At 44.4% G+C, this 489973-nt stretch overlaps 3 protein-coding genes and 8 long non-coding RNA genes across 32 annotated transcripts, besides 43 other annotated features; 4 read left to right on the top strand and 7 right to left on the bottom strand.

The window, feature by feature from the left end:
* Positions 8260 to 8399: an enhancer, noted in NCBI's record as "active region_3028". NCBI's record gives its function as "activates an Ori minimal core promoter by ATAC-STARR-seq in GM12878 lymphoblastoid cells {active_cell/tissue: GM12878}" and the evidence as "EXISTENCE:reporter gene assay evidence [ECO:0000049][PMID:35858748]".
* Positions 15969 to 17168: an enhancer, noted in NCBI's record as "P300/CBP strongly-dependent group 1 enhancer chr10:11940130-11941329 (GRCh37/hg19 assembly coordinates)". NCBI's record gives its function as "activates an origin of replication core promoter dependent on BRD2, BRD4, P300/CBP, MED14 and CDK7 cofactors, with strong dependence on P300/CBP, by STARR-seq in HCT116 cells {active_cell/tissue: HCT116}" and the evidence as "EXISTENCE:reporter gene assay evidence [ECO:0000049][PMID:35650434]".
* On the top strand, positions 20589 to 65691 carry PROSER2-AS1 (PROSER2 antisense RNA 1). Its single transcript, NR_038222.1, has 6 exons — positions 20589 to 21117; positions 27346 to 27452; positions 45798 to 45933; positions 52369 to 52482; positions 57914 to 58034; positions 63543 to 65691. It is a non-coding gene; the product is annotated as a PROSER2 antisense RNA 1 (long non-coding RNA).
* Positions 28268 to 28357: an enhancer, noted in NCBI's record as "active region_3027". NCBI's record gives its function as "activates an Ori minimal core promoter by ATAC-STARR-seq in GM12878 lymphoblastoid cells {active_cell/tissue: GM12878}" and the evidence as "EXISTENCE:reporter gene assay evidence [ECO:0000049][PMID:35858748]".
* Positions 32556 to 33755: an enhancer, noted in NCBI's record as "BRD4-independent group 4 enhancer chr10:11923543-11924742 (GRCh37/hg19 assembly coordinates)". NCBI's record gives its function as "activates an origin of replication core promoter dependent on BRD2, P300/CBP, MED14 and CDK7 cofactors, and independent of BRD4, by STARR-seq in HCT116 cells {active_cell/tissue: HCT116}" and the evidence as "EXISTENCE:reporter gene assay evidence [ECO:0000049][PMID:35650434]".
* Positions 32556 to 33869: a biological region, named in NCBI's record as "BRD4-independent group 4 enhancer GRCh37_chr10:11923543-11924742".
* Positions 33575 to 33869: an enhancer, noted in NCBI's record as "tiled region #10562; HepG2 Activating DNase matched - State 5:Enh, and K562 Activating DNase unmatched - State 25:Art". NCBI's record gives its function as "activates a minimal TATA promoter and a strong SV40 promoter by Sharpr-MPRA in HepG2 and K562 cells {active_cell/tissue: HepG2 | K562}" and the evidence as "EXISTENCE:reporter gene assay evidence [ECO:0000049][PMID:27701403]".
* Positions 38712 to 39559: an enhancer, noted in NCBI's record as "H3K27ac-H3K4me1 hESC enhancer chr10:11917739-11918586 (GRCh37/hg19 assembly coordinates)". NCBI's record gives its function as "activates a minimal SCP1, AML or CMV promoter by ChIP-STARR-seq in primed H9 embryonic stem cells {active_cell/tissue: H9 hESC(primed)}" and the evidence as "EXISTENCE:reporter gene assay evidence [ECO:0000049][PMID:30033119]".
* Positions 39560 to 40408: an enhancer, noted in NCBI's record as "H3K27ac-H3K4me1 hESC enhancer chr10:11916890-11917738 (GRCh37/hg19 assembly coordinates)". NCBI's record gives its function as "activates a minimal SCP1, AML or CMV promoter by ChIP-STARR-seq in naive H9 embryonic stem cells {active_cell/tissue: H9 hESC(naive)}" and the evidence as "EXISTENCE:reporter gene assay evidence [ECO:0000049][PMID:30033119]".
* Positions 39560 to 40489: a biological region, named in NCBI's record as "Sharpr-MPRA regulatory region 652".
* Positions 40195 to 40489: an enhancer, noted in NCBI's record as "tiled region #652; K562 Activating DNase unmatched - State 1:Tss". NCBI's record gives its function as "activates a minimal TATA promoter and a strong SV40 promoter by Sharpr-MPRA in K562 cells {active_cell/tissue: K562}" and the evidence as "EXISTENCE:reporter gene assay evidence [ECO:0000049][PMID:27701403]".
* Positions 40195 to 40489: a silencer, noted in NCBI's record as "tiled region #652; HepG2 Repressive DNase unmatched - State 1:Tss". NCBI's record gives its function as "represses a minimal TATA promoter and a strong SV40 promoter by Sharpr-MPRA in HepG2 cells {active_cell/tissue: HepG2}" and the evidence as "EXISTENCE:reporter gene assay evidence [ECO:0000049][PMID:27701403]".
* Positions 43022 to 91943, bottom strand: PROSER2 (proline and serine rich 2). 4 transcript variants are annotated; one of them, XM_011519438.3, is made up of 5 exons: positions 91829 to 91943; positions 65091 to 65352; positions 63084 to 63302; positions 48516 to 48768; positions 43022 to 45809 (listed from the first exon to the last, which is right to left on the bottom strand). In XM_011519438.3, the coding sequence occupies exons 3-5, from the start codon at positions 63219 to 63221 to the stop codon at positions 44893 to 44895; spliced, it is 1308 nt and encodes a 435-aa protein (XP_011517740.1). In that variant the 5' UTR covers positions 63222 to 63302; positions 65091 to 65352; positions 91829 to 91943; the 3' UTR covers positions 43022 to 44892. The 4 variants fall into 4 exon arrangements, with proteins under 4 accessions (XP_011517740.1, NP_694988.3, XP_047280919.1 ...); NM_153256.4 differs by lacking the exon at positions 65091 to 65352; XM_047424963.1 differs by lacking the exons at positions 65091 to 65352; positions 91829 to 91943 and adding an exon at positions 52257 to 52387 and having other exon boundaries at positions 63084 to 63143.
* Positions 120587 to 121786: an enhancer, noted in NCBI's record as "P300/CBP strongly-dependent group 1 enhancer chr10:11835512-11836711 (GRCh37/hg19 assembly coordinates)". NCBI's record gives its function as "activates an origin of replication core promoter dependent on BRD2, BRD4, P300/CBP, MED14 and CDK7 cofactors, with strong dependence on P300/CBP, by STARR-seq in HCT116 cells {active_cell/tissue: HCT116}" and the evidence as "EXISTENCE:reporter gene assay evidence [ECO:0000049][PMID:35650434]".
* LOC105376415 (uncharacterized) lies at positions 129967 to 131181 on the bottom strand. The gene is made up of 3 exons (XR_930664.2): positions 130953 to 131181; positions 130192 to 130342; positions 129967 to 130056 (listed from the first exon to the last, which is right to left on the bottom strand). It is a non-coding gene; the product is annotated as an uncharacterized LOC105376415 (long non-coding RNA).
* Positions 131182 to 132046: 865 nt separating this feature from the next.
* LOC105379850 (uncharacterized) lies at positions 132047 to 135705 on the top strand. The gene is made up of 3 exons (XR_001747278.2): positions 132047 to 132086; positions 133793 to 133912; positions 135608 to 135705. It is a non-coding gene; the product is annotated as an uncharacterized LOC105379850 (long non-coding RNA).
* A 15523-nt stretch (positions 135706 to 151228) lies between these two features.
* ECHDC3 (enoyl-CoA hydratase domain containing 3) lies at positions 151229 to 172917 on the bottom strand. 3 transcript variants are annotated; one of them, XM_047425750.1, is made up of 5 exons: positions 172394 to 172917; positions 167829 to 167950; positions 165707 to 165804; positions 159691 to 159891; positions 151229 to 152075 (listed from the first exon to the last, which is right to left on the bottom strand). In XM_047425750.1, exons 1-5 carry the CDS (start codon positions 172720 to 172722, stop codon positions 151755 to 151757), a joined length of 1071 nt encoding a protein of 356 aa, XP_047281706.1. In that variant the 5' UTR covers positions 172723 to 172917; the 3' UTR covers positions 151229 to 151754. The 3 variants fall into 3 exon arrangements, with proteins under 3 accessions (XP_047281706.1, NP_078969.3, XP_011517991.1); NM_024693.5 differs by having other exon boundaries at positions 172553 to 172917; XM_011519689.1 differs by lacking the exon at positions 159691 to 159891 and having other exon boundaries at positions 172553 to 172917.
* Positions 172508 to 172827: a silencer, noted in NCBI's record as "silent region_2132". NCBI's record gives its function as "represses an Ori minimal core promoter by ATAC-STARR-seq in GM12878 lymphoblastoid cells {active_cell/tissue: GM12878}" and the evidence as "EXISTENCE:reporter gene assay evidence [ECO:0000049][PMID:35858748]".
* Positions 172868 to 173057: a silencer, noted in NCBI's record as "silent region_2131". NCBI's record gives its function as "represses an Ori minimal core promoter by ATAC-STARR-seq in GM12878 lymphoblastoid cells {active_cell/tissue: GM12878}" and the evidence as "EXISTENCE:reporter gene assay evidence [ECO:0000049][PMID:35858748]".
* Positions 192327 to 192468: a silencer, noted in NCBI's record as "fragment chr10:11764830-11764971 (GRCh37/hg19 assembly coordinates)". NCBI's record gives its function as "represses an EF-1alpha promoter that drives an FKBP-Casp9 reporter gene in an ReSE screen in K562 erythroleukemia cells {active_cell/tissue: K562}" and the evidence as "EXISTENCE:reporter gene assay evidence [ECO:0000049][PMID:32094911]".
* Positions 200195 to 200489: an enhancer, noted in NCBI's record as "tiled region #10517; K562 Activating non-DNase unmatched - State 7:EnhWF". NCBI's record gives its function as "activates a minimal TATA promoter and a strong SV40 promoter by Sharpr-MPRA in K562 cells {active_cell/tissue: K562}" and the evidence as "EXISTENCE:reporter gene assay evidence [ECO:0000049][PMID:27701403]".
* Positions 204210 to 204669: a transcriptional cis regulatory region, noted in NCBI's record as "candidate enhancer chr10.454 targeted for multiplex CRISPR interference". NCBI's record gives its function as "positively regulates USP6NL gene expression with high confidence in K562 cells {active_cell/tissue: K562}" and the evidence as "EXISTENCE:mutant phenotype evidence [ECO:0000015][PMID:30612741]".
* On the top strand, positions 209610 to 279764 carry LOC105376413 (uncharacterized). 2 transcript variants are annotated; one of them, XR_007062054.1, is made up of 7 exons: positions 209610 to 210516; positions 213553 to 213643; positions 235221 to 235425; positions 245751 to 245855; positions 246020 to 246140; positions 247103 to 247231; positions 278360 to 279764. It is a non-coding gene; the product is annotated as an uncharacterized LOC105376413 (long non-coding RNA). The 2 variants fall into 2 exon arrangements; XR_930662.3 differs by lacking the exons at positions 209610 to 210516; positions 213553 to 213643 and having other exon boundaries at positions 233270 to 235425.
* Positions 223624 to 224125: an enhancer, noted in NCBI's record as "H3K4me1 hESC enhancer chr10:11733173-11733674 (GRCh37/hg19 assembly coordinates)". NCBI's record gives its function as "activates a minimal SCP1, AML or CMV promoter by ChIP-STARR-seq in primed H9 embryonic stem cells {active_cell/tissue: H9 hESC(primed)}" and the evidence as "EXISTENCE:reporter gene assay evidence [ECO:0000049][PMID:30033119]".
* Positions 229346 to 229395: an enhancer, noted in NCBI's record as "active region_3026". NCBI's record gives its function as "activates an Ori minimal core promoter by ATAC-STARR-seq in GM12878 lymphoblastoid cells {active_cell/tissue: GM12878}" and the evidence as "EXISTENCE:reporter gene assay evidence [ECO:0000049][PMID:35858748]".
* Positions 229734 to 230933: an enhancer, noted in NCBI's record as "MED14-independent group 3 enhancer chr10:11726365-11727564 (GRCh37/hg19 assembly coordinates)". NCBI's record gives its function as "activates an origin of replication core promoter dependent on BRD2, BRD4, P300/CBP and CDK7 cofactors, and independent of MED14, by STARR-seq in HCT116 cells {active_cell/tissue: HCT116}" and the evidence as "EXISTENCE:reporter gene assay evidence [ECO:0000049][PMID:35650434]".
* Positions 230101 to 230410: an enhancer, noted in NCBI's record as "active region_3025". NCBI's record gives its function as "activates an Ori minimal core promoter by ATAC-STARR-seq in GM12878 lymphoblastoid cells {active_cell/tissue: GM12878}" and the evidence as "EXISTENCE:reporter gene assay evidence [ECO:0000049][PMID:35858748]".
* Positions 230471 to 230570: an enhancer, noted in NCBI's record as "active region_3024". NCBI's record gives its function as "activates an Ori minimal core promoter by ATAC-STARR-seq in GM12878 lymphoblastoid cells {active_cell/tissue: GM12878}" and the evidence as "EXISTENCE:reporter gene assay evidence [ECO:0000049][PMID:35858748]".
* Positions 231891 to 231960: an enhancer, noted in NCBI's record as "active region_3023". NCBI's record gives its function as "activates an Ori minimal core promoter by ATAC-STARR-seq in GM12878 lymphoblastoid cells {active_cell/tissue: GM12878}" and the evidence as "EXISTENCE:reporter gene assay evidence [ECO:0000049][PMID:35858748]".
* Positions 234530 to 235991: an enhancer, noted in NCBI's record as "VISTA enhancer hs1382". NCBI's record gives its function as "enhancer in: forebrain[6/13]" and the evidence as "EXISTENCE:transgenic organism evidence [ECO:0001131][PMID:17130149]".
* On the bottom strand, positions 234785 to 241693 carry LOC105376412 (uncharacterized). 3 transcript variants are annotated; one of them, XR_007062055.1, is made up of 4 exons: positions 241560 to 241693; positions 238578 to 239203; positions 235873 to 236040; positions 234785 to 235693 (listed from the first exon to the last, which is right to left on the bottom strand). It is a non-coding gene; the product is annotated as an uncharacterized LOC105376412 (long non-coding RNA). The 3 variants fall into 3 exon arrangements; XR_002957063.2 differs by having other exon boundaries at positions 239057 to 239203; XR_930661.3 differs by lacking the exon at positions 238578 to 239203.
* Positions 237138 to 237227: an enhancer, noted in NCBI's record as "active region_3022". NCBI's record gives its function as "activates an Ori minimal core promoter by ATAC-STARR-seq in GM12878 lymphoblastoid cells {active_cell/tissue: GM12878}" and the evidence as "EXISTENCE:reporter gene assay evidence [ECO:0000049][PMID:35858748]".
* Positions 237518 to 237567: an enhancer, noted in NCBI's record as "active region_3021". NCBI's record gives its function as "activates an Ori minimal core promoter by ATAC-STARR-seq in GM12878 lymphoblastoid cells {active_cell/tissue: GM12878}" and the evidence as "EXISTENCE:reporter gene assay evidence [ECO:0000049][PMID:35858748]".
* Positions 251202 to 251271: an enhancer, noted in NCBI's record as "active region_3020". NCBI's record gives its function as "activates an Ori minimal core promoter by ATAC-STARR-seq in GM12878 lymphoblastoid cells {active_cell/tissue: GM12878}" and the evidence as "EXISTENCE:reporter gene assay evidence [ECO:0000049][PMID:35858748]".
* Positions 282845 to 282994: an enhancer, noted in NCBI's record as "active region_3019". NCBI's record gives its function as "activates an Ori minimal core promoter by ATAC-STARR-seq in GM12878 lymphoblastoid cells {active_cell/tissue: GM12878}" and the evidence as "EXISTENCE:reporter gene assay evidence [ECO:0000049][PMID:35858748]".
* Positions 302504 to 302603: an enhancer, noted in NCBI's record as "active region_3018". NCBI's record gives its function as "activates an Ori minimal core promoter by ATAC-STARR-seq in GM12878 lymphoblastoid cells {active_cell/tissue: GM12878}" and the evidence as "EXISTENCE:reporter gene assay evidence [ECO:0000049][PMID:35858748]".
* On the bottom strand, positions 303072 to 303998 carry USP6NL-AS1 (USP6NL antisense RNA 1). Its single transcript, NR_160647.1, has one exon. It is a non-coding gene; the product is annotated as a USP6NL antisense RNA 1 (long non-coding RNA).
* Positions 303354 to 304093: a silencer, noted in NCBI's record as "silent region_2130". NCBI's record gives its function as "represses an Ori minimal core promoter by ATAC-STARR-seq in GM12878 lymphoblastoid cells {active_cell/tissue: GM12878}" and the evidence as "EXISTENCE:reporter gene assay evidence [ECO:0000049][PMID:35858748]".
* USP6NL (USP6 N-terminal like) lies at positions 303649 to 454789 on the top strand. 14 transcript variants are annotated; one of them, XM_011519762.3, is made up of 17 exons: positions 313105 to 313408; positions 313832 to 313954; positions 317582 to 317668; positions 352814 to 352897; positions 387732 to 387799; positions 389831 to 389913; positions 396725 to 396764; positions 405624 to 405704; positions 414091 to 414198; positions 422071 to 422180; positions 424419 to 424467; positions 426077 to 426197; positions 429388 to 429482; positions 430065 to 430130; positions 430229 to 430328; positions 433377 to 433529; positions 451450 to 454789. In XM_011519762.3, the coding sequence occupies exons 3-17, from the start codon at positions 317665 to 317667 to the stop codon at positions 452856 to 452858; spliced, it is 2571 nt and encodes an 856-aa protein (XP_011518064.1). In that variant the 5' UTR covers positions 313105 to 313408; positions 313832 to 313954; positions 317582 to 317664; the 3' UTR covers positions 452859 to 454789. The 14 variants fall into 14 exon arrangements, 13 of the variants coding, with proteins under 13 accessions (XP_006717605.1, XP_016872460.1, NP_055503.1 ...); XM_006717542.4 differs by lacking the exons at positions 313105 to 313408; positions 313832 to 313954 and adding an exon at positions 303649 to 303856; XM_017016971.2 differs by lacking the exons at positions 313105 to 313408; positions 313832 to 313954; positions 352814 to 352897 and adding exons at positions 303649 to 303856; positions 320578 to 320668.
* Positions 304104 to 304183: a silencer, noted in NCBI's record as "silent region_2129". NCBI's record gives its function as "represses an Ori minimal core promoter by ATAC-STARR-seq in GM12878 lymphoblastoid cells {active_cell/tissue: GM12878}" and the evidence as "EXISTENCE:reporter gene assay evidence [ECO:0000049][PMID:35858748]".
* Positions 305834 to 305923: an enhancer, noted in NCBI's record as "active region_3017". NCBI's record gives its function as "activates an Ori minimal core promoter by ATAC-STARR-seq in GM12878 lymphoblastoid cells {active_cell/tissue: GM12878}" and the evidence as "EXISTENCE:reporter gene assay evidence [ECO:0000049][PMID:35858748]".
* Positions 312323 to 312402: an enhancer, noted in NCBI's record as "active region_3016". NCBI's record gives its function as "activates an Ori minimal core promoter by ATAC-STARR-seq in GM12878 lymphoblastoid cells {active_cell/tissue: GM12878}" and the evidence as "EXISTENCE:reporter gene assay evidence [ECO:0000049][PMID:35858748]".
* Positions 360726 to 360895: an enhancer, noted in NCBI's record as "active region_3015". NCBI's record gives its function as "activates an Ori minimal core promoter by ATAC-STARR-seq in GM12878 lymphoblastoid cells {active_cell/tissue: GM12878}" and the evidence as "EXISTENCE:reporter gene assay evidence [ECO:0000049][PMID:35858748]".
* Positions 380015 to 380224: an enhancer, noted in NCBI's record as "active region_3014". NCBI's record gives its function as "activates an Ori minimal core promoter by ATAC-STARR-seq in GM12878 lymphoblastoid cells {active_cell/tissue: GM12878}" and the evidence as "EXISTENCE:reporter gene assay evidence [ECO:0000049][PMID:35858748]".
* On the bottom strand, positions 399448 to 417716 carry LOC105376410 (uncharacterized). Its single transcript, XR_007062053.1, has 5 exons — positions 417623 to 417716; positions 416457 to 416513; positions 401219 to 401295; positions 400129 to 400173; positions 399448 to 399556 (listed from the first exon to the last, which is right to left on the bottom strand). It is a non-coding gene; the product is annotated as an uncharacterized LOC105376410 (long non-coding RNA).
* Positions 415446 to 415505: a silencer, noted in NCBI's record as "silent region_2128". NCBI's record gives its function as "represses an Ori minimal core promoter by ATAC-STARR-seq in GM12878 lymphoblastoid cells {active_cell/tissue: GM12878}" and the evidence as "EXISTENCE:reporter gene assay evidence [ECO:0000049][PMID:35858748]".
* Positions 448095 to 451516, bottom strand: LOC105376411 (uncharacterized). The gene is made up of 2 exons (XR_930658.3): positions 451427 to 451516; positions 448095 to 448266 (listed from the first exon to the last, which is right to left on the bottom strand). It is a non-coding gene; the product is annotated as an uncharacterized LOC105376411 (long non-coding RNA).
* Positions 463079 to 463579: an enhancer, noted in NCBI's record as "H3K4me1 hESC enhancer chr10:11493719-11494219 (GRCh37/hg19 assembly coordinates)". NCBI's record gives its function as "activates a minimal SCP1, AML or CMV promoter by ChIP-STARR-seq in primed H9 embryonic stem cells {active_cell/tissue: H9 hESC(primed)}" and the evidence as "EXISTENCE:reporter gene assay evidence [ECO:0000049][PMID:30033119]".
* Positions 466460 to 466579: an enhancer, noted in NCBI's record as "active region_3013". NCBI's record gives its function as "activates an Ori minimal core promoter by ATAC-STARR-seq in GM12878 lymphoblastoid cells {active_cell/tissue: GM12878}" and the evidence as "EXISTENCE:reporter gene assay evidence [ECO:0000049][PMID:35858748]".
* Positions 466910 to 467049: an enhancer, noted in NCBI's record as "active region_3012". NCBI's record gives its function as "activates an Ori minimal core promoter by ATAC-STARR-seq in GM12878 lymphoblastoid cells {active_cell/tissue: GM12878}" and the evidence as "EXISTENCE:reporter gene assay evidence [ECO:0000049][PMID:35858748]".
* Positions 470397 to 471060: an enhancer, noted in NCBI's record as "H3K27ac-H3K4me1 hESC enhancer chr10:11486238-11486901 (GRCh37/hg19 assembly coordinates)". NCBI's record gives its function as "activates a minimal SCP1, AML or CMV promoter by ChIP-STARR-seq in primed H9 embryonic stem cells {active_cell/tissue: H9 hESC(primed)}" and the evidence as "EXISTENCE:reporter gene assay evidence [ECO:0000049][PMID:30033119]".
* Positions 471061 to 471723: an enhancer, noted in NCBI's record as "H3K4me1 hESC enhancer chr10:11485575-11486237 (GRCh37/hg19 assembly coordinates)". NCBI's record gives its function as "activates a minimal SCP1, AML or CMV promoter by ChIP-STARR-seq in primed H9 embryonic stem cells {active_cell/tissue: H9 hESC(primed)}" and the evidence as "EXISTENCE:reporter gene assay evidence [ECO:0000049][PMID:30033119]".
* Positions 473996 to 474508: an enhancer, noted in NCBI's record as "NANOG hESC enhancer chr10:11482790-11483302 (GRCh37/hg19 assembly coordinates)". NCBI's record gives its function as "activates a minimal SCP1, AML or CMV promoter by ChIP-STARR-seq in naive H9 embryonic stem cells {active_cell/tissue: H9 hESC(naive)}" and the evidence as "EXISTENCE:reporter gene assay evidence [ECO:0000049][PMID:30033119]".
* Positions 474648 to 474757: an enhancer, noted in NCBI's record as "active region_3011". NCBI's record gives its function as "activates an Ori minimal core promoter by ATAC-STARR-seq in GM12878 lymphoblastoid cells {active_cell/tissue: GM12878}" and the evidence as "EXISTENCE:reporter gene assay evidence [ECO:0000049][PMID:35858748]".

The following is a 489973-nucleotide window of genomic DNA, read 5'->3' as shown; positions in this document are numbered from 1 at the left end:
CAAGCGATTTTCCAGCCTCAGCCTCCCAAGTAGCTGGGATAACAGGTGCCTGCCACCTCGTCTGGCTAATTTTTGTATTTTTAGTAGAGATGGGGTTTCACCATGTTGGCCAGGCTGGTCTCAAACTCCTGACCTTAGGTGATCTACCTGCCTCAGCCTCTCAAAGTGCTGGGTTCACAGGCATGAGCCACAGCGCCCGGCCTGCATGTAACTTTTGACTCCCCACAGACTTTACAAATATAGCCTGGTGTTGACTGGAAGCCTTAGCAATATCATAAGTAGTCAGTTAACATGTTTTGTATGTTATATGTATTATGTATTTTATTCTTACAATAAAGTGAGCTAAGGATAATGTTATTAAGAAAATCATGGGCCCAGGTATGGTGGCTTATGCTTATGATCCCAGCATTTTGGAGGCTGCGGTGGGAAGATCACTTGAGCCATGGAGCTTGTGGCTGCAATGAACAGAGATTGTGCCACTGCACTCCAGCCTGGGCAACTGAGTGAGACCCTGTCTCTAAATAAATACATAAATAAATAAGAAAACCATAAGGAAGGGAAAATATATTTACTACTAAGTGGAAGTGGATCGTCATAAAAGCCTTCATCCTCGTCTTCACATTGAGTAGGTGAGGAGGAGGAGTTGGTCTTGCTGTCTCAGGGGTGGTAGAGGTGGAAGAAAATCCATGTGTAAGTGGGCCCATGCAGTTCAAACCTGTGCTATTCAAGAGTCAACTGTAGTCCTGGAGTAGTGAGACCTACAGTAGAGAGGTGAGACCGCAGATTTCCTGACTCCACCCATGTCATGTAATATCTTCATGATACTCAGAGCGAAAAACTCAAGATATTCTTTGGAAAAGGCAGAGATGCAACATGTCTCAGGTTCCTTTCTAAAATTGTTTTCATCTGGCCAGGCGCGGTGGCTCATGCCTGTAATCCCAGCACTTTGGGAGGCCGAGGTGGGCGGATCACAAGGTCAGGAGATCAAGACCATCCTGGCTAAAACAGTGAAACCCGGTCTCTACTAAAATTACAAAAAAAAATTAGCCGGGCATGGTGGCGGGCGCCTGTAGTCCCAGCTGGAGGCTGAGGCAGGAGAATGGCGTGAACCCGGGAGGCGGAGCTTGCAGTGAGCCGAGATCGCGCCACTGCACTCCAACCTGGGTGACAGAGCGAGACTCTGTCTCAAAAAAAAAAAAATGTTTTCAAGTTTTTATATATTCAGAGGTAACCTTTCAGCTATTGGGAGCCCAATGTGTCTTGTAGATTTTTTTGTTTTTGTTTTTGTTTTGAGACAGAGTCTCACTCTGATGCCCAGGCTGCAGTGCAGTGGCATGATCTCTGCTCACTGCAACTTCTGCCTCCGGGGCTCAAGCGATTCTCCCACCTCAGCCTCCCAAGTAGCTGGGATTATAGGTGTGCATCACCATGCCTGGCTGATTTGTGTATTTTTAGTAGAGATGTGGTTTCTCCATGTTGGCCAGGCTGGTCTCGAACTCCTGACCTCAAGTGCTCCATCCGCCTCGGCCTCCCAAAGTGCTGGGATTACAGGCATAAGCCACTGTGCCTGGCCGGATTTAAACTTTTATATGAATACTTGGAGACCCAGGGAAAACAGAGATTCACTGGACAGATAGCTATTGATCTCACTCTATGTGCTAAGGCACTGTTGTAAGCCCTGGGGATAGAGGTGGAGGGACAGTCACTGCCCTGGAGGAACTAACATCCTTCCAGCAGGGGAAACAGATAAGAAATGTGAACAATTCAGTGAACTTAAGCCATGGTATCTGTGAAGAGCTTAGAGCAAGGCTTGGCACGTAGGAAGGATTCCTTCAGTGGCCGTTGCTGTAATTACCCCTTTGTGTGTGCTGTTTCCTAGGCTCATGCCTCTTGCCTTTCAAGATTCAGTAAGCACCACCTCTTCATGGAAATGCGCGGCCGTCCTCTGGGCCCCCTGCGTGATTTAGGGGCTCCTTCCCTTGAGCTTTAGTAGGAGGTGTCTCTCTGCCTGCCCGCAGCCCTGGCGGAGGGATGAGTTTAAAGGGAGGGTGGTTAGTCGGCTGCTGTCTTGCAAAAGAAACAAGCTTGACCTGCGTACAGCAGTCTAAGGTTAGGAATGGGGGTGCCCTGGGAAGTGCTCAACAAATGCTCCCTCCCACCACCCAGACTATGGAGATTTGGAGGGAATGGCCCTGCCCTGGTTTGGAACAGGGCTTCCGCGCTTCACCCGAACGCTGCCTGACCTCAGGCTTGCTGGTGAGCTGTCACTTGTCTAGTCCGGCTCCACCAGAGGAGGTCAGGAATTTGGGAAATAAAGGCAGGTCTTGCCAGTCACCATGTCCCCATTTCACACTGACTCTGGATGGCGGCACGGTCACTTAGAGCCTGCTGGTGTCAGTGCTGGCAGGAAATAGCTTGCCTGGACTGATGGGCAGAGAACGCTGACCTACTGCCACAAACTGTTAGCTTCGTTTGTAATCTACCAGATGAACAGGCAAGCTTCATGTACACTTGCCACTAGGGAGCATTCAGCTGTGGAACATTGTTGCAGCAGAAGCCCAGAGGCAAGAAATACCTGCTACAGTCAGAGGAGAGTGAAGGTTCCAGGCTGGCCGTGGTGGCCCCTCATTAGATACACACTGAGCCCCAGCTTCGGCACTTCCTACCATTATGACCTTGGGTAGTTATTGACCTCTGACTCTCGGTTTTCTTATCTGTAAGATGGGGATAACTTAGTAGGGTTGTATGAGGAGTTAATGGGATAAAGGACATGAGAGGGTGGCTTTTTTTTTTTTTTTTGAGACGGAGTCTCGCTCTGTCGTCCAGGCTGGAATGCAATGGCACGATCTAGGCTCACTGCAAGCTCCGTCTCCCGGGTTCACGCCATTCTCCTGCCTCAGCCTCCTGAGTAGCTGGGACTACAGGCACCCGCCACCATGCCTGGCTAATTTTTTTTGTATTTTTAGTAGAGATGGGGTTTCCCCGTGTTAGCCAGGATGGTCTCAATTTCCTGACCTCGTGATCTGCCCGCCTCGGCCTCCCAAAGTGCTGGGATTACAGGCGTGAGCCACCTCGCCCAGCCAGGGACAGTGGCTGTTATAGAGTAAGTGCTGAAGGAAGGTTAACTATTAGTATTATCATGATCATAGTGTCTGTGTGTCGGATACAGTGTTGAACACACAGTGGACCAAGCAGGCTCTGTCCTTGAAGACCTCAGAAACCCCTCAGGTGTACACAGTCAATATCAGGTTCAGAACTGGGCAGCTAAAATCACACACATGACTTTCAACAACTATGCTTTATTGCACATAGAAACGTACCTGAATAGTAGTGGGAACCATGGGAATGCCACCCTTCAGGGAATACGGCCTTGCCAAGTAGAGAAACAATGTCCCTACCTCCCCAGAGACCACTGAACACTTGAATTCAGGCACAAACCTTTTATTCTCTTATTAATGTTTCTTCTGTATGCTCTTCCCTCCCAATAATGTTGGGAGGCTATTGAATATCAAGGAGAAATACATGGTATTCCCAGTTTATATGATTCCTTCATCCAAAAAGTATCATGGCAGCTTCTGAGCCCTGCAAAGTGCCTAGACAGGAACTGGCATCAGTCAAACCACCCCAGGTGTTAGCTTCTGAGATACATCGTGGATGGTGGTCAGGACCAACAAAATTCAAGGTGCCCTTTGAAAAAGATGGGAATTCTTTTTTTTTTTTTTTTTTTTTTTTGATGGAGTCTAGTTCTGTCACCAGGCTGGAGTGCAGTGGCACGATCTCGGCTCACTGCAACCTTTGCCTCCCAGGTTCAAGCGATTCTCCTGCCTCAGCCTCCTGAGTAGCTGGGATTGGAGGCATGTGCCACCATGCCCAGCTAATTTTTGTATTTTTAGTAGAGATGGGGTTTCACCATGTTGGCCAGGATGGTCTCAATCTCCTGACCTCATGATCCGCCCACCTCGGCCTCCTAAAGTGCTGGGATTACAAGCGTGAGCCACTGCGCCTGGCTGAAAAGATGGGAATTTGGGAATTCTTTTTTTTTTTCTTTTTTGAGAGAAGTCTCGCTCTTGTCCCCCAGGCTTGAGTGCAATGGCTCCATCTCGGCTCACTGCAACTCTGCCTCCCGGGTTTAAACGATTCTCCTGCCTCTGCCTCCCAAGTAGCTGGGATTAAGGTGCCTGCCACCACGCCTGGCTAATTTTTGTATTTTTTAGTGGAGACAGGATTTCACTATGTTGGCCAGGTTGGTCTCGAACTCCTGACCTCAGGTCATCCACCCACCTTGGCTTCCCAAAGTGCCTGGATTACAGGCATGAGCCACTGCACCCAGCAAGATGGGAATTCTTAAACCCCACAGGCTGGTGACTTTTTCTTTCAGTAGAGTCGGGCCAGAACAATACTCCAGAATCATTTTGAGACTGGAGGTGGGATTTTTACAGGGCTTCGTTGAGACAGGATTGGCAAAGAATAAGTGAAGGAAGCAAAGCAGGAAGAAGATTTGAAATAATCAGTTTTGACCCCTGGCTTGCGTACCTAGAACAAAGGGATGCGGGGGTTGGTTCTCAAATCAATGAGCCCACATTTACTATGACTGTGATACCAGGAGCATTGCATTCAACACTGAGAGTATGAGGAATTGTAGGGATTTGCTTAAATCCTTACCCATCTGGAATGTGTACCCTCATCCTTCAACACAGGACTGACCACCGACTGCTCCTTTGCCATCCTTCCGGTACAGTGGCAGCGATCGGGTGTACCCGCAGGACCAGCTCACACCAATTTACTTTTTCTTAAGTTGTTACAGGTGACAGAGCCAAAATTGCCAGGCACGCACAGCAGGAAGGGTTTGACATCCTCATTGTTAACACCACAAGCCTGGCAGACCGGCTGCATTGCCATCAGCTGAGACTAGTTAGAACGGCCAGGAGGGCTTGACCCACCTCATCTTGGGGAGACGGGTGGGAGTGTGGCTTCCTGTCTCCGTGCCGGGCACTCACAACCACCTGCGCCATAGTACTGGCTTTTCTGCTTGTGGGGCAGCAGGCGTGTCACCCGGTAACACTGGCTGTGGGTGAAGCAAGACTGGATGTCAGTTCTGCTCCTGCCACTTACCAGGTAAGTTCCGTAACTGAAGCCTCTTTAAAGTATTTGTGTAATGAGAATAAATTTCTGAAAGTTCTAGGGTGATGGTGAAAATAGAATGGAAAACAGGTTCCAGACCTGGGCAGCTAAAATTCCTTCAGCCCTCCTGCGTGCTAGTTACGGGTAATAAATAAGGTTACAGTAATGCACAGGGCAGAGAAAGTCCTGCTTCTGTGGCACCTACGTTTTCCAAGGGTGAGACACATAAACAGTGATTAAGGACAGTGTCTCACGGAGGTCACTGCTGATGGAGACTGTATCTGCTGCCTAGACTGCCTTCCCTGGAGGACTCATGCTGGGAGCTGCCAGGAGTGCTCTTGGCAGGCAGCCTCCAGCTGTCAGCTCCTGGGATGGTCTCGGCTGCAGACGTGGCTGGGGGTGGCCTGGGGACACCCCACGTAAACGCTGGTCAGTGTGGGAGTACGAGGGCCAATGCCTCTGCCCAAGTCAAGGCGACTTGAAAGGGCCGTCCTCACTGGAGGGTTCCTGGGAGCTGTTGCTGGGCCCGTGTCATGGCTTAGTGACTTTTTTTTTTTCTTGGAGTAAGTGACTTGCTCTGTTGCCCAGGCTGGAGTGCAGTGGCATGATCACGGCTCACTGCAGCCTTGGACCTACCAAGCTCAAGTGATCCTCCCACCTCAGCCTCCCAAGTAGCTGGGACTACAGGCACATGCAATCCAGCCCAGCTAACTATTTAAAATTTTTTTGCGGAACAGGGTCTCACTTTGTGGGCCAGGCTGATCTTGAACTCCTAGCCTCAAGCAACCCTCCCACTTTGGCCTCCCACAGTGCTGGGGTCACAGGTTTGAGCCATTGTGCCCACGACCGCTCAGTGGCTTGTTGGCTACCCCGGGTCGGATGTGTGGAGGAGGAGTCCTCCAGGCCAAGAGAGAATTAAGAGCTGACAGGGGGTCAGCTCCAGACTGGGGGACACAGTGCAAGAGAAGAGGACAGAGGGAAGGGACTGAGTGTGGCCCTTTGAGGAAGGAGGATGCAGCGGGAGGTGGAGAGAGCTGCAGTGGAAGCGGCGTGAGGGCAGGGCCAGTGCTGGAGTGGGCTTGGTCGCCAGTGGGACGTGTACGTTTCCTTCTAAGTGTTACGGGGTTGGTTGGATCTGACTTGAAGGTTCACTCTGGCTGTGGGGTGGGGAGCAGATGGTAGGGGCTGAGGTGGAGTCAGGAGGGCGAGGCCCTGGACATGGGACGCTTGGGGGATGGTGGATGGGAGGAAAAGAGCAGACAGGCTCGAGCGTGTGTTTCCAGCAGAGCTGCCAGGCCTGGGCAATGGGCTCCATGGAGGAGCAGGTGGGGTGAGGGGACTCGGGGCTCCTGGCCTGGCGACTGGGAGAGTGGTAAAGTGTGGGAAGCCCCTGGTGGTGCCACTCGTGGGGAGGGTGAGGATGAGCTGCCTAAGTGCCGTGTGCCTCTCCTGGTCTGCGTGCCTTGCATGGCCTCATGGCTTTACTGCTGCCAGGGAGAATGGCCCCTGCCAGGTGGACCTGGCTTCTGGAGGCCCCCAGTCTGCAGCTGGCAGGCAGAGGTCTGGCCAGGGAGCTGAGGAGGTCGCGTTGCTCTGGGAAGGGCAAAGGAGGCACTGGGGTGCGTGGGAAGGAGGCTCCCCTCCAGAACCGCGGTGACTGAAGATGCTTCTAGGGCCACTTGGGATCCTCAGGCCTGGGGCTGGGGTCTGAGGAGTGCAGGGAGCGCCCCAGCAGGGACAGGAGCTGGGGAGAGGGGCTGGCTGTGAGCTGGCACCTCCCTCCGTTCTGCCTGGCCGGGTTTTCCTTTCCTTCTGCTTTGACTTGGTTTGTTTGCTGGGCATGTGCTTTGCATTTTTCCTAAGCGAGCCTCAGGAGCTGTGATCGAGGTGGCCCGGGCTGCTGGCATTGGACAGTGGAGAACGTCGCACACCTGGGGAGGCCAGAGGGCTCCCGGCCACAGCCTGCTGCGCTGTGTCTTCTTTGAGACCCGAGGCTTGGGAAGCAAGCTTCCTTCCCACAGCAGCAGGCGAGAAGCGCCCACCTGGGCCCAGGCCCTGACCCTTGCCCTGCCGCCTGCCTCACCGCTCACAGCAGGAGGGGCAGAGAATGGCCCGCTGAGGCTCCGTGGCAGTGACCCTAACTCGGCCCCTCAGGAGAAAGCCATCTGGGTCCCTCTCTTGGGGCCCGGCGGGACAGAGGCTGAAGGTGGCGGAGTGTTTACATCACTGGTGCCAGGCCTGTGGGGCTTTGGCGTCCTTCCTTCTTCCACGATCGGCCAGTGCGCCCCACCTGGGCTCCAAGAGCACTCAGCCCTGCCATCTCCGATCGGATCCAAGCGTGGGGGTCAAATGCACAGAAGGCAGCAACACCCTCTGTTACTGGGTGAGGAGACGCAAAATAAGGATGAAAATTCCTGATCACACTTACAACTTAAAACTGTTGATTTATGGCCGGGCGTGGTGGCTCACGCCTGTAATCCCAGCACTTTGGGAGGCCGAGGCGGGCGGATCACGAGGTCAGGAGATTGAGACCATCCTGGCTAACATGGTAAAACCCCTTCTCTACTAAAAATACAAAAAAAAAAAAAAAAAAAATTAGCCGGGCGTGGTGGCGGGCACCTGCAGTCCCAGCTACTCAGGAGGCTGAGGCAGGAGAATGGCATGAACCCGGGAGGCGGAGCTTGCAGTGAGCGGAGATCGCGCCACTGCACTCCAGCCTGGGCGACAGAGCGAGACTCCCTCTCAAAATAAAAATAATAATAATAATAAAAAACTGTTGATTTAGGAAGACTTACAGAAGCACCTGAAGTTGCAAACATAACACACGGTCCCACAAACCCTTCAACCAGCTTCCCCCAATGGTGGCATCTTACAGGATGACTGTCCAACGTCACAACCAGGAAAGTGATATTGGTTCAGTGCTGTTGATCAGACATTGAACCTTACACAGTTCCACCCACTTTCACATACACGTGCGTGCGTGTGTGTGGTTCTATGAGACATGATCCCGTGTATGGGTTCCTGTAACTCCGTACAGTCAAGATACAGAACTTCCACCAACATAGAGGAACTCTCTGTAGTCACGGCACCACTGTCCTTGTCCCCCGGCAACTGCCAATCCGGTCTCCATCCTTACTCTTCTGTCATTCTGAGAATGTTCATGTCAATGGGGTCGTACAGTGTGGCTCTGTGATGGCCTTGGGAGCCCTGCCAGCTGCTGTGCGTGTTGTGTGTTTCTTTTTATGGCTGAGTAGAATTCTGTGGCTGGATGGACCAGCGTTGGTTTAACCATCCGCCCACAGAAGCATGTTTGGGTTGCTTCCGGTTTTTGGCTCTTCTGAATAAAGCTGCTATGAATATTTATGTACAGATTTTGTGTGGTAAAATATATGTAATATAAAATTTACCAGTAACCCTTTTATTGTTTTGTTTTGGTTTTTGTTCTGGTTTTTCCTCAGTCACCCGTGTAGCTGGGATTACAGGCAGGCACCACCACACATGGCTAATTTTTGTATTTTGGGTAGAGATGGGGTTTTACCGTGTTGGCCAGGTTAGTCTCAAACTCCTGACCTTGGGTAATCCACCTGCCTCGGCCTCCCTAAGTGCTGGGATTACAGGCATGAGCCACTGTGCCCGGGCACCAGTAACCTTTAAATATACAATTTAGTACATATATAGTTTTTTGTGAAAAGGTAAGTTTTTTTTTTTTCTTTTTGATGGAGTCTTGCTCTGTTGCCCAGGCTGGAGTGCAGTGGTGTGTTCTAGGTTCATTGCAACCTCCACCTTCCAGGTTCAAGCAATTCTCCTGCCTCAGCCTCCTGAGTAGCTGGGATTACAGGCAGCCACCACCATGCCTGGCTAATTTTTGTATTTTTAGTAGACATGGGGTTTCACCAAGTTGGCCAGGCTGGTCTCAAACTCCTGACCTCAAGCACTCTGCCCGCCTTGGCCTCCCAAAGTGCTGGGATTACAGGTGTGAGCCACCGCAACTGGCCTTTTTTGTTTGATTTTTGCAGTGGGGTCTCATTCTTGTCTAGGCTAGAGTGCAGTCGTGCAACCACAACCCACTGCAGCCTTGATCTCCTGGGCTCAAGTGACCACAGGCGTGTTCTGCCACATCTGGCTAATTTATTATTTTGTAGAGCTGGGGTTCCACTATGTTGCCCAGACTGGGCTCAACTCCTCAGCTCAAGTCATCCTCCTGCCTCAGCCTCCCAAAGTGCTGGGATTACAGGCCTGAGCCACGGTGCCTGGCCTGTAACCATTTTTAAGTGTTCAATTCTGGGTTGGTGCAGGTTTTTGTGTAAATGTAAAAGTGTTCATTTCTCTGGGACAAACACCCAAGAGGATGATTGCTGGGTCACATAGAAAGTGCCTGTTTGGTCTTCTAAGAAAGAGCTGCTGAGCTGTTTTCCAGAGTAAAGGTACCGTCTTACATTCCCACTAGCGGTGTGTGAGAGAGCCAGTTTCTCCCTCATGTTGCAGGCACCTGCTGTTAGGAGTATTTTTATTGTAGCTGCTCTAACTGGTGCGTGGGGGCCTATCCTTGGAGTTCTCATTGGCATTTTCCTCCTGGCTACGATGTTGAATGTGCTTTTATGCACTTGGTTGCCGTTCACACCTCCTCTTTGGTGAAACGTCTGTTTGTCTTTTGCCCGCTTGCTTTTTTTTTTTTTGGAGATGGAGTCTTGCTTTGTTGCCCAGGCTGGAGTGCAATGGTGCGATCTCGGCTCACTGCAACCTCCGCCTCCTGGGTTCATGCCATTCTCCTGCCTCAGCCTCCCGAGTAGCTGGGACTACAGGCGCGTGCCAACACGCCCAGATAATAATTTTTTGAATTTTTGGTAGAGACGGGGTTTCACCGTGTTAGCCAGGATGGTCTCGATCTCCTGACCTCATGATCCGCCCGCCTCGGCCTCCCAAAGTGCTGGGATTCCAGGCTTGAGCCACCGCGCCCGGCCACGCTTTGTAATTTAATTAGAAGCAGGACCTTCATCTGTGTTTTTACCATTGAGTTTTGAGAAGTCTTTATGTACTCTAGATACAAGTCCTTTGTGAGTTACGTGGTTTTTCAACATTTCTCCCCAGTAGGTAGTTTGTCTTTTCATCCTCTTAACAGTTCTTTCACTCAGCAAGTTTTAAATTTCGATGAAGTCCAACCTATTTTTTTTTTTTTTCATGGATTGTGCTTTTGGTATCATGCCTAAGAACTCTACTGTTGGCTGGGGGCAGTGGCTCGTGCCTGTAATCCCAGCACTTTGGGAGGCTGAGGCGGGCGGATCACGTGAGGTCGGGAGTTCAAGGCCAACCTGGCCAACATGGTGAAAACCTGTCTCTACTAAAAATACAAAAATTAGCCAGACGGGGTGTTGCGCGTCTATAATTGCAGCTACTCCGGAGGCTGAGGCAGGAGAATCGTTTGAATCTGGGAGGTGGGGGCTGCAGTGAGCCGAGATTGCACCACTGCACTCCAGCCTGGGCAACACAGCGAGACTGTCTCAAAAACAAAAACCAAAAATCTCTAGTCTTCACCTAGCTCTAAGTCTCAAAGATTTTCTGTTTTCTTTCCTAAAAGTATTATAGTTTTATGTTTTACATTTAGGTCCATGATTCATTTTGAGCCAACTTTTTGTATCAGGTGTGAGGTTTGCGTCGAGGATCACTTTCACCTGTGGACGTCCAGTCTTATCCCATTTGTTAAAGAGCTCTCCTTGCTCTGTTGAATTGCTTTTGCACCTTTGGCAAAAATCAGATGACACGACTATGTTTTATAAGGCAGGTCTGCCAGCAGCAAATTCTCTCAGCTTTTTTTAATTTGGAAGTGTCTTTATTTTGTTTTCAATTTTGAAATAGAGTTTTGCTGGATATATATTAAAAAAAAAAAAACAAAAAACCAGGCTTGGCACGGTGGCTCATGCCTGTAATCCCTGTACTTTGGGAGGCTGAGGCAGGCGGATCACCTGAGGTCAGGAGTTTGAGACCAGCCTGGCCAACATGACAAAATCCCCTGTCTACTAAGAATACAAAAATTAGCCGGGTGTGGTGGCGCTTGCCTGTAATCCCAGCTACTCTGGAGGCTGAGGCAGGACAATCGCTTGAACCCAGGAGGCAGAGGTTGCAGTGAGCTGAGATCACGCCACTGTGCTCCAGCCTAGGTGACAGAGCAAGACTCCGTCTCAAAAAATCAGTTGCACATGCTCGTGTGGGCCTAGGTGTGGGTTCTGTTCCTTTGGTCTGTCTAGTCCTCCACTAACACCACACTGACTTGGTTGCTGTGGCTGTGGAGTAAGCCTTGAGACTGAGGACAGTGATTTCTCCCTCTTTTTTCTTCATCAGGGTTGTTTTCACCCAATCTAGTTCCTTTGCCTTTCCATATAGATTTTAGAATAAGCTTCTCTATTTCTGCAAAATATGTTGCTGGGATTTTGATAGGAATAGCATTATCTTTGATGCTTTTATGAATGGAATTACTGACTTCATTTTCTTCTTCTTTTTTTTTTTTTTTTTTGAGACAATGCCTTACCCTGTCACCAGGCTGGAGTACAGTGGTGCAATCTCAGCTCACTGCAACCTCCACCTCCCGGGTTCAAGTGATTCTCCTGCCTCAGCCTCCCGAGTAGCTGGATTACAGGTACCCACCACCATACCTGGCTAATTTTTGTATTTTTAGTGGAGATGGGGTTTCACCATGTTGACCAGGCTGGTCTCGAACTCCTGACCTCAAAGAATCCACCCCCGCCTTGGCCTACCAAAGTGCTGGGATTGCAGGCGTGAGCCACCACACCCAGCCACTAATTTCATTTTCAGATTGCGCTAATACGTAGAAATGCAATTGATATTTCTACCCTGATCTTGTATCCTGTGACATTGCTGGACTCTTTCGTTAGTTCTAGTGGTTGTTTTGTACATTCCTTAGGATATTCTTCATCCGGGATCATGGCAGCTGTACCAGCTTTCCAATGTGGATGTCTTTTATGTCTTTTTCTTACCTGACTGCACTGGCTAGACTCTCCAGCACAATAATCAATGAAAGTGGTGGGGGTGATACGGCTGCCTCATTTCCAGTCTTAGAAGGAAAGTCTCTGCAGTATCAACAGAGAAAACCATATACCCACAAAGTGCCAGGATCCTGAGAAAGGGGAGATTGGGTAAGGCGGTCCAGGAAGGCTTTCCTAGAAGATGAGCAGATAGGAAGATGAGCGGATAGGAGGACAGCTCGCCAAGGTCAGGGAGTTTGTGAGTTTGCCCTCATATCCCAGTGCTGGAGCTGGCCACTGAAGAGGGCAGGCTCGGGCTCCTGCTGCAAACGCAGGCTTTGCTGTGCATCCTCTGGCAAGGCAGATGCCCCTGTCCTCTTTGGACCTACAGGGACAGCCTCATGGCCTCTGAGGCTCCTGGGCGCACCCCAGGGTGCATCTCATTTCCTGTCACTCCAAGATGGGGGCAGGCAAACTAAGGTGCTCCCCACTGCTCAAGGGAAGAAAGCTGGGGCCAAGCTTGTGAAACTCTCACCCCAGAGTGTCCGGTACAGTGCTGCCGGTGGAATCCTGCAGACCTTCCTGTGTTGAGAGCCTGACCTCTGTTTGTTCCTCCCTCCATTATTCCATTCATTTGCTTCATGCATCTGTGCTGTTCAGGCTCTGTCCACAGCATCTCTCAAGGCATGGCACGGGATGCTATAGATTAACAAGGCCCTCACTCAGCACACGGCTATAATTGACAGCAGAGGGAGAGTCTCAAATGCACTTCAGGAAAGAGGGTGAGCTCTGGGCTAAAAGAGACCCAGCGATGTGGTCACTGCAGGAAAGGCAGCAGTACATCTGTGTGTGTGTGTGTGTGTGTGTGTGCGCGCGCACGCGCGCGCACACATACAGTGAGATTAGGGCAAGTGGGAGGTGACATGGAGCAGGGCACAGTCAAGCTGAGCCCTAAAAGACGTATAGGATTTTGATAGCAGATGCCTAACAGGCGCTTTTGGGCTCTCTTACAGCAGTGATCCCTGGGCTCTCATGAGGACGCAACTCACCTGGGATCTTGTTAAAATGTGGATTCTGACTCAGTGGGTCTGGGGTGGGCTTTGAGAATCTGGCCCAGCCAGAACTGGAAGGACAGTGTGGGTGGGGACACCTGCCCTACGTATGCCCTTCAGAAACAGTTCTGTTCACTTGAGAGACAAGAGCCGACGGGAGCAGGGCCCCCCAGAAACCTGAAGACCTTAGCTGAGACCTCACGAAGTGGTGGAAGAAGTGAGTCACAGCGTGGCCGGCAGCTGTCGGGGGATGGGGGGGTTCCGCCTCTGAAAACGGCAGGGAGTGTGGCGATGTTTGGGAATAGACTTCGTAACTGCTTAGAGATCCTTCCAGACTTAGGTTTCTATGATGGCAGTGAGGAAACTCTTAAACGGAACTTCCTGAATCCAGGAGAATTCTTGACAGGAGGAAATAGCCGCCAGAAAAAGAATCTCCCTGGGCACGTGTGTGGGCCAGCAGCTCAGCCTGGGCAGGAACCTGGGCATGTGAAGGGCAACCTGCCTTCATTAGGCAACACAGATAAGTCATCCGTTCTGTTTGTATTTGCAGACGGGGCCAAAGTTTTGGTGGGCAAGGTCAGAGCAGACAGCAGGAACCACAGCCTTGGTCAAGATCCGCCCTTGGGAGATGGTTCTTGAAAGGGTGGGGAGGGCGGGCAAGAGCCCATCTCCACTGCAGGGGCCTCTGCCCTCTGCCTTCCGCCTACTGGATGGAACTTGTCTTTCCCTCCCCACTGCATGCCCCCCTGCTGTTTCTGGGCTGCCTTAGGCCAAAAAGACATGTTTTTGAACCCCAAGAAAAATGTTCTTATTAAAACATGTTTTTATCAAAAAACAAATTTTGGGCAATCCCTTTCAGAGCCAGAAATGCCATTTTTAGGAAAATGGAACTTCTGAGACCTGTCTTGGCAGTGTAATAGTGGCTATTGTCTTTCTGGGTGCGGCCGCGCCCAAATGGCAACAGAACATGGTCTTTGGAGAAGCCACATCAACACGTAACAATAAAGCTGGTTTGTTCTCGACATAGCCTTATTGTGACCTTTGCTGGGTATTTTCTGGCTCAGTGTAATAAGGCCATTGCCCCCCTTCAGAACGCTAGGAAAGAAAGGGAAAGTCAAGAAGGCTGTCACCGGGCGGCTGCCTGCTACTGTGGTCACACCCCCAGCGCCACGCCTGCCACAGTGGACAGCCACAGTGAACAGCATCGTCTCATTAGAGATTCCAAAAGGCATTTTACAAAACACAAATCGGTTCCTGGGCTTCGGCTTTTTCTTTCTTTTTTTCTTTTTCTTTTGAGACAGTCTCGCTCTGTCACCTAGGCTGGAGTGTATTGGCCCGATCTCGGCTCACTGCAGCCTCCGCCTTCCGGGTTCAAGCGATTCTCCTGCCTCAACCACCCGAGTAGCTGGGACTACAGGTGCCCGCCGCCACACCTGGCTAATTTTTGTATTTTTAGTAGAGACGGGTTTCACCATGTTGGCCAGGCTGGTCTCGATCTCCTGACCTTGTGATCTGCCCGCCTCGGCATCCCAGAGTGCTGGGATTACAGGCGTGAGCCACCGCACCCAGCCGGCTCTGACTTTTTGGGTTGTGAGAATCTCTGCGGCTCCACCTCAAATCACACCTGCAAAGAGGCGCCACTCCTGCGCCCCTGCCAGCCAGTGGTGGTGCCGCGCCAGGAAGAGCTGGGGCTGGCGGGAGTGTGACTCCTGTGCGTTTTGGCCATGCCCACCTCTTGTGGGTGGGTGAAGCGAGTGGAAATAGCAAAGGAGCGTGTCATGTCCAGGGACCACAGGACCCAGGCTTTGTTTGGTCCTAACTTGAGACACTTACTCCTGCTGTCCCTGGAGGCAGCTCCTGGTTGGTGATGGCGGAGTTGGGAGATGTGGTCAGTAGGCCTCGTTCTGCAGGCACTGGGCTCACTCAGGAAATGAGTCTTTAAGAACTGAATGGCCGGCCGGGCCTGGTGGCTCACGCCTGTAATCCCAGCATTTTGGGAGGCCGAGGTGGGTGGATCATGAGGTCAGGAGATCGAGACCATCCTGGCCAACATGGTGAAACCATCTCTACTACAAAAATTAGCTGGGCATGGTGGCGGCGTGCACCTGTGGTCCCAGCTACTCAGGAGGCTGAGGCAGGAGAATCGCTTGAACCTGGGAGGTGGAGGTTGCAGTGAGCCAAGATCGTGCCACTGTACTCCAGCCTGGTGACAGAGCAAGACTCTGCCTCAAAAAAAAAAAAAAAGAACTGAATGACCTTGTAGAAGGCAGCCCACCTGCCTCCTGGCGGGGCAGGATCTGCTCCTGTTCTTAGGATGGACTTGATGTGGACGTGGGCTCGATGCAGATGCTTTAGGACTTGCAGGCTCCCGTGAGCCCCTGAGTCTTCACCTCCCTGTTGGGGTGCTGGCTGAGGGTCGTGGGCTGTGAGGGTGGAGAGCGGGATGGCTTCTCATCACCTCTTCAGTGCCTACCCAGATGAGCACAGGGCATGTGGACGATGCCAGGGACCCCGCCGTCTGGCCTGGGCAGTGGCCGTGCGGCTCAACAACACAGTGGGCTTTAGCATACTGCGTGGTCCCGGGGCACGCTCGCTGTACCTGGCTGGATCTAGATGGTCTAGATGGGGTTGGGGCTGGTAGAGTGGGGCCACTGGTTTATGCCTTCTCTCTGTGGTGTCTGACCTTCAGCCTCTCCATCCTGCAGCGGAGATAGCAATGGGAGCTGCTTCATGAACTTGTCACGCGAATGAATTGGTAATTAGCACGCGGCCCTTGGCCAGGTAACTGTTGCATAGAGGCCCACACTTTGCCTCTATTGACTGTTAGTCTTGAGCCTCCCCCTTCGCCCATCCCGTGGTGGAGTCGGCTGGAGTCCCAGAGGCCCGCTGTTTTCCTTGGTGGTGAAAACAGTGAGTGTGCATTGATTGGGGCTGTTGGACGTGAGGGGGCCACAACGCCTTGTCAAGTTGAGTCACGGGGATGTGGCTTTGTCAGTCACCATCTCACCTTACAGAGAGCTTCATTTTCCCTAAGGGAAAAACACGGCTTGAATTTATGGACTCCATGGCCACACCTTTAGCAGACAGAGGCCATGTGGCATTAGAGAAAGCCCACCAGTTCCCCACAGGTTCAAGGGCACCCTCAGCCGAATACTCCCTGGGGTCTTGGCTGCTCTCAACTCAGACAAGCCCTGGGCAGAGGCTGCTTGACCCACTTCCCTAAGACACCTCCAAACACAATGCAGACAGCCCCCGGAGTGGCGCCAGGGGCGGGCAGAGGTGATGTTGGCGCAGAGATACGGGAGAGACACTCGGGCTTCCCCTCCTCCAGGCCTTAGTGGGCCTTGGTGTCTGGGCCTTGAGGATAAGGTGAGGGTGGGAGCGGGAGACCGCGAATTCACAAGGCCGGGGGCCATGATGCCATTTCCGGCCTGGTCTGTAAGTCACCTCCTGGTCACCCCATCCCAGGGCCTCTTCTTCCCCCAGGGTGGAGTCCAGGCAGCTGTGGGGGCGGACTAACTGAGGAGCGCGAAAAGCCTGGAGATGAAAGATGAGAGATAAAGGCGGCCCTCAGCGGAAGCTGCCCAGCCCTGTGATTACAGTGGCACGAACTCCAGCCAGGTCCCAGTGGGGTCTCTGTCTCCCTGGGGCTTCATTCCCGGTCAGAGAATGCAGTCCTTTCCTGGCAACGGGACTCAGAATGGAATGTTCTGGGACCAACAGGTGTGTAATGAGTGCTACAAATGCTTGCTCAGTGATGTCAGAGGAATTGGGGCTGGCCCTGGGCCAGACGCACAGAGGTGAAGGCTGAGTTTGCTAACCCCAGCTTCTTCCCTCCCTTTCATCTGCTGCTGCCCTCACTCATCCTGGTCTTTCTCCTCTCCCCTCATCTCAAACCTTTCCTTAGGAAAGGGGGTGAGTTTAGACTGTAGTGTAAATGACTGACAGCACTTCGCTGCTCTGCCATCTCCTTTCTTCTGTTATTTTAACAAGCTTGACATGGCCTTCATCTTGGGCTTCTGAAACAAGGATCGCAAATCTCTAGGTTTACCTAGTGATGTGCTGGGGGCTAGACAAAGCCATAGGATAGCATGGTACACCTTTCTGAACATCAGTTTTATTAGATAAGACAACAATTACCAAAACAAACACAGGTTGTAGAGGAGAGAGAAGTTGCTATCACTGTAAAGACAAAACAGAAAGTCTTCTCTCTATATGCCGGTTAAATCTGCTTCTTCCAGGCTGGGAGGAACACAGCTCCCTGACGATCACTCCAGATCACGTCAGCCCCTGATGGGTAGAAGTATCCTGTGATCCTATGACAGCCCTCTAGGTCACTTATAATTTTTTTTTTAAGACGGAATTTTGCTCTTGTTGCCCAGGCTGGAGTGCAATGGCATGACCTCTGCTCACTGTAACCTCTGCCTCCCAGGTTCAGGTGATTCTCCTGCCTCAGCCTCCCGAGTGGCTGGGACTACAGGCATGCACCACCATGCCCAGCTAATTTTTGTATTTTTAGTAGAGACAGGGTTTCGCCATCTTGGCCAGGCTGGTCTCGAACTCCTAACCTCAGGTGCTCCGCCTGCCTCAGCCTCCCAAACTGCTGGGATTACAGGCCTGAGCCACCATGCCCGGCTGGTCACTTGTAATCTTGGATTACAGGTGATGGTTTGGTAACGACTGCTGGTATACCAGACATAAGCTTTTCTAAACACTAACATCATATTTTTGAAATTAAGGTTAGAATTTCTTTTTAAAATTATTTTAATTAAACATTTTTTTGCTTACCTCACAGTAAACAAAGATCAAATGTTAACATTTCTATCAGTGTTACCCCATGTTACTCATTATGAACCTAACCCGGAGCAAAGGGCATGCAGCAGAATGTTCTGCATCTCTTTACCTAAAAGATTCAAAGTTTTAAGAAGTAAAGACAGGACTGAACCAAGTATAAAACTCTGAGAAATCACAAGAAAAAGTCAGCAAAATATACCGGGGGAGAGCCCAGGCCACAAGGACAAAATTCTACAAGGACCATGAAGGGGGGACTAAGAATATTTTATTTAAAAAAAAAAAGTGCCTGGAAGCCAGGAGAAATGCACATCAGATAGGTTATGCCCAGGAGCTGATGGGAGGGTACAGCAGCTGTCACAGATACTGCGGGACCCACTTCACCACCAGGGACCCTGTGCTGACCCTTGCTTGAGGCCTCATTCTGCACCCTTATCTGCTCCAAACTACTTCTCATATTTAGAAGGAGAAATAAACAGGCAGAGGTCACAAACAGACAATTCTCAAAAGATGAGGCCAACACACATAAGAAAAAATGCTCAACAGAGAAATGCAAATCATAACCACAATGAGATACCATCTTATACCAGTCGGAAGACCTGTTATTAAAAAGCCAAAAAATGACATGCTGGGGAGGTTATGGAGAAAAGGGTACACGTGTACACTGCTGGTGGGAATGCAAACTGTTCAGTTTGCTATGGAAAGCAGATTAGAAATTTCTCAAATAATTTAAAACAGAGCTACCATTTGACCCAGCAATCCCATTACTGGGTATATACCCAACGGAATATAAGTCCATCTACCAAAAAGACACATGCAGACGCGGGCAGTGGCTCACACCTGCAATCCCAGTACTTTGGGAGGCCGAGGTGGATGGCTCACCTGAGGCCGGGAGTTTGAGACCAGCCTGGCCAACATGGTGAAACCCCATCTCTACTAAAAGTACAGAAAATTAGCTGGGCGTGGTGGTGGGTACATGTAGTCCCAGCTACTCGGGAGGGTGAGGCAGGAGAATGGCTTCAACCCGGGAAGTGGAGGTTACACTGAGCCAAGGTTGCGCCATTGCACTCCAGCCTGGGCAACGAGTGAAATTCCGTCCCAAAAAAAAAAAAAAAAAAGCCAGGCGCGGTGGCTCAGGCCTGTAATCCCATCACTTTGGGAGGCTGAGGCAGGCAGATCACGAGGTCAGGAGATCGAGACCACCCTGGCTAACACGGTGAAACCCCGTCTCCACTAGAAATACAAAAAAATTAGTCGGGCATGGTGGTGGGCACCTGTAGTCCCGGCTACTTGGGAGGCTGAGGCAGGAGAATGGCGTGAACCCGGGAGGTGGAGCTTGCAGTGAGCCGAGATCATGCCACTGCACTCCAGCCTGGGTGACATAGCGAGACTGTCTCAAAAAAAAAAAAAAAGACAGATGCACGCTTGCCTTAATCGTAGCACCATTCACAATAGCAGGGACTTGGAATCCACTTAAATGCCCATGGATGGTGGATTGGATAAAGAACATACAGTACATATACACCATGGAATACTATGCAGCCATAAAAAGAGTGAAATCCTGTCTTTTGCAACAACGTGGATGGAGGTGGAGGCCATTATCCTAAGTGAATAACACAGGAAGGAAAAACCAAATACTGCACGTTCTCACTTACAAGTGGTAGCTAAATGATGAGTACAGATGGATGCAAAGAAGGGAACAACAGACCCTGAGGATTACTTGAGGGTGGAGGGTGGGAGGAGGGAGAAGATAGAGAAACTACGGGTACTGTGCTCTTACCTGGGTGACAAAATTATCTGTATACCTAATTCCCATGCAACAAGCCCACACATTTAACCCCTGAACCTAAAATAATATCTGAAAAGAAAATACATAAAAATAAAAACACAAAGGTCCTTAATGTCTGGTGGTGTCAAAGACACTTCAACAGACTTTTGACAGAATCTGCTTCTGTTTCCTGAGACTTCTATTTGCTCTTAGGCGGTTGTCTCTTGCTCTGAGACCTCAGAACCCACAGTTCCTAACTGTCCCCTGGCCCGTGAGCTGAGCGGTGATGGGGAATGAGCGGGCGAGACGCGTTGTGGCTTTGCTGGGCATCCCGCCTCTCGCTGGTCATGGGGGCCCTGTTTCTGGAAGGTGACCAGTGACTGGACCATTGCTATATAGGGTGACTGTCGTGTTATCCTTGTGAATTCTTCTTCCCCTGTAAGTCCCGTGGCTTCCTGAAGTGCTCCTTCTTTCTGGACATGCTCTCCACTTCTGGTGGGTGTGCTCCTCCACACTGCCCTGTTTTGGCGGCGTCCTCTCGGCTCTCTGGCGGGCCTCCTCCCCCTTCTGGCTGGCGTGCTCCGCTTTCCGGTGGGTATGCCCCCCCTCGCCCCGCTTTCTGCTGGGCTTCCTCCCTCCTTTCCAGTGGGCGTGCTCCCCCATTTCTGCTGGGCCGCCTCCTTCCGTTCCGGTGGGCATGCTCCCCTTATTTCTGGCAGGCCTCCTCCCCCTCTTTCCAGCACGCGTGCTTCCCCCATTTCCAGCGGGCCTCCTCCCCCGCTTTCCGGAGGACAAGCTCCCCCCACTTCCGGTGGGCCCCCTCCCCCTTCTTCCGGCGGGCCTCCTCCCTCCCCTTAAGCTGAAGTGCTCCCTGCTTCCGGTGGGCCTCAGTCGCATGCAGGACAGCACCGCGTGCGGCAGCTGCTCTGGTGGCCTCCTGCTTACCCGGCCCTCCACTTTACCGTTAGCACGGAGTGCGGCACCCTGCTTGGGCCTTTCGGCTCTGCCTCCCCTGCCCGTCACGGCGGGTCACGACATCGGCCAGGACGCAGCAGAAGGGACAAGACACGCAAAGAAGATGGCGCACCCACCTCGGCACCGAAGGCCAGTGCGACCTCCCGGGAGCAGGCGGGCCAGCACGGGCCTTCCCGGAGGAGACAGCTAAGCCGAGACCTGGGACTGCAGAGGAGAAACAAGGAGGAGGCAGGCGGGGCCCGGTGCCCTCCTCGTCTGCCGTGCCGGGTGGACGGTCTGCTCGCCTGTCTGCGTGACGAAACTGAGGCACAAAGACGCGCTATGCCAGCGGCGGGTATAGCAAGGGCTCCCTCCGCGCCACGTGTTGCCATCCACCACACAGGAATGACCGTCTCCGTGTCATAGATGGGAAACCAGGACGTGTAGGCATCAGGTAACTCGCCGGCCACAAGCTACCCAGTCTAGTAACTCCGACACTGAAGCTTTATGTTATCACCAGGCCCCGTGGCCCCTTCCAGCCTGCAGAGCTGTTAGACGCGTGGGCTGAGTTTCCCGTCCCTGCCGCCTGCTGAAGCTGCCTGAATGCCCAGGCCAGATGGCCCCTCCTGTGGGCCCTAGAGCTCCTTTAAGCCGGCTGGGTTGAAAGGAGCCCCAGGGATGCCACTGCCAGCGACACGTGCAGCCTGGCTACTGGAGGACCATATCCCAGTCTCTCGGGACTCCCGCATTGGGTCTGCTGGTGGGCATGGGGCATTTTTGCCTTTTGTCTGCCAGCAACATTGGCTCAGGCTGGGTCCGCAGCCCGGGCTGCCCTCACCTCTACATCTGTAGGCGATGCTGGTACTGGTTGATGAGGTTGAAAATTCACCTTGGCCAAGAGAGCCTTGGTTCTCCTGGGGGCCCACTGCCTGTTCCTGCCCCCCTGTCTCATCTTTGCTGGCCAGACTGAGGCTCACTGTGTAGAGGTGGATGCCCAGGAGCTTGACTCCCCAGTGACAGAGCAGGAGGCTGGGAGGCCTGATCCTTCTGAGCAGAAGGGACGGACCCAGCCAACAGGCAAGAGAGTGTGGAATAGTAGATTCTGGGCTGGGGCGGCAGCGGCTCAGGCCTGTAATTCCAGCAGTTTGGGAGGCCGAGGCGGGCGAATCATCTGAGGTCAGGAGTTCCAGACCAGCCTGTGCAACATGATGAAAACCCTTGTCTACTAAAACTACAAAAGCTAGCCAGGTGTGGTGATGGGCGCCTGTAATCCCAGCTACTCAGGAGGTTGAGTCAGGAGAATTGCTTGAACCTGGGAGGTGAAGGTTGCAGTGAGCTGAGATCACATCACTGCACTCCAGCCTAGGAAACAGAGTGAGACTGTCTTTTTTTTTTTTTTTTTTTTTTAAAAAAAAAAAAAAAAGATTCCTGAGAGGCTGAGGGGACACTCTGGTCTAGTCTGGCTCAGGTCCAGTGTGCACTTCTTAGCTAAGAAAATTGGCTCCAGTTTAGACCTGGCTGTGCTAGGGCGGCAGAAAAGGAAGTTCTTGATGCTAGCAGCTAAAATGCACAACTCAGCCAGGTGCAGTGGCTCACGCCTGTAATCCCAGCACTTTGGGAGGCCAAGACGGGTGGATCACGAGGTCAGGAGATCAAAATCATCCTGGCTAACATGGTGAAACCCCGTCTCTACTAAAAATACAAAAAATTAGCCAGGCCTGGTGGCTGGTGCCTGTAGTCCCAGCCACTGGGGAGGCGGAGGCAGGAGAATGGCGGGAACCCAGGAGGCGGAGCTTGCAGTGAGCCGAGATCGCGCCACTGCACTCCAGCCTGGGCGACAGAGCGAGACTCTGTCTCAAAATAAATAAATAAATAAATAAATAAATAAATAAATAACAAAATGCACAACTCTTGTGCTCGAATCTGCTAACTCATGCCCTACTGTGCATTCTCACCCTTTCACGAAGTACTAGAGTTGCTAGGTTCTCAGCCTCACCTTCCGCTGACCGTGACCATGTGACAGAAATCCTGGCTCATGGAGTGGGAATGAACAAGATGTGTATGAATTCTGGGTGGTGTGTTTGAAAGGAAGTGGTGTGTCCTCACTTTTTTCTAGGCTGCCTTCGTTTTGGCTTGACTCTGAATATGATGGCAGGAACTGGAACGGTTATTTTGGGTCCCAACATGGAAGTACGTGTTGAGGATGGCAGAGAAAATAAGGTCACACCTCACTTAATGACGAAGATGCATTCTGAGAAATGAGTCACCAGGCGATCTTCTCGCTGTGAGGACATCATAGAATGTATTTACACACTTAGACCGGGGAGCCTGCTACACACCCAGGCTACATGGCGGAGTATTGCTCCTGGGCTGCAAACCTGGGCGTTGTGTGACCGCACTGAATACTGGAGGTAGTTGTAACAGTGGTGTTTGTGTATCTAGACATAGAAAAGGTACAGTAAAAATACGGTATTCTAATGTTACGGGACTTCCGTTGTATATGCAGTCTGTCGCCAGTGTGCCATCGTTATGCAGCCCAAGACTGTAAGTTGAGGGGCTCTGAATCCCTGATGGTTGTGGAGCTGCCATACTGGCTCTGTCCACCACTGGAACTCCGGCATGGCAGTGGCACCGATTCTGTCTAAGCCAGTGTTGTTTGGGTCTGTTTATTACAGAGGTAAGCTGCGATGCTACTACCGCAGCTCAGAGCTCAGCGGGGCTCCCGATGCCCTCGCTCTGGGTGCAGTGGTTTTGTAATTCCTCATGCCTATGGAACACCACGCTACAGGGCTCAGCATATGCTGGGTCTCATCTGCCTGGGGTCACAGGGACTACATATTGGGGTCAGTTTGTAGGAAAACAGAAAAGAAAGCTATTCCAGGCAGCCTCCTTCCTTGCGGGCCTGTGGCCACTTGGTGGGCGGACTGGCCAGTGCTTCTAGAAAGGGGAACTGACCCTGGTTATTTCATTCAAACTGAGGGCAGGGGGAAAAGATTCTGTTCACCAGTCACGGAGTGGCTGTAGACCAGTTTCTCTGTTTGTAAAAACAAACGTCATTGTCCCTCCATAATGCTCTGTCACCCCAGGAACCTGGGGAAACTTTTAAATTCAAGTCTATGGTGGATTGCATTTCTCAGAGACGGCGACCATCTTTGATTTGATGTCTCGTAGTTTGACTTAAGTGGAAAACCACCCAGATGGCATCAGTTCTGTGTCCCAAGGGACAGCCTGACACAGTCCTGGAGCCAGCCTGCCTACGCTTAGGCCCTGGTGCTGCCACACACCCACCAGGGGAGCTTGGCACCCTTCCTGACTTCTCACCTCAGTGATGAGCTTGGCCTTCTGTTGTCCAGCTGGGTCTGGGCTGTGCTGTGGGGAGGGTAGGTGGTCCCCTGGGGCCTACTTGTCCAGGCACAGACGAGAGCATCTCTCACGACCTTTAAGGGCAAGAACAAGTGCCGCTTCTGCTTCCCACAGAACTCCTGCTCTTACCTTCCATTTCTGCATCTTCGCATCTTTGAGCAAGGGACTCGCTCCCTTAAAATAAATATCTTTGTCTCATTGTCCTTTCACGAATGGCCCCTACCTCTCTCCTGGGGAAAGTTTTACTTGATGAATTCCTTCTCCACCTGCCCTGCCCTCTCCCCTCAGGGTACCTGAAGGGGCTGCGAGGGAGGATTTTGTTGTTGAGAGGACTTTATAAATAGATAGATGGGCCCAGCTATCCCAGTTTAGCTCTGATCATCAAGTCCATGCCTAATACTCTATGGCTTTTTCTTTTCTGCTTGGGATGGCATTGATTTTTTTTTTTTTTTAAGATGGAGTCTCACCGTCGCCTAGGCTGGAGTGCAGTGGCGCAGTCTCAGCTCACTGCAACCTCCACCTCCTGGGTTCAAGCGATTCTCCTGCCTCAGCCTCCTGAGTAGCTGGGATTACAGGCACGCACCACCATACCTGGCTAATTTTTGTATTTTTAGTAGAGATGGGGTTTCGCCATGTTGGCCAGCCGGGTCTTGATCTCCTGACCTCAGGTGATCTACCCACCTCGGCTTCCCAGAATGCTGGGATTACAGGCGTGAGCCACCGCACCCGGCCAGCATTGATCTTTTAAGGTGGAAATGACCTAATTGGGAATGGCCTCCACTGCAGAAGCACCAGGTCCTGGTGGGAGGTGCACCTGCAGAAGGCTGGCTGGGAACTTGGGCCGCTCTATGCCAGGCTCCTGCCATCTCCACCTTCAGCCCACTTATTAAATAGGTGGCCAAAGGCCTACTGCATTACCCACTGTGTCTCAACAATCTCTCCTGTAAAATGGGAATAATAAAACCCTTCCATGCCTGAAGGTTCTCCTGAGTTCCCTGCCATCTCTGAGACCTGGAATTTGATGGAAGACTGATAGAGGGATTTAGAAACAACCTCAGACTTTTACAGAGAAGTTACAAGTACAGTAAACATTCTGCACCCCATCCCCCCACCAGAATCATTTGGGAAATAATTGCTGAAATGGTGCCCCAGCATCTCCAACTATTTTGGTGTGTATTTCCTACAAAGAAGGACATTCTGTAGAACTACAATACCAGTATAAAAAACCGACAGAAATGGTGGGCGCCTGGAGAGGACACCATGAGGACGTAACAGCACTTCCTGCTGTTCCTCCAGAGACAAAACCTGGGGTCTCGTGCTTGGAGGCAGGTTTTATCTTTGGTAGGAAATTAGTGTTGCTCGATCACCACCAGCCACTCTCATAGCCTATTCAAGGTTCCCCAGTCTTCTCCATGATGTCCTTTTTCACAACAGAATCCAGTGTAGAAACGCATCACCTGTAGTTTCACATAGATGTATCTCCTTAGACTCCTTCAGTCTGGGAGAGGGCCCCAGTTTGTTACTAACTTGTGCAATCTTTATTTATTTTATTTTATTTTTTGAAATAGTCTCACTCTGTTGCCCAGGCTGGAGTGCAGTGGCGCAATCTCAGCTCACTGCAACTGCCGCCTCCTGGGTTCAAGCAATTCACCTGCCTCAGCCTCCCAAGTAGCTGGGATTATAGGTGCACACCACCACGCCCAGCTAATACTTTTTCTTTTTTAGTAGTGACGGGGTTTTACCATGTTGGTCAGGCTGGTCTTGAACTCCTGACCCCAGGTGATATGCCCGCCTTGGCCACCCAAAGTGCTGAGATTACAGGTGTGAGCCACCACGCCCAGCCGACTTGCATGATCTTAGTCTGAAGCTTTGAGATTCAGGTGTTTATGGGATGCCCCTCAAGTGGGGTTTTCTGAGGTCTTCTCGTGCTTGGAGGCAGGTTTCACCTCTGGTAGGAACAGCAGGAAGTAGTGTTGTGTTGTCATGGGGTCCTCTCCACGGGCACACCATTTTTTGTGTGTGTTTTTTGAGACAGAATCTCACTCTGTCGCCCAGGCTGGAGTGCAGTGGTGCGATCTCCGCTCACTGCAAGCTCTACCTCCCGGGATCACGCCATTCTCCTGCCTCAGCCTCCTGAGTAGCTGGGACTACAGGCACCTGCTACCACACCCAGCTAATTTTTTATATTTTTAGCAGAGATGGGTTTTCACCATGTTAGCCAGGATGGTCTCGATCTCCTGACCTTGTGATCCGCCTGCCTTGGCCTCCCAAAGTGCTGGGATTACAGGCGTGAGCCACCACGCCCAGCCAGGCACACCATTTTCATCTGCCCCTTCCCTGGTGTCACTTCCATCACTCGAAGAAGGTAGAATTGGCCAGGCTTCTCCAGGTGATGTTATTTTTCCTTTGTAATTAAATGTTTTAAGAAGAGGTACTCTGGAACTATATAAATATCTCAATTATAATTAATAATATAACTAATGGATACAATTAATACAGGTGTGGCCTTATGTGGTTTCCCATTTTATTCAATGGGTTGTAATGGGTTACAATCTATTTATTATATTATTTACTTTATGCTCAAATTAGGCCAGATTTGGTCAGCGGGAGTCCCTTCAAGCTGACTTCTGTGTTATTTTGACCTGTCTCCATCGTTCTTTGAGCACTTCCTTACCTTCTGGCCCAAATATATGTTCCAGGCTCATCTTGTCATTTCCCTGCCCAGGCTCTGGAGTCAACCATCTCTCTGAAGAGCTGTGATTCTTTTTATTTTAATTTTTAATTTAATTATATATTTATTCAGATACAGGGTCTTGTTCTGTTGCTCAGGCCGGAGTGCAGTGGTACAATCCCGGGCTCAAGCAATCCTTCTACCTCAGTCTCCCAAGTAGCTGGGACCGTAGGTGTACACCACCCTGCCCAACTAATTTCTTCATCTTTTATAGAGATGGAGTCTCACTGTATTGCCCTGCTGGTCTCAAACTCCTAGGTTCAAGTGATCCTCCTGTCTCGGCCTCCCAAAGTGCTGGGAGGATGGGTGTGAGCCACCACGCCTGGCCTCCCTGATTCTTTTTTAGTGGGGGATGGAAATTCAGAAGTCAGTGTCTGGGTACCGTTTGTGCTCGTGGATATTGGGTATCCCAGCCCTCAGCCCTGAGTGGACTGAGCTGGGGATACATATGCATGTACGTGCTTTACATCCATGCTTGCTTCTGTATCTATCAGTGTCCCACCTGTAGCTGGGACTGCAGGTGTGTGCCACCATGCCCAGCTAATTTTTCATTTTTTTGTTGTTTGTTTGTTTGTTTTGTGAAGACAGGGTTTCTCCATTTTGGCCAGACTGGTCTGGAACTTCTGAGTTCAAGCGGTCCTCCCGTCTCAGCCTTCCAAAGTGCTGGGATGACAGGTGTGAGCAGCTGCGCCCTGGTGAGCTCATTTGTTCTTCTGGACATGCTGGGTCCCTCCCTTCGTCTGTGACTGGCCTCATCCCATGCTGCCTCCTCCCTGGGGGCGCTGCCTCCTCCCTGGGGACGCTGCCTTCCCCCCATTGCCCCCGGCTCTGACACTCAGCACCAGGCCCCCTGCTGCCCAGTAGCTTTCCTCACCCCACCTGGCCTTTGCCATGCCACACCGGGCCTCTGGACCCAGGACCCAGGCTTCCCTCACTTGGGCCCTGATGCCTTCCTCTGCAGAGGCCATCCTGCCCCGCAGACCTCAGCCTTGCCCAGCCGTTGTTCAGGAAGCAAGAGGGATGTGGCCAATGAGGGCCTTCCATGGCACAGAACATTCTAGTCGGTGGTGCTGGTGGTGTTTGAATCTTCGAAACCCAAGATAGGGCCTGCAGTGGACTGGTCCCTCCATACCAAGGCATCTGCCTGGGGCCATCTGTGACCCTGTCTGTGCCTCTTAAAAAGGAAAAGCCATTGGCGGTGCCCAGGAAAGAAATGGGCCCTTTTCTCCTCCAGGGCTTCTACTTTGGCTTCAGGCCACGTTCCCGACCCTGGGTGGGTTAAACTTGAACGCTCCCACTGGTTTCGGGTCTGGTCAGGGGGTTTTCCACATCTTGCCCTGGTTACTCGAGTGTCTGGGGGCAGGCAGGCTGCCAAGGCCTCCCCTGAATCACTCGGCATCTGGGCCCCACCCGGGTGTCGGCCTCAGTGGTGCGTGACGAGAGGCTGGGCTGCTTCTGGATTTCCCCTCAGACCCCTCCTGCGGGGCTTTCGGGACATGGCTTCTCTTGCCTGGAGGAGAAGGGGCTCCGGGAAGCCCTGGCATAGATCATCGGGGAGGTCCCCTGGGGCAGGGCCCATCTCCCACGAGGCTAGAGAAGCCTCCAGCTCAGCCTCCCTGGCTGGCCTGGGCTGCTTTGAAGCCTGAGCTCTTCACAGTCACAGTTTTATAGTCTTGACCTTAAGAAGTGTCCCTCAAAGCATCTAAGCTGCAGGCCCTGTGACCCTGTGCCCTGTGACCCTGTGCCAGCTCTGGCTCTGATGTCACATACGATGTAACTCCCAGGCTCCCAGTTCCCACAGTGGCAGGAAAGGACCGAGAACAAGGCCCCTGTGCAGGGGTCGGCTCAGCGTCGCAGCTGAGAGCGAGGCAGCCTGGGTCCATGTCGCAGCTCTGACATTCATCAGCTATGGGATCTGGATGGTATCTACCTGCTCCGTGCCTCAGTTTCCTGCAGTAGAACCTACTCCACAGGCTCCATGTGGAGATGAAATAACCTAATACTGATATTCAAAGAGAGGGTCTTCAGAGCAGCACTTAGCTGTGTTCTGTTTCTCTCTTTATAAAATGCTGCCATCAAAGGCATCTGCCCTGTGTCCTGGAGAGCCCTCGACCTTCTCATCTTTCAAGGCCAAAGACTGTTCCCTAGCTCCTTTGCCTTGTTTAGCCAAGGTTTGAAAGCCTGGAAAAGATTTCAGAACATTTGGGTTTGGGGATCTTCTGTCTTTGGCTGGTTTGCCAGAGAGTGGCTTGGCTTTGGACACCACACACGGGTGTGTTCGCACGTTGGCAGCAGAGGAAGTGAAGGGCCTGCTGGCCTGCTCCTGGCTCTGTCCTCCAGGAGACGGGCCAGCTATGCCCTGTCCCCACTGGGGGGAAAAGAAGGCCAGGAAAGATTCGGGATTTGGGCCTTCAGGAGGCTGCTGGCTGAGTGGGAGAGTGATGGGAACTGGCTGCTGGAACAACCCCACCCCGCCCCTGCCAGTCTCCGAGGGGGCTTTTATCTGGGGGGCTCCAGCTGAGACCTAGGAGTCCCAGGCCTCCCACAGTTCGGGGATTCTGACCCCTCCTGCCGTCTCCTCCTATGTGTTGGAAAGCTAGGTGTGAAGCACTTGAACTTCGTGTGCATTTTTTTTCTTGTTCCCTCACCAGCTTTGTAAGGCCAACAATGAATGACAGACACCCTAGTTGATCAGGGACGGGGGGCACCCTTGTTCCTCTGGAGAAGCTGCCCACCTAGCCCCTGGCTCTGGAGACAGCTGAGTTCAGCTGCTCCTTGTAATGGAACTCTCCCTGGCACCAGCGGATGGCTCCCAGTGCCTTCCCTTATTCCAGCTTCCCAGAAAGTGCCTGCCACTCTTGTCACCACCTTTTCCTTCCCTTGGCTTCCTCCATCTCCACCCACCCCTGCCTTCAGCTCGGCCTCGTCCATCTGCACCCACCCATCCCCTCTCAGCTCGGCCTCTTCCATCTCCACCCACCCATCCCCTCTCAGCTCGGCCTCTTCCATCTCCACCCACCCATCCCCTCTCAGCTCGGCCTCTTCCATCTCTACCCACCCATCCCCTCTCAGCTCGGCCTCTTCCATCTCCACCCACCCATCCCCTCTCAGCTCGGCCTCTTCCATCTCTACCCACCCATCCCCTCTCAGCTCCGCCTCTTCCATCTCTACCCACCCATCTCCTCCCAGCTCCGCCTCTTCCATCTCCACCCACCCATCCCCTCCCAGCTCGGCCTCTTCCATCTGCACTCACCCCTGCCCTCCCAGCCTGGCCTCCTCCATCTGCACTCACCCCTGCCCTCCCAACCTGGCCTCTGCTCACCAGCCCGGCCCACTCCCTCTTCAGCCAGTTCTAGGGACCCAGAGGGCCATAGCTCTGCAAGTGTCACAGGGAAAGTATGTAATGTCCATCCTAAACAGATGCTTTTGAAACTAAAAGGGGCTGGGGGACACCAAGCATAACCAGGACTGCCCTGGCCAGTCTGTGGGTAGGCTGTGTGGTCACCCTGTTCAAGCCGGGAACATTTTGCCCTTTGGCTTAGCCCTGGCTGCTGGCTCTGCACTGGCCTGCCTTTTCCTTCCGGAATCACTAACTCCAAGGCATCCAGTCACTCAGCATAGGCCGGGCCCTGTCTTCTCTGACTGCTAGAGCTGGCTTGTCCAGGCTGGCCAGACTGATGGGTACAATTTCAGGAATTTTACAAGCCAGGTGTTAATCACAGCCATCATTTTAAAATTAGGCAAATGTACAATCAAATAATAAGACAAAGGTAATAAGTACTCTAAATTCATGACTTCCTAATCATACCACTTTTTTTTTTTTTTTTTTTTTTTTGAGATGGAGTCTCTGTTTCCCAGGCTGGAGTGCAATGGCATGATCTCGGCTCACTGCAACCTCCACCTCCTGAGTTCAAACGATTCTCCTACCTCAGCTTCCTGAATAGCTGGGATTACAGGCGTGCACCACCATGCCCGGCTAATTTTTCTGTATTTTTAGCAGAGACGGGGTTTCACCATGTTGGTCAGGCTGGTCTTAAACTCCTGACCTCAAGTGATCTGCCTGCCCTGGCCTCCCGAAGTGTTGGGATTATAGGCATGAGCCACCGTGCCTGGCCCATATCACTATTTTCTATAATTTGGATGTTATGTATGTCCACTGTGTCTGTGTGGAGGGAGGCCACCACGTGATGGTTTGCTCGTGCGTGTCTCTTCCTGACTCTGAGCTCGACACCGTCAGGTTGATAGCTGGAAATGGGCCACGGTGTGAATATTTACACCATTGCAATTGGCAAATGCTGTAAATCAAGGCTTGACTTATGGTTCTGTTGATTATTCTTCACAGTGATGTTAGTAATACAGATTAAACTTAACAGTGCATTGTACCTGTAGCCATTCCATTGTGAATAACACAAAAAGTGGAGGAAATATTTTTCTCGCATTTGGAAATTATTCTGTGATTCAGCAAAGAAGTTGTTCATGTCATTAACAAGTTCAGAAATACATGCTGCCAAAGCCAAAAAGAGTCTTCAGTTTAATAAAAATAATTAACAGGAAGGTGAGAAATGGTTTACCAGCTGTTCACTTACTGGATTTAAGGTTACTTGTTGGGGAAAGAGCAGAGTAAGATGCAACTCTGTCAAATCATGGCTGAATATGTTTGGCAAAAAATCAATAAAAATTCTGTGAGCATCAATCTGTTATGTGAAATTGAATTTTTAACATTATTTGTAAATTGTGTGCTCTGTATCCTTTGTATCATTAGAATTTATAAATTTATAAGTAAACATGTTTCTTTGGAGAGCCAGCTGCTGAACAGTTACCAGCACACTGCTGCCCACCTCCTTTGCCTGGGCTGGGTTGGTGCCTCTCTTTGCTGCTCCCACAGAAACCTGTCCAGAATTCTAATGTGACACCGCTTCGTGTGTCTCACTTACTGAACTTATTGAGGACACAGTGACCTTTGTGGCTCCAGCACTTAACATGATGCCTGGCACATACTAGGTGCCCTCCCCAAACTGAGCGAATGAAGGGGTTGAACAGCTGAGGGGGTGAGGACTGGATCGTGCTCTCCCCATGGCATTGCTGCTTCCTGGAGAGGTGACTGCATTTCCTGGTCCCTCTGCAGTGGCTGTGGCTGTGTGGTGAGTGAGACGTGGAAGGGTGATGCCAGCCAGCTTCAGGCCTGCCCTCCAGTGAATCCATGAGACCCTCCAAATCCCTCTCCTTCCCTACAGCCTCTGGGAGCATCAGAGGCCACGTGTTCCTGCTAGTGTAGCTACAGGGTAGAAAAAGGATGCCTGGCCCACAAAGTGTGAGTAAAATAAGCTTATTTTGTTAAGCCGCTGAGATCACAGGGTCTGTTTGTTACCACTGCATAGCCTCATCCATCCTGACTAATCCAATGACGCTGAAGCCCAGCAATGGAGGTGACTTGGGCCGGGCCGTACCTTCCGTTAAGTGGCAGGCCCAACCCAGAGCCCATCTTCATTGTCATTCTACCTCCTACCTCTGCCCATTTCCTCCCTCCTAAACACTTTTTTGGAAATACAGAAGAAAGTGTGAATGTGAGGTGGGTTTTGTTCTAAGCCCTATTTCAGACAATACCTGGTTAGGACCCACGCATGGTGATGCCTCCAATGGCAGCCAACCCAGGAAGCACACTCGCCACACAGCCTGTCATTAGAGGATCAGCCGGGGCGGCTGACGTCTGGGATTCAGTCTCCCATTAAGTGTTATTAGCCTTAGCCTCGGTGAGGTTTCACCCACAAACAGCCTCCCTGGCCTTGTCATTTACCACTTCCTTTGCTTTATCTAGACCAGATCTGGTACTTGGGCGGATGGAAAACCAGCTTTGGACATGACACTCTCTCGGGTCCCAAATGCCAAGCAGGACAAACGGCTCCTTATTCTCAGCTGAAAAAAACCTCAGCTTAGTTGCACGAACGTTTAAATGTGGATTACGAGTCGGGCATGAGGCTGTTTACTGTAGTACAGTACATATAGTGTAGCCTAGTACAGGGCAATATGTGTAGCATAATTATAGTACAGTATAAGTCTAATACATGTCCAGTATAATGTCATAGATCAGTACAATATGCATAATATTCATGGTACAATATGGTGGTACAGTATAATAAGCTTAATTCGCATAGTCTTCTCTGCCTTGTTCCTTCCTCTCCTGAAAGCCTGGCTACCTTCCCTTTGATTGCAAACGGGGAGGCTGAAACCATCAGGTTGGAGTCACAGAGGCCAGATCAGGGCTGTGACTTGGGTGAGCTGGCACATTCCTAACTCCTGATTACCTGGTGATGACACTGGCCTTCAACTTCCTTGGCCCCACCCAGTCTCTCCTGGGCAGGGATTCCATCCATGACTTCTGCTTGACCCTGAAGCACTATTCTTGGCTTTGCTTTCTGTCTTTACCACGAGAGTAGGCAAGCTCCTCAAGAGAAGAGTCTTGCTTCGTGTTTTGCTTTTGTTATACTGTATCCCCAGCATCTAGGATGGTGCCCGAGTATTTGTTGAATGACTGCTAGACTGTGAGGCCTGTGTGGGCAGGGTGCCCCCACTCATGGCACAGTGCTCTATACAGGGACTTTAGAGACTGACAGCGCCACGTGGGTAGCCCCCACCTTCCTCACGCCTCTGACTCCTGACTGGCTCTAGGTCTCTGCACAGGCTGTGCTCTCTGCCTAGAATATTCCCCTTGGCGTCCTTCCAGCCTTCCCTGACCACTGCCCCGTACTTGGTCTCCCAGCCCCACGTCTCCCCTGTCACAGTGCTGCCACACCTTCTTGCAGGTAGCTTGATCACTTGTCTGTCCTCTCCCCTCCCCTGGACTGCGAGCCTGGGGAGTGTGGGGCTGTCTGTCCTGCTCACCACTGTATCCTCAGGATGGCCTTGGACACACATAACAGGCGCCACATGCTAGAAGGACGAACAAAGGAATAGCTGGCCACAGCCAGGTGTGGCCTTGTGAGCTACTCGAGGGACACCCGGAGGTCACGTACGGAGGTGCAGGAAGTGTGGCCTGGCTCCGTGTCAGGTTGAAGCTGCTCCGGTCGTCGGTGGTCATGCTCAGGACCAAGAAAGTGGCTTGGGCCTACTATTCTGTCATCTGAGCTGGACTCTCTGCTTCCTAAATTGTGACATATGCTCACGGTGACGCTTCTGAGCCACTCTTGTTTATCAGTGTTCACACAGTGATTCACTTTAAGAGCTACTTATTAAACACCTACTATGTGCCAGATGCCATGCTAGGTACTGGGGGTGCAGAGATTAGCACAGTGGGGCCCCACCTCCAGGAGGTCACAGCCCCATGCCTGTGCTGCGCCTGAGCGTGCATCTCCTCCTGTGCACCTCGGGGGAGCGCGCTGGGTTCTGTTTGCCAGCCCAGTGCATTGAGATCACACCTTCCTGGAGCCCACCCCAGAGTTTCTGATCCATCAGGCGTGAGGCGAGTCTGATCATGTGTGTGCCTCTCAGATTCCCCGGTGCATGCTCTGCCATCAGGGGCCTGCACTCAGAAGCCCTGCCCTAGACTGTGCTAGGCTGGCAGTTTTCACGAGTCCTACACATCCACGACCTAATCACTTAGTCTTTCAGTCTCCCTCTCCTTGGTAACTTCAGTGCACACAGCAGGGGAGAGTCGGCGTTGTGTCTCGGGCCCAGGTCTTCCTGTTGGACGCTGCCCTCTCCTAGCGGCACCGGGTGGTACAGGAACAGTTTCTAGTGCCATCAGAGTTCTAGGAGAGCTGTGGGGCCCGGCCAAGGGAAGCTGTGGGGAATTGGTGGAGGCTTCCCAGAGAAAGGCCAGAGGAGGCCATATCTGGGAGGCAGTGTGGCGGGTTGCCTTTCCGTTCTGGAAGGAGCACTGGCTTGGCAGGATGGGCGGAGGCAGAGCGGCTCGTGGGCAGGGCCCCAGGCCCCTACCTAGAAGGCAGAGGAGGGGCAGGTGGCGCTCCCTACTGGGCGGTCCTCCTCTCCCTCGGCGGCTGGGACTTAGGCCTGGGTCATCCCACCTCTGCGCAGGCCCCAGCGGGAGGTCAGGGCAGCCTTGGCCTGAGGGTGCTGTGCGTGATGGCCAGGCTGGGGCCTGTGGCGCTGCAGTTCACACAATCACCTCCTCTGTGCCAGCCCAGGTGGCCGTGGGACTCTGGGCCTCATAGTTTCCAGTGTCCCTGGACTGGGCCGGGCTGGTCCAGGTTCAGTGCTGTCTCATCAGAAGAGGCTGGGAGGGAGGCACAGGGAGGGCCTGGCTCTGCGAAGAGCTCCGTATTTCCACGGGCAAGGGAGGGAACGTGGAAAAACCTGCGCTGGGGTGGGCGGCTTCCTCCCGTGTTGTCTCTGAGCAGGAAGCCAGGCCTGCCCAGCCTCGGGGAAGAAAAATAAACTCTGGACACATATTTGTAGAAAGTGGGAAAGCCCTGTTTCTCAGGGGGTGGTGAAATTTATACGTAAAACTGGCTGCTCTGCTGAAGTCCCCACTGACTATCAGGGAGGGGCCCACGATGCAGGGTGGCTGGGGCTGCCTCTCCCTGGTCGGGGCTGCCTGTTCCTGGTGGGGGCTGGTTGTTTCTGGTAGGAGCTGGTTGGTTGTTCCTGGTCAGGGCTGGTTGGTTGTGCCTGGTTGGAGCTGGTTGGTTGTGCCTGGCTGGGGCTGGCTGGTTGTGCCTGGTTGGAGCTGATAGGTTGTCTGTGGTCGGGGCTGGCTGGTTGTGCCTGGCTGGGGCTGATTGTTTGTACCTGGCTGGGGCTAGTTGGTTGTCCCTTGTCGGGGCTGGTTGGTTGTCCCTGGTCGGGGCTGGTTGGTTGTGCCTGGTCGGGGCTGGTTGGTTGTTCGGTCCCTGCTCAGGGCTAGTTGGTTGTCCCTGGTCGGGGCTGGTTGGTTGTCCCTGGTCGGGGCTGGTTGGTTGTCCCTGGTCGGGGCTGGTTGTTTGTCCCTGGCTGGGGCTGGTTGGTTGTGCCTGGTCGGGGCTGGTTGGTTGTGCCTGGTCGGGGCTGGTTGGTTGTGCCTGGTCAGGGCTGGTTGGTTGTCCCTGGTCAGGGCTGGTTGGGTGTGCCTGGTCGGAGCTGGTTGGTTGTTCCGTCCCTGGTCAGGGCTGGTTGGTTGTCCCTGGTCAGGGCTTGTTGGTTGTCCCTGGCTGGAGCTGGTTGGTTGTCCCTGGCTGGAGCTGGTTGGTTGTCCCTCCTGGGGCTGGTGAGTTGTCTCTGGCTGGGGCTGGTTGGTTGTCCCTGGCTGGAGCGGGTTGGTTGTGCCTGGTCGGGGTTGATTGGTTGTCCCTGGCTGGAGCTGGTTGGTTGTCCCTGTTTGGGGCTGGTTTGTTGTCCCTGGTCAGGGCTGGTTGGTTGTCCCTGGTCAGGGCTGGTTGGTTGTCCCTGGCTGGAGCTGGTTGGTTGTCGCCAGTCAGGACTGGCTGGTTGTCCCTGGCTGGGGCTGCCAGGCCCATGGGCTTTCACTCCTGCGTCTGGTCTTGCTCCCGAGTTCCCAGGGCCATGTAGGAATTCCCTGCGGTGATGATGGGGATGAGGAAGGTGTAAGCCAGGCACACGCCAAGCACCTGACATTTGCGTTGCTGAGGCCGGTCCTTGAGGACAGTCTCTCTCCCTAGCCCTGGCCCTGCCTCTGCGCGTCATGGGGAGGGGAGACCATGTTCTTAGGAACGGCTCTTTCCATCCCAGGCAGTCTGAGTGCTCTACAGTTCCCCGGACTGAGTCGAAATCTCTCTACCTGTCCTCTCTGTGGCCACACAGAATGATCTAGTGTAATGGCCCCTCAGCCTTTGGAACCTCCCAGCTGTCTGTACTTCCTGAGTCAGTGTGCTCTGTGCTTTCCACTGGCTCTGGGCTCCTCTGGAAGCTGCAGGCTTCAATGTGGAATTGAAAATCCAGCAGGGTACACTGACAGCAAAATGTACCTTTGAAACCAGGAGGATCTGGTTTTTAGAAACAGCAAGCAGTCCCTTGGGATCAAAACTGTATGAGGTGGATGATTGAGCTGACAAAAAAACAAAAATCTGGTTTAAAAGGAAAACTTGAGTGATTTTAAAAACCCAGCCTAGTCGGGCACGGTGGCTCACCCCTGTAATCCCAGCACTTTGGGAGGCCAAGGATCACGAGGTCAGGAGATTGAGACCATCCTGGCTAACAAGGTGAACCCCGTCTCTACTAAAAATACAAAAATTAGCCGGGCATGGTGGCGGGCGCCTGTAGTCCCAGCTACTCCGGAGACTGAGGCAGGAGAATGGCGTGAACCCGGGAGGCGGAGCTTGCAATGAGCAGAGATCGCGCCACTGCACTCCAGCCTGGGCGACAGCACTCCAGCCTGGGCGACAGAGCAAGACTCCATCTCAAAAAAACAAAAACAAAAACAAAAAAAAAAACAAAAACCTGGCCTAAACCGGCACTGAAAGTAGTTATTTCTAGAGAAATTTACAAAAGATAATCGAAATGATAGCAAGGTTACTAGACAAAGTGTGGGGCCTCCCAAGGCAAGGAGACCTCAGTTCCTTGACAGCTGGCACACCCAATAAAACAGAGACAAAAATGTCAGCAGTGCCACTGAGGAATATTGGCAGAATTGTGATAATTTGTGACAGGGCAGGAGGGGGCCAACAGTTTGTAGGGTACCTGTGTCACGATGGAGCTGCAGCTGTAAATGTGTAAGGCGAAATACCACCTGGTCCCTGCTGCCCCCTGAGCTGGGGTCGGGGTGGAGGCAGAGGCAGGCCTGGGCAACGCAGTGCTTCCCAGATACTGGGTCGGAGCCAGGCCCCTGGACTCTCCACGGAAGCCTCCTTGCCTTTCTAGCAACAACCACGGCTTCAAAGGCCTGCCAAGGAGCTGATCGGGCAACCCCGGGAGCTTGTGTAGCCGTGTTGTGCGTGGCAGTCCTGCAGGTCGGGGCGCTGGAAACTCCTACAGGCAATTCCAGTTTCTAGAACCAGCTCCTAAGTGGGGGAAGGGAGACAGAGGCCACCAAAGGACCTGCCTGGAGCTGGGTCCCCAAGGCCGAGGTCACAGGCACCAGATATCAAGGACCTTCCCCACCCACTGCCTTGGGGGCCCTTCTCAGGCCCAGACTCACCCCCCCACCTCCCTTTCCTCTTGGAAACTGCCCTTTGCCCCCACTCCCTCTTCCTGCCAAGGCTGCCCTCAAATGGCCCAGCCTTCAGCTGCCTTTCCTTGTCACCCCTCTAAGTGGCCTCGTCCCTATTACTATGCCCCTGAAGCCTACCTAAAGATCAGGAGGAGCTATGGGGAGAAGGGGGCCAGTTTCGTTCAGGAAGTGACTCCGTGGGTGGCAAGGAAAGAAGGGAAGCAAGAGGGCAGGACACACTGGAGGGTGCAGCCCGGCCGCCAGGGCAGGGCACCCGCAGCAGCCCCCAGAGGACCCGAGGAGAGAAGTGAAGCCTCCCTGTTCCATGTGTAAGCTGCTGGGACGGCCCCACCTGTTAGGTGGCCGTAGGGAGGAAGGAGCCACCATCTAGCACTGCTCAGTGTCGGCATATGGAAGGGACGCAAAGATTGGCTGAATGCATGAATGAACGAATGAGACTGTCATATCTGGCATCTCCCCACTGCCACCAACTGTTTTACATGATAGATGTTTTTAAATTCAGTTCCTGTGGCTTTTAAGATTGGACGGAAGGGCCAGGCACGGTGGCTCACGCCTGTAATTCCAGCACTTCGGGAGGCCGAGGCAGGTGGATCACCTGAGGTCAGGAGTTCGAGACAAGCCTGGCCAACATGGCGAAACCCTGTTTCTAGTAAAAATACAAAAATTAGCCAGGCGTGGTGGAGGGCGCCTGTAGTTTCAGCTACTAGGGAGGCTGAGGCAGAATTGCTTGAACCCGGGAGGCAGAGGTTGCAGTGAGGTGAGATGGCGCCACTGCGCTCCAGCCTGCATGACAGAGAGAAACTCCATCTCAGAAAAGAAAAACACACACACACACACACACACACACAAAGACTGGGCTGAAGAATGAAGAGCCTCACAGAAAGCTTCACAGTCACATGGGTGATGAATTAGGGAAGTCACGGCCATGTGAGCCCCTCAGTCCTGAGTTGGGAAGGCAGGCGCAGGAGATGGGGCACCTCAGCTGCTCCGATATCTGGGCATGGCCAGGCCTTCTTAAGCCTTCTTACTCTTTGAAAACCATCTTCCCAAGCAGAGATTATTTTCCCCAAATTCAATACACCAGACACCAAGTGAATAGCCAGGTAAAAGGGATACAGTCTGTCTGATTTCAAGGACCAGGAAGCTTGTACAGTCCGAGAACCAGTTGGAAACTGAAGGTGGCCAGGTGGCATTGCTGGCACCGTAACCTGTCAGGGACATGGGTTGTATGAGGACTTGGGCCATTGCATAAGGGCCACAGAGGGCCAGGGTGTCTTCAGGAACAAGGGCAGGTCCCTTGCTGCCATCCTCACACTCACAGGCAGTTCATGGGGTGAAAGGCAACGTGCCAGCCCCACAGTCAAAGGAGCCTGGGCCTGAATGGGAGCTGTCCCTTAGTCATGCGCGCAGGCTGTGCAGGCCCGGCACGCAGCTCCCTTGTTCATTCAGCCCCACCCCTGAAAGGCATTTCCAGAATTTAGGTCACTACTGTTGGCAGCGTTGCTTCATACACAAACACTCTGAGGTTAAAGTTTATGAAGGGTGACCTGTTTATCAACCACTGAGTTCCAGCAGCCTCCGCTTGCAAATGTGAATTCTGATCTTGGGCTAGGGTGGGCTGGTCACAGCTCTGACTGCAGTAGGGGATATGGGGGTGGGGGTCGCATGCTGGCCTGGGGTTCCTGCTGTCTACCCAGCCTGCAGCAGAGAGGCCTGGGGCTTTGAGCATGCCTAGAGCGGGTTGTACTTCCAGATGCTCCCGAACTTCAAAAGCAAGGGTCAGTGGGGAACAGGGCGACCAGGGCTTTAAAGCAGCCTCAGGAGCGAGGAAAACCTGCCTGAAACCCAAGCAGTGAAGCAAGAGGGGACCCAGCCCGACCCCGCCTTGCTCCAGATCCTCCTGTGCCCAGGGCGGAGAGGTCTGGCTGTGGACCCCGCACTCAGATCTGGGGATTGCAGTGGGATCCAGGCAATGCTGGGGCGCTGTGACCCTGCTGCACTCTGCAGGGTGATTGGGGTGCTTCTCCCCTAGGCTGGAGTTTGCCGTTTTGAGGCTGTTTAGGTCATTACTGGGAGTCACCATGCGGCGGCTTCTTAGCCGGTTGTTGCATAGGAAGCTCCTACAGTCTACATAAAAAGCAAGCCTGGAGGACACCCTTTTGGGCTCCTGGGGGTTGGCTCCCCGTCTCCCCCCAGGACAATACGCAGGAGGAAGCATGAAGTCTGCTTCGCTGAGTGATGGGCATTTCATAAGTCTTGTGGATTTGGAATGCAGAGGGCTGAGTTCTGCTATCTTGTTTGGAAGAGGCCTTTCAGAAAGCCTTTATCTGTCAAACGCCAGGGCGGACTGTTGCCATGGTGAAAAGCGTGGGGTGGGAGGGCCCCAGGGCTTTTTCTTCTGTGGCTGGCTGGATCCCCCCACAAGGCTTTCATGCCGAGAGAAAGTGGTGATTCTGGCGGTGAGGGAGAAGCCCCAGAGGCCTGGGGGAGGTAGGCCACGTGGAGCTGGGTTCCCAGCCACGCCTCCGCTTCAAATTCAATGACAGAGCACGTGATTTCCCAGGAAACGGAGGCTTGCAGCTCTGTCTTCTTTCCTCAACTATTTGAAAGCAGGGCTTGTCCAACTAGCAGATTAGAAAAGGAGATGGAACTTGTTCCCCCTACTTAAAAGCAGGGGAGAGAAAAGCCTTGTGAAGAGAAGACACAAAACCTGTTTGGTGACTTGTCCTTTCAATGAAAACACAAACCTCTCCAGGTGAGCACTCCCAACTCCTCCCCTTCCTCCTCCCCCTCCTCCTCCCCCCAGCAGCCCTGGCGGGGACCACAGCAAGATGAGAAGAAACAGGAAAACAAGGCGACTGCTCCCTCAGAGTTCACCATTCTTTGATGACAGAAGTTTAAGAACTCAGGGAAGCAGTTTAGGGGAAAACAAGTTTATTAATCTCGCCACGTCACAGCGATAAATACACGCAGAGAAACAGTGCCTTCCTGAGGGGAGTCACCATCGGGAAAACAGCACAGCAGTTAGGAGTTTCTTTTTTTTTTTTGGGGACAGAGTCTCACTCTGTCGCCCAGGCTGGAGTGCAGTGGCGCAATCTCGGCTCACTGCAACCTCCGCCTCACGGGTTCACGCCATTCTCCTGCCTCAGCCTCCCAAGTAGCTGGGACTACAGGCACCCGCCACCACGCCCGGCTACTTTTTGTATTTTCGTAGAGATGGGGTTTCACTATGTTGGCCAGGCTGATCTCGATCTCCTGACCTTGTGATCCGCCCACTTCGGCCTCCCAAATTGCTGGGATTACAGGTGTGAGCCGCGGCGCCTGGCAGGAGTTTCTCGATAAAAGTAAATTGTTGTCATATTTTTTCTCTTTCATTCCTCTTTATTAACCATTAAATAACTGATTTCCTTAGATTACCTATTGTATATTAAAAAAAACTCCACCAAATCCTCTGACAAGTCAGAATCCTCACAGCCAGAGGTGTGGAAATTTAAGGAGAATCCATTTCTTTTTTCTTTTTTCGAGACAAGGTCTCGCTCTGTTGCCCAGGTTGGAGTGCAGTGGCAAGATCTCGGCTAACTGCAACCTTGACCTCCCAGACTGAAGTGATACTGCCACCTCTGCCTCCTAGTAACTGGGACTATAGGTGCATGCCACCAGGCTGGGCTATTTTTTTTTTTTTGTAGAGATAGGGACTCACTATATTGCCCAGGCTGGTCTCGAACCCCTGGGCTCAATCGATTCCCCCCACCTCGGCCTCCCAAATTTCTGGCATGAGCCACCGGCCAAGAGAATGTATTTCCGATTTTGTGTTTTTAAATAAAACAGTAAATCCTAAGGTTTCCATAAGGCCTTGCTCATCACCTCTGCTCAGCTCTTTACAGCTGGTTTCAAATGGGCATCCTACAGTGGAACTCTGCACCAGGAATTTTGAGTGAGGAATCCTAGAGTCAGAAGACAGCTTGTATAGCCCAGGAGGGGCTGAAGAGCAGGCAGGCAGTGTAGGCTGCGAGCCCCATGCCTGGGGCCGCCCTCAGATGCCTGTGAGTTTGGTCAATAATTCATGAAGCCGAGGGCTCTATCATTAAACACCATGGAGAAGTTGTCCCCCGAATTCTTGATGAAAGCATCCCAGGATCTGTGTCTGTCTTTCCTGTCCCTTCTCTCCTCAGCCAGCCTTACAGGAGAATGCGGGCAGGGGAGAAGCAAAGATCAACATTTCTGCCAGTCTCACAAAGTTGGGTATGCATGCTAGGAACCAAGTATCAGAAAGGGGAGGAGGAGGAGAGGACTGCGGCTGATGCTGTGATCCTGTGTTTGGTGTTGCCATCTGCCCATGGGACTCTGGTTTGGCCATTTGCACACAACTTTTGAAAAGGAAAGGATATGGCTGGGGCAGTGGCTTACGCCTGTAATCCCAGTACTTTGGGAGGCCAAGGCGGGGGGATCACATGAGGTCAGGAGTTCGAGACCAGCCTGGCCAACATAGTGAAACCCCATCTCTACTAAAAATACAAAAGTTAGCCCAGCATGGTGGCACGTTCCTATTATCCCAGCTACTCGGGAGGCTGGAGGTTGCAGTGAGCCGAGATCATGCCACTGCATTCCAGCCTGGGCGAAGGTGATTCTCTCACTCAGTTCTTGGGAAGAGGGAGACAAGACCATCTCAAAAAAAAAAGGGTATTTTTTTTTTTTCTGATTTAAGCATTAAGATAAAGAGTTTTGTAAAAGTGGAGAATGATTTCCAGCATAACTTGGGGAAAAAAGTGGGGCATTTAACACTTCATCTTTCCTTTCCATTACGGTTTTGCTTTGAGATATGCATGGTCCTTCAAATTACCATGAACCAGATGACCTTTAAGAAATCACATCACGTAATTATGGCAAGGAAACTAATGCCTCTCCACAAACTGGGTTTGCTAACATAAGTACACTTAAAGGTTAGTTTAGCAGCAGCTATAATTTGAACTTTGTACAAAACATATGGCTATAATTAGTAGGGTTTTAGACACAAGAAATGACCAGAGTGACAGTCAGTGTAACTATGAATAAAGAGAAGAAATTATGAATAAATAGAAGGAAAGGGTATAACCATTTAAAAGAAAGTAACTGAGAATATAGCATGCAATGCAAAAACAAGCTTACTTAAGAAAAAACTCTTAAATTTATTTTTCAAAAATGTGATTATGGCAACAAATAAACTAATATGCAGTCCAGTTCACCCTACTCACAGTGAAATCATAGGGTCAGTGAAAAAGATGCAGTCCTCATGTATAAAGAATATTTAAAATGTCGGTTGTATCAAGACCTTCTATTATTGAACACTGTATGGCATCTTGCCTTGTAAAGAGCAAACACAGCCCTTATAAATCCTTTAAACCAATCCAGCATTAACAGGAGTAAAATTTACAGTAACTACTTTTGAAAGCTGTAAAATTAAAGCACCTATTTAAATTAAGATCAGGAATCTATGAGGTTATTATTCATAAGAGCTGGATGAAACTAAATATTGCATTTCTAAGGAAAAAATTATAATCATGCACTTTATATAACTTACAAGGCAAATGGGATACTATGAAAAATGCCCTTCATAGCACATTTAAGCCTGAATTTAAGTAATACTCAACGGGAAAGAAACAGGCTCTGTTACGGCGCTGGCGGAGACATAAAAACACAAAGGTGTCACTGCTCAGGGCAGCCCTTCCTGTCTATTTTTAGAGGTCTAAGACTCCAGCCTTAAATAGTTTTGATGATAACGCTTGTGGCATAACTCAGCGTGTAAGACATAGTCTGGGAGGAAACCGGTTCTTTTCCTGCTGTGTAACCTCATTCACTGGTTTTTCCCTACCCTGAGATCTTGCTTGTGGAACATGACAGTCGGTGGATCTTTAAGAATCTTTTGCTTCCTTCTGTTGACTGGCTACCTCGGAACATGCAGAACTAAAATTGGATGATAAAGGAGATTAGTTTTCTAAAAAGTTCCTTCTTTAGTGAACAGTCTTGCTTACTTGGAAGCAGGGAATATTACTTTAACTGGGAACAGAGGAACATTTTGTTGAGGATAAAGCACTTTTGGTTCACCAAAATATCATGGAGACGTGTCCTTAAGACACTTCCATACTAGGAAGTAACAATTTCTTGTATCATCCATCAGGATGCTGAGGTGGCTCTGTCTACCCAAGAATAGGAAGCGCTGGCATCCTGTAGTGACTTAGGAGGGTGTTCAGAAGTTTCTATTTATATAATAATGATGCATGTGGACACACAGGATACCTATGCATGTATGTGTTGACACGTACGTATCTAAAAACATACACACACAAACACAGGCTCACGCACACGTCCCAGACCTCAGAGTCTGATGAGACTTGCTTTCTCAAAATTACCACCTTTCCATTTCACTCCCAAAACTCAATATCTAAAGGTTTCATTTCAGTTTTCAGTAAAAAACAAAACTGGGCAAACTAAAGTACGTCAAGAAACAAAAGCAAAGTACCATGATGCCTCACCCTTCAAAAACAAAAGCAAGTATATTAAGACATTAAAAAATGAAACAAGCATTTTTTTTTATTATTTTCTTAGAAAAGGCGGCGAGAATCCTGAGTGGAAGGGATCTGAACTTTCATGTCATGTACTTCGAGAAGAGGGTAGATGAGACTCAAGAATGATAATCAGACCAGTCCTACTCCTCCCAACCCCCAAAAGATGGCATTTACACATCACGGAAACCTATGGGTCTAACAGGTTATTCTCTCTCTCTCAGTTCTTGGGAAAAGGGAGACAAGCCCTCGGCCAGATTCCTTTAGGGAAGAGTTCTCTGTGCCGGTGGCTGGAGCTTGCGGTGCGTGCTCAGCCAGGAGGCCCCAGCCAGGCACCTCTAGACTCCGATGTGCCACAGAGGGCAGGGGCTCCCGCTGTCACTTCCATTTTAGACCAAACAGCTCCTGGGTGCAGCGACTCTTTCACCCTCTCTTCAGGGTGGGGAGAAACGGGGTGGACTGGAGCCCGCGCGGCCCTCACGAACTCTCCCTGAGCAGCCCCAGCTTCCGCAGGGCCTCCCTGCGCGCCTCCTCCGAGGAGCCGCGGCCCGCGAACTGCACGGTGATGCCCTGGGGCCGGGGCAGGGAGTCTGCGCGGCGCCAGTCCTGGGCGCCGTTGGGCTGCCGGGGCCCGGGGAAGCTCTGACGGGCCCGCGTGCTGGGCAGGGCCGGGCCAGGGCGGAAGCAGAGGGACTTCCCAGCGGGCGCGAAGGAGCTGGGTGCGCTCTTCAGGGCCTCGTGCGCACTTGGGAAGCCGTTGGCCAGCGCCGGGCCCCGCGGAGCCTGACCCCCTGCCCGGAGACTCTCAGCGGGGCCCGGCAGGCCCCGGCCACGCGCCACCCGCTCCGGGGAGGAGCCGCCCCCTGGGGCCCCCTCGCCGGCGTCCCCCGCGGCGGGGAAGGCGCCGGCGTGGCCGTGGATGGTGGCCAACACCTGCGCCCTGCGCTCCTGCACGCTGACGGCCGCCCTGGACAGGGTCCTGCGGGGCTCCCGGGCCGCGCCGTTGGTGACGATGATGTTGCTGGGGAAGCGGGGTGCCTTGGGCTGCGCCGGGTGGCTGGGCCCCGGGCCAGGGTCTCCACTGCGGGGCCCCCGGGCGGCAGGTGTCCTCCACTCCCCGGGCCGGCCCTCCCTGAACGGGGAGGTGGGCGAGAGGGCTTCGTTCCCCGCCATCCTCTCGGAAATCTTCTGCGCCATAACGAGGGGCGTGGGAACAGAGCGCAGGAGTCTGGGGTGCTCCACCGGCGGGGAGGGGGCGCGCAGCTCCCTCCTGGGGGGATCGGGGGTGCTAGGCAGGGGTGGTGGCGCAAGAAGGGTCTCGGGAGCCGGGGGGTCTGGAGGTGGAGGAGTCTCAGCATCTTGTTTCCTGTGCTCCTTCCCAGCAGGTGCAGGCCCTGGAAGACAAGGGAGGAGCCTGTGAGCCACCGGCCCACGTGAAAGTAAATGCATGAAGTTCCCTCTCGCTGAACTGAAAAGAGCCTCAACCTGGACCTGACACCAACTTCGCCGGTGCTGCCTGTGAGTCAACTCCTCTCTCCCTGTTCCTGGGACTAGGGAAGGAGAAGGTGGTATGTCATGCTCATGACCTCACGCTGATAAGGGACAATCACGATAGCCCTGCAAGTCAGACAGTCCACACCTAGGAGACATTCCGTCCATGTGGGCTGCTGAGGCTCCAGCCCCTGAGGCTGGGACAGGACGCAAGTAGTGACCAACTCATCAGGGGAGTTTACAAAGGGGAAATTGAGTCTAGAAAGTGTGTGGCACACACCGACACCAGCAGGTCTTTCTGGATGAAGGACATGTAGCTGTGTCACTTTCCTCTATGACAGAGAATTTAACAGGCCTGCCTCTGAGTCCTTACATAGCATGTATCAGTCACAGATCACCTGGCACTGCTGTACTTATGCATCTGTCTCTCAATACAACACTGGGCCGGGCGCGGTGGCTCGCACCTGTAATCCCAGCACTTTGGGAGGCCGAGGCAGGTGGATCACTTGAGGCCAGAAGTTCAAGACCAGCCTGGCCAACGTGGTGAAACCTTGTCTCTACTAAAAATACAACAATTAGCTGGGCGTGGTGGCGTGTGCCTATAGTCCCAGCTACTCTGGAGGCTGAGGCAGGAGAATCCCTTGAACCTGGGAGGTGGAGGTTGCAGTGAGCTGAGATGGCACCACTGCACTCCAGCCTGAGTGACACAGTGAGACTCTGTCTCAGAAAAAACAAAACAAAACAAAACAAAAAACAAAAAACCTGAAATTCATATCTTTTTATGTTCTTCTGTACTCTGTGGGCACTTAAAGTTGTTATGAATATGCCAGGTGTGGTGGCTCACACCTGTCCCAGCAATCTGGGAAGCTGAGGTGGGAGGATCACTTGAGCCCAAGAGTTCGAGACCAGCCTGGGCTGCATAGTGAGACCCCATCACTACAAAAAAAAATTTAGCCAGGCATGGTGGCACATGCTTGTAGTGCCAGCTACTTGGGAGGCTGAGGTGGGAGGATCATCTGAACCCAGGAGTTGGAGGGTGCAGTGAGCCAGGACTGTGCCATTGCACTCCAGCCTGGGTGGGAGAGAGAGTTCCTGTCTCAGAAAAATGAAAGAAAAATTGTTATGAAAATATGTTAGAGAACAGATGGACAGGTGTAGCTGATTTTTCAAAGAGTGTTTTCCTTGGCATGACTACGTGATCTCACATTTTAAAAGGATCGGCTGGTTCAAATTACTTTTGGAACTCTATTTCAAAGCAGAAGTACAGTAAAAAAGAACAGTACATTACTTCTCCTCTTTGAAGAGATGGCTGCAAACCAAGCTCCATATTTACATGGAATCCATAACCGTAGTATGTGAAGTTCTGAGTAATACATAGCCTTGCTTGAAAGACATACATGTGTACACACGTGTACACACTTTATTTCTAGTGGCTCAAGACAAATGACAGTATTTTATCCTTACCAGGGCAAAAGTAATGTTTCCTCATCCCTTCCAATGTTAAACCCTTGGCCACATTTGTTTTCAGTATCCTTTCCAATCGGGGAAAAAAACTGGAAGATATTTCTCTCTGCCCATTTCCCTCCAGCTCAGGGATCCCCAACAACCCTGGTACTGGTCTGGCCTGTTAGGAACTGGGGCGCACAGCAGGACGTGAGTGGTGAGCGAGTGAAGCTTCATTTGTATCTACAGCCTCTACCCATGGCTCGCATTACCGAGCTCCACCTCCTGCCACGTCAGCAGTGGTATGAGATTCTCTTTCTTTTTTTGAGACAGGGTCTCGCTCTGCCACCCAGGCTGGAGTGCAGTAGCACGATCTCAGCTCACTGCAACCTCTGCCTCCTAGGTTCAAGTGATTCTTGTGCCTCAGCCTCTGGACCAGCTGGGACTACAGGTGTGCGCCAGCTAATTTTTGTATTTTTAGTAGAGATGAGATTTCACCGTGTTGGCCAGGCTGGTCTTGAACTCCTGGCCTCAAGTGATCCATGGCGCCCAGCCTGTAAAATAGAATAATTACCTGGAAGCCATTTCCAATTTTCTTTCTGTGCATGTATGCATTGTGTATTTAAAAAAATGTAAACTCTGCTTATGTGCCCAGTTCATTCTTTTTTTTTTTTTTTTTTTTTTTGAGACGGAGTCTCACTCTGTCCCCCAGGCTGGAGTGCACTGGCACAATCTCGGCTCACTGCAAGCTCTGCCTCCCGGGTTCACGCCATTCTCCTGCCTCAGCCTCCTGAGTAGCTGGGACTACAGGCACCCGTCACCATGCCTGGCTAATTTTTTGTATTTTTTAGTAGAGACGGGGTTTCACTGTGTTAGTCAGGATGGTCTCAATCTCCTGACCTCATGATCCACCTGCCTCAGCCTCCCAAAGTGCTGGGATTACAGGCTTGAGCCACCGCGCCTGGCCCATTCCATTCTTTATTCTAGGCCCTCTGGCATTTCCCTTTGCTGGATGATGAAACTGCCAAGGAGTATTTTCCCCTATAAAAATCTGGTAAGACTCAACAACTTCTACTGGCAAACACAGGGGAACACAAAAGAAGTATCTCTGGGTCTCACAGACACCAGGAAACCACATCCCAGGGATGGCCTGTCTTCCCCCTCACCTGCTGCCTGGGTCCCCTCTGGAAGGCCCTCGGCTTCCCCGGCGCCAGGTGCTGGCTGCACTAAGTCGATGACATCTTCAGGCTCGGAGGGACTGGAGGTGCTCTCCTCCAGAGACGGGGAGCAGAGGCAGCACACTCCTCCATCGCACAGCACTGGCTCCTCAAAGTCCTCGTCTAGGGAGTCAATCGTCTCTTCAAAAAACAGGAGCACATCCTTTTCCTCATGGGTGAGGTACTTCAGGCTCTCATCATCCTAGAGTACAGGGATTGGGAACAGAAGAGAGAAAACAAACACTGGCTTCACTAAAGAGACAAAAGCTGAAGCAAAGTTGGGATTGGTCCACAGCCCAGGGCGGAACTCACTGTGTCCCGAGAGTACCCTGCCACACAGTGCCTGCGTGTGCCTCTCCATCACCCAGATGGAAGAGAACGTGTTCCGAAAGGCAGAGCAAACAACAGAGCCTCAAAGCTGTTATAACGGGCCCTCGCCTTGGGGTTCCTAGCAAGTCAATGACAAAAAGCACCCTCTCGGGAGCACACTGGAGAGCTGCAGTCAGCCTACGGCTATCCAACACACTTGTTTTTCCATAATCACGGGAAACCTCTGCTTAAAGATGGTGGATTGAACTCACATATTTATCTCCTTTCTCACCAGAAACCGTACTAAAACGAAGGGATTTTTTTTTTAAGGCACAAATCACAATGACAAAATAACAGGAAGAGAGATGGTGGAGCACGCATCATCTTTGGGGAACCTGAAGAATCCAACAGCCAAAAGCAGGGCAGCCGGAGAGCAGGACAGGTGGAAACTGACTGAGAAGGCCCAGGAAAGCCAGTGACCCACCTGCTGCATCCCGAAGAACTGCCCAGAAGCTCAGGCCCTGGAGGTGCTGAGCGGCTCTGGAAGTGTGGGCAAGGTGACGGTGAAGAGAGCTGAACTGTTTGAAAGTCTCTTTCAGAAGCAATGAGCTCATCCCGGCACAAAACTCGCCAGTTACTCTCGAAAAAGGTGACAGAGGAACCCTGAAGTGGGGCCACGGAGCAAAGCTGACGGTGGAGTGCCGTGTTAACAGTGTGGGCTGTCAGTGCAGCCAAGTGACCGCCCTCCAGATGGAGGACTGTGCATGTCATCTCTGGGGAACCCGAGGAATCCAAGAGCCAAAAAAGGCTGATCCCAAGGGTTCCCCAGCAAGATCAATCCACAGGTAAAGATTACAGTCAACGAATCCCAGTGTAGAACTGCGCAGCAGTTTCTTACTGTCCTACTCTGGAGTATGCGCAGATATCTAATAACCACCGAGCATCTGAGGAAAACTGTTAATGTGAAACAGCTATCAAAATCAAAGGATAGAAAAGCAACTTACAGGAAATGAACTATGTGGAGTGATGGAAAACTTCAAAAAGGCTATCATCAGTTGTCAGATAAGAGGGGATACTGAATCCATAAACAGCATGATTTTTTTTCTTTACAGGACAAAAGAAGACTTAGAAATAAATAAAAAATACTAACAGCACAAAAAAATGAAAAACTAAATAAAAGCCTAAAAGATAAAGTTGTAAAATCAGAAAACTATGAAAAAAAAGGATAAGAAAATCAAAGGATGGATCTGGGAGGGCCACTATGTGAATAATGAGAGTTCCAGAGAGAGAAATCAGAGAAAATGAGAGGAAGAAATTATAAAATAAAATAATTCAGGGAAATGCCCCTAAACAGGAACAGGTGAGTTTCCAAACTGAAAGGGGTCCTTAGTGTACAACCTAATGAATAAAAATCAAACAGACCCATGCCAAGGTATGCATCATTGTGACATTTCAGAATACTGAAAGCCAAGAAAAGATCTGGAAAGCTTCCCAGAGTGAAAAAGCAGGTCACATACAAAAGATCAGAAATCAGAAGCCAGGTGCGGTGGCTCACGCCTGTAATCCCAGTACTGTGGGAGGCCGAGGTGGGTGGATCACTCGAGCTCCAGAGTTCGAGCCCAGGCTGGCCAACATGGTAAAATCCTGTCTCTACTAAAGATACAAAAATTAGCCGGGCATGGTGGTGTGCACCTGTAATCCCTGCTACTTAGGAGGCCGAGGCAGGAGAATCACTTGAACCTGGGAGGCAGAGGTTGCAGTGAGCCAAGACTGCACCACTGCACTCCAGCCTGGGTGACAGAGCAAGACTCTGTCTCAAAAAAAAAAAAAAGAAAAAAAAAATTCAGAAATCAGAATTTGATAACTGCCTAAGTTACGTAAGAGAATAGTATCCTTGTTTTTAAAATGTACTTCAGTATTGAGGGGAGCATTATGTAGCAACTACATTCAAATGGTTCAGAAAAAATAAAGTGTGCGTGTGTTGTGTATATAGAGAGAGCGCATGTTAAAATGTGGAAAAAATTTAAAAATTGGTGAATCTAATTAAAGCGTAGGTGGGAGTTCTCTGTACTATTCTTATAACTTCATTAAGTTTGAAATAACTTCCAAACAATTTAAACAAACAAAAGATCAGGAATCAGAAAACAGCAACAGACTTCTCAGCAGCAACACCAGAAGCCGGGAGACAATGGGGGCTCAAAACCCGGATAAATTGTGAACTAGGATCCTATACATAATCCGATTATTAATTAGAACTACGGAAGAATAAAGGTGTTTTTAAGTCATGCAAGGTCTTCAATCTGATCTCCCATGTCAGCCTGTCTGAGGAAGCCTCTGCAGGGTAGTCAGGAAGGGCAGCTGTTCCTCTAAACACGGAGTAAACCCAGACAGAAGACACGGAGCCAGGTAACAGAAGCGTCCACATGAGAAAGCTGCAGGGAATCCCAGAATAACGAGGGCTCCCCAGGAAGCCACCTGTGCGCTCAGCAAGTAGTCTAGTTCACAACAAGCCCAAGGGTGGCAAAGGAAACCATGCAAGCAAAACCGAAACCATGAGCAACCACAGAAAAACTAATGTGAGAGAAAGCATTTATCTATCATCTGTGCACAGCAACATACACACCGACACCATAACAGAGTTGTCTCAGATTGAAATTGTGCATACTTAATACAGACACATGAAAAAAACAAAGGATATATAGCAATATGTCAATAGTGGAGGTAAATAACAAATAGGTAGAGTTAAGAGCTGTTGCCTCCCATTGAGTAGGAAATGGAGGTGGTACATGCGGACTGATGCTTTTATAAACCTTATAGACTATTTGACTCTATAATGCTATGAGTGTGGACTCTGCTTCTGCTGTACTTTTTTTTTTTTTTGTGGGGGGGATGGTTTCACTCCCGTTGCCAGGCTGTTGAGTGCAGTGGCGCGATCCTGACTCGCTGTAACCTCTGCCCCCAGGGCTCAAGTGGTTCTCCTGCCTCAGCCTCCAGAGATGCTGGGACTACAGGTGCACGTCTGTGCCCTGCTAATGTATTTTTTTTGTCTTATCAGAAGTGATTGAGAGCTGATCCATGTGGTGTAGTCTGATGCTTTCCACACTGTGATCTGAGAGGTATTCAAATGCCCACCTACCCAAAGCATCTAACTCCCAGGCCCATACAGAGCCTGTGGTCTACACAATTTCAGAGACTATAGTTGAAAGCATAGTACACTGTTGTTTTGGGGATGAAAACACAAGAACACATGCAAATTTCTCAAGCTAGCCTGGTCTTATTAGCTTAATCCTGAAAGAAGGATGTCTCAGGAAAAGGAGAGATACCTAGGCACGGGTTAGGTAGGCAGGCAGAACATTGCTAGGGAAGATAAGCAATGCGTACCTGTTGGATATAAACCTATGCACAATCGCCGGGTCTGAAGATGTGTGTCTGCTTGGGTGGGTGGACACAGCTTTCCGAAGTGGTTGTACTGACTGACACTTGCTTTCGGCAGGGCTGGTTGCTCTAGCGCCCTGAAGGAGAGGAATGCAGTCATATTTCACTGTGATTTTCAGTGTCATTTCCACGAAGACTAATGATGTTGAGCTTTTTTTTCTCCATAATACAGGTGAGTACTCCTCATCGGAAATGTTTGGGATAAGAAGTGTTCTGGATTTTTTCACATTTTGAAATATTTGCATATACATAATGAAATATTGATGTTTTGTATATGCCTTTTGTTGATTTTTTGGAGACCGTGTCTCACTCTGTTGCCCAGTCTACAGTGCAGTGGTACAATCACAGCTCATTGCAGCCTAGGTCTCCCCAGCTCAAGTGATCCTCCCACCTCAGCCTCCCCAGTGGCTGGAACTACAGGCAAACACTACCATACCCAGCTAATTTTTATATATTTTTTGTAGAGACAAAGTCTTGCTACATGGCCCAGGCTGATCTTGAACTCCTGGGCTCAGGCAGTCCTCTGGCCTCAGCTTCCCAAAGTGGTGTTATTGTAGGCATGAGCCACTGTGCCCATTCTATAGTAAGTCTTGATATCTGGCAGAGTCCTCCAGTTTTGTTGGAGTTCTTAAAGTCTTCCTTAAGTCTGTTTAGCTTTCTTAGTCCTTTTTTATTTCCACATAAATTTTAGTATCAGTTTGTCAATTTGCATATTCACATAAACACACGCATGCCCCTGTGGTGACTTTAAGCGGGATTTGCATGAAAGTTTCTCAAATTGCAGAGAACTGATGTCTCTGCGATCTTTTCTTGACCCATGAATATGGCTCATGGCTTCATTTATTTAGATGTGTGGTTCTCAAAGTGTGGTGTCTGGACCAGAAGCAGCATCTGTGAACTTGTCAGAAACATTCCTGGGTCCGATCCCAGACCTGCCGCATTAGAAACTCTCAGGCGCTGGGCCTGTCAGTCTGTGTTGGACGCAGCCTCCAGGGAGTCTGATGCGCTGACAGTTTAGATGCACAGATCTGGCTCTTTAATTTCTCTCAATGTTTCTCATAGTTTCCAGTGTAGACATCTTGCACGTTTTCTGCCCTATGTCTTCCTAGGTATTTGCTATGGCTCCGCCTACCCTTCACAGTTAACTTTCCACCATTCTCTCCTTTATATTCCTCGGGAGGCATGGCCAACTCTTTGGTAAAGGGCCAGGTAGTGAATATTCTGGGCTGTGCAGGCTTTAGGGTAGCAGCTTCTCAACTCTACCAAGGTAAGGAATGAGCCTCACTTTTGTTACACTGAACTGTATTTACAAAAGCACGGAGTGGGGGCAGCTACGGGCCACAGGCTATGGTTTGTCGCTTCTTGCTCCCTGCTCAAGTCCATCACTGGCTCTTCCTATGTCGGCTTCTAAGGCAGCGACGCCCATCCGTGCACGGCTGCATCTCACCTACTTTCACGGCCGGATTTCAAACCTCAGCCCACCCCCACAGCATCCCCTGAATCACAGCCACACACACGCACCTGCTAAGCACACAATCCAGTACCACAGTATAAATCATGCTCCTGCTGTCTAGAGCTTACCACCCAATGAGGGCTTCAGATAAGATCAGCAACTGCCCTAGAGTGTGGAACTCCTATGACAAGGTGAGCCTGGGGTGTGATGGAAACACGGCGTGCATGGTTACCAAGCCACGCTTCCAGGGAAAGGGGTCTGTGCAGGAAAAACTTCAGAGAGGAAATGACATGTCAGTCAATAACCTGAAAGAACTGGATGAGAGTTAAGCAACAAGGAACAAGGCACAGTCATCCACACAGCATTTTGGAAAGATCATGTTGGTTATAGTGCAGAAAATACTGAATATGGGAAACAATTTGTTATTATTTTTTAGGAGTCTTGCTCTGTCGCCCAGGCTGGAGTGCAGTGGCACGATCTCAGCTCACTGCAGCCACCACCTCCCAGGTTCAAGCAATTCTCCTGCCTCAGCCTCCAGGGTAGCTGGGACTACAGGTGCACGCCACCACGCCCGGTTAATTTTTGTATTTTTAGTAGAGATGGGGTTTCGCCATGTTGGCCAGCCTGGTCTCGAATTCCTGACCTCAAGTGATTCACCCACCTTGGCCTCCCAAAGTGCTGGGATTACAAGCATGAGCCGCCATGCCTGGCCTTGACCCAGCTGCATACTTGCTTTTGGTTTTGTTCTGTTGTTTCCCATCACACACTAACAAGCATCAACCGACCCTTGCTCGGATCCCCACGCAGGCCTCATACATTTCATCCCAGAGTTCCTCGGCTCACGGTCTCACCTCAGGGTTCTTTCTTCCTCTTCTTATTATTTGTATAAAATGAGACAAAAATCCATTTTCTTTTTTTTTTGAGATGGAGTCTCGCTCTGTCACCCAGGCTGGAGTGCAGTGGCACGATCTTGGCTCACTGCAATCTCCGCCTCCTGGGTTCAAGCAATTTTCTGCCTCAGGATCCGGAGTAGCTGGGATTACAGGCACCCGCCACCACGCCTGGCTAATTTTTGTATTTTTAGCAGAGACGGGGGTTTCACCATGCTGGCCAGCCTGGTCTCGAACTCCTGACCTCGTGATCCACCCACCTTGGCCTCCCAAAGTGCTGGGATTACAGGTGTGAGCTACCGCGCCCAGCCCAAAAATCCATTTTCACCGAGCCAGTTGGTGAGCAGCTTCCCAGGTCCTGGAAGCCTGAGATTCTCACATCCTCAACCTACCCGAGCCCCTCTAGGGTGTGGGGCTGGAGTGAGTGCTGGGCACCTGGTGTGTATCCCAAGCACCTTCTCTGTAGTCAGTCTGGCCTTGTGCCCTGAGTCCCAAGGCAGGGCCAGCCATGCTGTGGGCTGTCCGCTGCCTAATCCTGGGGGACGAAGCCACCTTCCACAGTGAACCCGGATCTGCCTTCCCTGGGAGGGGAGGAGAGGAGAGCAGAAGCAGAGAGTGCCGGTGGGGAAGGGATCAGGGCCTCAGGGTCAGAAAAGAGGCTTGTGGCCCTCGGCAGGGAGAATCTGTCTACCCCTCCCTCGGGAGATGCCCAAAAGAAAGAGATGGCCTGGGGGAGCAGGTCATGGCGATGAGGGCAGGGGCAGGGATGGGCAGTGACTGCAAATGGGCCATGATTTCTTTTCAGGAGAGGAAAACATTCTAAAATGGACTGTGGGGATGTAAATACACTAAATGCCATTGAATGTATACTTTACATGGGTGAACTGTATGCTATGTGACTTGTATCCCGATAAAGCTGTTATAGTAAAAAAATCCAAAAGCACAAGGCATCGCCTGGTGGTCCTTGGAGGCGGGAGAGAGCTGGAGCCCGCAGTGGAGGCTCCTGCAGGGCTGGGTGCTGTTGGAAGAGGCGTTTGCTAATGACTCAGGTCCCTAGGAACTATGTAGATAGGAAATGAGAAGCAAAAATAGCCGCTTTCTTGGGCAAGGGTGAGTTGGAGAAAGCGTTAAGTTTGTCCCTATTAGTTAGAAAGGTAGAAGAAGGCGGACAGCAGAAAAGTAAATTCCCTTCTCACAAATTTTTTTTGTTTGTTTTTTTGAGACAGTCTCTCACTCTGTCTCCCAGCTTGGAGTGCAGTGGTGTGATCTTGGCTCACTGCAACCTCCGCCTCCTGGTTCATGCAATTCCCCCACCTCAGCCTCCAGAATCGCTGAGATTACAGGCTGCACCACCACACTCGGCCTTTTTTGTTTTTTGGTATTTTTAGCAGAGATGGGGTTTCAGCGTTTTGGCCAAGCTGGTCTCAAGCTCCTGACCTCAAATGATCTACCCGCCTCAGCCTCCCAAAGTGCTGGGATTACAGGCATGAGCCACCATGCTTGGCCCAAATGATGTTTTTTAATGTACCAGTTTGGATTGTGGAGTAAATGGCAGTTCTTTAAGGATACACATCTTCAGATGTTAAAAGAACAGGCTAGGAAACCATCTCTCCTTTTTTTTTTTTTTTTTTTTTTTTGAGACAGAGTCTCGCTTTGTTGCCCAGGCTGGAGTGCAGTCATACAATCTCGGCTCACTGCAACCTCCACCTCCTGGGTTCAAGCGATTCTCCTGCCTCAGCTTCCTGAGTAGCTGGGACTATAGGCACCTGCCAACACGCCCAGCTAACTTGTTTATTTTTAGTAGAGATGGGGTTTCACCATATTGGCCAGGCTGGTCTCGAACTCCTGACCTTGTGATCTACCCGCCTCGGCCTCCCAAAGTGCTGGGATTATAGGCGTGAGCTACTGTGCCGGGCCCATCCCTCACATTCTATCCTACCATGCTGACTTCAAGAAATGACAAGTCTCTGAAGGAAATATTGCTTTGCTTCAAGAATGTGAGCAATGTATTTTTACCCTAATATATATATGATATGATTTTGAAGAGAGAATTTCTAGTGCATTCAAACCAGAAAACTCAAAATGCTGAACATACTAAGGTCATTATAATGCACCAGAACAAGCCCCCACGTAGAGAACAAAGTCCCAGTCTAGCTGATCTCTGTTGACTCCTGCATAGAGATGGCAGAAAAAAGGTCTATCCAAGCCCCATTCAAGCTCTGAGGGCAGCAGCCCAATAAAAAGCTAGATGACAACTTTTTAAAAAACAGCAACAGGTCGAGAAGTCCTAGCTATTGCTATACCAGCACAGATTAGAGAAACGGTAGAATCAAATCTTTGGTTGGTTGAACAAAAATGCTGAGAAGGCTTAAAATACGTGTACTGAAGTAACCCCTACCTAAAAAACAGCTGAATTGGCCAGGCGTGGTGGCTCATGCCTGTAATCCTAGCACTCTGAGAGGCCGAATCACTAGAGGCCAGGAGTTTGATACCAGCCTGGCCAACATGGTGAAACCCCGTTTCTACTAAAAATACAAAAAAAAATTAGCCAGGCGTGGTAGCACCCACCTGTAATCCCAGCTACTTGGGAGGCTAAAGCAGGAGAATTGCTGGAACCCAGGAGGCAGAGGTTGCACTGAGCTGAGATTGTGCCATTGCATTCCAGCTCTGGGCAACAGAGCAAGACTCCATCTTGGGGGGGAAAAAAAAAGAAATTTAGTTTAACTGCAGACTAAGACAATTGTGGCAACCCCCTGTGAGGGATTTAAAAAATGTGAAGCAGCAGAACTCATCTCTGCTCCACCTGCACTTAGAGTCTCTCTTCCGAGGTTGCCGAAGTGGGCGCGGCACAGTTTCGGGACAAAGGTTTAATTAGGGTTTCTTTTTTTTTTTTTTTTTTTTTAGATGGGGTCTCCATCTGTTGCCCAGGCTGGAGTGCAGTGGTGCGATCTCGGCTCACTGCAACCTCCGCCACCCGGGTTCAAGTGATTTTCCTGCCTCAGCCTCCGGAGCAGCTGGGATTACAGGCACGCGTCACCACGCCTGGCTAATTTTTGTATTTTTCGTAGAGACGGAGTTTCACCATGTTGGCCAGGCTGGTCTCCAAATCCTGACCTCAGATGATCCACCCACCTGGGCCTCCCAAAGTGCTGGGATGACAGACAGGCGTGAGCCACTGCACCCGGCCAATAATGGTTACTTCTAGCTAGATACTACTGTCATGTTTCAAGATGGCTCACTTAAACCTGTACTTCTGGCAGGAAAGAGACCCAAACCCATGAAGAATGAGATACATGTACAGTTTTGATTATAAAACCAAAGAATAATGGCTTCACAAGATGACGGCTGGGCTCCTGGGCTGCCTTCAGTGTCTTTAAACAGGTAATACAGATCTTGCTTTCTTCTCTCTCTCTCTGAGAGATCTTGACTGAGACAGACACACCCCAAGTGTGCAGCATTTGAGGCGCTCCGAGACCCTCATGAGCTTGGGTCCTCCATGGCTGCCTCGTCACTATATGGTGAGTTCCTAAAAGGGGGCAAACTGAGTCTTATCCCATCACCTCTCAGTTCTTATATGCAGTAGGCATGTATGAAATGTTGAGTGAATTGGCCTTTTAGAAAAGCTACTGAGTTATGTTTTAAAGCAGCTGTTTGACCAGGACCATTTGGATTCCAGCTGGGTGAGAAGGCAGCATGAAAGGGCGGGGTTATGGCTGATGGGGCGGCTCCTCCCTCAAGGCACCTCCGGTTCAGTGTCCCCTCCTGAAGTCACAGAGCAAACAGCACATCAGATTTCTAGCACACTCCTCAGACTTTGCTCCGGCCCGGCCACGTGGGAAGCCCCCCAGTGCTTGCCATGCCTTCTTAGTCCATGAGCCATGTGTGGGGCCAAAGGTGTCAAGTGCTCTGGAGCAACAGGGTGGCTCAGGAGCTGCCGGCTGCCTGGTCACAGACCGCTGTGTGACTTCAGGGCCACAGCACTTGTGGGCGTAGGGAGAGGGGGATTCGAGACAGTTCATCAAATATTAAATCCTAAAAACTCATTCATAAATTTGGATCACTGTTTCTGCCCAAGCCAGAGGTAAAAACAAATAACAGGTAGACTTGGGATGTCCCCAGCCACCCTCACAAAAGCAGCCATGCTGTTCCAGCTCCACTCCTTGAGAACCATGCGAGTGCAGAGCTCTCCGCCCTTTCCGAGCAGCCAAATCCTATTTCTTCTAGAGGAAGCTTCGGGATGTGTGAAGGCAGACCCGACTTCAGGACCTCATTCAGAGTGAGAGCCTGGGAACGCTGGTGTGAGGCAGCACCGTGCCCTCGCCGTGCACCCAGGGGGTTTTGTGAGACGAGGTGAGCCCTGGAGACACAGGCCTTAGAGGGTGACGGTGGTAACCAAACACCCAGAGCCGCCTGCAGCAGCCATGGAGAGGAGAGCTGTCACATATGGACATCTCAAGCCCTTCTCGGGCCTTTTATTTTGTGCCTGCATCACCTCTCGAGGTAGTAAGCTCCACAAGCACACTCCCGACGTTGTCAGGAAGCACCGCCTTGCACACACATCAAAGCTGCCCTCTTATGTTTCAAATGAAAAGACATAATTCAAGGGATGCCTTTGTAGCCACATATTCTAGGATTTGGACAACTCATTCTAGTTCTACCTATACCTTTCATTAAAAAATGTTCACAGGCAGGATTCTTTACCAAAAAAATGCACACACACAACTAGCCTCTTGAGAAATAAAAACTTCATGTTCACTGCCCTCTTAGAACAGCCTCAGTCATAATTGTGGCCATACGGATAGCCTCAACAATCCTATTTAAGTGGCTATTTTAACTTTAAAAACTATTCGAGATCATCTTCTAGAATTTATGTATTTGTTTTGTGTGGAAATAGGGGTCTTGCTATGTTGCCCAGGCTGGCCTTTAACTCCTAGGCTGAAGTGATCCTCCTGCCTCAGGCCTCCCAAGTAGCTCAGACTACAGTTGTGCGTCACCAAACCTGGACGCTTTTTAAATTTTTAACTTGCACTGGCTCAGGAGAAAAGTTTCTAATGAGCAAAGATCTGTTATATACCAGGTGACACTCCAACTAGCACTTAAAACTTTAGGGTACTCTCAATTAAAATCAGGCGTTCATCTTTTATCGTCTTTTTTCTTTTTTTTTTTTTTTTTGAGATGGAGTCTTGCTCTGTCGCCCAGGATGGAGTGCAGTGGCGCGATCTCGGCTCACTGCAAGCTCCGCCTCCCGGGTTCACACCATTCTCCTGGCTCAGCCTCCCCAGTAGCTGGGACTACAGGCGCCCGCCAACACGCCCAGCTAATTTTTTTGTATTTTTAGTAGAGACGGGGTTTCACCGTCTTAGCCAGGATGGTCTCAATCTCCTGACCTCGTGATCCGCCTGCCTTGGCCTCCCAAAGTGCTGGGATTACAGGCGTGAGCCACCGCACCTGGCCTTATCTTCTTTTAAGAATAACGTTTGCTTAAAAAAAAAAAAAAACAAAAAACCTCTATAAATGAGAACGAGGTTTTCTTTCTTAAGAAACCCACAGCCTAACTAGGTTATGTTTTACTTAAAGAGCCTTCTAAGAGGTGCATTTACATATCGTACAACCTAGAGGCCTAAAAACGCTGTTGACTGACTAATCTTTCATGACCTTGGGAATTAAAGGACACTGCTTAATTGAAGAGACTGCTATAGTTGATTTTTGTTTTAAAGAGAAAAGTCACATTAAAAAAAAAAAGACCTGATGAGTTAGAATAAAACTTATAGCTACTCTCAGAATTTACACTTCCAAAAAAGTGGAGTATGACGTTTAGAGACGCTGTATTGCTGTGATAGGGACTGGCTGCTAAGTGCGGCTCTGTGAAAATCAAGTGTCATGTGACTGTTTAAAAAACTTTAGTAGGAAAAATACAAAAATTAGTCGGGGATGGTGACACATGCCTGTAATCCCAGCTACTCGGGAGGGTGAGGCAGGGGAATCGCTTGAAACCAGGAGGCAGAGGTTGCAAAAAAAAAAAAAAACTTTCAGCAGGCTGGGCATGGTGGCTCATGCCTATAATCCCAGCACTTGCGAAGGCTGAGGCAGGAGGATTGCTTGAGGCCAGGAATTCTAAACCAGCCTGTTCAACATAGCAAGACCTCATCTCTACAAAAAAATTTAACAAATTAGCCAGGTGTGGTGCTGCTGCAACCGTTATCCCAGCTACTTGGGAGGTTGACGCAGGAGGCTCACTTGAGCCTAGGAGGTCACGGCTGCAGTAAGCTATGATTGTGCCACTGCCCTCCAGCCTGGGTGACAGAGCAAGACCTTGTCTTAAACAAAAACAACAGAAAACCACTTTAGTTGTCATTTAAAGTTAAATGCCATATTTTCTCATTTTGCTAGTTCTAAAGGAAAGTACACAACTGTGAAATAATAAGATGACAAGTAAACTTAGCTCAATGTCCCTGGAGGAAAATGCCTGAAAACAGTTAACAGGCCTGAGGGGAAGGCAAGGAAACACGACCAGAACATTCCTCCAACATCAGGAGGAGAACAGGTCTAAGGCTGGATATGCAGCAGAATTCTGTGATCCCAAACACACACCATGTAGACGTAACTTAATTATAGGCGTCCTATGAGTGGGCTTTACAATGCTGTTTCCATTATTCTACCCTATGATATACAGGGACAGGCACGGCAGGGAACAGACAGAGAGACATCACATATACCACGGGAGTGCTACTGGATGATTTACCGGATAGGAAAGAACTGGGTAGAACAGGAATCCTTTAATTTAAAATCAAACTCATGCCCATAAAACTGGTAGAATTAAGAAATGTGTGCAGTAGGGAGGAGGAAGGAATGTTCCCTTTTACCACCTCACCTTTAGCGATCAAAGAAAAAATAATTTAAACGTCTACGGAGAAACGAAGGAGATGGAAGGAGGAGCATGGATCCAAACAAGATGGTGGCGGCAGGATGAAGGGGAATGGCGCCCCACCTGGACACTAACAGAACACCAGGGAAGGAGAAGCTGGCACCAGAGCTGCTTGGGTGCTGGGCATTTCTTTTGAGATGGAGTCTCGTTCTGTCGCCCAGCCTGGAGTGCAGTGGCGCGATTTCAGCTCACTACAACCTCTGCCTCCTGGTTCAAGTGATTCTCCTGCCTCAGCCTCCCGAGTAGCTGGGATTACAGGTGCCCACCACCACGCCCGGCTAATTTTTGTATTTTTAGTAGAGACGGGGTTTCACCATGTTGGCCAGGCTGTTCTCAAACTCCTGACCTCAGGTTATCCACCTGCCTTGGCCTCCCAAAGTGCCGGGATTACAGGCGTGAGCCACTGTGCCCGGCCAATCAAATAATATTTATCACATATTACCATAATGGTTTTAAAAAAGAAAATATGCAAGTGGGGGTCTAGAAAATTCTGTCATTACTAATAACTACCCCATACCAAGTATATCTAGCTTCAGCGTAACTGAGGCTAATTTTATGGCTCAGTGTATCTGAGGGAAACTGGCGTTCCCACTGGAAGGAGAGGACCTGAGAGGTGCCCCCAATGGTTCCTAGTGAGGCCCGGGGGACCATTTCTCTCCTGTGCTCCTCCCTCTAGGAGTGAGTGTCATGGTCTCCCCTCTCTTGAAAGATGAATGTCCTCACCGGGGAAGGCACGAGATCCTCTTAACTTCACCAACTCTTTTTGTAAAGTTCCCAAAGCTATGCAAAGGTCTGGATTCTGAGAAGGATACAAAAGCATCTTTACTTGCACAGGAGTGAAACATCAGCTTGAGTGGCCGGGCGCGGTGGCTCACGCCTATAATCCCAGCACTTTGGGAGGCCTGGCGCGGTGGCTCACGCCTATAATCCCAGCACTTTGGGAAGCTGAGGTGGGCGGAGTTCGAGATCAGCCTGGCCAACATGGTGAAACCCTGTCTCTACTAAAAATACCAAAAAAAAAAAAAAAAAAAAAAAATAGCCGGGTGTGGTGGCACGAGCCTGTAATCCCAGTACTTGGGAGGCTGAGGCAGGAGAACTGCTTGAAGTTGGGAGGCGGAGGTTGCAGTGAGCCAAGATCGCGCCACTGGAGGACAGAGTGAGACTCTGTCTCAAAAAAAAGAGTCAACTGTGTTTATCGTGTGAGCTCTTCAGCAGCGCTCCTGCCTGGGTTGGTTTCTGCCCCGGGCCTGGTCCTATCTACGTCTAAGCAGCCATGAGTTACTGGCCACAGCGAGGGATTTGCTCCATGGCTATGGGTAATGCTCTGTATTTGTGCAAAATTTAAGATGATTAAAAATAAAGAACCACTTCACAAAGAAGTATTCCAGAACATCAAGCTAGTTGACCCAAAAAGATCTGGTAAAATATTCCTTCAAGGGAGAGGGATTGAGGCAAAATCCACTGACCCAGGCACAGGAAAGCATGAAAGAAAAACTGTCACTCACCAAAGTGAAGCTTCTGGAGCGAGAGCTGCTGCTTCGACTCTCCAGGCTGCCGCCTCTGCTGAAGGCTCGGAGCCTGCAGCTGGGGGACGTGTCTGAGTTCATGTCAGATGCGTCTGATTTCCGGTGGGTTACAGGCATCTCCACAGAGTCCTCAGGGCCGGCTCGATCACAGGAAGCAGGGCAGGAGCCAGCAGCCCATTCTGCGGCAACAGCTCACTCCTAGAGACACCAAACACGAATGACAATGGTCAGTAAGCCGAGACTGTAAAACGCCTCAATCCCTCAAAAACATGGCTTAGATTAATCTCCACTCTCAGACTCGACCATTAGGGTAAAGGCGATTGGGAAACGCTAAGTCAACCAGTTTGAGGATGCTGACTGCCATGTCTCCTTTATATTGTTAACCATTCTGAACACATAAGAATAATTTTTAAAAGTTTGTTGTTGTTTTTTTTTCAGAGATAGAGTCTTGCTATGTTGTCCAGGCTGACACTGAACTCTTGGGCTCCAACGATCCTCCTGCCCCGGCCTCCTGAGTACCTGGGATTATAGGCACAAGTCACCATGCCCAGCCGGAATAATCTGAAGGAAAGACGGGTATATTCAAGATGACTTTGCTGCTGGAAATATGACAGAATAATGTGGTATCTTCTTCTGCACTTCCAAGCTCTTTCACACTCAGGCTCTTCCTGGCTTTTCTGCCTCAGCCACCATAAACTGTGGTTGCTTCTCCAGCTCTGTTACAGTTCAGACTTGAGGGGAGGTGACAAGAGCTAACATGTTACCATGGGGAGCCTGGCTGACATCTCCGAAACTGAAGACTCTATGGAAGCCTCATGCTATTGCAATGTGTACATCAAAAGTAAAGTACCCCAGGTTAAAACTATGAGGAAGTTGCCATCTTTACTTCCAGGAGCAAAGACACTGAAACTGTCCCCTGTAAGCCCCTTAATTTCATACAGTCCTCTGACTGCCCCCCCAACCCTGGCTACTTTTTTTTGAAATAAGGTCTCACTCTGTCATCCAGGCTGGAGTGCAGTGGCAAAATCACAATACCCTGCAGCCTTGACCTCATGGGCTCAAGCAGTCCTCCCACCTCAGCCTCCTGGGTAGCTGGGACTACAGGCTTGCACTACCACACCCAGCTTATTTTTTGTAGAGACAGAGTTTCGTCATGTTGCCCAGGCTGGTCTCAGGAGTCACTCCTGAGCTCAAGTGATCCGCCTGCCTTGGCCTCCCACAGTGCTGGGATTACAGGAGTGAGCCACCATGTCTGGTCCTCTGACCCTTTTAGCAGGAAATCCAGCCCAGCCCCTGAACGGCATGTTAGACAGTTCAACAAAGCCTTCTAGAAGACCAAAGAAGACTCATAGGAATAAGCCTCTTGCTGATTAATGGAAACATGACCATTTGTGGAGAAAGTGCAATCTGCATTGAACACCTTTAGGGGAACCTGTCATTTAAGACTTCAAGCATTACCATGAAAACTTCCTCTGAAACACCTTACAGACATCTCTGTAAAACAGATTTAAAAAGAAACACATTTCTGCTTAATCGGTACACATCAAATGGCGATTTAAGAGCAAGGCTAGGAAACCAGAAGATGATATGCATATACATAAAGTTGCCACTATTCCAAATAGTAAAATAAAGACAAAGTCAATGGTCCTAGGAGAGCTGGTGGGTTGTGGAGCCAGGAGAGAAAGGCAGCTCCCTTCACCTTCCCTGTACATTCCAGGAGGCCCTAGAATGACCTAGATGGTGTTACGCACAAAGCCCTCCTTTTCCCATCCCGCCATCATCTCAGGAGCAAATGGCCACACTCGGGTATACGGAGCAGCTCAAGCAACCAGGTCTTCCTGCCATTCCCCTGAAAGGGCTGGTTTTGCCAAACGCCAGAGCCACATTGTGTTAATCAGCGCCCATCCCTAGACACAGGGGCTTGCAGCCTTGTCACACAAATGAGCCATGGAGATGTTTCCGACTCCTCCCCTCCCTGCCACTCACAAGCAGCCAGCTGCCGAGCCCTGCAGACTCTTCCTTTACGACGTCAGTTGTATCCACTTCCCTTCTGGTCCCACACCCAAGTTCAGGACCATTTTAGCACGTGCCTACATTATTGCCACAGCCATTGTCTTCATCTGTTTTGTGCTGCTGTACAAGGAACAAACTTATTTGGCTTGTGGTTTGGGAGGTTGGGAAATCCAAGATCCAGGGCCACATCTGCTGAAGGCCTTCCTGCTGTACCGTAACATAACGGGAGGCATCACTGGTGAGAGAGAGAGAGCACAAGAAAGGGCCAAACTCGCTTTTATAGTGAACCCACTCCTGCAATAACAACGTTCAAATGCTAACCACCTCTTCCCGTCCCTGCCCCTCAACATGGCCATGCTGGGGATTAAGTGTCCAACACATGAGCTTTGGGATACATGTTCCAACTACAGCCGCCACCTGCTGTCCTCCTTGCCTTCTCCCTCTTCTCTACACTTCTGCCGGATTCTCTAGTTGGATTAATCTTGAAACATCACTTAATTGTTACCACTCTCCCAAAAGCAGTCAATTTTAACCCATTCCCAACAGGCTTGAGAATAAAAGTTTCAGCCAATCAGTCATCACCTGCTTCCATCTGAACCCCATCTTCCTTTCTAGCCTAAGCATATTCTTTGATGCTTACTATTTTCCTACCTCACCTTGGGGAGATTCCAGGTACTAGAGAAAGGCAGATGAGTCAGAGGCTTCCCTTCCAGAGAGGAGCCCATCTATGCACTGATGCTTAACCCAGGCAATGGATCAGAAGCTCTCTGGGACTCAGACCTAGACCTACAGAATATATTTATGGGGGTAAAGGCTGGGAGTGTGCGTGTTTTTAAGGAGTTCCACAAGTGATTCTGCCACATAGCACCAACTGTAAGGGAAGACAGATATGTAACAATGTTCAGTGCCATTACAGGGAGTCCAGGAGGGCCCACCATGGCCCTAAGATTTAAGGAGACAGCTAGTTAAACTCTTTGTTTTTTTGTTTTTTTTTTGAGACGGAGTTTTGCTGTGCCGCCCAGGCTGGAGTGCAATGTTGCAATCTCGGCTTACCGCAACCTCCGCCTCCTGGGTTCAAGCGATTCTCCTGCCTCAGCCTCCCAAGTAGCTGGGACTACAGGCATGCGCCACCACGCCCAGCTAATTTTTGTATTTTTAGTATAGACGGGGTTTCACCATGTTGGCCAGGATGGTCTTGATCTCTTGACCTTGTGATCCGCCCGCCTCGGCCTCCCAAAGTGCTGGGATTACAGGCGTGAGCCACCACACCTGGCTTGTTAAACAAACTCTCCAAACACCACTTCAACATCACCCACTCCCATGGGCATTCCTAACAGAAAAAAGAATCAACAAAGATGTGGAAATGTAAGCCTGTTTGAAAAATGGCAAGTGCGCAGGATAAAGCAGTGAACTCAGCTCAAGCACAAGATACAACACGGGTTGCAAAACAGGTAGAGAGAGGTGCAAACTGGGGGGATGAGGTCAGCTGGACCTCAGTAAAAGCAGCTTTGATTTCTGAACTTTGCCGACAGGTAGGGGGGCACCAAGGGAGGTTTACGCCCTGCAAAGGGACAGGACCCACTTACAGTTTAGAAAGACGACTCTGGCCATGGTCTGAAGGGTGGGCAGAACCAAGAGAAGGCCCTGAAAGCAGTGAGGCTAACTGAACACCACACATTTGGCTTAAAAAGCAAGGGAAAGAACAGAGTGGGGGGCCAGGCACGGTGGCTCACGCCTGTAACCCCTGCACTTTGGGAGGCCAAGGTGGGTGGATCACCTGAGGTCAGGAGTTCGAGACCAGCCTGGCCAACATGGCGAAACCCCGTCTCTACTAAAAATATAAAAATTAGCCGGGCATGGTGGCAGGTGCCTGTAATTCCAGCTACTTGGGAGGCTGAGGCAGAAGAATTGCTTGAACCCAGGAGGCAAAGGTTGCAGTGAGCTGATATCATGCCACTGCACTCCAGCCTGGGCGGCAGAGTGAGACTCTGTCTCAAAATACAAAACAAACAAACAAACAAAAACAAAACAAAACAAAAACAAACCAGAGTGGGGCACACTCCCACTTTGACAGGGAAACAAAATATGTGTGTGAACCTCTGAAAAGATACACAAGGAAAATGACCATGGCTGACTCTGGGAAGAGAAATGGGTGAAGACGAGGATGGAGGGACACGCACTCTTACCAAATGATCTCCTTATCTTTGGAATGCTGCACATCTTAACTATTCAATAGATTATTTAAGAGGTAATAAAAACCGTTATCAAGTTATTTTATCAGTTCACAAAAGAGACGATGAAGATGTGAAAACTGTGGTGGCTGTCAGGTAAGAAGAGAAAAGCTGTGAGATCAAAGAGAAAGAATCCACGAAGTTTTAGAGTTTTAGTGGCTGACGTAAGGGAAGAAAACATTTCAACAGTGAGAGAAGTAACAGAAGCCACAGAAATTCAAAACAGAATAAGGGCTGGGCATGGTGGCTCACGCCTGTAATCCCAGCACTTTGGGAGGCCGAGGTGGGTGGATCACTTGAGGTCAGGAGTTTGAGACCAGCCTGGCCAACATAGTGAAACCCCATCTCTACTGAAAACACAAAAAATTAGCCAGGCGTGGTGGCAGGCACCTGTAATCCCAGCTACTCGGGAGACTGAGGCAGGAGAATTGTTTGAATATGGGAGGTGGAGGTTGCAGTGAGCAGAGATTGCGCCAATGCACTCCAGCCTGGGTGACAGAGCGAGACTCCGTCTCAAAACAACAACAACAACAAAACAAAACAACAAAACAGAATAAGGACTAAAAACCAGCCACTGACTCCATCAACTAAGGTGACCTTGTGAAGGCGGGTTAGAAATCACACTGCAGCGGGCTGCGCTGGGAACAGCAATCCTGGAAGCAGATGGTTAGTGGTTTTTGAATTTGGGGTGAAAAGAGTAACAGAAAAGAGAGATGAGGCAATAGCTGTAGAGGAAAATGGGGTTGAAGAAAAGCATTTTGGATTCATATATATATATATATATATATATATATATTTATTTATGTTTTTCTTTTTTTTCTTTAAGAATAGGAGACACTTGAGCCTAGTCATGAGCTATGGGAAAAAGTTGGGGAAAAGAGAAGGTAAAACCCTGGACAGGCTGGGAGTGGTGGCTCACGCCTGTAACCCCAACACTTTGGGAGGCCGAGGTGGGAGGATTGCTTCAGGCCAGGAGTTTGAGACCAGCCCGGGCAACATAGAGATGCCCCCCGACCCCACCCCAACTCTACCAAAAATAGCAAAATCAGCCAGGCGTGGTGGTGCGTGCCTGTAGTCTCGTGAGGTGGGTGGATGGCTGGAGCCCAGGAATCTGAGGCTGCAGTGAGCTATGATTATACAACTGCACTCTGGCCTGCGTGACAGAGCTGGCCATCTCTAAAACAAACAAACAAACAAAACCCAAACCAAATCCCAGAAACTTTCCTCTCTGGCAGTTAGACAGACTCCATGGCCTGGCCGGCCTGTTCAAAGCTGTTTCAGTGCTGGATGAAATATAAAACACCTGTGACTCCCTGCTTCCAGCGACAGGCAGGAGGAAATGCTATCGACCTAAAAAATAAGCAGAGTAATGTAAAAAACAACCAAATACAACTTTTTATGAAGAAAAAATTGATAACAAAGAAAAAACTCGACAGATGGCATAAACAGAAGATCAAATATAGCTAGAGAGAGAATGACAGAAAGAAAAATGATCTGAAGAAACCTATCATTTGTCCAGATTGTAGCACAGAGAGATGTGAAAACCAATGAGAGGTTAAGAGACCCAACACAGGTTGAGAAGGTTTATGTCTATGTCTAAGGTTTGTGTTTAACTGGAGTTTCTCAGAGGGGAGGAGAGCTGATGTGGCAGAAGTAATGTTCAAGGCCAGGCATGGTGGCTCACACCTGTAATCCCAGCACTATGGGAGGCCGAGGCAGGTGAATCACTTGAGGTCAGGAGTTCGAGACCAGCCTAGCCAACATGGTAAAAACCCGTCTCTACTAAAAATACAAAAATGAGCCGGGCGTGGTGGGGCACACCTATAATCCCAGCTACTTGGGAGACTGAGGCAGGAGGGTCGCTTGAAACCGGGAGGTAGAGGATGCAGTGAGCCGAGATCGCACCACTGCACTCCAGCCTGGGCAACAGAGTGAGACTCCATCTCTAAAATGAATGAATGAATGCATGAATGAATGAATGAATGAAGTAATGTTTAAGGAGACAATGGCTGAGCGTGTTTCACAATGGATGAAAGATACTAGGTGGTATAGCTTCAGTCTGAGGGTCCCCCCACCAGAACCATTCTCCAGCTTTCTCTAGCCTCACTCTCCTGCCTCAGGAGCAGGAATGTATCAGATGGGCACCCTTGCTGTGGGGCTGCTGGTTGAGTCCAGCCAATGAGACCCCAGCACGCAAGGCAGGCTGCCAGCTCCCTGCAGGCTGCTGGGTCCCGCCGAGGACCCCAGCCTCTGCCCTTCCTCTCAGCTCCCTCCCCGGGTTCCACAGCTCCCTCCCTTTCCCCGAGGGCCTAGGGGTGCTAACAGCTACCGAGTGTTGCTGTCCTCTAGGTACCGAACCATCCTCTGTTGCTTTCCCTAACCCTGCCTGTATTTTTTGTAAATAATCTAAGTATTAAACTTTCCTCAATTATTCATTTTTGTGTGTATCCTCTATATCCTGCTTACTGATAAAGACATCAAGTCACAGACAGAGGAATTCTGATGAATCCCAAACAGAATACAAATTTTAAATGTACTATTAGACAATCACAATGAAACCACAGAACACCGAAAACAAGAAAAAGTTAAAAGCAGCTACAAATCTTGAAAGCAGCCTCAAAACCGTAGTTAAAAGGCTGTGGGGAAACAAGGTGCTCCGAGGTTCCGCTGGTGGGGGTGTAAACTGGCATAACCCCTCAGGGGGCAACCGCATAGTATCTATCAAAATGTAAAATATATTCCCACGCACCTAGCAATTCCATTTGGGGAAATTTATCCTACCGAGAAATTGCACACACACACAGGGACATATGTATTAGGTTGGTGCAAAAGTAATCAGGTTTTTTTCCATTATTTTCAATGGCAAAAGTCGTGATTACTTTTGCACCAACCTTATAATGTTATTCACTGTAGGATTGTCTGTAATAACAAAAATCCCCCAAAAAACCTAAGTGTCTCACATAAGGGGCTGGTTAAATAGAGTACATCCATGTAACTGAATACTAATCAGCTGTATAAAGAATGCGGAAGGCTGGGAGTGGTGGCTTATGCCTGTAATCCCAGCACTTTGGGAGGCCAAGGCGGGCGGATCACTTGAGGTCAGGAGTTTGAGACCAGCCTGGCCAACATGGTGAAACCCTGTCTCTAGTAAAAACACAAGTATTAGCCAGGCGTGGTAGCTCATGCCGGTAATCCCAGCTACTCGAGAGACTAGGGTGGGAGAATCGCTTGAACCCAGGAGGCAGAGGTTGCAGTGAGCTGAGATCGTGCCACTGCACTGCAGCCTGGGTGACAGAGCGAGACTCCATCTCAAAAATAAAAAAGAATGAGGAAGCTCTCCATGTACTGATGAGTAAAGATCTCTAGGTATATTACTGAGCAAAAAAATGCAAAGTCTAGGACTATATATAAAATACTATGCATTGTGTAAAACCAAGAGATTACAGATTAAGAATGTATATTTGTATTTGTTGTTACATGCATAAGAAACTTTGGAAGGATATACAAGTCAAGAACAATTGTTGGGCGTGAGGGGTAGAAGTGAGTTGAGGACAAGAGTTAAATGTAGAGTTTTTAGAAATATAATTACCTTTTCTTTTTTAACCATATGAATGTATTACCTTTTGAAAAACTTAAAGATACTGTAAAAATATTCAAAGTGGCTGGGTGCAGTGGCTCATACCTGTAATCCCAGTGCTTTGGGAGGCTGAGTGGGAGCATTTCTTGAGGTTGGGAGTTCAAGACCAGCCTGGGCAACATAGTGAGACCTTATCTCTATAAGAAATTTAAAAAATAGCCAGGCACGGCAGGACATGCCTATAGTCCTAGCTGCTGGGGAGGCTGCAGTGGGAGGATCACTTGAGGCCAGGAGTTGGAGGTGGCAGTGAGCTGTGATCATGCCACTGGACTCCAGCCTAGGGGGCAGGGCAAAGACCCTGTCTCAATCAATCAAATGCACTCAAAGAAAAGACAGATTATTTTCAAAGAAGTGATAATTAGACTGACTTCTTGAAACAGCAACAATGGAAACAATCCCATTGAGAAAAAAAAAAAACCCTCAACCTAAATCTATATGTACTATAAAAATATTCTTTTTTTTGAGATGGAGTTTCACTCTATCACCCAGGTTGGAGTGCAGTGGCATGATCTTGGCTCGCTGCAACCTCTGCCTCCCAGGTTCAAGTGATTCCCCTGCCTCGGCCTCCCAAGTAGCTGGGATTGCAGGAGCCCACCACCACGGTGGGCTAATTTTTTTTTTTTTTTTTGAGACAGAGTCTCGCTCTGTCGTCCAGATTGGAAGGCAGTGGTGCGATCTCGGCTCACTGCAACCTCTGCCTCCCAGGTTCTAGCAATTCTCCTGCCTCAGCCTCTCGAGTAGCTGGGACTATAGGCGTGTGCTACCACGCGCCTATAATTTTTGTATCTTTAGTAGGGACGGGGTTTCACCATGTTGGCCAGGATGGTCTCGATCTCTTGACCTCATGATCTGCCCGCCTTGGCCTCCCAAAGTGCTGGGATTACAGGCGTGAGCCACCGCACCCGGCCTTTTTTTGTATTTTTAGTAGAGATGGGGTTTCACCATGTTGGCCAGGCTGGTCTTGAACTCCTGACCTCAGGTGATCCGCCTGCCTCTGCCTCCCAAAGTGCTGGGATTACAGGTGTGTGCCACTGCACCTGGCCTATAAAAATATTCTTTCAGGAACAATGGCAAGGCTGGGTGCGGTGGCTCGCACCTGTAATCCCGGCACTTTGGGAGGCCGAGGTGGGCGGATCACGAGGTCAGGAGATCAAGACCATCCTGGCTAACATGGTGAAACCCCGTCTATACTAAAAATACAAAAAATTAGCCGGGCATGGTGGCGGGCGCCTGTAATCCCAGCTACTCGGGAGGCTGAGGCAGGAGAATGGTGTAAACCCAGGAGGCGGAACTTGCAGTGAGCCGAGATCGTGCCACAGCACTCCAGCCTGGGCGACAGAGCAAGACTCCATCTCAAAAAAAAAAAAAAAAAAAAAAAAAAAGAACAATGGCAAAATAGTATAGAAAATGAGGAGTTCTGTTTCATCTGAAACCAAGACAGGCTGAAAAATACACACATTCACGCACACATATGTACATGTATACATACATATATTTGGGAAAAACTGCTGAAGATTATAACTGCTGAAAATCTGTACCTCAGATTAAAAAAAGTCTGTGGAAAAAAAGACCAAAGGAAAATGTTATAAATTTCTATATAAATAAAAACAGAGCGAGTCGGCTACCAATAGAGCACAGTTTTAAAAAGGCTCTATTTCAGGGAGGAAAGATTTGGACTAAAAATGCGAGTAAATGTAAACAAACAGTATATCAAACAGTCTTGTTTTCTACTACAAGGCAGAGCTGAAACACACCACAGTGACAGCACACACATGGGAGGGAGGGGATTTGAGTTTTGGAGGAAGTTAAAATGTTGACCAACTTTAAAATTGTATAAGCATTCATGTTAAAATTTCTAGAGAAACCACTAAAAAAAAACCCAGAACATTTACCATCTAAATTAGAGGAGGGGATAAATGAAAGATTAAAAAAAAAAATCATTCCAAAAGAAGGCAAGGACAAAAGACAAAACAGAAGAGGACAAATAAAAAGCACAAATTATGATAAAAATGTAAATATTTGCATAATTACATTTAATGGAAAATGATCCAGTTAAAATAAAAACATTGTCACACTGGATTTTTTTTTTTTTTGAGACTGAGTCTTACTCTGTAACCAGGCTGGATTGCAGTGGCGCGATCTCAGCTCACTACAACCTCCACCTCCCGGGTTCAAGCGATTCTCTTGCCTTAGCCTCTCAAGTAGCTGGGACCACAGGCTCACGTCACCATACCCGGCAAATTTTTTGTATTTTAGTAGAGATGGGGTTCCACATGTTGCCCAGGCTGGTCTCAAACTCCTGAGCTCAGGCAATCCGCCTGCCTCGGCCTCCCAAAGTGCTAGGAAGCCTGGCCTTTCGCACACCTTTCTTGGCAACTGATTTATCAAGCCTGAGAATACAGAAGACTTAAACAATATAATGGGAAGTTTGATCTCATCAAGATTTACAACACATTATACGCAACAGCTTCACAATACACATTCTTTCAGACTCATGCAGAATACGTAGGAGAACTGATGACATGGGGTCAGAAAGCAAGTCTCAGCAAATTTTAAGAGACTGGTATCAAATATATATTTGTTTACTACAAAGCAATTAAATTAGAAATCAATAGACTAAAGGTAACTGGAAGAACCCATGTGTGTAGGCACTAGGAATTTATACTTCTAAATAACTCTCAGAAACAATATTGGGAATTGAGAAATACTCGTAAGTAAATAACAGAAACGCTACCTATCGAAACCTGTGGGATGCAGCTCAAACATCACTGAAATGCCTGTGACATTAGGCAAGAAGGCTGAAATTTAATGAACCAAGCATCTAACTTAAGTTAGGAAAAACCCAAAAGAATAAATACAAAATCAACAAGAAAAAGAACATGAAATTAAATAGAAAAACATACAGTAGAGAAAAATAAAACAAAAAATTGGTTTTTGAAAATATTAATAAAATTGACAAACTTTCAACAGAACTGAGGGGAAAAATGGATGAACAATATCAGAATAAAAAGTGGGGACATAACTGTAGGTGCCATGGGTGTTGAAAAGGTTTTTATGAACAATTTTATGCTAGTAAATTTGAAAGCATGGATGAAATGGACAAATTCCTGGAAGAATATCTCGTTAAAGCTTATTCAAGAATAAAATAAAAAATCTGAAGTCTTATAACCACTAATGAAAATGAATCGGCAGACAAAAATCTTTCAATAGTGAAAAGCAGGTGAGAAAGTTTTGCTGGAGAGTTCTACCAAACATTCAAGGAACAAATAACTCCAACCTTACACAAACTTTTCCAGAGAAGAGAAAAACAACCCCCACCATCATATATATATATATATATATATATATATATATATATTTTTTTTTTTTTTTTTTTTTTTTTTTTTTTTTTGAGACAGTCTCACTCTGACGCCCAGGCTGGAGTGCAATGGTGCAATCTTCGCTCACTGTAACCTCCGCCTCCCTGGTTCAAGCGATTCTCCTGCCTCAGCCTCCCAATTAGCTGGGATTACAGGCATGAGCCACCACGCCCAGCTAATTTTGGTATTTTTAGTAGAGACAGGGTTTCGCCATGTTGGCCAGGCTGGTCTCGAACCCCTGACCTCAGGGTGATCCACCTGCCCTGGCCTCCCAAAGTGCTGGCCAAGGGATGAGCCACCGCGCCTGGCCCCCACTATCTAATTTTGAGGCTACTAAAACCTTGACACCAAAACCCAAAGAATATATGAGAAAGGAAAAATGACAAGCCAGTCATTTAAGAATGCAGATGCAAAAAGTCCCAAATAAAATTATTAGTAAACTGGGTCTATAAACCAAATAATGATAAAGAAGAGTTAATCCCAAGATTGTAAGGTTGGCCTAACATTAATTTTCCAACGTGATGTAGCACATTAACAGGTTAAATTAGAAAAGCCATTCAATCATCTCAATAGATGATGAAAGAAGCATTTGAGAAACTTAAAATTATGCAGAAATGTTTTTAAAACTTCACAAATTAGGAGGAATTTTTTTGTTAACTAAATAAGAGTTTTTCTTTTTTTTTTTTTTAATGACAACAAATGAGGACAGCGTGGTGGCTCACACCTATAATCCCAGCACTTTGGGAGGCCAAGGCAGGAGGATCACCTGAGGTCAGGCTTTTGAAACCAGCCCAGCAAAGATGGCGAAACCCCATTTCTACTAAAAATACAAAAATTACCCAGGGGTGGAGGAGTGTACCTGTAGTCCCAGCTACTTGGGAGGCTGAGGCAGGAGAATCACTTGAGACTGGGAGGCTGAGGTTGCAGTGAGCTGAGATCATGGCCACTGCACTCCAGCCTGGGTGACAGAGCTAGACCTTGTCTCAAAAATAAATAAATAAATAAATAAAATGAAAATAAAAATAAAAATAAATGACAGCAAACACCATACTTACTGGAAAATATTAAAAATCATTCCTATTTTCACCACTGCTATTCCATATTGTATTTTAAGTCTTTTTTTTTTTTTTTTGAGACAATCTCACTCTGTTGCCCAGGCTGGAGTGCAGTGGTATGATCTCAGCTCACTGCAACCTCTGCCTCCCGGGTTCAAGCGATTCTCCTGCCTCAGCCTCCCGAGTAGCTGGGATTACAGGTGCCCCCCACCACATCTAGCTAATTTTTGTGTTTTTAGTAGAGACGGGATTTCGCCATGTTGCCCAGGCTGGTCTTGAACTCCTGACCTTATGATCTGCCCACCTTGGCCTCTCAAAATGCTGGGAGTACAGGCGTGAGCCACCGCGCCCAGCCAAGGAGTTATTATAAAGTAGCAGTAAGTAAAACACAAGGCACTGGTACTAGGATAGACAGCAGTGAAACAGACTGGAAAGTTTTATTTCTATCCAACAGAAATCGCTTGATATAAATTGCAAGTATTTTTTTAAAATTTGTAATATGACCTAAAGAATTTATTTTTATGTAGTTGAATTTATCAATCTTTTTGTTTATAGCTTGTGTTTTTGCAAATTTAGGCCTTTCTTACTCTAAGAATATAGAATATACCTCTCGAATTTCTACTAGCATTTTTATGGTTCCACTTTTCATATTTAAATATCTGATCTGCCTTGGATTTATGTCAGTGTAATGTGTGGAGTAGAGACCTGCTCCCTGCCCTCAAGCCAAGAAGGTTATCCGACAGCTCAAGTGCCAAGTACTGAAGGACCCATCTTTTACCACTGTTTTGAAATACTAATGTTGTTTGTACTAAATGTTTATATGTTTTTGGTTCTATTTCTGAATTTCCTATTTTGCTCTATTAATCTTTCTATTCATTAGGACTCAAAAAATACAAGTTATAAGGTGAAAATTTCAATGCATCTGTCTACATAAAAATTAAGGACACCATAGACAATATTAAGAGAAAAGCTGCCAGCTCATAGAAGATATGTACTATGTCTAATACGTATAAGGAATTGATAGCTAGAATATAAGAAAACCTTCTAAACTAATAAGAAACTCAGAAAAAAATAATGAACAAGGAATATGATTAGACAGTGTACAAACGAGGAAACCAGATGATTATTAAGTACAAGACAGATGTTCAACCTCACTAGTGAACAAAAAAAGTGCAAGCTAAAACTACTACATTATTTAATACCTACTGGAGTGGCAAAAATTAGACAAAAAATAACAAGTGTCAGCAAGAATGTGGGTCAACCTTGGTGAACCTGCTGGGAATGAATTCATACAACCTTTCTGTAGGGCAACTGGGCAATACTTAGAGAAACTAAGCGTGTCCTACGAGCCACACATTCCACTGCTCAGCCTTCACTCCAGGGGAGCTGTCTACTAGGAACATGTGGAAACACGTGCCGGGATGGGTATACAGTGTTGCCTGCTGTTGAGAAGAGTTGGTGGCAGTCCAGGTTCTTCGCCTACCATGAACTTTCTATAAGTAGAAACGTGGTAAATGCTTACTACGGAATACTGCACATCAGTTAGATCAGCTGGATGAGGCCATGCACAGACCTTCAAAGCACTCAATGAAAAGTCAGAGTTAGATTCTTAGTGCAATTCTATTCATGTACATTTAAAACCCAGCGCTGTATTTTACATGCATAGCCAGGCCCGAATGCCACTGGTGAGTCTGGGGGGTGAGTGTGTGTCGGGGGCATGACCTGATTGTTCTAAAATAGACACCCGCCCGCCTCACTCACCGGAGGGCACCTGAGTCTGGCTGCTACCAACACAGAAAGGAAAGGTTTCCTGGAGGTTAAAGAAATGATTTATCAGGTCATTTCAGCACCTTGGAGCCTTTGAAAGACCCAGTATGTCAGGAGATGATACAGGCAGATAAGTTATGATCTAATGAGGGAAGAAAAGACAGGCACCACCTAGAAACCCCGGGGCAATTCAGGAGGGAAGTCCGAAGACCGCAAGGGTGTACGAACAGGAAGAGGAAAAACCCCGAAGGTAACCTTTTCTAGCATCACAGTTCAGCTCAAAACTAACCAGGGAACGGTTAACCCAACGCACTTTACTGAAGAATCTAAGCTGGAACAAATAATATGAAGTTTCTCACATTCTACTATTAGGTTTTGCACCGAGGAAATGTGAGGGAAAGAAATCGTGTCTTATAAGACTTGGATTCCCTACAGACAGCTTCAACCAAATCACAAGGTCATTACTGTCTTTGGTAGTTCTGAACGTGAATGGAAAAATTATTCCCCTTAACCAAGTGATGTAGAACCAATCTTGCTTAGTATGTCTATGTTACGCAACTCATTGCCATTGCAAACACTTCACAAAAACAGGTCCAGGCTGGGTCTGAAGACAACCCCATGTACCTATATTGCTGCAGTTCTCCCTTCTCTGAGGGGGTATGTTCCAAGACCCTCAGTGGATGCTTGGATCTGCAGACAGCACCAATCCCAACCCGTCTGCCAGCAATCGGAGCTCGTGTTCATGTCTTCTACCTACAAATGTCCCTAAGCACTTGTCACACAGTGGTCATAACTTGAACGTATGAAGTGTGACAGCAAAACTAATATAAATTTCTTTTTCCTTCTTCACACCTTCACAGACAGAAGATGATTTGTTCTTACAGTAGGTCTCAGCGACCTCAGCATTTGATTTTTTTTTCTTCTCCAAGTTCAGAACTTTCACATCTTTTCACTTAAAGGAAGCACTTGGTAGCTTCTCTTCAGCATATACAAATTACCAGCCAGCATCATGCCTCTTCTGCTTCAGGGCCATTATTAAATAAAAGTGACTTGAACATAAGCACGGCCACATAGACAGCTGATCTGAGAACTGAGTTGGCTACTAAGTGATGGGCAGGTGGGGACTCCGGGCAAAGGAGGATTCGCATGCAGGAGGCAATGGATCAGAACGACGCATTTCATCCCACTACTCAGAATGGTGCACAATTTAAAACTTATGAAGGATTTATTTCTGGAATTTTCCATCGCATATTTTTGGACCACGGTTGACTGCAAGTAACCGAAACTATGGAAAGCAAAACCGTGTATAAGAGAGGACTTCGGTATAGGTTTATAGACTCTCCTACCTTGTCCAGACACCCACCATTAACCAGCACTTTTAAGATACAGTCAAGACAAGCACAGTTGAGCTGGGAAAGAGGTAGAAATGAGCTTCTAAAAGACATCCCCCTTCCTGTGTCAGGATATACAGTAGGGCAGAGGTCAGTGAGCATACTTACACACTACAGCAGGGTCAAAGTGCACACCTACACGCTAGGAAGGGGCCGGCGTGCATACCATGAATTTTGTGAAGATTTGTTCCAAAATATAGAATAAACATATCTTAGGAAAGAAATTGTCTTTAAAGCGACATCCTGGCCAGGCGTGGTGGCTCACACCTGTAATCCCAGCACTTTGGGAGGCCGAGGTGGGAGGATCACCTGAGGTCAGGAGATCGAGACCAGCCTGGCTAACATGGTGAAACCCCATCTCTACCAAAAATGCAAAAATTAGCCGGGTGTGGTGGTATGCGCCCGTAATCCCAACTACTTGGGAAGCTGAGATGGGAGAATCGCTTGAACCTGGAAGGTGGAGGCTGCAGTGAGTGGAGATCACACCACTGCACACCAGCCTGGCCAACAGAGTGAGACTCTGTCTCAAAAAAATAAAAAAAATTAGCCGGGCATAGTGGTGGACGCCTGTAATCCCAGCTACTCGGGAGACTGAGGCAGGAGAATCGCTTGAACCCAGAAGGCCGAGGTTGCAGTGAGCCAAGATCGTGCCACTGCACTGCAGCCTGGGCGACAGAGTGAGACTCTGTCTCTAGATAAATAAATAAAGCCACATCCCCCCAAAATCCCTATATGGTGACTTAACAGCCAAGCCCTTTTCAAAAAGCTGTGTTTTCCTTGACCTTCAAGAGCACCATGAATGAGAGCGTTTCACGGTGGGAACTCTTTCTGAATCACCCCGCTCACTACCATGAGTGGGCTTCTTCATATGGGGAAGCGGTGGGTGAAAATAAAGATCAGTAAACACAAAACAGCCATTGTTGGCCCTAATGCTAGTGGCTCTTGACGACATTCATCCATGTGAACAGGCATCAGTGTCTTCTATGTGACAGGCACTTTGCTTTGATTTTACTCAAACGAAGAAAAGAGTCCTGTTTTTTCATAGTTTCTATCTGGTTCTGTGTTACTTCCTATTTTTATGTAATTGTGTATTAACAAAAATGAGTTTTATAATAAGAAATGTACTGGAAAAGGAAGCAATGAATGATGTCAAGACTCTTGTAGAGTTTTTTAAACTCAATTCATAAATTGAAGGAAACTGAGTCCATACATTCTTTGTTTTCTATTATTCGACTTAAGTAGGGCTTTAAAAAACAAAAACAATCCCTTAGACTAAATTAACCATTTCCTTTTTACTCTAAAAGTAATTTATAGACTACTTTCGTAAAAATAGGATTTTACCCTAGTTATCATGACACACCCGAGAGCTCTGAGCACACGCCTGGTTCCTTCTCTACGTTCACACACCTAGCCCAATGTCCATGTCATCCCTGTCCCCACCACACTAAAGTTGCACATTCATACACAAGTGCACAGAGCCAACTTCAGGCAGAGGTAAGAGGAGCTGGGGCTCCTAGAGCGTTTTCTTCCTCCAAGGTCAAAAGAAACCAACACTCATACCACACCCACCTGTAAACTACCAGATATTGCAATAACTAACACTTCTTTTTCTTTTTCTTTTTTTTTTTTTTTTTTAAGACAGATTCTCACTCTGTCGCCCAGGCTGGAGTGCAGTGGCATGATCTCAGCTCACTGCAACTTCTGCCTCCCGGGTTTGAACAATTCTCCTGCCTCAGCCTCCCAAGTAGCTAGGATTACAGGCACCTGCCACCATGCCTGGCTAATTTTTGTATTTTTAGTAGACACAGGGTTTCACCATGTTGGCCAGGCTGGTTTCGAACTCCTGACCTCAAGTGATCCACCCATCTCAGCCTCACAAAGTGCTGGGATTGATTACAGGCGTGAGCCACTGCGCCCAGCCTCAATAACTAACATTTCTAAAATCCCAGTTTACTCTTGATACCACAGGCCAGGCAAGGTGGCCGAGTTTTATGTATTTATTTTTTTGAGATGGAGTCTTGCTCTGTCACCCAGACTGGAGTGCAATGGTGCGATCTTGGCTCACTGCAACCTCCACCACCTGGGTTCAAATGATTCTCCTGCCTCAGCTTCCTGAGTAGCTGGGATTACAGGTATGCACTACCATACCCGGCTAATTTTTGTATTTTTAGTAGAGATGGGGTTTCACCAGGTTGGCCAGGCTTGTCTCGAACTCCTGACCTCAGATGATCCACCAGCCTCGGCCTCCCAAAGTGCTGGGATTACAGGCATGAGCCACCACGCCCTGCCAGGTGGCTGAGTTTTCATTTTCCTCATCTGTACTGCCAAGGAGCCGATCTGTAAGAACGTGAGGCTTTAAAAAGTGTCTCTCTAGAATCTGGCCTAGCCTTGTCTCTTCCACCTTCCTTTCCACAATTTGAACCAGGTCTCCTATGAAAGTGCTACTCATGGCCAGGCGCGGTGGCTCACGCCTGTAATCCCAGCACTTTGGGAGGCCGAGGTGGGTAAGTCACGAGGTCAAAAGATCGAGATCATTCTGGCTAACATGGTGAAACCCTGTCTTTACTAAAAATACAAAAATTAGCTGGGTGTGGTGGTGAGTGCCTGTAATCCCAGCTATTTGGGAACCTGAAGCAGGAGAATCGCTTGAACCCGAGAAGCAGAGGTTGCAGTGAGCTGAGACTGCACCACTGCACTCCAGCCTAGGCGACAGAGCGAGACTCTATCTCAAAAAAAAAAAAAAAAAAAAAAAAAAAAGAAAGAGCTACTCACTTGGGAACCCCTTCCCACTGCCTCCCTGCTGCCCTCCTCCCAGGCTTCAAAGCTTGGCTCAAAAACTCTACCGAACATGGTCAAGCCTTCGTGACTCCTTCATCACTGGCCTCCCCGCCGGACTCTCATGTCTGCTGTTGATACCCACCACTTGCTCACTCTATGTGCCATTTTTCCCACTTGGATACAATTGATCCCATAAGGTTTCTGCATGTAATTCTTGTTTTCCTCCATTAGACGATAAACTCCTTGTAGGCAAAGCTCTTTTTTTGTGTTTTGAGATGGAGCCTCACTCTTGTCACCCAGGCTGGAGTGCAATGGCATGATCTCGGCTCACTGCAACCTCTGCCTCCTGGGTTCAAAAGATTCTCCTGCCTCAGCCTCCAGGGTAACTGGGACTACAGGCACCAGCCACCACACCCAGCTAATTTTTGTATTTTGAGTAGAGATGGGGTTTCACCACGTTGGCCAGGCTGGTCTCGAACTCCTGACCTCAGGTGATCCACCCCTCTTGGCCTCCCAAAGTGCTGGGATTACCGGTGTGAGCCACCACACCCAGCCGGCAAAGCTTTTTAATTAAAAAAATTTTTTTGGAGATGGGGTCTCATTACATCACCCAGGCTGGCCTGAACCACCTGGGCTCAAACAATCCTCCTGCCTCAGCTTCCCGAGTTGGGACTACAGGTGTGAGCCACTGCACCCAGCAAAGAACTAAAAAAAAAAAAAAAAAAAAAGCCACAACATTTTGTATAATACTTGTCACAAAATACAGACTTAATCACTATTTGTTACTTAACCAAAATTCATATTTAAAAACTCTAAAACCAGCCGGGTACAATGGCTCATGCCTGTAATCCCAGCACTTTGGGAGGCTGAGGTGGGCGGATCACTTGAGGTCAGGAGTTTGAGACCAGCCTGGCCAACAAGGTGAAATGCTGTCTCTACCAAAAAATACAAAAATTAGCCGGGCATGGTGGCGTGTGCCTGTAATCCCAGCTACTCGGGAGGCTGAGGTGGGATAATTGCTTGAATTTGGGAGGTGGAGGATGCCCTAAGCAAAGACTGAGCCACTGCACTCTAGCCTGGGTGACAGAGTGACACCCTGTCTCAAAAACAAAACAAAACTCTAAAACCATCTAAATAAAAAAAAAAGAGCACCCTAAAAACAGACCTTGGATCTAAAAGAAAAGCTTAAATACTTAAGAGTAGTTTCAGACATGTTAACATCAGTGTGGTTATTATCCCTCCCTCTCCACCATATTTATAGATCAAGTCCTTCCAATTTAGGAGAAATTAATCTCATCCAATTTATACATTTAAATCGGGACATGGGGCGGTGGAGGGGAGTGAGTTTAAACACACAGCAGTAGAAAGGACGTTTAACCCAGCTTCATAAATAACGATGTATTAAAAAGTTGACACCAATAAACATTACACACGCTAACCCAGTAACGCCTCCCAATATTAACAGGTAATCCATGTCAATATGAATGTGTATGCTCTACACGTGTAATCCATGAACAAAATTAATCTTAAAAATGGGCCTCCACAGAAATACAGAGGCTGCAGTAAAATAAATATGAAGCATATGAAGCAACTACTCTTTAGTCTGCGCTATTTCTCAATTTCAAGAAAAAAACCTTGGAAAGAAAAGAATGCTTCCAAAAATTCTCCCTAAGCAAACGAGGACTATATCCCAGCACTGAAGATCAAAGAAAGATCCAGGTGGAAGTTGGCTGCTGGGAGTGTGGGCAGTTTTGTTCTGGAGTTTGAAACATTGATGCGGTCACGGTTTAGCACCCTTTTCCTATGATTCTGCTTTTCCTCCAAACTGGGATTTCCCTTACTTCTGAAATGCCTTACGTAAGAACTTAGAACCTTAAACACAGATTTTAAAAGGCTAGTAATTCTACTTCCTGGAAGAATGATCATGCTTTCACTTATTTTTTTAATTTTAAATTTATTTTTTTAAAATAAAAAGCACTTTCTGAACAATATACAAAAACGAGGTTGATTTCAAACTGTCTCTGTTGTGAATAGTTTCAGCTGTGTTAATAGGAGCAGTGATTTACTCCCAGCCACACATCACATGGAAGTAATTGATTTCGCCCACACTTAAAGCAAACAAGTTCACCAGGTCGCCTTACCTAGAGAGGCTGGGTTTTAACAGGCCTCGAGGGAAGAAGTTTCCTAGTGTCGGTTCGCCATCACTGAAAAAGATACCAAAACCAGATTTTCCTAAAGTAAAATCTCACCTGAAAACAATCTTGACCAGACATCTGATTGGGTCCTAGTAACAAAAAGGAATGACCCAGAAGGAAGGCGAGGGGAGGTCAACCAGAGCAGAGTCTAGCTGGGGAACAGTTCTAGCTGATGCAATGTTTGCAAACTGGTATCAATCTCCGAGGTTTTGGAAAATAATGAAAATTGAAAAAAGAAATGTTTGTGAAGAGAGACACTGCATGTTTTTTACTCAGCTCATTTTTGAAAAATGGACAGCTGGTATGTCTATTACATTTCTGGATTCCTGAGCAAATTATTTATGGATAGAAGAAAATTCCAGTTGAAGTCATTCTACTTTTGTGAAACAAGTTTGTGTGCTTTGTCTTTATTTGCTTAGCAAATATTACCGAGCACCCAATATGTGCTTCACTAATGAGATAAATGTAGTACTTCTTGCTAGGAAGGAATTATTACACCTTATTGTTTAGGGTTCTACAGTGCTCCCCCAACACCCCCACCCCAAGAAGCTCAAAATTCTTGGCTGAATTTTTAATCCATGCTCCCAGTGAAAAGAAAGCTGGCTTAGAGCATGTTCATTTAGCACTGGTATTTATAACACCTGGTTAGACTGGCAGCCGTGGTCTGATTTACATATCTTATCTCAAGTTGAACAGATTTAAATCCACACCAGGGTGGAAGAAGCTCACACAAGACCTCCTGGTGGGAATCCAAAGCATGAAACTTTTAACCTCATCTTCCACCAGTCCCTTTGCGAGCCAGATGATGGATGATGTCAGTAAGGTGAGGCCAGTAACCACCTCCTCTCTGGGCAGGAGCTAGAGGCTGCTTCTCCTCCCGCTCTTCCTATACCTCTGGGGAACCTGCTAGCAAATTCCTCAAGTCAATCCAAGCCTGTGGGCACAAAGGCATTACCCAGTTTTAATAGGGCAGAGAGAAAGCAGGGGTTTTTAGCACATTTTTAAGCAATGGGGACCACCAAATGTTTGTTGAAAAAACTGGAAGATTCCAACTAACAGTTCCCATGTTACTATTTTCAGAAGTCCAAGGAATGGCTATCAACCTCTCTCAGAGAAATCAGGACACCTTTAAGTAGCTCAAGGGTAGAGTCGACTATGGAAAACAGAATAGAGATTTCTCAGGGACTAAACCTAGAACTACCACAGGACCCAGCAATCTCACTACTGGTTATCTACCTACAGGGAGAGAAATCATTACATCAAAAGACACCTGCACTTGCATCTTTACCGCGGCGCTGTTCACAGTAACCGTCACAGAATCAATCTAGGCGTCCATCGACAGACGACAGGATAAAGAAAATGTGGTATATAAACACCACGGACGACTACTCAGCCATAAAAATGAATGCAATCATGTCTTTTGCAGCAACGTGGATGGAACTGAAGGCATTATCCTAAGTGAAAGTCAAACTCTAACTCTGAAAGTCAAACACTGCATGTTCTCACAAGTGGGAACTAAACGATGGGTCCACATAAATGCACAGAGTGAAATAATGGACACGGGAGACTCCAAAAGGTGGGAAGGTCCATGGAGTGGGGAGAGGAGGGCTGAAAAACTGCCTATTGTGGCTGGCACAGTGGCTCACACCTGTAATCCCGGCACTTTGGGAGGCTGAGGTAGGTGAATCACTTGAGCTCAGGAGTTCGAGACCAGCATGGCCAACATGGCAAAACCCCGTCTCTACTAAAATGCAAAAATTAGCCAGGCATGGGGGCACACGCCTGTAGTCCCAGATACTCCGGAGGCTGAGGTGGGAGAATTGCTTGAGCCCAGGAGGTGGAGGCTGCGGTGAGCCAAGATCTTGCCACTGCACTCCAGCCTGGGTGACAGAGCGAGACTTGGTCTAAAAAAAAAAAAAAAAAAAAAAAAAAATCAGAAGTAAAGAAAAAAAAGAAAATTAACAGAGCAGACTCACCTCATGCACATTTTAGTGCCATCTCATTCTTAAAGTGATACTGCTGGCATTAGCAGGAGCTCATGCAACAAATTCATTGGTTACCTGGTGTAGATGGAGGGCAATTTGTGGCATATAAAGAAACCACGGTACAGCGCCTCTAAGTCAGTTTGGCAAGTCTGACAGAGCTGGTTCTAGCTTTCTACTGTAGCACAACACTCTTTTTTTTTTTGAGACAGGGTCTCGCTCTGTCTTACAGGCTAGAATGCAGTGGCACAATCACAGCTCACTGTAGCCTCAACCTCCTGGGCTCAAGCATCTCCTGCCTCAGCGTCCTGAGTAGCTGGGTCTACAGGTACACACTACCACACCTGGCTAATTTTTTAATTTTTTGTAGATGGGGGTCTCCCTATGTTTCCCAGACTGGTCTCAAACTCCTGGGTTCAAGCAATCCTCCCACCTTGGCCTCCCAAAGTGTTGGGATTACAGGCATGATCTAGCATGCCCGGGTATGTAATACTTTTAAAAAACTTTTTTTTGAACCTAAAATTCAATTCGACAATTGACATGCCCAGGTGTCTTCCCCTTGTTCATACCATCTTATATCCTCCTTTTTCTATTCTGTCTTCCTCAGTCCCTAACATCCTGTTCAACTTCAAGTTAATCCCTCCATATGTAAACGTCTACTCCACAGGAGAGCCGGGAAACAAGATCTGCCACTGCAACCTACTCAGAAAGCTTCGCTGGTCCATGCCCCCGACTGGAAGGCTAACCCCTTGCGGCATAATAACTGACTCCTCAATTCCACCATGTTGGCCTAAATTGCCCCCTATGCTGCCCTTGTTGGCCCAGCTCAAATGCTACGTTCTCCAGCTGGTGTTCTGACACCCCTGACAGAAAGACTCTCTGTCCTCTGCTCCCAAAACACCTGTGGGTCTCTGTTATCAATTCACATCGGACATTGAATGTCTCCTTTACCCAAGCAAGCCTTCATGGGAGCAGGGCCCACACTGCCTTAGTCACCTCCGTATTCCCAGCGTGTTAGGAACTCAAATCTTCACTACAACTCTTTAAACTCTCAGCATGTTTGTTTATTTATTTATTTATTTTGGAGATAAAGTCTCGCTCTGTCGTCCAGGTTGGAGTGTAGTGGCGTGATCTCGGCTCACTACAACCTTCGCCTCCTGAGTTCAAGCGATTCTCCTGCCTCAGCCTCCCGAGTAGCTGGGATTACAGGCACACACCACCATGCCAAGCTAATTTTTTGTATTTTTAGTAGAGATGGGGTTTCACCATGTTGGCCAGGGTGGTCTCAAACTCCTGACCTCAGGTGATCCGCCTGCCTTGGCCTCCCATAGTGCTGGGATTACAGGTGTAAGCCACTGTGCCCAGCCAAAATGCTCTGAATATTTATAGAAAATACCAATTGTACTATTTTTGGAGGCAGCAATGGACCCAACTCACCTGTTTATAGTCTAGTACAAAGGAGTATAGACTTTTTTTTTTTTTTTTCACACAGAGAGTTCCTTTAAGTAATATGTGCAAACTAAATGGTTTGAAATACCCCCAGAATCCGGTTTGTAAAGGAAAGCTATAGTGAAACTCCAGTTTCAAGGTCTGAGAAGTCATTCAGCCTTACCCTAAATTTTATAGACCAGGAAACCAAGTTCCAGAAGGGTGAAGGGTGAACCCTGAGGCCACACAGCTATTGGGGGCTGAAACCTGACACAGATCCCTTAAATTCCAGTGCAGTACCATTCTTTATCCTGATATGCCCATTAACCTAATTAAAAAAAATAAAATGTAATCTGTGCACATCACAAAGAGACATGTATCAAAAAGAGAAGGTGGCTCTTGCCTGTAATCCCAGCACTTTCAGGGGCTAAGGTGGGGGGACTGCTTGAACCCAGGGGTTCAAGACCATTCTGTGCAACACAGCGAGGCCCATCTCTATCAAAAATACAAAAATTAGCCAGGCATGGTGGCACGCACCCGTAGTCCCAGCTACTCTGGAGGCTGAGGGGGGAGGATCATCTGAGCCTGGGAGGTCGAGGCTGCAGTGAGCTGTGATTGTGCCACTGCATTCCAGTTTAGGTGACAGAGTGAGACCATGTCTCAAAAAAAAAAAAAAGGACTTCCATGTTTGTATGCCCAATGACCCGCTCAACAGCTTGGCACATTGTACGTGGTCAATCCATAAATACTGTACTGCCAGATGAACTGATCAATACCCCAGGCTTGGGGTCAAGAACTACAACAGGCAGAAGATTAAAAATGACAAAGCGCAAGTCAGACAACTGGCTTCCGAGGAGAAGCAGCAGCAGCCTAAAAGAGAAAGCAGGAAAAAACCCACAACAGAATGAAGCTTTAGGAAGGAACCTAAATATACAAACCGAGCCCTATACAAATAACTGTACTTAGTCACATGCAAAATTTCATGATACGAAAGCTAACACAAAAAGAGAATCGAGTTCTCAGCAGACATTTCTCTAAAGAAGATGTGGCCAACAAGCATCTGAAGAGATGTCCAGCAACGAAGTCGTTCGAGAAATGCACCAAAACCACCATGAGATACTACTTCATACCCACTAGGAGGACCGGAATTTTTTTTTTTTTTTTGTAAAGGAAGGCGAAGCATGGTGGCTCATGCCTGTAATCCCAGCACTTTGGAAGGCAGATGTGGGAAGATCGCTTGAACCCAGGAGTTTGAGACCAGCCTGGGTAACATGGCAAAACCCAGTCTCTACAAAAAACACAAAAACACAGCTGGACGTGGTGGCACGTGCCTGTGGTCCTAGCTACCCTGGAGGCTGAGGTGGGAGGATCACTTGAGCCTGGAAGGTTGAGGCTGCAGTGAGCTGAGATCGTGCCACTGCACTCCAGCCTGGGCAACACAGTGAAATCCTATGTCAGAGGAAAAAAAAAAAAAAAAAAGGCCGGGTGCAGTGGCTCATGCCTGTAATCCCAGCACTTTGGGAGGCCGAAGCCGGCGGATCACGAGGTCAGGAGATCAAGACCATCCTGGCTAACACGGCGAAACCCCGACTCTACTAAAAATACAAAAAATTAGCCCGGCGTGGTGGTGGGCGGCATCTGTGGTCCCAGCTACTCAGGAGGCTGAGGCAGGAGAATGGTGTGAACACGGGAGGCAGAGCTTGCAGTGAGCCAAGATCACACCACTGCACTCCAGCCTGGCTGACAGAGAGAGACTCCGTCTCAAAAAAATAAATAGATAAATACATAAATACATAAATAAAAAGGCGGGGGAAAATAACAAGTGGTTGACAAGGATGTCGAGAAATTAGAACCCTCACACGTTGCTAGTGGGAACACAAAATGGTACAGCTGCTATAGAAAACAGTTGGCAGCTCCTCAGCAAGTTAATCACAGAATTACCATATGACCCGGGAATTCTACTTTCAGGTACGGACCCAAAAGAATTGACAACAGGTGTTCAAACAAAAACTTGTACACAACGGTTCATAGCAGTACTATTCACAATAGCCAAAAGGTGGAAACAACCCAAAGTCATTCATCTGATGAATGGGTAAATAGAATGCGATCTGTCCACACAATGGAACATTATTCGGCGATAAAAAGGAGGGAAGCAACGATACACGCCGCGACACGGACGGACCTTGAAAAACATTGTGCTAAGTCAAAGACGCCAGACACAAGAGGCCACAGATTTTAAGATTCCATCTGTATAAACATCCAGAAGGGGCAAGTCTACCGAGACAGAAGGAGATCAGTGGCTGCCAGAGGTTGGGAGAGGGCAATGGGAATCGTCTGCTTAATGGGTTTCCTTTTGGAGTGATGAAAAAGTTCTGGAACTTGATAGTGGTGATGATTGCATAACATTGGGAATGGAATGTACTTAATGCCACTGATTTGTGCACTTTAAAGCGGTAAATTTTATGTTCTATGTATTTGACTATAATAAAAAAGATAAACAGCATGAACTCTTCACAGTGCTACAGTCTCTGGCAATACCTAGTCCGAAGAGACACGTTCACGAAGAGCTCTCCCATCCCTGTCCGACAAGGCAGAATGCTCTCCCCATACAGTCCTTCCCTGCCAATCCTGAATGCACAGATTAGAAACCTAGCACCAACTTTCTTAAAATACTCTTAGGTTTCAAGATGAATGCTGCCAGTCTAGAAAGGGGACAAGGGCATTATGGAAAGCGGCACCTTCACTGTGAGTTCCGCAGACAGAGGCTGTTGATGCCACTGGCTGGACATAACCCGTGCAGAGGGCAGTGCCTCCATGAACACAGGCTTTCCTATGGTGGCCAGGAGACCCCTCAGAGTGGAGCGGGGACGGCTGCAGTCAATCAGGGGCGGAGTTGCAAGGCCCTCTTCTTAGAGCACAGAGGCACCTAGGAAGCAAGCCACCAAGTGCAAAGGAAAGTGAAACGCAACGATGGCCTTCACCGTCAAAGGAAAGAGCTCAGGTTCTGGGATGCTCCTAGGATTCCCCTGGCACCTCCCGAATGGCCTCTGTGCCACCGGCAGCTGCCCCACAACACTGCAGATAAGATGCACTTGAACTTCTAAGTTCTAGAGGCTCCCCTGTTCTCAGCTCTGCTCTACGCAGGCCCTTCCTCTCTCCCCCTTCAGGTTTCCAGGCTCCACTCCTGGAGTTATCTGAGATGATCTTCCAAATCAACACACAGTGCCAACTCTGGGCGCCTTGGGTGTCTAAGAACTTTGGAACCAAGGCCAGGTATCTCTTCAGCTGCCGATGAAGGCTTGCTTGATCTGGTTTTAATCAGTTTGGGCCATGTGGCTGTTATCTAGAAATGACTGTATGCTGGACGACCAGTCACGGCTCTGCGCGCTGTAGGTGGTCAGTCTACAAATATTCCTGAATGAATTAATGGGCAACTCCCCCACCCCCGGCAACCACAGATTCAAACACGCTCAGACCTTCCTAAAAGCATCGCTCCTCTTTCCAGCCTTCGCTCCACTATATCACTCTAATTTTGGATTTCTGATTTCTAGTAATGGAGAAAATGTGTTACTTTTAAATCATCAGCATCTAAAATTTTCAAAGAAAGCTCATTTGAAGTGCTGTTACCAAGGAATATAATCCAGTCGCTTTAACATGGCTATTACTAGTCTGGACAAGAAAACACACAAGATTCCATACATACGCTGTCAACTTTGGCAAGAAAGATTTTAGACAACTTCCATCCTTCCCACCCAATCCCAAGTCAATAGGGCATTTGTTTGTATTTCCACATTGGCTTCATGAACGAAAATACCTCCTCCACCTAGAAAAACAATCAGTAACATTCAGACACGGAACTTGGAGGGCAAACTTTTTAGTGCATGCTGGGGCACTTTTATGTAGTGTTTTTAAAAAATAATGTAAAAAGTATTTTTAATAAAGTTTTCTCCTATGAGTATTTCCCTCAAGTTTCCACGTACGCCTGGTTTGGTCTTTCGATACCTTTCAGAAATACCGATTTTTAAAAAATGTTCTCCGTTAAAATTGGAGCCAGAAAGAACCTTCTTCCTACAGATCTGAACGTTTTACTCTGTTTAGGGTGGAAAAACACACACACACTCATTTTCCTTCACTCACTTTAACTTTTCTGCTCTGCACGCACTAGGTTCTGGTAGAGTTAAAAGTTTTCTGAGGTTAGTTCCTGTGGTTAAGGAAAAAAAAAATACACCAAACAACTACATGCTTAAATTTAGACTCCGTAAAACAATACTGGGAAACTTTCAAAGCCTTGGAGAAATACTGGAGTTTATTTTACTGCCTTTTGTTCAATTTCATCACACGGGCCACATTTTCTCCTCTATTTTAGTCCCTCCCGCCGCGCTGGGCTGGGCAGACCCTGCACATCCCCGCGTGATTCCAGGACCTGGGGGCCCGGGTGGAACAGGTGGCTCCGCCCGCCGTGTCGGACCCGCACCCTCTCCCCGAGGCCGCATGGGGTCCCACGGCGCAAAGGACAGGGGTCCCGGGTTGGGGGACGGACGGTGGGGACAGCGGGGACCCTCTGCGCCCAAGGCTGGGAAACCCGCCTCCACCCCTGAGCCCCCAGGATAGCCCCAGACTCGGAACCCAGCGCGCTCCCCGCCGCGCCCCGACTCCGAGGTCCCCGAGGAGGCAGCGACGCCCCGGGGTCGGGGGTCGGGCACCGGGTGGCCTCTGCGGCGGCGGCGCCGGGCTCCCCTAGTCAGAGCGAGGAGCGCGCCAAGGCAGGGTCCGGCGCCCCCTCTCTGCCCGACCCGCCGGCGTCCCAGCCAGAGCCCAGCGCCGCCACCGCCGCCAGGACGCCCTCCCGTCGCTCCAGCCCTGCCCGGAGTCCTAGGGCCCCACTCACCTCGCGGGAGACCCCTACCCCGGGACTCAGGTGTCCACGCCGCCAGCGACCCGGAGCCCTCACGCCGCCGCCCGTCTGGCGCAGACTGTTCCGGGACGCCCCGCCGCGCGCTCTCCCTGTGCGCGCCCACCCGCGCGCGCTCTACTGCCGCCGCGCGCTCGCGCCGCCCGAACTCGCACTCCTTAGGCACGCACTGCGCGCGCCCGCGGCGCTTAAAGGGCCGGGCCCCGCCGCGCTGGGGGACCTCGCGGCCGCCTCCCGGGGGTCCTCGGTCAAGGTGTGAAGTTCGAGTTGGGGGACAGCACCGTGAAAATCCCCAACCCCATCGCCGAGCGACCCACGCGGAGAAAAGCAATAGGGATGTGTGTCTGAAGCTTGCAAGAGATGGGACATTAATTTAATCTAATTTTTATTGAGACAGGGTCTTGCTGTGTCGCCCAGGCTGGAGTGCACGTTGTACCATCTTGGCTCACTGCAACCTCCACCTCCCAAGTTCAAGTGATACTCGCATCTCAGCCTCCCGAGTAGCTGGTACCACAGGTGCATGCCACCACACCCAGCTAATTTTAAAATTTTTTGTAGAGATGGGTGGGTGGGGGGGGGGGTCTCATTATATCGCCCAGGCTGGTCTCGAACTCCTGGGCTCACGCGATCCTCTCACTTCAGCCTCCCAAAGTGCTGGGATTACAGGCCTGAGCCACTGCACCTGGCCTTTAATTTTTTCTTTTGTTTTTTATTATGGTCAGCTTTGAGAGGCTATTTTATACTTAATAATGCTGATGCAACTTATTGCATACCTGTACCCTCAGACACAGCATTTAATGTGCATACACCACATACATTATTTCATCTAATCCTTAAAATGGTTTTCTGGTTTCTTAACCCCATTTTACAGAGCAGGAAAGCTGAGGTTCAGACAGCTGAAGAAACTCATGGGAGAATTTTTGACCCCATGGCTCGTTGCATTTTCTTCTTCAGGCTATCACCGTGGAAATATCTCCGAAGGTTAATAGCTGGTTGCGGAAGGCTTTTGTAAGTTGGTGGAAGTTAATGTTACTGGGTTTAACTCAGTAGGCAGGGAGAAAGCAAGAGTTATGGGGTTGTATTAATTGTAGGATTTGTTATATACTCAAATGACAAACGTTGTAACAACCTAGATTCCCAAAATGTTTGTGTTGCTTCCCATTTTACAGAAAACTAAGAAGGAAATGGTTGCACAGAATGACTGAGTCACTGGCCCCACTCAGGGTTGAGCCCCAATGCCTTAGTCCTGAGGTCATTTCTTTGCCCTCCCCAGAAAGAGATACCTGATTAAAGGGAAGAAAACTTTTCCTCTAATAACACATTGGCCTCACCTAACTCCCTGCATCTTTAATTAATGTTTACAAAGCACTTTAATCTACCCAACATGCTACTTAATTGGGTCAGTATTATTATCCTCTCTTTCTGAACAAAATCCAGGAGACAATCAACTCTGACAATCCTTAATCCTCAGTGAATAATAAACCTAAGCTTTCTGGTTATGTTCTTTTATTTTCCCTCTTACATTTTTGTCTCATGTTGTGTTAAATATGAACGCATTTATCATGAAGTGACATAATAAATGGTAATATTAAACATCTACCTATAGGTGACAGGTAATATAGCAGCTGCTGTCTTTAAGGAATTCATTTTATTTTATTTTTTGAGACAGGGCCTGGTTCTGTTGCCCAGGCTAGAGTGCAGTGGTGAAATTGTAGCTTACTGCAGCCTCCAACTCCTGGGCTCAAGTGATTCTCCTGCCTCAGCCTCCCAAGCTGGGACTCCAGGCACGAACCATTATGCCTGGCTAATTTTTTATTTTTCTTTTTGTAGAGACAGGGTCTAATTCTCACGGTAGTCCCAAACTTCTGGGCTCAAGTGATCCTCTCCCCTGGGCCGCTCAAAGTGCTGGGATTAAAGGCATGAGCCACCACGCCCGGCCCTTTAAGGAAATCAGATCAAGAGAAAAAAAAAACTTTCCCTTGATTTTGATAAATGATAATTTTGATAAATGTTGATAAATGCTTCCTAGAATTATTTTTCTTTTTATTATTCTTTTTGCTTGGTTAAACTTTTATGGTGCCTTTTCTTACAGTTGAAAAAGAAATGAGAGGGATGAGATTGAAGGATGATGGGGTTGGCAAGGAAGAAGGGGAAAAGAAAAAGGCAGAAAAATAGAAGCAGAAAATAAACAAGGAAGAAAATGAGACTGAGAAGGCTTCAACCAACAGGCAGTTAGGGATGTGAGGCCAGCCCCTGCTAGCATGTCCTAAATCTTTATGGGAATTATGATCAGGTGGCCCTCCTGTGGCCTGGCACAGACCTGGCCAGAAAGTTAGCTCAGGCTGGTCCACTGCCCTGATGTCCCCCTGGCCTATGCACCTTTATGACAACTGAATGCACAAAGGGACTAAAAAGTGAGAAAGGACAGTGAAGCCAGGTCAGAGGAAAAGAAATGGTTTACAGGGGGAAATTTAAAGATGGTTATTTGGCCAGGCCCGGTGGCTCATGCCTGTAATCCCATCACTTTGGGAAGCCAAGGTAAGCGGATCACCCGAGGTCAGGAGTTCGAGACTAGCCTGGCCAACATGGCGAAATCCCATCTCTACCAAAAATACAAAAATTAGCTGGGCGTGGTGGCACATGCCTGTAATACCAGCTACTCAGGAGGCTGAGCTAGGAGAGTTGCTTGAACCCAGGAGGTGGAGGTTGCAGTGAGCCGAGATTGCGCCACTGCACTCCAGACTAGGTGACAGGGTCTGTCTCAAAAATAACTAAATAAAGATAGTTATTTATGAAAGTACTTAGATAATGTCCATAGGAAAAGAAATGAACAAAGAAATATCTGGAGGGTCTTTGTATTGTTACAGTTTTAAAACTTATGAAATTTTTAAAATTTCACTGTAATGTCACTTGACTTTTTCATAAATGTTTTCTGAGGCTGGTCTTTGCTAAGAAAATCCTGATAATACATGACCCCCAAATATTAAAGAAATATTAATGAACTTTATATAGGTTAAGAATTTTAAAGTAAGCTAAAAAGAAAAGCTATGTCTTTTCATGTTATAAAGGAGTATATTAATTACTGTATAAAATTGACTTCAGAGCCAGGCGCAGTGGCTCATGCCTGTAATCCCAGCACTTTGGGAGGCCGAGGCGGGTGGATCACGAGGTCAGGAGATCGAGACCATCCTGGCTAACACGGTGAACCCCATCTCTACTAAAAATACAAAAAATTAGCCAGGCGTGGTGGCGGGCGCCTTGTAGTCCCAGCTACTCCGGAGGCTGAGGCAGGAGAATGGCGTGAACCCGGGAGGCGGAGCTTGCAGTGAGCAGAGATCGCGCCACTGCACTCCAGCCTGGGCAACAGAGCGAGACTCCGTCTCAAAAATAAATAAATAAATAAATAGACTTCAGAAACTGTACTATATTGTAATATATATCATGACCACTAGAGGGAGGCAGACAGGAAAGGAGAAAGAAAGGTAAGAAAATTTCATAACTTTACTAAAAAATCGACAGCAGTTTGGATCTGACAGGGGAGATGTAAAAGACATGATTTGTTATTACCTCAAGCTGTTTATCCTTTTTGAGCCTCAGTTCCTCATCTATATAATGAGGCTATTAACGCCTACCCTGTAAGGCTAAAATGAAAGTATTTTAAAGTGTATCTGAACAAATTGAACAAATGATAGGTGAGAAAAGTTAACAAAATTAAGAAAATGAAGAAAAATATGGGCAATTGACCTATTTATTATTGAAACATAGTCTAAGGCTTTACTGATGAAATGTATCATAATAGAACAATATAACCCAGGAAAAGGTAGTGTACACTTTCATATGTGATAAAAGTCATCAAAAATAAATGAAAAAGAGATGGAGTCTCAATAAATGGAGGTAAGAAACGTAGTAATTTGAAAAGATAATCAAGTTAAGCCCTTACCTGTCATTATATGCTGAAAGATGTTCTAGCTACATTAAATAATTTTAAGGTCTAGCGTGGTGTCTCACACCTGTAATCCCAGCACTTTGGGAGGCTGAGGCAGGAGGATTGCTTGAGCCCAGAATTTCAAGACCAGCTTGAGCAACATAATGAGACCCCCGTCTCCACAAAAAAATACAAAAATTACCCAGATGTGGTAGTGCATGCCTTTAGTCCCAGCAGCTCACAAGGCTGAGATGGGAGGATCACCTAAGCCTGGGGGCGTTGAGGCTGCAGTGAGCTGTGATTGCGCCACTGCACTCCAGGTTGGAGGCAGAGAGAGATCCTGTCTCAAAAAAACAAAAAAAAATTTTAAAATTAGGGGAACATATAGGCAAATATTTATGTGATCTCAAGGTGAGGAAAGAAAAGAAACAGAATACTCAGGAAGGAAATGACCATTAGATTAGATTACATAAAAATTTTTAAAATTCTGGTAACTAAAAATATTGCAAACAGAATTCTAAAAGACAAAAAAAAATCTGAAATGACAGAACTCTGCATAACAAATCCAAGATTTAATTGCATCTTTAGGAGTACACACAGATTAATAAGAAAACCCTAATAAGTCTGTGGGAAAATTTCCTTAAAGAGAAAATTAAAGTGGTTAGTAATTAGCCATGCGTATATCTGTGTAAGTGTGTGTTATTATATTTTAAAGGGTTTAGGTTACCTAGTAATTTAAAAAATAAAAATGTTAAATAATACACAATATTCTCACCTTATAAATTAGAAAATATATTTCAGGTTCTAATATTCAATGCTGGCAGGAGTGCAAAGAAATGGGCAATTTTATTTATTTATTTATTTAGAGATGGAGTCTTGCTCTGTCCCCCAGGCTGCAGCGCAGTAGTGCTATCTCAGCTCACTACAACCTCAGCCTCCCAGGTTCAAGCGATTCTCCTGTCTCAGCCTCCTGAGTAACTGGGACTACAGGCGTGCACCACCACGCCCGGCTAATTTTTTGTATTTTTAGTAGAGATGGGGTTTCACCATGTTGGCTAAGCTGGTCTCGAACTCCTAACCTCAACCGATCCACCCACCTCGACCTCCCAAAGTGCTGGGATTACAGGTATGAGCCACCATGTCTAGCCAATGGGCAATTTTATTTATTTATTCTTAGATGGAGTCTCACTCTGTCTCCCAGGCTGGAGTCCAGTGGCACGATCTTGGCTCACTGCAGCCTCCGCCTCTCAAGTTCAAGTGATTCTCCTGCCTCAGCCTCTGGAGTAGCTGGGACTACAGGCACGTGCCGCCACGCCCGGCTAATTTTTTGTATTTTTAGTAGAGATGGGGTTTCACCATGTTAGCCAGGATGGTCTCCATCTCCTGACCTCGTGATCCACCCGCCTCGGCCTCCCAAAATGCTGGGATTACAGTCATGAGCCACTGAACCCGGCTCCAGTGGGCAATTTTAAATACAATTAGTGGGAACATAAGTTGATATAACAACTGAAAAGCAATTTTGTAAAATATTTCAAGAGCTTAAAATGTTTATGTGTTTTGACCCTATAATTCCATATCTAGGGCTTCTACGGAAAAAATAAAAAATAACCACAAAGATTTATGCTTAAAGATATGTACACACTGTCTCCCTTTTCCATACTGTCAGGAAATTAGAAACAACCAAAATACCCCAAATCAGGGAGAAGTTTAAATAAATATTATGCAGCTGTTAAAAATGAGGAATTTTTTTTTTTTTTTTTTTTTGGCCAGGTGCGGTGACTCACACTTGTAATCCCAGCACTTTGGGAGGCTGAGGCGGGCAGATCACCTGAGGTCAGGAATTCAAGACCAGCCTGGCCAACATGGTGAAACCCCATCTCTAGTAAAAATACAAAATTTAGCCAGGTGTGGTGGCAGGTGCCTGTAGTCCCAGTTACTTGCAAGGCTGAGACAGGAAAATCTCTAGAACCTGGGAGGAGGAGGTTGCAGTGAGCTGAGATTGCGCCACTGCACTCCAGCCTGGGCGACAGAGTGAAACTCTGTCTCAAAAAAAAAAAAAAAGGAATTTTTTATGAACTACAGGAAAATACCTAAATATATTGTTAAGAGAGAAAAAAGAACATTTCAAAATTGTATGTAAATTATTACTTCAGCTATGGAAAATGCATGTATATACAGAAAACCCAGACAGAAATATATTAAAAGGATAACAGTTACTCTTTCTGGATGTAATTATGTGTAATTCTTATTTATAGCATTGTATATGTTTCAAACTTCCTTTTGTAACTTCATATTCTTTCTTTTTTTTCTTTTGACACAGAGTTTCGCTCTTGTTGCCCAGGCTGGCATACAATGGTGTGATCTCGGCTCACTGCAACCTCTGCCCCCCAGGTTCCAGCAATTCTCCTGCCTCAGCCTCCCAAGTAGCTGGGATTACAGGCATGCACCACCACACCCAGCTAATTTTGTATTTTTAGTAGAGACGGGGTTTCACCATGTTGGTCAAGCTGGTCTTGAACTCCTGACCTCAGGTAATCCGCCCACCTTGGCTTCCCAAAGTGCTGGGATTCCAGGCGTGAGCCACCACTCTGGCCTCATATTCTTTTTATAATGAACAAACACTAATATATTTCATTTTTTTAGATGAGACAGTAAATGCCAGTGTGCACAACATAGAATCTGGCTTATATCAAACTTTTTTTTTTTTTTTTTGGCAAAGTCTCACTCTGTGCCCCAAGCTGGAGTGCAGTGGTGGGATCATGGTTCACTGCAACCTCTGTCCCCTTGGCTTAGGTGGTCCTCCCACCTCAGCCTCCTGAATAGCTGGGATTACAGGCGAGTGGCACCATGCCCGTCCACAAAGTTTCAATAAATATTTGATAGGTGTATGGAAGGAAGAGGAGATTGATGCATCTCAGGGACAACTTGTTAGTGAAGTTTCCTGATCAAAAAAAAAAAAAAAGATCAGGTAAGGTGGCTCACGCCTATAATCCTAGCACCTTAGGAGGCCGAGGCAGGAGGATAACCTGAGGTCAAGAGTTCGAGACCAGCCTGGCCAACATGGAGAAACCCCGTTCCTATTAAAAACACAAAAATCAGCCAGGCATAGTGGTGGGCGCCTGTAATCCCAGCTACTCTGGAGGCTGAGGCAGGAGAGTCACTTGAACCTAGGAGGTGGAGGTGGCAGTGAGCCGAGATCGTACCACTGTCTACTGCACTCCAGCCTGCGCAACAGAGCGAGACTCCGTCTCAAAAAAAAAAAAAAAAAAAAAGAAAGAAAGTTAAAAGTTATTCTATTTCTACAGATGAGGAAATTATGACCTGGAGACTTTTTGGTGACAAGTTTAGAGAAAAGCTATAAAAAGATAACAAACTAGTTTCACACACCCAGCAGGAGTGATGTGCCGCCTTGTCCATATTCCAGGCCTATATTTTGAAAGAGAAACACATTTCTTGTTTTGTTTGACTGTGGAAGAAAACAGTAGTGATGTCTAAGGTTAATGATAAGGGTTCTGAAAGAGAAGCAGGTCTCCAAATGGTGTCTGGTAAGAAATAAGTGTTGTTTGTGCAAACTTTAGGAACTGCAAGTGACTGAGATCCAAACAGGGCCAGAGGGTGTATGGCACCCATTTATTCTTCATTCAAAAATGATTTGTGAGGACAATCATGGTGGCTCATGACTGTAATCTCAGCACTTTGGGAAGCCAAGGTGGGTGGATCACTTGAGGCCAGGAGTTTGAGACCAGCCTGCCCAACATGGTGAAACCCTGTCTCTACTTAAAAAAAAAAAAAAAAAAAAATTAGCTGGGTGTGGTGATGCATGCCTGTAATCCCAGCCACTTGGGAGGCTGAGGCAGGAGAATCACTTGAACCCAGGAATCAGAGGTTGCAGTGAGCCAAGATCGTGCCACTGCACCCCAGCCTGGGTAACAAGAGTGAGAGTCTTTCTAAAAAAAAAAAAAAAAAAAAAAAAAAAAAAAATTGTGGTCTGTTCTGTGCTGTTTGTGCATAAGGTCCGAGAGATGCCACCATGAACAGCAGAGATAAACTCCCTTGCCTGCATGGAACTTATAGTCCAGGAGGGGTTGGGGGCTACAGGCAAGAATCAGATGGGAAGCCATTCATGGCTAACAATTAATTAATCCACAGATAGAATATAAGTGATTCTGCAAATGAAGCAACAGGTAGGATGATTTCCCTAAAGATAAGCCTGAGAAGTGACTGCAGTTAAAATTTTGCTGAGGACTATGTGTTTTGCTTCTGCTGACCTCTGGCTAGTTTTTGGTTTGCAGATGGAGTAGGCCACTCTGGCAGGATGTTGAAACTGGCTTGGGAACCCTGCAGTATGTGGGGAGATCAAGGTAAGGCAGCTGCAGAGAGAAAGCGAGGCTTTTATTGATTGATTGATTGAGATGAAGTCTCACTCTGTCCCCCAGGCTGGAGTGCAGTGGCGCGATCTTGGCTCACTGCAACCTCTGCCTCCTGGGTTGGAGCAATTCTCCTGCCTCAGTCTCCCAAGTAGCTGGGATTACAGCCACGCACCACCACGCCTGGCCAATTTTTGTATTTTTAGTAGAGATGAAGTTTCACCATGTTGGCCAGGCTGGTCTTGAACTCCTGACCTCAGGTGATCCACCCACCTCGGCCTCCCAGACTGCTGGGATTACAGGTGTGAGCCACCGCGCCTGGCCAAGGCTTTCTTTTAAAGAAGAGCTTCAGGAAGTTTCCTAGGTAAGGCATCCTTTAACCTCCAGCTTCCCGCCAAACCTCCAGTAAAACCTACATTCTCCCCGAGTGCTTTGCGGGTGAACTTTGTTTTCAGGAGATTTGAATATGAGTGACATTGGCCTCAGGTGAGTGCCAGGTAACAGCAGGGGTCCCCACTGAAACCCACTTCTGTTTGTGTTACAGACATAGGAGGCGGCCCATCGGAAAGGGAAGATGGGCACCGTGCGGAGAGGACCTGGCGCACGCTGGGAGCTGGTGTTACCCTTCTGGGAAGTTTATTGTTGTCGAGCCTTTTCAGTTCGGGTATTTCATAATACCAGATTTCTAATTTTTCCATACAATGAATTCAGTGGTGACTCATGACATAACTTCCTTTCCCATCTGCCCCTGAACTGAAGGGTGTTCATTTCCTGAATTCTGAATTCTGAGTTGAGCTCTTTATCCCACTTGTAGGGTCAGGACAGAGGGGATCAGCAGCAGGAGAGCTGCCCACTTAGTGTGGCAGCAGACCTAGGTGTGTCCCTGAGCTTTACAGATCCAGCGCCGGGTTCTGGGCAGAGCACCTTAGTTATGAGCAGGCTCTCAGGTACTCAGTCTCCGCTGTATTTCCGTGTTGCGATATTGGTGGAGGGGACGATGGAGGACCCTTACTGACAATTCCCGGAAACACTTAACATATCTTATTTCAATTTCTAAATTGGTAAGTAGGATTTAAAAAAAAACAAAACTCTTCCTACAGAGAACCACAACAGGAAAAGAAGGGAGAAACACACCAAACGCTGCCATCCACTGCCCGTCATAAAATGTTAAGTGGGATTTTTCCTGTTGTCCTAAAATTGCAACATAGGACCAAACCTCAGGGCCAAAGGTTCTCATTAGCTCTTACAGTCCAAGTTCAAGATGTCACCAGGAGCTCACCACATCCTAGGGCTTCCTGAGGTCGGCAGGCCTGAACTGACTCTACCACCAATGACACCCCAACCCCACCCTCATTTCCAAACTAAGGAGGTTTTTGGGTCCTAAGCCATGTGGAGGTACAGTCAGTGTTCCTGGTGACAGGAGCTGGGAAGGAGGTATTCCTCCTTGTCCATCTACCCAGGGCAGTCTCCCTTCTGATGGTCACACAGTCAGCTGATTAGGACTTCACATCCGCGCTATCCCTTGGCCAGGTGATGTAATATTATCACGGAAGCAAGCTCCATTACGGATATTTACAGGCTCCATCCATACTCAAGAGGAAGGATTACATGATTATACAGGGTGGGGAGTGGGGATCGTGGAGACTGTCTTAGAATTCTTCCTATCACAAAGGAGAAGGGGTCCCTTTGATCCCTGAAGCTAAGTAAGGAGGCGTGTCCTGAGACAATCACTCATAAAGAGTTCAGCAAGATGGGGCTCTCAGCATCTCTCTCCAGCTGGACTCTTGCTAAGATACAGATGACACAGATGTTCCCAGGCCACACAGAGCTGGGCCTGGTAAGAGGCGTCAGCGTGAGTGCTCTGGGATCCAGGAGGATGGTGCCACATCTGGTTCTGTCCCTCTCGCACTGAGGTTAGGGGTAGACCTGTGACACTTGTGCCTGTCGCCAGGCTGTGGAGTTCACCGGAGTGATCTGCTCCTTTGAGGTTTGAAGCACTGGAAGCTCAGTGAGTCTGGGAAGACGATGGGACAACTCTACCCACCCCAGTTCTCCAAGTCCCTCCAAAGCAATGGAAGGGGACCCTTCACTTCCCAAGTCTCTACATGGAAGGGCACAGAAAGTTCTGGTGCGAGGGGCAGAGTGAGAAGGTGAGGGGCTGATGGGCGGGCAGTTGAGTTTGAAATGGAAGCTCTCAAATGCCTAGGACTGAATTTTTAAAATTTGTTTTATTGTGGTAAAATATACATAACATAGAATGTACTATTTTAACTGTGTTTCAGGGTACAATTCAGTGGCATTGAGTGCATTCAAAATGTTGTGCGACCATCGTCACCACCCATCTCTAGGACTTTTTCAACTTCCCCAGCTGAAGCTCTGCACCAGTTAAACAGTAACTCCCCATTCTCCCCTCTGCCAGCCCCTGACATCCACCATTCTACTTTGTCTATGAATTTGCCTATTTTAGGCAATTTATCCTTTTGTGACTGGCTGCTTTTTCTTCTTCTTCTTCTTTTTTTTTTTTTGAGATGGAGTCTTGCTCTGTTACCAGGGCTAGAGTGCAGTGGCACAATCTCGGCTCACTACAACCTCTGCCTCCCGGGTTCAAGCGATTCCCCTGCCTCAGCCTCCTGAGTAGCTGGGATTACAGGTGCCTGCCACCATGCCTGGCTAATTTTTGTATTTTCAGTAGAGATGGGGTTTTGCCATGTTGGCCAGGCTGGCCTTGAACTCCTGACCTCAAGTGATCCTCCCACCTTGGCCTCCCAAAGAGCTGGGATTACAGGCGTGAGCCACTGCACCTGGCCTGTGACTGGCTTCTTTCACTTAGCCTAATGTTTTCAAGGTTCATTCGTACTGTAACATGTAGCAGGATCTCATGTTTTAAAGCTGGATACTATTCCACTGTCTGCATAGATCACATTTTGTTTATCCATTCATCTGCCAACGGACATTGCAGTTGTGTCCACCTTTTGGTATTGTGAATAATGCTGCTATGAACACAAGTGTGCAAATATCTGTTTGAGTCCCTGCTTTCAGTGGTTTGGGGTATTCACCCAGAAGAAGAATTGCTGAATTCTATGCTAATTCTATAATAATTCTATGTTGAACTTTTTGGGAAACCACCATACTGTCTTCCACAGTGGTTGCACTATCTGATATTCCCACCAGCAATGTATGAAGGTCCCAGCTTCTCCACTTCTTTGCCAACATTTGTTATTTTCCTTTTTTTTTTAAAAAAAAGTAGGGGCTGGGCACAGTGACTCACGCCTGTAATCCCAGCACTTTGGGAGGCTGAGGCAGGTGGATCACTTGAGGTCAGGATTACAAGACCAGCCTGACCAACATGGTGAAACCCCGTTTCTACTAAAAATACAAAATTAGGCATGGTGGCAGGCGCCTGTAATCCCAGCTACTGGGGAGGCTGAGGCAGGAGAATCGCTTGAACCCAGGAGGTGGAGGTTACAGTGAGCAGAGATCGCACCATTACACTTCAGCCTGGGTGACACAGTGAGACTCCCTCTCAAAAAAAAAAAAAAAATAGGGCTGCATCTTAGCTATAAAAACGAGACTGGTTATTAGGCTAGTCTAATTTAATTTGCTTATTAAGTAAAAAATGTGAGATGTTAGAAAAATTATTAAATCTGGCCCATCTGATCACTGATGTACTGCCACTCTGTGGAAAATGGAAATTCAACGAAGAAGCATTGGGACAGATACTGACGGCAATAAAACCATTTCATGTTTTTGCCCCATTAAGTTGAGAGTCCAGAATAAACCAGTTATGGGAATATAAAGCAATAAGAAAAAGAGAGTTTTTTTCTTTCTTGGCTTTTCTTAAAATGCTTACTGACTTTCAAAATGGTTCACGTGAGATTGTAGCAGGCCAAATCTATTTATTGCCTTCACTATCTCATCCCCCATTTATTTTCTAAATGCCTGGTGTCTCGGTTCTATTCCCACCACGATTCTAAAGCTGTATTCTCGTAAGTCTTATCCACTTCTCAGGCATCTGGCTGTTTGGATCATCCATTAAATGTAAGTATTTTTCCCAAACTTGAATCTTCAGCCCAGGGTTCAGACAGCTCTCCTTGGGCAAAAGCATTCATCACCCTGGCCTCAAATATTACCTCGATGATGATGACCTGAAAAATCACCACCGCTGGGCATTATTTGTTTTGTTTAACAAGCTGAGCACTGACTCTGGTTCCACTCGGGAACCTTGTTTGAAACCATCTGCCGGGCATCTCACTTATTAAATGCGTTCATCCATCCATCACCTCTATTTCATTGTGAAAGGCCAGGTTCTCTTTTCGGAGTGCTTGAGATGGGAGAGTATAAACAAAAAAGGAGTTAAATCACTGCCTGATACAGAAACAGGAATGATCCATGGGAGTCTCAGAGGGGGACTGGGGCCCTGAAGAGGGCCTGTAGGGGGAAGGGAAGGGAGGGCTACGTGGCAATGTGATAGGAGACCAGGACCTACGTATGGAGAGACGTGGAAGTAAAGCGTTCTCTATGTGGGACATGGCCTGGACGTTAACGGGCTGATGATGTCGGGCGTTCACTTTGAAGTGTTTGCAAATTGTGTGGACATTCAGCGCTCCCTGAACTTCAGTGACACCAGCCTGGTGTTAGCAGCTGTTGGGGTCGCATCCTGTCATTTCCAGGAAAGCAAGTAGAGGCTGAAATAGAGCTGGGCGTGACGGTTTGGAGGAATGCAGAGAAGTCAGTGATTATGAGTAAGAAAACAAAGCCAGCTGGGTGCGGTGGCTCATTCCTGTAATCCCAGCACATTGAGAGGCCAAGGTGGGTAGACTGCATGAGCTCAGGAGTTTGGGACCAGCCTGGGCAATGTGGCGAAACCTCATCTCTAACAAAAATTACAAAAATTAGCTGGGAGTGCTGGCACACGCCTGTAGTCCCAGCTACTTGGGAGGCTGAGGTGGAAGGATCGCTTGAGCCTGGGAGGTCGAGGCTGCAGTGAGCCGTGTTTGTGCCATTGCACTCCAGCCTGGGCGACAGACCGAGACCCTCTCTCAACAACAACAACAACGAAAGCAAACCCCCTTGCTCCTGAATATGTTAAAGAAATAGGAGCAAGTGTTCTAGATGCTCCTATTATAACTACTTAAGGCATTTTATTTTGATGTTAAATAAAATAGTGACCTCCAGAAATTGGAGATCGGCTGGGCACGGTGGCTCACGCCTGTAATCACAGCACTTTGGGAGGCCGAGGCGGGCAGATCATGAGGTCAGGAGATCGAGACCATCTTGGCTAACACGGTGAAACCCCATCTCTACTAAAAATACAAAAAATTAGCCAGGCATGGTGGCGGGCGCCTGTGGTCCCAGCTGCTCAGGAGTCTGAGGCAGGAGAATGGCGTGAATCAGGAGGCAGAGCTTACAGTGAGCCGAGATCGCGCCACTGCACTCCAGACTGGGAAACAGAGTGAGACTCCGTCTCAAAAAAAAAAAAAAAAAAGAAGTTGGAGATCATGGAGATGCTTGAATTATATATTCATGTACATGGCCGGGCGCAGCGGCTCACGCCTGTTAACTCCAGCACTTAGGGAGGCCCAGGCAGGTGGATCACTTGAGGTCAGGAGTTCGAGACCAGCCTGGCTAACATGGTGAAACTCATCTCTACTAAAAATACAAAAATTAGCCAGGTGTGGTGGTGGGCACCTGTAATCCCAGCTACTCAGGAGGCTGAGGCATGAGAATCATTTGAACCCGGGAGGTGGAGGTTGCAGTGAGCAAAGATCATGCCACTGTACTCCAGCCTGGGCGATAGAGCGAGACTCAGTCTCAAAAAAAAAAAAAAAAAAAAAAAATTCGTGTGCGTGCCATTGCCCTGTGGCATTAGGTGCATAGTCTCCACATATGTGAGAGAACTCATGAGGTAAATGTGTTTACTATTACTAAGTGCTGGCTCCTCACCTTCCCTTTGGGCTCATCATCTTCTGTCTCAGGCCCCCGCCCCCGTCCTCTTCCTTAAGCTCTTTAAAAAGCCTAGACACCCTCTTTCTCACATTTCAGGTGTATAAATAATATCACCTTGTATCTTTATACCATTTCATAGCCTACAAAACTGATTCACGCACGTTTCATTCTCACGACAGCCTTGGAAGGTGTTGTTATTCCCATTGCACAGATGAGGAAACTGAGGCTCAAAAGGATTCAATGTTTTGCTCTGTCTCACTCATGTAGTGAGTGGCAGAGTGATCATTCTAGGTCTACTGCTGTCTGCTTTTCACCAGGGCTGTTCATGAGTTTCTGGTTGCCTGGTGTAGCAGTACCTTTTCCATGAGTTTGCTCTCTATAAAGCCCATTAGGGGACTTGTGCTCATATTGTTGACCATTTTCAAGGTTATTAAATTAGTATTGGGGAAAAGCACAACCTTTATGAGAGTTTAAGGAATTGTAATAAACATGAGCAATGTGGAAATCTCATTAGAAATGTGGAAATCTCACCTTATTAAATATTCATCTAAGTAGAGAGAACTGATAGATACGAAGAGGAAGGGCTACAGGGAGAATGATAGCAAAATAGAAGCTGTGTTTCCTAGCAAAAGGTTGAAAACTTCATAAAAATCCATCAAGATTTTGATGGAAAGCATCAAAATCTTTCTCAAGTGTCCATGAAGAATTACTAAATGCCAACTACAAAGTGCTGTTTTATGTGTATGAAAAGATTCGGTGCTTCCATGTATCAACAAAACCCCAAATAGAAGAATGCCATGGGCACAGCGGACATAGATTAAAGCATCATCTCTGCTGGAGACAGACAAAAGCCCTACATTCAAGCAAAACTCAGAAGCCACAAAGAGATCATGCCACGGGACGCATACTACACAGACGTCGTCATTTTGCACATCTTCATGTCATTCTTCAGTCTTCTTTGGAAGCCTTTAGCCAGAACTGTCACGAGTGACAAAGAGGAAAGTCGAGGCCGTGCAGGTGAGAGGCAGACCTGGCCACAGGATACAGGCTGCTCCTCTCTCTGACACCCCCAGGCCGAGCAGATGGGCCATCCTTGTAAACCGTGTGTTATGCTGGGGGAATAATTATTCTCAATGGGGTTTTTCCATGTGCCCATTTTCAAGCAACTATGTCAGGAGAGCAGGGATAATTGATACACAGACATAATTCCATAATCGGTTTGAGCTTCATCTTTCATCAGTCCGTTTCCAAAATCTACTAAAAATAACAAAATTAACTCTAATTTTCATTGACTTTCTGTTGTCCTTCCTCTCCCGGGAAGAAGTGTTTACGAGCTCCAAAGAGGAACAGGCCAGGTTAGAGTCAGCAATTGAACAGGCTAAGCAATTAAGATCTGACGCTAGCATGCAATATGACATATGAGCAAGAAGTCATCTAATTTAATAAGTGGAATTACAGAATGAAGAAGTCATTCTAGCTTACATTGCATTAAAAGTTGTTCTAAGAAAACACAAATGTTTGAAGTGTTTCTAAGAGGGCAAAATAATTCTTCATTTCATAAATGCATTTGCTAAAAGGTACCTTTCCGTAGTAAGTTCCTTTGGTACATTAATAAAATTCAGGTTACGGCTGGGCATGGTGGCTCACTCCTGTAATCCCAGCACTTTGGGAGGCTGAGGCAGGCGGATCACTTGAAGTCAGGAGTTCGAGACCAGCCTGGCCAACATAGTGAAACCGCGTCTCTACTAAAAATACAAAAATTAGCTGGGTATGGTGGCGGGCGCCTGTAATCCCAGCTACTTGGGAGGCTGAGGCAGGAGAATTGCTTGAACCCAGGAGGTGGAAGGTGCAGTGAGCTGAGATCATGCAATTGCACTCCAGCCTGGGCCACAGAGTGAGATTCCTTCTCAAAAAAACAAAACAAAACAAGACAGTGCTGGAATAACACACTATGATTTTTTTTAGCAAAATAGTTTTCAGTTAATTATTTGAAAAAAGCCATCAACATTGGATCAGGGGAAAAATATTTAAATATATTTTGTAAACATGTAGTCTTCCTTTTCTTGCCCATTGAAGAGATGTCGTAGGGCGGCGTTGGCCAGATATCTTTAAATAAGTGAAAAAGTATCTCGTAACTGAAACAGGAGGATGGGCATGCGCCAGGGTAATGTGACATTTCAGCACTAGCCTGACCACCCTCTCTGGGGTCTGATCACTATCCGCAGACAGCATTGTGTGCTATCTCGAAGGCCTTCCATTTCACCTGGGCTTGCTGCGGGTACTCTGGGGAAGGAGCCTTCTTGGCAGGCATTTCCAGATGGTTTTGTGATGACCCAGTTCTCACAATAGAAGCCATACTGGGAGAGAACAGAAGCTGAGAGGTTGACGTGGGAAGCCCAGGTTCCTTCAATCCTGCTGGAGCAGCTTCTGAATTTCAGAGAGGGGCAGAGCTGTGACCTGTCCTTCACCCCAAGGTTTGATTTGTTGGTTAGCACATTTGAGAAGGAAACAGGGCAGTTTGTCATGCTTTATTCGTGGGAGGCTCAGCGTGGAAACTTCTGATGCTGCTCACATTAAGGCTCTGAAGTCAATTACTGTTCATAAGGCTGTTGAGTTCTCTCTTTTTTCCTACATTAGTGGAAAAGGACCAGGAGGCTTGGCATATGTGAATTTCAGGGACACCTTGCAGCCGTAATAATGACTCCATTCCTTTGTTGCTAGTAAGTGGGAAAGCAGGAATTGAGCCCGTTTCCAGGTGTTGGGCTGCCTGAGAAACCCCTCACAGCCAAGTCCTACTCAAAAACGCTCAATGGCTTCCCAAATTCAGCCCCTCCAGTGCTGTATTCTTCTACCTGGCCCCCAAATGACCGCTGCCCTCTAGTCCCTTGCTGATTCTCTTGCTTTAATATTTGCAGTTCTGCTCTTTCCTGAGCACTTTCTGTACTTCCCGGTCCTGCGTCCTTGCTTGGGCTGTCCCCTGCCCTGGTAAAAATCTGGCTGGTCCTTGAAGCTCAGCTTTGACTTCACTTTTTTCAGGAAGGTTTTCAAGTATCCCCAACCATTTCCCATGTCTCCTTCTTTCTCTCTTTCTTAAAAAAAATGTTTTAAAGACAGGGACTCGTTCTGTCACCTAGGCTGGAGTGCAGTGGTGCAATCATAGCTCACTGCAGCCTTGACCTCCTGGGCTCAAGTGAACCTCTTCAGCCTCTTGAGTAGCTGGGATGACAAGTGCCCGCCCCTGCACTCAGCTGGTATTGGTCATCTATGTATGTACGCATGTAGGTATATATGCATGTATATGAGACAGGGTCTCACTTTCACCCAGGCTGGAGTGCAGTGGTGTGATCATAGCTCATTTCAGCCCCAAACTCCTGGGCTCAAATTATCTTCCCGCCTCAGCCTCCCAAGTAGTTGGGATGACAGGCATGCACCACCATGCCCAACTATGTTGCTCCCCAACGGGCCCACGGAAACTCAAGGAACATTCCAGATGGCCTAGAGAGCATCTGGAGTGTTCCATCTATGGTCTCAGAGAAGACAACACAACCCATGGGTCCCTGCAAGCACAGCACGTGGGCCCTATTCCCAGGGCAGTTCAATCTTAATTTTAGCCGGGTGGGGAAAATGTCAAAGTGCCCAGGGCCATCGTGACCTAGGGGCATGGCTGGTGGCCGGTCCACCCTGTTGAGATGACCAGCGCCACTCAGACCACTCAGCGGGGGACTGACTGGGGCAGCGGACAGCGCTGGCTGGAGGAGACGTTTCTCTGGGCAGTCCCCAGTCCTCCAGCTCTAATAGATGCACTTCTCACCTATTTTTAGAAATTTCCAGAAAAGGAGGTCTCACTCTTTTCTTGCATGGAGAATGGGAGAGAGCATGGGTTAGCGAAGGGTACGTCTGGGAAACTCTGGAAACTGTTTTTTGGGAGGGCCCTGAGGTGAAGAAGGCGTCCAAGAGGGCCGCTCCGTCCTGGTTCTGCAGGCGTCGGGCAGGAAAAGGGGGAAGGGACACTTCAGCTTGCTGCGGCCACTGAGGGCAGGTGATCGCGTGCAGAGGGTACCCTGGGCTTTCTGGATTCTGAGAAAAGCCCAGTGTCGAGGGTGGTGGGTGAGGAACGGGGTGGGGTGTTGCGGGGGGCAGGGGGGACGTCTCCCATTTCAGCACCAAGGTCTGAACTCTGTGGTTCCCAGAATCAAGGTATAAGTCACGTAGCTGGGGAAGGTTCCCAGAATGAGGCTACAAGTCACATAGCCAGGGAAGGAGGGGCTGGAAGACCCTGTGTTGGCCGCACGGAGTGGGGCCTCCGCGTGACGCGGCTGCATGAATACCTACCGCGTGTGGGGAGAGCCAGGAGGTCTCCGCACAGACCCCTGACCACACGCCACCCTTTCGGGAAGGTGCGCACCGCAGGTGATGAAACCTGCACGGGGCCTGGAGGGCCCTGCCTGCATCACAGATCCCGCCACGGCTGCCAAGGCGGGCTTTCTCCAACCCCCGGCATCCAGCCAGGGGAGGAAACAAGGACTTCGGTTTTGATGGCTGTGGGGGTGTCATTCTTTCCCTTTAATTCTGAGATGCGTTGAGAGTTGGCTGCAGGGGTTGGCGGCTCCTCCCCGTGTCTGGAGTTGCCCAGGAAATCCAGAAGTCACTCCTGGGGGCCTTGCAAGGTGCCCCACGCTGCGCAGCAGAGCCCGTTGCGCCCTCCAACATTGGACTCCAAGTTCTTCAGCTTCTAGACTCGGGCTCACACCAGCGATCTGCCGGGGGATCTCGGGCCTTCAGCCACAGACTGAAGGCTGCGCTGCGCTGTTGGCTTCCCTACTTTTGAGGTTTTGGGACTGGGACTGGCTTCCTTGCTCCTCAGCTTGCAGACGCCTGTTGTGGGACTTCACCTTGTGATCGTGTGAGTCAGCATCCTTAATATACTCCCCGTTGAATATATTTCTATCTTATTAGTTCTGTCCCTCTAGAGAACCCTAATACAAGAATTACTAGAATATATAAGATAGTTAGCAAGTTTTCTGGCAGAATCAATACACAATGTCAACTGTGTTTCTCTACACCAGCAACAAACAGAAATTCAGTTTTATGTAAAGAAATAAAAAAAAAGTAACAATGACAAAAAATAGGGTACTAAGGATACATCTATAAAAGACTTTTATGGAGAAAGCTCAAACAGATACCATGTATATAAAAAGAAATACTTAATGTCATAAAGATGTCCGTTCTTAACTGACTTATAGTTTTAATGTAATTTCTTTTGAAGTTTCAATAAGAATTTTTTCTGAAATTGGACAAGACGAATCTCAAATTTAAAATAGAAGGGAAAAGTGCCAAGAATAATCTAGACAAAGGGTCCCCAACCCCTGGCACTGCTCTGTGGCCTGTTAGGAACAGAGCCTCACAGCATGGGGTGAGTGGCAGGTGACTGGGTGAAGCTTCATCTGTACTGACAGCCGCGCCTCATCACTCTCATTACCACCTGAGCTCTGCCTCCTGTCAGATCAGCAGTGGCATCAGATTCTCATAAGAGCAAGAGCCCTATTGTGAACTGTGCATGCCAGGGATCTAGGTTGCGTGCTCCTTAGGAGAATCTAATGCCTGATGATCTGTCACTGTCTCCCATCACCCGAGATGGGACCATGTAGTTGCAGGAAAACAAGCTCAGGGCTTCCACTGATTCTACACTATGGCGAGTTGTAGAATTATTTCCTCACATATTACAATGCAATAATAATAGAAATAAAGTGCACAATAAATGTAATGCACTGGAACCACCCCAAAACCATCCCCCACCCTCCTCTGTAGAAAAATTGTCTTCCATGAAACTGGTCCCTGGTGCCAAAAAGGTTGGGGACTGCTAGTCTAGACCTCTTCTTCCCCAAAGGAAATACTCAGGCAAGGGCCACACTCTGGAGAACAAGACTTATGACAGAACCGTAGTCAATTAAGGCTGTGGAATTAGCTGGGCAGTGTGGTGGCTCACACCTGTAATCCCAGCACTTTGGGAGGCCAAGGCGGGTGGATCACTTGAGGTTAGGAGTTCGAGACCAGCCTGGCCAATATAGCGAAACCCAGTCTCTACTCAAAATACAAAAATTAGTCAGGCATGGTGGCAGGTGCCTATATTCCCAGTTACTTGGGAAGGCAAGGCAGGAGAATCGCTGGAACCTGGGAGGCGGAGGTTGCAGTGAGCCAAGATTGTGCCATTGCACTCCAGCCTAGGCGACAGAGCTTCTGTTCATCAAAAAGTGCGTAAAGAGCATGTATACATATGTAACAAACCTGCATGTTGTGCACATGTACCCTAAAACTTAAAGTATAATAAAAAAGAAAGCGCGTAAAGAGGGCAAAAAGACTAGGCATGAACTTGGAGAAGATATTCTCAATACACATACCCGTCAGTGGGTTAGTACCTAGGATATATGAACTCCTAAAAAGTAACGCAAAAGTCTCAAACAACATGCGCAGGCATTTCTAAGAAGGAACACGAGTGACTCATAAACAAATGAAAATACCATCTATGATCAGCGTCATCAATAATCGGAGAAACGCAGCTTCAAACCACCATGAGATATCTTTCACCTCCACCCAGTTGGCAAAAAATGGAAGAATCACTTGGAGAAGGTGCGGAGCCGCTGGAACGTGCGTGGATTGCTGGAGGGAGATGGCTCAGTTTGGCTTAGCTGCTACAATAAAGCACCTCGGACTGCATGGCTTAAACAATAAATATGCGTCGTCTCACAGTTCTGGAAGCTAAGAAATCTGAGATGAAGGTGTTGGCAGCGTTGGCTTCTCCTGAGGCCTCTCTCCTTCTGCAGTTGGCTGCCTTCGCCCTGTGACTTCCCGTGGCCTTCCCTCTGTGTCTGTGTCCTTTTAGAAGGACACTCATCCTATTGGCTTAGGCACCCTAAGACCTCACTTTAACTTAATGACCTTTTTATTAGGTTGGTGCAAAAGTAATTGCAGTTTTTGACATTTTAAATGGCAATTACTTTTGCACCAACCCAATATTTTAGTATTTATTTATTTTTAAATGTTATTCTATTTATTTATTTAATTTTTTTTTATTTCAATAGCTTTTGGAATACAAGTGGTTTCTGGTCACACAGATGAATTGTGTAGTGGTGAAGTCTGAGATCTTAGTGCACCCATCACCTGAGGGGCATACATTGTACCCAATATATAGTTTGTTCACCCACCTTGCACCCTCCCTCCTTCTGAGTCTCCAGTGTCCACTGTCCTACTCCACAGGCCTTTGTGTACCCATGGCTTAGCTCCCACTTCTAAGTGAGAATGTGCAGTATTTGCTTTTCATTCCTGAGTTACTTCACTCAGGATAATGGGCTCCAGCTCCATCCAAGTTGCTGCAAAAGACAAAATTTCATTTTCATGGCTGGGTAGTATTCCACGGTGTTTGTATACCACATTTTATTTATCCACTCATCGGCTGATGGGCACTTCAGTTGGTTCCATATCTCTGCATCAATTACCTCTTTAAAGACATCTCTAACCGGGAGCTGTATTCCCAGTACTTTGGGAGGCCGAGGCGGGTGGATCACCTGAAGTATGGAGCTCGAGACCAGCCTGACCAACATGGTGAAACCCCGTCTCTACTAAAAATACAAAATTAGCCAGGCATGGTGGCACATGCCTGTAAACCCAGCTACTTGGGAGACTGAGGCAGGAGAATGGCTTGAACCTGGGAGGCAGAAGTTATAGTGAGCAAAGATCACGCCATTGCACACCAGCCTGTCGACAAGAGCGAAACTCTTCTCAAAAAAAAAAAAAAAAAAAAGATGTATCATCTCCAAATATGGTCACATCCCGAGGTCCGAGGGGGTGAGGGTTTCAACATATGACTTTTGGGGAGACTAATTCCACCCACAAGAGGAGGATACATTTGTACTGTCACTTTGGACTTTTGGGCATTAGCTATAAAACTGAGCCCTAGCAATTCCATTCCCACAGAAGTCTTGCCTTGTGGACCAGGACACATTCAAACAATGTTTATGGCACTATTATTTGTAATAATAAGGGGGAAAAGCTAGAAAAGGGAACAGATAAATAAACTGACTTATATTCATAAATAGAATACTACAGGAGTGGAAATGAACCACAGCTGCATGCTTCAATATGCGTGAAACATAATTCTCGAAAACGTAAGAATTGATTGTATATAGAAGTTAGAGAAAGATGAACACAATATCATTCCAATTATAGAAAGTTCAAAAATAGGCAAGACCAGCCGGGCGCGGTGGCTCACGCCTGTAATCCCAGCACTTTGGGAGGCCGAGGTGGGCAGATCACAAGGTCAGGAGATTGAGACCACCCTGGCTAACACGGTGAAACCCCGTCTCTACTAAAAATACGAAAAAAATTAGCCGGGTGTGGTGGCGGGTGCCTGTAGTCCCAGCTATTCGGGAGGCTGAGGCAGGAGAATGGCGTGAACCCAGGAGGCGGAGCCTGCAGTGAACCCAGATTGTGCCACTGCACTCCAGCCTGGGCGACAGAGCGAGACTCTGTCTCAAAAAAAAAAAATAGGCAAGACTAAGAGCTGGGCATGGTGTGCACGACTATAGTCCCAGCTACTCAGGAGGCTGAGGTGGGAGGATCACTTGAGCCCAGGAGTTCGAGTTTAACCTGGGCAGAGTGAGACCCTGTCTCTAAATAAAAAAGGTCGGGCTCGGTGGCTCACATTGTAATCCCAGCACTTTGGGAGGCTGAGGCAGGCAGATCACGAAATTAGGAGTTTGATACCAGTCTGGCCAACATAGCGAAACCCTGTCTCTACTAAAAATACAAAAAATTAGCCAGGCATGGTAGCAGGCATCTGTAATTCCAGCTACTTGGGAGGCTGAGGCGGGAGAATCGCTTGAACCCGGGAGGTGGAGGCTGCAGTGAGCCGAAATCGCGCCCCTGCACTCCAGCCTGGGCGACAGTGCAAGTCTCCATCTCAAAAAAAAAAAAAAAAAAAAAAAAGCAAGACTAAGTTCCTGTAGGCAGTCGGATGTACAATGTAGATTTCAGGGAACACCCGTCAGTGTTTAGAGTAGCTTTGGTCAGCTTTACCATGGATTATCCTATCAGTGACTGGCGGAAAAGAAGAAAAATAATAAGGAAAGCGGATGAAAACTTTTATTACCGGGGTCTTTCCTACAATGCCCAAAACGTAGTGCCTCTAATACCTCAAAGGCAGCTGCCTCAAGTGGACTCATTTTGTATTTGATCAGGAAACCGTGCCACTGGGGGAGAGAAAATGGATGTGATGGAGACTCTGAGATGCACTCCTGGTGTGGCGCGACTCAAACGGACCTGCCACGCTGCTGGCTTCGGCGAGCCTGTGCACAGCCAAAAGCACAGACCTGGGCACACAGGGTGGTTGCATTGGATTTTGTCTTTCTTCTCCAAAGTCCTTTTAGTGCTATAGATTCCACCCTCTGCATCTGATGCCACTGTCCCTGCTGAGTGACTTGGGAGCTCATAAACACAGCAGTAGCATTGGGAGAGATGATGATAGTCTCGCGCCTGTGACTGTGGAATGTGAGAGTTGCCAGCCTGGGTGCTTGGTAACCCTGGTAACCTAGGTCTTTCCATCCTCTTGCTCCAGGCAGCATAAGCACATTAAGCACGAGGCCAGCCAGGCGAGGTGGCGCATGCCTGTGATCCCAGCACTTTGGGAGGCCGAGGTGGGGGCGGGCCGATTGCTTGAGCCCAGGAGTTGGCGACCAGCCTGGGCAACACAGAGAAACCCCGTCTCTACAAAAAATACAAAAATTAGCCGGGCATGGTGGCGCATGCCTGTAGTCCCAGCTACAGGGAGGCTGAGGTGGGAGGATCACTTGACCCAGGAGGTCGAGGCTGAAAGGTCCCGTTGGCCACTGGGCCCTGCTACCTTAGCCCCCTGGGGCTGCTTCTTGGTAAAATGCTTTAATTTCAAAATGAACACCAAACACAAATGTTTTAGGAGTTCAAATAAAAATGCTCGCTTATCCTGGGTGAATTCCTTCTCCACTTTCCAAGAGAGAGAGCATAAGGAAGGGGCCCAAGAGAGCTTCAATAACTCCTCCGCGATCTCTGAGGGCCCTTCCTATGCAGGGATTAAGGGTTCCCTGGAGGCGCACAGGAAACATCCCCTGTAGTTTTGCATTCAAATTAGCTAATGAGATAAGCCTCCTGCTTCAGCTTCCTGTCTTTGGTTATAATTGGTCTTGCAGCCTTGTTAATCATTTCCTGCAGTTTTTCCTTCTTTGGCTATGATAAATATGAATGCCTTTAATCTGCCATTCCTTCTTTGGGCCTGGGATTCTGTTAGGAGTGACATTTTCTTGTTTTCTAGTCAGCCTTTCTTAGTGTGGAACCATTTTGTTTTCTTTTAGTTTTTGAGACAGAGTCTTGCTCTGCCACCCAGGCTGGAGTGCAGTGGCGTGATCTCAGCTCACTGCAACCTCCGTCTCCCAGATTCAAGTGATTCTCCTGCCTCAGCCTCCCAAGTAGCTGGGATTACAGGCTCCCACCACCACGCCCGGCTAATTTTTTGTATTTTTAGTAGAGATGGGTTTCACCATGTTGGCTAGGCTGGTCTCAAACTCCTGTTCTCAAGTGATCCGTCCGCCTCGGCCTCCCAAAATGCTGGGATTACAGGTATGAGCCACTGTGCCCAGCTCATTTTTGTTTTCTAAAACACATTTGTAGGTCTAGTTTTTTTGTTTTGTTTTGTTTTGTTTGAGACAGTGTCTTGCTTTGTTGTCCAGGCTGGAGTGCAGTGGCGCAATCTTGGCTTACTGCAGCCTTGAACTCCTGAGCTCAAGTGATCCCCCTACGTCACCCTCCCGAGTAGCTGGGACTATAGGCATGCACCAGCACCACCCGACTACTTTTTAAATTTTGTATTTTTTATAGAGGCAGGTTCTTGATATGTGGCTCAGTCCAGTCTCGAACTCCTAGGGTCAAGTGATCCTCCTGCTTCGGCCTCCCAAAGTGCTGCGATTACAGGCGTGAGCTACCATGCTCAGCCCTAGGTCTAGTTTTTAATCCAAACATTCACTTTTCTTCCTCCAACTGTTCTAAAAAGAATGAGAAGCCTGCTAGCAGAGCCGAATCCTACAATCCAAAGCTCCCTGTGGTCTCTTTTTCTGTGTTTGCTCTTGAGAGCACAGGCAGTTTGGGGGAAGGGGTGGGAGTGGCTAGGCCTTGCTGCTGATTGGCTGGGGTGGAGATGAAATCATAGGGGTCAAAGTTGTCCTCCCACCTGGACCTCCCAAAGTGCTGGGATTACAGGAATGAGCCACTATACTTGGCCTCACCTCTTCCTTATTGTACAGATGCAAAAACTGATTTCTCAGGATGGTAGATGGTCTGCCCAAAGTCACATAGCATCATAGTGGCAGTGCTAGGACCAAACCCCACGTCTTTGGGTTCTCCATCCAGTATTCCTTTCACTCTCTACCTTCAACCAACAAGATGCCGTCTAGCCCTCCAGAACATTCCGTACCTCAAATTCTCTTTTGTAGGATGCACCTATTTATTTTCTCTAACGGAAGCGATTTCATTCCAAGTGTTTAAGTACCTAACTCATGTTTAGTAGTTGGAAAAGAACCTTCCAAACCATTCGCAGGGTCTGTATGTATTCACTGGAGGAATCTCATCCTTCCCCACCCACAGAGAACACATTTGTGCCAATCACATGCTGCAGGCATTGCACTCAGTTATGGCTATGTGTTCCCGCCCCTCATTTCCCCCAGGATTTCAGAGGCCTTGAAGACAAGGATCTTCTATGCTTTTCTCTCTGCGGGGATCTAGCACAAAGGCCTTGGAGAATGGTGGATGTTCGTGGAAGGATTATCGCTAATTACAAATTGCAGTACAGTTTTAAGACAATGTCCCGGTGCCGCTCCTGTGGGCCACGGTTCATAAGCTCAAAAGCCTTCCAGGGCCGGGCAAGTAACGTACATTAAAGACACAAGACAAGGGTAGGGCCAGAGGGGTGGTGGAAGCAGTGGAAAACTGGGAAGTTCGTGACTCATCACATTAAAAAATGTAGAAAGCCCACCAGGTGCAGTGGCTCACGCCTGTGACCCCAGTGCTTTGGGAGGCCAAGGAAGGAGGATCGCTTAAGCCCTGGAGTTCCAGACCAGCTTGGGCAACATAGTGAGACCCCGTGTCTACAGATTTTTTAAAAAAAATTAGCTGGGCATGGTAGTGCATGTCTGTAGTCCCAGCTACTCTGGAGGCTGAGGTGGGAGGATCACTTGAGCCCCGGAGGTTGAGGCTGCAGTGAGCTATGATCATGCCACTGCACTCCAGCCTGGGTGACAGCGTCAGACCTCTCCACCCTAAAATTAAAAAAAAAAAAACTCCTTTAGCAGCCAAATATCCAGCTATGGAGGCATGAAAATGTTGGCAAGTCCTTCCCCCTTCCCCAAAAAGACTAGGATCAAATTGGAAAAAAAAAAAAAAAGTCAAAAACAACCATTTCAGAGTTTTGGAGACTGGCCAGAAGCAGAAAAGAAATTGAGAAGCATTTACTCATGAAAACAAGCTTGAGCTTCAGACAGCGGCAGCAGGAGTCTGCAGCCTTTGCTCTGCTCTGTTCCTAGCCCCTCCCTCTTCCCCAGTTCTGGCAATGGTTTTATTAGCAAGGGGCTGACCGGAAAAAAATATCAACTTTGCTGCTGAAGGGGGCACATTGATTTGGGGCACAGTGTTGACAGTAAAATAGAGGACTCAGTAGGAAACAAGTGGGAGGAACCCACAGCTCTGGGAGTCTGAGGATGTGCTCTTGGTGGGGTCAGTGGTGGGCCAGCCATACATTTAACACAAACTCCTGGGATGAAGGAGCCTCCAGGGGACCGAGGTGGGCTCTCCCCCATCCCTGTGTGCTGGTACAGTCACAATGGTGGTGGTTAGGGCTGTTAAATAACTTAATTCCAAACATTCAAACTAGTTTTGAAGTTCAGCCTCTTTTTTTTTTTTTTTTTTTTTGGATACAGTGTCTCATTCTGTTGCCCAGGCTGGATTGCAGTGGTAAGATCATAGCTCACTGAAACCTCCAACTCCTGGGCTCAAGCAATCCTCCTGCCTTGGCCTCCCCAGTAGGTGGAACCAGAGGCATGCCACCACACCCGGCTAATTTTTTTGCAGAGATGGGCTCTTGCTATGTTGCCCAGGCTGGTCTCAAACTCCTGGGCTCAAGTGATCCTACCCCCTCAGCCTCCCAAATGATTGAGATTACAGGTGTGGGCCACCTTGCCTGGCCTCAGGCTCTTTTCTTCAGTTCACTGAGCCATGGTAGAGATGGATAGGAGCCCATCACCTGAGTACCAAATTATTTCCCTGAAATACCCTTGAGCAACTCTCAGTCATGGCCTGATCCCACCTACACTCATCACTGAACTTCAGTTTGGTGTGATCTGTTGAGTACATATGTGTGCGTCTGTGTATGCTTATGTGGGTGCCTGTGCATGTACATATGTGTGTGCGTATGTGGGCACGTACGTGGGTGCCTATGTGTGCACATATTTGTGCGTGTATGTGTGTGCGTGAGTGTGCGTGTGTGGGTGCGTATGTGTGTGTGTGGGTGTGCGTGTGTGGGTGAGCATGTGGGTGCGCCTGTGAGGGCACGTGTGGGTGCGCGTGTGGGTGCATGTGTGGGTGTGTGGGTGCGCGTGTGGGTGTGTGGGTGCGTGTGTGGGTGTGTGTGTGGGTGCATCTGTGAGTGCGTCTGTGGTGCGTGTGTGTGTGTGGGTGCACGTGTGTGTGGGTGCACGTGTGGGTGCGTGTGTGGGGTGCGTGTGTGGGAGGGAGTTCTCTGCCAAGTTTAATCTGATTTCATGACTAGATGAGTGATCTGCCTTGGAAGCTGAGAGACTGAGCATTTTACTGCCTTGCTAACCCTCAGTCCTACACAAACACAATGATGACAGACCTGTAGAACTGGCTACATAATTTGTGCGGCCCAGTGCAAAATGAAAATGCTGAGCCTCTTGTTCAAAATTAATTACTGGCCGGGTGCAGTGTGGCACATGCCTGTAGACCCAGCACTTTGGGAGGCCAAGGCAGAAGGATCACCTGAGGCCAGGAGTTCGAGCCCAGCCTGGGCAACATGTTGAGACCCCATCTCCACAAAAACCAAATAACTAGCCAGGCGTGGTGGTACATGCCTGTATTCCCAGCTACAGGCTGGGACAGGAGAATAGTTTGAGCCTGGGAGGTCGAGGCTGGAGTGAGCTGTGATTACGCCACTGCACTCCAGCCTGGGTATCAAGCAAGACCCTGTCTTTAAAAACAAACAAAATAATTGATTACTTCAAGATGGCAACAGCAGACCATTAAACCAAGCTTGAGGCCCTGTGACTGCATGGGTCACAAGCCCCTGAAACCGGCCCTCAGAACCTGCTAGTGCCCCTGCAGGGCTAAGACTGAAGAGGACCTCTCTTGGTTAATTATTACCCCCCTCCTAGATGACTAACGAGTCTTCATTAACCTCTAGTTATCATGAAGCCTTTTCTCAACTGGCTTTGCCAGAGACGTCCTTGGTGATCTCAGGAAGCTCTGACTTCAGGCTCTGCCATTATTCTTTTTTTTTTATTTTTGAGTTGGAGTCTTGCTCTTGTCACCCAGGCTGGAGTGCAGTGGCGCGATCTCCGCTCACTACAACCTCCGCCTCTGGGGTTCAAGCAGATTCTCCTGCCTCAGCCTCCCGAGTAGCTGGGACTACAGGCGCCCACCACTATGCCCAGCTAATTTTTTTGTATTTTTAGTAAAGACAGGGTTTCACCATATTGGCCAGGCCAGGAGTCTCGAACTCCACCTGCCTCAGCCTGCCAAAGTGCTGCTGCCATTATTCTTGTTAGTTTGCCCAGTGCTGGGAAGGGACAGGGGAGGCTTGGCTCAGGGGTCACAGTTCATGCGCTCTGGCACCGCTTCCCCCACCTGGCTCCTCTCAGAGGCTCACAGCTTTCTTGGCCCCTGCTGGTTGTAGGACAGTGGTCAGTGACACCTCTGGAATGTTATCATTCCGGCAGCGGGAGGGAGAATGACTCTCAGGCACACCCATCAAAGCATGCAGGAATTCCTGGTGCGTGTATCTTTAGTCAGAAGCCCCTTGCGTTTCCTCTTGAGCTCATCCTTGTTGGCCTAGTGGGCTCTGGAGTGTGGACGGAGGTGACTCAGCTGGGTGGTGCCGGGTGCCAGCCCTTCACTGCTCCTGGGAGCCCCGGCCTGTCCCTGCAGCCTCCCTGATCCTGGTATCAGACAGACCCACGGACACCATCGGCCCAGCCTGCCTTCCTCTTCTCATCCTGGTTCCCATGTTTGCTGGTTTCTGATCAACACAAGTGGTGGGGATTTGTACCAAGCCTTGGGGTTGTGAAAGGAAAATAAATCTTGGACCCACAATCACTAAGCCAAAGGGCAAAGTCAAGCTGGGAACTGCAGTCAGGCAGACCTGCCTCTCATTTTATTCCTAAAGAAGGTAGCTGCAAAAGAAAAGAAAAGAAAAGAAAAGAAAAGAAAAGAAAAGAAAAGAAAAGAAAAGAAAAGAAAAAAAAGCTACACACCTGTAGGGACCAGCCCCACAGCGTTGGTGGGTCTCTCCCTGTGTGCAGCGACGAGAGAGTGTAGAAATAAAGACACAAGACAAAGAGATAAAAGAAAAGACAGCTGGGCCCGGGGGACCACTACTACCAATGCACGGAGCCCAGTAGTGGCCCCGAATGTCTGGCTGCACTGTTATTTATTGGATACAAGGCAGAAGGGGCAGGGTAAAGAGTGTGAGTCATCTCCAATGATAGGTAAGGTCATGTGGGTCACGTGTCCACTGGACAGGGGGCCCTTCCCTGCCTGGCAGCCGAGGCAGAGAGGGAGAGGAGACAGAGAGAAAGACAGCTTACGCCATTATTTCTGCTTATTAGAGACTTTTAGTACTTTCACTAATTGACTACTGCTATCTAGAAGGCAGAGCCAGGTGTACAGGATGGAACATGAAGGCGGACTAGGAGCATGACCACCGAAGCACAGCATCACAGGGAGACGGTTAGGCCTCCGGATAACTGCAGGCGAGCCTGACTAATGTCAGGCCCTCCACAAAAGGTGGAGGAGCAGAGTCTTCTCTAAACTCCCCCGGGGAAAGGGAGACTCCCTTTCCCGGTCTGCTAAGTAGTGGGTGTTGTTCCTTGACACTTTTCGCTACCGCTAGACCACCGTCCGCTTGGCAACGGGCGTCTTCCCAGATGCTGGTGTTACCGCTAGACCAAGGAGCCCTCTGGTGGCCCTGTCCGGGCATAACAGAAGGCTCGCACTCTTGTCTTCTGGTCACTTCTCACTGTGTCCCCTCAGCTCCTATCTCTGTATGGCCTGGTTTTTCCTAGGTTATGACTGTAGAGCGAGGATTATTAAAATATTGGGATAAAGAGTAATTACTACAAACTAATGATTAATGATATTCATATATAATCATATCTAAGATCTACATCTGGTATAACTATTCTTGTTTTATATTTTATTATACTGGAACAGCTCGTGTCCTCGGTCTCTTGCCTTGGCGCCTGGGTGGCTTGCCGCCCACACATACCTCTCTCACAATTTGCCCACTAGAAATTCCCTGTGGCCCCTAGGTCTTTACCCTGAAAGAGTTGTTGCGTTTCACCCTGCTAATGTAAATGGATAGCTTATGTACACAGGTGTGGGACAAAGGACTGAACTCAAAGTCATCCCCCTGCTCACCTGAGACAAATGCATATCTGATTGCTTCCTCTGCCCTGTTTCTTTGATCACATCTCATGTAAAAATGCAGATTCACTGAGCTAGATGAATGCCTAACACTGTTCCTCTATCCCTCCTCACATGTGAACGGCCGACCAAAGACCCAAAAAAATGCAACCATTTACCTCTTGTCTACCCAACACTTTTTAAAAGTTCTTACTCTTTCCCCAATATACACCCGTTTTCCTTTAAATATATATATTTTGAGACAGTCTTGGTCTGTCACCCAGGCTGGAGTGCAGTAGCATGATCTCGGCTCACTGCCTCCTGGGTTCAAGCTATTCTCCCGCCCTAGCCTCCCAAGTAGCTGGGATTACAGGTGCCCGCCACCACGCACAGCTAATTTTTGAATTTTTAGTAGAGGCAGGGTTTCACCATGTTGGCCAGGTTGGTCTCGAACTCCTGACCTCAAGTGATCTGGCTGCCTCGATCTCCCAAAGTGCTGGGATTACACATGGGAGCCACCTCGCCCGGCCCCCTTTAAATATTGAAACCCTCAAAATCATCTTTGGGGAAAGGCACAGACCTGCTTCCTGAGCACGCGTCTATAACCTCAGTAAAACAAACATGCGAACGGATTGAGACCTGTCTCAGACACTTTTTCATTTACAGCCTGCACTCAGGGACTCGTGGACACTGGGGTGGTTCGTTCCCCCTTCCCCAGGTTCCCAAGAAGTCACCAGCAGGTGAGCAGCACTTGCTTTATTCCTGGATGAAGGGTCCTCCCTCTAACCCTTCTCAGTGGATCACCAAGATGCACCCTGACCCCAAGGGGCAAACCCCCTTCCTTCTGAGGAGTTAGGTAATATGGCGGGGGGTGGGTGCTATGGAGTCTCTAGGGGTATATGTGGTACACACAATACCAAACCACCACTTCAAGGGGCAATTCTCTGCTGCTGTCTCTGAGCCACAGAGGTGACCTTGAACTTCGAGGAGCCCAAGACAACAAATGCGGTAGTGAGGACCTGAGAGCCATAGGGATACCTGGGTTGGGGGTTAACAGACCTGGATTCTGGTTCTACGTGGTAAGCAGAGTAATGGTCCCCTGAAGATGCCGGTGTCCTAATTCTCAAAACCTGTGCGTAGGTTGACTCACGTGGGCAAAGGATCTCTGCACATGTGATTAAGTGAAGGCTCGTTAGCTGGGGTACTGCCTGGATTCGCCAGGTGAGTTCAATGGAATCACTAGCACCTTTGCAAGAGGGAGGCGAAGAGCCAGAGAACAAGAGGCTGTGAGTGATCAGAGTGCTGGCTGGGACCACAGGTCAAAACCACCTGGGAAGCGGCAGGAAGCTGGAAGAGGTGAGGAAATAGGTTCTCCCCTCGAGCTTCCAGAAGGAATGCAGCCCCGCCAACACCTTGATTTTAGCCCATTTGGAGACCCATTTTGGATTTCTTTTTTTTTGAGATGAGGTCTCATTCTGTTGCCCAGGCTAGAGTGCAGTGGTACAATCACAGCTCACTGCATCCTTGACCTCCTGGGCTCAAGTGATCTTCCCATCTCAGCCTCCCAAGTAGCTGGGACCATAGGCGTGCACCACCATACCTGCCTAATTTTTTATAAAGCTGGAGTCTATGTTGGTCATGCTGGTCTCGAACTCCTGACCTCAAGTGATCTGCCCAGCTTGGCCTCCCAAAGTGCTGGGACTGCAGGCATGAGCCACTGAGCCTGGCCCCATTTTGGGCTTCTGACCTCCAAAGCTGTAAGGTACCGCATCTGAGTTGTCGGAAGCCACTGCATGTGTGGTAATTTGTTGCAAGAACCCTGGGAAGCTAATGGGTCCTACCTCTGACATGGATGAGCTATGTGACCCTGGGCAGGTCATTCTTCTTGGCCTAAGATACTCCTCTTTATTCTGGAAAGTGCCACACACAGTGGCTTTCACATTTTTCCTTCTTTTGAAACAGGGTCTCATCCCCATTGCCCAGGCTGGAGCGCAGTAGCACAATCATAGCTCACCGCAGCCTCTAATTCCCGGGCTCAAGCCATCCTCTTGCCTCACTTTTTGATTTTTTGTAGAGACAAGGTCTCATTATGTTGCCCAGGCTGGTCTTGAAGTCCTGGGCTCAAGTGATCCTCCCACCTCGGCCTCCCAGAGTGCTGGGATTACAGGAGTGAGCCACTGGACTTGGTTGGCTTTCAAATATTTAAAAAAATTTAAAGCAGCAGGATGCTTTCATCAGTTGAAATCACTTGTGGAAGTCCAACGTGAAACAGCAAAGGGGACGCTCATTGGTGAAGCTGGGGATCCGCTGCCCAGCAGAGCAGGCAGGGGTGGCACTGGCGGAGGCGGGGCTGGGTTCCCAGGCTAGTGGTACCAACTTTCTTTTTGAGAGGGAAGTGCCCGCTTTTGAGAGGGATGGCAGGCATGGCGTATTTGATTGGTTGGCACCTTCTGACCCGAAAAGAGTTCACTGGAACTGAGTAGAATTTAATCTGCTGTTCTTAGGAATGAGGCTTTATTGGTGCATTTTATTTGGGGTGTTCTGTACAACTCCTAGGAATGGACCTCATCTTCAAGACATTTCTGTTGCTGCCAGGATCTTAATGTCTCTTCGCCTCTGGGAGCTTAAGCAAGAAGTTAGTGTTCCTGACTCTAGTGAACAGCCAGGAGTACCGCAAGCTGGTTTTAACATCTAGCAAGATCCAGATGTTATTGAAATTGACTTTCATAGCCTCCTTGAGACCTCAAAGTGTCCTTGGTGAAGGTCCTCTTTGCATGGACTTTTCATTTTGATTTTCTCCTGTTGCTCTTGAAGTCTAGCCAGGGTGCAAACTCACGGATCTCTACACAGCTCTGAGTTCAGATGTCTGAAGCTGGGGACATCCTAAGACATCCTGCTCACATCATCCAAGGGTAAAATAAGGAGGGTGGCAGATGCCCAGATTTTTTTATTGACACTAAAATTATCTGGGAGGATGCCAAGGGTAACATCAACCCAGCCTGCCTGAGAAATCAAAGCATCATTTAAAAAAACAAGCTCAATGGGCTAGGATCGCTACTCCCTTATTAAAAGCAACTTTAGGACTAGACAAAACAAACTCAGAACTGGAGGAGGATTATTAAATGTGAATTTGTGCTGTACAGGAAGGTTTTTTTTTCCTTGTTCATGTCATGAAGGATTGCAGAGAGCAAAATGAAAGCATATGTATATGCGTGTGTGTGTGTGTATATATATATATATATTTTTTTTTTTTTTTCTCCTTAGTGTTGATATACTAAGCATCAAGGAGGGCCTTGTTAAAAATGCAAATTCCTGTATTTCTCCAAACCCAGAGATTCTACTGCAGCAAAGCGGGCCTGAGACATTCCAGGTGGTTCTAATATGAATGGTTCCAGAGAGAAATTTTGACAGGCACTGAGGCTTGTATTTGAGCTGCCAAAGTGAAGACAGGAGTATTCCAGGGACTTAATGCTTCTTTTTATTTTCTGCAACGCCTTCCCTCCACAAAGTTTTATGAGGTGAATACATAATCATTCTCTCATCACAACAAAAGTAATTATTGTTAATGTGTAGTGTTATGTGGCGTTAGCTCTCAACATATTGTAATCCAATTAAATCATTTATTTCTGAAATTAACAAGCCCTCTGTTTTCTCTGCCCATATCCAATTCCTTGAGGAGGGCTGGGCATGATGGCTAATGCCTGTAATCCCAACACTTTGGGAGGCGGAGGTGGGAGGGTTGCTTACATTCAAAAGTTTGAGACCACCGTGGGCAATATAGTAAAATCCTGTCTCTACAAAAAGTCAAAAAAAAAAAAAAATTAGCCAGGTGTGGTGGCATGTGTTTGTAGTCCTAGCTACTCAGGAGACTGAGGTGGGGGGATCATTTGGGTCTTGGAGGTTGAGGCTGCAGGGAGCTGTGATCATGCCACTGTACTCCAGCCTGGGCAACAGAGCCAGACTATCTCCAAAACAAATGAATGAATAAAAATAAAAATTGCTTGAGGAGTCACAGGTTCACATATTTCCCCGATGCCAACATAGGTGAGGTTGAGAGAACAGTCGGATTTCTTCGCTTGTCCTTCGACTATTCCAGAGCCTCTCCTTCCCATGGCTCCTTCCCGCAGCCCACCCTATGCAGGGCTGCCAGGACTTGGCCACGGGTGCACCAGGCTGCATGGGACACATTCTGAGTTTGCCGCAAGTGGCTTACGTCCTGGTACTAAGCCTTGGTCTCTCCACGCTTACACCCCGTGTCCCCATTGCTCACCCTCTCCAGCCTGGAAGCTCTGTTTGCTCTGCGCCTTCTCCGATTCCTCTCGCTGTCGGCCCCCGGGTCTGGGTGGGGGGGCTCCATGTTGCTGGGCTACATGGAGGGGAGCGGCTGGTGTTGCAGAGCTGACTCTCTGGGCAAAGGCCCTGGGCTCACGGCATTCCCTCCTCTGAGCAGGTGCAGCTCTGTGCCAGGGTGCGAGCTCGGCTGGAGTGGCAGGTGGGACCTGTCTCTGTGTCTCTGTATCCCTCTGTCTCTGTCTCTCAGAGCCAGGTGCACCTGGGCAGGGCAAACGTCACACTGCCCCAGCCTTGCTGCCTCCCAGTGCTGTCCATGCACCCAGCCTCTTTCTCTGCAGTCTTTCTTACATTCTGTTGGAATAACTAATCGGGGGGCTGAGACTGAGGCTGCAGCAGGGCCCTGGGTTCCTATGTCAGCAAACCCAAACCCAACTCAGCTTTCGGGGCTATACTTTAGGCCCATCAGAAGCTGCCTGCTGCCCCGTAACTAGGGACCGAGCGCTGGGACGCTTGTATAAGGCTCTGCTCTGCTGTGATTGATCAATGTACTCTGCTTCTGCGTTCACCTCTGGGAGCCTGCCCTGCGCGCTCCTTCCTCAGACCTCAAACCACTTGCCATCTGGGGCTGCCCGATTCATGAATCACTGTTTGCTCAAATAATCTGTTTAATATTTTCATGGGCCTCAGTTTACCTTCTGGCAGTTCCCATGCTAATTCTGGGCTTGATCCACCTTCCTGGTAGGATAGAAACTCCCTTCTTCCCTGAGGATGGGCTCCCTGTGCAGCCCTTCAGCAAGGAGAAGGTGTTTTCTTCCCCACCTTGGAGTCCAGGAAAAGGGAACTGGGGTTCTCCCGTCTTCTTCATGATCACTTCCAAAGCATTCCTTTTATTTTTTGTTATTTTTTATTGTTTTGAGATGGAGTCTCACTCTCACCCAGGCTGGAGAGCAGTGGCGCCATCCTGGAGTCTTGCTTTGTCATTCCTTCTATTAAAAAATAATTGAACATCTTTCTTTGTAACATGTAGCTTCGGCATATGATGAGATGCAGGAGGTCTCTGTCTTCCTCCTCTGCCTTCTAACTGCATGATGCTTCCTGCTTCCCCGCAAGATTCTTCCACCTGCTCAGCTGTTCTTTCTTTTTTTCTTCTTTTTGAGACAGAGTCTTGCTCTGTCGCCCAGGCTGGAGTGCAGTGGCGCGATCTGGGCTCACTGCAACCTCCTCCTCCCAGGTTCAAGCGATTCTCCTGCCTCAGCCTCCTGAGTAACTGGAATTACAGGCATGCGCCACCACACCCAGCTAATTTTTGTGTTTTTAGTAGAGATGGGGTTTCACCATGTTGGTCAGGCTGGTCTCGAACTCCTGACTTCGTGATCCACCCACCTCGGCCTCCAAAATTGCTGGGATTACAGATGTGAGCCACCGCACCTGGCCTATCAGCTGTCCTCTTTCATGGGGACCCCATTCATTCTTTCCACTTCTGCTCCTGCCATAGTCCTAGGAGCCCATCTGTAAAGACAGTCCAGTTCATAACCCTGAACTCCTTATCCCCAATGACCTTCATGTCCACACCACTTTCCAGTCACACCCAGGATCCCACCATCTCCTACACCTTCTATTCCACCTGAGAAATTCAAACTACCACCATCCTACTCTGGTCCCATGGTTCTGTGATTCTGGCTGTCCCGGAACTACTAAGTGAAAAATGTGATAGGAGTGGGCCGGGCGCAGTGGCTCGCACCTGTAATCCCAGCACTTTGGGAGGCCAAGGTGGGTGGATCACCTGAGGTCAGGAGTTCAAGACCAGCCCGGCCAGCATGGCGAAACCCCATCTCTACTAAAAATACAAAAATTAGCTGGGCGTGGAGGCACATGCCTGTAGTCCCAGCTACTCAAGAAGCTGAGGCAGGAGAATCACTTTCCCTTGAACCCGGGAGACAGAGATTGCAGTGAGCCGAGATCGGAGATTGAGCCATTGCACTCCAGCCTAGGCAACAGAGTGAGACTCCATCTAAAAAAAAAAAAAAAGAAAAGAAAAAGAAGAAAAAAAGAAAAATGTGATGGGGTGACCAAATGATTTTACACTGGGCCACTAGGCAAGGGCTGTCCCAGATTAAATATCTGAGCTCTGAATGTCAAGAAATCATGAACGCGAACATCAGAAGGCAGAGGGTTTTCAGGCAAGAGGGAAGATGTGCTCAGGGAATAGAAATTCAAGATCCCACCAAACATAACGTAATTAGCACTATAATTTTGTGCCCTACCAAATACATTTTTAAGAAACCTTATTATTCATATCTTCACTCAATGGACTATTCAAAGTCAGAGTCAACTGTGGAGAGATACAGCTTAGCAGTAACACACGTGACTGAGGGATGTTAAGCTACTGAATGGAAGAGTCAGCGCAGATGACATTTCTTTCCTAGGCAATTAATTTGCCATCGAGGCTGGGCGTGGTGGCTCACGCCTGTAATCTCAGCACTTTGGGAGGCCAAGGTGGGAAGATCACCTGAGGTCAGGAGTTCAAGACCAGCCTGGCCAACATGGTGAAACACCGTCTCTACTGAAAATACAAAAAGTTATCGAGCCTTGGTGGTGTGCACCTGTAATCCCAGCTACTCAGGATGCTGAGGCAGGAGAATCACTTGAACCCTGGAGGGAGAGGATGCAGTGAGCCAAGATCACACCACTGCACTTCAGCCTGGGCAACAGAGCAAGACTCTGTCTCAAAAAACAAAACAAAAAAACCCTGCCATCTTTTCCAGGCAGGAATAATTCCTCTTCCTATTCTCAGGGTAAGAAAGAAGAAGAAAAAAACCAAACGCATCAAACTCAAACCAAGAAACTGAACCAAACTCCAAATATCCACCCAACCTCAAACAAATAACCACTGTTACTCACCAGTTCCAGCGATTAGAGGAGCAATGGCCATCAGGCTATCACGTCATTATATTCTGCAGTCACTGGAGCAAAAGATCAGTGAGGAGGTGAAGTTTAGGAAAGAAGACTCAAAGGACTCCACCCTTCCTCCTTGATTGTTTTTTTAGACCAGCCTTGCAATTAAAGGCTAAAAATACGCCATTGTTTGGCCAACTCACCTTCTATAGACTGAATTGTGTCCTGCCCCAAATTCATAAGTTGAAGCCGTGACCCCTCATGTGGCTGTGTTGGAAAGGGGGCCTTTCAGGAGATGGTTACGGTTAAATGAGGTCAAAAGAGTGGAACGTTGATCCCATAAAACTGGTATCCCTATAAGAAGAGGAAGAGCATCAATGAACTCTCTACCATGTGAGGACACAAGGAGAAGGTGGCCGTCTGCAAGCCTACGTGAGAGTCCTCACCAGAAGCCAACCATGTTGACACCTTGATCTTGGACTTCCAGCCTCTAGAACTGTGAGAAAATAAATGTCTGTTGTTCTAGTCACCCAGTCTATGGTATTTTGTTTTGACAGCCCAAGCTGACTAAGATGTCACCTCACCTTAGTTGTCACAGAGAGGCTGCAGTAAAATGAGGAAAGAAAGGAGCTTGATTTCTTCCCTCCCCTCCAAATCCGGTGTTGGAAAAGTAGCTGTGGTGGCTTAAGGATTTAACATAGAATTAAAAACAATTCTCCGTTTTTCATAATTTGGAATTAATGCATTATTTAAACCTAAAGTTTAGCAATATATTTAAATTTTTTCTTTTTTTTTTTTCATTTATACCTGGCCATTTGAATGTTTGATGAGTGAATAAACGAATATATGGAAATGATGCAATGGACCCTGTAACAGAGAAGACCTGTACTCTGCCGGTTTTCCCCTGGTGTTGAGGTTAACTCTATATTTAACCAACCAAGACCGGGCCTGTATGAAGCCTCACCCAAAAGGCGGTGCAGCACAAAGATGAGGGCTGAAGGGTGACTTCAGTGGGCTCTGGGAACCCTTGCCTTCAAGGGCTCCTTCCTCCGTTAAAAAAATTAAAAATGATCTTTTGACGACGGCATTCTTCTGATTGGAAAAGAAAGAAACATGAAAACGTCTTCACGAGCCCATGAAAGTTTCAGGAGCCCTGGGCACTGCGCCTCAGGGCCTGAGGGGAGGTCGGCCCAGGCAGAGGTCCGCTCCCTGCTTCTGGGGCCTGAGTCCTGCCTGAAATCATAGCAGGATCCGGCATCATGCGTTGCCTGTGAGATGTGCGGACAACCACTTAGTATCCTTAGCTATAAAAACGACAGAAATGCAGCAAAACGAACTCGAGAGAAAGCCTCCTTGTTAGCCAGAAACTTCTTTGAATGGGGGGAGACTTTACTAAGCTTCTGAAGATGGGATGTGCCGGAGGAACATGAAGGTGCCTTGTGGGCGGGGCAGGGTGGGCTGGATCTGAAGGAAGGTGCTAGAATTCCTCCGCCCCGCCCTGCCAGAGGCTGGGCGGAATTGGGGACGTTGAGAACAGAAATGTCCGAGGGAGAATCTTACTAAGAGGGCTCTCCTGTTCCAGGACACCCTGAGTCATACACTCATTGCTACCTTGAGCTTCCTGAGAGTCGAGTCTCGTCAGGGAAGCTTCCAGGTGCTGATTCTGCCCTGAGGTGGCCTTGGGTCTAGAACATATGTGATTGATTGCCTCTGAGTTTTGTAAGCAGCTCTTAACTCAGGGCTTGAGAACTCCCAAAAACAGCCCAAGGCGGGAATAAAGCGGGACTCCGGCATCACCTGCACGGCCTATGCAATGTGTAACAGTAAACTCACCTGCCGGGATAATCGTCTAGGACAGTGGTCTCACCTGCGGGGGAGCCTTTCTCTCTACGGGACTTTCGTCAATGTCCGGTGACAGTTGTGGCTGTCTCGGCTGGTGAGGGGAGAGGTCAGGGGCGCTGCTCAGCATCCTACCAGGCCTGGGACAGCCCCCACAACAAAAAACCATCTGGCCTAAAAGGTCCACGGGGCCAAGGTTGAGAAACCCTACCCTGGAGTCCAGGACAGAACCATCAGCGATTTCATAGCAGGCTATGAGGTCAGCCGGGTCTATTTCAAAAAATAAAATGCAAACAGTTACATAGGAACTTCTTTCTCTCCACTGCCTCAGCTGAACTGACATCTAGCTAACTTTGCTATGTAAGTTGCTAAACGAGCTACTTTTAGTTTCAGGGCTGAAAAGCCAGTATCATTTTCCAGTCAAAGGAACCAGCAGCAGGTTACACAGCTAACTTTTTTATCTAGAGATAAATACCCATTGCCCTCTGCTGGAGAATTTTATAACTGCTGCATTAAGTGTTGAGAAATAATTGTTTCAGGTCGTTCTAACTTAACAGAATGTCTGGGACCACTGACTTTTTCCTTTGAACATGTGATTGATTACAAGGGCGGGGAGTGTAGTGGCTTATGTGACCAATTTCCTTCTGTTGTGGTACCCTATACATTCAGAGGTTATTTGATAATGATTAGTTATTCCTGTTCCTTCTCTGTAAGCACAGAAGTCATGAAACAAGAGCAAAGCTTAATGAGAGAAACAACAGAAGCAGATCCTAGGGGGTGCTTTTTAGATTTTTGATTACTTAGGAATTATGGGCCACGGTGGGTGTGGTGGCTCACGCCTGTAATCCTAGCACTTTGGGAGGCCGAGGCAGGCAGATCACCTGTGGTCAGGAGTTCGAGCCCAGCCTGGCCAACATGGTGAAACCCGGTCTCTAGTAAAAATACAAAAATTAGCCGGGCGTGGTGGCGGGAGCCTGTAATCCCAGCTACTCGGGAGGCTGAGGCAGGAGAATCGCTTGAACCTGGGAGGCAGAGGTTTCAGTGAGCTGAGATTGCACCACTGCACTCCAGCCTGGGTGACAGAGCAAAACTCTGTCTTAAAAAAAAAAATTATAGACCAGGCACAGTGGACAGTGGCTCATGCCTGTAATCCAGCACCCTTGGGAGGCTGAGGTGGGAGGATTGTTTGAGGCCACCCCAGGATACAAAGTGAGACCCCTGTCTCTACAAAAATTTTTTAAAAAATTAGCTGGGAGTGGTGGCTCACTCCTGTAGTCTCAGCTACTCTGGAGGCTGAGTCAGGAGGAATGCTTGAGCCCAGGAGTTTGAGGCTGCAGTGAGGTATGATTGCATCACTGTACTCTAGACCGGGTGGCAGAGCGAGACCCTGTCTCTAAAATAAAAATAAATAAATAAATAAATAAAATTATGGAATATTTTTTCTATGATTTTTAAAAATTTGTTTCACATAATCATTATTGTACTATAGATAAAAATGTGTTCTGCTGGCCAGGCGCCATGGCTCACGCCTGTAATCCCAGCACTTTGGGAGGCTGAGGTGGGTGGATCATCTGAGGTCAGGAGTTTGAGACCAGCCTGGGCAGCATGGTGAAACCCCCATCTCTACTAAAAATATAAAAATTCGCCAGGTGTGGTGGCAGGCGCCTGTAGTCCCAGCTACTTCAGAGGCTGAGGCAGGAGAATCACTTGAACCCAGGAGGCAGAGGTTGCAGTGAGCGGAGATCACACCATTGCACTCGAGCCTGGGCGACAGGGGGAGACTCTGCCCCTCCACTACCGCCAAAAAAATACGTGTTCCGTTTTTTTCTCTCTAAACATCTCTCCATGTTATCATGGGCATTCTTTTGTTACTCTGAGGGGTGCACCGATGCCTTTTCCAGGGGAGGACTTGTGAGCCCAGCTGCTGCCTCCGCTGCCACCCCTCAGGGATTGTCTCCATTCCAGGGTGCCAGCTGTGTCATGACTGACGGAGGCTGGAGATGGAGGCCTGATCATTCCGGCCCAATATGGAGGCATTCCAATGGCCATTTCAGCTCCAGAACTCAGGGGTTTTGCTCCCCAGAGGTGAGCACCACTATCTTCTGTGTCTCTTTCCAGGGCTGGGCTGTGCCTCTACCAGCATAGACACTGTGACAGTTCATTTTATGTGACAACTTGCCTGGGCCACAGGATGCCCAGCTTGTTGCTGGTTAGACACGATTTCTAGGTGTGTCTGGGAGGGTGTTTCTGGAAGCGCTTGGCATTTGAATCGGTGGGCTCCTAAAGCAGATGGCCCTCCCTGGTGCGGCTGGGTGTCATGCTATCCACTGAGGGCCTGAAAGGAACAAAAAGGCAGAGGAAGGAGGAACTTGCTCTCTGCCTGGCTGCTGAAGCTGGGACATGGATCTTCTCCTGCCTCAGTGCTTCTGGTTCCCAGACCCTCAGACCTGGACTGGAGTCTACACCGTAGGCTCTCAGGCCTATAAATGACACCACTGGCTTTTCTGGGTCTCTAGTTTGCGGACGGCAGATTGCGGGATTTCTCTGCCCCCATAATCCCATTTTTTTGGGTATTTGTTAGAGAGGTGAGGTCTTGCTATGTTGCCCAGGCTGGTCTTAGACTGCTGGGCTCAAGCCATCCACCCGCTTTGGCCTCCCATAGTGCTGGGGATGATAGGTGTGAGCCACCACGCCCAGCCTCACACATCACTTATAGTGGCTGCGTGGTGATACCCCTTCCAGTAGATGTCCTGGAATCGCTACTACGCTTGTGTTGGACTCAAAGCAGTACTGTTTTTTTCTTTTTCTTTTGAGACAGAGTCTCGCTCTATTGCTCAGGCTGGAATGCACTGGCACAATCTTGGCTCACTGCAACCTTCACCTCCCAGGTTCAGGTGATTCTTGCGCCTCTGCCTCCCGAATAGCTGGGATTACAGGTACCTGCCACCATGCCCAGCTAATTTTTGTATTTTCAGTAGAGACAGGGTTTCACCATGTTGGCCAGGCTGGCCTCGAGCTCCCGACCTCAGGTGATCCGCCCGTCTTGGCCTCCTAAAGTGCTGGGATTACAGGTGAAAACAGTACTGCTTTTAAAATTGGTAAAAGAAAAATTTTAAGAGACAGTGTCTCACTGTGTTGCCCAGGCTGGGGGACAGTGGTGCAATCACAGCTTGCTATACCCTTGAACTCCTGGACTCAAGTGATTGTCCCATCTCAGCCTCCCGAGTAGCAGGGACGAGAGGTGCATGCCACCACAACTGGCTAATTTTTAATGTTTATTTTATAGAGATGGGGGTCTCACTATGTTGCCCAGGCTGAATTACTGTCTTTTTTTTTTTTTTTTTGAGACAGAGTCTCACTCTGTCGCCCAGCATGGAGTGCAGTGGTGCGATCTCAGCTCACTGCAACCTCCGCCTCCTGGGTTCAAGCTATTCTTCTGCCTCAGCCTCCCGAGAAGCTGGGACTACAGGTGCGTGCCACCACGCCCGGCTAATTTTTGTATTTTTTAGTAGAGACAGGGTTTCACCATATTGGCCAGGCTGGTCTCAAACTCCTGACCTTATGATCTGCCCACCTCGGCCTCCCAAAGTGCTGGGATTACAAGCGTGAGCCACTGCGCCAGACCTGCTTTTTTTTTTTTTTTTTAATGATATTATAAATATTACCTGATTCACAGTTTTTTTGTGAAGTTCTCTCTCAATTTCAGATTCTTTCCTAAGAGTATGGAGGATAGCCACTTTTAAGTCTATTGATTTATGTTACCAAATCTCTCTCCTACAGAGCTGTGCCTTCACACCAGGAGCATATCCCTGGGTCGCCTTGTCGGCAGGATGACCTTTGGTTCAGCCTAAATAGGTCCTATGCTATTCCAGTCCCCTTCCCCCTGCCTCTCAGGAGAAACCTCCACAAGCTCAAGTTATTTCCGATGTCAAATCTGCGAGTGTCTATTTCCTGTAGACATCTCCTGGCCTCCCTCCTCCTCCTACCAGGGCTGGTCACTCTCCAAGCCTCCTGCCCCAGGGCCACCCTTGCCCCTCTCCTGGGTTGGTATCTGATATGGTTTGGCTGTGTCCCCATCCAAGTCTCACCTTGAATTGTAAATAATCCTCATGTGTCAAGGGTGGTGACAGGTGGAGATAATTGAATCATGGGGGCTGTTTCCAGCATACTGTTCTCGTGGTAGTAAATAAGTCTCATGAGATCTGATGGTTTTATAAATGGGAGTTCCCTTGCACAAGCTCTCTTGCCTGCCGCCATGTAAGACATGCCTTTGCTTCTCCTTTGCCTTCTGCCATGATTGTGAGGCCTCCCCGGCCATGTGGAACTGTGAGTTCATTAAACCTCTTTTCTTTATACATTACTCAGTCTCAGGTACGTCTTTATTAGCAGCGTGATAACAGACTAATATGGTATCTTAGTCTGGGTTTCCCCTAGAAAGCAGAGCCTGAGACCCAGGCCTGCATGCTCGTAGTTGATTCTAGAAGGTGATCCCAGGAGACAGGAGAAGGGAAATGTAACCCAAGGGTGGGCTATTGAGTTGGTCACGGCTGTGGGCAGCTGGGGCTCCATCCTGATGGGTCTTTCCAAGGAGCTTAGTAGAAGGGTCCCCTGAATTCCATGCCTGAGAGACCATGTGAGGAGCTTGTATCCACCTGCTCCTGTTCCCTGATGGCCAAGGCTGGCCTCGAGGGGCTGTACATCCCTTGCACTTCTGTGATGAGCATTTACGTGTGGGGTTTCACAGATGCCTGCACTTGGCACTGTGAGGTTGTGCCTGGACAGAGTGGTGGGGAGAGTAGAAGGTGGCCTGGGAAGAGAGGTTGTCTGTGATGGATGCGGGTTCTCTTCCTGGTGGCTTGTGCATTTGTTCTGGCGGAGCTGTTTTCAGGCAGTTTCATCTGGTTCAAAAGAGGGGATGGTGACAGAGGGTACAGTGATGGCAACTTCTTAAGCCACCCAACTGCCTGCTGGACAGTGTCCTGAAATTTCACAATGATGTGGCCTTGCTGTGAGTCAGTTTTTTTTTGTTGTTTTTTTTTTTGGCAGATTTTCACTCTTGTTGCCCAGGCTGGAGTGCAATGGCACTGTCTCAGCTCACTGCAACCTCCGCCTCCCAAGTTCAAGCAATTCTCCTGCTTCAGCCTCCTGAGTAGCTGGGATTACAGGCGTGCGCCACCACACCCGGCTAATTTTTGTATTTTTATTAGAGACGGGGCTTCACCATGCTGGCTAGGCTGGTCTCGAACTCCTGACCTCAGGGGATCCACCCACCTCGGCCCCCCAAAGTGCTGGGATTACAGGCGTGAGCCACCACGTCTGGCCCATGAGCCCCTTTCATCTGGAAACACCTGTCTTTCTGTTCTGAGACATTTCCTTGAATTATTTCACTAATGCTTTCTTCCCTTCCCTTTTCTCTGTTACTTCATCTGGGAATTCCTGTTATTTAGTTGTTGGTTCTCTTGATCTGGTTCTTTAGAATACTTCTCTTCCATGGTGTCTGTTTCTGCTTTATTTTCTAGGAGATTTTCCTCAATTTTAATACAAATTCCTTTATGGAGTTTATGCCCTAAACGTTCTTTTTTTTGTTTGTATGTTTTTATACATATATCGTGTATAACAGATAATATATGAAATGTATTATACATAACATATACGATTATATATACATACATATGTATACTCGTGGTCACACATATGTGTATGTCAACCTGTTCATGTTTCATGAATGCCATTTCTTATATCTTTGAGACTATTCCAATGATAGTTGTTTTTTTGTTTTTTTTTTGAGACGGAGTCTCGCTCTGTCACCAGGCTGGAGTGCAGTGGCGCGATCTCAGCTCACTGCAACCTCCACCTCCTGGGTTCAAGCAATTCTCCTGCCTCAGCCTCCCAAGTAGCTGGGACTACAGGTGCCAATGATAGTTGTTTTAGACTGGGTGCAGTGGCTCATGCCTGTAATTCCAGTGCTTTGAGAGGCAATGCAGGAAGATCGCTTGAGCTCAGGAGTTCAAGACCAACCTGGGCAACATAATGAGACCCTGTCTCTACAAAAAATAAAAAATTAGCTGGGCGTGGTGGTGCACACCTGTAGTCTCAGCTACTTGTGAGGCTGAGGTGGGAGGATTGTTTGAGCCTAGAAGTTCAAGGGTGCAGTGAGCTATGATTGTGCCACTGCATGAGGCCCTGTCTCTAAAAAGAAAAGGTTCTTTTCTCCTTGTGTAGTTTCTGTTTCTTCCAGATCACTTTGTTTTGATACCTACCTTCCATGTTAGAGACTTTCCTCAAATGTCTGGCAATTCTTCGTTGACTGGGACCCTCTGAGTCCTTGAGAAATAAAGGAAAGGATCATATAATACTGTATAATGTATAATATAATGTACAGTGATGCGTGTTTCAATATATAACTGATTGCACGTGACTAGAGGAGAAATGATGTAGTCAGATGCTGTACCTACGTGGAGTATCCCCGTGAATCCATAACTACAAACACAGATGGGTCGGATGTTTTAGGTGAAACACACTTTAGTAGGAAATGCATGTTTCAATGAAGCAATAGCATTGGTTGCTAAACAAAAAGCCTAGGCAATAAGTATTACAAGAATCAAGAAGGGGCCTGGTGAGGTGGCTCACACCTGTAATCCCAGCGCTTTCGGGGGATGGAGGCAGGTGGATTGCTTGAGCTCAGGGGTTCAAGACCAGCCTGGGCAACATGGTGAAACCCCATCTCTACCAAAAATACAAAAATTAGCCAGGTGTGGTGGTGCACGCTTGTAGCTACTTGGGAGGCTAAGGTGGGAGGATCGCTTGAGCCTGGAAGGCAGAGGCTGCAGTGAGCCGTGATCACACCACTGCACTCCAGCTTGGGTGACAGAGTGAGACTCTGCCTGCACCGCCCCCACCCCGCTCACCAAAAAAAAAAAGAAGAGGAAAAAAAATGCGTTTGACTCAGTGAGGAAATGCTTTTGGGGACACAGTTTTCCAAATGGTGAACAATTCTTGGTAAAGTTCTGAACAACAAGAAGAACCATTTTGTTTCAACTTACAGAGTTAAATTCCTGAAACAGTCTGTGTACAGCACAACTGTGCAAATACGCATTGTGTTTATTTGCAAAATGGAGTGACTGTCTAGGCTTACATCATTATAAGCAGGTTTTCACCTACCTGAGTACGCAGTCCTGTGGAATGTGAGATACTTGCGTTTGCAGAACTGTCTCATGGTTTATGAGACATCTGACATTCCTGGCCCTTGACTGCTAAATGCCTGCAGTGTTTCCAATTCTTTTTCACCATAAATAATGCTCCCACAAAGTTTCAAAATGGCCCCTAGCATTGGTATTCCCCCAGCAAGAACTCTGGTTATCAGATCTGGTAGATAAAAAGGAAGCCTACCTCTCAGGGCTCTGAGTGGCACAGGCAAAGTTCTAATTGGATGTTATTGATGTGAATCTTCTTAGGTATAAAAGGAGACAACATCACTTGGGAGAGAAGCCATGATTAGACTGGGTCTGTTCATAGACCTCATCCTCATAGGGCTGAGAAACCAGGGCAGATAATAGGATTATTACTTAAAAGGTGCTTGAGTGGAAAATAAACTGTGTTTGCTGAAAACTGTTTGACCTACATTTTTAGGGTCCCACATCTTTCACTTGCTGACCTATAAAACATAACTTATCTAGGTCCCTGGCCGAAGGAGTCCTCCAGGTCCTTAGCCAAAATTACTCTCCAAACAATGACATAATTTGAACGTCTCAAGGCCTCAACAGGCAGCCCTTTCAGGAACTGTTTCTGGTAGAGACTTATCGTTAAGCTATACTTGAAGAGTGGTCAAGAGTTAGTAATCTCTTATAAAAATAACATTAAAATGTGGTCTGGGATTCACCTCAAAATAGTCTAGAGTGAGGAGGTGCAGATGGGTGGGGCAGATGAACCAAGATTGGCCATAAATTGATAATTGTTCAAGCTGGGTAATGTGTAAGTAGTGATTTATTACGCTTTTGAATTTCCCATACATTTAAAATTGTTTACAATAAAAAACGTCTTTGAAAATGTGCCATTCTAGGCTGAGTGCAGTGGCTCACGCCTGTAATCCCAACACTTTAGGAGGCCAAGGTGGGTGGATCACTTGAGGCCAGGAGTTCGAAACCAGCCTGGCCAACATGGCGAAACCCCATCTCTACTAAAAATATAAAAATTAGCTGGGCATGCTGGCACATGCCTGTAGTCCCAGCTACTTGGGAAGCTGAGGCAGGAGAATCGCTTGAACCCAGGAGGCAGAGATTGCAGTGAGCTGAGATTGTACCACTGCACTGCAGTCTGGGTGACAGAGTGAGACTCTGTCTCAAAAAAAAAAGTGTCATTCTAGGTTATATTCCTTTGTCTGCTGATGGCAAGGTGGAGGAGGGCATATTAATTGATATGATGCTAACGAATTGGCCGGGCACGGGGGCTGACACCTGTAATCCCAACATTTTGGAAGGCTGAGGCAGGCAGATCACCTGAGGTCGGGAGTTTGAGACCAGCCTGACCAACATGGAGAAACCTCGTCTCTACTAAAAATACAAAATTAGCTGGGCGTGGTGGTGCATGCCTGTAATCCTAGCTACTCGGGGGGCTGAGGCAGAAGAATCACTTGAACCCCGGAGGCGGAGGTTGTGGTGAGCTGAGATCATGTCATTGCACTCCAGCCTGGGCAACAAGAGCAAAACTCTGTCTCAAAAAAAAAAAAAAAAAAAAAAAGAATTGATGATACCTGTAATGCCAACACTTTGGGAGGCTGAGGCAGGTGGATCGCCTGAGCCCAGAAGTTTGAGACCAGCCTGGGCAACATGGTGAAACTCCGTCTCTACAAAAAATAAGAATATGAGTGGGGCATGGTAGTGTGCACCTGCCGTCTCTGCTACTCAGGAGGCTGAGGTGGGAGGATCACTTGAGCTTGGGAGGTCAAGGCTACAGTGATTATGCCACTGCAGTCCAGCCTGGGTGACAAAGCAATACCCTGTCTCCAAAACAAAAAGAAAGAATTGATGATATTGAAGAGTTGACATTGATGCTAAAGAATGGCAGAGACTTCAGGAACCCCCTCTATACGCTTTCTGTACCATAGCTGTTTTAAGACGGTGCATCTGAGAGCGGAAGTAAACAGCCCGTTAAGGCACTGGACACCTCCTTCCAGCACCTGCTAGCTCCAGACTCTTCCAAGGCAGGCTTGTCATTTGTCTTAAGCATCTGTCATCTCTAAAAAGTCCTAGTGATTACTTCACCAACAAGTTCCCTATAACTTGTTTTAAAAAGAAACAGAATCAAACTTGAAATAGGTATTTAAAGGAATGGCGGGGCACGCTGCCTGCCGACAAGCCCTTCATTAGGGCCCCGCATCTGTCTGAACGCTCAGTGTGTGCCCCGGGGCAGCTGTCGGAGCAGGAGTATTGGAGTGGGATTATCTGGGCCTTTGCTGTTGTGAAGATGGATGGTTTCTAAGTGGAACCTCTTCTCCTCATGGTGACCAGGCATGATATTGAGTAAAATAATGGTCAGAAAGAACATCACCAGGCCCCTAATGAGAAGCTGTTGACAGAAGAATTGCTCTAACATTCATCAAAAAGCTAATAAATGCCAAAGAAGGAACCGGAGATGCAGCGGCTCATAAATCCCTTCTCCAGGCGCCTCTGGAGGGGAGTTTTTGGAAAATGCACCTGCTCTGCCTGTTCCCTGAATGCTGCTAAATGCAATTCCAGAAATCCTAGAACACATACGGGGCAGCTCACACAGGTAGTTGTCGGGGGATGTCAACAGAGGCCACTCCAGCCTTTGGTCAGGGCAGCCTGTGCTTGGTACCAGGACTGGCTGAGTCTAGGTCTTTCTAGTCGTTTTCCACTGTGCAGTGTCTCAATTTGTAAGTTAACTGAGAGCTGAGATCCCCAACAGCTTGAAAAGTCAAAGCTTTCTATGGATGGTGCCATTTGCTTGCTAATGAGCCAAAATGGATTTTTTCCCTCTTGATTTCTGCCATACTTACAGCCTGTGCTCTTCATTTAGCAACCAATCCCATCACTTCATGGGAGCATCTTCTGCAGCTAAAGTTGTTTCACTTCTTTGCTGAGGGAGGGGATGTCTACTGAGTGCCAAATGCGAACCAGCGTCTCCAATTAGTTTGGGTTCCCTGAACAGCAGACATTGGATGGAGGACTGGTGGGAAGGTGGTTAATTTGGAAAGTGGGACGGGGGAAGGAAGGGAAGGAGGAAAGCCAATCAAGCCTGCATACACCAGCAGGTCATGGCTGTGGGCGATGAGGCTCGGTCCTGCTGGGGATCTTCTGAGAAAACACAAGCAACACCTCAGCGTTGCTCCCTCAGCGCACTGGAGGCGGGGCGCCACCCATGGACTCTGTCTTCTGCTGCCCGAGGATGCACCTGGAGGCCTCACCTCCTCCCTCCTCTGGGTGGGCCTGGTCTGAGCAAGCCCTGCCAGGAACATAAAACACCTTCCAGAGGCAGAAAGACGGAAGCTCAGAGGAGGAAGAGCTGCCACCTGTGGAAGCTGCAGGTGAACTTGGACGCGGCCAAGGGGCTCTCAGCAGGTCACCAACATCTGCTACACACATCACTCCATCTTGTCTCATTTAGCCCTCACACCCGCTTAGGAGGGAGGCATTATCATCATCCAGAGTGCAACTGTGAAGAGGCTGAGACGACTCACCCCGCATCACACAGCTGGTCCTCAGCACAGGCTTCGAGGGCAATCCTGTCTCTCATCTCAGGACAACTGTTTTGAATTTGAAAGTGGGCATGATTTATCTCGCCTACTCAACTATGTTCTGGAGGGTTGGAATTGCCTTATACTTAAAAAACAAAGCAAAACAAAAAAACCATCCCATAGTGCCCAGCACATTGCTTTGCAATGTAGTAGACACTCAATAAATATGTGATTTTACATTTGAAAAATCATCTCAGGACTGTTTCTTTTGGAAACAGACCGGAAAAAAAAAATCCATGTAACCAACATAAAGGAAGTTAAATTTGCTTTCATGGGAACATAATAGCCCGTGAAGGACAGGTCCCCACTGGTGTCAGCAGGAGGAGGGGAGTGAGGGTCCCTGTGGGGTGAGGGCTGTGGTGGGGGGCACAAAGACCCAGGCAACTGTCCATCCCTTGGGCCTTAAAGACTTGGTGAGCTGGCTGGGCACAGTGGCTCACACCTGGAACCTCAGCACTTTGGGAGGCCAAGGCAGGTGGATCACTTGAGGTCAGGAGTTTGAGGGCAACATGGCAAAACCCCATCTCTACTAAAAATTAAAAAAATCAGCAGGGTGTGATGGTGCATGCCTGTAGTCCCAGCTACTGGGGATTCAAGAATCCTTTATTAAAATACTATCCCAGGGACAGTGTTTCTCAAACTTCAGGTCTTTGCATGCCACCTTCATGATATTTTGGTCATATCTGTGTAATGCTTACATTTTTATTTATAATATTTTTTCCTTAAATTGACCCACTTACAAAAGCCTCATTTGCAAGAAATTAGAGCTGTATAATCATGAGTTTGACATGTTAGTTGATTTTTCTGATTGTGTTAGAATAATTAGAAAATATTTTATAAAAAGATTCTCCTCTGTGCCACCTAAGGTTGTTGTGTGCCTCAGAATTGGGACCCCAGGCTGGGAAACACTGGCCTGAGAGATGTGGGTATATTATCCGATGCTACCCATTTTTCAGCTTCAATCTGCAAATTGTTGGCTTTTGGTTGTTAACTATTTAATTTGTCCACAATTCCTCTTGGTCTTTACCTTCCCTGAGCATTCTGGAGCTTTTATACCACCAAAAAATACTGTAAAAAACAGTCTGGGTGGCCAGGTGCAGTAGCTCACACCTGTAATCCCAGCACTTTGGGAGGCTGAGGCAGGCAGATCATGAGGTCAGGAGATCGAGACCATCCTGGCTAACACGGTGAAATCCCATCTCTACTAAAAATACAAAAAATTAGCCGGGCGTGGTGGCGGGCGCCTGTAGTCCCAGCTATTCCGGAGGCTGAGGCAGGAGAATGGCGTGAACCTGGGAGGCGGAGCTTGCAGTGAGCCGAGATCGCGCCACTGCACTCCAGCCTGGGCGACAGAGCCAGACTCTGTCTCAAAAAAACAAAAACAAAAACAAAACAAAAACAAAAAAAACCAGCCTGGGTGTAGAAATGGTAACTATTTAATTTGAGAAAAATGTAAACATTTGAGCATATAAAGAAAATTAAAAGCACCAGTGCAGTCACTTTGGAAGATAGTCTGGCATTTCTTCAAAATGTTAAACGTAGAGTCACCCATGATAGTGAATCCTCTCCTAGGCGTTTACCCAAGAGAAAGCAGAACTAACATCCACACGGAAACCCATGAACGAGAGTTCGCAGCAGCATTTTACTCATAGGACCCAAAACATGGAAACAACCCAAATGTCCATCAACCAATTACTAATGAAATCTGGAATAGCCATATAATCAAATAGGATTTGGCAATAAAAAGGAATGAAGTGTGGATACATGCTCCAACATGGATGAATCCTGAACATTATGCCAAGTGAAAGAAGCCAGACACTCAAGGACGTGTACGGCATGATCCTGTTTATGTGAAATGTCCAGAAGAGGTAAATTTATAGAGACGAGGAGTAGATGAGTAGTTGCCTGGGGCTGGGCGGCTTGGGAGGAAATGGGGAGCAACTGCTCATGGGTACAGAGTTTCATTTGGGGGTGATGAAAATGTTCTATTTTTTTTTTTTTTTTTTGAGACAGAGTCTCCCTCCGTCGCCCAGGCTGGAGTGCAGTGGTGCAATTTCAGCTCACTGCAACCTCTGCCTCCTGGGTGCAAGTAATTCTCTCGCCTCAGCCTCCCAAGTAGCTGGGATTACAGGCACACGCCACCATGCCTGGCTAATTTTTGTATTTTTAGTAGAGATGGGGTTTCACTATGTTGGCCAGGCTGGTCTTGAACTCCTGACCTCAGTTGTTCTGCCTGCCTCGGCCTCCCGAAGTGCTAGGATTATAGGCATGAGTCACTGCGCCCGGCCGTAATGTTCTAAAATTGATTGTGGTAAATCACATAGCTCCACAAATAAACTAAAAACCACTGAATTGTATACTTTAAGAGGGTACATTGTATGGTATTTGAATTATATCTCAATGAAGCTATTATTTTGGAAAAAAAAAAAAGCACCAGTAATTCCTTCACCCAGAGTAATCCTATCACCCAAATGATAATAGTGAAAACCCTTTTCTCCACTCATATCCCCACTCTCTTACCCAGAGAGAATACCAACATATTGCAGTAAATTACATGACCCGATTTTATAAACAATCCTTTCATTCATAAGGCAAACCTTGCATCTGTCTTCACATGAGATTCTAGTTCATCATGTGCTCTTGCCTGTTTGTTTCCATAAAGGTTTTCTAGAATTTACTGTTAAGACAAGCGAGGCCTCATGTGTTTTGCATCACTGTGACACACTTTTCTTCTGTGATATTGGTCTATTTATATTTTCTAATTCTTGTACCAACCAAAATTAGAATTTATTCTCCCAGGAAAGCATCTGTTTCATTCAGATTATCAAATATATATATATGTATATATATATATTTAAGATATATGTACATACATATATTTAAGATATATGTGTATATATATATTTAAGATATATATATATATATATTTGATATGGAGTCTCGCTCTGTTGCCTAGGCTGGAGTACAGTGGCACAGTCTCGGCTCACTGCAACCTCTGTCTCCTGGGTTTAAGCGATTCTTCTGCCTCAGCCTCCCAAGTAGCTGGGACTGTAGTCCAGCTACCACCATGCCCGGCTACTTTTTTGTATTTTTAGTAGAGATGGGATTTCACTATGTTGGCTAGGCTGGTCTCCAACTCCTCACCTCAGACACTTTTTACTGCAAAATGATGAAGCCATAAGCCTCCTGTCTGTTGGGTTGAGGAAAAGTAGTCCTCCTCTCAAACATTGGGATTCCCCCTCTTTTGATCACAACTGTCAATCAAAAATCTCAGGCAGCTCCCTACTACCTAGCAGATGGCTTCAACTCCCTGGCTTTTGCCTTGGAAATCTGGCCCCAGCGTAATTTTCTCTCACTGCCCATCACGTATCGAACACTCCAGCAACCTCTTCTCACCTCTTTCACGGCCTTCTCCCCTTGGAATGTCCTCTCACATCTCCCCTGGTCCAGACTTACCTATTCTTTTTTTTCTTTTGAGACGAGGTCTTGCTCTTGTCCGCCAGCCTGGAGTGCAATGGTGCGATCTCGGCTCACTGCAACCCCCGCTTCCTGGGTTCAAGTGATTCTCCTGCCTCAGCCTCCCAAGTAGCTGGGATTACAGGTGCGTACCACCATGCCCAGCTAATTTTTTGTATTTTAAGTAGAGACGGGGTTTCACCATGTTGGCCAGGCTGGTCTTGAACTCCTGACCTCAGGTGATCCACCCACCTCGGCCTCCCAAAGTGCTGGGATTACAGGCATGAGCCATTGCGCCTGGCCCAGACTTACCTATTCTTCAAAATGCCCTTCATGAAGTTTCTTCTGGCTCTCCAGCTGGAAGGAAACTCCTCCTTGTCTGGACTCAGACAGCACCGTGTACCTCTTTGCATCTGAGGACATTCTACCTTGGGTTCATTAGTTATTTATGATTTTATCACCTCCACCAAAAGCGTCTACGATAGAGAATGCTTTAGGTTGAAAATACAGAAAATGCCCTTCAAAATGGCTTATGCCATAAGGATTATTTCACGTAATTAGGAGTCCAAAGATACAGTGGTTCAGTCACATTATCAAAGTCTTGGCTTTTTTCCATCTTTCCACTCTGCCACCTTCATTGGGAAGGCTTTTGCCCTCTGCCTTGTCTTCTTTTGAGTACAGGTGTCTGCAGCCACAACTCCAGAGAGAAGCCATTACTCTACAGAGGACAGCATCTAGGGTGGCCTTCATGAGCCCCAGCTGTTGGCATCATCCCTTGTTGTGATATGGAACCTGTGACTTGCTTCTCACCAGTGGAATATGGCAAAGGTGATGGGCTCTCTGTGATTACACACATGTGCTCACGTTACATACAATTGTAACAGCCACGTCACTAGGAGACCCTCTCTCTCCCTTGCTGGCTTTGGTGAAGCAGCTTCCATGTTGTGAGCTGCCACATGGAGAAAGCCACATGTTAGAGAACTGAGTGTGGCTTCTGCTCAGCAGCCAGTGTGACACTGAGGCCCTCAGTCTGGCAGCCTGCAAGGAACTGCCATGTGAGACTGGAAGTGAACCCTTCTCCAGTCAAGCCTTGGATGAGACTGCGGCATTGGCTGACCCTGGGATTCCATCTTTCTGAGACCCTGAAGCAGAGGATCCAGCTAAGCTGTCCCTGGACTCCTGACCCCCAGAAATTGTAAGATTAAAAAACTGGTGGGGCCGGGCGCGGTGGCTCATGCCTGTAATCCCAGCACTTTGAGAGGCCGAGGCCGGCAGATAATGAGGTCAGGAGATCAAGACCATCCTGGCTAACACGGTGAAACCCTGACTCTACTAAAAATACAAAAAATTAGCCAGGCTTGGTGGCACGCGCCTGTAGTCCCAGCTACTCAGGAGGCTGAGGCAGGAGAATCGCTTGAACCCGGGAGGCGGAGCTTGCAGTGAGCCAAGATTGTGCCATTGCACTTCAGCCTGGGTGACAGAGCGAGACTCCGTCTCAAAAAAACAAACCAAAAACCAAAAAACGGGTTATTTTAAGCTGTTAAGTTTGTGGTAATATGGTTACACAGTAATAATGAATTGAACTTCCTTGAGTGCTTTTTTTCAAGATGGGGTGTTGCTCTGTTGCCCAGGCTGGAGTGCAGTGGTGCAATCTTTGCTCACTGCAGCCTTCATCTCAAGTGATCCTCCTGCCTCAGCCTCCCGGGTAGCAGGGACCACAGGTGTGCGCTACCATACCCAGCTAATTTTTTGTGTGTGTTTTTGTAGAAATGAGGTTTTGCTGTGTTGCCCAAGCTGGGAGTACTTTTTTTCAAGAAGCCTCCCAGTCATCTTTTTGGAATTATATCATGGGTCATTCTTAATCTAGCCACTGGGAAAGGGAATAGAATTACCGAATTTGGCACAAACTAATCAAGGTTTACTTCTAAAAATAAATACATACGGAAAATAGTGAAGTGTTATTGTTACACATAGGCAAATCCAAAAACTTGTACATTTACAAGACAACCGGCCTGGTCACTTTAAATAGCCAATGTCATTAAAAAAGTGAATTGGACTGTTCTGAATTTTTTAACACTAAAACATTTTTTAAAAGGTACCTAACAACCAAATGCAATGTGTGGACCTTGATTGAATCTTGGTTCAAAAATCTAGCATAAAGTCTCTTTCAGGAACAACTGGAGAAATTTGAACATGGACTAGATAATTAATATTAAGGAACTGTTTTAAATTTTCTTAGTTGAGACAGAAGTATGACAGCTGTGTGAGAGAACATCCTTATATTTTAGAAGATGTATACTGAAGTATCGAGGACTAAGATATCAAGATCTCAACAACTTATGTTTGAATAGTTTAGCCAAAAACTATTTACACACACACACGCAGATTAAAGCAAATATGGAAACATATTAAATGTTAATTGACTCTAGATGGTGGCTATGGTTGACAGTTGTACTATTTTTTTTTCAACCTTTCTAACATTTTTGATCATAAAAATGTGGACACAGACTCACCTCCTTGGGCTGGTATCTTGGTCTATAGATTCAACGCAATCCCAATCAAAATCCCAGCAAGTTACTGTGTGGATATCAACAAACTGATTCTAGGGTGGGTACAGTGGCTCACACCTGTAATCCCAGCACCGTGGGAGGCTGAGGCAGGAGGATCGCTTGAGTTCAGGAGTTTGAGACCAGCCTGGGCAACATAGTGAGACCTCGTCTTTACTAAAGATAAAACATTAGCCAGGCATGGTGGCATGCACCTGTAGTCCCAGCTACTTGGGAGGTTGAAGTGGGAGGATCACTTGAGCCTAGGAGGTGGGGGTTACAGTGAGCTATGATCATGACATTGCACTCCAAATTGGGTGACAGAGCAAGAACCTATCTCAAAAAAAAAAAAAAAAAAAAAAAAAGAAGACAACGACGACGTACTTCCTAGGGCTGCCTGGCACAGTTTCAGCCTAAATCACCATGTGCTTTTGCATTGTAACAGACCTAAAGTCACTGGTGTAGAATCAGTCAGGGAGCTGGTGTTCTCTCACTCACTTCATTTGTTTTTGTTTTCCAGGGTCAAGCCAGCTCTCCAAGGATCTCTCAGCCAGGGCGGACAGAAACGGATACCCATGTTACTGCATGGCCCCTGAACCTGATGGAGTATGACCTACTGGGCAGAGCTCAGCTCAGCTACCCCAAGAAGTAAACAGCACAGAGGGAAAGATAAACCTTCCAGGCTTTCCGAAAGCAATTATCATGTGTGGTTATCAGAAAATTTGTATTCACTATCCCGGGGGAAGGAAGCAGAGATACAAATAAACCCAGAATTGATATTTGCCTGGGGATAAATTACATGACATTGCAGGGTGGGGAGCAGATTTTCTTTCTGGATTACTTTCTGCACAGGCGGCCATTAAAATGTATAGCTAGCCCCTGAGTGTGCATCAGCTTGGGGCCGGGAAGCCAGACTGGAGGCCATGGTTTGAGGGCATAGCGCTCATAAGGAAATGGGAAAGTCAACTTTTGATTTTCTTTTGTCAAGTGTTTGAGAAGGGTTTGTTACTTTCTCCAAGGCCCTGAGAGTTGATATCACACTCTCCCCTACATGGTGTGGGCTGGCAACCACAAGGTGGTGACTTCCATAGCAGGTCCTCTGAAGGGGAAGAGACAGCAGGTGGTCCCACGGACCTGCAGGATTCTTGAGCTGCCCACGACAGCCAGTGCATCACGCCCTCATCTAGAAGCTTCAGCCCGGTGTTTATGAGCTTGGCAGTAAAAACTCCACTGGTGCTCTGTGGATAAGCAAAGCTGGTGTCCCTTCCCTTGCACACTGGCAGTGTTCGGTAGCAAGGGGTTCAATGCTGGGGCCATTCCTTTGTCTTGGGAAACTGTCACAGGGTAGGACGGCCATTTCTTCAGGCTTGCTGACCCCAGGTTAACCTCACACCAGCCCAGTGGCCCCCTTCGGGGCAGTGTGGCCAGGGGGACAATTATCTGTGGCTTTATCAGGCAGATGGTGTCTGCAATCCTCACTCTACAATCTCAGCTGTTTGACCTTGGACAAAGCTGGCCTCACCTACTCACCCATGAGCTGGAGGTCGCTGCGGTACCTACACCACTGGGCTGGCATGAGGATGAAATTAGAATGTACAGAGGGTGCTCAGCACACAGTGTTTGTCCAGGAAGTGGCAGCTCTCATAATTTTCTGTGCGTAACGAGTTATAACAAACTCCTTTTTTTCAAGAGCACACTCTATGTTTTCTAAAATCTAGGAAAGAAACAAATTGTCTTTCTCAACAGAAACCTGTGAAAACAACTCAGGGACACCCATACCATGAGACCCTTGCCCCGGCCATTTGAATAACCACAGGCTAGAGCCTTACAGCTCTTCATCCCCAGCGTGGTACTCATCCCATGAAAGGCCACGTTCTACTCACAGGTGAAATAAACTGGTTTTAAACAATCAGCCTTACGGCAATCTTGAGGACAAGAGATTTGGGACATTTCTTGGGCCACGTTTGACCTGAAGCCAGCAGGTCATAGACTTAGGTCCCCAGTCAAACCCTTGCTCAGGTGGGAAACTCATGCACTGCACCTGGTTCTGGTCTGTGATCTCTCCTGGAAGCCGAGCATCATTTGGAAGTGTGTCTGGAGGAGGTGTTCCTTTTTTTTTTTTAATTGAGGCAGAGTCTTGCTCTATCGCCCCAGAGCTAGAGTGCAGTGGCACCATCTCGGCTCACTGCAACCTCCGCCTCTGAGTTCAAGCGATTCTCCTGCCTCAGCCTCCCAAGTAGCTGGGATTACAGGCACACGCCACTGCACCTGGCTAATTTTTGTATTTTTAGTAGGGACGGGTTTCACCATGTTGGTCAGGCTGGTCTTGAACTCCTGACCTCAGGTAATCCACCTGCCTCGGCCTCCCAGAGTGCTGGGATTATAGGCGGGAGCCAGCGCCCAGCCGGGAGGAGGTGCTCTTAATGCGTAGGATGTGTGCACCCCACCTCCTCTCCCCAGTGTTTTCATCCTCAGGTTGAGCCTGGGGTCCGGGTTTCACAAAAACGTGGATAACAAGGGCATTTGTTATAGAAATAGGAGGCACCTACTCTATGCCATCAGCGTGAGCATACAAAAACAGTTAATTGATTTTTTTTTCTTTTCTTAGACAGCTTGCAGTGTAGCTGGGGAGATAAAACATACCAGTCTCTATAAAGATTTAATTTATTTAAATCACATAAGATTATTCAAAGCCATAGGCATGATTAAGTCTCTATAGAATCAAGAAGATTTTCTGTGTGGAGAATATCTCGTGGAGATTTGAAATGTGTCGCCTCTCCTGAGCAGCCAGGATTAACTCTGCTTAGGACGTTTCAGATAAGGGTCAGGCTGGCGTCCTTCTTTCTGCCTCCATGGGTTGCCACCTTTTGCTATGTCGGGGGGTCGCTTGCTTAAGACGTTGCAAGGAGCACCCCAAATGCCAGGCTTCCCACCATAGCTGGCCCGCTGCAGGGTTCACCAGCCTTGCACTGAGGTCAGCACCTCAGTCACTCTCCATTTTGTCCTTTCCCCATGAAATTGTGGCTTTTAATGTAGGCCAAATGCTATGACACCAATATCAAGTCACGAAAGCAGCCTGTCACCTGTTGAAGCTGAGAGGCAGTGGTGGCTGGGCCAGAGGGGAAGGTGGGCTCCTGGGCGCTGCCCGTGGGCCTCACTCCTCTGCCTCCACTCACACTGGCTCGTGTGACCAGACAGGTTTTCTCTTCTGGAGGAAGGCCGTGATGCCCTCCTGCCCGTCCCGCAGGGCCAGGTTGTCCACCATGGCCTGGGAGGTGAGGTAGTAAGCCGTCCCCAGGTCCTGGGGCAGCTGCTTGTAGAAGGTGGCTTTGCCCAGGGACACCACCGGACGGCTCAGCGATGCGATCTTCCTAGCGATCCGCATGGTCTCCTCCTGCAGCTCCGCCTCTGGCACCACCTTGCTAAGCAGCCCGTGGAGCAGGGCCTCCTGGGCAGAAATGGGCTCACCAGTAAAGAGCATCTCCAAGGCCACCTACGGGGAGACACGGGATGTCACTGAGGTGCTCTCCTGTGACCCGCCCCCGCCACCTGAGTCCCGCCTCGGCTCAATGACCTGCTTCCTCAAATACCACGTCATCCGCCAGCCCTGACGTCTTCAGTGCCCTAACTCCTGCCCGGGAGGAGAGCGGATCTTTCCAAGAGCGAAGAAACCACACCAGGCCCAGGGGAGCAGTGGCTGTCCCGTGTTCTCTTGCTCCTGCAAAGATCTGGTCACTGAGCCCTGCCACGGCTGGGGATTTCGTCTACCTCTTTTGAGGGCCAAGCACAGGACGGCAGCCACATCAGATGGGATGCCCCACAGACACTGCAGTATGGGGGTGGGGTGGCGGGGAGTGGGGGTTCCAGTACCTCTCAGAACCCACTGGGGCCACCTCCCACAATAAGCAGTCACGGGGCTGTCACCTTGGCCTGACTGGAAAGAGCAGACCCAGCCTCCCGGAGAGGCAAGGATTTACAGACAATGTCTTTGGGGACCAGACGTAGAGCCCAGCATGGTTTTAACTCACCAATCGGTAAGATGTGGCAAGGAAAGGATGCCCTCTCCCCTCCTACTACCCTCCCCTGAGGTTCCAGGGCTGGTGAAGAGCGGGGGAGCCCAGCTCCCTCCCTCCTCACCGTGTCCTCTGCTTCACAACCACTGCGTGCTGCACCAACCAATTCTGTTGCACGCTACCAAGCCTGGCTCCTCTAAAGTCAAACTTAAAATGGAAAAGAGGGGTCCCCAGGTGCACAAGGACACACAGGCAGGGGCCCTTCCCTTCCCCACCCGTCACTCAGGCTCTCACAATCCTGGTGGCATCCCTGATGTTCCTCAAATACGCCCATGCACCGTCACCTCAGGGTCCTCGGACTCGCTGGTCCCTCTGCCTGGGGTGACTTTTCCCTGGGTGTCATCCTGGCACACGCCCTCATTGCAGGCCTCTGGTCCTGCATCCCCTATCACTGAGGTCTTCCATGGCCGCCCTGCTCCAAGTGTAAAACGAACCCTGATGCGACTCCCGTCTGGCTACATTTTAAATCTTTTGCACTTCTCTCCATTTAACACCCTATATATTTCACGTTTGTTTATAGTGTATGTCCTTTGTAGCATGTAAACTCCAGTAGGACAGGATTTTTTTTTTTTTTTCCAAGATGGGGTCTCACTATATTACGCAGGCTGGTCTTGAACTCCTGGGCACAAGTGACCCCACGGCCTTGGCCTCTTAAAGTGCTAGGATTACAGGTGTGAGCCACCATGCCTGGCCATTTTTTTTAGTCTTCTGTTGATTTCTGTATCTCCAGCACTGGAAGACTGTCCTGCACATAGCAAGCAACTTATCAAATATTTATGAGGGAAGGAAGGAGAGAGGGAGGAAGACAGGCAGGCAGGCAGGAAAACAGAGTACAGCACAAGTGGCAGGTTGGTTCCTTTGAGACAAGGGCAAGGAGGTGATACAGCTTGCAGCTGGCTCTGGCTCTTGCTCTTGGGACCTGGCCTCCATGCTGTGAGGAAGCCCAAGCCACACGGAGAGGCCGGGTGCAGTGTGCCGCCAACTACCCTTGTGGGGGCCCAGCTGAGAGGTAGCATTCACAGCCAGACACGTGAGCAAGCAGCCTTCAGATGAATCCCCAGCTGAGGCTGCCAACCTTCTGGAGCAGAGAGAAGCCTTCCTCGCTAAGCCCTGTCCAAATTGCAAATTCTGTTGTCTTGAGCTACTATACTGTGGGTGGCCTGTTGCCTGGTGACAGCTGGACTAGCCGGAGACACACACAGGGGAGGCATCAGCATGTAGAGTGGGGTTTTTCAACCCTGGTGATACTGACGTTTGGATAACTTTTGCAGGGAGGGTGGGGGCTGTCCTGTGCATTGCAGGATGTTCTGCAGCATCCTTGACCTCCACTCTCTAGTTATCAGTAGTACCTACCCCCCACCAAGCTGTGACAATCAAGAATGTCTCCAGGTATCGCCACATATCCCTGGGCCAATACTGCTCCCAGTTTAGAACCACGGATCTAGAAGGTTTTTAAGCCACAGGACTAGATTGGATCCCCCAGAATTGAACTTGGATAGAGAGACCAGAAGCCTGGCCCAAGGCCCCTCCTGCCACCATGGGTGGAGATGGAGCCCACATGCACTGGGCTGGCAGCCAGGGACGGGTGATGCAGGGCCTCCTTTTCTCCTCTGTAAAGTTAAAGGCATGGACTAAATCACCACCTCTGTTTTGGAACTGTACCGATTTTACGTTGGAGGAAGCAGGAACGTGACAGCTATGGGGGTTCCAGGGCAGACCATTTTTAGTTGACCAGGAAGAGCACTTCATGCCAAAGCGTGTCTGAAGCCCTGGTTGAACCAGGAGCTAAAAAGCGGATCCTGTTGTGAACAGCTGTGAAATAGGACCCTGCTGAAGACACCTAGCAGGTCACAGCACGGGGCCAGGACAGTGCTCTGCTCCATCTCTGCCCCTGAACTGCGTGTCAGCTGGGATCAGAAGCCAAGGTGGAGACCGTGTCACAGCTCCTCCCAGCCACTTACCCTCCACTGACACAGGCGGCTCTTGGGGAACTCAGAGGGACCAAATGTCAGAAAGTGGCCAAGCCTGAAAAACTGATGCAACAAGAAAAAACAACGAAAGCCACCCAAGTCAACCTTATCGATCCCTTTGTCACTTGCAATGATCAAGTCCTAGATGACTCTCAGAGTCGTTAAGAATGGAGTCAGAGCTGGAAGGAGGAAAGAGTAAATCCAAAGTAGTAAGTGTTCCTTCCTGGCCGGCTCAGCAGATGGGCAAGTATTCATCCCAGGTGGGGGGCTTGCAGCCTGGGCCGGCAGTGTGTAGCTGCAGAACTGCACGGAATTCCAAATGCCCCAGATGTTTTGGGGTTGAGTCCTTTGGAGTCCAAGCTTCACAGGCGGGGCCTGGTCCCAAGCCTGCTGGGCACTGGTCCTCCTGGGACCTCTGAGCAAGCCATTTCTCACCTCTCACTTCCGCAGCCAGCACGCTCGGGTACAAATGACCATCACCAAGGGACACAGTGAAGAAGCCACTAACTAATGACAGCAGGGCACACTGTCACATCAAGTACAATGGAAAGGCTGGGGGAAAAATTGTCCATCTGAGCCAGACATAAATCAGGGAGGTCACTATGAAGATTTTGCTTGCAGAAGAAAAGCTCAGGGACCTGGTTTGAGCTCAAGGGACCTGGCTGAGCCAGATGTACCTGAGTTCCAACCCCAGCTCTGCCACTTACTAACCACAAGACCTTCAACTAACGCCTTGGAGTTTGTTTCATCTGGAAAACAAAAATGAGCACCTCCTGCAGTATTGCAAGGATTAGAGATAGCAGGTGCAAGGCTCGTATAATAACAGTCCTGGGCACTCAGTAGGCACCCAGTGAATGCAACACCTATTTTTTAACACAACTAGGCCAACTGCAGATGGTCCATGATCTCTAATGCTGGCTTTTAAATGGTTACCCCAGCCTTGGAACGGGGGTGATTATTTAAAGCAGAGGGGTCTTCTGGATCTCATAGGCCACCCAAATGGCAAGAACCGTGTGCTACAGCCCACAAGGGACTCTCCCCACGTCATGCCCCTTTGCATGGGTGTGGTGTCTTAGTCCATTCAGCCTGCTGGAACACAGCACCACAGCCTGGTGGCTTATAAACAACAGACATTTATATCTCACAAGTTCTGGAGGCTGGAGAGTTCAAGGTGAGGGTGCCGGCACTCAGCGACTGGTGAGGACCTGCCTCCTGGTTCGTAAACGGGGCCTTCTAGCTGTGTCCTCACATGGAGAAAAAGGGGGTAAGGCAGCTCTCTGGGACTGCGTGTTTTTTTTTTTTGTTTTTTTTTTTTTTAAGAGATGGAGTTTTGCTGTTGTTGCCCAGGCTGGAGAGCAATGGCACGACCTCGGCTCACTGCAACCTCCGCCTCCAGGGTTCAAGTGATTCTCCTGCCTCAGCCTCCCGAGTAGCTGGGATTACAGGCATGCGCCACCATACTCAGCTAATTTTTGTATTTTTAGTAGAGACGAGGTTTCGCCATGTTGGCCAGGTTGGTCTCGAACTCCTGATCTCAGGTGATCCACCCGCCTTGGCCTCCCACGGTGCTGGGATTACAGGCATGAGACAACCACGCCCAGCCTGGGGCTGTTTTCATAAAGTCACTGATCTCATTCACAAGGGCTCCATACTCATGATCTCATCACCCCCAAAGGCCCCACCTTCCAACACCATCACCTTGGGAGTGAGGATTCAACACAGGAATTTGGGGAGGACACAGCATTGAGACCACAGCACATAGCATCTGTCTCCCAGGGAGCACCAGCAGCAGGGTGAGGAGCTGCAGAAGGAGCACTACGGAAAGAGTCAGGCCTGAACAGAACCCATGGGATACTTGTGCACACACACACATGCATTCGCACTGGCACCATGGCACCAGCAGGGTCTGTCCCTGGGGCTGCCACATGGCCAGGCTCTGAGGGAAGCACACTGGAGTGAGGGTCATGGGTCCCATCTCACTGGCCGGACACAGGACACGAGGCCCTGAAACTCCCAGACCCTCTTGCAAACTGGGTGTGGAACTGTGCGTCCTCTAAAACTTCACTCCCAACCTCTGGCCACACAAATCACTGCTAAAACGCAGCCTGTCTGGGGCAGGCTGGAGACCCAGCCTTTCTCCCAGGCTCTCTAACATCTGCACCAGTTTGAGCAGCGGGCTTTAACCATCTTTCCAGCTTGGAAACCCCACTCTGTTCTCATTAGCTGATTAGGAAATCAGAGTCTGCCTGCCTCAAGAAAATGACTGTTCTGGGAGGAAGGGCTTCTCATTTCCCACGTGCTCTCCAGTGAGGCCGGCTGCTTGAGGCACTGGCTCAGGGTCTGAGCAAGGCCAGCTCTGCCTGGGAACGGAGCAGCTGCGCCAGGCAGGGTGTTTTATAGGGTGCCAGAAAGATGCATTATTTAGATCATGCCCAAGGAGAGAAGCTCTTTACAAATGGGGAATATTATTCATGTCCAGGCTTGGTCTGATTTGAACAGACAGGCTTGATTGCATAGTTTCTGCCCCAGTCTCCAGCACAGCCAAGCAGGTCCCTGCGGCGGCCAGGAGAGGGCACTAGTGACCCATACATGTTGTCTTATCCAGTGTGAGACAGGCCCAACTTCCTGCCCAGGCCAGTTTGCAAAGTACCTGCTAGCTTCCCTGTGGGTGTATGAGGGACACGCACCCACCCCCCAAAATACTCGGTGGGCCTGTGCATGGATGTCCGTGGATGGGTTCACATGCGCACAATCAGCAAAGACAACGGGCAGGTGGTTTGGGTCAGGTTTATTAGATTGTTATGAATCCCAGCTTTTCCTCCTAAAGCAGGCCCACACAATTAGATCTGCAAATCCAGAAACCTAACAAAGGCATTAAGTTCCAAAAGCCTGTTTCTTCCTGCAAAATTCCCATTATCAGTACTGTGATTTCTGCTTTTCAGTGTTGACCCCAAGCCATGTTCCTGAGTCATGGCTCTGAGTGGCCCAGCATTAATAAGCCCAGCGTGCAAGGGCTTGTTGACAGAACTCTGAACCGCTTTCAGGCAGCTGATTAGAAAAAACTGGCGAGTCTCCAGTTGAGTGATTTAGAGGCCTTCTGGGGGTCAGAACATGAGAACAGAGACCAGGAACCTGAGTAGGGCTGTCTGGAGATTTTTTGCCCCATTTTCTGAGAAGCTCTGTCCTTGGGAGGTAAAAGCTACTTTGGTTCATCCAACTGGGTGATTATGAAATGGGGTTTCTGAAGACTGGGCTTCCTTGGAACTTAAGGCCTGTTTTTGTCATATTTTCCCCCTTTTCTTCTCAAAAACTTTAAATTTTATCAATTTAAAACTTGATAAATATGGTCTAGCGTTAAGTTTCTAGGAATCAAATTTAATAAGCCTTGATTTCAAAAGTTTAAGAGAGAATGGGTTCTTATCCAGACAGTAGGGCTGACTTCAAGGTTTCAAGTGCTTTACTGTGGAACCTTCCAGCGCATCAGGTGTTGAAGAGGACAAGCAGCTGTCAGCACAGCTGTCTTTTATTAGACAAAGGCCTTGTAAGTTGATTTGCACCATTATAAGATAGTTTATGAATAAGCTCTGACAATCAATTTGTTATACACAAAGTAGAGTCTTAAGAAATATTTACTGAATGGGCCAGGTGCGGCGGCTCACGCCTGTAATCCCAGCATTTTGGGAGGCCGAGGGGGACGGACTACTTGAGGTCAGGAGTTTGAGGCCAGCCTGGCCAACAGGGTGAAACCCCATCTCTACGAAAAATACAAAATTAGCCGGGTATGGTGGCACGTGCCTGTAATCCCAGTTACTATGGAGGCTGAGGCAGGAGAATCCCTTGAACATTGCAGTGAGCTGAGATAGCGCCACTGTACTCCAGCCTGGGTGACAGAGCGAGACTCTGTTTCAAAAAAAAAAAAAAAATTACTGAATGAGTTTAAGGTAAGTGTCTATCTTGACAGAATCGAAAACATCCTCTTAGTCTGAAGACACTTTAGCCAGCCGGCACCTACTGTAGTGTGAAGCCCACTTCCAGCCCACTGTCCTAAGTGTGTGTGTTCGCAGGTATCTGTCTTCAGAATTTCCCCACAAACACACATTTCTGCAAAAACTAACAAAGGGGCACTGCAAAAGAAAGGAATACTTCCCTAAACTTCTTGGTCCTACTACTGGATTTCCCTTGGATCTTATTTCTTTTGCGTCTTAGGCATGTGAGCAATTGCTGATTTTCACAGCTGATGCTAAAGCAGATCATATACATTAGAAAGCAATTTAGCTTCTTTGCTTGGTGTGGTCTAAGATTCTGCCCCCTTTTTTATAGATTTCCAATTAAGAACAAGGATGCACTTTTTCCGCAACAAGAACACTGTTGGTTTACACTTGAGGGAAGTTTAGGAAATATTATTTTATGATGTTATAGGAAGGAAGAAAGCTTTGTGGCGGAAACAGACTTCACTGTAGTTAACAAAACCACTTTGCAACACGGCTCCTTCTTGGGCAGATTCAACATACCACGCACAGGAGATTCATGTTCCTGAAATGCAACCGTTGTAAACCCAACACACTCCAGAAATCACCTATTCTAAATCCGTTCTGGAACAAGACAGACTGTTGATGAAGAGTGAGCCAGCGACACTACTATCCTAGGCTCTTGATACTGGCATTATGTCAGTACGCTATTCTATCTCATGGGCAACCATTCAGTGCAACAAAACTGAGTCTCAATTGCATTTCAAATAAGATTACAAAATATGGGCCATTAGGAAGACAAACAAAACTAATCGGCAAACCTACCCAGTGGTACTGAGGGTACGCATGATGGAAATGCAGTGATTTCACAAATTGACGCCTGGCGTCAGAAGCTACAGAGGAACAGGCAGGCGGTCGGCTCTTCCCTCCCTGCCATTAGAGGGAACATCCTGGCCCATCTAGCCAGAGGCACTCTGGGCAGAACGTCCTGATATGAAAGGCACTTTTAACAAGCGGATCTTGAATCATCGCATGCACTGGAGGAGGAACTCCGGAGAAGGCTGGGAGGCAGAGGTGGGTGGGGGGAGTTAAATTACCTTTCTAGGCACTGCTCTTGCCAAGGCAACCCCAGGGGTAGAACAGAAGAGCCCGACGTTCACCCCAGGAGTGGCAAAAGAGGACTTGTCGCTCGCCACGGCAATGTCGCAGCTGGCAACCAGTTGACAGCCGGCAGCCGCGGCCAGGCCATTGACCATGGCAATGACGGGAACGGGGTGGTTCCGGATGTGCATCATGACCTGCGGGACAAACACACCTACTTCATTTCCACCCAGAGGGAGGCACGACATTAACGCCTATTGCTTTTTTTTTTTTTTTTTTTTGACAGAGTCTCACTCTGTTGCCCAGGATGGAGTGCAGTGGCAAGATCCTGGCTCACTGCAACCTCTTCCTCCCGAGTTCAAGCCATCCTCCTGCCTCAGCCTCCTGAGTAGCTGGGACTACAGGCATGGGCTACCACGCCCAGCTAAATTTTTTTTGGTATTTTTAGTAAAGATGGGGTTTTACCATGCTGGCCAGGCTGGCCTGGAATTCCTGACCTCAAATGATCCACCCACCTTGGCCTCCCAAAGTGCTCAGATTACAGGCGTGAGCCACCACGCCCAGCCAACGTCTCTCATTTTATATGACTTTCCTGTTTCCAGAGCACTTTTCATAAGCGTGAGTTTATCCGATTCTATGGAAGAAGGGTGAAAAAAGGCACAGAAAGCACTAACTCCTATTAAATATCTACTCTGAACCAGGCACTGTAATTTGGTCTTTCTGAGAGCCCCATGGGGACAGAGCCCTATTGTACAACAAGGACACTAAGCTTGGTGGGGGCTGCCGCAGGGGGTGGCCCCAAGCTCAGCTCTTGAGTAGTGACAGACCCCCGCCTGCCTTCCTGGCAAATGTGCTGAAGAAGAGTGTGGATTTTTCTCTCTGGGGAACAAATCAAACCCTTCACAGACAGTTCTGTCCTCACTGTGCTTGTGTGAAGCTCTTGGGTTAAAGGTCTGAAGCTGGTATTTGGTGCTTCCTTGAAAAATTGAGGTGGAAAAGGGCCTTGAAGGCAGTTTTCTTAATAATTACTTCTCCAATTACCACCATGAAGATGCTCCCAATTCTATTAAAATGGGGGTGGGGGGACTCTGCTGTCATCAAAGTAAACAAAATTCCTAAAATAGAGCCATTGGCACAGAGAGGAGAGACAAAAATATGCTAATGTGACCCCTCCAACCAATACATTTCCAGAACTTTAACTTATTTTTGCAGCTTATGTTTTCATGCCACAGAGTGTGTTGCTATGGTAACTTCAATTTCTAAAGTGCTGCTCTTTGAACCTTGGCAGGGAGAGAGGATGGGAATACCCCAAGGCAGGTATTCAAAGACAAATGACCTTCATTGATTTGAAGATTTTGTCTAAGAAGCTTATCTTTTATATCCATAAACGTTTGATATTTGTTAGCTTTCTTCTAAAATAACCAATTATATATTTAAGGCTATGGTATCATATCCTATAGTAGTGCTTTTTGACTTTTTTTGGGGGAGGTCTCCTTTTGAGAACCTGATAAACGCTAATGACATTTCTCTTCCCTAGGATAAATGAGGAAATACATCCTCCTCAGAAGAACACAGGTGGGTGGATCATCTGAGGTCAAGAGTTTGAGACCAGCCTGGTCAAAATCATGAAACCCTGTCTCTACTAAAAAAAAAGTACAAAAATTAGCTGGGTGTGGTGGCACGTGCCTGTAATCCCAGCCTACTTGGGAGGCTGAGGCAGGGGAATTGCTTGAACTTGGGAAGTGGAGGTTGTGGTGAGCTGAGATCGCGCCATTGCACTCTAGCCTGGGTGACACAGTGAGACTCTGTCTCAAATAAAAATAAAAATAAAAAGAAGAAGAATGCACAGATAAGTAAACACCTGTACACAACACTATTCACGGATTTAGGGGGTTCATGCACTGTAAGGCGAGACTGGGGATGGGCTAGTGAGAGTGCTCATTACCAGTGAACTGGAATGAATAACAAGGGGAAGAAATCCCAAGAACTTCTAAAGTCTTGCTGCAAAGAAAGAAAAGATTTTGTTTTCGTTCTGAGTGTTGTTGCACCACCCAAGGAACTGAAGTTACTAATGAAAAGCCAATTGACTGGGATTAGAGTTGAACAGTCTACCTGTCCTGTCCATCATCTGTGAATGGCTAGGATTTCATAAAACTTGGCAGAAAAATAGGTAATATGTATATATTCAACATTAAAAAAGCATATAATTATTAATTTTTTTTTTGAAACAGACTTGCTCTGTCACCCAAGCTGGAGTGCGGTGGCACAATCTTGGCTCACTGCAACCTCCGCCTCCCGGGTTCAAGTGACTCTCCTGCCTCAGCCTCCCGAGTACCTGGGATTACAAGTGTACACCACCATACCCGGCTAACTTTTTTGTATTTTTAGTAGAGACAGAGTTTCACCATGTTGGCCAGGTTGGTCTCAAACTCCTCACCTCAACTGATCCACTCACCTCGGCCTCCCAAAGCGCTGGGATTACAGATGTGAGCCACTGTGACCGGCCTAAAAATGCATACATTCACCTTTGATCTAGGAATTCTACTTCTAAGAAATAATGTGAAATAGGTAAAAAGCTCTATGCCAAAGATGCTCACCAAATCATTATTTTGTAATAGTAACAAACTATAAATAATATAAATATACAAAATAAATAAATGGCAGTGGAAACTAAACTACATCGACTAGGATGCTGTATTCTCACTGAAATGAAAATTTCCAAGAGAAACACCAGCATGGCAGTCTGGAGCTTATGCAGTGGTCTGGAACCAGGCTGCCAGGGTTTGACGCCCAGTCTGTCACTTACTCTGCCTAATCCTGGACAAGTCATTTAACCCCTCAATTTTCACATCTGTAAAATGGACATGATAATAGCACCAACCTTATAGAACACGACAGTTATATAAATTAACATATCTAAAGTACTTAAAATATTATCTGGCATATAGTAAGCAATCAATGCTATAATCATATTACGTAATTCTATACTGTAATCTCATCTATATATGATTATTTAGAAAAACAGGTTCACATGGAAAAATGATCTAAAAGGAAATACAGCAAAATATTAATCATGGTTCTCTCTGGGTGGTATGATTATGGTATGACATCGGTAATCTTTTACTGTTCTAGACTTTCAAAACTGTTTACAAGTACTCATTACTTTCATGATTAAGACTATTTTAGGCCGGGTGCTGTGGCTCACACCTGTAATCCCAGCACTTTGGGAGGTCAAGGTGGGCGGATCATTTGAGGTCAGGAGTTTGAGACCAGCCTGGCCAACATGGTGCAACCCCATTTCTACTAAAAAAAAAAAAAAAAAAAAATTAACCGGGCATGGTGGTGCATACCTGTAGTCCCAGCTACTCAGGAGGCTGAGGCAGGAGAATTGCTTGAACCCGGGAGGCAGAGGTTGCAGTGAGCCGAGATCATGCCACTGTAATCCAGCCTGGGCGACAGAGTGAGACCCTGTCTTAAGAAAAAAAAAAAGACTATTTAAAATATAAAGTTAGAGAGAAGTTCAAAAAAGACAAAGGGAATTTAAATAATCAACAAGCTAGAATAATCAAACACTTGATAGTCAAGAACTGATTATACCTATTTGACCTTCCTGAATTAGGTACTGTTTTGGGTCTGCTGACTCCAAAATGTGACATAAATAGAACTCTGCCCTAACCTCCTTTAACAGCATCGCTAAGGGTTTCATGTTATCTCCCCAAAGCAAGAAATCTTGTCCCATTGTCATTTGATTGACGGGGTATGAGAGCAAAGTGCAGAATCTTCTCCTAAACTAGAGTTTCCGTCTCCAAACTTCAACAGGATGTAAGTAGAGAGACAAGGAAGAAGTCTCTAACCTGAGCGCCATGGCAGGTCATTTTCACTCTTCCAGAGCCAAGTTCTTCTCATTCTCATTCTACTCATCCTTAATTTGCCCTACTCCTGGTTTGTATATAATTAACTATCATGCAGTACTTGTCATCTGTAACCAATTGGTATAGTTTTTAGATGCTTAGCTAATTCAGATACCTCTATCCTCCTTTCTAAAATCAAATTTTCTCATGCATGAACTGAACAATGAAATATCTAGCTCATTCTGTTCCAATCTGCTGTTGATTTCACTTGGAAATGGAAATCTTGCACAAGTTCATGGCACTCATATTTATCCAAGACAATGTTATTTTCTTAGAAATGGTTTAAAGATATCAATACACTTTCAGTCCTATTTTACTACTTTGGGGTAGGCCCTGTTTATGCACTGAGTCTTTTTCAGGGAGTCAGAGGCCTCCAAGGGTTAGGGGCTTCCAAGAAATCTGGGCTTTATCCTCTGAAGAAGGCCTGCTCCCCTGTGGCCCATGGCTATGCTGTTTAGATCCCAGTTCATGAAGTTACCAGAGCAGAGTGATAAAAGCAGACCCTTAGGGAGGATAAAAGGGCTTTACTGGTTCTCTTTGATGCTTTTCAACTTTAGCCAAACATACTGGGTATTGGTAGAAAAAAACTTTTAAAGCACCAAGGCTTGGCAAACCCAAGAGTGGAATGTTACATAAACATCATTAATGTAGGAAACGAAAGACCCAGGTCTCGGCTCTAACTTGCTCCCACTTCCCCATGAAGCTTCGAGTAAATTGCTGTTCCTGTTTATCCTTCCATGTAGTGACAAAAATATAACCTGATCTCTTTATGGGTTTCTGGAAGGGCAAGGAAAACAAATGGGGATGTCTTAATCATCTTCCCATTCACATCCCTGTTGCTCACTTCTGTCTTGTATCATTAAACATCTGTGAAATCATTAATGACCAAATACATGAATGAATAAGTCAATGAATGAATAAAAAATTAGGTTAAACTATCTTAGAGGCAGGTTATGAAACCATTTTATATGTGTTGTTTCCCAAATAGATTTTCAGTTTCAGTTTGGCAGAAAACAATTTTTTCTTATGTTTCCCTCAATGTCTTGCAGGTACTATAATAGGTGCTCAATAAATGGTCATTAGATGAACAATGTATTACTTAAAGCTGGATTCACTATTCAATTTTTCATTACCCAAGGGGTTGATTTCATGCCTTTATAAATCATCCAAAACTTTTGTGCCTCTTCTTCCTCTGTGGCTGTCGGTATTTTTCCTCCTTAATATGGTGAAAGAGGCAGAAAAGAAGCAACAACGAAGAGGTTAATTTTCCTACTTGGAGGTGGTGATTATAAAGGCTGGTTGAAAGAAGCATTCAAAAATAATTTTAAAAACCATTATTGTTATTCCATTTATTAATGTTCTTTCCCATTTAATAGAGTTGTTTTAGTTTAAAATCTTTTAAAATTATTATAATCTGAGATTCTTCTTCCCTAAAGACGCACATTTTCACCTTTTCCTTCTTACTCCAAACTTCTATACCAAGACATACTCCCACAATGCTAGACATGGCAACTATGAGTACCATCCTATATTCCACTTTCTTTGGTATAAAACAAAATCAATAGCAAATTATGGTCACTTCTTAAAAGTCTAAACTAGGCTGTGCACGGTGGCTCATGCCTGTAATCCCAGCACTTTGGAAGGTCGAGGGAGGAGGATCATCTGAGGTCAGGAGTTTGAGACCAGCCTGGCCAACATGGTGAAACCCCGTCTCTACTAAAAATACAAAAATTAGCCAGATGTGGTGGTGCATGCCTGTAATCCCAGCTACTCAAGAGGCTGAGGCAGGAGAATCGCTTGAACTTGGGAGGCGGAGGTTGCAGTGAGCCAAGATTGCACCACTGCACTCCAGCCTGGGCGACAGAGGGAGACTCTGTCTCAAAAAAAAAAAAAAAAAAAAAAAAAAAAAAAAAAAAAAAAGGTCTAAACCAAATAATTGCTGGATTGCTGGGATAAAGGATCTGATGACCAAACAGTTTCCAGTTGCTCTGGGTGTTTGGGTCTCATGGATAAAATCTTATCTGTAAGGTCGAAGGCGAACTCAACATTTAATGTAATGATCATTTGCAGGTTTGCACTGTCGACTGTCGTCTTGGCTTACCTTGGAACAGGTCTGAAATACTTCGGCATGGTAATCACGGCCTTGCTCCTCTGTCAGCTCCTTTAAGTCATGCCCAGAAGAAAACACAGGCCCCTCAGCTGCAAATGTTTCCAATTGAGAAAAGAAAACAAAAAGATGTAAACACCCAGAGTTGGGCAGTTAGTTCCCTTCCTTGTCTACTGAATAACTTCAGCAAACTTTCACTTAGAGCAAGTTAATGGCCTAATTTTGAGAAGAATAATTCCAGTTTGCTTGAAAAGTTCCAGCCAGAATTTTGTGATGAAAAATGCAAGGCGAGGCATTTTTTAGGTGCCTCCGTGTCCTAAAATTTCTTCATGGAAAATGATAGAAATACACAATTACATAAGGAGAAGATTCAGTTACCAAGGCGAAGGTATTTTATACAGAGCCTTTATTTGGGGACTCGCTCTGGCCTGAGTGTATTGAGTCACACAAGCTCATCAAAATCCCCCATGCCGAAGGCAGTGTCCATGTCATTTCATCTACAAGTAGTGGCCAGCCGTCATGGCTGAAGTGGGAAGGTGAGGGTAGGAAGAGACCTCGGAAGCCTTCTGGTCTTCATTTTACAGATGAGGGATCATAAGATGTGGCTGCTATCACTGCTGTCATCAACAAGAAAATGTCATCCTACTGATGAGCTGATAACATTTTCTCATACTTCCCTTTTGTTGCTGTTGTTGTTGTTTGAGACAGAGTCTTGCTCTGTTGCCCAGGCTGGAGTGCAGTGGCACGATCTCGGCTCACTGCAACCTCTGCCTCCCAGGTTCAAGCAATTCTTGTGCCTTAGCCTCCTAAGTAGCTGGGATTACAGGTGCCTGCCCCCACGCCCAGCTAATTTTTGTATTTTTGGTAGAGATGGGGTTTTGCCACGTTGGCCAGGCTGGTCTCGAACTCTTGGCCTCAAGTGATCTGCCCGCCTTGGCCTCCCAAAGTATTGGGATTACAGACATGAGCAACCATGCCTGGCTGTTGTAGTTATCTTGATTGATAGGCAATATTATTGTCTTTTTGTAAGTGAGGTAATTATGTAGTTAAGAAGCTATAGTGAGACCCCTGTCTCTGCAAAATAAAACCTTAAAAATTAGCCAGGCACAGTGGTGGCAATGTTGCTTGAGGCTAGGAGTTCGAGACCAGCCTGGGCAACATAGCAAGACACCATCTCCACAAAAAATAAAAAATTAGCTGAGTGTAGTGGCACACACCTATAGTCCCAGCTACTCAGGAGACTGAGGTGGGAGATCACTTGAGCCCAGAAGTTTGAGGCTGCAATGAGCTATAATCATGCCACTGCACTCCAGCCTGGGCAACAGGGCAAGACTATGTATCAAATAAAAAAAAAAAAAGAAGACGTTAACTGCCTTTGCTGTATCCAGGTAACATCCCACATGGCTGCTGGACTGTACTAGTTCTAATTTCTTTTCTCTTCACCATATAAAACAGTTGAACACTTTTGATTAACCATGGATAAGATGGTAACATTCTGAGTTTCTGCCTCCAGAAACACTGATGCTTGATTTGCCAAACAAACATAGCATCACAAAGCATCATCATCATATTTTTTTGTGTATGCTTTAAAATGCTAATATTACTATTATTTATACCAGTCCCATCATCACAAGAAAAAATAATTCTGTAAAAATTCCTTTTGGAGCAAGCAAACAAATTAGCAGAATATGGCATCTTTTCCAGCACCATTAAAGGCACTGCAGATATCAGTTCGAAAGCTTGGTAAGAAAAGAAAAGTCAGACCAATCAAATGCGCCAAAGGATTAGTGGTTAAACCCATTTTATAAGGTCCATGAAGAAATCAGTTCTCTGATTTTGAGGGGAAGACCAGTATAGCCAAGTACAGAAATGTTTTAGTATCTGACAAAAAGGAAAAGACATAGTTTCACTGAACAGTCATCTTTGTTATAAATTCTGCAGTTAATAGCGTTAGGACCAAACCACCAACTACACAGGTGTTTTCCATAATTAATGTTCTTGTAAAGGAGCTTCAAAACAATTCTCCAGTTAAATAAAGGGATGCCCCAGTTTACTAAAGACTCAGAAAGCTCTTGTGGGCACTGCAGAATACTAAGGACAGATATCAGATACATACCCGAGATGATAATGACTTTCAGATCGTTGCTGTCAGCGTCATGAAGAATGTCACTTTGGAGAGACTTCAGCATTGCAAGTGACAACGCGTTCCTCTTCTTGGGATTGCTCAAGACGATGTTCCTGTGAAGAACATTTTACAATCACAGGGTCACACACCAGTCAAAACAAGTGAGGACCCCTGCGATTCCTGTCTAATTTAGGAGGTATTTTTAACAGACAAGAAAGGAGAACTGCTGGGGCTTAGTGCCAATTTAGAGGGTCTGTCAACTCTCTGGAGTTACAGCCAAGTCAAAACAAGAAAAAGGCGACCTGAAATGCAGGCTGGGTTTCCTCCCTCTTCCCTTGATTTGTTTCTCTTTTTCTCCATGTTTGCTGTCAGAAACATGACTGCCACCTCCACGGAGAGGGCAATGCACAGCGGTTCCAAAATCAACACCACCCAGAGAGGCTGCAAGCTTAGCATGATAGCAGGCGCTGGAGAAATCTGACAAACAGTGGCTACCTTCCACTGCTTTCTTTCCATTGTTCCTTAGAAAAAAGTTAGAAAACGAGCCCAGAATGAAAATAACTCCCTCTATAGATCTCGGCTCACTGCAACCTCCACCTCCCCGGTTCAAGCAATTCTCCTGCTTCAGCCTCCCGAGTAGCTGGGACTACAGGTGCCCGCCACCACACTTGGCTAATTTCATATTTTTAGTAGAGATGGGGTTTCACCATGTTGGCTAGGCTGGTCTTGAACTCCTGATCTCAGGTGATCCGCTTGCCTCAGCCTCCCAAAGTTTTGAGATTATAGGCATGAGCCACCATGCCCGACCCAATTTTTTATATTTAATTTTTGTGGGTACATATAGTAGGTGTATATATATTTATGGGGTACATGGGATGTTTTGACACAGGCAAGCAATGCGCAATAATCACGTGATGGAAGATGGGGTATCCATCCCTTCAAGCATTTATCCTTTGTGGATGACAAAGGATAAATCAACAATCCAATGATACTCTTTTAGTTAGTTTCAAATGTACAATTAAATTATTATTGACTATAGTCACCCTGTTGTGCTATAGAATTCTCGGCCTTATTCATTCATTCTATTTTTCTGTACCCACTCCATCTTTTTTTTTTTTTTTTTTTTTTTTTTTGAGATGGAGTTTCACTCTTGTTGCCCAGGCTGGAGTGCATTGGCATGATCTCAGCTCACTGCAACCTCTGCCTCCCGGGTTCAAGTGATTCTCTTGCCTCAGGCTCCCAAGTAGCTGGGATTGCAGGTGTGTGCCACCACACCCAGCTAATTTTTGTATTTTTAGTAGAGCTGAGGTTTCACCATGTTGGCCAGGCTGGTCTCAAATTCTTGACCACAGGTGATACACCCGCCTCAGCCTCCCAAAGTGCTGGGATTACAGACGTGAGCTACTGCACCTAGGCCCGTCTTTTCTTACAGTGGCATCCTGTAAGTTTACAAAACAATTCATGCTGTCTGCAAGTGGGCTGATACATGAAGGAAAAAAGTACAAGCCACACAGCAAGAGGGCTCTTCTGGACATATCCTCTCACAAAAAGCTGGCGTCCAAAGGGCCTGTTTGCTCTTTTGAGGCATCCCACATGCTGAATAAAATAACCTGTATTGTCATCTTGCTGCTTATACACAGAAATGTCTTATTTTTGGCTGTTACAAGAAATGGGCAAAGAGCCAAACACCAGATTGTTATTATATATTTTATATGTTTCCTATCAGTTTTCACCTACAGGTTTCCTACCTTCCTCAATCTTTTTTGAATCTGATATTCCTTCCGCGGTACAGCCAACTTGGATCCTCCATAAATAGTATTCTGTGTCATGGTTTTCCGGAAAACAAGTTTGATGACTGAATTGATTTCAATAAGAATAACCACTTTCTTTGGAATACCATTTCAAGGTTGCTGCAGTCTTCAAGTGGCTGTGCTATTCATCTTGTTGTTTCTTATAAACATTGTTCTCTCCTAAGTACAAAAATTACTTGCACTGATTTGCTGATAGACTTCAAAACTTATATTTGGTGGGGGTGGTGGGAGAACTGCTTATAAACCTCTCCATCAAATATTGAGGGTGCTTCTTGTAGCAAATATAAAAAGCTGCCATCCCATCGGTGACGTATGCTTAATCTTAGTGCTAAGGTCTCAGGCAAAATTGTATAAAAAGATTCCAGCCCCCGAGGCCATTGTGCGCCGCGGAATCTGTTCATGTGTCCTGTTAGCTGTTTGGCTCCCACACTGTGAGTGTTCTAAACTGCAGAGTCCACTCTCCAACCCAGAGGAACCAGGCTCAGCTCCTCCCACCCCACCCAAGCTCTTCTCACCAACCATCTCCTAATTTCCAGATCCAAATCCACTGGCCATCTTGATCACTCCCTCCTTCTGGAGACAGATTTCTTCTCTCCTGGTTGTTTTGTACTTCTCTGGTCGGTCCTTCTTGACTTCTTTCGTGGGCTACTAGCCCTCTGTTCACCCCTGAATGTCAGCCATCCTGAATTCTGTCCTCCACACTCTTCCCAGGCAACTTCACCGATGACTTTGATGTCAACAGCTGCCTCTGAGCTGAGCTCCAGGTGCACGCGTTCATCCCGATGTCTACTGGCCTTCTCCATCTAGGTGTCTTTGGGCATTCCCCCATTCTCAAACCTGGCCCTCTCCTCTCTTTCTTATCTGAGCAGTGCCACTCAATTGCCTGAATGAGAGAAAAAGTCATTCTAGTTTTCTATCCCTTCCTGATTCAACTGGCATCAAAGCCTGTTAATAATACCTCCTAAAAAAATCTCTTCACTGAACCCTCCCAGTGGCCATCTTGGTTCAAAACATGCGATGCCTTGCACCGAGAGCTCCACCAATATCACCTATCCGAAGAGAAAACCTCTTTAAGAATGAGGTCACCACCAGAGCATGTGATAAGTGTCAAGGTAAGAGATGGTCCCTATAAATGCCCCCATGAGCTGTCTGAAGATCATTATTGTAAACCACGAGAAGGTCCCTGAAGTGAGGGACTGTCATGTTCTCACACAGAGAAGACACTCAATATCTGTTGACCTAAGGACAAAAAATAGCATTTCTATTTTTTCACAGCCAATTCCACCGAATGCAGTGGAATGACATCACACCCCATTTTTTCACCATCTCTTTTCAAACCAAGTGGTGAGTAGAAACAGAGTAGAAACCACTTTGGGGCAGAGGGACCTCTCTGAACCCTGGTGAGACCTACTGGCCGTGTGGCCCTGAACAGGCTGTCACCTCTCTGAACTTGCTTCCTCACAGTAAAGTGGGCATAAAATTATCCACTTTGCAGGCCACTGTTAAGAATTAGGGATCATGGATGCAGGGAGCCCAGCACAGAGCTGGCCCTGGGTCCATGACAGCAGTGCTGCTGGGAGGAGGAGCATGGAAAAGGGACACTTGAAGAGTGGTGGGTCGCTCAAGTTCTTGCTCAAGTTCACCTGCTTAGTGCCCAACATAATGCTGCTTTAATGCTTGGTTAAGAAGTTTCCTTTCCTACTAAACAAACCCTAGCATTCATGTGAGAGTGTTTCAGTCACCACCTTTGCTGATTCATATTTAATTCTGGAGAACTCGACCGGCCTCCTTTTTGCCATCTGGCCGCCATGCCCAGAAGTCAGGCTTCCAACCAGATGTGACCAGATTTACAGAAGCAGAAACTTAGCAATGGGCAAGAAAGACCCTGGCCTGGGCCCTGCTCTGGCCTGTGCTCCTGTAGTTGATGAGCAAGGGGTCCACAGGGAAGGGAACCATCCCCTTTCCAAACCCTGCGGCCATTACTGAGACCCTGGAATTCCCTGCCCCTGCTGTGGGCACCCCAAGCCCAAAGGTGGCCAAGAGCAGCTGTCTGTAGAGCATGAGGGCTGGAAGGGTGTCTGCAGATCTGTGCACCCAGCCCCTTGCAGAGCAGCAGAAAGGACGGGTGCAAAGGTAGGAAAGGATGAGAGGAGGGTGAGGAGAAAAGGAAAACGCTGAAGCCACGGGCTGGCTCTCTACCCCTGCGGGGAACCACCTGGTCATCTGAGGATTATCAGTTCACAGGCGGCCTTCTAGGTCTTCTTCGGAAGGTGAACATCTCAGGGTAGGAGAAGACGACGTTTTATTTAATAGCTTGATTTAGAACTGAAACATGCTGAAACACGGTACGCAGGCCTCCCTTTGCACCCTTGCCCCGGCCAGGCAAGCACCCGGCTCAGGCCTGGAGGGGGTAGGGCCCTCCACCTTCATGACTCCATCGCCCAGATTCCAGTTGGCGTACAAGCACATTTTTAAGAGTTTTGGGCCCGTAGCCACAAGGGCAGCGCTCAGGAAGCTGTGCACTTTGTCCTATTTACTGTCCTGGCCCCCAGCCCCGCGCCTCTGTGTGAGGGCCAAGGAGCAGCTCGACCAAGCCCACACTTCCCCTAGGGCCGGGTCTGGGGCCCAGAGCCCTCCTCTCCAGGCCTCTCCGCAGGCCCAGCGACTGGAGGCCCAGTGACCCCGCAGGCTGCCCTGAGGGCTTTGGAGCCCCGGGCAGTCCCACCGACGGCCCTACAATCCCACCTGCGCGTCTCGCTGCCAGGCCCGGGTCCGGGACACGGGGAGTTCCCTCCCCAGGGGCGTAAACGGGGCTCCGGTTCCCCGGGTCCTCCCCGGGTCAATGGCGGCGCCCTGACCCCGACTCGGCACCAACGCGAGGAGCCCGCGCGGCCCGGGGCTGACCTTATGCCGTCCAGCTGCCGCGCGCTGGTGGGCCGCGGCTCCGACTCCCGCCGCCCCGCCCCGGCCGGGTCCCGGCTGCAGAAGCGGGCGGGGAGCTGGGCCCAGGGGCCGCGCCGGAGACACATGGGCCCACTTGCCCCGAAGGCCCGCAAGACGGCGACGGCGGCCATAGCATTCGGGATGGCCAGACGCCGCAGGATCGCGCTGCCTGGCCGGCCGCAGGTGCTGGGCGCTCCGAGGGCGCTGCTGTGAGCAGGGCCGGGACGGAACTCGACGGAACTCGACGGTGGCCGAGACCCGGACGGAACCGCCTGACAGGCCCAGGCTTCGCGGGGACGCCCCAGGCCAGGCCCAGTCCGTACTACGCCCCGCCCCGGCACGCCCCGCCCCGCCCCGGCACGCCCCTCCCCGCCCCGGCACGCCCCGCCCCGCCCCCACGAGGCCCGCCCCCGGCTCGCCGCTCCCCGCCGCGCCCCGCACGGTGAAAGGCGCGCATTGAAAACCTGCAGGCCGGCTCCAGGGGTTGTTTGACAAGGCCTGTGGGAAAGTTTAAGCGAGGGGAGGAGTAGGATGATTTCTTTTTGCACCAACACCGGGAATGTGGCGTTTGCCTGCATTAGGAAAACGAGCGTCAGGGGTGATTGGCGCTGCACTGTTAGCAACCGCTCCCCTACCTGCCTGGGAAACGCCCCGAGCCTGGAGGGCGAGCACGTGGGGGGCCTGGCTGCGCGGATGTTGACTTTTTAATCCTTTGTGTCCTCTCATCCAGACGCTGGGGGTCCACACTTTAAGTTTCTGCCTCCAGGTATCTGGAAATGGAAAGTGAGTTCATAAACAAAATAAAGTTAAATTTCCGGAACACCTGAGCTTGATCTCCCAGTCATGCCAAGTGCCACCGACGAGGCCGAGCACGGGGGAGCACGGGGGTCGCAGAGCCTGATAAAAGTGACCGCCCCCAGGGCTTAGGGTCACTGCTGGTCTCTTACTAAGATGACTTTCGCTGGCTGGGAGGAGATGAGGAGGCCCCACTCCACAGGGGAGCTGGTGCAAGAGGGAACTGATACACGGGGTTTCGGGAAGACGAAGGAGCTAGGAGAGCACTCCGAGCCTGGACTGCGCAGATGAAAATGGAAAGACGGCTGGGCGCGGTGGCTCACGCCTGTAATCCCAACACTTTGGGAGGTCGAGGCAGGTGGATCACCTGAGGTCAGGAGTTCGAGAACAGCCTGACCAACATGGTGAAACCCCGTCTCTACTAAAAATATAAAAAATTAGCTGGGCATGGTGGCGCGCGCCTATAGACCGAGCTACTTGAGAGGCTGAGACACGAGAATCGCTTGAACCCGGGAGGTGGAGGTTGCAGTGAGCCGAGATTGTGCCACTGCACTCCAGCCTGGGCGACAGAGTGAGACTCCGTCTCAAAAGAAAATGGAAAGGCTCAGAGGCCACTTCCACCTGCTTCTACATTTAATAATAACAGGTCGCTCTTTGTGGAGCCCCACTCTGCCAGTTCCTGTACCTATGCCGTCTCTTTCAACATTCGGGGTTGTCCAGGCAGGTATCATTATCGCAGTTCCCACCAATTTCACCAGCCCTGTTGGCACCAGGCCTAGTAGTTACAGAGTCAGGACGGGGCTGGAGGTCAGATGAAGGATGGCGCTGTGGATGGAGGGTCCCCTCTCATCTGAAGTCCTAGGCCTGCGTTCCCATTCCTTTCATGTCTCCCTCCTCCCTGGTTTTCTTTCAGAGCCTGCAGCCCCCAGTTTGAGCGTGGTGAGCAAAGAGGGACATGCAGGTGGACGGCCACCGCATTACCCAGGCAGAAGTCGATAGAACTTACTGAATCTTGAGTCCTTCCTCAAGCAGTGCAGGACTCTTTTCAAATTCAGGCTGCTTCTCCCGGCCTCCTCTGCTTCTCATTAACTTTTGCAGGGGCTGCCTTTCTTTCTTCTCTCTTGTTCAGTGCCTTTCTAATCTATTTTCCACGCAGGCTTTCTCCCTGACACAATTTGATTTCTAGGTGGCTAGCAGGCTTCTCCCTGGCTTTGATTTCTGCACTTCTTTCCTGTGCCACATGTCTCTGCTGCACAGATGTGTCTTTGCTACCTTTTCACATTTCCTTTAAAGACCCGCAGATGCCTGATGGAACACTGCAGAAATAACTCAGGATGAAGACACGGTTCCCGGGAGGCCGTGGGAATGAATGAAGGAAGACTTAGACCACCTCAGGGCTCAGGGAAAGAAATGTGAAGTACAGATTTTCAGCTTCTTATGGAGTGGTTTTTGAATTTATTTTTTATTTATTATTATTTTTTAATTTCAGGCCTTTCTAAGGTAGACATGTAATGACATGGTTCAGAGGTGCAATGGGGAAGATGGTGAGGCCTACTTTCAGTGAGAGCCCTTGGGCATGTAACATGATCAGATTCCAGTTTCCCACCCTCATCCTCCACTCCACATCTGTCCCCCCCAGCCCCACAAAGCCAAAGGAGGATCAAGCGCCCATAAACCAGAAAGATTTCAGATTTTCATTGGTCCACACAGCTGCAGATGCTTGGCCATGTCCTGGTTTTATTATTCTGTATTTTATTAATAATCCACCAGTCATTACCCACGTGCCTCTTGCAAACTTAAATGTCTTCACAAGGACCCAGACCTTGAGTTGGGTGAAAATTAGTTTAGAAGATAAATGGAGGTGTGGGGGTGAAATGAGCTTCCTTTGCTCCCCACTTGGCATGGATTTTTGAGGTTGCTCACATGCCTTAAACAAAACGGACTCGGCTGGGCGTGGTGGCTCACAACTGTAATCCCAGTGCTTTGGGAGGCTGAGGTGGGTGGATCACCTGAGGTCAGGAGTTCGAGACCAGCCTGGCCAACATGGTGAAACCCCGCCTCTACTAAAAATACAAAAATTAGCTGGGCATGGGGGCACGTGCCTGTAATCTCAGCTACTTGGAAGGCTGAGGCAGGAGAATTACTTGAACCTGGGAGGCAGAGGGTGCAGTAAGCAGAGATTGCGCCACTGCACTCCAGCCTAGGTGACAGTGCAAGACTCTGTCTCAAAAAAAAAAAAACATCAAAACAGACTCAGTAACTTCAGGTAAGGTCTGGAAGAGCTGTGTAAACTGATGAAGAGGTATGTGTTTCACAGCATCCTGGTTACAGATAACACTTTAAATGAGCTTGAAAAGTTAAAGGATCGTGATAGTGACAGTGATAGACACCATCTAGGGGGCAAGAAGTCGCTTGGGAGAGGAATGTTTAATGTTGGATTCGTTAACTGCTGTTAAAGAAGGACAGCTGTGGGGCAGCTGCAGAACCCAGGCTGCTAATCACCATTCATTGTCCCTCAATGAGGACGGAGCAGGAGACCAAGGATCAAGCCAAGTCCCAAAGCCACAGCAGGGGCTGGTACCCACTCACCCCTATCTTCTACACCTCCTGCATCTGCATCTGATATGGTTCGGCTCTATGTCTCCATTCAAATCTCATCTTGAATTGTAGCTCCCATAATTCCCATGTGTTGTGGGAGGGCTCTGGTGGGAGACAATTGAATCATGGGGGTGGTTCCCTCATACTGTTCTCATGGTAATGAATAAGTCTTACAAGATCTGATGGTTTTATGAGGGGAAACCCCTTTTGCTTCGTTCTCATTCTGTCTTGTCTGCCACCATGTAAGATGTGCCTTTCGCCTTCTGCCATGATTGCAAGGCCTCCCCAGCCACGTGGAACTGTGAGTTCATTAAACCTCTTTTTATTTATAAATTACCCATTCTTGGGTGTGTCTTCATTAGCAGCATGAAAATGGACTAATACAGCATCTTAGCTACATGACCTGCATCTCACAATAATTTTAATCCTGCAACACAAAGAGAAGGTTCAGTTACATTTCGATAATTCAAGAAGAGAACACGCATGATGGCTCACACCTGTAATCCCAGTGCTTCAGGAGTGTCAGGCGGGAGGCTCACTTGAGGCCAGGAGTTTGAGACCAGCCTGGGCAACACAGAAAGCCCCCAACTCTACAAAATACAAAAAAAAAAAAATGAGCTGGGCATGGTGGCCTGTGCCTATAATACCAGCTACTTGGGAGGCTGTGTGAGGAGGATTGCTTGAGCCCGGGAGTTTGAGGTTATAGTGAGCTATGATTGTGCCACTGCACTCCAGCCTGGGTGACAGAGCAAGACCCTGTCTCTAAAAAAAAGTAATAATTCAAGGAGAAAGGAAAAGTAGTTGCCATTCTGACATTGATCAGGTTAACCTTCAGTCAAATGAAACATTCTACCATAAAGAGTGATACTTGCTTGAACATTCCGGACAGCCTCTGCAGAAGAGTTCCTGTAGTGGTGGTGGGGTGGGAGATGGGAGGGCATTTTTCCTGACTGGAAGGAGGGGAATGACTTCACACTTAGGTCAGTGAGCGAAGGGGATGGGACAGGCTCAGCTCCTGGTAATTGCTATATTACTAGGTTGATGACCTTAGCATGTTACTTCTGAGCCTGTTTCCTTGTCTGTCAAACGAGAAGAATAATACTATCATTCATTTCAAAGAATATTTGTTGAGCCCATTATGTGCCAGGTACAGATCTAGGCACTGGGGTTATCGCAGGGAACAAAAGCAAGTCCTTGCTCTCAGAAGGCTTGAGTTCTAGTGCAGGGAAGCAGAAAATAAACAGAGTAGATGATGTGTCAGATGGTGAGGGATGCTCTGAAGAACCTTGGAGGAGGTCGGGGCAGAGGGAGAGGGATGCGACCCTATTGCAAGGTGGGGGAGTTGGGGAAATATTGATAAATTGATGTCTGAGCAGAGACCAGAGGAAGCGAGGGAGTGAGTCACGCAAGTATCTAGGGCCACAGCTGCCCAAGCAGCGGGAACGAGCACAGATGCTGAGAAGCAGGAGGACCCAGTGAGGTCAGGGAACAGCGAGAGGTCAGGGTGGGTGAGCAGAGGGAGGGAGGATGGGTGCTTGGCCTGTTCACTCTGAGAGAGAGAGAGAACCACAGGAAGTTTTAGCACGGTTGGGACATGACCCAACTTACGTGTTCAAATTATTCTCCTGAATGCCATGTTAAAAATAAACTGTAGCTGCCTGCTGCTATGTGAGACATGCTTTTGCATCTCCTTGCCTTCCACCATGATTGTGAGGCCTCCCCAGCCATGCAGAACTAGTTCCCTAGAGATCTGTGGAACTTTGAACTTGACAGAGATGATTTAAGGTATCTGCCAGAAGAAATTTCTAAGCAGCAAAGCATTCGAGAAGAAGCAGAGCATAAAAGTTCAGGAGGAGCCAAGATGGCCGAATAGGAACAGCTCCGGTCTACAGCTCCCAGCGTGAGCGACGCAGAAGACGGGTGATTTCTGCATTTCCATCTGAGGTACCGGGTTCATCTCACTAGGGAGTGCCAGACAGTGGGCGCAGGTCAGAGGGTGCGCGCACCGTGCGCGAGCCGAAGCAGGGCGAGGCATTGCCTCACTCGGGAAGCGCAAGGGGTCAGGGAGTTCCCTTTCCGAGTCAAAGAAAGGGGTGACGGACGCACCTGGAAAATCGGGTCACTCCCACCCGAATATTGCGCTTTTCAGACCGGCCTAATAAACGGCGCACCATGAGACTATATCCCACACCTGGCTCGGAGGGTCCTACGCCCACGGAGTCTCGCTGGTTGCTAGCACAGCAGTCTGAGATCAAACTGCAAGACGGCAGCGAGGCTGGGGGAGGGGTGCCCGCCATTGCCCAGGCTTGCTTAGGTAAACAAAGCAGCCGGGAAGCTCGAACTGGGTGGAACCCACCACAGCTCACGGAGGCCTGCCTGCCTCTGTAGGCTCCACCTCTGGGGGCAGGGCACAGACAAACAAAAAGACAGCAGTAACCTCTGCAGACTTAAATGTCCCTGTCTGACAGCTTTGAAGAGAGCAGTGGTTCTCCCAGCACGCAGCTGGAGATCTGAGAACCGGCAGACTGCCTCCTCAAGTGGGTCCCTGACCCCTGACCCCCGAGCAGCCTAACTGGGAGGCACCCCCCAGCAGGGGCACACTGACACCTCACACGGCAGGGTATTCCAACAGACCTGCAGCTGAGGGTCCTGTCTGTTAGAAGGAAAACTAACAAACAGAAAGGACATCCACACCGAAAACCCATCTGTACATCACCATCATCAAAGACCAAAAGTAGATAAAACCACAAAGATGGGGAAAAAAAAAGCACAGAAAAACTGGAAACTCTAAAACGCAGAGCGCCTCTCCTCCTCCAAAGGAACGCAGTTCCTCACCAGCAACGGAACAAAGCTGGATGGAGAATGACTTTGACGAGCTGAGAGAAGAAGGCTTCAGATGATCAAATTACTCTGAGGTATGGGAGGACATTCAAACCAAAGGCAAAGAAGTTGAAAACTTTGAAAAAAATTTAGAAGAATGTATAACTAGAATAACCAATACAGAGAAGTGCTTAAAGGAGCTGATGGAGCTGAAAACCAAGGCTCGAGAACTACGTGAAGAATGCAGAAGCCTCAGGAGCCAATGCGATCAACTGGAAGAAAGGGTATCAGCAATGGAAGATGAAATGAATGAAATGAAGCAAGAAGGGAAGTTTAGAGAAAAAAGAATAAAAAGAAATGAGCAAAGCCTCCAAGAAATATGGGACTATGTGAAAAGACCAAATCTACGTCTGATTGGTGTACCTGAAAGTGATGCGGAGAATGGAACCAAGTTGGAAAACACTCTGCAGGATATTATCCAGGAGAACTTCCCCAATCTAGCAAGGCAGGCCAACGTTCAGATTCAGGAAATACAGAGAATGCCACAAAGATACTCCTCAAGAAGAGCAACTCCAAGACACATAATTGTCAGATTCACCAAAGTTGAAATGAAGGAAAAAATGTTAAGGGCAGCCAGAGAGAAAGGTTAGGTTACCCTCAAAGGGAAGCCCATCAGACTAACAGCGGATCTCTCGGCAGAAACCCTACAAGCCAGAAGAGAGTGGGGGCCAATATTCAACATTCTTAAAGAAAAGAATTTTCAACCCAGAATTTCATATCCAGCCAAACTAAGCTTCATAAGTGAAGGAGAAATAAAAGACTTTACAGACAAGCAAATGCTGAGAGATTTTGTCACCAGCAGGCCTGCCCTAAAAGAGCTCCTGAAGGAAGCGCTAAACATGGAAAGGAACAACCGGTACCAGCCGCTGCAAAATCATGCCAAAATGTAAAGACCATCGAGACTAGGAAGAAACTGCATCAACTAACGAGCAAAATCACCAGCTAACATCATAATGACAGGATCAAATTCACACATAACAATATTAACTTTAAATGTAAATGGACTAAATTCTCCAATTAAAAGACACAGACTGGCAAATTGGATAAAGAGTCAAGACCCATCAGTGTGCTGTATTCAGGAAACCCATCTCACGTGCAGAGACACACATAGGCTCAAAATAAAAGGATGGAGGAAGATCTACCAAGCAAATGGAAAACAAAAAAAGGCAGGGGCTGCAATCCTAGTCTCTGATAAAACAGACTTTAAACCAACAAAGATCAAAAGACACAAAGAAGGCCATTACATAATGGTAAAGGGATCAATTCAACAAGAAGAGCTAACTATCCTAAATATATATGCACCCAATACAGGAGCACCCAGATTCATAAAGCAAGTCCTGAGTGACCTACAAAGAGACTTAGACTCCCACACATTAATAATGGGAGACTTTAACACCCCACTGTCAACATTAGACAGATCAACGAGACAGAAAGTCAGCAAGGATACCCAGGAATTGAACTCAGCTCTGCACCAAGCAGACCTAATAGACATCTACAGAACTCTCCACCCCAAATCAACAGAATATACATTTTTTTCAGCACCACACCACACCTATTCCAAAATTGACCACATAGTTGGAAGTAAAGCTCTCCTCAGCAAATGTAAAAGAACAGAAATTATAACAAACTATCTCTCAGACCACAGTGCAATCAAACTAGAACTCAGGATTAAGAATCTCACTCAAAGCCGCTCAACTACATGGAAACTGAACAACCTGCTCCTGAATGACTACTGGGTACATAATGAAATGAAGGCAGAAATAAAGATGTTCTTTGAAACCAACGAGAACAAAGACACAACATACCAGAATCTCTGGGATGCATTCAAAGCAGTGTGTAGAGGGAAATTTATAGCACTAAATGCCCACAAGAGAAAGCAGGAAAGATCCAAAATTGACACCCTAACATCACAAGTAAAAGAACTAGAAAAGCAAGAGCAAACACATTCAAAAGCTAGCAGAAGGCAAGAAATAACTAAAATCAGAGCAGAACTGAAGGAAATAGAGACACAAAAAACCCTTCAAAAAATCAATGAATCCAGGAGCTGGTTTTTTGAAAGGATCAACAAAATTGATAGACCGCTAGCAAGACTAATAAAGAAAAAAAGAGAGAAGAATCAAATAGATACAATAAAAAATGATAAAGGGGATATCACCACCGATCCCACAGAAATACAAACTACCATCAGAGAATACTACAAACACCTCTACGCAAATAAACTAGAAAATCTAGAAGAAATGGATACATTCCTCGACACATACACTCTCCCAAGACTAAACCAGGAAGAAGTTGAATCTCTGAATAGACCAATAACAGGAGCTGAAATTGTGGCAATAATCAATAGTTTACCAACCAAAAAGAGTCCGGGACCAGATGGATTCACAGCCGAATTCTACCAGAGGTACAAGGAGGAACTGGTACCATTCCTTCTGAAACTATTCCAATCAATAGAAAAAGAGGGAATCCTCCCTAACTCATTTTATGAGGCCAGCATCATTCTAATACCAAAGCCAGGCAGAGACACAACCAAAAAAGAGAATTTTAGACCAATATCCTTGATGAACATTGATGCAAAAATCCTCAATAAAATGCTGGCAAAACGAATCCAGCAGCACATCAAAAAGCTTATCCACCATGATCAAGTGGGCTTCATCCCTGGGATGCAAGGCTGGTTCAATATTCGCAAATCAATAAATGTAGTCCAGCATATAAACAGAGCCAAAGACAAAAACCACATGATTATCTCAATAGATGCAGAAAAAGCCTTTGACAAAATTCAACAACCCTTCATGCTAAAAACTCTCAATAAATTAGGTATTGATGGGACGTATTTCAAAATAATAAGAGCTATCTATGACAAACCCACAGCCAATATCATACTGAATGGGCAAAAACTGGAAGCATTCCCTTTGAAAACTGGCACAAGACAGGGATGCCCTCTCTCACCGCTCCTATTCAACATAGTGTTGGAAGTTCTGGCCAGGGCAATTAGGCAGGAGAAGGAAATAAAGGGTATCCAATTAGGAAAAGAGGAAGTCAAATTGTCCCTGTTTGCAGACGACATGATTGTATATCTAGAAAACCCCATTGTCTCAGCCCAAAGTCTCCTTAAGCTGATAAGCAACTTCAGCAAAGTCTCAGGATACAAAATCAATGTACAAAAATCACAAGCATTCTTATACACCAACAACAGACAAACAGAGAGCCAAATCATGAGTGAACTCCCATTCACAATTGCTTCAAAGAGAATAAAATACCTAGGAATCCAACTTACAAGGGATGTGAAGGACCTCTTCAAGGAGAACTACAAACCACTGCTCAATGAAATAAAAGAGGATACAAACAAATGGAAGAACATTCCATGCTCATGGCTAGGAAGAATCAATATCGTGAAAATGGCCATACTGCCCAAGGTAATTTACAGATTCAATGCCATCCCCATCAAGCTACCAATGACTTTCTTCACAGAATTGGAAAAAACTACTTTAAAGTTCATATGGAACCAAAAAAGAGCCCGCATCGCCAAGTCAATCCTAAGCCAAAAGAACAAAGCTGGAGGCATCACACTACCTGACTTCAAACTATACTACAAGGCTACAGTAACCAAAACAGCATGGTACTGGTACCAAAACAGAGATATAGATCAATGGAACAGAACAGAGCCCTCAGAAATAATGCCGCATACCTACAACTATCTGATCTTTGACAAACCTGAGAAAAACAAGCAATGGGGAAAGGATTCCCTATTTAATAAATGGTGCTGGGAAAACAGGCTAGCCATATGTAGAAAGCTGAAACTGGATCCCTTCCTTACACCTTATACAAAAATCAATTCAAGATGGATTAAAGACTTAAATGTTAGACCTAAAACCATAAAAACCCTAGAAGAAAACCTAGGCATTACCATTCAGGACATAGGCATGGGCAAGGACTTCATGTCCAAAACACCAAAAGCAATGGCAACAAAAGACAAAATTGACAAATGGGATCTAATTAAACTAAAGAGCTTCTGCACAGCAAAAGAAATTACCATCAGAGTGAACAGGCAACCTACAAAATGGGAGAAAATTTTCACAACCTACTCATCTTACAAAGGGCTAATATCCAGAATCTACAATGAACTCAAACAAATTTACAAGAAAAAAGCAAACAACCCCATCAAAAAGTGGGCGAAGGACATGAACAGACACTTCTCAAAAGAAGACATTTATGCAGCCAAAAAACACATGAGAAAATGCTCATCATCACTAGCCATCAGAGAAATGCAAATCAAAACCACAATGAGATACCATCTCACACCAGTTAGAATGGCAATCATTAAAAAGTCAGGAAACAACAGGTGCTGGAGAGGATGTGGAGAAATAGGAACACTTTTACACTGTTGGTGGGACTGTAAACTAGTTCATCCATTGTGGAAGTCAGTGTGGCGATTCCTCAGGGATCTAGAACTAGAAATACCATTTGACCCAGCCATCCCATTACTGGGTATATACCCAAAGGACTATAAATCATGCTGCTATAAAGACACATGCACATGTATGTTTATTGCGGCACTATTCACAATAGCAAAGACTTGGAACCAACCCAAATGTCCAACAATGATAGACTGGATTAAGAAAATGTGGCACATATACACCATGGAATACTATGCAGCCATAAAAAATGATGAGTTCATGTCCTTTGTAGGGACATGGATGAAATTGGAAATCATCATTCTCAGTAAACTATCGCAAGAACAAAAAACCAAACACCGCATATTCTCACTCATAGGTGGGAATTGAACAATGAGATCACATGGACACAGGAAGGGGAATATCACACTCTGGGGACTGTGGTGGGGTTGGGGGAGGGGGGAGGGATAGCATTGGGAGATATACCTAATGCTAGATGACGAGTTAGTGGGTGCAGCGCACCAGCAAGGCACATGTATACATATGTAACTAACCTGCACAATGTGCACATGTACCCTAAAACTTAAAGTATAATAAAAAAAAATAATAAAATAAACTGTAGGTGGCAAAGAGCTGAAACCAAGAGACTAGCTGCACGGAAGTGGCACTCATCCACATGACAGTGGATGGTCTTGGACAGAGTGGCATTGGTGGGGTGCACGTGAGCAGTTGATTCTAGATATACTTTGAAGGTGGAGTGGACAGGATTTGTAGATGGATTGGGTCTAGAGTAGAAGGAGAGGAGTCAAGGATGGACTCTAAGTATTTTGGCCTGAGCTACTTATTTTTGCTACAGGATCCTTGGGGTGTTGCTTTGCCACCCAGAAACCTCTGTGGCCAGTGGCACCTTTGCCTGAATTTTTCTTAGGCCTGCTGGGCTCTTTCTGCCCACTCAGCCTGGCAAGCTGCGCTCAGCTCATGCTACTGGCCTGGATCCTGCACCTGCCAAGGGCAATCCAGGTGTGAAGCAGCAAGGGGTGCATGAACGAGCAAGCACAGGGTCCGGCCATTGTGCACAGCCAAGCACGCTGGCTACTGCAGTGTGGTGGGCAGCTCCAGGAACCAGCACAGGTGCCAGCTCCCTGTGAGGCTGTGGCTGGACCAGGCGTACCACAGGTCACTTCCACTGTGAGCACCAGGAAACATGGTGGCATCTGGAAGCTTGGAGATACCAGGAACTGCAGAGCCCCAAAGAGGATATCACAGCCCTGGCCTGGGGATCTCCTAGGTCTGAGCTCCCTGAAGGGCTGCAGATGGTCTCTCCTTCTTTCTTCTCTCCTTCTTGTTGCCTGCAATGTGGTGAATGGGGTAAGGGAGGCAGCAGGGGTGTGTGTTTCAGCCTTGTTTGTGTTACAGCTCTTTCAGTCCTACCATTTGGTGGGTCCTGGGTTCTTGTCCCACATCCAGGAAGAATGAGGTACATGGACAACTAGAGGGTGAACAAGGCAGAGAGGTGCTTTATGGAGCGTCAGTATAGCTCTCAGGAGACTCAAAGTGGGTAGGTCCTTTCCACAGACAGGTTGACCCGTTGGCTGTGAAGCCCTCAGCAGAGAGGAGACCTGGAGTGTGTAGCTCCTATCTGCAGGCAGATTGTCCTGTCATCTGCTGGGGCCTGGCTGAATTTGGGGTTTTTATGGACTTCAGAGGGGAGGAAGTGTGTGCTGAGTGCACACACTCAGTGCATGACAGCCATGGTGCATGGGCAGCCATGGGTGGGCCCAGGAAAAGCACCATAAGTTCTTGCTCCCATCCACAGAATTGATAGCCTAGGCCCCAGGCTTCAGGCTGTCCCTGGCTTGAAAGTGGGGTTTCACCAGGGACCCACTCCTTTCCACCTAGGAACCTACCTGTCTCCTGCTGCCATCAACCTGCCATCCATGGCATCCACAGCACCCAGACTGTTTGTGCCAAGGGGCACCTGCCAGCCCGCATTGAGCTGCCTTCAGCTCTCCTTAGCCTCCCTCCCATACCCTGTCAGTGCTCAAAGTCTGGACGAGGCTGAGGTGGCAGGAGGCTGGCATGTCAGCACTGCCCTGAGCATGCACACACCCGGCCAGGTCATGACACTGCCTGGGCTTGATCTCAACTTTGCTCCAAAATTGAAGTGGGCACCAGGAGCAGGGAAAAGCCAGGTGGCAGCAGCAGACACTTTTGAGCCTGTGGGGGCAGGGGGGCTTCCCAGGCTCCTGAAAGCACAGGGATGCCTGGGTCCACAGCTGTGGCTGGGCAGACGCAGCTGTGCCCAGGAGGCAGCTTGGAAGGGGGCATGGCTCCTGCCTGTTCCCAGCTCCCACTGGCTCTGTGGAGCATGCATCCCCAGCTGCAACTCCCCTGCTGTAGCTGGCATCTTAGCAGCAGCTGCTCCAGGTGGGCCACTGCTGCCATCATTTTTACACCAAGAGTTAAGATTATTATATGATGTGTAAAGTGAGGTAGAATCGTGTTGATGAGCCAAGCTCAGATCCTGGCCTCAACACTTACTTGCTGTGTGACCTTGAGCATTTTACCTAACCTCTCTGTCTCAGTTCCTTTGCCTGTAAGATGGTGATAGTAACACCACCTACCTCATGAGTGCGTTGATAAATATCAGTAACTTAGAACTGTGCCAGGGCGAGCTCGATAGAAATGTTTGCTATTGTAACCTAACCCAGGTTGGTCTGCTTACTGCTCAAAAGCCAGACTCGAGAGACAAGGATTGGTGGAGGGAAAGGCAGGTTTATTCAGAGAGCCAGCAAAATCAAGAAGATAGTGGACTAGCATCCTAAAGTACCATCTTAAGTCAGCACAAATTTTAGGCTTTTTTTTATGTTAAGGGCAGAGGGAAGAGCAAGGGGTTGGTACCAAGGTGTGACTGACAACCACAGACATCTGGGTACAAGCAAGGGTCCCAGGAGGTTGGGAACTTCCTTGTCCTTGGTCAGGTCACAATACTCCTATAAATTTTTAGTAAAACGTAGTTAGTTGTTTATAACCTTTCCCTTTAATTTCAGAGTCAGTTTCGAAAACAACACGATTGCTGTTTTTACGTATTATCTCAATGCTTCAAAATCATCCTAGACTATGTGCAGGAAGGGGTGAAGTCCCCTTAAACGAATGGAGTTAGTTATGTTAGCTCTTTTGCTGTTTCACCGTTATGCTATTGTTATATTAAATGTTACATAATGTATGCATGTACATTGATATAGTTTGGATATTTGTCCCCACCCAAATCTCATGTTGAAATGTAATACCCAATGTGGGAGGTGGGACCATGGGTGCGGGTCCCTCATGAATGGCTTGGGCCATCCCCTTGGCGATGCGTGAGCTCTCACTCTGAGTTCACACAAGATCGGGTTGTTTAAAAGTGTGTGGCATCTCCTCCCCGAGTCTCTCTCTCTTGCTTCTGCTTCACAAGGTGACATGCCTACTCTCCCTTTAGCTTCTGCCATGACCGGAAGCTTCCTGAGGCCTCCCTAGAAGCTGAGCAGATGCCAGCACTGTGCTTCCTGTACAGCCTGCAGAACTGTGAGCCAATTAAACCTCTTTTCTTTATAAATTACCCTACCTTGGGTATTTCTTTATTGCAGTGCAAGAACAGCCTAGCACATACATGGATATATAATATGAGCTGGCACATCGAAGAAACTGAGCAAATGTTTAGCTGTTATTATGATGATTATATAAGATAATTTAATACAATGTCAAAATAGGTGGAAGTTAATCTCCATTTGCATTTCTGTGTGTCTTAGTTGGAGCTTCCTTGGGCTTTGGGTGACTTTATGTTGCATTTCCCCTCCTCAATCTCCTCCCCACCCCCAGTGATACCCTCGGTCCTTCCTCTGCAGCCCCACCCCAGCAGGGACACGAGAGGACATTTCCATTCCCCAAGTGAAATGCAGCTTGGTCAGGAGTTGGAGAATCGCAGTCTAATGAACTCCTGCGTCTGGACTGAGTTCTTGCTCCTGGATCTCTCCATCTGAGTCATGTCTTTACTCCCCAGTGTTGAGAGGTCCCAGTGCAAACCCACCCTCTGCCCTCACCTGGTCACACTTTGATCCTGTGGCCAGCTAAAACCATGCAGGCTCAAAGCTTTTGTGACCCCTTGAGTGCCTTTCTGACTTGTGCCTTCCCCCTCAACAGGGGCCTCACCACCACAGGAGTTGGCTGGGGTGTTTTCCAAACAACATGCTGGCCCTCCTTCCCTCTCGTGTCTCGCTCCTGTATCCCACTAAGACAACTGCCGTGGCCTCCTAATTTGGCCTCTCTGCCTCCAGGCTCTCTCCTCTAAGCCCTGCCGTGACCACATTCACCTTCTGGGAGCATTTCTCTCCACCCCATTGATGCCTGCCTTGCTGCAGCCACCACAGTCCCACCTGGCAGCTGCAGAAGCCTCCTAATGGATGTCCCAGAGCTGTCCATGTCCCCTCCAGGGCATCCTCCATGCTGTGCCCAGAGTGTTGTTTCTAAATTGCAGATGGGATCAAGTTGCTCCATAGCCCCCTATGACACTGAACACTCAGGTTCCTTGCCATGCACCGTGACAGGGGCCCATTTGTCTCTGAGCATCCCCTGCCACCCTCTTCCTTGCTCCTACCCTCCCCTCACACCAGCCTTCTCCTAGTCCCTTTTTTTTTTTTTGGCTTTATTGAGATATAATTGACAAACAAAAATGGCACAGATTCAAGGAGTACAGTGTTTTTTTTTTTTTTTTTTTATTTTAGGCAGGGTCTCACTGTGTCACCCAGGCTGGAGTGCAGGGATTGCAATCTCAACTCACTGCAACTTCTACCTCCTGGGCTCAAACAATCCTCCCACCTCAGCCTCCAGAGTAGCTGGGACCACAGGCATGTGCCACCACACCCAGCTAATTTTTGTATTTTTTGTAGAGATGCAGTCTTGCTATGTTGCCCAGGCTGGTCTCAAACTCCTGGCCTCAAGCAATCCACCCGCTTCAGCTTCCCAAAATGTTGGGATTATAGGTATGAGCCTCTGCACTCAGCCACAGTGTGACATTTTGATAAATGTATAACCACAGTCAGGCTAATTAATATACCCATCACCTCATACAGTTGCTATGTTTTGTGTGTTATGAGAACACTTAAGATCTCTTCTGTTAGCAAATTTCGAGTATACTGTTCATTCAGTGTTATTCACTATGGTCACTGGGCTGTATGTTAGGTCTTCAGAACTTATTCATCCTGCATAACTGGGACTTTGTACCCTTTGACCAACGTCTCCCAACCCCTCGTTCCTAGCTCCTGGCAAAAATTTCCAGTCTCCTGAGCCCTGCAAACTCCTTCCTTCTTCAGGGCCTTCACACAAGCATGGAAGGTTCATCTCCCAAGACTTTACTCCACATCACTCATGTACCTTTCAGGTCTCAGTTCCAATGTTATTTTCTTGGAGAGGTCTTCTGTAACTCCCAATCTCAATTAAGTTCCCAGCCCCTCATTATTCTCTAACAGGATTCTGCTTTTTTTTCTTCCTCTGCCTAATTATCATTTTAAATCAGGTATTATTATCTTTTTTTTGAGATGGATTTTCACTCTTGTTGCCCAGGCTGGAGTGCAGTGGCTCAGTCTCGGCTCACTGCAACCTCCGCCTCCCGGGTTCAAGCCATTCTGCTGCCTCAGCCTCCTGAGTAGCTGGAACTACAGACGCCCGCCACCATGCCAGGCTAATTTTTTGTATTTTTAGTAGAGACGGGGTTTCACCATGTTGGCTAGGCTGGTCTCGAACTCCTGACCTCAGGCGATCCACCCATCTCGGCCTCCCAAAGTGCTGAGATTACAGGCGTGAGCCACCGCGCCCGGCCAGGTATTGCTTTGTAAGTGTGCATGTTTCTTTATCATCTCTCTCCTGACTCTGCTGTAAGTTCTGTGGCAGCAGGACCCGTGTGTGTTTTTCTCACCACTGTGTACCCAATGCCTTGCACCTGGCACAGATAGCCACACTCCTATGTGTTGAATGACACTGTTGAATACATAAAAGAATCTGTGAGCTCACTTCTGTGCTCAAACACCCTCTCTGGCTCCTGCTATGTCACCCGGAGAAGCACAGTTTGTTTCCTTTGATACACAAGGCCCCAACCTTTCTTTCAAATCCAAATTCACATTATCACCCTTCACAATTCCATGCTTCAGAAACACAAACCTCCTTATATTTTATCTGTAGGTCCTGCACTTTTCTGCCTTGATGACATGATTTTACTGCTGCTTAAACTATTTCATGAGTGAATGAATGGCCCTAAATCAGGCCCAGTCTTCAGCCCACATCAAATGCCACATCCAGGGAGCCTCTTTAGATGCTCTCACTGCTGGAATTAATTCTGCCTTCTTCCCCCGTTCCTAACATGTTCGCTGTGGCAAGGAAGGGCATTTGTTGCTTTCTGCCGTCTTTAAGTTTCTTTCTGCACGTCTCTTCTTCCCTGTTAAACCACAAGTTTCTTGAGGGCAGGATCGATGCCCCAGTCACTTTTGTGTCTGCCACCGCGGCGCTTCAGATGCATCAGGTTTTCTTTGTAAGTAGACAAAAATCGCTTATGCAGTGTGGATTCAAAGTGATGGTGATGTTTCAAAGACCTGCAATAGTAGTTCCCTCTAGAGACACATGGGGGTGACCTAAACAAGCAAAGCTGTATTGGACTCTATCCGTTTGGATTCGTGTTTAAGCTGTTTTGAAGATGATGGGGCGTCTTTGAATTCTGTTTCACTGGTCATATTGACCAGCTGTGGATGACACAGGAAAGAAATGTAAAGGATGATTTAATGGGCCACATAAGAGAGTAAGTACATTAAATGCAGAGACAGCCTCTGTTCAGAGAGAAAAGGCAACACATGCTTTCTCTGAGTGAGGGCCCTGCGACCGCAGATGTGAATGTGATACTGCAATCCTGGACCTCCCAGGGAGGAAGGGCTGGGGGTTGCAGGGGGCGCCTTTCCAGCTCCCCCCTGCCCCCGCCCCCCCGCCCCGCCGTTCACGGAGAAATTGCCATTTAGTTGAGAAAATGCTGAAATGTATGTTGGGAACAGGCAATAGGATTTCAATTCCCCCATCAGATCCTCTGATTTTTCTTTTTCTTAAAGTACATGTGGTATTTTGAAGACCTGTCTTACGTGTAATAAAAACTCCTACCGGCCGGGTGCGGTGGCTCACGCCCGTAATCCCAGCACTTTGGGAGGCCCAGGCGGGTGGATCATGAGGTCAGGAGATGGAGACCATCCTGGCTAACAGGGTGAAACCCTGTCTCTGCTAAGAATACAAAAATTAGCCAGGTGTGGTGGCGGGTGCCTGTAGTCCCAGCTACTTGGGAGGCTGAGGCAGGAGAATGGCGTGAACCCAGGAGGCGGAGCTTGCAGTGAGCTGAGATCGTGCCGCAGCACTCCAGCCTGGGCGGCAGAGTGAGACTCTGTCTCAAAAAAAAAAACAACCAAAAACAAAAAAAAAACAAATCTCTTACCATTCTCTTTCAATCGCAAGTGTTGGTGGCAAATCTCCTTCATTAGTTTGCTTGAATTAGAGTTTTATTTCTATTTTTGAATGTAATCTTTCTTTCTTTTTGATTCTTTGTTTGTTTTTGGGGACAGGTTCTCATTCTGTCACCCAAGTTGGAGTGCAATGGCATGATCATGGCTCACTACAGCCTCGACCTCCTGGGCTCAGGTGATCCTCCCACCTCAGCCTCCCGAGTAGCTGGGACTATAGGCATTGACCACCATGCCTGGTTAATTTTTAAATTATTTTTGCAGAGAGGAGGGTCTCACTGTGTTGCCCAGGCAAGTCTTGAACTTCTGGGCTTAAGCAATACTCTCATCTCAGCCTCCCAAAGTGCTGGGATTACAACACCCGGCCATCTTTCTATTTGTAATGATGGGACATTATGTGGGAAATGGGCTGTGACAGCTTCGTCAGCTGGGCTAAATGGAGTTTTAAAAATTCTTGGTCTAAATGTGCAAAGCAGTAAATATAATTAATACGAGGCTGTCTGTACAACAATAGCCACATATGCTGCTACCTGGGGCACTTTGACAGGCTGAATTTACACGTGTCAAGCCATGACTTTCCTGACACCCATTTGCTTTCCTGTGCTACTGTAAGACCTTTACATTTTAGAATTTCCATGTCTATTTATTTGAACAAACTGAACTTCATGTTGAATAAACCGAAGAAGTTGGCAAAATTCAAAGGCACGTAGGGAACAAGTGTAAGGTGCAATTTCAAGTGGTTTACAAAGCTGAAATATAAACTCCTTTCTTTTCTCCACCTGTGCACCCACCCAGATGCTTCGTGCTTGTGTGTGTGTGTGTGTGTGTCTGTATATAATCGTATATTTGTATAAGTTAAAGACAGGGCTGAGTTTTATGTCTCGGTCAACATACTACAGCCATATTAACATGTCCTTCTCTCCAATTCCCACACGTGCAAATCATGGGGATCCCCAGAAAGTCTTTGAACTTGCACAATCCATGGAATTGGTCAGGAGGGATGGAACCAAGTATAACTAGATTTGAAAAACAGAGAGGCCCTAGTTTATATCTAAGTTCCACATATTTTTTAAATGTATATATTTTATAACATATAATATAAACATGGAATAAGATAGTGTAGTGCTTTGTAACCGGCTTTTCCCCCAGTACATTATTAATCCTTCCATGACACTAAATGATAAAACTATATGATAAAATAGAGTGATGCTTTTCAGGTCATTTGCAGGAAAATATTTCCTACCTCAGTGGACAAACTTTTACATAAATCGCTCTGCACATCTCTGATCTTTCACTTGGGTGAATTCCTGGAAGTGGTGTTGCTGGGTAAAAGGATAGGAACACAGTTGATAGCTTCTAGGTGTTTTTAAGAGAAAGGGTGTGACTGGCTTAGAAAGTACCTATTGGCCGGGTGTGGTGGCTTACGCTTGTAATCCCAGCACTCTGGGAGGCTGAGGTAGGAGGATCACTTGAACCCAGAAGTTCGAGACCAGCCTAGGCAACATGGCGAAACCCTGACTCTATAAAAAAATACAAAAATTAGCCTGGTATGGTACATGCACCTGTGGTCCCAGCTACCCAGGAGGCTGAGGTGGGAGAATCACCTGAAACCAGGGAGGTCGAGGCTGCAGTGAGCTGTGATCATGCCACTGCATTCCAGCCTGGGTGACAGAGTGAGATCTTGTCTCAAAAAATAAAATAAAGTAACCTATTGATGTGGTTGAATTTGCTCCATGAAGATGACAGTACCCACTGGATGCCTTACACTCTACATGCACACACAGCCTTTAGAATGAACAGCTTTTCAGGCAATTTCAAGACCTCCTCTGCATTTGCAATAATAACTAAGGGAAATGTGGCTGCATTAGTCAGGGTTCTTCAGAGAAACAACCAATAGGAAATGTTTGTATAAAAATATTAAAATATGTTACAAATATATAGAAGGAGATTTATTATGGGGAATGTGTTCATGTGATTATGGAAGCTGAGAAATCCCACGGCCGGCCATCTGTGAGCTGGAGACCCGGGCAAGCCGGTGCCATCATTCAGCCCAGGTCCGCAGGCCTGAGGGAGCCGGTGGCCTAAGTCCCAATGGGGGAGATCCCAGGCGGAGGGCAAGAGGAGAGGATAGAAGACAGCCCAGTTCAAGGAGTGAGGCAGGAAAGAAGGGGTGTGTTTTTTCTTCCTCTGTTCTATTTAGGTCCTCAACAGATTGGATGAGGCCCGCCCACGTAGGGGAGACTGATCTAGTTTCCTGAGCCCACTGTCTCAAATGCTGGTTTCTTCCAGAAACATCCTCACAGACACACCCAGAAATAGTGTCAAATCTGGGCACCCAGGCCCAGTCAAACTTACACGTAAAATTATCCATCATGTGGCAGAGCTAAGGATGGGCAGAGGGAACAGAACAGGGAAATCTCCAAATCACTGCAGCTTTGCTGGGCTGGTTAATCTTTCCAGGGATTCCACAGATTGGTTTGCAAAAACTCCAGCGAAAGACCCATGCATTGCAACACTAAGGTTAGATCACCAATGATTTGAGAAATAGCACCTTACAAAATGCCTCTTTGAGTATTATCCAATCTCAGTTTGTTTAAGTCCCTTTGTAACATAAGAAATGTGGTCTGTAATCCCAGCATTTTGGGAAGTCAAGGCGGGAGGATCCCTTGAGCCCAGGAGTTCAAGACCAATCTGGACAATGTAGTGAGACCTCATCTCTACAAAAAACAAAAAAGCCTGGTGTAGTGGTGCGTACCTGTGACCCAGCTACTTGGGAGTCTGAGGTGGGAGGATCACTTGAGTCCAGGAGGTAGAGGCTGCAGTGAGCTATGATCATGCCACTGTACTCCAGCCTGGGGGACAGAGTGAGACCCTATCTCTCTGTCTCTCTCACTCTCTCTCTCTCTCTCTCACACACACACACACACACACACACACACACACACACACACAGAAATATCTTCCTCTTGTCCAAGGGACTAAAGCAGAACATAGCGTCATCTTCCATCTCCCAGGTCAGAAGAAAGAGGTCTCCTTGCTTTGGTTTGCACTATCCTTTGTCTGTGAGGAAACTGCCTCTGACCTCCTTCAGTTAGAAACACCTGCCCTTTTTTTTTTTTTCAAAAGTGTTGCTCATATTCCTCTTTTGCACTGTGTCTGTCTTCCTGCCTGCCCACCTTGACTCCCTCATCACCACCACCATCACTGGACCATATAGTGAGACCTTGTCTCTACCAATGACCCTGCCATCCTTGGCATGGAGGAAGGGGAAATGAACTGAGCCTGGAATCCAGACATCTAGATCTGTCTAGATTTGTCTAGAATTGTCTCTAGATTTGTCTACTCACCTGTCAAATGGGAGAATTAAGCTCCTTGAGATGTTTTCACACAGTTTGATGGGAAACCCTCGGGCTTCTAAGGAGAAAGCTTAGGACCGTGAATTGCAAGAAGATGGTGCTGAGAGGCCCGAGGGGACAGGTACCAACCTCAGAGTTGGCCTCAACAGTCCCCCGCTTACCTGTTTGATATATTGGGTTCTGTCCATTTTTTTTTTTTGAGATGGGGGTCTCACTATGTTGCTCAAGCTGGTCTCAAACTCCTGGCCTCAAGCAATCCTCCTGACTCAGCCTCCCAAGTAGCTGGAATCCCAGGCACGTACCACCACACTGTCCAAAATGTGTTTGAAGCCTGAGTTCTGCTGATCAAATACAAACCAGTTTCGAAGGCCATTAAACAAGAGATGTGACAGAGGTGGAGGAGGGACTTTTAGATACAACATTTTAAGATTTTGCGTCAGCCTCAAGAAAGCGAAGAGCTTAATTTTTCTCCCAGGGAACTTCGCATGAGGAGGAGGGAGAGATTTTATGAATGACAGAAACTTACTACGCTGAGTCACTTCTTTCTTTTGTCAGAAATGCATCCTTCAAGGAGAGCTTTAAGCGCATGTGCACAGCCAAGGTTGCAGCTTGGTGTCTGAACGCATCTCCTCCACTTCCCAGTGATCAGTATTCACTGCCACTCCTGACTTTGCATTTTGGGGCATTCGTCCTCTGTGGGAGGCCCTGATTATTCATCCATTTCCACGACACATGGTGTCGTATGATTAGTGCCTGTTCCGCAGAATTGGAAACTGGGGCGCAGAAAGGATGAGCCACTGACCTCAAATGTCCCACATTGTCTCTCTGAGCCAGTGCATCAGGATCTGAGCTTCCTAAAAACAGTTCCCTTCTGCTAAGCACTGCCCTGCCACAGAGAGACTTAGTTCTCTTTTCTGATCTCCCGGTGGCCCCCAGACTGCTTCTTTCTCTTTTTATTTTCTTTTTCTGGGAAACCAGTGCATTATCATTTGGCAGGCTATGGGCTGGGAAAGGCAGGGCCTCCGAGTCCAAAGCCCACCTTCTGAGTGCAGGTGAGAGGGTGGGGACACCTGTCCTGTGTGGCTGGGGAAAATGAGGAGGTGGTTGTTAAGGTTCACGCTTGTTGCCTGAACCTCATCTCATCGAGCCTAAAGTCCTTTATTGCCTTGGGGCATCCACATGTTGAAGCAAACGGCTTAAAGAATGTTACAGAGTAATCCAGGAAGAACAGAGCAGGCAGTTGAGTTTCAAGATACTATTTAAACGTATAGCAGAGTTCATGACGTGATAGCCCAGGTTTATTTCTTTTGCAAGAGTTGAAATTTTTGGAAAGGAAAAGGATTTTCAAGTTCCAGAGTCTTAACTCTGAATGCTAATAAGGAAAGGCCAAGGAACTCACCACCCAAAGCTTATGCCATAAGGCCAAGCTTCCCAGCCAAGGGGCGATGACAACACCATGTTCGTCAAGCACACTGAGTCACGCCCTGCCACCGCCCAGGGTGAGCGTCCACTGTGCCCTACCTGGCCACCTGAGGCTGAAGGGGTCAACATCCTTGTTGCTACTCAACATCGTGTGGTTCTGCCAAGTAAACCACAAAATGCAAAGAATCCATGATGTGAGACCTGTGTTTCCCATAAATAAGAGATAAAAATAACATCTAGGCTGGGCCTGGTGGCTCATGCTTATAATCCCAGCACTTTGGGAGGCAGAGGTGGGCAGATTGCTTGAGGTCGGGAGTTTGAGACCAGCCTGGCCAACATGGTGAAACCCCATCTCTACTAAAAATACAAAAATTAGCTAGGTGTGGTGGTGCATGCCTATAATCCCAGCTACTTGGGAGGCTGAGGCAGAAGAATCGCTTGAGCCTGGAAGGTGGAGGTTTCAGTGAGCCGAGACTGTGCCACTGCACTTAAGCCTGGGTGACAGAGTAAGACTCTGTCTCAAACAATAAAAAAAAAATAAAATAAATTAAAAAACTTTTAGACCGCAGAGAACAGAGAGAGACTGTGATGTAGATACCCTACAAAGGGCTTTTTCTCTGGTAGAGCCTGGAAGGGACTAGAAGTAAACTTTTTAAAAATTCAAGATAGAATCGTGATGAGCAAGCCTCATGCACATGCATGAGGATGGCTACTACCAAAAAGGCAGAAGATAACAAGTGTTGGTGAGGAAGCAGAGAAACTGGAACTCTCATGCAGTGGGGTTGAGAAGGTAATATAGTGCAGCCGCGGCTGGGCGCAGTGGCTCACGCCTGTAATCCCAGCACTTTGGGAGGCCGAGGCAGGCGGATCACGAGGTCAGGAGATCGAGACCATCCTGGCTAACATGGTGAAACCCTGTCTCTACTAAAAATACAAAAATTAGCCAGGCGTGGTGGTGGGCGCCTGTAGTCCCAGCTACTCGGGAGGCTGAGGCAGGAGAATGGCGTGAACCCGGGAGGCGGAGCTTGCAGTGAGCCGAGATCGCGCCACTGCACTACAGCCTGGGCGACAAGAGCCAGACTCTGTCTCAAAAAAAAAAAAAAAAAAAAAAAAAAAAAAAAAAAAAAATAGTGCAGCCGCTGAGGAAAACAGCATGGCTCTTCCTCAGAAAATTACACATGGAATTACCACATGATCCAGCAATTCCGCTTCTGGATATGGTCCCAAAAGAACTTAAAGCAGAGACTCAAAGAGATATTTGTGCCCTGATGTTCATAGCAGCACTATCTGCAATAGCCAAAAGGTGGAAGCAACCCAAATGTTCATTGACAGATGAAAGAATAAACAAGCTGTGGTCTAGCCATACAATGGAATATGACACAGCCTTAGAAGAGGAAGAAATTCTGCCATGTGCTACAACATGGATGAACTGAGGACATTATGCTAAGTGAAATAAGCCAACACAAAAAGACAAATGCTATACGATTCCCCTTACTGGTTCCCATTCTCGTTGCTGTACTGAAAGTGGTCAAATTCATAGAAACAGAAAGTAGAATGGTGGTGGCCAGGGGCTGTGGGAGGGGGAAATGGAGCGTTGTAATTTGTTTTTGACAGAGTTTCGCTCTTGTTGCCCAGGCCAGAGTGCGATGGCGCAACCTTGGCTCACTGCAACTGCCGCCTCCTAGGTTCAAGCGATTCTCCTGCCTCAGCCTCCCAAGTAGCTGGGAATACAGGCGCCTGCCACCACGCCCGGCTAATTTTTGTATTTTTAGTAGAGACGGGGTTTCACCATACTGGCCAGGCTGGTCTCAAACTCCTGACCTCAGGTGATCCGCCCACCTCGTCCTCCCAAAGTGCTGGGATTACAGGCGTGAGCCCCTGCGCCCGGCTGAGAGTTGTAGTTTAATGGGTACAGAGTTTCAGTTTTGCAAGATGAAAAGTTTCTGGAGATAGATGATGGTGAAGGCGGCACCACAGTGTGAATGTGCTTTGTGCCACTGAACTGTAGACCTCAAAATGGCTGAGATGGTAAATTTTATGTACTATGTGCACTTTACCACAATTTAAAAACAATTCAACACAAATGATTTAAAAAAAGTTCAAAATAGATTAGGAGGATCTGGGAAAAGCTCATGTCTTGGAGAAGTCACCTCTGCCAGAGCCAGTGGCATCTGTGCAGATGCCTGGAGGACAGAAGATGGCCCCTGCTCACCCCACCCCTGCAGCAATGGCTTGCCCTTCTGGGAGAGAAGTGGCGACAGGGAAACCCTGATCCGACTAATTCAAAATGACTGGGGAAGTCAGTAATATGACTTGGGTTTTCCTGGAAGTGACAAGATTATTTCTGCTGTCAAGACAGAAATGACATTACCATAGAAAAATACAGAAAGCCTACATCTGCATGCTTGAGGTTTGTGACCATACAACTCACACTCCAGGAGAAAGCAGAGGAACACAGAACGTTGGAAACAATATGGCTTTTCCTCAAACAATTAAACAGAATTACTATATGATCCAGCAACTCCACTTCTGGGTACAGACTGGAAAGAATTGAAATTAGAGGGTCAAGGAGATATTTGTACCCTGATGTTCATAGCAGCATTATTCACAATAGCCGAAAGGCAGAAGCAACCCAAATGTTCATTGACAGATGAATGGATAAACAAAACGTGGTCTATCCATACAGTGGACTATTATTCAACCTTAAAAAAGAAGGAAATTCTGCCATGAGCTACACCACGGATGACCATAAAACCCACACTTCAGGAGAAAACAGAACACACACCAGAAGAAGACAGAGCCATGGCTGGATTTGCACCCAGCGCTCAGGCTTCCTCACAAGATGGCGGCAGCTCAGCCATCTGGCCACTACTTTGAGAGTCACTTCCTTTCTTCAGCTGGTCTCAGCCAGACTGACTTCCTCAGGAAAGCTAACTGGTAAAAAGGAGCTCAGTGCAAACAACATTCTGAGTCACCTGCCAGTACAGACCCTTCTCCATTTTACAGGGTTCAAGTGTTGTAGATTTGTCTGTGATGGATCCTGACATAAAGTTTGAGATTTTTTGAAATTTGGTCGGAAGGTAGGTCTAAAAAACAATACTGTATTTGACTGTATTGCTCGTCCCCTCTCCTATTCCTTCTGAAACAAATTATCCCGTTTGTTACTGCAGCTGTATCCCACTTATCACTGAGTGGGGTCGCATGTATGTTCATACTGACACTGCTGCCTGGCTACGTTTTTATCTTGCTTTACTATAAAAGTAAGTAAGCCCCTTTCCCGGGGTCACCTCCTGAGCGTTTCTGGGACCATCCGAGGATGCCAGCGTGTCTCACACCCTATCCTGGTTGTTGCTCACCCTGCTATTTGCTCCAGCACTCTGAGGTGTGCCTTGGCCACCGCCAGCCATGGCTCCCTCCCCTTCCCGCGGGAGTGCCTCCCACAGTTTCTGGAACAAGAAATTCCAGGGCTTTCGCCCAAGTGTGGGCACGGTTCAAGTCAGTGGTAACTTTCAGTGAGACTTCATTTTTAAGAGACTGTTCCACAGAGAATGACAGCACAGTGAGTGGCCCGGAGCAGTGCTGGGTAAATATTTGCTGAATAAATGAACTACGCTGTCAGCCCACAGGCCTAGAGTGAATGACTCTTTGTCTATCAGGGTTCTGTGAGGCAGGAACAAACTCACCCTTGAACCGTCCTGACTTTGACCTTGCAGTCCAGCTCCACTTCCTCACCTGGCAGGGACCAGAGGAAGGAAGCCGTTTTGCTGTTTCTCTCTTTCTCCCACCTCCCTCTCTGCCTTTGCTTCCTAACCCCAGCATGGGTCTCTTCTAGAATGATAGATGGGGAAGGCACCCCTTACTCATGCCCAGAGGCCTACCAGGTAGACAGTAAGAGGATTTTGTGGCCCAAACTTGGCCCATTCCAAGTAATTCAATTGTGCGCACACCGTGGCACCTGCCAGGCAGGCACGGCCAGCCCAGGGGCTTCCACAGCCTCCGGGGTAGCAGGAGGTGAGGCTCCTTCCCCCAGAGAGAATCAACAACTCACACAACAAAACTCAACAACAACAACAACAACAACAACAAACAGGAACGACCTCCTCCCCCATTCATCACCAAAACACTGTGCTTCGGTTCCTGCCAAGTGCCCTCCAAACCCAGGCAGAGAAAGGAGGCACCCTTGAAGACTCAGAACCTTAGAGAACCCTCTGAAGTTTTAAACCACCAAAGTCAGCTTCTCAGCGAACAGCATCTCCCAAACAAGGGCGCACGTTTTAGCTTTACACTGTTTTCCTTTTTACAGAGATGGCAGGGTGGGGGGCGGGGGTGGGGTCTTGCCTTGTTGCCCAGGCTGGTCTCAAACTCCTGACCTCAAGTGATCTGATCCTCCCGCCACGACCTCCCAAAGTGCTGATTGCGGGCGTGAGCCACCGTGTTGACTGAGCTTCCCACTTTGCACACCTGACACCATAGGGTGATTTTCCCTAAGCAGAGGGCAGTTCTGCCTGGCAGGGAGGATTCCAGTGTCTCTCCAGGATGCTCAGTGACAGTTTAGTCCTCAGTGGGGCCCTTCCTCCTCCCTCTTTCCCTCCTGTGGGCATTTTCCTGCTGTCTTTGTGAGGTGGGGTGCAGGCACACTGCAGAGAAGCTGCAGCTCCCTGTCTGGTCCCGTGAAGTGGGCCCTACTGTGTCTTTGATCTTGACTGGCTCCTCCTACTCCAGTTCCCCGGATCAATTCAGCTCAGGGTCCAGACTTAGCTATGACCTGCCCCTCTCCTGCCCTTCTCACTGCTTCCCCCCAACCACTGCCTGCCTTCCCTCCATTCTGATGGGACCTCCACGTCCTCTGCACCTGACACCCCCTCTTGCATCCCGCCTGTTCTTTCTGGGCATGGGTGTCAACAATAGTCCCCTGCTTTTTTTTTTTAAACAGAGTCTCACTCTGTTGCCCAGGCTGGAGTGCAGTGCTATGATCTTGGCTCACTGCAATCTCCGCCTCTTGGATTCAAGCGATTCTCTTGCCTCAGCCTCCTGGTAGCTGGGATTACAGGCATGTGCCACCGCGCCCAGATAATTTTTGTATTTTTAATAGAGACAGGATTTTGCCATGTTGGCCCAGCTGGTCTAGAACTCCTGACCTCAAGTGATCCTCCAGCCTTGGTCTCCCAAAGTGAACAGCCCCTTTCTTAATCTGGGCTCCATCCACTATCTGGAGTTTTCTCTGCAGGCATCCTGTGTGGTTCCAACCACTCTCCAGAACCAGCTGGAGACAGAAAACAAGTTATTCGCCATATGTTTTCCCTTTTCTGTCCATCCTTCCCAGTCCCTTTGTCTCTCTCTCTCTCTCAGATGGGACAGGTAGCTTCCAGCAGGCTGAATGCATCTTTTGCACTGCAACAGAGAGCGTGCATTGCTGCTGTGAGTTTTGGATGGCCGAGGTCCCAAGCAGCCTCCCCTTTGGCTGCTCGTAGGCTCTGGCCCTTGGTCAGCTTGTCCCACAAGGGAAGGAAGCAGGGTCCCCGGGGGAGGTGGCTGATACAAAGATGGCCCCTCTGTCCAGCCAGAGATCCTGGGCCTGCTGGCCGGCAGGGATTGAAGCATAGAGGTCCCTCACTGTCCCCAGTGCCAGCGGGGGCTTTGCCCCCCTCTCCCCCGTCACTCCCTGCCATGCCAGCTCCGTTTATGAAAGGACAGTTCTTTATTCAGGGCCAAATGTAGCTTCCACTCCACCCATCCTCAGAGGCGCTTCTTAGTCTCGAGCATGTCTGTGGTGCAAAGGCATCACCCCTGTATTTGTGGGTGAATTTTCAAGCACATTTGCAGGGGGGACTGGGACCAGAGCCCGGGGTTCTGCTTGGCTTCTGTCCTTGGACTGAGGTTTCCTCCTGGGGATGGGTGCTCAGTGCTGGGCTGAGGCCAGCCTTAGAAGCCCCTCTGTTTGGAATTCCAGAGAAGGCTTTCCAGACTTTTCCGGCCATCAGGTCAGAGGAGAAGATCTGCCCCACGCCATTCAGAGGCTGGGACATAAGGGCCCTGATGAATCAGTGTCTTTATTCTCTAACACTCCCCCGTCCTGAACTGGCCCCTGCAGAATCCAGCAGGGATTTTTCCCAACCAATACCTTCAAGTCTTTCAAAACATCCATACTTTTTTTCTCCACCGCACCCAACAGTAGACGCCTGCTGTCTCCTGTGACGTTAACAACAGTTCCTAATGAGGATAAGGGAATTCCAGAAGGCTAAGAACAGGCTTGGGGTGCCCACGCCTTATCCCAGACAAACACCCCTGTCTCTCTGGGCTCCCTTCTCCCCAGGCGTGGCTGGAGTCTGGCAGATTCTTTGAAGCATACGTGTGGTCCTGGTGCATGGGAGTGCGTGGGAATATGCGTGGGCGTCCTTTTATCTAGATTGCCATGGCTACCCAGGTTTCCTTCACTAGTGCATGTACACTCCGTGGGGGAGAGTTCAAACACATCCTCTCCCGGCTGAGGCTTCACGCCAATTCCACTTCTGCTTCTTGTGATTTCATACAAGCAGGGCGCATACTGGGTCTTTGTGCCTGGAGTTCTGGAAACACCCACACCTTCACCATAGTAGACTTCTGAGGGGGGTACGGCACAGAGAAAGAACTGGAGCTGCGGGGTGCCTGGGGATGCCCCAAATAAGAGATGTTTCTCAAAGGCAACAAATGCAGCAAGGATTCTGTGAGTTTAAGGTGTCTTTTCAGGATGAAAGGAAACATATGTTGATGTTTATAGTGACTCAGTGGCGGAGAAGCCTCCATGCAAATGGAAAAAAAAAAATGCACAGGCACAGCCTTGTTCCACGTGTTCTTGGAGTTACACCAAAGTGGGTGAGAAAGTGATAAGCCTCCTGGGAGAGCCCAGAGATCCTGACTGGAGCCGACCTTCCCTCGTAGGGGACAAACCCCACGGTGCTGGCCTCTCTGCTGGAGCAGCTCTGGGTATGGGATGCAGAGAAGCTGTTCATGTTCAGAGGTCTCCTAAGACGTTCCCAAGGGTCTCCCCAGACATAGGTGGATCCACGAGCCGCCCTGCCTCTGCTCTACACCTGCCTTTCTTTCTTGGGGTGTCAGAATCTGCTTCTAGCTCCCGCCCCTGCAGAAAATGTGGGGGCAGGGAGATGGTGACTGTGGAACACCAAGGGGCCTCTGTGTAGGAATCTCAAGACTCCACCATGCTTCCAAGACGTGATGACACAGTGGACAACTTTTCTTCCAGCTGGCACAGGCTTGGGGGATCAGGAGTTCTTCCTGGGGGTCCCAGCAGTCCTGAGACTTTTCCTCTGATCCTCGGGTGTCTTAGTCTACTTTGTGTTGCCGTAAAGGAATGCCTGAGACTGGGTACTTTAGAAAGAAAAGAGGTGTATTTTTGGCTCACAGTTCTGCAGGCTGTACGAGAAGCAGGGCACCAGCATCTGCTTCTGGGGAGGCCTCAGGAGGCTTTTACTCAGGGTAGAAGGTGAAGGGGAAGCAGGAATTTCGTGGTGAGAGAGGGAGCAAGAGAGAGAGAGAGAGCGCACAAGGTAGGGGGAGGTCCCAGACTCATTGGATCTCATGGTAACTCATTACTGGGGGGGGGATAAAAGGGTGGGGACACCAAGCCATTCATTAGGAATCGGGCCCTATGACCCAAACACCTCCCATCAGACCCCACGTTCAACACTGGGGATTACGTTTCAACATAAGACTTGGAGAAGACAGACATCCAAACCATATCACCAGGGCAGGCTTCTGCTGTGGAGTTCCCCCTCTCTTGTGTTCTCTTTCCTCCCACCGTAAATAATAACAATAATAGAGATTATTCTCTCACTCAGTGAATATTGAGTGAGTACTTGCTAGGCACCAGGCCCGGCCCATGTCTGGGACATGGCAGTCACCTTGTATGTGTAGCGTGCCTTCCAGTTTACAAAGCACTTGCAGTTCAATCACCTCATCTTTTTTTGTTGTTCCTTATGCGATTTTTTTTATTGTGGTTAAAAAAAAAAACACATGAAATTTGCCAGCTTAGGCCAGGCGTGATGGCTCACACCTATAATCTCAGCACTTTCGGAGGTCGAGGCAGGAGGATCGCTCGAGCTCAGGAGTTCTAGACCAGCCTCGGCAACATGGAAAAACCCCATCTCTACAAAAAATACAAAAAATCAGCCGGGCATGGTCGTGGGCGCCTGTAGTCCCAGCTACTTGGGAGGCTGAGGTAGGAGGATCGCTGCAACCCAGGAGGCAGAGACTGCACCACACCACCATACTCCAGCCTGGGCGACAGAGCAAGATTCTGTCTTAAAAAAAAAACATTGCCAGCTTAACCTTTATTTATTTATTTATTTATTTATTTATTTATTTATTTATTTATTTATTTTGAGACAGAGTCTTGCTCTGTTGCCCAGGCTGGAGTGCAGTGGCATGATCTCAGCTCACTGTAACCTCTGCCTCCCAGGTTCCAGTGATTCTCCTGCCTCAGCCTCCTGGGTAGCTGGGATTACAGGCACGTGCCATCATGCCCAGCTAATTTTTGTATTTTTAGTAGAAATGGGGATCCACCATGTTGGCCAGGCTGGTCTTGAACTCCTGACTTCAGGTGATCTGCCTGCCTCAGCCTCCCAAATTGCTGGGATTACAGGCGTGAGCCACCATGCCTCGCCGGGCTTAACCATTTTTAAGTGTACAGTTCAGTAGTGTTAAGCACATTCACATTGCAAACAATCTCTAGAAGTTTTTCAAAAAAACCGAAAAAGTTGCAAAACTGAAACTTTATACCCACTAAGTGGTAACTCCCCATTCTTGTGGTTACCCTAGCCGCTGGTAACCACCATTCTCCTTTCTGTTTCTGTGAATTTGACTACTCTGGGAACCTTAGATAAGGGAAATCATACAGTTCTTGTTTTTTTGTGACTAGCTTCTTTCACAGCATGATGTCTAAGGTTCATCCCCATGGTACCATGCGATCCTAATGTTTTTAAACCTCCACAGCAGCCCTTTCAAGTTAGATTTCGCATTTTACAGGTGAGAAAATTGAGACTCAAAAGGAATAAGCAATTGTCCATAGCTAGCGTCATGGATTGACACTAGCTTTGAAGGTTGGTCCCCACCTCCAAAGACAGGCCTAAGTCCCAAGTCCTGGTACCGTAAACGTGTCCTTATGTGGAAATAGGTCTTTGCAGATGTAATTAAGTTCTGGATCTCGAGATGAGATCTTCCTGAATTTGGGGTGAACTCTAAATTGTATGACTGATGTCCTCATAAGAGAAGGGAAAGGGAAGCCAGGCACAGTGGCTCACACCTGTAATCCCAGCACTTTGGGAGGCTGAGGCGGGCAGATCATCTGAGGTCAGGAGTTTGAGATCAGCCTGACCAACATGGAGAAACCCTGTCTCTACTAAAAATTCAGAATTAGCTGGGTGTGGTGGTGCACGCCTGTAATCCCAGCTACTCGGGAGGCTGAGGCAGGAGAATTGCTTGTACCCTGCAGGCAGAGGTTTCAGTGAGCTGAGATCGCGCCATTGCACTCCAGCCTGGGCAAAAAAGAGCGAAACTCCATCTCAAAAAAAAAAAAACAAAAAAAAAACCCAGAAGGGAGGGGGAGATTTGAGATACATTGAAAAAGTTTCAGGGAAGGAGAGCATGTGGTTATACAGGTAAGTTATGCTACCATAAGCCAAGGACTAGCACAGTCCACCTGAAGCTGGAAGCGCCAGGAAACATCCTCCCCTGGAGCCCGGGAAGGGAGAGTGGCCCTGCCGATGCCTTGATTTCAGACTTCTGCCCTCTAGAACCATGAGACCATACATTTCGGTTGTTTTAAGCCTCCCAGTGTGTGAGAATTTGCAATGGCGGCCCAAGCAAAAGAATACAGTGAGCAGGTCGGGCACGGAGGCTCGCACCTATAATCTCAGCACTTTGGGAGGCCAAGGTGGGAGCATCACTTGAGCCCAGGAGTTTGAGACCAGCCTGGGCAATATAGCAAGACCCTGATTCAATCAATCAATAAAAGTAAAGAGCACAGCTAGTGAGCTGAAAAAAAAAATGACTAAAATCCAGATGCTGCGACTTCTAGTCTAGAGTTCTTTCTATGAACGTGGGTCAGGAGAGAACTCTGGCTGGGGTACAAGGGTTTCTGCAAGATCATGTTTGTAGGAGAGAAAAGAGCTAGTCTGTGAGACTGTTCTCCCCAGCTCCCATCTCCCTTCCATATGCAGCCATCCTCCTCTCTCTTCCCCACACTTCCTAAACTTGCAGGGGCCCCAGAATTTAAGCTGTATGGAGGATGGATTGAAAGTACCGTGTGCCAGACAGCTTGTGTCTGCCCCCGCAGACCCCTCTCTGCCTTCTCCACCAGGATCTCTGAAACGAGCAACAGGTTCTCTGGCCTCCTGGCTTCCGGGTGAGGCCAAGGAGTGTGAGGTCAGTGGGCTTATTCCTCCAGCTGGCTTCCCACCTAGCAGGGGATATCCCTGGGTGAGCTGGGTCCCTTAGCTGGAGGCCACCACTCCTCTGAGCCTCTTCCAGGGGTCCCTAAGCAGTCCCTGCCTTCTCCCTTGTGGTCCAGGCAGTGGTTACCACTGTACCCCTTCTCTAGGTCCCCCTCACTCGCACCTTGGCAGATAATCCTTTCATCATACCTACTGGGCACGTACAGCTGTTTCCTGCTGGAATCCACTGGAAGGTAAACTCCACGGGGGCACCAGTGTTGGTCTATATTTGTTTACTGCTGTATCCCTAGTGCTTAGAATAGTTCCTAGAAAATATTTCAACAGGAAATATTTGTTGAGTGAATGCGGCTGGACGCAGTGGCTCACACCTGTAATCCTAGCACTTTGGGAGGCTGAGGCGGGTGGATCACTTGAGGTCAGGAGTTAGAGACCAGCTTGGCCAACATGGTGAAACCCCATCTCTACTAAAAAAATAAAATAAAATAAATAAAATAAAATACACAAATTAGCCAGGCATGGTGGCAGGTGCCTGTAGTCCCAGCTACTTGGGAGGCTGAAGCACTAGAATTGCTTGAACCTGGGAGGCAGAGGTTGCCGTGAGCCGAGATTGCGCCACTGCACTCCAGCTGGATGACAGAGTGAGACTCTGTCTAAAAAAAAAAATGAAAAAAAGAAATATTTGTTGAATGAATGGAATGAAATACCCAGGTAGGCCCTAGGTCTGTCTGTGTTATCAATTCCTAGCATTAATTTTTCTCTTCACTGAGATAACAATTGTAGGCAACCACCAATTTAAAATATGACTGAAGTATTGTTTTGCTATTATTATGAATGGTTACTCATCAACTGTAAGGTCATTGTGTGAGACTCCTCCATCCCACCTCACATTTGGGTCATACAGCAGGACCTGCAAGAAACCTGGTGGGTCCATACAATTTGTCTGGAGAACCTTGAGCATCTCCCTAATATGAAAACAATCTGAACTTGAACCCGCTGTCCCTCTGCCGTCTGCCCTTTTCTCTTCTTCCTTTGCAGCCGGAGCGAATGGCATTGGCCATGCTTGTCACCTCTCTGCCCTTCCTCAATGTCCTTCCTGTTTCCACGCTCAGCAGCAGCAAGTCTTCTGCTTCCAAAGGTCACAGATGGCTCCTTTATTTACAGAGCCAGCCAGCCGTCTTCCTCCGCCCCCTCCCCGTGTGCGGGGTGTTCACCCTTGGTCCACTTTCCACTTCTTGGACGGCTGTCTTCGATGAGCTTCCTTCAGGCTCTGCCCCTGGTCCAGGTGCTGCAGCTGGAGCCAGCAAAGATATTGGACAGACAAACCGCCTGCCAGCCAAGAAGCAGCTGGTGCTTCCCAGGTCCCCCTGGCCCTCCAGCAGGTTCTGGTTTCCTAGGCGATGCCGGAGATGGGTATTCCTTCTGGCTCTCCTCCCTGCTCTGCCTTGTTCCTCCCAGTTTCATGTTGCTGCAGGCTGGTCCCACCCTGAGCCCTACTCCTTGGCTTTGTTTCATCTCCCATGCATAAGCGAATCATTCAGGCACTGTCTGGTGCCCCGATACTGTCTCTTTGTGGGCCCTTGGTTTCCTCAAACTCTCATGATTACTTCAAATATCTCCCTTCCTCCTCCATGCTGATTGAGAGCCTGACCCTGCCCTGGCCTTAAGGAATTCATGATCAATGGTAATTTCACTGTCTGCCCTCTTTGGAAGAGCTGCAGGAACCCAGGGAGGCTGAGGCAGGAGGACGGCTTGAACCCAGGAATTTGAGGCTGCAGTGAGCTATGATCACACCACTGAATTTCAGCCTGGGTGACAGAGTAAGGCTAGATCCTGTCTGTAAAAAAATAAAAAATAAAAATAAATGAACAAATAAAATGAGTTGTGACCATATGCACACATCAGGAGGAGCACCTCCTACTGGCCGCACAGGGCCGGACCTGCCCTGGTATGTCCATGTCTGGCAGCTGCCTCTGAAATTGGAGATTCTGCACATCTCTGTTTCTGTGACCACCTGATTGTTGAGTCCTAAAATTCTGCAGATCTAAGTGATCTGAGAATCCAGATCAGGGAAGGAAGGCCCTGCACTTTCTTTTCTCGGGTGGCCATGGGAACTGTGGTTCGAATTTGTTTCCAACTCTGGTGCAGAAGCCACGTGCAGTGCTCTCTGGGATGAGGGACAGGGAGCGCCAGCAGTGTTTGTGTTTTGCTTTTGTTTATTTTTTGGCAGTCTGCAACTCGTCCAGCACAGCATTTTCCAAAGCGTGTCCTTGTTATATGAATAGATCTAGCTCCTCAGACTGTCATTGTTTCTCAGGAAAAGTGATATGATTTGGCTGTGTCCCCACCCAAATCTCAAATCGTAGCTCCCATAATTCCTATGTGTTGTGGGAGGGGCCTGGTGGGAGGTAATTGAATCATGGGGGTGGGTTTTTCCTGTGCTGTTCTCCTGATAGTAAGTCTCATGAGATCTGATGGTTTTTCTTTTCTTTTTTTTTTGAGACGGAGTCTTGCTCTGTTGCCAGGCTGGAGTGCAGGGGCACAATCTCGGCTCACTGCAACCTCCACCTCCTGGGTTCAAATGATTCTCCTGCCTCAGCCTCCCAAGTAGCTGGGACTACAGGCGCACGTCACCACACCCAGCTAATTTTTGTATTTTTGGTAAAGGTGGAGTTTCATCATGTTGGCCAGGATGGTCTCGATCTCTTGACCTTGTGATCTGCCCTCCTTGGCCTCCCAAAGTGCTAGGATTACAGGTGTGAGCCACTGTGCCTGGCACCCGGTTTTATAAAGGGGAGTTCTCCTGCACATGCTCTCTTGCCTGCTGCCATGTAAGATGTGCCTCTGCTTCTCTGCCTTCCACCATGATTATGAGGCCTCCCCAGCAACGTGGAACTGTGAGTCCATTAAACCTCTTTCCTTTATGAATTACCCAGTCTCAGGTATGTCTTTATTAGTAGCATGAGAACAGACTAATACAAAAAAGTGTATTAGTAAGTCTGGGAAGTGTAAGTCTGGGATATGTGAAATTAAAGCAAAGTTACATAGGTTTTTTATTGCATTTTTTTTTTGAGACAGGGTCTTGCAGTGGTGCAATCATGGCTTACTGCAGTGTTGAACTCCTGGCCTCAAGCCATCCTCCTGTCTCAGCTTCCCAAAGCACCAGGATCACAGGCGTAGGCCACCAGCACAGCCCTCTTGCAGAACTTCTTTCAGTCCTTAATATGCAAGTTCAGCCATCAAATCAGCATGCATTGATGGACTGCCGGCTGTATGCATGGTACTCTTGGGGTGCTGGGAACAGAAGCATGGGAAAGACATGGCTCCTGCCTGGAGTTTATAAGTTAGCAGCAGATGGACATTAAATGACTAAGTACCCACTAATGATGCAATTACACGTGCTCCAAAAGAGAAAGCGGGTGTTGAGGGAACATTCATCATTAGGTCCTGCTCAAGTCTGGGGAATCAGAAATGGCTTTTCTGGGGAAATGATGTTCAAGTTCAGATCTGAAGAAGAGAACGATGTTTCCTAAGTGAAAGAGGCATGGGTTTGGAGGATTTCAGGCAGGGGGACAGTGCATGCAAAGGCCCAGAAAAGGAAAGTGCTTGGAGTCTCTGCTCTGTTTTGAAAATTAATCTAACCAAGAAACCCTTTCCTCATACCCCTTCCAAGTCTCCAGACTGTTGGGGGACTAGAATTTGGCTTTGGTGTCATAGAAAAACCTCTGCAGGGACTTGAGAGTGTCACTGATTGTCTGGGTGACAATGGAGCTGCATTTTTTGAGCCTTGTTTTTCTTATCAATAAAATTAGGGGTAGATAGACAACAGTAAGATAGCTAAGAATCCCTCCAGCTGCGGCAGGCTAGGATTTCATGCGAATGCTCTTCCATTTCTTAGGGTAGGGAGAGAGGGAAGTAGATCTAATTGTAAACAGGGGAATTTTTAGTCTGGAAGGGAAATAACACAGCTCGTGGAGGGTGGGGTAGAAAAATGCAGTGTGGCTGCCATTCTAAAGCCTTAGGTGACCCAGTTAGAAGCCATGTATTCACGGGGTCCGCCCATCAATACACAGTTACTCACCAGCTGCCATTGACTAAGGGTTATGTACTAAGGGCAGGGGACTCGGGGCTCCTGCCCTGAGCCCGGCGGGAAACCTGGAGACAGCACCCCACACTGCAGTTGCTCTCTCCTTTCAAAGGCAGGACTTCCAGGGCCTGGAGCCTCAAGGCCTCTGTGGAGGGGACAAAGGGCTCTTGAGGTCACTGGAGAGGCCAGAAGGCGGCTCATTAAGTGGCTGGCATCACTTTCCTGCAACCCCTGCCCCGTTCTAGGGGCACAGAGCGGGGACAGCAGCCTGGAATCTTGGAGAACCAAGAGGACACGTGCTGGAATACAGGAACCCTTCAGAGGCGCACTGATTTTATAAAGTAACACGCTCACTCAGGATACCAACAAAGGGTCTTGTTTTTGAAACTCCTGCAAGTAGAGAAAAGAAGACCCACTAGAGCCAGCCAGTAAGTTACGAACAAATGATGAATGAAAACTATCATCTCCCGGGATCCCAGGTTCTCCCCCTGCTTTTTTTTTTTTGCCTTTTAATCTTTTCTCCTTTTTTTCTGACTTTTAATCTTTCTCTCTCTCTCCCACTTTTTTTTTGGCTCCTCAGGCCAGACCTTTTTGTCCCATTTGTTCCTCTCCGCCCCAGAAAACAGACACTGTGTCAACCCGGCTGGTTTTTCTGCTGTTCTCAGATTACTTCACTCGAAGAACTTTGTGTGAGCTGCTTCTTCCCGTGTTTGCTGGAAAGTGGATCCTAATTCCTATCTGGGCTTTGCAGCTCAGAAGATTCTGGGTGCCCTGGCCCTGCAGCCCCATGGTAGTGAGACAGACAGACCACCGAGATCCTTCTCTCTGCAGAGCCAGTATCTTAGCTCAGGCTGCTGTAAAGCAAAATACCACAAGCCGAGTGGCTTCAACAATGGAAATTTATTGTCTCTCAGTTCTGGAGGCCAGAAGTCCAAGGTCAAGGGGTCAGCAGCGCGGGGAGGAGAGGACCCGTTCTAGGCCTCTCTCCTCGGCTTGTAAATGGCCGTCTTCTCCCTTTGTCTCTTCTCATGGTCTTCCTTCTGTGCGTGTCTTTGTGTCCAAATGTTCCCTTTTTCATAAGGACACCAGTCATGTTGGATCCAAGCCACTCTAATGACCTCATTTTAACTTGATTATCTCTTTACAGACCCTATCCCCAAATAACCGCAGGTTCTGAGGGACTGGAGGTTAGCACTTCATCATATGGATTTAGGGGGAGGAGAAGACACAATTCAATCCGTAACAGCCAGTAAGACTTACAACTTTGGCTGGGTGCGGTGGCTCACGCCTGTAATCACAGCACTTTGGGAGGCTGAGGCAGGTGGATCATGAGGTGAGGAGTTCAAGACCGGCTTGGCCAAGATGGTGAAACCCCGTCTCTACTAAAAACACAAAAATTAGCTGGGTGTTGTGGCATGTGCATGTAATCCCAGCTACTCGGGAGGATGAGGCAGAGAATTGCTTGAACCTGGAAGGTGGAGGTTGCAGTGAGCCAAGATCACACCACTGCACTCCAGGCTGGGCGGCAGGGTGAGACTACGTCTTAAAAAGAAAAAAAACCTTAAAACTTCAGTGTTCCAATGGCTTACATGGGGGCTTGCCAAAAATAGAGATACAAGGCCGAGTGCAGTGGCTCACGCCTCTAATCCCAGCACTTTGGAGACCAAGGTGGGGAAATCACTTGAGCCCAAGAGTTTGAGTTCAGCCTGGGCAACATAGCGAGACCCATCTCTACAAAAAATACAAAAATCAGCCAGGTGTTGTGGTGCACAGCCATGGACCCAGCTACTCGAGCGGCTGAGGGATGGGAGGATTGCTTGAGCCCAGGAGGTTGAGGCTGCAGTGAGCCGAGATGGCACCACTGAACTCCAGCGTGGGCAACAGAGAGAGACTGTGTCTCAAAAACCAAACAAGGCCCGGTGTGTTGGCTTACGTGTGTAATCCCAACACTTTGGGAGGCTGAAGCAGGCAGATCACTTGAGGTCAGGAGTTCGAGACCAGCCTGGGCAACATGGCGAAACCCTGTCTCTACTGAAAGTACAAAAATTAGCCGGGTGTGGTGGCACACGCCTGTAGTCCCAGCTACTCGGGAGACTGAGGCATGAGAATCACTTGAAGCCGGGAGGTGGAGGCTGAGGCTGCAGTGAGCTGAGATGATGCCACTACACTCTAGCCTGGGCAACAGAGCAGAACCCTGTCTCAGAAAAACAAAACAAAACAAAAACTAGAGGTACCAGTGGCCCTCCCACAGATTCTGATTTAATAGGTCTGGGGTGGAGGCCAGGACTCTGATTTTTAAAAGCACCCTGGGATAAGTGTGATGGAACAACCCACCCTAACTGCTCTAAGGCAGTTCCCCCCAAACCCCCCATTTGATGCTGCAAATCACCGCATGGCCTGTGGAAGGGCCTATAACACGAACGTTGTGCTTACACTCTCCTGCTGCAAAGAAAAGACGTCCTCTTGTGCCTAGCTTTTCCTTAGTCCCTGCTCAGATTTCCCTGCAGGGATCCTGGTGGCATCTGCAGGCCTCCAGGGGACCCTCCTGGCCAACCTGCTTGTCGGTCACTGGCTCGGTGGGTGGCAGGCAGGCAGCAGGACAGGTCAGCTTTTGGAGTCTGAGGCCTGGCTCTGCCATTTCATGGCTGATTAACTTTGGATGGATCACTTGGCCTCTGCAGGGCTGAGCTTTTTTGCCTTTGCAATATGGGACTTCCTTGTCTGTCTCAGAGGGCTGCCATAAGGACTGAATGAAATGATGTTTGTCAAAGGTGTGTGACATAGTGCCAGGTACTAAGAAGGGATAGGGTGAGTGGTGGCTCAAGCCACTCACTGGCTCCCAGCACTTTGGGAGGCCAAGGCGGGCAGATCACTTGGGGTCAGGAGTTGGAGACTAGCCTGGCCAACGTGGTGAAAATACAATCTCTACTAAAAATACAAAAATTAGCCAGGCGTGGTGGCATGCCCATGTAATCCCAGCTACTCGGGAGGCTGAGGCAGGAGAATCGCTTGAACCCAGGAGGTGGAGGTTGCAGTGAGCCGAGATCGCACCACTGCACTCCAGCCTGGGCGACAGAGCGAGACTCTATCTTAAAAACAAGGAAAGCGTGGGGGATAGATATTAATTACTATTATTATCCTCCACTCCCATCAGATGGCAAACCCAGGTTTAATGCACTCTTGCAACCTCAGTGCACCAAGGAGGAACAAGGAGAGACTCGATCCTAAAGGGATCAGAGGCTGTCTGACTGTTCTGAGGATGAAGAGACAGCCTTGCCTTTGAATTCCGCAGTCACCGTGTGGGCAAGTGGGATCTGTCAGGCATGCTGTGGAAACCTAGATTCGAGTTGCATTACCCTGATGTCTGCCTTCTTGCTTTAAAGAAACCTGCCCACTCCATCTCCAGAGTAGAAAATGGATGTGTTGCTGAATCAATGCTTTTTTTTTTTTTTCTCTCTCCCCAGGATGGTGTAATGGTTCCCAGGGCAGAGTCTGGAACCAGACTGCCTGGCTCTGAGAGTTCAGCACCCTCAGCTCCTAGCTGTGCTGCCTTTTGTAAGTCACTCAACTTCTCTGTGCCTTAGTTCTCTTCTTTGTAAAACAGGGAAATAATACTACCTACCTCACAGTGAAAATGACATGACTTTTTGATGAACGCAACCCAGAGAAGTGCCCAGCACAGAGTTAACTGTCTGCGTTAGCCTTTATCATTAGCTATAGTTTTATTATATTTCATTTCCCCTTTATGCCTCATCCTCAATTCCATTCCCTTTCTTCTCAAAATCGCCCATTGTGCTTTGAATCCATGTCCATACTTGTCCTCTAACGTATGTAAATATATAGTGTTTGTTGTTTTGTGAATGCTTTCAAAAGATTTTTTAGAAGATATTGTGCTAGCTGGGCGTGATAGCATGCACCTGTGGTCCCGGCTACTTGAGAGGCTGAGGTGGGAGGATCACTTGAGCCCAGGAGGTTGAGACTGCAGTGAGCCGTGATTGTGCCACTGTACTCTAGCTTGGGCAAGAGAGCAAGACCTTGTCTCAAAAAAAAAAAAAAAGCATTATGCTATAACAAATCTTATTTTAGTTTTATATTCATTGCTATTAGGTGTTTGTTTGAGACGGAGTCTCGCTTTGTCACCCAGGCTGGAATGCAGTGGCACTATCTCAGTTCACTGCAACCTCCGCCTCCCGGGTTAAAGTGATTCTGCTGCCTCAGCCTCCCAAGTAGCTGGGATTACAGGCATGTGCCACCACACCCGGCTAATTTTTGTGTTTTTAGTAGAGATGGGGTTTCACCATACTGGCCAGGCTGGTCTTGAACTCCTGACCTCATGTCATCTGCCCACATTCTCTCCCAAAGGGCTGGGATTATAGGCATGAGCCACCGCGCCTGGCTGCTATTAGGTTTTTGCCTTCAAACATGTTGCTATAGATCATTCTAGTTCATTCCTTTTGTCACCTACATAGTATTCCGTTGCGTGCCCATACTACATTTTATTTACCCATTCCCCTACTGACGGACACATAGGTTACTCCAAACTCTGCTACCATGAATGGCACTGCACAAGGATCATCCTTAGACAGGCCACCTGTGCCTGTGTGCAAAGCTCCTCTGGGGACAGATAACCTTTGCACCATCCTCATATTCGGTCATCAGCCATTGCCTCTTCCTATATCTCTTCCAAAATATTTAGTGACCCAGTCAATGTTATCCCAGAAAATACATGCGGAGATAAGATCTGAAGCCAACACTCCCTGTTTTCTTCATAACGTGTTATTTCATCTTGTGGCCTGTGAGTTTAATAAGTGGAAGAAGATAGTCACCACCTCACTGCGTCCTCACGTGCTCTTTCCTCTGTGTGTGCCCCTGGTGTCTCTGTGTGTCCAAATCTTGTCTTCTTACCAGGACACCAGTCAGACTGGATTAGGGCCCACCCTAACTGCCCCATTTTAACTTTCTCCCCTCTGTGAAGGCCCTGGCTCCAAATACAGCCACATTCTGATGTACTGGGGTTTAGGACTCTAACGTATGAATTTTGGGGAGACATAGTTCAATCCATAACAGCCTTTTGCTTTTTTTTTTGTTTTTTTTTTTTTGAGACACAGTCTCACTCTGTCACCCAGGCGCTGGAGTTCAGTGGCACAATCTTGGCTCACTGCAACCTCCACCTCCCGGGTTCAAGTGAATCTCCTGCCTCAGCCTCCCGAGTAGCTGGGGTTACAGGCACCACCATCAGGCCCGGCTAATATCTGTATTGTTAGTAGACACAGGATCTCTCCATGTTGCCCAGGCTGGTCTCGAACTCCTGACTTCAGGTGATCAGTCTGCCTCAGCCTCCCAAAGTGCTGCGATTACAGGTGTGAGCCACTGCGCCCAGGCACGCCTCTTGCTTTTGATCCTCTTCCTGGCTGATCTCTCTGGGTTAGAGCTTGAACTGGTCTGCAAACAAAAGACTTCTAGAAGGTGAGTGATTAGGCCATGTGGTCCCTCCAGTTTCAGCGTGGGCTCCCGGGAACCCAACCGCATATCATCTGCTGCCCCGTGCCCCAGAGGCCAAGGGCATGGTGGTTAAAATATAACGAGCTCTGGAGTCCAACAATCTGAGTTAGTGTCTCCAATCCTGACATTTATTCGTGTATGACCCTGGTGAGTTTATCTTGCTGAGCCTTTTTTTCCCATCAGCAAATTGAGATGATCGGCTACCTTGTACAGTTGTTTTAAAAATTAAATTAAGGAACTAGAAGAACAAGACTACTTCCCTGCTCAATGCCACTTTTGGACAGAGGCCTGGAGGGAAGATGACCACTGACTCTCAAGTTACTCTGACCCTTACAAAGAAGTACTTCTACATTTTAGCAGAATATCCTAGTCTGGCTGCATCTATTCCAGTAGTCACTAGGCCTGTTCTTGATTTATAGCAGGTATAGGAGCTTGATTGACATGGAGTGGGGAGGAAACAGAATGTGTGGCCTGCTCCACTGTGAAAGGCAATACTGTAAATTATGGGGGCTGTTACGAAAATGTCACTTCCTCATTGTGGGTTTACACATATTACTTCTGAGAATTAATATTTGTCATTAGAGATGTGTTTGGGTAAAACCCTGATTTTCAATGCAAGCTGCAAATTAAAATAACCTAGGAAATGTAAAGAAAAAGATACTGATCTTCAGACCTCACCACCAGATATTCTATTTGTTATTGTTGTCCTAGAGGTCAGGGTTTTGTTTTGTTTTGTTTCGAGACAGGGTCACACTCTGTCACAGGCTGCAGTGCAGTGGTATGATCACAGCTCACTGAAGCCTTGACCTCCCTGGCTCAAGCAATCCTCCTGCCTTGGCGTTCCAAAATGTTGAGATTACAGGCATGAGCCACCATGCCTGGCCTGAAGTCAGTTAAAAAAAAAAATTCCCTTGACTGGACATGAAGGCTCATGCCTATAATCCCAGCATTTTGGGAGGCTGAGATGGCAGGATCAGTTGAGCCCAGGAGTTCGAGACCAACCTGGGTAACATATCCAGACTCCATCTCTACATAACAACAATTTTCCTAGGTGATGGCACCGTGTAGCTAGGGCTAGAGAACCGTTCATCCTAAGTTCATACCAACAGCTTCCCATACATTCAGTAACTCAGCCAACAAATACTTATTGTGTGCCTACTGTGTGCCAGGCACAGTTCTGGGCTCTGGGATACAGCAGTGAATATGTCAGGCAAAATCCCTGTCTTTATGGAGGACTTACTAGAATTTAAGAGGAGATCCTCAATAAACAAAACAAGTACATGACGTAGCATGTCATATACTTTCCAAATGATGAGTGCTTAGAAAAAAATTAAGTGGGAAAAGGAAATAAGGAGTGGGGTGGGGGCAGGTGTCACCCAGGTGCCAACTGAGCAGAGGGTAGCAGGTGAGATTAAGTCATGTCGCCATCTAGAGGAAGACAGGGAGTCCCAGGCAGAGGGCGCTGCCCATGCAAAGGCCCTGAGGTGAGCATGCATCCTGTGTGTTTGAGTGATGCAAGGAGGCCCTGCGGATAAAACAAGGGAGCAGGGGCAGCAGAGCAGAAGATGAGTTCCTGATACTGTAGACTGCATTTTACTCTGAGGGAGATGAGAAGCCACTGGCAGATGTGGGCAGAGCAGTGAGAAGTTCTGACCTGCATTTTCAAAGGATTGCTCTGGCAGTTTTCTTGAAAATGAACTTAGGAGGGAAAAGGTGGAAGGAAGCAGGGAGACCAGTCAAGAGGCTGTTGCACATTTTGCTAAGGGAAATTAGCCAGACGCAAAAGGGCAACTATTGCACGATTCCATTTATATGAGGTATGTACCCACAACAGGCCAATCCATGGAGACAGAAAGCAGAAGCATCTTACCAGGGCATGGGGAGGGGAGAATGGGAGGTTAATGTTTAATGGGTACAGAGTTTCTGTTTGAAAAGATGAGAAAGTACTAGAAATAGGAGTGATGTTTGCCCAACACTGTGAATGTACTTAATGCCACTGAACCGTATACTTCAAAATGGCTAAAATTGTAAATCTTATGTTATTTATTTTACTGCAATAAAAAAATAAATTTAAAAAGGAGGACTGGGTATGGTGACTCATGCCTGTAATCATAACACTTTGGGAGGCCAAGGTGAGTGATCACTTGAGGTCAGGAGTTCGAGACCAGCCTTGCCAACATGGCAAAGCCCTGACTCTACTAAAAATTAAAAAAAAATGAGCCAGCCGTGGTGACAGGCACCTGTAATCCCAGCTACTCAAGAAGTTGAGGCAGGAGAATTGCTTGAACCCGGGGGGCAGAGGTTGCAGATCGATCCACTGCACTCCAGCCTAGGAGACAGAGTAAGACTCAAAAAAAAAAAAAAAAAAAAAAAAGAGGCTATTGTAACTATCCAAGTGAGAGATTATGGAGGCTTGGAACAGGATGTTGGCAAGAAGCCGGAGGTGGTGGTGGTGGTGCATATGGTAAGGGTGCTGCTATGTCTTGCGGGCAGCACACACAGAATTTGCTGATGCGTTTGGAGGCAGGGTGTGGGGAGAGGAGTCAAGTTCAAGGCCGAGGTTTTGGACCTGAACAACCAGAAGGATGAAGGGTACATTCACTGAGAAAAGTAAGGCTGGGAGTACAGTAGGTGTCATTGGTGGGGAGATGAGGAGTCTGGTCTTGGTCGTGGTAAGCTTGCGATGTCAAGTTGACCATCCACAAGGACAGGCTGGAGTGGCAACTGAGCCCTGGGTAGAGGCTGGCTGGCTGGAGATGTTCTTTGGGGAGTGACCTGTGTGTGGATGGTGTTCTAGGCATAAAAGGACTCTCAAGCGTTAGGCTCTGGGGACAGACCTAAGATACAGGGAGGAGAGAAATTAGCAAGGACAGAAGGATGGGGTAGAGAGAGAAAGGTGAAGGCAGGGAGCGTAGTAGCCTGGGAGTCAATTGTAGAAAGTGTTTCAGGCTGGGCAGGGTGGATCATGCCTGTAATCCCAGCACTTTGGGAAGCCAAGGAGGGCAGATCACTTGAGGTCAGGAATTGGAGACCACCCTGGCCAGTATGGTGAAACCCTGTCTCTACTAAAAATATGAAAATTACCTGGACATGGTGGCATGTGCCTGTAGTCCCAGCTACTCGGGAGGCTGAGGCAGGAGAATCGCTTGAACCTGGGAGGCGGACGTTGCAGTAAGTCGAGATCATGCCACTGCACTCCAGCCTGGGCCACAGCCTGGGTGACAAAAAAAAAGAAAGAAGGAAAGTGTTTCAAGGATCTATTGGGTGAAACACTGTGGATAGGCCAAGTGAGATGAAGACTGAGAGTTGACCATTGGTTCTGCAACCAAGAGGCTGTAGTTTAAATGACGTGCAGAGCAGGTGAGGGCAGAGCCTGGCTGGAGTGAGCGTAGGAGACAACTGTAAGAATAACGAAGTGTGTTGGGGCCCATACTCATGGAAAGATCCCAAAGGGGACAGGACCAAGTGTGACTGCGGCCACTCTGGACTGTTCTGGCTTGGAATGTCTTGCTGGAGCCTGGGGTATTATTAAAAATGGAGTAACTCCCATTTGAGGGAAGTATACTAGCTTGGGGGATGCTGAGCCCAGGAGAAGACCATTGTGCGTTGGTGGAGTAGGGAGGATTTTACCAAGAGAGGGAGAAAGGTCATACGCTGGAATCTGTGAGAAGTGGATCCTCTTGTAGAAAGGGCCCCTGCCAGTAGGCAACAAGCCAGAACTGCAGCCCAGGGGGACATGTTCATTTCCTCTTGCTCTGTAACAAATTACCACAGGTTTAGTGGCTTCAAACAACACTCATTTATAATTCTGTAGGTTAGAAGTCCAGACAGCTGGGCTGGATAGGTGGCTGAGGGTCTCCCAGGCTGAAATCAAGGTGTTGACTGTGCTGGGCTTTGATCTGAAGGCTCTGGGGAGAAGCTACTTCTAGGCTCATGGCAATTCTTGGCAGAATTCAATTCTGTGCACTGTGTTCCTTCTCGTGTGGACTCTGCCATTCTCAAGCTAGCAGTGGCACATGCAAGCCTTCTTGCGTTTTGAATTTCTCTGATTTCCTCTTCTGCCTCTGCCTTATCTGGGTGGGCCAGTATAACACAACAACATAATATATTGGGCCCACCCAGATAATCCAGGATAATCTCCCTATTTGAAGTTCAACTGATTACATCTGCAAAGTCCCTTTTGCCCCATTAAAGTAACATGTTCGGGGCACCATAGCATATTGACAGTCCCAGAAATTAGGGCGTGGAATTTCCTTGGCGGGGGCCATACACCTGGCTACAACAACGGTATTCCTTAAAGACCCTCCCCCGGATCACTGCACAAGGCATATTTTACAAACATACAATGTTCCTTTCGTGTTGTCATTAGGCTTTGTTTGCTCCACTCCCCAGCGAAATCTAGTAACTTGTGTTGTGGATGACAAAGCTGAGCTCCCCGACATCTGTGTCAAGCTGCCTTTCTGGCCCAAATCTTGTAGCAACCACGCGGTTCCGGGTGGGGCCGAGATTCTACCACCACCCTCCAGCTCCAGAAAGGGGTCATTGTTTTTCTGAGCCAATCAGGGTGGTCCCACTCTATCCACAGCCACACTGATTGGTTTAGAGATGAACATGTGACCAAAGATGGTAGAATCAGAGGCATGCTGAGGACTTCTGACTCAGATGGGAAAAGGCTATTCTTCCAGCTTAATCTACAAGGCGCTAGTGGCCATCTTGTAACCAAAGAGGGAAGAGAGCCTTTGAAGGAAACCGATACCAGGAAAACAGGGACAAGAGATGGAAAGAAAGGTGAGTTCCTATCCCACTCTCCATGATGTGATTATTACACATTGCATCCTCCTACCAAAAGCGCCTCATGTTGGCCTGGCGCCGTGGCTCACCCCTGTAGTCCCAGCACTTTGGGAGGCCGACCCAAGCAGATTGATCACCTGAGGTCAGGAGTTTAAGACCAGCCTGGCCAACATGGCAAAACCCCATCTCTACAAAAATACAAAAATTAGCCAGGCATGATGGCGGGTTCCTGTAATCCCAGCTACTCGGGAGGCTGAGGTGGGAGAATGGCTTCAACCCGGGAGGTGGAGCTTGCAGTGAGCGGAGATCCGCCTCTGCACTCCAGCCTGGGCGACAGTGCGAGACTCTGTCTCAAACAAACAAGCAAACAAACCAAAAAACACCTCATGTACTCCAGAAATATATATACCTACAATGTACCCATACAATTAAAAATTTTTTTAAAAAGCAAAAGGAGCAAAAACTTATAGTTGATGAAAAAATAGTTTTTCATCAATAAATAATACTTTTTTAAATGTAAAGATTAAAGACATTTTCACATTAGAAAAAAAAAAAGATGGCCGAGCTCGGTCGCTCACGCCTGTAATCCCAGCACTTTGGGAGGCCAAGGTGGGCGGATCACGAGGTCAGGAGATCGAGACCATCCTGGCTAACACAGTGAAACCCCGTCTCTACTGAAAATACAAAAAATTAGCTGGGCGTGGTGGTGGGCGCCTGCAGTCCCAGCTACTTGGGAGGCTGAGGCAGGAGAATGGCATGAACCCGGGAGGCAGAGCTTGCAGTGAGCTGAGATCACGCCACTGTACTCCAGCCTGAGTGACAGAGCGAGACTCCGTCTCAAAAAAAAAAAAAAAAATGAGTTCCTAGTGGCATTGCTGAACAGCTGGATCAACCCTTGCCTAAAGCCCACTCCATCTGCAGGCTTTTCATTTATGTCACCCAATACATTCCTCTTATTATTGAAGCCACTTTGAGTTCGATTTGCTCTTACTTGCCATCAAAATTACCCCAACAGACAGAACTTGTTTAACAAGGTGATGATTTTACAGAGCAGAGTCATGGATGGGGCCACAAAGACAGGTGTGGTCTGCCCTATTTCCACCTCCCCCTCTGCAAAGCCTTCTAAAAAAGCAGGCATATGGTACTAAGGGGACTTCAGCCCAGGGTTTCCCTGGATCATGGTCAACAGCAAAGCAAAGAGTGGCCCTGGCAGAGCAGGAGGAACAGCTGGTGTGAGGAGGAGCGGTAAGATAGGGACCTTGGGAATGGCTGTGGGATACCCTATCGCCCTTTCTCAAACACGCTGAAGAGAGGTGACATGTAAGAGAAGAGGAAAGACTGATGTCAGCAAATATATGCGAAGTGCTGAACAGTGGCCGGCACATGGTAGCCCTCAATACAGAGTACCACTTTGCGCCCAGGCCCTTCGAGGTGAGAATGAACCCCAGAGTGGGAGATGAATCACTAGAGGATAAATGTGTGTTTCTTCTCTTCTTTAGCAAAGGCTGTGCTTGAAAATAACCTTCACTCATTGTTATGGCCTGAATTGGGTCCCACCTAAAGTCATAGATTGAGGTCCTAACCCCCTAGCACCTCAGAATGTGACTTTATTTGGAGGTAGGGTCTTCACAGAGGTAATCAAGTTATACTGAGGTCATTAGGCCGGACCCTTGTTCAATGTGACTGGTGTCCTTGTAAGAAGAGGAAATGTTTGCTGGGTACGGTGGCTCACACTTGTAGTCCCAGCACTTTGGGAGGCTGAGGCAGGAGGATTACTTAAGCTCAGAAGTTCAAGACCAGCCTGGGCAACATGGCAAGACTCCATCTCTACAAATAATAAAAAAATTAGCAGGGGCATGGTGGCATGAGCCTATAGTCCCAGCTATTCAGGAGGCTGAGGTGGGAGGATCACTTGTGCCCAGGAGAGATTGAATCTGCAGTGAGCCATGATCGTGCCACTGTACTCCAGTCCGGGTGATAGAACGAGAACCTGTCTCTTAAAAAGAGAGAGAGAGAGAAAAAAAATTGGGGCAGACAGAGAGACAGCAGGGGTATACATCCACAGAGCCCACAGAGGAAAGGCCACGTGAGGACACAGGGAGAAGGTGACGACCTGCAAGACAAAGAAGAAACCAAATCTGCCAACACCTCGATCGTGGACTTTCAGCTTCCAGAACTGTGAAAAGATAAATGTCTGTTATTTAAGCCTCCCATTCTGTGGTATTTTGTCACATCAGCCAGAGCAGACTGGGACACCTGGGTTGAATGGTGCCCCCTCTTAGAAGATCTGTCCACCAGCACCTGTGAATGGTCCCTGATTTGGAACAAGAGTCTTTGCAGATGTAATTACATTTAGGATCTCAAGATGAGAACATTCTGGGTGAACTGAGTGGGCCCTAAACTCAATGACAACTGTCCATATAAGACACAGAAGAGAAGAGGAGAAACAGAGAAGGCCAGGTGAAGAGGGAGGCTGAAACTGGAATGAGGAAGATTGCCAGTGGCCACCAGAAGCCAGGATAGAGGCAAGGGATGGAGCCTCCTCAGAGACCCCAGAAGGGGCCGGCCCTGCCCACATCTTGATTCCACACCTCTGGCCTTGAGAACTGCAAGAAAATTTCTGTCGTTTTGGCCGGGTACAGTGGCTCACACCTGTAATCCCAGCACTTTGCGAGGCCGAGGCGGGTGGATCACCTGAGGTCAGGAGCTCAAGACCAGCCTGGCCAACATGGTGAAACCCCTTCTCTACTAAAAATACAAAAATTAGCCAGGCACGGCGGCAGGTGCCTGTCATCCCAGCTACTCGGGAGGCTGAGGCAGGAGAATCCCTTGAACCAGGGAGGCAGAAGTTGCAGTGAGCCAAGATCACGCCACTGCACTCCAGCCTGGGTGACAGTGAGACCCTGTCTCTAAAGAAATACAAAATAAAAATAAAGTGAGATGCGACCATATGTGCCCGCCAGAAGGAGCATCTCCTACTGGCTGCACAGGGCCGGACCTGCCCGGGTATGTCTGTGTCTGTGTCTGTGTCTGGCAGCTGCCTCTGAAAGTGGAGATTCTGTACATCTCTGTTTCTGTGACCACCTCTCAGACAAAGCCTTATTCCTACGCAGAAATTCTGCTGCTTAAAATAAAAGTTATAATTTAAGCCAGAGATGGAGCGGTGGAATACAGTGGTGTCCCCTCCTGCAGCCCCCACCGCACGCGCCCTCCCTGAGAGCCCTGAGCCCTGAGCCCCACACATGCCACATGTGCAGAGCCGGGTGGCTCCCAGGGAGGCAGGTGGAGGAGCCACAGCTTGTTACAGGAGCACCTGCGGCAGCGAGTCAGATGAGGAATTCCTTCCATCTCTGGCAGACGGGAGTGGGGTTGCCAAATAGCGGCTCTCCTTTCCAGCCTTCCCTCCGGCTCCCAAAGTGTGACAGCCCCAGGTCTGTTCAGCAAATTCTTCCTTGGCTGTCTCTGCTCCCATTCCCAATTTGGGAATCCGCGATAAGCCTCTAGAAGCGGAGGCCCGGTGCCCAGAAAGGCTGGCGCCTACCCAGCCACACACAGGAGGAGGCTGAGAGCCTTCCTTGGAAAGTGGAAAGTCCAAATCAGGACAAGGAGGCTGTGTTTTGCCACAGTAATGCCACACTGTAGAGGGGGCCGAGTTTTGAAATAACGATTTTCAAAGACTGTGCATAGTTGTCAGTTGACTCCCAAAGAAATACCCTACCATGCTTCTCCCCAGCCTGTGCCCATCCTGAGGGGAGCTCTCTGGTTGAGGTGGCAAGGGAACCCCTGTCCCCGAGTCAGCCACTTTGGATGTCAGGGTGCTTGAAAAGCGTTTTGCCCATGCAGGGGGCACTCACACCTCACCATGCTCTTCCACGGACTCGAGGGCACTCTTTCACTCTTTGTTTTTGTTTTTGATTTTTGAGATGGAGTCTTGCTCCGTTGCCCAGGCTGGAGTGCAGTGGCACAATCTCAGTTCACTGCAACGTCCGCTTCCTGGGTTCAAATGATTCTTCTGCCTCAGCCTCCCGAGTAGCTTGGATTACAGGCACCCACCACCCTGCCCGGCTAATTTTTGTATTTTTAGTAGAGACAGGGTTTCACCATGTTGGCCAGGTTGGCCTCGAAGTCCTGACCTCAAGTGATCTGCCCACCTCGGCCTCCCAAAGTGCTGGGATTACAGGCGTGAGCCACCGTGTCCAGCCACTCAGAGCAAGACAGGGTCTTGCTCTGTCGCCCAGGCTGGAGTGCAGTGGTGCAGTCACGACTCACGGCAGCCTCAAACTCTCAGACTAGCTTCCCACCTCAGCCTTCTGAGTACCTGGGACTACAGGTGTGCACCGCCACACCCAGCTAACTTTCTAAATTTTTTGTAGAGATAAGGGTCTTGCTATGTTGCCCAGGCTGGTTTTGAATTCCGGACCCCAAGCAATCATCCCACCTGGGCCTCCCAAAGCACTAAGATTACAAGTGTGAGCCACTGCACCTGGCCCCCAAAGGTACTCTTTCATATTCCTACCCCTAGACGCCAAAGTCAGGAGTTACTGTCTTGGGAAACGATTCTCTCTGAGAGGAGATAGACTCCTGAGTGCCTGGAGAAGGGAATGGCAGAGAAATCAGGGAATGTGGGTTCCTTACAAGGTCACACCGAGGGGACGGCCAGTGAAGTCATTCCTGTGGGTTGAGTGTGCGGCGAGAGATTAGCGGTCAGGGCGGAGGCTTCTAGAAGAAATAGAGGGACTTCTTATTCTCCAGTGTAAATTCCACTGAAACCTGGGCCTGTATCTTCTGGCTCTGGCTGAGGGCGAAGTCCAAGGCTATCTCCAGGCGGGTGAGGAAAGGCTGGTGAAGGAGTTGTGTGGATGGCTGAGCCGCTCGCTCCTCCAGAACCACGAGGCAACCCCCCAGCCTGCTGCTGCCCACATTCTACCAGGCAACGCTGGCTGCTGTATCCATGCGCCTGTATTTTCTCAAGAGTAAATAACGCCAGAGCACAGCTCTCTCTCTCCCCAAAGCCGAAATCATTCAGCAAAACATGGTCATGTCCAGCAAAGAAAATCACTGTCAGCGGCCAAACATGGAAACAAGTACAAGCCCACATTAAAAATGTTGAAAATCGGTCCGGCGCGGTGGCTCACGCCTGTAATCCCAGCACTTTGGGAAGCCAAGGTGGGAGGATCCCGTGAGCCCAGGAGTTTGAGACCAGCGTGGGCAACATGGCGAAACCCCGTCTATAAAAGTTACAGAATATTAGCTGGGTGTGGTGGCACATGCCTGTAGTTCCAGCTACTCGTGGGCTTGAGTCCAGGAGGTCGAGGCTGCAGTGAGCTATGTTTGTGCCACTGCACTCCAGCCTGGGTGACGAAACGAGATCCTGCCTAAAAAAAAAAAAAAAAAAAAAAAAAAAAAAAAAAAAAAAAAATTGAAAAGTGTTGTCGAAGAAAGAAACACGACTCTGGCATAACCCAAAGCAGCTCCGGACTCCGCTTTCATCACCCGCCTCCGATAAAGCAGGACTATATACAGGAAGGTTAAACCCCCACTCCAATAAAGGAAGGTTAATCCATAAAATCCCGAGATTTCTCACAAACTCTCTGGAACAAATGAAGCAGCCTCAGGAGATAGGAAATATCATAGGATAAAAGCTCCGACATACCCCCAGGCTCTCAGGATCCTGGCCCTTTTCCAGAGTTCCACAAAATGTAAAGCAGTGACTGGAAGACTTGAGGCCTCCATATGGCAGGAAGAATGCCCTAATTAAGTAGAGTGAAATCTGGAACAAGACGTTTCACAAAGTCTCAGCCGAGAAGGCAGGACGCAGCTTCTCCAGCAAAGGCAACGCCAGCCTCCAGCTGAATCTCTCTCTGAGATTTCTTCCTGCCAAGTTACTAGGTACAGGAAAGTGGCTCTAACTTCAAAATCCCTGTCCCCAAACTGTCGTTCAGAAGGGTAAGCACAAAAGCAACAAGATAAGGAGTGAAGTATGTCAAGGAGAATCCAACCTCCCTCCAAGACAGAAACAGAAGGTTGGGACCCCACTGCAGACCTGCAGGCATAATAATGAGAAAAAGGGCCGGTGCCGTGGCTCCTGCCTGTAATCCCAGCACTTTGAGTGGCCAAGGCCGGTGGATCACTTGAGCCCAGGGGTTTGAGACCAGCCTGGCCAACATGGCAAAACTGTCTTGACTAAAAATACAAATATTAGCCAGATGTGGTGGCAGGCACCTGTAATCCCAGCTACTCAGAAGGCTGAGGCAGGAGAATCTCTTGAGCCCAGGAGGCGGAGAGTGCAGTGAGCCGAGATTGCGCCACTGCACTTCAGCCTGGGCAACAGAGTGAGACTCTGTTGAAAGGAAGGTAGGAAGGAAGGAAGGAAGGGAGGGAGGGAAGGAAAAAGGAAGGAAGAAAGAAACACCTGTGCTAGTGGCAGATGCAGACACCTGCCTGGAAGAAAACCTGACCCTGAAGTCACTTGCAGTGCCCTATGATGTGTCACGCTGCAACAGATACTGCTGACCCCCAGATCTCCTTGGACAGGCAGCATTGCTGCTGACAACTCAGCTGCCCACCTGTCTGGGAGGCTGGGAGGCTTCCCTGCCACAGGGGCATTCTGCAGCCAAGGATGGCTGAGGGCAGACGGCTGGCCCCTGGCCCGAAGGTGGGACCGACCCTATAACATGGCTGAGGCCCTAAGTGCTAAGTTGTGGGGTCTGCAACTTGGGGGACCACTTTGTGAGCAAGCTAGAGGAGGAAATAGAAAAGATTGTTCCTATAGCTCATCTGTTTCTCGTTCTTTCCCCACCCAAGATAAAATATTTCAGAGGCCTTGGTGTGGCTATCCAGGGAGGCATTTCTGCCCAGGAATTGGGTCTCACTGAGGCTTTTCCTTGGCCTGCCCTCCAAGCAGCTGCAGGCAGTGGGCAGGTGGAACTGGTTCTCCAGGCAAGGCTGGTGATGAGACATCTTCCTGTGTGTTTACATGGCACAAGCCCAGAACACCTGCAGACGGGGCCACGTCGGATGCCTTCTGATGCCATTTTCTATCCCCAAATACTCCCCTTGACCCTATGTCTGGATTGTTTTTGAAGGGGAGACTTCTTTTCTGTGAGTCAGAGCCCTCCCCCTTCCAACCTAGAGCACTACTGAGGCCACATCGGAGAGCTGGCAGCGGTCGGGGTCACTCTTGTCCACTAGATAAGTAGTTGATCAAAAGGGTTTAAGGAGACGGATCCACGGCCTTGAACAGCGGTTTCTCCTGAGCAGCTTATCTACCCGCTGCTCTGGGCCTGGTCTCACATGTGGCTCACATTGGGCCTCATTGTGACTTCATTCTGTATCTTTCTTCCCCATCAAAAGGTGAGGTTTTGCCCAGTGCCTCCCTTCCTTCTGACATCTGAAATTCCAGTTAGAGCGCATTCCACATCCTGAAGGCTTGGTCAACCAGCAAGACACAGCTGCTACTCAGAGAGGCATGGCCACATTCCTCCTCAGTGTCTGGTTTCTAGGAGGACACAGGACTGGGAGGACCTGTGGGAAGAAGGAAAGGGTGAGACAGTGACCAGGGAGGGAGGGCTGAGGAAGCTAAGGGTCGCTTCATCTGCTTTACAGTTTGGCCCTGGACTTTCATCCTGCTTTGGGCCAGATGTGGGAAAGAGGGTGACTAGAAACAGGGGTCCACAAGGACCCTCTGCTCCTCTTCCCCTGCATATGCCAAGTCTAAACCTCACTTTAAATATTAGATCAAAATAAGACGTCACTTCTCTGTGGAGTCTAAAATAGTCAAACGCATAGAAGCAGGGTGTCAAATGGTGGTCACCGGGGGGTGGGGCAATGGTTAAATGATACAAAGCTTCAGTTATGCAACATCAACAAGTTCTAGGGATTTACTATACAGTATAGTTCCTAGAGCTAACCCTCCTGTATTGCATACGTAAATGTGCAGAGGGTAGATCTTATGTTGCATTTTTTTTTTTTTGCTTTTTTTTTTTGAGATGGAGTCCCCCTCTGTCACCAGGCTGAAGTGCAGTGGCACAATCTTGGCTCACTGCAACCTTTGCCTCTCGGGTTTAAGCGATTCTCCTACCTCAGCCTCCTCAGTAGCTGGGACTACAGGCACCCACCACCACGTCCAGCTAATTTTTGTATTTTTAGTAGAGATGGGGTTTCACCATGTTGGCCAGGGTGGTCTTGATCTCTTGACCTCGTGATCCATCCGCCTCGGCCTTCCAAAGTGCTGGGATTACAGGCCTGAGCCACCACACCTGGCCCCGTGTTCTTTCTTTTTTGGAGACAGGGTCTTGCTTGGTTGCCCAGGCTGGAGTACAGTGGTGCAATCATAACTCACTGCAGTCTCAAACTCTTGGGCTGAAGCGATCCTCCCATCTCAGCCTCCCGAGTAGCAGGGACTACATGTGTGCACCACCACGCCCAGCTAATTTTCATATTTTTTTTGTAGCGATAGGATGTTGTCCAGGCAGGTCTGGAACTCCTGAGCTCAGGTGATCCTCCCACCTCGGCCTCCCAAAGCACTGAGATTACAGGCATGACCCACTGTGCCCAGCCTTGTGCTGTGTTTTTAACACAAACAGAGATGTGTGCACACACAAATAATAATAAACAGGGCAGGAGGAATCTTTGGGAGGTGATGGATGTGTTTATAGATTTGAGGTGGTAATGGTTTCACCGTTGTATACTTTATCCCCAAACTCGTTGAAATGTAGACATTAAATATATACAGCTTTTTTTTTTTAACATGCCAACCATACTTCATAAAGTTGTTTTAAAAAATAAGATCAACCCAATGGTAAACGTGGTGAACCCAACCCCCGCCTCTCTAACTTGTTGAGCTACAAAAGAGGAAGAAGCCAGGAGCACAGCCGCTGTTGGCTCCGTGCCTAATGACTGAAGCCTTCTATGAGTTGGGTTTGTTATCATGTTTGGCTCCTGGACTGGATTGTTTTCTTTCCTTTTTAAGACGTTTGAAGTCCTTTGATGAGCTGGTGTTTATAGTTCATGTTCTTTCATGCCAAACGAGCACTTCTTATTATCTAGAATTACAAAAGCATTTGGTGTTTTCCAAGCTTAGGTGGCCAGCTTCAGAATCCAAGAAGGAATTACTTTATACCATACAGGGGGGTTGGAAAAAGTCAGATGTAAATCAGATTTCTGACAGTTTAGTAATATTTAAAATTTATTAGAGAAGACACTAAAAGGAAACTTCTGATGAATTTTCTTTCTTTGTTTTCTTGGTAAAATGAAATCATTCACATTCTGCCATGAGTATAATTGCCTCTATTCTAGGCAATTTCTGTATTGTAAATTGGGACTTTGTGTTGGTGATTTTAGAGTAAGGCATGCCTGTTACGTAAATGCATTCTTGCTTTGGATCCTCTGCACAGTTTTCGTGTCTTTTCCTTCGATTCTTTTTCCTTGGCCACTTTTATTTTAATTGAACGGTGACTCATAAAGCAAGTGCATTCGAAGCTAGACCAAGATATTCAGGGACTGTCCCAAGAAACCCGGGCTGGCAGCCTCCCCAGTTGTAGGGGAAGCCATCGGTTTCCATAACCAGTCCAACTGGCAAAAGGTATTCATAGTCTGCAGTGCTTTTTAACTCACTGGTGTGGTGAGAACGGGTTGTACATCCCTTTTTTGCCAGCCCCGAGCAAATGAAACAATCACTGTTCACAGCCTCATCCTACAGAGCATTCAGAAACCACTTCCCCTAGAGATCTTTAAAAATAGACCTGAAAACAGGCCTCTGCCGCTTTGAGAGCTTTGGGGTGGGTCCTGCCTTGAAGCCGAGGAGCCCCTGATGGAGCCGGGGGCTTCTCTATCCTGGACTGCAGTCTCGGAACTCTGCCTTCAAGATTCCGTCAGATCCTGAGGGCAGCTGGAGTCACTGAATCCTGAATGACTTGGCGGGGAAGAAGCGATGACTCATGACTCGTAAGATTAGGCAGGACTTAAAGATGTGAGGCTGTTGGCTCATTGAGATGAAAGGTGGCCTTCTTCGCTCTCCTCTGAGAGGTTTCACGTGGGCCTCCGGTGCCCGGAAGAACAAGGAACAAGGTGCACCGGCTGTAGATCCGGCTTGCATGCTGCTTGAGCAAATGGCCAGGCAGGGCCACTCCCGGGTCTCGGGGCCCAGCCCTCCCCACAGCCTTGTCCCGATGGTCACTAAGGATGTGCCTCTCCAGCAATCAGGCAGGCCTGGAATATCAAAGGCAGATTCTTTTTTTTTTTTTTTGGTGTGAGGGGGGTGTTTCTTTAAAGTAATACGTACAGGATGTGCAGGTTTGTTACATAGGTAAATGTGTGTCATGGTGGTTTGCTGCACCTGTCAACCCATCACCTAGGTATGAAGCCTGCCATGCATTAGCTGTTTTCCCTAATGCTCTCCCCGTCCTTGCCCTCCCCCAACAGGCCCCAGTGTGTGATGTTCCCCTCCCTGTGTCCATGTGTTCTCATTGTTCAGCTCCCACTTACAAGAGAACATGCGGTGTTTGGCTTCCTGTTCCTGAGTTGGTTTGCTGAGGATGATGGCTTCTAGCTTCATCCATGTCCCTGCAAAGGACGTGATCTCGTTCCTTTTTATGGCTGGATAGTATACCGTGGTGTATATGTACTACAGTTTCTTTATCTAGTCTATCATTGACGGGCATTTGGGTTGATTCTATGTCTTTGCTATCGTGAATAGTGCTGCAGTGAACCTATGTGTGCATGTCTCTGTGGCGATTCCTCAAAGACTAAGAACCGGAAATACCATTTGACCCAGCAATCCCATTACTGGGTATATACCCCAAGGCAGATTCTTTTCCTTGTGTGATTCTGGGAGGCGCCAAGCAGAGGGTCTCTGATCGGACGGTTCTAGAAGTGAGGCAGCTTCTGGATTTCCACGCAAGAGATGAACATGAAAGAAGGCTTACCAGGGACCCCATTCTGGAGCCAGGGGACATTTGGGGCCCTGGGATCCAACCTTCCCCACCTTCCTAGCCCACCATGCCTCAGTGTTTATCCTCTACCATTCAGGTTCTCGTCTCCACGTTTCCAGGGCCCCACTGAGAAAGGCAGGGGCCACTCCCACAGCAAATTGACAATTAAAGGGGAACTGAAGTTCACATTCCTGTTCGGAGGTGGATGTCATTTCTGCTTCTCTGTGCATTGTCACCCACGAATGCATTTACTCAGCAAACACCTATTAAACAACTACTGTGTGTACAGCCCAGACTCTGCCTGGGCAGGTGGCTGGGAGTCCACACCCCTGCCACTGGATGTGTGCGTGTGTGTGTGTGTGTGTCTATCTGTCTAAGAGAGAGAGAGAGAGGAGAGAGGAGGGGTATGCAATAAATGCACCATTTTAATCTGGTTTTAGAGGCAGTGAGTGCTGCCTACAAATAGTGTGGGTTCAAGTAAGTCCCCCGGGCACATCCCTTCCTTGACTGACAGTTGAAGTTGGAGGTCGCCATAGACACCGCTGCCTTTGGAAAGGAAGAAGCCCCTGAAGGACGCAGCATATTTAGAAGTCGCATGTGGAGCACAGTGGGGTGCTGGGGATTCTTTAAGGATTTATTGTACAAATTTACCTACCTAGGTCCGTGGACATGTTTCTGTGTGTACACCGAGCTCTAAAGGAGTCTTTCTCAGTAGCAATAAATAGCAACACCTCCCTGTTTAGTCCCAGGGCCTCCGGGATCCCCTGGAAGCGGGGCCAGAGCCGGGGCTAAGGGAACAGAGCTCTGTCCTGGGAACGGAGCTTGTTCCATCTGGCTGTGACGTACGTTTTAATAACTCTGTTTCCTGCTGTCCTCAATCCGGTAGGTTAGGCTTCCCCCGTGGGCTGCCTGTCCTACATGGAAGTGCCTTCTACCTCGTTCTAGGCAGTATTTCAGGCTTAAATATCACCCTTCGCAAAGAATGTAAATGCTAGCGTGAGAGGGCGCAGAGTTAGACAGATTGCGGATTTAAGTAGTGATTATACCACTTCTCAGAAATGCCTGCACAATGATTAGTACCACATATATATCGTATGGGGGTGGCTTAAATCTCTTTGGAAGAGAGAGACTTCAAATGCAGCGGCACTGGTTTTAAAACAAGCTGAATTTAATGTCTGAGGGCCCATTCTATCACCAGGATGTCAATGCTATTGTGACATGGATTGAACCATTTAACCCCAAAGTCATGGGCAGACGCTTTTTCTGTTTCTAGAATGATGGAAAAGGAGAAGGAGGAGAAGGAGGAGGAGGGAGAGGAGGAGGAGGGAGAGGAGGAGGAGGGAGAGGAGAAGGAGGAGGAGGCAGAGGAGGAGAGGAGGAGGGGGAGGGGGAGGAGGAAGAAGAAGAAAGAAAGAAGAAGAAAAATCACACAAGGCCCTGTGACTGTTTTGCGAGGAGGAAAGAACTTCCCTTGGCCTCTTTATACCCTCTAGCTGAGCCCAGAAGAGACAGAGCTCTCCGGAACTGGGGTTTTCATGGCTGGGGCAGCCCTGCTAGTGTCCTCTGTGCTGGCTCACATTTTGTTTAAAGTCCCACCCTAGCTGGGATTTCATTTGCGATGTATGTCGCCCCTAATGTGGTAATAAATGCCTCAAAGTCATAACACCTGTTCCCACGGTATGTTTTCCCTCCGTTCTTTTTTTTTTTTTTTTTTTTTTTTTGAGACAGAGTCTTGCTCTGTCGCCCAGGCTGGAGTGCAATGATGTGATCACAGCTCACTGCAACCTCTCCATGCTAGGCTCAAGCCACCCTCCCACCCCGGGCCTCGCGAGTAGCTGGGACCACAGGCCCACATCACCACATCCATCTAGTTTTTTTTGTATTTTTGCTAGAGACAGGATCTTGCTATATTGCCCAGGCTGGTCTCGGACTCCTGAGCTCAAGCAATCCACCCGCCTTGGCCTTCCAAAGTGCTGGGATTACTAGGCATGAGCCACCATGCCCAGCCTTCCCCGGTATTCTTTATTCTGCCTGGTGTCTGCTTTGGGAAGTTCACGGACTGATGGGACAAACATGCACAATCATACAAGGAAGCTGGGGGTGCCAGGAGGGCTGCACTAAGGCCCTGAGACCCCCCTACATCGGGGGTCTGCCCAGACCCTGCATGGCCTCCGACTGGGTGGGTAAATCCAATCTGGGGTTGGTATTAGGAAACCACTTGTTTGCAGGTATTATATGCCACATTCTCCAATATCAATTTTATAAGAAATAGAGCTGATGCATTTGGTCTCCATCTGCCTAGATTCTTTGTCTCATTTCTCAATGGGCTCAGAACTTACAGCGGCAGGGTGCTCTTTTGGGGGCCATATTGAACTCCAGTAGTGACAGTTAGGTCAGCCCTAATGTCTGACAGTTAAAAGAAAAAGAATGTCAGGCCAATGCTATGTATCCAAAATGGTGGTCTCTGAAGTTGGGGAGCAGTGGGTGAACTTTCCTGGCACAGGGAACCGAAAACACAAGAGGCTTAGAAGTGGGAAGGCACAAGAGTGTCTGAAGACTGTGAAACCCTGAAGCTGCTGGAATACCAGGTGAGGAAAGAGGGGTTGAGAAGAAGCTAGAGAAATAGCCAGACCAATTCAAGCAGGGGTTGCAAGGCTACAGAAAAGTTTGCATTGTGTTCTAAATGCTATGGGAAGTCGCTGAAGGATCTTAAGCAGGGCAATGATGCGGGTCTGTTCACTCCTTCAGAAGTCGCTCTTTTTAACTCTGTAGAGAATGGTCTGGCTGTGGCCCCCGAGAATAGATGAAGAGAGAAGACTCAGGAGACTTTTGCACTAGTCCAGGGCAAGTCTAGATGATGCTTACCTAGACCACGATAGAAGCAATAAACCACTGGAGGGAAAGCCTCAGATGGGAGAGATCACTGGGAGAGCGAAGCCCCGGAATCTGCTGATGAATTGGATGTCGGGGGAGAGGGAAGAATTGGGGATGAATCCTAAGTTCTGGCTTCATGAGTGGATGGGTGTTGACGCCATTTATAGGGATGTGAAGACCGGGAGGATCCTGGGGAAGACCTTTACATTTCAGGTGTTTTAAGGCTTCTTGGAGGCAATATCAGGTAAGCAGTTGGATACAGGAGCTGACTCTCAGAGGGTCTTGAGGAACCCTGGCATTGAGAGGCATGTGTGGGAGGACATCCACGCAGAGGGGACAAGCGACCACATCCATGTCATCCTGCCTGGACAGTTATTTGGCTAGAGGACACTAATGACACAGCTATCGTGTATTATTCAGCAGGGCTTGGGGCTGGATGATATAGACAGCTTCCTTTGGAAAATTCTGTCTAGGAAGCCCAGCATTATAAAGGATTATTGTATGATTTCATTTTGGGGAAATTTTCATAACTTCTAGGATATTTTTTCTTCTCTATACGATACGTAGTTGTCAGTCATTTTCTCATTGAGGGCAAAAGTCGCAGAAGGCTTTTTATTCATTATTATTAATGTCCTTTGAAAAAAGACCCTTTAATTAATGTTCCTATTGGGCACAGAGCTTTTTAAAGACACCACTCCCTCCCTAACACACACAGCTGTGTTTTATAGACTAATTGTCACCTAACCAAGGGACCCCACAGGGATCTGCAATTTGTCCCACCTCTGCCCTGCCACACTTCCCTGCAACGCTCCTAATTGCTGAATCCCATTCAGCCTCATGAAAGTGGTGGCCGATATTTAAAGTTCATTTCAGGAAGGCTTCATAATAACTGGGGAAAATAACATAATCTCGTTTTAAAACATTTCCTTCCTCTGTTCTGCTGATAGAATCAAACAATCCAGAGTTCCATCTGTCCTGTCACAGGTCCAGATTTTAGGATGTGGTTTTGAAGTTACTTGTTTTCTTTGTTTCAGGGCACCTCTGGTGGGATTCCCTCCCCTTCTGGATGGGTGCAGGCTGTACCACTTGTCCCTTGGATTTGCAATTCCAGGAGGAAAATAATGAGCCAGCATTGTGGGAAAATGTCACTCTGCCCCAGTGATCAGTCTCTAAGACTGGGGAGGGAAGTCAAGCTTGAAACGGCAGAGTGGATTTTCTCTTCAAGGAGCACTTTTAAAGGTAATAGAGGCCAGGTGCAGTGGTTCATGCCTGTAATTCCAGCACTTTGGGAGGCCGAGGCAGGTGGATCACTTGAGGTCAGGAGTTCGAGACCAGCCTGACCAACATGGCGAAACCCCATCTCTACTAAAAATACAAAAATTAGCCAGGCATGATGGCAGGCGTCTGTGATCCCAGCTACTCAGGAGGCTGAGGCAGGAGAATCGCTTGAACCTGGGAGGCAGAGGTTGCAGTAAGCCGAGATCACACCACTTCACTCCACTCCAGCCTGGGTGACAGAGCGAGACTTTGTCTCAAAATAAATAAATAAATAAATAAATACATAGATAGATAGATAAATGTAATAAGGAAACACACAAACATACAATAGAGCAACAACCATAATAAAAGTCCAATTGCACATCTGTAAGTAACGTGCCAACATGCACTGCGGTTTGTCGGTCTTACCCCTCTGGTCCTCTGAACAACACAGGGCTTTTGTATGACATGATCTCAGTCCTGGGTGAAGGTGGAAAGGGATTGCTCCCTGCAGCTCTGTCAATTTCTCCTTTCCTGGTTTCCAACAAGCCCATCTCTTTCCCTCCTGCTTCCGGTGCAAGGGTAGGCAAACTTTTTCTGAAAGGAGCCAGATAGAAAATATTTTATTTTATTTTATTTTGAGACAGGGTCTCACTCTGTCACCCAGGCTGGAGTGCAGTGGCACAATCGTAGCTCACTGCAGCCTCAACCTTTGGGCGTGAGCCATCCTCTCACGTCAGTCCTCTGTGTAGGTGGGATTACAGGAATGCACCACCATGCCCAGCTAATTAAAAAAATTTTTTTTGGTCCAGCCTGGCCAACATGGCAAAACCCCATCTCTATTAAAAAATACAAGAATTAGCTGGGCATGATGGCGTGCACCTGTAGTCCCTGCTACTTGGGAGGCTGAGGCAGGAGAATCACTTGAACCCAGGAGGTGGAGGCTGCAGTGAGCTGAGATCGCACCACTGCACTCCAGCCTGGGTGACAGAGCAAGACTCTGTCTCAAAAAAAAAAAAAAAAAAAAGAATGGCCAAGCATGGTGGCTCACGCCTGTAATCTCAGCAATTTGGGAGGCCCAGGCGGGCGGATCACAAGGTCACAAGGTCAAGAGATCGAGACCATCCTGGCCACCATGGTAAAACCCCACCTCAACTAAATATACAAAAATTAGCTGGGTGTGGGGGCATATGCCTGTAGTCCCAGCTACTCAAGAGGCTGAGGCAGGAGAATCGCTTGAACCCGGGAGGCAGAGGTTGCAGTGAGCTGAGATCGCGCCATTGCACTCTGTCCTGGCGACAGGGCAAGACTTCGTCTCAAAAAAAAAAAAATTTTTTTTTTGTAGAGATGAAATCTTGCTGTGTTGCCTAGGCTGGTCTTGAACTCCTGGGCTCAAACGATCCTCCCTCCTCAGTCTCCCAAAGTGCTTAGGTTACAGGTGTGAGCCATGGCGCCCAGCCAGGAAATATTTTAGACTCTGTGGACCACACAATCTCTTTCACGCTGACTCAACTCCGTCCTGCAGCCTGAAAGCAGCCACAGACAATATGTGAACAGCTGAGGGTGACTGCGCTCCAGTGAAACTATTTCTGGATGTTGAAATTTGAATTTCAAATAATTTTCACATGTCATGAAGTAGTGTTCTTCTTTTGCTTTTTTTTTAACCATTTCAAAATGTAAAAACATTCTAAGCCCATGTGTTGCACAAAACCGGGCAGCAGGCAGGATGGACCTGGCTCATGGGCTGCGGTTTCCCGACCCTAATTTTTTTTTTTTTTTTTTGAGACAGAGTCTCACTCTGTCGCCCAGGCTGGAGTGCAGTGGCGCAATCTCAGCTCCCTGCAATCCCGCTTCCTGGGTTCAAGCAATTCTCCTGTCTCAGCCTCTTGAGTAGCTGGGATTACAGGCACGCGCCACCACACCTGGTTAATTTTTGTATTTTTAGTAGAAACAGGGTTTCACCATGTTGGCCAGGCTGGTGTCAAACTCCTGGCCTCAAGTGATCCTCCTGTCTCGACCTCCCAAAGTGTTGGGATTACAGGCGTGAGCCACTGCGCCTGGCCCTGACTCTTCTTAGTTTGTGGCTTCATCTTTGCCACCCTGATCAAAATCCCGTCTCTACCAGAGTCTCGCTCTGTCGCCAGGCTGGAGTGGGGTGGTGCGATCTCTGCTCCCTGCAGCCTCCGCCTCCCCGGTTCACGCAGGGATGTGAGTGCTAGTTTCTATCTGAGTGTGATAGAAAAGGGGGAAGGACCCTTCTCGTTCCTATTTTTTTATTCTTCATTGATTTCCCCCACTGCTTCTGCCTCTACGCTCATCTCCTCTGCTAGATGGTTCCATTTTCTTTTATGTTCCCCATCTTCCCTGTGAGCTCTAAATGCTCTTACAAGGTGTCTCATCAGACCTCACGGTTGGCCAGGCTTTGTGGCTCAGGCCTGTAATACCAGCACTTTGGGAGGCCAAGGCAGGAGGATTGCTTGAGGCAGGAGTTCAAGACCAGCCTGGGCAACATAGTGAGACCTCGTCTCTACAAAAATTAAAAAAAATAGCCAGGTGTGGTGGTGCACACCTCTGGCCCCAGCTATCTGGGAGGCAGAGGCAGAAAGATCCCTTGAGCCCAGGGGTTTGAGGCTGCAGTGAGCCATGACTGTGCCACTGCACTCCAGTCTAGGCAACAGAGTGAGATTCTGTCTCTAAAAAACAAACAAAAGAACTCACACTTTTGTTCCCGCCATGTCTCAAACCCATGGTGGCCAAATGCAATCCAAACTGTCTGTGGGATACAAGTTTTACAGGTTTGCAGCAAAATGAGAAAAATGGGGATGATGGAGGAAGTTTTCCATAAGGCTAAATTTACTCTCTTTGAAGGAGGACCTTTTATTCTAAGATGATGCCTTTTATACCTTTTGGGAATTACAGTGTCTGGTTCTTTGTGAAAGTAGATGGTGGTAATTCACAAACAAAAAAGTTACTCGTGCAAATTGCTTTTTTTCTTTTGATAATTTTACTAAAATTTGAAATCCAAAAGACTGAGAACATCATTATGATTTTGACTCCCAAGTCTGCATTTCCAACCCCAATTTCTCTCCTGGGTTCCAGACCCATAGATCTTAACTACCCAGTGGACGTCTTACCTGGATATGCGGTAAGCACTTCCAATGCAGCATAGCTAACTTGAAATATTTTATTTTCCTGGTCCTCCTTCATCTCATCTCTCCTTCCCACCCCTCCTTGAAATAAACCCAGATTTCCCTCTTCTTCCTGAATCTCCCAGCAAGGTCCAGAACATTGCTCTGCCCTTAATCACTCAGGCTAGAACCGTGGAGTTTTATTTCACTCTTTCTGCTTTCTCTCTCTGTCTGATCCGTTGCTGGGTTCTGTTGATTTGACCTCAGATAAGTCTATTGTATTTGTTCTCTCCAATGTATCTCCACCACCTCTTCCTCTTTCAGTGTTTAATGGTTTCTTCCCAAGTGCTCTCTGCTCCATCAGCTTTCTCTCCAGTGGCCAATCCACTATGATCAGTAGTCATTGTATTAGTCTGTTCTCACACTGCTATAAAGAAGTACCTGAGACTGGGTAGTTTATAAGAAGAGAGGTTTAATTGGCTCACGGTTCTGCAGGCTGTACAGGAAGCATGGCAGCATCTGCTTCTGGTGAGGCCTCAGGAAGCTTCCAATCATGGTGGAAGGAAAATGAGGAGCCAGCACTTCACATGGCCGGAACAGGAGGAAGAGAGCGAGGCAGGAGGTGCCACACACTGTTAAACAAGCAGATCTCACGAAAACTCATTCGCTTTCACTAAGACAATCCCCAAGAGGGTGGCACTAGGACATTCATGAGAAATCTGCCCTCACGATCCAATTACCTCCCACCAGGCCCCACCTCCAGCATTGGGGATTACATTTCAACGTGAGATTTGAGGGGGGGACACAGATCCAAACCATATCAGTCATCTTTCTAAAAGATACTGGGTATGTCAATCACCTGCTCAAAGAAACCATCAAATTCGATAGAATGGAGCTATGGTTTCCTTATCCTAGTACTCAAGGCCCTCTGTGATTCTCCCCCAGCCACCTTGCTATGCTCATTTTAGATTCCTTCTCCCCTGAGATTCCCTATTCCTATCATTCAAGATACTTTCATCATTGAATATCCTTGGCTGCCATCTTTCTTCCTTAGCTAATGCATTTCTCTTATTTAGAATTCCCTTACTCTCTCCAAGTAACTGAATCCTTCTCCATCTTCAAGACCTAACCTAAATGTCACTTCTATGCAATGTTCCTTGAATTTGTCCAGACCTATCTCTTCCCCAAACAACAATCAAAGCAATCTTTTCCCAATACTAAGTGGAGTATTTCTTGCCTTGTCTTGAAGCCCTGTACTGGCTACCCGTTGCTCTTATAATAAAGATAAACACTCTTAGCATTGCCTGCAAGGCCCTGGTACATCTGCCTACATTGCACTTTCCAACCTCCTTCCTCACCACCCCTGTGATGGTTAATTTTTTGTGTCAACTTGACTGGGCCTGGATATTTGATCAAATATGATTTCTGGTGTGTCTGCAAGGGTATTTTTGCATGAGATTGATTTTTTTTTTTTTTTTTTTGAGGCAGAGTCTTGCTCTGTCTCCCAGGCTGGAGTGCAGTGGTGGTATCTCGGCACATTGCAACCTCCGCCTCCTGGGTTCAAGTGATTCTCCTGCCTCAGCCTCCCAAGTAGCTAGGATTACAGGCACCTGCCACCATGCCTGGTTAATTTTTGTATTTTTAGTAGAGACAGGGTTTCACCGTGTTAGCCAGGCTGGTCTTTAACTCTTGGCCTCATGTGATCCACCCACCTCAGCCTCCCAAGTGCTGGGATTACAGGCATGAGCTACTGTGCCTGGCCTGAAATTACTTTTTTAATGCCTGTGTCTCTTTCCAGACTCTAAACTTCTTGAGGGCAGGGTCCTTGACAGTCTTTTTCCTCCCCGTAGCCTCAGCACACAGCAAAGGGCCATGAATGTGATTCAAGGATTTTTGCTCCTTAGTTCAGCTTAATCTGGGTTCTTGTCTCACAGCCAGGAAAAAATAGGCACGTGGACACATTGAAGGGTGAGGAGGGCTGAATTGATTAAGCAAAAGGAAAGCTCTCAGTTAAAGGCAGGGTCCTGCCTGCAGGCTTCCGCCTCACAAATTGAATGCCAGGCTGCCACCCATGAGTCCAAAAGGCCAGGCTCCTCCCCTGCCTAAGGGGAATTCCTGGTGGGTCCACCCCATTCTTCCAGTGGGCAGGTGGGCCCTTGGTCTGAGCCACTCCACATTGGTTTATTTCCCTTACTGCGCAGGTGTGAAGGGATGGAATTTTTGACTGTGGGCTTGTTTAGATAAGCCCCCTGTGCACAATGACCTGGGCAGGTCGGGGGTTCTCTGGGGACCCTTCCCTATTGGCCTGGCCATTTGGCTGGCTCCTGCCTCTATCAAATGGGGGAACGAATGAGTGACTAGATTCCTGTGCTTGTGGCTGGAATGACACTGAAGGGATTCTGTTCTGCAGAAGATAACCAAATCGGCAGGGTAAGAAGAGACGTCAACTGCCTGCCTGCTGTAATCTGTGTTAAGAAATGTCAATCCTGAAGAAAAAGATGTTTTTCATCTGTTCCTTCCAGTTAAAAAAAAAAAATCACTGTTGCTCTATCACAGCTAAGATAACATTCAATCTGATTAAGGCGACAAGGTGTTTCCGGTTGGGTAATCTTGCTCATCGTGGTTCCTAAAGTGTGTGCCCAGCTGGATGGTAATAAATGACTAAGAATCAGGGCAGATGAAATCCTAATTTTTGTTTCTTCATGTCTATTTGTCTCCCACTTTCCATAATGACTTCCATATGGTGATAAACATGATTTATAGCTGTGTTTTTTAGTTAATATGTGTGAATTGTGGCTCTCTAACACGCCTCCTTGTTTTTACTTTGCAATCTTTCATAGGAAGCGTGTTGTTCTCTGGCACTGAGCACCCCCCAAACGCTGGGCAAAATGAGGCTGAATTCACAGCCGCTGAGTTTCCCACAGGCCAACCACACCATTGCTCCAAAAGACCTTGAAGTTCCCTCCTTCCACCTCCTCCACCTCTTACCTTCCTTCTTCCTCTCACACGCTGACTTGGCCAGTTTCCATCAGAGGTTTGGAATGGGATATTTCTCTCATTCAGCTACAGCGTAAGAAGTTCTCTTTGCAGTATTACAAAGGACACCAGATGAACTTAACTGCAGAAGTGGGCCCCCAGATAGGAGGCTTTGTTCCTTCCTGTAGCCTCAGCACACAGCACAGGGCCACATAGGAGGCCATCGACTTGTTGACAAATGTATCTTGTGGGTCTTCCTGAGATCTGTGCTATGGTAGATGCTAGAGAGCTACAGAGGCTCAGCATCGTCTGGCTGTTTCTAATGAATGAATATTTAGTGGATACTTGTCATGTGCAATGCAGAAAGCAGCCGAGGGAGCTGGAAAACTCATCCATTGAAGTGGGGCATATTGGGAAGAAAGGGAGAACGGAAGGAAGAAAGGAAGAAAGGAAGGAAGGAGGGAGGAAGGGAGGGAAGGAAGGAGGAAGGCAGAGAAGCCAGGTAGGAAACTTGCTGTTCTTTGGTGTGAGCATGGTGTTCACATTGACAAATTGTAAAGAAAACACGAAACCCTCACAGGACCCTTTTCTGCTTGTGGTCCCTGTGCCTGGCTGCCCAGATGTCTCGGGGAGCACTGTTCCCCCAATATCTTCAGTGCCTACTCCCTTACCTTCTTCAGGTCTTTCCTCAAATATTACCTCTTCCATTAAGCCTCTCTGATTATGCTATTTAAAATTGCAATCCGGCTGGGCGTGGTGGCTCACGCCTGTGATCCGAAAACTTAGGGAGGCCGAGGCGGGCAGATCGCTTGAGGCCAGGAGTTCAAGACCAGTCTGACCAACATGGTGAAATACTGTCCCTACTAAAAATGCAAAAATCAGCCAGGCTTGGTGGTGTGCACCTGTAGTCCCAGCTCCTCGGGAGACTGAGGCAGGAGAATGGCTTGAGCCCGGGAGGCGGAGGTTGCAGTGAGCCAAGATTGCGCCACTGCACTCCACCCTGGACGACAGAGCGAGACTCCATCTAAAAAAAAAAAAAAAAAAAAAAGTGCAATCCCCACCCCGAAACGTTTCCTGCTTTGCATTTGCAAATCCTCTTTGACCTTCCCAACTGTTTCTTCTTTTATAGACTTAACATCTTCCCACATACCACAGGCACACCTAGTTGTTGTTTTTCTTGTTTTGATTTTTTTTTTTTTTTTGAGACAGAGTCTCGCTCTGTCACCCAGGCTGGAGTGCAGTGGCGCGATCTTGACTCACTGCAACCTCTGCCTCCCGGGTTCAAGCAATTCTCCTGCCTCAGCCTCCCTAGTACCTGAGACTACAGGCACACGCCACCATGCCCGGCTAATTTTTTGTATTTTAGTAGAGATGGGGTTTCACCGTGTTGCCCAGGCTGGTCGCGAACTCCTGAGATTAGGCGATCCACCCACCTCAGCCTCCCAGAGTGCTGGGATTACAGGCGTAAGCCACCGTGCCCGGCCAGGCCCACATCGTTTTATTGTGCATCCCTTTATTGTGCTTTGCAGATATTGTACTTTTTACAAAATGGAAGGTTTGTGGCAGTCTTGCATGGAGCAAGCCTGTTGGTGCTGTTTTTCCAAGACCCATGTGCTCACTTCGTGTCCCTGTGTCCCATTTTGGTAATTGTCACGGTATTTTAAGCTTTTTCGTTATTGTTATATCTCTGATGGTGGTCTGTGATCTTCGCTGTTACTATAGTAATTGTTTCAGGGCACCAAGAATTGTGCTCATAAAATGGGGAACTTAATCGATAAATGTTGTGTGTGTTCTGACTGTTCCACTGATGGCCGCTCCCTGTCTCTCTCCCTCTCCTTACACCTGCCTATTCCTGAGATACAGAAATATCGAATCAGGCCAATTAGTGCCCTACGATGCCTCTAAGTGTTCAAGCGAAAGGAAGAGCGTTGTACATCTCTCACTTTAAATCGCAAGCTGGACATGATGAAGCGTAGTGAGGAAGGCATGTCCAAAGCCAAGACAGGCTGAAAGCTAGGCCTCTTGAACCAGTTAGCTGAGTTATGAATGAAAAAAAGTTCTTGGGGCTGGGTGTGATGGCTCACGCCTGTAACCCCAGCACTTTGGGAGGCCGAGGTGGCCTTGAGGCCAGGAGTTTGAAACCAGCCTGGCCAACATAGTGAAACCCCCATTTCTACTGAAAATACAAAAATTAGCTGGGTATGGTGGCACGTGCCTATAGTCCCAGCTACTCAGGAGGCTGAGGCAGGAAAATCACTTGAATCTGGGAGGCAGAGGCTGCAGTGAACCGAGATTGCACCACTGCACTCCAGTCTGGGCGACAGAGTAAGGCTCCGTCTCAAAAAAAAAAAAAGTGCTTGAAGGAAATTAAAAGTGCTACTCCAGTGAACCCATGAATGATCAGAAAGCAAAACAACCTTATTGCCGATTATGGAGAAATTGGTAATCAGTCTGTAGCTGTCAACATCGAGCCGCAGCCCTCCACCAGCTGAAAGAGTTGCTGAAGGCTTAGATGATGGTTAGCTTTTTTTTTTTTTTTTTTTTTTTAGCAATAAGGTATTTTAAAAATTAACTTAGTATGTACATTGTTTTTTAAACATAATACTATTGCACACTTAATAGACTCTGGTAAAACATCAACATAATTCTTATATGCACTGGGAAACCAAAAAAATTGAGTGGCTTGCTTTATCGTGATAATTCACTATTGCAGTGGCCTAGAACTGCAATATCTCTGAGGTCTGCTTGTATATAATACACTTATTTATTGTGGATATGAGTTAGGCTTGCTCCCATCCCCACTAGAGTGTAAGCTCTGCAAAGTTTATCTGTCTTATTCGCTGATGTATCTTAAGTGCCTAGAACAGTGCCTGGCATGTGATAGATGCCATTTGCATTCAAGTGGCAGGAGTTTGGATGATTGCGGTCTGGACTTCCGATGCCGAAACCGGGGAATGAATGGAGGAAGTGAGACTCTGGATGAAACAGGAGCAGGTCAAATTTAGACAACGGAAGGCCACAGGGATCCATACCCCCAGTGGGGTGCCCCACAGGCAGAGGCGCAAATAAAACGTCGGTGAGAAGCCCAGCCCGTGGGTCCTGGAGAACTAGGATGAAGTGGGAGGGAGGGGTGGGAGGCTGAGAACCGGGAAAGCTGGGCAGGGGCGTGCGGACTTTTTGTGGTGAGCCTCAAAGAGACTTGGGAGTGGCAAGATAAAAGCTTTGTTTTAGAAGAGCTACGCAGCTGCCAAATATAGGCTGGACTGCAAAGTGGAGTCAGGGAAAGCCAGAGACACCTGCTGGGAAGTTGTTAGCCAGTGGTCAGGGAAGGTCTGAACAAGGCGATCATAAAAGATCATCTGAAACAGATTTTGGAAGAAGAAACAGATTTTTTTCTGATTTTTTATTATGAAAAGTTTCAAGCATACAAAAATATGTAATAATTATCACCATACATATACATATGTGTGTATATACATATTTGTATGTGGATTCAACAGCTCCAACAACTGAATTTTAATTGGATTTTATGTCATTTACCAAGAACCTACAAATGGTGGGTCACAGTAGGTACATTCTAATACAGAAAACATTTTTCCAATTGTTACAAGACCTAGGATTCGACGTCGCATCATATTTTCTTATTATAATTTCAATAGAGTCAAGACTATAATAGCATTTTAAGCATTCTAGGTCCTTGAATATGAACCTCTGTGCAAAGTCACCATTCATTAAATTACTGGTGAAGGGAATGGGATGCTGTTTGGCTTAGTGTGCCTGTGATTGTAATTTTTGTCAGCAAAATAGGTTTTGTTGGTTGCTGTTTTTTGAGATGGGGTCTCTGCTTGTCACCCAAGCTGGAGTGCAATGGCACAATCTCAGCTCACTGTATACTCGACCTCCCTGGCTCAAGGGATCCTCCTACTGCAGCCTCCTGAATAGCTGGGAACACAGGCATGCACCACCATGCTGGCTGATTTTGTTTATTTTTTGCAGAGACAAGGTCTCGCTATATTGCCTAGGCTGTTCTTCAGTGCCTGAGCCCAAGCAATCCTCCCACCTCAGCCTCCCAAAGTGCTGGGATTACAGGCAGGAGCTGCTGAACCTGGCCATAGCCACTGTGCTCGGCCAAGCAAAATAGTTTTTAAACATTCATGTTCGCTGGAGAGAGAGGAAAAAATATTGTTTTGTTCCCCTCTACAGAAAACAAAGGCTTCTGTGATCAATATTTTATGTCAAACATCCTGTGAGGATGAAGGGCCCTTCTATGCTTCACCATTTTAACCTCTCATTTGGAAAAGCAAAAAGGTGAGAGAGTGAACTGTGAAAGCGAAACTGCTGAGGAAAATGATACTCAGCCTGACATGTTGTTACTTCTTATTTCCAGCTTTCTTCCTTTCCCTAGTCTTCTGGTTTGTTTGTTTGTTTGTTTTCTCAGCCTGACCCAGTGTTACTTTCTATGTCAATTCTAGGCCTGGGAGAAGCTGCGTTCGCAAAATCTCTCCTGGATGACTTGTTCAGAAGCCAGTTCAGTAAATTCAAACTGTTCCAGAGTCCCCTTTTGAAAACCACAGATGCCGTGGACCCACTAAGGTTGAGCTGTGCTGCGGTGAAGTGTTTTGTGTTCTTTGTGTAATGAAACTCCCCAGATAAAGGACTTGGAATTGAGCTTTTGAACTACAGATGGTCGTGTTCCAGTGAGGATCCTGGCCACTTAGTTCCCAGAATCCTTGACCCTGGGCCTGTGAATTCCTCATTCTGAGAGGGTCTGGATGATGTTAGTGGATACTACGCTGTTTCCAAGTAGATAGCCGGAGCCTCCAGCTGATAGACCCAAGGGTCAAATGGTCTGGAAGTGGAGTGGGTGAGGGAGAGGACTGGCCCATTCTTTGGGAAGAAGTTCCATCCTTCCCCACTTACAATCCCTCAGTCATTCTATCTATTTATTTGTCTGGCTCATGAGAGGACAGATGTTCTTGTTCCTTTTTCCCATTCTTTTAAAATTCATTTTTAATTGAACGTTTAACACATGAATACACTCTCGTAAAAAAAAAAATTCATTGCAGATAAAGACAAAAATCTCCCTTGATTCTTGCTGTGGTCTGAAACTGTCCCCCAAGGTTCTTATGTAGAAACTTTTTTTTTTTTTTGGGGGACAAGGTCTCGCTCTGTTGTCCAGGCTGGAATGCAGTGGCTCAATCATGGCTTAGTACAGCCTTGAACTCCTGGGCTCAAGCGATCCTCCCACCTTAGCCTCCAAAGTAGCTGGGACCACGGGCATGCACCACCTGGGGCCTGGGTAATTTTTAAAATTTTCTGTAGAGACAGGGTCTCCCTATGTTGCCCAGGCTGGTCTCAGCAGTCCTCCTGCCTCAGCCTCCCAAAGTGCTGGGATTACAGGTGTGAGCCACTGCGCTCATGTCTTATGTAGAAACTTACTAGCCAATGTGATAGTATTAAAAGTTGGGGCCTTTAGGAGGTGATTCAATCACTTAGGGCCCTTATAAAAGGGTGTGAAGGAGTGGATTCATTCCCTTTTCCATCCCTTCTTCCAGGTGAGGACGCAGTGTTTGTCCCCTCCAGGAGACACAGTGTTCAAGGCGCCATCTTGGAAGCAGAGACCAAGCCCTTGCCATACTAAACAGGCTAGCACTGTGATCTTGGACTTGTCAGCCTCCACAATGGTAAGAAATAAATTTCTATTGTTTATAATTTACCCATTCTGTGGTATTTTGCTGTAGCAGCTCAAATGGACTCAAACACTTCCCCAGCCACCAGCCCACTTCCTCCTAATTCTATTTTCAGTTCGGTTTAATCTGTCCAGATTTTCTTGTCTGCATTTACATGACCATATTTATATACAGATGTATATAGTTTTCTGCAGACATTTACATAAATAATGTCATGCTCTCTGTGGTGTTCTACAACGTACAGCTTTCAGTTAACGATATGTCTTTCCCTAAAACCATTTATGTGGTCTTTTCCATATAAATCTTCATTTTTTTTTTTTTTTGACATGGAGTCTCTCTCTGTCACCAGGCTGGAGTGCAGTGGCGTGATCTTGGCTCCCTGCAACCTCCACCTCCCAGGTTCAAGCAATTGTCCTGCCTCAGCCTCCCGAGTAGCTGGGACTACAGGTGCCCGCCACCACGCCCGGCTAATTTTTGTATTTTTAGTAGAGACAGGGTTTCACCATGTTGGCCAGGATGGTCTTGATCTCTTGACCTCATGATCTGCCTGCCTCAGCCTCCCAAAGTGCTGGGATGACAGGCGTGAGCCACCGTGCCTGGCCTACATTTTCATTCTTTATTTTACTGCTGGAATTCAACCAGTCTCCCTAATGATGGCTATGTAAATTGTTTCTATTTTTGTTTATATTTTAAACATCGTTGTAATAAACATTTTTTGATGGTTTGTGCACACACCTGAGTAGCTCTCTAGGACAGATGGAAACCAGGACAGATACCTGGTAGTGAATTGCTGGTTAAAGGCATGGACTTTTAATAAAGATGGATAGTGCCCAGTTGCCATCCAAAACAAGTGGTATAAGTATAGATCAACAGTGCATAGGAGAGAACATATTTCTCTACCTTGGATATGGACAATTTTGAAATCTTTACCACTCTGCTTTGGACAGACATCATATCCCATCATTTACTATAATTGGCATTTCTATGGGAATTAGTGGGATTGAACAACTGCATTCACCATTAGTATTTTCTTGTGTGAATTGCCATGATATTCTTAAATCTGTGTTGACTTTCAAACACACATCCCCTCTATCTTTTATTTCTCACTAAGATTGCCTGTTTTTTTTATTTCAGCAAATGTGTGCACGCATAATTACAGAAATATGTGTGTTGTTTGAGGGAGTTGAAACGGAAATGCTTCTAGGACCAGCCCCCTCCTAAAAGGTGCTTTTTACCTGGGTGTCTCACCAAGGGTAAATTCTGCTGGGGCCAGGAGACACAAAACCAGTGTCCTGCCCCGCAGGCTGAGGGCATGTTTCATTTAGACCTGATGCCTCTTTTTTGGGTTCTAGACTACAGTGGAACTGGGGGTCCTGTCCCTGATCTAAAATGGTTTGGAAAGCTTGTAGTCATTAACCACGAAATAGGATGACTTTTGCTATCCTTTTTCTCTTTGTTTTTCAGTTTGGGAGGTTTCTATCACCATGTCCTCAAGTTCAGAGATTCTTCCCTTGGCCATGTCCATTCTACTCATGAGCCCATCCAAGGCAGTCTTCATGTCTGTTTTGGTGTCTTTGATCTCTAGCATTTCCTTTTGGTGGTTTTCCAGATTTTTCCATCACTCTGCTTACATTACCATCTGTTCTTCCATGTTGTCTACTTTTTTCCATTAGAGCTCTTTGCATATTAATCCTAGTGGTTTTAAATTCCTGGTCTGATAATTCCAACATTACTGCCATATCTGACTCTGGTTCTGTTGCTTGTTCAGTCTCTTCAGGCTGTGTTTGTTAGTTTGATCTTTTGGGATGCCTCAAGATTTTTGGTTGAGAGGTGGACATGATGTAAAGGAACTTGGATAAACGGGCATTTAGTAATGCAATGGTAAGGTGTTAAAGAGGGGAAGTTGTCTGTATAGTCCTATATTGGGTCTTGGTCTTTTGGTGAGCCTATGTCCCTGGACTTTACAAGTGTTTTTCAGTTTGGGTTGTCCCCCCAGCCTTAAAGGGGACAGGTTGCTAGAAGGGGCTAGACTTGGGTATTTCCCTTCCTCTAGGTAGGTTAGGCTCTGGCTATCTAGTTTCTCCTAAGGGCAGATGTTGTTAAGAACAGAATGCAGCTGGGTGTGGTGGCTCATACCTATAATCCTTGCATTTTGGGTGGCCCAGGCAGGAGGGTCGCTTGAGGCCTGGAGTTTGAGACCAGCTGGGGCAACATAATCAGACCCCATTTCTTTAAAAAAGTTAAAAAATTAGCTAGGTTTGGAGGTGCATGGCTATGATCCCAGCTACTTGGGAGGCTAAGGTGGGAGGATTCCTTGAGCCCAGGATTTTGAGGCTGCAGTGAGCTATGAAGAAGAGCAAGACCTTGTCTAAAGGAAGAAGAAGAAGAAGGAGAAGGAGAGGAAGAAATAAGAAAGAAGAAGGAAGAAGAAGAAAGAAGAAGCAGAAGGAGAAGAAGGAGGAGGAGGAGGAAGAGAAGGAGGAGGAGGAGGAGGAGGCCGGGCATGGTGGCTCACACCTGTAATCCCAGCACTTTGGGAGGCTGAGGCGGGTGGATCACGAGGTCAGGAGTTGGAGACCAGCCTGGCCAACATGGTGAAACCCTGTCTTTACTAAAAATACAAAAATTAGCCAGGCATGGTGGTACATGCCTGTAATCCCAGCTACTCAGGCGACTGAAGAAGGAGAGTTGCTTAAACCTGGAAGGCGGAGATTGCAGTGAGCCAAGATCGTGCCATTGCACTCAAGCCTGGGCAACAGAGCGAGACTCTGTCTCAAAAAAAAAAAAAAGAAGAAGAAGAGGACGAAGAAGAAGGGGAAGAAGAAGAAGTCGCAGTTCTGGTGTGTTTCAGAATGACTCCTTTTTCCCTCTCCCTGCTGGAAGCATGAGGAAATTTTCTCTAATATTCACTGTGACAACCTTGCCACGCTCCAGGAAGTAAACTCACAAAAGTGTGGGGATTCCCTGGGACCGGGTCCCCAGAGCTTGAACCCTTAGGCTTGTCCATGCCCAGCCTCCGGCAATTCATCAATCACGGTTTCGGTTTTCCTCCTTCTGCTCCTGGGCTTCTGCAATGGTCAATTGCAATTCTCTGTATTCTCCTGTCTCTCCAATTTTGGGGCAGTGGTTTGCCCTGCGACCTTACTTTTCTTACAGATCTAAGAAGAACTGCTGCTTTTTTGATGGTTTTTTAATGACAGAATTCCCTTTTGCTTTGAGGCGGGATGATGGTAAGTCAGGTTTGACCACTCGCCCCAATTCCTTTCACAAGGCCTGATTCTAAAGGAAAGTCAGCGCACTGCTCAGCAGCAATCTAGAGCACTCAGGTCACCCTTCTGTGTGGTTTTCATTCACCTGTAGAAATGCCAAGGGCTTCCCTGAGGTCTTCTCCTCCTCCAGAGCAGATCTAAGGATGTGTTCTCCCCTGTGCCTTTGATGCTGTCATTTGCCAGCCCTCCCTCTGAGCAGAACAGGCCGGTCATGCCCTGCCCTCTTGCCTTCCAGTCGGAATGTTTTCACCCTTACCTAGACCCTCTGCTCGCCCACTCACACCAACCACAAGTCTTCTAGAACCCACTTACGTCTCCGAGCACAGTGGGATGGCTTGAGAAAGCCCTTGGGTTGGAGGCGTGGGTGGGGCGCCCACAACAGCTGCTCTCCGTGCTGTCCCCTTTCTGTCTCTTGGGCAGGGGCCCTCGTTGCTTGCTGTTCTCTCCTGGCCACACCCTTGCCACCTGTTCTCTGCCTCCTCCCACTCCAGTCCAGCTGTTTACCCCTAAACCTCCTCCCTCCTTTCTGCAACCTAACCCCCCACCGCAGCCTTCTCTGCCTGGGGATCTTCTCAGAGGTGTGGGGAGTATCGTGCTTGAGCCCTAGCGGCCCTAGGAAACCCAACAGCTACCCCTGTCTGGTGTGTTCCTCCCTGGCTCCCCACCCCTAAAATGCTCTGACACTGATCAGGTAAACGCTTCAGTGTCTAGTCACTGGGATGCTTTAAGTTCCCATATGTTCTCGTTATGTCCTGAACCTGTTGGTCCAGGTGACTGTTGTCTACCTTACAAGGGAGAGTCTTGAAAGCCAGAGAGAGAGAGACCGAGACCAGTTCTACACAGTTCTATTTATACAGTGATTAGCACAGAACCATGAGCAATTAGGAACCTAATAAATGCTTCCTGGTGGTGTAATCCTACAGGAAATCATTCCTTCATGTGTTTCTTGTACTTATCCCTTGAACTTGGTGAAAGATGGGTGGAGTAGGGGTGAGATTAAATTGAAAGTATTTTTTAAAACCTTTTCAGAAGTTGAACGTTTAATTTTTCATGGGCATGATTCCTTAGTAGATCTGAGTTGATGGATAGTGCTGGAAATGCAGATCCTATTTACAAAGCCAGGTAGGTCACTATGAGTCCTTAATGAGTTGCCATCGCACATATCTGAATGAATAGGAGTGAAGTCACCCCTTTAGTGGTGTCAAGTCATCACAGTTCTGTTTGGGAGACTTGTCATCCAAAACCAAATACAACATTAAGAGTGAAGCGTCTTTTCCCATCCCTGGGCCCTCCTGGACTCTCAAGTCTTTATATGGCCAGTGCACCTTGCTTCATGTCAGAGTTTTCTTTTAAAAGAGTGAATTTACACCATTTAGAGTTCCTTTGTAAGAAAAAAGTCTGGGCCGGGCGTGGTGGCTCATGCCTATAATACCAGCACTTTGGGAGGCCAAGGCGGGAGGATCACTTGAGGTCAGGAGTGTGAGACCAGCCTGGCCAACATGAGGAAACTCCCATCTCTACTAAAAATTCCAAAAAAAAAAAAAAAATTAGCCAGGCATGGTGGCGCTGGCATGCACCTGTGATCCCAGCTACTAGGGAGGCTGAGGCAGGAGAGTTGCCTGAATCCAGGAGGTGGAGGTTGCAGTGAGCCAAGATCGTGCTACTGCACTCCAGCCTGGGCGACAGAGCCAGACTCCGTCTCAAAACAAAAAAAAAAAAAAAAAAGAAAGAAAAAAGAGAAAAGTCTGAGTAGACGATTATGTTACCTTTTGTAGCCTTATGTTCTTCCTCCAAGCCCTTCACAAGACACTATCAAAGTGTCACCCTGACAATTCCCCGTGTCTGTTTGATAAGGCCTGGGTCAGGGGACTGACTGAGACATAGGTATTCCATCCAGCCTGACCCAGGGACTCGCTTTGTGACTGGGAGATTCTGGAGACAAGGACATGTGGGTTTCCCCGTTCAAGTTTCAGCGTCATAAGATGGGAATCTGTACCAGTGAGCATGAGGTCTGCCAGGCTGAGCAACCCGGAAGAACAAGTTGCTGCATGAATACAGGTGGGAAGTGGGCCCTGGGTTTAGAGGATCTGCCCCAGACCACATGTCAGAGGTGAAAAATAGAGCTCAGACTTCCTGCCTCAGGGTCTCGGGCCCCGGCCAGCTGTGTGTTGGGGGCAGGAGGGAGGAAGTGGAAGGAGCCGGCTTCAAGACACTGTCTGTCCTTGCAAGTCACCAAGTGTCCTGTGCCAAGGAGCTTTTCCCAGTAGCACTGTGAAGCTTTTCTTTCTTTCTTTCTTTTCTTTCTTTCTTTCTTTCTTTCTTTCTTTCTTTCTTTCTTTCTTTCTTTCTTTCTTTCTTTCTTTCTTTCCTTTCCTTTCCTTCTTTCTCTTTCTTTCTTTCCTTCCTTCCTTCTTTCTTTCTTTCTTTCTTTCTTTCCTTCTCTTTCCTTTCCTTCTTTCTCTTTCCTTCCTTCCTTCCTTCCTTCTTTCTTCTTCCTTCCTTCCTTCCTTCCTTCCTTCCCTCCTTCCTTCCCTTCCTTCCTTCCTTCCTTCCTTCCTTCCTTCCTTCCTTCCTTCCTTCCTTCCTTCCTTCCTTCCTTCTTTCTTTCTGAATCTCTCTCTGTCACCCAGGCTGGAATGCAGTGTGCAATCTCTTTGTATTTATTTATTTATTTTTAGCAGAGATGGGGTTTCACCATGTTGCCCAGGCTGCTCTTGAACTCCTGACCTCAGGTGATCCACAGGCCTCGGCCTCCCAAAGTGCTGGGATTACAGGTGTGAGCCACTGCACCTAGCAATGTTTTTTTTTTTTTTTTTTTTTTGATACCTAGTCTTGCTCTGTCGCCCAGAGTGCAGTGGGGCAATCTCAGCTCACTGCAATTTCTGCCTCCCAGGTTCAAGTGATTCTCCTGCCTCAGCCGCTTGAGTAGCTGGGACCACAGGTGCTCATCACCATACCTGGCTGATTTTTTTTTTTTTAATGTTTAGTAGAGACAGGGTTTTGCCATGGAAGGTGCTTTCTTGCTGGCTGCATCCATGAATCACCCCATCTTTGGGCTGCCGGCCCTTGTGTTGGGGTGCTTGGACAGGTGCTGGGTGTTGGTGGTGGTGGAAGCTTGTGCCAGTCCCCAGGGCCACTGCTGACCCGCTGTGTGGGTTTTCGAGGCTGTGATGTCCTGAGCTTGTCAATCAGAATGAGGGAGGTGGGCTCTCTGGGAAGATCGCATGGGTGGTCCCTGGTGGACAGGAAGGGTCAGGGCCAGAATAGGGGTAATGAGTGGGGAGTGAGGGGCGGAGAGAGAATGGAGAGGAGAGGGGTGAACAAGCTTGTGTGTATTGGGAAAGAAAAAAAGAGAAGAGGCCAGAAGAAAGAGAGTGGGCTCCCTCATCCAGTTTCATTTTTATTTCAAAATGATTTTTCCTGCCACTCTGTCCCTGGCTGCTGCTTCTGCTCTGCTTCCTGGTGTCTGACGGCTCACTCTGGTGTGTTTGATTTCATTGTTGGCTCTTCCCTTTGTCCATTTTCTACTTTTGCAGCATTGAGCATTGAGCTAGGCTTTCCTTTTTTCCCCCCTGCTCCTGCTGGTGCCTGCAATTTCCAGAACATACTTTAGACACAGCTCTCTTCTTAGGAACTGGGTGAGAAGCCTTATTTTCGCAAGAACGTTTTTTCCTTTTCTCTGCTTTCTCTGAGTCTCACAGTTCATTTCCTCTTCCCACCAACTTCTTCCTTTCCCTCTTTCCCCTCAGCCAGAGGTATTTTTGTGTGTAACAGCTTTTTTGAGATAAAAGTCACATACCTTATATTCACCCATTTAAAGTGCACAATTTGACTGGTGCAGTGGCTCACACCTGTGATCCCAGGACTTTGGGAGGCCAAGGTGGGCAGATCACTTGAGGTCAGGAGTTTGAGACCAGCCTGACCGACATGGCGAAACCCCATCTCTACTAAAAATGCAAAAAAATTAGCTGGGCATGGTGGTGGGCACCTGTAATCCCAGCTACTCGGGAGGCTGAGACAGGAGAATCACTTGAACTTGGGAGGCAGAGGTTGCAGTGAGCTGAGATCACGCCACTGCACTCCAACCCCGGGCGTCAGAGTGAGACTCCATCTCAAAAAAAAAAAAAAAAGATAAAGTCCACAATTAAACGGTTTTTACTGTATTCACAAGATTGTGCAACCATCATCACAATCAATTTTAGAACATTTTTATCACCCCAAAAAGGCATCCTGTCCCCATTAGCAGTCACCTTCCCATTCCTCCCCTCCCCCAGCCCCTGGCAACTACCAATCTGTTTTCTGTCTCTATGGATTTGCCCATTCTGGACATTTCATATCAGTGTAATCATATAATATTCAGTCTTTTGCGTCTGCCTTCTTTCACATAGCCTAATGTTTGCAAGAGTCACTGTGTTGCAGCGTATGCCAGTATGCCAGTCCTTTTTATTTACAAAACCTGGAGATTTTGTGTGTTCAGAAGCACAGATCTGGGTTGGGGCAAGAGTCAGATGTGATGAACAGGAACATGTGGCACATAGAGAAGGATGCAAAGTGATATGTTATTGAAATGCAATGTGGTGTTTTTGCCACAATAGCACTGCAATCATATTGAAGAACATCAGCTATACCTTGGAGGAGACACAGCAAATCCAGAATGCAGGAGGATCCCCGTCCAGAAAGTTCCTTCCATGCAAATCTCAATGACCCCAAACACCGTCCACTTGTCTCAGTCCCCTTCCATCACTCTAGTCTCTCTGTGGAAAGAGCAACTCCATCCTGTGTGAAATGGTGTGCTTGGGTACCACGCCCATTAAGTTGAGCCCAGGCATGAGTATTTCAGTGTGAGTCTTGGTCAACAAGGAGGGAAATAATTTCATTACTGGAAATTTAAAACAGCCCAAGTGAGAAAGTAAGAGGCAAGAGGTAGATGGAGTTGGCTTTTTAAAATAAAAAAAAAAAAAGATATTATCAAGCCAGCAGGAGATGAAAAGAGGTCCAAGTCATTGATAAGAGAGAGCTTTGAGACTACTTGACATTGAAGCCTGATGCTGTAACAAAATCAAAGGAGAACCAGCAAGCACAGACATCCAGAGTGCATTTGGGTAAGGTGTGTGTGGTGAGGTATCATAATTAGGGTCTCTAAGTTTGCCTTCATTACCCCGACAGAGGTCAGAAACCTTCCTGAGTGCCTACCAGATACCACTCATTTTGCAAACCAGGTAATGATATTACAACAGAAACAGCTGACCATGTTTGAAGTCAAGAATTATAAACCACTGGCATCAATATGAACCATGAGCTAAGAAAGGAATACATGAGTGGAATGCAAAGTTCTCCTCTTGCAAAGATATCTCAACAATTAGATTAACAGTTACAAAATCGATTAAAGTTAAATATAGTGAATTTGATGAATGCAGCTCCAAAATATGAATATAGGAAAATGGAGAAAAGCCGTTGCAGAGCTTCAAAATGGCTGACATTAGGATAGGCTGAGGTGGTTGAAAGGACAAGAAAAGCCAGGGAATGCTTTGCCATGACCTACAACCAAGAGGATTTGCTGCTGTGAATTCTGAAGTTCTGAGACTCAAAAGCGAAACCTGAATAGCTGTCATCTCCCTGGTATGTTCTCTAAGGGCTGTAAAGTGGTGTTGCCTACGCCCTAGAGTTTTACAGAATTCACAGCAGCAGTTATTTTATTTACAATCTTCTATAACCCTAAGATCCAGACACGCTTCCACGGTGCTGGATAGAAACATACCATGCTGAACTCCATTCATTCAAATACTGGACGAGCAGGTATGACTGCCCGGGTGATGAAGCCAGGTCCTGGCGACAAAGCCATGCATCCAATAGTCACGATCCTGCTCATGGAGTTTTCAGTCTATGGGTGAACAGGTATCACATGTATTTATTTGTGATTGCAGAAATGCTGTGAAGATTTTAAAGGTGTTTGAGGGTGTATCACAGGAGACCCTATGTGAATTGGAAAATTGCTGTCATCCTCTGAGCAAGACTTTGTTCCTTGATCAGGCTCATGGCACCTGCGTCTTTCTTCCTTTAAAATGAGTTCTCAGCCCTTTTGCAAGTAAACCACTTTCAGGCCACCACACCATTTTTCCAGACCTGCCCAAATATGCCCTGTCACAGGACATGGTCATAGTCTGAACTCCAGCTGAGATCCCTTCATTGTGTGACAGGAATTTCAAAACCTTCTTCTTTTTCTTTTGTCTTTCTTTATCTTGAGACAGGGTCCTGCTCTGTCACCCAGGCTGGAGTGCAGTGGCAAGATCTCAGCTCACCGCAGCCTCCACCTCTCAAGGCTCAAACGATCCCCCACCCCAGCCTCCAGAGTAGCTGGGCCCCCAGGCATGCACCACCACACCCAGCTAATTTTCCTATTTTTTGTAGAGACAGGGTTTCGCCATATTGCCCGGGCTGGTCTTGAACTCTGGGCTCAATCTACCTTCCTTAGCTCCCCAAAGTGCTGGGATTACAGACGTGAGGCACCAAGCCTAGCCTTTTTTTCTTTTTTATTGTGGTAAATATATTATGTAAAATGTAAATATACTAAAATTCACCATCTTAGTCTTTTTTTTTTTTTTTTTTGAGACAGAGTCTTGCTCTGTCACCCAGGCTGGAGTGCAGTGGCATGATCTCAGCTCACTGCAACTTCCACCTCCTGGGTTCAAGCGATTCTCCTGCCTCAGCCTCCCGAGTAGCTGGGACTATAGGCGTGCACCACTATGCCTGGCTAATTTTCGTATTTTTAGTAGAGATGGGGCTTTGTCATTTTGGCCAGGCTGGTCTCGAACTCCTGACCTCAGATGATCCACCCGCCTAGGCCTCCCAATGTGTTGGGATTACAGGTGTGAGCCACCATGCCCAGCCTCCACCAGACAAAGGTTCTGCTGTTCTTTGTGGCTGGCCTCTTTTTTGCTGGCGTAGATTCTCATTGAGTCTTATTGGACACACATACACAGCAAACTCATGGTGGCAAGGGTTAAAAGACCGGCCTTCTGGCAATAGACAATACCCACAGACACAGACCCTCCAGTCTCGGGCACTTGTAACAGGTGTTTCTCTGTGTGAATGTATTCACAGCTGAAAGAACACTGTCAGGCATTTCTGACAAGAGTGCAAAATGGTACAGCTTCTATGGAGGAGAATTTGGCAATATTTAACAAAACAAATGCAAATGAGTCTCCCTGGACTAAAATCAAGGTGTCAGTAGGGTTGTATTCCTTTTGATTCTGCAATCCAATGTCAATTATTATTATTATTTTTTTGAGATGGAGTTTCATTCTTGTCACCCAGTCTGGAGTGCAGCGGCACCATCTTGACTCACTGCAAACTCTGCCTCCTGAATTCAAGCGATTCTCCTGCCTCAGCTTCCTGAGTAGCTGGGATTACAGGTGCCTGCCACCATGCCCAGCTAATTTTTGTATTTTTAGAAGAGATGGGGTTTCAGCATGTTGGCCAGGCTGGTCTTGAACCCCTGACCTCAGATGATCCACCTGCCTCGGCCTCCCAAAGTGCTGGGATTACAGCCGTGAGCCACCGTGCCTGGCCTCAGTGAATTTATTATAAAGAAATGCCCTCTAAAATGCAAAACAACATCTCAAAAAGTGATTGATTTGGCGGTTTTTTCTTTTTTTTTTTTCGAGACAGGAGAGCATGAAGCCAAGCAGAAAGTTTTCCTAAGTGCAGGATGTTGTGCCTTTGCACGGGGTCACAAGCCCATGAAGCTAGGCCTGATGATAGGAGATGTGTTAAAAGTTCAGAGGAGCCAGGTTGGGCACAGTGGCTCACGCCTGTAAACCCAGCACTTTGGGAGGCCGAGGCAGGCAGATCACTCATGGCCATGAGTTCAAGACCAACCTGGCCAACACAGAGAAACCCTGTCTCTACTAAAAACATAAAAAATTATCTGGATGTGATGGCACACACCTATAATCCCAGCTACTCGGGAGTCTGAGGCATGAGAATCACCTGAACCCAGGAAGCAGAGGTTGCAGTGAGCCGAGATCACGCCACTGCACTCCAGCCTGGGTGACAGAGCGAGACTTTGTCTCAATGACAACAACAACAACAAAAGTTCAGAGGAGCCTGCTTGTGGGGACTCTGCTGGCTAATTTCGGGACAATTTGATTACCAAAAAAGAATAAATGACAGTGGTTTTAACACACTGAATAAAACAGGGATCCATGAGTTTCTAGGGATACTTTATATAGTGATACTACCCGCTATAGATACTATGTAGTAATACTTAAAGAAAAAAAAGTTAATTAAAAAAAAACCAATTTTTTTTTTGAGACAGTCTCACTCTGTCACTCAGGCTGGAGTGCAAGTGGCATGATCTCAGCTCACAGCAACCTCTGCTTCCCAGGTTCAAATGATTCTCCTGCCTCAGCCTCCTGTTTATATATATATATGTATATATTTAATTACTTTTTCCCCCTTTTCCCACAGAAAGAACTTAATAGTAATACTTTATAAAGGTAGGTATGCAGGGGAGGGAAAACTTCTTTATGAAGAGTGCTAGCTAATGAATGTAGACAGAATGGTAGAATTAGAAAAATTACATTTTGCAGCCATTTAATAATAATGATAAAACCACTGGCAATATTTAACAAAACAAGTGCAAATGAGTCCCACTGGACTAAAATCAAGGTGTCAGTAGGGAAGATTGCTGGGAAATAGGACAGTCACATGATTTATAAAGTCTCACTTTATCACTCAAGTGATCTTGGCATGACCAAGAGTGAGACAGTCTGTTATTCTTTGCTCCCTGCTGTGGTGGAGTGGGAAGTACACTGTGTCATATTTTGCCAAAAATGTTTAACTCAAATCTAGACATGAGGAAACAATCAAACAAATATGGATTCTGGGGGCATTCTACAAGGCAGCTTCCCTAAACTCTTCAAAAATGTCATGTAAAAAACGAAAACGAAAAAGGGAGAATGTTCTAGATAAAAGAAAGCTAAAGAAACATGAGAACCAAGTGAGCTGTAAGAGCCTTGATTGGTCTTAGATTGAAAAAGACCATGAGAAGCATTTAGTGGACAGGGAAGGAAGCTGGAATGTGGACTGCATGTTAGGGAGTGTTACTGTACCATGTTCTGTGTCTCGGATGTGATGGTGCTGGTGATGGTTTTGGCCAGGGTTTTGTAGCTGAACGTCTTTGTTTTCAGAAGATACAGGCAGAAGGTTACAGGGTGAAATACTCTGGTGTCTTGCAACTTAGTTTCAAATGTGGGGGTGGAGACAGAGCCAGGGGGAAAGGGAGGGAACAAATGATACACAATGGTAACAATTATTTGAACCTGGATGAGGGGTATAAAGCTATCCTTGTACTTTATTTTTTTTTGAGACGGAGTTTCCCTATCCCAGGCTGCAGTGCAATGGTGCGATCTACCCGGCTCACTGCAACCTCTGCCTCCCGGGTTTAAGTGATTCTCATTTCTCAGCCTCCCAAGTTCAAGATTCTCCTGCCTCAGCCTCCCAAGTAGCTGGGATTACAGGCGCACACCACCAAGCCCAGCTAATTTCTGTATTTTAGTAGAGACGAGGTTTCACCATGTTGGCCAGGCTGGTCTCGAACTCCTGTCCTCAGGTGATCTGCCCACCTCGGCCTCCTAAAGTGCTGGGATTACAAGCATGAGCCACTACACCTGGCCCCTTGTGCTATTCTTTAGCTTCTCTCTAGAAAGCCATTTTTTAAAAATAAAAAGTTAGAGGGGGAAAAAAGTTTTCCTAGCTAAAGTCACATGTCAAGGAGGCATGCAGTGGCACATGAAAGCAGACAAGCCTCTCGGGCTGATTGGCGGTACCCCCCAGAGCAGCAGAGACGCCACCTGGCACTTCAACATCATTAGCTCCATGTCCCTGTCTGTGTGTACCACACAAGCCATCATGGTGAGCACAGCAGCCAGCAGGCACCGCAGTGTGAGATTGGCGCCTGTCCTGGTGCGCCATAATGAGAAGAGCCGAGGCCAGCATTCATGGACCAGCTAGCCAGGCGCTGAGGTTTCCTCTGTGCTGAGAGAAGGCAGGGAGTTTGGTGTCAGTTCAGGCTTGGACAACTTCTGTGGGTCTTATTTGAAAACGGGGGAAAATATACCTAGCTTTATTTATGCAATATAGGTCAAATATTATATGAGACAATATCTTTATTTTGTAGATATGTCTTATTTTGTAGATGATCTCATTATATTTTATGGAGTAATATTCTGAAAATAGAGATAGGTTTTTTCACATATGGGCTGTTACAGATGTACTTGCTGTTGGTAGGTCTACTAGTTTGTGTCCTAGAAACCCAGAATTTAGAATGATTCTGTTTCTTATTATTCCTGTCAAAAGAGAGAGAGAAAAAAGCAGTGCATCTGAAATGGTCTCTGCTGTGTTACTGACTACTCCTGACACGAGAGGACTTCTTTCTTATTGGGCTTCAGTGAAAACGGATTGCACATCTCCCTTCCTCCTTCCCTCCCTCCCTCTCTCCTGCCTTCCCTTCCTTCCTTCCTTCCTTCCTTCCTTCCTTCCTTCCTTCCTTCCTTCCTCTCCTCCTCCTCCTTTTTCTTCTTCTTCTGTTAGAGATGGGATCTTACTGTGTTACCCAAGCTGGTCTCCAACTCCTGGCTTCAAGCAATCCTCCCCACCCAGCCTCCTAAAGTGCTGGGATTACCACCACTTTGGGAGCCACCGCACCTTCCTCATTGCACATTTCAAACTTGCTTTTCTTCTACTCCCTGAATATCTTTGGTCCTCGGTGCAATAGGTCACGTGACGGCATGGCATGCCTTCTGGTCCTGCACCCTTGTGTCACAAAGCAGGGTGCATCACCCTCATGCACAGTAGGGACATTTCTGGAAGACATTCTTACACCAAGATGGCTGGTAATAATCATAGACAGAGGGATTGCGAACCACGTGGATACATGTGGCCAAACACAGTAAGATGCATCCCTAACTTAACTTCCCCTTAGCTGGAATCCAAAATGACACAGTCATTCCAATGGTACCTGTTCCAGGGGAAGTATGATGGAGAGAAAATCCGAGAGGAAAGAGATAGCAGTCTGTAATTAAAATATCCACTTTCGCAAAACAAGAGGGGAAAAAAAGAAGGAAGGCGGGAGGGAAAGAGGGAAGGGATTCTAGGGCTTTTTAGGAGCAAGTTCAAGGGCGGGAGGGCTGGGGGCTGAAGCTTAGGTTCCGTTAGCATCATGAGAAATCTGCTTCTGGATATGTTATACAGGAGGTAGAGATGACCACTGGGCAATCAGAAGTGTGGGTTTGAAGAAATGGTGGGTGCTGGTGTAGAGTTTAGGGAGTCATTCCACAATAAGTACAGCTGTGTGAGCAGATGAGTTCCCCCAAAGGAAAGTGCAAAAGGAAGAAGAAAAGAGGGCGGGGCACGGTGCCTCCCTCCTGCAATTCCAGCACTTGGGGAGGCTGAGGTGGGCAGATCACTTGAGCCCAGGAGTTTGAGACCAGCCTGGGCATCATGGCGAAACCCCATCTCTACAAAAAATTTAGCTGGGCATGGTGGTGTGACCTATAGTCCTAGCTACTTGGGAGGCTTGGGAGGCTTAGGTGGGAGGATCACCTGAGCCTAAGGAGGTTGAGGCTTCAGTGAGCCATGATTGCACCACTGCACTCCAGCTTGAGTCTCAAAAAAAAAAAAAAAAAAAAAGAAAAAGAAAAGAGGACTGAGAATAGAATCTTGGGTTATATTTAGTTATGGGGTGTAGGTAAGGAGATGGCTACAAAGTTTTGGGTCAAGAAACTGATTAGAGCAAGGATATAAAGGTGGGGTGTGAGGAATGACCACAACCAGGTTGGTTTGAGATTTTTGTCACTTAAAACTGAAAGAATTCTGATAATACCTGTATTTAAATATTCAAAACCAAATGTAAGCTTAGGCTTGTGGCTCTTGGACAACCGTAAAATCAAAACATATTAAGTACCAGCATAATTGCAAAACTCATAAAACAAATTAGCATTTAGTATGACAGATGCTATTGTTTTGCTGGAATAAAATCACTTCTATTGGCATTTATAGTAGAAAAATTATTTCTATGGTTGAGACTTCACTTGTTGGTTTGGTGATTTTGATTTTGAGTATCATGCCCATCATAATGTTTGTCATTATCTCTGTTGATAATTTTCCTTTTTAGCAAAGATGATTTTATATCATATATTTATTATTTAGAAGAGACCGTCTAATAGTACATTCCAAATATGATGGCAAAAAACTTTTAAAATATCATTTGATGGGGTACAGTGGCTCATGCCTGTAATCCCAGCACTTTGGGATGCCGAGGTAGGTGGTTCACTTGAGGTCGGGAGTTCGAGACCATCCTGGCCAACATGGTGAAACTCTGTCTCTACTAAAAACACAAAAATTAGCCAGGCATGGTGGTGCACGCCTGTAGTCCCAGCTACTTGGGAGGCTGAGGCAGCAGAATCACTTGAACCTGGGAGGCAGAGGTTGCAGTGAGCAGTGAGCCGAGATTATGTCACTGCACTCCAGCCTGGGTGACAGAGTGAGACTCTGTCTCCAAAAAATAAATAAATAATTAATTAATTTAACAGAGTTTATTAATTGAATTGATTGTTGGTTGTGCCCATTCATGATCTGTTGTAAGCTGCTGCGTGTTCCCACCCTGGGATTCTTACACTACACTCACTCACCATGTGAATATGGATTTGAAGGGTGGAACACAGTCTTTTGAGTTTTGTATGCTTATACCACCCTGTGTATTTTTTTTTTTTTTTTTTTTTGAGACGGAGGCTCTCTCTGTCGCCCAGGCTGGAGTGCAGTGGCGCGATCTCGGCTCACTGCAGGCTCTGCCTCCCGGGTTCAGGCCATTCTCCTGCCTCAGCCTCCCAAGTAGCTGGGATTACAGGCACCTGCAACCATGCCCGGCTAATTTTTTGTATTTTTAGTAGAGACGGGGTTTCACCGTGTTAGCTAGGACGATCTCGATCTCCTGACCTCGTGATCCTCCCGCCTCGGCCTCCCAAAGTGCTGGGATTACAGGCGTGAGCCACAGTGCCCGGCCCACCCTGTGTATTTTGATAACTCAGTTTCCCACCTTTTTTCTCCAATCAGAGTCCCGCAAGAGCTTTATTTCTATGCTGCAATTTCAAATGACCTACAAATTCTTAGAAGTGTAAAGAACTAAAAATATGTAACCAACTAAAATTGGGTTGTGGGAGGCTGCAGAAAGCAGAGAGAGACTAATTCACCATTGCTCAAAATAAAGTGTCAATACTGTCTAAAGAATGTACTCTCCAAACTTCACATCAAACTTTTTTGGGATGCAGTGCGATGTGGTACAGAGAGTAACAGGTTTTGGAGTCAGATGGCTCTGAATTGGTTGACACTCTTACTAACTTGGACATTCGAAAGTTATGTAGTCACTTATTTTCCTCATCTGTAGAGAAAGGCTACACTGGTGAAATGAGATCATGAAGCTAAAATGCCCAAAGGTAGGCCTGGGGCACAGTTGGTTATCATTAATAATAGTTATTATCAGTTGTAGATACTTAGGAGGACTAAAATAAATATGGAACCCAATATCCTAGTAGATGAGTAAGAGAGGGTTCGCAGACCTCGTGGGTGTGAACGTAGGGAGTGTTGTATGGAGTCAGACCAACCAAACAAAGGGAGTTGGCATTTGCGGTCACTCAGATTTTATGCAGCCAGGTTACTGCTGGCTCTGGATGGTTGACACACAGTGTGATGTTTCACTGCATTTGTATCAAGATAATGGCGCAACCATCCCCCCAAAATCCAGCATTATTCATAATCGCATCTTTCATCATCAATTTGGGGAAAGTCTTTGGTACACAGTCAATTCCTGGGGATGCAAATGATGATTTCTTCCTTTTTTTTTTGAGACGGAGTTTTGCTCTTGTTGCCCAGGCTGGAGTGCAGTGGCACTATATCGGCTCCCCACAACCTCCGCCTCTGGGGTTCAAGCGATTCTCCTGCCTCAGTCTCTCGAGTAGCTGGGATTACAGGCATGTGCCACCATGCCCGGCTAATTTTGTACTTTTTTAGTAGAGATGAGGTTTCTCCATGTTGGTCAGACTGGTCTCAAACTCTCGACCTCAGGTGATCCGCCCACTTAAGCCTCCCAAAGTGCTGGGATTACAGGTGTGAGCCACTGAGCCTGGCCTATTTCTTCCATTTTTAAGTATTCACATCTCTTTTTTTTTTTTTTGTGATGGTGTCTCGCTCTATCACCCAAGCTGGAGTGTGGTGGTGAGATCTTGGCTCACTGCAACCTCTGCCTCCCAGTTCACTCTATTCTCCTGCCTCAGCCTCCTGAGTAGCTGGAATTACAGGCACGAGCCACCACACTTCCCACTTTTCTGTTTGAAATTTTCAAGCTGGGCACAGTGGCTCACGCCTGTAATCCCAACACTTTGGGAGGCCAAGGCAGCTGGATCACCCTGAGGTCAGATGTTCAAGACCAGCCTGGCCGACATGGTGAAACCCTGTCTCTACTAAAAATACAAAAAAATTAGCCAGGCGTGGTGGCGGGCACCTGTAATCCCAGCTACTCGGGAGGCTGAGGCAGGAGAATCACTTGAACCTGAGAGGTGGAGGTTGTAGTGAGCCGAGATTGCACCACTGCACTCCAGCCTGAGTGACAGAGCGAGACTGCGTCTCAAAAAAAAAAAAAAAAAAAAAAAGGAAATAACAATGGAATGATTCACCTCAAACTCTTCACAGTAAATTCCTATGGGAGAAGGGAGCTGTGCTCTTTCAGCTTGGAACTAAAGTGGGACCTTAATGTTTCATTCTCCATACCACTGTATTGTATGACAATAAGCATATTCTAAATTATTACATCTGGTGATGTTGGTAACATCCTGTGTCCTTTTGATGCCACTGTTGCTGTGTCTTATTTAACTCTCACGGTGGGGATAAATAACCTATGGCTTATGTCTCTGGTTTGATAAGATGGAGTTAGGACGTGAGACCAGGGCATGGTGGTGGCAGAGGACGGCGGGCAGAAGTGAGGAAATGGGTGAGAAACATGTTTCTCATCTGGGCCCCAGGCCCAACAGCCCTGTGAGCTCACACTTCAAAAAAGGGCCCACCACCTGCTGACCTGAGAACTAGAGAAGTAACTCTCAGTCCAGAGATGGAGTTGGGGACACTTGGACCTGGGAGGTCCTGGAGACCCTCAGCTTCCTCTTTCCTTTAAGAGGGAAGATAGAAGAGAAGCTGTTCTTAAGATAGAAGCTGTTCTTCTGCACCCCACCCTGCCATCATTTCCAAATGAAAGTGGAGTCAAAGGCTTCAAGTATGAAATACAACTTTTTTCTTTTTGAGACGGAGTTTCGCTCTTGTTACCCAGGCTGGAGTGCAACAGCGTGATCTTGATTCACTGCAACCTCCGCCTCCTGGATTCAAGGGATCCTCCTGCCTCAGCCTCCCAAGTAACTGGGATTACAGGCATGCGCCACCGTGCCCGGTTTTAGTATTTTTGGTAGAGACGGGGTTTCACCGTGTTAGCCAGGCTGTTCTCGAGCTCCTGACCTCAAGTGATCCGCCCACCTCGGCCTCCCAAAGTGCTGGGATTACCGGCATGAACCACTGTGCCCGGACAGAAATACAGCTTTAAATTGGTTCAACTGGAATGTGTCCATCCCCTTATTCAAAGCCCACCTCCCCTCATTCATTGACTGGCTGCACTTTTACCTTTGTAGGCCTCTGTCAGATAAAACATGTAACAGAGTAGGCTTCATTCACCATCAACCAGCAAAGGCTTAGAGTTCTGCATCCACATCTCAAAAATGTACAAACAATGGAGATGAAAATGAGAGTAACACATATAATGAAGGAAATGGAAAGTTTGATGTGTGCATAAAACAATAAACTGTACAGATGTATAATAAACTGTACAGAAATAATATACAAGATGCAAAGACTAGAAATAGAAAAACAGGCCGGGTGTGGTGGCTCACGCCTGTCATCCTAGCATTTTAGGAGGTCGAGGCAGGCAGATCACGAGTCAAGAAATCGAGACCATCCTGGCCAACAACGTCTCTACTAAAAATAAAAAAATTAGCTGGGCATGGTGGCAGGCGCCTGTAGTCCCAGCTACTCAGGAGGCTGAGGCAGGAGAATCACTTGAACCCGTGAGGCGGAGGTTGTAGTGAGCCGAGATCGTGCCACTGCACTCCAGCCTGGCGACAGAGAGAGACTGTCTAAAAAAAAAAAAAAAAAAGGAACTAAAGCAAAAAGCAAAAAGAGAGAAAGAGAGGGAGAGGAAAGAAGCAGATTTTTAAAGACTTGGTTGATCACAGCCGGGCGCAGTGGCTCACGCCTGTAATCCCAGCACTTTGGGAGGCTGAGGCAGGTGGATCACGAAGTCAGGAGTTCAAGACCAACCTGGCTAAGATGGTGAAACCCCGTCTACTAAAAATACAAAAAAATTAGCCGGGCGCGGTAGCAGGCACCTGTAATCCCAGCTACTTGGGAGGCTGAGGCAGGAGAATTGCTTGAACCCAGGCGGCAGAGGTTGCAGTGAGCCGAGATCGCGCCACTGCACTCTGGCCCGGATGACAGACTGAGACTCTGTCTTAAAAAAAAAAAAAAAAAACTTGGTTGATCACTTGCCTGTCATATTTGTAAAATATCACATTTTACATTTGTGTTGTATGAAACTCAAGCTACTACCAAGATGCCCTTTTGTTTTGGGGTTTGTTACAAACAACATTTGTTCAAGATTTAGCCTAAGAGATTGCTTTTTCCTCTCAATCCACAAACATGTTGCTTAGGGCAGGAAATGTACATTCAATGAATGATATGTTGAAAATACAATGCATAAAAGAATAGGCACACTTTCCTTTTTTTTTTCTTTTGTGTAGAATTAAATCGCTGGAAGGAAGCCAAGGAAGTTACACATCTAACCTCCTGTTTCTGGCAGAACAGCCCTTAATTTGTTGGTATTTGGTAATCAGGTTGTTTTGGACCTTAGATGTTATGGATTGATTTCTTTATTTTCCAGCCAACCCATTTTAATTTTTTCATATTTCCATAAGGAAATGAGATAAAGTGCTTTTATATAGATTATAAATGTATTCTACTTTTTATTAAAAATTGTGAATAAATATTCTTTTTTATTATCTGCCTGAACATCAGTGTACCTCCTGCTATACATAGGCGTATGTTGATTTTTATTTAAGACATTTCTGTCCAACCAAGTCACGGCACAGAATGAATCTTTTGTTTCCTTCATGTTTTTTGGAATGTAGTAGAATTTTCATTTTACTGAGTCTTAGTTTCTTCATCTGTAAGATACAAGCATTTGCTGTTAAGAGTCACATGTATACATTATATAAATTATCCTATAAACACACCCATAGAGAGATGAAAACACTTTGTCTATAAAGTGCCAGAAAAATGTTAGGTACTTTGTTCCCAATTCAATATAAGGGGTTGAATTTTTTTTTCAAAATATAGGTTAGGATAAGTGTGTACATATAAGAAAGCATATGCGGCCAGGCACGGTGGCTCACGCCTGTAATCCCAGCACTTTGGGAGGTGGGTGGATCACCTGAAGTCAGGAGCTTGAGAACAGCCTGGCCAACATGGTGAAACCCCATCTCTACTAAAAATACAAAAGTTAGCCGGGCGTGGTGGCGCACACCTGTAATCCCAGTTACTTGGGAGGCTGAGGCAGCAGAATTGCTTGAACCCGGGAGGCGGATGTTGCAGTGTGCTGAGATCGTGCCGCTGCACTCCAGCCTGGGAGACAGAGCAAGACTCTCTGTTTAAAAAAAAAAAAAAAAAGGAAAGAAAGCAAGCATATCCATTCTAACTCAGAAAAGTGGAAAGTGAAGATGTTGAATGGCCAATTGGTTGTGTGGTTGTTAGACTCAGGATAGAGGTCTGAGCTGGAGAAAAGAGATTTGGGAGTTATCAGCCCATCTATGGAGTTGAAGCCAAAGGTGTGGATCAGGTCACATAAGGATAGTGTGGAGAAGCAGAAGTGATGAAGATGACCTGGAGCTGAATCCAAACACATACTAGCTGTTTAAGGCAGAGGCCTTGAAACTGGGGTCAAGCACTTTTAGGCACGTCCGAAGACTGTAAGGCATAGGCGAGCATGCAGGTTTCAAGAATCCATTTCGAGATTCTCACTTCCGTTTGTAACTTCCCTCCACTTGCTCTGCCTGGGAACACGCCTGTGCTGGGGAGGTGGGGAGTGGGGTGGTATCTCTGTTCTTATCCGTTCAATATTGCCTTTCTTCCACTTTCCAAGGGAAAGGCAATACTCTTCGTAGCACCGTATTGCATTATGCTGGACTGTGGAAAACCTCTGGGGCCCCAAACAAAGCAGCAATTAGGAACATTGATATTGGTTCTGAGACAGCAAATGACTCCAGTGCCAGGTGACAGACCCTCTGTCAGCCAAGTGGCCTCCAGCTCTGCATTCAACAAAGCTGAAGTAGGACCTTATTAAATTGTCAGCTGTTAAATCCCTATAGATTGCTTGTGCTTATAGCTCACTCTGTGATTTTTGGCTTAAACACAAAAGGAATTCAAAGAATCGAAAGAAATTGCTATAAAAAAAACTTCCTCTCCCTTCCACTATGTGAATAAAGTGTCTCAGAGCTTACATCTATAAAAATGAAAAATAGGAATAAAATTGATGCTGAATCCTGCTTCACTCTAGCAAAAGGTCGTATTTACCAACAGATAACTAAACTATAAGGGAAAAGACATATGTATTTCCAGCCTCATCTATTAAATGATACATTTCCAATAAAAATTTTTTATGGCGAAACTAAAGTGACAGAAACCAGATCAGTGATTGCTTGGAACTAGGTATTAGGGGATTGCTTGCAAAGAGGCAAGAGGAAAATTTGGGGTTGAGGAAATGTTTTATATCTTGCTTTTTTTTTTTTTTTCTTTGAGACAGAGTCTCACTCTGTAGCCCAGGCTGGAGTCCAGTGGCATGATCTCAGCCCGCTGCAAACCCTGTCTCCCGGGTTCAAGTGATTCTCCTGCCTCAGCCTCCCAAGTGGAGGGGATTACAATCGCGTGCCAACATGCCTGGCTCGTTTTTGTACTTTTTGTAGAAACAGGGTTTCGCCATGTTGGCCAGGCTGGTCTCAAACTCCTGGCCTCAAGTGATCTGCCTGCCTTGGCTTCTCAAAGGGCTGGGATTACAGGCATGAGCCACTGTGCCCAGCAAATATCTTGATTTTGATTGTGGTTTTGGTTACATAACTGAACACAGTTGCCCAAACTCATCAAAACGTACACTTAAAATGGGTGAATTTGGGGGTGATGTAAATTACACCTCAATAAAACTGAGACGAAGCCTTGTTTAATAATTATGTACTAAATTTATATTTAATCAATTGTGTACCAATAATCATTGTAATAACAACACAATCCTGAGGAAATCTTTAATACTTAGAGGCCTGTAGCTATGGGAAGCGCAGACAATTTTAATTTATACCTATTTTCAGAGAAGTAAAGGTAGTGATTAATAAAAGACTATAAAGCATAAAACGTATTACATAAGGGTTTAATTCTGTGGGAAAATAAATAGAATATCAAAGAGAAAAATAAACTATATATTAATAAAATGCCAACTATTATAAACATTTTTAAAATATGCAGTAGGCTATAACTAACAAACCACCATGTATTTTAGATTTAATTACATCTATTTTGAAGAATGATATGATAGTTTTTTTTTTTTTTTTTGTGACAGAGTCTTGCTCTGTCACCCTGGCCGGGGTGCAGTGGTGCGATCTCAGCTCACTGCAACCTCCACCTCCCGGGTTCAAGCGATTCTCCTGCCTCAACCTCCTGAGTAGCTGGGATTACAGGTGTGTGCTACCATGACCGGCTAATTTTTGTATTTTTAGTAGAGAAGGGGTTTCACCATGTTAGTCAGGATGGTCTCGATCTCCTGACCTCGTGATCCTCCCGCCTCGGCCTCCCAAAATGCTGGGATTACAGGCATGAGCCACCGCGCCCGACTGATTGTTTTATTTTAAATATTGGTACTGGCCAGGCGCAGCGGCTCATGCTTGTCATTCCAACACTTGGGGAGGCTGAGGCAGGAGGATCGCTTGGGCCCAAGAGTTTGAGACCATACTCAACAACAAAAAGCTGGGCATGGTGGTGCATGTCTGTAGTTCCATCTATTTGGGAGGCTGAGGAGCACTTGAGCTCAAGAGTTCGAGGCTGTAGTGAGCTATGGTCACACCACTGCACACCAGCCTGGGCAACACAGCACGACCCTGTCTCTAAAATGAAATAAAATAAAACAGAATGTTGATACTTATAATATACTATAAAATTTATTCTTTGCAGCTGTTTAGACATAGCTTACTTTTTATATCAACTTAAAAAATGTACACGGAGAATACATATTTGTTCAAAATAACTTTGGGAATAAAAAAACAAGAGGCCTAAGAAAGAATAACCAGAAAGAGGCCGGGCATGGTGGCTCACACCTGTAATCCCAGCACTTTGGGAGGCCGAGGCTGGCGGGTCACAAGGTCAGGAGTTCGAGAACATCCTGGCCAACATGGTGAAACCCCGTCTCTAATAAAAATACAAAAATTAGCTGGGCATGGTAGCGGGCACCTGTAATCCCAGCTGCTCAGGAGGCTGAGGCAGGAGAATCACTTGAACCTGGGAGGCGGAGGTTGCAGTGAACCAAGATAGTGCCACTGTACTCCAGCCTGGACGACGGAGTGAGACTCTGTCTCAAAAAAATAAATAAATAAATAAAATAAAATAAATTAAAATAACCAGAAAGAAAGAAAGAAAACGAACTCAGAGAGAATGTTCATATAATTCTAAGAAGAGGAGCCGCGCAATGAAGGTACATTGTTTCAAGCCTCAGAGAGATCAAGGTAAGAGCCCCAAGATAACCCATTGAGGCTTTAATTTATGAGTGAATGTGTTGGGAGAGATAGTCTCACCTTTCCCCAGACCAAGAAGAGATTTTGAGTTTGGAGAAGAAAGATTCCCTTGGCCTCCAGGACCTAAAAAAAAAAAAAAAAAAAAAAATGCTGAATTGCTCAAAGGCAAAAAAGACATCCAAGGAGATTGCAAAATTGGGAGTGAGATAGTGAGAGAAGAGTGTTTTAGAGAATGGGGAAATGGCCGGCTGCGGTGGCTCGCACCTGTAATCCCAGCACTTTGGGAGGCCGAGGCGGGTGGATCACTTGAGGTCAGGAGTTGGAGAACAGCCTGGCCAACATGGTGAAACCCAGTCTCTACCAAAAATACAAAAATTAGCTGGGCATGGTGGTAGACGCTTGTAATCCCAGCTACTAGGGAGGTTGAGGCAGGAGAATTGCTTGAACCCGAGAGGCAGAGGTTGCAGTGAGCCGAGATCGCACCACTGTACTCCAGCCTGGGTGACAGAGCATGACTCTGTCTCAAAAAAAAAGAAAAAGAATGTGGAAATGAATGGAGGCCTGTGGATTCTCCTGATAACCCCCTGGGTAGGTGGCAGTGCTGTGTCTATCCAGGGAGGCACCAGGCTTTCCAGCCTACATAGTGCCTGGCTTAGAACAGATGAAGGAGAGCCACTCACTTCCAAGGGAAGCAAATGGCTGGACAAGAAGCATATCACTCCAGCCTTTCATGCACCAAAGACCCAGCAGCCTCCGATGTTCCATGCCGTCTAAAGCCTTCCTGAACCTTGCATGGCCCTGGGCCTGGGACGGAAGCCTCTGTAATGGCTGAGATGGGATTTCCTCCTTACCCAGGGGGACAGGAAGCTCGGAAGCAGATGAATGTTTTAGGAAACGTAGAAATGTAATATTTTTTGAAGTCTGTTGTTGCATATTAAAAGCCACGCCATAAGGACTGAAAAGTGTTAGGTTGGATTTGATAGCCGGGAGGTCACAGGCGCAGTTTCAGTAGGGTGTGGGGTATGATCTAGATTCTATGAAGCAAGGAATGAGTGGGAGAAGAGGAAGTGGAGCAATACACGCAGACTCCTATTTCAAGAAGCTTGGCTATGAATAGAAGGTGAGATGAAGGGCAGATACGGAGTGGAAGACTCAGCCGGGGCTGCTGACAGCAATCTTGTGATGTGCAAGGCTGGACCGGAGACCAACCTGTCTGGGCATCTTTTGGTTGTTTTCTTGGTATTTATAAAGGTAATTGTAAAGTCAGGCAAGCCGTTGCAATAACTGACCCCTCAAATCTCAGCAGCTGCCTGCCACACGAGAGAGTTTTATTTCCCATGAAGATAAAGTCCAAGTGGTTGATCCTACTCGGTGATCATGTTCAGCAGCAGAGATACAAAGACCCAAGCTAATCCCATCCATGCCATCTTCCACACGTGGCTCCCAAAGTTGCTCTGGAAAGGGGAAAGAGCACAGAGGATGGCCTTTGGGAGGTTTACCTGGTTGTGGACTGGAAGTGGTGCACATCACTTCTGCCCACTTTGAGCAGAACTCCGTCCCATGACCACACCTGCCTGCAAAGGATCTGGAAATGAGACGTAGCTGTGCGCCCGGTCAGGACAGGAGGTAAATCTGATGGATGCATAGCTAGTCTCTGCCACATCACTCTACCCACTCATTACTATGACCCAATTAGCTTGTATCTTAGCCTCGAGATCCTACCCTCAGTTTAGATGGTATCTTGACGATGTTACTGCTCAGATACCTGTTCTAAGCTGTTTCCTGCTTGATATATTCAAGTCTGGACTTCTTGTAAAAACTGTAAGGGAAACATCCCGTTTATGACACAAGTCACAAAACCCCTAAATTCTTAGCTTGGGAAGGATCAGAGGGGAGGGTTTACGGGGTTGGGGGTATGGCAGGCAATAGGACCAGTCTCCCCGAAACACTCCTTTTTTGGGGTTTTCCTTTGGGGTTCTCCACTGTGATGACCATTGGCTCCAGGGACTTTCTCCAGTAACAATGTACCCCCAATGTAAACAAAGTGTCCCTCCCACATCTGTGCAGGATGGCGTTTTCAAAAAGACTTAGTAAGTTCTAAGGGAGGACAAATGAAAAATTAAGAGGTATTATATGTAAGCCAGAGGACTCTAGTCACACATAGCCATAGAATTGCTCACTGTTGGCCAGGTGCGGTGGCTCATGCCTGTAATCCCAGCACTTTGGGAGGTCAAGGCAGGCGGATCACCTGAGGTCAGGAGTTCCAGACCAGCTTGGTCAACACGGTGAAACCCCGTTTCTACTAAAAATACAAAAAAACTGGCAGGGCGCGATGGCTCACGCCTGTAATCCCAGTACTTCGGGAGGCCGAGGCGGGCAGATGACAAGGTCAAGAGATTGAGACCATCCTGGCCAAGCCAACATGGTGAAACCTCATCTCTACTAAAAATACAAAAATTAGCTGGGCGTGGTGGTGCACGCCTATAGACCCAGCTACTTGGGAGGCTGAGGCAGAAAAATCACTTGAACCCGGGAGGCGGAGGTTGCAGTGAGCTGAGATCGCGCCACTGCACTCCAGCCTGGGCAACAGAGCAAGACTCTGTCTCATAAAAAAAAAAAAAAATTACTCACTGTCTGTCTACTGTCTCTCTCTTTTTTTTTTGAGATGGAGTCTCAGTCTGTCACCCAGGCTGGAGTGCAGTGACATGATCTCGGCTCACTGCAGCCTTCGCCTGCTGGGTTCAAGTGATTCTCCTGCCTCAGCCTCCTGAGCAGGTGGGATTACAGGCACACACCGCCATATCCAGCTATGTTTTTTTTGTATTTTTAGTACAGACAGGTTTCACCACGTTGGCCAGGCTGCTCTTGAACTCCTGACCTCAGGTGATCCACCCGCCTTGGCCTCCTAAAGTGCTGGGATTACAGGCGTGAGCCACTGCCCCCAGCTTGTCTCCTTTTTAAGTGCTGTCCCTAATGACTTGCAGGACTTCTTAATGTGGATAGTTGGATTTGTCCCTGGCTTGAGACACTCTTCTAGACTTGGATATCTGACTCTTCATCTCAGTGTTCTATCAGCTTGACTTACTGATGTGCCATCTTGCTTAGTCAGTTTGGACTGCCTCCGATGCCCTGGGTTTTGGAATGTGTTTCTTGGCCCTGGGCCTTGGTGTGTGTTTGTATGTGGATGTGTATTTGTGATAGTTCCAATCTGGACTGTTTTTTGCCTTGGCCACTGAGCCTGTACCATAGCTAGACTTACCCGGTGCTTCAAGCCTCCTTGTGTTCCTCCAGGTTACTCTTTTGACAGGCTATCTGCAGACACCACAGCAGGACCCAACCCCCAGTTCCCTCTCCTGTACTTTTAGTTCCTGAGTGACCCAGTTCTATCTTGGGTAATTAGCAGACCAGGGACTGACCTCAACCTTCAAATGAGCTTAATCTCTCTATAACGAGGGTGTAGAATTATGCAACGTTTGAGCAACACACACAAATTGTGTTTACCCTGGTATTTAGCAAGCCTACGAGAGAGCCGGAAATCCACAAGGAAAGTTATCTTAATGGAAGGGAGAGTCAAAGGGCACATGGCGGTCAAAGACAATGGGCTCTAGGAATTGAATGTTTGTGTGCCTCACAAATTCATATGTTGAAGTCCTTACCCCTAATTGATGGTCTTAGGAGATGGGGCCTTTGGGAGACAATTAGGTCATGAAGACAGAGCTCTCATGAATAGGAGTAGTGCCCTTATAAAAGGGAACCCAGAGAGCTCTCTCTGCACTTTTTGCCACATGAGGACAGAGCAAGAAGGCGGCCATGTGCAACCTGGAAGAGAGCCCTCACTAGAACCCAATGATGCTGCTGCCCTGATCTGGGATTTCCGGACTCCAGAACTGTGAGGAAGAAGTTTCTGCTGTTTATCGTAGACCCAGTCTAGATATTCTGTTAGAGCCGCCCACGCTGACTAACACGATGGGCAAGTGGGCGTGACTCCAGTGCTCATTCCATCACCTTGCCTCTGGCTTGGCTCTCAGAGATTCTTGCTTGGGCCCTAAGAAGAAGGGACTCTAATAAAAAAGCACAATAAAAGGAGTGTTTTACAAAATTTCCTTGGCTCATTAGGGGGCCCAGGTGACATTTCAGGGGAGGGATATTCCAGGGCAGCTGGACCCTGGGAGGAATATTGTGGGTACCAGGCTGTAGATGAAAGAGGATAAGACATGGGGGAGTGGTGCCATTTGGGGAGGGCTGGAGTTTCTGTAATTCCAAGTGACGTGGCTTGTGGAGATATGGGTTGCACATATCCTAGTATGCACATCTGTACACACACATTTATACATACAGGACTTTAAAAGGTGAGGCAGCAGAATGCTATTCTGGATGCTTTTTTTCTTCTGTATTACCGAAGCCGGAACAGAATTCTGGAATGTCATCAAGAAGATTTCATCTCAGATTAAGCAAGATAACAATATTTAGAGTAAACAGATAAACAGAAACTTGAATTAGAATAAGAATATGATCAAGATGTGAGGTTTTCTTGCGGGAAATACTTCTCTATTTATGAAAAATATTAATAAGTGATCTAAATGTATAAGGTTTTAACCTATGAATATGAGAGGGAGAGACAGAATCTTTCCATTGAAGAATCTCCCAGGCTACATGAAAAAATCAAGATAATGCCTGTATGAGCTTTAAAAAAATCAACTTATACATAAGAACTTGAAATGAAAAGCAAGTTCTGGAATCCATTTCTCCACACCTTACTGGCCCCCATCTTCTACCATTTCTGGTATTTTTTTCCCATAGCTCTAAATAATATGCATGTACAGTGATTTCTTGATTTATAAATGTTAGGCATTGTATTTTGACTTCCTTATATCATAGTGAAGTATGTAACTTAAGATTAGCATCCTCTCCCATTTTCTTTCCAGTACAGTTAGAAAAAAATCTTCCATTTCTCTCTCTTAATTTCTATTTCCAAGCTAAAAAATGATACCCAACCCTCTATTTTTTATTTTATAGATGGTATCTTTCAATTCCTCACTTAGGCAGATGAAAATCTTGCCTCTTGTTCTTTTTTTGTTACTACTCATCATTATCATCCTTTTCTTCTTCCCATCTCTATCAGCTGCATCTTTATCATTTTATTGTGAATGCTAATATTTAAACTCTGATCAAGTTAACTCTAGTTAACTTTGATTTGTCGATAGATTGATTATAAAAGTTGATAATCAATGTGCAATCAATATTTCTTTTTTGCTATCTAGAATTTGAAATTTTTCATGTATTTGAGGCATTTTCCACCTAATGAGTCCTGGGGGAGGCAGAGCTCTTCTACTATTACAGAAAATAGAAAATGCAAATACTTAAGCCTCCCAGCTTCCCTTGCTGGTATTGGGTAGGTATTTAACCTAGGCAGAGCCAATTTTATGCATCAGTATGTTTTAAATTGGGAGCAGCTCATGAAAACAGTCATGGATGCTGAGAATTTCCGGGGCAGTGGTGGTGGTGGCAACGACAACCAGGTTCAGGGATGGGAGAAAGGCGAGGAAGGGACTCAGTGGTGCAGTACAACACCCACTGTCCAATGTGATTGGTTGGACGGCATCAACTATGTCATCTGTTGCTTAGCAATGGTGGCAATAGTGGGGTTCTCCCTGGACAGCCTCATTATGGCCGTGGGCCCCACTGGGTAACTTCTGAGCCTCCAGTAGTTCCCAGAGTCACTGATACCTTTCAAGAAATTCTTTTTCTGTTCAGATCAGTTAGGGTTGATTTTCATAGTTTCTGATTATGAGTCTTGATTAATGAACAATTGAAGAACTATCTTCTTATGGTTGTGAAAGTGTAGGCTGGGCGTGGTGGCTCATGCCTGGAATCCCAGCACTTTGGGAGGCCGAGGTGGGCGGATCACAAGATCAGGATATTGAGACCATCCTGGCTAACATGGTGAAACCCTGTCTCTACTAAAAATACAAAAAAATTAGCCAGGCGTGGTGGTGGACGCCTATAGTCCCAGCTACTCGGGAGGCTGAGGCAGGAGAATGGTGTGAACCCGGGAGGTGGAGCTTCCAGTGAGCCGAGATCGCGCCACTGCACTCCAGCCTGGGCGACAGAGTGAGACTCTGTCTCAAAAAAAAAAAAAGTGTTATTCACCGTCAATTTATGTTCATTTCTTTGTCTATGGATTTAATATTACATATCTATGTCATTCTTTGGAGAAAGTTCCAGTCATGAAGTTCAAATGCATTTTCTGGCTGGGCACAGTGGCTCACACCTATAGTCCCAGCACTTTGGGAGGCTGAGGCGGGACAATCACTTGAGCCCAAGAATTCGAGACCAGTCTGGGCAACATAGTGAGATCGCATCTTTACTAAAAATAAAAAATTAGGTATGGTGGCATGCACCTGTGATGCCAGCTATTTGGGAAGCTGAGGTGGGAAGATCACTTGAGCCTGGGAGGTCAAGGCTGCAGTGAGCTGTGATCATGCCACTGCACTCCAGCCTGAGTGACAGAGCGTTACCCTGTCTCAACAACACAACAACAACAACACAAATGCATATCCTCAAGTATATCCAAACTTGAAGTCTCCCATCTATTCCATCCTCTCCCTTCTATTGTCAAGGACTTGCCCTGTGGGAACTTGGCTTGTTCCTGCCCCACGGGCTGCTTGTTCCCCAGGTCTGCGGAACAGCTCTGAGCCTGCACCTGCCATTCACTGTCCCCTGATTTGGATTCACTATTTCTAGATCCTGCATTTCTTTCTTTGTTGGTTTCCTTCTTCGCTTGATTGAATTTCATCTTTAATTAGCTTCCTAAGAGAGACTACATGGAAATAAAAAGTCTTTCTTCTAAATGTCCATTTGATTGATGGTTTGACTGTAGATAGAATTCTAGAATGTGGCAGCTATTCATGAAACCCATTTTCTTCTCTTCCTAGGCTCACAGTTAGACTACATTCCTAGCCTCCTGAAGAGTTAGGTACAGCTGTGTGACTGAATTCCTGCCAATGAAATGTGGTGAGAACCACTTCCAGGCCTGGCCCACAGAAACCTCCCATAGACAATTCTTCATCCTCTTTCCTTTTGCATCAGGCCTGATACAGAAGAGCATGACAACTTTGGAACCCCTGCATAGAAAGCGGAGAAGCCACAAGCTGAGGAGCTTCTGGATTCTTCCAATTTTAGCAGTCCTTCCAATTTTAGCTCTGGATTTTGTTCAAATGAGAAACAAATCCCAACATTTCCAAAGCAAGTAATATTGTACAATCATAAGTCATTTCAAAATCACAGAGAAAAGTAGCAATCTTCCCAAAGAATTAAGAAAGTCTGCTAGGCCACGAAACAAGTGTTAATAAATTTGAAAAGACTGACTGAAATTATACCTCATATCTTTTCTAATCATAGTGAACTGGAACCAGAAATTAATAACAGAAGGAAAGCTGGAAAATCCACAAATACGTGGAAATTAAACAATACACTCTCAAACAACCAATAGGTTAAAGAAGAAATCATAAAAGAAATTAGAAAATATCTTGAGATAAATGAAAAAGAGAACACAACATAACAAAGCTTATGGGATGCAGTAAAGGCAGTGCTAAGAGGGCAATTTAGAGCTGTAAATGCTTACACCAGAAAGGGAGAAAGACCTGAAATCAACAAGTTCACTTTACACCTTATGGATCTAGAAAAAGAAGAACAAACTAACCTCAAAGCTAGCGAAGGAAGGAAATAATGAGAAAAGGACAGAGATAAACAAAGTAGAGACTAGAAAAACAACAGAGAAAATGAATGAAACCAAGAGTCGTTTCTCTGAAAAAATCAACAAAATTGACCAACCTTTATCTACATTAACTTAGGAAAAAAAAGAAAAAAAGAAAGAGAAGACTCAAATAAATCAGAAATGAAAGAGGGACATTACAACCAATTTCACAGAAATAGACAGTCTTTTAAGAGAATACTGTGATCAGCTGTGTGCCAAAACTTTCAATAACCTGAATGAAATGGATACATTCTAGAAACACACAACCTATCAAGACTGAATAATGAACATATAGAAAATCTGAACAGACCTTAATAAAGAGATTGAATCAGTATCAAAAAAGCTTCCAAAATAGAAAAGCCCAGGACCAAATGTCTTCCCTGGTGAATTCAACCGAACAGTTAAAGAAGAATTAACACCAACTCTCCTCAAACTCTGCAAAAAAAAATTGAACGGGAAGGAAACCTTCCACACTTATTCCACGAGGTCCTCAATACCCTGATACCAAGGGCAAACAAAGACACTACAAGAAAAGAAAGCTATAAACTAAGATCATGGCTAAATATTGATGCAAACATCCTAAACAAAATACTAGCAAACAGAACTTAACAACATATTAAAAGAATTATACCCCATGACCAAGCAAAGTTTATTCCTGGAATGCAAGGAGGTTTCAACATATGAAAATCCATCAATGTAATAAACCACATTAACAGATTAAAAGAAAAAACACATAATCATCTCAATTGATGCAGAAAAAGTATTAATATTTGGAAAAATTAACACTCATGATGAAAACACTCAACAAACTAGGGATAGAAGAAAATGTCCTCAACGTGATAAAGGCCATAGCTGAAGAGCCCACAGCCAACATCATACTCAGTGGTGAAAGACTGAAATCTTTTCTTCTAAAATCAGGAACAAGAATAGGATGACCACTGTTATGAACTAAATTGTGTCCTCTTAAATTCATATGTTGAAGCTCTAGCCCTCAGTATGACTGTTTTTGGAGATAGGGCCTTTAAGGAGGTAAGTGAGGTTAAATGAGATCAGAAGAGTGAGGTCCTAATCTGATAAGACTGTTGTCCCCATTTTTTTTTTTTTTTTTGGAGACGTGGTCTTGCTCTGTTGCCCAGGCTGGAGTGCAGTGGCATGATCTCGGCTCACTGTAACCTCCATCTCCTGGGCTCAAGTGATCCTCCCACCTCAGCTTCCCAAGTAACTGGGACTACAGGTATGCACCACCACACCCAGCAAATTTTTGTATCTTTAGTAGTGGTGGGGTTTCACCATATTGCTCAGGCTGGTCTCAAACTCTTGGGCTCAAGCAATTCATCCACCTCGGCCTCCCAAAGTGCTGGGATTATAGGCATGAGCCACTGTGCCTGGTTTAGGACTGATGTCTTTATAAGAAGAGGAAGATGCCAGGTGTGGTAGCTCATGCCTATAATCCCAGCACGTTGGGAGACCGAGGCGGGTGGATCATTTGAAGTCAGGGGTTCCAGACCAGCCTGGCCAACATGGTGAAACCCCGTCTCTACTAAAAATACAAAAATTAGCTGGGCACGGTGGCGCATACCTATAGTCCCAGCTACTCAGGAGGCTGAGGCAGGAGAATCGCTTGAAGCCGGGAGGCAGAGTTTGCAGTGAGAGTGAGCCAAGATTGCGCCACCGCACTCCAGCCTGGCAACAGAGCAAGACTCCATTAAAAAAAAATAAAAACAAAACAACAACAACAACAACACCCAAACTTCTAGAACTAATAAACAAATTTTAAAAAGTAGCAAGATACAAAATCAGCATGTATAATTCCATTGTATTTCTATGCAGGAACAATGAACAATCTGAAAAGAAAATTAAGAAAATGGTTCTAGAAACAGTCATATCAAAAATAATAAAATACGCAGGAATAAACTTCTCCAAAGAGGCAAATGAATGACTTGCACACTGAAAACTACAAAGTGTTGCTGAAATAAATTAAAAAAAACACAAAAGGAAAGATGTCTGATGTTCTGGACTGGAAGACTTAATAGCATTTAGATGTCAATACTACTCAAAAAGATCTACAGATTTAATGTAATCCCTATCAAAATCCCAAATATTTTTTTTCAGAAATAGAAAAGTCCATTGTACAATTAATATGGAATGTCAAGGGACCCCAAATAGCCAAAACAATCTTGAAAAAAGAATAGTTGTTGGCCTCACAATTCCTGAGTTCAAATTTTATTACAAAACAACAGTAATTAAAACAATGTGATACTGGCATAAAGACAGACACATAGACCAATAGAATAGAGAGACCAGAAATAAATCCTTGCATATATAGCCAAATGACTTTTGAGAAGAGTGCAAAGACCATTCAACAGGGAAAGGACAACTTTTTCAACTGGGTATGGAAACTGGGTATCTGTATGCAAAATAATGCAAAATAATGAAGTTGGACCCTTACCATACACCATACACAAAAATTAACTCAAAATGGATCAAAGACGTTACTATAAGAGCTAAAATTATAAAACTCTCTGGAGAAAGCATAGGAAAAAACATCCATGACATCAGATTTGACAATGATTTCTTGGCTGTGACATCAACATCACAGGCAACAAAAGAAAAAATAGATGAATTAGATCCATCAAAATAAAAAAAAAACCTGTGTATCAAAGGACACAATCAACAGATTGAAAAGTCAACCTACAGAATGGGAGAAAATATTTGCAAATTATCTATCTAAGTAGGGTTTAATATCCAGAATATGTAAAGAATTCCTACAACTCAACAATGAAAAACCCAGTAACACGATTAAAAACTAGGCAAAGTATTTGAGTAGATATTTCTCCAAAGAAAATATACAAGTGGTCACCAAGTAAATGAAAAGATACTCAACACCACTAATAATTACGGAAATACAAATGAAAACCACAGTGAGATACCACCTCATACCCATGAGGAAGGACACTATCAAAAGAACAGAAAATAAGTGTTGGCAAGGATGTGGAGAAACTGGAATATTGTGCATTGTTGGTGGAAATGTAAAATGGTGCAGCTACTATGGAAAACACTATGGTGGGTCCTCACACAATTAAAAATACAATTACCATAAGAACCAGCAATATCGCATGTCCATATATATTCAAAAGAATTGAGAGTAGGGTGTTGAACAGATATTTGTACAGCCAACTTCATAGCATTATTATTATTGTTATTGAGATGGAGTCTTGCTCTATCACTGAGGCTGGAGTGCAGTGGCGCGATCTGGGCTCACTGCAACCTCTGCCTCCCAGGTTCAAGTGATCCCCCTGCCTCAGCCTCCCAAGTAGCTGGCACTACAGGCATGCACGACCACACCCAGCTAATTTTTGTATTTTTAGTAGAGACAGGGTTTCACCATGTTGGCCAGTCTGGCCTCGAACTCCTGACTTCAAGTGATCTGCCTGCCTCAGCCTCCCAAAGTGTTGGGATTACAGGCGTGAGCCACTGCGCCCAGCCCATAGCAACATTATTCACAATAGCCAAAAGGTGAATAAAACCCAAATGGCCATTGACAGATGAACAGATAAAACAAAATGTGGTCTATCCATGCAATGAAATATTATTCAGCTTCAAAAAGGAAGAAAATTCATATACATACTGCAACATGGGTGAGCTTTGAGAACATTAAGTAAGGTGTCAGCCACAAATCGCATACTGTGATTTTACTTACATGAGGCTGTTAAGAGTAGTCAAACGCATAGAAACAGAAAGTAGAATGGTGGTTGCCAGCAGCTGGATGAGAGGAAACCGGAGTTGTTGTTTAATGGGTACAAAGTTTCATTTTTACTTCATGAAAAAGCCAGGGCAATTTGTGGCACAATGACTTAACACCATTGAATTGTACACTTAAAAATAGTTATGATGGTAAATTTCATGTTATGTATCTTTTTATCAGAATTAGGAATTTTATTTATTATTATTTTTAATTTTTAATTTGTTAGAGACAGGGTCTTGCTCTGTCTCCGAGGCTGCAGTGCGGTGATGTGGTCAGAGCTCACTGCAGCCTCAAATTCCTGGACTCCAGCGACCCTCCTGCCTGTCTTCCGAGTAGCTGGGACCACAGGTGCGCCACCACACCTAGATAATTTTTAGAATAATTTTTTGTAGTGATGGGGTGCCACTTCATTGCCCAGGCTGGTAGGAATTTTAGAAAAGAAAACAGACACATGATTCTCTTACAATAAATGGTTAATCTACATTACTATCTAAATTCAAGCCTCCATCGCTTAAAAAGCAGAAATCTTACAGCTTTAAAATGGTTGTTTTCCAGTTTTGGAAAGTCAAAGGGCCCATCCTTAGCTAACATATGCTACCATAAAGGCATTTTACAAAGTTACTAAATAATTTATATATCTTGAACCTTTACTAATAGATCTTAAATGTTACTAAAATGCTAATAAGTATGTTACAGTTTAGAAGTATATGTCAAAACACTAAACTCAAGTTTAAATAATTATATCTGAACGGAGGAAATGAGCTCTGGGAATATTTTTAAGCAAAAAGGCGGCATAGACCTAGTAATGGAATTGTAAGCAACTTAATCACGAGCAGCAGCCGTCTACCCCGGTGGCTGAGGCAGGGGGATCACTTGAACCAGGGAGGCAGAGGTTGCAGTAAGCCCAGATCGCGCCACTGCACTCCAGCCTCGGTGACAGAGCGAGACTCCATCTCAATAACAATAATAATAATAATAATGCTATGAAGTTGGCTGTACAGATATCTGTTCGACACCCTACTTTCAATTCTTTTGAATATATGTGGAGATGCGATATTGCTGGATCTTATGGTAATTTTATAAATAAAAAGCTACTCTTTTTATTTGTCACTGTTAATGGGAGAGTCAAAACCTTTTGTAACTGATACAGAGCTGCCTCACCTAATCAAATTCCCTTTGGGTATTGGGATTTGCCCTCATATACTCAATTTTTTCAGTTCACCCAGGAGTGACTGAGGGCTTATGAGTAGAAAAATGGTGAATAACCGACACCTTTGTATCCATGAACATGTATTTTTATTAGCTTAAAATGCAAATAGAAAGTCTTTAATGATTTAAAATGTTTTGTCTTCCATTCAAAGTACTTCTTTTGGTGAGAATTTCCCTCAGAAGCCTAATTAATAGCAACCAGGAAATTGGAGAATGTGGAGTCAGAGTATAGGGAGTTTAAGAATTTCTTTTTTTTTTTTTTTCTTTTTTTGAGACGGCGTCTCACTCTGTTGCCCAGGCTGGAGTGCAGTGGCGCAATCTCGGCTCACTGCAACCTCTGCCTCCTGGGTTCAGGTGATTCTCCTGCCTCAGCCTCCCGAGTAGCTGGGATTACAGGTGTCCTCCACTATGCCCAGCTAATTTTTTGTATTTTTAGTAGATAACAGGGTCTCACCATATTGGCCAGGCTGGTCTCGAATTCCTGACCTCATGATTCACCGGCCTTGGCCTCCCAAAGTGCTGGGATTACATGCATGAGCCACTGTGCCTGGCCGAGTTTAAGAATTCTAGTGGGGGTTCATTCAGGCCATGATAGAATTTGGAGAATCATCTCTGTAGGGCAATGAAGCATACCTTTTGCTTGTAGAAATACTCATGTCTACTAGGTGCAGCGTTTCCTTTTGATGAAAAGGGTTGGATAATGACAAATTCTTGTCATTTGACTCTTCTTCAAGACTTGATGGAGACTACTTCCGGTATATTTTGAGGACTCTTTGTCTATTAAATGGTAACTTCGTTTGGATTGGTTACATTTAGTCAACTTGAGATTTAGCACATACTCTAACTTCCACAGTATTGCTTTGGGAAGTTAATATTTCCGGGAAGCTGTTTCCTTTTATATTTTTCCTTTTAATGTTTTTGAGATATGAATCACAAAATATAAAATCCACTTTTTGGAAGTGGTTTATAGTATATTCACAAGTTGGTGCGACCATCACCACTGTGTCATTCTAGAACACTTTCACCATTTTTAAAGGAAACCCCATAAAATTAGCAGTCACTCTCCATCCCTCCCCCAACAGGCCCTGGAATCACTCACTTTCTGTCTCTATGGATTTGCCTATTCTGGATATATCACATAAATGGGACCACACAATACGTGCTCTTTAGCATTTGGTGTTTTTCAATTAGCATCATGTTCAGTCCTCTTTATGGCCGAACAATATTCCATTGTATGAATAGATCACATTTTGTTTATTGATTCTTCAGCTGATGGATATTTGCGTCGTTTCCACCATCTGGCTATTATGAACAATGCTGCTATGAACATTCACACACAAGTTGTCGTGTGGACATTTGCTTTTATTTCTTTTGGGCATATACCTAAGGGGTGAAATTGCTGGGTCACGTGGTAACTCTATGCTTAACTTTTTTAGAAACCACCAGCCTGTTTTCCAAAGTGGCTGCACCGTTTTATGTTTCTACCAGCAATGCACAAAGATTCCAGTTTTTCCGTGTCCTGGCTAACACTTATTATTTTCTGTTTTTTTTTTTAATTTTGTTTTGGTTGTGGCTTTTATTTGCATTTTCATTCTAAATGTTGTGGCTCTAGGGAAGCTTCAAATCACAGAACCCAAATTCTGACCACTGATGTGAGAATGTTAACTAAGTAGAGCCTATCAAAGTCTTTTCTGAAGTTTTTTTTTTTTTCAAAATTGGGACTATATAGAGAAAGGAGGTCTTCTTCTTGGGCTGTGAATCTGGAAAGAGAAGAGTCTGGACTTAAGGGTATAGTTTACTGGAGAAAGCTAGCATAAAAAAGTGAAGTCAACATATCAGGAAAAGCAAAGAGAAGAAAAAGGAGAAAGAGATGGAGGAAGAGGAAGGGAAGAAAAATGAGGAGAAGGAGGAAAAGAAGAATAATGAGGCCGGGCGCTATGGCTCACACCTATAATCCCAGCACTTTAGAGGCTGAGGCAGGCAGATCACCTGAGGTCAGGAGTTCGAGACCAGCCTGGCCAACATGGTGAAACCCTGTCTCTATTGAAAATACAACAAAAAATGGCCGGGTGTGGTGACGCATGCCTGTAGTCCCAGCTACTCAGGAGGCTGAGGTGGGAGGGTCACTTGAACCCGGGAGGCAGAGGCCGCAGTGAGCTGAGATTGCTCTACTGCACTCCAGCCTGGGCAACAGAGAGAGACTCTGTCTCAAAAAAAAAAAAAAAAAAAAAGCCAGGCACAGTGGCTTAGGCCTGTAATCCTAGCACTTTGGGAGGCTGAGGTGGGCAGATCACCTGAGGTCAGGAGTTCAAGACCAGACTGACCAACATGGAGAAACCCCATCTCTACTAAAAATACAAAATTAGCTGGGCGTGGTGGCACATGCCTGTAATTCCAGCTACTCGGGAGGCCGAGGCAGGAGAATCGCTTGAACCCGGGAGGCAGAGGTTGCAGTGAGCCGAGATCGCGCCATTGCACTCCAGCCTGGGCAACAAGAGTGAAATTCCATCTCAAAAATAATAATAATAATAATAATAATAATAATAATAATAATAATAATAATGAGATAAGTGGAGGGGGCAGGGGAGAGGAGTTGGAAGACAAGGGGGCAATTGCTTTCTTTCCATAGTGTGAAGCTGGACGAGCAGGAGCTCCTAGCGGGTGGGGAGTGGTAAATGTGGTCCTTCATCGGAGCTAGATCAGGAATTGGGAAGGAAAGACCCTGGGTGCTGCCAGGCATACGTCAATCCCTTGGGGTTAGAGTTTAGGTGTGGCGAGAGAAGAGGGGGACTAGGGTCCTGAGCGTAGCTACTTACAACAAGGCTCCGAGCTCTGTACTTAGATAACAACCACGTTTGATAATAACAATCTGTTCATATATTCTTTACCAGCTGAATCTAACCGTGACAGAACCTCAAACGAATCTAAATTAAGGGAACTTTCTACAAAATAACAAGCCTGTACTCTTCAAAAATGTCAGTGTCATAAAAGATAAAGAAAGGCTCAGCAACGATTCCAGATGGAAAAGACCAAAGGGACAGAACCACTAAATGCATTGCGTGATTATGGATTGAGTCATCAGTTAAGGAAAATTTTGCCATAAAAGGCATTATTGGGACAACTGACAAAATTTGAATTTGTTTCTTGATTTTTGTAATCATCTCATGGTTATGTTCAAGCATGTACTTACGTTCATGTATTTGAGAGAAAAGGAACGTGATATTTACAGATTACTGTCAACTGGTTCAGAGAGAGAGAAAGGGAAAATGATAAAGGTAACGTGCTAAAACATTAACAATGGTGAATCTGGGTAAAATGTATGTAGGAGTTCTTTGTACTTTTTTCTGCAGATTTTCTCTAAGTTTGAAATTATATCAAAATAAAAGGTTAAAAAAATAATATTGGCAGGGCATGATGCTCGTTCCTGTTATCCCAGCACTTTGGGACCGAGGCGGGTGGATCGCTTGAGGCCAGGAGTTCGAGACCAGTCTGGCCAACATGGCGAAACCCCGTCTCTATTACAAATACAAAAATTAGCCGGGTGTGGTGGAACATACTTGTAAACCCAGCTACTTGGGAGGGTGAGCCAGAAGAATCACTTGAACCTGGGAGGTGGAGGTTGCAGTGAGCCGTGATTACACCACTGCACTCCAGCCTGGGCAACATAGCAAGACACTCTCTCAAATATAAAAATGATAATAATAATATTTAGGGAGGACCTAGTATGTGCCAGTCATTGCTCTAAACACTTGAGCACTGAATATCTGCTTATTTTAAAAATTGTAGGCCGGGCGCGGTGGCTCACGCCTGTAATCCCAGCACTTTGGGAGGCCGAGGCGGGCGGATCACGAGGTCAGGAGATCGAGACCATCCCGGCTAAAACGGTGAAACCCCGTCTCTACTAAAAATACAAAAAATTAGCCGGGCGTAGTGGCGGGCGCCTGTAGCCCCAGCTACTTGGGAGGCTGAGGCAGGAGAATGGCGTGAACCCGGGAGGCGGAGCTTGCAGTGAGCGGAGATCCCGCCACTGCACTCCAGCCTGGGCGACAGAGCGAGACTCCGTCTCAAAAAAAAAAAAAAAAAAAAAAAAAAAAATTGTAGTCCAAGTGTTTTGCTTAAAATGCCTTTTCAGACTTTTAATTTTTTTTTTTTTGAGACAGGGTCTCACTCCATTACTCTGTGTAACAAACACACTTTGATGTTACAATGTTTTGCCTTCAAGGGGTTTACATTCTAGTAGGGGAAGGAAGAATACATGAAATAAGGAAAATATATTGTAGATTGGATGGTGAGGCAGGAAATGCAGGAAAATAAGCAGGGTAGGAGGATAAGAAATTCCAGAGTGAGGTGTTTGCAATTTTTCTTTTTCTTTTCTTTTCTTTTTTTTTGACACAGAGTCTCATTCTCTTGCCCAGGCTGGAGTGCAATGGCGTGATCTCAGCTCCCTGAAACCTCTGCCTCCCAGGTTCAAGTAATTCTCCTGCCTCAGCCTCTCAAGTAGCTGGGATTACAGACGCCCACCACAATGCCCAGCTGACTCTTTGTATTGTTAGCAGAGACAGGGTTTTGCCACATTGGCCAGACTGGTCTTGAATTCCTGACCTCAGATGATCTGCCCACCTTGGCCTCCCAAAATGCTGAGATTACAGGCATGAGCCACCACACCCAGCCAATGTTTGCAATTTTAAACAGGTGGTGGGCTGGATGCCTCTTTTGTATGCTTCAGACCTCAGCCTCACCTGTCACTTATTGCAGACATAAATAAGGCAAACAGTTGACTCTGAGCAGCTTGACATTAGGTGCAACCTGTGAGCACCCCATGCCTTTCGGCTCCCGTCTCAGGGCTCTTCTGGAGATGACAAGGTGTGGGCCACACCTCTCAGTGCTGTTGCCTGTGCAACCCAGAAGTGCAGGTCACCTAACACCTCCCTGAGGCTAACCTGTGGCCAGTGTGTGACAGGAGCTGACATGCCTCTTCCTTCCTCCTCCCATCTCCCTATACATGGAGGGTATTTTGAAAGGTTTCTCCATGGGTCCTGTGGGACCAGTCGCCCCCTTCCTAATGCCACCTCACAACCTTGGTAGGCTCTCCCATCTCCCCTGCACTACTCTCCTTCTCCCTCCCTTCTGGTCCCTCTCATGAACTCACACATAAGCATTTGACTCAGATTCTGTTTTCTGGGGAACCTAAGCTAAAACAGTTGGCAGTTAAGAGCTCATCAAGAAGAATACCTTTGAAATGGAGATTTATTGAGCATTTAAAACAATCCAGTGGGATGGGTTCCATTATTATTATCTCTTTTCATTGTTAAGGAACTGAGTTTTGGGGAGATGATATAACTTGCCCAAGATCAGGCAGTGTAGAAGGGGCAGAACGCAGTTAGTCTGATTCCTGCTTATTCTCCAAGCCTGTGCTCTCTCAGCCTCCTATCTCTCCTCGTATTTATTAACGCCATTTTGAAAGTGCCAGTGTCTATCAGCCAGGGCAACGGAAACTTAAGAAAGGGTTTTTATTGTCAACGTTGGGGTCTCGGTGTTAAGAGATTAATAACTGGGGTCATGGGACTGGTGATACTATTCTTACTGTATCAGTCAGAACAGGCTAGGTTTTGCTGCTCTAACAGACAGCCACAATGTTTCAGTGGCAAAAAATAAGACTTAGTTCTTGCCATTGCTACATTTCCACTGCCAGACAATGGGGGGTTTCTGCTTCACACTGTTTTGTAATCCAGGCTGATGGAGCAGCCACCGCCAGGATCATGGCTGGTTGTCCTGGCAGAGGAATGAAAGGGTGCTCCACACGGTCTCACACCAGCAACTTAGTGCTCTGCTCTGCACAGAAGTTATAAATGCCACATTCTGTCATGACTTGTTAGCCTGGATTACCCCACCCAACCCAAGGGGGCGAGGAAGCAATCCCATCATATGTCTGGAAGGCAGAAAGCCAGAAATAATCTGTTGAGCAGCACAGATGACTGTCACACCCCCTGGGAAAACCCCAAGGGGAAATGAAACTCAGGCGACAGAGGCAAATTCTCCATGGTCAACATCTTGTCCTTGTACAGAACATCTCTTAGATTTGAAGGAGACAGAGTATCTCTCAGATTAGTGTGTGTTTATGCATATATATATATATATATATATATATATATATATACACATATGTCATTTTTTTTTTTGAGACAGGGTCTCACTCTGTCACCTAGACTGGAGTGCAGTGGCAGCATCTCAGCTCACCACAACCTCCATCTCCTAGGCTCAAGCAATTCTCCTGCTTTAGCCTTTCAAGTAGCTGGGATCATAGGCACTTGCCACCATGCCTGGCTAATCTTTATATTTTTAGTAGGGATGGAGTTTCACCATGTTGGCCAGGCTGGTCTTGAGCTCCTGACCTCAAATGATCCATTTGCCTGGCCTCCCAAAGTGCTGGGATTACAGGTGTGAGCCACCATGTCCGGCCATAAATGTACTTTTTAACTGAATATTTGCTTATTTTAAAAATTGTCGTCCAAGTGTTTTGCTTAAAATGCCTTTTCAGACTTTTATTTTATTTTTTGAGACAGGGTCTTACTCTGTCACCCAGGCTGGAGTGCAGTGGTGCGATCTTGGTTTACCACAATCTCCACCTCCTGAGTTCAAGGGATTCTTGTGCCTCAGCTTCCCAAGTAGCTGGGATTGCAGGCTTGCACCACCATACCTGGCTAATATTTGTATTTTTGGTAGAGACTGGGTTTCACCATGTCGGCGAGGCTGGTCTCGAACTCCTGGCCCCAAGTAATCCACCTGTCTTGGCCTCCCAAAGTGTTGGGATTACAGGTGTGGCCCTCCATGCCCGGCTTAGACTTTTAATTATTTTTTTAGGAAGGGTGGCAATAACTCCAAGATTGAAAACAGGCTTGATCACTGCCTAAATAAATGTTGACATTCTTTTTAACCTCAACATAGTTATGTCTTAATAATAGTTTTTTTTCATGTACCCCCTGTTTACTACAAGACACAGTTTACACATTACCTGAATAAGAACACAATGTAAAAGGGTCACCACTAGCCATTATCTGTACTGTCAAATGCTGGCTTAAGTCTGTCCACCAGTGCAAATTTTGTTATGTTTTAGTCCACTGACATCATGAATATGATAAGAGGGTTCTTGTATTGACTTGTTTCTTTGCTCTAGATTTTGTAACTTCAGAAAAGGTGAACCCTAAAATTTTATTTGTCAAAAAAAGTATATTTGCTATTCTCTGAGAAATGCCTTGATACTGGTATGACACGTATGTCTGAAATTGGCCATTCTTCAGCTGGACTGCATCCTCCCAGGTGAACGATGATAACATCATATTGGGATCTTTATTGAAGAGAATAGAGTATAGCTTTTGCCTTCTTCTTGTCAGCATTTTGCCTGATATGTTGTTATAGAAGGAAATTCACTTGCTCCTGCAGAGTTTGCTTCTTTCAAAGCTCTGCTAGTTGCCCTTGAGTACTTTAGATTTTGTTCCTCTGGTTACTTGGAAGGGAATTATTTCATAGTTTATCTTAGTATCTCCCAGATAGCAAAGTTAAATGGATGATATGTAATCACCACAGCTGTCTTTTATTTTTCCACTTTAAAAGTGCCCCCTTCCCAGTCTTAGGCACTATGGATCCTCCAGAAATGCCACCAAATTCCACAGTGACCTTATAATATATACCAGTCCTCCCCTTAAGCTGCTTGTTGCCAGATAGTGAAAATACGAACAAAGTCATGTGTAACAAAACCTAAGAAAAGCACTAACGGCCAAGAGACACATGTATTGAGTCTTTGCCTGAAGACCAACAGGGTTAGGGGATTATAAAAAATGATGATTAACCCACAGTTACCCTGGATTGGGAAGGGACCAGCAATCTCACTCTAAATTCAATCATTCATTGTTGTCTGTCGATCGTTTGTTGAATACTTACCATGGACTGTATTTTGAAGTTATGAATGGGCAGGTAAATGACACAGTCAGATTTAAATTTTAGGAAAATCGTGCTGTTAGTAGTGGGAGCACAGCTATGTATGACCCAGAGGAGCAGATTGGAGATACGAAAAAATCTGTAGCAATCCAAACATGAAGCGATAAGAGATTAAATTAAAACAGTGGTAGTGGGGCTGATGGGGAGGAAACACATTCAAGAGCTATCTGGGGATAGGATTTACACGTGCTGACTTGTTGGATGTGGGCAGAGATGAGAAGGAGGCACTAGAGGGTGTCCAGGTAGTTATTCATTGGTGCCTTTCATTGAGAGAGTGAATACTTTCCTTGAGGAAGGGTGGTGTGTGTGGTGTTAAGTTAGTAGTGAAGGTATTGCTGAAAGGGATATGATGAATTAATTACGTTGTCCTGGAGGTCAAAGAAAATTTCACTTATTTATTTATTTTTGAGACAGAGTCTCACTCTGTCACCCAGGCTGGAGTGTAGTGGCACAATCTTGGCTCACTGCAACCTTCACCTCCTGCCAGGTTCAAGTGATTCTCCTGCCTCAGCCTCCTGAGTAGCTGGGACTTCAGGCATGCATCACCACACCCGGCTAATTTTTATGTTTTTAGTAGAGACAGGGTTTCACCATGTTGGCCAGGCTGGTCTTGAACTCATGACCTTGAATGACCTGCCCGCCTCAGCCTCCCAAAGTGCTGGGAATACAGGCGTGAGCCACTGTGCTTGGCCAAACATAATTTTTAATGGCCTATTTTGTTTTTTTTGAGACAGGGTCTTGCTCTGTTGCCCAGGCTGTAGTGTGGTGGTGTAGCCGTGGCTTACTACAGCCTCCACCTCCTGGGTTCGAGTGATCCTCTCACCTCAGCCTCCTGAGTAGCTGGGACTATGGGTATGTGCCACCATGCCTGGCTAATTTTTTATTTTTATTTTTGCAGAGACCAGGTTTCACCAGGTTGCCCAGGCTGGTCTCGAACTACTGGACTCAAGTGATCCTCTAGCCTTGGCCTCCCAAAGTGCTGGGATTACAGGCATGAGCCACTGCACCTGGCCTTTAATTCCATTAAATGGGCTACTTTAATTTAACGAATACTTTATTGACAGGTAGGTTGCTTCCAATTTTTTATATTGTAAACAAGGATGTGGCAAACAGAACTATCAGAGCTCTTTGGGCTTTTTGGTATTATGTGCTTAGAAAATACTCCTAGAAACTAAATTACCAAATCGAAGTACTTACATTATAAAGTCTAGTTCATATTATCAAAATGCTCTTTAAATTCTACCAATTTACACTCCTGTTAGTAATGTATGGTAGTGCCTGTTTCACCACATTTTGGGTGTTAATTGGTCTTTCAAAAAATAATTAATGCACTTTATTAACTTTCTTTTTAAAATGTTACTGTGGTAAGAACTCTTAACATGCTACCTACCCTTTTGGCAGATTTTCATATGCATGATACAGGCACATGGCTAACCAATTTATTAAATCTTTGCTATATGACAGGTGAATAATTATATTCCACTGGCCTCCACTGAGATTCATTTGATTATTTATGAAGCTGAACAGATGTTTATCACTTTATTTCTATTTCTCATGAACTTCCTTGTCATGGACTTTGGTGGCTGTCTGGTTTTCTTTTGGAGTTTTTAAAGCAAAACAATATATTAAGACAGGACAACAACAATTATTACTGTTATTATTATTATTATTATTATTATTATTATTATTATTATTTTGAGACAGAGTCTCCCTCCATTGCCCAGGCTGGAGTGCAGGGGCGCGATCTGGGCTCACTGCAACCTGTGCCTCCCAGGTTCAAGCAATTCTCCTGCATCAGCTTCCTGAGGAGCTGGGATTACAGGTGCCCACCACCACACCTGGGTAATTCTTGTATTTTTAGTAGAGACAGGGTTTCACTATATTGGCCAGGCTGGTCTTGAACTCCTGACCTTGTGATCTGCCCTCCTTGGTCTCCCAAAGTGATGGGATTACAGGCGTGAGCCACCGCGCCCGGCCAACATTTTTTCATAGAACATACTATAGACTTCCCATTGGTGTATAGGAATAATATACTAATAAATATACAAATGTATTTATATGTTGCTGTAGAATCTAGTACAGTGATTTTTTCCACAGTCTGGCTAAACAAGCTCATTTATTAAAGGAAATGAGTCTTTCAAGGGTAGGTCGATTTCAGTGATTATAGAGTTAACCTGGGTCAATAAATCTAGCTTATTTCTGTGGAAATTTTATAGTATGGTCTAAGAATCTTATATACACATGAGAGCTAAAATCATAAAACTTTTTAGAAGAAAACATAGGGGTAAATATTAATGAACTTGGATTTTACAATAGATCTTTAGATATAACGCTAAAAGCACACAACAAGAGAAAAAAATAGATAAATTGGACTTCATCAAAATGGAAACTTTTGTACACCAAAGGACATGATCAATAAAGTGAAAAGACAACCTAGAGAATGGGAGAAAATATTTGCAGATCATATATCTGATAAGGGTCAGAATATGTAAAGAATTTTTACAACTCAACAAAGAAGACAAACAACCCACTTCAAAAATGGGCGAAGGACTTGAATAGACATTTCTCCAAAGAAGATATTCAAATGGCCAATAAGCACATGAAAAGATACCCAACATTACTAGTCATTAGGGAGATGCAAATCAAAACCACAAGGTACCACTTCACACTCACAAGGATGGCTATAATCACAAAAACAGAAAATAACAAGTGGTGGTGGGGAGGTGGAGAAATTGGAACACTTGTGCACTGTTGGTGGGAATGTAAAATGGCACAGCACTGTGGGAACAGCTTGGCGCTTCCTCAACAAGTTATATATAGAATTACCATATGATCCTGCAATTCCACTCTTCAACATATACCCAAAATGACTGGAAAACAGGTCCTCGAAAAAAAAATACATGTACACTTACGTTCATAGCAGCACTATTCACAGTAACCAAAGGGTGGACCCTCAACTGTCCATCAACAGAAAAATAAACAATTGTGTTGTATACAAACAATGGAATATGATTCAGCCATGAAAAGAAATGAAGTATGTATACAAGTTGTCATATGCGTGAGCCTCGGAAATGTTATGCTCAGTGAAAGAAGACTGACACAAAAGGTCAGATATTGCATGATTCCAATTATATGAAATATTCGGGGTGAATCCAAAGAGACAGAAAACAGTGAGGGTTGCCAGGAACCGGAAGATGGAAAATGGAGAATAAATGCTTAATGGCTATGCGGTTTTCTTTTGGGGTGATGAAAATATTTTGGAACTAGATAGAGGTGGTGGTTGTACAACATTATGGATGTACTAAATGCTACCGTAGGGTTCACTTGAAAAACGGTTGATTTTATTTTATGTGAATTTCACCTTAATAACAGCAACAAAATCTTACGTGAATGAGTCATCAGGGGCAAGACATACTGACATACTTTTAATGCTCAGCTATCAGATAATTTCAACAACAAAATGAATAAATACTGATTCTCAGCTAAACTGCCAAAATGAAGACGGCAGAAAGCAGTGTTATCCAAAGCGTAAGATGTGTTCTACTGATGGTAGATAAGATGGCAAAGCTTTAAATAACCTTGCCTCACATAGTGAGAAATTTAATTTTTCAGAGGTTTTTTTCACCCTTTAGTTCTTGTGAATATATCAGTGAGTCTTAATCTGCAGTTAGGGTGTTCGCTGTTAGTACAAGTAACATCTCTAACACATGCTAATCACATCTTTGAAGAAAGAGGAGCAGGCTTCAGGCTCAGAGCCCTTTACTAACTGGTTTTAATATCACCGTTTGGATTTCAGTGTGTTCATTTTTACTTTTATCTTCCATTTATGTAGCAAAACAGTTTTGTGAGTTGCATTATACTTTATGATGCAAAATTTCCTCTTTATTTACATAGAAATGTGAGTCAACTTAGAAAGAAAGAAAAACAATAAACAATAATATCAATGGTTATGAAGATTTGGGGGGGAAAGTGGAACCCGGATGATTAAATAGGACACACTGACATAAAAAAAAGTACACCCTAGATTTGAGATATAAGGTTCTAAGTCTCTTGCCAGCCTTGCAACTTTGAGCTACAGTTTCTGCCTGCCTGCAGAGATTTTATGGAAAGTGCTATACAAGTGTAAATTACTATTATTATGAAATGACTATTTGTTTAGGGTGTTATGTGTATCACAGAGGCTGGGAGGCCTGGAGCTGCATTTCCCAGAGTCTCCTGCCAGCACAGTTCTGATAAGGTTTAGGTTGTGCCAATGAGGTGCACTCAAGGATTTGAAAGACGCAAGGAGCATGTCATTCTTTCTGTGACAGTGGCAGCTGACACAAGGGGTTTGACAAATATAAACTTTTTTTTTTTTTTTTGAGACAGAGTCTTGCTTTGTTGCACAGGCTGGAGTGCAGTGGCGCAATCTTGGCTCACTGCAACCTCTGCCTACCGCGTTCAAGCAATTCTCCTGCCTCAGCCTCCTGAGTAGCTGGGACTATAGGCACATGCTGCCACGCCTGGCTAATTTTTTGTATTTTAGTAGAGACAGGGTTTCATCATGTTGCCCAGGCTGGTCGCGAACTTCTGAGCTCAGGCAATCCACCCACCTTAGCCTCCCAAAGTGTTGGGATTACAGGCACGAACCACCGAGCCTGGCCAACAAATATAAACGTTGGCAGTGAAGTTAGACCCCAAAGACCATCCCTGGCTATCCCCAGCTTCTGAGCTGCAAGGAGAGCAGCTGTGACATGGACAGTGATTGATTACCTGTCATTTATTGCAATTTCTGATCTCTGAGTACAGCAGCTTCCTGACACTGGGTCCACAGGTGATATGGAATAACCTGAAATTAGTAGTGCTACCTTCTCAACTTTTGCCCATTCACTCCTTCCAAAGACTTTGTATGCATCTGATTCCCTATATTGAATATCTTCCTGTTGGTGATACCTTGAGTAGTTTCTTTTTTCCTGGCTGAACTCTCATTTAAATATTATTTGTTTCATTGAATTTATAAAATACTGACATTTTTTCTGGGTCCAGTGGCTCATTCTTGTAATCCTAGTACTTTGGGAGGCCAAAGTGGGAGGATTGCTTGAGGCCAGGAATTTGAGACTAGCCTGAGCAATAAAGCAATACCCAATCTCTAAAAAATAAATAAATAAATAAAAATAAAATAAAATAAAATAAAATAAAAAATAAAAAAATAGCCAGGCATGGTGGCACACACCTCTACTCCCAGCTACTTGAGAGGCTGAGGTGGGAGGATTGTTTGAGCCCAGGAGTTTGAGGTGACAGTGAGCTTCAGTGTACTCCAGTTGGGGCCACAGAGTGAGACCATGTCTCTAAAAGCAAAAACAAAAACCAAAACAAACAACTGACATTTTAATAATAATACAATAATAGTTAATGTTTGGTGAGTGTTTACCAACTACTAGTTATTGGGCTAAGCATTTTACATGCATAATCTCATTTGGTTCTCATAAGAACCCTTCTGAGGTCATTTCTTTTACTCTCTGTATTTTGTAGAAGAATAAACTGAAGCAGAGGGTTTTGCAATCAATCCAAGTGTCAGAGCTGGCAAGCAGCAGATCCAGGATTTGAACTCAGGTGGTCTAACTCCAAAGACTGCTTGATTACTCTACACTCTACTGTCCTCCCTGTACAATAAAGTTCACTTCAGGTCTATGATAGAGTCTTCTTTAGGTCTGAAACCAGAAGTGTCTCAGATATCAGAAGGTTTGATTTTTAGAAGGGTGACACAACACATGTATGGTGTACTGTTTAAAGGTGTCATAAGTGGGATCTGTACCAGCACCTTGTCATGAAACAAAGACTTCTGTAACAAAATGAGTGTTAATATTAAATAAGATAAAGACCCTTAATAGCCAAAGGAAAGTTCTATTGCTACCAAAAGAATTTAGGTGCCCAACTTATGAAAAACACTTTTGGTTTTCAGAGCTTTGTGGATGAGGAATTGTGGACCTGTAATTTTCATGAAGTATAAACAAACAGAAAATAGAAGCTGAGCATATACATATGCATATATATATATACATATATATATATGTGTATATATATATATATATATATTTTCTCATCTATTGTCCCATTTTCATTGATTCTTTAGCCTGGCTACTTGTGACCACCACTTCTTTCCCTTTTTTAGCCAAAGTATGTGGCCAAGGACTTATTTCATATCGAAGTCAAGTGCAATTGCAACTATATTTACTTTACAGACTCCGAGAGATGGAAGTCCTTATGTTGTTTCACAAAGTAACGACCCTACCTCAAAGAAAAGACTTAGACAAAAGTAGCAATTTAGTGAAAAAAAAAATGTCCTTGAATACCCTGGGATCTGCTACAGTTCACTCCATTCTTCTATAACTTGACATTTTCATACATCCCTTCTGTTAATTTTGATGAAACTATTTATTAAAGTTTTAGCTAAACCATGCTAAAGGCCTTAGCGCTGTATTTTTAATCAATGCATTCCAGTTGTCTGCAGGTGTATAACAAACCACCCTAAGCTCAAAAGCTTAACACACAATTTATTATGACATTCATGGTTCTACGGGGTTGACTGGGCTCACCTGAGACATCCTCACTTGGGATTTCTCATGGGGTCACACTGCTGGGGCCTGAGGCATCTGAAGATTTAACTGTGCTGGACATTCAGGATGCCCAACAGCAGTGAATGCTGGCTGATGTCTGAGGACTCAGCTGAGGTTGTCATCCAGACCAGCTACATGTGGCCTCTCCATGTGACTTGGGCTCCTATCAGTATGGCACCTGAGTGTCCGGAGGGAGTGCGCTAAGTATTTCAGAGGCCCAGGTGGAAGCTGCAAAACTTAGGATCTAGCCTTAGAAATCACTCAGCATCGCTTCCCCCACAATCTTGTGAAAAGTGAGTCACAGAGCCGGCCCAGACTCAAGAGGAGGGTGAATATTGGATGGCACAGTTCACTGGGAGGCCATCTGTGAAAACTGTTGCCACACAATTTATAAAGACTTATGAGAACAAGGGTTTAAAGGTTAATTCAAAGGTCACATATACAGAGGCAAGAGTTTTATGCCTCTAAAACAGAGACAAAAATGCCGTGAAATTCTACTTCATTTTTTTAGTATCTTATAATATTTTTTATTACAACTCTGCTTGATGAGACTTAACAAAAAATAAATAAATGGCATGGCGTCTAAGAGATGGCCAAATGGATGGTTGTAGAATGGCAACTGTAAGTTGAGCAGGCAGGAGAAATTCTCTAAAGCTGTAAAAACATATTGAGACACTTTTCAAACGATACGACATCATTATAGATTTCTGGCAAACCATGATGACAATTTTGGTATGTAATCAGGAACAGGGTGTCTTGTGAGCAAAAGAGCAGAGGAGATCATGAGAGGCAGCTTTTGTAGTTGAAAAGCAGTCATTCTTACTGTTTTTTTTTTTTTTTTTTGAGTCACAGACCCCTTTGAGCATATGAAAAAAAGTTAGGAACTTTCTGCCTAGAAAACAAGCATGTTTGCATATTTTTGTTCTTTCTTTCTTTCAGTCATTCTTTCCTCCCTCCTTCCTTCCTTCTCTCCCTCCCTCTCACCTTCCTTCCTTTCATTCTTTCTACAAATATTTGCAGGGAGCTAATTATGTATTAGATACTGATCTGAACCAAGGAATGGAGAAGGGCAGAAGACAGATAAGTTTCCCAGTCTCATGGAATGTACATTCTAAAGATAGGGAATCAGAAAGAAACTCAGCACACCAATAAATAATACAACCTCAGAGTTATAGGTAACAAACTGTGTTACTTACGATGTTGGGTTCACAGTTCTTCATGGGGTCCTCTTTCTCACACTGCGATCAGTAACTTCTCTTTTAAACTAAAGGCTTTGGGCCAGGCGTGGTGGTTCATGCCTATAATCCCAGCACTTTGGGAGGCCGAGGTGGATGAATCACTTGAGGTCAGGAGTTCGAGACCAGCGTGGCCAACATGGTAAAACCCTGTCTGTACTAAAAATACAAAAAATTAGCCAGGCATGATGGCATACGCCTTTAGTCTCAGCTACTTGGGAGGCTGAAGCAGGAGAATTGCTTGAACCCAGGAGGTGGAGGTTGCAATGAGCCCACATTGTGCCACTGCACTCCAGCCTGAGTGACAGAGCGAGACTCTATCTAAAAAAAACAAAACAAAACGAAACCAAAAAGCTTTGTGTATGAGCAGTGTGGATGTGGCTATTGGTTACCCATTGCCTTTTCACTTACACACAGATGTTGACTGATCTTTTTTTCGTCCGTAAAGAATAGTTATATGTAGTGTCATTGGAGCTGACTTTTCTAGTCAATAGAAAAGCATTGGCTTCTCATGAGATTTCAGAAATTACCCTGGCTGGTGAGCATGAATATGGGCATTGCAATGCTTTCCACAGCCTTATTTAAAAAAAAAAAATCCCTCCCTTAGGGAACTATCTCTCTTAAAAAAAATTAAATGAATCAAATGGCCATGGATTCACATTTCAAAGTCTCACTTTACAGGAGACTCGAAGACCTGACCCTTTCATCCATATTTTGAAGATGACAGTGAAGGATAGATAATTTGGAGAATTTCTTTCCTCCATGTTCTATGTTCTTATGTCCTCATCACAAATTGTACTTCTGGCCTTAGTTATTATGGGATCCTGTGGGGGATTTAAACCTGTACTTTTACCATTGGCAAGATTTTAAATATTGTCATTAGCATAATACATAACTTTTGCAAAAACGAAATGCAAATATCCATCTCTCTTATTCCATGATGATGGACGAGAGGTGGTCCTAACCTTTGGTATTGTGGAATATTTTAAATGGTAACACAAATCGTTAGACCATACTTCTTTTTACTTTTTGTTACGTTCCTGCTGTACAGCTTTCACCCTCCCTTCAGTTGAAGGGTATTTTAATATTTGGCATGTCATGTTAGAGTGAATATAATCATGGAGTGAATATAATCTAGCTATAATTGTTTAGAGCAGGGATTGACAAAGTACAGGTGAGGTGACACTGTTGACACTTTGACTTGGGGAAAAAAATTGGGGGATTTCTGAACTGTAATAATACCATAGAGTCAGAGTGCTATTATGAAAGTATAAAATTGAGACAGGGGTGCTCATAATCAAGTCCAAAACAGTGTTTTCAAAATTAGCCATATAATTTATGGAAAAAACGTATCTGAAATTTCCAGTTTATTTTGCCAAGTAAGCCTGGGGCCAGGGTTGTCCATCCAAAATCCCATTAATTCATTAACTAGTGACTTTGGGTTCTCATCCATGATGTTTGCAATCATGTCCCTTGACTGTCTTTTTTTTTTTTTTTTTTTGAGACAGGGTCTCTGTCTGTCACCCAGGCTGGAGTCCAGGGGTGCGATCTCAGCTCACTGCAGCCTCCGCCTCCCGGGTTCAAGTGATTCTCCCATCTCAGCCTCCTGAGTAGCTGGGACTACAGGGACACATCACCAAGCCCAGCTAATTTTTTTATTTCTTGGTAGAGACGGCGTTTCATCATGTTGGCCAGACTGGTCTTCAACTCCTGACCTCAAGTGATCCGCCCACCTTGGCCTCCCAAGACTGATGTCTCTTGAGCATCTCTGTGGTTCCAAGGTCTCCTTTAGTGATGGGAGACCACAATCATAGCAATTTAATTCAGTAAGCATTTACTGAGGACTTTTTATGTGCAAAGCAATCTGCTGGGTCCAGCAGGGGCTACAAAGAGATACGAGTGAGGGCTCTTTCCTGTCAGGAATTGAGAATAGCCCAGTCTGGGTGATTGCTAACCTGGGAATCCTGTAACTTTCGGAGAAGTATTTGGTTGTTGAAAATAACTCTGGTCTGCTTTTAGCCCCTCAATTCATGTATTAAATGAGTTATGCCATTTTGGTATCAGGATCCTAAAAATAAATACTAGTCTTCAGAAACCTGGTTTAAATGAATGAAAGAAGCCCCAAAAGGAAGTATAGATTTGTATTTTCTTAAACAGCGTATACACAGTCATGTGCCACATAACATCGTTTTGGTCAACGATGGACTGCACATACGATGGTGGTCCCATAAGGTTATAATGGAGCTGAAAAATTCCTATGGACTAGCGATGTCATAGCCATGGTAACATTATAGCCCAATGTGTTACCTTGTCTATGTTGAAATACACAAATTCTTCCCATTGTATTGCACTTGCCTACAGTGTTCAGTATAGTCACATGCAGAACAGGTTTGTAGCCTAGGAGCAATAAGTCACACCTTATAGCCTAGGTGTGTAGGAGGCTCTACTATCTAGGTTTGTGTAAATATACTCTATGATGTTCGCACAATCACGAAATTGCCTAAGGATGAATTTCTCAGACTGTATTGCTGGGTATCCCTGTCGTTAAGATTACCACACTTGAGAGCTAGAAGGAGCCTTAGAGACCAAACCTAATCTGAGTCACAGTTCTCAAAGTTTGGGTGCTAGCAAAGAGCCTGTGACCCTGCCTCCTCCTTCCACCCCTTCTGTGAGATATTGGGCGCAGCATTCAGTTTCTTCGTGTCAGTTTTCACCAGCTGGAAAAGAGAGATAAAAGGCACAGTGCAGGGTTGCCAGGTTCAGTAATTCTAGTTCCTGGAATCAAGGACAGGAAGCCTTTTGGTTACTTGTACACCCTAACTTTTCTAGCTTCGATTGAATCAATCATTTAACTGTCAGCTAATTACGGCTTTGGGAAGTTTACATCATTCATCTTTTTATGGCACCCCTTAATGGGAGGCTTTGGAGATTAAAACTCTTGACAATTTCCACGATGTAAAAAAGGAAAGTTGACCTACAGAAAGATGGGACAGTGATGAACATTTGAGAAGCTTGAAGCAGCAATGGGATCTACACAGTAGCCTACTTAAAGTAGTGCTGATGTGAACGCTTAGCCTAAGTTCCTGAAAAATGACAGCAGTGTCACCTATGTCAGTAGCAATGGCATTTTATTGAGCTTTGCACTTACTACCAAGCACTCGCTTGTTCCAGGACAGCCCCATGAGGCAGGTCCTATTATCATTCCACTTTACAGATGAAGAAACTGAGGCACAGGGAAAAGTGTCCAAGGGCTGACACCTGGTAAGTAGTTGAGGCAGAAATGAAAAAAAAAAAAAAGCCAGGCTGGCTCCGGAGACCATCCTCTCGCCCCCTACTCAGCTGACCTCCCTACGTCTCTGCTATCCTCTGACCTGCCGGCTGGACACGCCAATGTCGCTCGTTTGCGTGCCCCGAAGCCCCGCTTTGGGTCCTGGGCTTCCAGCGCCCGCTTCCCGCCGAGGGGCTCCGGGCACCTGCAGCCCTGGGCGCGCGTCCCCGAGGCGGGCGGGAGCGCGCACGGCGGGAGTGCGGGAGCGGAGCGCACGTGCCGCCGGGAAGGGGCCGCGCCAATATGGCGGCGGCTGCGGCCGCTGCGGTGACGGTTGGCGGCGGCCGGTGAGGCGGGCGGGGCCGGAGGCGCGGAGGCGGGGTCCCGGGCGAGCCGCCCTGGGAGGCGGGGGCCGTTTCCATAGCGGCGGCAGGAGGTGTCGCGCCGGGGAACTTCCTGGTTCCCGGGCTCGGCTTCGCCGGGATCCTCTTGGAAGGGAAACAATGGGGCGGAGGGCACTGCGGTAGCCGCCGCCGCCGCCGCGCCGCGCCGCGCCGGATCTGCTCGGCCGCCCGGGACCGCCAGCTCTGTCCGCTGCCCACAGCCTAGCAGTCGGGACCGTACTGAGGTAACTTCCATTCCTCAGCTCCCGCCGTGAGGGGCCGGCGGCGGCGGGCTCCGCGGGCGTCCTCCCCGGGCCGGGACTCGGAGTTGGCCCCGGGGAGCCGGACGCCGCCATTCCCGGCCCCTGGAGGAGGGGACGCGGCTGCGGTTCGCGGCTCGGCCCTGGGGGGCGGCTCGGGCACAGTGCGGGGGCTGCCTGTGTGTCCCCGCGCCCGGAGCGTGGGGTCCGCGGGGCGATGGGCGGGCTGGGGGCGCCGCGCGGGGTGCGGGGAGGCCCGGGGGTGGAACCCGGCGACTGCCTCCCCGAGTGAGCCGCGATCCCGGCCAGGCGCGTCTCCCTCGCAAGTTTCGGTCGCGTCTCCCGAGCCCCAGTGGGCAGGACCCGGGCAAACTTCGTGCCTTTAAATGACTGCCTTGATGCCGCGGAACTTTGTTTGGACCAGGCGAGGGGAGGATGGGGCGAATGAGAGATCTGCAAGTCTTGGAAATCCGTGCGCCTTTGCAAAGTTTGCAAAATAGTTTGGCGCTCACAACCCTAGGCTGGTGCGGCATTTGTAATGCGTGAAAACGGTTCCTCGCAGGTGTTTTACTGCTAGAAAATGCGGGACGCGTAGGAATCCATGGGTGCACGTTTCTGTAATTTGAAAATGTTGTCTCTCCCCACCCCCAACCCTTATCCCTTTCTTTCCCAACATTTAATCCGCAGATAGATGCTTTTTAGACCGTAGACTTCAGCATGCCTTCTTTGGACTGGGAAGGCTTGTTGAATTAGGGCCGTACCCAGTGATTGGAAATAGTGCGAGACGAATGGAAAAAAAAAAAAAAAGTGAGGACGCCGTCTTAAGTATGTTGCTTGTTGAAAGAAAATGGTTTCAATCCTGTATTAATCCTTTTATAAAAATAATTACACCTTTGGGATAGATATTTAATATTTCATAGCTTAGAAAAGTTACACAGAACTTTAGAGATCACCCTGGCCAACTCCCTCCTATATTGAGTCTCTGGCAAGTTCCTTCAGGGGGAAGTCAGTGTTCTTTTTTCTTTCCTGAAGTCATCTGAATAAGAATAAATTAGCCAGCAGCAAGTGAACAGTGGTTTATTTGCTTTTATTTCTGGTTCAGTCAGACCCTAAAATTAACAAAAATATTTCCTGGTTTGCCATTCTTTTATAACAACATTTGTAAACATAGTGTAGTTCATTACTTAAAATGGATGTTGATGCCATGTTGTATTCTACGTAGACAATTAAAATGTCCAAATAGAAAAAAAATTATACTAATAAAAGTATAAGTTAACTTTTAAAGGAAGAAATCCTAATTGCAAGTACAGGTATCCTTAGTTAACAGAAATTCCTTTGCTGATTATATATATATAGAGAATTAATGAGTTGTTACAAAGGCACTCAAAGAAACATCCTTTGCCAAATATTAAGAATTTGGGCCCTGAGCCTCAGTTTTGGTGCCTACTTAGTTTTTAGCTATGCAGCCAGACTCTTTGTTGTACTTGTTTCTGGTAAGACTAGTCCATTACCAGTTTTAATAATGTTTTGACATGCAAATAGCTCCTACTGGGGACTGACTTTGGTTAAACAAGCCAGTAAGTGAAAGTGTCAGATTTGGCACTGTTAGGTGATTGATCATCCTCTGGCGTTATAGGGAACCAAGAGAACTACTCACCCCAGCAGATCCAACCTGAGTCTCCAATGCCAAGCAAGGGTTGCCTTGGTCCATCTTTGCCACCATGTGCCCATGTGTGTCAAGTCCTTGTTACATTTTGTAGCCAGCTAAGATGGGTGAAAAAGAGGCCAATGAGTTCAAGCTAGTAGCAAACTGAAAACAAACAAAATTACTCTGATTAGAAAGTGTGAGGAATGTTAATGTAGTAGAATAGGATAGCTTTGGGAATTGCCACTTGAGGTAGCGAGAACGAGACAAGTGATTACAATTCTGGTTTATGTTCACAATTTCACTGTAACGATTTTTTTTAACCATTCTTACTTTGTAACTAGTGCAATGCAGACCTCTAATTACCAGAAAGTTATAGTTTGTTCCTTCAATGTGATTTTTGAAAAGCATAGACTGGCGGGTTGCAGTGGCTCATGCCTGTAATCTCAGCACTTTGGGAGGCCGAGGCAGATGAATCATTTGAGGTCAGGGGTTCAAGACCAGCCTGGCTAACATGCTGAAACCCCCGTTCCTACTAAAAATACAAAGATTAGCTGGGCGGTAGTGGTGCACTGCTGTAATCCCAGCTACCCGGGAGGCTGAGACAGGAGAATCCTTTGAGTCTGGGAGGTAGAGGTTGCAGTGAGCGGAGATCGCTCCACTGCACTCCAACCTGGGCCACAGAGTGAGACTCTGTCTCAAATAAAAAAAGAAAAGAAAAGAAAAGAAAAGCATAGTCCATTGTCAGATATGATTTCATTATATTGAGAGACTCATTTTTCCCTTGAACAGATGACTCCTGTATTTACAGTGGAAGTCACTGTAAGAATAATAATTGAAAAGAAATCCAACTTGTAGCACACGTCCATGTAGTACATGAGATTTAAGCATGGGAATTGGAGCGACAGAGACTTGGATTCTCAACTGGTCTATGCCAGTTTCAGGTCGTATCACCTCATGCAAATGACTCAATTTTTAAAAGCTCATTTCTTTGTAAAATTGGGGAGGATCGTAAATTCAAACGTGTTTATTCAACCATTATTTTTTGAGTGCCTTCTGTGTACCCCAGGACTTTGTGTTAGGTACTTTGTTTTCAACACGTGGGATGAGTCCTTTGATGTGAAGTACAGGGAGCTATAAAACCCATACCTAGGGAACCTAACTTGGTTTTGAGGGAGTCAGGGCAAGTCCCCTGTGGAAGCGACTTGTAAGACCTGAAGATGAGGCAGAGATAGCTGGCTGAAAAAAAGAGGCGGGTGTGTGGGAAACTTTGAGGGTGAGAGAAGAGCTTGTTCACAGTCACTGAAGAGATTGGGAAGGTTAAATAAGCTGCTTCTGTATGAGTTCCGTCCATAGCCCATGAGCAGTCACTGTTGGTTATGTGGAGAAGGCCCTTGGCACTGTTCTTGGATCATCTGAATGAAGCAGCTCAGCTTTGTTCCATAGCCATTAGAGAAGGGAAGTCATTCTACTCGTCTGTATCCATACCAGACCTGGGAGTGACTCTTGACATGCTTTGATGTCCACTTTTATAACTCTGCATTGGATTACTTGTTAGTTTTGATAGCTGTAAGACTGGGATTAAATGTTAAATAAAATATTCTTTGATTTACTTACAGAGATGCTTTGTAATATCAGGATAGTCTTGGTTTCATTTTGGTTCCATTTTCTCTTTGAAGAGCTTGGACCACCTCTCAAAAAACTGTAGTAGCAATCCACCCTAAAATACAAATCTTCAGTAAGTGGCAAGTAGTTTTCGTTTGCCTACAGAAAGATCAGGAGTTACTCTGGAGTTTCATATCTTGTTTTTAAGTGTTCTTAGCTCTAAAGAGATTATTTAGTTACTCAGGGATAGAGGTACACATTGCACCTGTGTCTTGCTGACATTGATATGACTGTAGAAAAACTTAAAATTTTATCCTGGAATTTTCCTTTCATTGAGTCAGCCAGTGAAATTAAAAATTTAAAGTAACATTTTAAATGAACTAAATGAAAGAATATTATTTTTAATCTTCTTAATGTATTAGTTTTGCTGTTAGTAATGTTATGTAGATCAGTGATGGCAAATTATTATTATTATTATTTTTTCCTTTTCCTGTGACAGGGTCTCACCCTGTCACCCAGGTTGGACTGCAGTAGAGCAGTCTCAGCTCACTGCAGCCTTTGCCTTCCAGGCTCAAGCGATTCTCCCACCTCACCCTCCCAGGTAACTGGGACTACAGGCATGTGCCACCATGCCCAGCTAATTTCCGTATTTTTTTGGTAGAGATGAGGTTTCTCCATGTTGCCCAGGCTGGTCTTGAATTCCTAGGCTCAAGTGATCCTCCTGCCTCAGCCTCCCAAAGTGCTGGGATTGCAGTTGTGAGCCACTTTGCCTGGCTAATATTTTATTATAGAATTAATGCAGTATTTATAAGTCAGTTGGCTCTAGGTTTTTTGTTCTTGTTTCTTTTTGTTTGGTTTTTGGACATTTAATGTCCATTGGCATATCTGTGGTAAGATAAGGTGAAATAAGATTTTGAAGTCAGTCACAATGGAAAAAAATTGAATAGATGTGCAGGCTAAAATTTATAAAAGTTAGGTATATATGTATGAGCTAGGTGTTTTTTGTGTATTTCCCTGGTGCCCATATTAAAAAATAATGAATTGGCCTATAATAACTCTTGATTGCAGTAGTGCTTAAAAATTAATTTTGGCCAGGTGTGATAGCTCACTCCTATAAGCCCAGCACTTTGGAGGGCCAGGTGGGTGGATCACATGAGGCCAGGAGTTTGAGGCCAGCCTGGCCAACATGGTGAAACTCCATCTCTACCAGAAATACAAAAATTAGTGGGGCATGGTGGCGTACGCTTGTGGTCCCAGCTACTCGGAGGCTGAGGCACAACAATCACTTGAACCCGAGAGATGGAGGTTGCACTGAGCCGAGATCACACCACTGCACTCCAGCCTGGCGACAGAGTAAAACTCCGTGTCAAAAAAAAAAAAAAGAAAAAATTTCAAAATCTGTCTTCACCTCTTCTATGTTCATTTTTAATTTTTTAGCTTTATTTTGAATTGATTTCTTAAAAATAATTTTTGTTTTTTCATTTTTTAGCTTGGGATTACATATTCTTGTACTATTCCTTTAGTGTTCACTTACATTTTAATATATATTCTTGATTTATCAAAGTATAATATTGAGACTTTCACCCTTTTTCTAGATAATGCAGTAAATAATGCAAGACCTTTAAAAACATTTACATTCAATTTCCTTTCTTATTTCATTATTGCCTTGTTTTAAGATGCATGCATGTTTTAAACCCCACAGATGTATTTCTGTTGTTTTATGCTGTTATTATTTAATTAGACTTAACTGCATTTCATTTTCCTCATTCTTTCTTACATTACCTGACCTTCCATGTGGAATAATTATCTTTCTGCCTAAAGATACCATTTAGTATTTCTTCAGAGTGGATGTAATATTGACAAGTTTTCTAACTTGTTTGTTTAAGAGTATCTTTATTTCATCTACATTCTGGAAAGATATATTTTGCTGGATGTAGAATTCTAGATAAGTCTTCTGGAGAGATTCTTTAATATTTTGGATTGTTTCTATTCAGAAGTCAGCTGCAGTTTATTCCTTCTTTGTTGCTAATTTGTTTCTTTCTCAGGCTGTTTTTATGGTTTTCATTTTGTCTTTGGCTTTGAGATGATTTTCTGTCTCTTTCTGTTTCTATTTTCCTCCTCCTCTCCCTCTTGCACCATTTCTTGTTTGAGATATATGGGGCATTTTGATACCGTGACTTGATGTCTTTCGTCAATTTTGGCAAGTTCTCAGCCACTCTCTCTTCAGATACTGCTTTTCCCTATTCTCTTGCTTAATCTTTCTGGGAGCTCAGTTATACAATGTTAGATTTTCTCCCTGAATCCTCTGTGTATTTTGCCTCTTGTGGTGTTGTTTTCATCTTTTTGTATCTTTTTTGTTTTGAATATTTTCTTCAGGCTACCTTCCAGGACTAAGTTAGTCTTCATTTCTAATCTACTCTTCCCTGGGTTTTAATCTGTATTCCCTGGGTTTTAAATTTTGGTTATTAGATTTTTCATTTTTATTTAGACTTTCAGTTTAGTTATTTTTCAGATATGCTTTGCCACTTTTCTAGTTTCTAGTTCCCTATCAAAAGTTTTAGATTTTGCATATATTTCTGTGGATGCAGTAAGCATAGTAACTATGTCCCAGAGTGCTATAACATTTTTATGGTCTCTTTTATTTCTCAAGGAGTTTCATCTCCTTGTATACCTGCTTATCTTTGATTGTGTGCTGGTCATTGTGTTTGAAAAAGTGTTTCTAGCAGTCATTATAGGTTAGGTAAGGATTTTTTTCATTGCTTTTGCCAGACACTTGGGATCACTTTTATTCTAATAAAAAGTTGAGAGTCTATGCAATAATTGGTTTAGTTTGCTTCTAAGTTTTTCTTTCTCATGGGATTCAGTTTTTTGCTTATTCTGAAGCAGAGATGGCTCCCTTGGTGGATCCTGTACTCTGACATTTTGTCCTCCTAGCCTTGAAGACTGCCAAAGTGTGGTTTAGACTCTTAGGCACCTCTTTGATTAGGCAAACGTTTACCTAAAGAAGCCTCAAGGTTCCTTGCTTTCTATTTCAGATTTCTGTCTTCTCTTCGGATGGTGGCTGGTAATTTCACACTGTCTTGTTAGCTGTTTGATATCCTTCCTCCTTTTTTTAAATAAGGAATACACATATAATGTACACTAATCTTAACTGTATACTCTGAATAATTTTTATAAATGTAGTTGACTGTGTAATCACTCACATAACATACAGTAGTCCTCCTTATCTGCAGTTTCACTTTCCTTGGTTTCAGTTCCTGCAATATAGTATGAGAAGATACTTTGAGAGATGGAGAAGACTACCTTTTATTACAGCATATTATTATAATTATTTTATTAGTTATTATTTATCTCTTAGGTAGAAGGGTCTGATTGTGAAGCAGTACACTAATTTTTAAAGCAGAATTTTAGAATACATTTTCAAAGTAGTGCTGAGATTCTGTTGCTGTAATTGCTGAAGATAAATTTCTGGAATTTTTTTAGAAATTGTTCTTTGGAGATACTGAGTTGTATCCCTTATCAGTTTATATCACATTTTGATCCAGTGTTTTATTATCAGTTTGAATTCTGAGCTCATTCACCAGACTTGCTTGGGAAACATTTATTCTATCACAAAAAATTATTTTCCTCCAAGGTTGATGATTTGCCCTCATTGAGGCTTACCAAAAGAATGCCATCCAAATTCTCCCCTGAAACTGAGGGTTACCTCTGACTACTTCACTGTCAGTAGTCTCTTTGACTTTCTTTTAAGTGATAGTTGGATCTGCCCCATTAAAAAATACATATAACCAACATTTTAGACCAGCTTGTTTTAGCTGGTTTAATGTAATGATTTAGGTTGATCTTCCTTATACCGCTAAGGAAATTAGAACCTGAGTTACCCATTGAATTAAAATTAGTTTTAAGATAATAAATCATACAGTGCTAGAAAGAGAACTTAAAAATTATGTTTCAGTTTTCTTCTTTTATGAGACCAAAAATGGATCAGTACTAACGTGTGAACCAAATAAGATATTTAGTTTACCAGCACACTCTTTTATGCATAATTCCACAGCAACTCTCAGTGGTAGGTAGGCTGAAAATTTTAACTCTCATTTTACACACAAAGAAACTGAGGGTCAGGGAAGTGAAGTGACTTGGTCTGAATTCCTAGAGCTGGTTAATGGCAGAGTTGTAACACATTTGCATTGAGGACTTCCTATATGTTGAGTGATTTCCCTGCAAGGCTTATAGTCCACCATTGTACTGCTGAATTCCAGTTTTATTGACATCCTACAGGAATTTTCCTCTCTTCACCTGTGTGTATTTACACCTCTTGGTCCATAAGTTTTCCGATTTTCACTCAGTACAGGGCCTTTATATAGCCTTGACTGTCACTCTGGTTGCCCTTAGCACTTTTATTCTGAATATGTTCTGTTAGCTGCAGATGGCTGGAACCAAGCTTGTCTTGATTGTTTTATCCCAAGGCCCTTGAGCAGTTTTTGCGTGTTGTGGAGCTGAATTAATATCTATTAAATGAATAGATGAATACATTCTTGTATTTAGAATCCAATTAGATATAGATTTTTGAAGATAGGGCCTGGAATTATTTACTCTTTTCTTTGTATTTTTCATGGTGTCTGCTATAGTGCTTATTGTTACAGTTGGCAGTCTGGAATTTTTAACTGACTTTTAAAATGATGTCGGACTCCTGAACACCAGATATATTGTATCCTTCATTTTAACTTTTATCTATGGAGCACAGGCATTATGTGCAGTTCTGATATGATGTATCAAGTAGATTAGGCACATATACCATGTAAACTAATTATAGGTCATTTTTAAAAGGCCCTGACTCTGTAACTGATAGAAGTAGGGAAGACTTGGAATGGACATTTGTTTTCCTAAATACCTGAAGTTGTCATGTTGACCAGTATAAACCTACTCGGATTTGATAAGTCTGTCTGGAAACCTACCTGTGGAAGGGGAAATTTGACCTCATTCTTATCTCATGCCTCATTAACATACAAGTGTAAAGAAACCGATGAAACCAGATGATTGCTCATTTTGCTCTTAGGCCCATCTCATTCTTTGATCTTATTAGCAGGAAGTACTTTGTTGATTTAGTGAATAGCGTAAACAAACCTCCTTTCTCTCTAGCAATGACAGAAGATTTGCTTTACTTTTGCGCTGAGAAAATACTTAAAGCTGTAGAAATGTGACGTTATGTTTCACGGGGTTGCAGCAAGAGCATTCTTTAGGGAAAGCATAAGAACTGTGAAAGTACAGTGTTGAGACTTTCTCTGTTAGTGAATAATGACTTTAATATTAACTGAAATAATTTCTAATGAGAAGATATGACAGGTTGAGTATCTCTTACCTGAAATGCTTGGGACCAGAAGTGTTTCAGGTTTTAGATTTTTTCAGATTTTGGAATATTTGCATTATACCAGTTGAGCATCCCAAAAATGAAATCCAAAGTGCCCTAATGAGCGTTTCCTTTGAGTGTCACGTCAGTGCTCAAAACGTGTCTGATTTCAGAAAGTTTAGATTTGGCATACTCAACCAGCACCTGGGAGTCTGCCCTGACATATATTTGAACTAATGAACCGTGAATCTCAATGAAGGAAGGAGGGTACTGAAATTACTGTGCTGTACATTCCATGATGCGAGAGACTTGGCTTTGTTCTTGGCAGTGTCTGCGGTGCCTAGTACACTGCCTGGCTCATAATAGCTACTCGGTAAATACTGAATGAATGAATAGTAAGATTTATTATGCATTATACATTATATATTTATTGTAATACATATTATATATTATACATAGTAAATCCTTCCTGTTATCTATGTTATTATCTGCCTGTTTTAAATTTAAAAACAGAACATTAATCATTTAAGTATTGAGTTATAGCCTTTGAGGAAACAAATGTAGCTTGGTTGAGGCATCATTTCTGATGCTTTTTTCTTTCTGACTTGATGAGAAAGTTGCGTTAAATACGTTGCTCGTTGTTTATTCATTCATTGTCATTGAATTTCTTTAAGACATTTTAAATGAGTACATGAGAATCTATTAAATGTGAATTAACAATGTAGTCAATCCCTTGTTATTTGGACGTGTGTGTGTGTGTATATGTATGTATATGTATGTATATATATTGCTATTACAAATAATACATCAATGAAGGACATTTTCTTCTTTTTTTTTCTTTCTTTTTTAGGGGGTAGGACAGTTCACTAAATAGCAACTTAGAAAAACAGGATCTAGGAATTTCTGTGAAAAAATGAGCTGGGATTATACAGCTGTGAAGGTGAGATCAGAAGCTTTAGTGGTCAGACAGCTGAGATAAGACAGCACAAATGATACAACTCTTGGTTAGCCAGCTCCTTCTCCACGTAGATAATGTATAATCATCAGTCTTCACATAAAAGCTATCTTGCAATTTGTGTTGGAATGGCTATCACTTGTGTTTGTCTTTTACTTTTAAGGAACAAATGAACCACTACAACTCTTTTGGCCTCTTAAGCATGGCTTAAAGATTGTAAATGCATTTAACCCCTTTATATATGTGGTTACATATATTAATGTTACTTTTATAATTTCCTTTCTGCATTTCATTGGAAAAGTTTTGGTTTTTCATATTAAAATACTGTAAAATATATTCATACAAAGACTATGTGTAATATGTTACATAAAGACTGACATAATGATGTCCATCCCATCCTCTCCTCAGTTTAAGTGAAAGAACATTCCCAGTACCCTCCTGGATCACCTCTGTCTACCTCCATCCTACCACTGGCTTGAGGAAACCATCGGCATCACTGTGGGCTCTGGCATTCCTTTGCTTTTCTTTATAGTATGTTACATATGTGTATGTCTCTTAACAACGTATTGTTAATTATACATATTTTGGACTGTTATATAAGTGGTATCTTTACGTGTGTGTGTATGTGTGTACAGTATATATAATAAGTATATATCAGTAATACTTGTGATATTTGTTGATGTGCATACCCATAGTTCATTCATTTCACTGCTTCATAGTACTTGATTATATAAACATGATATCATTACTTACCCTTTTGTTGATGGAAATTTCAGTTTCTTTGCTATTATGAATAGCATTGCTGTGAACATTTTTCAGTATATATCTTAGCACACATGAAAGACTTTCTATAGCCACATGTCTCTCTTTTGGTTAGAGTTTGCCTGATAAGCTTTTTTTTTTTCTTTGAGATAGAGTCTTGCTCTGTTGCCCAGGCTGGAGTGCAGTGGTGCGATCTTGGCTTACTGCAGCCTCCACCTCCCAGGCTCAAGCAATTCTCTTGCCTCAGCCTCTCCAGTAGCTGGCATTACAGGCGGCTGCCACCACGCCCAGCTAATTTTTATATTTTTAGTAGAGACAGGGTTTCACCATGTTGGCCAGGCTGGTCTTGAACTCCTGACCTCGTGATCCACCCGCCTCGGCCTCCCAAAGTGCTGGGATTACAGGCGTGAGCCACCGTGCCCAGCCTGATAAACATTTTTAATGCTTATTTCTCACCTTTATGTGTTTTGCTGATTTAGGTGTATTTCTTATGAAATATGGCTAGACTTTTAAAATAGTCTTTTTAACTAGAAAATTTTTAAATTTGAATTTAAAATTACTATCTTTACTGTCTGTATTAGTCATCTTTGGCTGTAATAATGCTGTGTAACGACTGCAAACTTTCAGTGCACAACACCAGACGTTTCTTTCTAGCTCACTGGTCTGCGCTCTCTGTTGAGTTTGGCTGGGTTTGGCTGTAAGATGTGGGTTGGCTTCAGTTACATGTTAGGTTATTTATTCATTGTGGGCCATTGCTACCTGGGGCATACATTTCTTGTTCTGCATGTAGGAGCACAAGGGAAGGCAGGCTGCCTCAGTGCTCCTCAAGCCTCCAGTTAGAACCATTCCAGCAAGTCATATGGCCACGCCCTTAGACTTAGAGTACCTGGAAAATGAGATGAAAGGCCAATTTTTGCAGAAATATCCCAATATAATTTGATGTGAAATTATGGGTTTAAGACATTACTTTTTCCCTGTTGGATGGTGTGAAAAACAGAAAGTAAGGTTTTTCTTCTTTCACCTCTGTATGTTTAGTGCAAAAGTAGCATTTAGGGGAGGAGAAAGGGAGTCTAAACATTTTCTCCTGTGTGCTGCTCAACTACCTTGTTCCATATAACAATTGGTAGACTCCTTACTTTGAAAGTAGGTCGGAGGGGCTGGGCATGGTGCCTCGCGCCTGTAATCCTAGCATTTTGGGAGGCCGAGGTGGGTGGATCACGAGGTCAGGAGATCGAGACCATCCTGGCTAACACCGTGAAATGCTGTCTCTGTGAAAAATACAAAAAATTAGCCGGGCGTGGTGGCAGGTCCCTGTAGTCCCAGCTACTGCACTCCAACCTGGGCGACAGAGCGAGACTACGTCTCAAAAAAAAAAAAAAAAAAAAGTAGGTTGGAGGATCTATATTTTAAAGCTGTGATTAGTGTAAATAAAGAATCCTGAACGCGTGACTTCAGTTATGTCATTTATAAATGTTTCTAAGAACTAATCCATGACATTCCAAAACATGCATTATTTAGTTTTGCAAACTATAAAATTTGTGTACATTTATTACCTCAGATGGTAAGATTATAAGTCTAGTGTTTATAAGTTTTATTATACTGGTGTTTTTGAGGTTACTATTTTTGGTGCTGAGAAAACTCTTGATGTCTTAAGAACTGAAATCCTTGAATAAGTATTTCTTTGGCTCCTTTTGGTTAGAGGCAGGAAGCAGTGTGCTACATCGCACAAGGTGCTTTAATGTTACCATTTAGGAGTTTTAAATTTAAGATTAAAAAATTTTGTATAAACATAAAGAGAAAAGTCCCTGGTCAAAGCGACTAGACTCTACAAGTATAAATTTAAGTGGACTCTTGGGTCATCTGTGAACGTTTAATCCTGCCTTATTTGTAACACGGGACTGTCTTGCCTTGTCAGCAGTCAGCATGCTCCAGGTCCACATGTCCTACCTCAGAGTTTCCTAGGCAGGAAAACAAATCTAAATAGTCAGTTAAGCACCATCAAGAAAGTATATTTCTTGTGAGAAACTTTCATCATGTATTCTAAAACTAGCATGTGGGTTATATGTTTTAGATTTTCCATACAACTTCTCACTTCCTTTGGGATAATTGCATTATCTGGAAATGGAAATCATTTAAGTGGACAGATAAAGAGGAAAGCATGTGGGTTGGGGGTCAGGGTATTACGTGGCAGCACTGTGATTCTATGCCATGCTAATTACAGTGTGCGGGCCATGCTGGGCACGTAAGTGCTGATGCAGTCTGTTTTCATTCTGCAAATGAAATACTTCTCATGTATATTACATGACGCAAGTACAGTATATAGATGTGGCAAGCAGTATTTCTTCAAAAAGTATTTCCCTAACTTTGATTCTAAAGCAGAGGTCTCTAGTAGTAGTATACTGTTTTCTTAATTGATTTAGAAAATAACCATCACCTATTGTGATTGGAAGAAGTAGCTTATTTGTTTATGAAGGAAACTACATGTGAGGTAGTACAGGTGTACATTTTGTGTTGAGTCTGATCTTATCTGTGGAATTTTATATGATAGATTTAGGTAGGCATTTGTGCATCCATGGTTATGTTTAAATATAGCATTAATATTTATACCTATATTAATATTTTAGAAATACAGTAATTAAGAAAGGAAGATTTATAAAGTAAATCTTAGCAAAGGGTTAAGTTTGTATTAATACTAACACAAGTTGATGTTTTATGTTATGCTCTTAAGTGGAAAGGAACAAGTACAAAATTTTATGTGTAGTATCAAGTATATTTTTAAAATACTTAGAAAAAAAATGGCTTGAAAGGAAATATGTCCCAAATGATTGGGTAGATGTAGGGGTTAGGGTAATATGTTATGAGAGAAGTTTACCTTATTGTTATTCTTTTTGTTTTTAAAACAATGAACCCATATTACTTTTATAATGAAGAAAATATTCATTGCTAGAGAAAGTCTATAGCAATAACTTTGCTGATCCTTATTTGAAGTCTTACATTAATCATTTATGTGCAGTCAAAATATACTCAGCAGGGATGATGTGGGCTGTATTTACCCTAGATGGAGTGCCTTCTACCTGTGATTTTCTTAGCTGGGAATGGGGAAGAAATGTTTTTAGTGTTGAAGACGAAGGACACCTGTTAGTAAGTTTCTATGTGGTGATTACTTACTACATATCACTTAAATTTGAAGTAACTTATTCCAAAAGAGGAAAACACGAATTCAACAGGATATTCTAAAAGTTGATTAATAATCTTTTATATTTAATAGGTGATCACAAGAGTTCTTTTTGGAAATAGTAGAATATTTTTGAAACAAAATGATTTTCTTTAAGAAAACTTTATTTTAAATATTGACCTCTAGAAAATACTATTTCTTTCTCTTTGTTTCCTGACTAGGACATGTATTCCTCTGAGAAACCTTGGACAGCAGATTTTGGTTTAATATCTGATTGGGACAACATTCAGACCCATTTCCAGTCATGAGTAAGTGCGCTGCTTCCTTTCCTTCCAGCCATCTCAGGAGCGTTTGCTGTATTGTGCTTAGGAGAAGAAAAACATGTTACTGAATAAATTGGAATTATGTCACTTATTCAGAGTTTGAATGTGGTTCCACCCAGCACTCTGCGCTTGTCTGTGTTAAGACAAGGAGATACTTTCTGATGTTTGATTTATTCTAAAAAGTTTCATGTGATGAGGAAATCTGGTCATTAGCTCTTTGGCTGATTTAGTTCTGTGATCTAAAATTTTCTATTGACTTGCCATTGGAAAACGGTTCTTCAGAAATATGAATAGGGAACATTGCAGTTGACCATAATTAGTAGAGATTTTATTGTGTGAAATTTAATCATTGAGTAACATGGGTTATATTGTATTTAAGGGAAAAAAAACCCCTAACAATCTATCAATGTCTCTGATAGAACAAAGAACCAAGGCTATCCTGGGCTTAACCACATTTGATAATTTTATCTTCTTAGTTGTAAGGGGATAGTATATGTAATATTTTCTCTCTATTCCTATATACTTCTGCTTGTGAACAAGAGAACTGGATTTTACTTTTTTGTGTTAACTGTTTCTTTTTAGAGGGTGGGAAAAGAATTGAGATTTTACCCTAACTGGGATTATATGGAGATTTGAAGTATAGATTTCCTGATTATGGAATCTTTGGGATGCAATGAGCATTTTCTTATTGGAAGATGATATTAGAGTTTAAATGTTTTTCACATAGTATTTGTATTGATTATATTTACCTTAATATGAAATAGGGCAGCTTTTCTCATCATCAGTTCAAATAATTAGGCAGTAGATAAGTGAAAATGACGCTGCTGTTGTAAAATATTGGAGTGCTTCTACTAAGAATAATATTGTAAGGAACGGTCTTTGATTTTTGACTTTTCAGTGGTATACTTTTTCGGTAGTGTACTTTGAAGAAACAAAGTTAGTGGCTAGATGAGTTCAGTACAGATTAAGAAAGAGTTTTTTTTTTTTTTTTTGAGACGGAGTCTCCCTCTGTCGCCCAGGCTGCAGTGCAGTGGCACCATCTCCGCTCACTGCAAGCTCCACCTCCTGGGTTCGCGCCATTCTCCTGCCTCAGCCTCCCGAGTAGCTGGGACTACAGGCGCCCGCCACCAGGCCCAGCTAATTTTTTTTTGTATTTTTAGTAGAGACGGGGTTTCACCGTGTTAGTCAGGATGGTCTCGATCTCCTGACCTTGTGATCCGCCCGCCTCAGCCTCCCAAAATGCTGGGATTACAGGCGTGAGCCACCGCGCCCGGCCAAGAAAGAGCTTTTGTTATTTCAGCTCCAATCATGACATTTTGTGAGAAAGTTTATCTAATGTAAAGTGCTAACTCTAGTGAAGATGGTAATTAGTTCACAAAAATTAAAAGAAATGGCAAGCATTTTAACTTAAAAACGCTTACATTTTTGGAAAGTGAAATAAATTTTCTTCTACTTTGCAATTTTTGGGTTCTGTTAGGATCAGTGTTGCAGATGTAAGTTTTTTTGACGGCAGGTAGCCTGTGCCTTTCATGTTTGAATTTCGGTGTTTGATGGTGTCTTGTATACTGCTTACCCTAGAAAACAAAGATCAAAGTCTTGCGAGGATGAAGGCAGAGGGGAGGAATGGCTTGCCAAGCAACTAATAGTGTTTGAACCACATAACATTTTTCACCTTTAAATTGTAATATTTATATTTCATTTGCAAGATTTTTAACTGGTTCTTTATATCCACTAATCCACTAATTCTTTTTCATGTCCACTTAAAACAATTGGTTCTGTTATTTTATCTCTTTGTGGATCTTTTACATGCTTATTTTAAAGTCTTTTTCAGATCATTTGATAATTTTAAAATTTTGTCTTCAGGGAATTTATGTTTTGATTGTTGATATTTTCATCATGTTCTGTAATTTGCAGGCACATTCTGATGGAAGTTTTTTTGCTCTTATGTCTCTCTCTTTCTTTTTGTGATTTTTGTTTTTTTCATGCTGGTCTAGCAGATTCATATTTGTCTCTGCCTGGCTTTGGAGTTCCCAGATCAGAATCAGGTCTGTGTTAGTGGGTCAGAGCCCTGGCCCCATGGTGACGTTGAGAACATCACAGATTCAGTCACTGAGTCAGCTGGCATTAGGTCAGCAACCTCTTATAAGCTGTAGCCTCAGCACAGTTAGTAGAAGCATTTTCAATCTAGTTTCATAATTAAGGAAAAGTGCCACCCCAGTCTCTGGCTTTAGGCACAGAGCCTGGCTCTTGACCCTGATTCCTAGGGAAAACTTTTATTTACAGTTTTCCCCATAGGACAAAACTTCCTGCTGCTCTGTCCTGCCCTGGGCCCAGAGTCCAGCTGACCTTGTGCCTTCAGTGTGCCTCACCCTTTATGTTCCTGTTAGATGTCTGATCTACAGAGATGTTTGGGGCATAGCTGTGCCATTTTAGTGACTTGTGCTTCTCTTTCACCTGTTATTTCTGTGTGTTTGTGTGAAGAAGGGGAAGCTACAGAGAAAGAACAATGCCATCGGGGACTTAACGCCTTACTTCCCACTTCAGATTCTTTTAAAAAAATCAGCTTCTGAGTAGTCTGCTAGTTCCTAGAGCCACTGCCTGTCACCCACACAGCACTCCAGTTGGGAGGTGAGCCCTGTGCGCTGCTTCTCCATAGCACTCTGCCTGCCTCCTTCTGGGACCCATCAAGCTGTATTCAAATCATCTGCTTATTTGCTTGTATGTTTCTCTAATCTGTGTGCTCCTTGAGGAGAAAAGATGATTTCATTCCTAGAGCCAAACACTGTTCCTGGCACTAAATAGGTGTTAAATAAATATTGCACTACCTTGGGTGTTTGTAAGTAATGTCCTTAGTATGCAGGAGCTATTCTGTGTTTTATTATTATTATTTTTAGGTGAAATGGGAGCTGTTGCCGTGAGAAGAGTGTATGTGTAGAGTGTGGCCCGAGACAAAGCATTCCAGGCTGGCGGAGCAATGTGAGAAAGGTGTGATGTTCTGACTCCACATAGGTGTTGCTAGTGAATTGAACATTCTGGACTCTAGAGATAGGAAGGGGGATTGTAAAGGTGGAGGAGACGAAATTGGGGTCCAGGTCATTTACATTCTAGGAAGTTTGGACTTGATCCTATAGGGCTTAAGGAGCTATTAAAGGATTTCAGTTAGAGAAGCAACTTAATGAGATTTCATTCTAGAAAAAATTACCCTGACAAACAGATATTTTGTTAGATGTCGGTTAAAAAGATTGGTTACACAGGCAGTATTCACCCTTTCTTGCCTTGTTTTCAGTTTTCAGTTCTTTCCAAGCTCCCTCTGAATCAGACTGAGTTACATTTCTTTTTCTTGTCCATTTGATGATTTTCTCTAGCGAAAGAAATTGTTCCTTAGTAGACTACTGTACCAAAGGTTAGGGAGTATTAGAGCGATCTGTCTTGTGCTGCAGTTTCTAGGGGGTTGTAAGTCTTCCAAATGGTCGTGATCAAGTGTGTCAGAGTTCTTGTTTTTGAGAAAAAAAAATTATGGATATGTGGTACAGGCTAAAAAATAGCAATATATGTCACTGAAGTTTAGATAGAATTTCCAAACTTAGATTTGGGTGGGAATGATGGCTTAGCTTTTTTCCCCCCCAATATTTTTCTGGAGATTAAAAGAAAGATTGGATATTTGTATATCTGGTTAGATTTATCTTTGCAGTGTTTCCCAGCCCTTTCCATGTTATCAAACGCTAGAACATGGTCATAGCTGTACATCACGTGGGATAAACTGAAGAAGCTGTTTAGAGCTTAGAGGCACCTGGCTCTAACGTCTCAGCCCAGGCAGCTAGGCGTGGCTCACTGCCATGGCACCCTCTTGGCACAGTAGTTGGAATGCCCCATCTAGAAGCTTTATAATGTTTTTCCGCTTTTATTCTGGTGGATATATAGGCTATCACGTTCTGAGGCTGAGTATCTATTTTGTGGAAAACGTACTGTATGATGCTGTTAGTATGATGTGCATTTCATTGTGGATTGTACTTTATTACAATCCACAAAAAGCCTTTTGATTTTTAGTACATAAATTGTTGTTTTTCTGTATTTGCATATTAACATTTATCACACTTGCCCATTTTGTTTTTCTCAGATGGAACCAAGGATTAAATTAAGTTGTTATACTCAAACTGTGGCTATGATTTAAAAGGAGCTCTCAGATCCATAATATAAATGGTCACAAGAGAAGTTTGTACACAAGGCACAAAATAGTGATTATTTTGGTAGAATATATTTTAAAAAAAACTAAGTGAAAACACCAAAACACAAAAGTAATTACAGTATTACTTAATTTCTTTTTCCAAAGCTTTAAGTAAAAACAAAAACTAAAAAACAAAAAAACACTTACTAGCTTATTTGCTCTGTTTTAAAATTTTAATGTTCTGTATTTTATTTCAGTTTCTTCAGGAAAGTTTTGCTCTGCAACTAATTACGTGATAGATTTCCTAAGAGTTTTTCTCTTCTGGCTGGGTAATCCAGGAGTGAATCTATGACACTGGAGTGTTTGATTCTGCCCTTTGTTCTAAATAATGAAATGAGTTTTTTGAGGTCATTTTTCGATATGAAATGTTTCTCATTCACCTGAGGAAGAATAATGGCAGTGAGTAATTTGGGGTGTAGTGTATTTGTGGTTTTCTAATAGTATAGGAGTAAAGACCTTCATTCACTGGAGCAGGGGACTAAGTGTTCATGCTGAAGTGAAGAACAATTTGTTTTAATATTTGTTAGAGCAGATAATGTTATAAATAAATGAATAGATTACTAAATCTCTCAGTGGTAGTAGAAGGATTCTTCAGAGTCTTACTAAGTAAAAAAGTTGTGCTCCAAGTAACAGAAGACTTCCCATAAGTACTGGCTAAAACTCTCTAGGACAGTAGCCTATCTAGATAGATAAACTGTTTTGTGGAATAGCTGCATGCTTCAGAAGTTGGGTAGAAGTTAAAAGAAAATTTAAGTTGAATTGTCTTTGAAATGCCAGCATGTCTGTTATTTAATGGAATCTTAAATCCCCTTACAAAGTATAACAGGTATCCTTTTGTTATATTAAGACTCATTTATGTTTGATAAATTTAGATTTGGGAATATAAAGTTCTAAATGTTATTCTTAAAATGAATATATAATCAGTGATTCTTAATGGAGGAGAGGAATTTGGAAATGTATGGAGACTTTGTGGCTGACAGTTACTGGGGGACCTGATGGCATCTAGTGGGCAGGGGCCACTGTCAGACCTGTGGCAGCCTTTAGCTGTAGTCAGTGGTGAAGAATGCCAGCAGAAATTGCTTCTCAGAAAATTTGTGTGATTACTTTCTTAGTTTAGTGTACTTCGTTGTTATTAACACTATTTAAAGTGGAATATACTGTGCTTTTAGCTAATTTATCTTCTTTTGACCACTTGCTGTAGAAAAGTGAGTAATTCTGAGGCCGAGTGTGGTGGCTCACGGCTGTAATGCCAATACTTTGGGAGGCTGAGGTGGCCAGATCACCTGAGGTCAGGAGTTCAAGACCAGCCTGGCCAACATGGTGAAACCCCGTCTCTACTAAAAATACTAAAAAATTAGCTGGGCATGGTGGTGGGTGCCGGTAATTTCAGCTACTCAGGAGGCTGAGGCAGGAGAATTGCTTGAACCCAGGAGGTGGAGGTTGCAGTGAGCTGAGATTGAGCCACTGCACTCCAGCCCAGGCGACAGAGTGAGACTGTCTCAAAAATAAAAAGAGTAATTCTTGGTTTGATACTATGGGAAATTAAATATGAATTTAATATAGTCTTATATATTTAAGTTAAAAATTTTTTGGGAGGTGGTTTACATTCTTTTCTTATATATTTTCTTTTGATATTTTTTCAAACTTACAACAAGAAAAGTTGTAAAAATAGTACCCCAAATTTCCATATACCTTTTGGTGAGATTTATCAAATATTTACATTTTGTCCATTTGATTCTCCCTCTCCCTTTCCCTCTCTCACACACACCTCTATCTAGAAAAGAAATTGAAATGTTTAAACAAAACATTTTCTGTGAAAGTCTGTTTTCCTTTTATTTGGTGATTTAATTTTTTGCATAAATGTAAATTACTATAGTAGTATAAGCTTAGTAAAGCTTCTGAATTATTTTTACTAGTTAAATCTTAAAATTTCAAATTATATACCTACTATTATATTTTTATTCTTCAAAAGCTATATTTATCTAGTTTTTATAGACCTGTTATTAAACGTTTTCTTTTAGATCTACAACGTATTGCATAATATAGATAAATTTTATATGTAAATCAACTTTAATGAAATTTTTTTAGTACAACACAAACCAGTGTGCTCCAAATGACTTCTTTATAATAGTTTCAAGAGACTCTCCATTCTTAAGAGAACTATTTCGAATTCCATTCTGAAAGCAGTAAGTTTTCCAGTGGCTGGCCTCTTTATGTTCCCAGAGTCCCAGAGACTTGAGGTGGAACCCTGGCTTTGCTGCTGGTAGCCACGTTATGTATGGCAAGTGGCTTGACTTCTTTAACCCCCTCCCCACACATCCTTTACTCATTCGTAAATGTAGGCACTAGATAGATCATCTGGACGCCTTCTAACTCTTAAAATTTACTGTTAAGTCAGTGAGAAAATTTTCATTTCTAATTTTGTCTTATAGGAGTACATCTATTGGGTAAAACAAGGAATTCCTGTATTAGTTATGAAATATGCTACATTACAGGAAACACAGTTTTCAGGGTTTGGGGGCCTACTGTGTTGCTCAGAGTCTGATTTTCCAAAGTACCATGATTCCAAATGCAGGTGCGTGTTCTCCGCGTCCTTCTGCTTGTTCTCCTGGCAGCCAGAGTTCAGAGGGGAATTATGTTTCAAATTAATCCTCTTAAATATTCGTCTTGTTATCTCTTTCATTAGTTTTAGAAAATAGAGTTTGATTTTTACAGTTTTCTTCTTGAATCTGTGTTATTAGAGTTGATGTACTGGTTGGAAAAAAATCTGTATCTCTTTTACATTAACTTCTCCAAAACTGGATTTCTATATGAAAATATTATGTGTATGATTTTTAGTATTTTTTATTTGTGAAAAGATGTAGTGGAAAGCACCGCTTAGTAACTGAGATTTGTTACATGGTCTGAATAAAATTCCACATAAGTAACATCCAGTTTTTACAATAGTATCTGGACAGCTATATATTTTCATTTTTTTGCATTGAACACAAATAGATGTCTTCTACTAAGGGAATTTGTGGCTATCAGTGTATGTGATGGGTGCCATTGTACAGAAATCTCATTTCCTGTAGTGTGAAATTGATATTAGAAATTTTCAAGCCTCTGTCTTTCTTCCTCAGAATTGATCTAAAATAGTATTTTGGTGTGACTTTTTTTTGGAGATAGGCAGGGTGACTGTGAAAGTAATTCTTTTCAGCTTCTCTTTAAAGCTACGGGTTAGAAAGGTCGGACATAGAGTGAAAATGTCTTCCCTTATCCCAGTCTCCCACTCCTACTTTTAAGCACTGAGCCATAAATTAATTCTTTTTTAAAACTGAAATGCACTGTATGTTTGTATCATGAATGTGGCCCAGAAGTTAGGAGGTCAGGTGAAAATGAAAACTTCTCCTATGGGTTATTCTTATTCATGTTCAGAGATAATGGCCGTTGTGCAGGCAGTTGGTAGTAGAGTGCTGTCTTTTCCCTCTGAATTTAGAAACTGACTTCCCCTGGCATTGCCTTGGTACCCTGGAGCGGCACCGGTTTGATTTTGTTCTCACACATTGGTAGCATTCAGGTGTTAAGCTTTAAACAATAAAATATAAAAAGATTATAGTCAGACACTAATAGATATTCATTAACATTTATATTGTGGGGCATTTGGCGTCACAATGTCTTTTTAAAAATACAGTTGCCTGTTTTAGATGTTAGAAGAGTGGAATAGAAATGGAATTTATAGGATGCCTTAGTAAAGGTTTGAACACTACAGTAAAGCACTGTGTTTGATCTCTTCACTGGTGAACCTAGTTATGTTCTAGTACTTGCAAGGTAAGGGAGAATATATTTGCTTGATTATAACTTGAGAGAAATTTGTAAAAGCTAACATGTATATATGTATTAAGTTTTTATGTAAATTATAATAGTTGGTCTTTGTATTTTCCTTTGGTAACAATTTTATATTATTGTCTTTCTATGATATGTAGATGTAGGTCATGTGTGAAGTGTTCTGGATTAGGGGAGGAGGAACCAGCTATTACCAGTGTTGGAAGAGCATTGCAAACTGTTTACTTTTGACAATTATGGTACAGCAGATATTGAATTTAATTTTCAAACCTGCTTAAATTTGTTGTTTTAACTAATATAACAGAAATTTACATGCTAAGTGGTTAATTCAGACCACTATAATGTGACTAGTAGGATGTATTTTGTTGGCATGCTTTATTATAAAAAACGTTTCTGCTGACAGATGTGACCTAGAAGCTATATAAAGCAGGTTGCCTTACTGCTAAGGGGAAACCTTTACTGCTGTTAGAGTCTCTCTTCTGGATAAGGAAAGGCGCTTCTCCATTGCCATTATCTTATCCGGGTTTCCATACATGGGGGCAATAGGGCCATTGTGGTTTTTAAAATAATCAGTGTTAGTGAGACCTTGTATGGAAACTTTGTACTTTTGGTATATTGTATACATCTATATATGGGGGACTTTGCACAGAACAGGAGAAAAACTCTACTTCTACTATCTGGATATCCAAACTGACTGTTAAAAGGAATTTGGTTCTCACATGATTCCTTAGCAGTATCTCTGTGCTTAAAAATAAAAGCTACTTAAAAATGTTTGATTTGTATTATAAAAATGGAGTTATTACTCTTTTCCCTGACAATGTGATATAAAAGTTGTTAGACACTAGAAATTTTATTCTAACTGAAAAGATAAGCTTTTCTAGCTCAGTGCTGGCTGCATTCTGATGGAATATAACAATGTCTAGATCTACAAAGTTTTCCTTCATTATTTTTTTTCTTTCATTAGTGTGTGTCTCTTCTCAGCAGATGAAATTCTTACATCTACTCCTTGCCAACCAGTCCAACTTTATTTTTTCAGTGGGATCAATTATTTATTTTAAAATATTATTTCTGAAAATCTATTTTTAAAATATCACTGATTTATTTTTGAACAATTTGAGAGTAGGTTGCATGTATCATGCTCCTTTTCCCATATGTACCTCAGTGTATGGTTCCGAAAAACAACGCCATTCTTTTGCATAACCACGGTAAAATAATCACATAGATAGATTAGACTTATCTAATATATGATCCTTATTCCAGTGTTGATAGTTTCCCCAATGATGTGCTTTACAGCATTTTGCTCCTCCAGTACAGGATTCAGCTGAGTGTTATTCACACATTGCCTTTTGTCATCCAGTCTCTTTACTCTCCTCCAATCTGGAATAGTTCCTCAGATTTTCTTTACCTTTTGTGATATTGATGTTTTTGAAGACAACAGACCAGCTGTTTTATAGACTATTCCTCAGATGATGGATGATGGAGGGTTCCTGTAATGGGATCTGACCTAACAGGTGTGACTGGTTAGGGGACATTCTGTCAGGAAGCCTGCCTTCAAGAGAAAGGAAGACTGCCTGGTGATCTCTAGATTTCCTTCACGTTTAGCTGTTTAGTAGAAAATTCCCCATTTCTACTTGAATTGAAATAGGATTCAAATCTCTTGCATAAGTACAGGATTTATTGTTCTGCTTTACTAGTTTCTATTTTACTTTTATTACAAAGTCTTGAGAAAAAATTGACAATGAAATATTTTCTAGAATATGAGATGGCGTTGAAATGAGACGGCTTTTGGCTTTTATCGAGAGATCCCTTTTAGTAGAATTCCTGTTCTGAATTATCTTGATAAAAATCTCAAGATGCTACTGAACAAATGCTATGAAGGTATAAAGTATAGCAGTATTGAATCGAATTATTTTATAATAATAAAACAGCTATAGCTATTTGTACATAAATTGAGATTGCTTCACTAAAGATTAGCTGTTCTCATAACCTGGTGCCTCTTTGTCCTGATACATTTTCTTTAGCCAAAAATAGAATAAATGGACATTTTAAGACTCTGATTCTGATTAGGCTGTAGAGATTTATGGGTCATATTAGATTTTAATATGAAATGTCAGGATACTTATCATCTTATAGTATGACTGTTAAAAGTTTAATAATTGCAAGGGATAGTGAAAGCTAGAAGATTAACTTGGAATATTGCAAAGGATAGGAAATTCAAATTCAAAGTTAGACAACTTTGAGACACATGATACTATAAATTAATTTCTTAAAATATTTTAGGGGTCATGGTGTTTGAATCTTCGATTTTAAAACAAGTTTTAAGGGAGAGAATTGTAATTTTGAATAAATAATAATTGTTTTAATTTTAGTATAAACAGATACTTAATGAGCCCCTACATATGTACTGTTTCTGTGGTGGTCTTAGATGATACAGCCAAGAACAAGACAGACATGACCCTTGGCCTTGTAGATCATGGAACTGGTGGGAAAGCCAGACATTGAGCCAGTAGTACGGTCTTAGTACCAAAAGGGACATCCAGGGAGTCCTTGCTCCTGCAGGAGCAAGGGAATCTGTCCTCACAGGGAGGTTGGGAGGACCACTTTAAGGAAACCTTCCAGCTGAGACCTAGTGAAGAGGAAGAGGAGAGTGTTCTAAACAGAAGGAACAACGTATGTGAAGACCCAGCATTGAGAGATCGAGACTGACATTAAGAAATTAGGGAAAGCTTGGTATTGGGAGAATAGGTGGGTTAGAGAAGATTTTAAGTTTAGTTTAGGCAAGTACTCCCCTCTTGCCTCTATTTATACTTTTATCTAATTTCATTTAAACTAATCGATTTTCTTCATTTTCCACAACCCCCTTTTCTTGTTGTTAACCACAACATTAAAATAAATATATTTTGAAAATGGGGGAAAAATATTACTGGTAACCTCACTATGTTAAAGAAGCCATTTACATTTCTGCCTATGATCTTCTAGAATTGTTTAGATACTATATATTTTTATATAATCACATTAATAGTGTATATGCAATTTTATGTTTGGATTTCTAACATTAATTGTATTTAAAACAGATTTCAGTAATTGTTTTCATGGTTAGAATTCACAATTGTGTTCCTTAAAGGTAATGACTCATCATAACTTACTTAACCATTTCCTTTTTTTTTTTTTTTGGTCATTTAAGATGGCTCAGTTTTTTTTTGGTCATTTAAGATGGCTCAGTTTTTTTGGTCATTTAAGATGGCTCAGTTTTTTCATTAAACTGGAATTCCATAGACTAGATTTATAATGTTGAGCTTTTTATGCCTAATTATTTTGCCTTTCTGGAAAAGATTGCACCCATTTACATTTGCTCTGGTAATTGTGTACAAGGATATCAGTTTCACCATCACTAGCCTAGTAGGCTCAAAATGACATCATATAGTTGCTATCTGTTGTATTATTTGATTTCTAGACAGGATAACTTAAAAAATTATGGTAAAGTACACAGACCATTTACCATCTTAGCCATTTTTTAAGTGTGTAGTTCAGTAGTGTTAAGTACATTAATATTGTTGTGCAACCTTAATCTCTTCACCTCTTTTCATTTTGAAAAACTGGAGGCTCTGTACCCATTAAACACTAATGCTCTGTTTCTTCCTCTTCCCGGCCTCTGACCTCTAGGTACCTCATGTAAGTGGAATCATTCAGTATTTGTATTTTTGTAACTGGTTTAACTCAGCACAATGTATTTAAGGTCCATCCATATTGTAGCATGGGTCAGAATCACCTTCCTTTTTAAGGCTGAATAATATTCCCTTGTATATATAGACCATATTTTGTTTATCCATTCTTCTGTCAGTGGACACTTGGGTTGCTTCCACCTTTTTAAATTTTTATTCAATTTAATTTAATTTATTTATTTTTGAGATGGAGTCTCACTCTGTTTCCCAGGCTGGAGTGCAGTGTCCTTGATCACGGCTCACTGAAAGCTCCGCATCCCGGGTTCGCGCCATTCCCGTTCCTCAGCCTCCCGAGTAGCTGGGAGTACAGGTGCCCGCCACCACGCCCAGCTAATTTTTTGTATTTTTAGTAGACACGGGGTTTCACTGTGTTAGCCAGGATGGTCTCAATCTCCTGACCTCGTGCTTCCACCTTTTGGCTGTTGCGAATTATGCTGCTGTGAACCATGGGTGTACAAATACATCTTTGGAACCCTGCTTTCAATTCTTCTGGGTCTGTACCAAGAAGTGGAATTGCTGGATCATACTGTAATTCTTTTTTTTAATTTTGCAAGGAACTGCCATACTGTTTTCCATAGTGGTTGCACCGGCTTACATTGCTCAAGGATTCCATTTTCTCCATATCCTCCTAGCCCTTATTATTTTCTGTTTCGTTGGTAGTAGCCATCCTAGTGAGGTGCTATTTCCTTGTTAGACAAGATAACTTTTTCATGGACTCACTGTTTACATTTTCTCTTGCATCATATCATTCTAAAACAGTCTTTTCTCCCAAAATGATTATGGAAAAATCACAGATTTTAACTTTGAATGCTCCTTTTGCACCTTCCAAAAATTTATTATGAAGCAGTGTAGCTTTTATATATTTATTGGAGTTTCATATGGTTTTTTGTTTGTTTCTTTGTTTTTTTGAGACAGGGGTCTTGCTCTGTCAACTAGGCTGGAGTGCAGTGGCATGATCTCGGCTCACTACAGTCTCTGCCTCCCTGGCTCAAGTGATTCTCCCACCTCAGCCTCTCATGTAGCTGGGACTACAGGTGTGCTCCACCACGCCTGGCCAATTTTTGTATTTTTCTGTAGAGATGGGGTTTTGCCATGTTGACCAGGCTGGTTTTGAACTCCTGGGCTCGAGTGATCTGCCTGCCTCGGCCTCCCAGAATGCTGGGATTACAGTTTGTGAGCTACTGTGCCCAGCCTCATATAGTTTTATTTTGAGACATGTACCATTTTGTGATGGTCAGAGGAGAGATAATGCATAGTATACCGAAAAGGCAGAAGTAGTAAAAGGTTTCAGAAAGGGGGGAAGAGTGGAGAATAGTAAGTACCAAAGATGAGTTTGGCCTAAGGTACTATTCTTTCAGGGACACTGTTGGCAGTCTTCCATCACTGTTGTAATTAATGTGTTATGGTGATTACAGATTTCATACTGGGGGAATCTCTACAAAAATCTCTCTGAATGTTAGAGGGACGTCTGTGTTTATATACCCAAGTGCTTTTGTGAATTCTTTGGCAATATGTTTGTCTTTATGTGTTTTATGTGTATGTGCACTTATGAACCTTTTATCTTAAATGTGATGTTACGTTGAATTAACATTTATTCCAAGGCTATACACACAGAGCTAAATGCTTTGGTTTGGGAACAGGGTCTTGCTCTGTCACCCAGGCTGGAGTGCAGTAGTGTAGTCTTGGCTCACTGAAATTCTTCCTGGGCTCAAGTGATGATTCTCCCACCTCAGCCTCCTGAATAGCTGGGACTACAGGCACACGCCACCACACCCAGCTAATTTTGTGTTAAATGCCTTTTTTTCCTTTTCTTTTTTTGAGACAGAGTCTCGCTGTGTCGCCCAGGCTGGAGTGCAGTGACGTGATCTCGCCTCACTGCAACCTCTGACTCCTGGGTTCAAGCGATTCTCCTGCCTCAGCCTCTGAAGTAGCCGGGACCACAGGCACCCTCCACCACACTTGGCTGATTTTTGTATTTTTAGTAGTTTTCAGGGTTTTGCCACGTTGGCCAGGCTGGTCTTGAGCTCCTGACCTCAGGTGATCTGTCCGCCTCAGCCTCCCAAAGTACTGGGATTACAGGCATGAGTCACTGTGCCTGGCCAATAACGAATTTTTTAAAAACTAATAATGTTATTTGATAGCTTTGTTGGAATCTAGAGTAGGTCCAGGTTGGTTGAATGCTCTGTTTTCTTGAATTTTTGATTTTGAAAATGAAGTCATATTTAAATTTCCTTATTATGACTAAATCTCTTTTCTTCCATATTTGTGTGTCCATTTGCATGTGGCTTTGCAAAGTTAAAAGAGAAGTCAGTTCTACACAATGGGAGAGACTTCCTTAAAAAATTGAAAATGTAGTAGCCGGGCGCGGTGGCTCACGCCTGTAATCCCAGCACTTTGGGAGGCTGAGGTGGGTGGATCCTGAGGTCAGGAGATTGAGACCATCCTGGCTAACACGGTGAAACCCCGTCCCTACTAAAAATACAAAAAAAAATTTAGCCGGCCACAGTGGCGGGCTCTTGTAGTCCCAGCTACTCGGGAGACTGAGGCGGAGAATGGCGTGAACCCGGGAGGCGGAGCTTGCAGTGAGCAGAGATGGTGCCACTGCACTCCAGCCTGGGCGACAGAGCGAGACTCCGTCTCAGGGAAAAAAAAAAAAAAAAAATTGAAAACATAATAATATGTAAATTAGAGTATGTTCAGTTATAGTATATTATGTACAGCTTTTAATTCACACTCTTTTTCCATGTAAGGACACAACTCTCCTGTCATCCTTTATTTGCAAGAATCATCTCAATTGTAATTTAATCATTAATTTTGTAATTATTTATTTAATGCTGGTTTATCTTTGTAGAATGGAAGGAGGTTGATTACCCCTGTAAAACAGCAATTCGCATGGTACCTCTTACATACTAGATACATAAGAAATCTTATATGAATGAACAGGATTTTATTGCCTTTAGAATACACTCTGTACAGTCAGTAGATTAAGAATTTCTCATTGTTGTGAAGATAAATTGGAATAATATATTTTTATTTCCCGTGTTTGTGAAGCTTTGTATGTGTTTATGATAGTGTCCACTGAGCTACAGAGTTGAGAAGCTTCTTGCCTGCTCTTTATAAGCAAAATGAATTATCATTTGATAAAATATTTTCAAAGACTGATTTTCAAAGAATTGCTAACTTAATTCTGTTAATACAAATACTTCTGTTCATAAACAATTACTATCATATAATCTGCTTTGAAATTATATGAGAGAAGGATAATGTTGTCATCCATAAACACATATTCTGTGGCTCTTTCCACATCTGACAATTTCAAGTTGTCAATGAATTTTTATTTTTTGTAGTAATGTGCTGTAATTTATATTGTAGAAGTTTGTAGAGGTTGATTTTCTACATTCTAGAATGAAGTGACTATATTTTTCCTCCTTTAAAACTTAAGTAGAGGCTGGGCACCGTGGCTCACGCCTGTAATTCCAGTAATTTGGGAGACTGAGGCGGGCGGATCACCTGAGGTCCAGAGTTCGAGACTAACCTGGCCAACATGGCAAAACCCTGTCTCTACTAAAAATAAAAAAATTGGCTGGGCGTGGTTGCTTACGCCTGTAATCCCAGCACTTTGGGAGGCCCAGTTGGGCAGATCGCCTGAGGTCAGGAGTTTGACACCAGCCTGCCCAACATGGCGAAACCCCGTCTCTACTAAAAATACAAAAAGTTAGCCAGGTGCGGTGGCAGGCACCTGTAATTCCAGCTACTCGGGAGGCTGTGGCAGGAGAATCGCTTGAAGCCGGGAGGTGGAGGTTGCAGTGAGCCGAGATCACGCCACAGCACTCCAGCCTGGGAGACAAGAGCGAAACTCCGTCTCAAAAACAACAACAACCACCACCACCACCACCGCCACCAAAAATTAGCCCGGCGTGGTGGTGGGCACCTGTAATTCCAGCTACTGGGGAGGCTGAGGCAGGGAGAATCATGTGAACCTGGGAAGCAAAGGTTGCATGAGCTGAGATCGAGCCACCACACTCCAGCCTGGGCGACAGAATGAGACTCCGTCTCAAAAACAAGCAAACAAACAAAAACCAAGCTTAAGTAGAATGACAAAGAAATGAAGGAAATGAAGTCTATTAACTGATTTCTTAACCCAAAAAAGAGAGAAGAGTTAGAAATGGTTTATAGTTTAATATCCTACAGTCTCTTTATATTTTCAGGCCAGTGGACATCTTGAATATTTACAGATTATGTTTGTCACAATAAAATCATCTCTCACATTTTTTTCATCTCATTTATCTACATGTTCTGAAAAGGATGACAGTAGTTCAATTCTGAAATGTATTTCCAGGAAAGCCAAAAAAGTTTTCTGAAAAGTGGGTTAAAAAAAGTCTGAATCATTGCCAAGAATGAAAAGATGCTGGGTTGTTATTCGTATGATCAAAAGAATTTGTAGGCTTAGAGCAGAGTCCAAATATTCTTGTCTGTGTTTTTTGCATAAAAGTGATGTTGATGACACATATGAAAGTGTGAAAACACGTTAGTTCCAAAAGAATATGCATAATAGTACCTCACTTTTGTAAAATCAGTAACAAAAAGTACAAAGTAAGTCTAAAAGATTGTCAGTAGTGCTTATCTCTGTATGTGGGACCTAAGACAGATTTTTATTTTCTTTTGGCTTAGTGTTAGATTCTTATTTTTCTATAGTGAACATTCATTATTATTATAATAATAAGAAAAACTATTAGAGATGTGTATTGACAAAAAGAAGAAAATAGAGACCTATTAGTTTGTAATTCTTTAAGAGTCTAGGGTGTTGGTTTGAATTACTTATAACATTATTTGCTCTGAATAATAGTATAATTTTGCTTTAGAATTATACCAGTACTCTTGTACTTTTTATATTTAGGGCCAAACAAGATTTTGATATTTTTCCTTTGTGTGCCTCCCCCATCCATCCATCCATCCATCCATCCATCCATCCATCCATCATCTATCCGTTCGTCATTCATCCATTCATTCCTCCATCAATCCATCCATCCAACGAGTGAAATCATGATATTTTATACCTTTCATGTTTACATAGTCATTTATAGTTAGCTTTTCCTATGTCATTCTTCTAGAATGGTGGTTCTGAACCATGGCTGAAGGTTAGGATCATTTAGGGGAGCTTTTAAACTTTGTGGTGCCCAGGCTGCACCCTAGGACAATGAAGTCACAGTCCCTGTGGATGGGTTCAGCCATCAGTCCTTTGAAACTCCCCAGGTGATTTCACTGCAGATTGACAATCACTTGTCTAGAATGCAATTTTTTTAATGCCGTCTAGTATTCCATGGTGTACACTCACTGAAACTTTATTAAGTTCTTGTTGTCGGACATTTCGATTATTTCCCATTTTTTTTGCAATTATAAATAATACACATTGCAAACATCCTTGTAGCTAAATTTGTGTGCATGACTATATTTGTTAATATAAAATTACTGTCATAATATTACTGTTCAGATAGTATGCAAAAGGCTAAGGCTTTTGATTCTTTCTGCCAAAATGGAGATCATGATTTTGATTTATCTAATTAGGAAATTTTTAGAAATTATATTGTTTAATTATTGATATACCCAAATCTTTATTAAATAACAACTAATGAGTCTAAAGCTATAATAGGAAAGCTTCAGATGTTACTCAGGACAAGGTCACCATCCATGAGGGACATGGTCTGGGGCAGGGTTTGTCAACTCATCACTATTGACTTTTGGGGCTAGATAATTCTCGTGGAGGCTGTTACGTAAATTGTAGGATGTTAACCGGCATCTTTGGGTCTATGCACTAGATGCCATAGTACCCCACCTCCTGTTGTGACTATCAAAAGTGTCTTTAGACGTTGCTGCCCCCCCCCCGCCACTCTCCACTGGTGGTTTGTAATCTGCAAACTACAGCCTATGGGTCATATTTGGACGCACATTCATGTGTGTATTGTCTGTGTATTGTACAATAGAGTTGAGTAGTTACAACAGTGACCACATGGCTCACAAAATAGAAAACATTTACTATCTAGCTTTTATAGAAAATGTTTGCAGACTGTAGATCTAGTCTATCTCCCCCATGAGGGACATGGTCTGGGGCAGGAAAATAACTTGTGAATAGCTAAAATTCACTGGGATAAGCGTTCTGATAGATTTAGGTATGTATAGGGTGTTGTAGGTATGGGGAGAGAGGGAACAGCTAATTAATGCCCTGATAAGATTGGGAAGACCTCTTTAAGGAGATAACAAAAATTAGGTCTTGAAAATCTGAGTAGAGAAAATGGGGAAGTTCCTGTAGGCAGGGTGCATGGAATATACAAAGGCAATGGTGTTGTATTCAGGGAATGGAGGAAAGTGTCATGTGCGCACTGCATGTAATTGAAGTAGTACTGGCAAGAAACTTCAGGAATCGTGTCTGCAGTGATAGATGGGGACTATCTTATTAATGAGGCCACACTCTATGCTAAGGAATTTAAACTTATCTGTGTGCAAATGGAAAGCCATTAATGTTTTTAGACAGGGAAGTGATTATCAATTTGTGGTTTGAAAGATTTTTCCATATGGTATTCTGATGTTACATTGCCTGGTTCCTGATTCTGTATTGCAACCTGCCCTGTCAACTCAAAATTGGTTTTGGTGCTACTTTGCCACTTAGCACATTCTTCTTGGTTATGAGTGTCTTAAGTCTCTAATTCCCAGTGCCTACCTAGCACATAGTAAATGCTCAATGAATGCTTGTTGAATGAATGTAAGTATTACTTACAGGATCTTCAAACTTTTTTTCCCCCTGCATCCAGTGTTGTGCTGGTAAATGTTTAACAACCAGCTACTGGGGAGTGTGGGAGGGGGAAAACCCCGATTGTAGTGTTTGCTAATTTCTGTGGTATAAAAACACCCACCACAGTCAATTTTAAAACTTCAAGCTACCAGCAAGCTGATATAAACGAGATGTGGCACATCACTGCATGTACCTAGCAAGTACCTAGTAAAATGACATAAACTGATCCCTCAGGTTTTTAAGTTGAAATAGAAAGGTTTTTATTGTAGCTTTTAAATTCTGTAGTTATAAAGGATGATATTTTCATATATTGTATTGACATTTAAAAATAACATTCTCAAATCACTGTTCTAAATCAGGAATGGAAGGGGATTTCCCTAACCTGATGAAGGGTGTCTATATCTGAATTCTTTAAAAATTTTAAAAAATAATTTTGATTTATTTTTTTTAGAGATAGAGTCTCACTCTGTTGCCCAGGCTAGAGGTGGAGTGCAGTGGTGCAATCATAGCTCATTGCAGCCTCAAACTCCTGGGCTCAAGGGATCCTTCCGCCTTTGCCTCTTGAGTAGCCTGATAGAGTATCTATAAAAGGCTTAAAGCAAGCATCATCTTAAATTGGAAAATGTTGAAAGCATCCCTTTAAAATTAAAAAAGTAGAAAAGTATGCCGGTTAGAACCACTTCTATTAAAGATTGTATTGATGGTCTTAGCCAGTGCAGTAAAACAAGAAAAATGGATTAGAAGTATAAGGATTGGAAGGAGGAAATGAATTGTTCATAAATTACAGATGAGGTTGGGTGTGGTGGCTCATGCTTATAATCCCAGCTCTTTGGGAGGCTGAGGCGGGCGGATTGCTTGAGCTCAGGAGTTCCAGACCAGCCTCGGCAACATAGTGAAACCCTGTCTCCATAAAGAATATAAAAAATTAGCTATGCATGGTGGCACACCCTGAGTAGCTGGTGGTCCCAGCTACTTGGGAGGCTGAGGTGGGAGGATCACTTGAGCCTGGGAGGCAGAGGTTGCAGTGAGGATTGTGCCACGGCACTCCAGCCTGAACGACAGAGTGAGACTCTGTCTCAGAAAAAGAAAATAACATCACCTGTATAATAACATCACCTGTATTTTTTTTTCTTTTATTAGGTAGAGAAAACCAGAAGAATTTACACATAAATTGTTAGAAATAAGGAAGATGTTAACAATGTAGCTACAGGTACTAAGGTACAAGGCCAGGCACAGTGGCTCACGCCTGTAATCTCAGCACTTTGGCCTGGTGGCTCACACCTGTAATCCCAGTACTTTGGGGGGCCGAGGCAGGCGGGTCACCTGAGGTCAGGAGTTCGAGACCAGCTTGGCCAACCAACATGGTGAAACCCTGTCTTTACTAAAAATACAAAGATAGGTGTGGTGGCAAGGCACCTGTAATCCCAGCTACTCGGGAGGCTGAAGCAGGAGAATTGCTTGAATCTGGGAGGCGGAGGTTGCAGTGAGCCGAGATTGCGCCATTGCACTCCGGCTTGGCTGACAGAGCGAGACTCTGTCCTCCCCCAAAACAAACAAACAAAAAAACAAACAACTAATATACAGAAGTTAGTTGCATGCTTATGTATCAGCAGTGAAAAGGCAATTAAGAGACTCCGTTTTCAATAGTATCAGAAAAAATAGAAATAAATCTAATGAAAGATATGTAAGAATTCTAGGCTGGGCGTGGTGGCTCACACCTGTAATCCCAGCACTTTGGGAGGGCGAGGTGGGTGGATCACGAGGTCAGGAGATCGAGACCATCCTGGCTAACATGGTGAAACCCCATTCTATTAAAAATACAAAAAAATTAGCCTGGCATCTGGCCTGGTGGCAGGCGCCTGTAGTCCCAGCTACTCTGGAGGCTGAGGCAGGAGAATGGCATGAACTCAGGAGACGGAGCTTGCAGTGAGCTGAGATCGCACCACTGTACTCCAGCCTGGGTGACAGAGCCAGACTCCATCGAAAAAAAAAAAAAAAAGAATTCTAAAGGAAAATTATATATTTTTAAAAAAGGATTTTAGGAGGACCTAGAAATAGAGAAATATACCATGTTTTTTGTACAGGAAAACTTTGTATCTGAAAAATATCATTTCTACCTAGTTGGCATATAGACCAATGAAATTCAAATTAAATCACAATCAGGCTTACCAGGGAACTTATTAGGTGATTTTAAATTTTATATGGAAAGGGTGGAAAGATAAAGAGCCAAAAGTAGCTAGGACATTTCTGAATAATATCAGAGAGGGAGGATTTTTTTCTATTAGATATCAGGACTTATTATGAAGTTACAGTCAATTTAACCAATGGGATGTAGCCCTTGTGTTATTCTGTTTGGGCTGTTCTAACAAAATATCATAAGCTGGATAGCTTACAAACAATAGAAGTTTATTTCTTACAGTTCTGGAGGCTGGGAAGTCCAAGATCAAGGCACTGGCAGATTTAATGTCTGTTAGGGGCCTGCTTTCTGGTTCATAGATGGCGCCTTCTAGCTTCTCCTCACGTCGTGGAAAGGCACGGCAGCTCTCTGGGATTACCTCTTGTAAGGGCACTAAGCCCATTAATGAAAGCTCTGCTCCTGTGATTTAATCAACTCTCAAAGGTCCTGCTTCATGATACCATCACCTTGGGGGTTAGGTTTAACACAGGAATTTTGGGGGAACTTAGACATTCAGATCACGGCATGGAGGGAATTGACCAGTGGGATAAAATACTGAAGTGAGAAGATCCACCTATGTTGTCCCACTGCTCCACCATGCCTCTTCTGGGTACACTCCAGAGAGAGTGAGTCAGGATCTAATTTTTTATTTTGAAATAATTTCTGACTTAGGAAAATGTTGCAAGAATAGCATAGACAATTCTCATATTCTTTTACCTGGATTTCCCCAGCGTTAACATTTTATGACATTTGTTTGCTCATCCTGTGTTAATATTATTGCTTTTTTTTTTTTTCCTGAAGTGTTAGAGAGTGAGTTGAAGTATTTACCCGTAACTATTTTGAAGTATATATCCTGAAATCCAAGATGTTCTGTTACATAACTACAGTGCAGTGGTCATAGTTAGGAAATTAACTGATGAATCTATAGACTATATTCAAATTTCACCTCTTCTCCCAAAATGTCCCGTATTTCCCCTCACCCTTTTTGGCCTACTATCTAATCTGGGATCCTGTTTTGCATTTTGTTATCCTGACTCGATTAATCTGTAACACTTTCTCAGTCTGTCTTTGTCTTCTATGACTTTGGCATTTTAAAGAGTTCAGCTCAGTTACATACATCAGAGTATGTGATCAGATATTCTTACTGATGCAATGTGTGATGAAAAATGAGAGAAACAAGAAAAAGCTATTGATTGCTTAGCAGAAGCTAAGCATTGACAGTAGTGAACCAATGTGTTCAAAGTGATTGCTATGTGATTTTCATTTTCAAAACCAGTGATAATACCAGTGAGATAAGGAAGATGATGATTGAAATTTATGAGACATGAATTTAGATACTCCTCTCTTCCCTGGCCAGGTATGGAGGAAATAGTTGACTGAGAGGTTAATGTCCTGCTTATCTCCTTCCTTGCAGAAAGAGAAAGACTGGGAGAGAGGAAAGCTAATGGAAAGTTACCTGTCAAAACAGTACCTTCCAAAGATCTTCTCTCCAGAAGAGAGGAAGTAATTTCTCAGGAGCTGGAAACATGATTGGAAAACAAAGGCAGTAGATACTTAACACTTATTACGTGTCCCAAACTGCCCTAGGAAGTGGGATGAGGCACAGAGAGAATTGGGGAAACTTGAATTGAGGAGTTAGATTTCTACTTTTATTTGTTTAAATTTACATCTACAGAAGGATTCAAGATCACAGTTTTGACTTGAGGTTTAAAACTTAGTCTTTGACCCATCTGAACTCTTACTTTGATTTAGTTTGTGAGTACGAACATATTCTTTAAAGATAATAGGGAATTAGGAGAGTGGTCCTCTTTTGTCCTCTCTTTCCAAGTATTTTCTCACTGTCATGGCTTGGAGCACTGATTTCTGAACCTAACACCCATATGGAGCATACATTATGGGTGGTATATATGTACATGGTGTAGCACGTCGTGTCTGAAGAGCTGAAAACTTCACCTTGAATTTTAAAACTAGACATTTTTACAGACGGTGCTTGCTGGAGAGAAAGCAGAAGGCTGATTTTTGGATCGGTTTACTTGTAACCTTGGTTGATTCACTGTGCTCAGTTGTCCAGCTGAAAAATGGGAAAATAACAAGCCTTTAACTGTCTGAAGGCAAAGGAACTGCCTCTGATTTGCTCTGGGATCTAATATTTTATGATATGTTAAAAATGTCAAAATAATTCATGGGAAGGAAAGAAAAATAGGAGAGGAAAATTGGCAGTACAGTAAGAGGAACAAATTGCTGGTGGAGAATCAGTTTAATAAACATAGCATTTAGCCATGTTCACCTGAGTGTCATTTTTCTCTTTTAGTTAACTCTGTAGGTTTACTTTGAGAAGGGCTGCTATGGGATAAATAGAACATATAACAAATATATTAAATATTAATTCAGCATTTGTTACAACTTGGCTGTTAAACATCATATGGAAGGAGCAGTGGTTATACTTGTTTTGAAATTATCTGGTCCATGCCGCTGGATGTTGAGACCATTGAATTTACAGACTCCTATGGGAATTTCTAGTGTGCATGTGAATTTAGACTTCTATTCATGGACTGGGATGTCAGAGGTGTATATGTGAGGAGGAGGACAAGGAATTTATAGGATATTTTTGAGGCACCATATCTTTTATGCAAATCTGGGAGCTTAGAGTTAGCAAGATAGATTTTATTTTTATCCACATTTTATTTTCCGTTTCAAATACAAGGTTTTTGAGAAATTGGAAAAAAGTATTAAGGCTTTCGACAGTGCAGGGTATTTTGGTTGACTACTTAAAAACTTGCACATAGCATCTGTGATGCACTGTGAAAATTTATAGCAGAGCACTTTATTTTTTCTGTCATGGCTTTTGTGAGAAAATGTTTTCACTTTGCTTAGTGATTTACAGAAGATTACCCACATTTTGTTTTGTTTTGTTTATAACTAGTTAAGGCTGTGCATAGTAATACATTTTGGACTTTGAGGATGGGGCTTTCACACGTGCTGAAATCACTTTGAATCCATCATTTCAAGAAGATACAGCCTATCCTTTCGTTGTTTCTTATTAACTGCTTCAGAGCCTTCATGGATAGCTAGGCAAAGCATTCATTTCTCTGAAGTTGAACTGTGTTCGTGCTTGAGCTTTCTGAAAGCAGAAATGAGCTTCTGGTGATGAAACCTGTTGGATTTCTAGAGGAAGCAGCTGGAGTCTTTGGCTTGTTAACTAGCAATGATTCAAGTCTTGCAGATTGTAAAGGAGCTGGTGACACCATCAAGGCAAAAAGCAGCCACAGTGAAGGAAGGTAGGATTAGCAGAATGAACAATCAAGCACTTTCAGGGCACTCAGATTTTGCTAAGTATGGACCCAAGGATGTGCTATAAAAAGGGGTTTTGAGTTTCCGTGTATGCTTTTGCATTTCTGATATATTATGGTATCTGAAAAGGATCAGGTAATGGCATAATTGTTAACATGCCTCATTATTACTGTTTTTGAACAAAAATTAGGGGGATATTATTAAGAGGTACAGAGTAAGGGGAGGTTATTGCATTGCTGCTGTAATAGTACTTTTCATGTTTTAAAGATCCTCTTGCATTATGTATTTTGGAGGTAGAAGAATAATTTTTGTAATCCTCATTTCTTTTAATTTTAAAATATAAATATTCATAGCAGACATCAGAAGAGAACAAGCTAGGATTCTGCCTGTGGTAGAACATAAGAACTAGATGATTTTTATTTGTGTGAATAGCTGATAAAATAATAGTTATAAATATGAATTTAGCCAATGAATAGTAGATTTTATTGCCTTTTTTAGTGAATAATTCTGTTTATGATTATATGTTTAGTCAATGTTAATTATATTAAAAACAGTCTTATATTCATAGCGTGTGTCTAGAATATGCTGAAATACATTTTTGAAAACATTTTAAAATTGCATGTCTAACTTACAGATCTTAAATGAGCTAATGTAGATACATCTTTAAAGATATACTTATATATTTTACTTTTTAAGCATTTAAAATAGTACAATTCTAAAATGATAATTAGGAATTGATTTTCAAAAATCACAGGCCATCAAGTCAGTTGATTATATTGGCAATTTCACTAAATTATGGTTTAAAATCAGTTGGTAAATTGATATATCAGCCTTTTCACATGTAAGCATTCACATGTATTAAGCATTCTATCTTTATATGATTTGAAAAGTGTACATATAACTCAGATATAAAATGTAGATTACTTTATATTTTTTCTTTAATGTGATATAATCTGTGTTTTAAAGTAAAGCTTATGAGATTCCATAAGTCTTAGTAAAATGATTTAGCATGATAGTATGAATTGTGATACATAAAATAGTCAACCATATAAAGAATATTAGAGCTGAAAGAAATCTTAGACATCTTGTCTTTTTTTTTTTATTTCATTTTGTGGAAGAATGTGGTATTTAAGTGATTGAACAGATACGCATCTCAAAAAGCAGAGAGACTGTTGTCATTTACCTTTGAAAATGTGGCAGTATTATTTAGGATACTTTACAGTTATTTATCTCCTGCTTTCTACTTTATTTCTGCTCCCCTTCTGAAATAGAAAACTACATTCCCATCTCTAAATAGCAGGATTCTAACAATTAGGTATTTAAAGAAAATAGCTTTTACTATTTCCAGAGAATATAAATTAGTTAATTTAATCCCATCTGTTTGAAAATGTCAGATTTATGTAGTTTGACCTTTACAGTCAGAATTTTTTATTGGAATTTTTTTTAGTTTTTGTTTTCATTCACAATCATAGTTACTTGGAATATACCCAGGGAAAAGAATAATAATTTTTGTGCCTTTTAAAATGCTCATATATAGATATATCTCATATATTACAGGAAACATCATGTGGATATATGAAAAATACTACCAAAAGATAGTTATATATTAAATAAGATATTTATATCTTATTATATTAAAGTAGTAGGAGTAGTATATTAAAGTAGTAGAATGGCTTTTGTTCTCAGACTTTTGTTTAAAATTTTTCAGACAGTTTTTTTTTTTGTGAAAAACAGGAAGTATATACATAGATTTTTTTCTTAGAAGCTTGCTTTTTCAAACCTCTTCTAATAGTGTTCTTCATCATTAACCAATTTACTATTTTATCCTTTTGCAGAATATTGTTACATCTTACCAATTTTTCATATTGACAGACTCCTTGAAAAAAAAAGTCATATGGACAAATATAAAACACTGACCCCTAAGAAGAGAATTTAAAAAAAAAAATTCAGTTCTTTAAAATATGATATGAATTTGGATGGATGTAGAGAGAATGTAGCATTTCTAAGTATTGTATTCATATTAATATTATAAATAGTATGAAAAATTGATTTGTGAAGAGAAAATTATCCTAGAAGTATCAAAGTTGGGGATAAAATTACGATAAATGGTTTGAGAGAAGTTTTTATCAAATAGTTTTCCTTGGTATGCGATAGAAACAAACTTATGCTAAGTAAGAGTCAAGGATATGGTTAAAAATTATTTTGGGGGCTGGGCGCGGTGGCTTATGTCTGTAATCCCAGCACTTTGGGAGGCCGAGGTGGGCGGATCACCTGAGGTCGGGATTTCGAGACCAGCCTGACGAACATGGAGAAACCATGTCTCTACTGAAAAAACCACAAAATTAGCCGGGCGTGGTGGTGCATGCCTGTAATCCCAGCTACTCAGGAGGCTGAGGCAGGAGAATCGCTTGAACCCGGGAGGCAGAGGTTGCGGTGAGCTGAGATTGCGCCATTGCACTCCAGCTTGGGCAACAAGAGTAAAACTTTGTCTCAAAAAAAAAAAAAGAATTATTTTGGGGAGGGAGGGAAATTATAAAAGTGAATGAAAGACTAGATGAATGGTGTAACATGCATTTGTTAAGACAGTCTTGTCTAATAAGTGTTTGTTTAGTTAGGCAACATAGTCTAGTGGGTTAGTGTGTTTTGACCTGAGGCTGTCATGGGCAGAGTTAAGACAATGTAACCTGGTGGACCAGGGAAAAGGATGGGGCGAGTGATAACTATGCAAATTGGAACAACAAACTTTCACCGTTTTCCCTTCAAATGTCCTCATTAGCCTGCATCTCTAGGGCCAAGCTCCACTAGATTGGCAAGGTGAGACACCATCGAGCCGACTGAAAAGTAAAGCCACACCATCTCTTCAGATGTGTGTAAGGCGTAAATGTAATCATAAGAGCTGTGTGTTACTGAAGATCCTGCTTTTCTCCTTTAAAAGCCTCATGTTTATTTGAATTAAAACTTTTGAAAAACAGTGTATGTTTCTCTATCTTGTTAAACAGAAGTATGCTAAATATGATTGAATTTTTCTTAATTCAAATTCATTTTGCATTTTCTGTAGGTAGAGAACCGAACGACCAAGGTTATTAAAATTAGTACTAAAGTAAGAGTAGATTTTGAATAAGGGCCTTGAAGGTCTCTCTTGTTTTTAAGACATAGGAGCTTTGGTATCTGTCCTGACCTTTCCATTTCCACGTTCATTCCTTCATACTTTTCCTCTAGATTATGACAGTAGCCTCCTCATTCATTTTATTCAATAAACATATATTGAATACTTGCTGCATCTTAGATGCAAGGGCGTAGAGATATATCCTCAAGGAGCTCAGATGCAAGTGGTCAGAGACAAAAGTCAGTGATTACAGTGGTATGACAGGCATTATAATAGACAAGCTCATGGAACCTCAAGCGGGGAGGTACTTAACGGACCCTCTTAACTTTCCCTCATTTGGTGGTGAGAGGACTGAAGGAATTAAATTGTTTGATGAGGTGACTGATGCTCTCAGTTGAGCCAAGTCTGAAAGCATGCATAAAGGCTAGCTAGCTAGCTTAGGGAAAAAGAGAGTTTGTGTGAGCATCCCAAAGGAGGAGTCATGAAGATAAGAGAGGGCACAATGTGTTGGGAAAGCTGCAAATTGTTAAGTATGGCAAGAAAATAGGTGACGCAGGTGCCCAAACATGAAGAATCCGTGTAAAGATGTTTGGAAATTCTCTTAGGGTGATAGGGGGAGGAGGCGAGAAGAAGCATGATCATTTAACTCTGTGTGCCACCCTTCCATTGCTGTCTGAAATAGCTTTCTGAAACAATTTGCCATAAAACCTAGAATTCAGGCTTAACCTATGCAGTATTTCTGGCTGTATCACTGAATCTCTCCACGCACCCTCTGTGCCAGCTACATCAGAATACTTGCTGCTTCCCAAATGTGCTGCTCCATCTGGATGGCGAGTTTTTCCCTCCTTCTCCAGCAGTCACATTCCTTATCGATCAGCCTTCGGGTTCCAGTGCCACTCCTGCCAAAAAGCATGTTCTCTGACTTGTTCTCCCCTCACCTCTCTAGGTTAGATTGAATCGTTTCTTTCTTTATATTCTCTTAGCATTTTGCTTTTGCTTCTATTACTACACTTTAAAAATTCTATACGTGAAGGTTATATTTATTAAATTGACCAATAAATGTTAATTGCAATACATTTGTTGATTTGACTTACTGAACGTTTCTACTTCCATCCTGTTTTTTTAGCTGTGTTTTAGATGGTTAAAATTGCCATAATATGGTCTTAGATCAGCGAAATATTATAGCTAATAACTTAAGCAATAGAAAAATCCAAAAATGAACCCTTTCAGATATTTTGTAGATATTTCAGATATCGCAGATATTTTGTAGGTGGATAATCGTTTTCAGCTTATATTTAAAATGTACTCATTTTGCTATATATGTTGACAATTTAAGCTTACAAAACTAAAGTTATAGCATCTAATTTACTTTATTTGGTTGTAGGTTTGTAGTTCTTTATTTACAAAGGATTCATGCCCTTGACAAAAAAGAAGATACTATGACAAGAATTATTTAATGAGAACTTGAGAAATGGCTGCTTGTGACAGACAGTGTTCATTGTCCACCCAATCTCCATTCTCTCTTGTGTTTAGAGTGTTAGTGCCCTAGGTTAAAAAACAAACCAGCAAATGAACTCTCTTTCTTAAGATGTAAGCAAAAGCCTGCTGAGGATTTCTGGAAAGGTTTTACCTTCTGAGACAGTTGTCACCTCTGCTTTTCTGTTACATCTTTCTTTCTACCTGGAATGTGAGTGCAATTCATGGAGTAATGGCAGCCATGATGTGACCGTAAGGACAAAAGCAATATGGGGGAGAAGAAACATAGGAGGCTAGTCTTCTGTGACACCAGTGACACTAAGGAACATTTGTACCAACCCCTAGTTACCTCTAGAATTTTTGGCCTTTTACTTGTAGTCAAAGTGATTCTCACTAGTATGGTTTCTAATGTGATAAAGAATAAGACTAGAAGTAAAAGCATGTCATTTAAATATAAAACTAAAACACTGTTACAAAGTACTTTGTTCTGTGCTGGGATTTGGCAGTCGTATTTAGAAGTAGCATATATCCTAAGGTGAAACACGGATATGGCCATTAGAATGTGGTGAGAGGGATATTGATTTGGGAGTTGGAAGACCTGTGATCTAGTTTTACTATCATATGACTTTAGGTAAGTCAGCGAATGTCTTTGTGTCATGGTGTTTACTATCTATAATGTGATTAGATGTTCTCTAAGATCTTACAGAGCATTGACATTCATATTCTAATTAGTTTCTTGAAGCCATTTTTGTTTTTTATGGTAACCTCTTGAATTACAGTGTCAATTCATAATGCCTCCCTATGTTTACTCTTTGCATACAAGCACGCGCGCGCGCACACACACACACACACACACACACAACTACCTCCCGACACACACATTGATACATCAGGTAACAGTAGTCTTAGAAGGTTGTGCATTTGGCTTAGCTGTGACTAGCTTTTAGAGATTTTCACACGTGACCGCTAAGCTGATCCACAGTTACGTGAGTGGTTTAATGAAAAGGAAAGGCAGCGCAGAAGTGGTTAGCTAAGAGCGTGGGCATTAATCAGACAGACAGAGGTCTCGATCCTGGATTTGCTCGCTCATTTGCTGTTTAGCCTTGAGCAAGTTATGGAACTTCCCTGTACACTAGATTCTTTATCTGAAAAGTAGAGGTAATAATAGTGTATATTTTCCCAGGTGTTATGAGGGCTGTGTGAGGTCATGTGTATGAGGGACTCACACAGTGCCTGCCACACTGTAAGGAATAAAGGTAAGCTGCTGTTGGTATTTTTGTTATTTTTATTATTGTTGTTATTCTGTTGCTGATATTGCTCTTCTGATCTCTTAGATGGCTAATAATTTGTTTGTAGGTGTTTATGTCTGGAACAGAATACAGAGCTCTGTGGATAGCAGTCTGTTTCAATATAGTGATGTTTGTTAATTTCTATAACTGTGTCAGCTCATTTGTACTTGGAAAACTATAAGCAGTATATTTATTCCTTAAATTCAGCTATGTCATATTTGAAGTCAAAATTGTGTATGTTGTGGGTAGAGTTAGTTAATAAAAGTTTTGTCAAGACTTTGTTTTAGGGAGATGTATTTAGTACAGGTTGTAATTAATTTAATAATGTTTTAAAGAAAAATGAGTCCATTTTGTTTAGCTCGTTGGCCCAGTGTATTGTCTTAACTATGGAAAGGAGTTTTTGAAGTAAGTTGGTAAATTTTGCAGTCAGTTGTTGCTTGAAACTTGAAATGACCTTGAAAGGTTTTCTTTGAATTGTTTAAACCATTAAATTTGTAAACATATACAATTATTTGTCAATTAAAAATAAAATGAAATTTAAAGAATGAAATTGACTGCAATGGACTATTTAAGCACCATTCTTTCCCCTCCCCCATTTTTAAATTTTCGAGACAAGGTCAGGCTCTGTCAGCCAGGCTGGAGTACAGTGGTGAGATCATAGTTCACTGCAGCCTTGAACTCCTCGGCTCAAGTGATTTTCCTGCCTCAGCCTCCCAAGTAGCTGGGACTACAGGCATGCGCCACCGTGCCTGGCTAATTTTGTCTTATATTTGGTAGAGATGAAGTCTCACTGTGTTGCCCAGGCTGGTCTCAAATGCCTGAGCTCAAGCAGTCCTCCTGCCTTGGCCTCCCAAAGTTTTGGGATTACAGGCGTGAGCCACTGTGCCCCGCACCATTCCTCTCTTGCTTGTCTCTGAGTCTCTTAGTAAAGCAGGTCCGTATATTAATTAAGAATATGGTCTGAACTCTCCAGCATGGTAGCCAGTAGCCACATGTGGTTGAATAATTAAAATTAAGTAAAATAAAAAATTTAGTTCCTCATTCTAGCCACATATTAAGTACTCAATAGCCACATTGCAGCAAGCTCTGTTGGACAGTATTGGATAGATTGTATAGCCAGATTGCCCGAGTTCAGCTCTCGAATCCACTACTTACTAGTCTTGTGACCTTGAGCAACTTAGTTTCTCTGTGCTTCAGTTTCCTCATATGTAAAATTGGATTAATAACCTCAAACAAAAGTTCTTATAAGTTCGTGAATGTGGATTGAAGGAGGCAACATTTGTAAAGTGCTTAGAATGGCCCCCATTTAAGCACACAGTAAATATGTGGCGTTTGGTAAATAAACAAATATGCGTGGTGTTCAGATTTATTATGCTTTGTGTGTGTACCGATTTTTTTGTCCTTTCGGTATCTTTTATTGCCCTTTGAGAAACTGTTTATATATGCCAACCTGCTGAATGCATTTTTCATGTTTCTCTTTTACCACAGTTTAGACTCATGTTTCTGCCACACACTCTAGCTTAAAAATTTATTATGAGTGCTCACTGCTTTCAGGGTGAAGTACAGCCTCCTTCATCAGGCATTTCAGAGAGTCCAGCCTGCCCTTCCCAGCTCATTTTCATAGCCATCCAGCTCTAGCCCTGTGTTTTATTCCATTAATCACTGCCTTTGTTGTTAAAAATATTTAGTGGTGATGGCCATCTCTTCCAATGGCATATAAACTCTCCTGGCATGTGGAGCACTATTATCTGTGCATATGATAAATGCTGGACATATGCTGGTTGAAGAGTAAGAATCTTCAATATTTGAATTGCAATCAGTATTGCTATTAATATCAAAACTACGTTTGTTCAAGTAATCTGAAGTAAAGGGAATCCAAAACCCATTCTGCCACCTGTGATGTCAGCATTAGAAATGTACTCCTCCTTAACCAGCCTCTCCACTCCTGTCCATATTGGCTTCAATGGTGAGCGGCTGGATAGTAGCTGTGATCACTGCAGTTTGCTACCCTACGCTGTGGTGACATGCACATCACCATTGCAGATGCTTTCTGGATGATATATTCTTTTTTTTTTTTTTTCAGACGGAGTCTTGCCCTGTCACCCAGGCTGGAGTGCAGTGGCGCAATCTCGGCTCACTGCAAGCTCCGCCTCCTAGGTTGACACCATTCTCCTGCCTCAGCCTCCCAAGTAGCTGGGACTACAGGAACCCGCCACCACGCCCAGCTAATCTTTTTGTATTTTTAGTAGAGACATGGTTTCACCATGTTAGCCAGGATGGTCTCGATCTCCTGACCTCGTGATCCACCCGCCTCGGCCTCCCAAAGTGCTGGGATTATAGGTGTGAGCCACTACGCCCGGCCTGGATGCTACATTCTTAAAGGATGCTGATTTTATCTTGGTTTCTTGCTTTTTTAAGTTATCTCTCATGTTCTTTGATTTGCTCTATGTTGCTTCTTTCTGTGGTCTTCTTGGGTATACTCAAGTGTGTATCGCATATGTTTAACAAAGGAAAAATAGTGTTAAAAGAAAAAGTATCACTTAATATAAGAAGCAAAACTTAGTTTTTGTTTCTATGATAGTGACATCCAGGTATGATTTAGGTTATTTTTCACTTTAAACGGGCTATTAACTTCACGTGAGAAAAAAACTGTAGAAACGTTAACTCCTGTAGAATGATGACTATCTGTGGTGTAGTAAGATCATACAACTTCTCTACTTGTTACTGTGAGTTGCTTAATAAATGGCAGTACAAGTGTCAAATCCATAATTAGTCAATATCAAGAGCTGCATTTTGGATTGCATGTACTGTCCCAAATATATGTTGTGCAAGTTACTTTGTATCATGTTAATGGAGAAAAGAGTGGATATTATGAAATCAGCAATATAAATCAAATGTATATGTGGTCCTGCAATGTAATTGAAGGTACTCAGTGTTCTCAGACACTCATGCAATATCTTGTGTTGCTTTCTCAGATTTTTTAGGTGTATCATAGGGGATAGCTGGGAACTGGTAGAGCAGAGGTACTAAGTTCCACCTGGAAATGCTTTAGAGTAGCTCTTTGAATATGTCTTTACTTATTATCTTACAGCGTATGTGTATATGATTATTTTCTAGAGGGTCGTACCCTTTATTAAGCTGTGAGCTTCTTGAGGGCAAGGACTGCAATTCATTAATCATTTTGGAGAAAAGTGAATAATTCTGAAGAATTCGGTGGTTCATGAGCTTGCCTGGTATTTGTTTCTCTATGGCTTATCATCTAAGTGAGATAACAGATAGTAGATAATTGATAAATTTAATCTGTTACCTAATTACTGAGAGGATTCGATTCTTGCTTTATGTTATTACTGAAACAGACTGCCCAGTAATCTTCTCTAGAGAGCAATTAGGTTTGCAATGAGTTATTTTATTGAGAATGCTACTTGAAATTAAATGTTTATAGCACTATCTTGATATAATTTAAATATAATTTAAATGTGCTGAAGTATCTTCATTCAGATAACTTGTTACCCCTTAACAAAAGGCTGCTTGAGTATTGTTTCTCTCCCATTTGGCAAACACCAGATGCAGTGATTAATAAAGGTCATTATGCTACTTAGTCATGGAGCGCTTTTAATGACTGTTACCTGAACATCTGCTAGATTCACGATGGCAGTTACCAGAAACATCTAACAAAATATACATGCTGTGCTTTGAAAATCTGGCTTGGACTAATCTAAATGACTACCTAAGAACATTTGAATATTCCCTGAAGTTTTATTAATTGTGAGAAAGCCCTTATCTTTCTGTAATGTGAACAATCCAAAATGTCAACAAAATGCTAATTTGGAATGGCTGTCCTTGACAATCTCAGCTTCCTGAGGGCTGCATGCTCAGGGGCTGGGAGTCGTCTGTGTAGAGTCGATGGAGACCCTGGCTCTCTTGCACTTCTGATTATCATGGGAAGCCTCGCCTTGGAAATGTGGGACTGGAGTTGAGCTGAAAAGAAGGAAAAACTTTACCTAGACTCTGCAGGGAGCAAGTTGAAAAGCAGAGAATGGGTATATTAATTATGGGGTTTTTGAAAACAGCACTAAGTACTTTTCAGAAAAACTTATTTTGAAATAATTATGGATTCATAGGAAATTGCAAAACAGTACCGAGAAATCCCATGTACTTTTTACTCAGTTTCCTCCATTTTTATGTAACTTTAGTTAAATATCAAACCAGGATATTGATATTGGTACAATCCACAGACTTTATTCAGATTTCATTAGTTTTACATGCATGTGTGTGGTGTATGTGTGACATTTGTGTGTATGTGTGTGTGTGTGTGGTGGGTCCTCGGCAATTTTATCATGTGTAGATTTGTGTAACCGTCATCAGAACCAAGGTTACAGAAGAGTTTCATCACCACAGGTTTCCTTAACGCTATGCCCTTTCTATCATACCCTTCCCACACCTCCCTGCACTTCCCTAACCCCTTGCAATGAATTTGTTCTCCATCTCTATAAATTTACCATCTTGAGAATGCTATATAAATGGAATCATATATTATATTATCTTTGGGGATTTTTTAAAACTTAGTATCCATGAAATTGTTTCATGTATCAATGGTTTGTCTCTTTTTTATTGATGAGTAGTATTCCACAGTATGGATGTACCAGAGTTGGTTTAACCATTTACACACTGAAGGATATTTGGATTGTTTCAAGTTTTTTATTTATTTTATTTTATTTTTTATTTTTTTTACTATTACAAATAAAGCTACTATGAACATTCAGATTTTTGTGTCGACATAAATATAAATTTTTATTTCTGTGGGATAGATACCCAGGAATGTGATTCATAGATTGCATGGTAAGTGGATGTCTACTTTTTCAAGAAACTACCAAAAGACCCTTACTATTATTCTTCTAAAACTTATTTACTAATGCCTAATAAAACTAGAATACTGAGAAATTAGGCAATTCACTTATGATTGTACTGTGTGGAATTCCACGTTTTTAGATCAAGAAACAAGTGAAAATTTGGCAGATAAAATAGACAAGTTACAGAAATACAAGTGGCTAACAACATATGAATGTTGAGTGTCACAAATAATTAGAGGACTGTTCAGTGTTAGAATTACATTTAGTTGCAAGTAATTTAAAACCTGGCTGAGTGGCTGAAACAGTCCAGGCTAGCTAGACTCAGAGTAGTCACAGTGGCCAAGCAATGTCTTGAGTGACCCGGCTCTTTTCACGTTTCTCCTCAGCCACACTTAATCCTTGTCCTCAGAGATACGTGATGACTGCTGCGTCTTCATCCTTAGGTCCAAGAGCCAAGCAAGAAGAAAAAGGAAAAGGGGAAATCTGAAGTTGGTGTCACCTGTGTAAGGAATGCAAAAGCTTTTCCTTAAGCCATCAGCCGGAACTGTGTCACATGGCTGCTGCTAGCTGCAGGGGGGTCCTGGGAATGCAATTTTTTTTTTTTTTTTTTGAGATGGAGTCTTGCACTGTCCGCCAGGCTGGCGTGCAGTGGTGCGATCTCGGCTCACTGCAACCTCCGCCTACCGGCTTCAGCCTCCCAAGTAGCTGGGATTACAGGCGCCAGCCACCACATCCAGCTAATTTTTTGTATTTTTAGTAGAGACGGAGTTTCACTATGTTGGCCAGGCTGGTCTTAAACTCCTGACCTCGTGATCTGCCTGCCTTGGCCTCACAAAGTGCTGGGATTACAGGCATGAGCAAATTTCTTTTTTTTACTCAGAACATCCTTGCTTAAAAAGATCTGGCATTCTTTTAGGAAGATGAGAGAATACTGGATAGGAAATTACATTGTTTGAGAATGCATATATAAACAATAATGAAATATTGTTTCAAGACTGGCTAAAATTAATAAATGGGACCAGTATTCAATGTGATGAAAAAGGTGCTCACATATTGTTGGTAAGAGAACAAATTGGTATTCTTTATCAAAATTAAAAGTTGTGTTTCATCTGGCCTACTAATTCTAGTCTGCAAGTCAGTATTCTATAGAAATACCATTTCTGCATCTGCGCAAAAGATAACATGCACAAAGATCCTCACTGTAGCATTGTTTACAATACCCAAACCAGTAGAACTTATCTGTCAGTAGAAGAAAGGTTAGTGCATTATGGCAAATCCATATAGTGAAGTACAATAGTATTAAGAAGAGTAAGCTTAATTTATCTGAACAGACCTGGAAAAATGTCTATGAAATATATTTGAGTAGAAAGATAATTGCAAAGCAATGTGCTTAGTATGGTTCTGTTGTGTGCCTTATACATATGCGTGTGTTCGTATATGTTCTTGTGCACGTATGCACATGTGTATCCTGTGTATGGTATGTTTAAATCTGTTTTAGAATGTGCAAAGGAGAAAGACTTTATGGAAACCCACCAAAAAAGTTAACATTAGAGGGTTCATTTGGGAAGGGGTGTAGAGGAAGAGAGTTCACTTTTCTTAATGCATTTCTGTATTGCTTGAATATTTTATAAGCATGAATTAAGTGTTCAGTTAGGAAATGAGGTATTCTACAATGTTATTTTTTTTGGATGTATAAAGCACAAACATATTTTAGCTATTCTGGATGAAACTACTTAAAATGTAATTTTACCGTCCTATGACATAGAGTATACTAAATGTTTTTTCTTTGCAACTCAGGGCCTAATGAGATATTCAGGGCTGCTTGAGTATGCTCGAAATAGATGTAGATTAACTGCTTTTTAATTCTTCCCATATACATTTTTTTAAGCTTTCTGACTCCTTTAGGTTGGCAGTTACTTCTTGTACATTATTAGTGTATCTGCTTTTAATAGCTCTTTTCCTGTTTTCTAATTTTCTGCTTCTAGTCTTAACTTTGACTTGGGAATGAAGCAACCATCAACCTGGTTTTAATTGTACCTAAAAATTGTTCTTAATAACAATAGGATAAATTAGTTCTGAGTAAAGATTTTGAGAGACTTGATTATGGATAAAATAATAAACTGTATTGTTGTTTGAATATATATATATATATATATAATATATATATATTTTTTACTGTTTGGAGGCCTTTTTTTTCTTCTTTGTTTACCTTTGAGTCTCAGCTGTGTTTTAGTTACTTGAGTCAGTGAAGTATTGCCAAACCTAGGAGTCTTTTAAAAACAGATAACCCAAAAGTGTTGCTTCCTCTTTTAGAGAAAGTTATTACGGTACTAAGGAAAGGAGGGGGGTAGCATGTTTTAGGGCAGAGTTATATAAGAAAAAAAAATCCTGAGCCTTAAAGTATTCTGCTCCTTACTAGTAAGATGATTCTTGACTTTGCTGACAAGTTGATCATTAACCCTGAGTAATGTGGTATCTAAAGCATAGAAGTTAGACTGGGATTTGAATCTTGGTGCCGTCCTGTACCTGCTGAGTGATGTTTCTGATCCTTGATTTTCTTATGTTTAAAAGCTTATTTTGCTTAATATTAGTACATGTTTTATAATTGCCTAGGTGGCACTTTCAGAAGTTGCTGTGAACATTAAGTGGAGATAGTTTATGTAATATATCTGGCATAGAGCAAGTACTCAGTGACTGTTATTATAGAAGACAATGGGAAATTAGGAATTTGCAATGTATCGTGCTTTTTTGAACGAAATGAGACTTTATTATTTTATTTTTATGGAATTATTATTCTCAGTGTAGAAAACTTGGACAACGTAGAACAAGTAAGGGGAAGATTTTTTAAAAAAATCTTTTATAATCTCCTTAGAGAAGACCTCTGTTAATATTTTATTGCCTTATCAGTCTTTTTTTCATGCACAAATACTACTTGCTGTATAGACTCAAACCTAACTCCTTAAAACAGACTTATATGGTGTGGTGGTATCCCAATTTTGCAGATAGGGAAAATGAAGCTTAGAGAAGTTAAGGTAAAAGAGCTAACAGGTTGTAGGGCTAGTAGTCATCATCAGGACTGGTGCACTATTGGAACAAAATGGGACTCTCCTTCCCCAGGGAGTTGAAAGCAGCCATCTATCTCCACGATCAAGTCACAACAATTTATGTTTATAAGATGTTAGATCCAGGCTTAGGTTGTACTTTGTGATTGTTTAAGAAAGCAAAGTAGGTTTGGGCTTAGTGCATTGTTTTTCCATTTATTACTGTAGTATAATGTTACTTAGATGATATATATATATGTATGTTTGGAGCTCCATACATGTTAAATTTCAATAATAAAGGTCGAAACGAGACTGTATACTATCCTAAAGTGATTATTACTCTCCAAGCTGTACTGTCTTACTAGTGTGCGTGGATGCCCTATGTGTAAATTTTGCGTGTTGAATCACTGAATGGTTTGGAAAGTGACCTTAAAGTTGCTGTTTTGTTTGTACTAAAAAATGACAAAGTAGGCTATATCCTTATTTTTATGATATTTTTGAAATTCTAATTTTTCTGTTTATATAACTTCAAGGTGAGAAGTAGAAATTGTTATTTGGGTCAATAAATATTTCCTTTAATTTAAACATCCTAAAGCATTTACACATTTATTTATAATCTTCAGAACCTCCCCAAGAAACTAGTTTGTATATCATATATACTGCATATGTAGTACCTGGGTACACACACACCCCTACCTGGTTTTAGAAAAGACTTACCTTTGTTGCTCTATTACACTTGGACCTGCAGCTTAGAGAATTTTGCAGGGTCTTGTTTCCGATATTTTGAAAATTGTACTGTCATGACTATAGAAGTCTGTAACCAAACTCGACTTAGTGGCTTATATTGCTTTTCAATGTTTTGTTTTTCAAAAGTAGGTTAAAAATTGTTAGTAGTTGATCTAAATATATCATCTAGGCAATTACCAAATATGTACTAATATTAAGCAAAGTAAACTATGGTTAGTTGTAGTTATACTTCCATTTGGGCATTGTCAAAAACTCCAGGAAAAAAAAGTCCCTGTATTTGCTCTTTGTAGCAAACGAGGGATGGATCTGTTTGAGTTTAGATATTTATATGTAATTTCAGTAGGAGTTTACTTTAAATTTCATTAGGATTAAATGGATATAGTTTATATTGAGGTAAATAGATGTGATAATCTTTAGAGGCTTGGAGGTTTTAAGGAGCCAAGTGTGTTTGAGGAAAAAGTCCAGTGTGGTTTGATTATGGGTTCCATGGATGGGGAGTGGTAGGAGGTATGCTTGGAATTCTGCAACCACAAATGAGGACCAGACCATCAAGGGTTGTTTTGACACACTGGGATTTATCCTGTAGGTATTCAGGTGTAGATGTCCAGATTAGCATTCAGGGAATATAAGGGTAGAGGGACATATTAAATAGATAAAGCATTCACCATTTTGGGAATGGATGTATTCACTCATGGGAGAACTTGTTGAGGACGAGGAGAAAAACTGGAGGAACCCTTTTTAGTAAGGGCCAGAACTTCGGAATATTGCTGTGGAATGATGATCCTGAGATGATGGTGTCATGGGCATTTTGGAGATCAGTGTGTATACTTGTTGTACATACTTATAGGAGTGGCATTTAGTTGGGGGACAAAGGAGCAGGGAAGAAGAGGCCAGGGCTCCAAAGTTGTTTGGGAGCCACCTGTCACTGTTTTGGTACCACCTGTCGCTTCGCAAATAGGGTCTTGTCAACTTTACGGCTACTTTGTACCTGTGCATCTGAATGTGACTGGAGAGTTCTCCACAACCTTCCTTTAAATTCAAGATTGTGAACCTCAGGTAGGCTTTTGATGCTGCCTGACAGTCATACTGTATACTTCATTCACTTAGATGACTGTTTCAGTTTTCCCTTTTTTCTCATACCTTCCGCGTTTCTTCTCCATACCTATTTTCAGCTGGTTATCTTGCTTCCTTATGGAGAAACTTGAAGCCAATGGCTTCATGGACCAGCAGACTAATACTGTTGGAGCTCCCTGCATCTCGTTAACTGAACCCATGTATTCTACCTGTTCCTGCTACAGATGAGCCCGCCCGTGTAGTATGCCATGTGTGCACTGCCCTGTGTGGCACCACCCTCTTTCCTCATGCACTAGAGTCTCTGTGCTCTCATGCACTCGTGAACATTGCTTACTCAGCTCTCTTGTTCTTTCGTGTCATCAATGTTCTCCCCTAATAAGTCTACACTCACTAACTCCAATTCATTCTCTTCCATTTTCCTTTAAATCCACTGTCGTCAGGTTTCAGCCCCATGACTCTGATTTAACGCTAGAGATAATCCAATTTAAAATTTGCATTTAAAATCATGGCATCTTTGAGCTAGAATATGTTATTCACACTGCTTTCTGTGGTAAGTATATTTGGAAAAATACACAGATCCTGCCATCCATCTATAGTTGTGGTTTTATCGTAAAAAGGCACTAAAAATGGTAACAAATTCTAATTGCTATTAAGTGTTGGGTATTGTACTTGCCTCCTTTGCTGTATTGGGCTCTATTTGTCTCTTTTTATGACTATTCCTTAATCCTTTCTATTACTAAGGAGTTGTCTAGTTTTAATTAAGCAGACAGTTTCAAGTTCTCTCTCTAATATGTTGAATAAAATTGTGATTGAATGAGCTGATTGAGCATGAAAACAGCATGCAGAAATTTAGAAGTTTAGAAAACAGAATATCCAGCAAAGTTAATCTGATGTATAATTAATGACATTTATAATTAATAATAAATTATATGCTTTAGATTTTAGTAATCTATTAAAAATGCTTTTGAGGATATGGAGTTGTTCTAGACTTCTTCTGAAATTCTCTGTGATCCAAAGCGAAGTGGTCAGTGGGCTTTTCATCTGTGCGTGCAAGGAATATAAAAAAACCAGGTCCTCAGTTGGCTGGTACCCTTGAAATTGAGAGCTAGATTGATAGACTCAAAAGACTGGATGTGATTGATTTGTTGTTAGAGTTCTAAGTGTCTCTCTGACCTCTCTATGTATTACAATCTTCCATTATGGTGTAAACTTGTCTACTTTTTCTTTTAATTTTGCCAATTTTTGCTTTATGTGTTTTGAAACTGTGTTACTAGGTCCATCCTTAGGTCTTCCTCTTGGGTTGATTGTTTTGTTGCAATAAAATGTTACTTTGTATCTCCTGTAATGATTATTGCCTAAGTCGGCTTTGTCCGAGATAAGTACAGTGTTATCAGATTTCTTTAGTTTCATGCTTACATGGTATATATAACTTTCCCATTCTTTTACTTTCGTATTTGCTGAGTGCTTGTTTGTTTATGATCTCTCTTTTCTAAATAGCATATATCTGTTTTTTTACATTTAATCTGATTGCCTTTGTCTTTTACATGGTGTGTTTAGTCTGTTTACATATGTTATTGTCATGTTTGGGTCTAAATCTGACTTTCTGTTTCTATCTTTCTACATGTTTTAAATTCTTTTTCTCCTGTAATTTCTTGTCATCTTTTGGATTATTAAAATAGTTTTTATTATGTATTCTCATACCTGTTATAAATCATTTTGTTATTCTTTAGTGTTACCCTAGATTACATTATTAATCCCTGACTTATTCAAATTTATAACAAATTAGTACTGATGTCTGTTTTCCAGAAAAATATAAGAACCTCAAGGTAGTTAACTCCATTTATGCCCTGTCTGCCTTTAGGGTTATTGTTGCTTTATGTTTTAATTGTATATAGATAGTAAACCCCATGTGTTTAGTATCCATGTATTTATGCTTTCCATATCTCTGTATTTCTTCCTTCATGACTGTTTGTCCATCAAGGCTCGTGTTTTTCTGCTCGTAGAACCCCTTTTATTATTTTATTGTGTGTGGGCTCACCATTAAATATCTCAGGCATTATCTGGAAATGTCTTTATTTTTGCCTTCAGTTTTGAAGGAAACTTTCAGAATGTCTTGAAATCCTAAGATGCTGGTTATTTTAGCATTTTAAGAGTGTAATTTCATTATCTTCTGACTTTCATAGTTTCTGTTTAGAAATTTGCAGTTGATCTTATTGCTGCCCATTTGAAGGTTGTCTTTTTCTTGGACTGCTATTTTAAGATTTCTTCTTTGTTTTTAATTTTTGGAAGTTTTACTCTGATGTGTCCAGGTATGTTTTTCTTATATTCTGCTTGGGGTTTGTTGTGCCTCTTGAACTGGTGAGTTCCCCTTCTTGCTTATTAGCTATTTAGAAACTGCTTCTGTACCATTCTATCTGTCCTCTCTAGGACTCTAACTGCATGTACATTAGACCATTTCCTTGTGTCTCATATGTCTCCTATGCTCTTTCATGTATTTTCTATCTTTTATTCCTCTTCTCTCTCTCTCTCTCTCTCTCTTTCTCTCTCTCTCTCTCTCTATATATATATATATATATTTTTTTTTTTTTTTTTTTAAGACCGAGTTTCACTCTTGTTGCCCAGGCTGGAGTGCAATGGTGCGATCTCAGCTCACTGCAACGTCCACTTCCCGTGTTCAGTCTATTCTTCTGCCTCAGCCTTCTGAGTAGCTGGGGTTACAGGTGCCTGCCACCATACCTGGCTAATTTTTGTACTTTAGTAGAGACGCGGTTTTGCCATGTTGGCCAGGCCGGTGTCAAACTCCTGACCTCAGGTGATCCACCTGCCTCGGCCTCCCAAAGTGCTGGGATTAGAGCCGTGAGCCACTGCACCTGGCCTCATAGGATTCTTAAAAAAAAAAACCAAAAAAAAAAAAAAACAGGCCAGGCGCGGTGGCTCATGCCTGTAATCCCAGCACTTTGGGCAGATCATGAGGTCAGGAGATCGAGACCATCCTGGCTAACATGGTGAAACCCCATCTCTAGTAAAAAAAAAAAAAAAAAAATTAGCCGGGCATGGTGGCAGGCACCTGTAGTCCCAGCTACTCAGGAGGCTGAGGCAGGAGAATAGCATGAACCCAGGAGGCGGAGCTTGCAGTGAGTGGAGATCGCACCACTGCACTCCAGCCTGGGTGACAGAGCAAGACTCTGCCTCAAAAAAAAAAAAAAAAGCTGCCTTACTTTGTGGGTCTATCTCTGTTTCCTTTTTTCTTTTTTTTTTTCTTGGTATTGTGTCTTCATATGCCTTGTAATTTTTTCTTGGATATCAGATAGTACATATGAAAAACTTGTAGAGGTTTTGGTTCAGCTGTTAACTTCTTGCAGGCAGCAAAATAAAAGGCAAAACGACTTAGTCCAATCATGTTTGAGCTGTCTGAATTTCAGTATTTATAAAGCTTCACTTATTTCTGGTTCTCCATTGATCCTAGGGCATAGTCATTCAGGGGCCTGAGCTGGAGTCTGGGTGCTTACCAGGTTGCTGCCCCTTTAGTGGATCCCGAACTCCAATTTTTATTTTCTCAGGACTGCCACAAGTTCTGTTTAGCTTTTACATTTTTTATTGTTACTTTCTGCCTGGTTTCTCTCAGTCTGTGGTGCTTGTGAATGGGCAGATGCTTTGAGGAGTTAAAGGGCTCAGATTTTGGGTTGATTTCTCACTGCTTTCTTTTTCTGTAGGATCTTGGCCCCTCATGCTTTGTGCCCTGAGCTCTAGTTTTGTCTCCCAGCCATGTGAAACTGAAAACCCTTGAATTTGCTTCCTCTGAGCAGTTTCTATTTGGGGCTGCACCGTTGCTCTTTCTTCTGTGTGTACTCTGCTCTCTTGCACCCACCTTCCTTCACTCCTTCTGTCTGCAATACAAATGTGATGGCTGGAGATCCAGCAACCATCTTTACCTAATGAGTTAGCTTTAAGAATGGAGGCCTTACAGAGGATAGAGGAGAAGAAAGATGGAAGGAGCCTGGATCTTTGTAGACTCTAGAGTCCCCATATCAGACCTGGATGACTTATATCTAGATTTCTTAGACATCAGGAGAGACATAAACATCTTGTCTTGTTTTAATCTTGCTTTTTTTTTTTTTTGAGATGGAGTCTTACTCTGTTGCCCAGGCTGGAGTGGCACGATCTCGGCTCACTGCATCCTCTGCCTCCCGGGTTCAAGCAGTTCTCTTGCCTGAGCCTCGCGAGTAGTTGGGATTACAGGCGCCCACCACCATGCCTTGCTAATTTTTGTATTTTTAGTAGAGACGGGGTTTCATCATGTTGGTCAGGCTGGTCTCTTAACTCCTGACCTCAGATAATCCACCCACCTCAGCCTTCCAACGTACCGGGATTACAGGCATGAGCCACCACACCCAGCCTAATCTTGCTATTTTTTGTTATACTGAGACAAATCTAATATTGATGAATGGAGTGAGGGTTCAATGAATGGATGTAAGTATATATTCCCATAATATATTAAGGAACATTGATTTTCAGCCTTTTATTTAGTTTTGGCATACATAACAGGTCACCTGAGTGAGTAGTCTCGTAAGTGAGTTATATATTATTTCTGGTATCCTTGCTGAAATGACATCCACACAAGGAAACCTGGAGGCTGAAGTTAGTGAGAGGAGTATTATTTTAGAGAAAGATTTGAATTTCAGTGTTGTTAATTGTCATTATTGGCAAGTTACTTGCGACATGCCTGCCAAATGATCCCAATAGATCACACTTGGGATTATCGTACACTGTCTTGAAACAGCTTTTTCTTTGCATTCAACAATTCAGTAGCCAAAATATGGTTGTGGATTAATGTGATAGTGGAGCAAATGTAAAAGGAAGGATGATTGAAAAGAATATTAAAAACTTAGTGAGAAATTACAGGTAGAGGGGTGAAGGATAAATAAAATGTTAAAAATGATGCCAGTGTTCTCACTTATAAGTAGGAGCGAAACAATGGGTACACATAGTCATAGAGAGAGGAACACACATTGGAGACTCCAAAAGGTGGGAGGTGGGAGGTGGGTGAGGTTTGAAAATTACCTGCTGGATACATTATTCTTTATTGGGGTAATGGGTACACTAAAAGCCCAGACTTCACCACTACACAATATATCCATGTAGCAAAACTGTGCTGGTACCCACCGTCCCCCAAATCTATTAAAAAAATAATAAAGCAGCAAAGCTTTTGTATTTAAGGCCTGAGATGGTGTGATGGTGTTGGTAGAAATAGGCAAATTAGAAAGGGGTTCCTTGTAAGGAAATAAGTGTTTCATTACCTAAAGCTAAGAATATGTTTAGTGGATATGTTTCCCATTGGTGTGTATGAATTTTCTGCATAATGTGAATTGTGTTACACCAATATAAAAGAGTTTCCTTGATCTTATTCCCACCCTAAAGGATGTTATAGAACTTCACGAAACCCGTGGTTGCAGTTAGTTATACTCTTACACATTCCACAGCCACCCCTATCCGTAGGCAGGATTTCAAGGACTAATCTTAAAACCACTTATCAATTGTTATGCATGTGGCAAAACTATGACCACATTGAAAACAGGAATTCAGCTTAAAGCAGCTTTATTTCCTGATTTTTAAAAGGATTATGATTAACATTGTAGGACTTAGGGTAGTATCTGTTCACATTTTTGAGGCATGCACTGAAGGATGACTCACTATCCTGACTCACTTGTTTAAGTTCACTGTCATTCAGAAGCTCTTTCATTCTGCTTTTCTTTTTCTGGTTTTCATTTTTACCCCAGTGAATAGAATTATTATGGTAAGTCTCACATTGCTGAATATAACCTTTGTTTTTTCTTAATTGGTGTGTGTATGCCACGCCTCTAAGCACATTCAAATCTTTTACTAAAGATGGCTGTCACTTCAATGTTTAGTCTTGGCAGGAAGTATAGTGTAGTGGGAATTAGCAATGTTTAAGAGTAGTGAAACAGACTTCCTTGTTAATAAGATGAATATATAAATACTATATTATTTACTTTAGTGGAAATATGCACCTGCTATTTAGGTATGTACTATAAATTTAGTTGTAACCTAACCAACTAAAGCCCATTTTAGGAAGTACCATCAGGCCTGGTAACTGTCTCTGCTTAACAAAACAATTGAGCTGCCCCAACTATTTCAAAGAATAATTTGATACAAAATTACAGTGAAATAATTTGAATAGTCCTTAAAACTTATGATGGAATCTGACCATTAACTTAAGATCCTAGGTGAATAAACTGAAGTTGTAGAATGTCAGTGAGCTTTGCTACACTATATAGACGTTAAACATAGTTAAGTGAACAGGACTTAGAGTCAGAGAGGCCTGAGTTTGATCTGTGGCACCACCACTCAGTAGCCATGTAATCTGGGGCCAACATTGATCTCTCTAAGTCTCATTTTTCTCATCGCTGCGATGGTATCTTTATCACTATGGTTGTGATTACGATTAAACTAGATAATTCTTGTTCATTCAGTTAGTCTTTCAGTAACTTTATTGAGCCACCAATTAGATGTCGGGCACTGTCCTAAGCACTGGTTACAGTGGTAAATGACATGGTCTGATCTGTCGGTTCAGTGGACCAAAATAAACAAGTAAACAAACATACATTTTCTAGCATTTCATATAAATGAAGTTCTACAGTATGAGGTCTTTTGTGTTTGACTTCTTTTATTTGCATTGTTTCGTGTTATCAGCAGTTTTTTCCTTTTTGTTGTTGAATAGTATTCCAAAGTATGAATTAACCAAAATTTGCTTACCTTTTCACCAATTGATGGATATTTAGGTTGTTTCTAGTTTTGGGCTGTATGAACTTTCACATAAAAATTTTTATAAATAAATGTTTTTGTTTCTTTTGCGTAGATACCTAGGAGTGAGATTGCTGGTCAGTATGATACAATTTTATATCTAACTTTATAAGACACATGCTCTCATTTCTAACATGGCTGTACCATTTTGTATTTTCACGCATGCTGCAGGAGAGTTCTAGATGCTCCATATCCTTAGCAGCACTTGATGTTTTCAGTATTTTTAACTTTGACCATAGTGGTACCTCAGTCGTGGTATCTCAGTGTGATTTTAATTTACATTTCTCTAATTATTAGTGGTTTGGGGCATCTTTTAGTGTATTTTTTGGCCATTCATATATCCATGTGTCTTTTGTGAAGTGTCTATTCAAATCTCTTGCCTGTTTTTTTTTTAATTTTTTTTATTATTTTGTTTTTATTTATTTATTTTTTGAGACGGAGTCTCACTCTGTTGCCCAGCTGGAGTGCAGTGGCGCGATCTCAGCTCACTGCAGCCTCCGCCTCCCAGGTTCCAGTGAGTCTTCTGCCTCAGCCTCCCTGAGTAGTTGGGACTACAGGTGTGTGCCACCACGCCCGGCTAATTTTTGTATTTTTAGTAGAGATAGGGTTTCACCATGTTGGCTGGGCTGGTCTTGAACTCCTGACCTCAGGTGATCTGCCCACCTTGGCCTCCCAAAGTGCTGGGATTACAGGTGTGAGCCACAGTGCTCGGCCTCTTTTGCTTTTTTTAAAAAACAAAACCCGAAAAAACAAAAAACAGGCTGCTTGTTTTCTTCTTACTGGGTTGTAAGAATTCTTTAATCTGGATATAAGCCTTCTGTCTAATACATATTTTACAGGCTTTTCTCCCAGTCTTGCTTTTTCATTTTCTTATTTATATCCCTTGAAGAGCAAGAGGTTTTAATTTTGATGAGCTCTATTTTTATCAGCTTTTCTAGTTTGTGCTATTTTTGGTTAAAAAAAATTTGGCTAACCCAGTATCATCGAGATTATCTCCTATATTTTCTTCTAAATAGTTTTTACACTTTCATATATGTTCGTGGTTTATTTCAAGTTAATTTTTGAATACTGTTGAGGTAAAGGCCAAGGTTTAATATAGATATAGATACCATATAGATACCTAGTTATTTCAGCACCATTTGTTGACAAGACTGTCTCTCCCCACTTCAATTATGTTGGCAACTTTGAGCCTATGAAATCTTGCTATCATTTGCAACCATCTTTTTTCAGCAAGAATCTAAGGCCGACAACAGAGCTTATTCAAATATAAATAAATCCGTTTTGTAATCTCACTCTTGAGTACTATATAATTTAGGAGGTTGTGGCAATAAAGAAGGGAACTGCCTTTCAGGGCTAATTCTAACTAATAAAGAAGTACGTGTTGGTAAAGTAGAAGAGATGGTAACTTCCTAGAATTTCTACTTGTAAAGGAAAAACATTGTTCATACCCAGTTAGTGATATGTGATTTACTTTAGGAAAATGAATTAGAAACATATTAAATGTGGGCTTGATTACCACAGACTGAAAGGAAAATTGGATCAATATAAGAAAAATCTACAGTGACTACTTATACTCATGAGAAAGAAAAGATAAAGAACTATACATAAAATAAAGTAGCTGCTTAGGGTGCTCTTTGAGTTCACATTTAAAAAGAGTTTGGGTGAAAGGTGGGAGAAAAGGCTTATCACCAATAGGGAGTGAAAAAAGTAGTAGATACTTAAACATAGCATCAGGAAAAGTAAAAACTGAATGAGTTGATATCTGTGAACAGTGTGGAGTCTGATAGAACACCTTCAAAAACTTATTTTGGATTCTACAGATCAATAATAACTAGATAGGCCTGCTGTTTGGAACATATCATATAATGTAAACATAAAGAAAGCATGTATGTCCTGGACTCTTTTGCTTCCATCTGTTTTTGTTGTTGTTGTTCTTTTTATCGTAAAATTATCTTTGAACAGAAAAGAGAATGGACAGAAATGAGAGGTCATTGAGGCTCAAGGTCGGTTAGGAGATAATAAACCATTTAAATTTAGGTCTTTAGGATTAGATGAGCTGTTGTCTTAGACTGTCTATTTTAGAGTAATTTAATAGTCTTTTAAGGGTAGTAAAATATGGAAAAGGTACCAGAAGACTAGACTCCGAAGAGAAGCATGGGTAGATTCTGGTAACTAGAAACTATTGGACTTCATGCTAATCCTAATCAGAATTCGAGCTTAGTTTTATTAAATCATGGTTTATGAATGGGTTTAAAAGGAAATAATGGTCTTTAGGGACTTTTCTGGGTATAATAGCACTAATACAACTTCCTTTTTTTGTTATTACTTAACAGGCAACCTAAAGAAATGTTGGAGATAAGTTTTATTTGAGTGTTAGAAAGGTATACATGTCTTCTATGATCCTACCATAGACTAGAAGAACAAATGATGGTTGGAGGATATAGGTCATATATAGATTTTATAATTGATTGATAGACCATAGTTAAATTAATTTGTTGATGTTTATCAGAATGAAAGTCTTTGCCAGTGGGTCCTAGGATCTTAGCTTATTCAGCAGTTTTTCAGTGGCTAGGGTGAAAATTTAGTTACAATTGTTGGATTTATGAAGGGAAGGAGATAGGTACAAAGTTGATAGAGATAGCTAAAGTAAGGTTATGAAATTAAGATTTACAAAGATCTTTATAGGATAGTCATGGACCAAAATGGAAAATGAGTTAATTAAAAATAATAAAATGTCAAGCTCTGTATTGAGATTGAGAAAGCTTCTAAGAGAGGTCTGAGATATTTTAATTAAGTATGTGCTAATAAGAACCCATTAAATTGACTTAACAGCCAGAAAATAAAAGTGGATATTTGTTTGCAGATCAAAGGAGGTAATAGTGCTGCTGTTCTCCCACCAAACCTTTTCCGGGGTATCATGTTGAATTTGGGGCATCAAATTTCAAAGGGGACTTTAGTAAATGTCATGTGTTAGACAGTGTGAATATGTCAGAGTTTTGTATTTACAGGCCTCTCATGTGGAAAAGCCTAATTTTGTTTAGAACTAAAAGGAAGACATTTCTATTAATAATTAGAACACTTCAAGCTGGAATGGGCTGACTTGTGAGATTTTCATTTCTGGAAGCCTTAAGGAGAAATTGAGTGATCACTTATTAAGAGATGTTATCGAGGGGATATCATCATTTGTGAGAGGTTGAGCTTTAAGTTTCCTTCCAATTTTTTAACTTTTTAAGAATTAATTTTTAAAATTAATTTTTAACTTTAACTTTTTAAAAATCCAGTCCGTTTTGTCCTCAAGACTTTACTCCTAACAAATGCCTTGTATTTATATAGCACTTTAAAGTTTTGGCTGGGTGCAGTGGCTCATGCCTGTAATCCTAGCACTTTGGGGAGGCCAAGGCGGGCGGATCACGAGGTCAGGAGATCGAGACCATCCTGGATAACACGGTGACACCCCGTCTCTACTAAAAATACAAAAAATTAGCTGGGCGTGATGGCGGATGCCTGTAGTCCCAGCTACTCGGGAGGCTGAGGCAGGAGAATGGCGTGAACCCCGGGAGGCGGAGCTTGCAGTGAGCTGAGATCGTGCCACTGCACTTCAGCGTGGGCGACAGAGTGAGACTGTCTCAAAAAAAAAAAAAAAAAGTTTTAAAATGCTTTATGAGCTTGATTAAATGTGATCTTCACAAGAATTTTATGAGCTGGGCAGGAAATATTTTATAATTATCAGGCAGCTGTAGTGTAATGATTTTGAGAATGGGTTCTGGATCCCAACTGTGTTCACATCCCGCTCTGCCGCCTGCTGTGAGACATTTGGAAACTTCAGAGCGCCTCCCTTTCCTCATCTGTAATTTGGCAGCGATAATAGTGACTACACCATAGGGTTGTTTGAGTTTACGTATGACAATATGCTTGAGAAAATATGCTTAGAACACTCCAACCTGCTCCAAACAGTGCCTGACTTAGTGGACATTGAGCCCCTGTGAGTTCACGCTCTTATTGTGTTGTCATCATTGTTTTTCTTTTATAGATTATGAGACTGAAACTTGTGCAGGTTGTGACTTGCCCAAGTTTACATCAATAATAAGTAGTAAAGAAGTTATTAGGAATTCTGTTGAATCAGATGAAAACAAAAATGAAGTAAAGTTAATGGTATATGGAATAATTTTGTGAAATAGTATTGATTTGTTAAATGAATCAGATTATGAAATTATTGGCTGTCGATTTGGGGAAAATTAAAGTTTGCATGTGTTTACAGATATCCACACATTCCAGACATTATTTGTTAGAAAAGTTGTTTCTAAAGCGTATATCAATAAAGAAACCACATTTTCCAAAAGATTTTTGCTTGATAGTGTTTAAAAGGAAGTAGGCAATTAACTTTGGTTTCTGTTTGCATTCCATCATACTTGCCAGGCAGTTTAAGCTTCTGATTTCTAGATGTGCTTAGATTTGTAGAAGAACAGAAAGCCAACTGAAGGCAAGTCCTATAAGAAAAATCCAAATTGCTTTGGGAGGCCTGGCTGGGCGGATCATGAGGTCAGGCGTTTGAGACCAGTCTGGGCAATATGATGAAACCCCTTCTCTACTAAAAACAACAACAACAACAACAACAACAATTAGCCGGACATGGTGGCGGGCACCTGTAGTCCCAGCTACTTGGGAGGCTGAGGCAGAAGAATTGCTTGAACCTGGGAGGCGGAGGTTGCGGTGAACCTAGATCGTGCCACTTCACTCCAGCCTGGGCGACAGATCAAGACTCCGTCTGAAAAAATAAAATAAAGAAAAATCCAAATTGTCTCTTATTTATAATATTACAATAAACAAAGAATGATCTTGCTGAAATTCTACCCTTACTTCAGATAATCACCTTTTCTAATTAAGTCATTAACTTCTCTTTAGTTTTCTATTCATGTTAGAAACAGTTTATAGTTTACCTTTCTCTCACTGCTGGTATGGTCCTGTGGTGAACACATCTCTTATGGTAAGGATTTAAAAATTCATTTGCAAGGTTATAAGCATCTTGAAGGCATATCTTGTCTTGATAAACTGTTTCTCAGTACTTAAAAAGAGCCTTGCACATAGAGAGTTTGTGAAATTGTAAAGCATTGATGGTTTTACTGGAAAGCAAAGGATCTACCAGATCAATGGTATTAAAAATCGTCAATTAAAGTAATTTACTGTTCACAAGGATAGTAATGTAAGCTGTTTGTCAGTAAGTTTATTAAAGTCTTTTGTGTATGTTAATCCCTCACTAACCTTGGAAGTTATGTTCTTGAAAGGACTATTGGCCAAAGTGTGGTTGGCAAAACTATAGTCAACAAGATCAGTGTCATATGCAAATACAAGTTCACAGGAGAAGATACCCTCTAAGAGGCTTTACAAGCATTTTTAAAAACAAAATACATGAAAGTCCTACAAGACATTCATTTCAAAACAGTCCAGATTTGTTAGAAATAAAAAAATCTCATCTGGTAGGTACATTGATCAGGAAAGTTGTAGTATGGCCTACTGAGGCAGGTTCTCCTGTAAATTTTTGTTACTTGTATTTATATTTTCAAGATATTTGAGCCAGTTCTGAAAAGCATAAAGTATAATGCCTTTAGCGTTTGTATTATCCTTTAAGTTTTGCAGCTCTCAGCAAAATGCTGACCCTTTTACAGATGACTGCGGTGGTAAAGGATATGTTTCTCTGGGCTGGTCTGCTGTTCACGCGTAGAGAAGGTGGAACACGGCAGCTTCACCTCTTTCTGCTCAGCACCCCTGCTTGCATGGCCTGCTGGGGAAGAAAGTGTTAATTAGTTTTCTTTTGGCCACAGGAGAGAAGTATTAGCTCTTTGGATTACTTTTCTTTTAGAGCAGTGAAGAAGCTAGAGGACATTCTCCCCAGAAAGGCTGAGGGGACCTTACCCCAAATCCTCCTGGCTGTCAGATCACTGGAGGCTGAGGGAGGGTGGGGCAGAGAGGGGAGGGTTTGCCTGTGTGGGAGAAGCTGTGTTGCAGTGGTCTTTTCCTTAGGAGGGATTTTTTTGGCTAATGTTAATTATATTTACAATTGTTTAAAAATTTATGTTTGTATTCTGACAAGGTGGTATGTGTACATAACAAAAAGTTCAGGATGTACTAAAGAGTGAAAAATAAGTGTCCTTTCTGTTCACCTAGATTTAATCTCCCCAGGACAACCACTGTTAACTGTGTGTAACTATTCTGAGCCTTGCCCTGTGTTTTTTGTTTTGTTTTTGCTTACAGTATATCTTGGGGACGAATCCAAATCAGTACATATAATTTTGCTTCATGATTTTTAATAACTGAATTGATGGGCTTTTATGTTGTTTTTGGTCTTTTATTGCTGCATTGTGAAGTTGGTCCTGCTTATCTACTTAGAAAATTTAGATTACTGGCCAGGCGTGGTGGCTCACACCTGTAATCCCAGCACTTTGGGAGGCCGAGGCGGGTGGATCACGTGAGGTAAGGAGTTTGAGACCAGCCTGCCCAACGGGGCAAAACCCCGTCTCTACTGAAAATACAAAAGGTTGGCCAGGTGTGGTGGCAGGCACCTGTAATCCCAGCTACTCGGGAGGCTGAGGCAGGAGAATTGCTTGAACCCAGGAGGATGAGGTTGCAGTGAGCCGAGATCGTGCAACTGCACTCCAGCCTGTGCGACAAGAGCGAAATTCTGTCTTAAAAAAAAAAAGAAAAGAGAGAAAATTTAGATTACTGTTATAAATGCATTCTATAAGTTCAGGTAGTTTACTGAATGACTTCAAGACAGTGCTTTCTAGGAAATATTTTCCACAGTGAGAAGGATGGCAGATCTTTCATGTAAAATGTTTTTATAGTCAGTCTCCTTGGAGTTGGTATTTTATGTGGAAATTGACATAATTCATCAAGGGCAGCATTGGGGACAAGGCTCCCCTCCCCCACCCCACACTTGTGACTTCTTCATAGAGTTTAACTCTTTGACTGCTATGTAAAAAATCCATTTATGGTCTGATTGAACATTGTGTTTAAGGTTTTGGCCAGGTGAATTGAGGGTGGAACATTTGGTTGGGCTACCGTAAAGAAACCTAAATATTGGGCCGGGCATGGTGGCTCACGCCTGTAATCCCAACACTTTGGGAGGCCGAGGCAGGTGGATCACGAGGTCAGGAGATCGAGACCACCCTGGCTAACACGGTGAAACTCTGTCTCTACTAAAAATACAAAAAAATAGCCGGGCGTGGTAGCAAGCACCAGTAGTTCCAGCTACTCGGGAGGCTGAGGCAGGAGAATGGTATGAACCCAGGAGGCGGAGGTTGCAGTGAGCCGAGACTGCGCCACTGCACTCCATCCTGGTGACACAGCGAGACTCCATCTCAAAAAAAAAAAAAAAAAAAAAAAAAAACCTAAATATTTTTCAGGATCCCCAGACAAGATGTTACCTGGAGCCTAGTAGCAGTAGCCCCTTTCCCTTTTTCTCATGGATCAGTTGTGTTTAAGAGTATTGTTTCTTTTAATATCTGGAACGTGATTGTGCAAGTTTCTCTGGAAATTTACATTCTACTACTGTTATTTTTCTCGAATATATTCCCTATTAGGAAGATAATATATATATGGTAGATTATATAGATGTTTCTTTTTTTTTCTTTTTTTCTTTTTTATTTTTTGAGATGGAGTCTCACTCTGTCACCCAGGCTGGAGTGCAGTGGCGTGATCTCAGCTCACTGCAAGCTCTGCCTCCTGGGTACAAACCATTCTCCTGCTTCAGCCTCCCAAGTAGCTGGGAGTACAGGCGCCTGCCACCATGCCTGGCTAATTTTTTGTGTTTTTTAGTAGAGACGGGGTTTCACCGTGTTAGCCAGGATGACCTCGATCTCCTGACCTTGTGATCCCCCTGTCTTGGCCTCCCAAAGTGCTGGGATTACAGGTGTGAGCCACTGCTCCCGGCCAGTTATATAGATGTTTCTTAATATTGAAGAAATATATATTTGGATGTGATTAGATTTGGTTTTAAAATTTGCTTTTTGAGTAAAATTTGCATAGTTAAAAAGGCTTACAGTTACCCTTATTTTGGTCATTCAAATATGAATGACCTAGGTAATAATGATTGAATACCCAGGTAATAATGATACGTTAGTAGTATCAAAATATTAATTAAATTTTTACTAAGTTATTTAGCTTTCTTGATGACCTCACACTAATTTCTAATCCCTAAATATTTTTCTTGTTTTCCTATATATACTTCTGCTCCTGCGGTAGATTACCCAGTTGTGAGGGGTGAGTATTGTGAAAAAGGAGGTGACGGAGACATGTTAGAAGCTCGGGGCCCTGTCTTTCCTACCCCACGTTACTGTCGACGCAGCTGCTGCTGTTCAAATAGCCATTCCTGTTGCTGGGGGTCTCTGACTTTTTATTGTAACATTGCAGCTTTCTCTCCTTGTCCACATGGTGAGTTTCTACCATGCTTTTGTTTTATTATTACTGTTTTTTGAGGCAGAGTCACATCCTGTCGTCCAGGCTGGAGTGCAGTGGCCTGATCTCAGCTCCTTGCAAACTCTGTCTCCCGGGTTCAGGCAATTCTCCTGCCTCTGCCTCCTGACTAGCTGGCACTACAGGCACCCATCACCATGCCTGGCTAACTTTTGTATTTTTAGTAGACATGGGATTTCGCTGTGTTGGCCATGCTGGTCTCAAACTCCTGGCCTTAGGTGATCTACCTGCCTCGGCCTCCCAAAGTGCTGGGATTACAGGCATGAGCCACTGTGCCCAGCCTCTACCATGCTATTTTAGGACCTGGATCAAACGTTGTTTTGTACCTAAAACTTTTTTCTGACTTTGCTTTTTTTCTATCAGCTTTTTTGTAGCATTTAAAAAACATCTATTAAAGAGCATTTTTCACATTATTTACAGTTGGTCTTTATGTGTCTGATTCCCTCAGGAATGTGATCTTTTTGAGGAACTGTTTTATCTGTCTTTGTATTACGTGATAGCTAGGTGCAGTGGCAGTAAATGGTGTTCAGTACTTTCTGAATTAATGAATATTAGAAAGTTTAATTCATCTCATTTCTCCAAGGAAAAGCTGGTCTTTATATTCTTCATCTGATTGTCATTCACTTAATGATTGGCCAGTCGGTATTCCAAGTGGAACTTTCAGGTATCCATAGAGATAGGGCAGAATTATTTGATTATATAATTTGCTTTAAAAATTGTCCTACAGCTTTCCATCTAAAACCTTATAAGAATACCGAGGAGCAAGTTTTCCTTTCTAGTCACCGTACTATGTTATAGAAAAGGTAAAATGTATTTGGAAAATTAAAAAAAATTTTTTTCTAACTTATAGTGTCAGTGTCATCTGTCTTTAGTGCATTTCATTCCAGTGTCTTTTCTGTCTGTGGCTTTTCTTGTTTAATTTTGTTTTGTTTTCCACAGTAGGTAGATGATTTATTGCTTGATATTGGAGTAACTTTAGGCTTCAGATGGCTCAGTTCTGGTGAAATCCATTATTTAAGATCTGTGCACATCTAGGGAGGTTGCTCTGTCTCACAGTGAAAAACACTTACGGCTTTCTATTGACTTGAAGGCATTTCCTTGCCTCTTGCCCTTATTTAATGCTAGAGGATCCTTGTTGACAGATTCTCTTGTTAAGCCTTTGTTCATTTGCTTGCGATTTTATTTATTCAAAGCCTTCTTGCATTGTTCCAAGTGCCACTTCTCTAACTTAAGAACTGTGTGATCTTTGCAGTTAACCTACCAATTTTCTCATTTGTTTAATGGGCAATAATGATACCTACCTCGTAGTTTTGATGTGGGGAGACTAAATGAGGTAATATACATAAAGCATTTGGATTGTACAGAATAAATGCTGGTTACTGCTTATCACTCAGGTTCTTAGTTGCTACTTAATTCATCTGGTCTCCTGAAGAGTGACATACATATATATATATATATATATATATATATATATATATATATATATATGGCACTATTGATGTTTGTTATATAAAATAAATCTTACTTATTATATAAGTTATCCTAACACAACATTATTAGCACAATAACAGTAACAGAGTTTAAGGAATATAATATTAAACACATGCACACATGAGATACATATAACGCAGTTCAGGATTTGTTAGGTGAAATGTGTGGATTGCAGCTGTGTCTTGTGAGAATTCTGTGGTACTGTGCTTGGAGCTTAGGGTACCTTACAAAAATGATTGAATGAGTGACACTTTTAGTGTGATATGAGCACTTTTATTTATTAAATCCCATTCAGTGTTACCAAATTGCTGGCTTTTGATGGCCTTATGGTCAAATTTGAACCCAAGGGCCATTCAGGGACCCAGTAATACTTACATAACTCAAAGGATGATAACATAGTTCTTCCTGTGTGCTTCTCAGTTGTTCTAGGCAATACCTCGTTCTTGTTTTTGAGTGTCATTTTAGGCACAGTTTGGCTTTTGCACATTATTTTTTATTTAAAGGGTAGAAATGTTACCATTGGGTTGATCGTTACCACTGCCTGTGGAATTAGTTATTAAGCATCAGAGTGGGCAGTCTATGAATTATCTTCTTATATCTGGTCTGCAAGAATTTGCTGTAATTAGAACATTTCTTGTTAATACCTATGGGCCAAATTCAACACAAACTTTTATTGTAGTGCATATAACTGCACATACTTGCAATTCTGAATGAGCTGGGAAAGAAGTTCTTAAAACTAAGTGAATGAAGTAGATTCAATAGAGCCCTTTCTGTAGTCATGGGAATTAATCATGAAGGCAGTTGCTTTAGTAATACTAAAAGGATAAAGTGTTTTAGTAAAGTTCAGTGTCATTTGATGATTATTGTGTCAAATTTTTACATGTTTCCAGATCATTTCTTGTTATTATCCTAAAACACACAACTTAAAACATAATATAGCAGGTCCAGTTGATTATGACCACAAAGAATATTTCATATAAATTGTTCTTGGATTCTTCAGAATACCATTCATCTCCATTTTGCACAAATAATTGACAATTTCATGTAATGAGATTGGAGGGCTACTAGAATCCAGAAAGTACAGCTGTTAGAATTCACAGGAATCACATAGATTTGTTTCTGTGGGAAGAAATGTAAGGACTAGCAGAAGTGAGCAGAAATGTATAAGATCAACTATTAATACTTACACTTCAACAAAAGCACTTGATGGTTAGAAACATGGCTTTGAAGTTGAAATTGGACAGCCTGGCTTTTAAGTCCTGCCCTGTCTCTTACTTCCCATATGGCCTGAATTACTTAACATTTCCACGCCTCAGTCTCCACATATGTAAAGTGGAGATAGTCATAAAAACTAACATAGGCTTTTGTGAGGTTTAAGTGAGATTATGCATGTTAAATGCTCAGCACAGTGTCTGGCACATAGTAACCTCTCAATAAACAGTTTATAAAATATCCACAAGCAAGGAGTTGTTACAAACCAGTCTTGTGTCATCTGTTAAAACAATCATACTGCTGCAAAAGCAGCTAAAATATAATCTTGACTTTGTCAGCAACTGTAGGCGGGTTGAAGTGAGTAAAGTGACTCATATGTTTGTCTTGGTTCTAAATATCTGTTGTTGGCAATTTTGTCATTCAACCCTGTCCCCAAATGTGGGATTGCACTCATATGCAACAGCTAGTAATTATGTTTCTCTTCAGTAGTAATGGTATTTAAATATTGTTACATCACTTCATATCCTTTTAAGCTGTGACTCATCTTACACATAAATGTAGGAGTTACTAGTCTGATTTGGTGGGTTCCAGGGAGTCACTAAGTGATACTGTTTCTTTTCCTTGAGAAGTAAGGCGCAGGAGACTGCCAGATGGAGATCAAATTGTCTCCTCTGTTGACTGATTGGAGGACATGGCATCAGATCTGGAGTGAAAAGGGCTTATTAGCCTGCTTGACTTAGACCTGCCCACTGGGTGACTGACACAGCCAACAAGCCTGGGCCTCAAAGAGCAGGCACCTTCCTGCATGGAGAGCCCATTAGAGAGACCAGACCAGGGGACACTCAGGGACAGAAGGCTGCACCCAGGGACAGGGGCTGAGAGAGAGCAGGAGGTGAGCCTGTCTTGCCCAGGTGCTTCTTTCAGACCATTGACCCCACATGTCCTTCTGCCCCTTGGAGAGGAGAGTGGGAGAGTTCAGGAGCGCTGCCCTCGCTGCATTTCCTCCACGTGACTTGAAGCGTGATGGAAGCACACCCAGCCACATGAGCAGAGCCTTTCCACAACGAAAGGGAGCCTGTGCAGCTCTGCGAGTAGGAGAGATGAAGAGCAGAGTGAAGAGAGGGTTGGAGCACAAACACAGCAGATGAGTCTCTCGAGCACTTCATCTTCCCGGAGCCCCCTATGTTATTTAAAATGCAGGTGAAGGACTTTTAGATAACCAGAAGTACAAATTTAGGTAACTAGATTGTGACTTCTCATGTCTGAATTTTAGTCTTCATAAAAATTTAAATGCTATCTTGAAATAGAATAAATGGAATAAATATATAAGAGAAAGCTAAGAATCTTTAGCAAAAGTATACTTTTTTTGTAATGAAGGTGTATATGGAAATTAGCTTGTGAGTCTGATTTTCAGCATACGTTGATATATTAAATTTTTAATTGGTTGGATAATTCACTTTAGTAATTAATTTTTAGTAACTTTTTATGCTTTTCAAGAAATATTTAATGAGCATCTACCATGGGTTAGGCACTGATAGATACCAGAGACACCAGGATGGATGAGAAACTGTCCTCTTTTCATGGAGATCATAGTTCAGTAGAAGAGACATGTAATACATATATTCAGTAAAGAATTACAGGTAACAGATGTGGAAATACAGTAGGTCAGAAGCAGCAGTGGCCAGTTCTGCCTTACTAGCAATGGGCAGTGGTAAGGTGGAGCATATCTAAGCAGCTTACAATTCTAGTTTTGATTAAATTTGAGAAAAAAAAAGGCTTCTCTGTTATAATAAAATCTTGTCAGCATTTGTTTCTAGGACTTTAAAAATTATTTTGTTTCCTATCTTTCTAGAAATTAGGAAGCAAATAATAGAAGCTGACCCAGGACTTGGTGTGAGAAAAAATTTTAACTTAATTAAAACCATAATTTAAATATTTTACTAGTTATAGAAATATTAAATATCTACCTGACGCAAGGTGCTCTATGTATAAAATATTGGCAATTTGTCCTCTTCCCAATGATCTTAAAAACATGTGCTTACAAAAACAAAACAAGCAACCTACCAATTATATCGACACTGTTGATCTTTTTATTTGCAGAATCAGGGGCAAGCCATGGAGAATCAAGGGGACTCCTTGAAGGGAGGCTGAGGTGGCAGCTGGGAAGCTGACGGGAAGGGAAATCATTTGGGCAATAGCATTACAAGTGGGCACACCCAGAGGCCAGCAGGTGCAGTGTGTGTGCCTGGTCCTTCCACCCCGGCAGTGCTCACCATAGGGAAAGGGGAGGCCAAGCTAGCAGAGCTTTGCTGCATCCTCCCCAGCCCCACTGACCCTACTTGCTTGGCAACTGGGCATTTATAGAATTTGTTTGAAGAGTGTATTCTGCAAATTTAATGAAAAAATAAAAAAGTATTAATTTGAAGCATGATACAGTGGAAATAATGGTAATAATGCTATTGGTGATACGAGAAATATTTTGAATGGGAAGGTATAAATCATATTTGTGCTGATAATGAAAAGTTAAAATTGAAGAACATTTAGGCTTATTTCTTTTGAACACTTTGATTGTATCAGATAATGCATACTTAAACTAGAGGAGTAGGCCGGGCTTTGTGGCTCATGCCTATAATCGTAGCACTTTGGGAGGCCAAGGTGGGTGGATTGCCCCAGCCCAGGAGTTCGAGACCAGCCAGGGCAACATGGCAAAATCCCGTCTCGACAAAAAATACAAGTATTAGCTAGACAGGGTAGCATGCGCCTGTAGTCCCAGCTACTTAGGACTCAGGAGGCTGAGGTGGGAGGATCACCTGGGAGATTGACGCTGCAGTGAACTGTGATCGTGCCACTGCACTCCAGTCTGGGCGGCAGAGTGAGACCTTGTCTCAAAACAAACAAAATCCCCCAAAAACAAAACCTGGAGGAATATGAAGATATGTATGGAACTTGTGTGGCTCTTCTGAAGAGAAAATCTGGGCATTTCTGAGGACTTTGTGGGTTGATGGCACTGGGTCTTTCACATATCTTGCTTTCACTGGCTGTCCCTTTCCTTGATGGTGATTACTTATACTGTTCTATAATTGTGGCTATGACCTGTCTCTTTTCTTGTTGTTCCCAAGTAAACATAAGAAAGAGGAAAGGAAGCCAAATGATTTTTCTAAGATTATATGCTAATAGGGGGAGCAAGATGGAGATAAATGGGTTTTTGAAGTTGTGCAGTTTTTGAAAAGGCATTTGTTTAATGTGGAATTAATGTAGTTATGGGAGATGCAAGTGGGATTGGGTTGGACCGCGGGGAAGTATAGGATTGGATTGTCAACCTTAAATAATGGAAATATGATTAAGTAGAGTTAATTTGAGTCCAGAGCTTGAGGATGGCCACCTGGGTGCATAGATTGACATTGTCCTGAATATACACTCCAATTAGCAGCAGTTACAAGCGGGTTTTTAAGGAAAAAAGAAGGGACTGTTTCTAAGATTTTACCAAGAATTTACATCAAAATAACATAAGCTATTGATTGTCTAAACCTTGTTCTTTGTATCACAAATTCCAAGAACATGAAGATAATGGGGGAGGCAGCTAGCCAGGCACAAAATGCTCTTAAACAGTTTTCCCCAGGCATGGGAGGATCCATAACTGAAGTCCCATATGCACATCTCTCTGGGCCTGATAGATTTTGTGGACCTCACAGAGCTCAGACTGCTCTGAGCTATTTTTCTTAGGATTCTAGATGATCTCCCAATAAAGGGAAATAAAAGGGTCAAGAGGAGGTACTGGAACAGTTCTTCCTACAGGACCACCAGTGGTAGGGTGGCTTAGGCTTTCCCAGGGTGCTATTTCAGAACAAGATGTTTTAGGGGGAGAGCTGGTGTATGTAGCCTTTAGGTTCCCATATTTCATCTTGACCAGAGTGACCAGTCAAAATAAGTGGTATTTCAGACTCTTGTTGCAGATGTACCTTCCTTTATTTTTTGTGTTTTTAGTTGTGCTTTGATGTTAATCTGCTTCACTGCTCATTCCTCCTCTGAGCATTCCTTCCAGCCTTGGATCTAGAGCATGGCAAAATTATAATGGCATTTTTATCAATGGTGTTTATTAAGATTTCCACATGTAAAATAATCTTTATTCTTAATATATCTTAATCTGTGGTACAGTGAGGAAGTGATCACAAATACGTTTACTAAGATTTCAACATTTAAAAATAATCTTTTTTCTTGATGTATCTTAGTCCATGGTTCAGTGAGAAAGTGGTCACAACTAAAAACGTAACTAAGAGGCGCCAGTGAATTTGGTTGAAAGACACAAATAACTTATTCAGATTATTGTAAGGAAAAAAGAGCATTTGCTGTCTGAATTCGTTATACTAGAAATGAAAGCCATCAGGAACTGAAGCATGAAGCAGCTTTGGGGTGGGCTATTCAGTCTCTTTTGGGCTAAAAGGTCTCTTGTGGTGACTGCTTTGCTCTGCATCTCAGGTGCTGTTTCCTTCTCTGTACCAGCTACTTTTCCCTGCTTACTGGTAGTTTTTGCTTCCTCATTTTTTCAGCTTGCCTTTGGTCATCATTGCCTATTAAGCTCTTTATTGCATGGTGCTTCGTCTTTAACTCCCACTGCAAGTTGATCCATTCTCTAAGTTTCTCTTAGTTCATTCCCACAGAGAAGGGCTGGTTGAATAAATTATACTAATACTTTAGGGTGCTGTAAATCTGTGGAAAAGGTTGAGGTAGACCCACTGGGGTACTGGAGAAACTGCACTCAGTGACATCACTTTGGCAGCTTGGAAACTGGCCACCATAGCTTGAGTATTTGCCACATGGAAATCTGCAGATGCCACAAACAGGGCCCATTGCCTCTGCCTCTTCCCCCAGAAATGGTTGTTAACCTTTAGGGGCACTGCCGGGCAGATCTATAGATGTTAACCTATACGGTCTCCATGATGTACTGTTAAGTGAAAAAGAGGTGTCGATTTTAGAATGATTCTAGTTTTTGAATAAAATGGGAGATTAAATATTTGTGGGTGTTCATGAATACATGCAGATTCTTGAATAGTGTGGAGAATATTTTTGGCAGCTAACAATGATTGCTTCTAGAAAGTGGGGGCTTAGGTTTGGAGTGGGGAGTGTGTGTGCAGATCAGGGTTCAGTTTTAGACATTGTCTATATTTTATTGTGAACATTAATAGCCAATGCAGTTCTTACATAATCATAATAATGTCAATAGCATTTACTTCAGTTTCAAGTATTATGATGAGGTGTGTAGGGAAGGAAACATAATCCCTAACGTTGAAGATGTCAAGATCAGATGAATTCACTTTTCTCATATACCATCAAGGTCACAGCCATGTCCCTTTGTATTTTACGTCATGTCAGACTGACTTTTCTCACTCTGTTAATTGCTTGTCTTCAGATTTCTAATAGCCCCCTTACACTCTTTTTGATGTCTTTATATGTAAGCTTTTACTGTATCACTACTATACCCATGATCTTTGTGTTGCCTAGAATCCACTCTCTTCTAAGACACCTTATGTTTCCTATTCTAATGTAGACAGGTTGCTCTCTATGCAGCTACGCAGTTGGCATTTGGAAATGTCTAATTTTGGCCTGCGGCAATGTTACGGATCCTGTTTTTGCCTCTCTTTCTTATTTTGTGTAAAAGAATTATTCTGACCCTTGCTAAAAAGGGAAAGTGGACTTTATTCAGGACCATTGCAGTTGGTATCAAGACTGTTAAAACAGTGGAGAGGTCAGGCTCAACTCTGCACGCAGCAAGGACAACTGGAGATGGATAGCCAATGGGCAGAGCAAGAAGGTCAGTGATGGAAAATCACTAAGAGGAGAGACATCAAGTGTAGGGGGATTCTGGCTAAACCAACATAACAGGATTCTTGCTGAAGACAGGCCAGGGTGATCAGATATCAAGGGTGGGGGATGAGGAATCTGTTCAGATATGTAGGATGATCAGATTTCATGGAGAGTGGGGGGATTCTTGCTAAATTGAGTTAGCAGGATTCTTGCTACAACTGGGCTAGGCAGGCTGAAGATAGGACAAGGCTGAGGTAGAGGCTGAGGTAGTCAAGAAGAGGGCTTAAAGGAGCCTGCCCAAAGTTTGGTCAAGGAGCGTCTTTGTCAGTTCTTCCTGTTGCTGTTTTGTTTTTCTGTAGTATACTCTCAAATTCTTTTTTCAAAGAGACATTTCATAGGCAGTAAACTTTGAATCCTGTGTTTTCATGCTGCTGTAACAGCACATGACTTACCACAAACTTGGTGGCTTAAACAACACAGATGTATCATTTAATGGGTTCTGGAGGTCAGAAGTCTGAAATCAAGTTTCTCTGGGCCAGAGTCAGCAGGGCTGGTTCCTTCTGGAGCCACTAGGGGAAAATCCATTTCCTTGCCTTTTCTTGCTCTAAAGGCTGCCTGCTTTCCTTAGCTGGTGATGTCTTGCTTCCACCATCACACTGCCTCCTCCTTCCTTTAATCTTCTTGCTTCCTGTTCAGAAGGATTCTTGTGACCACACTGGACCCACTTGCATGATGCAGGGCAATCTCTGAACTCAAGATCCTTAGCTGAATTACATCTGTAATCACTTTTGCAATTATGAGGCAACATTTACAGATTCCAGGGGTTAGGATGTGGACATCCCTGGCAGGGCAGAAGGTCAGTCTTCAGCTTACCACACCTTGTAATATCTAAAAATCTTTTTATTTTTCCTCAGGTTGGTATAGAATTCCAAGTTCATGATAATTTTTTGCTCTTAACTTTGGAAATAGTGTTTCATTATCTTCTAGCTGATTAGAACTTTGGCACCAGTCTAATTCTTATTCCTTGGTATATGGCTTGAGAAATTTTCCCCCTCTCAACTTCTGAGATCTTTTGCTTTAGTTGAATGTTACACCTGGCTTAAGCTGAGCGTAAACTTAATTTATTAGTGTCCAGTTAAGTGTAATTAATGTCCATAGGCATGCCTCTAACAGGGATGTTACTTTTGCAAAATGGTTGCAAATTGTAGATTTTACCCATTTAAGAGAAAGGGAGAAACAATGAAGGGAAGAAGGAAGGAGTAAATAAAACAGAATGGAAAAATTTGTAGTGCCATCTTACAGTACTTGTAGTACATATTGTTTCATGAGACATTTGTTTTACTTGTATGTGTGTGTGGTTTGTTAAAAACGTCCAAAACCACTACTTTAGCATGTATTTTGCTTCCTGTCTGAAACGGGCTGAAACAGAGGCTACAATTTTCACATTAAGAATTATTATTAAAAATTACATTAAGATATAAAATGTATTTGAGGAGAGGAGCATTTCTGGTTAGCTTTAATGTTTTAAATAAAAATTTTTTTGTTGCTCTGTGACAAGTTTTATTTTTAATAAGAAATAAGAAAGTGGCTAATATCGAGACACAAGATGAAGGCACATTATGAAGCTGCTTCTTTCAAGCCGCTGTTTGTTAGCGGATGGAATGCTGGTGTAGGCTGGTGTGCCTCATAGTTGGGATGTAGCCTGAAAGCCGTGTTTTCACCCTCAACAATGATCAGCTTTGTTTGAAAATATATAGTCTGTGTAACCACAGCAAGGTTTTTTTCTCCCTTAGAAGAAGACAGAGTGCATCTCAAACTTTTTCTTCTTGTGCTTGTTTCACAGATAGTTTAAAGTAGAGCTGCCTCTGCCTTTCTTTGTTTTAGTTAGTTGCAGAATGTGTGAGGTACCGCCGGGCAGCACTCTTGGTGTGTTCGAGAACTATAAAATAATAATGAAATCTTGGAATAGATAAGTTACTCTATGAGGACTGAAGCTGTTGTTAATTCCCAAGGCCAGACTGATTATCTCACAAAGGGTAAAGTACTTTTAAAATTGATGTTGTTTATATTTTTAACGTTCATCTGTCAAAATGTACTCTAGGAAAAATGGTCTGCTGTAAATTTTATTTTATTGGAAATGAACCTTAGTAACTTTGTATGAATTTTTCATTGCAGTTTGGTGCTAATTTAGTGACATTAAGATACAATACCTGCTTTTAAAGCATATAATTCAGGAGGGTACTGGATTCTTAGAAGTTCTTGGCAGATTAAATGGAAAAACAGGTCATCTTAGAATTGTATAGTTGTCAATTTTTAAAATGCTTCTTAAAAATGTGGAGTTGTCATTTTCTTCTATAAATTGTGCTGAGATATTTTCCTGTATACTTGAGTATTTCCTACACACTTGAGTATCCAAATATCTTCTGATCCTTATTGCTTAAAATATGCCTCTTTTACTTTGAAACTTTGTTACATTAGATAAAAAAAATCATAAAAATAATTTGATTTAATTTGGCTTGGATAATGTAGTTTTTTTTTTTTTTTTAAACAAACATCCTGGTGAAATGAGAGGACTGATATTTAAAGTAGTTAATCTAAGCGGGTGCGGTGGCTCACTCCTGTAATCTCAGCACTTTGGGAGGCTGAGGTGGGTGGATCACCTGAGGTCAAGAGCTTGAGACCAGCCTGGCCAACATGGTGAAACCTCATCTCTACTAAAAATACAAAAATTAGGCGGGTGGCTCACACCTGTAGTCCCAGCTACTCCGGAGGCTGAGGCAGGAGAGTTGCTTGAACCTGGGAGGTGGAGGTTGCAGTGAGCTGAGATCATACCACTGCACTCCAGCCTGGGCAACAGAGTGAGACTCGGTCTCAAAAAGAAAAAAAGAAAAAAAATAAAGTAGTTGATCTACATATTTCTGCACATGGTTTTATTTTTAATAATAGGAACTTTTTCTTCAGCTACAATTATTTTAACACTGATTACTCTTTAATTACTGTAATATTTTGGCAACAAGTGGTATTGTATTTCAAACCACATTTTTCCAAATAAACTTTTATTTATGGATTTGTCATGCAACGAGAGCATAAACATGCGGTGTGAATTTTTGGGATAATGTCCTGATTAAATTTTTATTTGATAATGATGTGACATAAGTACCAACCAACACAGCTGCCGTTGTTTATAGGTGCCTGGAACTTTGTTCACATGTGCACACAGACACAAGACAGCTGTTGATAATCGTTTGCAGTCACTGTTTTGGGGCACACGGTTGGTTCTTTCAACAGAATTTCTAAATAAGTAATCAGAATGAAACCAAAGGAAGTATTCTAGTGTAATTCTTAATAAACTTCAGACCAGATAGTATGAGCCATAATTTAACTATAGCAAACCCTACATAAGGCTCCTGCTTCTTACTGTTTGCCTTGCAATGCAGATTTTAAAATAATGTCTCTAAACTGAATATTGGCAAAGATTAACATTTTCATTTAGTTTCCTCAGAGAAACAGATTTGGCTATATTTTCTAAAATGCATTTAGCTTTAAATTCACTCTGCTTTTAGAATACATACATTAATACTATAAAATTTTCTCCCCATGGGGTAACTCAGGGATAAGACATTTCTAAGGGAGTTTAAAGATTGAGAATTTATTTATTTGATTTAGAGTTAACTGTTCTGATCACTTTAAAGTACATCATACTTCTCCCAAAAAATCAGGATGCAATTTCATCCAATTCCAATAAGAAGTCCAGTATTTCTGGAAGTCTCTATAGACCGACAGTGATCTATGTAAAGCTTTATATTTTATAGTTTGCCACAATGACATTTTCTTGGGATATGTTGCGTCTTCACCTCTCAACCCCAGTCCTTGCCTTTACACTTTTAAACTTTCCATTGTTATGTTGGAAGTATACTTGTGATGCCTAGGACTGGTAGCAGGATTAAGGGACTGGTATAAAAGACATTCCAATAAAGCATTCATCTATTGAATTTGGCCTGATTACTAAAGAAATTCATGTTTTGCAGTTCTGATAATAGAAATGGAGTTTCATAAGTAGTCAGATTCTCTTAATTTGAATTTAATTTCTTTTTTTTTTTTTTTTTTTTTTTGAGACAGGGTCTTACTCTGTCACCCAGGCTGGAGTGCAGTGGCACGATCTCAGCTCACTGCAACCTCTGCCTCCCGGCCTCAAGCGATTCTCCTGCTTCAGCCTCCCGACTAAGCTGGGACCACAGGCAAGCACCACTATGCCCAGCTAATTTTTGTATTTTTAGTAGAGACTAGGTTTCACCATGTTGGCCAGGCTGGTCTCAAACTCCTGGCCTCAAGTGATCTGCCTGCCATGGGATTACAGGAGTGAGCCACCACACCCAGCTTGATTTTAATTCCTATTAATTTGCTTTCCCTATGCTTTGGTAGATGTGTATCATGTTTTAAAATTGGACAGCAGAAGAGGGAAAAAGGAACTGACAAAGGCTTGTAAGTCTAAAATAGGGTAGTGAATATGTATATCATTGAGTTGATTATCTCAGACTTCTGTTTGCATTAATTCATGGTGAAAATCTGAACAACTCATCTGTATTTTTATTTTATTGAATCATTCTGTTTAGTTATTCACACATCCCCCAAAGGAAAGCATATTCACATTTTGTAGTTTAACTGGGAAAAGCAGTAACACAAACATTTTTTTCCCAAATAAGCTTTTACAAATTTACAACTTCCCACTCTGTTGTTTTTACTATTATAAACAACCTTGCGCTTGTTTGATGATCTCATTGGCATAAATCTGTAGAAGCAGTAGTGCTGGGTAAGGATATGTCTGTTTTCAGATTTTTTTACACATATTATCAAATTACTTTCCAGAAAGATTTTATACATTTATATGTTTATCTTCATTATAAGGAACTGCAATGTCACCATTGTTGTCAACATTGAGTATTATCAGTGCATTTTTTGGTTAGTCTGAATAGGTGCAAAGTGATATTTTGAAACTTGGATTTCTTTAGTTACTAATGAAGTTGATTTTTTTTTTCTATGTCTTGGTTTTTCATTTTAGATTTTATTTTTATCAGACCTATATTTGGCTTAAAGATTCAGCAATCTGTAAGTCTTATTTTGAAAATAGCAGACTCCTGTATTTTTCACTGCCTGCTCCATAGAAGTAAGCACTCTCCACTGCCCTGGCTGATTCTTTTCCTGTGTGCCTCCATTGCGCTAGGTAACATGCCAGTATTGCTGCTTCATGCATCTTCCGTTTTTGGCATTTCTATTGGTTTCCTGCTTTGGAGAATGAGGGTTTGGTTTTCCACCCTGCACCCGGCTCTGCTACACACATGCATGTCCCTTCAACTTTCAGGGATTTGACTTCCTTTACTCAGCTCCCTTGTTTTTAACCCCACCTCTCCTTAGGAACCACCATTTGCTTTGAGGAGGGGATTTCAAGAATCCCTATAGTTGCTATTTTAGTGGGGTTTTAGGGGAAATGGAGGTAAAAGCATATGTTCCATCTGCCATCGGTAACTGGAAGTCCTTTTTCATGTCTTTAGTCATCATTTTTATAAAATAGTAATTAAAATTGTGGGCTGTGGAGTCAAGACTGTCTGGATTTGAAAACTGTCTTTGCTGTTTATTAGCTTTATGCCTGTGGACAAGTTGCGTAAAATCTCTAAGCCTCTTTTTTATCGCGGTGTAGGATTCATAATGATGCCTACCTTAGAGTGTCATGTGGTAAGGCAGGGTAAAGTGCTTATTAGCACAGTATTTGCTGCCTGGCAGTATCTTACTATCTGCCAGGCACTTAATAAGAATGCAGTATAGTTGTTACAGTTGTTACTGCTGTTGCTACTTTTAGGAATTTCTTGCTCATAACCTTTGCCTAGTTTTCTCTTAGAATGCTTTTTTTTTTTGGTAAGAGAAGCCTTTTATATAGTCTGTTATTGATCTTTTAAAAAAACTTATGGTATATATTCATACTATTTCATGTTATGATCTCGACTTTTGTTGTCAGATTTATGTTTTTGAAAGTCTCCTAATGTTAATAAGGATGAAGGGTGTGTGTGTGTGTGTGTGTGTGTGTGTGTGTCTGTGTGTGTGTCCACACACATATGTATGATAAAACTGGAGTCCTAGAGACCGGTTAGGAGATTGTTATAGCAGTTGAGGCTGTTGATAAAGGGAACTAAAAGGCTAAACAAAGACATATTTGTATCATGTAAAATAAATATTGTATCTTGTGCTAGTTTATTTTGTGGAGATCCAAGTTCCTTTACTTTTTAAAAGCCGTTTTGAATGTTTGTCTCTTCTACCCAAGTGGGCTTCATCTGAAAACTTAGAGCTTTCAGTTTCAGTTTCTACTTAACATCAATTTCTGTGAAATTTTAGATCCGAAATTGATTCATGAAGGATAAGATTTATCATGTCCTAAGTTTATGCCTTAATGAACTTGCTTTTTTATTGAATATTACATGTATTGCTATTACAAAGTTGTAGTTACAAATACTTAACTCATCCTTTTATTTGATTTTGTTGATTTGTCATTTTAGGCAGTATTTATTTTTTGTTTTATTATGTCTTAGTTTCATAATTAATTAACTTTACGATTCTTTCAATGACAATTCATCTAAATTTGATGTCTTCTCCACAGATTCAGACCAGGATGTAGCACTCAAACTTGCCCAGGAGCGAGCTGAAATAGTTGCTAAATATGACAGAGTAAGTATCCATATTTAACACTTTGGGTGAGTTTTATTAGAAAAACCATATAAATAGAAATGGATTTGCTTTTTGGAGGGCTTACATTCCAGAAGCAGTTTGTTTAACTTCATGGGGACATAGAGATCATCTTCGCTGACTTCATCTCCTGTCTTTCTTCATCCTTTTCTCCACTTCAGTCGGTTGCTATTCCTCCAGCACACCAGACTTGCTCCTGCCTCAGGGCCTTTGCACTGGCTGTTTCCTCTACCTGGGACACTTGTGTCCCAGATATTCTCATGCCTCATTGCCTCACATCTTTCAGATCTTTGCCCAGATGCTATCGTCTTACTGAGATCTTCTCTGACCTCCCACCTCCCTGTTTAATGCCCCTGATTCTACCCTCAGCACTCTGTACACCTGCCGAGACTCTACATTCTAGGCAGGAATTTCTTTTGTTTGATTTACTTTTGTATCCTAAATGCCTAGGACATTACCTGATTCACACTAGGCACTCAATAAATACTTGACTAAGTTAAGTATATGGAATTACATATCCGTTGCGTTCATAATTTACATCTGCTATTATAAATTTACCATGGATCTTAGATTTTGAATTTATACAAGTGTGTATAATTTCCATTAACGTTTTATCCTTATGTTGGTATGGAATCTGTTTTTTGATATTATAGAAAATCACAATTATTGACAATTGACATACCTCTTTATACCTTACCTCCTGAGGTCTATAATGAGTCCTAGCAGTGATTTATAAATGTCATGTTTTGTATTTGCATCACTTGCTTGTAATTATGTATCTGTTCCTTCTGATTATTTGTGAGGATAACAGGAGATTAAATCATAGAAAGTCACCTGCACTGTGTCCTGCTTCCATGAGGCATACAGGTGATGCTCAGCTTAGCAGTTATGTTCCCAGAGTTCATTTTTGGAACATCAAACACAGTTTCCTTCATTGTGATGAGGTTTTATTGTAGTCCATGAAAAACTCAGTTAACTTATTTAACTGCTTCACTAATTTAAAACCAGTGTCACTCTCATTCATTCCTGCTTGTGTGCATTTTTTTCCCCACACAATTAACACAGTCCAGGCATCGTGCTGGGCCTTGGGGATTCATAGACAGGAGTGGCAGCAGCCCTTGCCTACAGGATGCTCCCAGTGTACTGAGAGGAGAACACACAAGCAGACAGATGGAGGTGTCCACAAGACAGTTGGGAGTTTGAGTCTAAAATTTGAGGGATTGATATAGATAGTTATATTTGGGGTTTCTTCACTGATCAGTGTTAGTTAATAGCCTAAGAGTAAATGATACCTAGATTAAGAAGAGCAGCGGGCTGTGGACCGAACTTTGGGCACACCATCAATGACGAGTTACCCATGAAAAAGCCATTAGAAGAGTTGATGGAGCATGAGGAGACCATGAGAGGACAACGTCACAGGAGTTGGGAAGAGGGAGTGAGCGACACTGACAAGTACGCTTCAGAGATCCGTTAGATGAGGCCTGAAGAGCGTGCAGCAGGTCTGACTGCTGGAAGGTCATTTTTGACTTTGGCAAGAGTAGTTTCAGGCTGGCATAGCTGTGAAGTAAAGAACTAGACGAGGAGCTTCTCTGCCTGCTTCTCTAAGGAGTTTGCATAAAAAGGCAAAAAAGAAAAATCTCTTTCTCTGAGACGTGTTTGGTCTAGAACTGTAAGGTTCGGCAGTTTCTTCTGGAGTGGCTTTCTCATCCCCATCGCTCTTCTTTCCTCATTAGCTTCCCCAAGGAACCCTGGCCTGATCCTGGCTCAGCTCCGCGTCAGCTGCTGCTGACACACAGCATCTTCCAGAGTCATAACTAGGAAATAGTGTTTATCTTGCCAAAAATAGTTGGGTTTAAAGGGGAAAAAAAAATGTTAAGGCTCATAATGCCTCACTTCCAGCTCTTATTTTTAGTAATACATTAAAAATAGCTCTTATTTCTTCGTCCTTTTATTTTAAAAAATTATTCAGTTTTATAAACTCTGATTAACACCTTTTTTTGTGCCTTATTTTAGGGACGAGAAGGTGCAGAGATTGAACCTTGGGAAGATGCTGATTACCTTGTTTACAAAGTCACAGATAGATTTGGCTTTTTACAGTAAGTCACATAGATTGAAAGCTTGCTTTTTAGATTATAACGTTTCTGTGGTCACCTATTATATTGATTTTCTTTATTTTTAATATAATTGCTGTGAATAAGGAATAGTCTTACAATATGCGTTTTGATACTAAATTCCTAGGTTTCTTTTAACAACTCTGTGATTAAAATTTAACTGTTTAAGATATAATTTTTAATATTTTTTGCAATTTAGTAAGAACATTAAGTGCAGTAGGTGAGTTATATTAATAAATCAACAGAGTTAAATGCAAATGGATAATTTGTATTTTAAAAATAATTATAAAACATTTCATTCTGTACCAGCGCATTTTAAAAATAAATAGCAATTCGAACTTTAGTGTTATGCAGCCTGAAAATTAGCCTTGTAAAGAAATGCCATTCATCTTCCTTATAGTTATAAATGTATTCATAATATTGCTTCTCAAAATTAATTCCATTCATCCTGAATATGTTATATAAAGAGAGAGGTCTAGATCACATAAAGTAAAGCAGTTAAAATAATTTGGATCCTTAAAAACATCCTTCACATGATATGAATCTGTCTGTTCTGGTTCTGGTATTGTTTAATCGGTTTCCTACAGGCTAGAGACTTCTATTCATCTTTATACTTTAGTTCCATGCAATTTAAGGATTAACTAAATTTTCATTCAACTGTGCTCTTTTCCAATTTCATTTATTATAAATAGGAAAAAAAGCCAGGACTTTTTATTTTATAATACATGATTAAATTTTGAAGGAAAAACATTCGTTTTTTGTATAGTTCACAGTAATGTACAGTCCTCTGACCTTATTTTCTCCTTTTCTTTTTTTCTGAGTCTAGAATTTATTTTGCTGTATTATGTTTTTCTGAGAGTAAAACCAACCAACCAACAGACAGAAACAGTTCCCAGAGCTGGAGAATATGTGCTCTTCTTGTGGCTTTGCTGTTCTCTGGTCATGTAGCCATTTTGTGCTTCATTTTTAAAACAGGAATTAGTTTACATACTTTTTTTATGTATCTTCAGGTGTATTTGAGGCTTTGAAAAAGTAAAATATAAGAATACTTTATAAAGTTCTGGACAAATATTAAGTGTTATTATACCTAATGACATTAGCTATCTGAAATGTTCTTCTGAGTAGTTATAATCAGAAGACTGTTTTGTTTTTGTCGAGACAGGTTTTGCCCTGTTTCTCAAACTCCTGGCCTTAAGCAATCCTCCCACCTCTATAATCAGAAGCCTTTGAACTTCACTAGAATAACAGCAATATTTAACTATGATGGAAATACTGTTTTTAAATTAAACTTCCACCCCTACTTTTTTAAAAAATCAAACTTGGCTACGCACGTGACAAGAAATGATTGCATATTTGTGTGGGTTAGTGTGCAGATCTGGGGTATGAAGGACAATTTAACCATTAAGACTGTTAACACCAGTGGGTTCCAAACTTGCCTGCACATTAGAATCAGCTGGGAAACTGTTTAAATAGATTTCCATGTCTTTCCTAGATTTTGATTCAAAAGATAGGAGGCACCTCAGCTGATTTTGACCTTCCCAAGTGTTTCTGGTGGGAATGAACCACTGTACCAGATTTTTTATTTTTATTTTTTAAATCATAAGATGGTCCAAATATGGTATAAAATACATAGGGAAACCTGTGCATTCCAAAATGGATCTATTAATTACCTAAATTTTCTTTTCTTATTGCTTAAAACAACATGAGCGGGGCCCTAGAAACAAGAGGTACTTTTTTTTAAACTGGCAAATGCTGTATTTGGCTTTTTAGCATTATGGATTCCAATGTAAAATTTTAAGTGCACAAATACATTATTAACATTTAAACACACCCTTGTGATCACACATACACAGTCCATTAATTTGGGGGAATTGAAAACATACCATCAAGTTAAAATGAATTTTAAGAAAAAACTACATTCACAAATCTGAAAGGTATACAAAACTGAAATTGTAAAATAATGAATATAGGTGCCAGCTAAATTTCATGAAATATGCCTGCAAATGTGGATCCAGTGATTTTTCCACACTTGTGATAGTTGGGTGGGAAGACATTCCCCAGTGAAAGCATCCAGTCTCTCTGACTCTTGTCTATTGAGAAGCATTTCTAGGTATAAAACCATGTTTGAACTATTACAGCCATGAAATAAGTGATTCTGACCCAGGAGCCTAGTCTGTATTTGGCAATCTGAATATTGCAATCAGTTCTTTTGTATTTATGTTTTCACTGTCTGTGCTAAGGTCCATTTGGCTCTAGTGGGGAAAAAGTGCAAATATTTATTGTGCACTTACTGTGTGCTGAGCACTGTTCTGTGCTCTTTACATGGAATAACTCAGTTATTCCCCTGAAAAGCTCTTTGGGGTAGGTACTGTTTTTGTCTTCCTCTTTTTAGGCGATGAAACCGAAGCACAGAGGTCAAGTAACTTGCCGATGTTGTATTGACAGTGAGCGTCAGCTCTAGGGTGTGGACCTTGGCAGTCTTCCTGCAGAACTTGCATTCTGAACTGCTACAGTATGCTGCCTGTTGCTGCTTTCTTGTATTTTAAATAAGAGAAATACAGAACAAGTGCTTTGAAATGCCTAGAAAGAAATTTAAAGGGGGAAAACGAGGACCTAAAGAGAAGGATACTGTTTGAAATGAACACTGCTATTGAGATACGTACTAAGATAGCTAAGCTCACCGCTTTTTAAAAAATAAAGTAGATTGGTACTCATTCTCATACTTTTTATCACACTAATTTTATTTACTCCATGATGTGGTCCTAAAACAGACAACACAGATGAACATAATGAAGCATAGAAATGGATATTAGGGTAATGTCAAGCCTTATTAAATTTCACCAAAATCAGTGATTTTTAGTACAATGAGTAGTTTAAGTAAAACATTTTCTCCAGACATTGTTACTAGTGGTTTTTATTGCTTGTCACCACAGACCGGAGTTTTATGCGCTATTGAATAAAATCATTTGGTGTAAGCATGTAGATATTATTCCCTGTCACACCTTGATCAAAAGAGCATTTTTTTCTACTGTCTTAGTTCTTTGTAATTTTTGATTCATTCTGCAATGAAATTGGGTTTTAAGTGTCAATGTTAATACAATAAAATGGCAAAAATAACTTTGCAACCTTTGTTGCCTGAGTTTATATCTAATTACAGTTTTAGAAACTTAAATTACCTGTTATTATATGTGGAGTGACAGTAATTAACAAATATAGAACAACTTGGTTTTGGAATAGATTACACAATAAATATGAAAGCTGTTGCCAAACCAACTGAGCTCTGCCAGATGAGCAACCTCTTTGTTTAGTACTCAGCAGTGAGGCATTCTCCCCAGTGTGTGCCATGATGGAGTTAAAGCTGGAGAATAGAGAAACAGAGCTTGTTTAAGGAAGAAGTTGGAGAACTTTAACATTTTAATCAAAAATAGTCACTGCTAGTCTACTTAACAAAGAATGTTTGGTATTTGGATAATGATAGATAATGTATTTAGGTCACAAGTTATTAATAGAAGAATTAGAAGGAAGTCATACCAGAAATAAGATAAAATTAATACCAAGCTTCAGATTTTCAGCTACTTATCAAAATGTGTATATTTATAAAAGCAGACTCTCTGTAGTTTACTGTGACTGTATAAAATGACTGTATATGATATGCAGAATAAAGGTGGGTTTGTTTTTAAAGAGTATCATTGGCCGGGCGCGGTGGCTTACGCCTGTAATCCCAGCACTTTGGGAGGCCCAGGCGGGCGGATCACGAGATGAGGAGTTCAAGACCAGCCTGGCCAACATGGTGAAACCCCATCTCTACTAAAAATACAAAAAATTAGCCAGGCGTGGTGGCGCGCTCCTATAATCCCAGCTACTTGGAAGGCTGAGGCAGGAGAATCGCTTGAACCCAGGAGATGGAGGTTACGGTGAGCGGAGATCGCACCGTTGCACTCCAGCCTGGGTGACAGAGCAAGACTCTGTCTAAAAAAAAAATTTAAAAAAAAATATATAAATAATATATATGTATATAATATAATAATATATAATATATATTTTATATATAATAAAAATATTATATATATAATTTTGATTACAAAGGCTTGAGAACTCTTTCTACCAATCCTATAAATTTTGACTGGCTTAAATTTAAACTTAGATAAAATTTACTTTAAAAACAAAAATAAAATTTAGTCAATATAGTCAACTTATTAATTTTAACAAGTTAACTTTTAAGTTTCCAAATGAAAGTTCATCTTATAGTTAACATAAATACTCCACCTAGCTGTTGAGAGGTTATAGGCACATAAACTCCGATTAGTAATACTTTCAAAGTTTAAGAGTAGATGAACAATGTATCCAGTTAAGGTCTCTCTCTTTCCAGAGATGGCTGTCTTATGGTTTTCCCTTACTGTATTTCTGTGAGATATAGGTACTTGCTATCAGCTTGGTGTTTTCTTAAAGCAGCCTTTAGGTGCTCTTAAGCCCTTGTTCTCTAAAGCAGGGTTTGGCAAACATTTTCTCTAAAGAGCCAGATATGAAGGATCTTTGGCTTTGTAGGTCATACGGTCTTTGTCACAACTGCTTAACCCTGCTGTTGCAGCATGAAAACAACCAGAGACAATACATTCATGGCAGAGTGTGACAGCGTTCCATTAAAACGTTACAAAAATGCACAGTGGGCCAGATTTGGCCTATGCACCATAGTTTGCTGACCTAAAGGAATTCTCTGCATTCACCCAGATTGTGGTCCTTCTTTCTTCTCCTCCACTTGAAGGATATTTAGGAGGCAAGGTAAGGATGCATCCATGCCTGCAGGCATGTGTTCATCCTCCTGTTCATATCTTCATTCAGCACCGTTTACTGAGCTCTTCCAGCATGCCAACTTACGTATTCTGGGCATTACAGGGAGCTCTTGGTAAGCAGCAGCAGTGTCATCCTCGGAAGGGTGTGAAATTTAAGCATATGCCGGCACAGAGACTTGAGGGGGAAAAGCTCTGTGGAGATTGGTATGCACACAGCAGATTCTCCATGAAAAGTTTTAGATATGGAGAAATCATGCCAGAACATCTGTATAGGAAAGCTGGACCACATATTTACTCTATCATCCATCTATGAGGTCTGAAGACTTTTTTATTTGTAACCAGTTTCGTTTCTTCTTGAGAATCGTTTTCTCAGCCTCCGTCCCTTTTCTTCATATACTCCTGCATGATCTGAGATCTTGTCTGTATGAAGTTGAACCCACTGAATTAGTGCTAAAAGTCTCTCGACTAAGTGAAAATGTTAGTTGTATTATCTGTGAAATGAGAGATTTGGACTCTAAGATCTCTTTTGGCGGTTATTCTTTTGTGTTAGTTTTGTGGCTGTAGTAATTGTTCACCTAAGGACTCCTCAGAGTAGAAAAAGAGTGCCTTTGAAAATACCGTACTGGTGAATACCGCTCTATCATGCTCTTCAAGATGATATATTATTTGATCTCAAGAGAAACTAAGGCAAGAATATAAACATAGTGTTGCCAAAACAGTACTACTGAGAAAGCTACTCAAAGTGCATAACTTTGTTTATGGATAGCATGTGGTTTTTATATTACTGACAGTTAATACAAGAATCTCAGAATATTTTATATTAGAGATGATATCACAAATATACTGTGTCAGAAATGAACTTGATCTTTTAGTGTATATTTAAAAAATAATCTCTTGAAATTTTGACAGTGAAGCATTCTTATTTATTTATTTATTTATTTGTTTATTTTGAGATGGAATTTTGCTCTTCTTGCCCAGGGTGGAGTGCAATGGCGCGGTCTCAGCTCACTGCAACCTCCACCTCCCGGGTTCAAGCGATTCTCCTGTGTCAGCCTCCCAGGTTGCTGGGATTACAGGCACCTGCCAACATACCTGTTTAATTTTTGTGTTTTTAGCAGGGACAGGGTTTCACCATGTTGGGCAGTCTGGTCTTCAACTCCTGACCTCAGGTGATCCACCTGCCTCAGCCTCCCAAAGTGTTGGGATTACAGGCGTGAGCCACCGCACCCAGCCAAGCATTCTTTGTTGTACTGAATAAAGTTTTCTCTTTAAATTCACAAGTCTGTTGGAGGCAGTTTTTTCCTTATGCTATTTTTTTAAACAATCATTGATTATAGACCATAGTTTGAACCAAGAGTGGAGGTGGTGGTCTAAAGCAGAGGGTGGCAAGCTGGGGCCTGTGGAGCAGATCCAGCTCACCACCTATTTTTGTAAAAGTTTCGTGGGAACAGAGCCACACTTGATTTACGTAGTGTCTGTGGTTGCTTTTGTACTACAACATCAGAGCTATCGTTGTGAAAAAGACGGTATGGCCCAGAAAGTCTCAAATACTTACCGTTTAAATATTTATCTTGCGAGAAGAAGTTTGCTCACTCCTAGTCTGGAGCAGTGCTGTCCAGTGGACCTTTCTGCAGTGATGGAAATGTTCTATATCTGTACCGTTCAATATGGTGGCTTCTAGCTACGTGACATTCATGCACTTGAACTGTGCCTAGTGAGACTAACTCAGTGTTAAACTAAATTAAATTTTAATGTTAATTAGATGCTTTTTATTAATAAATGTGGCTTGTGGCTACTGGTGACAGTGCAGGGCTGGATTTTGAAGATAGGTGGCCCTGTGGTTCTAGAGTAGCTATCATTTCATATTGAATTCAATGAATGGAAGCCTATGTAACTCTTGTGATGACAAATAAATATTGTATGTCATATGTATCTATAAGTATATAAGCTTTTAAAAGTTTGTTTTGATTTCAACAATTTCATATAATACTGTTTTTCCTCTGCAGTGAGGAGGAGCTCCCAGATCATAATGTGGCTGTGGAACGGGTAAGTCCTGCTCTTGATGTATTTACAGTTACTGGTGAATTGCCTTTATTAGAAGAATAAAATTGACCACCTTTGTGATTTTAAGTGCCATATTATATGGGAATGGTACAGTCATTGTTAGATTTTGGACCTCATTATGCCACTGTAAGATAATAGTTAATGGTGAAATAATATTAGGAGATTTTAGGAGATTCTGATAGGTAGTTGGCAGACTTCATTCTAGACTGGCAGGTCCTGAGCTAGGCGTGCTTCAGAACAGAGAGGCTTTGAGAGCACAGCTGCCCAGCTCCCACCTCAGTCTGTGAAATCAGCCTCTCTGGGTAGGTAATTTTTAAAGGCTTCACAAGTGATTCTCATGTACCCTGTGGCAAATAAAGCACCATTCTAAGACCAGCAGTTCTTTGAAATGTGACTGTTCCAGGAGATTTTAGTAAATTTCTTACAACAACCAAAATCGTTTTCTGTGGGTCAGTATTTTAGTATTTTAAGTACTTAGAGAAGTGTTACATAGTAAACTTGTCAACATTTAAAAATCTTTCCTCGTTATACATAGCAAGGAACTGGCTCCACACCCAGGCATGCGTTTGAAGTAGTGACGGAATGTTTTAAGGTTGTCCGAAATCTCCCTTTTCCTCCCCACTGTTTCTGTACCAGAAAATGAACTGTAGAATGAAAGTGGGGGTATTGACTGGGATTATTATCAGTTCATGTATGTTTGATGAGGACAAGGGGCTGAATTTCAGGTAATGAAGGTGAAATTGGAATTGGAATTTGAAAAATATTTTAGAAAATCTTCCTGGGATCAAACTTTTCTGAAAATCAAAACTGTAGCAAAACCTTAAGATGTAGATGAAATTGCCATTTTATGTATATAGAGAACCCTATAGGCAGACCTGCAGTTGAATTCTCTTGTGACTGTCTGGTTCTCTCTCAGTATCATAACCTAGAGGTTTCAGCAAATGAATACCTTTGTTTTAATATCTACATAATTGAATAGCAACTATGTATCAAGCACTGGCCTAGTTCTGCATAGAATGCTAGGATTAAATAAGACATAGTTTCTGCCTTGGAGAAGCTCACATCCAGTGACTACAGGTAGGAGACGACTGGTGGCTTGGTGGGGCCATAGTATATGTGAAATGCAGTGGTAGTGCAGGTGGAGGGGAAAGGCAGATTCTTTGTAGCTGAGGAATGACTGAGAAGGAAATAATGAGTAATAGTGAGAAGTTGGTAAATGCCCCTGTGAAGTTTGTGGCAGTCCACCTTGAATGGGAATGTAAGGATTTGTTCTCACACTCTGACTATGATCTCTCTTTTGGGCTGAATTAATGTAATGGATTCTTTGTAAAACTAAATATATTGACATAAAGACTGGCAGAGATTGTCCCTTCAAGTGTTACAGTGTCTTTTATTTGAGAAATCAGAAAGAGTTGGAAGATATCTTTAACAAAAGATATCCACATTTGGCAAAATAAAAATCTGGCAGTCCAGTATTGACTTCTCTCTCCAACATTCCCCTCCCCCTTTTGTAATTTCCTGATCCAGAAAGTTTGAAAGTCTTCAGACCGGTGATTTAAATGATTCAATAAATGGGGAGGTGAAGAAAAGAAGAAATATCAGACACAGGAGGATGCATGCTTGAGGAATATTGTTTTTCAAAATTTTTTATTAGTTTTTTAAGAGATGTGCCTATATAGTAAATGACCTCTTAATGCAGTTAGGCTTATAATTAATTGATTGTTTTCTCCAGAAAGTTTAATTTAATGGGGAATCACTAAAAAATGATCTATGCGTACCTTAGTAATTTATTTTAAAATAAGATATAACTTTATATTCACTTGTCTTTTATTTGGGGGTGGGGACAGGATTCAGAGGCTGTTGATTGGGTTTCCCTAAGGCCTTTTTTACGGAAACTGCACTCATATTGCATGACTTGCCTTTTACAGTTTTGGTTTCTTTAAAGTGGAATGAGAACTTAGCCACATGCAAAACAGCCTAAGGCTGGAAGCCTCTTAGTTTATCAGGATTTCCCCCAAGTTCTTCAGGTTTGAGTTAAGTTCTTGTGTTCTGTGGTGACTGCCTAGTCCTAGTAGCCAAGTTTTACCATTTCCAGGAAATGAATTAAAAAAAGTTTACATTTTTAAAATGGAATAAAGTCTAGAAATGATAGCCTTGCTGGTCTGCAGTCTTTATAGAGCATACACTTGAAGCATGCTCTTATTTCCATTGGGGAAGACTTGTACACTAGTGCATAGTCGGGTAATCACAGCTTTCCTTCCAGCTTTGCCAATGTATTATTTTACATAAGGCAGTTCTCTGTTTAAAATAGGGAGAGTGGTATACAGTCCTTCCTAAGAGGATTAGTATTGGTGTTTACTAAGTGCTTTGGTTTCCCCCAAACAGGCACTTAAGCACATAAACAAACATTATATTTACTCTGTAGAGAACTGTATTAATAATGGATTATATTGTTTCTTTGAGTTTATTGATGATTTTAATAAGGAAGAATAGATATGTAAAACTATGAATTTTCATAGATTCAGCTATCCCTTCATGTAGTGCAATCTTTTGCATGGTGTATAGGATATTGGAACCTATTTATATCAAAAAAATCTTAATTTAATGTAGTATGAAATCTTATTCAAGATACATGACTGATAGACTTTCCAATGTCAGGGTGTTCTGTAAAAAGACACGTTTCTTTTTGTACTTCTTGTCTTCTTCTGACCTCTGCTGGTGAGGTCTAGGCATGCCTGACTCCCATCAACTTTGTCCTCACTCATGAGTCCTAACTGAAACGAAAAACAAACTGTTAAGATAGGGAAAAACCAAACTGTTTTTCCTCCTCTCATACTTGACACAGCACAGAATACTTCCGGTTACCAAGATATGTGTCGGTTTTTCCCCAAGTGGACCCCAAATTTAACTCTACAATTTAACTCAATTCTGACACTAACCAGAGTAGGTGCAGACCTCACAGGTTAAGAGCTCACTTCCATAAGATTGCCTCTCACGTCAGAAGCCAGTTGAAAGTCTTAGGTTATCACCTGTGAAGGGCTATAAATTAGAGGTTCCCACAACCTCCAGGAGGGAACTGGGGGCAGAGATCATATAGTTCTCATTATATCACAATACGCAGTAATGTTCAAATAGAGCCATTAAAGCATCTGAAGACTTGAATCTGAGCAAATCCCAAGATTTCTTATTCTACAAGAGAAGGCTATGTAATATCCATCCATGCATTGTGTACGTGTCTAGCCTTTACTATCTGAATTATTAGCCATGTTAATAGTGGGAAGGGCCTTGGACCAGATAGAAGACAAAGCTATGTAGATGATTCAACAAATGATTATTGAATACTTACTATTCAGCTGGTCCTGTACAGGGTTGAAAACGTAGTCTCAGATCACTGGAGGTTGAGAGGTAACAAAGAAGATATTGGTTCCAGTTTTAATCCTTCGACCTTCTTTGCCCCAGTAGGAGAGGCCAGTTCTGACTTAGAGGCAAGATCAACTTAAGACAATAGGGTATTATATCATAAACTTTAAACAGAAGTTTAGCCCTTCCCTGAAAACAGCTCATGGGAAGAAAAGTATACAGCAGTGTAGCATTTTCTTAGCTAGTAGAGGTAATGGAGAGATAGCAGAGGGAGTAGAGGTGGAGATGATGGCCTTTGCATTATTTTCCTTGACTGTATGTTGCTCTGACATTCTGAGAGAAGTAGAATTTTCTTATGTCAGAGTCTTCTATACAATTATAAAAATTTCATTGGTGAGAAGCACATCCAGTGCCCAAAATTTAGTTTTGAACATCTTCTCCACTACAGGGAATCACAGGTTCTTGAACTGATGGCTGACTGCAGGTTGGGATAGGGAGAGTATAAGGTGGGCCAAAATCATTTTGTACCAGAACACTAAGAAATGGTAAAAGACAAATAGGGCATATCAAAAGGACAAATTTGAAGGGGAGACATTGCCACTCAGACGGGAAGTAGTCTAAGCCACCTCCTAGGGGACAGTTTGAGGTTCAAAAAGAATAATGATGATAATGGATTATAATCATGGAATCAAATAATTCTTTAGATTATAGTGATATTGAAAGGGGAGGAGCTAGAAAAGAAAAACTTTTTAAAGTCCAAAGTTAATAATGTCATTTCATAATATAGAAGGAATGATAGAAAAAAAAACCCAAACACCATTTTACCACCATCACAGTCATAATTGATTCAGGTAGGGATCATCAGTGGATGATGAGACCATTGGGTAGAGTTGTTAAGGAACATGATATGCGCCCCATAATTGATTCAGGTAGGAATCATCAACGGATGATGAGACCATTGGGTAGAGTTGTTAAGGAACATGATATGCGCCCTGTCTCAAAGTATATCACGTGGATTATTCATTAGTTACAAAAGGGAATTTCTCTATTAATGGAAAAATTGGGCAAATACTAACCTTTACTGAATGATGAAACTGTAGCATCATCGCTAGAAGTGGTACAGCTTGGCATCGTGTGCATCTGATGTGATGTGCTGGGAAAGACAACATAATGGGGTGATAATCCTGCTGAAATCCAGAGGAGCCAATCACACAAAGCCAGATAGTGTGGCCTTGACTTTTCAAAACATCAGTGTCATCAGAGACAAAGGCCAAGGCACTTTGGGGACCTGCCAGCAAAGGCAATGCCGAATGCATGATTGGATTCCGAGTTGCCCACACCACAGAAAAAACCAGCTATAAAGAACAGTCTTGGGGCAAGTGGGGAATTTGGTATATAGGCTGCTTATGAGGTAATAACCAGTTTTAAATTTCTTGGATATAATGGTACTGTAATCATGTAGGATAATGTGTTTTCATTCTTAGGCGATACGTACTTGAAATATTTAGGGATGAACTATTCATGTCGTGATTGTCTAATGATCAGTTCCCCCTAAAAACCTAAATAGTATAAATGAAATCTAGCAAAAGGTTAATAATCTGTGGGTCTCATGAAGCATTTATAAGTATGTGACATACTATTCTCTCAACTTTTCTGTAGGTTTGAAATATTTCAAAATACAAATTGAGAGAACTAAGATGTTTGTGTATGAAGCCAACAGAATTATTTAATATCAGTTTCATATAGGCTGTTAACATCAGCAGCTCTGCCTTTTGGCAACACTTTGAAAAGTGTTACCCGCATGATGGAATAATTCCATTTCTACCATTCTGCCACATACGGGATATTATTAACTTCTGGTTACTTCTGTATTACAGTGATCACATTGCTATCAGAAATAACATTCTGGTTTCAGTCTATCTGTTCATATTCATTCTACTTCCCACCCCTCCACCTTGAGACCACAGAATGTTATTAATTCCTTCATAGGGTTCAGTTGTTTTTTCTTATGTAAATTCTGTTTAATTTTTAAATGTTTAACTTTTCTTATATAACAACCACTGTTTTAGGTGATAAAAACATGAACATATCCAGTCTCTGTAGTCAAGGAGTTCATACTTTGATAATACAATTTGGGCATTTAGGCCAACTAGAACACAGGTGTTAGGTGCTGTAACAATGATCAAAATAATTCTCGTTTTATAGATGAGACAATTAAGGTACAGAAAGATTAGGTAGTTTGCCCCAAATGAAACAGTATGGGACAGAACTCAGATTTGAACCCAGGTCATCTGGGTCTTGAATCCATGCCATGGAATGCTAAGGGAACAGTTGGTTTTGCTTGGAACATGGAGCGATCTGGGAAAGGTTCCAGGCGTTGGACATTTGACCTAGGTCTTGAGAGGATGCATAGGATTTTACCAAATGATGGTGAGAAAACATGACAGGCAGACAAATAGGAAACATTTGTCATAAAGGCTGAAAATGCATTGTGTATGGGAATGACAAATAGTTCATGGTGGCCAGATCACAGAAGTAGCAGGAGGTAGAACTGGAAGGTGAATTGGGGCCACATTCTGAAAGGCTGCTCATGTGTGCTGTGCTAAGAAATTTGAACTTTACTTCTAGAAAATGGGTAGCCATTGAAGGATTATAAACTGGGACATGTGTGAAGGGTTGTGGTAGCAGTGTGGAGGCTGGAGTGAAGACAAGGATCCCAGCAGGGAGCTTCTGTTTTCATCTAGGAACTCTGATTACCTGAACTGGGGAAGAGGACAGGATGGAAGCAGGAGACAGAACATGGACCCAGCAGAGTGTGGTTTGGGGCTGGGAAGTGAGAGAGAAGGAGGGCTTAGTGGGTAGTGATGCTGTTAATTCATGTCAGGGACAGAAGGGTACTAGCAGCATGTTTGGGAAAATAGTTTCGGATATGTCGACTTTAAAGTCTCTGTTGAACTTTAAGTGGAGTTTCTAATACACTATTATATTCCAGTTTTGTCTTATTGTGGTTGAGTCTATGGCAAGATGACATTCCCTAGCTTATTTTTTGGGGGCACTTAAGTTCACATTTGTCACATATGAATATGTTTTCAGTTACTTCTTCAAAACAGTTGCTGGAATAGTTAGCTTCGGCATCTTTGGTGAGAAAGTATATTTCATCTATGAATTATAGATTCATGATTGGGGGAAAGAGACTTTCATGTGCATTCAAGTTTGGTATTGTTGAATGGACAGCATTATGGAGTTAGCACTTAAACTTGATTGAATACTGATACATAATTTTCGGATCCTATAGCTTCCCAAGGGGTGTGTGTGTGTGTGTGTGTGTATAATATATATTATTTTATTTTATTTTTTGCTGTAGGGAAAAGCATACTTAATGATCCTTAATTTTTTTTGTATGTGTATGTGTGTGTTTTGTTCTTGCAGCGTGGGAATGTATAGCATTTAAAATAATCTGTATATATGATAAGCATTAGAATTCAAAAGTGTGCTTTTAAAAAAATGACTGCTTCCTAAAGTGATTCATTGATAATTCATGGTCATAAAAATGAAAGATAGCAAGAGACCTGCTAGATCTCAGCAGGGTTGTTCCTGGCAAAGTGTATGTTGTTATACTCTTGGGTTGGCTTGAATTATTTGGTGTTTTCCTGTTGGTGGAAAAAAGGATTATGCTTTGAAGAAGTCAGGGGAGAAAGTGCAGAAGAACAAAAAATACCAAATGGCAATTTAGATCAATCTTAATTTTTCACAGCTTGGCCTTCTCTAAAGTCACATTTAGCAGAAACATTAATTAGATTTCAGTGCCCCACTGAGTTTTAAAATTAAACATATTTCTGGAACCATCTGCAACAGTTTATCACTAATAATATAATGAGGAAAATATACTTAGCCTTTTGAAAAATACGAATTATAAAAGAATATCTTTTTCTCATGAGTGCTCATCTTTTATTGTGAGAAACCCATCAAAAATTTTAAAAAGAGTTAGGTAATTGAGAGTTTTAAGAATATGCCTAAAATTGAAATTCTATAAAAATATTCTCATTGGTGAGATAACTTTTCCTAAATTCAGGATTTTCTTTGGAATTTTATGTACTTTTAGGTCTAAAAATAGTGGTGGTGAGGCATATATGCCATCTGCCAGCATAATGTCTGCCTGTTTGAGGCTGGATTGCAGACAGTCAGTAAGGAGCTGCTGCTTCCATCCAGGAATGATGATTGCCTGAACTAGGGCAGAGGACAGGATGGGAGCCAGAGATGTGGTGGCTCAGAGTGTACGTCCTGGAGCCAGGCTTGCCTGGCTTTGAATCCGTCTTCTACCACTTATGAGAGGGGTGACTTGGGACAAGTCCCTTAAGCCCTTTGTGCCTGTTTCCTCATTGTAAAATGGTGACAATCATACCTACCTCGTGGGGTTGCAGTGAGCATGCATCCTTGAGTATAAAATGTATCCTCAGAATGATTTTCTTTTCTGAGTAGACTTGTATTTTCATTGCTTTTTATTCATATACTTACTACTCATGGGCCCAGGTACTTAGGAAAAAATATTCCTTCTCCTGGAAACCAAACAAGTGAAGAGCGAGCATTTTCCGTCTCACTTTCCCCATTCCGCAGCCTTGCCCCTGAATTTCACTTGAGTGGGCACGCAAGAGACTTCTCCCAACTTTGGCAGCCTGGTGTCCTGATGCTTTTTTGTAAACCCTTTGGAGCTGCTGTCGGCCCCTGCTGTCTCAGAAATACATGCATTCTCAAGGCTGCCTGGAACATTCTTTCCCACATTGCATTTGATTAAAAAAAAACAAACCCTAATAATCTCTCTGTTCCTCATTTTGGGATCATTTTCTCTGGCATGCCTAGGTGGATTTGACTGCCCCTTCTGCCGTGGCCCTTCCTGCCTGTGCCAGTGCCTGCCACAACGCAGTGTGTTCCTTGTCCATTGTCCTTAGCACCTGGTCAAATTTCTTTAGGGCAGCAACTAGTACTTAGTTTTATTTTTTTTAATAGTTTCCCTCTAGCATAAGGCTACTTACACATTAATCTTTCCATTAAATAAATAAACAGCCACTTTTCCTTTAAAAAACTCTCGCTAAAAACAACAATATACTAGAATTCAGTAAAATAAGAAAGAAGAGAATTAAATTTCAAAGTAGTGTTTTTGTTGCTTTGTAAAATATTTCAAAATATTTTTTAAAATTTTGTTTAAATTTGTAGAATACACAATATTTTGGTTACTTTTCAAGTCTTGGAAAATTTAAATAATATCTTTTTACCTAGAGAGAGCATTTCCTATTAATCTTAACTTTAGCTATGGACTAGTATTGATACAGTTCTGATATTATCCAACTTTTTACAAGTTAGGATATCTGCTAATATAGCATAACTTTTTTAGTTCCTTTTTTAGAAGCATTTTCTTTGAAGTTTTTTATAACTCATAAGTAAAGAAACGAACAACAATAACAATGAATTTCAATTTTATTTTAGCAAAAGCACCTGGAAATTGAAAGAACTACCAAATGGCTGAAAATGCTGAAAGGATGGGAAAAATACAAGAACACTGAAAAGGTAATTTAAAATCATGTTTTTCCATATGAAACTATATAAACTCAATGTGGATTTTCATAGTAGAAGTTCTTCTTTAATTATAAGAGTGTTACATTCATATTTGGTTTTGAAATTTTGGTTTAATTTAGCAGTATGCCTCGAATTAGGAGTTTTTATATTGTAAGTAACGTAATACCCGATTCGGATTGGTTTCGACATTTAAGTCTGTATTGAATGGTTCAGAGGTGGGATGGGTTTCAGGAGTGATTTAATTCAGCTGCTTAATGAAGTTGCCTGTGCCATAGTTTCTTCCATCTCTTCTCTGCCTTCTGCACTGTCAGCCCCATCTTGAGGTTGGCTTCCCTTTGAGGTCAGAATCACTGGAGCAGTTCCAGGCTTTGTATCCACAGATCATACTGCTCAGAAAGAGAGAGGGCTGGCCTCTGAAAGCATTCCCTCAAGCAGGAGCAATCTCCTTTTTCAAAAGCTTCTAGCAAACCTCCCCTTTAATGTTTTTGCCTTGCGTTGAGTTTGTGCTAAGTTAGTTAGAGAAAAATACATACATATATTAATATCACCATGCGTCTCATCAGAAAAGTCTTTAAACAGTGAGAAGATGTCAAGCTCCTGGTGGTAGAAGTTTTCCAAAGCTGTTAAGTTTTATTTGAAAGGTCAAATATCATCAGTGGCAATAAATACTGTGTCAGTTATCTTCCTTCAAGTGACAGGCTCATTTAAGATATTTTTGAGATAATGTCTGCCAGATACCCAGTGCTTGAGTGGCAGTTGCTTATTCTTTCAAGTAATAACAGTGGTTTGTGAAAATGTTCATGATTCAAAGAATTTCATCCTAAGCACTTTTTCTTGACACAGTCATTGCACTTGGTTGTGCAGCACAGAGCTCCGTATGCACTTCCCGTCTCGTCACTGCTCGTTACGTTAATAAGACCTCTGTCAAGGGTTGATATTTAATCAAGTTAACACTTTTTACTGCTTCATCGAGGGCATTCTTAAGTTAAACTGACTTTTTAAAACACAGAGTGAGGAATCACTAATTCCACAGTACAGCACTACTGCTGCCTTGATTAGTTCCAAGAGCCGGTAGTTTTACCACCATAGCTTTTCTATCATCAGTGCAAAAGTTTCACTATAGCTTTTTTATGATCGGTGCAAAAGTCAGCACTGTAAAAAGAAATAGTTTTATTATGAAAATCGTTTTGGTTTCATGGGCCATATTTTGAGAACCACTGATGTCTAAGCCTCAGTTTCCTCATCTGCAGAATGGAGATAATAGTGTCCCATTTCAAAGGGATGAAGATTTCATGATTTAATGCATGTAAAGCACTTAGCATTGTACCTTACATAGAACAAGCATTCAGTAAATGTTAACTACCCCTATTAATTTCTTGAAGGAAGGCTGAACAATAAAAACATTTTAAAGGAAAAAAAGGAAATCTAACTTAGTCCTACTAGCAAAACACAACTGAGTTAACTGTTGGGATTTTTGTCCATTCCTCACACTTTTTTCAGTATAATCCTTTCTTTTCCCTTTTTGTATAGATACAGATTATCTTATGTCAACATTTGCTGATGAGAATTCCAGGGAGCATGAGTTTCTTGGGTTCTACTAGTTCCACAGAAGCAGTAGTATAGCCTGATGGTGAAGAGGCAGATTCTAGAGGCAGACTATCATGGGTCAAACCCCAGCTCTGCCACTTCCTAGCCATATGACCTTGGGAAAGGCATTTAACTTTTTTCTGCTGTACTACCTACCCCATTAGGCTTGTTGTGAGGATTAAATAAGTTAGTTGATGTAAAGCATAGAATAGTGCCAGGCGTTTAGTATGCAGTCAGTATGTGTTGCTTATTATTAAATGAGGAAAGGGCTCTCTGGTTAAATAAAGTTGGGAAAACCTGAACTAAAAAAAAATTAAGCAAGATTTCTTTCTTTACTGTAGGATTATTTAGTCTTTAATATGAGGTATGAATTTTTAAGAGGGATCTTAAATCACATGAAACCGACTTAACCATGGGAATCTTTTTGACATGGGTATCTTACAGAGCTAATGAGCCTTTTCTTTTTGAGCATACTAAATATCCTTAGGCTCTTATATTACTTTGTTTTCATCAGGGGTGAGTTCATTTGGGGTGGTTGATTTTATTAACTGTCTGTTTTAGCATTAGGTTTAGAACTCAGGATGTTTTTAAGAGGACACACTTCAAAGTAGAATATTAGTTACAACATCTGTTCTCTTGTTTAATATTATGCAGTCTCAGATTGGCCTACATTTGACAACTACTTTACATCTTTGTGGAAAGATTGCTCAAGTGGTAATTACAGGGTAGATTTCAATGCATTGCACCTATCCTTTAATCTCACATTCATTCTAATAAAATATTTGTAGAATGAATATTTTGTTATTCTGTGGTCTACATATGCCTATGAAAGTACGTAAGCCTCTCTAAAAACGAACAATTCTACTGGGCTATTATTCTGACAGCAACTCTGGCTAATGCAGTTCCCATTTAGTGAGATTTTAGCAGTGCCATGTCTTTGAAGTATAATTTTGAAGCACTCTCCGATAACTATAATGCTAGAATCATTTGATGATATATGTGGCCCAATTTGGTGTGAAACAGAATGAACCTTCTAAAAGAATTACTGCTTTCAATTCACACCTAGTTTTAAATTGCATTCAAGTAAAAAAACTAGCATTTTTTTTCTTGTCTTTCAAGGAGAAGTATGTTTTCTCTCCACAGATTCCTTACTTATATAGTAGTAATACAGAGAAATTCTAAAAATATTTGAAATAAAAATATAGCCCTGGTAGGGAATATTTGGATTTTTAGAACCCAAGCTTTAATGAAAAAAAAAAAAAAATTCTGTTAAGGTTGTTTGTGTTGCCTCTGTTCTCACAGTGACTGCCTCCCTATGTACAGTAGTATTGTAAATTTTTTTGTTTTTTTTTGAGAGACACGGTCTCTGTTGCCCAGGCTGGGGTGCAGTTGCGCAATTATAGTTCTCTGCAGCCTGCAACTCCTGGGCTTAAGTGATTGTCCTGCCTCAGCTTCCCAAGTAGCTGGGACTGTAGGCAAGCACCACCATGCCTGCTAATTAAAAAAAAAATTTTATTTTTCTAGAGATAGGGTCTTGCTATGTTGCCCAGGCTGGTCTCGAATTCCTGGTGTCAAATGATTCTCCTGCCTCAGCCTCCAAAAGCATTGGGATTACAGGCATGAGCCACTGTGCCCAGCCTGTATTTTAAAAATATAGTCTATGAAGTGAAGTTATCTCTGTTAAGTGGAGACCATTATGATTTAACTGGTCATGATATACTTGTGTCTAAGCTATGTCACAGCAAAGTGCCTTCTACAAATACACATATTTTTTTGTTGGTCAAATAATTGAATGGACCTTTCAGACCATATTAACCATTTTTTTTTAACTGACTGGAAAATGGAGGCATATTGCCTAGAAATAAATTTCTTAAGGTCACACAGCTTGTTAGCAACAAGCAAAAGAATGTCCAGACTTAGAGCTCATTTAACTGTACCATCTTTTATGCCAGCTTTCCCTTTTGGTGTCTGTCAGGGAAGTAGAATGTAGTTATAAAACACAGTAGGGCCTTGTGGATGGTTTAAAACTTTTTTAGATGCAGATTTGGGAGACCTGTTGCTGTTTGAAGGCAGAAACAAAGGAGCCAGTGGAGCAGGGATGATGAGAGAAAATGGAGAGGCAGTGAAAGGCATAAGCAGCTCGAGTGAGCCTCTGTTTCATGGCGCACACTCGCACAAAACTCAGCCAGGCTTGCTGGGCTGAAAAGTTTACTCACTGGCAGTCATAATGATGTGGATTGCACACTTGTCACTGTTTTAATCACCAAGGTTTAGAAAAAGGTACTGAAAACATTAGTCATTTGTTGGAATTTTTTTTTTAAGTCCATAGATTTTTAAATGTTTCTGTGGGACTACTGTAGACTTTTTAAAGATTTTATGTATCATATCTATGAAACAAATTTGTAGAAGAATCTTAAAGGTGATACTTTTCAAATTGGAATACTGAAATGTTACAATTCAATATGTAGAAGTTCTTTATCATGGTTGTTAAGAGTATGGATTCTGAAGTCAGACTCAGACTGAATTTGAGTTCTTATAACACAGTTTCTTTTGAGCTAGTTACCTAACCTTTCTATGTCCTAATTTTTTCATTTGTGAAATGGATATGTTAATAATAGTACCTACCTTTTTAGGGATGCAGTAATATTACAATGAATGAATTAATTTAGAAACACATAGCATAGTGTCAGCTCATAATAAATAATCAGAAAGTGTTCTTTAACAATTGTCATTATTACTGTTGGACTCATCATTATCCACATCCTTGCTCCCACCCCCACTTTTCCCTTCCTGGCACATTCCTATTCAGTATTGAGTTTATTGTCATTTTCTCTAAAGGAACTCCTTTCCATCTCTCACACAGGATTAGTTCCTCCTTTCTTCTGTTATCTCTAAGATAAGCTCAGGATGACAGTCCCTGTGTTGGACCCATAAGAAGTGACCATCACAGCAGATGCATGGCGCTCACCCCAGCAACTTTGTCCCTAACCCTTTTCTAGTTCTCTCTTAGAATTGTATGTATCTTTTTGTAGAAGGGCTAGCCACTCCCTGATAGCTTCTCTCACAGATCTCGACAGTGTGGTGCCCACCATCCTTCTTTTACCACTCTGGCTCACTGGGGAGTCTGTCTCTACCAGCACCTCCCCTGTCAGGGCATGGTGCTCAGCACTGTTAGCAGCTCATGTATGTGACTGTGTTTTATGATAAAGGATTCTCTGTTTAAGTTATAATTATCAGCTTACGTATTTCTCTTCCCAGTACGCTGTGAGCTCCACAGATCTTTTTCATGTTTGTAGCCACAGAACCTCATAAGCGTTGGCCACAAAGCGGGCATTCATTACAAGTTATCATTTTAGAATGAATGAATGATGTTCGTTTATGAGTTGAGGACAACCAGCTATCACTTTTTACTGATAAATTCTGCCACTTTAATAAAGCGGTAATTTTTAGAAGACAGTGTGATTTGGCAGAAAGTCCCCGAATTTGTAATAAGAAGGTAGAACTTTTTGACCTAGGGCAGATACTTTTCTTCTGTATCTTGTTTTACTTACATTTTAAGTGGAAACCACCCGCTGAACCTACATTATGGGGCTGATGTAGAAAAGATGAAATGCCACTTTGCCAGTTGAAGGATTATCAACAACTGTAAACTGGACTACTGTTCTGGGGAATAAGCAAATTTCATCCAAACTGTTGTGTTTGGAGGTAATTCCCACTTTGTTTTATAGAGTTTGTAAAACTTCTATGATAGTTAAAAATTTGTGAAGAAAGATATGTAACTGTAATAAGTTAGTCTGTCATGTAACAGTACAAGTATTTGAAAAACAGCATAATTAGAAAATTTTTATTTTAGGGTCTTATAATTTAATTCTTTTTCTGCTATATGTGATTTTGTGTTCATGTTTTGTTTTGTCACCTCCTACTGCTTGGATTCCAAAGACATCGTTTTTATATTCCTTTTAAGTTTTTGGTGTAATTATATTATCATTATTTTAGTGTTTTCTGCTCTTGGGCTTTCTTGATACTTTCCTGTTCGCTATTCCATGTATTTTAGTAAGTCCAGCTGGGCAAAACCATGGGCCGTGGTCATTGTTTTTTACAAACTGTAAAATCAGTCATCTTTTATAACATCTTGTGCTTGCTTTTGGGCAAGTTATTTAACCTCTTTGTGATTCACGTTCTACGTTGGTAAAATTGAGTTGTTGGTATAATTAAAGTTATAGAATTGTTAGTATAATTAAATGAGGTAAATATCCATAAATAGCTTAAAGGGAAGGGATAAAATAAAACAGATTAACTAAATAGTTTCTTATTTAAATAGTTGCTAAGTAGTTTCTAATAGTTGTTAAATAGTTGCTTAAAATAGTTTCTTGTGCATGGTAAATGCTCAGTAATTTGGATTAATTGTTGCCATGGATGATGATAGTGACACTGTATCAATGTTTCTTAAGCTTTCCCATATGTACCTGATTTTTAATTTTAGCTCTGTACTAGTATGGGGACCATTAATTTTTTATTTCCACCCCCAGATTTCCTACTTTTTAATGTAATCACAGCCATTTGATGGAGTTTTTTTCCCTAAATGTAGATTTAACTTTAAGATAAATGATGTACAGTAACTTATGTACAATTATTGAGTACAGAATTGAGCAACAGCAACAAAATAATATCTGAAGACTTTTCAAGTAATATAGCTTAAGAAATAAGTGTCAGAGCGCTTATGTTACTCATTAAAAATGTCATTATTTTACTTGTTCGGGTCCACTGAAGTCAGTCATATTACACGTTCCTATTAAAATTTTACTTTTAGCATTTGCAGTGATTTCTACACTTTCTGTTATTCAAATCAGTTGCCTGCAGTACGACATCTTTACTCTAGAAATTTAGAAGATAATTTGAAGTGACTTTTTGTGGATGATATTACTTTAAAATCACAGTTTACTATAATTGTGAAGTGGTATAGATCATAACTTCCTTTGGGAAAACAAGTCTTAAATTCACTTGTTTTTAACCACACATGCTTGTCGAGCATGTGGCAAATGTTGCGAGTCTAGTTTTATGGTCAACATGAAGCCTTTCTGTACATATTCCTCCAGTTAAAGTGATCGCATGGGATTAAAATTTCTATGACTGTAGTCACTATCTACTGAAATTTCAAATTTGAGGCATACTATATTTATACCAAAAGAACAAAACAAATTTTGTAAGTCATTATTTGAATCAACCTTACAGTATTCACTGTTTTATAATAAAAGTTGTTCATCTTTGTCACTCACCTTCAACCACATGATCGAAGTTTCTTAAAGCTGCTTTATGACTTAGTCACTAAAGCTTTAGTTTAAAAAAGTCTCAGTAGTGTAATAGTTAAAGCCTTGTGTACTACTTATTGTAGCTCTTCAATATTTCAATTATTAGAACTGGCATCTTATTTTCTGAACCATAACATTCAAGTATATTACGATGATAATAAGAGTACTAGTTCTTACCTGAAGGGCTTCTGCTATAATTTATTTAATTATTTCCCTGTTTGGACATTTATTTTTAAGTTTCAAAGTGTTAGGCACAACATTGTGATGACCGTAATAGGTTTTATGTTATTTTGAGTAATTAGACTTGAGGAAAAAATTAATTACAAGAAGACGGAGAGGTGTATTGAACTTAAGATTCTTAGGGCAATAGCAGTACACTTTCAAGGATGGAGGGAGTTGATGACACAAATGTTTCTTTTTTTTTTTTTTTTGAGATGGAGTCTCACTCTGTTGCCCAGGCTGGAGTGCAGTGGCGCAATCTCGGCTCACTGCAAGCTCTGCCTCCCGGGTTCACGCCATTCTCCTGCCTCAGCCTCCCGAGTAGCTGGGACTACAGGCACCCACCACCATGCCCGGCTAATTTTTTTGTAGTTTTAGTAGAGACGGGGTTTCACTGTGTTAGCCAGGATGGTCTCCATCTCCTGACCTTGTGATCTGCTCACCTCGGCCTCCCAAAGTGCTGGGATTACAGGCGTGAGCCACTGCGCCCAGCTGATGATACCAATGTTTCATGCCTAATTTCATTCAAAAGTGATGTCTTCCCTTGATGAAGATTTATCGTTGTTTTTGTCTTATCAGATAGCATCAATGTCATTTAAGAAAAAGAAAAAAGTTTTCCTGAAGAAATAGCAAGAACTGAAAAGAGGAGAGAAAAGAAGGAGAAAGGGCAGGGGAGGGGAAATGAGAGTGAGAAAGAGAGAACACTGAAGATGGCCAGTAGGATTAACTGGAGTTTTCAGATAGATGAGGAGAAGCTTGGTATCTTCTGAGAGACCAGTGAGAAGGTGGCAGGAAAGAGATTAGGAGTCAGCACTCTACAATCCATGAGGATATTTTGGGGACAAGGCAACCTTTTTGCTGTTTGGAGCATCTTTTAGGTGTGTGGGATAAAAGGCAGAAAGTGTGTAAGAAGTTAATTATACCATCAGGGAATGTGTAAATCAGATGTTCACACCTTTAAAAAGAGCACTGACTGCTTTTGTGCCACTTAAGGGACACTTCCGTAATGGCCTGAACATGCTAATGCATTGGGCATTCTTAACAATTTCTTGTTATACTCTCTCCTTCTTTGTCTGTATCTCCCTGTTAGAATCTTAAAAATAGAGATGACAGTACCTCCATGTGCCATGTTGAAATGTATTAATTAATTGCCATAGATGCTTTGAAAATACAATGCTAACAAATATTAGCAAGATTAACTGTAGAGACTAATCTAAGTTTTTTTCAGTTTGTAACCTTCAGTTTCTTTTTCTTTTAATAAGTTTCATAGGCGAATTTACAAAGGAATACCACTCCAGCTCAGAGGTGAAGTCTGGGCCCTCCTTCTTGAGATCCCTAAAATGAAAGAAGAAACAAGGGACCTGTATAGTGTGAGTAGCTAAAGCTAACTTGTTATTTTGAAATTAAAAAGTAAAATCCATTTCTTTTAGCATTCAAGGTGACATAAGATATTCATATGATCACTTAAAATTATATTAAAATTCTATCGCATTGGAGGTTTTGGAGGTCTATTTGTTTTCTTGATTGCAAAAATACTTCTTAAATTTTAAATAGATACTTCAGTAAAAATGTTATTGTCTGTATCAATAAGTATGAAGTGCTTTTCAAATACATAAATGATCAATTAAAGTAATTAGATGATCAATGTTAGGACGTGGTTGCATGGAAAATGGACTAACACCTAATTATAGCTGCTTGTTTGCCACATGGTGTTAATGGAGAGATTTGTGGTATCACTTTGAGAGTTCGTGGGAAACAGCAGCAGAATTCAGTTTAACCAACACCTGCTGTGTATGATTCTTTTCTTCTAGCATGAAAAAAAAGATGACTTTGCCCCAAGATTATTAGGGTATCTCTAGGTTTTATTATTTATTAATAAAAAGTTAAACTTTTGACTGAGTAATAATTTTTTTCTTAAATTAGGTGCTTTAAATGTATCTCCTTGTCATCTCGTAGCTATACCCTTTCTGAACCTAAATTTTCTATTAACCTTTGAAAGGAGTAAGAGATTTACATCTAAGAATCTTAGACCCATAGATTTTGAAATATGTTCCTTAGAAAATATGTACAAAAAAATTAATGTGGAATAAATGGGAAAAAATAAAAATTGCTGTTTTTTTTTTCTTCAACTTTTATTTTAAGTTCAGGGGTACACATGTGCAGGACGTGCAGATTTGTTACATAGGTAAATGTGTGCCATGCCATGGTGGTTTGCTGCATAGATCATCCCATCACCTAGGTATTAAGCCTTAGCACTCATTGGCTATTCTTCCTGATGCTCTCCCTCCCACCTCCACCCCTTGCTGACAGGCCCCACTATGTTTTGTTCCTCATCATGTGCCCGTATAGTCTCATTATTCAGCTCCCACTTATAAGTGAGAACATGCATTATTTGGTTTTCTGTTCTTGCGTTAGTTTGCTGAGGATAATGGCTTCCAACTCCATCCATGTCCTGGCAAAGGACATGATGTCTGAGAGAACATAATATGAAATATAACCCCAGCACCTAGTACAGTGTGCCTAGCATATGGTAGGTGCTCTGTTAGTATTTGTTTAAATAATGAAAGTAGAAAATGAAAGAAAAAGCACTTTATTTACATGCTGTATTCATTTAGGGCTGCTGTAACCAAGTACCACAAACTAAGCGGCTCAAAACAACAGAACTCTCTCTCACACAGTTCTTGAGGACAGAAGTCCAAAATTAAGGTGTCAGCAGGACAACACTTTCTCTCAGGGCTCTAGGGAGGCATCTTCCTGGCCTCCTCCAGCCTCTGGTGGTGGCCTACCATCCTTAGTGCATTTTGGCATCGCTCCATCCCTGTCTTCCTTATCACCTGGCTATCCTCCCTCCTGTGAATGTGTGTCTGTCTTTCCTGATAGGGACAATAGTTATTGCATGTAGGGTCCACCCTCATCCAGGATGACCTCATCCTAACTTGATTACCCCGGCAGAGGCCCCATTTCCAGATGAGGTCACAGTCACAGGTTCTTGGTGGACATGAGTTTTGGAGGGACACTATTCATCCCAGCTTGCCTGCTAATAGTACTCTAATTTTCAGTTATATTTTAGACTTTTTCTATGTAGAATAAAATTATCAGATGGCCAGTTAATACAAGAGAACCATTTAGTAAAATCTGACAGCAACTACAACAAAAGAATGACTTGCCTGCCAGTACCTTCAAGCCTATGATTTTCAACACTGTCATCAATATTATTTTTACTATTTGAGTTTCCCCCAGCATCATTATTTAGCCAACTTTTTTTTCCTTTCTCATCCACTCTTTCTCTCTCTCTCCACACATCCTCCACGAACTGGAACTTCAGTAGGACTAAAACTACAACCTTCTCTTAATCTGCCGAGACTTTTCTCAGATGGGTGAAATTATTTGGACCCAGCATATTATCAGCATTCAGTCCTTCAAGTTCCCCTGGTGGCCTGTTTGTCCTTTCTTGTCCCCATAAAGCTCTGTGGGTGGTATTGAAGAACGTATGAAGATGAATAGGTACAGTGGCAAGAATCTTTTCTTCTAGGTTGGAGGAGACATGGTTGCATAGAAATATTTAATAATAGTCTGTGATAAATACTCTAAAAGTAGGAGTTGAAAAGAGGGTAAGAAAAGAAATCACCTTTATGGTTCAGGAAGACTTCATGGAGTAGGAGGTGTCTTGGTGGGACTTTGTTTCCTACAGGAAGGAAAAAGATTGCTGAATTTCAAAGCACATTGCAAAGACCTTCCCTGATCTCCTCCAATTTGGATCTGATTAGTTTTAACTTGAAGCTTCATATTGCCGTATTTTAAAATAAAGTACCTACTTTACCATGAGGAGAGCTGACATTGTTTGAATACTTTTATGTCTAAGTGCTCTATGGGAATTACCTCATTTAGTTCCTGCAACCATGCCAAGATGCAGGTTTTGTCCTTATTATATTTATCTTACACATGAGGAAACTGAGCTTAGCGAGGCTAGGTGACTTTTCACCCCAAGGTTAGCAAGTGGCAGGGGTAGGATTTACTATCCAAGCTGTCTTGGCTGCTCCCATCTAATATGTTTTCCTCTTCTGTTATCTCATTTTTATTTTTCTCTCTTGCATTTAGCAGTGTACCTTACAGATGGTATAGGATCAGACCATAGTGGAAAACAGCTTCATCCACAGCCTTAGTGTGGCTCAGTAATCTCGTAGGCCAAACTCACAATGATAATCCTAATTTTTTTTTTTTTTTTTTTTTTTTTTGAGACAGAGTGTCACTCTGTTGCCCAGGCTGGAGTGCAGTGGTGTGATCTCGGCTCACTGCAACCTCCACCTCCTAGGTTCAAGCAGTTCTCTGCTTCAGCCTACCGAGTAGCTGGGATTACAGGTGCCCGCCACCATGCCCGGCTAAGTTTTCTATTTTTAGTAGAGATGGGGTTTCACCATGCTGGCCAGGCTAGTCTTGAACTCCCTGACCTCGTGATCCACCCGCCTTGGCCTCCCAAAGTGCTGGGATTACAGGCGTGAGCCACTGTGCCTGGCCAATAATGCCAATTTTTTATCTAAATGCTTTCCACTGTACTTCTGCCCTCAGGTTTATGGGTTCATTTGATCCCATTTTTTAAAATAAAGTATTTATTTTTATATTACTGTGACGCTCATGGATCTCAACCCACCTAATCTCAAAGGTAACTGTAGAAATTGTTTACCTCTTTTCATTCAGGAGTAAAAAATATGTTTGATTCCTGCATTCCATGCATTAGCTTATAAACATTTTAGGACATAAATAATATTTCTGACCTATTATTTTTTACATACTTACCCGGGCTTTTCTTCCACCATGAGGCCTTTTTTATGATGGATTTTCTTGTCCTCTGGAGGAACTGATACTATAGATGCGTTTGGGTCTTTTCTGCCTTCCTATTAACTTTTATTTTAAGGCATTTTATTTTATCATGTCTTGTCAAACATTTTCTTCCTGTGTTTTGACATCTCATCTTTTACAAGGAAGCCTGTAGAACAACAGTTGAAACCTCTTTACTTGCCCATTATCTTTTTTGTTTTTTCTTTCTTTTTTTTTTTTTTTTGAGACTGAGTCTCACTCTTGTTGCCCAGGCTGGAGTGCAGTGGCGCGATCTTGGCTCACTGCAAGCTCCGCCTCCCGGGTTCACACCATTCTCCTGCCTCAGCCTCCTGAGTAGCTGGGACTACAGGTGCCCGCCACCATGCCCGGTTATTTTTTTTCACATTTTTAGTAGAGACGGGGTTTCACCGTGTTAGCCAAGATGGTCTCCATCTCCTGACCTTGTGATCCCCCCACCTCACCCTTCCAAAGCGCTGGGATTACAGGCGTGAGCCACTGTGCCCGGCCTTGCCCATTATCTTAAAAAAAAAAAAAAAAAAAAGATGGAAGAGAACAAATATGTACAGATTTATTTTTCAAGCTAAATTTTTATAATATCTTCTGAACCACCTTTTTCAGAAATAATATACAATAATATTTTAGTGGCCATATGAATCTAATACAATACTCTAAATGTCTTCCTCTGTCTTGAGAATTCTGAAACATACTGTGGCTGTTCTTCCTGTTTTAAAAAGCTGCAGAAGCCCCTTCTCTGACCTTCAATACACAAAAATACACAGACTCATAAAACACTTAACATACACATACTTATTCTAGACATGCCCAAATAGCCTTATTCTAGACATGCCCAGATAGCCTTATAATAGACATCCCCAGATAACCTTCTTTCCACTTTTAGCTGAAGTCGGGAACAGTTATGTTTTTATGTATATTTATTGGAATTGATTCAAGCAGAAGTCCGTATTACCAGTACATGGTAAATAGGTCAATATAACATATGTATATAAATTCTTATTTATATTAAACATGGTTAAATTTTAATCTCCCATCTGTTTAAACATGGGAGATTCAACATACTCATTTAGCTCCCTTTCCCTTGAAATGCCACTAAATTGATAGCAGAGTTTTTATTATAAAAAGGCAAACCCACAGAAATAAGAAAATGGGAGATGCTTAACAGCTACCAGTTTTGGAAAATGAGAATGCAGACAGACATTTAGTAAACTTAGCAAACCTGAGGAAGCTAAATCCTAGGCTGGCAGTGGGAATTGGAGAAGCAACCTGATTAGTAGCTCAGAATCTCCGTAAGGCTTGGTAATTGCCAACTGCAGGAACCTCTGGAAGTGGAGGTGAAGCTAAACACAGAAGTGGTTGAAAGTCTGTTTCAGAAGCAGTTAGAGCTCCTTAGCTCCCTCAGTGCTAGCCCAAGACTGGAGGTTTGTTATTTGGCGAGGATGAAACAGAGGGCCTCTGGACTAGGGAAAACGCAGACCTTGCTGAGGGTGAGCTGCTGTCATGAAAGCAGAGGAGTTGAGTAGTTTAAATTTTGGACAGTCCAGCCTTTTTCCTCAACTCACCTCCCAGATCACTAGCAGCCAGGTGCTTGTCTTCCTGACAGGAGATTGGAAGAGCGTTCTGTGGGGGATGTGATCAGCATAAGAAAATAAACCCAAAGGTACTGACTTCAGGGAACCCCAGTCCAACTGCTTGGCCACATGCCTCCACGAGCAGGATCACAGTCAGGAAGCCTCACCCAGGCATGCAGCTTTTTTGTGTCCCACTTTTAAACAAAAGCAGAAAACGAAGTTTTGCTGTTCATTTGAAGAAGGGAGCTAACGTGAAAGACAAGTGGAAGCAAATGAAGAAAGCAGCTTGTAAGAAACAGATTATAGTGTAAAGAAGAGAATCTAAAAAACTATTTTTAATATCTTCAGAGAAAAATAGATACTGCATCCATAAAACAAGTATAGAATGCTATAAAAAGGAACACTCAAAAACAACAGAGCTTATGAATATAACAAATATTAGTAATGAAAAACTTAATTGAAAATGACAATTGAAGAAATTCCCAGAATGTCAGTTATAAAAGCAAAGAGATGTAAAATAATACAGAAAAATACAAGAAAATTAGATGATAGCCTAGGAGTTCCCAGACTGTAATAATAAGAGTTTCAGAAAAAGAAAATGGGAATGGAGGGAGGGTGTGGGCGGCAAGCCATCCAGGTGCTGAGGCAAGAGACCGAGGACACGAGCTGTTCCAGTATAATAAAATATAAAACAAGAATAGTTATACCAGATGTAGATCTTAGATATGATTATATATGAATATCATTAATCATTAGTTTGTAGCAATTACTCTATATTCCAATATTATAATAATCCTCGCTCTATAATCATAACCTAGGAAAAACCAGGCCATACAGAGATAGGAGCTGAGGGGACACAGTGAGAAGTGACCAGAAGACAAGAGTGCGAACCTTCTGTTATGCCCGGACAGGGCCACCAGAGGGCTCCTTGGTCTAGCGGTAACGCCAGCATCTGGGAAGACGCCCGTTGCCAGGCGGACCGAGGTCTAGCAGTAGCGTAAGTGTCAAGGGAAAACACCGGCTACTTAGCAGAGGGAAAGGGAGTCTCCCTTTCCCCGGGGGAGTTTAGAGAAGACTCTGCTCCTCCACCTTTTGTGGAGGGCCTGACATTAGTCAGGCTCGCCTGCAGTTATCCGGAGGCCTAACCGTCTCCCTGTGATGCTGTGCTTCGGTGGTCATGCTCCTAGTCCGCCTTCATGTTCCATCCTGTACACCTGGCTCTGCCTTCTAGATAGCAGTAGTCAATTAGTGAAAGTACTAAAAGTCTCTAATAAGCAGAAATAATGGCGTAAGCTGTCTCTCTGTCTCCCTCTCTCTCTCTGCCTCAGCTGCCAGGCAGGAAAGGGCCCCCTGTCCAGTTGACACGTGACCCACATGACCTTACCTATCACTGGAGATGACTCACACTCTTTACCCTGCCCCTTTTGCTTTGTATCCAATAAATAACAGTGCAGCCAGACATTCGGGGCCACTACTGGGCTCCGCGCATTGGTAGTAGTGGTCCCCTGGGCCCAGCTGTCTTTTCTTTTATCTCTTTGTCTTGTGTCTTTATTTCTGCACTCTCTCGTCGCCACACACGGGGAGAAACTCACCGACCCTATGGGGCTGGACCCTACAGGAAGGGAAGATGAAGAAGTTGACAAATGAATTGTTGAAGATGTCTGAGAGCTGAAAGATTTGGGTAGGAGTTTTTAAGATTGGAAGGATTCACTAAGTACCCAACCCTGTGGATAAAAATAGATCCAAACCCAGTACTGAAATGTGAAGTTTCAATACATGGAGAGAGAAACTCCTACAAGCTTCTAGAGAGAAAACGCAGATTGCACATAAAGAAACAGAATAGCAACACTGGAAGCCAGAAGACGGTGAAGCTGTGCCTTTTGAGCAAAAATATTTTCCAACTTAGAATTCTAAAACAGCCAAATAGTTAAATAAGAGGGTAGAATGATCAGATATTCAAAGTTTCAAAAATTTTATCTTCCATATAGCCTTTCACAGGAGCTACTAAAGGGTGTGTTCCTGCAGAGCAAGGGAAGAACCTGAGAAAAAAGATAGGAGACCAGGAAACAGGGGGCCCAGCATGGGAGAAAACCACCCCAGCAGGTGGAGAAGGGAGGCTCCAAGACCTGAGCTGTGCAGCAGGCCCAGAGGTCAGGCCGCACAGGCAGGAGCAGGCCCAGAGGTCAGGCTGCACAGGCAGGAGAAGGCCCAGAGATCAGGCCGTACAGGCAGGAGCAGGCCCAGAGGTCCGGCCGCACAGGCAGGAACAGGCCCAGAGGTCCGGCCGCACAGGCAGGAGCAGCAGACAGCAAGATGAAGCTGGTGGAACACCTACTCTACTGGAACATCACCTGAGGAGATTATACCATTTATAGTGGAGCTTAGGATTGAATTAGGTGGGAAACAAAGCAAATTGAGAAACAAGGCAATGATTAGCTTCAAGGAAAACAAAAGCATCATCCTGGAAAGAAACAAGAAATCATAACAGACTGCATGGCTCAGCCATGAAGAACTTTCACATAGTTCAGCAGTGCCAACTCTGAAAAGTTCTCTATCCTAAATTAAAATTAACTAGATAGACAGGATGGAAGAGAAGGAAGGTAGGGGAAGAGGGAGAAGCAGGCAGTAGGAGAAATGGGGGAATGGAGGGGAGGGAAAGTTTCTATTGTGTACCTTTTTGTATATATAGTTTTGATTTTTTTTAACCATTGAGTGATTTTTTTAAACCAAAAACTTTTTAATGAGAATTATTATTTGTCATAGAGTTTTCAACAACTAATTTCCATAAAAATCTGTTCTGTTCTCTCTTTCTCTCTTCAGAAATTAAAACACAGAGCACGGGGCTGTTCACCTGACATCAGACAAATAGACCTGGATGTCAACCGCACATTTCGGGACCACATTATGTTTAGAGACAGATATGGTGTTAAGTGAGTAAAGTTTAATATTATGAAATGTTAATCGCATTTATAAATAGTCTTTATTAACTTAAAATTAGAATGCCTTTATAGACTGTAATTTCGATTTAGGTCCTAAAGGTTTAAGCTTTTGCAGATCATTTGCGTCCATGTTGTGTGAAACTTAAGATCTAATTTAACTTAAATTTTTTAACCTTTGATATAGCACGTGCTATAAAATTGGTAAAGACTCATTTTATAATCTGGGGATTCTTAGAAATGTAGTAGATACTTTTATTAGAAGTCATAGAAGAATGACAGTGTGTGTAAAAACTTTGTCAGTGATCAATGTATCTCTATAACCTTGACCCCCATGCATAAATGAAACTTTTTTTAAAAAAGGGACATGAAATGAGAAATTAATGAATTGATACATCATTGCTATGACAACTTATAAATGAAAAGTACAGTTTTGCTGATCTCTGTATCAGTCAGAGAGTCTAATCAGGAAACAGAAACCAATAGGAGATATATGTTAGGACATTTCAAGGTATTGGCTTCTCCAGCTGTCGGGGCTGATTAGGCAAGGCCAAAATCCACAGGGCAGGCCATGGGAAAGGACAGTCTGGGCCTCGGGGATGAGCTGAAGCTGCTGGCCACAGGCAGAGTTTCTTCTTCAGGGAAACCTCAAATCTGCCCTTAAGGCCTTTCAACAGATTGAATGAGGCCTGCCCAGGTCTTCTAGGATAATCTCTCCTACTTAAAGTTAACAGATTATGGATTTTTATCAGTCTACAAAATACGTTCCCAGTGACACCTAGATCAGTGTTTTGTATATCTGGGGATTGTTGTTTAGCCAAGTTGACACCCAAAGCCAACCACTGCAGTCCAGCCTTGTCAACTTGGCACTCACACACACCACCTTAAACAATTTCCAAGTAAGATAGTAACCAAGTCATCCTTCCATCTAACATGATACCATTATTCTGCTCACAGCTGAAATGTGCTAATTCTTTCCCCACGTGAGGATGCCAAGTCTTTGGGAGATGATCACACTTCTGCTTTAGTATCCTGTAACTTACACACTGTGGTATAAAGCTGACTGTTATTAAGATACCTTATGTTAGATGATAAGGTAAAAGAGAGGGAAGAAGAAAATATTTGTTGGTATATATACAAGCACATTTACAAAAAAATAAGGAAGAAATACTCATAATAATTGCAGCAATCCCTTCTGTGACTGGTCATGTGGTCACAGGTGGTGTTTATAATGCCACGTTTCACTGCCCATTCCATATTCCCTTTGCCCTCAGCAAGCACTCAGATGGTTGTGGTTCTTTACCTAGAGGGATAACTCAAACCTTTCTTCCTGAAAATCTGAACCTAGCAGTTCTGCCTGAATTGGTAGTTTTCCATTGACTTTCATCACAGGGCTCAGTGATACTAGTAAGAGATGCCCCAAGTGTTCTCCTGCATTCCAGATGTACTCCTCCTTGTGTCTGTTGTGTCATAGCAACCCATGTTCCCCTTAGTAATCAGGATAATCCCCCCAGCCCACACAGCCACGTCCTTCTTTGCCTGTTGGTTCAGAGGCATAAGGAGCCCAAAGTGGTTGGGTGGCAGTTTCAGCTTCCAGGTCAGTGGAATCACTGTTATGTCTCATGGTGGAAGCATTCCTCCTTTTGGAACTAAGATCTCTCGACCAGCAGAACCCAAGCTTGCAGGGCCAAGAAGCAAACGCTTTGCTAGTGGATCTCTAGAGAGAATGATGAGTGGAGCCACTCCTACTTGCAGCCTTTGAATCTTGGATCCTTGAATCCTGGCTATGGGAAAAACAGCACCTTGAATTGGAGCCTGATATGGAGCATATTCAGCATCCCAAGGACATCACCCTTTCCCTGCAGGGTATTGTACCTTGCTGGCAATGTCACTGAGCCTTCAAAAGGCCATTCCACCATTCTGTCAAGCCAGCTGCTTCTATCAGAAGGGTCTCAAAGTGAGATAGATCAGCAAAAGAAGGCAACAAATTTTAGGAATTTTGAAGTGTTTTGTGTTTTCTTGGTATAAATCCTTTCAGAATGAATATTATCTAGTCTTGAATTTAGACTTTTTAGAGTGTTGTTTGAATTTGAACTTGGGATAATTTATTACATTAGTAATTTTATCTGGATTATCTGTTTTCAGTCAGTCTTTGGTTTATTTTTTTAAGTTTGTAATTTTTAAAATATGTGAAATTACTAAATTGTATTTAATGTAAATTTTTTTCTCTAGGCAACAATCCTTATTCCATGTGCTTGCTGCCTATTCTATTTATAACACGGTAAGTTGGGGCCTGCCTGCCCAAGGTCTTTGAGTTGTATTCTGAGGTACTCCCTACTTAGCAGGGCCCTGTGGGCACATTTCTGCATCTCAGAGCTAGGTGGTCTCCATGGTCTCTTTAGCTCTGTGGATCTTTTTAAGCTGAAACCCTGTGATAACCCTAGGGCCTTAGAACAGAGCTGATTCTGAAGTGGAAGAACCTAAATATGACCACAGTATGCCAGTGAGTCTCACCTTTTCTCTCTCCCTCCATATTGTTTTGCTTTGTAATGTTTTGTGTTGTTTTGTTTTTATTTTTAAGCAGATATACAGGGTAGAAGGACAGGAAGTGGGTGGCTTGGTTAATTTTTGCTTGACTTTTTATAACTCTCTTTGCTCTTGGGAGGTTACTTTTCACAATCACATTTATCTATTAGGTGAGGTCCAAACAAGATAACTATGCCCTTACTGGCTATCCCCAGGAGGAGGCTAAACTCTTCGGTAATAGACATGCTCTTCTTAAGGCATTCAGCATTGTTGGGGGAGAAGATAATCTGGGATAGATTAATTTGTGTTGGACTTAATGTGGGTGTTAAATGAATACTTGTTGACTAGGTCCCAGGGAGGACCTTTGAACCTTGGGATGTATAATTTCTATTGTAGTTAAAACCTTTAAATTATAAGAACAGAAATTCGCTCAAACTAGGAAAAGTTAAAAAGGGGTTTTTAAAGGGACATCTCATAGGAAGGAAGCACTAGTTGGGCCTCACCGGAATTGGAGCTGGAAGGTGGGAAGCGTCTGGTGAGAAGGAAAGCTGCACCTTCCATCTCTCCCATTCTGGGGGCCACTCAGTATCTCAGATGATCTCTGTGAACTGTTCAGTTCACTGTTTCTCTCTCCAGATTGCTTCCTTTGCCTACTGGCCAGTTATACTGCGGCTCAGATTGCACCCACAGATTCATTGTGAGCATTCTGTTCCAGTACGTACCCCCATCTGATTACAGTCTCTGGCTTTGTTCACATTTCATAGAGACAGTGTCTGATGAGTCAGTGCAACCAAATAACTGTTCCCCTGGGGTCAGCTGTCCTCTTCTGGTCCATTAGCTGTGGTTCCTGTGGCACAAGCATGAATCCTTAAGGCCACATCATAAGCAGGGACTATGGGGAGAGTGGGTATTTCTTAGAGAGGAGGCATAGACTGTGCATGGGCATCCCAAGATGTGTCTGCTTAAGGGTTCAGAAATCTAGAGGAGACAAGACAGCATACTGGGTGTTGTAGAAGGGGAGACTTTGCCAGCAACTGAGCAAAGAAGAGGAATAGTGAGCTAAGAATCATACATAAAGTGAAATAAATATTATCACTCTTTAAAGAAAGTGTGACAGTATTGAAGACCGAGTCCAATAAAAATATGTAGCAATTTAGACTTTGTACCTGTGCATTTATTTTTTAGCACAATTTTATTCTCTTATGTGGCATAATACTGTAAAGAGTATAGTATTTGTCTCTAGAATGGACCATTAAATGATGTGTGTAGGCATTTTCTGGTTTTTATAGAGTAGCTTTTTCTCTGTACATATGCATGTAATTCGACTGAACTCCCCAGCTTCTGTGTTCCCCTTTGCTCCCCAGGAAGTCGGGTATTGTCAGGGGATGAGCCAGATCACAGCTTTACTCCTCATGTATATGAACGAGGAAGATGCCTTCTGGGCCCTGGTCAAACTCTTCTCAGGCCCTAAACATGCCATGCATGGTAAGAAAACCCTGTGCTTTATCTAAACAATCAAGGTAGGGAAAAAAGTAGATTAAAACAAAACCAAAGATGCTTGCAAGAGTTACATACAGCAAATTTAATGTCTCAGGGCTCGTTGAGTTCATTAGTATTTGTTACTAGTTTCTTCTTTCATTTTTCATTATTGAACTTTTCTAAAACATTTACATTTATTTTCCTTTGTCTTTACTCCAAGGTATATTGTTGGCACTTTAAAATTCTTCCTTACTTGCCCTTGGTCAAAAGAAACTAATTTAGGTTTGGAGGAATTTAAGAACAGGTATATTATTGGGAGAAATAAAAGATGCCTTTTAATCAAAACTTTTAGATGGTCATGAAATTATCATTTTAGTGAAATGTTTACCATTGACTGGATATTGTGATATATAACAACTTGTCAAAAAAACAGTAATTGAGAAATGACACTTAGGTTTTTAAAGAAAAGGTAATAATTAAGTAGTTTTATATTTCAAGTGTAGTTTTTGTTTTTTCACATAAAATTGGTTCCACTTTAAATAAAAGGTTGATAACGTGTTCTAGGCACTCGATTATTTAATATCTCAGAACCTGCTGATTTTTTGGTTTTCAAGTTAACACTGTTTATAATAACTGTTTCCTTGTTTTTGCCAAATTAAGCAATAAACTTTATTTCAGAGAGTTTAGATTACAACTGTTGAGACAGGGTCTTGCTCTGTCACCCAGGCTGGAGTGCAGTGGTGTGACTCATTGCAGTCTTGACCTGGGATCAAGCCATCCTCCCGCCTCATTAGCCTCTCTAGTATCCGGAACCACACAGGCATGTGCCTCCATGCCTGGCTAATTTTTTAAATTTTTTGTAGAGATGAGGTCTCCTTATGTTGAGTAGGCTGGTCTCAGTCTCCTGGACTCAAGTGAACCTCCCGCCTCAGCCTCCCAAAATACTGGGATTACAGGTGTGAGCCACAGCCCCCGCCCTTAGATCACAACTTGTCTTGGAAATAAAAGTGGCATTTGTTCATATAATGCAAAATTATTTTCCCAGTGCCATCAAATTTAAATGATTTTAACACTAGTTATTCTAAGTGTTAATATCAAATTTAAAATAATTTTAACACTAGTTATTCTAAGAATGGATCTTCCAAGTTCAGTTTGTGAATAAGCTTTGTGTGGTGAGGAACCTGCTATATATTTAAAGTACTGTTTTAATATTTTCAAAATTATGACTTTCTATAGCCCATTGTTTGTGAAGTCTCACACTCTGACCATGTGAGGATATTGTGTGTGTGTGGAAGAGTGAGGGGGGTATGTATGTGTTTGCATTTGTCTTTCTCCCTTAGTGTTTCTTGCCAATTACTTAACAAATATCATCTGCATGGTAACTGGGTCTGGGCGCTTTGCATCTAGTAAATAGGCTCTAAAAGTAAGACATGTTATTATATTGAGTTGCCATCCAGTAGGCAGTATCATTCCAAAAGGCATCTTGAAGAAAGCCGCTCTTCCCTGTCAGTCTTTATTTTGCTTTCCCGTGGGATTGTGTTGCTGATCTGTCTTGAGGTACAATAGAATGCAAATTTAACTGGTATGTAATTGTGTCCAAGACTGTCCAATTTTAGGAAGTGGTCATTTCTTTTAAACCTATTTGATAGCTTACCTTCAGCAATTATTGTCACTAGACTAATCTATAAAACAATATTAATTCTACTATCCTAACTACTTAGAATGTAGTTTGGCTCATTATTAAGGGTCAGTTTATACTTAGAGATGTTTGTTTCTATGTCTGCCTATGAAATTTTATAACTAAAGGTTACTTTCTAGTGTGAAGGTGGTTTCACTTATAAATGTGTGGAATTGAAGCTAAGGATGAAAATATAAAATATGAGATCTGGAACATCAGTGGAAAATGAAGAACTGTTAGGCTTCTTAGCATTCTTGAGCTAGTTATTACTGAACTGTATTGACTTTTCGAAAATTAGACTTTTCTTGAAAATTTTTCAACTTCCATTCCTATCAAATTGACTATGAAAGTGGCACTGATAGATACGGATTTTTTTTTTTTAATGAAACAATTTCACTGAAAAATATTACTAAAGGAGAAATAGAATTTCTGTCTCTGGAAATTTTTACACACACCCTAGAAAACTGAGAACTAGTTAAGAAATAATTCTGCCCAGTAGATTGTAAAGCACCATTGCCCAATAGCATGTGCCTCAGGTTTTTGGTGGAATAGAGTTTCATTTTGGGGCAGCAGACTTTCTGGGGGGAAAATGGACTCCAAGATCACATAAGTGTGGGAGACTGAGTGAAAGAAAAACAAGTTTCATTAAGTCTAAAAGGCAAGAACATTAATAAGCTAAAATGCCTCATGAATATCTAAGAAGGATGTAAATGTGTCCTCTGGTTTCTTTTTCAAAAGCATAGAACGTCTGTTAACATCTTTCAGAGTTGCATGGAACCCAGGTTGGATCCTAATGTAGAAGAATCATCAAGTCTGTTGAGTGGACTTTCTTTTTAATGGATTGTATAGAATATCATGAAGAAAAATAGATGTAAAGTTCAATGAGTTAAATACACAAAATTAATGCTAACCATTTGTAATTTGTTACTTCTTAGATATAGATTATATTGTATAGTCACTTGGGATAAAATACCATTTTGGATATAACATTGATCATCTAGTGCCTGTATTTTTAGCAGATGTTAAATACAGCTTTTTAGGAAAGGATTAAAAAGCGATTTAAAACTTTGGGAACTTTATACTAATGAAATTCTTAGAGTAAGCCTGAAAAAAGTAATAAATTGTTATTTAACATATTAAGAGTAAAACAAAATGACTAGTCAGGGTTGGAATAATATATTACAAATATATGCATTTAAGATATGGCCCAATATCTTAAAAGAACAGATAATCTTGATAAATGTCTTCAGTGTCCTTTTTTTTTTTTTTTTAAGGTTTCCCTTTAAATTCAAAAATACAAAGTTATAGAAGATCTTTAGCAAACAAATCCTAGGCTAAAAGTTTCATTACCCAAAGCTTATATACAGTTTTTTCCTAGGTGGGGAGAAAAAATATTTTGGTAACTACTGAATGTTTCTTTTTATTTTTGACAGTTACAAATGAAATATGTTGTGTTTTAAGATTGGAGGGTTTTGTTGGTATTGTTTATGAAATGTTGTTTTTATGTTTGTATTCTAGGCTTTTTTGTCCAAGGTTTTCCTAAACTCTTGAGGTTTCAAGAACATCATGAAAAAATACTGAACAAATTTCTGTCCAAGCTTAAGCAACACTTGGTAGGTAGATGTGCCACTGACTTACACCCACCTACCCACCCCCCAAAAAAAGCTGGGATAATTAAATTGTCTTTGGTCCAATTACCTTATTAATTTATAGTGTCATCCATTTCATTTACTATGCAGTTATAATTCCCAGTTGTTTACAAACCATTAGATTTGTAAAATTTAATATTGACAGGCTATCACAGTTCTTACTGAGGGATTTGAACTTCTTTGAAGCTAATGATACAAACAATGTGATAATTTAAAGATATGGGATCTCCCAGTTGTTTTGGAGGTTTTTTCATTGTACAAAAAATATTTTTTCAGGGTCACAGAAACTCGTTGTTAGTGAACTATATATATGCCTTACTATAAAACACAGTAGTTTAGTAAAACAAAGAAAGCTCACTGTAAAATATATTAAAGAGAATCTAATTGTTGTATTACAGTCCTAAGAGGAATTTATTCTTGGAGTGATTTTGAGAAGTAAATGTGTTTAGCTTTGATAGCTGCATCCAACAGCCTTCCTAACTTAGTATTATTTTGTTAAATTTAGTTTGCTACAATCCATAAATTGTGAGCTCTTTGTTTTTTCAGGATTCTCAAGAAATCTACACAAGTTTTTACACAATGAAATGGTTTTTTCAGTGTTTCCTTGATCGTGTAAGTATTTATTTACAAAACTCAGTCATAAAATTATAAATACAAGGTGAGGGGAAGCTGTTAACCCTATTTTTGTTTTGTTTTGCTTTTAATTGTAGACTCCCTTTACACTAAACCTCAGAATATGGGATATCTACATCTTTGAAGGAGAACGAGTTCTTACTGCTATGTCTTACACCATCTTAAAATTACACAAAAGTAAGAAAATGCTTAAACTCTTAAAATTTCATTAAAAATTGAGGCTTATTTAACCTTGATTTCTCATTCCCCACCCACTTCAACTTCATTGTCTTTTAATAGTGGTTTAAATTTTTTTTGAAAATCAGTGGAGAAATTATCATCAATTGGTAATGTACTTTTGTAAGTTCTTTCTCATGACTAGAAGCTTACTTCACTGCAAAGGTCTTTGGTTCTTTTCTGTTTATATTAGTGTCATTTTCACACTTTTATAGAATGCAGTTAGTTGGTTTCACTAGTAATATTTTTCGTTAAGTATTTGTTTCCACTGGGATCCCTTGTCCTTTTCATCAGTCTGAATCTCAAGTTTGCAGTAAGAGAAGGAAGACCAAAGAAACCAGGCCCCTTAGTTCAAAAGGCTGGAGAGAACGTTTTCTATTACTGTTTCCTTCATCCAGGGAGAATAGCACCCAGCTGAACTGTGGTTGGGAGCACACAGACCCACTTCTCTACCTCAGTGCATTATGGCCTCTGGGGCAAGTTCAGCCAGTGTCTATAGGCAGATAAATGGAGCAAGATTAAAAAAAAAAAAAAACTGGAGAATTTTTAGTCTTCAGTTGCAATATATTTAAGGGCTCTATAAATTTGATATGTTATGCCTTACTTTAAAATAAAGAAATGAGATTTTTTTTCATGAAGAACCTTGTTCATCTTTAAAGTTTCAATTCAGCCTTAAAAATTCTGTGACTTCTCTTGTAGCTATGCAGAAAAGAAAATCATTGAAAGCTCTAGAGCTTCATACGTACACGTACTTCTAATCCAGGTCATACCACATAGTTTCATGTTCATTGTGCACTCAACTCTCTTAGGTTATTCTTGAATGATCTGTTGCGCTTCCCAACTAAATTATAAACTAATTGAGTGCACAGGGTCTTGTTTATAGTTTTTCTCTCTGCTGTGCTTGGCATTGTTCTAAGTACATGTTACGGACTTTACTATAAGATTGGTTGGTTGCTTACTTGAAAAGCATGGACTGCAGGAGTGCCAGATTATCCATACTTTAGATAGGAATGAAAATGCCCTTTAAAAGCACTTTTGTTATGTTTAGTTTTTTCAAGAAAAGGACTCAGAATTGTTGTGGTTCACTTCCCTTATACTCAGTTCTTCTTTCCCCAACTAATGCACCAGAACAAAACAATTGACTATGTGTCTTCCAGGATTCAAGTCTGTCATCTGATCTCGTGAAATCTCTTTTCCTTCCTCCCCGCACCGGCCCCCCAACACTGCCTTTTGCCTCCCCACCCCCCACCTCTCTCCCTCCCTCCCTACCCCTCTCCCCCCTCTCCCCCTCCCCCTCTCCCTCCCCTTCTCCCCCCCTCTCCCCCTCCCCCCTCCCCCTCTCTCCCTCTCTTCCTCTCTCCCTGCCTCTCTCCCTCCCTCCCTCCCTCTCTCTCTCCCTCTCTCTCTTCTCCTCTCCCTCTCTCCCTCTCTCCCTCCCCTCCCCCCCCACTTTCTTTCTGGATTGTTAAGGGATCAAAATAGAGAACAGAAGTACAGTTTTTATTAAGAGACATTAGCTTAATGTTCCCTCAAGAATGAGGAAGTAGAAACATACTTCTTTGTAGCTCTCATCTGCTTCTTAAATTGTTCTACTTATATGACCCTTGATTAATTTTGACAAGTAAAAAGTTTCTTTACCCTTGTAAATAAATGTTAAGCATAGCAACTGCTTTACATGCTACCGTATCATTAGACTAAATGAGCTGTGGACAAATCTGCTGCTGTGTATTTTTCTTGGTTAGAGACTTACGTGAAGTTCCGTCTCCACCATATAAAGCTTCCGAAATGGAAGGGTGGCTGCGGGATGGGAGGAGATGCTGGTTCAAGTTTCAGTTAGACAGTAGGAGTAAGCTCTGGAGAGCTGTCATACAGCATGGTGACTATAATTTATAATAATGTACAGTATACTTGAAAATTGCTGAGAGTACATCTTAAATGTTCTCACTATGGACAGATAAGTATGTGAGGTAATGATGTGTCAATTAGCTTGACTTAGTCATTCCACAGTGTATACATATATCAAAACATTGTCTACCACAGATATATACAATTTGTCATTAGCCAATTAAAAAAAAGAAAAACTCTTTCTGGGCATATTAACCAATAGTTAGCTAAAGCTCATAAGAAATTTTTTCCTTTTTCTTTTTTTTCTTACTGATTGTCTTAAAAATACGTTGTTACTGGAGGTTCATCACACAGTGGTTTTAAATAATAAAAAATCAAAAACCACCTAAATGACCATTAATAGAAGACTGTTTAAGTAAATTACAATGCTTACATATAGTACACATCATATTTGTTGAAATGAGAGATATCAGTGATACATTAGTGAATGGGGAAAAAAGCAAAAAGGGGAATAACTTGAAAAGTATAATTTGGATTCTTCAATTGATATACATAAACACTTGTAAATACCTGGATCTACCTGTAGGGTGTTATGTAATGAGGTGTATTATGTAGGGTATTATGTAATGAGCAGATTTTTACTTTCTGCTTTGTGTTCATATTTAATTTGAATGTCTTTTTCCAAGAAAATGAATTTCATAAATAGAAATAAAACTCACAAAATTAATAATCCAGATGTTCTGGGAAATTCTGAAACAGTAAGAAATACAGACTTAAAATGGGGCTTCTTGGAGCTCCGTATCAATAAAAGAGAAAGGCCTCATGCCGGCTGAGGTAGTCTTTCTGTGTCTGTCTCTAAGAAGCTCTTGCTCTGGGGTAATACTAATGCCTAGGTGTGGTTATTCCAATGAGGAAGTATTAGGCAGTATTCTCCTCCCATCCTTTCTCCCAGTAAACTTTCCTGCTTTTCTCTGTGGCTGCTTTAATATCAGGCAATATTTTTGTCTTACTGAGTTTTAATGATGTCCTCAATGCCATATGTAAGTTGTATGCTGCTTGCGCCCTTTTTAATGCCCTTTTACACTACACCTGAATATAATAGAATATCTTCCTACCTAAAGTAGCTATTGACTTGGCATTTTCATTTCTCTTATCCTTTCTTAGAACATCTAATGAAATTGTCCATGGAAGAACTTGTAGAATTTTTTCAGGAGACCCTGGCAAAGGATTTTTTCTTTGAAGATGATTTTGTGATAGAGCAACTTCAGATTTCTATGACAGAACTAAAGCGGGCAAAGTTAGACCTTCCAGAACCTGGTAAGAATTACCCCAATACTTTATATCTACGTTATAATTAAGATTGGAAGACATGGCATAATTAACATGGGCTGTTTCTTGCCCACAGCGTAAGCATTATACTTGTGATGACATAATGTGGATGAATGCCTTACCAGCTCAGCTGCTTTGGCTTTTTCCTTATTTTAGGGAAAGGCAAATAAACATATTAATTAAATCTGCCTCTCCTAATAGATGACTGTACTATTCCTGCTTACATTTAGAAGTTTGGTTGGCAAATACTGTTGTTCAACAGAAGTAGCCATGGTGCTTTAAACGAGCATAACAATAAGCTTTTTTTTGCTTTCTTCATCTCATTTTGTGAAACCGTATACAATAGTAAGTACAGCAATAGTAAGTACAGTAAAAGCCCCATCTTATAGATGAGGAAATTGATACTTTAGTGCCTAAGTGGCTTAAATATGAAGCCACAGAACCACAAATAGCATTACTGAGACTGCAGGCCAGTTTTTCTGACTACTAGCCCAGGGCTCTTTGTAGTATGCTACAGTATAGATAATATATTTTATTCACTTATTGTAAGACATTTTTCAGCACCTACTAATAGGTTTTCTGCTAGGTACTACTTTGCTGGGGATTTAAGAACTGAAGAGAAAGATGAGAAGCTCTCAGGGTGTGCACTGGAGAGCTAGAATATACGAGAATGATAACAGAGGGTGAATGGGGCATTACTAGAGCTAGCCGCAGGGTAAATGGGAGAGGAGCAGAAGAAGGGGAGTGCAGGAAGGGAGGGAAGAAAATGAAAATGTCGAAAGATCACAGGAGGAATAACTTTCAAAGTTTCTACCAGATAGTACTTGACCATGTATGTCTTGAGAAAAAGTTACTTTCGCTTTTCTTCTTTCTTACCTTTGTTGCAGTGGATGGGTGTAGTAAGAGGCTAGGGAAGTGGAAGGTCATGGGCAAGAGATGAAAAGTAAAGAAAGTCAGTTATGTATGCCCTCATGCAGAGGTGAATTTGGCGTTTCCCCATCAGTGTGTCATGTTGGCTGTGTCTGTACAGAAGGACAAGCAGTACTTCCATGGAAAATACATTTTTCCTTTTGGTAAAAACCAAGATGTTTGCTTTTATTTACTTAATTGAGAAGGGTCTAATCAGCACTGCTCCAAGGTTTGCTCAAGGTCATCCAGGCTCCTAGGAAGCAACCCTCACAGCAGTAATGGGGTGTGGGCCTTGGCCTTGTGGAGCCGTTGCCTTTGTTAAGTGAGGTCAGCCCTCTCCTGTTCAGTGTAATGACTTCTGTTTTCTACTATCATTTATTTTTATTTATTTTATTCTACTATCATTTATTTTTAAATACCTTGCCTCCTTCTATAAAAAGAGGTCAAGGCAAATTTTAGTAAAAGTCAAATATAGAGGAAAAAATATAGAACTATTTAAACGTGAGATAATTCAAAACCTGTGTCATGGATTGCGATGGTGGTGACTTAGCATCTAATTAGCAGCTAATATTTATTGGGTGTTTACTGTGTGCCACGTACCACAGGTGCCGTCTCATTTAATCTCTAAAAATAACTCATAAAAGTGCTCATCTACATTGTGCAGATAGGGAAACCTAGTAGCAGTAGTCTGTAAGATCGTTTTACCAGGAAATGATAGAATGGGGACAGAGAATGGGGCAGGGGAGAAAAGGGGAGGAATAAATGATAGCAGAATCATGCTCTGATCATACTGGCAGTGAAGGTAGAATGGATTAGGCATCTCTGCGTTTTCTAGCACGACCATCTGCCTTTCATCGCCTGCCTGTCATTCTTTTTAAATTGTTGTGAACTGTATATGGAACACTAAGATAATTAAATGAACCTCATACCAAGAAAATTCCATGTCACATCTGTCCTTTTAAAAACCTCCATGAGGCTGGGCACAGTGGCTCACCCCTGTAATCCCAGCACTTCAGGAGGCCGAGGAGGGCAGATCACGAGGTCAGGAGACCGAGACCATCCTGGCTAACACGGTGAAACCCCGTTTCTACTAAAAATACAACAAATTAGTCGGGCATAGTGGCAGGCCCCTGTAGTCCCAGTTACTCGGGAAGTTGAGGCAGGAGAATGGCATGAACCCGGGAGGTGGAGCTTTCAGTGAGCTGAGATCGCGTCACTGCGCTCCAACCTGGGCGACAAAGTGAGACTCCGACTCAAAAAAAAAAAACCAAAAAAAAAAAAAACACCTACATGAACATGCCACTTCCTTTTGACTCCTTACATAATGTGGCAGTGTGAACTCCCCCGAGTCATGTGCAATGAGGCCTGTTTTCCTAGGCCCACATGAAAACATGGTGCTGTTACATTTTAAAATGTTTACTGATTGGATAGAGTCTTCCATTGTTGTTCTGATTGGTAGTTCTTTGAGTATCTTTCTTAGATATCTTTGGGGCACCCTTCTTTCTTTTTCTGTGAACTTCCCTGTTCATCTGTTGCCCATTTTTCTATTGGTCTGTTCATACAGGTTCTTGTTAAGGAGGCTAGCCAGTTTATTATGTGTTGCAGACACCTTCCATACAGCTTTCCCTATGGCTTCTTGCTTTTGTGTTTTTTGTAAAGAATTTTCCACATGCTGGATGAAGTGTTTTTTCTTAAGTACCCATATTTCTCTTCTAACATTTATATGTTTTCAGTGCTTATGGGTACAACTTCATTGAGATATAATTGAGTATGATGAAATCTTCAGCTCATCTAGAATTTACTTTTTGTTATGGAATAAGAACTCAGCTCTGCTTATTTTCCAAACCATTAGTCATGTGGATTAGTGGCATTTATTACATTACATTTTGGCACTCTATTCTGTTCCATTGCTCTCTGCTTTTCCAGTTACACTTTTTAAACATGAGACAGGGTCTCACTCTGTTGCCTAGGCTGGAGTGTGATGGCTCAATCATGGCTCAGTGCAGCCTTGACCTCCCCGGCTCAAGTGATCCTCCCACCTCAGTCTCCCCAGGTAGCTGGGACTACAGGTGCATGCCACCACTCCTGGGTAATTTTAGTATTTTTTGTAGAGGCAGGGTTCTGCCATGTTGCCCAGGCTGGTCTCAGACTCCTGGACTCAAGCAATCTGCCCACCTCAGCCTCCCAAAGTGCTAGGATAACAGGAGTATCCGGCCTCCAGTTACACTTTGCATATCTATTAGGGCAAATGTCCCCTCATTATTTTATATTATTTTGTCAAGTTACAAAAAAGAATCCACTAGTATTTTAGTGGTATTCAGATACAGTATTTTATTAATATTGAGATTGCACTGACATTAAGGATTTTTGAGAGAAAATTGATATTTTAAAAATTGAGTTTTTCTAAGTAAAAGCTTTTATTTTACAGTCGTTGAGGTTTGTTTTCTTCATGTGACTGTGAAGACATTTCTGGTCTCACATTCCATCCCCCACTCGTGTACCATATGAAACGTGGCTGTCAGCAGGTGGTCACTGGACAACCACAGGTGTGCTACAGAACTGCCATTTCTCCACAGCCTCAGGTGTGTGGACGTCGCTGCTGCCACTGGCGTTGGAGCCTAAGCAGGGGCTCTGCAGAGGAGACCCAAACAGAGTCAAAGCAGGGGTGCCACGTCCTATGGGGGATAGTTGTATCTTTTATTGCTATTGCAAGTTGAAGATTTTCTTCCATTTCTTTCTAACTGGTTAGGAAAACTCTTGGTATCCTTTTAATAATATTTTTGTAGCCAATATATTTGATCAGTTATCTTAGGTTTTCTAAGATTTAAGATACAAAATCTTATCTTCAACAAATAATAGTTCTTCCTCTTCCTTTTCAGTATTCATGCATCCTATCTGTTTTTTAGAAAATAGCTAGAAAGTATTCATCTATTACTGTTTTTAAGTTTTCTTGAAAAATCAAAGTGCTTGCTCAGTTTTTTTGAGTGCCTTTTGAACACAAATAATCATTTTTTTCCCTTTAAAACCTTTTCACATTAATAATTTTGTTAATGTACCTCCTAGTGGTGAATGATTCATTGCAATTCTTGGATAAACTTTACTTGGTTGTTATAAATTATTCCTTTATAGTACTGCTGATTTATACTGTCTAACATTTTACTTAACATTTTGAATGGTTATTCCTGAGATTTCATTGCAGTTAACCAAAACGTCTGTGTGTTGTCAGGTTATACTGTCCTCATAATTTGGAAGCCTTCCTTCTTTCTCTGTGTTCTGGAACTTTTACATAGTATTAAAATTATTCCTTAACAGCTCGAAAATATATTTGTGAAACTGTTTCCGTCTGATATAATTGTTTTGGGGGTTAATGTTTTGATTTATCTTCTAAGGTCAATGTGGGTCATTTGGTCATTTATATTTTCCTAGAAAGCTATTCATTTCTAGTTTCTTAATATATTTATGTAAGGTTTTGCAAAGCAATCTCTTACGGTTCTTTTTATATCTGTAACAATCCTACATTTTCATTTCTCACTTTCTTTGTACCTTCTCCTGCTCTTTGATAAAATTATCCAGAATTTAGTCTTTATTAATTGGCTTGTATCAAGAATCAGCTCTTGAATTAGTTAATTCTGATTTTCTTAGTTTATTTCTTCTTTTTTCCATAAAGTCGAATTCTTGGCTGGGTACAGTGGCTCACGCCTGTAATCCCAACACTTTGGAAGGCCAAGGCGGGCAGATCACTTGAGGTTAGGAGCTCAAGACCAGGCTGGCCAACGTGATGAAACCCTGTCTCTACTAAAAATAAAAAAATCAGCGGGGCGTGGTGGCAGGTGCCTGTAATCCCAACTACTCGGGAGGCTGAGGCAGGAGGATTGCTTGAACCTGGGAGGCGGAGGTTGCAGTGAGTCAAGATCGCACCACTGCACTTCAGCCTGGGTGACAGAGCAAGACTCCGTCTTGAAAAAATAATAATAATAAAAAAAGTCAAATGCTTGATTTATTTATTTCATAGTATGGGGGTGGTTTGTAAAAGTGTTGAAAGGCATGTCTTCTTTTGCTGTATTCATGTCTATGTTTTTTTGACATGTAGTTTTTTATCATTGTTATAATCTACATACACTGTCTACCATTTAAATTTTTGGTTTTCATTGACTAGATTTGTGTGAAGAGGAGTTTTGTGGGGGTTTTTGTGTGTGGGTTTGGCATCTTTTATTTTACTTATGAAAACTATCAAAAATACAGAGAAATATGATGTAAAAATTAAAAATGATCACCCATATGCCCACCTCATAGATTTAACTATTGTTAGCATTTTTGTACCTTTATTTTATTTCTGTATGTTTTGTAGTTGCTGTTGAAACATTTTTTGAAACTTTTTTATTGTGAAACTTTTCAAACATATTCAGAAGTAAGGAAATGTATAATGACTTCCTCCCAGGTACCCATTGCCCAGCTTATTTGAACAATTTTAAAGTGAAAATAAGGACATCAGGATACTTCACCTCAAATACTTGTCTCTGTAGCCAAGAAACAAGGACCTTCCCCCAGCCAACCACAATGCCATTGCTACACTAACAAGTGTAACAGTGTGACTACAGTGTGACTCCTCAGCATCATCTCAGGCCAGCTCCATGTGGGAAGATTTCCAGTTGTCCCTTAGGCTGCCTGTTAAGCTGTTTTTCTCACCAGCACTTAGTCAGGGCTACATTTTGTATTTGTTATGGGCTTAAGTCGCTTGACAGGGAGCAGTACACCTTTCCTCTTCCCCCCTCTTCACCCCACCTTTTGTTTTCCTCTGAATGACACTGAGCTGCTGAAGAGCACAGTCCCACTATTCTGTGGAATGTCGCACACTCAGGAGTTGTCTGGTTTTTCTTTCCTGGTGTTCTGTGTAGTTTCAGCAAACTAGAAGCTAGATGTAGCAGTTTAATAAGATTTAGATTAGACAGGAGTCCCACAGTGACTACTGTTTTCTTAATACTGGAGATGCTGAGTTTGCTGACGATAATCATATCTTTTTGTTTTAAAATAAAAGTTTTTTTAATTAAAAAAAAATCTTTTCAGTTAGCAGATAATCTGTGGATGATGTCTTGACACTGTATGGAGATGTCCAGTTTCCCTTTAACGCTCTCCCTCATGCTTTTGGCTTCCATTGATAATCCTTGCCTATATCAAATTTCTTCAGAGGTTGCAAAATAGTGATTTTCAAATTCAGTGATTTCTTTTACTTTTTTTTTTTTTTTTTTTTTTTTGCGACAGAGTTTTGCTCTTGTTTCCCAGGCTGGAGTGCAATGGCACGATCTCGGCTCACTGCAACCTTTGCCTCCCAGGTTCAAGTGATTCTCCTGCCTCAGCCTCCCAAATAGCTGGGATTATAGGCATATGCCACCACGCCCGGCTAATTTTGTAATTTTTTTTAGTAGAGATGGGGTTTCTCCATGTTGGTCAGACTGGTCTCGAACTCCTGACCCTCAGGTGATCCCTAAGTGCTGGGATTACAGGCGTGAGCCACCGCACCCAGCCTCTTTTACATTTTTTTTTTTTTTTGGCAAACTTTCTTCTGTAGCAAAGAGTTTTTCCTCCCTTATCAAGAGAGTTACCTTAAATGTAACTCTTTGGTTACCTTAAAATGTAGTTAGTACTGAAAAGGCAGAGTAAATGCTTCCTAGTTTTCTGTTTACTGGTTTTCCCCCATGCTGTCTTCTATTCAGATGAAGCCATTTGGCAGCACTTTTGTCAATTAACGGAAGTCATTCTGGTTAGAAAGCCTATGTTAATCCACTATGACTGCCAATTTAGCCAGATTTATAGTTTATGACCTAGATAGAAGAATCAAAGATTTTTCTCAGAATAGTTGACAGAGCCATTTTAGTCTTGGTAAATGGCCATAGCCTTCGGGGTACTTCAGTGCTTACGGGAGAACATCCACACTCCTTAGTGTAAGGTATAGCACTTTTCTGTCCGCAGCTTCCACACTTCACATCCCACCTCCCCGGCCGCTTTTGAGTCACATAGTAGTAATGATAACAGCAAACTGAGTCTTCTATGATAGATTTTTTGCTAAATGCTTTGAATTCACATATTAACTTAATTTTTTCCAGCAGCCCTTTGCAGTAGTCATTTGTTGATGCAAGTTTTTTTTAAAAAAAATCATTAATTCAAGGACAAATTTTCTATGCACAGGATTATTTAGATTTTAAAAATTAGTATTTATTAAACTCACAAATTTAGAAACGTATTTCTTCCTTACATTTAATTCAGTTTACAAAAGTTAGTATAGTATTTTAAAATCTGGCAAATTTTAACATTCTCGTCTAATGGAACTTTAATGTTTGGTTCCACTTATAAACATAAATTCCTACAAACGTTTTTAATTGCCTTTATAAATGTAATATATCCAGTTTCCTTTCAATGTATCAAATTTCAATTTAAATAAAATGTGTCCTAGTTCTAAAAAACTTACAAATCTAATTAATTCAACCTTAAGAATATCCTGAACCTTAAGTCTTTTGTTTCAGTATACTCTTTATAAGTTTAAAATCTAAAGTTCAAATCAGTGACTCATTTGCATATTTTTAAATTGGCATAAGAAGGCCAACTTGGCCAAATTCTCTGAAATATAAATATATAAAACACAGAAAATTCTAAATACAAACAGATTCCTTAATGCAAAAAACTACAGAATTAATCACCTTTGATTCTCTTAAACTTTGCCATTTAGTTCTGGATCTTCAGGAATTAAGACTTTTTTCCCAGGTAAACTTGGGGTGTACTTTCTCAGTCAGCTGAAGCATGAGCTGGAACTCCAGGTGAGTTCCATCGGGTGGCACCGCCTTTATTATCTCGAAGGTGGTGCCTGCGAGATGGCTTTGTCACATAGTCTGGATTCCTTAGACCCTCGTCGCCCACCACCTCATTCTTCCTTCTCCTCAGGGTCTGCCCCTTTCCACCCAGAAGATCTTGACTTTTTACCTTTAGAAATCTTTGAACCTGATGGAATCCTCTGTTCTTTTCATTTGTTCCTAATTTGGTAGGGCAATAATTTGTAATTAACTGACATTTATTTTAATTTTGAATAGTTTTCATGGGGAGTTTGCGATCAGTATTATTATTAGTAGCTTACCAAGGAGGAAACTTGGGCTTCAAGGTTAAGTACCTGCCCGAGGTCAGACAGTTGGTAATGAGAGTTCTGTCAGTTGACTCCAGAGCTGTGCATTACACCCACCTGGCCCTGCGCCTTGCAGCTCACAGCTCTAATCGGCCTGCTCTTTCAAGGCACTTTGCCTTGGAATACGCTCCTCCTCCAAGAATGCTCCCGACCATTCCCCAGATGCCTCTGTCCTCATCCTTTCTGCCAAGTTTCACGACTTGGTTTAAGCATCGCCTGAAGCCTTCTCAGCCGGTGCCTGGCCTCCCCAAACCCACAGAACTTGATCACCTGCACCTGTGTTTTGTGCCTGACCCGTCCACTACACATGCTTTTGTCCTCACACTTCCAGTGCCTCTGTCAGTCATGTCTCTATTAGACAGAAAGTTCCCTGGGACAGTAACCGGCTCCTGCCTCACCAGCACCTAATACACTGCGGGGCTGTGGCTGTGGCTGTATTTGTTACTTTTATTGAATAAATGAAATCCTAATGTATTTTTTAGATAATAAAAAAACTACTGTTTATAAAAGGTTAGCCTGAGGCAGTTTTTGGGGGTAGTGAAACCATTCTCTAGCTTGACTGCACATACATAGAAACGAAGCCATTTTATTGTATGTCAGTTTAGAAATTGCCCCACTTTTTGAGGATTGGAGTGGGTTTTCACTTTTATTTATTCATATAATGTAAAATGATGTTACATTTAACCATTTTTACATGTGTATAAAAATTGAAACTCTAGGAGACAAAGTGTAGGTTTTTAAAGTTACTTAACAAAGACCTCTTGAATTTATGTGGCATTAAATAGGTTTATAGTGAGAGATGTGTTTACATAATAGTCTCTTTTTCCTTTAACTTTCAAGTTTAATCTGCTGGGAAAAAAAGTCAAGCCTATGAACCCAACTATAAAAATTTTTTGAACTTTAAAAAAATTATAGCCATACTTTAGAAAGCAAATTCTATTTCTTTTCATCATGTTATTGAAAGCTACAAGTGTTTGAATTGTATATTTTGGCTAATATTACATTAAATATAAAGTCATTTGATTTTTCAGATAGTATATTTGAAGTCAGCAATATTTAAAAATACAATTGGACTTACTGTTTGATCTGGAAGGGGATAACTCTTTCCTAGAATAGTAGAATTATTTTCCTGATAGTGGCCCCCCACCGATTCTTCCCGAAAACTGTTAGAACAGTCAGAGTGTGTGTATTCTTCTATTGAAAGTGTAAAGGTAGAATGCTGCTCACAGAGCGAGCACTTAGAGCGCTTTGCTGCAATGATGCGCCTCTTGTCAGGTGCAAAAACCTGCTAAGGCCTCAGAGGCCGTTGATGGGCGAGGCTTGTAGTTGAGTGTGGCGTCCACTGGGGGGTGACAGAGACCAGAGTAAGATCAAGCAGGGACAAGCCTGAAGGGCCTGAGAGGGACTCTTCCTTGCTTTTTAGGGACTGTTAGAATATTATTTTGTTGGCTTCTTTTTTAAGAAAAAAAGTTACTTAAGAAGAAAATAATAAACATTTTTGCTTTTTTCTAAAATGTATCAAGTTACATTCCTTTTTGTTGAAGCGATTATTCTAATTGTTAGCACTGCCGTAAAAATACCACTTAGGCAAACACCAATGAGAAATATAAAAAATGTGGTATTTTCACAAAAGCATCCCCTACTGTATCTGTGAGGAGTTGTGGTGCCTCCTTACCCTTTAAGGAGTAGGGCAGTAAGTCTTTTTTTTTTTTTTTAAGTTTTAGGGTACATGTGCACAATGTGCAGGTTTGTTACATATGTATACATGTGCCATGTTGGTGTGCTGCACCCATTAACTCGTCATTTACATTAGGTATATCTCCTAATAATGCTGTCCCCCCCTCCCCCCACCCCACAACAGGCCTCGGTGTGTGATGTTCCCCTCCCTGTGTCCAAGTGTTTTCATTGTTCAGTTCCCACCTGTGAGTGAGAACATGCAGTATTTGGTATTTTGTCCTTGCAATAGTTTGCTGAGAATGATGGTTTCCAGCTTCATCCATGTCCCTACAAAGGACATGAACTCATTATTTTTTATGGCTGCATAGTATTCCGTGGTGTATATGTGCCACATTTTCTTAATCCAGTCTATCATTGTTGGACATTTGGGTTAGTTCCAAGTCTTTGCTATTGTGAATAGTGCCACAGTAAACATACGTGTGCATGTGTCTTTATAGCAGCATGATTTATAATCCTTTGGGTATATATCCAGTAATGGGATGGCTGGGTCAAATGGTATTTCTAATTCTAGATCCTTGAGGAATCGCCACACTGACTTCCACAATGGTTGAACTAGTTTACAGCCCCACCAACAGTGTAAAAGTGTTCCTATTTCTCCACATCCTCTCCAGCACCTGTTGTTTCCTGACTTTTGAATGATTGCCATTCTAACTGGTGTGAGATGGTATCTCATAGTGGTTGGCAGTAAGTCTTTATTCCAATTCCTATGTGGGTGTTTTTTGTTGTTGGTGGTGTTTTTTTTGTTTGTTTGTTTGTTTTTGAGACAAGAGTCTCACTCTGTCGCCCAGGCTGGAGTGCAGTGGCGTTCTCGGCTCACTGCAAGCTCCGCCTCCTGGGTTCACGCCATTCTTCTGCCTCAGCCTCTCAAGTAGCTGGGACTACAGGTGCCTGCCACCACGCCCAGCTAATTTTTTGTGTTTTTAGTAGAGACTGGGTTTCACCATGTTGGCCGGGATGGTCTCCATCTCCTGACCTCGTGATCCGCCCACCTCGGCCTCCCAAAGTGCTGGGATTACAGGCGTGAGCCACCACGCCAGGCCTCCAATTCCTGTGTTTTTAGGGAGAGGAAAGGGAAAATAAAATTTTAGGCATGAGACTGTAGTGGAGTGAGCAAAAACATGATTCTGTCTATTGAAAAGAAGCCCAGAATGCAAGCGTGGATAATAAATAGGAATGCTTATTGCCTATATATAGTTTTCTGTTTTGACATCAATTATGTGTGAATGTTTTAGTTACAGTTAGTTGCTTAGGGGTGAAAGGAGATATTTAAACCAAAGACAAGTAGAGCAGTGTTTGTGTGGTGGGGTTAGGGGTGGTAGTTCAAGCAGGCTGAGATAGCTCTGAAAATAGATCACACCAAAATGTTGAATGCTTTATTTGGACCTACTTCTGTGAAGAAGGGTAGAGAATACTAATTGGCATATAAAAATGTTACTGGTGATGGCATTCGTCCTTCTTACAGGGTCTGCATGATGTGTTTTCAGTTCAGTGGAGGTTGAATAATTAATCTCTAGAAAGGAACCGCCTCTGTAATGAAGTCAAGGAGATTTTCCTCTTCATCATAGTAGAGGCCAGATCCTGGCATGGCGTCCTTGGGTTCCGTATTGCTGGTGGAGCCGAGGCCTCTGTCCCTACAGAGGCTGTGAAAAGCCAGCGAGTCCCCGCGGGCCCTCCATGAGGTTCCCTGCGGCTGCCTCCATCCTCCACCTTCTCCATCCTCATGCCCTCTGCGCTGCTGGCTGCTTCTCTGGTCCTCTCCATTACTTGCCTTCCGTGACCTCCCCGCCACGTCTTCCTTCTTCCTCACCTCTCCTTCACTGTCTCCGCCCCTTCTTGCTTCTCCTCCTCATGAGAGGCACAGCGTTACTACCTCCACAGCGCTGCCCCGGGGGCCTGAGGGCCTCCCTGGAAACGTAAGCTGTATATACACTGCTCATTGTGGAATTTCTGAGAATATTACACTATTCAGAGGTGTTAGGCAGCTGTGGGAGAAATGTGTAGATGGCATAATCGCAGCGTTAGCATCAGCAAATGTTCATGGGAGATGGACGTTGGTGCAGGTATCATGAGCGTGCACGGGCTATACTTGTTAGTATTTAGCCTGCTCCCTGGCCATGGATCACTCTAGAAAGCAGGAGTGAGCTGGCACTGTTTAAAGTGAAGCAAACCCCAGCCCTGTAGTCTGATCTGGGCACTTGGGAATGCCCATCCCCCACTGTGCGGGGCCTCCAGCCTCACTTGGTTTATTGTCTTTAAAATGTGGAGGAATGGGTTTTTCAGCACCTGTATTTGAAAGGCTTTCTTATATCCCTGTCTCCTGCCTTTTGCATCCTTATTGAAAATCTCTGCAGAGCAAAGAGGCCATAACCTCTAAATGTTTTTCTACAGTTGAGGTATTTGCCATATTCCTCTTAAACAGTAGTTCCTAAAGAGAGGTTATCATTTAGGAATGGATTAGAGGCAGCGTCATTTTGTCTGTACTGGATTTCTTCCCCCCCGAACCCTGCTACATCTAATTTCTTAGCAATATGGATCTTGGATATTTATAACCCTCAGGTTTCTGCCTGTGTATATGGACAGTGTGTCATTACTCTAACTCATATGAATAGTTGAGTGAACGAACATTGTCAACACCTTCCTTGTGATTGTATTATGCTTTTAGATACTATGGGAAGGAATACAAAAGAAGTAAGTAGGTTATAGCCTACTAGGGGGAGGGAAAAGATATTAGGGGCTGCCATGAAAGAACTTTAAGATGCTGCTTTTTGGACATTGCAGAACAGCCACAGATTGTTTTTCCCCAGTGTGCATTTTGGCCTCTTGTCCATTCAATAAATGGAACGTGTTAAACTTTTCCTTTAATTCTAATATGATGCATAGATGTGTGATGTGTAGACTATTAGGCCCTCTTCCTTAGAGAGAGACATTTCTGTGTTTACTGGAATATAAAGTAGAATTAATTATAAGGTAAATATTTTTCTTACTCCTTATATTAAAAAATTAAATCTCCTACGTATGTATGACACATACCTTTGCATTTTGTTTTGTGCCTGAAATTACCACCTCAGTCCTTCCATTACTTCTCAATTGGTTTTTTCTTTCTCCTAAGAAACACATGCCTTATATTGGTAATTCTACATTTTACTATGTGTCCAGCTCAGTCTTTACTGATATGTGCCTCCTCTGTGGCTAAAGGATTCCAGAATGAAAATCTGTGAATATCACAACATAGGAATAGACCATGCCATGGCAACATTTTCCTCAAAGGTGTTCCGCATTTTTCCCACACCTCCTCCCCTCCACTCCCACGCTACAGTTTATTGTTTCCTGCACCACACTGGTGTTTTATGAAACCATCTTGCTGCTGTCCTTGACCTCTCTTCCCTACCCTGTCCTTGTAACTAACGCCAGCCAAGGGCCTCTGTGTATTTGAATGAGAACTAGGGGAAGGACAGGACCACTCCTCTGAGTGAGGGGTGTAGGCAGTAGTCCAGTAGTGTTTCGCTTCCATGTTTTCAGTGAAAAAGAGGTTTTAGAATGAGAACATTTGAATAAATATTGATAGGAGGAACTTGAAGCCAAGTGCGGCCAAGCTGTGACTAAGAGACCCTGGAACATACCATTCGACTGAGTGAACTGTGATTGACAGTCATCTGGGAAAGGATGTGGAGCCAAGCAGGTGTTTGAAGGGCAGCGATAAGAAAAATGTAGTTCCACTTTTTACAGAGGATTAAAGTTGAATAATGTAAATCACAGACAAGTAAACATGATGCCTGTCTGAGGCAAGAATCAATAAATGGATTAATTAAAAATGGATTTTTGATCACTCAGAAAGCAAAGAAGGTGATCACTCATCATGACTCCATCAAGCGATGCCATACTTGATTAATCTGACTTTGTTTTTTGGTAAGATTGCTCATTTAATGAATTGGAAGAATGCCATCAACAAAAGTAAAGTGTCTGGCAAAGTCTTAAAATACTTTTTTGGATAAGCTAAAAATATTTTTTACAAGTCATACACCAAAACTGCAGATTTATGTCATCCTACCTGTAGAACAGTATTCTGTGCTTTTAAACTTCATACTTCTCTGTTACTCAGATTAATACATGTTTACAGCAGAAAAAATATGTAGTACTTAAGGAAAAATAATCATTCAATCTAAGAGCATTTAAAAACTATATTAATGACTACTAGCGTTTATTTCTTTCAGTCATTTTTGTAGACATATGTATTGATTTATGCCTGTATGTCATTCATAGTAAATGAGATTATACTACACATATTGTCTATAACTTTCTTTTTAACTAGTTAGTGTTAAAAATACATTAATATGGCAGTAGGCTGCTACAAGTTTCTATACCTTATTTCACCATATTTTTGTTTCATAATTGTTACTGAATTTCACAAATCCTCTATGCTGAGGATATAAGTTTTCTAAAAGAATGCAGTTTTGAACATCCTTATAGCAAATATTTTGCATATCCCTTAATTGTCTTAGGATAAATTCTCAGAGGTGGAATTCCTAGATCAAACATTTCAATATGCATTGTCAAATTGGAGAATTTGTTTCTCCAAGCCCACAGTAGTGAGATATACCAATTTAGAAGTATTTTAATTTGCATTTTTCTGATAACTTGTGATATATTTACCTGCTCTTTTCTTCTTTGAGTTTCCTGTTCATATTCTTTATTTAATTTTTCTATATAGGGCATCCTCCATTTCCTTTGAGAGTTCTTTACCTTTTAGAGAAGTTAGGGTGCTCCATTTTTGTTCTTACTCAGTTCAGTACTTGTTACCAGTCACTTGGATGAAAGCATTGGTAGCGTGGTGTTCAGATTTGTGGATGGCGTCACATGGGGAGGTATAATTAATGTAAAATTCCAGGGAGATCCCAGATTGAAATGATGAGTCTAAGTAAGATAAATTGAGATAGGAATCAATGTAAAGCACTTTGAACCTGTCTAAAAACAGCTACCCTCATGAGCTCCTTAATGAACTTTCGGTCAACAGTGGACTGCATATAGAATGCTGGCCCTGTGAGCCGAAAATAGCGTATTTTCACTGTCCCATTTCTATCTTTAGATTCACAAATACCTACCACTGTGTTCCAGTGACCCTGCAGTATTGAGTACAGTAACATGCTGTATGTGTTTGTAGCTGAGGAGTAGTAGGCTGTATCATAGAGCCTCGGTGTGCAGTAGGCTGTGCCATCTAGGTTTGTATTAGTGCACTCTGATGTTCACACGGTGATGAAATTGCCTGACAACTTATTTCTCAGAACATATGCCTGTCATTAAGTGATGCATGACTGTATAGAGTAATAGCAACTACCAGTTCCTAAGCATCTTCTATATGTCGGGAAATATGCTAGGTTTTTCTTTATATATTAACTCTTATCCTCATAGCGGATCTATAAAATAGATATTGCCGTTTTCATTTATGGATGAGAATTCTGAGACTCCCAAGTTCACACAGCTTATTGTGGCAGATTCAAATTCAGGTCACTTGTTCCTGTTGACCCTGCTGTTCCCACTGTGCCTTGGAGACACACAGCTTAACAACATTTGGGAAACATTGTCTCTAAAGGGAGGGCAGTACAGTGTGACCGCCAGATAGCTGATACACTCTCCACTACAGTGTTCAGGATGAGGGAAGTAATCGCCCATCTTAGTTCAAACCTAGAATATTGCTTAAATTCTGGGTTACCACACTTAAAAGGGGTATGATTTTACTTGATTATCATCAATAAATAGTGATAGCTGAGTGTCTAGGGAAAACACTTTGGAAGCCGAACCCATGTTAACCATTCTCAGGAATAAATTGGTGACCACAAGACATAGAAAATTGCATACAGAAATCTGCAAAGTATTGGAACTCTAAATGCCCCTATAGGGTTGTTACTGCCTGTGTCTACCTTCCACATTTGCTTTGCCCAGTTGTTTTTTTGATGGGGTTGTATAAAATACATTTTATTATAATCACTGTAGTTTGTTTCATTACATTGTTGACACTGAAAATGTGCTAGGACCATACAAGCAAATTATCACAAATAATGAAGTAGGTGACTTTTTGCTAACAGAAAAAGGCAGTCCCTAAAATTTATTTAAAACAATCCAGTTTTGAGATTGGGGATATAGAGCTAAGGGTAGCTGCCCTTAGAAACGCCTCATGTCAGGTGAATTGAGTTTTCATTAATTGAGAATTGAGAATTGATGCAGACTGAAACATGGAACTCAGAATCTGGGCACCTCCAGGCAGCACTGAGAGCAGCTTGGGTGCTTCCGCTGCCAGCACGGTGTGGGGAGAGCACGTACAGGCACAGCAGCAGTAGCAGCAGCAGCAGCAGCAGACCAGCTGGAAATCTATTCCTTTTTTGGTTTTGTTTGTTTTTTAAATACTGCTATGGAGAATCTTAAAAGACATTTTAAATTATTTCATGTGAGCTAAAAAGTTGGTGGCTCTCTGCAGGCCAGTGAGTGGTGGAGAAGTGAGGCAGCTTCCAGGGCTCAGTGTGACAGTCTCTGCAGCGAATCCAGTTTTGCCCCTGTGACAGTGCATCTTCAGGCATGCATTCACCACTCTGGGCGTCACAGTTTTCCTTTTCTTTAATGGTTATGTTTTTCATCAGGTTTCTTCTTGCTAACCTGAAAAGGATGTTTTGATGATTGGCTGATATTGCTGTCTGATGGAATATCAGCCAGCCACTGAATTAGCCAATCAGATTACTGGGTTCTGCCCTTAGAAAACTGTCAGACAGTGAGGACTAAAGGAAAGTTTATAAATTCAGTCTTTCTATTATTCATGTCTTTATATCTTCTTGATAAATTGTGTTTGTTGGGATTATTTGCCTACAGGGAAGAAGGCATTCATATATTTATCTGGGACTAAATGGATGACTACCTATTTGTAGAGCTGATAGAAAAAAACTTTTGGAGGAATCTGGATAGGTTTTAATTTTATTTTTATTGCTACTTTTTAACCTGATGTGCTGAATAACTACTTGAAGTATTCTTGACTTGCTAGTATTTAAAGTCTACTTTCTCCATTCCTGGCATTTCAAGGTTATTTCACATACACATTCATAAAACAAAGAAAACTTTTCTGAATTACAAGCATTTTAAAGTTTGGGTTGCCAATTGAAATAATTGGTCCACATATTATAAAATATATTTCTTACCAAAAGGTATAAGAACAACGTGGGTTCTGCCAGCTGTTCCAGAATAGGATTTGCCTGTGGCTGTCTCAGGCCAGGAGTTATGCTATGCGCTGCTTGCTCTTTCACAGTTCACATCTAACACATTGAGCAGGTGTGCAGATACTGCCTTAACAATTACCCAGGAAGCAACTTCTTCTCACTGCCTCCACGGTGGTATAGTGGAGGAGGAGGATCAAAGGCTCTGGAATCAGCTTAGGGTTTGAATTCTGGACCTGTGACTTGCTAGTGGTGAGCCTTTGGGCAGGTTAGTTTCTGCCTCCATTTTCCATCAAAATGTGGGAAAATAGTAGAGCCCTGCACTGTCTGCCTATCGCAGGCCTTACAGGTACAGCTTTCTGAGCAGTGGCCAGCGCGCAGTGACTGCCTAGTGAGTACCAGCCATTAGTGTCACATCATTCAGTAGTACCACAATCGAAATCCCGGCCACCATTAAAGTTATTTTTCTAAGATAGACATGAGGTCGTGTAATTCTTCTGCTGAAAAGCCTCTAGTATTTTATAGTTAACTTGGAATAAAATCCAGATTCCTTGCCGCACTCTTCAAGGCTGCATGTGTGCCTGCCTGTCCCCGACTCAAGGCCCATGCTCAGAGGACCGCCTCCTTGCTGGCACTCTCCTGCTCTGTACATTTGGCCTAATTGTGAGTGTTGGTATGTTTTAGTATCAGTCTCTAAAAAACACCTCTCATCAGCTACCAACTTTCTGTGGTATAAACAGTGTGTGTAAGTGGTATAAACAGTGTGTTGTATGACAGTGTGTTGTATGTCAGCGTGTATCTGTGCACAGATGAAAAGCATGCCATTGTTACTAATGGATTGCTTCAACTGGCTACTGTTTACTCGTGTATTATCTTACTTAGCCTTTCTCTTTCTTTTCAGGTAAAGAGGATGAATATCCAAAGAAGCCCTTGGGGCAGCTTCCACCTGAACTTCAGTCTTGGGGCGTCCATCACTTGAGCAACGGACAGAGGAGCGTGGGCCGGCCGAGCCCGCTGGCCAGCGGCAGGAGGGAGAGCGGGGCGCCCCACAGGAGGCACGAGCACTCCCCGCACCCCCAGAGCAGGACCGGGACGCCCGAGAGAGCACAGCCGCCAAGACGGAAATCGGTGGAGGAGGAGAGCAAAAAGCTTAAAGATGAGGCAGATTTTCAAAGAAAACTCCCATCGGGTCCACAGGACAGTTCCAGGCAATATAATCACGCAGCTGCCAACCAAAATAGCAACGCCACTTCAAATATCAGGAAGGAGTTTGTGCCCAAATGGAATAAACCGTCAGACGTCTCAGCTACAGAGAGAACTGCCAAATACACCATGGAAGGCAAAGGTCGAGCAGCGCACCCCGCGCTCGCAGTTACCGTCCCAGGTCCTGCCGAGGTGCGGGTGTCAAACGTGCGGCCAAAGATGAAGGCCCTGGATGCTGAGGACGGGAAGCGGGGCTCCACTGCATCGCAGTACGACAACGTGCCAGGCCCGGAGCTGGACAGCGGCGCTTCCGTGGAGGAGGCGCTGGAAAGGGCTTACTCCCAGAGCCCCCGGCATGCCCTTTACCCTCCTAGCCCGAGAAAGCACGCTGAGCCAAGTTCTAGTCCATCAAAAGTATCCAACAAGTTTACTTTTAAAGTACAGCCTCCAAGTCATGCACGATATCCGTCCCAGCTAGATGGGGAAGCCCGAGGGCTAGCTCATCCCCCCTCCTACAGCAATCCCCCCGTTTACCACGGAAACTCTCCCAAACACTTCCCTACTGCCAACAGCAGCTTTGCTTCTCCACAGTTTAGCCCTGGGACTCAACTGAATCCTTCCAGGAGACCTCATGGTTCTACTCTTTCCGTCAGTGCTTCTCCGGAGAAATCTTACAGCCGCCCAAGCCCCCTTGTACTGCCGTCTAGTCGAATAGAAGTCCTCCCTGTTGACACTGGTGCTGGGGGATATTCGGGCAATTCAGGGTCACCAAAGAATGGAAAATTGATCATTCCACCAGTGGATTACTTGCCAGATAACAGAACATGGTCAGAAGTTAGTTATACATACAGACCTGAGACGCAGGGACAATCATGGACCCGAGATGCTAGCCGTGGCAATTTACCAAAATACTCAGCCTTTCAACTCGCACCCTTTCAGGACCATGGCCTCCCTGCAGTTTCTGTAGATAGTCCCGTGAGATATAAAGCTTCACCGGCCGCAGAAGATGCCAGTCCATCTGGATATCCATATTCAGGGCCCCCGCCTCCAGCCTACCACTACAGGAATCGGGACGGGCTTTCCATCCAAGAGTCAGTGTTGCTGTGAGATTTGACGTGTACTTGCTAAAGACGAGAGAGAAACCACGTGAAACCTACATTGCTATGTTCATAATTGCCAAAGCAGTATTTATACTATTGTAAACAACTCGCACATCTCTCCTGTCTGTTAGTAGTAAGAATACAGGGAAATGTCTTCAGCCCCACGTAGATGCTGCTTAAGATGAGCGTTTCAATTGCATCATCACTGACCTGTTAGAATTTAACCCGGAAACATCGCAATAGCATTTAGGGATGCACGCACAGTGGTAATTTATTACTCAGTTCCGGTTATGTTTTTCTCCAAAACCTGAACATTTTTACTCTGTTGGCTCATTCTATTTTGACTAATGTTACAAAGTACTGAAAAAACTGTAGAATAGATATTTTTAAGGCTATATGTAGTGTATGTGTCTTTTAATAGATATAGGCATCTGTTCATCCACATTTGAACACAGAGCTAAAGAAACGTTTTTTAAAAAACTACTTTTAATCCAGATCCATGGAATAATATGTAATTCTTGTTTTCCTTGTCTTTTAGTCCAGTTTTTCTTTTTCCCTCTCATATATTTGTAACCTGGGTCCTAAACTGACTGAAGAGTTTGTCCTGACTTTATTAATTGCAGTCTCACAGAATGCTCATCATTCTCCTTCAGCTGTTGCCATTTTCTTTCAATCTGAAAATTAAAGACATTGGAGAGAAAGGCTAACCACTTAATGGTGCTTAAAAATCGGGGCACTTAAAATAAGTTTACGGCCAAAGGTGCAGCAGTGCTTATCACATCCACATACTAAGAGATTGGTCTTAGTGCGTTTGTGCCCTTTGTTCTGGTCTGACTCTTGCGAATCTCAGAGCAGGAGAAGTTGCAGCTTACTGATCCCTCAGTGCTCACAGTACTCATGTGGGGCAGCCACACTAACTGCATTAGCAGTGTGGTTACTTCTTTCTTCTGCCTCGACTCACATGGCTTCTCCCCACGAAGGTCCCAGGGTGGCCATTTATACAATCCATTTCTGTCCTCTTTATGGAATGTAGTCGACGGATATTGCTGCACCTCATCAGGCCATTACATTGTCCATGTTAAAATTATAAAAATGATCCTAGTTTTTCATAGGAGTCTAGGATTTTGATCTTTTAAAAAATACAGTGTGATTTCATGCTTTTGAACATCTTTTTTTCATTGAAACAAATTCAAGTTCTTGGCTTAAAAAAAAATTAGTGATGTCTTTAAAAAATATTCTGTTACACTACAGATACCAAAACACTGACAAAGATTTAGGCACTCCAAGAGAGTATGACTTCGTGTTTAATTGGGGAGCTTGTTTTCAACATTGCTTATATTTGAATAGTAGAAAACCCGACATTGATGTTTCTTCCTGTTGCAAGGTGGGGCTTTAAACTTTCAAGGTACAAAAGTATGTCTTTTAAAATGGAAGTAACGTTTGTTTAGCTAGTGAATGTGACAATATATTTTATGTATATAATGAGTCTAATGTAATTTTGATCAACTTGGTAATGATGTTATTAAATAGCAAAACAAGTGCAGTGTATTAAAGCTAAACACTACATTGAAACGCAAACAAAATTCTGGTGAAATAACTGGGCTGTTGATGCAGGTCAGGTGGAAGCTGAGAAATAAATGTATATAAATATGTAGCTGAGGATATTAATTCCCATTATATAACCATAATTCTGTGACTTGTAATAAACCAAGCTGTACAATTTAGTTTATAATAGCAGTATCTGAGCTGCTCCAAAATATATATATCAACAGTGGTAAATACTGTAGATTTTTATATATATATATATATATATATATATATATGCAAAAAATATATATATACACACAAGCACTATTTTCTTATGTCATTTATGACATTTTTTATCTGTATACTTTTTTGATGTGATTGTTTTTTAACATGCTAAAAGTAATAAGTATATTTTGTGTCTTTTATGTGCATTTTTTTCATACGGCAAAAATGGTGCACCCCCTGATGCTTTGAAGGCTAATTCTCTTCTAATGGAGTAGCTGTTGCCTAGTATTCACCTGTGTTACTTTGTATATGTCACAGTTCTATGTTTAATGCTTTACTAATTTCCAGTAAGACTATATTTAAAACTACATAGTCTTTCCTTATTTTATTTAGTATGACATTGTCAATAGTAATAAGGTAGCATTTCTAGTCTTCCTCATTACAAAATGTAGCTGTTTTCTAAGTAGGAAAATGTAATTTGAAATTATCTTGCCACCATACAGTTTTACTTTTTCAAATTTATTTTTTAATAAGAGATAATGAAATAATGATATAAAAAGATTGGTAAAGTATATTTATGAAAAACCCATTTAGTACAGATTTTCATAGTGTAGAGACTGATTTTGCCCTGTAACTGCATGTACATGGTGTATTTTGCCATTAAGTCTTTTATTTGTGGCAATTTTGCCTTAGTAGGCGCTTGGCGTAGTTTCTATTTTATAGAATATTTAGTCTGAGAAGTTAAAGAAACTAGACCTAGGATCTCAAAAGTTTTAAAACTTTGACGTTTTCATATGTTTGTTTATTAATAGGATTTTAAAAAAAATGAACATCTTTTTAAAGCTGGGAAATGTATATAAATTCAGGTATCAGTATCAATAATAGACTGTTTCATTGAAAGAATGAAAAGAGGCCAGGTGAAGTAGTAATTTATAAATTTAGTATTTGCAGTGGTTCACGCCTGTAATCCCACCACTTTGGGAGGCCGAGGTGGGCGGATCACGAGGTCAGGAAATCGAGACCATCCTGGCCAACATGGTGAAACCCCATCTCTACTAAAAATACAAAAATTAGCTAGGCGTAGTGGCATGTGCCTGTAATCCCAGCTACTCGGGAGGCTGAGGCAGGAGAATCGCTTGAACCAGGGAGTCAGAGGTTGCGGTGAGCCGACATCACGCCACTGCACTCCAGCCTGGCAACAGAGCAAGACTCCGTCTCAAAAAAGTGAAAAGAGATTCAACCAAGAGGACAGCTCTGGAGCAGAAAAATACATGTTTATAGGATGCGATTGTTTCAACTTTCTTTTTCCATTTTAAGAAGATTCCATTTCGGAAGAAGATGCCGAAATTTACAAATTTCGCCATACTCAGTGGGACTCTCAAGTAGACTTTCATAGTTGCAGTCACTTCAGGTCTCTCCCTCGGGTTCCCTTAGGATGCAAGCACAAGAACAGACACCTGGTCAGCATGGTGCTGAAACCCCTTTCTCTTCACTGTCATGGTGCGAGAAAAGCATGCCATGTCTACGAGTAGGATCTCTTCACGGAGGACCTGCAGCTTCATCTTCTGGATTGGAGATTATTCTTGGTTATGTTTTGGAATCAGTCCTTTATCTTAGTGTGCACTTGATTGTGAGTTTTAAGATTATGGTTTTAGGATTTCTTTTATTTTTTGTCTTTTAAATTGTTCTTTAATGGATTTTAAATGTCTGTATCTAATGTGGGTATTAATGCTTTTTGGCCAAGTGGATTTTAAGAAGTGAAACTTTTTTTTTTTTTTTTTTTTTTTGAGATGGGGTTTCACTCTCTCACCCAGACTGGAGTACAGTGGGGAGATCTCAGCTCACTGCAGCCTCTGCCTCCCAAGTTCAAGCGATTCTCCTGTCTCAGCCTCCCAGGTAGCTGGGATTAAAGGTGCCCACCACCACACCTGGCTTTTTTTTTTTTTTTTTTTTTTTTTGTATTTTTAGTAGAGACAGGGTTTCACCATGTTGGCCAGGCTGGTCTCAAACTCCTGACCTCAAGTGATCCACCTGCCTCGGCCTCCCAAAGTGCTGGGATTACAGGTGTGAGCCACTGTGCCCAGCCCAAACTTTTAAGATGACCCAAAGTCGTGAGAATAGGAAAAAGGAATCTGATTAACATTTATGCATTTTATTTTCAGAAGGACTTTCAGTTATCCATAAATCTAAGCATAACTGCTACCATTTATACATGAGAAAATGACAGAGGAACTAATATAAGAGCAGATCTTGACCCTTGCTGGGTCACTATAATTCTTTAGAATTACTGAGTGAACTTTAAAAAAATTTTCTGCATAGGTTATATCCCAGACCACTTAAATCAGAATATCTTGGATGGAACCCAGACATCAGATTATTGTATTTTCCCCCATAATTTAAAGTTCAGTCATTAAGCTGTTACATCCCTCTGAAGTTGATTGTCTTATATTCCCGCTATGAGATATCTCAAAGATTCTTAATCAAGAGTTTCAGAGTTTAGAAACTCGGATGTTGGGCAAGTTAGGAAATATTCCACCAGCAAAATTAACATTACCAGCCATCTCTGCAAATGCTCCTGAACTGCTGACAGTTACGGCATCAAACGGAAGACGGCAGGCCCTGTCCTTCCACTCAGGTGCTGCTTGCAGTGCTCCTCAACAGAGGGAGAGTCTCCCTAAGATTTCCATGTTCCTAGACAAAGTCCTAAGCTGTTTGGAAGTCTGTGAGCATTTTCAGTATATGAGGAGCTGAGAAAGCGCTGCCTGTCTGGTCCTTCATTTGGCCAGCTAACATTCTGTCGAGCACCTGCATTGTGCTGGATTCATGCTTCCAGATGTGAGATGTGTGTTCTAATCTGACAGTGTGTTTTGTAATCTGTCAATCAGTGTTGGAGATATGCCCAGGCTATTACAGGCATATTATGGACAAATATAAAGGCCAACTAGTGATCCCAGCCCAAGAGGTTCAGGGAAGTCTTATGAAGGATTTGTCTCAGCTGAGCCTGACAGGACAAGCATATAGAAAGACAAGAGGGGGAGAGAGCAGGGCATTCTGCAGAGGGGACCGATGGCAAGAGCAGCTGCATGGGATGTGTGAGGAAATTTGCCACTGTGATGTGTATGTGGGGTAGGCATGGGGGTGGACAGGGGTGACGGGCTCCACAGAGACAGGATGGTGGAGGGAGTTGTGTGCAGTTGAACTTGATCCTGTAGTTGGTTTTGACCTGGTGTGGTCCCTCCATGCTGTGGAAGTGAAATGTGAGGGAACAGGCCTGGGGGCAGTGAGGGAGACAGGACAAGCCTTTCATCTAAAAGGTGGCACAGAGCTTAAGGCCAGGGAAGAAGGTATGAAGAAAAGGTGATTGAGAACTAATTACCAAGGGAAACTGGCAAGACAACTGGATGCGTGTAATCCGAATGGTCATAATGAGACAACAGCTAACACTGAATGCTTGCTGTGTGTTTGGCACTCTGCTAGACGTTTTACTGGTATTAACCGATTTAATCCTCACAATAACGAAGTATGTACTACTATAATTGCCAGTTTACAGACGAGAAAACTAAGGCACAAAGTTTAACTTGCCCCAAGCGACAGAGTGGATAAGTAAAAGGGCGAGGACTGGGACCCTGGTACTCTGAATGAAGAGCCTGTGCCTCCCTCTCTCCCCTAACAGTTTTAAGGAGATACAATTTACCTGCCACAAAATTTACCCATTTTAGGTTTATACTTAGATGGTTGTTCAGTAAGTTTATAGAGTTGTGCAACTATCACAACCAATGTTAGAACAACTCAAAAAAAAAAAAAATCTTATTCCAGTTTGCAATTAAGCCCCATTTCCATTTCCACACAGCAACTGATCGGCTTTCTGTCCTTCAGGTTTGCCATTTCTGAACATTTCCTATAAATGGAATCAGACATGGTCTTTTGTGTCTGGCTTCTTTCACTCAGTAATGTTTCTGAAGTTCCTCCCTGTAGTGGCATCTATCAGTAATTGCTTTCCTTTTTATTGCTGGGCTGAATGCTGTTCCATTGTATGGCTGTGTCAGATTTTGTTTGTTCATTCACCAGTTGATAGACATGTAGATTGTTTTCATGCTGCTGTGACCATTTGTGTACAAGTGTTTGTGCAGACATATGTTTAACTTTTTAGGAAATTGCCAGACTGTTTTCCAAAGAAGCTGCACCATTTTACATTTGCACCAGCAATGTAGGAGGGTTCTGATATCTCCACGTCCTCACCAACACTTGTGATTATGTGTCTTTTAAAATTATAGCCATCCTTGTGGATGTGAAGTGGTAACTCATTGTGGCTTTGATTTACATTTCCTTGATAGCTAATGATGAGCATTTTTCATGTGCTTATGGGCCGTTTATATACCTTTGGTGAAATGTCTATTTAAATCTTTTGCTCACTTTTCAGTTGGGTTTTTTTTCTTATTAAATAGTAAGAGTTCTTAATATATTCTGGATACAAGTCCTTTTAAGACATGATTTGCAAATATTTTCTCCCAGTCTGTGGCTTATCTTTTCCTAATGGTGTCTTTTGAAATGCACTTGTTTTTAATTTTAATGAAGCCTAATGTATTAGTTTCCTTATACGAGTTATGCTTTTAGTACTGTATCTCTCTCTGCTTAACTAAAGGTCACAAAGATTTTCTCCTATGTTTTGTTCTGGAAGTTTTATAGTTTTAGCTCTTAAATTTGGGCCTGTGAGCTGTTTTAAATTAATTTTTATATATGGTATGAGGTAAAGATCTAAATTCCTATGGATATTCAGTGGTCTTAGCACCATGTGTTAAAAGGACTGCTTTTCCCCACTGTGTCCCTGTCAAAAATCAACTGAACATATATGTAAGAGTTATTTAAATTTTGAAATTGGGACGTATACATTCTCCATTCTTTTTGACATTATTTTGGCTAATCTGGGTCCTCTGCATTTCTGTATAACTTACAAGGTCTGGTTGTCAGTTTTTGCAAAAAGGCCTGCTGGGGTTTCCATAGGGAATGTTTTGAATCTATAGATGAGTCAAGGAAGAACTGCCATCTTAACAGTATTGGGTCTTCCGATTTATAAACATGGAATGCCTCTCCATTTATTTTGATCTTTAATTTCTCTCAGCAATGTTGTATAATATCAGAATATGTCTTGTACTTCTATGGTTAAAATTAGTACTGCTTTCTCTCGTGAATGGAGCTGTTTTCTTCAGAGCCTTTGCTCTGAAACATCACGCTCCCCTGTATGGGGAGAAGAAGGGTCAAGATGGATTTCTGCAGTTCCTGCGTTGGGCAGTAGGGTGAAGAGTGGGGCCATCATCTCATAAAAGGAATTCAGAAGGTGCTGGTTTAGGTTTAGTGGGAAAACGACTTCTGTTTTGACATGTAGAGTTTGAAGATTAGGAGATTGACAGATGATGTTGTCTGACAGGTGGTTGGCTGTCCCAGAGAGAGATAGAGACTCCCCAGCATGTAGGGGGCAGAGTCACAAGAGTGCTGGCCTGGGAGATATGCCAGCCAAGGTGGGGCACCTGGGACAACAGCACAGCTGAGCCGCAGACACGAAGACATTTGTTAAGTTATCAGCCACGTCTGCATCACAGACTACAGGTACTACCATTTAGCGGAGTTATCTTTGAAAAGACATCAACATCCCTGTGCATTTGTCAGTCTGGTAGAGTGGACTGGAGGTTGTCAAGTCTGCATTGTAGTCTGAGTGTGCCACATGTTAGCAATGTGACCTTGGGCCACACACCTCTTCTGGGCCTTACTTTGCTCTGCTGTAAGGTGTGGGCATTTAAGAGGTACCAGAGGGAAAGGAGCCTCCGAAGGACTCGCAGGGGCAGTCGCAGCTGATGTTTGAGTGCCCTGGGATGGGAGTCAGACTGGCTGAGGTTTCAATTTTGCATTCATGGCCAGCCACCGTTCCAGGTCCTGTTGAGATCATCATGTAACAGGACAACAAAGTCCCTGTCCTCATGGGGCTTATATTCTGATCCATTTCCTCATCTATGAAATGAAGATTGTAGTTTTTATTTCATAGAGTCATGAAGATTGAGTTAATCTCTGAAATATCCACACAGTGTTGTCACTCAGGAATGATTTGGAATGTTAGGGATAGTCACCCACCACCACAGTGCTAGGTTTCAGTGACCAGGAGCGATGTGGAGCTGAGTCTAGTGGGAGTCCAGAGGTAAAGACACAGTAAGGTCACATGTGACCCAGGAGGGAGGAGGCACAGGCAGGGCAATCTGAGGAGACTGTGCCATGGCTGGAGGAGCAGGGGCTCCAGGAAGGAGGCAGCATCTGCACTGGAAATGCAGCAGGAGGGCCCAGTGAGGGAGGCCTGGAAAGTCCACTTGGACTTGACAATGAGGAGCTCTCTGCTGTCACCTGCTGTGATTCCTAGAGTCAGAATCAGACTGCAGTGGCCACAGGCACAAGTGGGAAGTGATGCAGCTCAAAGGTTTGGATGAGATGGGATGTGCAGCGATTGAGTCGTAGCTGGAGCGAAGGATGTGCTAAGTTAGGGATTGGAGGGGCGTGCATTTACATGGGAAAGTAATGCTAATTAGAAATCAGTTGGACTTCAACATTCTCAAGTACTTCCACAAAGCATCCCTTGGTTTTATTCCAGTTTGTTGCTTTACGTATTTGTAAGTATTAAACACCAATTACTAAATTATCTGTAATTCAGATTTGTCATTTGGAGGAAAATCAACATAATCTGAATATAAAGCAGGCAGCATTGAGAAACTTCTACGTATGTGAACATCATTGACTTCGTCGAGCAGTGATTTAAAGTCTGCTCCACATGTAGTAAACAAAGAGGAGATGTGATTTAGAAATAGCATATGTGGGGCCAAGCACAGCGGCTCATGCCTGTAATCCCAGAACTTTGGGAGGCTGAGGCTGGTGGACCACCTCAGGCCAGGAGTTTGAAACCAGCCTGACCAACATGGCAAAAACCCGTCTCTACTAAAACTACAAAAAACTAACCAGGCATGATGGCGCACACTTGTAATCCAGCCTACTCAGGAGGCTGAGGCAGGAGGATCACTTGAACCCAGGAAGTGGAGGTTGCAGCGAGCCAAGATCGCGCCATTGCACTCCAGCCTGCACAACAGAGCTGGAAGGAACAGTGGAGATGATGGAAGGCAGCGGACCTCAACCCTGCTGCAAAGAAGAATCCCCTGAAGTTCTTCTAAAAATACTGATGTTCAGGCCCACCCAAGACCAACTACATCGAATCACTTGTATTTTGGTTTAGAGAGAAGGTCTTGCTCTGCTACCCAGGCTGGAGTGCAGTGGCACAATCATAGCTCACTGCAGCCTCAAACTCCTGGACTAAAGCCCAGCCTCCTGCCCCAGCCTCTTGAGTAGCTGGAACTACAGGCATGAGCCACCAAACCCAGCTAATTTAAAAAGTTTTTATTGTAGTGGTAGGGTCTTGGTATGTTGCCCAGGCTGGTCTTGAACTCCTGGGCTCAAGCACTCCTCCCGCCCCAGCCTCCCAAAGTGCTGGGATTATAGGCATTAGCCACCACGCCCAGTCATCTTTCTTTATTCTTCTAACTCCCATATCTTCTGTTACTACCAGGAAATACCTTAAGATGATATTAGGAGATTTTTACTTAGAGGTTTTGAGTAGGACAGTGGAAAGAACACAGGCTTGAAAACAAATTTGGAGATGAGTCTCAGCTTCTCTACTAAACTGCATGGGACGTCTGGCTCATGAATGAGGTAGGGAAAACGAGGCCTTCCCTGCAGGCTGCTCTGAGGCTTCACCGAGATGATGGACGCGTCTTCCGGTGCCTGGAACAGATGCTCAGGGAAGGCTAAATGATGAATTTAAATGTTCACATAGGGGAAGGGCTAATGCCATTCATATTTAAAAGGCCTTTCTTCCCTTTAGACTTATAAAGTGCCCCCAGATGAAATATGGGCCAAGAACGGTAAAGGAAAATGTAGAAGTGCAAAGTTATTAAGCATGTTCTACATCATCATTAGATAAACTGAAATGGAAACAATCATGGGCAAAGATAATGCTGTTCACGCCCCGCTAGGGAGAAGAAGACTGCATTCCCAAAATGCACCACTTTGTAGCCTCAGAATTTATGTGAATATTGTTTGGTCCAGCAATCCTATTTCTATGGGCAGAAATACAAGTGAGAAAAGATATATGTAAAAGGATGTTTGTTGCACCTTTTTTTTTTTTTTGAGACAGAGTCTCACCCTGTTGTCCAGGCTGGAGTGCAGTGGTGTGATCTCAGCTCACTGCAACCTCCGCCTCCTGGGTTCAAATGATTCTCATGTTGCACTTTTTTTAAAATAGAGAAAAACTGGAAATAAGCTGAATGTCTGTCAGTAGAGGACAGGTTAAATTATGGTACATGCACATAGAAGAAAACCGTTCACCCTCTAAAAACATGTAGGTCACTTTCTATGTACTGGCATGGAAAGAAACCTCTCATTTATTGCCAAGTGAAGAAGAGCTACAGAACAGCATTCACATCTACCTCCCCTGCCTATCCATCCTGACAGCCTCTGACCAGGCTTGGAGCATTACGGTGCCAAAGGTCCTGACTGGACTGGAAAGGGGAGTCGTTGACATGAGCTTGAGGTTCTCCTGGGCCATCAGGAGGGGCGTGAGCTTTGTCTGTGTGAAGACTGGGAGGCTTCTTAGGACATGAAGATCTCAGGACTGATGGTCAGGCACCTGGGATGTGAGAATCAGCCACGGTGAAGTACGGCAGGGAGCTGCGTTGGGGAGAAAGGGGGCAGGGCCCAGGTAGGTGGGAACAGACGGGAGTGGGACAGGATGCACAGTCCCCACGTGGGCACCGCTCAGGTGACAGCCATAACCAGCACTGACAGAGCTGCAGGTGGAACTCAGCCAGCCTGGTCCTCAGGGAGGGTCTCGCAGTGCTGTTCCCTCCTCGACAGTCTTGGTCTTTCCATCTGGGGAGGAAGAAGTGGTGAGAGAACTCAGAGGGGTGACCGGGGGTGCCCTGAAACCAGCTGGTGGTCAGAGGCCCGGGAGTCCTGGAGACCAGGGGACACCACCAGAAGCACACGGAGTGCCCACGGCCAGGGCGGCAGGGAGATGAAGGCACTTCATTGTGTCCGCCATTGAAGCTGAAGGTCAAAGTGATGCTGGGAGCGTGAAAGCTCAACAAGCAATAATCCTAGTTTTTGAAAGGCAGATATCGCAGAGATGGGAAGACCTCAAATCATGGAGGGAGCCTCAGATCAGATGCCTCCTGTTCCCTTCCTGCTGAATAAATCGATGCTGGACTTAAAGGTTTCTTTTTTAAAGCATGGGAAGCCAATCTTTTTATCCCTGGCCAACCCTGATCAGAAACAATGAGAAGGTGTTTATTGATACCAGAAAGGAGGTGGAGGAGGTTTGAAACTCTGACCCATCTTTTAAAAATCACTGGGTGATCTACTAGTCCAGGATAGCCTGTTCTTTTGGATTTCATGAGTTGCTAAAATGCTCTCTGAGACGTGGGGTGCTGTCACAAAGTTGTCCACTCTTACTTTGTCAAGAGTATTTACTGTGAAACCCCTTCTCTTCTAAAAATACCAAAAAATTAGCTGGGTCTGGTGGCGTGTGCCTGTAGTCCCAGCTACTCAGGAGGCTGAGGCAGGAGAATTGCTTGAACCTGGGAGGCGGAGGTTGCAGTGAGCTGAGATCGCACCACTGCACTCCAGCAAGACTCCATCTCAAAAAATAATAAAAAACAAAATTTTAATATATAACACAATTTAAAAATACATAACAGAAGAAAGAAGACCATAAACTCAAAAGCAGTCCTTTACATTGAACATATTTACCCTTAAAAAAATCCTCTTGCGCCGGGTGTGATGGGGACATCCTGAGGGTCCACTGACAGCCGGCCTTTCACTCTACCACCCTGTGTGTGGGACACTGGTCAGGTGAGGCCAGGTTCTTTTTGGCCTCTTCATGCTCAGGCGACGCTGGCCAGGTGACTGGATTCTAGACGGGTCCATTGTCCCCGCTGCTGCCACCACACTTTATCATAAAAGAACTTCTGGGCTTCCCTGTGTTAGTCATTTCTTATCTCAGCTTCTTCTAAGTTCTCGATTCTTCCTGTACTTCCTCTGGCTTCTCTAAGGCTGAACTCAGAGATGATAGTGAATTTTTAAGAATATATTGTACAGTTCCCTTTTCAGGAGCCTGATTAAACTCACACACTCCATCTGGTGCTGCAAAACTTGCTTCAAGCCTGGATTACTTCTCTGAGGTTATTTCCAAAAATCTATTCATAAATTAATAGTTATGGTATGTTTATTAGTTTCCAGGACTTCTAATAGTATATTGATTCTGGGCAGAAGCTTTAGCAGCCGGTTTGGCTAAAGAATTTAATTTTCTACAAACCACACACTCTAATCACATCATCTGGTATCGAAACACACACAAGTTCAGAGGCCCTCGAATGCTCGATGAAGACAAGTCCAGCATCATCTACTGATCTGTCTGTGGTCTCACGACTCGGCGGGACCAGACCTCACCTTTCCCAACTCCTGCTCCATCCCAAAGCCGACCAAAGGCCACAAATGAAGAAAACAGCCGACACTATGCATGCCCCCTGCCTGCAGCCAGACAGCCCACAACTTAAGCGAGAGGACAGAGGCGAGGTATTAGATTGGTGCAAAAGTAATAGTGGTTATTTATATAAATGCAAAACCAACCGACAAGCCCAGTCAGGAATATTCAAAAAATGATATTTTGGCCCAGTTAATATGGGTAAAAATAACCCAACAAAACTTAGGTCTCAATGCATTGCTGTGTACAGCATATAGGTGATGACGTCCCCATGTCACACATTTGTTCATTCACCGTAACGTTATGGACCATCTACCATGTGCCAGTGAGTGTCCAGCAGAATAAAGTTAAATTTTGTTCACTATCCTCCTAAACAAGACCCTAGGCTGGGCGCAGTGGCTCACGCCTGTAATCCCAGCACTTTGGGAGGCCGAGGCAGGTGCATTACCTGAGGTCAGGAGTTCAAGACCAGTCTGGTCAACATGGCGAAACCCTGTCTCTACTAAAAATACAAAAAGTAGCCAGGGGTGGTGGTGGGTGCCTGTAATCCCAGCTACTCAGGAGGCTGAGGCAGGAGAATCACTTGAACCCGGGAAGGTTGCAGTGAGCTGAGATCACGCCACTGCATTCCAGCCTGGGAAACAGAGCAAGACTCCATCTCAAAAAAACAAAAACAAAAACAAAAAACCAAAAACCAAGACCCTAGTGGAAGCCTTCAGTTAACACTTGCTTAGATGATTTCAATAAATTTCTACTCAGTCTATCTCAAATCTTACCCTTAAACCCCGATTTGGGTTATGTCATTTTCCTGCTTAGAAACCTTCAGTGGCTGCCCCCCACATCAAATTAAATATGCACCACTCGTTCCTCCTGGCTTCCAAGGCTGTCGTGATGTCACTTGTGAACCTTCTTTGCAGCAGGCTTTTTCTGTGTCTGCTGCCTGGGGCCCCAGGGCCTCCTTGGAAATGACTTGAAGGTGGAGGGTTTGGGGGGTAGTGAAATTGCAAGTTTCTGTGCAAATAAGGAGCTTTACTGGCTTAAGAGATCAGCGAAGTGGAACGAACGGCTGGACTCCTAGCCTTGTGGGTTGCAGGTTTTCCTGGGTGTATTTTCAAAGGCTTGATCCGTGTTCCAAACCCCACCGTACCTGCCCTGCAGTGGGAAGAGGACCTTGCCAGTGTGCACAAAGTACACCACCCACCTGCCTACGGGCAGAGGCACAAGGCATGGTTCACTACGAGTGCTTCTGTGTCCTGTCTCTCTTCTCTGTTGCTGTGTACTCCCCTCCCAAATCTGAGACTCTCACCGCCTTGTACCACTTATCTTGCGAACCCCAGCATCCTATCTACATTTAAATAAGGGTGTCAGATCTCGTGTATGGATCTCTATCCAGTGGCCGAGGTTTTTCATAAAACTCTTCTTACCCAGTTTCAGGTTACACAGAATATTTTAGGAAAGGGTTCATTTGAACTGGAAGTGAAACTATACTATCTATTACCCAAGTCACTGATTCTGAAACTTCACTGTGCACACAAAGCACCTGGGGACCTTGCTCCAAAGTCTGATCCCATAGGTGTGTGATTTGCTTCTAGACTCTGTATTTCTTATAAGCTCCCGGTGCAGTTGATGCTGCTACTCTAGGGACCACAGTGTGAGCGAGAAGGATCAATGCCAGGCTTCCTGGAACAGTCAGGAAGAAGTTCAAGTTCCCCAGCCCCACCTCGGGCTGTAGTGAGCGGGGCAGAGGCCCCAGCTGAAGAGGCAGCTGCACGCTGCAGTTCCAGAGCACAGAGTGGTGTCCTTTGCAGAGCTCGCAGAGATGCAAGAGATGCTGTCTGTCTTCCTCCGTGTCCCAGCAGACTTCGTTTATTTCACAGGCTTAGAACCTTTGGAGGCTCTGGTCTGGCTGTTGGAGATGATGCTTCTCATCCTCAGAAGGCTATTTAGCAAGTTCTGGGGGGAAAAGGGTAAATGGCTGCCTTTGGGGGTTTCCTGGAGCAGCTTCCAGCGAGGGGAGAAAGCACCTGTTGACATTTGCTCCCTAACACCTCACTTTTCTTCCCATCTTGCATGCAGATAGGCCAAAGCATGTTAGTGACCACTCTTGGGCAGATGACACCCACTCCTCCTTTACTGCATGATGTGCGGTTCCACAGCAAAGGGAGATAATGAAATTTAGCTTAAGCAAGCTGTAGGTTGGAAGTTATAACCTACCTAATTCCTTAATTAAGCTATCAATTAAGGCTGTGTCGGTGCCACCTGCTATGCCTGGGCTTGGTGCCACGTGGCAGTGCCAGCTCCGACAAGCCCCTCCCTGCCGAACCCAGAGCTCCTGCCAGTCTTGACTCACTGCTCCCTTGCTCTCCCCACTGCATCTCCCCGGGACTTTGTAAGGGCCACGTGGAGCCAGGCTGCCCCCCTCATTTCTCATGCCTGTGGGGTGACAGAATATTCGGGGCAGCCAGCAGACCTCAGGTGGGCCTTCGGAGGGCCCTGACTTCCCCCAGGAGAACATCTGTGCTGCCTGTCTGCCCAGGAAGGGACACCTTTATTGCCTTGGAGGCCCCAAGCTTCAACCCAGGGAGCCACCTACGGAAGAGGGTAGCGAGCTCCAAGAGAAAGAAAGAAGGGGTTCAGGGAAGAAAGGAGGGCCCTAGGGGATAACTTCTGTGCACATTTATCTTTGGAATCTAGATGGGATTTCAGTAGCATGTGCTGAATGAGTCCATGGGTGAAAATAGAAAGCAAGGAGGAAAGAGCTGTTGAACCGCTTAAGGCTCTTGCCCTAAACATGCATGGGGGGAGCAGCCAAAACATCTGTGACAGCACCCTCCTGAGAAGGTGACGGTAGCTCACTCTTTGGGGTCACAGTGGCCTCCTTCAGGTTGCAGAGCTTGAGGCTCTGGTTGATATCAGACTCTGGACTAAAACCTTATCCTGGAACCTCCAGCTTCATGCGATTCTAATCTGCAGGCTGTTGGTACATGTGGGCCACACATTTGCCCTGCTGTGAGCAAGTGGTGGTGGTGGTGAGTTAGGTAGGAGACCTGCCCGTGACGTGCCAAGGAGACTCCCAGTGAACTGGCATCCCAGAAGGAAGACTTGACCTCCAGCCTCGCTCACCTTGGGCAAATATCTTTATCCAAAGAGGTTAACTCTGTTCTCACTTGACCATGAGGATGATGTCTAAGATCAGAGGAAGTATGAGCCATGTACTAATGGTGACCACACTGCACACCCCACTAAATGAAAGATGAAGGCAGGGCCACCCGGGAGCCAGCGTACTTCCCTTCCCCACTGGGGAGGCACCAAAGGTCTGTCTGTTTCAGCTTGGAAACCAAGCGAGGGTACATGATCAGCTTGGATTTTTTTCCAATCATTTGAGGCAAAGTAGTGTGCCATCTCCCTCCCTCCCTCCCTCCCTCCCTCCCTCCCTTCCTTCCCTCCTTCCCTACCTCCCTCCCTGCCTCCCTTCCTCAACATTCACTCCGCATTTGCTCTGTGTTTGGCACTGATTCTAGGCACTGGGGATACAGCAGTGCACGCCACACCCTTGCGTATCTTCCCTTCCGGTGGGGGAAACAAGGCAAAGGGAGCCCCAAGTCAGTTAGACCGTGGTGAGGGCTGAGGGAACCACCCCAGACAGAGGAAGCGTGGAGAATGCTGGGGATGGGTGGTGACTTTAATTTGGGTGGTCAGGGAAGACCTCCCTGAGAAGCTGAGCTTTGAGAAGAGGCTGGAAGCCATCTAGATATTTGGAGAAGATTCAGGCAGTAGGAATAGCAAGTGCACTGTTCTGAGGCAGGTGTGGGCCTGGCAAGCTCCAGAAAGAGCCTGCAGGCCAGTGAGGCCAGGCCACCACGGGAAGGAAATAGGGAACAGAGGAGCACAGAGACTCTGACGCAGGGAACAGACCACTAGGTCGTGAGATCAGGAGAGGACTGGGCTTTTACCTGAGAAACATGGGGAAGCTGTTGGTGGATTCTGAGCAAAACACTGATGTGACTTCTGTGCTGACACACTTCGTCTGGCTGCTGGTCGAGAGGACTAGGGTGGTGGGAGTGGGTGGATGTGTGAGGGGTGCAAAGTCTTGGCTGCAAACCAAGGGAGTGGATGACAGCTGGGTCAGGGTAATAGAGGTGAAGGGGGGAACATGGTCAAAACTGGGTATATGTTGAAGACAGAAGCAAAAACTTTGCCATTGGGCTGGATGTAGACTGTGGGGAGAAGGCTTTCTGGGTTTTGGGGTTGTTTGGCTGAACAAGTCAAAGTGGTAAGGTGCCATTCACTGGGTTGGGGAGATGGGAGGAGCAGGGGGATATCAGGAGTGCAGCACGGGACATGTTACACTTGAGATGACGCCTAATGTGAATAGGAATAGCCCACATATGCCGGGCGCGGTGGCTCACGCCTGTAATCCCAGCACTTTGGGAGGTAAGGCAGGCGGATTGCTGAGCCCAGGAGTTCAAGACGAGCCTGTGCAACATAGCGAAACTCCCTCTCTACAAAAAAGTTTTTAAAAAAGTTAGCTGGGCATGGTGGTGTGCATTTGTGGTCCCAGCTACTCAGGAGGCTGAGGTGGGAGGATCACCTGAGCCCTGGAGGTCAAGGCTGCAGTGAGGCCATGATTGCACCACCGCACTCCAGCCTGGGCGACAGAGTGAGACCCTGTCTCAAAAAACAGACAGACAAACAAAACAAGAAACAGCCCACATTTATGAGGCCCCTGTATGCCAGGCACTGTGCAAAGCATTTTACACAAATCATCGCATTTGACCCTTACAACAGCATTACTATCTTCTCTATTTGAGAAATAAGAAAATCGGTCGTTTTGCCCATTCACAGTCTTACCAGGCCTCATGCAACAAAAACATAGATCTTGCCTGTTTACCTTTTCTGTTCTAACCAGACGATTTCCTGGTCGGTGCTGGCTCCTCACTGTTAATGAAGATGTGAGTTGTCGTCCTGCTGAGCAGCAGCGGACATTGGAGTTCTGCTGCTTTGTTCTGCTCTGCGAGCCCATCCTGCTCCGTGAGCACTCCAGGGTGTCAGCCAGCAGTGAGGAACCCGGAGGCACTCGCCCTGCCCGTGGGGGACAGGGGAGACGCGGGTGACCGGGGTGCCCAGGGATGGGACGCAGTCACCTTCCAGATGCACAGCCGTGGGGAGAGCTGAGCCTGACACACGTGGAGAACAGAGATGTCCAAGGTGGGCACCAGGTAACCCCGTGGGCTTCCTAAGTAGAGGCTTCCACAACAGAAAGAGGGGAGAGGAGACAGCAACCCCGAGGGGAGTGGCTGAGCTGGGTGTGCGCATTAAGTTGTGGGGGGAGAGGGAGCGAGGTGGGGGTGAGTGGTGGGGGGAGGTGGCCAGGTGTGCGTGAGTGTGGGGGAGGGAGCCGGGTGTGGGTGACTGGTGTGGGGAGGAAGCCGGGTGTGCAGGGGGCAGGGATGGGTGGGCTGGGGGTGAGGCTGGAGCGGGGCTGGGGCTGGGAAGGGAGTAGGTGAGTTTGGAGGGAGGGGGAGACGGGGGGGCGGGGCCAGGACCCCTGAGCTCCTCATCTTGGGGCGTTTCTTTGTGCGTGTTCTGTGGTGGGATCTTCCCAGCATGGTGTCTTCGGGATAGCCACCCTGCTCACCTGGTGGCTCAGGGTTTTAAGCTGAGTCCCCGAGAGAGCGAGCCAGCCAGTGGGAGGCGGCCTCCCTTTTCTTCCCTGATTCGCAAAGAATAGCTGGTGTCTCTGCCTCGCAGTCCCCTTGTTAGAGGCAAGTGCCCACAGCTGGGCCCCGTTCAGGGGTAGGGGACGGAGACTCGCCCTTCTTCTGGGAGCCAAATCAAAAGAATTGGCTGACGTGTTGTCTACCCACAGACAACTGTGACACAGTCTGGGGACCTCCTAATTGGAAAGTCTCTGGGCACCTGCCAGTACTGGCCCTCGATGCTGGGTGTTGGGGCATGGCTGGGTGATGGCAGAACATGCCTGACTTGAGGATGGCTGGCCTGCAGCTACATTTTCTGAGACTAAACAGCAAGTCTGGCCACCAGGGAAACCGCCATGTTGTCTGTAGTGGGGATGGCGTGGATCCGCCGAGACTGTAGCAGTCACCACCGCCCTCTGCCCCCCAGGAATGCAGAGTCATGTTAGGAAGGAGGAAACAGTTAGGAGATGGAGCCCTAGACAAGACAATGACCTTGACTTTGGTTTGCCTTTGGTTTGGGGATACAGCGGCAGAAAACACAGGCCTTGGAAAGACGCAGGTGTCCTGGGTGAACTCTCAAGCCAGATGCAGCCACGACTGGCCCAGCACATGGTGAGTGGAGGCCCGGCTGGCAGAGCCTCCTTCCACGGTCTCGGCGTCAGGGACACGATGGGGAGTAGGGTGCTCCGTGTGCAGAAACTGGACTAGAAGGAACTGTTTCATTACAGGGGGATCAGCGGGCCTGGGGATTCAAATATACTCCAGGCAGCATTCAAAGCCTCCTGTAAGGAAGCTGCGCGGTGAGATATTCACCCCCTACCTGCTCATTAGGAAAACCCACTCTGGAGCTGGGGGAGGGATAAACAGTGTCGCTCTTCCTGGTGCGCTGGAGCTCCCTGATGCAACGCGTGGTCTCCTTACACTCAAATGAGTGTATTCTGTGCGCAGACTTTTCTTAACGGCCACGCGGCCCCACGTGCCAGGCAATGGCCAAGTTGCAGTAACAGTAACAGCTGGGGTTCTTATTCACTGCAGCAAAGCAAATAAAGAGGAAACTGAGTTTCACCTGAAGCGATTGCCTGCACTGCTTGGTGCGCCTGGCTCCAGGCATCGCCACCTCGGGCCTGACCCGGACCTTAGGTTTCAGAATTAGTGACTTCCTTCTGCCAGGCTGAGCAGGTTCCCATGAGGCCAGGCAAGCATTTCTTGGTGGAATGGGGTTTGGCAAATGTTGCAATGTTACATAAAAATAATAAGTAAACACAAAAAGAGAAAGTGACAGTCAAATTTGGAAACTGAGCAAAGGTGAGCAGATTTCTGTTTTTGTTGTAAACAGGACTTCTCAGCACCTTCAATATGCTGCCTCGCTGTGCACGTCCAAAACTATACGTGGTGTTTTCCACACCTTATTTGACCTGTGTTTCCATGATCTTCTTGGGTGAAGAGTGCTCCGGTGGTAACATATGTCTTAGAGCCACTCAACTTGTAGCCCGTGACCTGGGGCCACCTGGGGGACTGGTTGCTACACGTCTGCGAAGAGGTAAGTTCAGAAATTGAGAGTAAGGTTTTGAGAACTTTTAAAGCATTTGGCAGACTAATTTTCATATTTTTTGAATTTAATCATAAAGTGGGGGGGTTGCATTTCTTTGTTTTATGAATCCTGTTTTCCTAGAAATTAATGTTTTGAGTACTTTAACAAAAAAATCTGTTTGCAACACTCTGAAAATGTAGATGGTCCCTGACTTTATGATGGTGCTAAGGTGAGTCCAAAAAACTCAAAACTGTTTTTTCTCTGCTCTCGCACCACAATGATCAACACAGAAGACCTCTGTGTGGGTGGGGTTTTCTCCACTGCACGCCAATGTGCAAGCCGTCAGTTCTGCAGAGACACCAGTTGGGTGTCCTGCAATCCAATTCAATTCTGACGCTATTGACACTACCCAGAGGTAGCGTCAGATCCCACAGGCTGAGGACTCAGTCCACAAGACTCTGTCCCCACTCCTGCTGCCAATCGCAAGCCCCAGGTGGCTCTATCTGTGCTTCTCAGTGACCAGCTATAAATCAGGGTTCCCACGACTCCCTTCTTGGGTTCGGTTAATTTGCTAGAGTGGCTCACAAAACTCAGGGAAGCCCTCACTTACGGTTGCTGGTTTACGATAAAGGAAATTACAAAGGATCATGATGAAGAGATGTCTAGGGCAAAGTATGGGGGAAGGGGCGGAGCTTCCAGGCCCTCCCGCCACGGCGCTGCCCTCCAGAAACCATGTTTTCAGGTATCTCAAAACTCTCTGAATCCTGTCCTTTTGGGGACTTTTAAACTATTGGCCATTGGCGGTCACCTTCAGCCCCCACAAAGACAGAGGCTGGGACTTTCAGCACCCCCGCCCCTAATCCTGCCTTGGTCTTTCTTGTGAGTAGCCCCATCCCAAAGGCATAATACCTAGAGTCTGCCAGCCAGCAGCCGATCATTCACATACAGAAGATACTGCTTTGGAGATTCCAAGGATTTTAAGAGATGTATGTCAGGGAACAGGAAGACCAAATAGAAAGCGATAACGCACTCAGCAGAAACTACTTTGAGTACCCGATAACCATTCTGTTTTCCACTCTCAGTACAGTATTCAACAAATTCCATGAGCTATTCAACAGTTTATTATAAAACAGGCTTTGCGTGAGCTGATTTTGCCCACAGGCAGGCTAATGGGAGCGTTGAGTGCATGTTTCGGGTAGGCCAGGCTGAGCTGTGATGTGGAGTGGGTTAGGCATTCAATTCATTTTTGACTTAAGGTATTTTCAACCCATGACGGGTTTATCAGGACAGAACCCCATTGTAAGTAGACGGAGGATGCGCCCTTGCCCTCATCATCTGAGAATGTCCCCACCAACATCAAACCTCCCATCGGATCTTTGAAGCATTAGGCTCAGAGGACGAAGGTCATCCCAGACTCCTGGCTCCGTGACGTCCGGTACCCCTGACCTCCACAGCATCCATCACTGCGTATTACGGCTTCTTCAACCCCCTGTAATTGTCGTGTGAGTGTGGATTCTCAGGTCCTTGTTTCTCGCAGAGGGCCATCCATGCCTTGACCCACGACAAGGATCCAAGCATCCGGAGCTTGTCTGGAGAGAGCTTCAGAGGAGGAAGGAAGGGACAGCCATCACCTGGCACCGCGTGCAGCCCCCTCACGTGTCCGTCCTCTCCTGGGCCCTGAGTCTCCAGCTGACAGCTCAGTGAGAACCTCAGAAAGCATGACAGGCTTTCGGGAAGGGTGGCTGCCCACAAAAAAAAAACAGGAGGAGGCCTGGGAAGATGGAAGCAGATCGTCTGAACACTGCTTGCCTTTTGTTCTCTTTAATGGGCCGCTCACGTGGGCGGTTTTTTTCCTCGTGGTCTCTGAAGTGTTCTCCAATAGAAGCCTTCAATCCTTTAAAAACAGTCATTTCTGTAACAATGGTAATTGCTTTAATTGGAGCTCTTTAAAGGTAGATCCTTCTCGCCCACCTCCTCCCGAGATGTGGGTGGTGTTCTGATCTAGCCCGCCGCTCTCCAACAGCATGGTCTTATTTCCTCTTTATCACTATGAATGGGCAATGTTAGGGGTATTACCAGAAAGAGGCCGGATTCAGACTCCAAGAGAGGGTTCCTGGACCTCATGCAAGAAAGAATTGGGGCTGAGTCCACAGAGTAAAGCGAAAGCAAGTTTATTAAGAAGGTAAAGGAATAAAAGAATGGCTACTCTCCACACAGAGCGGCAGCATGGGCTGCTGAACTGTTTCTACTTAAAGATATTTCTTGATTATATGCTGAACAAAGGCTGGATTGGATTATTCATGAGGTTTCTGGGGAAAGGGGTGGGGATTTCCCAGAACTGAGGATCTCTCCCCTTTTTAGACTATGTGGGGTAACTTCCCCACGTTGCCGTGGCATTTGTAACTCAAGGTGCTGCTGGGAGTGTCTTTGACATGCTAATACATCATAATTAGTGTTTAGTGAGCACTGAGGATGACCAGAGGGCACTTTTGTCGTCATCTTGGTTTTGGTGGGTTTTGGTCCACTTTTTACTGCATCCTGTAGGGTCTTTGTGACCTGTATCTTGTGCCCCTTCTGTCTCATCCTTCCTGTGACTAAGAATGCCCAGCCCCCTGGGAGTGCAACCCAGTAGGTTTCAGCCTCATTTTACCCAGCCCCTGTACAAGCAAGATAGTCACTCTGCCTCAATATACTCTAACAGGAAGGAAGCCCCTCCCTCAAAAAAAAAAAAAAACCTTCCAAAACGAGCTATTTTTCAGTTCCAGGTAATAGTGGATAACCAGCTTTATGTATAGGAAGCAATGCTCCTTGTATATGGGGGGCCAGATCTGCATTTGGAACTTACACATAGGATGAGGACTCAAAGTCCCACCGGGCTCCATTTCAAAGTCCCACCGGGCTCCATTTCACCACAAAAGCATCTCCTGCCCCCCAGCAGAATCTGTCTGGCACTCACATTTCTGGGGGACTGGCACTGTTACTGATAATGGTTGGCCCTCCATAGGGTCTTTCATCCCCAAATAGCCACATTCTTTAGAATAGCTGCTGTTTGGGCCGCTTGACACAGTTAGGGACGTGGGCATGACCCCCTTCTCTTTCTGTTCGAGGAAGGTGAGGGACAAAGGAGCCACACTGGAAGGACACGCTCGTTTGTTGGGGGTGTGGGAGGAAGCGCAGGGCTGGCCCGTGGGCCAACGGCTGCCTCTTATGTTCTGTGTGTCGCCAGTGGGGACAGAGACAGCATACTCTTTGGTTCTTGGGGTTCTAGTTTATGTCAGGTTTTGCTCTCCCAGTTGGTGTTGGGTGACATTGCTAGAAATGTATCTATCACGGATATCTAAAGACGGAAGCTGGGAGCCATTGAACTTTGCTTCTAAAACTCCTCCTTCTGGAGTGTAAAGAGCAAAAGTGAATAATCTGTGCTCTGAGTTTCTTGTGCATTCGTGTTTTTCTGTCCTTTCTCTGCCCCTTGTCCACATTTTAGGAAGATAATAAAAATGTCCATTCATTCTACTCCTATATCTGTCTATCTACTCATCATCTGTCCTATGCCTTTATCAGTCAATCAATCATCTATTCACCCATCCTGTACCTCTATTTATCCATTCTATACCTGTCTACCCATCCGTCCTATGTCTCTATATGTTTTCTGTCTTTCCATTCACCCTATACTTAAGTCTTTCTCTATTCATTTGTGGCAAGCCAGGTCTCATTAACGCCGGCTTCCATAAAAACAGTTTCAGCACTGAATATGTGGTTAAACATTAAAAGCCAATAGAACCAGCACCCTTATACGAAGGCTGGAATGTAACAAAAGCCCACCAAGAGTTTTGCCCAGGCCTTTCCTGGGCCTTGAAGCATGACAAGATAACAGAGGAGTGCTTAAAAGGACCTGTTTAGGGTTAAACAAGCTTACTGGGGGTCTGAAGAAACTCCCCAGACCTCCATGATTTAGCAGGAGACAAGCTAATGGTAGTCACCCCAGCACCTGGACCCAACTAGATGAAGCAAATTTCCTGAGGCTCCAGAGGGAGGTCTTCAAGACTCAGCCCTTAGTTATAGATGAGAAGAAGTTAATCGCTTAAGTGTGTAGAGGAATGCACACTTACACATAGACGTATAGCTTAGAAGGTATGTAAGCTCTGGAAAACTTTGTAATTTTGAGTTGGTCCTAGTGATAATTTCCAGGCCTTCTCTCTGTACCTAGTTACAGAAATCAACTCTCTTCTTTCCCAGTTCATCTGCATCTGGTTATTGGGCCGTGAGAATAAGCAGCCCGACCCCTCAGTTTGGTCTGGGAACACATTCATCCATCAATCCTATACCTATATTTCTATCTATTCATCCTATACCTCTACTCATTCATTCTATACCTATATATCTACCCATCCATCCTATATCCCTATATATTTTCTATCCATTCACCCTATGTTTATGTCTTTCTCCATCCACTCATTCATCCATCCTATACCTGTATTCCTATCTATTCATTCATCCTATATCTCTGTCTTTTGTATTATCTATTTATTCACCCTATACTTATCTCTCTCTCCATCCATGCTATACTTCTATCTCTGTGTTCTCTATCCATCCATCCACCCACCCACCAGTCAGTCAATCATCTATCTCATTCATCCATAGCTTGTACATCCAGGCCTCGCTGGTCTGTGACTGCCACCTAAACCATGTGCATCTCTCCATGAATCCCCCAGCCGCTCTTTAATCCTGTGAATTGTCCATCCTGGGTCGCCTCCTCACCCAGGTCTCAGCCCTCCTAAGCTCTCTCGGGAGTCTGAGTTGGCAGTGTGGGTGTCTCGGGCACGTCTGTGGTGGAGCCAGGCGCGGTACGGCCATCCCTGGCCCAGGCTGCTGCCCCGACCACATGCTGGCTGTGGCACCCGGCACTGCATTTCAAGCATGGGACTGGCTTCCCTGACATTCCCACGCCATGGCTGAAACCAGAGCCTCCTGGAGGCGAGGCATGAAGAAGGGAGGGGAGGCGGGCTCGGGTAACACAGAGGTCTCCTGGATGTGGCTGTCAGAGTTTCCAGGAAGGTCTATCCTCGAGGATCCCTGCAAGGGACCCCACCTGGCCTCCAGGTGGCACTTATGTGAAGGAGCGGCCCCGCCCTCCTGCCTTTCCTAGGAGAGCTTTGTGTTGTCCCTGACCTGGGGTCCAGCCCAGCTGCCAGGAGGCCCCGAGTAGCAGCCGTGGCTCCAGCCTGAGGGGCTGGCCTCCGTGTCCGCATTTCCTGTCACAGGACCAGCCTCTGCCCAGGTGGCAGGAATGCTCGCTGTGCTGGACGGGCGCCCCGTCTCAGCCTCGCGGCTGCTCGCCTGCCATTGGTCTCAGAACATAATGGGCACCCAGTGGGACTCCAGCCTTAGGAAGCAGCAGGCTCAGGGCACAGCCTTCTCCACCCCTGAGACACAGCCAGTCCCACCCATGCCCTGGGCAGGGCTGAGGAGAGGACAGGGCCTCCTTCCCTTCTCATGGATTCTCCACCCCGGCCCTGGTCTCCTGCAGATGCCCATTCAAAGGAGTGAGCACGCATCCTGCACCCTAGAAACAATGCAGTTCAGGGGCAGCCGCTGCACATGCACCTGGGATAAGAAATATTTTCGAGCCCTTTAATGAATATAATGAGTTATAAACTAAGTAACTTTTTTTTTTCAGAAACAGTTCTGATTCTGCCATTTCTTCCGCACAGAAGGTGTAGCTTCCCAGGCTAAAACATCTGCCTTCAGAGCAGTGGTGTCTGGAACCACAGTGGCTGTTTGCTGTACACTTAGTAATCAAAGACCACTTTCGGTGTTCTTCTTGAAACAAAGCATCAGTCTGCCCCAGAGGTAAATTCACATTTCTTCTTTTTCTTATTTCTTTCTTTTTCTTAGATAAATACTGCTTGCGGGTTCTAAATAACTTTTAAGAAAACACAAACTTAGGGCTTGGAGTTGTATTAATAGTTAAGCGTCTGTTTGTCTCCTTAACTGTGTACTGCCCTTCATCCTGCCACTTTCCCAGCACCTCACAACTCTATTTTCCTCTTTTCTTGTTTATTTCTGTCTCCCCTGAGCTGGAGGTTAAAGGGTCCACCTTGCACGTGCAGCTGAGCTACGGAGGCAGCTGCAGGGATCCCCCTCTCCTTGGAAGCGGTCAGTCATGTAGGGGGGCTGCCTTCCTCAGTTCCTGGCCTATTAAGAAAAAGGAGGGACAGGTGCAGTGGCTCATGCCTGTAATCCCAACAGTTTGGGAGGCCGAGGCGGGTGGATCCCCTGAGGTCAGGAGTTTGAGACCATGCTGGCCAACATGGTGAGACCCCGTCTCTACTAAAAATACAAAAATTAGCCCGAAGTGGTGGTGCACGCCTGTGATCCTACCTACTCGGGAGGCCGAGGCAGGAGAATCGCTTGAACCAGGAGGCAAAGGTTGCAGTGAGCCGAGATCGTATCACTGCACTCCAGCCTGGGCAACAGAGTGAGACTCCATCTCAAAAAACAAGGAGATAAAAAGGTGGGTGGTGTGGGGGCAGAAGCTATCTCCAACCTTGCCTAGCTCTTAATGGGCTCTTCAGCTGGATCTAGAAACCAAAGTGCCATCAGGCCAATTAACAAGGGAGAAGCATACAAGTTTTAGTGGTTTTACATGTATGTGGGGATCTTCATGAGAGACTGAAGAAGTGGCCAGATTAAGATGCTTTTAAGACAAAAAACGATACATTTGACAAGAGATGCTAGTGAGAGAGGAGGTACAAAGAAATTAGCTAGGTAGATAGTTAGGGCAGAGTCCTCAGCGGAACTTCTCTTCTAACAAAAAGCAGCCCAAGAAATTACTTCTTTTCTAACAAACAGCAGCCTGGAAGACCAGGCTACAAACATAGATAAGGAAGCAACTCTACACAGAGTGGGAGCTAAGGAAGCAGCTCTACACAGAGTGGGAGCTCCTGGGTCATCAGCAAGCTTCACATACAGTGGGTCCAGTAAGCACCGTGGGCCTTAGCACATTCCTTCCCTTTTTCGGAAGCTTGCATGGGGGCGGGGGAGGGGGATGCCTGCAGCTGCACCAGTAGAAAGGGCTCCCTGGGGCCAGGCATATCCACCACGGGGGCTCCACCCACCCTTTTTTCCACACACGCACAGTAGGAAGGCAACGTGGTTCAGGCAAAGGACCCGCCTGCATAATAAAAGGCTGGGGTGGGGGCTGCCAGAGATTTTGTGCTGCACACCTGCTCCTGTTTTTTTGCACCCTATGTTGATAAGATACGGCCTCCCCACTAGCTCGCTTATAAAAACTCTAGCATTTCACTGCTGAATGGCAACCCTTTCTGGGACCCCTCTCTGCAACAGAGGGCTGTTCTCTTTCTTTCGCCTATTAAACTTCTGCTTCTGCTCTGACCTCACCGTTGGTGTGTCTGCGTCCTTGATTTCCTCGGCTGTGAGTCCAGGGACTTTGGGTGTGACCCCAGGCCATTTCACTAGGACAAAGAGGATCTGGCTAAAGGAAGTACCTTTCTAGGGGAGTCACTAGGAGATCTATGGGAGATGATGTAAAACTAGTGGCCGGGAAGTATATTTATTCATCTTCCTTATGCAGCCGCCAGTGCCCAGGCTCTGGTGATAAGGGCTATTTTCTTGCCCTGCTCTGGCAAGGGTACTCTTCCTGGAGGAATCTTCATGGCTTACTGTACGCAGGGAGAGACGGATCAGCTCACGCTTTCTGAAATGACGATTTCTCCAATGGGTTTGACTCAGAATAATCAAGGTGCCAATCCAGCATATTTTGGGATGGTACACCCTTCACTCCTTTGATGGCGTGTCATTTTGATAGAGACAAGAGGCAGCCAAGTCCCCTTCCCACTGTGCTCCCTCCCCACGAAGCCCTGCCTTCAAGCCTAAAACAGCCTGAAGGCTGAAAAACTGGACTGCCAGTCCAGAGAATCTCCAACTGGCCTGAGCATGGGAGAATGGAGCGGAGCCACATAAGTTCACGCCATTTGCAGAGGGGAGGATCTCAGCCTCTTGAGTCCCTGTCTGGTGGAGTGGGAGCTGGTCCCTCTTGCTCTGCTGAAAGTTTTTCTCTTTCTCCGTTTTCTCCCAATAAATTCCATTTTTTCTCACCCTTCTATGTGCCCATGAGCCTAATCTTTCCTGGTCGTGTGCCAAGAGCCTGGTTTTTAGCTGAACTGAGAAGAAAGTCCTGCAACAATTTCAGTGTCAAAATGGGCATTGTCCAATAGGTCTGCCCGAGGATTATTTAATTATCTCAGGCAATGGTTTGCAACCCTGGGTCCCCCAAGGGATGTTTGCAATGTCAAAAGGCATTTTTGATGATCATGGCTGGGGCAGGGATGCTGCTGACCCCTAGTGGGAAGTCAGCAGGGATACTGCTAAACATTTCAGGGGTCATAGGACATCATCCAGGACAGCCACCTACAGCCACACGTTATTCCACTCCCTGCTTTCTATTAAATCAAGGTCCCAGAAGTTTTTTGTGAACTCTAGATTTTTGAGCAATAGAGATGAAAAGAATCTCTGTCTGGTAGAAAAGATAACCCCAAAGGTTGTGGTTTATTACTCTGCAGGACGTTAGCCAGTTTGGGGTTATTTGGTATTAACGTAGCACTCAGGTTCTGACAGTCCTTTATTCAGTTACCTAAAAATACCAAGTTCCTTAAGTGCTCTTGGCACCATCTTCCTGTTCTACCAGTAATTAATTGCATAGAATATTTGATGTGCTCCTTTAGACACTGTAATAGTTATCTATGGCTGTGTGACAAATTACCCCCAAACTTAGTGGCTGGAAGCAGTGCACAGTCTCTGTGGGTCAGGAATTTAAGAGTACATTGTGTCCGTTCCCAACAAATTCATGCAAACACCAGGGGCATTCTGTCCGATGAGCGTGAATGACCGGGAGCTCTGAGGGCTCTAATCCCATCTAAGCCTGAGTCCAGGTGCTTGGGAGAAGCCTGTGACATCACAGATCCCACATCTGCTGCCACCACGGCCACCTCAGCCCCTTCCACTCCGTTACTATGATCCCTTGGAGTCCCATGGCCTGAGCCACCTCCGTGTGTGGCGGTTAGAGGGGGCTGGCTCAGGCCCATCATGGCTCTGCTGGAAACCAGCTTCCCGCCCCTTCCTGTCTGCTGGAAACCAGCTTCCCGCCCCTTCCTGTCTGCAGAAGGGAGTAACGCCTGCACCCTGGCCCCATTTCTCCTGTCTCTGAGAAGACTTGTGCCCAGAGAGGGCCAATGAGGTGGCGTTTGTTCATCTGCAGTGTCTGCTGCTGCCCTCATAGAAGAAAACGTGGCGGCCTGCTGGTATGCGGCCAATAAACGTATGAGGGCTTTTTAAAAATTTAAACTTTTAATTTTTTAGGGACACCATCTTGCTCTGTCTTCCAGGCTGCAGTGCAGTGGCAACCATGGCTCACTGCAGCCTCAAACTCCTGGGTTCAACTCATCCTCCCACCTCAGCCTCCCAAGTAGCTGGGACTACAGGTGTGCACCACCACCATGCCCAGCAAATTTTTGTATTTTTTGTAGAGATGAGGTCTCACTGTGTTGCCCAGGCTGGTCTTGAATTCCTCCCACCTCAGCCTCCCAAAGCGCTGGGATTACAGGTGTGCCCCACTGTGCCCGGCCTCCTATGAGGGGTGCCCTGTTCAACAAACCAAAGATGTCCAAAAATGTAAGTATCCTTATTTAGGAAGAAAAGTTTTTGTTTGGGGAAAGGTGGGGTTGATGGGCGTGAGAAAAAGTTGGATAGCTTGTCTCTGTTAGCTTGATGCAGAAAGTGATACTGCAGGCCGGGCACAGTGGCTCCTGCCTGTAATCCCAGCACTTTGAGAGGTCGAGGCAGGCAGATCACAAGGACAGAAGTTCAAGACCAGCCTGGCCAACATGGTGAAACCCTGTCTCTACTGAAAATATAAAAATTAGTTGGGCATGGTGGTGCATGCCTGTAATCCCAGCTACTGGAGAGGCTGAGGCAGGAGAACTGCTTGAACTGGGACCCAGGAGGCGGAGGTTGCAGTGAGCTGAGATCACGTCACTGTACTCCAGCCTGGGCTACAGAGCAAGACTGTCTCAAAAAAAAAAAAAAAAAAAAAGATATTGCAGGAGCCCCAATCTTCTATGCCTCCCCAACTAAAGAGCAATGCAAGCTGCCTCCCTCCCCCGCAGTCTGCTGTCAGGCAGTCCTCAGGCCATGTGGCTTGCTTTGTCCCTATGGCAAATTTGAACCCAGATGAAACCAGAGGCTTCCTGACACAATATTCCTGTGATTTGGGACCAGTCACAAGACTGTTATCATTTTTTTGAAAACGCTGCATGGATTGATTTATTATTTTTTAGGGGCAGGGGGTCTCAGTTTGTTGTCCAGGCTGGAGTGCAGTGGCGCGATCATGGCTTACTGCAGCTTCAACCTCTTGAGCTTAAGTGATCCTCCTGTCCAGCCTCCCAAGTAGCTGAGATTACAGGTGTGTACCACCATGCCCAGTTTTATTACCTTAGTTTTTGTAGAGATGGGATCTCGTTCTGTCACCCAGGCTGGAGTGTGGTGGTGTGATCACGGCTCCCTGCAGCCCTGAGTTCCTGAGTTCAAGCAATGCTCCCCGCTTGGCTTTCCAAGCAGCTGGGACTACAGGTGCACACCATCACACCCAGCTAATTTTTAATCTTAATTTTTTGTAGAGATGGTATCTCATTATGTTGCCCAGGCTAGTCTGGAATTCCTGGGCTCAAACGATCCTCTTGCCTTGGCCTCCCAAAGTGCTGGGATTACAGGCATAAGCCACTGCGCCCAGCTGGCTACATTTAATTTATTGTCTCTGTGCCTCAGTTTCTTTACCTGGGAGGTGAAGGATGAGGCCTGTCCCCAGTTGGGCCCTTCTGAGGATAACGGCTCATAGTTCCAAAGGCTTCTTCAGTTGTCTTTTCCCTTGCTCCTGAATGGCGTCTGCCTCCCTCACCCAGTGTGGCACCAGCACGTAGTAAGTGCTCAGGAAACTGGAACGACTCTGCTTGGCTCATTTCTCATCCTGCCTTAGTGTTGTTACATCTCTCCCTCACCCAACTCTGCTTAAATCAAAGCAGAAGTTCCCATTTGCCAAGCTCTGCCTCCTTCCAGCGGCTTCCATCATGCCTCTGTCTGCTCAGCCTCCTCCAGGTCCTGATAAAATGTGTTTGGACACTTGACTGGGAACGAGTCCTTGCAAATGAAAAAAGAAAACCACCCTCACATGCAAATTCAACTCTAATTCTATTGCAAATGATCCCCGAAGTTTCACTGAGCCACAGCCTTGATGGGCAGCCCTGGGAAAGGAGGCTGGTGGGAGAGTCTGTGTCTGGAGTGTAATATCAGGTTCAGCAGGAGAAGCCTGTCAGATTAATTCTGCCCCACATCAAGGGCCTTATTGCAGTTCTTTACAGTTCTTGCCTAAAGGTCCACTGGGAAAAGAAGGTTTTTAAATCGAGGACAAAACCTCAGTACAAGCAGGCTGCGGGGACTGTGGGGTCTTTTTAGCTGGCTCTCAGTAGAGAAATCAGCTTTTAAAACTAGACTTTCCCAGGGTAAAGCCTCCCCACGAGCATTACTGAATGCACAGCCCAGACAAATGATCCTTTTTGCCTCAGAGCGCTTTGTCCTGTGGCTGAATGTGAGCTTGGTATGGAAGGCCTGGTATATCTGCATCTCCAGGCACGGCTGCTTGTCCTCTCCCTCTTCAGAGGAGTGTCCACCGGCCTGGCCTGCAATTCCTTCAGTAAGGTTGCTATCTGGTTTAGCAATCAATGGCTTCAGTTTTGTGGCCACATGCATGCAAGCTGCCTGGGAGCTGCTGACTTTGCCCAGGGCTTCTGGAAATGGGGTGCCTGGTGAGCAGCCGCCCCTGGGCCCGTGGGACCTGCTGTCAGGCCGCGGTGGTCCATGTTGCTTTTCTCTGCGTCTGTTGCTCTGGGTCCTTCTGGATGTAGCGATGTCTCAGCAGCAGAGTATTGGTTTTATTTATTCATGCGTGTGTTCTCGGAGCCGTGTGTCGTTGCCAAAGGGTTTATGGCCTCTTAAAGTTTCAGAGCCTCTGCTTTTATGACCACTGCTTGTTGGAGAGAAGTGCTGCTTGGGGAAATGGTCTGCTTGCCTTCTGCCTGGATGATGGATGAAGGGTGAGATCGCCCTCTTCCACGGAGAGCTCTGGCACGGCCCAGGTGTGTGCGCTCCGGTGCCACCAGCTCTCCTGGATGTTCGTGGCTTTGTGCATGTGTGCACACCCTCCCCGGGACCCACTCTGTGCTGCCCTCAGTGCTGGGCTGGTGCTGTGTTCTTGTGATTTGTCATACTGAAGCCGGCAGCTCCTGTGCCTCTCTGAGAACTCCATGATTGGAAAGGAATCCTTTCCAATCCTCCATGACTGCAGCGTGGAGGCCGATATCTGCATCCTTCACGTGATGATGCAAGTCCTCCCTGGCCTGGCCTGGTCAGACTGTCAGACTCCAGACTGACTGTTGGCAGCAGGCCTGCTGGATGTCTGTGGTGGGAATCAGGGTGTCTTAGTCCATTTGGCGCTCTAGAACACAGAACCATAGACTGGGGGGCTTATAAACAACAGAAATGTATTTCTCACAGTTCTGGAGGCTGGAAGTCCGAGACCAGGGTGTCAGCATGGTTGGGGGCTTGGTGAAGGCCTCCTCCTCACAAACAGCCATCGTCTTGCTGTGTGGTCATGTGGTGGAAGGGGGGAATGCTGGGCTCTTTAGCCCCTTTTAATGCACCGATCCCATCCCCAAGGGCTCTCCCCTCATGAGCTCATCACTCCCAAAGGTGACTTCATCACCTTGGGTCCTAGGCATCAGCATATGAATTTCAGGGGGACACAGACATTCAGTCCGTAGCACAGGGTGACTGTTGTGAAGACAATCAGGTGAAGGGAGCTTGGGAATGGGCAGCCCTGTCTTGGCCCAGTCCTGCCTGTCAAGTTTCAAGGGAGCTACAAGCATGAGGAGCAGGAGCAGATGGGAAACCAGGTGCCACTTTCACATTAGTTGGGCCAGTGCGTGACACCACTGTGCAGGTTTGTCTCCCAGAACTGGGTGGGTCCCACGGCAGCTTCCCCCTCTCCCCTGCAGCCATGGCCCTGAAACAGGATCTTCCCACCCTCTGACCTGCTGCCCAGTGCTGGAGACCAAGGCCAAGCCCACTGAGGTTCATTGACAAGAAGGAGAAAAGATCACAGTGGACAGGCTCAGCTATGAACCCTGTTTCACCAGAGACTGAAACATATTGCACCTGCGTTTCCTCCACATGAACGATGACTCACCCACTAGCAAATGCAGCTCATTCTCGTGCTGCCTGAGACATCGTGGGAATTCCTCATCCCCCATACCCCCTGGAATGGAGGGTGGAGAGCAGTAGCCCTTCCTCGTGCTTATTACTGTGCCAGTCCCTTATATCCTTGCAAGATTATGGACATGGACGTTCATTCAGCTCTTGTGCCCCTCATAGATCAGAATAGGGCATTAGTTAAAGCCAAGAACACACTTTATACTAGGCCAAAATTCATGTGCCCAAGCTTCCTTGTCCACCTGGCTTACCAGAGAGTGACACAGTGACCATTTGACAGCATCACCCAAATATAGCACCAGGAAAACATCACCCCTCCCATTTCTGTTTCATCAGAGAAAGACCCAACCAGTGAAATTCCCTGAGCCTGTGATTGACTTGTCCTCTCCCAGAGCACATCCATTCTTCACGGCTCAGCCTGTGACCTTGGAGCTGGACCCTGTAAATATTTCTCCCTTGCCAGCTGGGAGAATGTTAGGCTTTGTCTGTGGAAGGCAATAGGTGACCCCACAAGGCGAGAGCTGCAGAAGGCACTTCCCTTTTAGGTTCTGTTCCAACATTCTTGGATTCTCAAATCCAAGTGCTTTCTTTGCTTTATGGGGCAAAATAGATGCTATAGTTCCAGATGTCACATCTGGGTTAAAGGCAGAAAGAAGGGAGGTGGGAGCAGAACCAGCTATGGTTCAGCTACGTGTCTATAGCTGGTTTTTCAGGATGAGAATTGAGACCAGCCGTGCCCTCTAACAAACTTCTTCATGTTCCTCGTTGGCCTTGGTCTCTTCCTTGGATCTCTTTGAAGAGCTCTGAATCTCAGCCTTGAGATGGGAATGGTCCCCCTTCTCTTCCTTAGCTCCTTTGCTGTCCACTCTTCCTCGGCCCAGAGGTAGCACCTGCTACCTACAGATCCTGAGGAGTCCTCATTCACCCCCTTGAGTAGTTACCTACCTCCTACTGTTTTAGTTAACAGTTCTTTACATTACATTTTCCTGATTCAAATTAACCATGGCAGGCTGGGTGCGGTGGCTCACACATATAATCCCAGCACTTTGGGAGGCTGAGGCAGGTGGATCACTTGAGGTCAGGAGTTCGAGACCAGCCTGGCCAACATGGCGAGACCCCGTCTCTACTAGAAATATAAAAATTAGCCATGCGTGGTGGTGCATGCCTGTAGTCCCAGCTACTCAGGGGGCTGAGGCAGGAGAATTGCTTTGAACCTGAGAGGTGGAAGTTGCAGTGAGCCAAGATTGCACCACTGCACTCCAGCCTGGGTGATAGAGTGCGACTCTATCTCAAAAAAAAAAAAAAAAAAAAAAAAAATTAACCATGGATCTTCTGCCTGGACCTTTTTCTTCTGCCTGGATCTTGACAGATATTTGTCCCTCCCTTTATTACAAAAAAAAAAAAAAAAAAGGTCCAGATTTACTCTCTCTCCTTTTGAGACATTAACTCTTCAAAGAAATTATAGTCCCCAATCTCCCTCTCCCCTGTTGAATATTGGGTGTGGTTGAATTGAGCTGATTATTTAGACCACAGGTTATGAAGACACAATTGGGCTGCATCTTTCTGCTGGGGTTACGAGTGAGAAGCATTCAGGTCTAGGGCTGAGAGCTTGTCACCCCATCTGTCTAGATGGATCCAGTGCATCAGAGACCTGGTGCTGTAAGAAATGGAAAGCCCTCAGTACCCCATTGTTCAGCCTGACCCCTTCTTCCGTTCCGCAGTTCCACAAGCCAATAAAGTCCTTCCAGCCCCTGATGAAGACGACTAGTTGGGCTGCATTTCTGGCTGCTGGGAGGGTTGCTCCCTCCCAGATGCAGGTGTCCTGGCTCTGGAAGGGGCTGGCCCTTCACCACCTTCTGTCCCATGATGCTCAGCGGTTCTTGTTGGGTGTCAGCCATCGCCCATTTAACCGGTCAGTTATGGCAATCCCTGGGTCCAGTTGGAAAATGTCACCATCTACCCAGTTTGGGTTTTTGTGTTTGTTCTACAAAGGAGAGATGGTGGAGAGTGGAGGTGGGTGTGGATTCTACTTCTACTTCCCGTCGGAGACAGCAGAGTTGATGAAAGGTGTGCTAACAGGGTGCTCATCGAGAATTAGATTGAGACTCAAGTCACAGCCAACTTAAATGGCTGGAATGCATACAGGTTTATTTTTTCATACAACCAGATGTTCAAGGTAGATATTTGTTACCTATCACTGGTTCCTTTAATCTGCAATGCTCACTGCTGTACACCAAATGTTTGTGTTACCCTAAATTCATATGTTAAAACCTTAGCTCCAATGTGATGGGATGAAGGGGTGGGGGCTTTGGGAGGTGATTAGGTCATGAGAGCAGAATTCTCTTGTTTGCGATTAGTGCCCTTATTAAAAAAAAAAAAAAAAGACCACAGAGGCTGGGCACGGTGGCTCATGCCTGTAATCCCAGCACTTTAGGAGGCCAAGGCGGGTGGATCACCTGAGGTCAGGAGATTGAGACCAGCCTGGCCAACATGGTGAAACCCTGTCTCCAATAAAAATACAAAAATTAGCTGGGCGTGGTGGCAGGCACCTGTAATCCCACCTACTCGGGAGGCTGAGGTAGGAGAATCGCTTGAACCTGGGAGGCAGAGGTTGTAGTGAGCTGAGATCGCACCACTGCACTCCAGCCTGGGTAACAGAGGGAGACTCCATCTTAAGGGAAAAAAAAAAAAAAAAAAAAAAGACCACAGGGAGCTCTGTCTCCCCTTCTGTCATGTGAGGACACAGTGAGAAGACAGCATCTATGAATCAAGAATGGGCCCTCCCCAGACACCAGATCTGTTGATGCCTTGACCTTGGACTCCTGGCCTCCAGAACTGTGAGAAATAAATTTCTGTTGTTTATAAGCCACCCGGTTTATGGTATTTTGTTTGGCAGCCTGAACAGACTACGACACTTATCCAAGGGCTTTCTTTGCTTCATGGTGGCAAAATAGGTGCTGTAGCTCCAGACATCACATCTGGGTTGAAAGCAGAAAGAAAGGAGGTGGGAGCAGAACCAGCTATGTCTATCCCTTTAATAAGGAAAGCAGATGTTTTCCCAGGAGTGTCCTCAACCAACTTCCATTTGGTTTCATGGCAAGAAGTGGGTTATATGCCACCTGTAGTTGCAAGAGAAGTTGGGACAGCAAGAAAGACGATTGTCATGATTCATTATCTGGCACTGGGTGTGTGGCCACTGGACGTAATGGGGAAAAGGACAGATGGATGTCATGTGGGCAGTTAGCGGGTGGCTTTCCTGAACTTAGGTTTGAAATTGATATGGTTTGGCTGTGTCCCCACCCAAATCTCATCTTGAATTGTAGCTCAGATAATTCCCACATGTTGTGGGAGGGACCCAGTGGGAGGTAATTGAATCATGGGGATGGGTCTTTTCTGTGCTGTTCTTGTGATAGAGAGTAGGTCCCATGTGATCTGATGGTTTTATAGAGGGCAGTTTCCCTGCCCACGCTCTCTGTTGCCTGCCGCCATATAAGACGTGCCTTGTTCCTCCTCCCCTTCCACCATGATTGTGAGGCCTCCTCAGCCATGTGGAATCATGAGTCAATTAAACCTCCTTCTTTTATAATTACCCAGTCTCACATCTTCGTGTAGGATACAGATGCACTTCACTTTACTGTGCCCTGCTTTTATTGCACTTTGCAGATATTGTGGTTTTTTGTTTTTGGTTTTTTTTACAAATTGAAGGTTTGTGGTAACCTTGCATTGAGCAAGGCTGTCAGCACCATTTTCCCAACAGCATGTGCCTGCTCTGTGTCAGCCATCTTATTATTTTTTTTTTTTTTAGCAATAAAGTCATTTTGAATTAATTCATGAACATTTTTTATGCATAATGCTACTGCACACTTAAGAGACTACAAAACAGTGTAAACATAATTTCCATATGCATTGGGAAACCAAAAAATTGGTGTGATTCACTTTATTGCAATATCCATATTATTGCGATGGTGTGGGATGAAATCCTCAGTGTCTCCAAGGTATGCCTGCATTTTAGACAGAGATGCGTTCATGATATCATCTTGAGAGCAAACAGGGTCTTTTCATCGGCTGTCCTGTGTAAACAAAATTGCTTCTGCCAGTGACATTATTAGCATCCCAGCTGAGCAACCCTGTGGTTTGACCTTGGCTTGCCAGTGTAGAGAAAACTGCTGAATACTGTATATCCACCAGCTGTTCCCTTCAAAATGTGTGGTTACTTGGAAAGGAAAGAAAGCAGG

The sequence above is a fragment of the Homo sapiens genome, chromosome 10 (genome assembly GCF_000001405.40).
Source record: "Homo sapiens chromosome 10, GRCh38.p14 Primary Assembly".
In the NCBI taxonomy this organism is placed as follows: Eukaryota; Metazoa; Chordata; class Mammalia; order Primates; family Hominidae; genus Homo; species Homo sapiens.
This window is presented reverse-complemented; position numbering and strand designations above follow the sequence as displayed.

Bases quoted from the DNA above. Each gene is read 5' to 3' on its own strand.
- PROSER2 (XM_011519438.3), bottom strand. From the start codon at position 63,221: ATGCCTGTAACCCACCGGAAATCAGACGCATCTGACATGAACTCAGAC. The intron at 48,769-63,083 runs GTGAGTGACAGT...CCTGTACTCTAG, and splicing joins GCTCCAGAAGCTTCACTTTG to GATGATGAGAGCCTGAAGTA. The intron at 45,810-48,515 runs GTGAGGGGGAAG...CTTGTCTTCCAG, and splicing joins AGAGGGGACCCAGGCAGCAG to GGCCTGCACCTGCTGGGAAG.
- ECHDC3 (XM_047425750.1), bottom strand. From the start codon at position 172,722: ATGGCCGCCGTCGCCGTCTTGCGGGCCTTCGGGGCAAGTGGGCCCATG. The intron at 167,951-172,393 runs GTGGGATTGTAG...TGTTCTTCACAG, and splicing joins CCTGGCAGCGAGACGCGCAG to GAACATCGTCTTGAGCAATC. The intron at 159,892-165,706 runs GTAAGCCAAGAC...TTTGTCCCGCAG, and splicing joins TATTTCAGACCTGTTCCAAG to GTCATGATGCACATCCGGAA.
- USP6NL (XM_006717542.4), top strand. The intron at 352,898-387,731 runs GAAAAGGGGAAA...TCTTCTCCACAG, and splicing joins AGCCAAGCAAGAAGAAAAAG to ATTCAGACCAGGATGTAGCA. The intron at 424,468-426,076 runs GTAAGTTGGGGC...TTTGCTCCCCAG, and splicing joins CCTATTCTATTTATAACACG to GAAGTCGGGTATTGTCAGGG.